Genomic DNA, 576,716 nt, shown 5'->3' with positions numbered 1-576,716 from the left:
CCCAATCGCTTTTAACCTTGGTTGAGTGTTAGTACTTTCAGCTTCTTAGATGTTACCTAAGATTTTCATTCCTGTTTTAAAAACATGATCATCTAAAAAATGTCCCAGTTGCTGTAGCAACAAGGAACTAGTGTGTTTCAGGATTTGTAGTCTCAGAATAATATTGCCCAAATGTTGGCACAGGTGCGCCAGTACAAAAATATTCCAAAGCATGGGTGTCCGCAGAGGGGGGCAAGGGGGGTCACTTGCCCCTCCCCCCGGATCGCCAATGAGTCCGGTGTAGGCCCAGTCAGGGCCGGCCCTAGTACATCATGCTTTTGAAATGGTGTCATTGTTCCAGGTGGCAGCCCCTTCCATTGGGTGGGAAGGGTGCAAGGGGGTGGCCGAGAAGGGTGCAAGGCAGAGGGGAGAATGGTGCAAGGCGGAGGGGAGAAGGGTGCAAGGGGAGGGGGAGAAGGGTGCAAGGCAGAGGAGAGAAGGGTGCAAGGCAGTGGGGAGAAGGGTGCAATGCAGAGGGGAGATGGGTGCAAGGCGAAGGGGAGAAGGGTGCAAGGCGGAGGGGAGAAGGGTGCAAGGCGGAGCGGAGAAGGCTGCAAGGGAGACAGGAGAAGGGTGCAAGGTAGAGAAGGGTGCAAGGCAAAGGGGAGAAGGGTGCAAGGCAGAGAAGAGAAAGGTGCAAGGCAGAGAGGGGAAGGGTGCAAGGCAGAGAGGAGAAGGGTGCAAGGCGAAAAGGAGAAGGGTGCAAATCAGAGGGGAGAAGGGTGCAAGGCGGAGGGGAGAAGGGTGCAAGGCAGAGGGGAGAATGGTGCAAGGCGCAGGGGAGAAGGGTGCAAGGGGGAGGAGATAAGGGTGCAAGGCAGAGAGGAGAAGGGTGCAAGACGGAAGGGAGAAGGGTGCAAGGGGATAGGGAGAAAGTTGCAAGACGGAGGGGAGAAGGGTGCAAGGCGATAGGGAGAAAGTTGCAAGGCAGAGGGGAGAAGGTTGCAAGGCAGAGGGGAGAAGGGTGCAAGGCGGAGGGGAGAAGGGTGCAAGAGGGAGGGGAGAAGGGTGCAAGGCAGACGGGAGAAGGGTGCAAGGCGGAGGGGAGAAGGGTGCAAGGGGGAGGGGAGAAGGGTGCAAGGCAGACGGGAGAAGGGTGCAAGGCAGAGGGGAGTAGGGTGCAAGGCAGAGGAGAAAAGGGTGCAAGGCAAAGTGTAGAAGGGTGCAAGGCTGAGGGGAGAAGGGCGCAAGGCAGAGGGAAGAATGGTGCAAGGCAGAGGGGAGAAGGGTGCAATGGGAGGGGGAAAAGGGTGCAGGGGAGAAGGGTGCAAGGCAGAGGGTAGAAGGGTGCAAGGCGGAGTGGAGAAGGGTGCAAGGGGAGGGGAGAAGGGTCCAAGGGGGAGGGGAGAAGGGTGCAAGGCAGACAGGAGAAGGGCGCAAGGTAGAGAAGGGTGCAAGGCAGAGGGGAGAGGAATGCAAGGCAGAGGAGAGAAGGGTGCAAGGCAGAGAGGAGAAGGGTGCAAGGTAGAGGGGAGAAGGGTGCAAGGCTGAGGGGAGAAGGGTGCAAGGGGAGGGGGAGAAGGGTGCAAGGCAGGGGAGAGAAGGGTGCAAGGCAGAGGGGAGAAGGGTGCAAGGCAGAGGGGAGAATGGTGCAAGGTAAAAAGGGTGCAAGGCGGAGGTGGAGTAGGATACAAGGGGGAGAAGGGTGCAAGGGGAGGGCGAGAAGGGTGCAAGGCAAAGTGGAGAAGGGTCCAAGGGGAATGGTGATGAAGTTAAAAATGTGCCCCCCCTGGAAACATTTCTGCGGACGCCCATGGGCAGGGGCATTCCATCTGCGACCATGTGACAATATCCCCACAAGATGTGTATGGTCTGTCTACGAAAGGGATTGAATGACCCATTTAAAATTCAGAAAATGTTCAAACACATGCCAGCAATTCCCTTTTAATATAGGCATACCTTCTTTCATTGAAATGTAATGTTCTAAAATCAAATGCCACATTTAATTCGTATTTCCCCACATTTTGTGATAACACAGCCCCTACTCCATATTATACACTAGCATCTACTGTTATAACACACTGTTTTCCCACACTTAAAAATGTCAAGATAAGATCTTCTATCATATCTTTTTTATTTGAATAAAGCTCTTTTGTGTGCGCTTGACCAGGCAAACTCAGCATTCTTCTTCTGTAACATCCTTTTTGTTTCCATGTTTTGACCAATGTACTATAATACCCACAAAGTCCTGTGAAAGAGAGAAATGTATCCTCGTTGGTAGGAGATAATGCTTCTCTTACAATTTCAAACAAAGACGTATTGGGTAGAACACCATCTCTGACAAGGTATGCCCCAAGTTCTCTACTTCTCTGCTGAATAAATTACACGTTTGACCTCTCAATATAAAACCATGTTTCTCGAGCCATTTGCATACTTCTTTTAGATGTTCTATATATTTGTCTTTGTAATTCAAGGAAATGAGTATATCATCCTGAAAGCATCTCACAAAACTTTAAATGTCCGTGAAAATGTGGAACATGGCTCTTTGAAATACTAAGGCAAATGGCATTCATATGAATTGATTTAAACAAAACAAAAAATAGGAATCTTCTCAATATTTGAGTAGCATTTCCCCAAAACCGCGTTCCAGTGTGTATTTTTTAAAGGTGTTTAAGTCGGTGGCAAGTCCACAGCCACCTGTGAGCAGGATTGGACTGCCCTATAGGGCACCCAGGCAGTGCCCGATGCGCTGGTCTGACAGATCAGTGTGTGGGCCATTTGTTTGGTAGTTTTTGGGATGGTTTTATGACCAGGATGGGCAGTTATTTACTGTTGATTTTCCCTGTATTAAAACATACATTACCTGCAGCAAGCACAACTTCATGCAATCTCTTATACCTTGTAAAAAACATATATAGCTTGTCCTCTTGACCCCTGTCCCTCCCACATTCTCCGTCACATTTTTTCTTCATGTTCCGATCCCCCTCTTCACCTCCTTAACAGCTCACTCTCTCTGGGTGTGGTACCCACCCCACTGAAAACAGCAATCATTGTCCCCATCCTTAAGAAACCTGGCGCGGACCCCTCGGTCCCGGCCAACTACCGTCCCATCTCCCTCTTGCCATTCTTAGCAAAGGTGCTCGAGCGCCACGTCACCCGCACTTTGAGCACTTTTGTGGAGATGCATGGGGTCTTAGCCCCCCGCCTGGCCGGTTTCCGCCCCGCACACTCTACGGAGTCCGTGGTACTCTCGGTCCTGGATAACCTCAGGGAGGGAATGGATACCAACAAGACCCAGGCCCTGGTCCTTCTTGATCTCTCAGCCGCCTTTGACACGGTCGATCATACCATCTTACTTTCCCGTGTCAGGGCGGCGGGGATCGGAGGTACTGCATTGGTCTGGTTATCTTCCTTCCTGAGGGACCGCACCCAGGCTGTTCGCCTGGGTGACTTTACTGCGGATTTCCGGAAAGTTCAGTGAGGGGTCCCCCAGGGTTCTTCTCTCTCTCCTCTTCTGTTCAATCTTTATATTGCCCCACTTATTTTTTCTTTACAGCAGATGGAGGTCGCTGTATATAACTATGCTGACGACCTCCAACTTGTTTTTGATCTGTCTTCTTCCCCGTCATCTATCTCTAATTTCCAATCCACCATGACCCACATCCGAGACTGGATGAACCACAACCATTTAAAACTCAACCCAGATAAGACCGAGCTGGTGTTGACGGGTGGTTCATCCAGCCCCTGGTCTTCTCTGTTCTGGCCCCCTTCCCTTGGTTCCCCACCTGTCCCCTCTTCCTCAGTAAAAACTTTAGGTATCAAGCTCAATTCCCAACTCACTCTTCACTCCCAGGTTAGCTCTGTGGTGTCCTCTTCCTTTCTCTCACTGCGTACTATACGCAAGGTGTCCCGCTTTTTTTCTTTTCACGCCTTGAAACTGATCACCTTGGCGATGGTCATCTCCCGCCTGGATTACGGCAACGCCCTATATGCCAGTATACCTGCATATAGCCTTAGGCGGTTGCAACAGATTCAGAACCAGGCGGCGCGCCTGGTGTTCAAATTACCAAAATCCCACCATGTCACCCCCCTTCTTAAATCTTTACATTGGCTACCCGTTCGTGAACGTGTCCAGTTCAAGCTGGCCTCTATCACCTTCCAAGCGAGACTGGGCACGGCACCGGCCTTTTTTTCTTCCGAGATCACTCCCTACGTCCCCACCAGAGACCTCCGCTCATCCACCCAGGCCCTTCTCACTGTCCCGCGATTTCGGAGGAAGAAATGGGGCGGTTCGAAATTTGCGACCCTTGCTCCACTCCTCTGGAATTCCCTGCCTCCTGAGCTCAGAACCTTGACTCTTTATCCCCAGTTCAGAAAACAACTCAAGACTCATTTGTTTTCCAAGGCCTTTAATTAATCTGTCCTCCCACAGTCTGAACTGCTCTACTTTATATTTGCCATTCTACCTTGTTTTCTGTAAGTTGTAGCGCCATGAAGCCGCTGGCGAACGTGCGCTTTATAAATAATTTTAAATTCAAATTCAAATTCAATTCAGTCCTTACAAGTTCAAAACAGGAATGATTTCCATTTTTTAGCTATCTGATTTGCTAACGGGCCACTTTTATTTTGGTGCCCTGGCCTATTGTTTATTGTAATGTAATGTAAGTGGTTCTTGTATAGCGCATACTGCCACCCTACGGGTATCCTGGCGCTCAGATTGAAGAAAATAGCAATCATCTAGGTGAGCCAAAGAACCAGAAAGTTGAAGAGGAAGGGTCACGCCTTGGGGAATAGCCAGGTTTTCAGGCTCTTTCTGAACTCGAAATGTAAGTAATGTAAATTATTCTAATCTGACACTGCCTGTGAGGCTTAGTATGCGCTCTACCAAAGTGTTTCTTTGGTACCAAGGGCCCATGACCATTGGATGCAATATATCAAAAGTAGAAATTGGTGTGCATAGCTTTTCCAGACATGCCACAGATGTATTCCTCAAGCTGGCACTAGACACTATCTCTTTCAAATGGATCGTAATGGGGACAATGACGATGGGTCAGTTTCTGAAACCAAGGTCTGTAAACAAAGATCAAATGAGATCAGTTTTTAGGCCTTTCTGAGTATTATAGCACATTTGTGAGTCAATTTGTTGAGAGGACCAAACATGTGAGACTGTTGTTGAAAAAAGTTGCAAGGTTTGAATGGTCACATGAATGTGAAAAATTGTTTTAAAATGTGAAGAATTGTAAAGCGTGTGCTTCCAATTTTGAACCTATTCAATCCTAAATATACATTGGTGCTTATTACTGACATGAGTGTCTATGTTTTCAGACACGTTTTGATGCAACTAGAAAGGGTGGTGGTATTTGCATCCAGGGCTCTGAGAGGTGCTGAGAAAACTGACTTGGTATTTGAAAAAGAAGCTTTGGCCTGTTGGCAGCAACGCCACCATGTTTGTACAGAGATATTAGGTACAAGATTTGAACTAAAAACAGAACACTATCCTTTGTTAGACATTTTTCTAAGAAGGTTGCAAAAAGAGATACGCCTTGCATGGCCAAGTGCTTTTCAGATAACAAGATCTTTCATTTATGATTAAATATGTACCAGGTGCGTGAACTGCAAGTGATTTTTCCTTGTTTAGAAAGCCACAGTCATCTCCAATCATGGAAATGAAAGATGTCTGAATACTTGACTGACATGCAATTAGCTTTGGGTGGGGCCATCATTGAAGAAGAATGGAGAACAATGAGTAGATATGTGTAAAGTCAAATATCTCTTGGGGATGGAGTAAGGAGATGAAAAAAGATCTTTTACTAGGTAAATTCTAATTAGTTTGGATGGAATAGTCAATGGTTAATGGCATTATTCTAAACTGTGACAAGTTAGTGGTGCCAATTTCCTAGCATCAGAAAGAGATGTCTTTGCTCTGTGAGGGTAGCAGTGGTATGACAAGAGTGAAGTGGAAAGCAAGAATGGGGTTTTGGTGGCCAGGATTGAATCATGATCTAGAGATCTGTGCGAGAGATTACAGAGACCTTGTGCGAGTAGGAAATCTATTTCTGTGAGATCATCCCCCATTGTGTCTTTGAAATATCCAGCTAGGCCATGGCAGAAGGTTAAAGTCGACTGTTTGGACAAGAGAGTACGAAGGGAAAACTAATGATAATGTTGATAGATTACTACTCAAATGACCAAAGGTGAGGATGGTTGAGATGGTGAAGCCAGAGAATGTCAATGTTTTTTGTATGGTACATGAGGTTGCTATTCAGAAAATACTTTCAAAAGAGATCATGGACTTCTTGCTGACCACACAATGTCTATTTAATAAAAAGGTATCATGCTCCAAAACATGATTCCTAATCTCTTTCCCAATACTTCTTTTTGAAACATCACAATCAGCCAATCCATCTTTAAGGGGTAGCCCTCTTTTTAAGGCTAATGTGCTATTTATCCTCATTAATAAAGAAATCCAGAAGGGGTACTAGCATACAATGTCTTTTATGTTGATATGCCTCAAATGTGAAAACGAGTATCCAGATGGGTTTTAGTTCCCGCCAATGCGGGTTTGTCAGCAAAAGATTGTTAAGGTTCAAGAACAGCTTGGTACCAAGGAGAGATGCTGCCAGTTTTGATAATTGCCTGTTACCTGCATCGGGAGGAACTAAAAATTAAACCAATCTACATACTCTTTTGAACATTTTGGAAATCCAACTGCTCTGGAATAAATATTCCGTCATAATTTACAACTTTGTGGAAAGATTTGGTGGAAAGCAGGATATTTTACAAAACTTAGAATACTCATAATAAACAATACAATAATATAAAGAGCTAAATAGCAATTCTAGTTGACTTACACAATATCTTTAGCCCTTGGGCCATAGAACCATTGTACGAAGGAAGGGTGCCTTAGAAATAAGTGTTCACCAATGGTACATGGTGCACCAGTCACACTTATTGCACAACATAACATAATAACTAATGATTACAATAGAAGCATCAAAATTAGAAGAATCAATCAGTGCTTCGGTGACAGTCTTGTCAGTGGCCGTCTTTCTCAACAAACTAGTGGACATCCTCAGGAGAGTGGAAATAGGCCTTGTTCTGATGCATTTATTGCACGTGGAAATAACAATAAAACATATTGTATGCACAGTTGGACTTAAAGTGTTGTTGGAGTCATTGATTTCTTGTGGATTTCCACTTCAAGGGTCATTGCTCACTTTATTTATCCCAAAACCAGTATATCTTCTCTGTCAAATCTGATATCACCCTTGGCCTTCTGTGTTTTCCTCATGTAATCCTCCATCCCTCTTCTTGTCAGTATCCGGCTACCCCCTCTTCCTCGAGGCATCATAAAAAGATATGGCAATCTCTTTTCCTTTGAAAAATAGAGATTGCTCCTTCATCAGGCTTGAACATGTCTGCATCCATGTAGGAGTAAAGGGATTTGTTCTGCCACACTCAAAACATCTAAATCTTTGTGTTTTGATTAAAGCAATCCACTCAATAGTCCACTAGGTATCTCTTATTATAAATCCTCCACTAGACATAAGGCATGGCCTGCTGCCAAATTCTGTATCAAGGACCTAAGTACCCATAACCACATTGCTCTAAATCACCATGCATACTCCATTGCATACACCCTTTATTGTAGGTTGCTAGCAATGGAGATAGAGCTTGGCTTTGAGCCACACCTTGCCTCCAGTCTCATTGCCCCATAACCCACTACACAAGGCTTTCAGTCGTGCACATTAGGCTCTAGAAGCTAGGTGTACCCTTTGACAACAGGGAATCTCAATGCCCCAAAACTGAATAAAAACATCCTCCAAATGTTATGCACAGCAAGGTCTGTGATTTTGAGAGGCAGGCCTTATATGAAAAATAAAAACCATAAATATTGAATATGAAGAAAATATTTGCATACTTTATTTATGATTCTAAAAGTACATTTATTTTGGGGGTGGGGGCAGATTTATAATATTTTCTTAAATGTATTTTTTCTCAACTGCGGAGCGACCTCTGTTTTGTTGGACACTGGATTTAAGATTGCGAAATTCCCAAGACATGTTTATTTGAAGCATGTCTTCTCTGAATTTGATACATTTAAGATAAAACATCATGGGCTAGATGTAGGTAATTTGGATTTACCGATTCATAAATACCAAATTTTACCGATTCGGTATTTATGAATCAGTAAATCCAATGTAGGTAAAAATTCGGTAAAAAATACCGAATCAGTAGGATTCGGTATTTACCGAATCGGTATTTGCCATTGATTGCTATAGGAATGAATGTCAATTACCGAATCGGTAATTACCGATTCTGTAAATGTTGCACCCCTGATTAGGGGTTGTGTGCCATGTGGCACACATAATACCCTAAGGGCATGTATGTGTGCCACATGGCACAGGTGTACATGCACAGATTTGCATATACACAGGTATTCGTTATTTACCACCAACTAATAGTTGGTGGTATATAACAAATCCTTAAAGCCCTGTGGCACTGTTTGCAGTGCCACCTACAGCATAAAATACAGATTCGGTAATTTTACTGAATCTGTAAATTTATCAAATCGGTACATTTACCAAATCGGTAAATTACCAAATCTGTATTTTCTTATGCCCCTACATCTCAGTATCCAAATACCAGTCGGTAACGGACGAAAATCGGTATTTTCGGCCGTTACCGACCGGTATTTGGATACCTACATCTGGCCCCATATCCCTTCAAGGCTCAGCCCACCAATTTTGAGCATGGTCTCCAAGATCTTGACTTTGAGAGGATTCTATTGATAGGACTGCATTCTCCTGAAAATACAAGTGAAACAGTTGTATCAATATGTCCGTGCTGGCTGAAAACGGTGTCATATCTGTTAAGCCAGCAGGTATTTTTTATTTATTTATTTTTATATATTTTATATAGCGCGAACCAGATCCCAGGGAGAGTATTGTGTTTCACGAGCATACACTTGAATATAACGAAGGGTAGATCGGATTACTGGGTAACAAGGATAACTATACAACACTGACCCAAGTTTCTACAAGAGAGATTTGTACTCGTTCCAGGAACAAACTTAACATAACTTATCAAGCAGATCTATATTCCTAACCAATTTCAGTCCTATCGTCCATACCCCCCTCCCTTCAGTCTACCTTCCATACCCTACCAAAGGTACATACATGCACGTTCAAAACACCTCATATACCCATCGTAGCAGACTGTGGCTTAATTTTGGAATAACTCCTCAAATATTTGTTTTTCCCCCAAAGCCCGTTTTGTACAATCAATATCTTATATAAAGGACACAACTGAAATGATTCACATAACCCATGACAAGAAATGTAACTCTGAGATAAACTATGTTTGTCAATGAAACTTTGTAAGCAAACATCCAACAATTGCTGCCAAGAAGTTTTATAATCTGTTATTCAGAGATGCCACACCCACACTTCTGTAACAAACTGACCTTAAAATCGATCACACCGCTTTGGCTCTCACAAAGAACACTATTATTTATTCATTAGACAGTTTTCGTTACAGACGCTAGTCACAGTCATGGGGAGATGTTAACGGTTGTGTTATGTATGAATCTTTTCAAACATTTTACATCACTAAAATGAGTTTTGGATACAGGACAAACTTGTTTGTTTTTAAAGTTGGCAAGTAAAGGCTGGTAACACTGGTGTTATCATTACTGAGTTTTAAACATAGCTCAGTGCATGTTACCAACTATTATATTTTTCTATGAACTTGCTCGAGAGCCAATGTCTAATAACTTTTATACTTTACTATCAACTGCCAGAATCTTAAACCCATATAGACACCAGTGACCGAAAGCCAATCATTAAGAACTCACTCCATTAATATAATAAAATCCAGCCTCATCTACCACCACCCCTCTTCAGGCTGAAAGGCTATTATTGATATGCAATTTTAAACTGCTATTAAGTGTGTACCCTGGAATACCAGCCATGAAGCCCATACAAAGCTTGTTATCGGTGCATAGAAATACTAATTGAGCCAAAGTCCAACATTTCTGACAACCATCTAGTCGGGTTTTTATTTCTTGAACCTAAAGATATGCCTTGCGCCATCGGAACTTCACTTTTCATGAAGTTCCGTGGCGCAGAAGCCTGCGTGGTATTTATCAGGCAGCAGTACGCCAGTTTTTGTGGCGTACTGCTGCCTGATAAATATCAGTCCCTTTAACGCAGTGTTCTGCGTTAAAGGGGCGTGCAATGGGTGTTGCTGGGGGCGTTCCCAGCAACATCCATGGCCTTTTGACACTGCCCCAGATTTACGAGAAATCGTAACTCTGAAGCAGTGCCAAAAGCTTACGCCTCCCCAGGCAGGGGCGGATTGGCAAGGCGGGCATTCGGGAATGGGCCGAAGGGCCGGTGCCTCAGTGCCCTCTGTGGGCCGTTTTTTTTCTCCCCTGTCCCAGTCCACAGAGAGTGGACTAAGAAAGGGCAGAAAAAAAACCGGCCCACAGAGTGCACGGAGACAGAGACTGAGAAAATGAAAGCAGCCTCGCTGTGCGGCCAGACAGCGATTGTCAGCTGTGGCCTCTCCTTCACCCCTGCCCTGCCAAGCAATCAAGCCGAGGCTGGGCTGGGGAGGGGTGATTGTTTGCAATAATCGGCCTCCCTGGGGGCCAGGTGTTTCTCAGGCCTTTAAGCCAGATTTGCACCTCGGCCCCCTGGCGCCCATGCAGCCCAGAAACGGTGTTAGTCTTAACACCTCGCCCACAGCCCTTCACATTCAGGGCATAGTGGGCGAGGAAGAATGGGTCTTGCTGTGGGGGCCTGGTGATGTTTGGAATTTTTTTGTTTTATTTATTTATTTATGCGATTTTATATAGCGCGGACTTTACCCGAAGGTGTCAGAGCACTTCACACTAGGAACAGCAATAATACATGAGGAGAAAATTATAAGTGGGCAAATTACAAAAGCAAACGTTAAGTTACATGAATCAAAAGTGACAATAGTGAACAACCAAAATACAAGAGGAGCAAACAATACATTACAGGAGGAACAAGTGATATGTGTGCAGGTTACAAAAGCGTAGAAAATACAAGTAGAGGTATAATACTGCAATTAATGGCAGACACTCCAGCATAAGAACAAACGTTACGTAGGCAATGGTGGCACTTGTGCAAGTAGCTAAAGCAAACAAAAATGAGAGGTAGCAAACAGTGTGTTACAAGAGAAAAGTGACGTGTGCAAGTTACAAAAGGGTACCATACACAGGTACAAGGGTAATACTACAGTAAATGGTAAATACTCAAACTGCCAGAACACAGTGGGAAGGCACTTCCCATGCACCAGCTTCACCTCAGCCTCCCCCCTGGCTACCTGGCTACCTTGGATGACCCAGAAAGCTGTGTTTTGTGCTCCCCTGCCAGGACATTTTCCCAAGGCCTGGAGGGTTGATTAATTTACTAATTGCAGGGGCCTTACCTCTGTTCATGTGCTCCTGAGCTGAATGTCTGGGGAGGGCTAAGTAGGCTAGTAATAGCAGGGGCTTTGCTGCTTTTCAGGTGCTCCTGTGCTGGAGGGCTGGAATAATTTTGTGACAAAAAGGGGCCTTGCTATTTTTTTTAGTTGCTCAGCATATAGGCCATTGTCACCTTGGCCCTGTGTCCTGTGCAAGAACAGTATCCTCCCACTTTCATTCCTTGTCTGTGCAAATGGTGTTTCATGAAAGGCCACACCCCTTGAATGTGGGCCACGCCCCTTAAATATGGGCCACGCCTCTTGAACGTGGGCCACTTTTTTCGTCAGTGCCCGGGCCGAATTGTGATCCCAATCCGACCCTGTCCCCAGGGGAGGCGTAAGGGAGGCGCAACAGCGAGAAATGTCTTTATTTCTCCTCGCATTTCCTTTTTCTGTGTGTGCTGCATTCTACAGCACACATAGAAAGAGGAAAAGCCTCTTGTGATTATTTTTGTACAGAAAGGTTTCCCTTCCTGTACAAAAATAATCTTCCCCGCAAACGCAGGCACCCTTGCACCATTGTGCAAGGGTGCCTGCGCTGGCGCAGGCAGCCCATTGTGCGCCGGCGGAGGGGAAAAGGACAGGAATGCGCCGTATCTGATAGATACGGCGCATTTCTGCCCTTTTCTTTTGCCGTAGGGAAGCGCAGCAGGAAGGCCTGCTGCGCTTTCCTGCGGCAAAAAGTCATAAATGAGGCCCATGAAATTTCGAAAAACATCCTCGAGGACTGGCGCATTGTCAACTCAAGATTTGCGGAGTCTGCCACCAGTCACTTAAGTTGCTATCCAATTGACAATAAATTAAAAGATTTCAATACGAATCACGTAATTCTAGCATAATGACTAAGGGCCAGATGTATCAAACAGTTTTACCCATGCTGTGTCTATTGGAACATGTGTTCATACCTCTGGCCCATAGTGGCAACTATTGAAGTACATAAACTGCAATTCAGGAGATGTTTATGTCATTAACTGTTCGTGAGGTATGTTGCATGTTGGTGAAACCCGTGGAAGAGGAAATCCATTTTCCAAAAGTAACAATTATACATGAAGAATATGACGCCTATTTGTTCTGCTTTCGTTAGCAAGTCATTTTACATTTCAATTTAAGGATCTGTAGAGGTGGACTGGGTTGTGCCAGACACGGTGAAGATGTGAAAATTGAATCAACTTTTTTGAGGCATTTGGATTAGAGGAGAGCTTTCCTGTATTCACTCCAGCTATGCCACTGAAGCATTAGTTAGAAAGGTTGTCTGCTCTCTTGCAATTATTTACCCTCAGTTACATTTAAAGCCCCTCAGGCTGTGATACCAATTCCACACAATATCCCTAGACTTCACCCACTCTGTGAAACATAGCTGGAGCGATTGGGCAGTCACTTCATAAGACTTCAGTGCTGCCACAAAATATCTCCCTAATGGAATGCTAGTATGCCTTCTCTTTTCTAAAAAAGAAAGCCTGTCTATCTCCATACTGATTTCACTCAGTCACTTTCAGGCCAATGCTGTGTCAAAACCCTGCGCTTGCTTGAAGCAGGCGTAGGTCTTGACGCAGCATTGTAAAGATGGGACACCCCGAGCCTTGCTGGAGCTGCGTCACGCTTGCAACGCAACTCCAGCAATGCGCCACCTTTACGGCACAGATGCGTCACGCATCTGTGCCGTTTTTGCCCCATGGTGCACCGCATTGTAAATGCGGCGCACCATGGGTGGCGGAGCAGCGGCGCAAAATAACTGGCGCATCCCTGGGGATGCGCCAGTTATCATAAATCTGCCCCTAAAGATTTACATAAAAAGTTCATTTGAAGAGGTGCTACCCTTTGCGAGATGCAATACTGACCAATCTTCAGTTTTTGCAGCAGCTGCTGTTCTCTGTGCCACAGCCCAGTTATCTCACACAGCATTTTTACTTCAGGTCTACCGCCCTTTTGGGAACCACATTCATAATCTTCACAGCACGCCAACACATGGAGAGAGGAACCTAAGAGCTCTAGGGAATTCACCTTCAATAAAACAGTAGTATTAACCCTGCTTGCTTAAGGGCCAACTGACATAGTGGGACACACTCGATTGGAGAGATGTAGGTGAAGAAACAGGGAGAACTGCAACAGAGCATGCACAAAGTTTGTGGTCTGTAGTGGGTAACAATATCATACAGATTTGGCCATATCACTATATATATTCACCAATCGTTAAAAGAGTAAGGGGCATATTACCAACAACTAGCGATAATTATCGCTATGTTGGTTTAGCGGCGATATTTTTATCGCCGTGCTGCGGCAATTTTTATCGCTTAGGAACCTTGCCATTATCAAGGTTTATCTCCTAAGCGATAAAAATCGGCCGAAATGCATGAATATCGCTGAAAAGTCAGCGATATTCATGCATTACCGAGCTAATGCTCTTAGCCATGTTATCCACCTCCCATTGGATAACATGGCTAAGAACTGCTCAGGGGCAGGTGTTAGCTTTTGGAGATATTCTCGCTTAGCGCGAATATCTCCAAAAGTTGGTAATAGGAGATAGCGATGTTAGCGACTGTTTCCAGTCGCTAACATCTTGGCACGCCCACTTTGCATATCATTAGTGATAAATATCACTGACATGCAAAGCGGGGCCCAAGATGGTCGCTATCTCCTACTAGCTGTCGCTAACTGGTGTTAGCGACAGCTAGGTAATAGGGAGATAATTTTATCTCCGCTTTCTTGGCTTTTAAAGCCAAAAAAGCGGGATAAACCCCCTTGATAATATGCCCCTTAGTTTATTTTGCTATGAGGCTCTGAATATATATCAGCCCACTGGGTCAAAATATTTAACAATATATCGCACCTCTATGATGATTTTAGCTACGCCTATCAGAAGGTATTGTGGTCCTTGTACAGACGTAGTTTCTTCACTGGGGCAACACACCATACACATGAGCGCCATTACGTGATCATTGATAAAGACCATTAGATACTGGTATTTGGGATATGAGCAATCTTGCATAGCAGTCACACTATTGTTTCGTGCCGATTCTGATTCCGTGTTGACGTTGACTTGCTATTATTCCACTGAGAGCATTCCCAATGGTGATGGCAATCATTGGAGAGCCTCTATAGCCCACAATGGCAGGATGGTATTAGTCCAGTGATTCTTTGCCAGAATTACACTTCATATTACACTTATGGCCAGCTGCGCCGCTACCTTTATTTCCCAATTACATGTGCCTCAGTGGAGAAACTATGAATTTCTACAGACTGCATTTCTGGGAATGTTTAATTTGTTTATTTTACATACATGAAATTTACAAATTAATAAAATTCATATCATGAAGTAAATATATATATTTGTAACTATGATGTGAAAACAAAGTAGACGTGAGTCTGTCTTTTTTCAAGGTATTGTATTTATGTCTAGAGAAAGCCCTGTAATTTAAGTCACTCAAATGATACCAAGATAAAACACTTTAGCTTATTTCAAGTAAAACGGACTCGAGCAGTCCTTCCCCTCCAGCCAGCCATCCAACGGTCTTATGTGGAACTCCTACATAGAGCCATCAAGGAACAATTCTAAGTGACATGGTTAACATTCTTGAGCTGGAATGAACCTACACCAGCTCAGGATATAACACAAGGCTTGTCAAAGCTGAAACGCATTGACTTCTACCAGTGGTGGCTCACCAATGCAGCAGTCCGAACTCCTCCTTCTGTTTCCTACCTTGTGTATTTTTAATATAGCCTTATAGCCCGCCATAGAGGGCCATACCGGCTATTAAGGCCCTCTCCAGCGCTAAAGGCCTAAGCCGAAGGCGAGGCCCTTTAACAAGGAAGAGGGACTTTAATAGCCATTAATAATAACCACAAGAAAGAAGCCAATAATTGATTACTGCTCAGGCTGGCTGCCTATCATGGACAAGTATGCAGAGCAGCACTTAAAAACTAACTGTAGTCACATTCCTAACTTAATTTATTGTCATGTGCTGGTGCGCATGCACAGCTGATAGCACCAATCACCAATTACTGGGCTGATGATCTCACAGCCCTAAAGCCATGACCTCTTATGGCCGACCCCATGATGTTGTATACAGAAAATTAGCCCCCGGTGCTTTGGAGTTCGGCCCTTTATCATCAGGGGCTACTCATCAATGATGGGTTCCATCACACCTCCCGCTTCATAACTTGTCACATGGCCAGGAACCCTTACTGACCCCACCCTAGAAGGAGTTGTGAAAGGGTCGGGTTACAGCAAAGTTGGATCCTGTTTTTAGTGATCAGCATGAGCTATGATGATCCACTGCAAAGCAACTAGCTCTTGGCTTCCCGAACTGTATTGAGTGTGTCAGTATTGGCTGGACACTGGGGAAAGTAAGTTCAAGTGTAAAAGAACACTGAGAAAGGGGGGGAGAAAATAAGTTTTGATGAAATATGAAAATTTTTGAGGAAATTATGAAAGGAGAAAGCCATTATAGGTATAGCAGGGGCAGAAAATTATAGGAATGGTGTGTAGAGTGGGTGCGTATAGTGTGAGTGAAGCTAAAAATAGCCACCAGTCTTCCAGAAGACCTTTATTCACTGGACACTGTGCTATGGTTAAAAGAGACTAATAAAGTCTAGGCTGCCAGGAGGGATTCAACCTGTAGCAGCTATTTTTCGTGTGGTGATGAGTGCAAGTTGATTTAAAAGGTCGACATGTTTCACGCCTATATTACTCTGACTTGATGTGTGGGTTTCTTCAGGACTAGATTGGTGGGGGGTGCGAAAACACCTAATCTACTCTGTAGTGTGGGTTACGGTCGTAGGAGTATCCAGAGAACAGGGGGGGATTGATTAAACAAAGGTAGTCCTTCTAGCGAACCTGGATGGAAAGGGAAGAAAAGCCAAGAAAGGACAAATCAAACATTGCCATCAGATGATCAATAAAACAACTTACATTTGTTGAAAGTCGGGGTGATTTCTCGTGATAAGAAGACGTACATGTGGAGAACCACACGTGGGAAAACCAGTGTACAGTGAGTCACCCGGCGATGCAGTAAGAAACATGCTTGTTACACAACTGTAGACTCTGTGGGGGTACTACAGCACACTGGCAATGGAGCCGCGGCCGGTAGTGGGAGTACCTGCCGGGTGGTGACATGGGGAGGGGCAGGGTGAGGGGTAATAATGTATGGATTACGGACCTTAACAGGTAAGTAAACATATAAATAAATAAGACGAATTTCGTTACGTGCACTGCATCACCAAATGCGATGCAGTGCGCGCAACAATATTCGTTTATTTATTTATATGTTTACTTACCTGTTATGGTCCGTAATCCATACATTACTACCCCCCACCCTGCCCCTCCTCCTCCCCACGTCACCGCCTGGCAGGCACTCCCACTACCGGCCGCGGCTGTGGCAATGGTGAATCTATGGGCTCAAACAGGAGGGGCAGGTAGGGCCTTCTGAAGCAACCCTCACCTGGCAGTTCGGTATAGACTGTTCCCATGAAGAACAGGGTCAGGACTGTATTGCAGAAAGTGGGCCTTTGTCTAGAGCGGCATGATGGGTGAAAAAGGATGGACTGGAAGGTGGCTCCTAGGGGCCAGTGGCTGAGATGAATTCAGGGATTCCATCCAGCACCTTGTTGTTGCAGTCAGGGGCGGCCTTAGGCATGTGCAAGCTGTGCACCTACACAGGGCCACCAAACCCCAGGGGCCACCACGCTAATATATATCCTTAACCCCTTCGATGCTATTGACAGAACAGTTCCGTCATTAGCGTCGGTTGGACTGTGCTCATGACGGAACCATTCCGTCATGAGCCCGTTGGCTCATTAGAACGTTCAGCACAGCGCAAGAATCTGCACCGCGCTGAAGGTGTTAATATAATAATCCTATGAGGATGGATACATATTTGCGTGACAGCCCCTGGCATGGATTTGGCTCTGTTCCACTTCCAAACACCCTGACCCCCCACCCTCTTCACTGGCCTCCGCGCTCCGACTTGCCCAGACCCCCCCCCCCCTACCTACGCTCCCTGCTCAGGGCCGCCATGAGCCTAGAGCCGCCCCTGTTGCAGTCAAGGCAGGATCAGACTAGACGCACGCAAGAATGCTTGATATGGTGTGAGAGGGAAGTGGTCAGACAGGAAGAATCTCAATAGAGATAGTAAAGCGATGAGCTACTCAGTGCAGCAGAGTGGATGACTCACAGAAGGCTTTAAACTATGCTATAAAGTCTGCATTGCTGTAAACTATACCTTTGTAATCGAGTTTCCCTTGGGTTTATATGAGGTGCAAACATATAAGCTTCTAGAGATTCAACCAAGTCAATTACAGCACAATAATGGAGCTGTAGACAGCCATGTGATTCATGCTTATTGCTACGAATGTTTGTATGCTATGCAATTGCTATACTGTCAATCAAATTATCTCGAGGAGGAGTGCGTTGTGTCAGTTAATATGTGCTTCAGTGGTGTTTATCAATAGGGAAACTGAGTGAGTCACCTGCAGATAAAGGGGCAACAGATATATAAAAAAATCATACTTTGCTACAATATTATCCTGCCGCAAATTATTACTCGAAGTCAATATGATGTCATTATCATATGGTGTTCGCTGATCAAAGGATGTAGACGTTACTCAGTAGTAGCGTCTTCTCAAAGGCATGAGGCTGATCTCTGACTGGTTCACGATGAATCATCTTCATTGAACCCTGGGAAGACTGAAATCATGCTGATGGGGAAAGCCCCAGACATCTGGACGGATGACTGGTGGCCTGACCAACTGGGCTCGGCCCCCTCCCTAAACTCTCTATAAAGACTTTAGGGATAAAAATTGACCGCTCCTTGTCAATGAAAGATCACATAGCGACAACAACCAGAACACGCTTTTATGGTCTCCGCCTTCTTCGGGAAATCCTTCAGTTTATACCCATTTCCCATCGTAAGACGCTAGTACAGGCTATGTTAACTAGCCGGCTGGACTACAGAAATGCCCTGCTGGCCAGAAGCAGGGGAGACTCTGCTGGAGAAACTGCAAATTGTCCAGAATACAGCCGCTAGAATGATTTTAAATCGCCCGACTGGCTCGCCATCAGCTCAGCTGCTCAGAGAGCTGCACTGACTCAGTATTAAAAATAGATCCTTCTTTAAGGTCTGTTGCCTAACCCATAATGCCTTCTATAACAAAGGTCCTCGCTATCTTCAACTTAAACTGGTCAAATATAGTCCCAGTAGGACACTTAGATCGACTTCACTGAACTTGTTACAAGTTCCCCGAATTCGGAGGACTCAGACTGGTGGGAGAGCCTTCTCCTATCTGGCTCCCAGATATCGGAACGGGCTACCTTTGGCTCTCCGTTCCATCCCGCAGTATGGCACTTTTCAGAAACACCTGAAGACATTTCTGTTTTAAAAATCCGGTCGTAATAATCTTCCGACAGCAGTTGTCCAGTCTCTAGCCAGCGCCATGATGCCCCAGGGTGAGTTGCGCGCTATATAAATTCTAAATATATACATACATACATAAGGGTGGAGATGGCACCTAAAATAAGAAGGGCGTGGGATGTTATTTGATTCTTGGTGTAGCGCATGGCTCATCCCCGAAGGGACGTCTTGGCATTGAGGGGCAGGTAGGTGAGGGAAAGAGGCAGTTAGAACAGCCAGGTTTTCAGGCGTCTCTTGAATTCAACTAAGCCTGGGAATGTTCGAATGGAAAAGAGGAATGTTTACTCCAGTGGAGTGGCGCAAGATAGGAGAAGGCACAGCCTCCATATTGGGCGATGCAAATACGTTGGGAGCATAAAAGAGATTGGTGGCTAGATTGGAGGTTTCTACTTGGAATACGGGGGGTGCAGCATCACCAGCTATGGTGATGCTGGTGAACATAGCAAGAAAAAACTGCAGAGGAACAAAACATGCTCAGTTCTCCCCAAAAGGAGGATATTCACAATTTTATTGTGGCAGTTAGAAGTCCTTGCTCGTCGTCTGGTGGCAAACATGTTCTTGTGCATAGTGATATTCATTACAGCAAGTGTCCCAAGCAGTATCCGTGTGATCTGAGCTGGAGCCTGGACACCATGGTGGCAAAGGCCGGCTTCCCAGAAGTGTTGACTCAAATCTATCTACTATCTGTCCATTTAGGGTACAAATGGTCCATGTTCGGGAGGAGGACTTGAGAGCACTAAGCCGAATACTATCTAGTCCGGGAAGTCCTTAAAGCTAAATCTTATTTGAATTGTTGGGATAATTAGAAGGGAAGGTTCAAGATAAGACCAGTCTGTCAAAGCCTGAAAAACAAAATAGTTTGTGAAATGTCATTCTGCAGAGCGGGCGCAGAAAAGCTATGGGGAAATATTCAGGCATCTAAAAGAGTTAGATTTGAATGCCTGACTTCTGAATCTTAGACAAACTTGCAATATTTGGAGCTCTTTTGCTGAGATTGGCAAAGGGATCCCCTAGGCAATGACCAGTTCCAACCACGAGGTTTCCTCTGTGTGCTGGTTCCTCTGGGGCTTGCCCAATTTAACTGTTTGTGACTTCCTCCAGACATTTTCATCGTCCTCCCTACTACTTGCTCCTTCTAACCACTCCCCATCTTGCAAAGCTGCTTCACACCCATATCTTGCAGTCCATATTAAGGTCTCTAAGGTATAGTATAGATCTCAAAGTACTTGGAGTCTTGATAGTCAAAATGTAGGGATTCCTAGATTAAGAAATTGAGCTGGTTTAAAAATCTTTTTTGACGTTGCAGCAGTCAATAGTGGCTTTTCATAAAAACTTTAAGAACAATGCTGCCTGCCTCGTATTGTTTGGTTTTTATGCTTCTACATTTTATAATGAATTTGTCATTTAGAAAAAACAAAATTGAACAGCAGCGGAGCCAACTATTACTCCTCAATGTAATCTGCACTTTTATTGCCATAAAAATCTGAGCAATGTAGCCCGCAAGAAGCAGCCTCGAAAGTTTACATGAATATTTCTCACACCTTGAAAACAATATGTTTTAAACCAGTTGCCTACCCAACCATACTCCTCACGCATGGTATATCATGCTGTTCCTAATTTGTGGAAGCCAATCAGTGGTCCATTTTTACTAACAAAAATATCTGAATATTTTTCTTAATCTGGTTCATTTTCACCCAGTAAGTAATTGAAGACATCCCTTGCAACATTTCCCCCTTGAGTAGTTTTTATTTAATTTTACACTTTTAATTAGCACAACACTACCTTTACAGATCAAGCGTCAGTGTGCTACCCACAGAACACCAAAGAAAACGATCAATTAATGTTAGAGCCACAGAACAGGAATATCTTGAGGGAACACAGGTAACACTGAGCACAGAACTAGCTAAATCATGGAGTAACAATCCCCAGAATTCAGAGAAAAAGTGGGTGGGAGAAGTTATGCTATTTGGATTTGTATGGCACACTATTTACCCGAGAGGGTGCCCGTGCTCAGAGGAGTCTAGTTGAAAAGCCAGGTTTTCAATTTCCTTTTGAATCCAAAGAGGTTGTGATGACCAGAAGGAGTTCATTCAACGTATTTGGGCAATGTCTCCTAATTTTTTTTTGTGCTGATTTATTTAGCACAAACTCAACCAAAGGTATTGGAGCGCTTTACATGAGCACCAGTTAAGTTACACAAGGACACATTCATTTTTGTTATGTACGGGGAGATTAACCCTTTGAGTGCTCATGACGAGGTCAGCTCATCATGAGCTACGGCGCTCCGGTGCTCTTGACGAGCTGAGCTCGTCATGACCTCGCCCGTTCCGTGGAACGCACGCACGCTGGGCTGATTCCCCTGCTGTGCTGAACGTTCCATTGGAACGGGTGTGGCCATGACGAGCTCAGCTCGTCATGAGCACCGGAGAGCCGTAGCTCCTGACGAGCTGACCTCGTCATGAGCATGGTGCGCTGTACGCCCCGCCCCCAGCACAGCGGGGGAAACAGCCCGAACGGTGATTTGCCCAGAATCACAGGATGTGGAGTCGACCCCGAGGCTCGAACCTTGGTTTCCCAGCTCCTTAGTCGGCATCCTAGCCATGAGACCACATCCTCTTCTCTCGCATTTCATGTGCTGGACTGGAGGAAGGAGATGTCAGAGGGGAGATGTCCAGTCAAACTGAGGTGACTTTTTAGGAATGTGGATGTGATGGTTGAGATATGCAGGTCCTAAGTTGTGGACTGTTATGAAGGTGAGGGAGAGGAGATGTCTGGAGAGTCCATGGGACACACTTTACCCCCTGCAGAGGGCTGCTCTCAGGAGGTGCATTGACAGTGCGCCACCTGAGGGTTTCTTTGTCTCTGCACCTGCGTTGATAATACGGCAAGGGGACAGAGGCAAAGGAACTCCCCATTTGCATTGGGCACACTACATTCAAGATAGCGCTGGCACTTTATGTGTGTCAGCGCTATTGGTATTGCACATGTGTCTGCAGCCCTTTCTGTAATACCAACGTGCCCCGGGGGAGCGCAAAGCGGGTCAAATGCTTGTTGCGCCCCTGGGGCCCTATTACAGTAAGTGCCCCGGGGGCACTTTGGTATTACAGAAGGGGCCGCTTGTGCGCCCCTGAGAGCAGCCCACTGGAGATTGGAAAGCAGGTCTCATGGACCCCCTCCTACTCCCCCCAGACATCCCCTTGCATCCACTGACTGCACCTGCCTGCAAGGGGATCTCTAACAGGAGCGGATTGGCAATGCGGGCATTCGGGCATGGGCCGAAGGGCCGGTGTCTCCGTGCCCTCTGTGGGCCGTTTTTTTTCCCAGCCCCACAGGGAAGCTGCATTCGTTTCTCTGTCTCTGTCTCTGTGCTCTCTGTGGACTAGGAAAGGGGAGAGAAAAAAACCGGCCCACAGAGGGCACGGAGACAGAGAAATGAATGCAGCTTCACTGTGCGGCTGTACAGCGATTATCTGCTGTGGCCTCTCCTTCACCCCCTGGCCTGCAAAGCAATCACGCTGAGGGTGGCTGCTGAGGGGGTGATTGTTTGCAAACATCGGCCTCCCTGGGGGCCAGGTGTTGCTCAGGCCTTTGAGCCATTTTCACCTCGGCCCCCCCTGGGGCCGACGCAGCACATAAACAGTGTTAGTTTTAACACCTCGCCCACAGCCCTTCACATTCAGGGCATAGTGGGCGAGGAAGAATGGGTCTCGCTGTGGGGGCCAGGTGATTTTTGGAACTTGCACCATCTTCACCTCAGCCTCCCCCTGGCTACCATGGATGTGTTTTGTGCTCCCTGCCAGGACATTGCCCAGAGGCCTAGAAGGCTGATTAATTTACTAATTGCAGGGGCCTTACTGCTGTTCATGGGCTCCTGTCCTGAAGGTCTGGGGAGGGCTGAGTAGGTTAGTAATAGCAGGGGCTTCCTGCTTATTAGGTGCTCTTTTGCTGGAGGGCTCGAATAATTTTGTGACAGAAAGGGGCCTTGCTGTTTTTTTAGTTGCTCAGCATGTAGGCCATTGTCACCTTGGCCCTGTGTCCTGGGCAAGAAAAGTATCCTCTCACTTTCATTCCTTGTCTGTGCCAAACATCTTAAGGATTTTGGGGGCCCTGGGTCAAACATATTTTTGGGCCCCTGTCCGGAACAGATTTGAATTTATAATCCAATTCCTGCTCTTTGATGCCCTCTTTCAGCTGGTCACTGGACAGAGCACTACCATACTTGTTCAAATTCTTAATGTATTTACATCTAATATTCAAGGACATTGACGTGTGTTTTCAATATTACAACACAGTAGCAGCTCACTAAAATGAATGAAAATAATCTCAGTGACATCCTCCTATTTCTCATATGTGATGGCCTGTTTGATCTCAAAGACATTTTTTATGGATGTTGCATGAAACATCTGTGATAGGTTCTTACTCATCGTCCATATTAAAAATAAATTTTAAAAAATGGTATTTAAAACAATCTGTTTAAGGAGTATGCATGGTCATTAGGGCAAGATTATCTGCAGAACAGAGCTAGCTCTATCAGAGGGCTCCCTGAAAGGCTGGGGCCCGGGGCCAGAGCCCACATTGCCCATGCCTTAAAACGTCTGTGGTCTATGCATAGGCATATGTGGCCTGACGCCAGAGTTGCAGAGATCAGGATTCAAGTTTGAGTCCCAGCATCTGCTCAACAACCTGTGATTCTGGGCAGATCACTTCATCGCCCAGGCCCTTAAATAAAAAAATCGGATCATGTGTACTGTAATTGGTACTTATAAATAGAACTGTGTTTTTTGTATATGGACATCACCTGCTGGTTGTGAAATACATTTATGACTATGTACAGATACATTTTCCAGCATTCTTTACACCCCAGACTGCCCTTTCCTCGTTTGTGAATTCTTACTTTTGTTATTACATGTTCTATTCCCAGAGATTCCAGTCTTACCCTTTCTCCTTGACTTTTGTGCTAGATTTCTGATGTATGTGATGATTAGAGTCTAGGGCATAGCTGGTTGGGAAAGAGTATCTAACAACATTGTGCAGGGCGTTCAGACCGCCTGTAAGTATTCAGTTATCAGTACTGCAGTGCTCCTAGTCTTTACCAATATTACTTGCTCTGTAAGCTTTAAAAGGCTTAATTTACTAAATATTTCTCTACAAATTAGACCTCAAAGAGTAACCAAATGGTGTTCCATGAAAGGCCACGCCCCTTGAATGTGGGCCACACCCCCTTAATTGTGGGCCACGCCCCTTGAATGTGGACCACTTTTTTCGTCAGTGCTCGGACCAAATTGTGATCCCAATCCGACCCTGATCTCTAATCACCTTTATAGCTGTGTGCGGGTTGCTGCCTGCATAGTAAAACATGGAGCGGCTGCAAAACAGCCACTCCGTATTTCACGTGAATGTGCTGTTCCCCAGGGCAGGATGAGTTCGCGGCTGCGCTGTGGGCAGCACATTCCCCATAATGCGCCGCATTTTCCTTCCGTGCGCCGGGCACACAATTTTAAAGGTGCTTCTGGCACAATTAAGGAAAATCGGCCCCATGTGTAATGCGGCCCCAGATCTTCTCTTCGTACAGACAGTTCCGGTACTCATAGGGGCCCAGTAATAGCGCAGGTGCTGCTTTGCTCAACAACTGCTTCTCTAACAGTCAGTACCCAAATCCAAGAAATGTTACTGTACCCCTGCCTCAAGGCAATCGGAAGCACAGGTCTGTGGGCCTTATTTATGAAGGCCTTGCGCCACCGGTGCGTCACTTTTAACATGGGAAAAAGTGACGCACCGGTGGCGCAAGGCCTTCATAAATAAGGCCCTGTGAGCGACTCGCTCAGCTAGGGCTTAGACTTCGGAGCCAGCGATAAAATCAGCCAATCAGAGAGCAGATTCATTACGGAAACTAGTGTGCAATAAAATTGTCCCGCAGCGCTAACCTACCATGACTATGTTCAGCTGGGGTCGGGTGGCACGAGGGACAGGAAAGGCTATTATGCACGCAACCTCTGGATGTCTAAGCCCAACTCTGCTCAGCTGGCACATGAGGACTTTATCACCATTCCTGCCCTCACACAACTGTAGGGCCCTCATACCCCAAAGGGGAGGAGGAACGAAAGCCATCACACAAGCCACGTGGGTGTCTCTGTATCACTGGTGCAACAGGTATAGTTGTACCTGGACCCATGGGCTTACTTTACTCTAAAGGCAAGCCATTGACACATCTGGAATGTAAACTGGACACAAACCTCATGTAGAATTTAAGTGGCGAGTCTTCATAATTTAAAATAAAATAAAACGTGTTTTTTTTTACTTCAAGAATTTTATTAAATTTACAAAAGTGTATTTTTAACATGCTAAAGCATTTTACTTTAGTACATTAGTTTTCTCATCTCATTTAGTGGCACTTTTTTAGAATATTCATGTTCCCCCTTAACCTGATGGTGATGCCATCAGAGAACCGAGAGGCAAGTCAGGTGCCGTGTGTTCAATTTGATCAGCTATACAATGTAATGATGGAGGAAAATGAGGCCCAGTCAAATGAAGTAACTGCACAGGAGCACACAATCTGGTCACACAGGGAAGCCAGGATTGTTCTTTGTTGTCGGAACTCACACTGTGCAATTCAGCCGCTCGATAGGGATCTGTTTCTCGGTCCTGTTTTACATCCTACATTAATGCTTTGTCTTTTATTCTTTGAGGAGGTACATCACTGCACTGTGTTAAATGAAGGAACAATAATGCATGTTAAATCAGGTTGAAACAAAAAGGCCTTTCTTCAAAAGAATACGGCTAAGGAATGGCAGCGTACTCTGTTTTAATGGTTCCCTTGCCTTAACAAAGACACTGATTTCAGGATAAGCTGAACGCCTTCAGTGAAGGTAATTACATGCCTTCACAAAGCAAAAGTCTGGGACGGCCTATGGAGTTCACAAGACTCCCATCAAGTGCAGAGCTTAGTTGTCCACAGACTTTCACACAAAACCCACCTCTCAAGTGCTTTTTGCATTTCTCATTACACCCCAAGGGCTGGAGGAAGCGGGTTAGATGGACTGACCGTCAAGACCCTGTAAAGTGCTGTGAAAGTGCTTGGAGAGGGACATAATGGCAAGGATTTGTCAAATTGTCTTACATAACATTCTGCAGGCTCTTCACTGTCAGCCCATCTTTAAGACTACGGCAATGCTGGGCAGCGCAAAAAAGCAGAATACAGTTAACAAAAAAAATGCCTCTGCACCATCATGAACAGTTGCACTCTGAGGAATCCTTGACTTTATTAAATGTCTAGATCCTAGACCCTCCCATTGCCCTGCCCTGTGCACAACCCTAAACTCCACCCCGGGTCTACAATGCCATTGGATGAGTACCTGGACTTATTTTTTACTTTTAATGAACTGTTAGGAAGTGTTTCTACTGGCATTTGGCTGCATTGGTAGGGACATTGAATTGTGCAAGCTGCTGTGGACTACTGAGTAATATCTTGGGCCCTGGATTTTGATTTTTTTTTTTTTTTACAAATTAAGCACTAGTTATTATCCTCTAGTTTTCCCTATCTAGTTCAGGGAACTGCCATCTGTGCAGATGAGGTCTGCAGAACCATGGATCTCAGTTCACACGTCAGAGGGCTGCTTGTGTGCCCTAATGCACTTACCATTTTGACAGTGTGGGGCACAGTCACCTGCAAAACTAACCCTGCCAAGACAGAAGAAATTCCTCTAGGACCTATTTTGAAAGAGTTCCTGATCCAGGATAGGCCTCCGTAAGGAAGCTCAGACTGATAACGGAGTCAGGGATGTTTGACACAATGAGCTTTGAATGTTGGGTGGCCCAGTGGAGAACATGGTCCCTTAGGTAGCCACAGTCGTTGAGTGGAAATAGGGAAATGCCTTTCTGGTGGCCTGGCTGTCACACTGGGAAGGAGGCATTTAATGCCAGCAATAAGGAACTCTCCATTCATACGAAATGAGAGGATTGGACCTACCTTGTGCTGCAGACCCAAGCGCCTCAAGGGTGCCTTAGTAGAATTGAACCGCCCCTTGGTCTTTGCTGGGATAACTGCACTTGCTTCAGCTTAGAAAAACCAGAGACCACCATTTTCCATCCATCCACATGCACTGCGGTACATTCTGGCTTAATCCCAACCTGCATCAAAAGCAGTTCAGAGACAAATACCTTTCTCATTTCCATTCTGCTTGCTAGAGTACTCGTTTCACAGCTATGCACCCTGCCCTAAGTTATATGCAAGTCTCAGCCACATATTTGAGTTTTCTGGCTCAGTGGGCAAGCAGATGATTGTTTAGTTTAAGTGATATTTGATAACTGAAGTGGCGGGCTGGCGGTGTACACACCATGCATTCCTTCCTTATTATAAGGGACTATACTCCCCTTATCAGCTGACATAACCTTGGCCTTGGTGTGTTTTTAATCTTAGTCACAGATCAGGCATTTTTCCCTGCTCACTGAACCGGGCCCACACACCTCCCCTCTTCTCAAGTGCATCCTAAGTCTTATGTGCCTGGGTCCACGACTACATCCAGTGTGCATGGATTGCTCATGTATTTGGTATGACTAGCTGGTAGTATATGCCACTGAAGTCTGACTGTTAGTGGAATCCATATTGGATTGTCGGTGCAAGCAAGCTCAGCAAGATGAAGGGCGAGGTAGCCTGTCAGATTAGCATTGTGTATTGCTAGCATCCCTGAAGCTTGTGCATGGTAATAAACACTGAATTGTAGTAGAGTGGAGCTAGTGTTCACTTAGGATGTTGAGAAGCAACCTTTTCATTGTGTCCTGCTTTAGTTATTATCATGAGCATTCATTAGATTAGATTGAAGATGCGGACAGTCTGGAGACACTGTTCGCTTTTGAAGTGTATGTCAAGTCCTTACCCCTCTGTTCCACCAGAGGTGCTGTTCTCAAAAAGATGATGGTGTTTAGTGGGAGGACGTCTCTCTTCTCTTCGTCCTCTTTATGTGGGTTTTCTTTTATCACCTCCATCTGCCTTGCAACTCATGGAGATAAAAACAGGTTGTCTGTTCTGAAAGAAGGGGTAAACACAAAGGGCCTGATGTATCAAAGGGTTTTACCCATTCTGTGTCTATGGGAAAATGTGTTCATACATATGGCCCAAAGTGAGAGAACTCCTTAAACCAGTTCCAAAACGACCTGTGGAATAAAAAACAAACATGTCTAAATAAGAAGACTGAAGCGTTTCATGACTTCTCATTCACTGGTGTAGGTGATGCCTTGCAGGGTGTTGGGGAAACTACCGGGATCCAATGCTGGTGCTTTGACAACCAGCCTTCTATCACCTGAAGAAGCATGCAAGAACAGATCTGAGAAGTTAGGAGTCCGGCTGGCGGTATCCCTTGAGTAAGAAGCGGTCCGAAAGTGTGGACAGTCCCAATGAAGAAATTTCCAACTTGCAGAAACAATGTGACTGGCACTGGGCAGCACAGTTGTGAAGCCGATAAAGTGCTTGCTGCGCCCTCTCCCCCAGTTACCCTCACAGGGCCTCAAGAAATTTCTCTGCCCAAGCCGGGCGAGAAGTGACCAGCATGGTGCAACATTGCAGGAACTGACCCTAGCGAGACTGAAGCAGGTCTCCCTCTGATCCCACAAACTTCTCCCTATCCCCACCTGAGCTCTGCTACACTGATAAGCGGAATCACATCCCATGGTCGTGAACTGAACTGTGGTCCAGAAGCTTGTAAAGCCAAAAGGATACCATGAACTGCCATCCAAGGACAGTCGCCGTAAAATACTGTGCTGGCCCATGCACCCTTTTCTCTGTGTGCGTGTGTGCCCAAAGTGTGGGCTCCTCAGACAAACTCTCTCCCTGTAAACTCTTTTGAACTGGTCTCAAAATGCAAGGGAGGAACGTGACAGCATTTTTGAGGGGGTCTAGGTTGAGCCTTAACCCGTTGACTGCAGTGCGAATTCCGCCTGCGGTCAAGGTGAAGTAATGAGTGGGCGGGGTTCGGACGGTCCCCGGCCCTCCTCCGCACACGCCCACTGTGACATCGGACGGCCGCCCGACGCATTGAATGGGTTAATCACATAGTGAATTGTGACTGCTCATTCGCTTGATGGCAGCCTTCCTGTAAGAGCCATTCGTACCTGAAGGAAGGATGCTCACTCTTCATGCTATGAGCCTGCATCTGATCTGTCCAGTTTGCCCTACTTAGTAGTTTACCATTGTCCTAAATGTAGAATCACCTTAGTAGACCTTTATCTCAGGGCATATTCTGTACTGTATTGATAGGCTGGTAAGATAAAGCCCTTTGTCTTTTAATACTGGCAAAATACTGACAGGACATTCTTTTACTGAGTGAGATTTTGAGGATTGTTGAGATGCGCTTCTCTAACCAGTTATACGCAACGTGTGCAGCCCTCCTGGCCTTTACATGCAGACCCCTGATCAACAGCAGCACTGGGCAGCTGTTCCCCCAACTCAGCACTAATACTGAAAAAATATTAAATAAACAGGCTAGTCTTGCTTTAAAGGTTACTAGATGTTAAATAAAGCAAGTAACTAGATTGTCCTGCACCACTTAACTGTAGGAACACCTTCATTTTCAAAGCCATCTTGCAGCAAAAGTATTCAAATATGATAAGGTCTCTTCATAATTCAAAAAGGGTATTTCATTAACATGCAGAATCATTTCACCTTAGTACATCACATTATATCAGTGCATTAAGAAGTGTTTTTTTACAGTGAGTTTTCAAACATGAATTTACAAACATCAATTCTTCCTCATACACTGATAACATTGCCAAATGAACTAAGAGGCACTTAGGTTGTTATGTGCACTCTTAGGGTGGCCTGGGTTCCTATTATACATGAACAGCATTATAGTTTATTAAATCAAACACAGGAGAAGGTTTTGTACAGCGCATGTCATGTATTTTCGAGTTCCTCTTATGTGAGATAATAAAGAAAAAGGAGAGAAAGTGAAATAAAACAATTGCCTAGGATCACACAATTTAGTAAAGTGGGGAAGTTGGATTTATTCCGAGGTTTTCTGGCTTCACATTGTGCAATGCAGTCACTAGATGTATACGCTTAGCTTCCCTGCTGGCATCAATGCAGCCCCCAGTCACATCACAGACCAAACTTTGTGGCCCCTAGGAAAACGTTTGAGTACACCCATGCTCTAACCCCATAGCAAATCTGAAGGTCAAATTATAAGGGGTGTCCACAATAGGCCTCGTCCGGGACCATCAGTGATAACACCTACTGCTGAAGCTTAGTAACTCCTGCATGCTCCGGAATCCCCAAACCGGCTCTGACAAGGAGGGACCAGAGGCCAGTGGGAATGAATCAGCTACTAAACATGAGATGGGGTCAAGCAGGAAGGCCACTCTCCCTCGGAGGGCTAGCCACCCCAGAGACTGCTAAACCAATTGACCCCGTGCATTACGTAGAGGGATAAATATTTTTTCCAAATTAACTTTGTTTTTGGATTGCGTCTCAATTTCATCTTTCTAACATCTAGTTACAGCCTGCCATTTCTGACTTCTTTGGTCCCACAACCACAGACTGATCTTGTACTAGCTAGGGGCAGGGATGTCTGTCCATCACCAGCAACCACTCTGTAGCCCTCCCTATCAGATTTTTGTCATTGTAGAGGTATCATGCCCTAAACCCTTTCTCAGCTCTCAGGCCAGTCTCCTGCAACAATAGCCCCAGAAAACCTAGGGCCTTATTTATGAAAAGTGATGCATCGCTGCGTTAAAACAGCGATGCGTCACTTTTCACTGCGCACTCCTTACGACATTCCTGATGCATCATATTTAATGTATGACGCATCATGTCGCAAGGAGTTACAGATACGTCAGTATTTCTGACGTATCTGTAAGCGCAAAAGTGACGCATTGCTGGAGTGTGTCACAAAAGTGACGCAACTCCAGCAATGTGTCCTTTCACATAGGGATAGCCCCATGTGAAAGGGCTTGCGTCAGTCTTACGCCTGCTGTGAGGCAGGCGCAAGATTTTGACGCAACAGCATCCTAAAAGTGACGCAGTGAAATCTCATAGATTTCACTGCGTCACTATTACGAGGCTTTTTGCGGGGGAACGCCCCCTCTGCATACATTATACCTGACGCAGGTATAATGTGGCGCAGGGGTTTAAAAAGTGACGCATCTACCTAGATGCGTCACTTTTTAAATATGGCGCAACAAGGCACATTTTTTTACACCGCTGGTGCGTCACAAAAAGTGACGCACCGGCGGCGCAAAACTGACGCAAGGCCTTCATAAATAAGGCCCCTAGACTTTAGGATAGGAGAGCATCCCATGATTGGGCTTGCTATGCCAGTGTATAGTTACACATTTGCCTACGCTAACATTTCTTCCCTAAGGTACAGGGAATAAAGAGTCAAATTTTTATGGTGTGATTAAGGTAAATTGTGTTGACAGCAATATAGTGCTTATTCTGCTGCCAACAATGGGTGCATATTGCATTATACTGCAACAAAATGTTCCAACCATGACCTGTGCATCGGACGCCTTGGACTGGCTTCCTCTGGACAGAATAATAATAATAATAATCCACATTTGTAAAGCGCGAACAATCACCCGCAAGGCTTTCTAGGTGCTGGGGGCCGTCGGGAAGATTAAGCAAGCTATTGCCCAGAGTCACATGGTGCTGGGGTAATCTGCCGCTGGCGATCAAACTGTGATCTCCAGATTCCAACGTCAGTCACCCTGGCTGCGGCGCCACACCTCTCCCCTGGATGGTTCTATTTAAATCCCTGTTCACAAAGCTCTTCATCAGGTTGGGCCTAGTTTTCAGAATGACTAGTAGGGTAACTGTTCCTATTAAAGGGTATCTCAGGGTGGAAAAGAATGGCACAACTGAGGGGATCTTCCGATTTAGGAAGTGGTGCCCTCATACACCGTTATAGTAAGAGGTGTGTGAAGCGTAGTCACCTACCCCATAATCTGCTTGCCTGGAGTCGAGACCTAAGGGGCATGAAATTTACGATAGTAGGGCTGGAACAAAGGACAACTTCATTTGGTTTACACCCTATGAGGTGCTATTTTTTACTTACTCCTTTAGGTAACTATATTCGGGTAATCATTTGATACCAGCACACACACTCCGAACCCTGATCAAGGGTAGGGCTACTGATTATCACTCTTTTTGGTCCTGATGAAAAGCCATGGATTCCTTCTGGCCACTGAGGGATGAAACTTGTCAACCTACACTGTCTGCACATGTTTCTTAATTATTCTCTTCATAACTAGGAGCTAACAATTGACAGATTACTTTTATCTCTACTAAGGGGACGCCGGATTAAATCAGTTTTTGGTACCCCTTAGGTATTTTTAACTCACCCCTTCACCCATCTCACACACCCGCACTCACCACCACAACTATTTGATTAAAAGATCTCAGCCAAAGAGCCCTCTCGCTGGGCCCGTGGTCATTGCAGCGCCGACACCATGTGGAGCAAAGCTTGATGATGATCGGGTGTGAGGGCACCACTTCCTAAATAGCAAGATCCCAACACTTGTGCCATTTTTCCACGCTGAGATACCCCACTAGTAATTCCGTAGTTCTTGGGAGCAAGGGTTCTGGATCATTTATTAGCTCCCTGCCCCTGGGCCTAGTTTTCTATAGGCAAAATGTGAGTGGTACTTCCCAAGTGTTTTCTGTGCTATGTCAAGGCTAACCTGCTCATCATCCCTAAATTCATAAAGGTATGAGCATGCAGTCAAGTCTTTTATGTGAAAGCTACCTGGCTTTAGATCACTCTTCCCTCGTCCTGAATCCATTAAGGAATACTGGCTTTTAGGAGAGACTCTTAAAACTTAGTGTTACACCCTCTAAGTCTCCTCCCGTTGTCAGCCTAATGCATCAGCAGCATGACACCTTTCTAGGCAGCAGTTGCTCTTTATACATTAATTAATATCAATAGAAATATCTGTGCTTGGCTCCTAGAATAACTGTTTCCATATCACCATGTTAGAGGCACTTTAAAAAAATGCGAACAAGTTACTTACCTTCGGTAATGCCCTTTGTGGATACTCTAACCACAGGATCACCTTGTGAATATTCCCTGGCACCGGACTTGATACAGAACCTACAAAACTAGCGCCCCTGCAACCAGAATTTGGCATTGTGAGGCTCCTCACTGACTTTAGGCCATTCCAGAAGTGCCACATATAAGCACCACACATGCAGGTGAACATCAGTTTCCTTCACAGGCTTGTCTGCAAATTGGAGGGCCCAGTCTGCAAGTTCCTAGATTGGGACCTTTATAGATGGAAAAGTAGACCATCCCCAAATAGGAAGGTGGGAGAATGGTGGGGAACCTGCAGTTAGAAGAAGCATCCACCAGAGAGTTACAGAAGACAAGTAACTTTCTTCTGATAGATGCTTCTAACTGCAGATTCCTCACTTCGTGAATAGATACTCAAATAGTACGTCCCAAGGCGGTGGATTTGTGGAATGGTTCAGATTAAAAAGTTCTTCAGGACAGAAAGGGAAAAATGCTCATCCCGAACAGATCCACCTGTTGATGTAACAGTGGTTTGTGAACGTGTGTACTAATGCTCATGAACCAGCCTGACAGGCATCCAGGACAGACACTTCACAAGCCAATGCAGGAGAATGAGCCCTTAGGCCTTCTTGACGTTGTTTCTCAGCTAATGCGTAGTAGACCTTAATACAGAGGATGATCCATCATGACATGGTCCACTTCTATATCACCTTGCCTTTCTTTAACACCATCGCTGCTGATGGTATCCTTCTCCTGTGCTGGGCCCTAATGAAAATGGGTGCGGTCATGACGAGCTCAGCTCGTCATGAGCACACGAGAGGTATACCTCATGACGAGCTGAGCTCGTCATGAGCATCGAAGGGGTTAATCCAAAGAATCTCATAAAGAGCTGATTATCCATCCAATAGTCCTTAGTAGGATTGATGTGAAAGCTCAGTGCTTTTATGGGGTCCAAGCGATGGAGGCTCTCTTCCTCGGGATGAGGCACAGCAAAAATGGCAGTGGGGGATAGTTTGTCGGACATGAAAAGCGCCACTACCTTCGGCTGGAATACAGGTTGGGTTCTCAACACCTAAAGACCGTTTTCAAGGTCAAGAGATGGAATGGGCAAATGTGCATTGGCTCAAAAAAGGTACACATTAGGAACCTAAGACCAAATTTAGGTCCAACGATGTCATCACTAAGTATTTCGAATTAAACATTTGCTGCAAGCCTTTAAGAAATCTTATCACAACAGATGATTTGAACAAGGGCGGATGGTCTGGCAAACATAAATAAGGCAGAAAGTGACAACATTTAACAATGCCCACTCAAAGACATTGTTGGGTCAAAGATAAAACTAACAAGACATCTGACAGTATGGTTTGCAGCGGGAATGTCTGGTGGGTGCTGCATCAAGCCACAAACTCACCATGTGCCTGGCATACACTGATTTCATGGAAGGGTGCCTGGCTGCCAAGACCACATAATTGACTTCGAAATAAATATCAAAAGGAGATGAACTGCCACAACTTAATAGCCATACATGAAGCGGCAGGATGTGCAGGCCTGGGTGCAAGACCATGCCCCTTCTACTGTGACAAAAGGTCGTCCCAAGGAGGCAGCCTGATAGGAGCACAGAGGGCAAAGACCAAAAGTTCAATGCACCACATTCTCCTGGTTTAATACAGAGCCACTAAGATACGTTGGGCCCAGTTCGTTCCTGATGTTCAAAATTCAGGGCAGGAAAAGTGGTTGTGGCATGGCATATGAACCCCACACTCCAATCTAGAGAGAGACATCTTAGGAACTGTAACATGCAAAAGTGTTGATATTGTGCATTCTTGGTGGCGGTGAAAAAATCAAGCCAGGGTTCTTGCTCCTCATTGCTAGAAGACACTCGGCGCCACCTCAGTCTGAAGCTGCCATTCATTATCCACTAAGCATCCCCAGCTTAGTCTGCCCTGCTGTTCAGAAACCTCACCAGGTGGTTCACGACCAGGGGGATGCCCTGATGACCTAGCTAGTTCCAGAGGTACAGAGACTCCTAGCAAAGCAACCCAGAGCACCTCACCCTGCTTTTTGCAGTTTCACATGGTTGTGGTTTTGTCGTAAAGACTCTGCATCAGCCTCCCTTTGGTGGTTGGCAGAAAGGTCTTAAACACCTGGTGAATCTTCCTTAATTCCAGCAAATCAATGTAGAGGCAGGTCTCCGCCACTGGCTAGGGTGCCCCGAATTCCACCTCTCCGAGATGCCTTTCACAACTCAGTCCAAATATTACCACTGCCAACTCTGGACGGGGGAGGGAGCGGGGTCTGTCGCTGTTCCAATATCGGTCGTGCACTCACCATGGTACATCTTTTGTAATCACATTTGACATTGAAGTCTATGGAGCCACCTGAAGGAAAGCAGGTCTTGTGGATTTTTACAGATATGACACCCTATCAGTAGGCTACTTTGTGGACAGGATCCAGGTTCCCCGGGCAGAAGGAGGTGCAGTAATGGGTATTTTGTCAGAGTCAGAAGGATTGCTTATTGTCTGTGCCACGTTGGGATCAAGGCAAGGCTTCGGCCGAGAAATTCAGCTCACAGTCAGACACCACAATAGGTTATGGATCCTCCTTTGGTGCTGGTGTCAACTTTCAAGAAACCAATGTTGATTTTGGCAAAAGAACTGAAGGCGGCACTGGCATGGAACCCAAACTGAGTTTGAGGTGCGCAGATGGTACTGAGGACAAATATTCTGATGGTAGCCTAATTGGAGGCCCTGTGGATCCTTCAGCCCCCGAAGGTGTACCAGAAGCAGCATTGCCTCCCCAAAGGTTTCGATCTGCTCCGACACCACAGGCAAACTGTAAAGTTGGAGTTTATTTAGACTAGTGTTTGAAACTGCTCCTCTGTAGAATGGGAGTGAAACCTAAAAGCACAGTGACCTCCTTCACACCTTCTCAGGAGAATGAGAGAGGCAGGAAGGTGCCCAGTATTGCTTAGATGTCTTCGGCTTCATGACTTACCGGAAGACTTCGACTTCAATGAAGATCTGTCACAGGAACAACTTTGCACCCTTGATTTTGACCCAGGATCAGGACCTGCAAGTAAAGTTGTGGTGCTTTGCCACATACAGCTTCCCTTTGCATTTTCAGATGACTTTCAGGTACATCTGGGCACAGTCCGGGAAGCCCTTAGAGTCGTGCACCATACACCAGACTCCCACCTCATGGGGATCTATCAGAGACATCTGTTTGCAACAGTACCCTTCAAGGTATAAACCCTGAAGTCATAGGTGGCGACATGTCTCATTGCACACTGAAGAGAAAATTGTTCAGAAAAAAAATATTTTTCAAGGTAGGAAGAAAGAGCAGATCCACTTCTGAAGGCGTGGAAAGGAACTAATGTCAGTGCATGGTGGTATTTATATTCAGCTCCATTCATCACTTACAGAGTGGGATGAAATCAGCATGGAGACACATGCCACCACCTACCAGAGTGCAGGAGCACTGTATTTTGAGTTTTCGGGTCCAATCTGACACATGGGGAGATTGAGAAGGTGAGGAATCTGTGATTATAAGTATCCATCAGAAATAGTATTAACTTGCCTCTATAACTCTCTACGATGTAATGTAGGTATCCTGCCTATTCTTGGGTACTTGAATCTCTGCAACAAGTTACTAAGAGAGGTTGCAGTAGTCATACAGGAACTGATCACACTAGCCTTAGTTTGTCTATTTACTTCAGAGAGGAGAGACCAAAAAGCACAACATATACTAAATCAGCAATGTTCTGTGCATTCACCAACCTATGGCAGCATTTGGCATTGTCTGACAGTCCATAGCCTGGTAATAGACCTTCCTGCATGCAAAAATCTCTAGGGAGAAGTCAAGTGCCTCTGAGTTTGTATCACCCTACCCATCAGAAAACCTATCACAGTACCCGCAGTGGGCATCTGACGTTGAAGTGACCTGCAGGAAAGCAGGTCTTGGGGATTCCACAGAAATGACACAGTATCAGTAGGCTGCTTGGTGGACAGGATCCAGGTTCCCTGAGCGACCTGGTCCGTCACTAGCTCTATATCAGTAACCAATGTTACGAAGCATCCCATTCCCCTGCTTTCTGGACCCTGCTTGCACACACAGCTGCCGGTCACATTGGTAGATGACAACCTCTCCTCAGGAAGTGCTCTAGTTCAACCTCAGGCCAGAATTTGCATAAGAAAGCCATAGCTCGAGCTGGCTCTGGAGCCAATACATTTCCTTCCATGAGAGGATAAAGGAGTGGCCAAGGAAAGACTCAGAGGCCTTGAACATGCAGTTGTGGGGGACAAGTGGGGAACAACTTAGTAAGGGAACATCCAGGACTCTTGCAGTTCCTTTCTCTATGAAAGCAGTGCTGAATGACAAATAATGTGATAACAATAAGATTGGAATACAGGACCTTAAAAATATGATCCCGGAATAGTACACAATGCCTTGAATAAATGATGCCTGAGAAGTGCTCATAGACATAAAGGACAAACAGCAGATGACGCCTAGCTGCCTGTGCAGTTCTATATATTTTGATGGATGCAACATATTTTGTACCCTATGAGTTCAGACAGAAGCACACTTTTTCCAAGTTGCCCCAGTGACATTCCAAAGGCACATAATAGATGGTCTTGTTATAAGGATGTCTAAGTCTGGAGGGTCATAAGCAACAGCTATTGAAAGTTCTTAAAGCACATGCAGGAGCAGAACCACAAGGTGAGCATTAACTAGTAATGGTAAGGCTGTTATACTATCAAGCAGGCCATTCACATTGCTTCAGATTGAGACTTACAAATAAAGCCACCAGAGGAAAAGCCTTCAGCATCTGGTCATGACCATTCATTGTGAAAGTGATCTATAGCTTCTTAAGGTTATACAACAATCGCCAGTACCTCATCTTCAATTCTAATAAGATGAACAGTCCTCTGACTGATCTGACGCAAGGGTATCCCCCTAAGAGAGGAAAAATTAGCTTCTTGTTCTGCAAGAAGCAATAAAGAAGATGCAGGACTACTTGAATAGTGCCACGTTCATTGTTAGGCCAACATCTCCATCACATATGACAATAGCAAAGTTGGATGCTGCATGATACTGATGCACAATTGCATTGTCAATGCACAAATCCCAGCGTCATCAAGGGACTTGAATGGAAAAAACTGAGATGTTTGCATAACTAGGAGTTGACTGTCATGGCTGAATTTTTATCAGCCATAGGAGAAAAGGCACTCCGAAGAATTATCGAGAAGGACAGAATCCTCTACCACCACCCTCTCACGGTTCTCTCTCCAACTTGGAAAAAAAAAGAACAAAACATTATGGATGGTATATTAGAATTAATCTAAGGCAGAGGTAATTATTCTGGGTCATTTTAATCTTCCTTTTATAGTTCACTGTGCCACTACAGGCAGGGGCTACCAGCCTTTCCCCTTTCCAAAGAAAGGTGCTTAGTCCAGCACCGATGCCATGTCCCATCAGTTTAAAACCCGAGCATGTTGTGGCACTTATCAGTAAGGTGCCACTTTGCAAGTAGTAAAGGAAAATCTTGTTCCTAGTGCAGATAGCCAACTGAGAAATCCAAGTAGCTCAGTGGTACAGAGTGTGGAGAAATTATATATACAAATAAAATCCGATTGTTCAAAAATGTAGAACAGTCAAAAGACTCCCATAGACTTGCATCACTTTCTGTGGCTAAGAGAAGGTAGTATTACAGGCAATGAAATGTACCCAGAGTGTATGACTGTTCAGTTCCAGTAGTTGGGGCCGTGGAAAGAGTTAGAAGAAGCTATTTTCTGATGACCATGGATGTAAAAGATTTGAAGACTTTTGACCTTGCGTGAAGGTTGTTCTAATGGCTGCAGTCAGGTACAAATCTACACCACGGCAGCAGCAGCTCTACCTGCTGATTTGCCAAGAAAACCATAGAGAAACCCTGATGTAACACCCCAAAAGCAGACAGCCAGAGAGTCCTGCCAGAAATTAAGTAGGAAGATCCTGTTAATCAAACAAATTTCTTAAGTAGCTGAATCTTTCCCATGTAAAGCTCAGAAGACTTTCACCATGGTCCAAAATCGCTTAGAGAAAGGATTAGTTCAATGGCAATATTATTGGGCTCTTTATGACATAAATGAGGAGGTCAATGTTGGATCTGATATGGTTATGAAGACCAGAACAACTTCTTACTCAAACGGAGAAGGAATATTGAGCACTTTGTTTAATATCGCAGGAGACGTTTCCAGTCTTAAGTCCCAAAAGAAGCCAATGTGGAGGCAGAATATAGCCTCTCTGCTACTAAGCTACATCTGCACAAGAATGTATTCAATTTTATTGCCTCCATATGGTAATATGTATTAGAGGAAAAAAAGTCTAACCGTGGACATCTATTTTGGGGCCACTGATTAATGCAGCGGCCCAAAAGTTTACCTCCTTTAGATCTATTTCAAAACCCATTTGAAAAGTCCGGTAGGAAGGCTTTTGAATTCATAACAAGTTACAGTAAAGACAAAATACTACTAGGCTTGTTAAGGCAGTATGGGACATGCGCGGCCAAAGCTCCTGTAACAGTCAAACTCCTACTTACAGACAATGTTATTTATTCAGATTTCTGTTCATATTGGTAGAATAGAATTATGATTCATTGTCCTCGGGGACAAGGATTAGTAAAAAGCAGTGAAGTTTGTAAAGGATGCCCATACAAGTTAGCTGCAGTTCCTGTAGGGGCACTTAATCTTCGCCAGTACTCTTATAATTTTCACCTGGAATTCCAGACTCTACCATTAACAAGCCAGCTTGATATTGGCCTAGGAAAGGTCAGGTCCCAGATGCTCCCCGACAAACTGGTTGTTAGTCCAAACATCTGAGATGGACTGCCCCAACAACAGTTGCAGCCACAGAGTTTGAGAAAAGTCACCCTCTGGGTCAGGTTGTAAAACTACTCCATGCTCTTGAAGCCCACATCCATGCGCAGTCTAATAAAAAAAAACTGATTGAAACAAAGGCAAGAGATCAATCAGCTGGACTGGATCCAGACATCACGTTTCCCCTCTGACATTACCAGAATCAAGCTGCAGTTAAACAAGTAAAGAAACTTGTGCAGTCGCGCACTGTTCACTCGGTGTTGTGAACACACCTATGCCTACTGAAAACATTTTTTACCACAATTTTATCATTGTATTTACTGATACTTTATCTGTCATTATCTTTTTTTCATGACAATCAAAAATGTGAAATCATTACATTTGTTTGTATACTTTGTGATTGTTTTACAACTCATTACAAACCAAATTATACAATTTGCATTTTTATCAATATAAACTGTACAACATCAATTCTTCGCATTTCTTTAGCATGCCCAATGCATTTCGGTACCAGCCCGGTACCTTCTTCAGGGGCCAGTCTGAAAAAATAAACAAATGAATACATAAATGAAACGTGATTTTAAATGCCCATGGTTGTCTTTGCTGTGTATTTGTTAAATGTGTGTTGTGGTTCTCAAAAGATTAAAGTTTCATACCTGTATGAAATGATGTGTTATCTGTAATCTGTGGAAATCTGAAAACAATGGTTTCCTAATGAGATACTGCTTTATAAAGCCTCACTGTATTATAAACGTGTGCTACCAAATTTTCTTATGTCTTACCCAATTGTTCACAGTCTTTGTTACTGTAGAACTGTAAAAAACGTATGAAACATATGATGTTTAAATATGCCTCGTTACATGCGACAGAGCTGTTGTTGTTAATGCATATTCAAATCTCACGACATACCTGTTCGTGATGTTCGTGGCTCTAACTCTCTGATAGAAACAGAAAGAATATAAAATCACTCTACGATCTAATATTGTACTGACTCACTGTAATATTGATACGTTGATAAGCAGACGAAGCTGCATACCTTAGAACGATAATGCAGGGTTTCCTAAAAAACAGAAACCGGGGGTCGTGTGTTAAACTACTGGCGTCGAGGTGCCAAAAGAATTGCATGATCATTGTAAAATAGGGCCCGTTGCCAGGGGACATAGCTTACCGATGTTAAGGGTCCGATGTGCCAGTAACAGTAATCCACGTTCTCAGGAACGGTCCGCAGTGTGCCGCCATCAATCGGCACGTTTTTTCTGTAGTGATTACTAAACATCAATAACGGACTCGTAACACTGGGAATCTCATGACCGCCATGTTTTAATGTATGCTGAAATGGGTCATTATAAATACCGCAAGTAATTCCACACTGTATTTGACTTTTACAGTTGGATAAATACGCTCGTATCTAGATTAGACTAGGATAATGAATGCTAAAGTCCACAAATTAATGCAAAATATTAAATATGGGATGCAGTGGTCTGTTGGCGCCACGCTAAATGCGTGGTGTCGAGCAATATATATGGTCTACGTTCCTACAACCTAATAATAGATGTAAACGTATAGTCCCTCAGGCTGGGGAGTTCAATAATTGAAACGGTAGGGCATGTTTGATAATGCAAAAACTGTTAGTGGTGTTTTGTGTGTTATGTGGTACATTTGTTACTAATGATGATTAAAAAGTAAATATACTTCAGGTCAGTGATGTTTGTGCACTAAATTAACTAGATTAACAACATTGCTTAGGTCACATGTTCCAATTAACTTACATCAACAGTTACAGTACATCTCAAGAAACCTTTTGTCCTTATGTATAGGTACTTTTATTATAAAGACATCATAATCCTTGTTTATTTGCACTATACATTGTAGTCTTTCTAAACTGATGCAGAATACAGGCCATTCTGTACCTAATTAGACCACTATTAACCTATCTATAGATAACACAAAAGGTCAAACCTGTAATTGAGACCTGTGGGCGTCATGGTTTTTAGCATTTTTATCCAGTAGGAGTCTCGTAACAATTTCGGATGATTATTTATCCCTGAACGTAATGTGACTTTCTCAATTATAAACAATCGTAGTTGTGAGATGGTGTGTTTTGATTCATTCCAATGTGCGGCTAAAGGTGATGACAGATTGGTTCCGGATTCTGCTTTTATGTTCAGAGATTCTAATCTTGAGCTTACGTTCAGTTTTGTCCACATACATCTTGCCACATGGGCATTTTATTCCATACACGACATTTTGTGTGTTGCAGTCACTCGTATGTAGTTGTTGTATTTGTTTTCCTGTGGTTGGATGAACAAAGGTATTTCCTAAGATGACGTTGTTGCAATGTATACAGTTCTGACATCGCATTGTTCCCTTATGTGTAGTGATTTTAGTTTCATCGTTGGTCCGTTTCAATAGTTGCCTCAAGTTCTTACCTCTGGTATAGGCATGTACTGGTAGATCTTTGAATAAATTATTGAACTCTGGTTCAGTTGACAATAATTCCCATCTCTTGTTTATAATCTGTTTGATTGCTTTGGACTGTGTAGTGTATTTAGAAACAAACACCATTTTGATACTGACTCTTTGGGTTTAGGTTGCAACAATTCATTGCGATTCCGACTCATGGCTTAGGTCTTACTGGCTTGTAGTATTTCCTGTGGGTAACCTCTATCTTTGTATTTCTGCAAATGTTCATCCATTTTACTCAGGCAAGTTTGGGGATCCAAACATTCGCTTAATGCGCAATAATTGAGAAAATGGCAAATTTTTAATGAGGCTCCTAGGATGAAAACTGGTGTAAGCCAGTGCATTGTTTCGGTCAGTTGGTTTAGAGTACAATTCTGTCTGAAATCCTGTGAGCATCTTTATTACTCTTACATCCAAGAAATCCATAGTTGTATCATCAATTTTGTATGTGAATTGTATTCTCGTGTTCACCAGATTAAGCTCTCGTATCATTCTTTCTAGGTTGGATTTAGAATCCTGCCAAATGAGAAAAATATCATCGATGAAACAACAGTAAATTTTTATGTTTTGCCACCAGTTTGTTTGCATCAAATGTTCGGCCTCAAATTTAGCCATAAAGGTGTTTGCGTAGGCAGGTGCCCCCGAAAAGCTCACGGATATGCCAGTTAATTGGGCATAATGGTTATTATTCCATTCGAAATAGCTGTTCTGAAGACAGAATTTAAGTAATTGTAGTAGCAAAATCTTATTGGTGGATACATCTCCCATTTGCAATAATGCCCATTCCACTGACTCTACTCCTGCTGATTGTGGTATTGACGTGTAAAGAGCCACCAAGTCTATGGTGCACATAATCCAGTTTGATTTGAAGTCTGTCTGCGTTGCAGCGAGTTTCATTAAAAAGTCAGTGGTGTCCTTAGTATATGAGGTCCATCTTTGCACAAATTTCTGCAGAAAGTAATCAAGATATCGTCTGAGGGGGTCAAAGATTGACCCACACCCGAGACGTTAGGACTGAATGGAGGGTTATTCAAGCTTTTATGAACCTTAGGGATCATGTATAGCTTGGGACACCTAGGGTGTGTAGTTGTTAGAAATGCTTTAGTGTTTTCGTCTATCCAAGCTTGATCTACAGAGTTCTGAAGCAGTTGGCAAGGTAGTTGTTGTAATTGAACAGTAGGTTCTGAGTCCAAAAATAAATATGTATCAGTGTCCATCACATGGTCATCCACCATTTGTCCATAGAAGAAAGTGTCCATAACTACAATAGCCCCCCTTTGTCTGCTGGTTGGAATGTAAGATGCTGATTGTTGGCTATTGCTTGGATGTTTCGGAACTCAGATTTTGTGAGATTGTGACGTTTATTTTTCTTAAAATCCAAAGCCTCGATATCTTTCTTGATCATTATTTCAAAGGTATCTAACATTTTATGTGATACTGTAGGTTGGTATACACTCTTGTGTTTAAAACGCCCATCCTTATCATGTTCACCTTGTTCAGTCGGTTGTACTATATTAGTAAAAAAGTGCCTCAGTCGTAATGTTCTCATGAATCGGTAGAGAGCTACCTCTGTCTCAATCTCATTGGGTGATTTGGTTGGTACGAATGACAATCCCTTATTTAGGACTCTCAGTTGTTGGTGTGAAAGATGTACCGTAGATATATTAATTATAAGGCTACTGTCTTCCCGCTCCGTAGTGATCTTCCTGCCTTTTCCTCTCCGGGTCGGACGGTCCCCCCTGTCGCTCCTTGTTGTTGTAACGGCGCACGCCCTTGGTTCTGATCCTGTGACAAAATAGCCACATTGCCAGTGGTTGTTATAGATTCTGAAGCACCAATGTTTGTAGTGATAACTGGAGTTGCCATCTGAACAGGCCCTCTGCTGATTGAGGTATCTTTATCTGTAACTAAACTCTTTTCTGATGAACGAGTGGTTGTGGTTGTGTTTTTCTGGTCGCATCCTCGTCGGGCATAAATGTCTGCCCACGTGTACACCTTGTTCAACTTGTAGTCAATCGTATCACGTTTGTATTTCCTCAGTTTCCCCTCCTGAAGTTCCTTACTATATTTTTCCAATTTTTGATTAAGCCCTTCAAGATTAATATGCCAGGTGTTATCTTCCATCCTTGATTCCAATTCTGTTTTCAATGTTTGCATTTCATCCTCTAGTTCCCTTATTGTTTTAGACAGTTCCTCAATGATTAACAAAATAAGATCTAGTGAACATTTGTTAAGAATACTGTACCATTATCCATAAATTTGGCATTCAAATTGAAACGAAACAACATTGGTTTAATTGATAGTCTTAGACCTCTTGGGATACGCTTTGCCCTGTGGTATTGCACCAGAGTTGATGCATGCATCTTCTGATTAAGTTGTCGCCTGGTTAAATACTCAAGTTGTTTGAGCTGTTGGGATATTGACCCACCATGGGCATCCATTGTACGTACTTCCTGAATTAAAGAATACATTTCATTGGCTTGATCATTAGTGTATGCCATTGTATTGGCTCTGTTATCCGTTATTCCAGTAATTGCTTCGAACATCATTATTGTTATTGGGTGCTGCCTCAATGGCATGACTGTTAATAAAGAGGGTATTGGGTTTTGGGGCGCACTCCTCTTTTCACTTTTGAACTATTGTTTAAATTATCTCAATTGGTGCAGCGACTGAAGGGTTGTCAACCCCTAGGAATCTCAGCTGCAGTTAAACAAGTAAAGAAACTTGTGCAGTCGTGCACTGTTCACTCAGTGTTGTGAACACACCTATGCCTACTGAAAACATTTTTTTTGAGACAGAGGTAGCTCTCTACTGGTTCATGAGAACATTACGACGGAGGCACTATTTTTACTAATATAGTACAACCGACTGAACAAGGTGAACATGATAAGGATGGGCGTTTTAAACCCAAGAGTGTATACCAACCTCCAGTATTACATAAAATGTTAGATACCTTTGAAATAATGATCAAGAAAGATATCGAGGCTTTGGATTTTAAGAAAATTAAACGTCACAATCTCACAAAATCTGAGTTCGAAACATCCAAGCAATAGCCAACAATCAGCATCTTACAATCCAACCAGCAGACAAAGGGAGTGCCATTATCGTTATGGACACTTTCTTCTATAGACAAAAGGTGGATGATCTTGTGATGGACACTGATACATATTTATTATTGGACTCAGAACCTACTGTTCAATTACACCAAGTACTTGGCCAACTGATTCAGAACGCTGTAGATGAAGCTTGGATAGACGAAAACACTAAAGCATTTCTGACAACTACACACCCTAGGTGTGCCAAGCTATACATGATACCTGAGGTTCATAAAAGCTTGAATAACCCTCCATTCAGGCCTATCGTCTCGGGGTGTGGGTCAATCTTTGACCCCCTCGGACGATATCTTGATTACTTTCTGCAGAAAGTTGTGTAAAGATGGACCTCATATACTAAGGACACCACTGACTTTTTAATGAAACTCGCTGCAACGCAGACAGACTTCAAATCAAACTGGATTATGTGCACCATAGATGTGGTAGCTCTTTACACGTCATTACCACACTCAGCAGGAGTAGAGTCAGTGGAATGGGCATTATTGCAAATGGGAGATTTATCCACCAATAAGATTTTGCTACTACAATTACTTAATTTCTGTCTTCAGAACAGCTATTTCGAATGGAATAATCACCATTATGCCCAATTAACTGGCACATCAATGGGCTTTTCGGGGGCACCTGCCTACGCAAACACCTTTATGGCTCAATTCGAGGCTGAACATTTGATGCAAACAAACTGGTGGCAAAACATAAAAATGTACTGTCGTTTCATCAGTGATATTTTTCTCATTTGGCAGGATTCTAAATCCAACCTAGAAAGAATGATAGGAGAGTTAATTTGGTGAAACCGAGAATACAATTCACATACAGTATTGATGATACAACTATGGATTTCTTGGATGTCAGAGTAATAAAGATGCTCACCGGATTTCAGACAGAATTATATTCTAGGGGGCGTGGCTTGCAGCATGCCGAGCTAGACGTGCAGCCCGGGAGCTCCCGGCCGACGACAACATAATCCGTCTTCCACATATTAACCACTCGAATACAAACACTTTAAAACGTGTAGCCAGCACCCCTGAAGCTGCCGCGCTGTCCCGGGGGACTCGCCTGTGGTCCTGGAGCAGTGAAAGTGAAGTTTGGCTCACAGATCGCAAAGGCAGCCGAGGAGGCAAGATGGCGACGCCGGCGGAAAACCAGTGACTAAGCTGGAGCGAGGTGCGTGGAGGACCCCACTGTAGTGGGAAAGGAGAGTGTGGGCATTGAGAGGCAACGGGATACCTGCGGAGAGCCCAGCAGTCAGATCCCTCGGTGGCAGAAGGTATTGGAGCCCGGCCGCACTTTACCAACATGGCGGCGTGAATCCGGGGCGACAATCGGGAGCTGAAAGAAGGATCGCGGAGCCACATTGAGGCACGGACACTAAGCGGAGGCTGCGATCCTGCTGGAGAGACACCCGGACGGGCCCCACAAGAAGGTGAGAGACCCCGACTCCCGGCCACCCTTCACCAATATGGCGCCCTGAACCACTAGCGGGCTTCGGGAGTCGGCTGGTAGGGCCCACCAGAGACGGAAAGAGGAGACTTGACCCGGGGAGGTCCTGCGCTGCGACGGGGGATCCCGCGGACCGGGGAACAACATCCAAGACATCAGACACCCGGCCGCCCTATACCAACATGGCGGCGCGGTGAAGGAAGAGCACCGGATCGGGCTGAAATCACGCGGCCGCACCAGGGCATCCGAGGGAGAGTGGTGAAAAATCACGGCAGGGATACAACCGGGCCGAGTAGGAGGAGAGAATCTTGTGGGTACTGTGGAAGGCCGAGGCACCGGGACTGCATCAAGATGGCGGCGGCCGCTGCACACCAGGCTGGGGGGGTCTGAGACTCACTCCCCAAACGGCGGAAGACGAAGGGCCACCCAACGAGGAGAGAGAGCACAGGCCCTTGAACGGTGGGACGCGCAGGACTAGATCAGACAGCGGGCTGAAGGAGAGGGCACCACACTAACCCCTGCACTGGAGAGACACGGACCCCAACTCCCTAAGCGAGGGAAATAGAAATACAAACAGTGGGTGGCTGAGATCCGGCATATCGACACCGGTGGGGGTGATATCAAGCGACAGACAACCAAGGAGCTGGCCAGGCCAAAATAGATCAATTATAAACATTGGCGGGGGTACCGGAAGGATAGTGAATGAACCCCGGAGTGGCAGCGGCAAAGACTAGGCGACCTGCGTCTAGGCAGTGACACCGACACCCGACAGTGGAAGTGGGATCCGGAGGTTGATACCTAGAGGACACACCTGACATACTTTGAGGGTACCGGAGCCGGTGAGACACGACACGGGCAGAACAACTGTCACTACTGGGCCAAGTACATCGATCAATTTCAACCGTGGCGTACTAGTAGTACTGATCCGAGGCGGCCGACCATGGGGAAAAAGGATCCACCGCCCAAACCTCCAAAACAGGGCCCTATGGATAACATCGCGGCACCGCGCCCAGTTAAGGAGACCCCCAACGCAGCATCCGAGGGGTCAATAGACACTGGTAGACTGCTAGCAGCTATTCAAGCATCAAGATCAGACATTCAGGAGTCCCGAGCGGCCCTAGAAGTCAAAATCGGAGAGGTGGGGTCAGAAGTCACTCTCCTGCGGCAAGATTTCAGGAACCTATCGGCTAGAGTCACGGAGACGGAAACACGAATTGGGGAGACGGAAGACTCGCTTACCACACTCCGGAGAGATATGGTGGAACTCCAAGACTCACACATACAATTACTCTGGAAAGTGGACGATGCCGAAAACAGGGCACGCCGCAACAACCTACGCTTTGTGGGATTTAGAGAAGGAATCGAGGGAAATAACATGGCGGCGTTCCTACACACACGGCTAACTGAAACTTTCCCAGCGGCACAATTTTCTGCGTGCTTTGTCATTGAAAGGGCGCACGGAGCATTACTAGCGAAGCCTCCAGAGGGTGCGAGACCTAGGCCGGTTATCGCACGCTTCCTCAACTTTGCGGACAGGGATTTGATACTGAGGGAAGCAAGGAAATTGGGAGAGATTCGACTGGAGAACACCAACATCATGATTTTCCCGGACTACAGCCAGGAGGTACAGAAACAGAGACGCTCCTTCGACACAGTGAAGGCAAAACTCAGGACCCTGAACATCACCTACATGCTGCTCTTCCCTGCGAAACTTAAGGTTATATACAAAGAAAAATCAATATTCTTCAACCACCCCAACGATGCCTTTACAGTGGCTCGAGGAGAGACCGATATTAAATGGCAGAGAGGCGGCCGGGCGTGAGGAAATGGGCAGGTCCCTAAGGGAGAAGGCAAGGTGGGGTCTGCCTAAACCGCAAAGGCGGAAATCAAGACGGATACACTCGTGCACGCCCGGGACTCCGTACCAGGCATGCACCTCTGGGGGAGTGAGAAGAGGGCGATCGGAGTCTCCTGGGGAATCGTCCACAGCAAGATCCAGACTACAAGGTATCCGTAAACAGATACGCTCGGAGGAAGAGGAAGATGGTGAGTGCAGGGCTTCGGAAGCTGAGGAGGATGAGCTGGGAGAGGGACAGAGCTCGATGCATCCACTGGTGAAGGTGATACGCAGCCTAGAGCAGGACTCCTCCGACAAGAATAGTGGGACTGATACGGCGACACAAGATTCACATTCATGAACAATGATGGAGTGGGTTACCGGAGACAGCGGCCGGGGTGACCTGAGGCACGCAAGTTGACACTGCCCCTTGTTTTTTATCTTCTAACAGTTTGTGTTTGAGTTGGCTTAGTTCCGTCTGGGCGCAGAGTCTGGACTAGTAACCTCACCACATTCTACTTCGGTGGGAAGGGTGAGGTGTAGTTGAACAGCGGGAGGGAAAGGGTGGGCGACAGACCGGCTCCCACTGAAAGCTCTGTCCTGTACAGGGATGAGTCTGGAAGGGGAGGGTGGTGGGGTGGGGGAGAGGGGCAAGGGGATACAGTGTTATAACAAGTTGGGGGGGGGGGAACAGTGGGGGGAGAGCCACAGTCATACACTTCGACACACCGCTCCATGCATCCACCACCGGTGGAAATCCTGGCAGCGAAGATAAGACAAAATCCTGATATTTATGGCTTTTCCCGAGAGGCCTCGGCTGCCGCGCAAGAAAAAATATCACTCTATGCCGATGACGTGCTACTGTACATCACTAAACCCGAAACTACGGTACCGGAGTTGTTTAGGGAATTGGACAGATTTGGAGCAAGGGCGGGCCACACCATAAATTGGCACAAGTCAGTTATATGTGATCCACAGGGGATGGAGAGATGGGGGAACTTGCCTGAGCAACTGGTCCACACCGCGGAAGGATTTCAATACTTGGGTATTTATATTACCCTAGACAGGAAACTCTCATTCTGCAAAAACATAGAACGGATAATGGGGGATGCGGTGGTAGACATGAATAGGTGGAAGCAATTGCCGCTCACCCTACTGGGCCGGGCGTCAATGTATAAAATGATTACCCTCCCTAAGTTCCTATATGCGCTACAAAATGAATACTACCCACTCCCGGCCACGACAATATCTAAAATCCATGCGGATCTTCGTACCTTTTTATGGTTAGGGAAACAACCGCGGATAGCCCTGCAGACGCTCCAACGCCACCAATACAGTGGGGGGATCTCGCTCCCCAACCTGGAGGCCTACTATTGGGCGGAACATCTGACGCCGATAAACGATTGGATCCACACTCCGGCGGAACACCCGACATACGTGCTGGAAAGGCACAAAATGTCACCCAAAAACATACTGTACTATCTCTAAGATGGTACGGCGAGGACGGCGCTCCTACCGGCGATGATAATCACGCTGGGAGCTTGGACCAAGGCAACAAAATGTATGGGATGGGAGGGGAAACCCACCAGACAGACGCCGTTATGGCACTGTCAATGGTTAAAAGAACTCAATAAGTTGCGGGGTTTCCAAAGGTGGGATGACATAGGCATATCGAGCATTGGGGACGTGATCGCCAGAGGAGAAATGAAGTCCTTCCAGGTACTGCAGACAGAGTTTGGGCTGCACCACACACAAATCTTTAAACACACACAACTGAGACACGCTTGGAGGGCCCAAAATATCACGATCACGGAGATACCGGAATATGCGCCATTAGAGGGCAGGCTCCTTCAGGAACAGATAATGGGCCAGGCAGTTTCCCTCACATACAAACCTCTGCCTAATAACATGCTAGGCAACCTGACAAAACTTAGGGGCATATGGGAAGCGGAAGTGGGGGAAATGGAAGATCTGGACTGGGAGATCGTCCTAATGCATCCCCGGGAAGTGGCGATCAAATCAAGGCTACGCCTCATTCAGTTAAATGTGCTCCACAGAACGTATTTCGATAGGGTACGACTCCTTAAAATGGGGAAAATAAATGACCCGGAGTGCCTTAGGTGTCGGCAACAACAAGGGGATTTCTACCACACCATATGGGCTTGCGATAGAATACAAACCTATTGGACACTCATTTTCACTGAGTTGGGGGAAGTCCTAGGGGTGGAACTACCACAGGAGCCTAAGCTGGCCCTACTGGGCATGACGAACGAGGTGGACCTGCCACGCCCACTGCTTACTTTCCTGGTGCTAGCACTGGTGGTAGCTAAAAGGGACATCGCAAAATACTGGGGGGCCACAGAGACACCAGACATTGAGGAAAGGAGACGGGGCTTGGATCTTTACATGGCTGCAGAAAGAGTTACCTATAAAGCAAGAGGCTGCCACAAAAAGTTCGGAAAAATATGGATCAAATGGAGGCAATATCATGGACTAGAGGGGGGGCAGTGAGGGGGGACACCCGGGGAGAAGAGGGGTTTGGAAACGCCACTGATATGTAAAATTGGAACTGGACAGATGATAAAGCCTCGAATGAGAACAGTAGAGGACCGGGGCGAAGTACGGGGAAACAAGTGAATGAAGGCATAAAGTTTCGTGGTGATGGGGTGGGGGGGAGGGGCTGCACATTATTATGCCTGTGTTGCTAGAGAACTGGCCGCAAATGCAGCCAGAAGTGTATGATGTGGCTAATTTCAAGACTGTAGAATTGATTTCAGTTACAATGCAAAGTTGGGGAGGGTGGGCAGGGGTTAAAAGCAAAAGCAGAGGATTGACAGGAATGTGAATGCCTAAACCGGTTCTTGAAGGCATAGCTTCAGCATATGATAGACATTTGCCGCCCGACCTCCGGGGTGTGGGCTAAATGGCCGTGTGATCCTGTACTAACATTACGACACCCCCTAATGCGGAGAAGCTGAAGTGCTCTTTTTGAAGGCTGGTAATTTCTGTGTTTCTGCAATAAAAATAATAAAAATTAAAAAAAAGAATTGTATTCTAAACCAACCAACCGACCGAAACAATGCACTGGCTTACACCAGTTTTCATCCTAGGAGCCTCATTAAAAATTTGCCATTTTCTCAATTATCGCGCATTAAGCGTATCTGTTCGGATCCCCAAACTTGCCTGAGTAAGATGGATGAACATTTTCAGAAATACAAAGGTAGAGGTTACCCACAGGAAACACTACAAGCCAGTAAGACCAGAGCCATGAGTCTGAATCGCAATGAATTGTTGCAACCTAAACCCAAAGAGTCAGTATCAAAAATGGTGTTTGTTTCTAAATACACTACACAGTCCAAAGCAATCAAACAGATTATAAACAAGAGATGGGAATTATTGTCAACTGAACCAGAGTTCATTATGTATTCAAAGATCTACCAGTACATGCCTATACCAGAGGTAAGCACTTGAGGCAACTATTGAAACGGACCAACGATGAAACTAAAATCACTACACATAAGGGAACAATGCGATGTCAGAACTGTATACATTGCAACAACGTCATCTTAGGAAATACCTTTGTTCCTCCAACCACAGGAAAACAAATACAACAACTACATACGAGTGACTCCAACACACAAAATGTCGTGTATGGAATAAAATGCCCATGTGGCAAGATGTGTGTGGGCAAAACTGAACGTAAGCTCAAGATTAGAATCTCTGAACATAAGAGCAGAATCCAGAACCAATCTAGGTCATCACCTTTAGCTGCACATTGGAATGAATCAAAACACACCATCTCACAACTACGATTTTTTATAATTGAGAAAGTCACAATACGTTCAGGGATAAATAATCATCAGAAATTGTTACAACGAGAATCCTACTGGATAAAAATGCTAAAAACCATGACACCCACAGGTCTCAATGACTGGTTTGACCTTTCGTGTTATCTATAGATCGGTTAATAGTGGTCTAATTAGGTACAGAATGGCCTGTATTATGCATCAGTTTAGAAAGACTACAATGTATAGTGCAAATAAACAAGGATTATGATGTCTTTATGAGAAAAGTACCTATACATAAGGACAACAGGTTTCGAGATGTACTGTAACTGTTGATGTAAGTTAATTGGAACATATGACCTAAGCAATGTTGTTAATCATGTTAATTTCGTGCACAAACATCACTGACCTGAAGTATATTTACTTTTTAATCATCATTAGTAACACATGTACCATATAACACACAAAAACACCACTAACAGTTTTTGCATTATCAAACATGCCCTACCGTTTGAATTATTGAACTCCCCAGCCTGAGGGACTATACGTTTACATCTTTTATTAGGTTGTAGGAACGTAGACCATATATATTGCTCGACACCACGCATTTAGCGTGGCGCCAACAGACCATTGCATCCCATATTTAATATTTATCATTAATTTGTGGACATTAGCATTCATTATCCTAGTCTAATCTAGATACGAGCGGATTTATCCAACTGTAAAAGTCAAATACAGTGTGAAATTACTTGCGGTATTTATAATGACCCGTTTCAGCATACATTAAAACATGGCGGTCATGAGATTCCCAGTGTTACGAGTCCGTTATTGATGTTTAGTAATCACTACGGAAAAAACGTGCCGATTGATGGCGGCACACTGCGGACCGTTCCTGAGAACGCGGATTACTGTTACTGGCACATCGGACCCTTAACATCGGTAAGCTAGGCCCCCTGGCAACGGGCCCTATTTTACAATGATAATGCGATTCTTTTTTTTCAAAACCAATTTTATTATGGGTTCAAGCAAGGTTCAACACAGCCCTCCACAGACAGGAGGAGACTGTCAACGACAGATAGAAAGAGACACATCATTAGCACAGCATCGAACCCAGCGTTATACAGTGAAGAACATCGAACTACCCCACCCACCCAACCCCAAAAAACCAACCAGCCCCGCCCCCAGCTACCCACCCCTTATCCCACCCTAACCCAGTGCACGTGATCACAGTCCAGCAACATGAGATAACCTACAAAGGTGGAGCCGGCCAGCGGCCTAGAGTGCGGGATCCACATCCAGCTGTAATGCATCAACAATGTCCACGGGGGGGGTCAAGGAGCAGGCCCCGGTAATCCGCCCACCGTTTCCAGATTTTGTAATGTTTGCGGGGACATCCCCGGGCTTCAAAAACAGGCTGCTCCAGCCCCATGAGGAAATCCAGGCCCGCCCTCCAAGCCCCGAGTGGGGGGGCGCGCTCGCTCTTCCAGGCCTGCGCCAGGTCCCTCTTCGCCACCACCAGCCCCAGCAACAGCAAATGGCGTTTGTATATATTGCCCCCAACATTCTCTAGAACATGAAGAAGGCCCAGCCTGGGGGTACGGGGCAGGTCCCAACCCAACACCTCTGACAGGCAGTCCCAAACCCCAGCCCAGAATCGAGTCAGTCTCTCACAGGACCATACTGTATGAAACAGGGTGCCCTCTTCAGAACCACACCTCAGGCATTCCGGAGACGCAATAAGGCCTGCCCGCCATAGGCGGTGTCTAGTATAATACGCCCGGTGGAGGTATTTGAACTGGATGAAGCGAAGGCGGACGGCTATAGCAGCACCTCGGGGAGATTCCAAGGCCTCACGCCAGTCGTCATCGTCCAATGGACCAACATCACCCTCCCAAGAGGCCCTCAGCGCTGCGAGTGAAGGGGAACAGTGAGTGACCAGAGAGCGATATATCTGCGAGACCTTCTTGTCACCTAGGTCCCCCATAAACAGTTTAGCCTCGATAGGGCTAAAATCAGGGAGCTGTTCCAGGCCCACCAGACTAGGAGTAAGTGCGTGGCGAAGTTGAAGGTAACGGAAAAACTGTGTCATGGGCATGCTAAATTCGGAGCTAAGTTCCCGAAAGGACTTTAGGGTAGTACCAGAGAGGACATGACCTAGGGACGAGATCCCAATCGCATCCCAGCCGTCAAATCCGGACAGAGACGCCAGCGCCGGTAACAGGCCATTCCGCCACAACGGGGTTTCAGCTGTAAGCCGACCCCACCAGCCCACCCGGTGCAGGGCCCGCCGCCAGACAGCGAAGACCACTTGGGTAACTTGCGGAAGCAGTCGCCTCCGCCTAGCCGAGTACAGCAGGGTGTGGAGGGAGGCGCCACTCATCAGTGAATGCTCAAGGGCATAAGCCGGATCACTACGGTCTCCATACCACCACTCGTTGAGCACAAGGAGATGGGAGGCTTGATAGTAAGATAAAATATCCGCGGCCGCCAGGCCGCCGCAGTAGGTAGAGAGGAAGCACGTGCGCAGCGCCACCCTGGCGGCACCGCCAGCCCACAGAAACCGGCCCAGCACAGAATCAACAGTACGGAACCACTGCGGGTCAATCTGGAAGGGATGATTCTGCAGTTGATACAGCAGACGGGGCAAAGCCACCATCTTGAAGATGGCCGACCGGCCGTAGATATTAAGTGGCATGCGCGTCCACGTCTTGACGTCCAGTTGGACCCGATCCCATACCGGCAGGATGTTCCGGTCCCATGCCACCGCTGGCGAGGCAGAGAGGAAGACACCCAGGTACTTCACACCCTCCACAGCCATCTGAAGGGATGCAGCCCAAGGGCAGTCCACTGTGGCACCCCCCAGCACCCACATGGTCGATTTGCGCGGGTTGAGGAAGAGCCCCGATGCCCGACCAAACTCCTGCATCAACTCCAGGACACGAGGACCCGTACGCTGCAGGTCAGTCATGAAAAATAGCACATCATCCGCATATAAAGCTATGCGGTCCGAGTGATCCGCACCCCAGACGAAGCCACGGTAGAGCTCATCGCGGCGCACCCTGGCGGCCAGCGGCTCCATGGCCAGCGCGAAAAGGTAAGGGGAGAGCGGACACCCCTGACGCGTGCCCCTGGACACCGGAAAACGAGCAGACGCCGTTCCCGAGATACGCACCGAGGCCGTGATCTCAGTGTAGAGCAGCCTGATATAGGAGAGGAACATCGGGCCGAGATTCAGCAGCGGCAACAGAGCAAAAAGAAAGGTCCAGCTGACCGAATCGAAGGCACTATCAATATCAGCCAGCAGGAGCGCCGCCGGGTCCTCCGAAGACTCAATCGCTTGTATCGCGGCCTGCGCCCGTCGTATGTTGTGTCTTGTTGCCCTGCGCGGCATAAAACCCGCCTGATCTGGGTGGACAAGGGCCGAAATGTGTGGAAGTAAGCGGTTCGCTAGCGCCTTCGCCAGGAGCTTGGCCTCGAAGTTGATGAGGGATATGGGGCGATAAGAGTCATGGCGATCGGGGGGCCTACCTGGCTTCAAAAACACCACTATTTCGGCATGACGCCAGTCCGGTGGAAGGCGGCCATGCTCTCGCGCCTGTTCCAGGGCCCGCAAGTAGTGCGGCCCGAGCTGCAGATGGAACTTCTTATAAAATTCGCTGGGAAAACCGCTTGGCCCCGGCGCCTTGCCTACATTTAACTGACCCAGTGCATCACCAAGTTCCTCAGCCGACAGGGGACGGTCCAGGGCCTCGCGCACCTCATCAGATACAGCAGATGGGGGAACAGATGCAATATAATCTGCGATAACGGCAGGGGAGAGAGTCTCCCGAGAGGCATACTGGTGCCCATAATAGCGCGCAAAGCTCGTTGCAAGAGTTGCCGGATCCGTAATCGCCACTCCTGCACCATCAACGAGGCCCGGCAGTGTAAGAGGCTGTAGGTTCTGTTGGCACAGCCTATGGAGCATGGTGCAAGACTTGTCGCCCCACTGGTAGACCCGGCTACGGGTAGCTAACCATGCCTGACGAGCCTCGTCCAATAGGACTGAGGAATAAGACTGTTGCGCCTGCAGGAGTAGCCGCAGTGACATATCATCGGGTGCCTCACTGTGCCGAGCCTCGAGCTCCTCCACCCGCACTGCGGCCGCATCAGTGCCTCCCAGCCGAGTCCGGCGAGCCGACGCACACCAAGCAATATCTATGCCCCGCAGGGTGGGTTTCATAGCCTCCCAGACTGTCACCGCATCCATCCCTCCGGTAAGGTTGTCCTGCCAATAATGGGCGATCGCGCTACGCAGATGCTGGGAATAATCAGGGCGCTGCAGATGCCACGCGGACATTCGCCATCGAAAGGGGGAGCGCGCTTTGCACAAGTCAATTTGTACCGCCACTGGGGAGTGATCCGAGAGTCCGCGAGGCCGAATCGCTGCCCCCCTCACCCTGTCAAGGAAGGCCCTCGGGACAAACACACAGTCCAAACGCGAAAGGGAGCCATGGACAGCCGAGACAAAGGTGTACTCTCGCCGTTCCGCATGCAGATGTCTCCATACATCCACCCATCCCAGACCATCAACCATAGCCCCCAACCGTGTAGGGGAGGATACAAGCGCCACTCCAGGCCTCCTCTGTCGGTCCAAAGCCACATCCATCACATCATTCCAGTCTCCGCCAATCACAGCCATGGTGCGGGGGAACTCAGCCCATAAGGAAAACAAACGTTCAGCTAAGGCCCACTGCAAGGGGGGGGGGCATACACACAGCCAAACACAACCGGCTCCACCCCGACCTTCCCCTGTACAAAGACAAAACGTCCCTGGGGGTCAAGCCACTGACGCTCATGTACATATGCCAGCCGTCTATGAATAAGAATGGCCACACCCCTGGAGCCCCTGGTAAAACCGGCATGGAACACCTGATGGAAGCCAAAGCGCTGCAAACTCAGGGCTTTTGTACCTAGCATGTGCGTTTCTTGAAGGAGGAGCACATCCGCCAAGTCCCTCTTAGCCCAGCGAAGCACCGCCCCCCGTTTAATCTTGTCCAATAGTCCTCGTACATTCCAGCTAAGAATACGCATGGAAGCGCCATTGGGCGCTAAGTGAGGAACATCAACCATGATCACAATGCTCCCAGCCCCACACTCCCCGACTCCCGGCCCATGCCCCAGACCCCACAGTTGCAAAATACACAGAGACCACGTGCACCCCCAGAACCAGAACCCCAGACCCCACAAACCCCGAATCCCCAAACCCTAACACCCCTTCTACTCCGACCCAACTCACCAGCAACCAAACACCCCGGTTCCCCCCACCCCCACCCCCATACCTCAAGGAACAATGAAGTATCTGTCGCGGTATACGGTACTTCAGGCCCAAAACACAGCGCCCAAAGCCAGCCATACCAATGGATCCCAACTAGTCCCCCCCCGAACTAATCAGACACACTCCCAGAACCACCCCCCAGTCCCAACAGGAGGAGGCGGCCCAAAGTACGTGCCCTGAACCCCAACAAGCGTACAATAGAGTCATGAGCAAAGCACCACAAGAAAGTCACAGCCCACGAAGGCCCCGGCATTCGCCAAGAAGAAGTAGTCAATACTGCACCAGCCATTGTATGTCCCACCGATCACAGCTCAGCCTCTGCCAGATATAGTCACATATAGAAGGCAACCAGCAGACAGTCCCCACGAAGGGCGATCAGGAGCCTCCATAATGCGATTCTTTTGGCATCTCGACACCAGTAGTTTAACACACGACCCCCAGTTTCTGTTTTTTAGGAAATCCCTGCATTATCGTTCTATGGTATGCAGCTTCGTCTGCTTATCAACATTACAGTGAGTCAGTACACTATTAGATCGTAGAGCGATTTTATATTCTTTCTGTTTCTATCAGAGAGTTAGAGCCACGAACATCACTAACAGGTATGTCGTGAGATTTGAATATGCATTAACAACAACAGCTTTGTCGCATGTAACGAGGCATTTTTAAACATCATGTTTCATACGTTTTTCCCAGTTCTACAGTAACAGTAATTTTATAAAGCAGTATCTCATTAGGAAACCCTCGTTTTCAGATTTCCACAGATTACAGATAACACATCATTTCATACAGGTATGAAACTTTAATCTTTTGAGAAACACAACACACATTTAACAAATACATAGCAAAGTCAACCATGGGCATTTAAAATCATGTTTCATTTATGTATTCATTTGTTAACTGTTCAGACTGGCCCCTGAAGAAGGTACCGGGCTGGTACCGAAATGCATTGGGCATGCTAAATAAATGCGATGAATTGATGTTGTACAGTTTATTTTGATAAAAATGCAAATTGTATAATTTGGTTTGTAATGAGTTGTAAAACAATCACAAAGTATACAAACAAATGTAATGATTTCACATTTTGGATTGTCATGAAAAAAAGATAATGACAGATAAAGTATCAGTTTATACAATGATAAAATTGTGGTAAAAAATGTTTTCAGTAGGCATAGGTGTGTCCACAACACCGAGTGAACAGTGCGCGACTGCACAAGTTTCTTTACTTGTTTAACTGTAGCTGAGATTCCTAGGGGTTGACAACCCTTTACAGTCGCTGGACCAATTGAGATAATTTAAACAATAGTTCAAAAGTGAAAAGAGTAGTGCGCCCCAAAACCCAATACCCTCTTTATTACCAGAATCAAACCAAATACTTCACCCAAGTGTTACATTTCCGAGTTGGGCCCATGTAGCGTAGCAGCTTATTTCTTGCATTGTCTTATTTTTCAGCAGTGACCTTCTGCACATATTTGAGTGCGCGACAAAGCTGAAACTAAACTCGTTTACACATCTAGCTTCGCACATTACCACAATGCCCTGAACATCATGTACAAGGTGTCTTCTCGCACTATGCACAAATGTCATCGCTATCTTCATCCATGGGACAACAGGGGTATCTACTTTTCCATAAAGTCACAAGTCTATACGCACATTGCAAGGCTGCTCTCTATTATAAAAGAGGAGCATCCCGACAGATTAGGAGAGGAGGCACCTCTGCTGACACCAAGGGTCCGTGCATGCTGAGACTTCATCACGCGGCGGTCTGACATCTTGAGAGGTGTCCAGTTTGTGACCAAGACAGGGTCCTTCATTCTCTTCCACCTGGTTATGTGGTTGGATCGTCCCTAGGTACACTTAGAGTAGGGTTTGCATAGAAGGAGTACATTTGATTGCAGGCTTGTTTTATATGCCTGCATATATACATTGTTTTAGCACCATAGTAAAACTATGGGCCAGATGTATCAGAGGGTTTTGCCAATTCTGTGTCTAAGAGGAAATGTGTTGATACATATGGCCCTTAATCTTCTATTTACGCTTATGGTGCTTGTAATCACTTTTATCTGCTTCGGTCTATTAATCATTGCAGCACATGTATTTTATACAAGAATAACATTGGTTCAATAAATATATTGAAAACGTCCTACTGTGTATTCCTTGTATACCTCTCTGAGAATAAGTAAACTCGAGTGACTGTGCAAAAGATTCTGTACTGTTTCCACTATACCCGAGGGCTCAAGGTTGTCATATTCAGTGCTTGCCCGAAACCTTTCGCTCCCTGGTAAGGTTAGGGGAGCTTACAGTGGCACTGTGAGCTAGCTGGTCTCTAGGCCAACAAATCCAGCAGGGCTGTCAGGAATCAGTCTAGGCACAAAGCCCCTAGTTTATGTTGTCCAACAAACGTGCAGATGCTACGGATTAGTAGGAACTATACAGCACAAGGAGAGGTAGATACACAGGAGATCAATATCATTAGGTAGAGGCAACTTCCTTTCTTGGGGCCAGCAAATCTGTAAATTGTTTTTACCCTGACCATTATTTGCAGTTTCTACGCTTTCCGACTATAGTGTAGCAATAATATTGTTTTCAGGCTGGAAATCCACCGGCAGCCCAGTTTAAAAAATGTGGGGATTGGATCCTCAATTCCCTCACCTCCATGCTTCTCAACCTTAGTTTATTTCCCAGCCGGATGGAACTTCTACCTTACCAGTTGCCACATGCAGCTGTTTGTGTCTGAAACTTTCCTTTACAAGAAACAAAAGCCCTTAAATGCTGCGTAGCATTGCTTCCCAGACACTACACCAATGGCTATAACTCTGTAGCAACAGACAGACTTTGATATGGACGCGATATCCACAGAATGACTGTATATCGGTTCCGGGTGTAGCAGGGTATATAGTGCTTTTGCCTGTGCTGCTCTTTCTTTTCTTAGGTGCAGATACATGGGATTGCAAATATTGCTCCTAACACTCTACTTCAAGAGGGACACAGAGTCAGTATTCCATCTCATTGACCTTCATATTAGATAAAGGTATCTCTCTATCCTCCTGGACCCATCAGCTGCATTTGCTGTGATAAGCCATCTGGCTCTTCTGAAACACTTCAAATACAGTAGTATTAGTGGTGCTAAATGGTGCTCTCCAACTCTGCCACGATCAACAAGGGGTTACTAGGATTCTTTTCTCTCTCCTACCATGGTGATCCTTTACATGGAGGCTCGAACGTCCACTTTAACATCTCATATCACTTTCGTACAGATGACCTCCAGCTCCATCTGAAAATCCTCTTCCTTAAAAATGTTAAATTAATGGCCAAATTGATTCAGGACTTACCAGTTTGGATGTCACTCCATCCAAAGCTTAGCCCTTGGAAGAAACAATTACTCCTGCTGTCCCCTGTCCGCTTTCTATGGCAAACATAATTCAATTCAATTAAGGTGTTAATCTGAAATCGTTCCAAGAGTGTACGAAGCTTCTAGGGCAAAAACACCTTCAATCACACAAATGTGATGGACAATGACACCTTTACAACAGGATCAGCCTTCGTCAAACACCAGTCCTTGGACCTAAAATGTGAATCTCTAACCACTGGATATTAGGATAAATCAGACCTCGGAGGTAAGGTTTAAAGGTGTGGAACTTTATACAATATCTATTTATCCAAGGGATGAGATACTTCAGAAACGTGGTCCTGAGAAAGAAAAAAACACCTGCCCTATTTGATACCATCCACAGAGGTGACAAATCATGTCGATGTTCTCATTAGAGCTCAGATAGAAGCCTCTCCAGTTATACCACAGCTCTCATTAATTCGGAATTTGGTGTCTAGTGCAGGTCTGATTATTACACACTTCTGATTATCAAAGACTAAGCACATACCTGGGCTCTAAATATGTCACGTATTTGAATATTCCAAGGCTTTGCATATGCAGGGTCTCAGTTTATGAATGGGCTCTCTTTAGGCTAGTTTTCTGACCACAGAAGGGCTTCGAGTACACTAGTCAATTCTTTATGCCAGAGTTCGGATTACAGCAGAGTTCAGTGCACACTATTTTCATCTAGGTTGCAAACTGAGCCCACCATAAACAATGTGGAATTTTACAGTGGACCGACCCCCTTCAATCAATCAGGGATTTGTGAAGTGGGCTACTCACCCATGCCGGTCTCAAGGCGTGCCGGGGTGGGGGGAGATTGAGGGGGGTGGCGGGGACATGCAGCTCTGAACCAGCTGAAGAGCCAGGTCATGAGGCTCTTCCTGAAGGTGTGCAGAGAAGGGGAACGTCTGATGCTGAGTGGGAGCTTGTTCCAGGTCTTTGCCGCAACATCGAAGTAGGCTTTTCCACCCACTCTGGCTCTGCGGATGCGCAGAGTTTTTAGCCAGGTTGGTGGAGTGGAGGTCTATCTTGGGTACATGGAAGGCGACTTTCATTGAGGTATTGTGGTATGGTGTTTGGGAGGGATTTGTAGGTATGAGTGAGTAGCTGGAAGGTTACTCTCTTCTCGACCGGGAGCCAGTGGAGGTCTTGTAGGTGCTGCGTGATGTGTTCATCTCATGGGGTGCCAAAGACAAGTTGAGGTTACGGAGCAGGGATTTGTCGATTACGGCGTAGAGGGCGTTTCCGTAGTCCAGTCTGCTTGTAACAAGTGCATGGGTGATGGTCTTTCTGGATTCGGCGGGGATCCACTTGAAGGTCTTGTAAAGGATGCCTAAGGTGTTGAAGCACGGGGAGGAGAGTAACTAGCGGGCAGATAGCTTCATCTTATTGTGCTGCACTTACTTGGTTGCCATAGTTGGGAGTACATTCCAAGTGCTTGACCATGATTGTACATGTATATTTTTCATATAGATAAACTCGGCAGTCTTGGGAGTCCAAATGTTATTGGCTACCTAGGCATGGAAATTTGGCTTCCTTGTGCAAAAGTTGTTTTTGCACTCAAAGAAATGTATTTGCATCAAGGAGCAGACTTGGGGTTGATTAGCCCCACAGAACCCAACAACGCTTGAGGACTCAGTCCCCCACCTTCCTACGCGCCAGGAGCCGTGCCTGTAGATCGCGGGAGTAGGGCCAATCAAGGAGCAAACTTGGGGTTGCATACCCCAACAGACCCGACAATGCTTAAGGACTCCACCCCCTACCTTCCTATGCACCAAGAGGTGTGCCTGCAGACAGTGAGCCTAGGGGGCGGGCTTACATCACACTGAAAGCGACATTGCAAGCCTGCAGCACGGGATGCGTCCATGCCAAGGGCAGGCCCATCTGCACCAGTTCAAGACTGCGCCGGGTCCCCTGCATGGGTAGTATGGGCAGCTGCCCAGGGCCTCGCACTCAGGCTACCATCATGGGGCCCCACTCCAGTGCAACACATCAACAAACCTCTTGTGCTCCTATTGACTCAATTTAAGAAAGGTGTGTGTTTGCAATTGGGCTTACAGGAGGGGGCCACCTCCATGGGACTCTCAGGGATAGTTTGGGGAGGGGGACACTTCACCTTGTGCCAGTTGCAAGGAGACGCATTGTATCCTGCATTTAGGCCTTATGCCTCGCTGCCCACTGAGAGACACTGAGGGACGCAAATTGTCAGCACTTTACCGTCTGCAGTTTTAACTCTCAACCCCAAAGCTATTCTCACACCTTCAGCCCAATCTGACCTGTGAAAGAGGTCAGAGAGGGGAGTTGTGGCCCAGGTGTCTGCACAAAGCAGCTTCCCGGAGCCCTGAAGGAGTCACCTGTGTTAATTAGAGGGGCCTCACACATTCCCCTTTGCCCGGGGCCCCAAAAATCCTACAACTGGCCCTGCTTGGCGTACTTGGTACCCCCACCACTTTTAAGTTAGGAAACTTCCATTCATCTGCACAACTATGGAAAGGTTGTCTCATCCTATAACATTATGGTTAAAAGGATGTCAACCCAAACCCTAGAGAGGAACAACTTGAGGGACATTAAGTCAGTTAATGCCACCACAAACTAAGTAACAGATACTGTGGGCCTGCTAAAGAAATAACTAAACAAGCTGCAAGTGAAGTCCATGGTAGAGTAACTGAAAAACCAGAGCAACATACATTTGGCAACTGATGGCCTTACAGTCCACTGAGATACTGCAAACTTAGCAAAGGCAAATCATGCCCCGTGTCTTATGCCAGCAGTTAGCAATTCATGAGTTATCAGCCTCACAGGACTCACTCAAAACAGGAGAATAGGAGTAAGCAACCAAAGAAGGAACCTAACCGGGGTGCTATTCTCAAAAAGATATCCAAGGCATCCTGAGCAAGTATGGTTAACAATGGTGAAAATACTAAGGCGCATAGGAGGGAACATGATCCACGTATCCATAATAGCCTGGAAGTGATACTGAATAAATTACACAAAGTTTGATTCCTTTGAATGCAAAGTCCTCTCAGAGCTTAACGAGATTAAAGAGAGGGCAGGGCGCCTGCACTCGAGAATATTAATAATTCCTTCCCGAGTATACCTGGGAAAGGAGCCACGGTACATATAGAAACGCTTACCATTAGAGCACATCAGCCTAAAACGTTCGAATCAAACCGTGCCAACAATTTCTGCCTGTGCACCTAGAACTCAAAAACAAACTGCCCTCAGTAGTAAGAGAGAGGAGGGGGTGGGCACTACAAAGCCAGCCGCTTCAGTACGGGTAGGGGATCAGATTCTAAGACACAACGGCCAGGCTGAATTTTGTGTATCTGAATCAGACACACATTTGCCTCCTGATGATTCCCCCTATTTTAATGTACAGAAGGGTGTATCCAAACTGGAGTCAAGGACCAAAAAAAGCTGGTTTGGTCTAAAGAATAAGGTGATTTATTGGATGTCTGGCCAAAGAGGTAATGCAACCTTCTTGCATCAAGGAACTATCATGGCTAGAAGGACACACTGGGTTGGTTAGATCTGGTAAACTGGTGATGGTGATTGTATTACAGTTAATTTCCAAAACCCTGCAGTGGTAAAGTCTCCTCTTTCCAACCTTCATTCAAGACACCAAAATCAATACCGTCCAGAGGGGGAAGATTGGTGTTGCACCGCTGGCTTCTTTTAAAGACCACTAGAGTTTATTCCTAGACCTCAGGGCCTTTGACACCTTATGACCAGGGTAATCCTAATATATGTAATACCGTGACAATTTCACACAGATTTGCCCCCCTCGCAAGCCTCCAGGAACAAGACTCACATCAGAAGAACGATGAATAAATGGATACAGCCATCTTTCGTGGAAAGATAAGAACAGTGAATGTGGTCCAGGAGCACATAACAAAGATGCCATACCCGACTCGCACATTAATTCTCAGATCTTGGAACACTGGAGGTGTGAAAAATAAGCTAGACAACAAAGTCTGGCAATCTCACATTCACAACAAAGATTTGTTATACTTCCTGGGGTCATGGCACACAGAAAATGTTACAATCAACAGTTTTGTTGCAATCATAACCTCTGCAACTCCATCAGTCCATGGCGGGCAAAGAAGACTTGGCTATTTTGGTGTCAACATTAGCACTGGTGACTCTTAAGATGGTCGATACTAAAACTCCTTTTTCAGCTGGTTCTCTTACAGTCAAATACCAGATTATCTTTGGTACTGATAAACTTTTATAATAACATTTTTAAAATTAAAGGACATGAGGTTGTGGAGGAACTTGATGATGTATTGGACAAAATTACAAAGGGCTTTGAAGCAGAGTGTGCTACATCTGGGCAGGATATTTTGATATTAGTCCCCGTTTTTACTCATCAGCAGGAACTTGTGGTTACACGGATGCCATAGGAAATAACCAGGAAGCCACTGGAGTCAAGCTACCCTGGCTGAAGACACCTGATAGCCAGAAACCAGTACTAGGGTGCTTGATTCCGGTCAGGGAAGACATGGCTTAGCAGTTCGGGCTGGACTGTTCCCAAGAGGCACAGGGTCTAGACTGATTTGAATATGGCCATGTCTGAACTGGGGTGGCTTGGTGAGAAAAATAACGATGGATTAAACCCAGATCTGTGACTGGGGGTGAATGTTTTGCCATTGTGCAAAATTCCGTCCATCATCTTATGTGTTTTATTGCAAACTAGCAGCCCGCCCCAGCGTTGCCTGGGGCAGAAGGGGGCTGGGGGCAGCATCTCAGGCTTGCGTGCACTCCCGCCCGGCCCCCGCCCGCCACAACATTGTCTGTGTCCCGGACAATGTTGTGGCGGGCGGGGGCCGGGGCGGGAGTGCACGCAAGCCTGAAATGCTGCCCCCAGACCCTGAGCCTTACCGCAGTTGTTCCGGCCAAACCTCCCGCACCGGCTCCCTCCCGTCCCGTGTCCCAGAGCCTTACCTGAGCCGCCGCTCCTCCCCGAGCTCCTCACTTCACCGCCACTCCCCCTCGCAAGCCTGAAATGCTGCCCCCAGACCCTGAGCTTTACCGCAGTTGTTCCGGGCCAACCTCCCGCACCGGCTCCCTCCAGTCCCGTGTCCCAGAGCCTTACCTGAGCTGCCGCTCCTCCCCGAGCTCCTCACTTCACCGCCGCTCCTCCTCGTCATCACGTACGTTGCGGCCAGCGCTACATTGTGGCCGTCAGCGTCGCGGCCGGCGCTACTTTCAGGGCACTACTTTTTTTTGTAAGTTATATTTTTAAATTTACGTTTTTTTAAAATTTTCTATAGCCTATGTCCATCTGCACACCCTGAGGATTACAACAATGTATTGGGTGTGTGGATTGGCGCTGTGGTTCCCGAGTTTACCTTGCCAAAATGTTTGTGTTCTCTCTTTATAATAGTAGTATAGATAATCAGGCACACTTTCCTCACAACAGCTATGGCGATTGTATGAATGAATTACTATACAAGTATAATTTGGAACAGCTGACACAAAGTGATGTTAGAGGGAAGGCTCTCCTTTCAACGGAATAGGAGAATTTCTTATATTGCCCATATAATTCTCTCATTGAAAGGGGTGATTTTTTTTAGCTCACTCGTCGTAGAAGCTACTAGCTTCAGTGAATTTTCCACTCACACTAACCCGGATTTTTACAAACCAAGCCCTTCAAAGCACCCCAGATGGCTGCTCATATTGACACTGAAAGGAAAAATGGCTTTAGTTTAAAGTGGACGGGGATTACGAGACAGCCCTCCTTGATAAGGTGGTGAAAAGCAACCAGAATTGTTTAGTCTGTACAGAACCAGAGTCCTCCCAGGTAAATTAGTGCTAGCTTTTAGTAAGATTATTTCTGCAATTGCAGATAATTTAAAAAAGGCTAACAAGGGGACAAAGAAAGTGAATCTGGGCTAGTTCTGATCACCACTGCACACAAGCAAATCAAAAACTAATAAAGGCCCTACAGCGAATCCCAAGGGATGAAGATGAAGTTAAATGACTCAGACTTAATTATAAACAAGCAAGAAGTCCGAAGAGAAAAGAACCAACAAGGGCCAGCCTGGAACACGCCATGTGAACCAAAGATAGCATAGTATTCTGGAAAATAATTAATTCTCCATTCCTTAAAAATAGTTCGGACCTGAGAGTAGGGGCCCTAGTTTTCCCCCATCTGACTGGAAAAGCTATTTCAAAAGTATATTTAATTCACATATTGAACAATCTGCCACAGATGAAGGAGTAGTTTCTGTCCTGTAATTCCAGTTCTGTAGTAGGGGTATCTCTGTTATAGTCATAATCTAGTGAATAGTCCCGCTCAGGAGCGTGGACCCCGGAGCAACCAAAAATAATCTCTTAAGGTGTCTAAAAATGCAGTCCTGCACAGACACTTAACTCCTTGGACGCTCATGACGAGCTCAGCTCGTCATGATGTACACCTCCATACACTCATGACGAGCTGAGCTCGTCATGAACAATGGGAATCAAGAAAAGTCAGCATCCTGGAGGATTACCTTTAGCATTCAAGGTGTTAAGAGAGAATTTAAAGAGATAATGCAGCCTATATCCACAGGTTACACTGTCCAGTACTTCAACTAGACATTCCACCAAAACCACAAACAGCACAGCTTGCCTAGTTTTCTTCATAGAGAAAAACTTCCCCTTTTACCAACAAAGCCTCTGGAATGATAGAGAGGAAGGGGGGGCAGACAAGCCCCTTAGGCTGCCATTAGGTGGCTCAAAAAGGGATACTGTGACTTTAAGAAAACTTTCTAGAACTTTCTCAGTATCCCAGAATGCCCAGCAGGTCCCATTTACTTTCAGTTCTTTTTGAAGGCGTATAACGCTAGACCTGTAGCATTCCGAACATTATCATCTTTCTCCACCGGGGAGGAGGGCGGGCGCTTCTGACTATAACAGAGATACCCCTACTACAGAACTGGAGTTACAGGACAGAAACTACTCCTTCTGTAGTAGGGGATCTCTGTGAATAGTCATAATCTAGTGAATAGAATGGCAAGCCCATCCCCACACCAAAGAGGCGGTGGAGAAAAAGGAGTACAACACCACTACTGTGCGAACAGATTTCGCAGCGAAGCCTGCCCAACCTGAGCGTCTGCCCTGGCATCAGTGTCCAGACAGTAATGCTTAGCAAAGGTATGGACCGACTTCCAAGTGGCCGCGCTGCAGATTTCTGCAATGGGAACATTACGTAACAAAGCAGTCGTGGCAGCTTTTCCCCTGGTGGAATGAGCCTTAGGTTTACCCCCTAAGGTCTTATTAGCCTTTTGATAACACAACTCTATACAGGACACAATCCACCTCGAAATGGACTATTTTGAGGTAGCAAGACCTGTTCAGACTGACCCATAATTGATAAACAATTGGTCTGACCTATGAATATCCTTGGTTTTATCCAGATAAAATTTCAACACCCTCCTGACATCCAGGAAACGTAGAGACCTTTCCGCTGGAGCGGAAGGATTCTGAAAAAACGTAGGTAAAGTTATGGTCTGGTAAACATGGAAATCAGAAATAACCTTAGGAAGAAATTTAGGGCGAGTACGCATAACAACCTTAGCAGCATGAAACACAGCATAAGGTTCTTGGCAACACAACGCCTGAATTTCACTCACCCTGCGGGCCGATGTAATGGCCACGAGGAACGCCGCCTTCCAGGACAGGTGCTGCAACGAAGCCTTATGAGTAGGTTCAAAAGATTCCTTCATCAATCTGGATAGCACTAAAATTCAATTCCCATGAAGGCGAGGGAAGCCGTACAGGAGGAAACACTTTCTTCAAGCCTTCCAAAAAGTAAATGACCACAGGGATCTGAAAGAAGGAGGTCTGTGAAGGGCATTTCCTGCAGGCAGTCAGCGCAACAAGATGAACCTTAATAGAATGAAAATTAAGGCCAGACTGCGCCAAATGTAAAAGGTACGGAAGGATGACATCTTCCTTACATGTCGTTGGATCATAGTTCTTGGACTTGCACCAGATGCAAAATCTCTTCCACTTGTACGCATAGGAAGTCCTAGTGGAAGGTCTCTTGGCTTCCTTCTGTATGTCCATACAATCTGCAGGGAGATTCAAATGGCCATATTGCTCTCTCAGGAGCCATGCCGCCAAACTCAAAGACGAGAGATTGGGGTGCACCATCTGCCCCCCCAGACTTCATGAGAAGGTCCTGCCGGCACGGCAGCCAAATGTGAGGAAGGAGAGACCGGTGAAGCAGGTCGGTGAACCACCACTGCCTGGGCCATTCCGGGGCAATCAGTATCATCTGCGCCCTGGACTGGGTCAGCTTGATGAGCACCGCCGGAATCAGGGGAATGGGTGGAAAAGCGTACAGAAAGCTGTTCGACCAGTTGATCCATAATGCATTCCCCAGAGTTCCCTGCTGGTAGTACCTGGATGCGAAGTCTCGGCATTTGCTGTTTTCGGCGGTGGCGAACAGATGCACGTCTGGAGTGCCCCACCTGGCGAAGACGTCTCCGAGCACTTCGTCGTTTAGGACCCATTCGTGGTTTTCCTGGATCAGTCTGCTCAGTGCGTCCGCCTGAACATTCTGCACACCTGGTAGATGAGTAGCCGTTATCGTCAGTCCTCTGGCAAGAAGCCAGTGCCAGATCGCCTGCGCCTCCTAAGACAGGGTTAGCGATCTCGAGCCCCCCTGCTTGTTGAGGTAATACATCGTGGTCGCATTGTCCGTCTGTACAAGCAGAGAGTTGGTCTGGAAGGACGGATGAAAGGCCTTCAGCTCCAAGTGAACAGCTCTGAGTTCCAGAAAATTGATGCGATACGTGGACTCCATCTGGGACCACATTCCCTGGATCTGTAACTCCCCGGAATGCGCTCCCCAGCTGTGGAGAGAAGCATCAGTCACGATAGTCTGAGTGGGAATGTCCTTGTGGAAGGGAACCCCCTTGAGGAGATTCTCCACTGAACACCACCATTTCAGAGACTGTAGAGCATGCAGACACAGTCGTATCTTGTCGTCCCAGTTTCTTCTCCTATGGTCCCACTGATCTTCCACACACTCCTGCAGCGGTCTCATGTGTAGCCGTGCGTGTGGCTTGAGGAAGCTACAAGAGGCCATCGACCCAAGTAGAGAAGACATCGTCCTCACTGTCGTAGATGGAGCGGTCATAAGAGCCTTAGCCTTCCGAAGGAGTGATAAACAGCTTTCCTCCGAAGGAGACACGCATGCTGACAGCGTATTGATGGAGGCTCCCAAGTACTGTAGACATTGGACCGGCGACGGGACAGACTTGGACATGTTGATGTGCAACCCCAGCTTGTTCAAGAGAACGGACGTCTTCTGGAGGTGCGCTTGAGCTTCCGAGAAGGAGGATGCCTTGATCAACCAATCGTCCAAGTAGACAAACACCTTGTTATTTCTCAGGTGTGCCGCTACCACTGCCATGCATTTAGAAAAGGTCCTGGGCGCAGACTTCAGCCCGAACGGTAACACTGTATTGATAATGATTGGCGCCGACTTGGAATCACAGGAACTTCCGGTGTTTCTGTGCAATGTGCACAAGTCAAGTCAAGTCAAGAGATTTATATAGCACGCTACATACCCATAGGGTCTCAAGGCGCTTGAGGAAGGGTGGGGAATTACTTGTCGAATATCCAAGTTTTAAGTTGCTTTCTGAATGCTAGGTGGTTATGAGTAAGGCAAAGGTGAGTGGGAAGTGAGTTCCAAGTTTTAGCTGCCAGGTAGGAGAAGGATCTACCTCCCATGGTGGTTTTGTTGATGCGAGGTACAGTGGCAAGGGCTTGGTTGGAGGATCGTAGCTGACGGGAGGGGGTGTAGAAGGACAGTCGTGTGTTGAGGCATTCGGGTCCAAGTTCGTAAAGTGCTTTGTGTGCGTGGGTTAGGAGGCGGAAAGTAATTCTCTTATTTACGGGGAGCCAGTGGAGGTTTTTCAGGTGACCAGAGATGTGTTATTTACGCGGGATGTCTAGTATGAGCCTGGCTGAAGCGTTCTGGATGCGTTGGAGTTTTTTCTGGAGTTTTGCGGTGGTACCGGCGTATAGGGTGTTTCCGTAGTCCAGGCAGCTCGTGACCAGTGCGTGGGTGACCGTTTTTCTAGTTTCGGTGGGGATCCAGCGAAATGTTTTTTTGAGCATGCGAAGAATGTTGAAGCAAGATGATGAAACGGCGTTGACTTGTCTGGTCATCGAGAGTGAGGAGTCCAGGATGACGCCCAGGTTCCGTGCGTGGTCCGTCGGGATGGGAGCTTTTCCAAGGGCCTCTGGCCACCAAGAGTCATCCCAGGCGGAGGGGGAGGTGCCTAAGATGAGGACTTCTGTTTTGTCTGAGTTCAGTTTCAGACTGCTGTGCTTCATCCACTCGGCTACTTCTTTCATTCCTTCGTGTAAGTTGGTTTTGGCGGTGTTAGGGTCTTTGGTGAGTGAGAGGATCAGTTGAGTGTCGTCAGCGTAGGAGATGATGTTGAGATTGTGTTGGCGAGCGATGGCCGCAAGGGGGCTCATGTATACGTTGAAGAGGGTGGGGCTGAGTGACGATCCTTGTGGCACGCCGCAGATGACATCAGAGGCCTTTGACTTGAATGGTGGGAGGCGGACTCTCTGGGTTCTTCCGGTGAGGAACGAGGTGATCCATTCCAGTGCTTTTCCTTGGAATCCGACGTTTCGGAGGCGCTGTAGAAGGGTGCTATGACAGACTGTGTCGAAGGCAGCGGAGAGGTCGAGGAGGATGAGGGCGACTGTGTCTCCAATGTCCAGTAGAGTTCGAATGTCGTCTGTTGCTGCGATAAGTACGGTCTCAGTGCTGTGTTTGGCACGGAAGCCGGACTGTGAGGAGTCGAGGGATTTGTTGGTTTCGAGGAAGGTGGCGAGCTGGTTGTTGACAGCTTTCTCGATGACTTTGGCCGGGAATGGAAGAAGCGAGATGGGGCGGTAGTTTTTGAGTTGGGTGGGGTCAGCTGTGGGTTTTTCAGAAGGGCGCTGAGTTCTGCGTGTTTCCAGCTTTCCGGGAAGGTGGCGGAGTTAAGGGAGCAGTTGATGACATCTCGGAGGTGTGGTGCTATGATGGAGTCTGCTGTGTTGAAGATGTGGTGAGGGCATGGGTCAGTTGGGGATCCTGAGTGGATGGAGTTCATCAGGCGGATGGTGTCCTCAGTGGAGATTGGGTTCCAGTCGTTAAGGATGTTCAAGGGGGTGAAGGTCCTGCAGAAGGTTGGGTGGGTTGGTCTCCGGGTCGGTTGTCGAAGCTGTTGTGGATGTCTGCGATTTGGTTGTGGAAGAAGGAAGCTAGGGAGTCGCAGAGGGCTTGAGAGGGGGTGATGCCGTTGGAGTTGGCTGATGGGTTGGTAAATTCTTTGACGATGTTGAATAATTCCTTGCTGTTGTGGGCGTTGCTATCTAGTCGGTCTTTGAATGCGGCTTTCTTGGCAGACCGGATTAGTTGGTGGTGTATGCGGGTGGCGTTTTTGAAGGCGTCCCTGGTGCTGGTGTTTGGGTCTTTTTTCCAGGCCTTCTCGAGGGAGCGACAGAGTTTCTTCGATTTCTTAAGATCATCGTTGAACCAGGAGGCGTTTTTGCTGCCTAGTTTGATTTGACGTTTTTTCAACGGTGCTAGGATGTCGGCGCTGTTGGATAGCCATTGGGTGAGGTTAATGGCTGCTTGGTCGGGGTTTGAGGAGTGGGCGGGGGGGGTTTAGAAGAAGCGATGAGGAGATCTGGTCGATGGTGATTTTGTTCCAGTTTCTTCGCAGGGTGGGTTGAGGATGGTTGTGGATTGTGGTCTTATTGTAGATAAAGTGAACGCAGCTGTGGTACGTCCAATGAAGAGCTGTGGTGTGACTGAATGAGACATGTTTGCTGGAGGTGAAGATAGGGTCGAGTGTGTGACCTGCAATGTGGGTGGGGGTAGTGACAAGTTGTTTGAGTCCGAGGTTGGCGAGATTGTCCAGAAGGGTGGTGGCGCTGCTGTCATTGCTCTTTTCCAGGTGAAAATTGAGGTCTCCCAATAGAATGTAGTCCTCGGAGGGGAGGGCGTGTGGGGTGATAAAGTCAGTGATGTCGTCACTGAATTGTGCACGGGGTCCTGGAGGCCGGTAGAGGAGGGTGCCTCTGAGTGTGGTCTTGGGGTCGGTGTGGATCTGGAAGTGGAGGTGTTCGGCGCTGGCAAGGTTGACGTCTGAGCTGGTTGAGATGCGGATGTAGGTCTATCGCGCACAGCCAGTCTCCCCTTTGTGGTTGAGGGTAAATCTGGTGCAAAGACAGCATGCAAAATTTTTCTCTGCGAATCCACTTGTTTGCTTGCCGCAAATCCAGAATAGGCCTGAACTCGTTCTTGTCCTTTTTGCGGACCAGAAAGAACCGTAACTACAGACAATTTCCCCTTTGAGACAGAGGGACGTCTTCTATCGCCCTTTTCCTTAACAGGGTATCGGCCTCCGCCTGGAGCTCGCGCAGCTGAAACTGAGAGCAAACCGGTGGAATTGCTGGAGGCGGGCTGGTGAACAGAAGACTGTATCCATTGCAAACAATATTCAGCACCCACTTGTCCTGAGTAATTTTTCTCCACTCAGCCAGAAAATATTGAATGCTTCCCCCCACCGGAGTGGGTAACGGATGCCGGGGAAGTAATCGCTCAGGGCCTAGACCCAGCCGGGCCTTTGGTCGCAGTGGCAGACTGCTGACCACCTGTGCCCCTCTGACGTTTCTGGAAGGGCTTCCTCTGGAACTGCTGCTGCTGCTGTCCAGACTGTTAACCTCGCCCTCTGCCCTGCGCCCCTTACCGTCTCTGGAACGGGCGGAGGTTCTTCTTCTGGTCCTTGGGCTTCTCAAAGCCCACAGCCGTCAGAGTATGAGCCTCCGCCTTCATGCAGGCCATCTCATCGTCGGCGTGTTTCCCGAATAGGGTCTCGCCCGAGAAGGGCAGATTGGCCACCCTCTGCTGGGCTTCAGTGTCGTCAATCTGAGCCAAGCCTGGCGCCTCTGATTAACTCCATGGCAGTACCCGTGGGCTGCCAGGCGCGATGAGTCTGCAGCTGCGCTGATAAGCTGGTTCGACACCAGCATTCCCTCATTCAGGATCTCAATAAAATCCTCCTTCTCCCGTGGGAGGATGTCGGCGAACTGTTGGAGGGACTCCCAACAGCGCAGATGCACTGGCATCCATGGAGGTAGCGGCCGTCCCGCATACCTTTCTGCCCGCTGAGTCCAACCAGCGACTCTCCTTGTCCGGGGTGGTGGCGTGTTGCTTCCTCGCCGCCGTCACAATTACGGAATCCGGAACTGGATCCACTCGGAAGAAAGCCGGGTCCGCATCAGGAGACTTGTATTTCTTTTGCAGCCTAGAAGGGGCAGTATTCGCCACCGCCGGAGTGAGGAAGAGCTCCATGGCAGGTTCCACTAATCCAGGCACCAAGGACAACAGAGGCTTAGAAAGGTGCTTCTTGTGGAGAGTCTCAAATATTACGGAGGTCGTGGGTGTGGGCACAGTCAGTTGGATGCCCAGCTTGCTCGCACCCCTCAACAGGACTTCCTGAAAGGAGACCACGTCATCCACAGGGGATACCCTCGTCTGAGGGGATTCTGCTAGTCGGCGAATAGTTCCCTGCGCTGGACGTCCTAGACCGACCCCTCCTGCGGTGTTTCTGTCTCTCAGGGTCCTGGAGGAGAAGGTCTGGCAGATCTCACACTTCTCAGGTAGATGAGTAGAAGGGAGGAACAGGATACACAAAGGGTGTGGGTCCGACTTGGCCTTCTTCCTGGAGCACTCCGGGCATTTATCAAACAATGCTGGCATTTTTGACAAAAAAAAGAAGTGCTCAGAATACTAGAAAAGGAAGAGGGCACCAAAACACGTCGAGTGTAAACACTCACACACTTTAAAAGTGCAAAATTCTTACAATAAACCCAAAAAAGGGAGAGCTCAATGCTCCAGGGTCCTGCTAGCAGGAGCCGGAAAAAAGAACTGAAAGTAAATGGGACCTGCTGGGTATTCTGGGATACTGAGAACGTTCTAGAAAGTTTTCTTAACACCTTGGCTGCTAAGCAGATTCCCCTCCTGTGCTGACAACTGATTTTCCCCATTGTTCATGACGAGCTCAGCTCGTCATGAGCACACGAGAGGTGTACCTCATGACGAGCTGAGCTCGTCATGAGCATCGAAGGGGTTAAAGGCACGGTATCCCTTTTTGAGCCACATTATGGCAGCCTATGGGGCTTGTCTGTCCTCCCCTTCCTCTCTATCATTCCAGAGGCTTTGTTGGTAAAAGGGGAAGTTTTCGTCTATGAAGAAAACTAGGCAAGCTGTGCTGTTTGTGGTTTTGGTGGAATGTCTAGTTGAAGTACTGGACAGTGTAGCCTGTGGATATAGGCTGCATTATCTGTCTTTAAATTCTCTCTTAAGGCACAAGTTACTACTTGTGTAACAATATATCTGTAAGAGACATTAGTTAGTGATAGATTCCTTACCTTAGAATATCCCCAGGCGTCAGACTGGATCCGGAAAGTTTTGCGTAGCAGTACCCTTGCGGGTCGGTAGGCGTCGTCTGCGGCTCCGCGTCCGTCGTCGGCGCCGTGATGACGTCGTCGGAGTACTTAGACGCCGCCTCCGCGTGCTGACGTCAGTTCTTAGCCTCAGCTTTTCCGCGCCAGAAGCGCAGAGCCATGACAAAAACCGACACTGGTGCCAAGAAACTAGGGCCCTGAAAGGGGATGACCTTAACCCTAGATATCGGTTCGCAGAACGGGGAGGATGGGTGGGTCGGTAAGGAATCTATCACTAACTAATGTCTCTTACAGATATATCGTTACACAAGTAGTAACTTGTGCATCTGAAAGAGACACGTTAGTGTTAGATTCCTTACCTTAGAATAGATACCCCAGCAATACCATCCCCGTGGTGGTGGGTCTGCGAACCAATATTTACACCAGAAAGCCCCGAAGAACGGAGCGGCCAAAGTAGCCGTCCCTCCGGACTTGACTGTCCAGGCAGTAGTGCCTAGCAAACGTGTGCAACGAGGCCCACGTAGCTGCCTGGCAAATGTCCTGCAAGGGCACACCTCGGCCCAAAGCAGTTGTAGTGGCCGTGGCTCGAGTGGACTGAGCCCTCAGCCCAACAGGGGGTTCCTTCATAGCCAAGGAGTAACACGCCTGGATGCACATGATAATCCATCGAGAGATGGTCCTGTTGTGCACCGCTTTCCCTTTCTTAGCGACCGCGTACCCAACAAAGAGTTGATCATCCACCCGGAACTGGCGTGTGCGATCCAGATAGAACGAGAGCGCACGTTTTGGGTCCAGACGGTGGAGCCTCTCCTCCTCTCTCGAGGGGTGCGGAGGCGGAAAGAAGGTGGGCAATGGATGGACTGCCCAATGTGGAAGGCCGTGACCACCTTAGGCAAGAAGGAGGGCCTAGTCCTCAAAACAACCTTGTCCGGATGGACTGAAAGGAAAGGAGGCTTACAAGAGAGGGCCTGGAGCTCACTCACTCTCCTGGCAGAGGTGATGGCTACCAGGAAGGCAGTCTTCAAAGAAAGAAGGCGAAGTGGACAGGTATGAAATGGCTCAAAGGGAGCGCACATCAGAAATGTTAGAACCAGGTTCAAGTCCCACTGAGGCATCACGAAGGGAACAGGAGGAAAGGTATGAGTGATGCCCTTCAGGAATCTGTTTACGATAGGGGACTTGAACAAAGAAGGCTGGTCAGGCAGCCTCAGTAAGGCTGAAAGAGCCGAAAGATAGCCCTTTATAGTGCCCAGAGCAGAGCCCTGCTGGGCAAGAGAAAGAAGGAAGAGAAGAACCTCAGAGAGAGGGGCATTGAGGGGATCCACAGCCTTTGCTGTGCACCATGCCACAAATCTGTTACACCTGCAGGCGTATACCGTTTTTGTGGAGGGACGCCTGGCTGCCAGAATGATGTTGCAAACCTCAGGAGGCAAGTCAAATGGCCTCAACTGTCGCCGCTCAATCTCCAAGCATGGAGGTGGAGACTGGACAGGTTCGGGCGGAGGACCGTCCCCTGCTGCTGCGACAGAAGGTCCTCCTGAAGAGGCAGACGAACCGGGGGATCGACTGACATGCTGAGTAGCTCGGGATACCAGTACCTTCGTGCCCAGTCCGGAGCCACAAGGATGACTTGTGCCCGGTCGCGCTTGATCTTCTTCAGCACTCTGGGCAGAAGAGGTATAGGCGGAAAGGCGTACAACAGACCGCAGCTCCACTTGCGACGAAAAGCGTCTCCGAGCGAGTGCCGCCTTGGAAATTCCAACGCGCAGAGCTGATGACATTGCGCGTTCTCTTCGGTGGCGAATAGATCTAACCAAGGCTCTCCCCATCGCAGAAAGAGGCCTTGCGCCACGTCCGAGTTCAGACGCCATTCGTGATCCATCGAGCACCGACGGCTGAGTTCGTCCGCCCTGGCGTTCAGAGAACCTGCCAGGTGTTGAACCACCAGAGTCACGCCCTGATCTTCCAGCCATTGCCAGAGACGCAGAGCCTCCTGGCAAAGGGTCCACGACCCCACTCCACCCTGTTTGTTGCAGTACCACATGGCGGTGGTGTTGTCCGTGAACACCTGCACTGCACTCCCTCGGACAGACGGGAGGAATGCTTTCAGTGCCAGACGAATCGCCCGCAGCTCCAACAGATTGATATGGAGCCGGGACTCCGCCGGAGACCAGAGTCCTCTGATCTCCGCCTCTCCCAAGTGGCCTTCCCAGCCCTGGAGGGACGCGTCCGTCACAACTACGTGCTCCGGTTGGGGAAGGGAGATGGATCTGCCGTTGACCCAATCGCGGTCCGTGAGCCACCACTGCAGCTGTCTCGCAGTGCCCTCCGAGATCAGGACATGGTCGGACAGGTTGCCCCGGTGCTGGGCCCACTGAAACTTCAGATCCCACTGCAGAGCCCACATCCGCCACCGTGCGTGATGCACCAGAAGGATGCAGGAGGCCATCAGCCCCAGAAGCCGCAGCGTCAACCTGACGAAACCGGGGATAACGGCCGGAAGACCGGAGTCAGAGCCTGTATATCCCGGACCCGCTGTTCGGGCGGGTAAATCCGAAACTGCGCCGAGTCGAGAACCGCTCCGATGAAAAGGAGCTTCTGAGAGGGGCACAGGTGTGACTTCGGCACATTGATGGAAAATCCCAGCTGGTGCAGGAGATCCGCCGTAGTCTGGAGGTGGCTGACGACTGCCTGGGGCGAGCCCGCCTTCAACAACCAGTCGTCTAGGTAGGGGAAGACTGATACCCCTAACCTGCGCAGGTGAGCTGCGACCACCGCCATCACCTTCGTGAACACCCGTGGGGCGCTGGTAAGGCCGAAGGGGAGCACGGTAAACTGAAAGTGCTCGAGGCCTACCGTGAACCGCAGGTAACGCCGGTGGGCCGGCAGGACGGGGATGTGGAAATATGCGTCCTGCAAGTCCAACGCTACCATCCAGTCTCCTGGGTCTAGGGCAGCCAAGACCTGGGCCAGTGTCAGCATTTTGAACTTCTCCTTCCGGAGGAAGCCGTTGACGTTCCTCAGATCCAAGATAGGGCGTAGGCCCCCTTTGCCCTTCTTGGGTACCAGGAAGTAGTGGGAGTAGCAACCACGACCTACTTCTGGCCCAGGAACGCGCTCGATGGCCCCCCTTGGCCAAGAGGGCCGAAACTTCCTCCTGCAAGAGCCGCAAGTGATCCCCCGATACGCGTTGGTGTTGCGGTGGCATGGCTTGAGGGGTCGTCTTGAAGGGGAGGGAGTAGCCCCTTCGGACTATCTGCAGCACCCACCTGTCCGAAGTGACTGTGCGCCAGTGAGAGTGGTGATGGCGAACCCTGCCTCCCACTGGCGTCAGATGGGCCGAAAAGCACGGACTAGGAGGGTTTAGCGGCGGATGCTGCGGGGGCGTGTGTGGACTGGCTCCGCTTGTTTCCTCGACCGCCTCCACGGCGGTTTCCACGGCCGCCGCCGCGCTGGATGATAGTTTGCGGTGAGTGGCTGGCGGCACGTGTGGGGGCGCCCCTTCCTTGGCCACGAAAGGAGCGAAAGGCACCCATTTGCTGGCGCTGGGCGAGAGGCCCAAGGACTTGGCCGTAGCCCTGGAGTCCTTAAAGCGCTCAAGCGCGTGGTCTGCCTGGTCGCCAAAGAGGCGACGGCCATCGAACGGCATGTCCATGAGTGTATTCTGGACGTCTGCCGAGAAGTTGGCGGATCTCAGCCAGGCGTGGCGTCGTATCGCCACCGTCGTAGCCATCGCTCTGCCCAGCGAGTCAGTAGTATCCAGTCCGCACCTGATTGAATACTTCGCTGCGTCCCGGCCCTCCACTAGGGCTTGGCCGAGTTTGGCCCGTACCTCCAACGGACACTCTGGCAGCACTTCCGCAACCGTTTCCCACAGAGTGGGTGTAACGGCCCAAGAGGCATGCGGTGTTGGAAGACAGCAGTCCCAAGCTAAGGGACGAGAATACCTTCTTGCCATAGGCCTCGTACCTCTTGGATTCCCGATCGGGGGGAGCCGTCGGGAATGCGGTCTGGGAGTTAGAGGCCTGGATAACCAGACTCTCGGGGGTGGGGTGGGTGGACAGGAAACATGGGTCGCCCGGGGCCGGGCGGTGGCGTCTGGCCACGTTCCTATCTACAGGCGAACCTGTAGCGGGCCTGGACCAAGTGCCCAAAAGAACGTCCGTCAAGGCCTCATTAAACGGCAGCAGAGGTTCCATGGAGCATGACTGCGGCTTAAGGATCTCAGTGAGGAGGTTAGTCCTCACGGCCGCGATGGGGAGCTCAAGGCCCAAGGCCTTAGCAGACCTCATCAACACCACACCATAAGTAGCACCCTCCACCGAAGCCACGGTAGGAGGAGAGACGAATCCAGTTTCTGGAGAGGTTTCCAGGCCACTGGCCTCCCCAAGGTCTCCTGTCCAGCCCATGTTAGACTGACACTCTTGTCAGAGGGTCCTCAGACCCCTCCCAATACTCCTCTTCCCCCATCTCCTGAGATTCAGGGTCATAAGTGAATAAGGACGGTTCATAGAAATGAAAATCTCCGAACGGCGGCGAGAGTGGCGCCGATAGGCGTCGTCCCGACGTCGGAACCGACTAAGAGGAGGCATCGGGGACGGCGCCGCCCAAGGACGACGCCGGAGGGGACACCACACGGACCGACGCCGGGGGGGGTCGTAAGGTCCACCGGTGACGATCCATCGCCCGAGGAGGGTCCAGCGGTGCCCTGCGGCGCCGACGACGCCGGGACCGCTGCACCCTGCGGCGCCGGGCCCGAGGGCACCGGCGGTGTCGGGATCATGGAGCCCTGCGGCGCCGGGCCCGAAGGCGCCGGCGGCGTCGAGGCCGAAGCACCCGACTGCGTCGGGGTCGTAACCCCCGACCCACTAGGGCCCCCAGACAGGTTCGCTGGGCCCGAAGGCGCCGCGGAACCCGTCGGAGGAGAAAGGGACCTCATGGCCATGAGGAAACGCTCGATCTCCTCCGGCGTCGCGTTCAGCCCAGGGATCGGGGGTATGGAGCCGAACGCGACTCTCGAGGAGCCGCGTGGGCGGTGTCACCCGAACCCCCGGACGCATCGCGCGAGCATCGGGGGGGAGTCAGAAGAGCGATGATGTCTCTTCGACTTCTTGTGTTTCTTACCTGACGACTTGGACCAGGAGAAGTGGCGCTGACTCCCGGAGCTGTGACGGCTCCGTCCCCGCGACCTGTCCCTCGACCTCCTGTGGGATCGGGACCTCACACGGCGCGGGGCCGACTGGCGGATCTCGAGTCACCTGCGGGACAGCTCCCGCCTGGCCTTCCTCGACAGGGCCCGACAGTCGGAGCAGGCCTCGTCGTCATGGTCGACGCCCAAACACATCAGGCACAAGGGGTGGGGATCCGTGACCGACATGGTACGGCCGCACTCGTCGCAATGCTTGAATCCGGGCATCCCTAACGGCACCGTCGGAGTCGTAAAGACTTCGAAATGGATCAAAAGATCACAAAAGTTTAGTCAAAAAGTGACTAGGGAACTGCTCTTTCCAGATCTGCGCTGGCTGGCGCGGAAAAAAGAACTGACGTCAGCACGCGGAGGCGGCGTCTAAGTACTCCGACGACGTCATCACGGCTCCCACGACGCCGACGACGGACGCGGAGCCGCAGACGACGCCTACCGAAGCGCAAGGGTACTGCTACGCAAAACTTTCCGGATCCAGTCTGACGCCTGGGGATATTCTAAGGTAAGGAATCTATCACTAACGTGTCTCTTTCAGATTGTCAGTGCAGGACTGCATTTTTAGACACCTTAAGAGATTATTTTTGATTGCTCCGTGGTCCATGCTCATGAGCGGGACTATTCACTAGATTATGACTATACACAGAGATCCCCTTCTACAGAAGGTGACGATACCACCTGGATGTCATCACCCATACAGGCAGTTAGTCTAGAAGGTCTGGTAAGAGCCATTGAACTCTTCCACTACATTGCTCCTGGCCCCGATGTGGGTCCCAGGATGCATTTAAATCTGGATTAGCTTTGTGGTCACCAATCTTGACATAGGTACTCTATGCTGCAAGGGACTATCAATTCTACTTGGACAGAGCCCATAATAGTTCCTATAACCAAAAAAACGAGACAGGTGCTATAGTCCGATATCACTTTTGGATTCATCCGAGAAAATAATGGGGAGAATAATTTTGGATTAGATATCTGGGTAGCAGAAAACAATGTGTTAAACTCTTAGTATGGTTTTAGGAATCAATATCCCACTACACCGTAGTCAGCAGGAACATATCTATCTCTGTTTCAATGATCTAAGCAGCGTTTTTGACTTGGTCAACCACGCTAAATTGTGGTAGACCCTGATCGAAATAGGCACCTCAGAAGACATTTTATCATACCAGTCCCAGATGTATGCCTCATTGACTGGCCGAGTGGGATATGGGCTAGAGGGAGAATGTATCCCAGGTTTTAGGGTCACCAGAGGTATAAGACAAGGATGTCTTAGCTCCCATCCTATTTTCTCTTTACATAAATGGGGTTAACGGAACCCGCAAGAAATTGCATGATGCGCCTAGATTAGGTTCTCGCCCCACTACTTTGCTCCTATATGCTGACAATGTGGTTGTGATATCCAGAACCGCAAACGGCCTACAGCTGATCAATGAATTTGGCACATATAGAGCAGAACATTTTTTAATTAAATGTAGCAAAAACCTTAATTGTAGAGTGTGTAAGGGGGAAAGAGAAGAAAAAAGCCCATTATGTAAGGGGCCATAAATTGAAGAAGTTTATAACTTCTTGGGCGTATTTCTTTCAATATCTGGATCCTGGGAAACCCATACAGGTCTAGCAAATCTCAGTTTTAAAAGGACAAATCGAGGCTCAGTTTAGATTTGCCACAAAAATAAGAAATAACCCAATACATGAGATGTTACAGTTGTAAAGGATTAAATGTATTCCCATAGCTACCTAAGGGGAAACTCTTTGTGGCATGATGGGGCACTCAATCTTGCAATTACAGGAAAACCCATTTTTGTACAGACACCTGGCTGTTCCTTGTACAGTACCAACTTTTATCACTCAGATAACTGGACACAATTTATCTTGAAGATATATTTGATTGATGCACTATAATTGGGTGGTACAATATCAGCAGTAAAAGAGGAACAAAATTTACAAGCCATATAATTAATGGCAGACTCACTCTTAGATACCATAAGATTCCTTGGCTGGCACGTGTGTTGGCTATTCAAGGAGATTGACAAGTATGTCTTCATCGAAAGCCCTGCTAGTCTCTTGCAATACAGCAAAAAAGACTAACTGATCTTTGCCAATAAATGGGAGTTTGAGAGAGGAAATAAAGATATGAAACAACTGTACTCCGGTAGGGCCTGTACAACCATGGCTTGCAAGGTTAATTGGTAATGGTAACAGACGTACAGAAGAAATTTCAGTTCACAAGATTACGGCGGTGTATCCTGCACCATCTTGTAATCCCGTAAAGAGCGGTGTGGACCAAAAAACGTAACAAAGTGCCCGATTGATGGGAAAGCTACACAATCAGCAACACACTCAATGTTTTGCAAATTTTATAGTGATATCAGAAAGCGCTTTTTAAATCCTTTGTTTTTACCAGAAATATTTTTATTACCCCAGGAAGCTTTTAACTTGTGTGTAATCCTGAGAACGACCGACGTGTGGCATGCCATCTCTGCTTTCATTATGTGTGCTATTATTGAAAGGAATTCACCAACCAGGGGATGGGCCCGACTCACTCCAGTAAGGCTAGGCCACCCTAAACTTAATATCAAAAACATTGCCAGTACTGAAAATTATTATTAAACCGCACTTGGTTAGTTGAGCACCCTATTTAATATCATTGTTCAACCATTAATTGTGTTCTTCTTATTTTGTCTTTTTAACAGAATCTTCTTTTGAAAAACAGTCATATACAGAGACATGACACAAAAAATGTAAAAATGTTTACACACACAACATCCATTCACTGTCTAATTATCCATACACTCCCTCTCAATACACATCAACAAATGAAGACTTTGGACTTCACGACCATGTAAAGCTCTTAGATCCTCGTGGCAAGGTGACTTATTTTCTGTCTTTTTTTATTTTACCCACGCCCACTATGTCCTATTTTCAAGCTTGCATGGTTGTGTTTTACTCAGCGACGCGTTTCGAATCCCTGATTAGTCTCAGGGTCTTCTCAGGACTCAGAACTGATATTTGCTCTCGGGTTCATCCTGCAAGAACCTGACACTGCGACATGTGTTTTGGTAGTTTCCTTTAATCTCTATTTTATCATCACGTATCCTGTGTCCAGCTTGACACAGTCATTCGGTCTTGCGAGTGATGTCCTCCAGCGAAGTTCTGACGTTCATTCCAGAGTTGGTCTCCTTTGCCCGTAAAAACGAACAGCGTCTGAATTTTTACAGGCAAAGGAGACCAACTTGGGAATGGGAAAATTAAAGATTTAAGAAAACTACCAAAATACGGGTCGCAGTGTCAGGTTCTTGAAGGATGACTCCAAGAGTAAATACCAGTTCAACACTGCTTGAAAGAAAGTCAGTGCAGCAGCTTCAGATCTTAGTGGACAGACTGCCTTTTATGAGTGTTCAGGATTAGGTGTGCTGCTGCATTCTGCACACATTGAAGCCTGTTTAGCACATCCACTGGCGGCACCAGATGGACAAGTTACTTACCTTCGGTAACGCCTCATCTGGTAAAGACATGATCTAGCGGCAGATTCCTTACATTTGAACTGCCGGGCCTCAGGTTGGACCCAGAAGATTTTTTATAGCAGTACCCCTGCGTGCTGGTAGGTGGTGTCTGCCAACTCAGCGAGACGTAGTCAACGTTTGCGTTCATTGTCGTGACGTCCCCGTCGTCAATATAACCGCCACTCAGGCACGGTGATGTCTGTACTTTTCATGACTTTTCCACGGCAGAAGCACAGAGCCATGAAGTGACTGACCATGGTGTGTTATAAGAAACAAGGACACTAAAATCCGAAGTGCAAGGAGGATGGGTTCGTTGGTAAGGAATCTGTGACTAGATAATGTCTCAACCAGATATGGTGTTATCGAAGGTAAGTAACCTGTCCATCTGACAGACATCTAGCCGCAGTTTCCTTACCTTTGAACAAATACACAAGCAATACCAGAAGTCCAGCAAGACAGAGCGGCAAAACAGGCTCTCCCAGAGAATCCGGCAATAGTGTCTGGTGAACGTGTGCAGAGATGCCTGAGTGGCCGCTTGGCAGATATCAGCAAGTGGGACACTACCCTGGAGAGCTGTGGTTGCTGCCATGGCCCTAGTAGAATGGGCCCAAGGCCTTCAGGAGGCTGTTTCTTTGCTAAGGTGTAACATATTTTGATACAGAGGATAACCCAGCATGATATAGTCCTCCTTTAGACAGCAAGTCCCTTCTTTGCCCCCAAGTACCTTTATAACGAGTTGGTCATCCACCTGGAACTCTTTAGTGCAATCATGGAAAAAAACAGCGCTCTTTTTGGGTCCAGACGGTGGAGACGGGCATTTTAGAAGGATACTGAGGTGCATAGAAAGTGGGTAGAGTAACAGACTGTACCAGATGGGTGTTATCACCCTAGGGAGAAAAGATGATCTAGTTCGGAGGAGCACTTTGCCCAGAAAGACAGTAAGGTAAGGAGGCTGTGATGACAATGCCTGCAGTTCACTCATCCTTCTGGCAGCGTTGATGGCCTTCAAAACAACTGTTTTGATTGTGAGTAGCCGTAGAGGGTAGTTGTGCAGCAGCTCAAACGGTACGCACATCAAGTAGGTGAAGACTGAATTTAGGTCATACCGTAGCATAATAAACGAGGAAGGGGAAACAAATGGGTAAACAACTTCAAAAATTGTTGCACAAGAGGGGATTTAAAAAGTAAAGGCTGATCTGGCAGCCAAAGAAAAGCAGACAGGACCGAAATGTAGCCCTTTAGTGCCCAGAGAACAGCCCTGCTGGGTCAAAGGAAGAACAAACAGGAGAACATCTGATAGAGAGGCAGATAAGGGGTCAATAGACCTTTCTGTACAATATTTGCAAAATGTGTTCTATAGGCAGGTGTAAACAGACTTCTTGGAGGGATGCCTGGCTGCCAGAATAATTTTTCACTCTTCGGCAGGAAGGTCAAAAGCGGTCAACTGTCACCGCTCAATCTCCACACAAGGAGGCAGAGAGTGGACAGCTTCGGGTGGAGAACCCTCCCCTGCTGCTGCTACAGAAGATTCTCTCAAAGGGGCAGACTGATCGGAGGATCGATGCTCATTGCCAGAAGCTCAGAATACCAGACTTTCCAAGCCCAGTCCGGAGCCACAATAAAAACTTATGCCAGATTGCTCCTGATCTTCTTGAGCACTCTGGGCAGGAGTGGTATGGACGGAAATGCATACAGGAGGCCTGAGCTTCACTTGGGATGAAAAGCGTTGACGAGCGAGAGCTGCCTTGGAAACTCCAATGCGCAAAACTACTGAAATTGCGCATTCTCTTCAAATGCGAACAGATCTAACAACCAAGGCTCTCCCCACCGGATAAAGTCCTTGCACCCCCTCCAGATGGAGACGACGCTCGTGATCCAAACGGAACCGGCGGCTGAGTTTGTCTGCTCGGACGTTAAAAGAACCGGCTAGATGTTGAACCACCAGGGAAATGTCCTGTTGTTCCAGCTAAATCCAAAGACGTCGGGCCTCTTGACAGGGTCCACAACTCTCAACACCACCTTTCTTGTTGTAGAACCACATGGCGTTAGTGTTGTCCGTGAACACCTGAACTAGCCTTCATTTGAAGAATTGTAAAAAGGCTTTCAGTGCCAATCGAAGTGCCCGAAGTTCCAACATGATGATATGGAGCTTGGCTTCCACCGAAGACCAGAGTCCTATGATCTTCACCTACCCCAGGTGGCCAGCCACTCCTAGAAAATATGCATCCGTCACTTCTGTGAGATCTGGGTGGGGAAGGGAGAGGGAATTACTCTGACCCAATTGCGGTTGGTTAGCCAGCACTGCATGTCTTTCTCGGTGCCCTCCAATATCCGAACCAGGTCAGTGAGATTTCCCCGATGCTGTGACCATTGGAACTTCAGGTCCCACTGCAGAGCCCACATGTGCCATCTGGCATGATCCACTAGCAGGGTGTAGGAGACCATGAGGCCAAACAGCCGGTCATTCACACCAAAATCAAGGACAGAGACTGAAAAACCGGTATCATAGCCTGAATATCCCTGACTGGCTGCTCAGGAGGATAAGCCTGAAACTGTATCGTGTCCAGAATTGCTCCGATGAAAGGTAATTCCGGTGCGACTTTTGCACATTGATAGTGAACGCTAGCGAATGCATGATGTTCGCCATAATCTGGAGGTGAGAGACTACTGCTTGGGACTAGCCTGCCTTCAGCAACCAGTCGGGGAATCATCGTAGGGAAAGACCCCTGACCTTCACAGATGGGTATCGACCACTGCCATCATCTTTCTGAACACCAGAGGGGGACTGGTGAGGCCAAAGGGGAGCACGTCAAACTGCAAGTTCTCGTGGCCCACCATAAACCGCAGATAGCGACGATGGGCAGGAAAGACAGGGATATGAAAATAGGAGTACTGCAAGCCTAATGCTACCATCCAGTCTCGCAGGTAACAGGCAGACAGGACTTGTGCGAGGGTGAACATCTTGAACTTCTTTTTGAGGAAGCGGTTGAGGGCTCTGAGGGTAGGAGGAAGGTCTCCGTCCTCCTTTAGAACCAGAAAATAGTAGGAACAATAACCACAGCCTATTTGTTGCCCCAGAACCCTCTCTGTAGCTCCCTTGGCCAAGAGTTTTGACTTCCTCGTCGGGTAGGGCAAGGTGATCCTCCATCATCTTATCATATGGATGGGGGGTAGCCTTGAATGGGAGGGAGTAGCTCCTTCGGACTATTTGCAACACCCACCTGTCCCAGATGATGTTCCTCCAGCAGTGGAGGTGATGGAGTATCCTGCCAGCAACTGGACATGTGTGATCCAGGAGGAATCTGAATGAAAGAATTAGCGGTGGAGAAGAGGATGACGGCTTGGCGCGACTTTTGGCCGCCGAAACCTCAGTTCACGGTGAACAGCGTCCACAGCCCCACAGAGGTTGCTGAACTCGTGGGACTCTCTGGCTGGAGTAGGGTTGGCGCTGTTTGACGCCCCTTTCGTAGACACGAAAAGAAGACACAGGCCGGGAGGAGGTGGTAAGGCGTAAGGACTTGGCCATAGCCTGTGAGTCCTTAATACGCTCAAGCGCTGCATCTGCTTTGTCTCCGAAGAGACGGGAGCCATCAAAGGGCATGTCCATAATATTGGTTTGGCCATCCCCTGAAAACTCAGACGTCCTCAGCCAGGCGTGGCGCCTTATGGCCATTGTCGAGGAACTCACTCTGCCGAGCGAGTCGGTCCTGTCCCCCATCTGAAATAGCTTGGGAGAGCAGAATAAATCAGCCCTACTCCGAGACTCTGGGCAGCACCTGCGCAACTGTATTCTATATCTAATTGGAATAACAGGCCAAAAGACAAGCGGTGTTCACCGACCGCAATGCAAGGCTGGCGGAAGAGATTTCTTTTCTGAAGCTTTTCAGCCTTTTGTATTCCTTTTCCGGGGGTGCAGAAGGGAGTGTGCCACGAAAAGTGGAAGTTTTGGGGGGGGGGGGGGGGGGGGGTTGGAAGGGGAGGGGGCAGTGAGGGGAAAGCTGGATCACTCGGTGCAGGGCGATGGTGAAGGGCAGTTCAGTTCACAAGAGCCCCTGTGCGGGGCTTGGACCAGGTGCCCAGAAGAAAGTCCATCAAGGCCTTGTTGAAAAGCAGGAAGGGTTCTGAGGGGGAGAGACACAGGGCTGCAGGACCTCTGTCAAGATGTTCATATTCAATGCCACCATAGGAAGCTGCAGGTCCAAGACCTCCACAGCCCTACGCACCACCATTGCAAATGACGCTGCCTCCTCCTACATAGCCAGGTTAGGGCGAGACAACATGCCAGAATCTGAGGTGTCCGAACCGCTGGCAACACCCAGCTTCTCATACCAGTCCAAGTCTTGAGGTTGCAGGATTTCCAAGCTATTGTACTGCCCCTCCCAATCCTCATCATCCATTCCTAACCCTTCAGTATAGGGCAGGATGAACGGCATGGAGCCATACAGCTCAGTCGGCGCCGGTGGACGCCCGACCAGCTTGGTGCCATCCAGAATGATTAGGAAGGCGCTGCTGGTGAACACCAGCGACGCAGAGGACCTCGGCATCCAACAAGGTGCTAGGGAAGGTCACTAAGGCACGACTGGTGTCAGTCCTGACCCGGGTTCAGAAGGAGGCCGTGGCGCCTTGGCCGGACCCGAAGGAGCAGACCCACAGGTCTCCATCTGAACCTGCGGGGCTCAAAGGCGCGACGGCAGCCTCAGGCTGACCAAATACGGTGCACATGCCATCATAAAATTCTTTTAGTTGGGTGGGTGTCGCTCCCGCCCACGGAAAGGGAGGGAAACATGGAGCCGACCCAGGCACCCGCTCAGCAGAGCAGGGCCTCAAATGCCACAGCTCCTCTGTCTTAATGCACAACAGACTGGGCCAAGTCGAACGTGCTTTGACTTTTTGGGGTGCCGCTTACCTGACTGCAATGCCTTTGAGGAAGAGGACTTTGACCCTGCCAAGTGGTGCTTGGACTTTCCTCTTGACCAGGAACAATAGTTGAGGCAACCTCTGCGGAGCACGACTGTGTTGTGGTCGCACTCCAGGCACCAGAGACACACTAGGTTAAGGTCCCTGACCGATATGGTGCAGTGACAGGCACTGCCCAGCTTGAACCCAGATGTCTTTTTGCTAGACCTCACTACACACCAAAAGGAGCCTATAAAAAGTTTTTAAAAAAGTGTCAAAAAATCTCTTTGACTGACCTGAGCTAGCTGGCTGGCTGGCACATCAGCAGGCCGGAGTGGCAGTTAAATTGGTGAACGCTATCAAAAATCTTCCGGATTCACCTGACGCCATGGAGTTCAAAGGTAAGGAATTTGTGGCAAGAGGTCTATCAGATACAGGACATTGCATAGTTTGATCTGCCAGTGATAAGAAAATTAACTACATCTTTCCACTTTGCACAGGCAGGAATTTCATAGTCTTTCTTTATGATTTAAGGACCGAAACGTGAGTGGCCACTATGGCCTGCACTTGCAGTTCAAATGATAAGTCCTTGCCAAATTTGACAGAGGCAAAACTAAGTCTTGGACTATGGTGTCATCTAGTTGTTGAAAAACTAACATCAATTATGAGTTGTCCGCAATATTAAATACCCAAGGCTCCACTTCCTTAGCAAACGCGCTATTAATAGAAGTTAAACAGCATGGGGCTTAACGATGAGCCCTGTGGTACCTCACATTTCAATTCCCTATAGCTAGAGAAGAAAGGTGGTAGACAGACTGCTTGTTGGATGGAAACTATATTAGCTACAGCCAAGGTTTATCCACAGTTCTCGATTTTCCAGACTCTCAAGAAACTCATGGGACACGATCAAACGCAGCTGAGATCAAGGAGAATGGCCACTGCTTCCCCCCTCCCCCAGTGAAGATTGATTGATGAATTACATGATCCCTAAAAGGCTACTTCTGTAATAAAGCTTGAATGAAAAGGGTGAAAAACTCTTGTTTTCAATAAATCTCGTGCTCGGACTATTGACCAATTTTTCCCGCATTTTCTAGTTTGCCAGAAGTAAAGAAATTGGTCTATAATTGCTCAGGCATTGTGGGTCTCAGATTTTCTTAATCCAGGCAATATCAAAGCCTTTTTTTAAGCTAACGGAACATCTCTCTCCTCCAGTGATAAATTTAATAAAGTATGAAGTCTTCTTGAAATGCTTCTAACTTAGTGTACCAGGACTACTTCTGCGAACACTTTTGAATTTCTTAACATCTTAAGCCTGTAATTAGGTCAGCTCAAACACCTGCAGGTGTACTTGTGACCAAATATGGAGCCTTTTTTGTGGTTATCTCACATAATAGTTTACACAGATTCAGTTATAATGAATCAAATATTGGCAGCCTTCAAATACATTCTATTTATTAATGTTTAAAGAAATGTTACCTAGTGTTGCCCTCAAAAGTTGAACAGCAGTTTAACAAAACGGTTAGAAGCTCTTTCCCATTTTTCCCCATGTTGCAAATATTGTTTGGATACATTTTATCTGGAATACAAAATGTATCTTAGTTTAGCAAAACTATCTGCAGCCATACTCGGTTTTCCCCATACTAAATATTTTCGGCCAAATTGATTGCAAAATAGAAATCACCAGTCTTGCTGCCGTTCTACTGCATATGTTGCATATAATAAAAGCATTTTGGGTTCAATTTCAAAGGCCACAGAATTGTTACATTTTACAAATGTGAACACATTTTAATATTAGAACTGTGAGTCATACAAGTTCAGCTTACAGCTCAGTGTAGCTCCCTATAATTTTTGCCCTATTAGTAAAAGGCTTATTAAGGACATATTTCAACAATTTTGAACATCTTATACATATTGTGCATATCTGGTAAATTCAGCCAACCATCTTTTTCCCTAAAACCATACTGTGGCAGTGTAAACTGGCAAAAGGGGGTCAATCTACCCTCTGCAGGGGACAAATTAAACATGAGCATTTGCCCTTGGGGGTAGACCAGTAGACTTCCAGACCCTTGAAGGTTTTATAATAAATAGTTAACAGCTTGCTATTTCAGTGCCACTCGCATCTGTAAGGTGACCTTTTGTTATTTGCTGTAGGTCTGAATATGAATATTGTTTTTGTAAATGATTTTTCCTATGGTCTACTATCAACTTTGCATATTCGATTCAACCTATGTAGCACATTATTTATGCATTTTTATTTTTCTAATGTTGTATTTCCATATATCGTACAATATGTTTGATTACTCAAAATGTTTCACTCTTTTTAAGAAACCGTTCCTATGTAAAAGGCTCTGTCACCCAATGGTTCCACATATAGAAAATAGCTAATAAATAACAAAAGGTAAGCTTCAACCCCCACACTCCTGCAACACCAGCATTGGGGACAATGTGCCAAATCCTCTGGTGGCATTTAGAGAGTTCACTAATCAGACTTATTCATAGACTCAAATTGAACTCTACATTTCTGGGTCAGTCACCGTAAGTGTGGCCTCTTAGTAAGAATTTCCATTCCGGTACCTGCCTTCCGGTCAATGCCAAAAATACAACTATGTGAGAAATAATTTTGTTTTGCCAGTATTGACTGCTTTATTACCTTTTAATCAACAGTATTTGCTGAATTAGGATGTTGCTGTTCAGGAGGGAATACGTTTGTGATAAATATAGCCTAGGAGTTAAAATGACTGGTCACTAATAACATGCATTCCTCAACATTCCTGCATATTAACCCAAATAATTTCTTCAATAGATTCAATCAAGTCCTGGAGTGCATATGGGATCATTATTTTTCAGCGTATTAAAAACAGAACATAGGTAAAAAGAATCAAGTTATATTAAAAGACTTTATTCACAATAGAGAAATTTTACAAATATAGCTCTTAGAAATTGTGCATCTTTATCTATTACATAACCCTAATTTTAGAGATTTTTATAAAGGTGGAAAAGGACATAAGGAATATGTAAAAATGCATAGAAATCAAGAAAAATACAACATAAATTCAGTGTGACACTGGAATACACTAAACAAATGTTGATGCAAATTTTACTTCACATAATGTGTATGAAAATTGAATAATTGATTACATGAAATGTAAGAGCTGTTAAACCTATTCACTTCCCAAAATGTATTAAATGTAAATTGAACTGCATTTACCTACACTGCAAAAAATATATAACTTAAGATCATTCACATAATATTTAGCGCATTTTAATTTACATTTTCAAAACGGAAAGCAACTGTTAACTCAAACGCAATCTTTCATCACACATTACATTTTTCGGGATGTTTTAATGACAAAATGTTCAGACTTAATCAGATGAACACCATGTTCATAGCAAACCTGTTTATGCTGCACAATCTTTTTGTCTACTTACACCATTAATCAAAGGTACAATCTAGTGCAGTTTGTACATAACTTACATCAAATAACCTGCTGAGTGTTTTTAGTATTTGTGCTCTCCACACCCTACCACCCATACAAAATGAAGTAGTTGGTGCTTCATGTCTATATAACCCCGCTCTCCCTAAATATGAAAAGCTACACTATTTATCAAAATATATTGCATTAATAACCCTGGTCATAATAGGTGCTATAATTGGATTGAGCACTCAAGTACAGGTAGGACTCACACGGAACGTGTTTCTTGAAGCCTCCTCGAGTTCTTTGCTGCTGGAGATGAAAGAATTAACCAACTTCTTTTTGGGGAGCTAGGAATCTTGAAAAAAGTTTATAGTGAGAAACAGAGGCCAAGGTCATGGTGTGGCACCTCATACGGCATGAAATACAACAAGGAATGTGAGAGGTATTAGTGCAATAAAAATGTAATAGAATGTACTCCTTCTACAGACTAAAAACATACAAACTGTAGTGCTCCAAGAAAGGCACTTGAGAAAAGAGGACGATATTACATTAGAGAGGACTTGGCATGGTCCCATTAGTTATTCATGCTTTTCTTCATCTGCTTGAGGCAGAGCAAATGGATTAACCCAATGGTCTCTTAAAACAGTTAATATTTCAGCTGATGGAATGGTGGGGTCAAATGGGGACGGACTTGCAGCTGTGCATGGATTACAATGTTGTTCATTAATGAAAAAAGGCTTAAGATGCCAATTTAAACTAGTCTGTGTTCATACAATTTTAAAGTGGGTAGTAGAAATTGTATTCTTTGTAACTTAACATTAGCATGCCAATCCGCCAATAATTGCTCAATTAGCTTATGAATAACGAGGTTTCGTTTACATAACAACCACTTATTTCAACTAGAATTAGCTTATTTTAATCCAAAATATGTCTATATGTAAGATTTTGGAGGTCTGTAGAGTTACCCAAACCGGAACTGTACGTGTGTTTGGGCAGACATAACTAATTATTTTTATAAATATATTTGCATTGTAGGTCACAACAATACTGCACATAGAAGCCAGAGGAGCCACTAATTTTATTAAAACGTGTTTTTCAGGTTTGCGTAAGTGCCTAACTAGCAAAATGCAATTTGGTAATCCTTTCATTTGAACATCAAATAGAGACAAGTCATAGCTATCCGACAACGGGCTACAATGCAAAGTGCCCTGCTAAGATTACTGGAAAAATTAGTCATTGTAGGAGACTTGATACTGCAATAATGCTAAGTGGACAGCAGAAAAATCACATGAATGGTCCTCAAAGCGTTGTGTCGAATGTATTACAATCTATAAGCAATTCTAGCTGTCACAGAAAAAAATCGGAAGATCTTAACAGGAGTTTTGTTGACAGCTTATTGACAGAATGCACTGAGGAGCACGAACAGTGGCTTTATTGAAGTGTGTGCATGTAAACCATACGCTGATTGTGCTAATTCGATAATTTCAATGCATATATCATAGTAAAATCTATATTTGCTGCAATATTGTGTGATATTTGATTAAAGCAGTTCAACACATGAGGGGGGTAAAAAAAGAAAAAAAAATCCCATCGGCCTTATGCCTATTCTTTCAATAGCAGAAAGGAACAGCAGTACAGAGTGCTACAAAATGCTTACCAAGCAGTCACTGATGAATAAAATGCAAAATGTACAGGTACATTAAGGAGATCTGTCTAGTAAAAGTGAAGTGGAAATTTGAAATAAGCAGCTGATATGTTCATGAATTCCCTCATTCATTAAGCTGAATCGGGACCAATAAAACGCCCCCCCTCCCTTCAAAACCGGAAGTTCGGGTCTTTCTGCAATTTAATGGCAGCCAGTAGTTGCGCCATAAGGCTAATGTTAAAAAATGCATCCAATTATTCTGCAGCTGGTAATATTAACAATGGCCCACACAAAGCAATCTAATTAGTAAAGGAGACTACAACGTAATGGCCAATGAATATGCTTTTGAGCAGCATGCCCAAACACATTCCAAGACGAAAGTGACTGGGTCTTGTATGGATTAAATGACATACAGAAATTAGTGGTGGATAAAAATGATTATCTGAGAAGCTAAATTGCACTTCGTTTACAACGTATAAACGTCATAAATGGACTAATTGACGTATTTCTGGTGACAGTAAAAACTAATAAAATGATGCAACGACGACACAAATGTAACCGCCGACTTGCATTAAGTACTGGGTTTACAGACCGCCAAGAAAGTTAGGAAAATTATGTGAAATAGCATGAATATTTGTTCTTCACCTTATACCGGCCCATATAAGATTTGTGCCTGTTATTTCATGATCATGTACTATGCCCAAATTATGCACTAACACAGCAACTTCATGAGTAAGTGCACACACTGCAGTCAACACAGACTGGTATTGCAGAGTAGCAGTTGTGTATTCCATATATATTGTCTAGAGTTCGTGTAACAACTCATGGACTTACAGTGTTAGTATATGCACGATAAGCTAGAAAAAAAAAACTTTGTGAAAAATATGCGCACTGCTCTGCTTTTTATCTGATAGGGGCCTTGGTGAGATCCTTAATATGAAAAACAATTTTAAAATCAATGTAAAGAGTGGTATCCCAATGAAACACAAAGACTGAACTGGCATGTATGCATCATGTATTTCTCTTGATAATGGATTGAGGCATTTTTCATTTAGAACATTTCTCCTGGAGCCCTTCCCCTCGGAGATCTATTTGTTTTAATCCGTGTCCCTTCTGATGAGAACTCGAATTCTTAAAAAAACATATCTTTTGATGTGTTTCTTCAGTTTATCACATGCCAATATTATGGGATGTGGAAAAGCAGAGACCTGAATTAAGCAGGCTTCCAGTCCTTTATAATGCTGTATTTTAAACCGCATCAATGAGAACAGCTACTTATTTAAACACAAATTCTTTCTTGACACGCACTAACACTATTTCGATTTTCTAACAGATATTTTAGTAGTACTGTTACTACCAACTGAAGTTTCCTATTTAAAAAGTTTGTATTGATCCATTAAATATTTACGCAAAGTTCTCTCAAATTAGTGAGAGTGATAGTGTATTTTTATAACATTTCATGTTCTTTACTCATTTGGAATTTACCTTAATTCGTCAAATAAGATTTGTATAAGTATCACCTGAGCTGATGAAGGTGCATAATTAAGAGGTTAACCATATAACATTTAGATTAAAGCTATCACTAAGTCAAAATGACTAATCATTTCATGATAATTTTCACTGCTGTGTTCAATTCTTTTTATTGTTTGATCAAATTCATATTAAAACTAACCCTGGGCAAAGCACTACGCTACGCTCGCGTAGTTTGCGCTACTTCGCACAACGCGAACTGCAGGTAGTACAGTGCAAACACGAGTAGTGTAATGCAGTGGTCATTTTTTGCTTGCAAGCGGTCCTCAACGCCAAGTTGGCAACCGTGAGCAAGCAAAATGACATCCCGGCGAGACTGTTTCCTCGTTCGCGATCAGCAACATCAAGTTGCCGATCGCGAGCGTGGAAAATAAACCTCCCGGAGAGGTTCTCAACGCGGGGAGGTCAGGTTTCTCATTGCGAGTGGTCGCGCATGCTTGTGACCGCTCGCGATGAGAAACTACCAGTCCGCGTTGAGAAAGCTGCTGCTCGAGTAAAAATCGACTCTAGCTGCAGAAATCTACAGCTTGCACAGTATGAACAGAGTACTACGCAGTTCGCGTAGTGCTACGCGTAGTGCGAAGTGCACTTTGCGTAGCTACGGATAGCGCTACTTCGTGAACTACGCCCAGCCCTAATTAAAACTATAAATACAGTCCACAACAGCCAACGTATTTCGCCAAAACCTTGGACTTTTTCAGGGCAATGATCCAATTGCAGTGGAACCAATGAAATATCCAAAAAACTTACAGCTGGAAAGGGTACGTTCCACACAGTTCCAATGTCGTAGCCCTATCCCTAGAGGTTTGTCAAGATATACTTGTGTGTCAGTGAGAGAAATTATTGGGTGGTCCCTGTAGGTCCAATCCCAGTGTTTCCAAGCCATGTCGCCGCAGGTCAATTAAGCCCTTATGAGTCAAACACCAGAATGAGTGACACAACCCACAGAAAGCAACAACGTGATCAGCAGGGATGACCTTTCTCACTGACAGACAGGAGTAGGTCTTGACAAACTTCTAGGGATTGGGTCACGACATTGGAACTGTGCGGAACCATATCCAAGACACTTACAGCTGGAAAGGGGATCTCAGTGGTTTCACTCCAATTGGATCATTGCCCTGAATTCCAATATTTTGGATGAAACGAGATAGCTGTTGTGGGCTGTATCTACAGTTTTAATGTGAATTTGATTAAATAAAAGAAGAAGAATTGAACACAGTAAAAATTATCAAGAAATGATGGGTCATTTTGACTTGGTGATATCTTTCATCTAAATTTTATATGGTGTATCTCTCGATTATGTTAGAATTTGTAATGTCCAGTTTTTGGACTGCATCTTGGCAGTGGGTGCTTGCAGTGTGTGCACATGGCCAGATATATGGCTCTCATCGCTAGTTGAATAATTTTGGGAAACTGCAGATAGGTGCAATCCTCGTTTTTGGATTCTCCTGTCTTGTCCAGTTTTTCTGTGATATACTATACATTCATAATATTAGATGGTGCTTACAGTTGCTGTGTTGGCATGCATATTAGACACTGAAGCCATCACATAACATACCACATGTAAGGTCAGTTGAAAACATTTTGATGAAGTCAAGAAATTGAACAGTCAGACTAGGTATATTTTCTTACTAACAATTTTTGTCTAGCACATTTAAATATGTATGTAAATATTAGTGGTGCTTTACTCTTCCACTCCTCTTCCTGCGCTATTAGTGGAAATCAAAATACAGCAATTAAAAAAAAAAGCACTAAAATGAAAATCCTAAAAGAATAATCCAAATGTTTTGTCTGAGGAGTCAATTTTTTTTAAAAAAACAAGCATTTTAGACACTGCCTTTTACTTTTCTTTACCATTAGATTGTTTCTACAGGCAAAAATAAAGCATATTAACTTTGATAGCTTAATCTTCACAAATTGTGATCATCTTGTGACTGGGAGCTGGAAGAGCTCACCAAGAGGAAATGGATGTAAGGAAGCAGGATTGCATCTTTGGCAAATAACAGATCATAAAAAAATGCAGAAGGATACTTATCGCATGTGTAGTTAAACCTCCAATCAGATATGCACTCACTAGCACTGCTCCATCATATTGCATATTTCCACACAACGTGTACTCAAGATTGAAGCACTGCATTATTGCAAATGAACCAATTCTAATTGCTGCTGCACTGACCAATTTCATATTGTTCTGCAATACATTTTCACAGCCAATTATGACGGGGATAAAATAAGCCTATACTTTGAGATCCACTAAATGGTAGATTTAGGTCACCCCACTCCACACACAGGCCTTTGGATACAAAGTGGATGCCAGGATGTGAAATTCATCTAACTCTGGCTTGTCAAGGTGATTCATAAAGTGTGATTCATACATTTGAAAACCTTTCCTGGGAAGTAATTGCCAGGCCAAACCCATCAACATGACAATTTGAAAGGGTGTGTTCGGTTTGAAATACAACCAAAAAGGATGGAAGATATAGACTGCAAAAAACATTTTGTTAGTCTTTCTGCTCAGTTAACTCCTGGCAATGTTCTACAATTGAAGGAAAGGCCCTAGGCACTTGAACATCTTACTTAGAAATCCAGTTTGTCAGGCCTGGCCGTACTACCTTCATTACAATTAAACTGATTAAGCAGCACTCAACCAACTTAAATTTGAGTTAAAGACGAAGATACTTTGGAAAACTGACTAAATTTGGTCTTGGTCCGTTAATTTTGGCCCAGTCAACATTATGTAGCCAGAGGCGATGCTGAAAGAATATAATTAAAAATGTCAAACAAGCCGACAATCAAACCCTGAAAGAAAAAAAAGTTAAATACAAAAATAAATGTATCAAATACCCCACGTGTCTCACACCAAACCAGAAGTCTAAAAATGTTTTAGACTAATATAATAAGTTCAACATGGTTTGTAAAGACATACAGAATTCCCTTTTCAATATTATACAGTTCTTCAACAATGCTAAACAATTACTTTATATTTGCGCACTTTAGATTGTCTGTTGAACTTGGCTATTCTTGTAAGGGAAGGAACTACAACCCATCAGCACATACAGTACAAACTTTGCACAGAATTAGTTTTTCCAAATTCGGTTTCACTATTGAAATATATTAATTTTGAAAGTGTAATGCTACTTGAAACCAAATGAATACATTATATGTATGTAGTTCAATAAAGAAGTATTCCTAGGCGTCCTTCATGGTTAATGAAACTTTGAGACATTTAAGAGGAAGATGGATAAACCTGCATACAAAAAGGCTGTCACAGTTGTACAGTTTGTCTCTGATGAGCTACGGACAAATCAGCATAACATCACACTGTAAAGTAAAGAAAACCTTTATACTAAATTTATTATGGCTTTTTGCAACATGGCAAAATATTACAGCTTAAAGCAGACATCTCCTCATGGAGGAGAAGGATTTTTTTGCAGTCTGACAAAAAACACAATGAGGGGTTTAATAATGTGCCGCCCAGCTAAACAATTTGGCAAAGGAGGCACAGCAGCCTAAAAAAGTATTAAAAAGTCAAATTTCTAAATAAATGTGGCTCAGTTGGCGAGATGAAATAACAGAAAAGTCAAGTCATATGAAAATAATTTATGTCATTCAAAAATATTTAGAGATTAAATGTAATAGACTGCAAAACAGTTGGTCTACAAATTAAGAATAACTACGGACTGGCATAAAACTGAATCATGTGGTCAGATACTGGAAAATAAATCTTAACGGAATGCCGTGAATCATTGAAAACAGTTTTTTTCATTTGGACGGCTCTTTCATCTTGCTGTTTTTGTAGATTACTGGTAAAGGATGTGCCTCGGTGTTAAAGATCCAATGCTCCAATGGAAGAAGGTCGTCATCCGAAAACAGTAGGTACAAGTACCTAGAACAAGACAAAAGAAAGGATATATTAAAATAGTAGAAACACATAGCCTGTTACAAAAATTACTTAAGAAAAATGTGAATGACTTAACAAGTGACTGTGTTGTGAAAATGTACAGAGTTGGCGGTTTCTGTTTTCCAGCCCTGCACTGCAAGTTATTAAAAGGCATTTTTCTTTCGGGGCAACTAAACATTTGTATCCTTGAATAAATGGTGATTTGGCCAGTTTGTGCATCTCTTCCTCTAATGGAAGAACAGTTCTATTTAAAATAAATAAGAATGGATATTTAATGAAATATCTAAATATTGGCAGGATAGAACAAGTATGCTTAATTCAATCTCGTAATATTTGTTACAACATGGCATCATGAGACAAATATTAAAAGGAATTCTGAGATGCACAGTGAGGTACCAGATAGAAAACTGTAAAATTTGTTTTGTATTTTGCATAACTGTGACAAGTTGTATCGCTTCTGTATTGCAATACTTTATTTTATCCACAAGGTTAGCCAATTCAGTTAGTCCCACCTCCATTTTTGTCTCAGATGTACTTTCCAACATACTGGACTGAATATTTTTGCCCTTATCAAACATTTAAAGAGAAAATATGTTTGTTTTACTAGAACAGTGTGGATGGTAGGATGACAATCATACACATACAATATCTGATTTTTGAGACGTGTATTTAACACGTATAATTTTGAACCAAAGGAATTTCAATCTGGTTATTTTTTTTTTTTAAGTCCTGATATTAGCTTATCAGGCGGCCATTCCATTCAGGTTGAGTGTTATACAAAATACCACCCTGCCAGCTCACAGTCGGAGGGGAAACATTTTATATTTCCATGGGCATGTAGGAGGAGGAATGGGGTAGAACAAATACCGTTCACAATATAATGGCTACCAACTACCAAAAACCGGTCTCCCTTGGGCAAGATGGGGTGAGACATATCTACCCACCCTCGTGCTTGGGCAATATAGAATAGCAATATTCCCCCCTCCATGTAAATATAGGGGAGTAGGCCCTGACACTGGGCAAGGCGGGAAGGGCAGAAACACCACCTTCACACTTGATAGGCACAACAAACTTAATGGCAGCTAAAATGTGCCCATTCATTATTCTTAATGGTTGGACCATTAAGGCTCATCCTGACTGGGGACACCGGCCGCCCAAAAGGGCATTGCTTTGGGACTCAGTCATAAGGCGAGGAATTTGCAGGAATAGTTTATTCAGCAGTAGCCATTCTTCTGGAACACAATGTAGCTTTCTGCAGATACCTCACTGCCCTCCTGCCTACCCTGATGAGTTGTGCTTTGGTTAGTAATCATCCTAGGCATGCAAACATTTCATCCACTGTATGTGATGCACAGTCTGTTTCGGTCATCGAGTCTCCATGGGATGTAAAAAGTGTACAGTGAAAAGCACCTTTTTTACACGGGATATGGCATTTAAACAGCAACCACTACCTAAACAGAAAATTCATGGCATGTGCAATTAAAATGTAGTGTAGGCAAAACAAAAGCATTAAACAAAATATAATGGCTCAACTACAAAGTCATGGCATGTTGCATCTGTAATCTAACGAAATTACTACTTGATGCCTGATCACCAAAGCCTAATGCAAACAGACAAAATCATCCCAAAAATTGCCACTGCCATGACTGAATGATCAAACAAGCAATGGCAGGCACTGATAAAGCCAATGGCTAAAAGGGGCTGCCCCAAAATGCACTCTTTGGTCTGTTTTTTTCTTTTTTAAACTAAATGCAAAAGATCTATATACTTTAAGCTTCTGCAGCCAGACCAAAAAGCGTTAAAATATCCCCTAAATTCATCATATTTCTAATCAAAAGCACTGCATCTTAAATGGAGGAGGAAAAAGACTCGGGACTTAAATTCAAGGCAATTTTGCAAAATACAGGATTTAAATATTTTATCAATCCTGATACTGACTTACAAAAATAATTAATATAAAGTGACAAATTGTTCAAATGTAAAGTGGGCATGGAAGTTGCACAAATCTTTCAACAATGATTGTGAAAACAAACATCCACCCACTCCAAATCCTATTTATAAACAAACACCCTTTTTGGCTTAAAAACATAACAGAAGAAAACCCCACACCAAATATTTTATATATAGAATGACACTAAAATGACAATCATCCTATCAGTAGAACTAGATTTTTATGAATCGTAGACATTTCAGGTAAGCAAAGCACCTAAAAGCACAATGCTCCACTCACGATTATCGAGTCATGTTAGACCGGTGAAAGTCACCAGTTCAGGCCGAAAGAGATGGAGCACAGGCCATATACAGGCAGAAGGTTAGTCACTTCTAAGTCCAGTGCAAAGGGTTTCGTCCATTATGGTGGAAGGGGTCACAAGAAGCAGAGCAACCATTACAGATGTTCAATGTAGCGTGAAGAACAGGCCAGGTGTCGCACAGAGTCGTGGCTGTAGAATGAAGATCCTGTCAGGCGTTGTGGGAGGTCGTGATTGAGGTAGTTCGAGGTGCAGATCTCACACTGCCGGGAGTCTTTGGCGGTCGCTGTGGAGCAAAGAGTCTGATTCACCAGAGCTTCGTGTTGCCGGGCAGCAAGATCTTGGCGCGAACTAGCCCGTTTGCAACGAGCCCAAAGCTTCAAGAGAGCTCAACTGAGGTCACACCAAGGGTTCTGGACCGGAGGGGCAACACTTTGGGATTAGGAAATCACTCCAGCAGAGACCATCGGGCTTAGGCAGGTCCAAGCAGCAGGTCAGTTGCAGCTGGCTTGTTATGTTCCTTTAGATCAAAAAAGGAGGCCAACAGTCTGTCCCTTAGAGTCACGTAATCCTGGGATAAAGTGTGCAGGGTCCTTCTCAGAAAGCAATGCAGCAGACTTGCAGAGTGGCAGTCCTGGCAGCAAAGCAGTCCTCCTAAAGCATCCACAGATCCAAGAGTATACTAAAGTGTTGGGTTTGAGTGTTTAATATTTATATCTGGTGCCTTCTTTGAAGTAGGAGAAGTTGAGAGAATTCCCTATGAAGGCCTTGAAGTTTCCTGCCTCCCCTGCCCTCGGTCAAAGCTGGCTGCATGAACAAAGAATTGGTGACAAGTCATTTGTGAAGGCAGGGAGCAGCCTATTAAACTTAAGTGGAGCAGTGCTCAGCTCTGCCCCAGCTCCTTTCCTGCAAGTTGACGGCCTATCCAGGCACAACTAACCACTCTATTATGTAGCTGTCTGGGAAGAATAAAAGTCCAACTGTCAACTATACACAGCCATGTGATCCAGGAACAGTCTGCAGACACCAGATAAGACAGGGAGGTGACAACTTTCTAAAAGTGTCACTTTCACAACTGTAACAAAGATCCAACTTTACCATTAAAGATTTTTAATTACAATTTCTCAAACACCAAACATGAATTGTCTACCTGTACCCATTTAAAAATTAGCACTTGTTAAATGTAATAATGCAACCCAATATTATCCTAAGAGGTAGAAATCACAGTAGTGAAAAACAAATGTAGGAGTCTTTCCCCATCAGGACATGCAAAACAAATGTACATGTGCAACTCTAAGTACACTGTACCCTGCCCTCTGGGCTGTATATGGACTACCCTAGGTTTGACATGCGCTTTAGCTCTTTCACTGCTAGGCCTCCCCCCTCTTGTGCCAAGCCTTTTAGGGGCTTTTTGGGGTTGTTTGCGCTTAAGCCCCTGAAACTCTTTGTCCACATAAGGAATCCACGCCAAATTTGCACCCTTTTCTTCAAACATCATGGGGATTTTAAAGGGACCCAGGGTTTGTGGATCCCCTTGGAGGGGACCCAGAAATTAGCCAAAATACAGCTAAAGTTTGTTTTTTTGGGGGGAAATGGGGAAAAGTGCTGCAAAAGAAAGCGTCTGGGTTTTCCCCTGCAAATGTTATCAAGAAAGTGTTTGTGGTGCTGAAATCATCATCTTCCCAGCTTTCAGAGACAATCAGAATTTTGTCACAAAACCAATTTTTTTTTTTTTTTTACAAAGTTTTGGCATTTTACTGGGACATAACCTATTTCTGCTACTTTTGTGCTTTCAACCCCTTGGATCCCGGATGGTCTTCTTCAATCGGAAGGAAGCACAGGCTGTGCAGGTCGACTAGTCGTGTTCTGGCGAGAGACAGAGGTTGCAAACCTCGTGATGGTCGCTATGAGGGAATTTTGCTCGACATACCGGGCATCTCTTGAATGGAGTTCTGTCCATGAGGCGTAGGCCTCACGGCCCGCGTCGACGCACCGGAATGTAGCTGGTGATGTCGAAAAGTCTATTCGATGTCGAAAGAAGTTTGTTTAAAGTCTCTCGCTTCGAAAATGCAGAAAAAGTCTTTTCTAGCCGGAGCGGAAAACTTTCATCCGAACCCAGTGGCGGAAAAAAACCAATCTGAGGATGGAGTCGATGGTCATGCGCAGTATTGTCCAAGGGAGGAGTCACCTATCTTGTGACTACAAAGACTTCTTCCAAGAAGACAACAACCTGCAATCATCCGAGCCCAACACCAGGTGGCGATCTATTACTAAATGTAGGATCTGCAGCTCATTTGCCTCGAACACAATGTTTAGGAGTCATCTATGAGTTTACTACTGTAGTATATGACCAGTCCAGATCAAGGTAAGGTCTGAGGAGATATCCCAGAGGTATCATTGAGAGATTACCACTTTCAAGTCAAAATGTAGCCTTCCTGGATGTCATACTAAACCCTTCAATAAAGTCTTGCCTCCTTTTCTTCTTGAGCAGTAAGTCAAAGTCTGAATGAAGTCAAATCAAAGTTGCATAGTCCAGCAAGGAAAAAGTTGCTTACATGCAAAAACTGGTTTGTAGAACTGTAGATCGGCCTGCTGTGCACAAACCTATCAAGGGATCAGACATTGCAGGTTGTGTTTGGAGAAATGTTTAAAGTGCAGTTTGTCCAGCGTGAACTTCTCGTCAGGCATGAATGTCCACACAGTAAAGCCAACTGAACATATGGCTAGTCCACAATGACAGTTTTAAGAAGTCTGCAAGTGAGAGATTGCCTAGGAAAGGCATATTGGTCCCTTCATGAGGTGTAGAATGTACCCTAGACTGTAGGGTAATTTGGCTTTGGAATAACAAGGTAAAGAACAGAATAACAAACTTGAATGAATTTGCTAATCCATCTAGCAAGGCTCGTTTTGGGGAATGGATTTCTAAGTGAGAATGGCCAAAAGCATTTAGAATGGTCAACCTAGTACATAGGGCTCTTATCGAAAGTGTGTAAAGCCCCTTCTACAATAGACTGTGGTACAGAGGAAAAGAGGGCAAATCAATAGCTTGATGGGGAAAGCAGAGACGACTTGGCTGAAAACAAGGATATGTCCTAAGGGCTACCTGATCTTTGCGCACTTGGATAAACGGCTGCTCACCTGTCAAAACTTGCAGTTCACTTACCCTTTGACAGGAAAGGATGGCAATGGGGAAGGTAATTTTCCAGGAAAGGAGCTGCAGTGGACAGAAGTAGCTCAAATGGAGGCCGCATAAGGAAAGTCATATTCCAGGAAATGAACTGCAGTGGACAGAAGTAGTTCAAATGGAGGCCCCATAAGTCGAGTAAGGACAATGAAAGGTCCCATGAAGGGACTGGAAGTGTGTGAGGTACAATAACCCTCTTGATGCAATCCATAAGGCTTTTACAATGGTAATTTAAAAGATGGACTGGTGTATCCTGTTTTGCATTTAAGTGGCTAGGCGTAACATTATGGAAAAGTAGACTAAATCTGAATTTCTGCTAGGTGTTACATGTAACCAGTGAAGTCTTAGTCTTTGCAAGCCACTTTTAGATGCCATAGTGTCTGACAATGGTCAAGCACACTTGTAGTGGCTTTGACTTCTTTATGAATTAGCATGCTGTCTTCAGGAAGCTGTAGGTAGCCAATTTCAAAGACTTCAGGTGCCAAACTAAGATTCAGTGCCAGAATATTGAGGTAGAGCAGCTGACCCGGATACTGCATGATGAAATCTGTAAGCAGTTGTAGCTCTTCATGAAGACGGATGGACATTTACAGGAGTAATACAAATACCATGGCTCTCAGGCTTCTTGCACTGAGTACTTGTATAGTGCTTACTGTCCCTATGTGGGCGCTGAAGCTCTTGACAATATGAGTAACACTGTATTCGATGTGTGATAGGAAGAATGTAGTCTTTGTTTTAATCTATGTAGGAAGTGTTTCCATGTGCGATGACCACTGAGGTGCAGTTATCTTATGGGACGCAGCGTGTAGGAGGGTGTTGGATGATGAAATGAGACCCAAGCCATTTAATGCCGGCAGCTTAGAACAGCGCCACATGCCCCTTCATGACATTTCATGATATAGTCCGCTTAGCTGGTTACTGCACTGGTTTGTCGAAACTGAGAATTTGTGTATTATTGAATTCCTGAGCAGGCATGGTTGGTGGAAGAGAAGTGGGGAGATCTGTTTGGATAAGCATTAATATAATCCCATATCTGATTTTCTTTGTGGGATGTAAAATAGGGATCGAATTGTATAGGTATTTGAGAGCTGTAGTGAAAGGACTATTTAAGTCCTCCAGCAATGTGTGAGATCTCTTCAGTAATTCCAAACCTGTTCATTTGGTGACAACTGTTCTTTTTGGATCTACAGTGCTGGTGATGGACACATTTCATACCAGATAGGTCTTATATGAACTTAAGAGGTATACATTATAATTTGTTGCTGACCACTGCGTATTACGGTTTGGGCATTATTGTGGGCCATAACTGTTATAAATTCAAGTACTTAACTATAAAATGTCTCTCCTCTGCCCTTCCTCCACAAAGTAGGGCTGTCACTAGGAGTGACACCAAATCTGATAGCCTAACACGGGCCATGGGAGAGACCGGTGATTCACACCTGAATGGTAGCCATAGTTATGTGAATCAAAAAGGTTATCCAAGGGCCTCAGCCCTTTTTAGGTCTCGGCTAGAAGCGCGCGAAGCGCGTTCTCGCTGAGAAATATAGTCGTCGGCTCAGCCGACAAGGAGTGGAGACAAGAGCTGGCTACGCGCACAGCATTGTGAATGTGGCAGAATCAGATCACGACGCTCGCCTCGTGAACAGTTCACGTGACTTGCTCCGTCAGCGTAAGAATGATATTGGCATAGGTAAACGCAAAAGGGGGCGTGGCTTGCGCACGCCGGCTGCTGGATTGGGCAGAGGAGCCGACGTGATCCTGGGGGTACCGTGTCAGTTGGTGCGCGAGCTGGGAGGGATCTGTGTCAGCGGCTGGGGCAGGTGCTGCATCGGGTCCGGCCCTCAAAGGGACAGGAGGCAGACCCATCGGCTCAGTCTTGAACAAGCCGTAAAGCAGCATAGGCCGGTATCCCTCCGTCGCAAGAACCCTCTCACCCACCCTGACACTACTGCCCTGGTTTCTTCAGTGGGACACGGGGGAGGGGAGGCAACCTGAACATGTAACGTTCCCCCTGCTAAGAAGGCATCCCATGAAACCAGGCGTGGGACCCCCGCTCTGCCCCATCCCCTCTATAGCACGAGCCCTGCAAAAACAGGGCGTTTCCAACGCTCATGTCTCCCCAGCGTGGCTCGACACAACATGAGGATTAGTGCGCTCAGCGGTACTTACTGCAAATGCCAGCGTGAGAAAAAGGAGCATCGCTGCTGACACTGCTGTCCTAGCCATGGTGAAAAGTCCCGGGTCCGCGGTGCCCCCCCTCTGCAGTCTGGAGCGGCTCCTCGCAGGACTCGGTGTCTGCTGGGAGTTAGGAAAAGGCACTGGCTTCTAAAACATTTTATCCAACCTTCACCTTTAGCTCCCCAGTGAGCGGATCCTCCCCGGCCCGCCCTCCACCCAGTCCCAGGAGCGCCACAGCGGGCACGCACTCCCTCGCCTTCATTAAAGCAGACCCCTGTCTGCAGCATGCCCGGGCCGCGCGTGCCCCCCGCCCAAGCAGAGGCGGCAGCGCTCCTGGGTGGCAGATGTAGAGCGTAAAACACAGAGCGCATATTATGGAAACCAATTACTCAGAGCTGCGCGCTTCGGAGACATCTGAGATTTACTGAACTTTACTCCCATTGAGAGGAGTTTACGGGGACTTCATAACCCGAGCCCTATTTATATACGAAGAAATTACCGTACCTCTGTACTTCTTCTCCTGATCTCTCTTTTGTTAAAGTATTAGGATTAAGGATTCATTACCATATTCTGTGACGACACGAAGTGACGTCACACATCCTCTGAGAAAAACTAAAAAAAGAGGAGGGCGGGATGCTTGAGTTACCTCTACCTCCTTGGTCCCGGTCAGTTTTTGAGGTGACCCCGCATCCAAGACAGGAAAAGAATTTGCAATGCAATAGGATTTGCATTTACAAGAGTTTTAGCTATTGGCATTGTAAAAGCCAATATACAGTTTATTTATGTGTTTTTTTCACACAGATAAATAAAATGCATTGTCATAATGCTAAAAGCTTAAACTCTTGCAAATGCAAGACCTATTGCATTGCAAATGCTTGTTCAACCTTAATTCCTGCCTGAAAAGTTTAACCCGGGAGAAGAAATCTTTTCTTGGAAAAAAAAAGAATTAAAACGTGTAAGGAGAGAAAAGCATTATTGGTGTAATCCTTTTAGCCGCAGTCATTTGAAGAAGGGCAGTTTGGGTGCCTGGGGTGGTGTGGTGTCTCCCCCACCCCACCAACCCGTCCCAAATCCTCTCTAGCTGCAAGCAACTCAAAAGGCAGCACCTAGGCTTCTGTGCTCGGCTCTCCGCACTCGTCTTTCTGTGCAGCGCTGTGAAGCCACTGCTTGACTGGGCCGAAGCTGCCAGCATCGCAGCCCAGCTGGCTCGCAATGGCAGGACGTGGCATGCTCGAAGTGAGAGGGGTAGTGCTGCTGCTGTCAGGGGTGCAGCAGGGGCAAGTGGCACCTGGGCACAGGTCAGCAAAGGGCCCTCGGCTTCCCAATGGTGGCTCTGTTTTACTATCAAGCTGGGTTCCGTTTCCCATGCTTGCTTCGGTGTCCACGGGGCCCTAACTCTGCCATTGGCTTCCGTGCCGCCGGGCTGGGGTCTCATGCAGCCTGGAGTTGTTTTAGCCTAAGGCACTGTAACAGTGGTGCTGCTCAACTGGTGTGCCAAAAACTAAAGGGACAGCCCTGGGTGTCAGGGAGAGCAAAGCTGGGCTGCTTGTCTAAGGTGCCACAGTCTGAAGTGGCAGTGATGGCCGTCAGGGAGGATGGTGCTGCTGCTGTGCACACTCACTGGTGCCTGCTGGGAAGTCCAGCTGACCGGGTACAATTCGTTTATAGAAGCGCAGTAGCTTGGTGGTTCAAGCACCCACCGAGAGATGGCATAGGATTCATTCTCAACGGGGCTGACTGCAGCTAAAAGAAAGTGCATTTAACTGAGCATGTGTAGTTGTAAAAAAGAGGAAAAAAAAACATGTTCACCCCAAAGGAGCCTCTTGGCACAATATACTAGCTGCTCGTTATTATCCAATTCAATGGTACCCATTTTACTGAACGGTGAAAGGACACACCAGGATTCAAACCTGTGCTCTCGGAGTTAAAAAAAAAACGATGACGGGTGCAGCCATGCCCAGTAAAAGTACAATATCAAGAAAAAAAAGCATTTGCAATGCAATAGGTCTCGCATTTACGAGAGTTTAAGCTATTGGCATTGTAAATGACAATGCATTTTATTTATATTTAAAAAACCGAAACATAAATAAAAGGCATTGTCTTTTACAATGCCAATAGCTCAAACTTGTGTAATTGCAAGACCTATTGCATTGCAAATGCTTGTTATGATTCTCTCATCAAACCCATCTCTTTCCTGAGATGTGCAGAGGCCTCTGTGCAGAAGCCTCTTCTCAGTGACCTCTCTCCGAACCAAACAGCCCCCTTTGATGTGTACTGAAGAGTGTGTGTCTCTGCCTCCATTTTGTCCCACCGAGCTTACATGAATGCAGCAATACACAAATCTGCCTGAGGATTCCCATACCTCCTCCCCTCATGTTCCTCCAGTCAGTAGGTCTCCCAAAATTAAATCCAGAGAATTCCATGTGTTGTGCTCTTTATAGGCACATATACACCTAGCACATTTATATGGTATGCACACAAAGCACAGCACTTCATCCTTCACATATTGTATCATTTACAGGCACAAATGCACCAATCACATGCATGCAATATACATGCACTGCATTATCAACCATTTTAACACACACATACACCAAAGCATGTGTACCACACACAAACTGTATAGCACTTCACACCAAACCTGAATTAGGCCAAATGGGAGTAAAGCACACAGCAGCAGGAATTTAAATGAGCGTGCCTATAGGCCTCACTCCAGTAACACAGGAAAAGGGAACCGTTTACTTTTACTGATCACTACACAATATCCTGCAACCACCAGGCTTGTGCTACTTAACTCCTGGTAAAAGCAGTAGCCTTTCACCATTAGGAGGGTAGGGCTTTGGGTGCCCCTCCTAGTTCAAAAAGACAGCAATGCAGGAGACAGAACTATGAAATGGCGCACACTCATGATTCAGCATAGGGATCCAGACATAGTTGGGGCACTCCGGTAGGGGTGCACGTCAAACACCACGCGAGGGACTTTTCTGTCCCAACATGGTCCTTATTCTCGGGAGGCAATATGAACAATGGAAGTGCCTTGAACATTGCCGTTCTAGCTATAGGCAGCCAGTTAAGCGGTTGCAGGACTGGAGTCATGTGTTCTCTTGGGTTTAGCTTAGAAGAAGCCTTGAATATGATAAATGCGGGTGCGCCAAGGTAGAAGCTGTTGGCATAGTCAAGCTATTAATCTCATTAGTGCAAGCCACATCTTGACTACATATGGAATGAGAAGTAAAGGGCAAGCGTAATGCAAATATTCCTGAACAGCTGATTCTTAGAACATTGCCCATGGATTGCGGGTTCCTAGGGGTGAAGCTTTGGTATTCTGAGTTCTCATAGGGTAAACTATTCGACCATTAAACCCCCTACGACCCCCCCCCCCCTCTCCCACACTCATTTCGGAGCTATTAAAGCACATAACATGTATTTTCATTCATGTGTTTGTTGGTGCATTCTGCTGTGCCGATCTGCAAAGTCAATGTCCACTCCAAGTTGTTGTTCTGCTAGGAGGACAAACTAGAGAATAATGGCCTAGTGTCAAATATTCTGAACTAGCATGGACTACAATGGTGAGTGCCCCCCCCCACACTTTCTGTAAGTAGTATTCAAGGATTACATTGTCTGTTCGAATGAGCACTGTCTTGTGAATGAGGCTTTGGAAAGATCGCAACACTAGTTGAACTGCTATCAGCTCTAGTACACCAATGTGCAAGTAATATTGCTGCTTACATCAGCTGGTCCATGTATGCTCCCCACCACAGAAGGGAGGTGTCTATGTTGATTTGATGGTCACTCGTTTTTAAAATCTTTTTGTTCGTGTGCAAGTTAAGTACAATTAGTCCACACTGTCTGCAACAAAGCTAAGTTGGATCGCAGTCCCAAGTATAGTCGGAGAGAATTAAGCAAGTGCTGTTACAGAGCTTCCGAAATCAGGCTGCAGCAAGTGTGGGGGGCAGTCAAGCAATTCCGGGAACAACAAAGTACTTGTGCATATCAACCGTTAACATAATTTATAGCCATGCAATGCATCAAAGAGGTTAAACAAGCCCCACTGGAGTCGGCAATACATATCTTTGCATTGTCACTTGTTGGGGCATTGCAGTCTGTCAGAATACTGAGCTCCACGAACACTAGACCTTCCCACTGACTAGTCGCTTGTGACCAGTGTCGAAAGGCACTCCCAGAGGGCACATTTGCAATCTGTAAAAGGAAAGCAGACTTTGAAACACCATCACATCAATTGCTAGGGTAGGCTCTGCAAGTCACTGTAATGTGCGTGACTCCCAAGAATGCTTGCGTCTGCTAGAGGCAAATATGAGATTTTCGGCACGGTCTGTGGATCTCAATGTGTGGAGTAGTGAGATTTGTGTGAGAGCGAGGCATTCCATTTGGCTGTTGCTCTTTACCAAATAATCTTATAGGTATGGAAATGCATGAATGTCGATGTGTCGAATAAGCACAGCTATTGCAGCAAGGCATTTAGTAAACAGCAGAGGCCCTGCTGTGACCTCAAAGGAGAGGACTTTAAATTGAACTACACTTTCCACTAATTTGAGGTAATGATGAGGGTGGTGGACTGGGATGTGAAAATCAGCATTATTGAGATAGCGGGTCGCCATCTAGTCCCCGAAGAGAAGAGGAATGAATTCTTGGAAATTTGTCATCTGAAAGCACTTTGACACAATATACTAATTGAGCACTTGGAAGTGGAGCATCGGCCACAGCAGCCTATCTTTCTTGTGGATACGAAGTACAAGGACTAGGAGTCCTTTTTAGGTCGAGCCTAATCCATCCCGTAGGGATGGTTGGGCAAGATTATAGTAAGGATTCTGAAAAGTCTGCACAAACTGCGGATCGCGTACAGTTCATGTGACCACAACACGCGTCGCGCTCCGCCGCCACTTCAGCTCACCAGGCTGCACAGCCCCTCACTCTCCATATGCCCGCTCTTGCGCCTTTCCTTTGACCGCCCCCGCATCAGACTTGAAAGGAATGCGCTCCCCCGCCCCAGCAATGCCGAGAGCTTGTTTTAACTTTGAGGCAAGCTCGTTTCAGTTTCACGCAAGGCAATTCTTCCCGTCCCTCGCGCAGTCTGATGCCTTCTAAGTAGTCCCCCCGCCCCCCACCTCCCCGTTCGTGCATTCAAATGTTTGTTTTCTTCAGAGCCATGACGTTGCGGCTCACTCCCCACCCCCACAGAGGCCATTTACAAACTTCTCCTTGTTTCGTTTATTTAAAGTGCGAGCTCTAGTTTTCCCTTTTACTGCTGGCGAGCGTGTTTACAATGAGCTAAGCCACTCATCTTTTTAGAGCTCCGGTTTATTCTTAGGAATGGTCATAAACATCGGAGAAGCAGGTGTTTTACGGAAAGGTCAACAAAGTGTGTATTATGTTGCACATATCTCACATTTTAGCAGCAAATCGGGCCACGGTCACTTACATGAGAAAGGTTATGTATGCTCACCACCAGTCTTTATTTGCGCTCATTTTCACTCACTGATGTGTGTTAAACCATTGTTCATACTGTGGACTTTATAGGCTAGTCTCCTGACCCTATATATTTCATTTTAGATTTCAGGGAAAAACGATCATTTCAAAGGCGGGGCACTAATGAGCAGAGCCAGCAGATGGTGCCAAACAGAGCAGTCTTTTCCACCACGGTGGTGGCCTTTTCATAGCAAATCACTACCCCTCGACGTGCTAAGGTGCACTGCAAGGACCTCCCTATCAACACTGATTGACAGAAGGGTCAGAAATGCCATAACTAATTGTGTCACTTTCGTGCCTCGAATGCCCTCTTCACAAAGCACTAGTGCAATGTGTCACTGATGCTTATGTACTATTTAGAGTTTGGCAGGTGTAGTACGTCCGCTATATATTGAGTCCAAGACACCCTATTAAGAGGACAATCTATTTGCTATCCCTGCTAGAATTACCCGGCCATTCAAAACGAGGGACAACATTTGAAGATCTGGAAACAATACATTTGTGGGAGGAGTAGACAAGTGCTGCACAGAGATGTCACTCTCCCATTCCATTTGCTTATAAACCAACAGCGTGTCTTGTCACATTTCCCATGTTCTACAGCTATTAAGCAACCTACATTTTGTTAGGATGATAAGTGCTAAGTCCCCCTCCGGTTTGATGAGATCTGAGGAACCATGCCACCCACCCACAATGCCTTGCTTCTTGGTGCATACGGATGCTTTACGGCATGCTTTACGGCAGTTGACCTTTGATGTCACTTACATGTCATGAGACCCAGAGGCCACCGCTGGTTTTATCACATGTTCTGGTGCATGGGCATGGCCCTCGAGTCTTACTGAACACCACCAACACGTCCCTGGCCTTCCCCGCTCCCAACTCAGGAAGGCAGTCTTGCCATATGCCATCGAGTAAAATATCTAAACCTTAGCCAGAACGCTTGGCATGTCTCGCTTATTGATAAAAGAGTGCGTGCTGCTGTGGTGTGTGTGCGTTTCTTCCCCTTGTCAAAGTAAATACTCGCCTGTGACCTCATACTCTGTCACAAAGTAGGGAACAGGCCTCTCTCTTGAAAGTCAAAATGCTTCCCACAGTGCCCCAGGCTCATTCTAACATACCAGTGTGAACGTGGGAAAACAAACAGCCCTCCCCAGAGATGCCTCACAGTGTTGCGCAATGTCTGAGGGGAGCCTTGGTCCAGCCAGGCCCTGCCAGCACCCTTCTGCCGTGAAGGGTGATAACCACACACCCCCCCACACACACAAACCCAGACCCACGTCCACACACTACCCGCCCTCACTCTATCGCCCTCACTCTACTTTTATTTAAGTATTATTTAAAAAAATTAAAAGAAATTGCTATTTGTAATATCAATACATCTAAGTTACATAAATACAACACATATTGCATTACAAATGCTATAGGTGTCACATTTGCGAAAGTTAAAAGTATTGGCATTGTAAATGACAGTTATTAATTTCGCGACTTTCAAAACCAACACATACATAAAAAAATTGTCATTTACAATACCAATAGCTCAAACTTTCCTAATGCGAGACCTATTGCATTGCAAATGCTTGCTCTCATTGATCTGGTGTAACAGGTTCCAAAGCTTCAATTTTGAGTATACTTGCACTACTTGTAGCAGCAGTCACTGGTAGTTTTGGCTGATGTTATGCCAGTACGATGGTATACTGGGTGGAGTAGTGTGTAATTCTAGACAACAGTCAGGGAGAGGTGGTGACGGAGAGCACACATTGTTCTGAGGTTATATCCTTCCCCTGTGGAATATATATAAATACCATTGTGTGTCCCTGAATAGGTGTTGAGTGGTCAGAGAGGAATGTGTGAGAGACACTGCTAAGGGCAGAGGTGTCCTTATTTTGGGTGCCTCTGGCATCTAATAGCTGTTGACCTGGAGGTGTACTGATTGGATGGCTGACCTTGCCGAAAGGGTTTCTGCGAAGATTGTGGTTTGTCTGCTGTCTTTGCTGCAATCCACCACAGCTGGCGAAGAATCCCAGCGGTCTGTGGATGGTTTTGGAGCGCTCCCATAGATTTTATAGTGTTGGTGTGGTTCTTTAACAGAGTCCATATTTGGTCTAAGGAGTGTGTGGAATTGAAGGACAAAACAGTGAGCTGCTCCTGCACATGAGGGTGTAAACCAAACACTCTACGTCTAACATGGCAGTGGAAGAAGATGCCTCTTTTGGGCCAGAGGGAGACTATCAGTGGCATCAAGGGTGCACCAGATGATAGCATTGAAATGTGTGCATCGAGCACAATTTCTTTCCCTGGCTTTTTGTAAGGTTTAGGAAAGCGCTTATGCTCCTCCATTTCATCCAACTGATGTCTGCCATATTCAGACAGCAAGCCAATGGATTTGGCAATTCACCCCTAAGGGGCAATCTAAAACAGGTGCCTGCTTGTTAAGACATCTATCGTTTTGCTCCCTTTATCCGGTGGTAGAATATTTGCTCTGCTGGCTGAAAAGTCCTTTTTATTGCTGTGTGCATAAGGGAATCTAGCGGAACCTGTACAAACGTAGAGGGAGTCTTGTTTACCGTTCTTGTATTTCATTTCACCCAGTGTGACCACCAGTGTTTTCAGTGAGTGCAAATAATGGTTTGCAGCATCTCCAGGTATTGAACAGGCTGCTCAGTGTTTGAGATGGTTGCGCTAACGAAGTAATCTTACTCTTTTGCCACATGAATTTTGATCTTTGGTGGTCGGCTGCCTGTTATATACCTGAATGGAAGGTGGTATTGCCTTGGAGTAGGGAGGGCTTGAGAGGATATGGCTTCAAAGAGGGGTCGTCATCTGGAGGATCTACACTAATTATACCGAGGGTCATCCCGGTTATCAGTTAACATTTGAACATCATAGGTTTTGGTTTGTCTCAAGAAGGACCCTGAACTAAATTTGTGTGAATAGGATGACTTTGTAATGGCAAGCATGAGGGTGACGACACAGGTGGTGGTCTGGGATCACCTGTTTTCAGTTTTGTATCCAGTATGCCCCACGATCTCAAGAAATTGCCTAATTTAAGGTGAGACAGCATTTCTTGGTATAAGGATGCCCTGGACAAGGTGGCTGTGCAAGTATGTGGACACAGACTAGATCAGTAGGGAATGGTTTGCTCAGAGACTAGCTCAATGCTGTCTTTGGAGTTGATCATATAGTGGGAGAGGGGGCATGAGTGCGGAGGCTTTATACCAATTAGTAGCTTCTTTGCTCCAAAGCAGGTTATTGGGAAAACAAATGTATTCTGATTTAATTTCCTCAATCCTTCTTTTAGGCGTTCTCAAATGTTGCCATGCATGGAAAGGGTTCATGACCCTTTATGAGTATCAGTCACATAGATTCAAAGAATTCAGAAACCAGAAAACAATTCTAACCCACTTGTTCGGCATCTTTATCATCAAATGTACCAGGCAACCATCTTGTACATAGAGTTGAAAACTGGCAGGGAAAAACCTCACACTTGAGACAATGGGAGAACAGTTCTAGGACGCAGAATGGATTATCTAGGTCAACTGAGGCTACTCTTTTTTACTTCAGAGATGTGGTGGACACTTCTCAGCCCTGACCGCCGAGCCCAGTTGATTCTATATAATGCAGGACCATGTATCTCCTTGAAATCCTCAAGTGTCCACTCAGCAGATAGGTTTACTTCTTTCCTCTATCAAATCAAGCATGTTCATTCTTCAGTAGGTGAATGAAAGTCGTTAAGAGAAAATGCTACTTACCAGTATGCATCTGTTCTTGGCATGTAAAGCTGCAGAGTTGCACACTGTGCATAGATCACCACCTAGTGTTGGGCCCGGATGTTTGCAGTTTGTTATTGTCCTGAAAAGTTCTTTGGAAGTCACGAGATAGGCGATTCCTTTGGACCACATTGCGCATGGGCATCGGCTCTATCCTCAGATTGTTTTTTCGCCATTAGGGAAATGATGGAGCTTTGCAAGAAAAGTAAGGATGTCTCTGTAAGCTGTATCTAAGTAAGATAATACTGGAACAGATAAGGGTAGTCGGGGAGGCGGGTGGGCGTGTGTAACTACAGCTCAACATGCCAAGAACAGATGCATACTGGTAAGTAGCGTTTTCCGTTCGAGGCATATGAGCTGCAGATTACATACTGTGCATAGACTGTATAGCAGTACCCACTCTTAGCGGCGACCACCCCTATCCGGTGCAGTAGTTTGAAATAGTGTTTTGAGAACAGCCTGGCCCACATTAGCTTGTTGTTTAGTTTGCACATCTACCCAATAGTGTTTTGTGAATGTGTGCGGTGTAGACCATGTAGCTGCTTTGCAGATGTCATCTAAGGGAATGTTCCCTAAAAACGCCATTGAAGCCCCCATTTTCCTTGTTGAGTGGGCTTTAGGAGGAACAAATAACGTACGTTTAGCTTTGAGATAGCAAATTTGTATGCATTTAACAATCCACCTAGCTAACCCAGATTTTGATATAGGGTTGCCCTTGTGTGGTGGTGAGAAAGATACATAAAGTTGTTTGGTCTTACGAAAGGGTTGTGTTCTCTCAATGTAGTATAACAACTCTCTTTTGACATCTAGGGTATGAAGAGCTCTTTCTGCTACTGTTTGTGGCTGTGAGAAGAACACAGGGAGTTCTACAGATTGATTGAGGTGGAAGGAAGAGATGACTTTGGGAAGGAATTTTGAATTGGTACGGAAAACGACCTTATTGTGATGCATTTGCAAGATAGGTTCTTGAATGGTTAGAGCTTGTAGTTCACTAACTCTCCGTAGTGAAGTAATGGCTACTAGGAACGCAACCTTCCATGTTAAAAATTGTAGTTCACATTTATGTAAAGGTTCGAAGGGAGGTCCCATTAGCCGTGTGAGAACAATGTTCAAATTCCACACTGGTGAATGTGGTACTCTGGGAGTAATTATTCTCTTAAGGCCTTCCATAAAGGCTTTAATAGCAGGCACTCTGAACAGAGATAGCCTACCGTCTATTAGACTGCATCTTGCTGCCATAGCAGAATATCTTCAAAACAGACAGCATCTAAGTTACATCTTTGGAGGTGTAGTAGGTATCCTATGATGTGTTGAATAGACACGTCTGGAGGATTAATATTGTTGTTGTGACAATATATTAAAAAGCGTTTCCACTTGGCTGCAGAGCATGCTCTAGTGGTTGGACGTCAAGCCTCATACAGTCAGGAGGAAGGTTAAGATATCCGAATTCTAGGATTTCAAGAGCCAGATCGCAAGGTTGAGCTGAGCTGGGTCCGGGTGTCTGATCTCTCCACGGTTCTGGGTTAAAAGACAAGGAGATAGGTATAGTTTTTGGTGAGGCACTACAGACCGTTGTAGCAGTGTGGTGCACCACAGCTGTCTGGCCCACGTTGGAGCAACTAGTATGAGAATTAGAGAATGCTGCTGTAGTTTGTGTTCTACTAGTGGCATGAGTGGTAGAGGCAGAAAACCGTACGCAAATTTGCCTGACCAGTTCATCCATATCGCATTGCCTTTGGACAGTGGGTGTGGAAATCTGGCGGCGAAGCTTGGGCATTTGGCGGTCGTGGGTGGCGAAGAGGTATATCTGAGGTTGTCCCCACATCTGAAAGAATGGTTGAAGAACTGGCGGATGAAGTTCCCACTCGTGGATCTGTTGTGTCTGACGACTTAACAGATCGGCTACAGTGTTTTGTACTCCTGGAACATGCTGGGCTAAGAGGAATATGTTTTGAGGTATAGCCCACCGCCATATGTTCTGTGCTAGCACAGGGACTGTGTTCCGCCCTATTTCTGTATGTAATACATGGCTGTCATGTTGTCCGTGAGGACTAACACAGCTTTGTTTGATACTTGCTTTTGGAAAGCTTTCAATGCTAGGAATATGGCTAGTAACTCCAGATGATTGATATGTAGTAACATTTGTTGTGGTGGCCACCTGCCTTGCATGGTGTGTTGCAGTAGGTGGGCTCCCCAGCCAGAGAGCATTGCGTCCGCTGTCAAGACTATCTGAGGTACTGGCTTTAGGAACGGTCGTCCTTTGGAAAGGTTTTTGGTGTGCCACCACTGCAGAGAGTGATGAGTACAACCGCCCACCAACACTAGGTCTGTTAATTGACCTTTAGCCTGGTTCCATTGGCGTGCTAAGCACTCTTGGAAAGGACGCATTTGAAGTCTTGATTGGGGCACTATGAAAATGCAAGAGGCCATTATCCAAATGAGCTGCATGAACACTCGTGCTGGAAGGGAGTGTTGTGGCTGAAACTTTGTGAGAAGAGCTTGCATGCTGGCTATCCTTACTGGAGTGGGATAAGCTAGCGCTGTTGAGGTGTTTATTGTGGCACTGAGGTATTGTTGTACTTTGGATGGTTGCAGATGGGACTTGGTGTGGTTTATTGTGAACCCCAAGTTCTGAAGCAGTTGGATTGTGGCATGAGTGTGTCCTACACACTAGTTGTAGGAGCTGGCTTTTATGAGCCAGTCGTCTAGGTATGGGAAGACGTTGATGTGCGGTCATGTTAAATGTGCTGCAACTACTGCTACGCACTTGGTGAATACTCTTGGTGCTGTTGTGACTCCGAGTGGCAGTACTTTGAATTGATGGTGCTGCCCGTGTATTACAAATCTGAGATACTTCCTGTGAGCTTTGTGAATGGAAATCTGGAAGTATGCGTCCTTGAGATCTAGAGTAGCAAGGAAGTTGTTTTGTAACAGAAGAGGAAGGACTTGTTGGAGTGTGACCATGTGAAAATGGGCTGACTGTATATTTATGTTTAGAGGTCTGAGGTCTAGAATAGGCCATAGAGAGGGGTCCTTCTTTGGGATAAGAAAGTATAGGGAGTAGACTCCCTTGTTTTGTGCAGAGGGACAGGTTCTATTGCACTTTTTTCCAGTAGAGATATTACTTCTTGCTTTAGCAATGATAGACGCTCTTGTGACATTGGACGCTGTTTGGGCAGTATGTTTGGGGGGTAGATGTTAGTTCTAGACAGTAACCTGATTGAATAATTTGTCGCACCCACCTGTCTGATGTGATGTTGGTCAAGGCAGGAAGGAATTGTTATAATCGTCCCCCACAGGAGTGGAATGGTGGACGGGGAGTGGAGGAAAGTCATTGGGTAGGGGTGGAGGCAGAGCGGGAGTTGTTGGTTTTGCCTCTGCCTTTGTTGTGGTTACCCTGGCAACCCCCTCTTTGGTACTCCTTAGTAAATGTGGATTGGCTAGGGGTCTTCTAGGAAGTGGAGGGGCTATCCGAGGAGTAGCCTCTTGTGTTGTCTCTATATGATGAGCGACGAAAAGAACGTCTGGGAGCTTTCAATTGCAAGGCTCCCATAGAATTAGCTGTGTGTGTCTTTTTTCATTTTTTCTACAGATGCATCGACATTAGGGCCAAATAGGTGTTTCTCATCAATTGGATGATTGAGGATGGAATTTTGTACTTCAGGTTTGAAACCTGAAATACGTAGCCTGGCATGCCTACGCAAAAGGACACTGGTGGCAATTGCCCTTCAGGCAGTATCTGCGGCATCCAGGGCACAACTAATGGAAGTATTGGTGATATTTTTACCTTCCTGTATGAGTTCATTGGCCCTATTTTTGTTTTTATCTGGTAGATGCATTTTGATTCCAGTTCATCATAATGTGCCCCGTCATATCTTGCCAATAGCGCTTGAGTTTTGGCAATGCTCTATATGTTAGCTGCCTGTGACGCTGTTAGTTTGCCGGAGGCGTCAAGGAGTTTAGATTTCTTATCTGGTGGTGAGGCCTCACCTGATGTTTGTGAATTGGCACGTTTATGTGCATTAGAAACTACTAAGGAATCTAGCGGTCTGGGCCTCTAATGTAAACTGGATCTGTAGGGGGAGCTTTGTATGTTTTCTAAATGCGGGGGTTGAGTACTCAAGCCCTGACAGGATCTTTAAATACCTCTGTTGAATGCTTAATGACTCCCTTAAGCATTGGCAAAATGGAAGTGGACCTTTGTGTAGTGTCAAAAGTGTCCAATAAGAAATCTTCCTCCACAGTGTCTGTGTGCAAGTCGACCCCCATGGTATTGGGCAGCCCTATGTACTAGTAGGTTAAAACCTATAGTGTCCACTGGGGGGGGGGGGGGGAGAAGGCCTGGAGGGATATACATCATCTTGAGGGACGTAAGGCACATCAGGGGTGGTATAATCATCCCATGGTTTAGGTGATTGAGGGGGACTATTGGTCCCTACTGGGTCATGTGCACCCCCACCTGTGTCATCAAAGTCTGTATCTACATCATCTGGATTAGGGGATGGTGTAGGAGAATGATGTGGTGGAGGAGTTGGAGGAGGAAGAGTATGGGGAGGTGGTGGAGAAGGAACCCTAAATGGAGAGGTAGCAATGTCTCTTTGGAGGAGGAGGAGGTGCAGGCGCCTCTATTGGTCTCGTTTTGGAACTAAGAGTCAGTTCCAAAGAACTTTTCAGGACAAAATCAAACTGCAAACATCCGGGCCCAACACTAGGTGGCCATCTATGCACAGTGTGTAATCTGCAGCTCATATGCCTCGAACATGTCATTTAGTTATTGACTGTAAAATGTATCCCACCCAAACCTACAGGAATTCTCTTTCCTTCTACTTCTGCCTGACTTCACCTAGAATGTTGACACATGGGCGTGTGCGTGTCCTTGCCAGATGCAGATGAAAAGCTCTCTAGCCATTTCACTCTTCTGCCTAGCTAACCACTTGTTCATACAATTAAAGTATTTAACACTTGTCTCTGCGACCAGCAGTGGTTTTCAAAGATAACAAACCCCTCCTCCAACACACAGCAGAAACTCAACTCAAATCCTGTCCTATTGTTTAGAAAACCATTAAACCACTTGACGGCTGCAGCTAGGGATAAGCAGTCAGAGGAGCCAAAATGTGTCAAAAATAATACATTCAATGGTAAATCTCAACCTCTGTAAAACCAGCAAAGCTCACAAAGTAATTTTTAAAATCCATTTCAGTTCTCATGGTGGTCATATGTATTCCCCTGTTAACTTCAACATGCCCCTATCTATAGCTAAACATTACTATTTTGTCCTTAAAGTAAGCAAGTATTAGTCTGAATTGTTTATCTGCTGACCTAGTTACACATTACTGCTGGTGGCCCAGTTTCATCAAGACAAGTATAAATGTAAGAAATTGTTAATTATTCAGAGATATACAAGTTTTCTCACACTTTAGTTCCATATACAGTGCAGAATGCAGCTGTGACGATACCTGAAAGTACCAAGGATGGAATTATAGCTAAAAGGCAACACACTCAAAATAAAAATATTGAGACAAGGAGTATTGATGGCCTTACAGCATACATTTACTATTCATACAAAACAATGTTATAATATGATCCATTAAAATTGGCTTTTTATTCAAAATTTAAACATGTTCATTATTTGATTTGAATTCATAGAGCACGACAATTATTCAAAGGCGTCAAGGCACTGTTACTAGCTGTCCAGTGCTAAAACCTTGCTAAAATTCCACCTAGAAAGAGGCCTATAAAGCAAAAAGCCAGGTTTTAAAGCTTTTCTAAAAGGCAACAAATGTGGGATAGCCCTCATGCTTTGCGGAAAACAGTTCGAGTTTATTTACAGCAATCGAGAAGGCTCTATCTCCCATTTCTTTTTTCGAGTCCTAGGCACAGTGAGCGAGTATTGTGTGCCGAAAGCAGGTTTCTACTTGGGGGATACTACTACAAGATTTTTGACCTTTCACACTGAGATGGGGCATGTGCCTAAGGTGTCTGGCCACCAGTTGCTATTTGAGCTCAATGTGCAAGGGCCAAAGAGCAGCACCTCAGTTTTATCAACATGCATAGAGAAGTTTTCTGCTGTGTTGGCAGAGTTCTTGGGAGCTGACACAATAACCCGTGTGGCATAAGCATATGATGACACCTGCATCCCGAAAGCCTGGATTATATTTGCAAGTGGTGAAACGTAGAGGTGAAAGAGCATAGGGCTCACTGCTGAGCCCTGGGGAACTCCACATGGTAGAGAGAAAACCTCTGAGTATTACTGTTGTACCATCACCCTCTGATTGATCCCTAAAGAAAGATATCAGGGCTAGGGCTTGATGTGTGATACTCATGTATTTAAAGTGCTCAATCAACAGCACAGGCGAAATGGTATTTATTGTTTGCATCAAACCTTTGTAGAACATTTTTAATTTGCGCAACCCTGTACTTGCTCACAATTGTTTTTAAAATGTGTTGAAATACCGATTGCACATTGCTTTACACATTGACCTGAACCTACCTGCCTTCTCTCCCTGGCCCCAGTCTGACGCGGCAAGTGCCGTTGGGCGGAGGGCTTTTCTGGGAGCTGCAATAACTTCCTGTTGGGGTCATTGCACTAGTCTTTGGCGCCCCCACCCTACTTAGATCCACACTCCTGCGCACACGCCGGCGGCGCGCCAAATGCAAACCCATCCGCGCCTGAACCGGGGTCAGAAGCACTCACTAAATACAAACTATTGATTGCGCAGGAAAAAAGTAAATACTACATTGTACAGATTGAATCCGTGCAAGACTCGAATAAACAGCTCTATCAAGTAGTCGCCAAATTATCAGGTCAAACAACCTCCTGTACTCCAGCCTCCTCACAGACACTGTGCGACGCTCTAGAGAACTACTTTTTTGAAAAGAATAATGCCATCTTTTGCAAATTTGCCTCCCAGACCTACACTGCCCACCAGTCGTCAATAAGTAGTACCACCGAATACTCCTTATTACAATTTGATAACACCACATCGTGATCAGATTGTTAACTTAATCTCTTCTGTTAAAGCTGGCTCTGCTAATGACCCTTGTCCCGCGGCTGTATTATTACCAGTTGCTGAACAGGTGGCACCTGTTTTGTCAAGCTGTAACGCAATGTTTGCGTCAGGCATGGTTATTGTTATTTTGCTTTTATAAGACGGACAGCTACCCAAGGGTTTCCTGGCGCCGCCTGAATATACCAAAAGAAGTAGGTAGGTAGGACCTATTGATTGAATAGCCAAGTTATTAAAGATCTGCGAAAGTGAACAAGACTAGTCTCATCCCTCAGTACTAGAGGAAGAGAATTCCACAAGGTTGGGCCCAGGTATGAAAAAGAGCAACCGCCCACCCTGGCCAGTCTATACCTTGGGACCGAAAATTTTTCTTGATTTGCTGACCGGAGAGAGCGAGAAAGGATGTAAAGTTTGGCAATGGAATTCAAATATTCAGGGGCCTTGCCTATTTTTATCTTAAACATATACATTAGAGTTTTACATTTAAGGCGGTTTTCCACTTTCAACCAGTGGAGTTCACGCAGGGAACTTGAGACCTAAGTTATTTTCGGGATCTGGCAAAGCAAGCGAGCAGCAGCATTTTGAACAACTTGCAATTTGGAAATAACATCCTTATTAGCTCCTAAAAAAAGGATGTTTCCATAATCCAGGTGGGAGGTGAACAAGGCTTGGATTACAGTTCTTTTTGTGGAATCAGGCAGCATCCACAAGATTTTCCTCAGCCATTTAAGGATGACAAAACAAGTAGCAGTCACCCTAGTTGCTTGGAGTCTCATCGAGAGATGGTCATCGATGATAAAATCCAGGTTGGGAGCTTTATTGGTAGGCTGGGGGAGGTCACCCAATTCAAGGGACCAATGTTGAGGGCCCCAAAGTTCTTTGTTCTTGCCTAAAATTAATACCTAGGTCTTCTCCCCGTTGAGCTTAAGTGAATTTACTTGCATCCACTGTGCAATTTTGCAAAGCCCAATTTGGAGAGACAAGGGCTTCGAATATTCTTTGGCAGACAGGGAAAAAACTATTTGGGTGTCATCAGCATAGGAAAAAATCAACAGTCCTACCTGCTCAGCAATGTGGGCTAGGGGTTTAACATAAATGTTAAATAATAAGGGGCTAAGAATCGAAACCTGTGGGATTACATAGGGAGAGGCATAGGTCTTAGAGGCTGCCTCTGTAGAGAAAACCTGAAACGCACGGTCCAGCAAAAAATTAGCCAACCGTTTCAGGGCCTGTCCAGTAATGCCAATAGATTGTAAAGTGTGCAGGAGCACAGAATGAGATACCGTATCAAATGCGGCGCGCAGATCTAACAATATGAGCGCCACAGTGTCACCAGCATCCATACACCCACGTATCATTTCACTTACTCCCAAAAGTGTAGTTTCTGTGGAATATACTTCCCTGAAACCTGATTGTGATATATGAAGGAGCTGATTAGTTTCCACATGATGGGTCAGTTGTAAATGTACGTGTTTTTACAAAATTTTTGAAAAAACAGGTAGCAAGGAAAATGGGCGGAAGTTGGACATCAGGAGGAATCACGGCTTCTCGAAGGGATGCATTAAGTAACTCCCAAATCAGCTGTAAGGTAGACGGCTCCATTTTTTGCAATATAGAAATAGGGAGCAGGTCCAGAGGAGAACCTGATTTAATGCTTTTTAAAATATATCCCACAACCTGGAAGAAAACTATGGATCCGACTCACACGAAGAATTACAGGCCTATAGCCAGCTTGCCTTTTCCGGCCAAAGTCTTTGAAAAGGTGATGAACACTCAACTCTCTAAGTATATTGAAGATCATCACCTGCTAGGCGACATTCAATTTGGCTTCCGCAGGGGTCACTGAACCGAGACCGCGCTTATTAAAGCGTCTGAAGATATCAGAGTCAGTCTTGATCAGGGAGGGACGGCCGTTCTTATATTGCTGGGTCTCTCAGCAGCTTTTGACACTGTCGATCATACCATTCTGATCTACTGTGTCACCAACACGGGCATCCTATATAAAACATGAGCCTTACTGACCTCCTTCCTCACCAATCGCACACAGTTGGTAAACTTTGGCACTTTTCACTGAGCCAAACTAACCCTCCCGTGTGGTGTGCCTCAAGGTTCATCCTTAAGTCCGACACTCTTTAACATGTATGTGTCGGACTTAGCCAGAGTCATCAAAACACACGGGATGGGCCTTACTTATGCCGGTGATACGCAATTGGTACTGACCATACACAATGATGGGGAAAAGGTAGAAGTCAACTTTCAAAAGGGCATGCTAGCCACTAGCAGTTGGATGACCAGTAACTGCCTTAAGCTGAACTCTGATAAAACAAGAGATTATGACATTCGGCAAGTTGTCCCCCATCTGGTCCCCTTCCGGGTGGCCCTCTTCTTTGGGACCCCCTCCACTTCCAGTCACCAAGGTCAGGAAACTAGGCGTCATATGATGACAGGCTGACCTTTGTCCCCTATGTTAACTGAGATTATGACATTCGGCAAGTTGTCCCTCATCTGGTCCCCTTCCTGGTGGCCCTCTTCTTTGGGACCCCCTCCACTTCCAGTCACCAAGGTCAGGAAACTAGGCGTCATATGATGACAGGCTGACCTTTGTCCCCTATGTTAACTATGTGGTCTCAGCGTCATTCTATAAACTGCAAATGATAAAAAAGATTTTACCATTTATCCCCTTGACTGCGGGTGAAACCTTGGTCAGTACATTAGTCATGTCCACCATTGACTACTGCAATGGGCTTTTTGTGAATACCCAAAACAAGGTCATTGACAAACTACAACCAGTCCAGAACGCAGCAGCCCGAATGCTTTCAGGAACCCCCAAATATAAGCCCATCTCTCATGTCATTCAGTAGTACCATTGGCTAACGGTGAAAAAACGTATAAAGTTTAAGGTCTTGTGTATTGCTTACAGGGCTCCCCTAACATCGGGCCTCAGTTTCTCATTAGGGAGCTAGCCACTTACATTCCAACTCGGTCTCTTCGCTCCTCCACCGCATTTTTACTTAGGGTTCCACGCACCAGAACAGCCTCATGGGGCGACAAGCACTTTATTGTCGCCATCGCAAAACTCTGGAACTCCCGCCCCTTAAAGATCATATCCTGCCAGTCTCTACTCACTTTCAGGAAAATGATAAAAATCTGGTTGTTTAATCAATAATCCCCTCTGCTCTTCAGTACAAGCCCGCTGTCCTTAACGCAGAGACACCCATGGGTATTTGAGAGCTTTATAAATCTCATAAACATAAACATATTAATCACCGCTGATAGATCCAGGAGTACCAATTCCGCACCTTATCATTGGTCCACTAGGCGCCTAATGCAATCAGTGGCTGTGATCAGCGCAGTTTCTGTTCCATGATGCCTCTTGAAACCAAACTGAGAATTGTCCTGCCACCCCTGCTGTTCTGCAATTTCCTTCAGATGGGTATTTAGATGTTTCTCAAGGATTTCAGCAGGACACGGGAGCAGCGAGATAGAACAATACATTTTACAGACCAAGCTAGGATATATATATTTTTTTTAAGAAGGGGCCTGATCACTCCCTCATTACAACGCCGGGGATACATCCCGGAAAGTATAACTTTATTCATCAAATTGGAGAGCGGTTGAGCCACAATGCTGGCAGCTGTGTGTAGGATCACTACAGGACAGGCTTCCAGAGGTGACCCAGATTTAGTATTAAGGATGTATTGTTCCGACATCTTAGGAGTAAGGGATGGAAACACAGTAACTTAGGCTCTTGGTCCTTAAACTCAGACATCATGGAGGGCGTTGGTTGAGATTCTCTACTCGAGGGTTGTTGTGCATGAGGATTAGAGGATTTATGCACTTCAAAGCCATCATAGATGTCAACAATTTTAGACAGAAATTAGCTAGTTGGTTGCAAATTTTTTGTGAACCTTTGGACTCCAGCAGCCGGAGATTTGATGAACCACTCTAAAGAGTTAATTGGTAGAGGTAGTTCTCTCAATTTTCTGGGTATGGTATGTAGATTTCTACTCCGTCAAGGATAATTTATATTCCCTAATTCTATATAGATCACTTTCTTGCTCTTCCTGATTTTTCCTCCAGATTTGCTCTTGTTGCAAACAGGCCTGCTTGAGTGTTCTGAATCTATTGTACCATGGGGCAGATAGGAAAAGCCTCTGAGGCTATCCCCCACTAGAGAAGTTAAGCGCAACTCCAGCCACTCTGCAAAAGCAACAGTACCCTTGTCTACATCCTTCACAATCTCATTGCTTATGCCATCCAGAGTGTTGGACAAGGTATCAGCCGAGACCCCTTTCCAACTTCTCTTAATCGGAGGGGGCTGACTGCTTCTAGTTACAGAGGGGGAATTAAAGGAAAACGCAACTGTGTCATGGTTGGACCAGCTGAGGGGAGTGACTGACTGATAGGACACCCTAGTATCATTAGAGAATATATAATCTAGGGTGTGACCTGCCTCATGTGTGCGACCTAACACCAGTTTAGTCATTCCCACTTAGGACAAGGTTTCGATAAGTGCTAACAAGTCTGTTTTTCTCTTCAAGATACAAATTTAAATCGCCCATCATAGTCAGGCGCCAATTAGTGATAAAAGATTCAAAGAGTTATCTTAACTCATTTACAAAAGGGAGTCTGGGTCCTGGAGGTCTATATACTAGTAGACCGCCAAATGAACATGTGGCTGAAAGCATAAACTTAAAATGAAGGGCTTCACAAGTCTAAGTCAAACCCAGATTCCAACAAACATTTATACACAAAAGCCAAACCCCTCTCTACCTAAATGTCCGGTCTACTCTTAGGATTGAGCAATTAGGCAGAATGGAATGAACTAGGTCAGGTTCAGACGTTTCATTGGCCCAAGTCTCAGTTATAAAAACCCAGTCAAGGTCCCATGATGCCAGAAAAACAGCAAACGCCAGCTTATGTTTTATGAGTTAGCGCGGGTTTATGCGCAAAGGCTTTAAAATGAGCTACTGATGTAGGGTTAGGGCAACCTTTAGCAGTGTCTGGAGTACCAACTAGTTGGGGATTTCCCTCCAACCTATTAAAACCCACACCTTGTGTATTGTTTACCTTAAAACTACAGGTCAAACAGCAATAATGTAGTAGCTCATAGCGGTCCAGGAAGAGGAACAATACAAGAGGTGGAATCCCACCAAACTCTACATGTTAAATGTAAAATTAAAAGAACGTTGCAAAAATATAATGTGCTTCAGATTGGGCAATGAAATTGAGACTGCTAGGATGACCGACAAATGTCACATGAGGCGGTCTAAAACATACTCAAATATGTTTTAGTATTGGCTTATTACAGGCGAATATATATATATGGGGAACGAAGTATGGCATGATTAATAAATGGTATGTTATCCAATATGAGGCAGTGACATATCAGTTGGACATTGAAGTACAACATACTACATTTTGGAATAAATTATAATTACATCACGCAATTTAACAGTTCAGTGAATATCACTACACCAGTAAGTATCCACTTTTCGTCCTGTGGAGTGCCAAGAAATCTCACTGAAACAACTACATTAACTAATACTCAATACAGCAACTGCTCAACTTAACAAAAACCTAAGCCACCACAAAAGTTCTAAAACATCTGTTCAGAGCATGTATTAGTTCTTTTGTTTCCCGTTTCACTCAACCCATCCTCTCTTACATTTCATTAGATCTATTAAGTTTTCTTTTCAAACTCCACAGATGTCAACCCTCACAACATTCTGTTGTACATATATTTTGACCCCGTACAGCACTTTGGCACCATTTAGTGTGGTTCGAAACTTACAAACAACACATACACAAGTAAACAAATATATACGTATATGCTGGTGTTGTGCAAGTGAAATCTTTTTTTAAACTATGAACCCAGTAAGTCAAAGTTCATATCTTTCTGCTCGGTTCCCCGGTTGCTTTTACATTTTTCTTGATATACCATCACTTATCCAATTCTTCAGCATCACTTCCAGATTCATGCTCCCTCCCTAATGGCTCTCATGATTCCATGCATTACTACGGACAAATTATTCATGCGTAGCTAAAACACTGTTCGACAGTTCTGAATGGGAGAAAATCTGAAATGCTTATGGCATCCTCTCCACCAGAACATTTATTTCAATAGGCTTCTAACCCAGAAAAACACCAACACAATCGATCATAAATGGTGCTTAATTAAGTACAGCTGTCCATACCTTTTATTAGGAGCCTGGCTCCAGCAGAAGGTGTGCTGAATGCTGGATGTCACCTGGGTAACAATCTTTAAGGAAAATAATCCAACCGCAGAGTCCTCATCCTTTGATTTCCCCTAAACACCACCATAAATGCGGAAGGTTTCACAGCAATTGCTCCCATGGGCCGTCAAATAGTGCCATTGGCTTTATGGCGACATGCTGCCACCCCAAGAAGTGACAACACAAAGTCAACTATATGCGCCACGCCTGCGCATTTAAGTCTTGGATGCCCTCAGATATGTACGGACCCTGACAAACTGAAAAAGATGAAGCGCAAAAGATAGGCAGAGGCCTTTTTAGGACACCTAAAAATTCACTCCACTGTCTAGGCAGGAGGGATGGCAGAGTGGAATCTGTGGTTAGAGTGCCACCAGAAAAAGCATCACTAAAAGTAAGTAAATTGTTCTACTTAAGGGTACTTCTAACTCCAGATTCCATACATTCTTAATAGATACAAAAGCAGTGACTCTTAAAAGGTGCGTCTGGGGAGAAGACACCAGGAAGTCTTGCAGGACCGAGCAGGTGAAATGGCTCCCGCTTCGTACTTTAGTATGGAGACAGTAATGGCTGATGTAGGTGTGAATGGATACTCATGTTGCAGACTGGCAGATATCTAACAAAGGAACCAATCTAGCCAACACCATTGAGTTGGCCTTGCCTCTGGTGAAAAAGCCTAAAGGCCTTTATGTGGCTACTTTTTAGCCATAGCATATGTTAATACACAGGATATCCACCTGGATAAATTCTGCATCTGTACCGCCTATCCCTCAGCACCAGCAAAAATAATAAACAGCTGATCATCCACCCAAAGCTTTATGACTCAAGCCTTTCCTCTGTAGAGTGGGGAGGTGAAAAAAATGGAGTAATGGACTGGCCCACAAAGGGCAACACTTTCTTTGTCAAAAAAATCAAGAAGCACCAATTTGTTCAGAAAGTAGGTGCTATATGGAGGTTGCACTGACAGCACTTGCAGCTCAGTGGCCGGGGTACACAAGTAGGATGAGGAATACCATCTTAATGGTCGGCAATCTTAGTTAAGGAGTAGTTTCTTACCTGTAACTCCAGTTCTGTAGTAGGGGTATCTGTGATAGTCACAATCTGTGAATAGTCACACCCATGTGCGTGAACCCTGGAGCAATCAAAATAGTCTCTTAAGTTGTCCTCTTCTGCAGTCCTGCATAGACACTTAAGAGAAAATCAAAAAAATAATGCAGCCTGCAATTAACAAGGCTACACTGGCCAGCCCTTCATCTTGAAATGAAAAGCAAAGCCAAATAATATTAAAATGTACACATTTTGCTAAGTTTCACACCCAGAAATTCCCCTTCACAAAAATCCTTTGTCATGATAGAGAGGAAGGGTTGAACAGACAAGCCCCATTGGCTGCCATTGTGTGTCTGGAAAAAGGATACCGTGCCTTTAAGGAACCCTCCAGAGACCCTCAGTATCCCATGATGCACAGCCAAAGGCACATTACTTTCAGTTCTTTTTTCTGGCTCCTGCTAGCAGGACCCTGGAGCATTGAGCTCTACCTTATTGGTATTTCTTCAATTTTTGGAGCTTTTATGAAAAGGTTTAGTGTTTCATTTGACGTCTGGGGTCTTTCTCTTCCATTTGCTGTCGTTTTTGAGCAGCTAAGCCACCTCTTTGTCAAAATGCCAGCTTTATTTGACAAGTGCCCTGAGTATGGCAGGAAGAATACCAAATCAGACTCACAGAGTTTGCATACTCTGTCTTCCATCTTCTCATGTTCCCGACTCCTGTGCCATCTGCAAGTCATTCTCCAAGAGGACCCTGCGTGACAGGGAGAAGATCTGTCTCCAAAGCCTGGAACAGAGAAGACATCAGGATGCAGGTAGGACCTCTTGGCATGGAGGGAATCAGTCTTCCACTGACCATGCATCGGCCTCTGGGGGGCTCCTCAGTCACAAGAAGGCCCAGAAACGGCACCGGTCCCGGTCAACGTCGAAGGCTACGACGCCGAAAGATATGATGACGATATGCTCCCCGTCGACCCAGGGCCTAAGCGACTTCTACGTTTGGCATCGAGGGCAAGGACTTCGAGACCTCAGACGAGGTCGACGACATCACAGACTACATCGACACATCAGTCGTCGATCTGGGTCCCGAAGATATTGGCGCTTGCCATGGAGGCGACACCGCCGCTCGCCGTCCACGTCGACGCGCGAGGAGAAAGTCAAAGTCGAGGAGGACATCTTCGAGGAGCCAGTCACCCTCATTTTGACACATTCCAAGATTTGCTACTCTTAGTAAATCTGGGAATGAGCCAAAAAGCATGGGTGGCTGCACGAGAACACCCACTCTCCACCAATAAAATGCATTCCTGGCTCAGTGTAACGCAAGGCAGAGACTTGCGCTGCCTTACGTTACTCTGATTTTACCAAGCCACCCAGGGCCAAGCAAGATGGCTCTGTGTGGCTTAGTAAATCTTAATTAAGCCCTTGCATCGCCTTCCATGATGCAATAGAATTGCAAGGGCTTAATAAAACTGGCCTCTGGTGACTTGAATAATCAAGTTTGGTCGGGCAAATTTAGAAAGGCTGAAAGAACTGACAACCTTCAACAGTGCTCACCGCAAACATTTGCTGGGCCAGAGATAATACAAACACTTGAACAATCAGTTTGACCCAAAGTGGATCAACTTGGGTCTTTGCACCAGGCCACAAACTGTCAAACAATCAAAATAAATAGATTTGGTAGATGGATGCCTAGCTGTGAGTTTAACATCCACTATTTGTATGGCAAATCAAACCTGCTGAATTGGCATTGCATAATCGCCACACATGAAAGTGTAGGTTGGAGTGATTCTGGTGGAGGACCCTCCTTTGCTGCGGAAAGAGGCGGTCCTTCTGAAGAGGCAGGCAGATTGGAAAGCAAATGCTCAGGGTGAAGTGACCAGAGTACCATACTCTCCAGGTCCAATCTGGGGCTATCCGGATAATCTGAGCCTAGTCTTTCCTGACCTACTGAAATCTGTGTAGCAGAGATAGGGGCAGGTAGGTGCACAGGAGACTGGAGTCCCAGAGCAGGCAGAATGCATCTTCTAGGAATCTCCAATGCCCAGTAATCACAATACTTCATTCCCAGCACTGGAGATCAGTACTAGTTATAACATGCCCCATCGAGTGAAGAGACAGTCACCATCATGGACAGAAACATTTGTGGTCCACCACTTGACATCTGCTAAGATCTTCCACCTTGGCTAACAGCAAGCCAGTCAAATTCTTGGCCATCAAAGTGAGTCCAACCTAGACACCACCTCCTGGCAAACTGCTTGCAACCCCACATCAACCTGCTTGTCGAAGTACTACATGGCAATTTGGTTGCCAGTCATGCTTTTAACTGGATTCCCTTCAATGGATGTAAGGCATTCAGAGACCACAGAAAGGCTCAAAGTGCCAGCAGGCACTTCAGACTCTGCATCTGCACTGCTGTAGCCCAAAGGTTCCTGATCTCCTCCTCCCCCAGAGGACTGCCCCAATGTAGAAATGGTGCATCATTCACTACTGTGAGTTTTAAAAGGGGCAGTAAAAACGGTCTACCTCTGGTCCAATTATTCCCAGACAGCCGCCAGAAGACGTCCTGGGCTGTCTCCAATGAGAATATATGTCCAAAAGCAGCACTAGTGTTGAGCCCACTGCAGGAATAGGTGTCACTGCCGGTCCCACACGTGCCACCGATCCTAGAGAACAGCAGATGAATGAGACAAAAAGCCTCAGAAGGATCCTTACCAGAATCCGAAACATTGTGATTATAACCCTAATGTCTTGAAATCGTTGTGGAGGTGGATACTGCTTGCAATCCACCACGTCCAGGATGGCCCATATAAAAGGGTATCCTCTGTGTGGCTTCAGGTAGAATTTTGGCTCGGTGATTAAAAAACAGTGATGCTAGAAGGGTTACAGTTTTCTGCAATTGTCCCACAATGTACTGCGGCAAGAACGCCTTCAGCAGCCATTCGATGAGGTATGGGAATTCATGCATCTCCAACCTGCATAGATGGGCTGCAAATACCCCCATTACCATAGGGGCTGAGTTGAGGCTGAAGAGCAGGAAAGTGAACAGAAATGTTCTGACCCAATCATGAACCAAAGAAAGCGTCTGTGTGACTGTACGCCCAAGTACACGGAAGTATACATTCTTCAAATCCCAGCACACTATCCATTTCCCTGGACTCAGCAGAAAAAGAACCTTGGAATAGGGTGAACATCTTGAACTTGTCCCTTGAGGCAGATGTCCTGAAGTTTAAAGTGTAGAATTGTCCAGAGACCTTGGTTTTTTTTGCAGGCCCAAAATTATTTTTTGCCTTTCTCTGCCTCTGGGACCATCTCAAAGGCCTCTTTAGCCAACAGACTTCCTGTGCCAGAATTGAGACATGGGCTGCTGATGTCTGAACTGAGCCAGGTAGAAGACAGTAGTAGGGATGGGCATATGTGAAGGGGAGTCTGTAATCCTGCAAAACGATCTGAAATTATAGCAGAGCAGGCAGGCAAGAAAAAATGAATTCTGCTTCTTAAAGGTCGAGGATAGGAGGTGTAATCAAAGGTCTTTGACTGCAGTTGTGGTGGAGGATGAGGAAGAACGGCAATGCATCCATGATTATGTCCACGCCTTCAGTCACCACTGTGGCATTAAAGGGTTGTGCTGGCTGTTTTATTGATTGCGAGGGCTGACTATGGCACTAGTCGTGATCCAGAGCATATCCTGTGAATTTTCAGTATTGCTGATGGAATTAAGGGGCTGTAAATGACCAAATCCAAAGAACGGGCGGACGTAGCAGTACGGTCCTTCAAGAACTCCAGCGCAAATCTAGTCTTTTCAACAAAAACGCTAGATCTGTTAAACGGCATATCCATAAGGGATGCCTACATGTTAGGATGGAAATGTCCCCTGAAGGTTGTACAGTTGTATTCCCCTGCCGAGAGAGCCCAACTGCATGCATCTGGTATCTTGGTTTTATGATTTTGGCTCTAGAGTCATGCTACTCTAGTATGCGAGCAGAGGCCTTGGACTGTCCCTTGGCATAAATGAGGTCCTGGACCAGTCCTGTGACCTATATGGCGGTACCTGGTGCACCCTCATGACAAAGTGGAACACAGTCAATGACATGGGCTTCGAACATACAGAACTGGAGGCAATGTTGGCCCACTCTTGTAAATTCAGCTTCTATGTGATTACCAGACTCATAGTGCGAACATCCCAAAAATATGTTGAGTGTGTGTAGCTTGTATACATGCATGGTGTGAGTGAGTGAACCGGAGTAATGGAGCACTGTGGGATCAGTTTTGGATACCTCAGCGTCTGCACAAGATGAAGGTGAAGCTGCTTTCCCGGAGAGTGGAAGTATATTGCGGTCATTCCTGAAACTGGAGGGAGGAGACCTAGAACCTGAAGTGGGAACACAGGAGGCCAGTCTTCTATTGAAATCCAATGAGGCCTTTTGCTGAGAGGGGCTGATTTATCATGTAGCACTACCATATGCTAGATGGTAGGGGTGAAGAGTGGGACTGCAGGCTTGTGTAAAAAGAAGAGAGTCCCTTAGGTGCAGCACAGGCTTTAGTCCTTCCCTGAGCGCTTTGTTTGGTTGATAGACAGATGCAGAAAAAGCTCACACCACTTTCTGCCTCTGTTGTGGGTGCTTCAGGCTGAAGAAACCCCTGCTGTCAGAAGCATCAAATACACAAAGACTGTCTGAAGATCAATGTTGAGAGGAAACTTGAAAGCTTGAATTGAGAACAGGTCAGTTCCGAAACCACACAGTGGACACACATTCCCGTCTCGTACTATATAAAAGTGAGACCCTTCTAACCCACGTTTCAGTACCAAGTTTTCTAAGACTAAGGGAGTGCTCTATGGAGTACTCAGAGGACTGATGTGCAACTTGAGCTAGTGTTTGATAACCTGCTACCCAGAAATGAGGTGACTTCATCAGAGTCTAACCCTTGCTGTAAGAGATGTATACCTGAACTGGAGCACCCAGAACACAGCCTGCTTGCAGAGAGAGGGAATGGGACTGCCAATCCTGCAGGAGTGGCTGTCATGGAGGACGGAGCTGCAGCGTAGCCCAAGAGTTGGTTTGGCTTCCGGTAGAGATCTGTGGAGATTGAGGTGTGTATCAGTGTCAGAAGGCTATAGTCTCTCCAACAGCGGTTCCTGGCAGCAACTGCAACAACCCTACTTAAATAATGTCAAAGCCCAGTCCTGGCGATCAGTCAGCAGCTTGTACTAAGCTGTAGTGCCCAGAAGTGCAGTCTCTGCTAAGCAGCGCTGGCCAGAAGAGCAGTGTGCAGACCTTGTTCCCCAGAGATTTGCCAGTATGTGATAGCATCCTTTCTGGAGCACCTGCCCACCTGTGTGAGCCATCTTTCTGCAAAGACTGCTATCCTGGTCTGCGAGACCACCTCCTGCAGTCGCTGAAGATGTTCAGAAGCAGCATCACCAAGGACACATGCCCGATGGGCGCCAGCAGCCAATGAGGAAACCCTGCAACTGCGGGTAAGCACGCCTTCCCTCTCTTAAGTGGGAGTGAACATGTGGAGACGAACCTGACCAGCTGCCAAAATAGAAAAATCCACCAAGGGTGGTAATAACTTATGAATTGAGCTATGTAACAAATGGGAGACTGAGAGGAGAAAAATTACAACAGAGGTAGCAATCTGCATCTGAGCCATAATCATGCTATTGGCTTAATCTTAGGGTAGAACGGTATAAAACAGATATAGGGAGGGTTGGAGGGGAAAGGGGAGGGAGTGGGTGGGGACTGATGAGAAAGCAGATAGAGGTACGGTTCAACATAAGCAGTATCAGGATCCAGTCTGAAAAAGGCAGCCAGCCTACAAATTTCCTGGCGTCAGGGAAGAGTCTGGGGTTCATCTATAGTTGGAGGCTGCGCCTTTCTTTTATTGTAACAAGACATAGGCCTGTCATGGACAGAGGCCCGCTCCAGATCGGAGATGGGGGTTGTAGTTAGATCCTGGATAGGTGCCACTGGAATCCGTGCCATTACTAGAGCAGTCTTAATTGCTAAAGCATGGAGCATAGGAGTGGGTGCATTGGTTGGTGCCAGAGAGGACCAGGCAGAGGCTGTTGGCACTTGAACAGGTCCCGCCAGTTAAAGCCTCCTACATGTGGCCTGAAGGTGCGACAGAGGGAGCCCACGTCATCCTAAAAATAATGCCACCTGTAAAGACATCCATCTGCTGTGGGGTTGTCGATGGCCTGGGGAAATCTAGGTACAATGTGACCAGTTTCAGATGGTATCTGAGTCAGACTGGTCCGGTTCTTGGGAGCAAAATGCACAACTTCTCTCTGGAGTAGGAGTGATGGGATGAAGATGTGTCCCTCCTGGGCTTCTTAAATTTTTTGATGCGACTTGTCTCTAAACTTAGTCTACGACTTACCCAAGGACAGTAACCAAGTCTCTTGGGCACAAAGTAGAGCTTCGCCTCCCACTTCCTAACAGCATTTGGATGTATCCGGAAGTATATGCTGTATGACTTGGAGTCGTGCAGAGACCCTAGACAACACATGCAGATCAAATGAATCAGTCACCAACATCTGATTTCCACAGTCACAGAACTCTTAGATGCCTGTGGTTTTTGGGGGAACGGGATACATATCCCTAGCACGCTGTATTTGAAAAATAAGTTTGCAGTCACAAAGCAAAAAACCAAGCAGGGAGCTGAGCCCGGTCCACGCCTAAGGGTGCAGAGAGAAATTAACTGAAGTCAGCATTCAGTCATAAAAGCTATATACGGCTTTCTGTCAACACTTGCTGGTGTGGCACAAGGTTGCTACAGAGCCAATGGCATCACCTGTAAACACAGGGGAGCAGTTGATTTGAAAAGTTTGGTTCCAGTCTGCCACCTGGACAAATTCAAAAGGTGAGAACTCTGCAGTTTGAAGTATTCATTAGAAACCATTAGAACTTAGCACTTGATGCCTCAAACTTTCATGTTCTAAATCAACTTGGTCGATTCTAGGAGCTGCCTTCAAAATCATCTGAGCGCTTTGAGATAATTACATTTGATTAAAAAAAACTATTCCGCTGCTGCACGCAGTCCACCAAACAAAAACCACCACAAAAAGCAAGTTAAATGTACCTAAAAAAAACAAGCATTTGCAATGCAATAGATCTCGCATTACTGATAGTTTGAGGTATTGGTGTTGCAAATAATGCAACGCCAATAGATCATACTTTCAGTAATGCATTGAAAGTATTGCATAGTGAGCCAGGAACTAGCATTGTATGTCTCAGTGCAGTACCGCAAATGCTCCTAGAGCTCCGTAGTGAGCAAGGCACCAGAACTGCATGTCTAGGTGCAGTACGGCAAGCTGTTCCTAGAGGTCCCTAGTGAGCAAGGAACCAGTACTGCTTGTCTAGGTGCAGCACCGCAAGCTGCTCCTAGAGGTCCCTAGTGACCATCATAAACTTTAACGATATGTAAATCCACCGTACCCATAATGCATTGCATGCAAGTCAGTACCACCAGTACATTCAAATAGCTATGTCCATATATACAATTCGTAGCTTTGAATTGTGACAAAATAATTATATTAATTCCGGATTCGTTTAGGAGCTGATGAAGGGAAATTTATAGAAGGTCTAAAATAAATGTGAGATGTGGAAGGTGCAGTAAAGCAATCTGCTCCTTGAGGTCCCTAGTGAGCAAGGCAGCAGCACTGCCCGTACCGTAAACTGATTCTAGAGGTACCTAGTAAGCAAGGCACCAGCACTGCCAGTACCGCAAGCTGCTCCTAGATGTCCCTAGTGAGCATCTCAAACTTTTGGTCACATATGGTACTCCCATAATGCATTGCAGGCAAGACAGTACCACAAGTACATTCAAATATCTTTGTCCATATATACAATGAATAGCTTTGAAATGTGACAAAACAATTATATTAATTCCGGATTAGTATGTACTCTTTGTGGAGCTAATGAAGGGAAATTTATAGAAGGGCTAATATAAATGGGAGATGTACTAGCGAGTAAATTAATAACTGCTAACCTTGTTTAGGACCAAGTGAATGTCCTGACTGAAGACCTTTAAGAAAATAGTGCCTTGAGGTGGTCATTAAAACCTAGAGCGTAACATATGTAATAGGGGGTGTCCTCATGGGAGGTTAAAAAAAGAGACAGTGGGTTACTAAGGAGAGACTACAAAGCCTAACAACCAATGAAAAGCCACCATTTACAAAGGACAGGAGCCAATTAAAAAGATAGGCAAGAAGTAGGCAGGGCTTTCTACACATCCTGAATACAGCAATTTCTCGACGGGACAGCGCACGCGCTGCCTATGCGAGACCTAAAAAAAGGCACTTGCAAAAGCAAGTTCTGCTAATGAGATCGTATAACACAGTGGACGTCTTTCACCAATGCTTAAATATACAGTGTATGTAAAGCAGACACAAATTGTGTTCTTACATTTATGATAAAATAAACAAAACAGTATTTTTTTCAAATAAATGGTAAAAAGTGATGTGCAGGTATACCAATTGTAAAGTTAAACTGATTTTCAACATTTTAGTTAACTGATTAAGTTTATAAGGTTTATTTTTAAGCAGAAATAAACTAATGTGATACATACAACGTGAAATACGCTGGTGTAACAATGTTTGTTCAAAATCTATTAATGCCAACACTCTCTTTCCATTTCATTCGACTTTCATCTGTATAACATGCAATTATATTCCTTACTCTTAAATGCTGGCCTGCCCGAGGTTTTCATTTCGTAGCATTGCATTTTCAAAGCGTGTACAATTTTATCATTTTAGTTTAAAAACTACAAAGACAGATAGTGCATACATTTTCTCCTACTAAATATATGAAAAAACGCCTTTAAAATAGGAGGGTCGGTCTATTTAAAAATGGTAGAGCAATTACGACCCACGAGTGCTTTATAAAATATAAATAGGATACAAGTTTGTCTCTTTTCAAATCAGGGATGCACGACACACTAGGGTCTTTCAGGAGGGGAAAAAATACAACAAACAGCCTCGTATGTAAGCGAGCTTAAGATTTGTCAGATGCAGCCTGATTCAGGCGAGTAACAAATCCAATGCCGCTCTGTGCCATAAAAGGGTGACAATGCAGTCTAGTCACATTTAACATGATGTGAATGTCAAGTGCATGACTGATAATTACTAGGCTCCAAAGAACACCGCATTGACACTTTATATTAATTAAAGCCTTGCAATCTGGGTGTTTTACTTACTTGAGTGTCTCTGCAAGGTAGAAGCTCTGTTGCACATCATCATGAGTTGGTTGGCTGGCGTACACATCTCGAAGGCCAGAAAATCCTCCTTCGACTCGGCAGTTTTTTTCCAATGCCTGAATGAACGAGAACAAACTCCAGCTTCAGCAAATTAATCTACTGCCAATTTTTCTATTAGCCTGCCAAATCCAATTACATTACATGCTTTTGCCAAATTAGTTCCTCTTTTCACAGTGAATTTGGGCATAATTTCAAATTACAGGCATAGATAAAACACAGAAAACAGAAAAACTAAATTGGTTACGACGGAAAGAGCATCAGACCGTGCTTTGATCAGTTGAAAATATTGCAGAGTATTTCTGAGCACTAATATATCCTATACATAATAAAATCGTAAAGGATTTTTGGGTTGCTCTATATATCATAACCATGCATCACAAAAGCCCCACTGTGCTCGCTGGACAGTTAGGTCAGTACTGCTGGGTTAGTTTGTGGGTGTATCCAAGGGGAGTGGGCATTAACCTATAATCCACCATTAAAATAAAACAAGCCAAACTGGCTAGTCAATACACACAGGAATAAATCTAAGGATTGTCATGCAAAAGAAATTAAAGCAAGAATATAAATTAAACAAACCAGTGGCCTAAAGTATTTTACTGTCAGAAAAACAAATGTTTAGTATGCCTAGTTACTTGGATTGTTGGCACATAATCCATCGACCACATAAAACACCAAGTAGATTAATTCATGTATTTTATAGAAAAGGTAACTATGTAACTGCAAGCCAATGTACGAAGTCGTCCTTTAGACAAAATAAGAAAACGGCTTTCCTTTATGAACATGGATTCAGTACTCAATCCACAAAACGTGAAAGTTGTGTAGGAGTCGCTGCACTGCGTACTCATGTGCAATCGTATCACACTGGCAGACTGTTTTTAAGTAACACTACAGCAGACAGATACAAACAGAAAAAAAACCAAAAGTTTGGCATTGCTTCAAAGTGGGTGGTCCACACAAATTAGACTACATCACAACAATCCATAAAAAGCGTGGCTGCTACCAAGCAAAGGTAATACGAAACTTTATATTACTTTAATATCGGTGAACCCCTACCCTGCATTCAAGGTCAAGCAATGCAGTCAACCATACAGAGCCATAAAATGCTCTACCCCCGTTTCAAAACTAACAAAGAAGAAATGAAGCAATAGAAGGTCGCCTGCACAGGTTAACCGAAAATATAAACCCTAGCCCTGGACATCAGCACTACACCTGGTGCGGTTCAATTCTACAACAGGACAACCTTCCTGTTCAGTTTCTTCCAGTCACACCCTCAATTATTCAAGAATTCCTAATAATTTACAAAAATGTATTATCTATGCGATATAATTTATCCACAGGATATGCCAGATTCTTATCTTGAAGAAGACCCGGAATTAGCTTCAGAGCTGTAAAAGTGCTAACACATTTAACCACCCCTAATGGGTAGTTTAGTACCTTGATTTTTTAGGTAGTGATGATAGCTCACTAATCAAGTATAAGAGTTAACCTTACAAAATTTTAATATTACATTGTACTCAACATTTCACCTTTTTTAGACAGGTTTCATTTCTCCCAGTTGAGCTACAGAACCGGTTTCAATCATGAAATGCAAACAAATAATAAGAAACAACCTGCACTACATTACGCACGTATGCAATCCATCCATAAGTTGAGAAGGAACTGTAGCTTACTAATGGAGTAGTCCACAAGACCAAGAAATCAGACAGGCCAATAAGAACTCATGTGTGCTTGTCAGATGACATGAAGGAGAAACTTTGCATTAAGTTGAAGGGAAAATAGTACACCAGACCTTCAGAATTTAAGGAACAAAAATGAATAATATAGCCAGCATTTCAGAATTGCTACCTTAAGCATTTACATCATATATATATATTTTATATTTTTTGGCTTCTGGATCTGGTATTTTAAGGATACAATTCTAGAACAAACATCCGTTGGTAAAGGTGAGTTACAAGTACCTGTCCTTTTTTAGCCTACCCTAACTAAGAAAATCATTAGAGAACCAGGATGAGCAGAGATAATGTACCTAACACTCGCTGTGAAATGAACCTGCTCTAGCGTTTTGAGCTAGTTCATGAAGGGGACAAAGGGCAAGAGATGCAACTATTAAGATTGTAGCTCCAGAGGGATTTGGAGTGTCAAAACACATCTACAAGAACATGGCATCAGCTATGTGAACTACTTTTTTTAATGAGTAAACAGAGCGTATAGTTCCTGTGCACTACAAGCAATTACACAGCTAAGGTGTGTCTTTGTTTTCTGTCCTTATGGGTCATCTCGTTAAAACATGTACAGGGGGGGGCGTGGCCGAGACAGCGATGTGAGCAGACGCGTCTCGTGTGAGCTCCGTCGCCCCCGCTGCCTAATTAAGCCTGTTTAAGCGAAGTCCGAGGGGTTTCTGCTCCTGGGGACCCCCTGTGTGCCGCCGACCCTGCCAGTGATCCCCTCTGGAGGCGAGCCCCGGACGCTGAAGTCCCTGCTGCAGTCGATCGGTGCCCCGGGGCCTCCGCGATCGGCCTCCGGCCGCCATCTTGCCGCGAGGTCGGCTGCCGAGTCGCCTGGCCTGGCCCCCGCGGTGCGGGCCTGATTGCCGGCCTGGGAGAGACGCTGGTGCCCCTCGAGCCCCGTATGCGGCTGAACCCCTCCAACGGAGCCTGACCGCTGCTGGTGCGGCTACGCCGAGGCTGCTGGTGCCGGACTGCCCCCGGCGGAGGACACAGCGGCTGCCTGGGCGCCACGGCTGGGAGAGGCCCCGGCTTTGGCGGGATCAGAAGGCCCTACTTGGAGAGGCCGCCGGAGGGCCCCTCCCCACGAGACTCGACTCCGGCCTCACCGCCCGCCGCGGGACACATCTGGTGAGCTGCAGCGCGCCGCCCCCCTCCCTCTGTCTTTCCCTGGAGGGGCCCGGCGAAGGGGGGCCCTGCCGCAGATTTGCCCGCCATTTTCTCCTCCTGATCGGCTCTCTGCAGCGATGCACTTGGAAGGGGTGGATCGGCCCCCTTGTGCAAGCGACCCCTGCCTGCGAGCTCCCTGCTGCCCTGGGGCACATCGGCGGTGGGCCGGGAGGCTGGTCGGACACTGTGCTCGAGTGGGGCCCGGGCCTTGGAGGGACAGGAGGGCCGGGACCTGCCACAACTGCCGGGGGCACCAACGCTGCGAGACTCAGCTCCCGGTCGCAGCGGGACATCTCCGATCCCCTTCTATCTGCACGTCGCCTTGCCCCCTTGGCTGGCTGTTTGGGACGGGGTGAGGAGCCACTACGCCTGCCTCGACAGCCTCCCCACGCACCCGCTCCTGCAGCCCTCACGCGCCCTGTGGACTACCAACTGGGCCGCCCTGCCTCTGGCCTGCGGGGACCCTGGGCGAGTCTCCCTCCGTGGTGCTGATTGCTGCCTGGGCACCCCACCGAGGCTGCTGGCGCGGGCTGCCTCCGGCTGCAGGGGCTGCGACCGCCCGGGTGCTCCGGTCAAGAGAGGCCCCGGCTTGGGCGGGAACGAGAGGCCGAGCCTCACCACGGTCATCAGAGGTCCCCAGCCTGAGGGGCCTAGACTCTAGCCGCCACGGGACGACTGCTGCTACAGGTCTGCCATCACTCCCCCTGCCTACACGCCGCCTTGCCTCCCCGGCGGAGCCACTTCACTAGCCCACGCGGCCCCCTGCACACTGGACCCCTGCTGCCCTGGCGCACCCTGCGGACTGACGGCGGACAGGCCCTGTCTCAGGCTTGTGGGCCCTATCGCACCCCGCCATCTCCTGCCTTGCGGTCTGGTGCCCCTGATCGCGGGCCCTGGGTTGCTGGATCACGGGGGCGCCTGCTAGACCTCCCTTGGACTCTTCTCCACCGCGGGCCGGGGGCTCCGCGCAACAGCTTGTCTTACCCCCCGCTATCCCTGAACGTCTTGAGTGGACCATGACCCGTGGCAAAGGGAACAAGCCGGACCCCCACCGGCGACGACCAGAGGTACGTCAGTGGCTTCCATGTGGGGCAAGGCGGGCTCGCCGCCATCCTCCGGGGGCCCCTCAACGTCAGGGGGGAAGCCTCTGCCGCCTGCCGACTCCCCCCCAGTGACTCAAGCCTTCATGTCCTCCTTCATGGCTGACTTAAAGACCGAAATTGGGTCCCTCAGGACGGAGGTTCACTCGTGCGTCAAAGAACTGCGCAAGGAAGTCACCGACCTCGGCGACCGGGTTGACGGCTTGGAGAAGACGGTTGACTCCTGCACTGAAGACCTGGAGCAAATCTGGCAGAGGGTGGCAACCCTGGAAGAGCAACATATCCAGCTCCAGATCAAGCAGGAGGACTTGGAAAATAGGGGGCGCCGCAACAACCTCATCATACGGGGTGTGCCACTCGGAGAAGAGGGGACTGATACCATGGCCTACGTGGCCCTACTCCTGCAAGAGGTGTGGGGCGAGGAAGACGCCCCCCACCGCGCCTTGACCGCGCGCCTCGAGTCTTTGGAGCGGGGGGCAAAGCGGGCCTCCTGCCCGACATTGTCACCAGGCTCCACTACTTCACGGAGAAGGAGGCCATTCTAAAAGCGGCCAGAGACAACCCGGACCTGCGGTATGGAGGCCACAAGATCCAGATCTTCCAAGACCTGGCTCCCACCACGCTCCACAGGAGAAAGGTCTTCCGCCCGATCACGGAGAGACTCCGGGCCCTCAATGTTTCCTACCAGTGGGGGCACCCTTTTGCCCTCATCTTTAGGTGGGAGGGCAAGCGAAGGGCCCTCCGGTCCTACAGAGAAGCTGCGCAATTGCTTGATATGCCGGAGTCCCCGGACCACAGCCCATCCCGCCCTCATCGCCCGGAGGGGGCCCCTCCGCGCCCAGACTGGTCCACAGTGCGCAAACGTCGCCGGTCCCCCCCAGTGGATAGCCTCTCCGCCTCGCAGACCAAGCAAGACATCATCGCTCACATTCGCTCCCTCGAGGGCGATCGAGAGGAGCAGGCCTCCCAGCTTCTCGCCTCTGGCACTGAGGGAGGGGACCGTCCTTCGACTCCAGATGACCATTGAACATGATTACCGAGACTCATGCTACCCCGAGCCTGCACTCGTCCCCAGGACACCTGGACCTGTTCTGCCGCGCCTCGGTGTCCCAGCCCTGCTGTTCTTGGGGATGGAGCTCCCCTCCACCCTAGAGGGCCGCCTCCGCGGCCTCCCCCACCTCCCCGTGGGGTCAGGGGGAGTGGACGATGGACTTCGCCCCTTCCGGGCCCTGCAACACATCGCCGGGCTCCCCTGCCCTCCTGGCGCCTGCTCTGAACTTGAGGGCCCCCTGGCTCGCCCCACCCCCGGACTTCCCTGTGGCAGCGGGGTGGACGGGCTGCAAGACGACCGGATTTCATTTTCCTCACCCAGATCTCCGCTCCCTCCCTTTGTCCCGTAGGAAGTGACATTCCTGTGTTCATCCGAACCCTCGGGTAGAGGATGTCCGGTACCTGGGACAATGGACAATGGCCCTGTTGGCCTGTTTTGGTTGTGTTTCTTCTCTACGCCCTTTATCTTCCTTCTCTCTCTTTTCTTCCTACTTTTCTCTCGCGCTGCTCAATCTTCCGGCTCTCTTCCCGCGCCTGCAGAGGGGTGGCAGGGTGGGTCCTACGGGGGTTGGCACGCTGGGGGCGAGGTGAGGCTGACATTGCCCTGTCTGTGGGGGGGGACGCTTCATTGACACTTGCGCAGCTCCGTCCCCCCTTAATGCGATGACAGCGAACATCCCCGCGCCCTTGAAGGTTCTATCACTCAATGTCAAAGGGCTCAACTCCCCCAACAAACGGAATCAGATATGGCGCTATCTCCTGCATCACTCCCCTGACATTGTCCTCCTCCAGGAGACGCACCTCTTAAAGGGGGACACTAAGCGCATGGCGCACCCTAGATACCCCACACAGTTCTGGGCCTCCTCTGACACTAAGACGGCGGGGGTGGCAATCCTCTGCAGGGCTGGCTTCAGGCGGGGACCCACGAAACCCTTCAAGAGTGCTGACGGGCGTTTCCTCCGAGCCACGGTGCAGATGGGTTGTGCAAAGTTCACCCTGGGATGTGTATATGCGCCCAACCAGTCGCAGGACAAATACCTCCAGGCGCTCCTGCGAGACCAGTTCCCACCAGGTGACCCTAGCGTGATCTTAGGAGGCGACTTCAACCTGGTGTGGGACTCTGAGCTAGATCGGGCGGGGGCCTCCTTTAATGGCACGGGGGCAATGTCCTCTACCCTTAGAACACAGCTTACAGACCTGGGACTCGTGGACGTGTGGCGCTACCACAACCCGGGATCCCGGGACTACTCCTTTTATTCACACTCTCACAGGACGTACTCCCGCATTGACTACCTCTTCACCTCCCTTGAATTGGCCAGAGACTCCTTGACTGCTGCGATGTCCGACATTTCCCTATCGGATCACGCACATGTGGAACTTTTGCTGCAAGACCCCCTGGCCCGGGCCACCCGTGAGCGGAGGTGGGTGCTCCCGCCGAGTATCCTTCGGGACCCGGAGGATGTTGCCAGCATCCGTGACGCCATAGACTCGTACTTCGCTATTAACGATACCCCTGACGTGCCCTTCCATACGATCTGGGATGCCTTCAAGGCCACCATTAGGGGCCACATCACTTCCCTGGCGGTGGCGCGGAGGAGGGAGGCGTTTAAGCTAGAAACCGACCTGGCTAGTGAAATCAAACAAGCGGAGGTTCGGGATAGGGACTCCCCCTCACAGGCGTCTAAGAGAGCGCTCGCCAACCTCAGGGGGCAACTCCGCGCGCTGCGCACCAACAAGGCAGAGAGCTCCCTGCTGGCACTCAAACAACGCTACTACGAGGGCGGGGACAAAGTTGGGCGCCTGCTGGCAGGCAGGCTGCGAGCGCGTGCAGCCAGGGCCCACATCGCCAACGTCAAGCGGCAGGATGGCACCTGCGCCACCTCGGAAAAAGCCAAGCAGGAAGCCTTCGATGCCTACTACTCCTCCCTGTACGCCGAGGAGCCCACCTCTGCGGAGGCGCGGGAGGCCGTTCTTGCGGATTTTGAGGGGTCTCCGCTGTCTCCGGCATGTGCAGCTACTCTGGAAGGTCCCCTACAGGAGGAGGAAATAACGGAGGCCGTCAAGGACCTCCCCATTGGGAAAACCCCGGGACCAGACGGTCTGCTGTTGGCCTTATACCGCCTATTTCTGACCCAGCTCCGCCCGCACCTGCTGCAGCTGTACGGTTCCTTCTCTGACACTACTGGCCCGTCCCCCGATATGGGCTTGGCGGAGATCGCCCTGATCCCCAAGCCTGGGAAGGACCCTGACCTGTGCTCCTCCTATCGCCCCATCGCCCTCCTGAACACCGATCTTAAGATCTACACCAAGATCCTGGCTAAACGGCTGGATCCGTACATGCCGGGATTAGTGGACCCGGACCAGGTGGGATTTATTCGGGATCGTCAGGGGGCAGACAACGTGCGCAGGCTGGCGCACCTAGTGGGGAAGGTACGGCATTGGGATATTCCGGCCTGCCTCCTCTCGCTTGACGCAGAAAAGGCCTTCGACCGGGTCGACTGGACCTTCTTACGCGCGGTCCTCCGGAAACTGGGTCTTGGCCCTAAAATGATCTCTAGGTGCATGGCCCCCTATCTCGGACCACAGGCCAGAATTCGGGTCAACGGCCAACTGACACGCCACTCTCGATTCACAGGGGCACGAGGCAGGGATGCCCGCTTTCACCACTCCTGTTCGCCCTAGCGGTGGAGCCGCTGGCGGAGCTGATTAGGCGCACTCCTGGCATTCACGGAATCCCCCACGGGGGGCGTGCCAACAAAGTGGCGCTGTTCGCGGATGACCTGATCCTCACTCTTACGCGTCCTCGGGACTCCCTCCCGGCGGTACATGACGCCCTCTCCCTATTTGAACGAGCATCTGGCCTTAAGATTAACCACACCAAATCCTGGGCGCTCAACCTCACCATCCCTGAGGAGGAGGTCAACTTCCTGAAAGGGGTTACACCCTACCATTGGGCGGAGACCCACATCAAATACCTGGGTCTGGACCTAACGCCCCACCTGGACTCATGGTCTGCGCGGAACTGGGCATCGTGCCGCAAAGAAGTCTTGGCGGACCTGCGGAAATAGAAGCCCTTGATGATCTCCTGGCTAGGGCGGCTCAACGCGGTCAAGATGTCGGTCCTCCCCCGTATACTATATGTTTTCCAGTGCTTGCCCACCCCAATCCCGCTTCACTGCATTAAGAGCCTCCAACGCGACCTCACATCCTTCATCTGGGGTGGTAAGCGACCCCGGTTTTCACAGAGAGTCCTCATGGAACCGAGAGACAGGGGCGGCCTCGCTTGCCCGAATCTTCTCCACTACTACTGGGCGGCGCACCTCCGGTTCGTCATTGAATGGGGTGCACGCGAGAGCGACAAGCACTGGTTCCACATGGACCGGGTGGTCACGGGGCGCACCATATGGGACCTGCCTTGGCTACCACACGTGGCGCGATCCAGGAGTGCGTATATGGCGGTCCCGACGAAAACAGTTCTCGACGTCTGGGACAGGGTGGCGGTGTCCAAGGGCCTAACCATGTTTCCCTCTCCACACACCCCCATCGCTGGTAACCCGCACTTTCCCCCTGCAGCCCGGACCCGCGCTTTTGAGAGTTGGACGCAAGGGGACTGCAGAGTAATAGGTGACCTCTTCCTTGGAGGGGCGCCTAAATCATGGCCCGACTGCAGGGAAGAATTTGGCCTCCCCCCAACCGCCGGCCTACAGTATGCCCAACTGCGCCATTGGACTATGGGGGACGACTTGTATCGGGCTGCCACCAGGGCCTACACGCCATTCGAGAAACTGGCGCGCTCCCTTGGGGGGCTGAAAAGACTTATCTCCCAGATCTATAACATCCTGCAGCACCCCACCGCTCCGCCCGCGCACCCCTACCAGAGACAATGGCAGTCGGTGGCCGGTGCCGATATCACGCCTTCTCAGTGGGCCCGGCTGTGGACTGACATCCCTAAAACCTTTCGCAGTATCCCGCAGAGGGAAAACGCATACAAGATGCTTACGCAATGGTACTATACCCCCCTGAGACTCAGCAAAATGTTCCCTACTTCCTCGCCGCTATGCTGGAGGTGTGGCACCGCGACTGGCGACTTTGTACACATCTGGTGGTCATGCCCTACTCTAGCTGTTTTCTGGAAGGAGGTCCTCAGTCACATTACGAGGGTGTTGGGTTTCCCCCTACCTGAAGAGGTTTGCACGCTCCTGCTGGGCATTCGACCCCCTACGCTTAGGGCCCTCACGCGCAGCGACTGGATCCTCACACTTCACATGTTAGGCGCTGCCAAACAACTCATTGCTCTGTACTGGAAGCGGGCTGAGGCACCGCCGATAGCCTCCTGGTTTGTGCGCCTCTGGCAGGTCCTGACTATGGAGCTGCTCACGGCGCGGATACAAACGAGGGGCGTGTGCTTCAAGGCAGTGTGGGAACCCCTTGTGCGCCACCTGTGCTCCATCAGCTACGCCCACCACATGCCCCCCAGGCTCCGTGCTCTGCAGTTATTCGAGGACGCCCTCATCCCTGCTGACCCGAGCAGACTAGGTCCTTAACTGCTCCTCCCAGCGCAGGCGCTGTTATGCTCTAACACACCGCTCACCTGCTTGCGTTTTTGCCCCCCAACCGGCCACTGCTATCTTCCCCCCCCCCGGCCCCTCCCCCTCTTGCTACTGCTTAATCTCCCTCCGACTTTCTCTTCCTTCCTACTTGCCACTCTGGCTTCCGCCCTCCTATGGGGCAGTTTGGGCCCCGTTGGGCCTTTGGAAAACGTGACACCACAGCTTTTCCTTCCATACGCGCCTCCCCCGCCCGCACGTGACCACCTCTTGCCATCAATACCCATAAGCCACGAGGCCGGCCCCCTCTAGGGGTTGTAGGCAGGGCGCTGTGTTAATACTCCAACCTCCCCCTGGCTACTCACGCCTTCCAGCTCTTCTGTGCGCGGCCGGCCCCGACACGGGGTTGTAGGCTTATCGCTGTGTTCACAATAAAAACAGATTTGAACAAAAAACATGTACAGGGTCATCCTTTGGATGTTGTATTTATTTAGAGCAGTTCCTTTAGAATTTACTACATTCCAGCTCCAACAATTACAGTCTGTTTTAAATTTATCTGGGCCCCGGGGAAACCAAGAAGGGCCATACGATTCTTAACTTTACCGATTGATCGGGGGTGGGGGGGGGGGGGGGGGGGGGTGTTGGGGGGGATTAGCTAGGCCTGATTTTTGATCTTTATTTTTACACATGTTTTTTGCTTAGGATGCGGATAATGTTGACCGGAGAAGATATACTTAATGAGGCAGAAGCACCTTCAATTTATCAAATGCTGTTGGGATCAGAGGCGAGACAATCTTTATTTAAAGAAGTAGATGGAAGTTACTTTAAACGGACTAGGTTTAAGGTTCTAATATCAGCATGCAATGCGTGGAAAAGGGTAAAAAAATTATGTCAAGTGGAGAAAATATCTTGGTATACCCCAACTAATGCTACTAAACTCTTACCTCCTATTTTTTGGGATATGGTGGCTGTAAGGTGGCGTGCACAAGGGATTGTGCAATTGGGGGATTTTATAGGAACAGATGGTGTATTAATGTCTTATGTTGATTCGTCCCAATTGCTTAATTTGCTGAAACAACAATTAATTATTAGCAAATTCGCGATTTTATGATGCGACAAAGGATCGTATTTACCTCTAACTTAGCTATAAACGCCACACACCAACAGGCAAAATTTGGGGAGGTGTACCAGCTATTGCTGGCATATAGAAAAGATGATTTACAGAAAAAAGCTGATAAATGGTCTAAAGTTCTGGGGGTTGAGAATGTATCGTTAGATTATGTTATCACATTATCAAAGGAATCGCTACTATCTGGCAATCTGCGTGTGCAAATGTTATAAAACTTTTTTTAATTTATATTATACTCCGGCATATAAGTGGAAAACTGGACATGATGGTAAATGTTTCCGATGTAGTGCTGATGATGCGTATATGCTACATATTTTCTTCAGCTGTGGGCATTTGAGAATTTTCATAGTTAATCTTGAAAAATTCCTAAGTAATATTATTGGTAAACCTATTGTTATAACTTCTGTAATTATGTTGTTGGGGTCGGATGCGCAATTTAGGAGGGGTGGCCCTTGCTTTAAACAACGATATTTAATATTTATTGCTATGACCGTAGCAAGGTTATGTGTTGCGGTTGGTTGGTTACAATCGGAACTTCCTTTTTTTCAATGGAGGAATAGAATGCATAGTTTATTAAATCTTGAGTTTAGCCTATATGCGGTTAAAGGGGTGAGGAAACGCAAGATTGGCATGGATATATGGGGGCCTTTTGCTGATTATATGGATGAACATGTTTGAAGTAAGAATTTATTGGATATATGTATTTCTGTTCTGATTATACTGTGGAACAAAAAAAAAACGAAGGATGCCTAATAAGCATGACAGCCTATTGTTAAAGAAGGCAAAAGCACAAAATGGCCCCAATCACGCCCCATACTGCCAGCATTAAATTATGTCTTACAAAAGTAAAACTTTACGATAGTTCTAATTCAACAGGAACACTATCATGTACATGCGTATTTATAGATGGATGTACTTCAGACCCAAGAGTACAGATTTTACTACACTTTGTCATCAGCTGGAGGATATCAAGGGTGACTGCTTGTCAGAACGTCTGCCCAGCCACTGGTGCCAAGTGAACAGTGATCAAAGAATACACTTGTATTATCTAAAGTGACAGTTTACATTTTACATGAATAGTACAGGGGCATAAAATGCAGCTGAACATGCCTTAACTTTGACAATATATGCAAAAGAAACAATTGATGGACAGAATGCTGGACAATACAAACGTTTACCCCCAGTTACAAAGATCTGGGTTTAATCCATCATTCTTTCGTTCACCACACCACCCCAGTTTGGACCCAGCCATGTGCAAATCAGTCTTGACCCTGTTCCTTGTGGGAACAGTAAAGCCCGAACTCCCTAGCCGGGTCCTCCCTGGACCGGAAACAAGCATCCTGGGACCAGTTTCAGGGCATCAGCCAGGCTAGCTTGAATCCAGTGAGCACGGGACCCACGTCTCGGCATACCCTTTCCACTTAGGGCAACATATGCAAAAGAAACAATTGATGGACGGAATGCTGGACAATACAAACATTCACTCAGAGTTGCAAAGATCTGGGTTTAATCCATCATTCTTTTGCTCACCACACCGCCCCAGTTTGGACCTAGCCATATGCAAATCAGTCTTGACCCGGTTCCTTCTGGGAACAGTCCAACCCGAACTACCAGGCCGGGTCCTCCCTGGACTGGAAACAAGCATCCTGGGACCGGTTTCAGGTTATCACCCTTCATCAGACAGGCTATCTTGAATCCAGTAGAGTAGTGAGCACAGGACCCACGTCTGGGTATACCCTTCCCACTTAGGGCAACATATGCAAAAGAAACAATTGATGGACGGAATGATGGACAATGCAAACATTCACCTCCAGTCACAAAGGCCTGGGTTTAATCCATTATTCTTTTGCTCACCACCTCACCCCAGTTTGGACCCAGCCATATGCAAATCAGTCTTGACCCTGTTCCTTGTAGGAACAGTCCCGCCTGAACTGCCAAGCCAGGGAGGACCTGGCCTGGCAGTTCGGTCTGGACTGTTCCCATGGGGCACAGGGTCAAGACTGATTTGCATATGGCTGGCTCCAAACTGGGGTGGTGTAGTGGGCAAAAGAACAATGGATTTAACCCAGACTTTTGACTGGGGGAGAATGTTTGCATTGTCCGCATTCCGTCCATCATTTGTTTGCTGTAACAGTTTTCGCCCTAAGTGGGTTGGGTATCCCCAGACATGGGTCCATTGCTCACTGTGCCACTGGATTCAAGGTAGCCTGGATGATGAAGGGGGACATACCCTGAAACCGGTCTCAGGATGCTGGTTTGCGGTCCAGGGAGGACCTGGCCTGGGAGTTCGGTCTGGACTGTTCCCATGGGGCACAGGGTCAAGACTGATTTGCATATGGCTGGGTCCAAATTGGGATGGCGTAGTGGGCAAAATAACAATGGATTTAACCCAGTTCTTTCGACTGGGGGAGAATGTTTGCATTGTCAGCATTCCATCCATCATTTGTTTGCTGTAACAATTAACTTTGACTATAGGCATAAATACATCTGGGACCCAAGATTTTTATGAAGAAGAAAAGACACTGCATGCATATTTGACAGAGAATAACCATGTTACACCTGTCAATGGATCAAGAGTAGTCTTGATCCCAATAACGTTCTCAGAAGCATAAAAACAAGCTAATGAACCTGACTGTGCCATCAGCTGTTGAACAGTGTGTGCTTGATATGGCCTTAGAATGGGTCCACAATTAGCTTTCCAACCACACTGCTGGATCTGGCCCTTTTTGCAGGGTTATCCACAAATGGTTTGCCTTCCTCCGCCTTATTTTTCTGACCTTTCTGTTGGGTTTAGGACTCTGGGCACTTTACCACTGCTAATCAGTGCTAAAGAGCATGTGCATTCTCCTCTAAACAAGGTATGATTGGTTTACACCTGTTTGGCATAATTAAACCTACTTTCAAGTTTTAAACTTCCCTTTTATTTCACATAGGTCACATCTATGTTAGGCCCTAGGTAGCCCTAGGGCAGGGTGCTGTGTAAGTAAAAGGCAGGACATATGCCTTATGTGTGGCATATCCTGGTAGTGCAAACAGCCTATTTTGATTCTCACTGTTGTGAGGCCTACTCCTCTCATAGGCTAGCATTAGGAATTCCGTTATATACTTTTAAGTGGTAATTCCTGATCTCAAAGGAGTGGCGTGGTCATGTTTGGTATGTTTAGAATAGTGATAACTCATGCTTACTGGTAGTTGGAATTTAAATTATTATAGAAATGACACTTATAGAAAGTGTGCATTTCTCTGTTCTTAGGACTCTTTGGACCGCATTATGGAATACAGCACACTCTCCTTGTTAGTGTTGAGCACACCATTCAAAAGGTGCGCTCTGCAATAAGCAGTGTGTGTAATGTTTAATGCACTGCCCCAGGGCAGCTGAAAACTTGCGCTGCCATTGCGCAGCGCATTCAAGTGAAAAACGGAGCAGCTTTAAAGCAGCCACTCCGTGTTTCGCTGTGCATGCAGCAACCAGCCTGTACTTTTAAGGGGGATTAGAAATCCCCTTGTAGGCGGGTGACTTGAGTGACTGCACCCTTTTGCTTGGGGAGACCTGGGGGGTCCATAGGACCCTCTTTAGAGGGCTGGCATCAGGAGACGCACTGTCATTGCGCCACGACAGCTTCTTTGCCCATTGCTCTCATGTCCATAATAAGGAACGGGCACAGAGGCAAAGGGATTTGCATGGGGCCACAATCCCATGCAAATGAGGGAACATCCTCTAGTGATGCCCGTTGTGCCACCAAGGCACTTTGTATATTACGGCTTTGTGCTTTGCAACCTGACTCCAATACATGTCTGAGCTAGGCTGACAGCTACACTTGGTGCATACTTTCCAGACAGCCACCACACAGAAAGGGCTGGATGTGACAGGGGTTACATCTGCATTCATCTAAATACTGATGATCTTCCTGTAATGGGAGAGGATGTTCACACTTTAAATTTGTATAGGTTATGTCCTGCTCTCACACAGAGCTGATATACCCCCTACTGATTGCCTGGATCCAGGGCTGGGTTGAAAGGGATTGTTGTGCACTTCTAAGGGTTCCTTTGAAGTCACTCCTTCAAAGACAATTTTAAGAGGTGGAGTGCATGACTCCAAGATGGCCGCGAGTTAGTGCAGCTCCCCAGATTGCCACCAGTAATCCGAAAAATCCGCATGAAGATCCGGTTTGTGCCCTGACCTGGAGTTGCCCAGCAGCGTGAAGATCGGTGCAATATTGGGAGGACGGCCAACGGTGACACTATGGAAGCCGTGCAGCGCGGGGCCTCGTTGCGGCCCGATCAATGTTGTGACCCGTCTCGAGAGGGAGGTATCTGAAAACGCCCTCTCCGCGGACTGCTTCATGCCTCGTTAACGATACAGGCGATGTGACTGGCTGGACTCCTGCGAGGTACAGGTACCTGCCGCATCAAGCTGCCGTGGCTGCGGAGTTACTGGTGGAGTAACGGGCTGGGAGCCAAAGAATCCGCCTGAAGGTGTCCGCGCACGTATGCGGCTGTCCTCCCTGGGGGCTACCATATAGTCAGCACGCACTTCCCCCAAGAGGCGGCCCCACAATATCAATTCACCATATCAAGGCCCTTGGCGCGGACGGACCGTCAGTGACTTGTGGGGGCCCTGCGATACACCACTTTGCGATTCCAATCAATTGCAACTCCAGCGGGTGTGATACTCGCAGGAGACCATAACTTGGGGCCCTTATTCACACGAGTGCTCTCCCAAAATGTGCCCTTATCTCTGTGGAACAAGATCACTGTGTGCAAATGGCTATGGCTACCTGAGGTCAGAACTGCTCAACGCCCACCCATATAAGTCGGCTTCACCAGGTGAGGCGCAATGCTGCATTAAAACCATCCTAAAGGGGTAGATACCCACTAATGATATGCACTGACACGACAGAGGAAGGGTGTGTATCACGATGCAGGAGTTGAGATTGCTCTTACGACCCACAACAGCACCGAGACCCCAACAAGAGTGAGCTCCTGCATACCTGTGACATAAGTCCAGTGACAAACCGTGTGCTGCTCACTTATCCTGCACCCACCCTCACACCATGGGCAACACAGATAAGCTCCAGTCCAAGTTGCATTTCGACTTACGCAAAACCCCAAGGGTGAAGGACTCTACTCCTACTGACCAAGACAATGCTTCAGACGACCCAAAGCGGGAGTTGACAGATGTGGAGCACGCATTCCGCACTATACAACAAAGTCTCTCCAAAATAGATAGTAAAATTGAGGCACTCCTTTCGGATGGATCGCATGTCAGAACGGTTGGACAAGCATGGGGAGCGGCTTGACGCTGCGGAACAGCGGGACTACGACATGGAAGATGTAATACGTGCGGATGCGGAGACCGACAAAGAAAGGGACAAAATTCTACGTGTGCTACAGATGAAGGCCGAAGTTCTTGAAGCACGATCGAGGTGGAACAACATGCCCATTTTCGGAGTGGCAGAGTCGTCCAATATCAGCAACATGGAGCAATACATGTAACAACTTCTTGTCCCACTTCTGGTCCGTAACACGTTCTCAGGGATTTTTGTCATAGAACGGGCGCATCGATCGTTGGCACCCAGACCAATTCCCGGGACACCTTCTCAGACTATATTCGCACGATTCCTGAACTACAGGGACCAAGACTGCTTTACGTAAAGCCTGTAAACTAGGGTCTCTCCATCAGGAGACTTGTAGACTCCATCAGGAGGATCAGACATATCCCTATTCCCTGATTTCATACTGCAGGTTCAGGAGGGACGCAGGTTCTTCATCCCAGCAAAAAAGAAGCTCTGGGACTTTAACCCGGAGTACAGCATGCTCTATCCCGCGAAGCTAAGAATCAAAATGGATGGTAAGGTACATTTTTTCACCAATCCCAAAGCTGTCCTACGCGCCCTCAAGGACAGAGAGCAGAGCTTGAGACTACGTGGTTCACCGACTGCTTCGCAGTCTCAAGCAGAAGACCCGTCAAGTCTACAAGAACAGCACGTGCAAGTAGAGTAACTGCAAAAACTGTTCTGCTGAAGATATCACAAGGACGGGCAAGTGACACTATGGGTAACTAGCACGGCATGAGGCGTAAGGAGTAGCGAGCACAAGTAAAATATGACAAGCCTTATGGGTGATGAGAGCGGGTTTGATTAATGATCCCGAGCACAATGACGGATTGTCAGTTGCAGGCGCATCTTGCAGGGTGCCTAGATAATGTTATCTGGCACCTTACAGGGATACAGGTTTCAGCTGTTAGAGATCTAATCTATGGACACGGTGGCAGAGGGAACTTGTTCTGATGGCAACATCGGCCCCCTAGTGTATCACACAGTCTACTTAGTTTTTTCTGGGGTTATTGTTTGTTGTTGGGGTGGGCCAGGGGAATACAATTAGCCGCGATAGTTGTGGTTTTTTGTGGCGTGGGAGGGAATGTTCTCTATATGCATGTGTATGATTGCATGGGTCTTTATTCGCTATGTTGTTTCAGCACAGTCTACACAGCAGGTAAGGGGTTCCATCTATTGCAGGGGTCACCTCCATCACAAGGCCACTGACAGGGTAGGACCACAGGGTCTTCAATTCATTACTTTGAAAGTTCGCTGCCTAAATAATGACAAAAGTTAGAAACAAAGGGGCCTATTTAAAGACACTTTGTGTCTGTTGACATCTTACAGGACACACACATCTCACCCCAGAACGCAGTAGAGACATGCAACGTAAATTACATGAGATTTGCTTTTCCTCTGATTTCATATCCCATGCTAGAGGGGTTCTGCTATGGGTCGATAGCAAGCCAGGAGTGGAGATGACTTTGCTTGTTGAGTGACCCAAGGGGTAAGTTTGCGGTAGCTCTTTGCAGTAAGAGCGACCTGCTATTTCCACTAGTGGTATTGTATGGCATTTCACAGATTGGAGGGGGAGGAGCGGAGACTTTAATTGTATTTTAGAACACTTGGATAGGTCACAGGGCTTGCCCCAGACGCCCAGCAGCCGCAGCAGTAAGCCTTGCAAAACATCATGCACGCAGAATGCCGCCTGGGCATCTGGAGACATATACATTCTGCAGTGCATGGTTACACTCATTACTCATCAGTGTATGATACTCATACCTGTATAGATTTCTGGTTTATATCTGGGAGGTTAGAGACTAGAGTACTCAACTTCAATGATCTCCCGGGTACATATCCTAACCACTCCCCGGTTCGAATAACACTAAGCTACAATGCTCCTCATGTCCCGAAATTCACGTGGCGCTTTCCCCCTTACTCTCTCTTAGACAGTATTTGAGGAGCACCAGGCAACGGCAATGGAAGATTTCAGTTTCAGTTTCAGTTTTTAACGTCTTTATTTCGAAATTTCTTCATAAAAGACAAAGTATTTACATGCGTCAGAATAACATAGTCATAAACATAAATATATATGATCAGAATAACATATATATAATCAGAGTAGCAAAGTCATAAATGTATATTAACTAGAGAGAAAAAGTGTGCAAAAAAAACAAAAAATTAGTTAAAAGATTTGTTAAAAACCACAATTAAATACGCGAATAAAGACGACTGAGGAACAGTATTTTCCTTACATTTGATTATAAACACAACAGCAGCAACAACAATACTGGTCAAGAGATGATAAAATTAACATGCTTTTTCAGTTTCAGGATGAAGTTGAAGTTATGGTACTGCGAACTGACTTAATCCTTATTAACCAAGCCCATCCAAGAAATTTTGCTAGACCAATGGATAGCCATTCGGAGGTGTTAGTTTTTAGGATAAATAAAGCTTCCTTGCTCACCCTGGTCTTTAATCTAGTACAGATGGGCTTTAACCACTTATGGCGTGGTTCATAGTAAGCAGTACATACGAACAAAAATGACCTATAGTTTCTTTATGTCCAATACAGCAAGGACAGCAGGATGACTCCGAGTTCAACCAACCACTAGTGAAGTCCCTTAGAGGTAGTGTACCTAGACGAAACTGGTGGTAGAGTTTCCTGTCTAAGGTTTTAGGAATTACATCCCAATAGGTCTCAGTATGTGGAGCTGCTTTATAAAGCAGAAACTGACCAGTCAGATTCGGTTTCGCTGAAAGAGCAACATGCTCTTCTTTCACCATGGACCAAAAGAGTAATTTAAAATCTTTCTTTGAAGGAAAGATATGGGAGCCCGGATCTGACCATAACTGGGGAAGGCCCATTCCAGTGAGAGTGTTTCTGATTAACTTAAGCCATGGTATTTCAGCTGCCCCTGGTTGCTTTCTAACGTCCTGTAGTTCTTGAGCAAACATAGCAAGATCCGGGGTAGACCAAATGTGCCTCCATAACGCCACCATCCTAAACTGAGCTTGGAATTTTATAGAATAAAAGCCCATGTCCATCTGGAGTGGTAATACAGGTGTTGAGGGGGGAAGATTAACTAAATTACGGAGAAATTTGTTCTGGATCCTGTCAAGGACAGCCAGGTCCACACAACCCCAAATATCAGCCCCATATAATATTGCAGATCTAATTTTTGCACTATAAATTTTAAGTGCGGGCAAAACTCTTTTAGTCAAAGAACATCGCTGCTCCTTCACTAAACAGCCTGACAAACGAGCAAATTTCAGACTAAGCGCCGCAACTTGCTCTTTCCAGCGTAACCTGTAATCCATCGCTACACCAAGGTAAGTCATTACTTCGACCTGCTCCAAAGTAGACCCATTCATCGTAACGTGACCCCTCAACGGTTTATTCTTTGTAAACACCATGAACTTGGTCTTGTTAATATTAATTTCTAAGTCATTCTCGTTACAGAAGTCCACAAATTTATTTATAGCTGCCTGCAGTCCCTTCTGTGTTTTGGCCAGTATAAGTGTGTCGTCTGCGAAAATTAAAAGGGGAAATTTGGTCCCCCCCAGTGATGGGGCATCAGTGGGGATAGCTGACAGGAACTTAACCACCTGATTGATAAAGAGTATAAAAAGAGTGGGAGCCAGGACACAGCCCTGTCTCACTCCACGAGTTACGGGGAAGGATTCAGTAACCTGGCCCTGACGACCCCATCTCACTCTAGCAAAGTTCCCCTCGTGCAATCTGATGGTAAGTTCCAGTAGCGCAGGTGGAACACCCATCCGTCTCAGAGCAGCCCACATCTTACCTCTGGGGACCATATCAAACGCTGATTTGAGATCTACAAATGCAGCGAATATCTTGCCACCCCCAAGTAGCACAGTTTTCCAATAAATCATCACAAATCTTAGTATTTGGTCCACAGTGCTGATATTTGCCCTAAAACCAGCCTGCATTGGAGACAGAATTTCAGCTCCTAACATCCATGATTCAATTTTCCCTAGTAGCATTCTGGCCACTACCTTTTGTAAGGCGCCAATAAGACTGATGGGACGATAATTTCCCACATCAGTTTTATCCCCTTTTTTGTACACGGGCAGGATCTCTGCCCCTTTCCACGACTTTGGAATGCTAGCTCCTCTTGCTATTGCATTAGCTAGGGTAGTTATATATAGGACCCAGTGCACTTGATCGTACTTAAAAAGGTCTGCTGGGACACAGTCCATGCCGGGGGCTTTACCATTCTGAACTTGTTTTAAAGCAGCAACGACTTCCATTTCAGTGAAGACAATGTGATCGGGCAAAAGCTCTGCAGTCAGCACACTGGCATCTTCCCTAGATAGGGAGATCCGTTCCGTGTCACTAAACTGCGTCGCATAGTGCTTGACCCATTGTTCGGCAGGCACGTGGTTAACAGGAACTTTCTGATCCCCAGAACCTCCCCATCTCACAACCTCCCAAAATTTTTGTTGATTGGAAGAGGAGCTTGCTTGATATAGGTCCGACCAGCGCTGATCGTCCCAGTTTATTTTGGCTTCTCTGAGAACTTTCTTATAATTAACCCTAGCTAATCTTATGTCAGTGACCGACTTAGATTTGATAGCATCTAACAAGGAACTATGGGCAGTGCGACAAGCTTTATTATACAATTTATTCCTTAGAGCTGGGCCATTTTTTCTCCCCTTTACAGGTTTGTTAAAAAAGGTTTTAATTTTATTAAAAAGGGAGTCATGAATCATCCCTATTTGTTCTAAAAAAGTGCCATCATTAAGTATGGGTACCATCAAATCAGTGGCAGCTAAGACCTCCGCTGCAATCTTGTCTATGGTGGTAGGATTATCCAAAAGCCTAGCCCATCGAACCCTTCTACAATCATTAGTAAGAATGGCCTCAGCTGTGGTAATGGATGTTGAGGAGTCCCTATTTAAACCCTCATTCAGTAATAATTTTATTGCCAAGGGATTATGGTCACTTTCTGGACGTGTAACTACTTCCATATCCTCTAGGATTTTCCAATACTCTATACTGATTAGAAAATAGTCAATACGACTAGAGTGCAAAGAGTTATCAAAAGTGACCTTGCCCATCAGGTCAGATTTAGTTCTGCCGTTGGCAGCTCGCAGGTCCCATTCAAGGCAAAGGCCTAACCACTGCATAGCGGCCTCTGTAACTTTTTTAATTGGGGGAATAGATAGATGTGGAATATTCCAAATTAAATCAATTTCCCCATACCCATCTTTGTCAAGAGTAGGGAATGGTTCGAAGGAACAATTAAAATCGCCTGCCACCATGACACACTTTTCTCTGCTAATTTCGTTCAGTAAGGAATCTAGGTCACTGGCCGCTCTCATGGGCTTCCCACCAGGTTGCCCTCTTGCATATATATTTATCAAAAAAAGATCCGGGTTGTTTTTACCAGAAAGTTTTAAGGCCAAAATGTCATTACTAGAAGTGGGAACAGTAGTAATTGTAATTGCCAAAGATTGTCTAATCCAGATGACAAGACCACCTGAAGGACGTCCTTTGGGACCTTTGCATGCTGGTTTGTAAAAATTAAGGTAACCAGCCCGATGTATGGCTTCAGTGGTCCAACTTTCCTGCAGAATAATTATATCATAGGTATCCACAAAGGAGCCCCAATCATCCCCAGTCAATTTCCCCTTTAGTCCCGCTATATTCCATGACAAGACTTCAAGGGAATGGGTGGTATCTGTTAGCAGATTAATAGAAGATTTCACTGCTTTTCCACAGGTCGAGAGACTTGTGGTTAGATTTTGGGATGTTTCCCTTCCTACCTCCACTTGAGCATTTCTACGGGTCCCTAAAATTATCTCTGCCCTGGGAGATAAAGAATAGAAAGTAGGGCAATTCCCTACATCCTCTGTCAACCTCAAAGCAGGTGGTTCTTTATTGAGTCAATCCACGCCCTCCAGACCGGACAATGGAGCGAACCGATTTGTGAGACGTGGATGAAACAATGGGTAAATAGGAGTGTCAAAAGGGAATCTCTCTCTTTGCCTGTCTCTTCTGGGATAATGAAACGGGGTTTGGGGTCTAGTTGAATATAAGGCAGGGTAGAAATAATTCAACAATAAAGTTTGCACATCCCCCACTCTTCCGAATCTTGGTTCTCTACTAATGAGTTCTGCCACCCATGGCTCTCTAAAGCTTATTACCACACAATCCCCCTCAAGATCTTTCTTGCTGAAGTCGACCCAGTCCACTCTCCTTACATTAAGGATTTCCGGCTTTACATTGGGTGGAAGGGGGCGGTTTTTATTAAGCCAAAAAATAACCTTGTTATATAGATCCATGTGCGTTTCTCTCTTGCCATCATCAAGAGGAGCCACGCCGGTTAAAATGATAGTGTATGGCTGTGACTCTGGTGGAAGGTTCACACATTGTCTCCTTGGGATAGGTTTAGATTTTGGGCCAGAGCTTTGATTTTGATTACTGGGGGGAATAGGGTTTTTCTTGGCCTGGGGTAGTTTAACAGCCTTAGACTTGGGAACAACCTCAGTAGAGGCTATTTTCTTGGGAGCAGATACAGTAGTTTTCTGCTGAACTTTGGGTACAGAGGGTCCCTCTTTTGTACTAATACCCCCTGTTTTACTATTCACCAGGTTAACCTTTGAAAGGGGCAAAGCAGGGGCAATCAATCCTTTAGAAGTTAAACTGGCGAGGATTCTGGTTGAGGTAGCTATATTGTCTTTCACCATCAACTCTAAGGAATCCATTTTAGTGTTTAAGAGTCTTGTTCTCTCAAATAACGGTAAAAGTAGGGATTTAAGTAACAACTCTATCTTAGCCAAAAATACTCCCTCCACTATGCTAATTACGGTGTTATGATCTTCTGGTTGGATAACCTCGTTTGCATTAACCAACTGTATGGGGGAATCAGGAACAATTCCTATATCCTCACTGTGTGCCTCTAAGTCGGGAGAATCTATCCTTTTACGTTTCCCTGGATTCTGCAAGGGTGAACATTGTAAACCAGAGAGGGAATTCATTTGCTCCTTACTTATGTTGAGGTTTGGAGAATCCGAGAGACCTGATTTCTCTACGGACTGGTCTAAGGAAATAGTCCCACCATTTAGCAGATTATCATGTGCAGTGTTAAATTGACTTTCTTGACCAGACTCTACTAACTCTACGGTTTGGGTCTCAGAAATAGTTACAGATCCTAAGTCAGCATTAACAGCGTCAGCGTCACGATCTAAATCTAACACAGAGAGTGGAACAGGGGAGACAGCCTCGTTAATTCTCCCAAGAGAGGATCGCTTGCCTGTAATTATATCCAGCGAAAGCCGTTTTTCTGCTAATGCGATCTCTTTCTCTAATATGGCTGTGGAACGTTTAAAAAACTGATCAATAGTTCCTGAAAAGGTACCATTAGAGGTGGAAACCTGAACTTGTCTTTCTTTACCCGATCTTAAAGTCATTTTTAAATCTATACGAAAAACAGTTAACACCAGCCTCAGAAATATACTGTCAATAATATGAAATTATGCCTAATATATTCTGGCCTATACAAACAAAATCACAACCCGGATTAAATCTAGGCACTTTGGTTAATTTAAGAAGCAAAGATAACAAAATATCGAAATGGTGCTATACAGACCAATAGTTAAAAAGAAGGGGAGGAAATGTTAGGGATTTGGCCCAGCCCGTCCTCTACCGGCCCCGGACGGCCACAGACGGTCCCGCCCTTGTCCCGGGCTTGTCCCGCGCGCTCTCCCGCGCTGCGGGATTGCGATTGGCAATTATAGGACTCGTAAACAACAGGTCGATGGAAAGGTGGGAGGGGTCGGGGAGAGCGGCCCAGGTGTTGCTCCTCAGGGCTGGCGGGCGCTCCTGGGATTTGTAGTCCCTCCGTGAGCGCACGCCGCTCGCAGCCCCTGCAAAGATTTCCCTCCGCTGGCCCTCCAAACCTTTAAACTGCAGCAGATGTCACAGCACGATGCGGGACCCGCGAAGCGGGTTCCGCGAGCAGTAGGATTTCAGGCAGGCAGGTCAGTCCCAGAAAAAGGTGCTCCTCGGTCAGCAAAGCGTCCCACTCACAAATCCAGGGAGTGCTGTTTAAATGAACGATGGAAAGGTGGGAGGGGTCGGGGAGAGCGGCCCAGGTGTTGCTCCTCAGGGCTGGCGGGCGCTCCTGGGATTTGTAGGTCCTCCGTGAGCGCACGCCGCTCGCAGCCCCTGCAAAGATTTCCCTCCGCTGGCCCTCCAAACCTTTAAACTGCAGCAGATGTCACAGCACGATGCGGGACCCGCGAAGCGGGTTCCGCGAGCAGTAGGATTTCAGGCAGGCAGGTCAGTCCCAGAAAAAGGTGCTCCTCGGTCAGCAAAGTGTCCCACTCACAAATCCAGGGAGTGCTGTTTAAATGAACGATGGAAAGGTGGGAGGGGTCGGGGAGAGCGGCCCAGGTGTTGCTCCTCAGGGCTGGCGGGCGCTCCTGGGATTTGTAGTCCCTCCGTGAGCGCACGCCGCTCGCAGCCCCTGCAAAGATTTCCCTCCGCTGGCCCTCCAAACCTTTAAACTGCAGCAGATGTCACAGCACGATGTGGGACCCGCGAAGCGGGTTCCGCGAGCAGTAGGATTTCAGGCAGGCAGGTCAGTCCCAGAAAAAGGTGCTCCACGGTCAGCAAAGCAATCATACATACCTGCTTTCAATGCGGATTGATACTGTGCTCGGGTGAAAGTCACGTCCACGAGTCCATGCGCTCCTCTATGTGGGATGCGGAACATTTCTTTTCTAACAAGAGCTCCGTCCAATCATTCACCACAGTCTAGGAAACATTCAAAGTCTATATTCGGGGTGGCGGTTTCAAAGCATGCAAGAGTGCTTTGCTCTCATCGGGGCAGGTTGAATCTTTTAGAAAAGGAAATTGGGCAACTAGAACATGCACCGTGGGACTAGGAATGCACAAAGAACCGCACTTCTAAAACTAAAATGGGTTGAGTTGCAGGATACTGCTAATGATGAAATGAAAAATGCGGAAATATGCAACGGCTCGTATCTATGGGGAGCGGGATCGACCAGGTGCCGTGTTGGCAGGATTGCTGAGGCCCAAGAGGGAGCTAGATAAGATGGTAGGCATGTTAGATGAGAGTGGGAGTCCGTTTGGCACCACTGTTGATATTGCAGCACACTTTTGTGAGTATTAACAGAACTTATACACCTCGCAAATCCCAACAGATATCGAGGCCCTAGAGGAATATCTCTCATACATAAAAATGCCCTGGCTAGTGACCGAACAGAGAATATTTAATAGCGCCATAGACAACTGATGTGATTCAGGGCGCATGGAGTGGGATGGCAGCAGAGAAGGCCTCAGGAGCGGATGGTCATTCGATGTTCTTTTACAAAGACTTTCTGGATATACTGATCCCTCACCTCAAAATGCTATATGAAGAAAAGGCAGAGTCGGGTATCATGCCGCCTTCTAAGAGTGAGGTGATCATGGTTATGTTATTAAAACCAGGTAAAGTCACCAAGCAATTGTTCCTCGTACAGGCCCCTGTCCGTGCTCAATGAGGATGTGAAGATCTACGCCAAAATCCTGCAAATAGGCTTGCCCCCTTGTTACCTGACATTATACGACCAAAACAAGCGGGGTTCGTCCCCAGCCGTAATCTAATCGAACCTTGTTTGGAGCAGTGAAGGGATTGCACCCAGAAGTCAAAGCTGCTGCAGTGTTTCTCGACGCTGAGAAAGCTTTCGACTGCCGAGTGGGGGTTTATGTTTGCGGTACTGCAAAAGATAGGAGTTGGAAATATATTCCTACATCTGGTTCAAGGGTTGTATGCATCACCCACAGCTAGAGTGCAGATTGGGGACGTAGTCTCCCAGCCATTCCACATTACACGCGGGACACTGCAGGGGTGCTCCTTGTCCCCACTCCTGTACGCAATAGTCGCAGAGCCCTTGGCTTGTGCTATTCGTTAGTAACAAACTCGCAGAGGGCTGGGATTCCCCGGGTACACCCTTAATATTTCCGCCTGTGCAGATGACACTTTATTATATGTTTCTGACCCAGAGGTAAATTTGTCCCCCATACTGCAGGAGGTTGTTCAGTTAAGTGGGTATTCTGGTCTTCGACTAAACTGGACTGAATCCATCATATTACCCCTCACCCCTATCACTACAGAACCCAGCATGGAGTTCACGCTATGCTGGACTGTTGAGGCTGGACAGTATTTAGGAATTCAATTTCATACCGATCCCGCAATAGTGATTCAGGAAAACTATGGCATGGCCACACAAAAGCCGGTGGAAAATGTAGACAAATGGATACGGCTTCCACTTTCATTAATGGGACGAATCGCTATCATGAAAATGGTAATCTTACCAAGGTTCCTCTTTCAGAATATACCTATTCTTCTACCCAATTATGTATTTAAAGTCTGGTGCACACAATTGATATGACTCCCGTGGGCAGGTAAACAGGCCTGAATACGGTGGGACTCGCTCACTCTTCCTTTTGAACTTGGCGGGCTGGGCGCCCCAGATTAAGAAAAATATTACAGTGCGGCTAATAGCACATTCGCCCATTATTGGATTCATGGTCCATAAGATACGCCCTTTTTATATCTGTAAAATAATGCAGTGGATTCACTTTCATTACCCCAATTACTTACCCGTCCGTCCTCTAGGAGAATGCACGTTTTTGATTCTCTGGCAGTCACAGTACATGCACGGCAGACGCTTCTATACTTGCAGGCAGGGGCCTTCCTGTATTCTCCAGAAATGCCACTCCAGTGGGAATTGTGGTTCTCACTGAGTCGGGATGCAGGAGCCAGGCAGGCACTACAATCCATGGGAATCACTAGAATGAGTGAATTCTTCCGAGATGGTACACTAGCATCCTGGGAGGCTTGCTGTGCACTAAGTTACCTTGAAGCGATGTAACGAACACGTTACTTACTTTCGGTAACGCTTTTTCTGGTAGATACAGTATCTGCCTGTGGATTCCTCACCATGTGAATATTCCCAGCGCAGCAGCCAATCGGAAACTTTTGTAGCTCTCCACGCCGGCGAGGTCATGGACGACGTCACAGAGGGTACGACTCCGCTCGCAACCCCGCTGATGCCACTGGATCCATAATAGGGCCTCGTCGGCGTGATGACGTCAGTTCCGCCCTTTTTTCCATGCCCCCGAGGCACACGTACGGACCGACATAACAGTAATAGTATACATAGTACACAGTATTCAAAACAGCACACACAGTGTGAAACCAATGCAATATGCATGAACATATATATACATTCATTTAAACTTTTAAACAAATATACACTTAGCAGGTATAGAAGAGCGGACAACGGGGGCGGGTGGGTCAGTGAGGAATCCACAGGCAGATACTGTATCTACCAGAAAAAGCGTTACCAAAGGTAATTTATTTATTTATTTGACTTATAAAGCGCACTGTCACCTTGCAGGCATCCTGGCGCTGACCGGCTCAAACGGGCGGGCGAGTATCAGGCGAGACGTGACAGAGCAGTACAATTACTAGGGAAACAGCCAGGTTTTGATCTTTCTCCTAAAAGAGAGAAGTTCACTGGTTTGCCTAATCTTGAACGGGAGCAGATTCCATAGTTTGGCAGCGGCCACCTCAAAGGATCTACCCCCTGCTCTAACCTTCCTAAATCTAGGCACCTTTACCAGCCTAACCGCTGAGGATCGAAGCCGCCTGGTTGGTGTATACTAGGCGAATTTCGATTGCAGGGAAACCGGGCCAGTTCCATGGAGGGCTCTAAAAACCAGGCAGAGGGCCTTAAATTGTACCCTCTGTCTCAGAGGTAGCCAGTGCAGTTTCGCTAGGGCAGCCGGCCCATGTGTTCTTCTAGGAAGCCCCAGAACCAACCTGGCAGCCGCTGATTGCATTCTTTGGAGCCGATCCAGCAAAAAACCAGGGGACTCCAACAGTAGGGCATTACAATAATCCAGCCTACTGAGGATTGTGCACCTTGCCACTTGAGCACGTGCCTGAGATGGTAGAAGTGGCAGGATTTTCCGCAGAGACCGCAGAATAGCAAAGCAGCAGGCGGTCGTTTTTTTTACATGAGTCTCCATGCTAAGCTTCTGATCAAGCATAACTCTTAAGTTACAGACTGATTCCACAGGCTGTACTTTAGTCGCTGTCTCAGGAGGCCAAAAGTTTTCTGGAAACGGGCGGGGGATCTTATTCCCAGCGCTAAAGAGCACCTCCGTCTTCCCGGCGTTAAACTGAAGGGAGTTATTCTTTAGCCAACGTGACGTATCCCGCAGACAGTTGTGGAATACCTCCACAGGTGTCGATTCCTCCCCCTCAAAGGAGAGGATCATCTGCGTATCGTCATCTGCAATCTTGATTTTATAGGCTTTAATAAGCGTGATCAGAGGTCTTAAATATAGATTAAAAAGGATGGGACTGATTGCTGAATCCTGTGGAACCCCATGAGGCACCTGAGAGAACGCCGATTGAAAGGGGAATAAGGACACCGCCTGCTGCCTATCCTGCAGAAATGACCGAAACCGCGTCAGGGTGCTACCTCTCACCCCAGCATCAGATAAACGGTCCAGCAGGATCCCATGGTTGACCGTATCAAAGGCGGCAGACATGTCAAGCAGGATCAGAAACTCTGCCTGTCCCCTGTCAGCACGCCTCTGAAGCTCGTCCACGGCGATGACCAAGGCCGTTTCGGTCCTATGAGCCGGCCGGAAGCCAAATTGATCGTCCTCTAATAAATGATGCTGTTCCAGATGTTTGGAAAGGGTAGCACTGACCAGGCGCTCAACAATTTGGGCTGGGAAGGGCAATAGGGAAATGGGTCTATAGTTCTTGGAGCATTCCGGGTCCAAAGAGGGCTTTTTCAACAGGGGAGATATCACCGCCTGCTTCCACTGAGCTGGGACGATGCCAGTAGCAAGAGATTGGTTACAAATCAGACGGAGGGTGAGAAATAGTTCTTCCTCATACTCCTTCCAAATCTTGTGAGGAATGGGGTCCAAAGGAGAACCGGAGGAAATCCCCCTTGCCAGCCTACTAAATGAGTCTACAGAGAGGGGTGGGAACTCTAGTAATGGTTCCCCCGGCGACCAGGCTGGCTCGTCAGTCCTATCCACCGGAGCCCCAAGTCTGGTGTCCAGGGGGTAACCGATCTCCGGAGAATCCTCCAAATCCTCAATAATTAACTCGATTTTCTCCTTGAAGAATTTGGCAAGATTCTCACAAAGTTCTTGAGACGGGACAATGGCGTTCTTAGAGCACTCAGGATTAGTAAGGCTATTTAGTATATTGAAAATACTCCTAGAGGTATTAGTAGCATTGCAAATCAAAGAGGAATAGTAGTCCGCCTTAGACTTCCTAATAAGACTCTTATATTCCAAGACTTTGCTTTTCCATTGCACCCTAGTTGCTTCCTCATATTCACGCCTCCATCTTCTCTCTGCTTGTTTACAACCCTGCTTCAAGCTTTTCAGCGTGTCATTGAACCAGGGGGCAGAGATATTCCCCTTATAGCTGCGTGTTTTTAGGGGGGCATGAGAATCCAGCACAGCCGTGATCCCCGAGCAAAGTGAGGCATAGTTCTCCTCAGCTTGCTTATCCAGAACAAAGCACTCTCTCACATTAAATACCACGTCAGAGGATTTCAAACGGGCAAGAGCCTTCCAGTCTCTGGACAAAAATTCCTTGATAGCCGGTGGAGCCCTAGTGCGAGCACCCTTAATATTTACGAAGAATTTGACAAGGAAATGGTCTGTCCAATCCATAGGCAGGGTTTCCCCCATAGCCAGCAGGTCGGGGGCAGCGAAAACGAGATACAGGAGGTGCCCCGCTTTATGAGTAGCTTCTGTGACCTGTTGATAAAGGCCAAAGCTTTCACAAGACTGAAGTAGATTTAATAGACCCAAGTCTAGGGAGCCGTTGCGCCAAAGGTTGAAATCCCCCAGAATAACTAACTTGTGGTGGGAAGCTGCCATGTTGGTCAGGGTAGCCAATAGTGATTGCTGCTGCTGAATGCTAAAAGCCCCTGGAGGTCTATAACCTAGGACACCAGTAAAAATTGTCCCGGAACGGCTCCGGATGGATAGACCCAGCAATTCCGTTCCTTCAGTCGGGTCCATGTCAATGGTGTCAATTCTACAAGTTGCATTAAAGATGACCCCTACCCCCCCGCCCCTCCCATTAGACCTAGGGAGGTGTAAGAATTTAAAATCAGAAGGGCAAGCCCAGCCGGGATCAACCAGACAATCAGAGCGAGTCCACGTTTCCGTCATAAACAGGACATCAAACTCGCGTGTCTCTATCATCAGCTGAATCTCTGTGCTATGCTTTGGCAAGGACCTCACATTCAGAAGCCCACACTTCAGAAGATTATCAACAAGAAAATCTGCTCGTGGGTGGGCCGTGTGCAGCAGCCTAAATGTCCCCTTGTCTGCATGCAGCTTACCAATCTGTAAGAGAGTCTCTCTTGAGTATGGAGGGCCGGATAGTTGATGAACAGTCTCTCTGAGTTCAAAACAGGCAGCATAACTGGCACTGGGCGCTTCCTTGGCGCGGACGGGCGCAGACGGGCTTGCCTTTGGTGCGCCCGCTGCGCCCGCCCGCTGCGCCCTCTCGCTCCAGCAGTCTTTTAATGGAGCCCAGAGCGTGCAGCCCCGACCACTAGAGCGTGGCCCAACTACCCCCAAGATGGCGGGTCCGCTCGCATGGACAGACCCGACCAGGGGAGGCACCTAAGAGCCTCAGGCGACCACTCCGGTCCTCCACGAGGTAGGTAGGTGCAAATTAGCAATTACAGCAGCAGTTGTCAGCAGAAATACAATTTAAAACACAGTCTAGCTCATTTTAAAATCACAGTCTAGCTCGTTTTAAAATTACAGCATTAAAATCTGGCAGCTTGTAAATCGTACGACTAAGTAACTGTAAGTAACTTTTTCTTCTGATAGATACATCTGCCAGTGGATTCCTCACCTTGTGAATAGAATCCCACAGCAGTCACCACTCCCGGAGGAGGGTGTCCACTCCTCTATACCAAGAAATCTTGGAGGACAGAGCGCGCAAAGAGACCATCCCTCCTCACCTCGGAATCCAAGCAGTAATGCTTCGCGAAAGTATGGAGGGAGGCCCAAGTTGCAGCTCTACAAATATCCTCAACAGGTACACCCCTAGATAAAGCAGACGTTGATGACTTTGCTCTAGTAGAGTGAGCCCTTATACCCTCTGGAGGTTCCTTACCAGCAAGGGCGCAGCAGATCTTTATACACAGGATTATCCAATTCGACAGAGTGCGCTTCTGCACCGCTTTTCCTCTCTTACAACCAGCAAATCAACGAAAAGCTGGTCGTCCACACGATAGTCTATAGTCCTATCGAGGTAGAAACTCACCGCCCTCTTAGGGTCTAGATTGTGAAGTCGCTCCTCCTCCTTGTAAGGGTGAGGGGGAGGATAAAAGGTAGGGAGGGTAATGGACTGCCCCAGATGGAAGGGAGTTACCACCTTAGGCAGAAAAGCAGCCCTGGTCCTAAGTACCATTCTCTCCGCATGAATGGTCAGGAATGGGGGTTTCGAACTTGGAGCTTGAAGCTCACTTACCCTCCTTGCCGAGGTAATTGCTACAAGAAAAACAGTCTTGGAAGACAAAAGTCTCATGGGACACTTGTGTAAAGGTTCAAAGTGTGAACCCATCAAGTAAGTCAAGACAAGATTCAAGTCCCATTGAGGCACAATAAACAGAGTTGGAGGGAACTTGTTGGTAAGACATGTGATAACACGTAAAACAATAGGTGACTTAAATAAAGACGGCTGGTCCGGCAAACAAAGGAATGACGACAAGGCCGACAAATAGCCTTTTACAGTCGCCACAGCAAAACCCTGCTGGGCCAAAGAAAAAGCAAATTGAAGAATGTTGGACAAACGAGCCCTCAAGGGGTCAATAGACTTCTCTCCACACCAGGAAACAAATTTGGACCACCTATAGGAATAGATCGACTTGGTGGAGTCACGCCTGGCCGATAATATGACATCCACCACATCGTGTGGGAGAGAAAAAGAATTCAGGTTGCCCAGTTCAATCTCCAGGCATGAAGGTGTAAGGTCTGGAGGTGGGGGTTTAGAACTTGCCCCTCAATCTGAGAGAGGAGATCTGCCCTGAGAGGGAGACTGAGTGGAGGGCACGAGGAGAGGTGGAGAAGATCTGTGTACCACATCCTTCTTGGCCAGTCCGGGGCAACCAAAATAACTTGGGCCCGGTCTTGGCGAATCTTCCTCAGAACCGGAGGAATCAAGGGTATGGGAGGAAACGCGTTGCAAGTCCCAACTCAACTGAAATGCGTCCCACAAGGATCCCTGCACCGGATACTGGAGGCTGCAGAACGACAAGCAGTGGGCGTTCGTGAGTGGCGAAAAGGTCCACCCGAGGAGTTCCCCACATCCGAAAGACGTGACGAACCACCTCCGGATGAAGCCTCCACTCGTGGTCGGCTGAGAACTGCTGACTGAGACTGTCTGCACGAACGTTCAGAACTCCGGCCAGGTGATTTGCCATCAGACAAATCTGGTGGTCCTGAGCCCAGGACCAGAGACGCTGAGCTTCTCTGCAGAGAAGATGCGATCCCACTCCTCCCTGCTTGTTGATATACCACATCGCGGTCGTGTTGTCCGTCAGGACCTGAACTGACAGACCACGAAGGGAAGGGAGGAAGGTCTTGAGTTCCAGACGAATCACCCTTAACTCCAGAAGGTTGATGTGAAACAACCTTTACCCCAGAGACCAAAGTCCCTTGATCTCCAGATCCCCCAGATGAGCACCCCACCCCAGAGTGGATGCATCAGTTATCACCGTGGCAACTGATGGAGACAGATGAAAGGGCTTTCCTTGAGAAAGATTGCCCTCCACGTTCCACCAAGACAGATCCGCTGCAGTTTCTCTGGAGATCCTCACAGACTCCCTGAGATCCCCGTTGTGCTAATACCACTGCCTGCGGAGGCACCACTGGAGTGCCCTCATGTGCCAGCGTGCATGGTTGACCAGGAGAATACAGGAAGCAAACAGACCGAGCAAACGAAGGACCTTCAGGACTGGAACAACCGCTCCATTGTAAAATAACGGAATCATTTCCTGTATGTCGTGAATCCTTTGAGGAGGAGGGAATGCACGACAAACAGTTGTGTCCAGTACCGCACCTATGAACAGGTTGCCCTGGGACGGCACCAGGTGAGACTTGGGTACATTTATCGAAAAACCCAACCTGAGTTGTCTCTTGCAGATGATATAGCACCTTCTCTGGAGACTCTGCTTTGATCAGCCAGTCGTCTAGATAGGGGAAAACCGGAATCCCCGACCTTCTGAGATGTGCTGCCACCACTGCCATCACCTTGGTAAAGACTCGAGGGGCCGTAGTAATTCCAAATGGAAGGACCGCAAACTGGTAGTGCTGCGAACCCACCGTGAAGCAGAGAAACTTCCTGTGCGACATCAGGATCGGAATATGAAAACACGAGTCCTGCAAGTCGAGTGACACCATCCAGTCTTCTCCCAACAGCGCTTGAAGAACCTGCACAAGGGTGAGCATCTTGAACTTCTCTTGTTTCAGATAAAGGTTCAAGATCCTGAGATCCAGGATTGGACGCAACCTGCCATCCTTCTTGGGAATCAGGAAATACCGGGAGTAGCATCCCTGACCCCTTTCCTGCTCTGGAACCACCTCTATTGCACCGTTCTTTAACAAGGTCAGAACTTCCTCCTGTACGAGACGGAGATGTTCTTCTGAGCAAGCCCCTTGGCAAGGTGGGTAATTTGGAGGAAACTCCCGAAAGGGAAGAGCATACCCATTTGCCACAAGATTGAGAACCCATTGGTCTGTAGTGACCGATTTACAATCCTGCAGAAAATAGGTAAGCCGACCCCCCACAGGACCAATATGATTGAGAATGGGGAATCTAGGGCTGCTTTGCTGCAGTGATAGGGGTGAGGTTGAAGAAGAGGAGGAGGAGGGTTGACTACCTCGTGGACGACCTCTGCCTTTTCCCCTATAGGACTTATACAGCGTATTTTGTTGTTGCTGCTGCCGAGGCTGTCCTTGCGAACGAAAGGACGACTTTCCAAATCCTCTATACCTTCTAAAAGATCCTCTAGATGGTGATCTTACTGTGGTCTTGCAATCTTTGAACCTCTCAAGAGCGGCATCCACCTTCTTACCAAAAAGTCCTGTTCCATCGAATAGCAAGTCCAACAGAGTAGCCTGCACATCAGAAGAAAAGTCTGAAGACTTTAACCAAGCCCCCCTTCTCGTAGTTACTGCAGAGCCCATAATCCATGCCACTGAGTCAGCCGTATCTAGGCCGCTCTGGATGACTTGACAAGCAGCAGCCTGGGTATCGTCCAAAACCTCCAGAAAATTTTTCTTATCTTCATCAGACAGTTTTGGCAGCAACTGCTTAGAAGAATCCATCAAGGCATGGATATACCTTCCCATCAAGCAAGTAGCATTTGTAGATTTTAGCGCCATGCTTGCAGATGAGAATACCTTTTTGGCAGACTGGTCAATGCGCTTTGAATCCCTGTCAGCCGGAACCGGAGGAAAAGCCCCCGAAGACTTCTTTGAGCAAGCCGCCTGAACTACAAGCCTCTTAGGCGAAGGATGAGCCGACAAAAACTCTCGATCTTCAGGTACCACCCTATATCTCCGTGCCACAGTCCTGGAGATCGCAGGAGCAGACAAAGGTTCTTCCAAACCTCCAAGAGAGGAGAAGTGTGGCTCAATGGTTAGAGCGGCAGACCCTGATGCAGAGGTCTAGCCCGGGACCAGGGTTCAATTCCCCGCCTCGGCGGGTCTTGGGCTCAAAAATTCCACGGACCTGATAATTCTCGCCTCAGTGCCTATTCCAATCATGGAGTCCCACTCTGCAACTCTGGGCAATAGCTTGCTTAATCTCCACAACGGCCCCCACAACGCTAAGGATGCCTGGCCTCCACCTTGGGGGTGCCCAGGAGTGGACACCTCACAGGGAAAGCCAGGATGGGTTCCACAGCGGTATTCGTACAAGCGCCTTGAGACCCTTGCGGGTGAGTAGTGCGCTATACAAGTATAAATTTACATTTACACTGGCTCCAAAATTGCCTCATTAAATGGTAATAGAGGTTCAGACACAGATGAGGGAGAATGCAACACTTCAGTCAGAAGATTGGATTTATACTCCTTGGAAGGCAGAGTAATGTCCAATACCTCCGCAGCTTTTCTCACCATCATATGATGGGGAGCTGCATCCTTAGAGGGAGCATCCGGACCAGGAGAAAAATCCCACTCAGGGGAGACATCAAGGCCACTTACGTCCTTTAATTCCGCAAAATAGTCCTCAGATTCAGGAAGTTCACCTTCCTCCATCTCTTGCCGATAGCGTTCCTCCTCTACAGCCCTCTGGGCTTCCCTCCTGGAGCGGATCCTGAGGGCTGGAGTCGATGGCTCCACGACAGACTCCGTCTGCCTCGGGACCAGCGTCTAATGCGGATCCGACGGCGCCACAGACTCCAAACGAGGACGTCCAGACAGCGCCGGAGAATCTAGATACGGCATCGAATGCAAAGGATCGACGTCATCTCTGCGACGCCGAGGAGAAGATGACTTCGGCGCCGGTTCTTTATCTGAGTGGCGCCTCGAAGAGTGCTTCTTCTTATTATGCCTTTTCGACTTCGAATGCCCCAAAGCCGATTTCGAACCCGACCTGGATTCGGAACGAGACCTCGACCTTGATTTTCTTTTACTCTCCTTTTCCTTCATCTTGGCCCTAAACTATTTCGCCTCCCTTTCCTTCAATACCTTCGGGTTCATCTTCCTGCAGCACGCACATTCTTCGACGTCGTGATCGGAAGAAAAGCACCAAACACAGTCTTGATGCGGGTCAGTGATGGACATTTGCTTCCCGCACTCTCTACAGGGCTTAAAACCCGACCTTCTTCCTGACATTTTAGAAAGGAAACTAGAAGAACAGACGAGAACACTTGAAATTACAATGTAACTACGGAGAGTCCCAAAAAAAACGTTGGCGTCGACGGCACGGAAAAAAGGGAACTGACGTCATCACGCCGACGAGGCCCTATTATGGATCCAGTGACGTCAGAGGGGTCGCGAGCGGAGTCGTACCCTCTGTGACGTCGTCCATGACCTTGCCGGGTGGAGAGCTACAAAAGTTTCAAATTGGCTGCTGCACAGGGGATATTCACAAGGTAAGGAATCCACTGGCAGATGTATCTATCAGAATGTGCGTGCAATTCTTTATATCTTGTTTTATGATGAAACTAATAAAAAAATAAAAACATTGAGCAGAGGTACAGGGGCTCTGACCTCATGTTTGGTTAAGAACTTTTGGATCTGAAATTGAACCTCACGTCAGAAGGACTGCTGCACTGCTTAAAGGACTTATCTGGACTGATTGTCAGCTTGTTGCCCTGCTGCTCTCAACTCTGGTCTAACCAGACACTGTGTGGGACTTTTAAATAGATGGTGCTGGCTCCACAATCTGCACATTGCCAGAGGACTGCTTTGCAGCACGGAGAAACTGCCATATATGCTGGCTGGATGCCTGCTACCTTACTCTGTGCCCGCACCAATGGTCCTCCAAGGGACTTCTTGCCACCCCTCCCCGTGCCCATGTCACCAGTGTTTTTTTCAAATTCATTGCCGTCAAAATGTGCGCTTGCACGCTACTACCATGGGACTCTGGTTGTCTGTGAGTAAGGCAGCAGTGTCTGCTAACGGAGAAATCGTGACTGATTTCGCTGTTTGCCCTAAATCAGTGAGTGTTAAGCACTTTATTTTATCAAACAACGCCCCTGGCGAGAGAATGCCAGCTGGAAGCACTAGATTGCAGCTTTGAAAATCATAAGCCGCAGAGAAGCCCTGTGGGAGTGGCTTGCCTGGTTCGTGTGACGTCAACACCAAAAGCAACCCTGCGTAAGCGGCCCCCCACTTCCTCCAGCACGTTATTCAGTAACCAGGGGTGGGCCAGGCATAAAGACCATCACGAGGCCCACCCCTGGAACAGTGCTGTCTGCAACCAGCCAAGGGAAGGCTTAGGATTTGAGCCCTGTTTCAGAGGCCTGCCTACCAGCATCCTTCCCCACAACACCATGCAAGGGTGCCCACCTCACTGCCACAAACCCCAGAGGATGGGCCAGTCCCCTTGTGAAGCACGGTGGATGAGTAGGGCCTGGGGGAATTGTGCCGACACACGATAGGTGCTCCTGTGCCCCATGCTGTAGAGAGGCAGCAAATGTTCCACTCCCACCTCACATACCTGGTTCAATACTGGGGTGTTACTTGCTTTTAAAGCAAGTCATGTACCCGGGAAAGGAGTGAGGGGTTGCATACAGTTAAATTGAGATTAGTATTATGCCTTGCATAGGAAAGCTTTGAATTTCCGTAGAAGGTCTAAAATGAGCGTAGGTGCTCCAAGGCCCTATATTCCTTCCTGAAACAAATGTTTATTATTGCTATACATAGGATTGCTTCCATGATACTTCAGTAATACCTAATCTATATGTGATATTACTTTAATTCCTGTGGTCGGTTAGTTTATACTGCTATACTTGTAAAGGCACTTACATGATGTATGTCTTTTTTGCCTTGCATTGTTCAGGATAACTAATACTATCTCAGGATTTGCATAGTTCTTTTGATTCAAGTCGTTTTTGTCTTGTTTTATGTATAACATACTATATATATATTGCCATATAATCTTGGTTGGGGGTATCTTCGGTGGTGTAGGTTTTGTGTATCCATGTGTGTTGTGCATACACTTTACACATTGCCTCTGATAAGCATTCCTGTTCTGAGCCAAGCTAACAGAGGGTGAGCACAAGTTATCATTGGTGTGTAACTTACTTGCCCTGACTGGAGTGATGGGTTCTGTTGACCTAGCCAACCAGAACCCCCATTTCTAACACTCAAACACATTTGAAAGTGCTCTCTTCTTTAATCGGCAAGGTTGATAATCTGTGGGTTACTGCAAGGTTCATTTTGGTAATAAACGTGCACCAGCACCTGTTCCAAATGTGCACAGATTTTCAGATTATCTAGAAAGGTGACGTGATTGGGGCTGAAGGCAACTACAGAATCTAATCAAAACGTTTGAAGCACATCTTCACTGGATGAAGGTTTACCGACTCTTCCTAAACATGTGAAGGCTGTCTATTCTAGGACGAAAAACAAAACACTCCGGTGCGGTCTTTGCTCCAACTGATAAAGTAAAAAACAAAGGGAACACATCTGGCTCAAACCTGTTCAATGACGCAAAAATGAATGCAGAACTCAAGGGTGTCTCTTTCCTTTAGCATGCTTAGTAAAGTTCTCAACTGCTGCAGGCCAAACATGGGAGAGAACCCAATAAACCACGTGTACTTTCGAAGTTGGAACCTCACCACTAGTGCTTTAACTGGGCTCCACAGGAAACAACTCCTAAAGTTACATGAATCCATAGTGATATCTGCTTCAGTTTGGCTTTGTAGACCTCCACAGGCAATTCCATGTTTATGTGGTCTCAAACATAAGGATTAAAATTCAAATCCTCTCTTTCACATGTTACTCATGTCAAAATTCCACCAAGACGTTGCAAGGTACGAGAAAAACCTGACCACATTAGGGTCTAACTTAATTAATGGACTACTTACAACCAAAAGCTGTGATATTGCTGCCTATGCACCACGAAAAAAAAGTGATGGGATACAAAGGTACAGATTTTTAAGAACCTACCAAAATCATGCCGGTCCCAGAAGCCATTTTGGGAAATAGACTGGTCAAGGTTACGATCATGGCTAATTATGGTCCCACTTCTCGTTGGATAAATAAATGAAATTCTGTTCAGGCGTGGAGCATGCCATCGCTTATACAGTATCTTAAGTGTATGTGTATTTTAGGTAGCTCATCTGTTTGTTAGAATAGGCAGCAGATACAGCAAAATCAAGAAATTTTCCCTATCAGCTCTAATACACAATGACAGGTACACTGTTTTGTCGAGTAATTTTTTTAATCTAATTTACACAGAGAACTTTATTGCCTCTAGGTGCACGCCATAATGAATGAAAGTCATCACAATTGTGGATACGATGATAATGGTGAGCTAAATCTGATATGCTCAACATTAAGCATCATGAATTGTTAATAGTGTACAAGCTACTGTAAATGGGCTGTTGCCCGCAACAGCTATTCTGTAAACTGTTAAATTGATCAGTATTATGAATTAAAAACAAACAAAAATCATTTTTCCCATTTTACAACAGTTAAAAACAGTGCACGTACCTCAATAGCTTCCCAGCCCCACTGTCGGTATTTGGGGTCATGAGTGAATCGCCACATATACATATAGGTTTCAATTACTTCTGGTCGCAAGATGTAATACTTTTCATTTTGCCTTGTGGCAATGGCTTCAACCCCACCATCAAACCTGAAGGCCTCTGGTCCTAATTTCATAGCTAAAAGGGGAAAAATTGCCTATATATTTATAAAATGTACTGAGTGTTCACTTGCACATAATATATCTGAACATACATGTTAAGGACAACGAAACATCTTTTGATTAAGACAATTTTAAAACAAACCATGGCTCTAGGTAAAGGTTTGAATGCCAGCAGCTGAGCGTTGGGATCTCAACATATGTTCATTTATTATTTCCTTCATGACATGATAAAGGCTATACCTCTGGCGTTGTGTATTTAAGTATCAGTTTTTCCAATCAGCAAATTAATGTAAAAATGCCCAGGTACATACAAAACAACAAATGACAAAAAAACAACGAGGTAAAACAAGGTCCACATAAACATTACTATTAAATATAATATAAAGCAGCTGAAGAATCCGTACTAAGGCATACGCAACGAGTTTACGAATTAAATGCACCTTTAACAAAAAAAAAAAGTCAACACAAACCCTTTCAAAAGGGCATTTCTAATCCCTAGATTTTTGCCTTGGAGAATAATTGAGCTCTTGAAATGTCTTAAAGTTTAACAAGTAAGAAGAGCTAATGCTGATTTCAGGATGTGAAAGTAGATATGAGGAAAGAAAGTACATGACAAAAACCACACACAAATCTGACTAAAAGAAGTTTTTTTTTCTTGCCAACAAATATAGCTTTATTTAATGGCGGGTAACTTATGGCATTTATAATTCAGCACAAACACCAGATGGCCCTGGAAACTTCTGGACGCATAGGAGTCAAATATTTTTTATAGCTAAAACAGCGTTATGCGTCTGTGAACATTCTTCTACTCTTGGCCTGAGGTTGTGAGTCCCTAGCAATAGTGGAATAGGATCTCAGTTTCTTTGTGTGGGCTTTATTTCGCAATGTAAATGTTATTTGCAATGGTTTCTCAGCAACATATGCTACTGGTAATTTACCGAAATTACGCCCAAAATACCCAACCCCGAACTCAAAAAAGGGAAATTTTGCTGTTTGGCGAAACACACTAGTCCCTTCGTCAAAGGACAAGTAAACGATTAGAGAAGCCCGAAAGGATGTGATAAATGACAGCGACAGGCAGGCTAGGATTATAAATACATTCCTTAAGAGACAAATTATAGCAAGAAATGAATGGTCTTCAAAAATCAGTGTTGCCTGAATGAACTTGGTACCTACATTAGGTACTCTGGGAGGCACTACATTTTAGGGAACCGGGTCTTGAAAAGGGGAGTTCACATTGGAAACTGCAGACATAGGGAGATGGGAAGGGGTTTTCAGGAGGCCCAACTGGTTCAAACCTGCCATTAGGGAAACATTAATATTTCGTGTAAGGGTCCTACTGCACCCTCAAGCCCAAATATCTCCAAAACTGGTTGTCCTGATTCAAGAGTCATTTGAATGTTCACCTACTACCCACTCACAATCAATAGGATAACACACAGACAAGCACTGAGGAAGCCCCCATTTGGCTTAACAATGGCAATGCGGCACTCCACAGGCAGCAGTAGTACAGGCTCCGTAAAACAAGGTCTACATAAAAATTACTATTAAATATAATAATTATAAATCAACAGAAGTGTGACTATAAAAGTAAAGGGATAGTCAATAGCTACCACCAAGTAGAGAAATTATTTTAAACAAAGAACAGTCAAACAGTTAGGGTTGCATGCAGAGTGCCACAAGAAGAACCCTCAGGCACCAACAAGACAGTCGGTTGCCATTTGCCTTCATTGGGTTCTTTTTAGAAAATAGTGATTGAAAAGTTAAAAGAAGTGTGGACTACTCCCCGGAATTGGAGAAAATTATTTTATTAAGGGGGTAGCTCTAACTTCATTAAAATCTTGGTGAGAAAAGTCGTACAGAATTGTGATTATGTTAGTTTGAACCACCCAGTCCTAAACAAAAAATATAGGTCGAGTATAGAGTTAATATAGATTTATTTTTCAAAGCAGTATCTGAACGAGTGGGATGTGTGGATCTGGGACAAGGTTTATTTGTACTTAAAAACATTAAAGTGACATACCTAAGCCCCAATTTGAGATAATTATAAAGATGTCTGGAATAAAAAAATAATAAAAAAAAAGACTACCACAAGGGAAAACTAAATAAATAATTTCCCCTTGTGGCCGTCTCTCGACCCCCCCCCCCCCCCCCCCCCGCTGCACTTAGGCGCTATCTCTGGCGGGTGGGTGGCACTTTATGTGCCACATTTATAGGGCCCTTTGAGACAACAGTCGGTCAATGTCCTCCCGGTTCAGGCAAGGTGGGAAGAGGAGTTGGAGGAACCCATATTAGAACGTGAGTGGGCAAAAGTATATGAAGGAGTTCGAGAGGCGAGCTCCAATGCCCGTTTTAAGTTAATTCTATATAATATAGTGCACCAGGAATAACTAACCTCATACAGACTAAGTAAAATTTACCCGGAGCGATCAGGCACTTGGCCTAGATGTGGAGAAGCAGCAGCACGCTTTGTGCATATAATATGGGAGTGCTACGGTCTGACCCATTCTGGTAGGGAGGGTTGAAACTTATACATGGGGCGACTGGATGGTCCATTCCCAGGACAGTCCGCTCTGCTCTATTGAATCGAATACCCACCGCGAAAAAGAAAAATCTGAGTAGGAAGTTTGTGCTCTGGGGTTGGTGATTGCAAAGCGGAGAATAGCAATCTTGTGGCTTAGCCAGACTCCACCGCCTTTAAGCAGATGGCTGAGAGATATGAAAGAGTGGGCAACAGCGGTCCAGTTCGGATGAAAGATGATAGACTTGGATGATGCGCGAGCATGGTCCATGATGCTTGCAGATTTGAAGGATCCCCTGGATGGAGAGGTAGAGGTGAGGGATTCACAACAAACCCGGAACAGGAATTGGGATAGGTGGAACATAGTGCGGCACTTCAGACAGATGGTTATGAAATTATAGACGTGGACAAATAGAGTTACTGCACACTTAGACATGAAGAGTGGGTGGGAAGGGGGGAATTAAGTTTATTACTTGTTAAAATATTTGTTTTCCTTGGAACTTTGACCAGTTGTCATGTTAACAACTGGATAAGCACAGCACCGAGTAGTTCAAAGTGGCAACCTTTCACTTCTTTTCCTTGAGCGTGGGAGGCACCTCTCCTCAGAAAATCTGGTGTGTTTCACTTCCAACATTTAGCTTCTAATCTTGTTCTCTGACTCTTTGGACCATTCAGACCTGTCTTGTGACACACTGGGATCAGTAACTTTGGTAGAAGGGTATGTGTCCTCATCTCTAACATGAGTGCGCTGTGCCCCTAAATGAAGCCACTCTAATCTCTATCCTCAAACCGAATAAAGACAGCACACAGATGGGCTCGTACCGCCCCCTAGAGCTACTGAATACGGACTACAAAATCCTGGCCTCCACACTAGCCCGCAGACTGGCTCCACACATACCCCATCTGGTTTACCCGGACCAAAATGGCTTTGTCCCGACACGGCACACCTCCCACAACATCCGTCGCCTCTTCCGGATAAAAAAGTACGCTGTTCAGCAATGGCCCAGGGCAGGGTGCCTGATATTGGACCTGGAAAAGGCCTTTGACTCGGTCGAGTGGCCGTTCCTGAGAGCAGTTACTGAAAAGTGCCAGCTGGGAGAGGACTACGTGGCTATGGTGGGCCTCCTATATGATAGACCGACAGTTCGGGTCCGCACGGGCGCACTGCTTTCAGACGCGATCCGGGTACGGAGGGGCACCAGACAAGGCTGCCCCCTATCGCCCATACTGTTCTCGCTAGCCATGGAACCCCTGGCCACGATTCTCAGGACACAGGGACCTGAATGGGGGATACCGTTGGCGGATGGCCTGCATGCAGTGTCACTCTATGCAGATGACTTACTGCTGTATGTTAGAGACATCACTGACATTCCGGCCTCCCTTACTGACGTCTTCCGGACATTTGAAGAGATGTCGGGTCTGCGAGTCAACTGGGCCAAGTCCGGGGCCTATCCCTTCAGTCCTGACACACCCAAGTGCGACATCCGCCTGGGCGGGGGGAGATTACAATGGTACCCTACCACCTTTCGGTATCTAGGCATACGAATTTACCGGGATCCGACAGACGTCCTGGAAGGGAACCTCCTGCGGACGATCGCCTCAATTAGGGCACAAATCACCTTCTGGAACACCTTGCCCCTTAATGTTCCTAGCCGAATAGCGCTGACCAAAATAATTGTACTGCCTAGACTGCTATATTACTTTGCTAATCTTCCCACGTATGTGCCTAGCAGAGTATTCCGAGACCTGGAGGTCCTGCAGCGAAGCCTCATCTGGAACTCGGGCCGCCCCCGAGTGGCGCTGACCAAGTTGTATATGCCAACTGATTCGGGAGGCCTGGCGGTCCCCAACATGGAGCTGTACTACCTTTCGGCACAATTACAATGGGTGACGGGATGGCTAAGCGGCAACCATCTGGACGACATTGCCTCGGACACCGCTGCCTGGACACAAACCCAACTTTGCACATTGTTCCACCCACTCACCAAGGCTCCCTGCCCCTCCCAGTTGCACCTTGCAGTAGCACGCAAGTGCTTCCTGAGATGTCTGAAACTCACACGAACAACAACACCATATGCCCCTATACTGCCCCTACTGGGCACTCCGGGCCCGACTGGTGCACTGACTGAGACACGCCTGACAGCTTGGACGCAAGCTGGCATAGACACGCTTAGTGACCTGTATGCAGATGGAGAGTTGCTCCCCTTTGCGACTCTGGCAGCTGACACAGGCCTCCCGGCTGGCCAGTTCCTGTTCGATGCGTCCCTCTTGCGCACGCTCACCACCTCCTGGGGCGACATGACAGTGAAGCCGCCGATGAACACCTTTGTGAAATACTTGCACGTCATGGGCAACGGCTCACACATCATCCACTGGCTAGCGCAAGCCCTGCAGACACACTCACAACCATCAACGACGCCGCTACGGGAGAAATGGGCGACAGACAGAGGACGGGACTGGACCGACAAGGAATGGGAGATGATTTTGGCCGGACCGACGTACATCCCACGCAACCCCCGTTTTAAAATCATTCAATTTTACATTGTACACCGCGCTTACCTCACGCCCGACAAAATTAATAGGTACTTCACAACCACGACTGCTGCTTGTCAACGCTGCTCCCTCCATGGAGCTGACCTCCTACACATGCTGTGGCACTGCCCAAATATACAACCGTACTGGGACGACGTCACAGCGTTGCTCACCCAAGACGCTGACTAACAACTATCCCACACATGGGAGGCGTGCATCCTGGGTTTATATAGACGCACGAAACTTAAGGTACAAGCGCGCTTCTGGGACATGGGTCTCATAACAGCGAAACGCCTACTCACTAAACATTGGAAAGCCACGACCCCCCACACATTCGACACTGGCACACTTCCATCACCAACTGGGCGCGTGCGGAAAGCACGGTCCTCCTCCGGGAGGAAACTGCAGGGCTTCGAAAATTCCCCATCGCCCAACTCTGGGATGACCTCCTTAAGACATACCAGCGCGCCAGCCAGGAACGAGGGATAACCTGAGGCGGCAAGCCCTGTTGCCACTACGAAGACACAAATTGACGACCACAGCGATCATGGCCGTGGGTCCCATCTCCCCCCCCCGCGCCCACTGTTTTACATTACGAGACACCCAGCTGCACCCCGCCCCACCCCAGCCGCCCCGACCGGAACCCATATCGATCTCCGCCCCCCCCCCCTCTCTCCCTCCCCTGATCTCATTTGCTTCCCCACTTACAGAGATCTCTCTTTCCTGCGGTTATTTAGACATAAGGATTAGTTACCTTACTGGTCAAGTTCCCGACCAGACTCCCTCCCTTATTGCAGAAGGAAGTAACCATTGCATCATGCAACTGACAAGAAGCGGCCCTCTCAAGGAACTCACACCGCCTGCTGTCTGCTGAGCCGCGACAGCGCCCAAAGACAGCAGTTAGATGCAGACACACACTAGAACCCCACCCACGCTAGGACATGACCAGGATATACAATACACCTATCGTCCCCCCCCGGTCTTTTACAATGCGATCTCCTACTCGCACCATTGGAGAGTCGCATACACACCGCACCATCAGACATCCTGGTCTCCATACACAATGGCTCTGAACATGCCACGCCAAGCTTCACCACTTGCTCTATTCCTCAGCGAGCTATACCATCACACATCTTGCTACACCTGCGTCGGCATTACGCACACTCACCTGAACCGCCACCTGCAGACAGCTCCCCCACCATTGTCTAACCACGACGGATACCAAGATCCTCAGAGGGGACCTGAGCGCTGAACACAACAGTACTAATGCTTGACTAACTCTGCAATGTTTATGTTCATAATAAAATATAAAATGTAGACCTATCATTTATACAACTGCATACCAAACTGTTGTCCATGTATGTTTATGAATATCGCCGCCGGACCCCCGGGTTACCGGCTAAATGGCTGTGTCATTCGACTACGGATCCTATTAACTATACATGGCCCAACCTGCCCATGCATGTCACGGAATGTACAATGTATGGCAACAATGTTATGCACAATAAAGGTCTTCCAAAAACAAAACAAACAAAACAAAAATGAGCGCGCTGCGCCCATGAGTTGGGCAACATTTCTGTAGATGAAGATGACTGCCTAGGCGCTGCCAGCAACTGTTTCTCTTTGTTTATTTAACTATTGAATAGTGTTTTTCTGTCCTCTTGCCTTAGCCTTATGGTAATATGGACTAAAATAACCCAGGCAGCAAGTAAAGGAGGAAACTGAAGAGAAAGGCCAGAAACACCTTAAAATAGTCGAGGAAGGCTTCCAGTGAAATGTTGTTGCAAATTATCCTCACAAAGGTCATAGGAAAAGGTAAGGTGGGGATGCTTAGTTCAATCCCCAAATGACCCCAAGCAGGCAGTATCCAATCTCACCCTCTGAACACTTTATAATTTAAATTATAGAAGACAGATTGTTGACCTCATATGGTCATACTTGAAATAATCACGTTACCCTCAAGATTAAAAGGTTCTTTATTTTAGTTAAATATATATATGAAACTTCGACTAATGTTTTAAAAGGTTATTTACTTTATTCATAGAGCGATATATCTCACAATGGTGTTAAGAGATGTCACAAATGTGACTGCAGACTCAAAAACTGTACAAGCATTCCTTTTCATGATAAGAACAAATTGGGTACTAGTCTTGTATTTGCGAGTAGGAACTATCCAACAGCTATGGGTGTTGGAAATCTAAATTACAAAAGATAGTAACGTAGCCACATTATAAGAAATCGGCTTACATAAATCAGTTCTTAAAAGGCAAGCACAACAATGCTTTAAAGTCTAATAACTGGGATATTAGAAAATAAAATCCAGCTGCCCCAAACACTTCACAGATAATTTTTAATTCACCATAATCATTCACTTGGACAGACCTTAAAGTAGGTCATCTGTGAGGAGGTAGAACATCTTAACAGAACTGAAATATCAAAACCATTTGCCAGCAGAGCAAACCTCAAATAAAAATATTATTGATTTAAAATAGGAAAGCATAAACAATGGCCTAGCTACTTCACTGATACAAAATACAGAACCTATCACGTGCAGTTGAATATTAGAATAAATACTTACGTGTGCGATCATAGGACTCATGACAGGTGCGTGTGATCTCAGCACCAAGTTCAATATGATGACCTGTTTTATCGCTGGGAGCGCCATCTGCTCCTAGTGCGTACATGCCACCAGCAAAACAGGTGAGGTGGCCCATTTTGTGCTCCAAGAGTCCCCCTTTCCATTCAGCAATGTACGTCAGCCCGCTGCTAGATTTTCGAATTAGATGCTTTTCGATAGCCTGTGGGGTTACAAATGTCAAACATTTAAACACGGCTTTAAAACATTAGTCAACATATATAGAAACATACCGCAAATAGTCTGTACTTACGGACTACTTCCGACAAAAAAATGCAATAATAAATTGATTACCAAATAGAACTTGCAGGTACCTAAAGCATCAATAAGTCCCCGAGTGGGAGGGACTGAGCACCCACTATAAAAGTGTTAAACGAGTAAAGCTGAAGAGTAGTCTATCAATCTATCCATTCATCAATCCATCAGGATAGAGATCATGAGAACTATTGGATGTATAGCCATCTAAACCGAAACCCATACCATCTTTCGTAAGACACCAGCCGAAATGCTTGCATCCAGCAAACTGAGAAGCAAAATCATTAGCCCTCCTAAACCTTTATTTACAAAGCACAGAGTTCACAAGAATCCCTATATTCTCTGCCCAAGAGGGTTGCTTTTTACAGAAGAGTGGTAATTACACCCAAACTGCTAGACCGAGTGTAATGGCGGAACATACCTACAAAGGAGACAAAACTAAGACAAGTGCATTCATGTCAAACAATCCAACCTAGATCTTCGAGGATTAACATTATGAAACTGTGCCAATCACAACACTCAGTGTTTACAGCAGAACGGTTTGTCAATGCGAAAATGGATGACTAAACAGGAGGAGTTTAAAATATTTGGCAGTAAATGAAAATACTTGGCAGATATGAAGCTTGGCTAGCTTTTTACATAAATTAAAAGTTTATACACTTGGCTTACAATGTACATTTAGGTCTTGGCAAGCACATACTTGAACTGCTCTAAACGGGCGTGCTCTACTCTGCATATTGGAGCCTCGCAGCTAAAGATTCTGAAAACCCCAAAGGCTGCCAACGTAAGCCCGATGCAGGAGTGAAGAGGCTACTGGCCAACCGTCAAACGATGTCCTAGTAACCCCCGACTGCACTTGTCCTTCAAATGACCCCAATTAACATACTGGATAAACTCGCACTAACTTTATTCCGAGCGAACGTGAGCTTCCCGCGTGGTCTGTCACTCTGGATCCAATACGTGTAAGGAAGAGTGAAGCTGGGCTCATGTATTATTCAGCTCTTGGGCCGTCTGGACTTGTGACCGATAGGAACAGAGATCGGATTACAAAATAATGTCCCAGAAAATACTGCGCTCTGAAGCGCGGCCAGACAGACGTTCTGAAAAGCGTCATGATAAAAAGATACCCTATTTGTATTCCAAGGAAGGCAATGCTGTGGCAAAATAAAGCCTGCCACTTGGGGGCACTTAACTGACTGCCAAACCGACAAAATTTGCAAAAAATACAATTTCAACAAAAGGACACGCACACATTGGAAAATGTTGTTTCCTGGAGTTTGCATTAATATGTTTCGAATTCGAATAATTCTAACCGCGCAGTATGGCGGGTGTATAATAAGTAGGACAGCACAGGCTGAGAAGCCTAACCACAAAACTCAGACATCCGACCACTCTTACTAGATTAACCCCAACGTGCTTCACCATAAAACATGGATTCCAGGAGCAAAGGCTACAAAGCCTTGCTACATGAATACCTACTAATTGCCTACACTTAATTCCACTTTTCAGAAAATGAACACGTTTTCATTTTTATAGTTTAAACACTATCCAAAACAAACCTACGTTCCCTATAGGTTACAATAATTCTTTGACGGTTTGTGATTATTTACAAATACAACTCATCTCGCCCCATTCTCAAGCCTCCCCCTGCCCAGTTAGCCTCAAAAAGGCCTTGTGGAAATCGCCCAGTAGCTTTTAAGTTGGAGCCCAGTACAGAACTGTGTTCACGCCCTGGGAAAGCGCACATTTCTGGAAGGAATGATGACAGTCGGATGACCCTGGTGTTCAAGGCTGGTGGGATATGCATGTTATGGGGAAGAGGGGGAAGGCTAGTGACTATCGAATGGTTTTCCGTGACTGCGACTGCTAAAGTAACGTTAATGCCTGAATTACAGATTGCTTTACCAGCTTATAAAACTCCACAACTCTTTTGGTCTGCACATCTGGAAGGTGTTGGACACCTCCATGTGATCATTTTCATACCTGCAAAAAACATTTCTACCTGGCCTTCTGTAATTAAAACGCATCTCAAATCCCAGACTGATGGACTGCATCCAAATGTACCCCCTTTCTTATCCAATCCTACTCCAACAATATTTGGATTGTAAAGAGGTTGGAAAGTCCAGCAGCAATGAGACAAAACGTGGTTTAATTCGAAGGCTGTTAAGTCTGAAGACCTCTTTTTTAGGTCTTGCCTAGGCAGCACATGCGCGGTCTCTTCGAGATATGCTATATCCACTCTGTGGGCTTACAGCTCGTCCATCGAATTTATACATTTATTCGCACGTTCTTCCCAAAAGCTTGCTTCTGGGTGGGTAATCTTTGTTTTTTGTCCTTCCTTCTGGTGTCTTGTTCCCTCCCACGGAGCAGGGGCCTATCACCTGTATCCTTTCACTTTTGTCTATTTCTGTTCGTGTATGTGCATTATTTTTTAGGTTGGTTCCTGCAAGTCTGTTTTCAGTCGCTCCGCATTTGTTTTGAGCTCCGTTTCTGTGTCTTGTCACATTTGCCAGATCGCCTCCACATCCCACTCTGTATGTAAGGTTCATGATTAGAAAACATTAGGGTGAGAAGTAAACTGTCAAAATGTATGGGTGTCTAATGTCACCCATTCATACTAAACTGAAATATAAATATAATATAATATAAAAAGTATAGATAGTTGAAATATAAATAGTTTCTCAATCTAGGTCAAATTAGAGAACTGAAACTCTTAATGTAAGTGTGACTAGTCAGTCCCACCACTCACCCTAGGGACCCATGTATTCAAGTCTGCATGAGTGCAAAGGGGGGAGCGACCCTTGACCCCCACCAGGTAGGTCGCTCCCTCTCCGCACAGCACAGCCTTCTGCCCTCTGTTCCACTTGTTTTTTGTGCCCTTCTGCCCTTCGTGCCACTCGATTCCCCCTCGTGTTTTGTGCCTTACTGCCCTCTGCTCCACTCGTTTTCCCCTCATTTTTTGTGCCTCTCCCCTCTGTTCCACTCGTTTTTTGTGCCCTTCTGCCCTCTATTCCACTCGTTTTTTGTGCCCTTCTGCCCTGTGCCACTCTTTTTCCCCTCGTTTTTGTGCCCTTCTGCCCTCTATTCCACTCGTTTTTTGTGCCCTTCTGTTCCACTCATTTTCCCTCCTTTTTTGTGCCTTTCTGCCCTCTGTTCCACTCGTTTATCCCACGTTTTTGTGCCCTTCTGACCTGTTCCACTCGTTTTTTTGTGCCCTTCTGCCCTCTGTGCCACTCGTTTTTTGTGCCTTTCTGCCCTCTGTTCCACTAGTTTTCCCTATTTTCTTGTGCCTCTGCTCTGTCCCACTCATTTTTCCCTCGTTTTTTGTGCCCTTCTGCCCTTCGTGCCACTCATTTTTCTCTCATTTTTTGTGCCTCTGCCCTCTGTTTCACTCGTTTTTGTGCCCTTCTGCCCTCTGTGCCACTAGTTTGCCCTCGTTTTTTGTGCCTTTTTGCCCTCTGTTCCACTCGTTTTTCCCTCGTTTTTTGTGCCCTTCTTGCCTCTGTTCCACTCGTTTTTTGTGCCTTTCTGCCCTCTGTTACACTAGTTTTTGTGCCCTTCTGCCCTCTGTGCCACTCGTTTTCCCTCGTTTTTTATGCCCTTATGCCTTCTGTGCCTCGTTTTTGTGCCCCTTTTGTCTTCTGTTCCACTTGTTTCCCCCACCACTGTGCCCCCTGTGGCCCACCCCCCGACTACCCACCTGCTGCCCCCGCCTCCCAGCTGCTCCTCTCTCCCACCTCCCCATACAGGCCGGCCGCTGCGCGGTGAGGAGAGCGACCCTTGACCCCACCAGGTATGTCGCTCCCCCTCCGCACATCTACCACCTGCGCCTCATCCCTGGTGGCCAGTGGTAGGCCGTAGGTAGCTTTGCTTTATTGCTTTTATTGTATTGCCTTTATTTTCATTGTTGGGTCTGACTGCTGTTGTCTGTCTTCCCCCGCTGCCTGTACGTGGTCCGGGCCCCTTTTTCTTCCCTCTATTCTTCCCTCTGTTCCCCTCTCTGTCCCCGTGCTCTCTCTGCCCGGTCTTTCCTTCTGTACCCCACGCTGCCCCGTGTCTCTGCCCGGTTTTCTCTTCTGTTCCCCTCGTTGCCCCTGTGCTGCTCTGCCCGTTCTGCCTTCTGTTCTTAGCTGCCCCTGTATTTCTGTATTCTGCCTCTGTGCCACTCGTTTGTCCAGCATTTCTGTGTCCTTTTTGCCTTCTGTGCCACTTGTTTTTCCCTCGTTTTGTGCCCCTTTTACGTTCTGTTCCACTCGCTTTTTGTCCCAGTCTGCCTTCTGTGCCACTCGTTTTCCCTCGTTTTTGTGCCCCTTTTGCCTTCTGTTCCTCTCGTTTTTTATGCCCTTCTGCCTTCTGTGCCACTTGTTTTTGTGTCCCTTTTGCCTTCTGTTCCACTCGTTTTTTGTGCCCTTCTGCCCTCTGTTCCACTCGTTTTTTGTGCCCTTTTGCCTTCTGTGCCACTCGTTTTACCCTCGATTTTGTGCCCCTTTTACTTCTTTTACCTTCATTGTCCCTCACCGCCCTCGCCGCTGCATCCCGCCCCCCTGACTGCCCACTCGCTTCCCCCGCCTCCCAGCTGCTCCTCCCTCCCACCTCCCCATATATGCCAGCTGCTGCGCGGCCACGCCGCTGGCGCACCTAAAGAAAGCCTGTCTGCGCCTAAGGCGAGCCCGTCTGCGCCCAGGGCCAGAACCTCTGGACCCCCCACCCACCACTAAGACGCCAGCACTCTGCATGCTCAACTCTGGACAGAGCCACACATGCTTCAAGGTCGCCCCGAAACGCACACACGGCCCCTTCACCTGCCAGAATTGCAGCTACACCAGCCTTAGAGCCGATGAACCACCCGCCAAGAAAGACCCCCAACCACCTCCGATGCATACTACTGAACACCCGCTCCGCACGCAAGCATGACATCGAGCTCTGGGACCTGCTCGACACAACTTCCCCGGACGTCGCCTTCCTGACAGAGACCTGGTTTAACGACTCCTCCGCACCACAAATCGCCATAGCCATCCCAGACGGCTACAAGAACACCCGCAGAGACCGCACCATTGGAGGAATTGCCATCGTTCACAAGAACAGCATCAGGGTCTCGACTAGCACCGACGTTGCGCTCAGCACCGCCGAACACATGCATTTCCAGATATACACAGACCCCAATTCCACCCTCACAGGCACCCTCGTCTACCAACACCCCCTCCAGACCCCGCCACCAGTTCAGGGACTCCATCGCTGACTTGATCAGCATGCACGCCCTGACCTCCACCGAATTCATCCTCCTCGGAGACCTGAACTTTCACCTTGAGAACGACAACAACTCCACAACCCTGATTGATCACCTCGCCAAACTCTGACTGAAGCAACTCGTCACAACGCCCACCCCCTCCGCCAGACACACGCTTGACCCAGTCTTCTCCTCAAGCCCGGACGTCTCCATCAGCCACGCCACCGAACTCCTCTGGACCGACCACCGCTGCATCCACTTCGCCTTCCAGAAACCCACCACAAACCACCGCACCCAACAGATCCCCGGCTGCTGCTGGAGCAAAATCACCGAAGACGAACTACATGCAAACCTCACTCTCAGCTCACCCACCGAACCCTTCAAAACCGACAAAGCTGCCCACAGCCTCAGACGCTGGATCGAGAACTGCGTCAACACCCTCGCCCTGCGGAAGAAACCCCCCCACAGAGACACCAGCAAGAGGGCAAGCTGGTTCACCCCAGAACTTCTAGCCTACAAGCAAGCCTGCCGGAAACTAGAGAAGAAATGGCACAGTGAACAAACTCCGGACAGCCACGCAGCACACAAGGACGCCATCCACAACCACCACATCATCAGGGCGGCAAAGAGGACCTCCTCGGAGACTGCTTCGACAACAACACACACAATAGCAGGGAGCTCTTCAACATTGTGAAGGAACTCTCCAACCCCAGCTCCAATACCAACGACATCCCAAGCCCTGTGTGACTCCCTCGTCACCTTCTTCCACCGCGAGATAGCAGACATCAACAACACCTTCAACACCCAGACAGCCCCAACAGACAGCAACACAACAGACCCTCCGTACACCATCGACCACGACCCCCTGCTAGCCTGGGCCAGCGTGAGCATTGATGACACCATCAAGACCATGCGCTCAACCCACTCCGGCTCTCCATCAGATCCATTCCCGCACCACGTCTTCAACAGAGCAAGCAGCTCCATCGCACCCCACCTGCGCAAAGTAATCAATCTCTCCCTCGAGACTGCGACTTTCCCAGAGAGCTGGAAACATGCAGAGATAAATGCCCTACTCTAAGAACCTAAGGCAGACCCAAGAGACCTCAAGAACTTCCGGCCCATCTCTTTGCTCTCCTTCCTGGCCAAGGTCATCGAGAAAACCGTCAACAGACAGCTAACCTGATACCTCGAAGAAAACAGAATCCTGGACCCTTCCCAGTCAAAGTTCTGCAGCAACCACAGAACCGAGACCGCCCTCATCGCCGCCACCGACGACATCAGGACCCTGCTGGACAACAGCGAGACCGCAGCACTCATCCTCCTAGACCTCTCTGTCGCCTTCGACACCGTCTGCCACCGCACACTATGCACACGCCTCCATGCCACAGGGATCCGAGACAAGGCTCTGGATTGGACCACCTCCTTCCTCTCCTGGCAGAACCCAGAGCACCCGCATTCCCTCATTCTGTTCCAAAGCCTCTGATATCATCTGTGGCGTACCCCAGGGATCCTCCCTCAGCCCAACGCTGTTCGACATTTACATGGCCCCGCTCGCACACGTACCCCGACAGCAGGACCTCAACATAATCTCCTACGCAGACGACTCAGCTGATCCTCTCCCTCACCAAGGACTCCAACGCCAAAGCCAACCTCCACGAAGGAATGAAGGCAGTCGCCGACTGGATGAAGACCAGCCGTCTGAAGCTGAACTCGGACAAGACGGAGATCCTCATCCTCGGCTCCAACCCTTCAGCCTGGGACGTCTCCTAGTGGCCGACGGCACTGGGGGCAGCCCAGACACCCACTGACCACGCACGCAACCTGGGAATCATCCTAGACTCAACGCTCTCAATGACCAAGCAAGCCAACGTAGTCTCCTCCTCCTGCTTCAACACCCTCCGCATGCTCCGCAAGATCTACAGATGGATCCCGACAGATACAAGAAAGAGTCACCCAGGCCCTCGTCAACAGCAGACTCGACAACGGAAAAGCCCTCTACACTGGAGCCCCGACCAAGCTAATCAAACAACTACAAAGCACACAAAACGCCTTGGCATGACTTATCCTCGACATACCACGCCACGGCCACATCACCCCCCACCTGAGAAACCTGCACTGGCTCCCCGTAAACAAGAGGATATCCTTCAAGCTCCTCACCCACACACACAAGGTACTCCACAAGACAGGCCCAGCCTACCTCAACAGACGGCTCTCCTTCTACATCCCCAACCGCCACCTATGCTCCGCCGACCTCTCACTCGCCAACGTCCTGTGCATCCGAAGAACCACCACAAGACATGGAACACCCTCCCAGTGAGCCTACGACAGACCCAAGACCTGCTGACCTTCAGGAGGATACTCAAGACCTGGCTGTTCGATCAGTAGCGGCCCTCCCTCCCCAGCGCCTTGAGACCCTCACGGGTATGCAGTGCGCTTTACAAATGATTGATTGATTGCATGTTTGCTACGGATAAGGCTAGTAAATCACAAGAGGATTCCTACTGTATTGCTGTTGGAGTTTGTGCATATTATAATTGAGCATTATTAATCTACAGAATATGGATTTACATTTAAATTTACATGTGTGCTTACCTAATGTTTTTGCTTGTGAAAGGATTTTGCTATGTCCTTTTAAAATTACTTTTCTCACTACGCCTCAGTTAGGCCTTGAGGCCATCTTGTTCAAAATGGATGTCTCACCCGGCATGTTTACTGTTTACTGCTGTTGCACACAGTCTAGCAAAATCATATTGGTCTATTTCTGAATGACGTTCTTGCTGTTATTGAAGAAAACTTTCGATTGGGACTCAGTTATGTTTTTACTGCTTAAGGTCTCTGCTGCCTGCTTATCGCATTCATTCAGAATAATCCATTGTTATTTTAGTAACTAGTTTGTTCTGCCATCTCCAGGTGGCTTCAACGTAGCTAAAGTAAAAGTTACTTACCTCCAGTAACGTAATATCTGGTGGAGGCACAGTCTAGCCGCAGATTCATTAACTTTTTAATCATCCCAAGGCGCCAGTCTGGATCTGGAAATGTTCAGCAGTACCTCTGCACACCCGGTGATAGTGTAGTATAACTCCGCGATGACGTAGGCTCCGCTCATGAAGTCAGTGGAGCCATACAAGTCCCCACCAGCGAGCCAACGTCAGTTTCTTCTTTTCCGCGCTGTAACTTGGATCTGGAGAAGCAGTTCCTCTGGTCGTTTTTTTCTTGACCTACATCGTCATCCGGTGTTGGTGGAACAGTGTGCATTAGTCTAATGTCGACAGTTTTCAAACCTTGTTGGTCTTCTAGCTGACACAGGTCGGTGACAAACCGGCATATAATTTGTCAGTGGTGTTCAGGTGAGCACCACAATGCCGAAGATTATGATTCCTGCCAGAAATTAAAAGCAAAGTCGTTGAAGGAGCAGCATTTGAAGTTGATGGTGGGCGTGTATCGCAATACTCTGAGGCTTCCCAGCCTTGGTCTTCATCGTCCCGGGAGGAGCATTTGTGGGGTCTATCTAAGAGTCGAATTCGGTCTGGAGGACGTTGTTCTCCAGGGAAGTCAAAAGGTAAGGGATAGTGCTAAGGTAGTGTGATGCTAGACGTTTCTGTGCTCTGATTTGCTAACATTTTATTCTTTTGCTCACACCAGGATGAATCTAATTTTCATTCTGCCTTATGAGATTTCTTATATGAACTCTCAAATTTGGGGGAGTGAGCCACAGTTCTTCCTGATGACACTATGGATGGAGTCCAATTTCTTACTGATTTTGCTGCTCATCTTGACTGCAAATATTTTTGGGGTTTTCACATAACTCTGTATTGCCCTATTATAGAGAGTCTTCATGACAATGGCTTATTACATATGCATTCTCAGTTTTAGTATTGTACTTCTGGAATGTGTGTAATTCTTCTTTCTAAATTGTCTAATTCTGCCCTTGAACTCACTTAAGCAGGTCCTTACCTAATTGACTATGGTGAAAATAAATGCTGTTTAGAGCCTTATCTTAGACAAATTGCCTCATAAAACAGGCTTAACACTGTCCCCGATTCAACTACCTTTGGGAGTGCTAAGGCGTCTCTTTGGGAGTATGATTTTTGGAGTCCCCAGCACACACACTGCTGATGGATTTGTTGGACTCTAAGACCTCTTGAAGCACATGGCCAATATATTAAAGTTAAAACATGTAGGCCAGATTGGTGACGCACAGAAAATTATAGTCCAGTACCTGTTAATACAACTACAGTATTTACATGTTTTTAATCTTAATAGGGAGATCATTATTAAAACTGTCTTGCATGGTTACAATTAAGATAATTGTACACCATCTATGCCTGCAATATCCAGAGTTCCCAGATCTCTGGCTGAGTCCACCCAGATGTACCATCAATCTGGTGAGGGTTCCAATGATGAAGCATGCCTTGTAAAGAAGAGATTGTCAGAACATAAGCCTGTGTATGCATAATCCATCGTCTGGGTGCATAAAGCAAAGATGCCAAACCCTCTTCATGGTAACCTAGTGCTTTATAAATGTTTTAATTAAAAAAAATAGATCCCCAGGTGGAAATCACTTTGACAACGGTCATTTTCCAACTGGCTCCAATGAAAAGATTAACAGGGTCCACCAAATTTGAGTCAATTGTTAATGCTTGGCTCAACTAGGACGATGTCCTTGTCATGGGAAAAACCAAACTGAACATGGGCTTCAACTTGTTATTTGATCTGATGAAGTGTGACTACATCCGAGGCCAGACCGTCCTCACACTGCCTGCCAACAGAAGCAAGACAGTTCTACAATACCTTGTATTATTTTAAATGTAGACAGGGACTTGCTCCAAAGTGCTTATGTGACCATTACACTGTATTCTACAAAAACTTGGGGTGGGTATGTTAAAGACAAAACTTAGGAGCTTCATTTTTCAATAAACATACCTTCTAACTACAGAGCAGACTGAACATGGACTACGTCAAATGGCAGTTGAAGACCTATATGCTCTAACAGCCGTCTATTTAGCTTCAAGGCTCAACTGGTGAGATAAATGCCTCTCTGCTAGGCCCAAGTCAGAAAGTGTATTTAGTACAGTATTCTTTAATATCCCCTTTGAATCAAGTCTCGGAGGCAGAAAACAACAAATGCCCAAGGTTTTGTTACTTAGCACTTTTTGCAATGATTGAATTGTGAACTGACATCCGAATGACAGCTTAAATACAGAGTCAAGACAGTGTAACCAATTGCATCTAAAAACAAGCATTGGTAATGCGAATATGTCTGGTACTGGCTGCCAGCCTTTTGGCTTGGTCAATGCTTTTTTAATGACTTTTTCGTAAAATAGGAGCTGCTGGGCCCATGTCGATATAAAACAAAAAAAAAATACACATTGGTTAAAGGCAAAAATATATTTTGGCCTCACAAAGTACAATTTTCCAATGCAGACCTGGTAGTCACCTTCCGGGCAGACGGCGGTCCCTGAATGTAGGTGCTGGGCGGGGAGTCGCAGGCGTTAAAAGGACGCGGCGTGAACATTGCCCAATGCTGTCCTGACCCAGGAAGTCTACGAGTTCCTAGTAATTCGTACCTCTAGGCGACTGTACTCTACAGTGCACCGCGGTTAATAACCGTGAGTAACTTCTTTTTTACTATCTATTTTTTTGTATTTTTCACATAAGTGCCTCACGGGAGGGTGTACCTTAGTGCGTGCATACCCCCGGAGTGCCATTTAGTGTGGTCCTGACGAATGCTGGGCGATTCTGCTCTTTTGACAGCAGAAACATGTTGACCAGTTGTTGTAATTAAGGACACAGGTTACCAAATATAGTACCATTGGTTGTCCGACCTTCACGTTTTTAACCTTAATACGGGTTGGCCTGCATTAAATATTTTGTTTGGGCTCTAACCCTGTATTTTTTAACTTTGCACTCACCTATTTTGCACACACATTTGAGTTTAATCACTAGTACACTCACCACCAAACCCGCTCCACTGTAACTCAGGCGTTGTAGCACGCTGGGGCGGCATTCGGTCACCCCAGCGGGGACCCAATGATGAAGCATGTCACCAACTAGTGGTGAGTGAGGGTCCTTCTAAACAAAAGGCTGCTTGCCTAGCCTTGTTGGATATAGTCATCCCTGTCCACAGGGTGGACGCCTCCTGACGATTAGGAGCAGACATGCTAAAACACAGAACTACCTGACCAAGGTTGGGGTCCAGGAATAAACTGTCACTGCTATTATTTCTTATTTTTTATTTGGTATATGGTGTTTTTTAGTTACACATAAGCACTCCTTTGTTGTTTTCGATAAACCTTAGGGGGCACAGGAGTGTTGACTCGAGCCCTACCTCTCTCGTTGATACAAAAAAAAAAAAAAACTGGCAGTAAAGTGGGCTACTTCCTGTGGATGTCCTCTTTGTGAAACAGAAGAATCCGGTCACAGCGAAAATAAACATGAATAAAAAAAATTTACTTAGCCCATGACCACCTGTTTGTAGCATGTAGTGCTGTAGATCCACATGCTCTCCATACTCCTGTTATCTACTGTTGCTCCCAGACAATTGCAACTTTTTTCCCCTCCTCGAAGAGACAGTCAAAAGATCTGTTGCAACTAAATCCCCTTGTGCAAAAAGCAGCAGCCCACTGGCTCGATCTCACTGTTTTCCTACTCAGCAAGTAAGTAGTGTAAGAGAAGTGCAGTGTTGTGGACACTAAAGTAAATAGAGAACATCTGTAAACAGGCCTGCTTTCCAGGAGAAGGGCGGGCGCACATGAATCTACATGTACAGATGGTCACACGGAAGTAAACATTTACAATTCATAGCATGTGTGGCTGTAGATACACATGCTCTGCATAAAGCAGTCCCACTCCAAAGCCGTAGCTAGTGACAAGACATTGCATATAACTGAAAAAGTGTTCGCATGGACAACCAAACCTGTTGGTGCAGAAGACCATCACAACAATGAAGTATGTGGAGAAGACCACGTAACAGCCTTGCAGATATCAGTTAAGAGGTATATTACACAAAAACGCTAGTGTTACACCATTTTTGTCTCTAGAGTGGGTTCTTGGGAGCCAGGAGTGTACACTTAACCTTTGCATAACAGGTTTGAATTCATTTAATTATCCACTTGGCAATGCCAGCTTTAGACATGGAAGAGCCCCTGGGGGATTTAGAGAAAACTACAAAAGGTTTGTAGACTTAAAATGCTTAGATTAATGAACTACTTACCTTTGACAATGCATTATCTGGTAGAGACAATATCTAGCTGTAGATTCCTTACCTTTGACTTTCCCAGGCATCATACTGGATCCAGAAGATTTTTTGTGAGCAGTACCCCTGTGTGCCGGTAGGTGGAGTCAGTCAGTTCTGCATGGCATCATCCGTGCAGAAGTGACATCCGCGTCACCTTCAAAGGTGCCACCTCGGAGCGCTGACGTCCGTTTCTTTTCGCGACTTTCCACGCCAGAAGCATGGATCAATGAAAAGCACCGACACTGGTGTTCACACTAGGACCCTGAACGGGATCAGCCCTGACCTTCATAGCCTGTGGGTTAGTAAAGAATCTGCGGCTTGATATTGTCTCTACCAGATAAAGCGTTACCGAAGGTAAGTAACTACTTCATCAGATACACATCTAGCTGAAGATTCCTTACCTTTGAATAGCTACCCAAGCAATACCATCCCCAGAGGAGGGTTTGCAGACACATTTAGACTAAGAAGTCATGCAGGACTGAATTGGCGAAGTGTCCATCCCTGTGGAATTGACTGTCCAGGCAGTAATACTAGGTAAACGTGTGCAGGGAAGCCAATGTTGCTGCCTGACAGATCCAGGACTGGCACTCCATGGGCTTCTGCAGTGGTCGCAACCTTAGCTCCTGTGGAATGAGCTCCTAAGTATTCAGGGGGTTGCTTATTTGTCAGTACGTACCAATTCTTGATGCAGAGAACGACCCACTGAGAGATGGTCTTGCTGCACTGTCAGACCTTTCTTAGCACCAACATACCCCACGAAGAGTTGGTCATCCACCCGCAACTCTCATAAACCTGCAGCTGACTCCCACTCCAGGCCGATGTACTTACCACAAGAAAGGCTGTTTTGATGGTGAACAGCCCGAGGGGACAAATCTGTAAAGGCTCGAATGGAGCACAAATCAAAAATGTGAGACCCAAATTAAGGTCCTGCTGAGGCACAATAAAAGGGGGAGGTGTGAACATGATAAAACCTTTTAGACATGGTTTTATAATGGAAGATTTAAATAAGGAGGGTTGGTCAGGCAGCCTCAAGAAGTCAGACAGGTAAGAAAGATACCTTTTCAGAGTGACCAGAGCAGAGCCCTGCTGGGCAAGTGTCAAAATAAAAAGCAGAATATCAGAAAGGAAGGCAGAAAGAGGATCAATAGACTTTTCTGCACTATGATACAAACGTTTTCCATCAGCAGGCATATACAGTCTTGGATGGATGCCCGGCTGCCAGAGTAACATTACTCACCACACACAAAGCCAAAAACCTGACCAGTTCAGGTGGAGGACCCTCTCCAGCTGCAGCGAGAGGAGATCATCCAGAAGGGGCAGCCTAGTTAGAGGATCCATGCTCATGCTGAGAAGCTAAGGATACCAGACTATCCGTGCCTATTCCATAGCTACAGGGATGACTTGGGCCCAGTCGTTCCTGATCTTCTTGAGAATTCTGGGTAGGAGTGGTATTGGCGGAAGGGTGTACAGGAGACCTGAGCTCCACTTGAGACTAAAAGCATTTGCAAGTGAGAGATGCCTTGGAAACTATAGCAAACAAAACTGTTGACATGGTGCATTTTCGATGGAGGCAAACAGACCCAACAAAGGCTCTCCCCACTGTTGAAAGAGACCTTGCACCACCTTCGAGTGGAAAAGCTATTCTCTTACCTTAGTGCATGGATGAGTTTGAGTGGGACGAAGAGGACTTTGAACTGCTGGACGGTCCAGAGACCTTCTCGAGCAGGACCATGACTTCCACAAAGTCACATGCCAGGATGCTAGCAGCTTCAGGGACTGCTCCTTCAAAGCCTACGGCACCATGACCCAGCAGTCGGAGCATGACTTGGAGTTGTGGTCGCGCGCCAGACACCACAAACACATGAGGTACTGGTCCGGCAACGACATGGCACGGTGACAGACACCAGAGGGTTTAAAACCGGACTTCCTCGATGAGATCCTGGACACAAAAAAAAGGTAGTAAAACTCTGCAAAAATCCTGTAAAAAAGTAACAGAGGGATAGCTCTTCTCTCGGATCGGTGCTGACTGGTGTGGAAAAAATAGAACTGACGTCAGTGCGTCGAGGTGGCGCCTATATAGGTAACGTGGACACAGACACCACCTACCGGCATGCAGGGGTACTCTTCACCAAAAATCATCTGGAATCTGTCCGAAGCCTAGGGAAAAATACAGCTTAATGGTTTGGTTCATATGAAAGGTGAAATAACCTTAGGCAGAAATGTGGAGTTGGCAGGGAGAATGACTGTCTTTAAGAACTTGAATAGAAGATTCTTTAACTGTAAAAAGGTAAAGCTCATTTATATGCCTGAGGGAAGTGACTTAATAAGAAAGTGAGCTTCCAAGGAAAGAACTGTAAATGACATAAGTGTAGGGGCTTCTAAGTCGTGTGAAATACGATTGAGGTTCCAGACCGGTGCCAGTCATCTTTAGAATAATTAACCTTTTTTGACCCTCCACAAAGGCTTTAATGACTGATATTCCAAATAGACAAGAGTGTTGTCTGTTGTGGAGGTATGTCAGCTGCTGTGAGGTACAAGCATATAAAGTGAAGGCGTGGTAGGATTCCATGCTTCCTGCAGGCTGGCCATGCATTCTTAACGAAGGTTGTGGAAACCAAACTCCTAGATATTTGGTACCAAATTGTGTGGTTCACCTCCGCTTTTTTGGATCTGGGTGACGCCAATGCTGAGCGAGAAGGTCTAATTGCAGGAGCTTTGGATACCAGGGCTGTCTGGCCCAGGTAAGCACCACTAGGATGAAGGTAAGGAACATATGCCCAGGCTTCCACACCACGTACATGAGGGCGAGGCGGAAAAGCATAGGCAAATATTACTGACTAGTACACACCATAATGCATTGCCCATGGACCAAGGGGTACTGGTAACTGGAGCGGAAGGTTTGGCATTTTGCTGTTTCAGGAGTGGTGAACAAGTCTATTTTTTGAGTTTCCCACTGTTGGAACTACCTGTGAAAGACTCATGGGTTGATGCATCCTGCTGAACAGACCTGGAAAGTCACTCTCTACTCCAGACAAATGCTCCACCAGCAGGTGAATGTTGTTGCAGATTGCCCAGTGCCAGATTTGTTGTGGTAGTCAAGAGAATTGGGAGCAATGAGTGCCACTCTGCTGCTGGATGTAGAACATAGATGTCTTGTATGTTTTTAGTAGCAGTGCCCCCCTCTCATGTGAATTGGAGGAACGTTTTGAGAGCTAGTCTGATGCCTTTGAAATTCAGATAGTGTATGTGGCTGCCCTGCTGCTGAGGGGTGTAGAGGTCCTAGATAGTCATCACAACGCAAACGATTCCTCTGTGGTGGTGGCTACTTGAGGAAGGTGGTCTAGAAAGGGTCTGCTGAGCAACAGACTGTTGCTGCTCTAAACTCCCTAAAACAGAGAATACAGAGCCCTGTTTATTACTAACACTAGGTTCTCCCATTGTCCCACCACCTGTTGGCACTGCCTTGCAAGGCATACTTGTAGGGTGAACGTGAAATCTGGTGCCTGGTACAACTAGTATGCATAAAGTAATTATTCTCAACAGTTGTATGATAACCTGAAAAGCAATAGGACTGTGTGTCTGACAAAAGAGGCAGCAGCTCCTGGAAAGCCAGAACCCTAGTAGCTACGGTATGCTTTGCCTGTCATTGCTTTGAGGACTGACCAGAGGAAAGACTGAATTTGTTGTGGAAATGGAGATGCAATTTTCACATATCTGGGTCACAAAGCCAAGCGAGTGCTTTGTTTTTAGTGTGTGCTAGTGTAGGAAATAAGGATCTGCTTCTTATGGTTACCCTCACTTTTTGCTAAATGCAATATTGTTTTCGACTAATCTGACTGGGATCCTGCTTATCAGGACCCCAGTCTAGCTGCTTTATCCTTAAATTGTTAAGCTATGTACTTCGGTACACTACAGATTGGATACTGGGGTACCCTTGTCAATCCCTAGTATATGGTACCTATGTACCCTGGGCATAGGTACCCCAAAGGCCTCCCATGGGCTGAAGCATGTATTATGCCATCCATGAGAAGCCATGCAAAATAGAACTACAGGAATGCCATTGCAGCATGTGTAAGATGGTGCATGCACCTCTTAATTAAGATATAGGTTTACTAAATCTAACGGTCACATATATAAGCCACCCCTCTAGCAGGCCTTTACAATCCTGAGGGCAGTGTGCTTGGTGAGAGGGTGCCACTGCATGAGCAGAGCACCCATGCAGACTACGGAGTCCATTCTCCCGGGTTGTCAGTGAAGCTACCATTTATGACATATAGAGTGGCATTATGTGACCGCATGATGACCAACTCTAAAACAGCTGAAACAAACCCTACTGTGTTTGGTGACAAACATGTTTGAATCATACCCACACACCTGTAACCGGATTCCCTCCCTCAGAAGCGAGCTTCGCTGGGTCTCTGGTGTTCCCGGTACCAGCCTTCTAGTCCCAGGCAGCACAAAATGGTTGCTGTCGACCAGAGACACATTTCTGCCCTCCTGCTGCTGAGCCAAGCTTGAGCAGGGGAAGGTAGAACAATAGGCATCATGTCACAGGGAGGAGTGACCACCTCCCAAACAGGATTTAGTGTATTAGGGCTGGGTGTGCTTGCCAGTGACCGAAAGTCTGCATTAGGAGCACATTTGGTGCCCGTGTGCATAGTCCAGTTCAAACCAGTCCTGGGAGCCGTTGGCTCCTGCTTTGGCATGAAACTGGACAAAGGACAGGGAAGTAACCTCCAAACTGTCCAGACCCTCCCCTGGGAGGGACCCCTGAATCTGTCCAACCCGCTCTTGTGGGTACAAAAGGGCTTACTTCGCTGTAGGACCAGAGATTCAATGTGGACAAGATTCTGAACCAGAAACCACTGAGCTTTGACTATCTGGACATTCTGGACTTCGCTTGGACCAGACTTGGTCTCCCTCTCGGTCTGAAGCATAGTCTGTGACCGTGCACCATACAGGCTCCGTGCAGGACCTGTGGAGCATCAAGAACAACCGAAGATATCTGCCTTGAGTGAAGGAGTCACACCCCTGCATTCGCAGACACCACAACACTGCTGTCAGGTCGGTTGATCTTGAGCTCCTATGGACTCCAAAGGCTTCAGTAACACAGGAGGTGGGTTTATACATCCATCGTGGTCCGAGCTGCCCTCACACCAGGTTTGAGGTCAGAATCCCTCCTGGGGGCTGCAATACCCGAACCCCTGTGCACCATGTACATTTGCAAGTGCATATGGTTATTGGCGTTTCCCGAACAAGTGCATTGGGCTCCGAATTGCCCGAACCTCTCGCACCATTTCCTACCAAGATCTTCCTTGCACCAAGTGCTCCGTTTGCTGTTTGGTGAAATCAATCGAGGTCCTCTCGTGACTCCTGTGCCTCCGGCATGTAGGTCCATTTGAGGGCCAACTTTGCTTTTCTTGGGCTCCCCTGGTTGCTCCAGGCTTGTCCTGACTCCCCTGTGTTTGGGGAGTCTCCTGGACCTTGCTGGTCCAAACCATACACATCCTTGACTTACATGGGTTGCCGTTGCCAAAGCTTGTTGGTGCTCACGGCGGACACGACCCTTCAGCAGTAGACATCCTTCGTGGGGAAAGCTTGTATCTAAGTCCTCGTCTCCCTAGTTGCAGAGTCAAGAAGCCCATCAACCAACCTGAAGCACCCAACATCGGTGGGCATTCCTCTACCGAGCCCCTGGTCACTCTGTAGTGACCCAGACTCTGTCCCCTCTGCTTTCAGGTACTCTTAGACAAGAATACACCTTTGGATTCCAACTGACACTTTTCTTCCTTCCAGCAGCGGCTCTTCTTCGGAGTCCTCCCTTGAGTTCGAAGGCGGTTTCTGATGCCACTTCAGACCTATGCACCCGGCTTCCCTGGGATAGGTAACTTGGGTACCTCGGTATCCGCGGGTGGGGTGGCTCTCCAACCTTCAGTCTTCCACAGGGTTTCTTTGAAGTCCACTGGGAAAGGTCCTTAAACTAAAACTTCCACCACGACTCTCCCATAGAATTGTACGGAGCACCCGTCATAAGTGGGATCCCAACTTACTCACCATGGGGTCCCAGCGATTCTACGTCCCCTGGTCACTGCCTTGACTCGAGTTGTTGTTCTTATACTACTATTTTAGTATATGGTTTCCCTGACACCCCACCCCCCCCCTTGGACTGGTGAAAGGTGCTCACTTTAATTATTGGACAGCATATACCAGGCCAACTTCTCACAGCTAGGCATTACAATTTGCTGCTACGCTTGACCAGCCAGTCATCTAAGTAAGAAAAGACGTTAATGGCATTTCTGCGCAGGTGCGCTGCTACACACACAAGACACTTTGGGAATACCTTTGGAGCTGTAGTGACTTTGAAGGGTTATACCATTAACTGGTAGTGTCACCCATTTACCACAAACTGGAGGTATTGATGTGCTGGATGGATCAGGATACAAAAGTATGCATCTTTCAGATCGCATGTGGACATGAAGTTTCTTGGTACAGCATAGGGATGACGTCCTGTAGAGTGACCACATGAAAGTGTTTGGAGAGGATTAACTTTGTCCAATGGCCAAAGGTAGAGGATTAGCCAGAGGGAGCCATCCTTTTTGGAGATGAAAAAGTACAGGAATATACCGCTGTGCCAGGATGGTGTGCAGGCACCAGTTATATCGCACCCATTTGTAAGAGTGCCTGAACCACCTCTTCTAGGAACGTGGCGATGGTCTTGACTCACTCTGTAGTAGGATGGTGGAGACAGTGTGAAACCTTTCAGCAAAACTGAGACTACCTATTCATCTGTAGTGATGCTTTCCCACTGAGCTAGGAGTGCCTCAGCCATCACCCAACATGGTATGTGGTCAAGGTGAGGGAAGGGGACATTACTGCTTTGTAGTACATGAGTACCTTGCGGCATTGCCTCTGCCACACTCATCCCCTCTATGGAAGGGCTTAGGGTTTTGGGGGTTCCTTTGGAGGTTCTGAAAAGACTACTGGTATGGCTGAAGAGCATATGCATCTGTTATCTATAGCCACGCAATATGTGTACATATACATACACACCGATATCTCCACCCACCCAACTGATATAAAAAAGCACTGCATGCATATGAAATGAGGGCAGAATCGCTATTTCATATTTACTGCTCCAGCTTGGGAACGCCCCAGAATGCCCTGCAAGGGCTTTTAAGGTATATTTTTATTTCCTCATGGTGCCCAAAGAAGGAGCTGGGGCACCACCAACTATTTTTAAAGTTGTGGGGGTATTAGAGAGCGCAGCAGCCCATTAGGGACATTAAGAAAAAAAAAACTTGCAGGAAATCTCCAGGTGTCCTTAAATACATGACTCGAGGAGATCTCATTTTAAAGAATACTGAGCTGCAACTGTATGCTCTTCAGGTTAAGTGTGGGGACTCTCAGTGGTTAGTTATATGGTTACATTTTGTGGCCTAGAAAGTGTTAAAGAAAACTCAAACACATGTTTAAGGTTGCTTTTAATACAAATGCTTGCCATGCACTGCTTATGACCTCACATATTATATCAGTCATTACATGTCCTAGGACACTGTTGCTATCACTGATGACATCAGAAATGACAACGGCTGACAACACTGTACATGGCGGGGGAGTATGTTATAGTTACTTTAGTTACGTAGAACTGGTGAATTTCAGTGTATTTATTTATTTAAATTGTAACATTTTAACTGACTTTTCCACCTAACTATGTCACTTTATTCTTTGTTTTTTTCCGTTATATATATATATTCACAAAAACAATCACAAAGGTTAAAGTGACATTATAGTTAAGTCTATATGTTAGCTAAAAGAATTACTTTTAAACTAACAAAACAATACATTGAAATTTACCAGGTCTAGAACTAACTCCCCCGCCATGCACACGGTTATCAAGGATGTAATTATAGATGTCATAACGGATGTTATCCATGTACTCATTGAACAGGTCATGAGTAATGCAAATTATAATTACTTTAGGGCATGAGTTATAGTTACTTGAGATATCCAACTGGTGAATTTCAGTTTCAAATTGCATTTTTTTAACTGACATTCCCCTAACTAGAACGTCACTTAGAAATTCACTCTGGAAAAAAAAAAAGATTTAAGTTTTTTATGGGTCAAATACGAAGTCTATTGGTGTGCTGCGTGGGGTGAAGCACAGGGCCTGGTCTGGGGCTAGGCACAGGGCCTGGTTTGGGTTGAAGCACAGGGCCTGGTCTGGGGCTAGGCCCTGCCCTCCCACCCACAATCTCCAGCCACGTATGACCAGCCAATGAGAGCGCACATCACAATATACAGGGGTGTCATTTTAATTAATGAAAGTCTACTGGCTTTCGCAAGTGGTCACTGCATCAAAATATAATTGATACGCCAGATGGCTATGTCAAGAGGTCATGACATTATATGAAGACAAGGCTTTTGGCTTTGTTAAAGGGTGACCACACAAATATACAATGCAAGCCTACTAGTTTTATCAAGAAGTAACAACATAATATGACAAGCCTATTGGCTTTGTCAAGGTGTAACCACATCATTATACAATGAATGAAAGCAACTTATAACGCGCACTGCTACCCCAAGGAGTGTCAAGGCGCCTGGCATAGATCAAAATGTTTTAATCCTGGACAAAAAGCCAGGTTGTCAGCCTTTTTAGGTCTCGCGTGGGTGTGGCAGCAAAGCTGCCCCGCCCTCGGAGAGATCTTGTAAACAAAAAGGGAGCCTAAGCCCCGCCCCTCCTTTCTATTGGGTAGCGTCAGCGTTCATGGTAAACGCTGGCTTCCCATTAGAAAGGAGGGTTTTCCATTGCCGCCCTGTCCACTTTCGGAACGGCCCCTCCGGACATGGTAGCCTGCATTACGGCTGTCATGACGTAGTTTCTTCTTTGAAGCTTCGACACGCTGCCTTGTTAGCTCTCGATAGTTTAAGTAGGAAGCAGCTGCAAAGTGCTGCATGGCCACTCGCTACCGTTATTGCATTTCATATGCATTTTTTAAAACGTTTTAATTCTCTATTAGGAACATGTATTGTAACACTTACTGGTCCGCGTTTATTTAGGTGCCGGGTCTATTTACTGTCCCAGTCCGACCCCTTGTGCCGCCGCCCAGGAGGGTTTGTCTGTGAGACTCAGCGCCACATCCAGCGGGGCACATGGCTGGCAGTCAGTGCCCCGCGCAGCCACAGACCGTGTGAGACAGCAGTGTGCGCGAGGCAGGTGTGTGTCTGACGGAGATACAGCAGCGTTTATTTATTTTATGTATTTATTTTATGCGTTTTATAGCGGACTTTACCCGAAGGTGTCAGAGCGCTTCACAAAAGGAACAGTGTGTGTGAGGGAGAGACAGCAGCCTCTGTTTGTGTATGGGTAATGGAGAAAGATAAGTGTGTGATTGTGAGACATCGCTGTATATCTCAGGGAGAGTGACAGCGCAGAGAGAGAGTGACAGCGCAGAGAGAGAGTGACAGCGCAGAGAGAGAGTGACAGCGCAGAGAGAGAGTGACAGCGCAGAGAGAGAGAGTGACAGCGCAGAGAGAGAGAGTGACAGCGCAGAGAGAGAGAGTGACAGCGCAGAGAGAGAGAGTGACAGCGCAGAGAGAGAGAGTGACAGCGCAGAGAGAGAGTGACAGCGCAGAGAGAGAGAGTGACAGCGCAGAGAGAGAGAGTGACAGCGCAGAGAGAGAGAGTGACAGCGCAGAGAGAGAGAGTGACAGCGCAGAGAGAGAGTGACAGCGCAGAGAGAGAGAGTGACAGCGCAGAGAGAGAGAGTGACAGCGCAGAGAGAGAGAGTGACAGCGCAGAGAGAGAGAGTGACAGCGCAGAGAGAGAGAGTGACAGCGCAGAGAGAGAGTGACAGCGCAGAGAGAGAGTGACAGAGCAGAGAGAGAGTGACAGAGCAGAGAGAGAGTGACAGAGCAGAGAGAGAGTGACAGAGCAGAGAGAGAGTGACAGAGCAGAGAGAGAGTGACAGAGCAGAGAGAGAGTGACAGAGCAGAGAGAGAGAGTGACAGCGCAGAGAGAGAGAGTGACAGCGCAGAGAGAGAGAGTGACAGCGCAGAGAGAGAGAGTGACAGCGCAGAGAGAGAGAGTGACAGCGCAGAGAGAGAGAGTGACAGCGCAGAGAGAGAGAGTGACAGCGCAGAGAGAGAGTGACAGCGCAGAGAGAGAGTGACAGCAGAGAGAGAGTGACAGCAGAGAGAGAGTGACAGCAGAGAGAGAGTGACAGCAGAGAGAGAGTGACAGCAGAGAGAGAGTGACAGCAGAGAGAGAGTGACAGCAGAGAGAGAGTGACAGCAGAGAGAGAGTGACAGCAGAGAGAGAGTGACAGCAGAGAGAGAGTGACAGCAGAGAGAGAGTGACAGCAGAGAGAGAGTGACAGCAGAGAGAGAGTGACAGCAGAGAGAGAGTGACAGCAGAGAGAGAGTGACTCAGCAGAGTGAGAGTGACTCAGCAGAGTGAGAGTGACTCAGCAGAGTGAGAGTGACTCAGCAGAGTGAGAGTGACTCAGCAGAGTGAGAGACTCAGCAGTGTGAGAGACTCAGCAGTGTGAGTGTTCCAGATAGAGCAGGGTATGCTTGTGCGCTTACACGGTGCACTGACACACAGGAGCACAAAGAACAGCTGAACATGTGTCTTGGGAGCTTCTTGGAGGCAGCCGGCCCTCTGTGAGGGGAGCAGCAAGGAGGGGACACCTCAACCAATCAAGCACAACTACTCACACATGACGGTCTCAAGGGGCGGGTAGGGGGGCAGATCCTCTAAGTGCTGGGGTCACTGTAAGACCCAGGTCTTGAGGTCCTTGACACCCCGACCCCGGGAGCAGACAGGTAGCCTGTGGAAAGCATGACCCCCCACACACCCCCTCATCGAAGTACCCCAACCCCGGAGCGGACAGGGAGCCCGTAGAAAGAATGAACCCCCCAATCGAAGCACCCCAACCCCAGAACTGACAGGGAGCTCTCCCCCAGTCAGCTTCGATGTCTAGTGCACGACAAATAGGTTATAAAATGAACTGGTGTGAACTCAAAGAGAACCCGAATACATAAAAAAATCTGCTGTAAACATTTAAGCCGCGTCACGCTATATTTTACTGCAAACCACACTTGAAAAGGTTAATCTAAATAAAAAGGCTGGACCTTAACATAGTGTGCGGCGTTTAAAACCAGCAACAAAAAATGAGAAAGGTAAGATCGCACCATGTGCTCCCTTACATGGAAACACAACAAGATGAAAAGATGCGTGTTGTTAGGTCTCACACTTTCATGAACACCTTACAGAGCATCAGAGGTAGCGCCTCATTTTATGAATCAGCCTGAATACTGTATGCTGTTCAAGCCCGCACCCACCCCAAGCTAGAGGAGCAGGCTAGTGAAGTAAAAGTTCTGCAATGACATCCTTTATCTGTTGACAATGCCAAGGTAAACAAATGATAGGCCCATGCACACGTACTCGCGGAAGCCTGGAACATCTGTGAGAACTCGAGGTTGCCATAGCAAACCTTCATCCACTTTGCACCTTCTTACAAAGAGGGATTTCTGGCTTGTGGGTCCCGCCATTCCATGTTCCCAGATGCATTTTATTTAATGAATATACCTTGATGGTACAATGAGTAAAACTAAAAAAACAATGCAATAGGTCTCGCAGTTATGTGAGTTTAAGCTATTGACATTGTAAATAACAATGCCTTTTATTTTTGTTTTCTTTTTAAAAACTTAAATAAAAGCCATTGTTTTTTACAATGCCAATAGCTTCAACATGGGTAACTGCGAGACCTATTGCATTGGTCCTAGATGAGCAAGGTCCCTGCCTCCTGCTCTAGTACGGTGAATTCTGAGCATCTCCGCTAAGAGCTTATTAGCCGACGTCCGGTTTCTAAATGGAACTTGGAAACTAAACCTTAGTTCTGAGGTAGATAGGAAGCAAGTGAAGAGCGCGCAGGTGAAGGGAGATGTGCGTTCTGAATGGCAGATTCAAAAGAAAGTGAGCACCAACATTTTGGACTACCTGAAGCATCTCCAACAGATACTCCAGCAGACCAAAGTAGAGGGCATTACCATAGGTTATTAATGATAACTGTCTTTTTTGCTGTGTGGGACAAATAGTGAAGGAACTTTTTTATGGATCACAGAACACCAAAGCAAGTACCCACCACAGTCTTCATTTGTGACCTAAAAGGCAATCATCAAATTTGACCCCTAAGTCCTTAACTAAGCCTAACTGAGGGCCTGAAGGGGGACACTTTCAGGCCAGAAAGTCTGCCTGGTTTCTGGGGAAACATTGCTAAAAATAAGTAGGTTTTTCAACATTGCATTTACGTTGATGTAAGGTCAAACAGTGAAAGACTGCCATCAGGCAGGTTTTAATCAGCCACTCTGGAAACATTACTCCTTTACCCCATGAGAACAGCTGAGCATCATCAGCATAGCATATACCTTTAGCTCCTATGGCTTCTGCTATCCGAGGGAGAGTTATGTATTAAATAAGGATGGGCTCAGAGCCATGTGGAACTCCTATTGATAGCGCACATGGTTCTGAGAAGGAGAAATCCAAAACTGGTGATTATACCTTCCAAAAGGGAGGCAAGTCAGTCTAGAGGTAGACTCCCTTTGCCATGGGACTTCAGGTGTACCAGATGTCTAGGGTGGGGAACTTAATAAAGGTTGCTGATATGTCTAACATGACCAACACTTTTCCCCGAGCATCTACATTTGCCTTTGATTTATTCTGAGACTTACATCAGCACTGTCTCAGTGCTAAAGAGGGGTCTAAAGCCAGACTAGCTAAGATGTAGCAGATTGTTGGACTCCAGATATAGAGAGAGCTGTTGATTTACATACTTCTCAAGTATTTTGGGTAGTTGCTGGTAGCACTGAAATAGGCCTATAATTGAATTGCATCAACAAGCCTATTGGCTTTGCTAAAAGGTGACCACATAATTATACAAGGAAAACCTACTGGCTCTATCAAGGGGGTCACACCATCAATATACAGACGGTCAACTTCAAGGGCGCTTCAGGGGTGGCCAGGGACCATTGCTCTGTCCCAGGGATGAGGTCCACACTACAGCATTGTGCAGCATCCCAGGGGTTGAGGTTCCCAGAGCCAAAACTCAGCTTAGAGAGGATTCTCCCCTCCCAAAAAAGGATCATGCCCCCCCATCTCCATGTTAATAAATGCGGTTTGACCCCGGCCCACCCCAGTGGGCATTTCCATTTGGAAATACAAAAAAGAACCCACCATATATATATATGTATATATATATTTTTTTTTACTGTGATCCTGCCGGAGAACCCCAAGATTGCAGCAAAAAACTTTTAATCCCCCAGGTATAGTAATTCCACTGTTTTTTGCTCGCTAGTACATTTGCCCCCGTGTGACAAATCTCCACAAAACTTTCCAGACCTATAGTTTTTTCTACATTGGCAAAGAATGAAAAATTGTGCGGTGACTGGTCAAGGGGGTGCAAAGATACAATGGAGCTCCCAAAAGATTTTTCCACCACTGCTTTTTCCATAGATTAGTGAATCTGACCTAGTGTGAAAATGACAACGGATTTCCATGACATTTGGCAGGATTACACATTTATGGTGCAAAGATGATTCTGTTGGGTAATACAGAGAAGTAGGGTAAGTTTTTAAGTTAGAAGACATTTTAGCTTAGTGATTATCTGTTGTCGCAGTACTTTAGAGAAATGTTGCCGTATTACGTGGAAGTACTGCAGCACATAGCGATGACAACATTATTTGAATGGCTAACGACTGCCTTTCCATAAGTTAAAGGCAGCCATGTTGTTTTTAGGAACACTTTGGTTGTGTTATGCCCTTAGACATTTTTTTCCCTTCTCTTTTACCACCTTATTAAAGTGGTAATATATAAGGAAAAATATTTACAAGCTTCTATATATTTAAAAACAAATTTACAGTGGTACTTCCTAGGAAGTACTGTGGTACTGAAAAAGAAAAAAGTTACAAATTCAAAATACAATGTACAACACTATAATTTACAAATAGTGTACTGCAGGGCATTTTCTTTTTTTTAACATTTAAATATTCACAAAAGTGTCTGTAATGCCTACAAATTATTGCGCTACTTAACATTTTTCTTTTTAAATTAGTAGTTCTCCCTAAACTGCTGTAAACTATATAGAAATTATAAATCAATGACTCCATTATCACTTTCATAAAGTGGTAATAGGTAGCGGACAATAAAAAGTAATACCTAGATATAAGGCCCTTACCAGGAACACAGCAAAAGTGTACTGGAAACTACATGTCGGACTTTTACGTTTTGAAATGAGACATTAGCCAATCAGATATTGGCATGTACCGCAGTATACTGCGAAGGTATTCCTGTACAATAGATTGCTAAGTATTTTAAACAGGTATAACTTTAAAACTACTTACACTATTTACAACAACTACTATTTACAACTTCTACCAAAAATGAGCAGTTACACCTTATAATCTATATTTCTGGCCTATTACATGTACATTAGTTCACCCACTTTTCATGCTATACCTGTTTCAAGTATCACACTCCAATCTATGCCATTCGACTACCTCACTGTACCCAACTTCACTCTAACCCACTCCACTGTATGGTATTTCACTCTACCCTACTCCCGTCTAATCTACTCCACTCCAATCTACAGCTATTCCAGTGTACGCTATTCAACATTCTAGAACCCCAATGTAAGCCACTTCACTAAAAGCTAGAACACTATATGCCACTCCATTCTATGCTGCTGTACTATGCCATACTTCACTCTACACCACTCCGGTACACTATTAGTCTGTATGCTGCTTAACTGTACTACACTCCCCTCTATCCCACTATACTATTGCACTGTGCGCCACTCCTTTTTACCACACTCCACAACAACATTATGCAACAGTGTCCTCCACTCTACGACACTCCACTTAACAAAACTGATAATACATTTTTATTAAAATAAAACAAACCAAAAAAATGTAATTTAGAGCCAGGGGTCTTTGTTCAGATGGACTCTTGATCGATCCTTGTTTATAGTGCTTGGCTTTGCTAAGGTTGTTTCCCCTTGCGTGGGACAGGGGTGTAGAAATTTTTCAAAAATCTACTTGGCTAGGGAACAAACTGTTACACAAATCTACCTGTCCTGGGAAGGTAACTGCTTGCCCCGCCTAATCCATAAATCACTGAGGTACACAGAGAGAACCTCCTGCACTGCAATTAGTGCAACATACTGAGCAATATATATTTCAAATGCAAATCCAATTATGCAGTGCATGGTCATGCACTCTCAAATGCAACTGCTGTACTGGGTGTTTGTACAGCATGCGTGCAAATGTGTCAGTGTGAACTGCAACCAATCATCAACTAGTGTGCATGTAACACATTTTCATAAGGTGAGAAATAGTGCAGACTGGTAATGGACTACATTTCCTGAAGTGTTTTTGGCACAGACACGACTGTCGAAATATGAAGCTGTAGGACAGAAGGGTGTTCTTCATCCTAGGGCCAACTCAGCGTCCAGCTTCAAAAATAATCAGAGGTGATGCTCTGATAAACTTGTGGATGGGAATAACTTCTCTTCTTGGCAGAGCTTTCGATTGGTCCGTGAGGCAGCAAAATCCCCTAGTAGATGTGCTGTGCTTCACTGAGGCAGTATCCACAAGTGCAAATACGCAATAGGCAGTAATGGGCAGTTAAATCAATCCCTCCTTTTACACTTCTGCGAGGTGTGTTTATATTATTGTGCACTCACTGCTACATCTCCACATTCTTCTTCCACACAAAAAGCATATGCAGCACTGGCAGTAGCAGTACAGATTTCTCTCATGCATATAGTAGGCAGCAGCAGAGTAAGCTACCCTAACACGAAGAGGTGCAGCGTAGCAACTTATGTTCAATTGTGCCTCCCTCAGATATGTAGGGCATGTAGCAGCTGTGAAATCTTCACACTCACAAAGCTGGAAAGCAAGCACTTGTCTCACAGCAATGGGAAGGAGTGTTAAGTTGAAAAGACAGTAAATCTAGAAGTGGAGAGCAGAGCATCATTGAGATGGGGGCGAGTGAGTAACTCAACCACTTAGCATTTCATGTCACACCTGGCAATGACGACTAGGCTCAGTCATAGTAGAGTTGGAAACACTGTTCTGGCCTCTTGGATAGTCAAATGCTATCTGGTGAACAAAGTTAGTTTATTCTGCAGCAGATTTAGAAATCCAATAATAGCTGAGCAAACAGCCAAAAGCACCACAAATGTTATTTTCTCTAGTGACATATAAGGTGTGGTGGATTAGTGGACTAATGCATCTATTGTAGGGCCCTGGGTTTAATGTCATGGTCACAGGTTCCCATCCCACAGGGTCCACTTAGCCTTTTCATCCTTCTGAGGTCGATATAATTAGCATTGAGATGGTTAACAATAAACATCTATTATTCAGCACAAAATGACCCCTCTGGGTGAATGTGTGCTTTACAAATGCAAGTTATATTATCAAGCCAGGACACACGTCTAAACACCGAGGCACTTTCCATACACCTCTTGCACTGAAGGTGGTAGAGTCTGAGTTCAAGATGCAGGATTCTTTCCTTTCACCTTTAAAAAAGTGAAAGCTTCAGAGTCTGCTTCGTCTGGTGTAATTTCACCAGTTTGTAGCTTATTAAAACACCCAATTATCACAAATGACGTTAGAGCCCTAGTTGGAAATCCTTTTCTTTGTGGTCTCCTGGAAGAAAGCAGACAATGTGGTCCTTCGAACACGCAACATGTAATGTGCAAAAAGGGGAGGGTGCCAGGCGTCCTCTTGATTGGACTGATGTGGTTTAATCCATACAAGTCAACCAGTTAAACTGCAAGTTATGGGCTGCGAGAATCATCTTAGGAGGGGGCTTTGAGGAGGAAGAGACGGGGCTGAGGCACTTGCAGCACGTGGCTGCACGCAGCACTCACGATCCTCACAAGCAAGCAGTTTTTTAGGTCGAGCTGACCTAGCATTCAATGCGAAAGCATTGAATGCTGTCAGCAAGACAACTAATGTTGCCCGTATTTGGGAATGTGGACACGAGAGGGTGCACGAGCGCAGAGCGCAGATTTCACCTCGTGGGCGCGCACGGCGCCGTGCCCCTCTCGTGCCTCATTCCCACGTGCAAACACACTCCACACTCACGCATGCGCACATACACAGCCACACACACACTGCATACACACACGCAGACCCACGTGCACACACATAGACACATTCGAACACACACAGACACATTCGAACACACACAGACACGCGCGTACACCCCCCCCCCCTTCCACTCACCGGGCTCTTTCGGCGTGTTCCGTGTCTCCTCTGCAGCGCTGGTCGGGGACTCACCGGGCTGCTGCTGGGGATCAGGCTCCTCTCTGCGGCAGTCTCGTCTCGTCGCGGAACCAGGGGGCATGACTTCACTTCCGGGGCTCCCTCCAGCACCTGGGAGCCCCGCAACACTCTGGCTGTTTTGCTGTTGGCAGCCCCGGGACTCTCCTCAACTCATGGGAGCCCCGGGCTGCGGAGAGGCAGGCTTCACTTCTTCCTCGGCGGCGGCGGGCGGGACTTCCTGCCGGATTGCAGGCCCCGCCGCCGTCTCGGCCAAAAGTGCCTGACTTCCGGTTTTCACGGAGCAGGGCTGCGGCGGTGATTTCTTTCGGGGGCAAGAGCGGTAGGCACCCTCGAATTAAAATATAATTATATATGCGAGGTGGGCACTCGCAAAGGACCTAAAAACGGGTCCCGTAAATAATTAGATAAAGTGCACTCGGGGCAAATGCCAGGTGGGCACCGGCCTGGTAACAAAGCGCTCTCAAGCGTACAAGCATTTGCAATGCAATAGGTCTCGCATTTATGCAAGCTTTAGCCATTTGCATTGTAAATGACAATGCCTTTTATTTATGTTTTAAAAACAAAAATAAAAGGTGTTGTTATTTGCAATGTCAATAGCTCACACATGGTCCCGAAAAATAGCAGGAAAGAGAGCATGAAATGTTGGCCTGTGAGAGAAAAATAAGGCGAGAGAGAATGAGACAGACGGTGTTAACTCATGTCACATTGTGTGCAATGTGAGCCGCGCACTCTATTAGCCCACCATGAGTGTCTGCGCTATGTGACTGATTCGGGGCACAGGAATTTCAACATCTCTTCGTCTTTATATATTTTATAACAGCATACAGAGGCTCACTTTCACAAGGTCAATTCTCATACCGGCAAAAAGTAGATAAAGGCACTGTGCCGGTTAACGATTTGCAACTTCTGTCCCTTAAGGAAATAAATACAAATCGCCTATCCGCCCCACCAATGTTAAAATCCACCAGCTGTCATAGACAATACGTAGTAAAACAAACATATTGCTCATTTGCTCTAATGCTAACGTGTGGTTATGCTGAGATACTGAGCACAGGAATTTTACATGTTTACGTCCCAGTATAATTCTTTAATGGCAAATTTAATATAATATGCATAGTTGCATAGCTGTGCGCCACTTAAAGAACAGTTTGTTCCAAACCCCAAGTTAGCACGCTCTGTTTTCTCTAGTGGAATCTGAACTGGGCACTAGCATAATGCCACGTTTTTTGACGGCTATCAGTTGAGCTCTCAGCAGGATGTTTGCATTTCTTTTTCCCTTCGCGAGCAGAGAGTAGGGTGACCAACTGTTATGGGTGCAAATTCAGGACGGTGACTGTAAAAATTCAGGACAAAGGGTCAAAATTCAGGACACAAATTCAGGACAGGTGGTCAAAATTCAGGACAAAACTTCAGGACAATTGGATAGGTTTTACAGACACATCAGAGGTCACGCAATAGTATATAAGTAAGCCCAGCCACATCCAAACATATTCAACCATTTGCAAACCTATTCATCATGTATCCGTCCATCTATCATTTCACTCATCCATCATCCATCCACCCTTTCACCCTATCCATCTGTACACTCATCCATCCTCTCTTCTACCCATCCATCCATTCATTCACTCATCCATCCAGCCATTTACCCTTTCAGCCATCCTTTCACTTACTATCCATCCACCCAATCACTCATCCTTCCAAACATCCATTCTTTCAGTCATCCATCCATCCTCCCTTTGTCTCTCCATCGACCCTTTCACTTAGCAATCCTTCCTTCCATCCATCCATCCACCCACCCATCTACTCATCCACTCATGAATCCATCCATTGACCCTATCAAGCATCCATCCTTTCTCTCATCCATTTATCCTTTCACTCCTTCACTCATCTATTCATTCTTTTGTCCATCTACCCTCCCTTTCACTCACTCATCCGTCCTTGCATCCACCCTTTCGCTCATCTGTCCATCCATTCACCCTTGCACTTATCAGTTCATCAATCAGCTATCATTTCACTCATCCGTCAACTCACTCACCATCCACGCTTTCACTCATACAGCCATCATTTTACTGATCCATTCACCCTTTTACCCATCCAGCTACCCTTCCACCCATCCATCCAGCTATTTACCTTTTCTCTCTTCCATCCTTCCACTCACTCATCAATCCAGCCATCCTCACTCATCTTTCAATTCAATCTTTCATTCATCCACTCACCCTTTCACTAATTCATCCAGATATTCACCCATCCCTTCACTTACTCACTCGCCCACCTTTTCATATTAATTTTGAGCTGAGCCTTTCTGAGAAGAGGCCCATCAAGAACTTCACCCTCGCTGCAGGAGCCTTTCCAGGAGTGAGACAGAAGCCACCTAGGGCAGAGACAGGATCCACCACAGGAGGGGGACAGAAGTCAGGAGTCATCACATGGGGGGCACAGGAGCCATCGCTGAGGGGGGGCAGGAGCGATCACAGGAGGGGGAACAGGATCCACCAGGGTGTGCGCAGGGGTGGGTATGCAGTATTCTAGTATCATCCTGTCTCTTCCAGGGTGGGGTAGGGCTCCTCACCCCCTCCTGGAAAAGACAACGAGAGGACAGGCTCTCTTTCCAAAATATTAGTTTTGCCATCCCACCAGTCCCCCACTGTGATGTACAGCATTTAAAGGAGATACTCCAAGAGAACTGATTTAACTGATTGTCCTCCATACTTTGTTAATCAGTGTGGGTGCGATTGTGCCATTTCTTTACTTTATTACATTATAGGCTGCATGTTTGAAGAACCGCTCTGTGAAGAGAACCAGTGCTGCAATCAGGGCCGGTTCTAGGATGTTTGGGGCCCTGGCAGAAAGGGAATGTGTGAGGCGGCGGCCCCTCTAAATTGCAGAGACGCATTCAGGGCTGTTTGCATCTGAATAGATGCCCCTGCTCCTGAAGCCACAGCCCCTCCCTCTGTCACCTTCGAGCACCTCTTAACAGCTCATCAAGGGCTGGAGGTGTGAGGCCATCCCGCTGTGCCTCTCCAATGCTGCTGGGTATCTGAGCTTTGGAACAGCCTCGGAGTTAAGACGGGAGGTGGGTGGAAGCTGTGCCCGGTTAAAATTACGGATAAATGGCGTCCGTTAAAGGATCCTTCACAGACAACGGACAGACGGACGAAATTACGGACTGTCCGTGAAATTTACGGATGGTTGGTCACCCTAGCAGAGAGGATAAAGTGAACTGTATTCCTACGACCCTGATGCCGCAAGTTCACTTTGCATTAGCCTGGTAACATTAATGTCACACGTTCTCATCACCTCGTTCTACAGGTCGCCCCCAGCAATGAGCTACCCTCATGTGTTAAAACGGAAACAGCTTCCTCGTGGTTCTTTCTGCACGTCCAACCCATTGATATTGAGAAAGCGAGATGCCAGATTGCTGAGACTGCCGCTTTTTGAGACTGACGATTCAGTCCCCCAGCCAATCACTGGCTACAGCCAGTCGTGGGCTGCCAGCCAACCAGAGGCGTAAAAAGCATATTAGGCCTTTCTGATTGGTTGTGAGTCCCAAAGTGCGCAAAGCCTGTATTTTGTGTACGTGATTTAATGTCTACTTGTCCATCAGACAAAATAGACATTAAATCTTCTTGCCCGTGGTAAAAATCAACATGGCTCGGGCGATATGATTCCCCCACCCCTGGTGGGATGATGTGCGATATGGTCGCATGTTTTTGTTAAACCAATAAATATATCTTTGAGAATTTGTTTTTAAAATGTAATTTAAAACAAAACAAAGGTTGAAACCTTTGTTATAGTTACGAACACTATTCTTTCTATATAACCCAAACCTAACCTACACAAAGAAGACAATTTATAAAGTTATATCTTAAATTTATAATTTAAGCACCGCCTTTAAATTACCAAAACTTTATATTATCTTTAGATACAATCCAAACTTAAACTCCACAAAAAATATAAATTCTAAACATACCTTTAATTTGTAATTTAAGCAACACTGTATACAATTTTTAACTTGAACACCTCTATAGGGTGACTCCGAAACCACACCACATTAAACACAACTGGCACCTTCTACAATAACATGCATAACATCACAATTCACATTGTTTATGTAGTGTGGCTACTGAGTTCTATTCCCAAAAAGGTGTGCACGTTTTTCAACTGAATATATATATAATTTTACTAAATGGAAGATGTCATCCTTCCATATCTCTTGCATTTGGCTCAATCTGGCCTTAGTTTCCATTCTATTAAGTTTCACCTCGCAGCATTAACTGCGTATAGGAAATGCCCTTCACAAACATCCTTCTTCCAGATTCCTGTAATTAAAGATTTTTTGGAAGGATTGACGAAAGCGTTTCCTCCTGTTAGGCTTCAGTCGCCTTCGTGGGAATTGAATGTGGTGCTTTCCCGGTTGACGAAGAAGCCTTTTGAACCCATTCATAAGGCTTTCCTGTAGCATCTTTCCTGTAAGGCGGCCTTCCTAGTGGCTATAACATTGGCCCACAGGGTGAGTGAGATTCAGGCCTTATGTTGAAACAAGCCTTATACAGTGTTTCATGCTTCTAAGGTTGCCATGAGGACTCACCCTAAGTTCCTGCCAAAAGTGATTTCTGATTTTCATGTCAATCAGACAATAACTTTGCCTACGTTCTTTCAACATCCTTCTTCTGCGGAGAGGTCTCTTCATTCCCTGGATGTAAGAAGGGTGTTGAAGTTCTACTTGGATAAGACTAAGGATATTCGTAGGTCAGACCAATTGTTTGTCAACTATGGTTTGGTCAGGACTGGTCTTGCCACTTCTAAACAGTCCATCTCTAGATGGATAGTGTCCTGTATCCAGTTGTGTTACCAGAAGGCTAACAAGACCATAGGGGGTAAGCCTAAGGCCCATTTCACCAGGGGCAAAGCAGCTACAACGGCTTTGCTACATAATGTTCCCATTGCAGATATCTGCAGGGCAGACACCTGGAAGCCGGTCCTTACCTTTGCCAAACACTACTGCCTGGACTCTGATGCCAGAGCACATGCTCATGTTGGGCAGGCTTCGTTGAGAAATCTGTTTGCACAGCAATAGTTTATCTGTTTCCTCCACGGCTGGTTTGGTTTGTTGGGATGGGCTTGCCATGCTATTCACTAGATTATGACTATACACAGAGATCCCCTACTACAGAAGTATTAGTTTCTTACCTGCAACTCCAGTTCTGTAGTAGGGGTATCTCTGTTATAGTCATAAGCGCCCGCCCTCCTCCCCGGTGGATGAAAGGATAATGTACTGAATGCTACAGGCCTAGCTTTATACACCTTCAAAAAGAACTGAAAGTAAAAGGCCTTTGGCTGTGCATCCTGGGATACCGAGGGTCTCTGGAGAGTTCCTTAAAGGCACGGTATCCCTTTTCCAGACACATAATGGCAGCCTATGGGGCTTGTCTGTCCAACCCTTCCTCTCTATCATGACAAAGGATTTTTGTGAAGGGGAGTTTCTGTAGGTTTGAAACTTTACAAAGTGTGTAAAATTTTATATTATTTGGCTATTTTTTGTCACTTCAAAATGAACTACAGGCCAGTGTAGCCTTGTAATTTTAGGCTGCATTATTGGTCTTTGATTTTCTCTTAAGTGTCTATGCAGGACTGCAGAAGAAGACAACTTAATAGACTATTTCGATTGCCCTGGGGTCCACGCACATGGGCGGGACTATTCACTAGATTATGACTATACGCAGAAATCCCCTACTACAGAAACTGATTTACATTTCCTTAACCATGTGAGCTACATAAATATGAATTACAAGGCACTTCGCACAAACATTTGCATACAACGTGATACTTCTCATTACTCAACTACGTGAAAAAGTCTTGAGTAGGTGCTTTCCAAAGACAGCCACAGTAAGTGGTTACAGAAATATCGACTTTCTCAGCCGATCCTAATTTGGAAATCTTGTAGCATGAGCGGACAGAAAAGCAGAAGCGACTCGAGTACTCAAATATTGAGGTCTGGATGGACTGGAAATTTTCTCTGAGATGGGAAGCTATTAAGGAAAGTTAGAAAAAAGTTTAAAGGACATAATGCAGCATGGACATAATTCATTTTCTGCTATCCAAGCCAAATTAGACATCCCAGTCCCCAGCTGCCTGTTGTAGTTAGGAAACTGCTTGCAAATAATTCATGCATGCAGCACCCTCTACAAAAAGTTGATCGCCTTGATCACAACTGTGAGATAACTAAGCTTTGGGTTCAGAATTCAATTAAGCTTAGGTTGAGTTCATTTGTATACTTAAGCCACCTTATTCAATAAGGTGATGCCATTGTATCACATTTCGTAACATGCATTTTCTAATCACGTCTGCAAGGGTCTATAAATCTTGTACAACATAAAATGTGAATGCAACTGGCAAACAGCACCACTTCCTACTTCACGCTGGCGAAAGGGCCATTGTCAAGGCCACAACTAGTTTGAGCATGTGGTATTAATGTTAAAATCCGCATAGCACGTCAACATCTGGCTGGGCCACAAGGGGCTGATCCATTTTGGACACAATTACACTACTTCCTCCTCCTCGCATAAGCATCTAGTATACAGAATATTTGTGTCAATTATATGTCACTGTCAAAACTAAGCGAGACAAAGTAACTATGTAGTCCTGCCGGCTTTAGATCAATGGAACCTAAATATACACCATCTAAACATGTCTGCACTCCCTACCCCTGAGGCCACATGTGAAGGTAAATATATTTATCATGAAAGTCTGGGGAGATGATGTGGCTTTTGTAACTGGGGAACCAGGTTCGGGTCTCCTAATCTCCCTGTACCTTAAAAAAAAAAACACACACACATTGGAAAAGACAATAGGTTTCACCTATGCAAGACCTAATGAAACTGCCAAAACATTTTAAAAAGTTTTTTTAGACAAGTTGTTCAGCAGCTTTTTTCTATTTATTGAATGACCAGATCAGGCACATACTCAAATATTTATTTCTTTTAAGTGAGGATATATATATATATACACTCAACACTATACAGCAAGATACAGACAGCCACGATCAACACAGAAATAACTAGCATTTATGTGAGTAAGTTATTGGCATTATAAGTGATAAAGCCTTTTATTTAGGTTTTAAAAATAAAAACAAAAATAAAAGGCATTGTCATTTGCAATGTCAATAGCTCAACCTCGCATAAATGCGAGACCTATTGCATTGCAAATACTTGTTAATCTTGTCCTCCGAACTGCATCTCCTCTCTCCATGTTCGCCTCTGCATTGCTCGTTCAAAAGGTGGCAATGAGTGCCTTTAACCACTCTCCCACCTTTGCCCAAGGGTGGCTGTGTACGTGTTTCTTCTACTCCGCTTTGCCAAAAGCTGGGGAAAGGCAGGTAAGCAATGCTTTAAGAGAAGTTAGGCGCTGCCTTGGTGTTTGAAATTACGAACAGGGCAAATGCTTTTTTCCATAGTACCCTGGCCAGATTATGGGGGTGGCAGCAAAGACCTGTTTGTGTTTCTGGATCTCTCCCTGGCCTAACTGACAGGATGGTGAAGTGAAGGGCACAAGGCCCCTCTTCCTTATGCATATTTATGCATCTGCTCTCCCACCCTAATGCTTTTTCATTGTTATATTTAATTGTTAATTAACAGTGTTCACGAGGCCAAGAGAGTGTGAAATGTGGTAAACTGCTTTTGTTCTCAAAACATTTCTCCATTGTTTCTATCTTTGGGGATAGAAACCGACACATGTAGCGTTCTCATATTCACACTTATTTATGCGTTTGTATATAGCGCGTACTATAATCGAAGGTGTCAGAGTGCTTGACATTAGAACCAGTAAACACTCTTCTCTCTTGTATTTGTGACAGAAGCGATTTGTGGCGACGTCCCTACACTTACAAGGCTGCTTTTGTTGTTTTTACCTTGACTTTCCGCCTCGAGGAACTCTCTAGAAAGTTTCGAAAGCCCTTACGACTCGTGGGTGAAATTGGCTCAGCATTCAGCCTATGGCGCAACCCCCTCGCTCCTTGCTCTCACCCTGCTGTTTGGAGCGCTCTCATTTAAAGAATCTGCTAGCGTGTGCTCATCCTATACAGAAACAAATCAATATTGAAATAAAGGAATTGGCAAAAGTCTGGAAGGACCAACGCACCAAAAGTCCCTGGGTGTTCCATAAACAAGCCTTCACAAAGAAAATCAGCCTCAAATAGAGTATTGTGGCAAATGTAAACAAACTTGCTCCTATCGGACGGGTTTAATAAAAAGAAACAGACAGAACAAGCTGAAATACACCGCAAGCTGAAGGACACGCCGTGCGGGTACCCATGTGCTGTCCGGGCCCAAGTTAATGCACACGCCGTGAGCGTGCACATCGGCTGTCCCGGCACGCACATGTTTTGTCTCCCTTCCGCACCAAAGCGACAACAATAGAGTCTTGCCAAGGCGAAGCAGCGCATGAGCTGCGTTCGCTAGGCGAGACCTAAAAAACTAAATAAACATGCCAGGCAGTTCCTAAATACCATCAGCCCTTTTGTACTACTCCTGATGCAAAATTTGCAGCCCAATAGCCAAGTAAAGAGGAAAAACAAAATAACTTTATAAACCACATCCACTGGAAGATCTCTTCTTAGGCCAGGGGCGCTATGCAGCTGCCCCCAACTTTTTCATCCAACTTCCATCACTATATACATTCCTAACATTTTCTGCAAGGATATTTTCTGAAAGCTTGATGAGAACTGTTGGGAGATGCAAGAGTAAATCAATATATAAATGCACTGATCTGAACACATGAACACCCAGATTAGCTATACAAATAATGTAAACGGGCTCCAACCAAAAGAATGCTAACAAGAGGATAATCGGCTCTAATCAGTTCCTCAACTGCAGACGCTGGGAGTTAGCTTAGACAATTTGAGAATCTCAGCTTTCAACTTAGTAGAACGGCTGAATGGCGAAAGTTTTGATTACAGCCAACAGTCATAAAACTGAAGATTGAGAGGAAGTAGGTAATGTGATAAGGCTCAAATGGTTCAGAGTAAGAAAGAGAGGCCCTCCTATCCTAAAGAGTAGCAGCTAGTCCTGATACAACGGAAGGAATCAAGGGGAAGCTGCAGTCCATCCGTATCACCGGCTATAAACTAATTTTCTGAAATGCAAAGAGCAAGTGGGACTGCTAAACTCCAAGACCCTGACTCACCACCACATGATACGGATTTACACAGACTTCTGTTGAAACTTATGGTGCGCTTTCAGACTCCAAATAGCCCCAAAGCCTAATTTAGTGAACATCCAATATTTAGTAAAACCTCACCACAGAACGTACAGGTTTCTTACTTAAGGGTAAGTTGAGAGTTCTATATGCACAGAAAAGTACAAGCTCCACAAATTGCAGGACTCATTTTAGTTACTGTGGATTTCGAGGAAGACTTGCTTGTCTTACCTGAACAGCATCGTAATACATTCGTTTAGCTTCTTCGTCTGTTTTGTCAGACATCAACCATGCCTTCAGCAAATATTCGTAAAAGCTGTCCCCAAGACCGCCAACAGAAACATGATCTACAAAATAAAGACTAAATATTACTTAAAAAGCCACAATCCATGAATACCAACAATGTACAATACATGGTATTTTAAAATTGCTTTACAATAGTCAAACTAATTTAGCACTGTACACCCATAGCCGCCACTTTAAGCATATTAAGTTTAAAAGTATGCCATTATACCTGTAATAAAACCCAATGAGAGCAGTAAAGTATATATTGTTAATAAATTTAAGTCAATGTGGAACTGCCACAAAACATTTCATTCAATGTGCTTCCACTGTGAAATAAAACTGTCCACAGATTACACGGACACGAGAGACTCACTGCACTGACACAGCATTTCACTTTCACGATGGTTCTCATGCACTGAACATAGCAGTATGTTTACCTCATGAACCTAGCGCATTTGAGGGGCTGGAGAGTGAAGATATTAGACTAGGGAACAAATGGGACCAGATAGAGCTTTTTGTGACTCAAGATTACTAAGAGTTAGCTTAGTTCCTAAATCAGTAGGTATGCCACCAGTCTCTGTCCTAACTTTCTGATGCTGCTGCTCCAGGAAGGAGGGCGGGAGCGGTACAAAGGTCCCAGGTGTGGAGCTTGCCCACATTTTGGTGAAGTGAAGCTAGCTTTAGACTAAATCCTGCTTGGAAATAGCCACAAAATCTTGGAAAGAGGGAAAAGAAAAGTAACCAGGATATTAGTCGAGTAAATGCTGCATCAGCAATAGTGGCGGACAACAAACTACAAAGTAATTATCAACATTTTCAACTAGTAAGAGCAAGTACTAGGCAGGGTCTCAAGAGGAAACATTACGCAGCAAAAGGGTGAGTTAACGGTGAGGATTGTTTGAAAGAGCTGTGCCAGAATTGTTGAAATATTTTATTCATATAACAAATCTGTCTCCTTTTAGAGTCTCTTTGTACTACTGCATTTTTCAACTAAAACAGGCGGCAGGCAAATACATATTGCAGGCTTCATGAAACGGAACATAATTTGAGTCATAGCCGTTTAAATTATTATTTAAGAATTGTACAGCTTAGTCACATGAATAAAACTATTTCAACAGTCAATTTCATTTGCCATCGTCTCCAGTTCCTTCTAAGTAAGTATTTCAAACATCAGAAGATGTACAAATGCAACTCCCCTCATTCTGGATCCGTGAAACAACTGGATTAACATTTGTGACATTGCTACTTCCACACATCTTTTGATGAGGGACAAATGAACACAAATATTCATCTATTAATCATAATTCGAGAACCCCAGCCTCCAACCACCTTTCAGAATGTTATCCCTCTGCAGTTTTCTTGTGCATTTCGTTCCTCATAGTTCAACCAGGAATATCATTTCTATTCTCCTTCTGCAATGATGAAAAAAACAAATTCATTTAAACAAGTGGACACTTTAGGAGACATAACTGATTCTCCAATACCACATGGCAGAAGCAGAGCACATGCTTCTGAAGGAAGCATTGAGCCGTATTGCACGGAAAAAAATATATTGGGTCACAGAATTTTAGAACCACCATCTCTGAAACTGCTGGAGGCTGAAAAGGCCACTTTGAGAACCATGGATTAGCATGCTGAACATACACAATATATTCTGCATCCATTCCAATGACACTGCAGGAAGAAAGATGCTTCCAGCTTATATAACCTGCCGCACTAATAAGTCCTAAAGGTTCGATGTTACATTGCGAATTAATACTTTTAATACACTGAAACATCATTCCAATATGGCAATATATTACGGGGAACGGTTTAGTCACATCGAGTAATTAGTCCGTCTTTAGTTACTACCCAGGAAACGGCGTACACCTAAACAAACAAACCGCGATCGACACTCGTTCATAACTACCGAGGTCACCATAATATAACGAGTAACGGCAGGAATCTTTAGGTAAGCGGAGAGTATTTCGTTTAAATATCATTATATGCTTGTTCGTTTTTATTACGAACACAGAGTATTGAAGCACCGCGTAAATGGCGCTAAGGCAGTCATTTAACGCTATTAGAAGGGCAAAAGCTTATCGAATACCTTTTGTATCTCGTTTCAGAAATATTCGGCTCATTTAATCACAGGTATGTGACTAACAAGAGTATAACCTTGTTGCTCCAATATATGGAGAGGTCCAGACATCAATGAGATATACCGTGTATTTTTTCATTGACTAGGTCAAAAGAAACGACGCATATCTACAGGTATGTTTATTTATCTTCATGGAACAATTCCATGAATAACCATATTGTAAACCTATCGCAAACAATTGCTACACGGCCTATATTTGTTCTTTTGTTACAGCACACAAACAGATTCTTCGTAATTATCACGGTAAGAGTAGGGAAAGTCATTATCATTCCTCCATGGTAAAACTAAGAGGCATATGTAATTCATACTTCCATAAATATTTTTTACAGATAGCAGATGTTGGCTTAATACAACCTGAAGGTATGAACACATAACCAAACATTTGTTTATACAAAAAATTTTAACACAAAGAATTTGAGCATCCATGTACACACATGATAAACAATTGGTTTTCTATTTTTATTTTTTCCTGTAGAGGCAGCCCCTGAGGAAGGCACTCAAGGTGCCGAAATGCATTGGGCATATGACTAGGATGTATTAAGAATTGTAAATGTGCTTGTGATTCATTTATAGCAAATGTGATTACCTGTGAGAATACAAGAAATGTACTGAACAACAAATGTTTTTTTTTTTGGGAATATCATGTGATATATAACATGAATTTAATCACAAAAACAAAATGTTAAATAAATCAAAAGAAAGCATTTTGATTAAGTGGAGTTTATATTGACAAATATAGAAGGTATGGTTAACACTACATGAACAGTGCGGGACTGGACTAACACCCCAGTTGGTCTCAAATTAAACAATTTCCAGGAGTGACGCCCCTTAACAGTCTCAGCACCAATAGTATACTAGGAGTAATTTAAGGACAACCAGGAGTGCTCTCTGCGAACCCCGTTTTTTTTCATTCCAGCGTATATGAACATATTTGAGCAGCTATACTACTGGTAATTTTTAAACACTGAAAACCGTGTTGGGGTCTCCATACATGGGTTTTTCACTATCACAGGGCTATTAAGGTTCACTTCAGATTTCGATTCTTTGTGTAACCAAAGTATCTAAACCTCCAAGGGACATGGCAGCTTACAATATACATTTCAGAAAATGAGCAGTGAAAATTGGGTTTAAATATGGGATTCCTTTGCATGGCCACGAGCAAGGACTCTCTAGAAATGGGCTTGAAAACAAATGTGCCTAATAGGTGGAAGGCCATTCCTTGGTAGATTGAAGCGGCAGGAGTTGCTAGTTTGTTTCACAATTACGAGAAACCAAAAGACCTAGGAAGAATGATCTTTGAAATGAATCATGCATGTATGCATCCAAAAGGCCAGCTGTTTGGCCCTCTTTGGAGAATGGTCGATAAGCCCCTACACAATGAAGACTACTGCAAGTGATCTTGCCATGAGGGTCCTGGTTTTTCAAATGGAAAGAATCCAAAACAAGAGAGATCAAACAATTATATTCAAAAAGGAGGTGTGACAGTCTTTGTTCACAACAGCAGGATGCACACTAGCTTTGCCTTTGCGTAGTATCCAAAGAGATCATGCCTCCGGTAGAAACGTCCTCTTGGCCCTTGTATGCATCAAATTTTCATACAATGTCACATCAGTGTTTGTTATGAGCAGTAGATTCATCACATGCTGGCCTGGTCAGTAATGGGGTGAGCCTGGCAGAGGGCAAATAGCAGACACTTGCTCTGGCCAAAAGCACTGTGTTGTAAATGAGATACCTGTTCATTCATGGTGGCCTGTGTATTTTACAACAGACAACGGGCATTGCTATCTGCCTAACTCACTCAGTGACTTTGCCAATGCTGTTTAGCATAGTCCCCCCCACAAAAAAAAGTGTATGACGACAGTTCTATGATTCTGTAGGCACCCACACGTCTCCATGCATACGCACAGTGAGCGAGGAATGCATGTATCACTTTTTTTGAGCTTTTATTGACCAGTCTAAGATGGTGAGTGCCGTTCAGCTCTGTCAATTAAAAGAAAAAACAAGCATTTGCAATGCAATAGGTCTCGCATTTACCGAGTTTGAGCTATTGGCATTGCAAATGAAAATGCCTTTTATTTATGCTTTATTTTTTAAAACATAAATAAAAGGCACTGTCATTCGCAATGCCAATAGCTCAAACTCGTGTAAATGGGAGACCTATTGCATTGCAAATGCTTGTTTACAATATGTTGTGCTTATGTAGGAAGTCTACACCTCCTTTCACAATGTTCACATTTTATTGCCTTGTAACTGGAATTGACAGACATTACATATTTTTACTCGTCTCTCCAACATACCTCACGATTCCCTCGCTTCACTTATACTGTCAATTTGGTAGGCGCTATTGAAAGACAACTGGTTAAACTTGAGGTACTCCAAGATTAACTGTCCCCTAATGTACACTGGCATTATTAGCATGATTTCAGGACATATTCAGCATTCCACTCCGGTCTCCCCTGTTGGGTAGTGCTTTTAAATGCAAAGACTCAGCAATAACCACCACAAAACCTACACATGATCCAACTATCCCCCCAAACTGAATATGCAAAGTAGAGACGGATCAGAGAGGCTAGCGACAGGCCAACGGTAACTCACATAACATTAATATCATTATTCAAGAACGTGCCTCTGTACACCATCATTTACAGCATGTTCAATACTGTGCACACCATTTCAATTTTAGGACTGCGTTAAGTGTTTTGATGCTGCTCCTAGTGCATTCTCAGCCACTTGCTATTCTCTCCATCAACCCCTCATATGAGCGGCCAGACAGCAGAGCTGCAAAGAACACGATGGGCACCACCTTGCTTTCATAGACTTGCTGGATCATACGTTGCCACCATAATGACACGCAATACGCTTCCGTCCGCCAATAACTCCATTTGGTTGCCTGAATTCAAAAGTTGTCCATTTCAAACCTTCTTTTGCAAATTAATTGAAAAAAAGTTCAGTGAATAAAACGCACAACCCTGAAGATATATTTTTTCAAGCTATATTAAGTGTTCCCTATACTGGTAGGTAAATTGACTATTGTACAAAAGGGCATAAAAAGATAGCACAAGAAATAAGACAAAGATAAACTTAGGAGAAATAAGAATAACATTTTCATACATACATTACACCAGTAGAGTTGCAGGTAAACAACTATACTAAAAACAAGTTCATGTTATAGGGTGCCGCCGCGCTGCCCGCGGCGACCCGGAAGCTCTTAGCTGGCCGGCCAATCCGCTCGCGGCCGACCGGAAGTCCCGCCTCCCGAGGTCCGCGAGCTGCCGGCGCATGGAGCGCCCTGCCGGTCCGAGGTAGCCGGGTCCCCAGGAGGGGGCCGGGGAGAAGGAGGAGTGTGGCGCCTGTTGCGGGGCTCCTCGGACCTGAGGGAGCCCCGATTAAGAAGAGGAGATGAGACGCGCCGCGCCGTGAGGAGCCCCGCCGGAAGAGCGCAGTCGGTGAGTGGGGCCCAGGGCTGATGTGAAGTGCGTGCGTGCCTGTGTGTATGCCTGGGAGGGGTGGGGGAGGGGGGAGTGTGTGCGCGCGTGTGTGCGCGAGGGAATGTGTGTGCGCATGCGTGACTATGTGTGAGAATGCGAGGTAGAGGATAGTGTGCCTGTATGTGTGCCTGTATGTGTGCCGTATGCCTGCGTGTGCATGCGCGCGCCTGTGTGTGTGTGTGTGCGTGCGTGCGTGCATGCAGAGGGGTGGGGGCTGCCTGTGTCTGTGTGTGAGCAAGGGCTTTGCTTCGCCCATGCGCAGCTATCAGACGCTCGCTCCCGAGGTGAAATCTGACCTCGTCAAAGCGCGCGTCTGATAGCTGTCCACATTCCTAAATACGGGCCACAATAGGTCTGAAGCAGACACCTTCAATGCGCACGCATTGAGGGTAGGTCTGCTCGACCTAAAAATGATGTGCACTAAAGATCTTTTCAGTCTGGCTCTCCAGGAAACTATGGTTAAAAAAGAACCGTGGTGTGGTGGCGGGGCAATGGAGGTGTGGGAACACAGGAAGTTGACGGGGAATACATTTAAAATTAAACCAAGGATGGAGTAAGGAAAAGCACGGGACAGACAGAAAAGGGGAACATAGAAAAGGGCAGCGGTGAAGAACACGGGGTGGGGAGAGGCAGGGGAAAAAGCAAAAGTGGGAGAGTGCTGGAAAACACATGATGGACTGTTTAACCAAAAACTAAAAAAAGAAGTTCCCCAAAAGTGAACAGTGGAAGTACACCTGTCAGCCTGTCAAGAGGATGGTAAAGAGGGCAGTATGCTCCAGGGGAGGGACAAACACAAGATGAATAAGGAAAAATATTAGATATGAAGCAAGGAAATCAGTGACAATGCCAACCAATAGGTCTTAGGCAACTGTAGGCTTCAAACAACAATTACCACTACTTAAGTATGCACAATTTTAACGTAAAAAAACTAATAATTAGTTATAAAGTTACTCCAAACTTTTCATAAAAGATCACTACACACTACGCAATTGAAATATTTAAAAAATGTCCATAAAACTTTGCCTGGTAAATACTAAGAAGCATGAAATATACATTTAGACACACAAAATAAAAACAAAACGGGGACTTGCCAGTATTTTGGTTAAAAAAAAAGAATTCTATTTCAGGGAAAAAACTATTGAAGCTATATACCATTCGTCAAATGTATGTGCTTCGGTTACTCCTATTGTTCCTAGGTTAAACTACACAAGGAGAAAATAAATCTAGTTTCACTATTGTCATGTGATTAGGCCGAATCAGACAAGTGGTGCATTTTTCAGCTATCATAAGTGTGCCATTCAGTTCTACTTTTATTTAAAGATTTATCGCTTTGCTTCAACTACCGCATTTTGTTCATCACGGACATTGAACTGGAAGAGGTTACATATGATGCATAGTAACAAGTCTAGATATTGTGCCCTATTTCCAATTGTCAAACAGGAGAGAGAGCAAAAGAACATCACACGCCAAACAACATCATCTGTAAAGAAGGGGGAAGTGTCATTTATGTCAATGTGCTGCAGACAGATTTTCTTAACAGCATCTGGTAGACAATACATGTTAGAGGTTTACTGCTTCCACTCAAAATCTTAGTTTAGACATGGTCCACAATTAAACTGTTCATAATTTTCATAAAGGTGACTCTTAGGTACATGCGCTTGAGAGGAGTCATGAAGATCTAGGCAAAGTGATGGGCTATCTTTTTGGAGACCAAGTACAAGAAAGCTCAGGATTTTGTCTGTTCCTTCTATGAACTGTGAGACAGAATCATAAAAGATTAATGTTGGGAGACTGTTTTGGAGTTGTCCAATAATATAACATATGGTTAAGATGCATGCAGAAGGGAGCTTGTGATCAAAGGAGGAATAACCGATATGTCTTTGTTTTAGTCAGTACAATCTAGGAGCAACAGACCGTGGGAAGATGTGCCACAAAGGACTTGGAAATAAGAAGCCTTCTGTTTCAGTGGAAGCTCAGGGAGAGCAGAGCAAAGTGGTCCTAAAACATTTTAGCCTCTAGGATTAGGAGAGAATATGCCTGTCCTTACACAGGGTGCTCTTGTACCAGTAGATCTCTGAAATACTAGCACAATCCCACTGCACCTGAAAGATATTTTGAGTTCGCCCTGCATAAGATATCCATTAAAGGGAAAGGAGAAGGTGGAATAACGGCTAAAGGCAACCTCCAGGCTTTACGGAGTTCAAATCAAAAGTCTTGGCAATTGAGGTGTAGTCTCAGAATTGAGCATGAACACCCTCAAGAAGGCATAGAAGTGTGATCTTGAGACCAGTGCAGCTCATCTACTGCTGTTCTCCAACATCACTCAGATAAACTGATATTCTTGTCAATGACTGAAGCTAAATATAGAAGAGTTCTAAACCTTCAAAAATAGTGAACTATTTTTTAAAAAGTGATTACATCTGTGAGACCAATCATTTATTCACTGTTTGAACAAAAAGCAAACAAAGTATAAAGATGGAGTAACATTACCACAAACCACTGACATTTGCAAGAAAAACTGTTCAAACATTCTGTCATAATTAAACGTCCTGTTATGAACTACATTACTGCCAAAGACACATGTCACTGGCACATGCAGAGGCAAAGTAGTCAATTTACTAACACAACAACGTGTAAATTAATTTTCAGGAACAAAAGGAATGATCAAGCACACCTTCAGGGTTGAGGCAACAGTGACTAAAAATAAAGTAAACACACTTTGTTTGCACTAGCTGCTCGATGTAATAAAACTGCTACTGCACTATTTATTTTAGGAGTTTTCTATAGCGCTGGCCAGACCCGAGGGTATCGGAGCACTTTACATCAGGATATGTAGAAGTCAAATACAGAGTCAACGAGTAAAATACACAGAAAGATATGCGATCAGATAGTGCACAGGCGATTAGGGTTGAGGTGTGACGCTGAGGAATGGGGTTCAGGGGATCGGAGGTCCTCGTTGAGGTAGAACGGTCAGGGAGAATTCTTGCTGACGCAGCAAAGTGTTATCCTGAGAGCTTCTCCTACTGGTGTAGACCCCATGCGATGTGGAGGATAGGGGGGGATGAGGTAGGTTGCGGGTGCGTGCGGTCTGATGGCTAACATGTTAGAGCTTGAGAGTTACGTAATTGGGTTTGGGAAGGCACGGTTGAGGTAGAGGGCTTTTAGGCGGCTTTTGCACTTTAGAAAGGAGGGAATAGTTCTGATGTCCACGGGGATGGCATTCCCTGCAAAGGAGCGGGTTGCAGTTTTCTGTTTGCGTGTTTTCAGGGAGATGAGAAGGAGGGAGTTGGAACTTCTGACACTTGTGGATTGACCGGCTTTCTTGAGTTTCGAGGCTAGGCATTCTGGTTTCCCTGTGTGCAAGGCTTTGTGAGTAAGGCAGCACGTTCTGAAGCTAGCCCGCATTTCCACTGGGAGCCATTTTAGATCTCTGAGTGCGGGAGAAATGTGATCATATTTTTTTACTACGGAGACCATTCTGGTTGCTGCATTGAGGGTGGTTTTTAGGGGTGATAGATGGGAGAGAGGCGTACCAGAGAGGATTGCGTTCCCGTAGTCCAGTCTGGATAACACCAGAGATTGGGTGGCTTGTTTGAGATCCGTAGGTGGAATGTAGGGTTTGATTTTGTTGAGTAGCTTCAGATTGAAGAAGGCGCTCTTAGCAGAGTTCTTGATGCAGTTAGTCATGGATAGTTTGTGGTTCAGGGTGGTACCCAGTGATTTTACAGTTTGCCAGGGTGAGATTCGCATTGAGAGTATCAATGACTTTAAGCCACTCGTCATTTGCGGGTTTTCTTCCTTGTTAGAGATGAGGAGGATCTCAGTTTTACCTTGATTGAGTTTAAGGTGGTTCGATGATAGCCACTCTTGGACTTCTTTGAGAGTTTTATTGAGCCGCTCAGTGTTCCAAGTCTGCTACTGCACTAGCCGCTCGTTGTACTAAGACTGCTTCTGCACGAGCTGCTCGTAAGACTAGCTTATCGCTGCTGGTTGCTCCCAAAGCGTTGCATTAAAAAAAAGTGAATTTTCACCGCTAAATAAGACTTTGAAAACCTTGTGTTTGCGCTACCTTAGCATTTTGTATAAAAAAAGTTGTGTTGAACCTATCATGTATAGACCGCTACGGTCAAGGCTACGGATAACAATTACGGAACAAAAAAAAAGGCAAACAGACTGCCAATATATGGCATATTCTTTGGCAGTATTATCTCACTAGTTTGTCAATGCCTCGCCAAAAGGTTTCTTAAAAAATATATTGTTGTCCCGTAACAGAATTAAAAAAAATTATTCACCTTCATATATACACAATATTGTATTGTTACGTTCTATTTTAACACCCAAAAAAATAATAGTTTGTGTCATATTTTGCACACAGCCCAAAATAAGCGTTTAATGTTTATCTGATCCCACTTATCTCCCTGATTGAATCATTCGGCATACTCGTAACTTCGTATGCCGATGACACTCAACTCATTGTGCCATTAGATTGCTTGAAGGACGTTTTCCACTGGATGGAAATAAACCACCTTAAATGTAACGCCAGCAAGACAGAAATCCTCCCAATGGGAAAAAATTTCAATTTCTGTCCCAGCCTTTGGTGGCCAGAAGACTCCACCGCCACCCCCCCCCCCCCCCCCCCCCAAACCGTAGCGACAGCAAGAAATCTCTGAGTCTTGTTTGACACAGAGTTATCCTTTGACCAACATGTCAGGAATGTGGCAGGATGCTGCTTTGGTATCATAAAATCTCTTTAAAAGTTCTTCGACTTCTTGCCCACTGACTCAAGAAAGGCGGTAGCAGTGGCTCTAATCCTCGCCCGCCTAGACTATTGCAATGGTCTGATGGCAGGAGTGAAAAAATCTACGCTGAAAAAACTTTTAAGTGTACAACACTCAGCAGCCAGATTAGTACTAAAACTACCTAGGAAATCCTCAGTATCAGCTGCCTTGAAAACTCTTCATTGGCTGCCTCTGCATAAAAGGATACTTTTTAAGATTCTAATCATCGCATTTCGGGCATTCAATTGCACAGGCCAAGTATCTTACCAGGCGCTACCCCCACTACAACCCTTCCAGGACTCTACGATCCTCTAATGACAATCTGATAAAACTAGCTAAATTCAACCTCAAAACCAAAGGTGGTAAAACCCTGACATCTGTCCTCTAGAGCCTGGAACTCCATGCCCAAAAATCTCAGGTCCCAGACTCAAGAAACCCAGTTTAGGAAGCAACTAAAAACCTGGATTTTCAATCTCCCAGACGAATATGTCATGGCCGCCATCTAACTCTGCTTATGTAACTGATTGCATACTATCAATCCAGCGCCAGGATGCTCCTTCCGGAGCGATAGTTGCGCTCTACAAATACAAAATACAAATACAAATACAAATATGAACACTATATGCAAGAAAAAAGGGCCTCTTGCATTAGGTTTTAAAACTGTTCTTAAGTTAGGTGTGAACTTGTATCGAACCCACAGGTCTTTTGGCAGCAAAAGAAATAGGAGTGAGAAATGAGTTTACAGGGTGAAGAGATGGGATTGTTAACAATTTCAAGGGCCTAAAAGGGATTTCTCTTGGGACTGTGTAGCCAGTGAAGGTTTATGCAAACCAGCGGAAGAAAACCAATCAGGTAAAGTTATCAGCCTTGCTGCTTGGTACTGAATAACTCGGGCCTATAGATTTGGCATTTAGACACTGCCATGTAGAGGGAGTACGCATAATCAAGGCTCACAGATATCAAGGCAGAGATTATACATCTACCTTCCTCAGAGAGAAGCTTAACAAGCATTTACAATGCAATGGTCTCGGCATTATTAAAGGTAGAGCTATTGGCATTGCTGAGGATTTTTTTTATCATAAATATATGGCATTGTTATTTACAATGCCAACAGCTTAATCTTTAAATAAATGGCATTGGCATTTACAATGCCAATAGCGTAATCACTCGCAAATGCATGACCTATTGCATTTACACCCACACAAAACAACACACACAAAGCCCCCCACACACACATACAAAGCCCCCCACACACACATACAGAGCCCCCCCCACACAGAGTCATTCACATAGAGCCACCTACACAGAGCCACCCTCACACAGACAGAGCCACCCACACAGACCACCTACAAAAAAGCTATCTACACAGAGCCACACACACAGAGCCAAACACACATACACACACACACACACAGAGCCACACACACAGAGCTCACAGCCCACACAGCTCTCACAGCCCTCACAGCCCACACAGCCCACACAGCCCACACAGCCCACACAGCCCACACAGCTCTCACAGCCCACACAGCTCTCACAGCCCACACAGCTCTCACAGCCCTATACGCTTCACACACTCTGGAAAGGTGAGTTGCTTTTGCAAAAGGTGGAAATTTGGTGTGGTGAGTCTGAAATAAACAGGAGGCAAACAACCAGAAACACAAAAAGGTGTAAAGGCCCCCTATTCTCTTGTGACACCAAAGGCAGATCAGTTTGCAGAAAAGTGTATTATTCCATACACATCTTGAACCTACACAAGGTCCTAAGTACAAGCAGGTCAGCCAACAAGGATGTCAGTTGTGTAAGCATGAGTGATAAACACTGCATCATTAACAAACCAGTATGCCGCCCATCATGTAGTAAAGAGGATTTCTGTAATGCTAGCGAGCCTGGAAAATGCTCTGAAGGATACAAGACTACATAAGCCCACTAAGATTTGAAGCTGCAATCTGCAGCTTGCACACAGAAGCCTGCCTGCAGCAGGCACAAACTAAATTAACTGAGTCTGTATTAAACACTATGTATAAGTAGAAAAATCCCAAAGGATAAAACATTCGTCCAGCACTTACAATTCTCCAATTATTGTAAGGCTTACACTCATTCCATTCACTCAACAAGGATGTACTACAACAGTTGCTCAGTGTACAACAAGGGCCAGAGACCTATTTATATTTAGTCTTATTCTTTATTCAATTGACAAATATACAAAAGAGTTCCTACCATTAAAAAGCTGAACATCAGTTAGACAAATTAAAACATTCCTAAATTTAACAAGCATTGGAAATGCAATAGGTCTCGCAGCATTAGAGTTAGTGCTTTTAGAATTGTTTATGGGTTTTTTGTTGTAAATCTTTTGCATTTTTATTTTTTGTAGGCAATGCTAAAGAATTACAAATCAAAAAAGCAATAAACAATTGTAAAAGCTTTAACTAAAAATCCTCTGAGACCTATTGCACTGTGTGAGGGTGAGGTGTTGAGGGTGAGTGAGGGTGAGGGTGAGTGAGGAGTTGAGGGTGAGTGAGGTGTTGAGGGTGAGTGAGGTGTTGTGGGTGAGTGAGAGTGAGAGTGAGTGAGGGTGAGCGTGAGGGAGGGTTATTGTGAGTTAGGGTGAGGTGTTGAGGGTGGGTGAGGGTGAGGGTGAGGTGTTGAGGGTGAGTGAGGATGAGTGAGGATGAGTGAGGGTGAGTGAGGGTGAGTGAGGGGTTGAGGGTGAGTGAGGGTGAGTGAGGGTGAGTGAGAGTGAGTGAGTGTGAGTGAGTGTGAGTGAGGGTGAGTGAGGGTGAGTGAGGGTGAGTGAGAGTGAGTGAGGGTGAGTGAGGGTGAGGTGTTGAGGGTGAGTGAGGATGAGTGAGGGTGAGTGAGGGGTTGAGGGTGAGTGAGGGTGAGTGAGGGTGAGTGAGAGTGACTGAGTGTGAGTGAGGGTGAGTGAGGGTGAGTGAGGGTGAGTGAGGGTGAGTGAGAGTGAGTGAGAGTGAGGTGTTGAGGGTGAGGGGTTGAGGGTGAGGGGTTGAGGGTGAGGGGTTGAGGGTGAGGTGTTGAGGGTGAGGTGTTGAGGGTGAGGTGTTGAGGGTGAGGTGTTGAGGGTGAGGTGTTGAGGGTGATTGAGTGTGAGTGAGTGAGGGTGAGGTGTTGAGTGTGAGTGAGTGAGGGTGAGGTGTTGAGAGTGAGTGAGGTTGAGGTGTTGAGGGTGAGGAGTTGAGGGTGAGGGTGTGAGGTGTTGAGGCTGAGGGTTTGAGGGTGAGGGCGAGTGAGGGTGAGGGGGTGAGGTGTTGAGGGGGTGAGGTTGAGGTGTTGAGGGTGAGTGAGTGAGCGTGAGGCTGAGGTGTAGAGTGTGAGTGAGAGTAAGAGTGAGTGTGATTGAGTGTTTTAGTGTTAGTGAGGGTGAGGTATTGAGGGTGAGTGAGGGGAAGGGTGATTGAGGGATTGAGAGTTAGTGAGGGTGAGGTGTTGAGTGTTAGTGATGGTGAGGTGTTGAGGGTGAGTGATGGTGAGGGTGAGTGAGGGGGAGGGGGAGGCGTTGAGGATGAGTGAGGTGTTTAGGGTGAAGTGTTGAGGGTGTGGATGAGGAATTGAGGGTGAGGGAGGGTGAGTGTGGGTGAATTGTTGAGGGTGAGTGATTGAGGGTGAGGTGTTGAGGCTGATGTTTTGTGGGTGAGTGAGGGTGAGATGTTGATGGTGAGTGAAGGTGAGGTGTTGGGTGAGGCGTTGAGGGTGAGTGAAGTTGAGGGTGGTTGAGTGAGGATGAGAGAGTGAGGGTGAGTGAGGAGTTGAGGGTGAGGTGTTGAGGGTGAGTGAGTGTGGGTGAGGTGTTGAGGGTGAGTGAGGGTGAGTGAGTGTGTGGTGTTGAGGGTGAGTGAGGATGAGTGAGAGTGAGGGTGAGTGAGGATGTGAGGGTGAGTGAGGATTTGAGGGTGAGGCGTTGAGGGTGAGGCGTTGCGGGTGAGTGAGGGTGAGGGTGAGAGTGATTGAGTGTGAGTGAGTGTCAGTGAGGGTGAGGTGTTGAGTGTGAGTGAGGATGAGTGTGAGTGATGGTGAGTCAGGTGTTGAGGCTGAGTGAGGTGTTGAGGGTGAGTGAGGAGTTGAGGGTGAGTGATGTTCAGGTTGACTGAGGGTGAGGGTGGGTGAGGTGTTGAGGGTGAGGTGTTGAGTGTGAGTGAGGGGTTGAAGGTGAGTGAGGGTGAGTGAGGGTGTGCAGTTGAAGGGGAGGCGTTGAAGGTGAGTGAGGGTGAGTGAGTGAGGGTGAGGTGTTGAGGGTGAGTGAGTGATGGTGAGGCGTTGAGGGTGGGTGAGTGAGGTTGAGTGTTTGAGTGTGAGGCATTGAGCGTGAGTGAGTGAGGGAGAGGTGTTGAGGGTGAGGTGTTGAGGGTGAGCTGTTGAGGGTGAGTGTTGTTGATAGTTGTTGAGTGAGGATGATTGAGAGTGAGTGTGAGTGAGGTGTTGAGGGTGAGGTGTTGAAGGTGAGGTGTTGAGGGCGAGGCGTTGAGGGTGAGTGAGGGTGAGGGTGAGTGAGGGTGATGTGTTGAGGGTGATTGAGGGTGAGTGAGGGTGAGGGTGAGTGAGGGTGAGTAAGTGTGAGGATGAGTGAGGGTGAGGGTGAGAGTTTGAGGGTGAGTGAGGGTGAGTGTTTGAGTCTGAGTGAGGGTGAGATGTAGAGGGTGGGTGAGGGGGGTGAGGGAGAGTGTGTGGGTGAGTGGTGTGAGTGTTAAGGGTGTTGTGTATGAGGGGTGTTAGTATGAGGGATTTGACGGTGAGGGGGTGAGGGTGAGTGTGATGGGAGGGGAGGCATAGTGAGTGATGTTGAGGGGGTAAGGGAGTGTAAGGGAGAGTGAGGGTGAGACTGAGCGGGTGTGAGCGGGTGAGTGAGGGAGTGTGTGAGAGTGTGAGTGAGGGAGTGTGTGAGGTGTTGTGTGAGTGCGTGAGTGATGGGGTGTGTGAGGGGTGTGTGAGAGGGTGTGTGAGAGTGTGAGGGTGTGTTAGGGTGAATGAGGATGAATGAGGGGGTGTGAGGGGGTGAGGGTGGGGTGTTGAGGGAGTGAGTGTGAGTGTGTGAGGGGTGATGTTGAGGGGATGAGTGTGAGGGGGTGAGTGTAAGGGGGTGTGAGGGGGTGAGGATGAGTGAAGTTGTTTGCGTCAGAGAGTGTGTGAAGTGTCGTGAGTGTGAGAGTGTTGTGATGATTTTTAGGAGAGCGTGTTTGTGTGAGGGTACGTTGTTTGAGGCTGAGGGTGTGTGTGTGTGTGAGGGTGATTGAGGGTGTGTGAGGAGTTGTTTTTTAGATTGTGTCTGAAGGTGTTTGACGGTGTGTGAGGGTGAGGTTGTGTGAGTGTGAATTTGAGTCATTGGGAGTGAGTGGGGGTGTGAGGGTGATGGGGTGTGAGGGTGAGGGGGTGTGAGTGTGTGAGTGTGTGAGTGTGAGGGTGAGTAAGTGTGTGTGAGGCTGAAGGTGTGTGATGGAGTATGAGGGAGATGTTGTGTTAGTGTTATAGAGCGGGTGTGAAAGAGTGTGATAGTTTTGTTGTGTGAGGGTGATGTTATGAGTGTGTGTATGTTAATATTAATGAAGTAATGCGTTGTTTTTAACAAAATGTGTCATATGTCCCCTTTGTATTACTTATGTTTTATGTGTATATTAGTATGTAATTTACGTGTGTATGTTTTGTACTAAGTGTGTTATTTTTTTGTAACGTGTTTGTGGAGTCCCTTTTTTATTTTTTTTTCAAAATGGCCGACGTATTGCGTCACGTCGACGTCGGCTATGTTTAGCGTTCTAGTTTATTTTTGAGTTGTGTGTGTTTTTTGTTTACGTTTTTTTTTAGCCAATCGGAGCGCGACGTTTTTGACGTAGCGTTCCGATTTGCATACGTCAACCGTGGAATTCCCCATAGATCGAGAATGTTGGTGCGCGGAAGGCGTGTTCTTGTTCCTGTGGTGTTGCTGCGTCGTTTGACAGGTAAGAATGTAATCCTAAGTTTATTTTAATGTAATGTAATGTAGTATATATACTATGTTAAAGTTAAATACTTGCGAAATGTATTTTTTTCGCTCGTAATATTTGTTAATGTTTGTAATGTAACGTAATGTTTTGTTTTTTATTGGCGATATGTAATGCATATGTTTTGTTAAAATGTAATGTAATGTATTATTTTGTTTTTTTGCCTAATTCGACGTACAAAAGGTGTTTGTTTAATTTTGAAGTGCTAAATGTGTTTTAATATATTGATGTAAGTTGTGTTTGCATTATCTTTTTGTGTGATGCTGAAGTAGTCGGATAATTTGTTTTTGACGTACTTGAAGTATGAAATGAAACTTTGTCTTTGCTGACTGTAGTATTTTTATCAATGTATGAACGACATGTACAGTGAAGTAATGTATTTTTCGTTTGCTTTTTGTGACTGAATAGTTCTATGTTCGTAATATGTTTCTTATATTTGAACTAATTTCGTGTGAATAACTGCTATTGTGTTATGCGTATCTCTTTTTGTGTAACTGTCGACTATTGTATTCAATGCGTCCCATTTTCCGGATGAATCGTTCTTGTTTATTGCCCTCCGAAAAATTAGACTGTTTCCGAATAGTTGTTTTTTCGTCATATTTTCTTCATATTAGATGGAATTCCGTGTGAAGAATTGCTATTGTTGTATGCGTCCGGTTTTTTGTGTAACTGTTGACTATTGTCTTTAATCCGTCCCATTCTCCGGATGAATAGTGCTTGTTTATTGCCCCACGAAAAAGTTGCCTGTTTCACTTGTGTCTTTGTACATCCTCGTCCTCGCTTCCTGCCACATATTTGTATTTGTTTCCTTTGTGTAATATTGTTGTAATATTGTACGAATTAGATTTACTTTTTGGTCCGAAGCCTGATTAACATCCTTGCATCCTTTTAGGTCAATTATGTTAAGTTTTTTTTGTGTTTAACGTATCTGATGCAGTACTCCGTCGACCCCCTTGTTTTCCGTTCAGAAATTTCTTTATGTGTATGAAAATGGCCTAACATTCCTAAAATTGCAGAGTGGGTGAATGCTGCAGAGTGGGTGAATGCTGCAGAGTGGGTGAATGCTGCTGAGTGGGTGAATGATGGAGATTGGGTGAATGATGGAGATTGGGTGAATGATGGAGATTGGGTGAATGATGGAGATTGGGTGAATGATGGTTATTGGGTGAATGATGGTGAGTGGGTGAATGATGGTGAGTGGGTGAATGATGGTGAGTGGGTGAATGATGCAGAGTTTGTGAAAGATGGATAGTGTGTGAATGATGGATAGTGTGTGAATGATGGAGAGGCAGAGTGCTGTTGCGTTTTTGAGGGTCAGTGTGTGTAACTGAGGGTGAGTCGTTGAGGGTGAGTGAGGGTGATGTAGAGTGAAGGTGAGGGTGAGGTGTTGAATGTTATTGAGGGTGAGGGTGAGGTGTTGAGGGTGAGTGAGTGTGAGTGATAGTGAGAGTGAGTGAGGGAGTGTCATTGAGGGTGATGTTTTGAGGGTGGGGGGGGAGGTGTTGAGAGTGACTGAGGGTGAGGTGTTAAGGGTGAGTGAGTGTGAGGTGTTGAGGGTGAGTGAGGCTGAGTGAGGGTGAGTGAGGTGTTAAGGATGAGATGTTGAGGGTGAGTGATGGTGATGTTGAGTGTAGATGAGGGTGATGTGTTGAGTGTGAGTGAGGGTGAGGGTAAGGTGTTGTGGGTGAGTGAGGGTAAGGTGTTGAGGGTGAGTGAAAGTAATGTGTTGAGTGTGAGTGAGGGTGAGATGTTGATGGTGGGTGTGGGTGAGGAGTTGAGGGTGAGTGAGGATGCTGGGTGAATGAGTAGTTGAGGATGAGGTGTTGAGGGTGAGTGATGTTGAGGGTGAGTTAGTGTTACGGGATGATGGTGTGAGGGTGAATGATGGTGGGCAAGTGTGAGTCTGTGAGACTTTTTGAGAATGTGTGTGGGTGTGTGCGGATGTGTGATTGTTTGTGAGGGCGTGTGTGTGTGAGGGTGGGGGTGTGTGAGTGTTGGAGCATGTGCAGGTGTTTTTTAGTGGTCATGAAGGTGAGTGTGGGTGAGGGTGGGTGAGTGTGAAAGAGGGTGAGGTGCTGAGGGTGAGTGAGCGTGAGTGAATTTGAGGGTGATAGTGAGTGTAGATGAGTGTGAAGTGTTGAGGGTGAGTGAGGGTGAGGCTAAGGTGTTGTGGGTGAGTGAGGGTGAGGTGTTGAGCGTTATTGAGGGTGAGTTGTTGAGGGTGATTGAAGTTGAGCGTGATTGCGGGTGAGATGTTGAGTGTGTGTGACTGAGGGTGAGGGCTTGATGTTGAGTGATGGTGAGGGTGAGTGAGGGTGTGGAATTGTGGGTGAGGTGTTGAGGGTGAAGTTAGTGAGGGTGAGGTGTTGAGGGTGAGGGTCTGAGGGTGAATGAGGGTGAGGTGTTGAGGGTGAGTGAGGGTGATGTAGTGAGGTCGCACTCTGATGTTTATTTTTAGTCTGACTTGGCTTAGTCTTGTGTTTTTGGGACCCGTATGTAACTTTTATCGCCGCGATGCATTTTTTTTTTTTGTTTATTGTTGTAGGGAAAAGTATTATGTATGCACTGTTTATGTTCTCTTTGTGTGTTTTCTTTTTTATATTTTCTTCATTTTAGGGAATGAGCTGCTACGATCGACAGGTAATGACAATTTAATTTTTATAATATTAAAGAGTGTGTTTGTGACTTTTATACTTTTGTTTATGCATTTGCTTATTGTAAAGCTAATGTAATTATTGTTTTAGGTCTCTCTGCTCGCATTTACTTTCTGCCTGGCTTCTTGCATTAGATTTGTTTTTTTATTTTATCAATGGCTGCTATTTTGGTGTATTTGTTGCCATGGATTGAGTTCCGTTTTGCCGTACGTGTTTTTTGGTTGTACTTGGCTTGTATTTAGTATTTTTCTCTTCCAAGGGATCCCTGAAGTCCATTTCTGCAGCACGCAGCAATTGCACATTATTAACATTCGGCGCCCCCACAGTACCATTTAGCAACATCACATTATCACTCTTGCCCACTAGAGCCGTATTTAGTACACCCCCAGTGTCATTTAGATATAGTACTGCAGTACTGTACAGCAGCAAAGCATGCTTCTTTTGCTGTAATTGTGTGTGGAACGTAAAAAAAGTTGTCCTAAAGCGTGCACTTCTGGCTGGTGGTGTGTGTGACTGTTGAAAGCGTGGACTGATGCCTGTTTGTGTGCGTGTATGCATGGTGAAAGGATGCACTGCTGACTGATGTGTGTGTACGCCTGTTGAAAGTGCCCATTGCTATCTATTGGTGTATGTGCCTGTTAAAAGAGCACATGTTTTGATTGTATGACATTTGCCTGCTGAGTAATGCTGTAGTGGTAATGAGTGGTGCTGTGGTGGTAAATGTTTGTGTGTGGTTGTAGTGTGATAGTGTGTTTTTGTTGAATGATACTGTTTTGTTGGTGTAGAGTGATGTTGGTGTGTTGCTGAGTGATGTTAGTGTGGTGCTTAGTAATGGTGTTGTTGTGATGTGGTGTTCTGTGCTAGTGATGAGTGGTGCTGTGTTGGTGTTTAATAATTACCAGCACAGCATATCTCAGCACCACAACAGTTGCACTTCTCCCAACAATGGCATCACTGATGTCCACGAATGCAACACGCAGCAATTCCACTTTATCATTCTGCACCCCCACAGTACCATTGAGCAACAATACAGCATCACTCTGCACCACCACAGCCCCATTTAGCTCCTGAACAGTCTCATTCATACATACTACAGCAGTACTGATGACTGTTGTGTATATACGCCTGGTGATAGAGTCCATTGATAGGTGTGTGTGTGCTTCTTAAAAGAATCTATTTTTTAATTGTATGAAGTTTGTCTGCGGAGTAATGCTGTAGTGGTGATGAGTGGTGCTGTTGTGGTAAGTGTTTTTGTGTGTAGTTGTAGTGTGATAGTGTGTTGTTGTTGAATGATGCTGTTGTGGTGGGGCAGAGTGATGTTGGTGTGTTGCTGAGTGATGTTAGTGTGGTGCTTAGTAATGCTGTTGTTGTGATGTGTTTTTCTGTGCTAGTGATGAGTGGTGCTGTGTTGGTGTTTAATAATTACCACTACAGCATAACTCATCACCCCAACAGTTGCACTTCTCCCAACAACGCCATCACTGATGTCCACGAATGCAACACGCAGCAATACCACTTTATCTTTCTGCACCCCCACAGTACCATTGAGCAACAACTCAGCATCACCATGCACTACCACATCCGTCTTTCGCACAACAACAGTCTCATTTATACTTACTACAGCAGTACTGATGACTGTTATGTGTGTATGCCTGGTGAAAGTGCCCATTGATAGCTGTTGTTGTGTGTGTGACTGTTAAAAGCGTACAACTTTTTATTGTATGACCTTTGTCTGCTGAGTCATGCTGTGGTGGTGATGAGTGGTGCTGTGGTGGTAAGTGTTTGTGTGGTTGTAGTGTGATAGTGTGTTGATGGTGAGTGTGGGTGAGGTGTTGAGGGTGAGGGGATGATGGTGTGATGGTGACGGTGTGAGGGTGAGGGTGAGTGATTGTTGGCGCGGGTGAGGCTCTGAGGCTTATTGAGAATGTGAGTGGGTGTGCGAGGATGTGTGAGACTGTGTGAGTGTGTGAGTGTGGATGTGTGTGAGGGTGGGGGTGTGTGAGCGTGTGGGCATGCGAGTGTGTGGTAGAGGTCATGAGGTTGAGTGAGGGTGTGTGAGGGTGTGAGGGTGAGTGAGGATGTGTGATGTTGAGGGTGTGAAGGTGTGTGAAGGTGGGGGTGGGTGAGGGTGCCTGAGTGTGATTGAGGGTGAAGCGTTGAGGGTGAGTGAGGGTGAGGTGTTGAGGCTCAGTGAGGGTGAGGGTGGGTGAGCGTTAGTGAGTGAGGGTCATTGAGTTGATGAGGGTGATGTGTTGAGGTTGATTGAGGGTGATGTGTTGTGGGTGAGTCAGGGTGAGTAGTTGAGGGTGAGTGAGGGTGAGGGTGAGGTGATGAGGGTGAGGGCCTGAGGGTGAGTGAGGGAGGCTGATTGTGGGTGAGGTTTTGAGGCTGCGGGTGAGTAAGGGTGAGGTGTTGAGGGTGAGGGGCTGAGGGTGAATGAGGGTGAGGTGTTGAGGGTGAATGAGTGTGAGGGTGAGTGAAGTTGAGGGTGATGTTTTGTGGGTGAGTGCGGGTGAGTGATGGTGAATGACGTTGAGGGTGATTGAGTGTGAGTGGATGATGGTGTGAGGGTAACGGTGTGAGGGTGACGGTGACTGATTGTGGGTGAGGGTGAGGGTGTGAGTCTTATTGAGAATGTGTGTGGGTGTGTGAGGATGTGTGAGTGTGTGAGTGTGGGTGTGTGTAAGGGTGGGGGGTGTGTGAGGGTGGGGGCATGTGAGGGTGTGGTTGAAGTCATGATGTTGAGTGAGGGTGTGTGAGGGTGAGTGAGGATTTGTTATGTTGAGGGTGTGAATGTGTGTGAGGGTGGGGGTGGGTAAGGGGGCGTGAGTCTGATTGAGGGAGAAGCGTAGAGGGTCAGTGAAGGTGAGGTGTTGAGGCTGAGTGAGGGTGAGACTTGTTGAGCGTTAGTGAGTGAGGGTGATTGAGTTGTTGAGGGTGATGTGTTGAAGTTGAGTGAGGGTGATGTGTTGTGGGTGAGTGAGGGGGATTGGGTGAGTGAGGGTGAGTTGTTGAGGGTGAGGGGCTGAGTGTGAGAGAGGGATAGTTATTGTGTTGAGGTTTTGAGGGTGAGGGTGAGTGAGGGTGAGTTGTTGAGGGTGAGGGGCTGAGTGTGAGTGAGGGATAGTTATTGTTTTGATGTGTTGAGGGTGAGGGTGAGTAAGGGTGAGGTGTTGAGGGTGAGGGGCTGAGGGTGAATGAGGGTGAGGTGTTGAGGGTCAGTGAGTGTGAGGTCTTGAGGGTGAGTGAGGATGAGTGAGAGTGAGTGAGTGCGGTGTTGAGGGTGAGGTGTTGAGGGTGAATGAGGGTGAAGGTGAGTGAAGGTGAGGGTGAGGTGTTGAGTGTGAGTGCGGGTGAGTGAGAGTGAGGGTAAGGTGTTGTGGGTGAGTGAGGGTAAGGTGTTGTGGTGAGTGAGGTTGAGGTGTTGAGGGTGAGTGAGTTGTTGAGGGTGAGGTGTTGATGTTGGGTGAGGTGTTGAGGGTGAGTGATTGTGAGTTGTTGAGGGTGAGTGAGGGTGAGGGTGAGTGAGCATGAGGTGTTGAGGAAGAGGGGCTGAGGGCGAGTGAGTTGGTGAGGGTGAGTGAGGGTGAGGTATTGAGGTTGAGTGAGGGTGAGGTATTGAGGGTGAGTGAGGGTGTTTTTTTGAGGGTGAGTGAGGGTGAGTTGTTAAGGGTGAGTGCGGGTGAGGTGCTGAGGGTGAGTGAGGTTGAGTGAATGGGAGTGAGGGTGACTGAGGGTGTGTTTGGCATATGTGAGTCTCGATCTTGTGTTAATGTTGATTATATTGTAAAAATTTTTTTTTTTTAGTATGTGTATACGTTTGTATAAGTATTTAGTGTATGTACTTAAAATGTGTTTCATTTCTGTTCTAGTAAAGGGTATTACGTAATGTATTCCCTTTACGTTTGTTACGTAAGGGATGTTAGCGTTCTATTTTTTTGTTGATGGTGATGTAATGTTGAGCGTTACGTAATTTTTAGCCAATCGCAGCTCTACGTTGTGTGACGTAGCGTTGCATTTGACGTGCGTCAACGGGGCGTTTTCTACATTGGTGTGAATGTTCGTGCGGTAAAGGTGTGTTATTCCTCCGTGGTTGTTGCTGCGTCGTCTGACTGGTAAGATGTACATTTTTTAACATTGAGTACATGAATTTGAATGTATTAATACTTGTGTGTATATACGTATTATTAATAAAGTTTTATTAGGATGTATGAGTGTTTTATTTGTATTGCGCCTTGTGTATTATCGATTTTTGAGTTACAATATCCTTTAGTACTGTTCTAAAAGATATATGTTTGAAAAATGAGTTTCTTTCGAAATGTTACATAAAGCAATGTTTATTTTTGTATGTGTTATGTCTTTGAAATTGCGTCCGTTGTTATTTCGCGCTCACTTTCCTTGTGTTTTGAATTTTTTTTGATCTTTATGCGAATGTTGGCTCGTGTTTAAGTTGATTGTTCGGGATGCATTGACTAATCTTTGCTAGTGTCTTCCTGGTATGTAGTTTCAGTAGTTTCGTTTCGCCTGAGGTGGCACTGTGATGTTTATTTTTCCTCTGACTTAGCTTTATCTTGTGTCATTTGTACCCGTATGTGACTTGTTTCGCCGCTATTCATTTATTTTGTTTGTTGCTTGTTGTAGTTAAAAGTATTATGTATGCACTGTGTATGTTCTCTTTATTGTGTGTTTTTTTTATATTTTCTACATTTCAGGGAATGAGCTGCTACGATCGACAGGTAATGACAATTTTATTTGCATATTATGAAAGAGTGCCTTTGTGAGTTCTTATACTTTTGTTTATGCATTTCCTTTTATTGTTGTTAATGTAATTATTTTTTTCGGTCTTGCTTTGCTCGCACGTATTATCGTCTGGCTCCTCTCATTAGAGTGTGTTTAGTATTTTATCAATGGCTGCTATTTAGTTTTATTCTTTGGCATGGATTGAGTTCCGTTTTGCCGTACGTGTTTTTCGGTCGCACTTGCCTTGTGTGTAGTAATTTTCTCTTGCACGGCATCCCTTATGTCCATTTCGGCAGCAAAAGCACATTATTAACATTCGGCACCCCCACACTACAATTGAGCAACATGAGATCATCACTCTTTGCCACTAGAGCCGTATTTAGAACCCCCCAGTTTCATTTAGACATAGAACTGCAGTACTGTACAGCACCAAAGCATGCTTGTATAGCTGTAATTGTGTGTGCAACCTACCAAAAGTTGTTCTAAAGCGTGCACTTTGGGCTGGTGGTGTGTGTGACTGTTGAAAGCGTGGATTGATGGCTGTTGGTGTGGGTGTATGCATGGTGAAAGGATGCACTAATGACTGTTGTGTGTGTACGCCTTGTGAAAGTGTCCATTGCTAGCTATTAGTGTGTGTGCCTGTTAAAAGCGCACATGTTTGGATTGTATGTCATTTGTCTGCTGAGTAATGCTGTAGTGGTAATGAGTGGTGCTGTGGTGGTAAGTGTTTGTGTGTGGTTGTAGTGTGATAGTGTGTTGATGGTGAGTGAGGGTGAGGTGTTGAGGGTGAGGGGATGATGGTGTGAGGGTGACGGGGTGAGGGTGAGTGATTGTTGGCGAGCGTGAGGCTATGAGGCTTATTGAGAATGTGAGTGGGTGTGCAAGGATGTGTGAGAGTGTGTGAGTGTGGATGTGTGTGAGGGTGGGGGTGTGTGAGCGTGTGGGCATGTGAGTGTGTGGTGCTTAGTAATGCTGTAGTTGTGATGTGTTGTTCTGTGCTAGTGATGAGTGGTGCTGTGTTGGTGTTTAATAATTACCACCACAGCATAACTCAGCACCACAACAGTTGCACTTCTCCCAACAATGGCATCACTGATGTCCACGAATGCAACATGCAGCAATACCACTTTATCTTTCTGCAGCCCCACAGTACCATTGAGCAACAACACTGCATCACTCTGCACTTCCACATCCGTATTTTGCACACCAACAGTCTCATTTAGACATAGTACTGCAGTACTGATGACTGTTGTGTGTGTATGCCTGGTGAAAGTGGCCATTGATAGCTGTTGTGTGTGTGACTGTTAAAAGCGTACATGTTTTTATTGTATGACATTTGTTTGCTGCAGTGGTGATGAGTGGTGCTGTGGTGGTAATTGTTTTTTTGTGTGGTTGTAGTGTGATAGTGTGTTGAGGGTGAGTGAGGGTGAGGTGTTGAGGGTGAGTGAGGGTGAGGTGTTGAGGGTGATTGAGGATGAGTGAGAGTGAGGGTAAGTAAGGGGTTGAGGGGGAGGTGTTGAGCGTGATTGAAGTGGTGTTGTGGTGGTAAGTGTTTGTGTGTGGTTGTAGTGTGATAGTGTGTTGAGGGTGAGTGAGTATGAGGGTGAGTGAGGGTGAGAGTGAGTGAGAATGAGGGGGAGGTGTTGAGGGTGAGTGAGGATGAGTGAGGGTGAGGAGTTGAGGGTGAGTGAGGGTGAGGGGCTGAGGGTGAGTGAGGTGTTGAGGGTGAGGTGTTGAGTGTGATTGAGGATGAGTGAGAGTGAGGGTGAGTGATGTGTTGAGGTTGACTGAGGGTGAGGCGTTGAGGGTGAGTGAGGGTGAGGTGTTGAGGCTGAGGGTGAGGAGCTGAGGGTGAGTGTGGGTGAGGCGTTGAGGGTGAGGCGTTGAGGGTGAGTGAGAGTGAGGTGCTGAGGGTGAGGGTGTGAGGGTGAGTGTGGGTGAGGCGTTGAGGGTGAGGGAGGGTGAGGTGTTGAGGGTGATTGAGGATGAGTGAGAGTGAGTGTGAGTGAGGATTTAAGGGTGAGGTGTTTAGGGTGAGTGAAGTGTTGCTGTGGTGGTAAGTGTTTGTTTGTAGTTGTAGTGTGATAGTGTGTTGACGGTGAGTGAGGGTGATGTTTTGAGGGTGAGGGAGGGTGAGTGAGTATGAGAGTGAGGTGTTGAGGGTGAGGTGTTGAGGGTGATTGATGATGAGTGAGATTGAGTGAGATTGAGGGTGAGTGAGGAGTTAAGGGTGAGGTGTTGAGGGTGAGTGAAGTGTTGCTGTGGTGGTAAGTATTTGTTTGTTGTTGTAGTGTTATAGTGTGTTGACGGTGAGTGAGGGTGAATGAGGGTGAGGTGTTGAGGGTGAGTGAGTATGAGGGTGAGGTGTTGATGGTGAGTTGTTGAGGGTGAGTGAGGATGAGTGTGGGTGAGGTGTTGAGGGTGAGGAGTTGAGGGTGAGTGAGCGTGAGGGACTGAGGGTGAGTGAGGTATTGAGGGTGAGGTGTTGAGAGTATTGAGGATGAGTGAGAGTGAGGGTGAGTGATGTGTTGATGATGAGTTGTTGAGTGTGAGTGAGGGTGAGGTGTTGAGGGTGAGTGAGGGTGACGTGTTGAAGCTGAGGGTGAGGGGCTGAGGGTGAGTGTTGGTGAGGAGTTGAGGGTGATGTGTTGAGGGTGATTGAGGATGGTGAAGAGTAAGGGTGATTGAGGGGTTAAGGGTGAGGTGTTGAGTGTGAGTGAAGTGTTACTGTGGTTGTAAGTGTTTGTGTGTTGTTTTAGTGTGATAGTATGTTGAGGATGAGTGAGGGTGAGTGAGGATGAGTGAGGGTGAGTGAGGGTGAGTGAGGGTGAGTGAGGGTGAGGTGTTGAGTGTGATTGAGGGTGAGGTGTTGAGTGTGATTGAGGGTGAGGTGTTGAGGGTGAGTGAGGATGAGGGGCTGAGTGTTATTGAGGAGTTGAGGCTGAGTGTGGTTGAGGTGTTGTGTGTTATTGAGGATGAGTGAGAGTTTAAGGGTGAGGTGTTGAGGTTGAGTGAAGTGGTGCAGTGGTGGTAAGTGTTTGTGTGTTGTTTTAGTGTGATAGTGTGTAAATACAGAACTTATCTGCGGATGCGTTCCTTAATGTAAGTCTTGTAATATCCAGGCTCAAAGTTGTGGCGTTTATGTTTAGTATGAAAAGAATGAACATTGCTGCAGATGCCTACATTAATGTGTGTGTGGCAACGTTAAAATACAGTGGGCGAATGAGAAAGATGGTGTATGATTTTGTTTGCCAATACATAAATGTAGAAAAAGGTGTGGAGAACTTTTATGAGCTGATGTATGTTGCTGAATGGGTCAGAGGCTGGATACAATATTTTCCATCTAAGTTGTGTTGTTTTTTTTACTATGAAAACAGTGAGCATTGCTAAGGATGCGCCCCTTGAATGTGTCTGTGGGTAATTTTAAATGCTGGGATTCATGTTGGTGTGTATGTACGGGATGGTATGTAAACTAAAGGAGTTTTGTTTAAAAAAAAAAACATTTCCAGACGCCATTTTCTCCCTTACTGTAATTCGACTTGAACTGTCTGCTCCAAGGTACCCTTAAAAATGGCATGAGGGGTTGAGGGTGAGGGTGAGTGAGGGTGAGGCTGAGGTGTTGAGTGTGAGTGAGGGTAAGAGTGAGGGTGAGTGAGGGGTTGAGTGTTAGTGAGGGTGAGGTATTGAGGGTGAGTGAGGGTAAGGGTGATTGAGGGGTTGAGAATTAGTGAGGGTGAGGGGTTGAGGATTAGTGAGAGTGAGGTATTGAGGGTGATTGAGGGTAAGGGGGATTGAGGAGTTGAGAATTAGTGAGGGTGAGGGGTTGAGGGTGAGGGAGGGGGAGTGAAGGTGAGGGTGAGGGGTTGAGGGTTAGTGATGGTGGGGTGTTGAGGGTAAGTGAGGGTGAGGGTTAGTGATGGTGGGGTGTTGAGGGTAAGTGAGGGTGAGGGTAAGTGAGGGTGAGGGTGAGTGAGGGGGAGGTATTGAGTGAGTGAGGTGTTGAGGGTGAAGAGTTGAGGGGTTGGGTGAGGGGTTGGGGGTGAGGTGAGGGTGAGGTGAGGGTGAGTGGTTGAGGGTGAGTGGTTGAGGGTGAGGTGTTGAGGGTGAGGTGTTGAGGGTGAGGTGTTGAGGGTGAGGTGTTGAGGGTGAGGTGTTGAGGGTGAGGTGTTGAGGGTGAGGTGTTGAGGGTGAGGTGTTGAGGGTGAGGTGTTGAGGGTGAGGTGTTGAGGGTGAGGTGTTGAGGGTGAGGTGTTGAGGGTGAGGTGTTGAGGGTGAGGTGTTGAGGGTGAGGTGTTGAGGGTGAGGTGTTGAGGGTGAGGTGTTGAGGGTGAGGTGTTGAGGGTGAGGTGTTGAGGGTGAGGTGTTTAGGGTGAGTGAGGGTGAGATGTTGATGGTGAGTGAAGGTGAGATGTTGAGTGAGGGTGAGGTGTTGACGGTGAATGAGGGTGAGGATGAGTGAGGGTGAGGGGCAGGGGTTGAGGGTTAGTGAGATTGAGGAGTTGAGGGTTACTGATGGTGAAGTGTTGATGGTGAATGAGGGTGAGGGTGAGTGTGGGTGAGGGGGAGGGGTTGAGGGTTAGTGATGGTGGGGTGTTATGGGTAAGTGAGGGTGAGGGTGAGTGAGGGGGAGGTATTGAGTGAGTGAGGTGTTGAGGGTGAAGAGTTGTGGGGTTGGGTGAGGGGTTGAGGGTGAGGTGAGGGTGAGGTGAGGGTGAGGTGTTGAGGGTGAGGTGTTGAGGGTGAGGTGTTGAGGGTGAGGTGTTGAGGGTGAGGTGTTGAGGGTGAGGTGTTGAGGGTGAGGTGTTGAGGGTGAGGTTTTTAGGGTGAGTGAGGGTGAGATGTTGATGGTGAGTGAAGGTGAGATGTTGAGTGAGGGTGAGGTGTTGACGGTGAATGAGGGTGAGGATGAGTGAGGGTGAGGGGCAGGGGTTGAGGATTAGTGAGAGTGAGGAGTTGAGGGTTACTGATGTTGAAGTGTTGATGGTGAAGGAGGGTGAGGGTGAGTGAGGGGGAGGGATTGAGGGTTAGTGAGAGTGAGGAGTTGAGGGTTAGTGATGGTGAGGTGTTGATGGGGAGTGAGGATGAGGGTGAGTGAGGGTGAGATGTTGATGGTGAGTGAGGGTGAGGTGTTGGGTGAGTGAGGGTAAGGGTAGGTGAGGTGTTGAAGGTGAGGGTCATTGAGGGTGAGCATGCCTCCCTTAATGTGTGTGTGACAAGGTTCAAATACAAATGTGTGTGTGACAACGTTCAAATACAGTGGGCGATTTCGAAAGATGGTAGATAATTTTGTTTGGCAATCCAAAAATGTAGAGACAGGTGTGGCGAAATGTTATGAGCTGATGTATTTGCCACCATTTTTTTTTTTTTTTAGTTGTACAATAAAAATCGTGATCATTGCTCAAGATGAGGGCCTTGAATGTGTCTGTAGGAGGGTGAGGGTGAGGCTGAGGTGTTGAGTGTGAGTGAGGGTGAGAGTGAGGGTGAGTGAGGGGTTGAGTGTTAGTGAGGGTGAGGTATGGAGGGTGAGTGAGGGTAAGGGTGATAGAGGTGTTGAGAGTTACTGAGGGTGAGGGGTTGAGGGTTAGTGATGGTGAGGTATTGAAGATGAGTGAGGGTGAGGATGAGTGAGGGGGAGGGGGAGGGGTTGAGGGTGAGTGGTTGAGGGTGAGTGGTTGAGGGTGAGTGGTTGAGGGTGAGTGGTTGAGGGTGAGTGGTTGAGGGTGAGTGGTTGAGGGTGAGTGGTTGAGGGTGAGTGGTTGAGGGTGAGAGAAGATGGTAGATAATTTTGTTTGTCAATAAATAAATCTAGAGACAGGTGTGGCGAAATGTTTTGAGCTGATGTATTTCCCATCAAAGTTGTGTTGTTTTTTTTATAGCATGCCTACATTAATGTGTGTGAGGGAACGTTAAAATACAGTGGTAGATGGTATGTAAAGTATAGGAGTTTTGATCTAAAAAAACATAACGTTTCCAGACGCCATTTTCTGCCTTACTGTAATTCGTCTTGAAATGTGTGCTGCAAGTTACCCTTAACAAAATAGCAAGAGAGGTTGGCTGCAAGTTACCCTTAACAAAATAGAAAGAGAGGTGGTTGAGGGTGAGTGAGGGTGAGGCTGCTGCGGATGGCTCCCTTAATATGTGTGTTTATAAGAAATATGGTGGTTACCAAAAAGAAGGCAACATCGGAAATGTTTCACTGAGGCAACATAAAAAATCTTTAGTCTGTAAAAGCGTAGACGTAGAATAAGACGATTTTACATACCGCGCTGTAGAGGAAAGTTGTCAAATAATAAGCATGGTTATGTAAAGTAAATAAATATTGTTAAAAAAACTACACGTTTCTAGTGTTAATATTTGCGTTCAGTGACATTGTTTAAGTTTTGCGAGAAAGTATCACGTTTGTAGTGTAAGTATTTTTTTTTTTTTGGGGGGGGGCGTTTGTTGTTGTTATCGAGCTAACACCCGGCTCGCATCCTGCTGTTCTAAATTAGCACATCCCCAAAGGAACTTCACAAGTGATTACAATCTTGACGACGGCGCTTAAAGTAGTCTAGCATCCTGTAGTTTTCTTGACCAAAGCCTTGGAGTCTGTGGCCTGACTTTGTGTTCATGTAAATGGTACTAAAGAATGGTCCCAGCAGGTCCGGCGTATTGTTGGGGGTTATGGCGGGTTGCGAGGACTGTTTAGTCACGTGGATGTGCTAGAGGCTCTGTGAGGTCACGCTGTGTCGGAGGAGGGAAATAGTAGGCCCGTTGAATTGAACTGACTCTGTGTGAATCAGTTCGTTTTTAAAGATGTCTAAAGATCTCTTTTTTTTTTAGGTGCAATGCTAGAGATACAAGCGGTATTTTGGGCGTAGCACGCTCTAGAGGGAAGGAATGGGAATAGTAGGCCTGCAGATTAGGGAATGTACAAGCCGATGTACCTTGTAATGCGTATGTCATTATTTCGTGGTGTAGACGATTTCAGTTTAAAGTCTTTTTGTATTCGGAGAGCCTGGATGGGTGCAGGGACAGAGAGGGGAGGTCCTGGCGTCTGGAGAGGGGGAGTTGAATTGCGAGCATGGCTGTGTACGGGAACAGAGGGGGGATGTTCTGGCGTTTGTGAGTTGTAATCTGAACTTTTTTAGGTGCAATGCTACGATGTAGCTTGTAATGCGTCTGTCATGATTTCTTTTTAGTCGACCATTTCAGTTTAAAGTCTTTTTGTGTTCGGAGACCCTGGATGGGTGCAGGAACACAGAGGGGAGGTCCTGTCGTCTGGAGAGGGGGAGTTCAATTGCGAGCATGGCTGTGTACGGGAACAGAGGGGGGAGGTTCGGCCGTTACTGGGTTGTGCAAGAGAAGTGGAAGGCTGTAGAAATGTTTGGTAACAAATAAGTATGTGGTCCTGGCGTCTGGAGAGGGGGAGTTGAATTGCGAGCCTGGCTGTGTACGGGAACAGAGGGGGGAGGTTCGGGCGTTAGTGGGTTGTGGAAGAGATGTGGAAGGCTGTACAAATGTTTGGGAACAAATAAGTATGTTTCATTGTCCCGTAAAATAGATTTTGCGAAGTTAGAGTTGAAGACGAAAATCATTTCTGAAAGGAAATAGGTCGTGGTAATAGTAAGACTTTCGTGTGCCAAACAGTTTCACGGTGGTAGACAAAATGGGGAGGGGGCAGATCCGGAGGTGCGTCGTGAGGGGGAGTGGAGAAGGAGGGGGGAGTAGAGTAGGGGAGGCACGGCCTAACGGCCGTGCAATCAAAAAGTGAGGAGGCGGAGCTGGGGGAGGCTGTGAGAGAGAGAGCAGGCAATGCGGGCGGGTGGAGGCTTGTGCACGCGCTTTGAAGCTCATTGCGCATGCGCATTGAGCTTAAATGTCTCGTGCACTGCAAGGAATCGCCACGATTCCTTGCAAGTTGGATAAAGAGTGGATAAGCCCCCATAGTCTCGCAAGCTCGATGCGCATGCGCATCGACAGGCGAGACCTAAAAAGCACAGTTAAAAACAATTACATATGTTGGACAAGCAGAAGGAGAGTATTACACCAGACCTTCACAATTAGTCTTGGAAAACTACACTTCCCCTAATCAACTTAAATAATTCATTCAATACTTGACCATTTCTGGGTATATTTATCGTTCAAGTAATGTGGATTTGGGGGATTGTGTACTCGAGAAGGTGCGCCGACGCGTTTCGATGGACTCAAAATTATTAAACCCTCTTTATCAAGACCAAGAGATCACTCTCCTATGGGCTGGATACAGTTAAACATTTTGTGTGTACCTAATGTTTTCCAGGAGTAAGATATTAGGTTGACACCGCTGATTATTAGCCTCATTCACTCTGGCTATCTATTTGTGGGTAATTCTGTAGTAACAGGATACTGGGTAGACTGAAGTTGTATCTAGTCTTCCCTCCTATTTGCAAGGATTCACTTTTTCCTTTATTCTTTCCGTTTTCCTTTGGGTCCTTGACTCTGTAATTCTGAGTGTCAGGCCACCTCTTACATACGTGCCATCCGGTTCCTCCTCTTAGGTTTAAGGATTTTCTTTAGGGCTAGTTTATTTACGGCTTAAATTGTTGAAGTCTGTGTCTTTGTTTTGACATCCCTCTCCGTGTATCGTCCTCTTCAGTTACAGGGTAACTGAAGAGGACGATACACGTATGTAAGAGGTGGCCTGACACAACATCCTTGTTGAGTGAATGGAATGAGTGTAAGCCTTACAATAATTGAAGAATTGTAAGTGCTGGACGAATGTTTTACCCTTTGGGATTTTTCTACTTATACACTGTGATAGTGCCCCAGTCCCACTGGGTATTTTCAAGGGGCCCCTCTCCTTTCTAAACGGTATTAAACACTAGACCGGGCACAGGAATACAGAGCAGACAGGGCACAGGAATACAGAGCAGACAGGGCACGAGGCTGGTGTGTCACAGAAACAGGAGGCAGGCATGGCACAGACACAGGAGGCAGGCATGGCACAGACACAGGAGGCAGGCAAAGCACAGACACAGGAGGCAGGCAAAGCACAGACACAGGAGGCAGGCAAAGCACAGACACAGGAGGCAGGCAAAGCACAGACACAGGAGGCAGGCAAAGCACAGACACAGGAGGCAGGCAAAGCACAGACACAGGAGGAAGGCAATATACAGGAGGAAGGCAATTTACAGGAGGCAGGCAATTTACAGGAGGCAGGCAATTTACAGGACTGACACACCAGAGGTTCTGAATGCAGACATAGCAAACGGGGAAGGGATGGTAGAGATACACCTGACAACCAGTGCACAGCGCTAGCAAGCTTGCCAGCCAGGACAATGACACATTTGGCAGCCAGGGCACAGGACCAAAGGGAAGAATGGACATTGTGCAATGAATAGGATTACCAGATGACGACATCAGGCCACGTGAGCTGTAGTCCTGTGACTTACCTTAACAAACCATTGTTTTCGTGCATGTCAACCCCAGCACTTCCATTAAACGGAAGCAAGACTACAATTTCTGGAACACACCCATTTGTTAAATAAAGCCTGGGGTCTGAAAAGGGTGCTCTGGGATCATCAAGTGACCCCAATGGGCGAAGCCAAAAGGGCAGGTTAAGCTGCTTGTGTATTCAGTTTTTTAAAAGTGTGCTAGATTAAGAACGTGTAGTGGGTCGCTGTGCCAACCCTGGGAGCCTGTGCGTCACAAGCTTCGCCCTTTCAGAGAATTTCATCCTTCCTGTCCTGACTCTGCTTATTGTGACAGAATAGATCGCTTGTTTTTGGCACTGCGAGTCTTAGGTAAAATGGGCGCAGTCATGTCCAGGAATTGCCTGTATCTCGGATTCATTACATCTCAGAAAAGGGCTGTAAGTAAAGGGTTACAGGTAAATTCGGATGCCTCAACCCCTGCCGCCTGAGCCGTGTCTTTGTTCTAGAGCAGACACTGGGAGCTGCGTTCGTGAGAGCTGGGCTCACTCGCAGAGCACAGCTTAGATTGTTGGCCAGGTAACCAGACATCATTTTCAACATCATACAGGTAATGGGGGAAGGATCCCAGGCGCGAGGACACGATAGGACCAAGAACCAGAGAACGAATGGGCGGGTCGGGGGTGCAGCGGGAATGGGAGGGCACGACTGAGGTCACTGTAAGGGGCTGGTATGGTTTCTGGGGTGGGATGGAAGGCACCAAGGATTTTAAGAAGAATGAATCACAAAAGGGCAGGGGTGGCACAGAAGCCATGTTATTAAGAGGGTGGATAGACATCAAGAAGGGAGGGGTTGCACAAACCAAACCCCTCCCAGACGTGCGAGTGGTCTTTGTCCCTCCCATGTCACCTGCGCAAATCACTTAATATCCCCCTGCCAAACAAAATAAATGCGTCCGTCTGTAAAACAACTGGTGCTAATGTAAAGCGCTCTGATACCTTCGGGTCGAGTCTGCGCTATATAAAACAAGCAAGAGCCATGTGGAGCCCACCCGCGCTGGGGAAAAGGCCCGTGGGCCGGAGGTGAGCCCAGGTGCTGTGTATGGCCCCAGGGGGTCGCGGATGCCAGGAGCGACCCCCCTTATGACAGCAACACCAGCGGAGTCCACCCGCGGCCTGCCTGCACCGTCCCCCGCCGCGCCGTGTGTGTGTGTGTGAAGTGCGGCGGCGGGGTGAATAAACATTAAAGGAGAGCTGCACAGATTAAGGCGAGGCCAGCGGAGCCCACCCGCGGCCTGCCTGAAGCGTCCCCTGTCCCCCGCCCCGCGCAGCGTGTGAGCAGAGGAACTGCCGCGGGCGGGGAGAGTGAAAGTAAAAATAAACTGAGCCCACCCGCATGAACTACACTACATCAAGCGGAGCCTACCCGCTGTGATCGCTAACTTTGCCCCACCTGTGAAAGCGCCAGGCCCTGGGGAGGGTGAAAAAGGAACAGTGCCAGCACCCTCCCCCACCGCGCAGCAAGTAAGCTGTGAAGCTGTGGCGGCGGGGGTGAAGAAGTTTGAAAGGGAGCGCCTGCAGCGTGTGAAGAGCTGCTAGGCGCCATGAAGTAAAAGCGGAGCCCACCCACATCAAAGTGCCGACGAAGCTATGCCCTAGCCCCCCCCCCGCGATAGAAGCAGGAGAAGCTGCCACGGGCAGGGAGCGGGAAAAGAGAAAAGAATTGAGCCGGCGGGTGCTCACCCCGGATAGCGCAAAGAGAAACCAGTCAGAATGCCATGCACTTTTCATTGCAGCCCGCTCACAACACTCCCGGGATGCTTCCCTTAATGATACAGAGAGGGGGTGAGGCTCGCCAGGGGAGCAGGCAGACAGAAATACATACCGAACACGCACACAAGTAACGAGGCACAAACAGGGGGGCAGAGGCTTACCTCATGTCCTGGTAGACGCTGCTCGAGCAGCAAAATGGCGGCAGCAAGCTTCCGATTTTTTCGGAATCGGGGCGTGGTTTTGCTGTTTTGAGTGACAGACAACGTCACTGTCTAAAGAAAAGCAAAACTTACACCCCCAAATCCGAAAAAGACGGGGCTAAATCGGAGTGACGCATCTCTCCTCCAATGGCTGGCCTCCGTTTAGGAAGCCAGCCAATGGAGGAGAGGCCAGCCATTGGAGGAGAGACAGGGCAGGGAGGCGGGTTGCAAAGCGCTACTAAGGGACATTAATTCTCCGACCCCAGACTGCGCAAGCGCAGCCTTTAGGTCCTCGACCTAAACAGATCTCAGTTCGCAACATTAGAAGGCACAATTAGAAACCACATCACAAATTTGAATGCCCAATTTGTAATGGTTATCCAGTTTAACAACTAGGGAGCCATTAGGATGACGGGACCGCCCGCCATAAGGGCTCGGGTCCCGTGGGGGGTATTAAGATGCGCCCGCCACAGTGGCGGGCGCATCCTGCATTTTTAGCATTGTGGCGGGCGGTGCTCTCAGCATCGCCCGCCACAATGCTAAAAATGCTTGTTGTGCATGTGTATGCACAACGTGGCAGGCACCGCGTGGTGCCTGCCATGTTGTGCATGCACATGTAGGGGGTACCTCCCCCATGTGCCTCCCCACCCCCTCATCATCCTGGGGGCCCGCAACCGGCCCCCAGACAGAAAGACCGCATGCCTTTCTGTGGCGGCAACGCCACCACGGAAAGGCACCCTCTCGTCCTCATCCTAATATGGTTGGCGGTGTCTCGCAGACACCGCCACCATAGGAAAGCACTTTTCCGCCGGTCGACTTCGCGACCGGCGAAAATGCGGTGGACGGACTTTCCATCAGCCGCGGTCCCCCCAGCCATCCTAATGAGGCTGGGGTAATTTTGTTGAGGATGGCGGGCGAATTGCCCCCGCCGGGCTGGCGTTAGCTACCGCCGGCCCGGCGGGGGCAATCCGCCCGCCATCGTAATGGTCCCCCAAGTGAGTTAATAGACTTGTGGGAAGGAAACGGGCCAATTGAGTTTGGCCAAATAGACGGTTACAAGAACAATGTTTTGTTAGTCTAGTCGAACTTCCGTTTCGTTGAGATTAATCTTTAACCAATTCTGATCCATCCATTTTTAGGTCAAGCCTAGCGCATGCGCTGCTCGCTCTGCGAGGCATGCAGCAGTTGAGTATGCTGTGGAAGCCTCTCCTTCGCTCCACCAATATTTTTGATTGGCTGGTGTCATTGTCCTTGGTAAATGCTTGTTTGCGATTGATAATTAGGCTTGTTAGTCCCTCCTGGTTACCGCCCTGTCGCCATTTTTTACCTCCCATGAGGACTGGATCTATTTATGGCGTTATACGGTCTCCTTCACTGGTCGGTAGGCACTATCTTTTTTTCATTTGGAGAGCAGTCCACTTTCACTTTAGGGGCTGCGCTTGTATAATTTGCTGTGTGGCCGAAAGGGACCGTTTCTACTCACAAATCTAACAGGCATTTGCAATGCAATAGGTCTCACATTTAAGCAAGTTTCAGCTCTTGACATTGCAAATAACCATGGCTTTTTTTTTTGTTTTAGTTTTTAAAACATAAATAAAAGGCATGAAGTAGGTTCTATCCTGTAACTCCAGTTCTGTAGTAGGGGTATCTCTGTGTGTAGTTATAATCTAGTGAATAGTCCCGCCCATGTGCGGTGGACCCCGGAGCAATCAAAAATAATCTCTTAAGTTGTCAAAAAATTGCAGAACTGCAAAGACACTTAAGAGAGAATTTAAAGACCGATAATGCAGCCTATATCCACAGGCTACACTGTCCAGTACTTCAACTAGAAATTCCACCAAAAAAAACACACAAACAGCACAGCCTGCACAGTTTCCTCCACAGAGAAACTTGCCTCTACCAGCAAAAGCCTCTGGAATGATAGAGAGGAAGATATGGACAGACAAGCCCCATAGGCTGCCATTATGTGGCTCAAACAGGATACTGTGCCTTTAAGAAAACTTTCCAGAACACTCTCAGTATCCCAGAATGCACAGCAGGTCCCTTTTACTTTCAGTTCTTTTTGAAGGCGCAACACGCCAGACCTGTAGCATTACTTACATGAATATCTTTCTCCACCGGGGAGGAGGGCGGGCGCTTATGACTAAAACAGAGATACCCCTACTACAGAACTGGAGTTACAGGACAGAAACTACTCCTTCTGTAGTAGGGGATCTCTGTGTATAGTCATAATCTAGTGAATAGAATGGCAAGCCCATCCCCACACCAAAGCGGCGGTGGAGAACCAAGACATAACACCACTACTGTGCGAACAGATTTCGCAGCGAAGCCTGCCCAACCTGAGCGTCTGTCCTGGCATCAGTGTCCAGACAGTAATGCTTAGCAAAGGTATGGACCGACTTCCAAGTGGCCCCCTTGCAGATTTCTGCAATTGGAACATTACGTAGCAAAGCAGTCGTGGCAGCTTTGCCCCTGGTAGAATGAGCCTTAGGTTTACCTCCTAAGGTCTTATTAGCTTTTGGTAACACAATTGTATACAGGACACAATCCACCTCGAAATGGACTGTTTGGAGGTAGCAAGACCGGTCCTGACTGATCCATAATTGATAAACAATTGGTCTGACCTACGAATATCTTTGGTTTTATCCAGATAAAATTTCAACACCCTCCTAACATCCAGGGAATGCAAAGACCTTTCCGCTGGAGATGAAGGATTCTGAAAAAACGTAGGCAAAGTTATGGTCTGGTTGACATGAAAATCAGAAATAACCTTGGGAAGAAATTTAGGGTGAGTACGCATAACAACCTTAGCAGCATGAAATACAGTATAAGGTTCTTGGCAACACAACGCCTGAATTTCACTCACCCTGCGGGCCGATGTAATGGCCACAAGGAACGCCGCCTTCCAGGACAGGTGCTGCAACGAAACCTTATGAATAGGTTCAAAAGGCTCCTTCATTAATCTGGACAGCACCACATTCAATTCCCATGAAGGCGAAGGAAGCCGGACAAGAGGGAATACTTTCTTCAAGCCTTCCAAAAAAATCTTTGATCACAGGGATCTGGAAGAAGGCAGTCTGTGAAGGGCATTTCCTGTAAGCAGTCAATGCAGCGAGATGAACCTTAATGGAATGAAAATTAAGGCCAGACTGCGCCAAATGTAGAAGATATGGAACAATGACATCCTCCTTACACGTCGTAGGGTCATAGTTCTTGGACTTGCACCAGATGCAGAGTCTCTTCCACTTGTAAGCATAAGAAGTCCTAGTGGAAGGTCGCTTAGCCTCCTTCAGAATGTCCATACAATCGTCAGGCAGATTCAAATGGCCATATTGCACTATCTCAGGAGCCATGCCGCCAAACTCAAAGACGAGAGGTACGGGTGCACCATCTGTCCCCCGAACTTCTTAAGGTCCGGCCTGCACGGCAACCATATGTGAGGAAGGAGAGACCGGTGAAGCAGGTCTGTGAACCACCACTGTCTTGGCCATTCCGGGGCGATCAATATCATCCGCGCCCTGGACCGGGACAGCTTGATGAGCACCGCCGGAATCAGGGGAATGGGTGGAAAAGCGTACAGAAAGCTGTTCGACCAGTCGATCCAAAGGGCATTCCCCACCGTCCCCTGTTGGTAGTATCTGGAGGCGAAGTCTCAGCATTTGCTGTTTTCGGCTGTGGCGAACAGATCTACGTCTGGAGTCCCCCACCTTGCGAAGACTTCTCCTAGCACTTTGTCGTTTATGACCCATTCGTGGTTTTCCTGAATCAGTCTGCTCAGTGCGTCCGCCTGAACATTCTGCACACCTGGTAGATGGGTAGCCGTTATTGTCAGTCCTCTGGCCAGAAGCCAGTGCCAGATCGCATGCCCCTCCTGCGACAGAGTGCGTGATCTCGAGACCCCCTGCTTGTGGAGGTAACACATCGTGGTCGTATTGTCCGTCTGTACAACCAGAGAGTTGGTCTGAAAGGACGGATGAAAGCCCTTCAATGCCAAGTGAACAGCTCTGAGTTCCAGGAAATTCATGGGGTACGTGGACTCCGACGGAGACCACGTCCCTTGAATCTGTAAGTCTCCGGAGTGCGCTCCCCAGCCGTGGAGAGACGCATCCGTCACGATCGTCTGTGCGGGAATGTCCTTGTGGAAGGGAACCCCTCTGAGGAGATTCTACGCTGAACACCACTACTTCAGAGACTGAAGAGCATGCGGAGACAGTCTTATTGTGTCATCCCAAGAACCAGTCCTCTGATCCCACTGATCCTCCAAGCATTCCTGCAGTGGTCTCATGTGCAGCCGTGCTTGAGGCGTGAGGAAGATACAAGAGGCTATCGACCCCAGTAGAGAAGACACCGTCCTCACTGTTGTAGATGGAGCGGTCATAAGAGCCTAAGCCTTCTGAAGGAGTGATAACCGTTGCTCCTCCGAAGGAGACACGATTGCTGACAGCGTATTGATGGAGGCTCTCAAGTACTGTTTGCACTGGACAGGAGTCGGGACAGACTTGGACATGTTGATGTGCAACCCCAGCTTGTTCAATAGAATGCACGTCTTCTGGAAGTGTGCTTGAGCTTCCGAGAAGGAGGAGGCCTTGATCAACCAGTCGTCCAGGTACGGGTAGACAAACACCTTGTTCTTCCGCAAGTGTGCCGCTACCACTGCCATGCACTTCGAGAACCTCCTGGGCTCAGACTTCAGCCCGAATGGCAGTACTGTGTATTGATAATGATTGGCGCTGACTTGGAATCGCAGGAACTTCCTGTGTTTCTGTGCAATGGGCACATGAAAGTACGCATCCTGTAGGTCTATAGCACAAAGCCAGTCTCCCTGCTGCAGCCGAGGGTAAATCTGCTGCAACGACAGCATGCAAAATCTCTCTGCAAATCCACTTGTTTGCTTGCCGCAAGTCCAGAATGGGCCTGAACTCGTTCTTGTCCTTCTTGCGGACCAGAAAGAACCGTGAGTACAGACCTCTTCCCCTTTGAGGCAGAGGTACGTCTCCTATCACCCTTTTCCTTAATAGGATGTCGGCCTCTACCTGGAGCTCACGCAGCTGAAACTGTAAGCTCACCGGCGGAATAGCTGGAGGCGGGTTGGTGAACCGAAGACTGTATCCATTGCAAACAATAATCAGCACCCACTTGTCCTGAGTAATTTTTCTCCACTCTGCCAGAAAATATTGAACGCTTCCCCCCACCGGAGTGGGTAACTGATGTAGGGAAGTAAACGCTCAGGGCCTAGACCCGGCCGGGCCTTTGGTCGCTGTTGCTGACTGTTGGCCTCCTCTGCCCCTCTGCGTTTCTGGAAAGGCTTCCAGAACTCCTGCTGTTGTTGTTGTCCGGAAGTCTGCCCTCGCCCTCTGCCTGAAGATCCGAACCGTCTCTGGAACGGGCGGTAGTTCTTCTTCTTCTCAGGCTTCTCTAACCCGACAGCCATCAGGGTTTCAGCTTCTGCTTTCATACGGGCCATTTCATCATCCGCATGCTTGCCGAACAGGGTTTCCCCCAAGAAAGGCAGGTTGGCCCCCCGCAGTTGCGCCTCCGGTTTGAGTGAGGTGAGGTGAAGCCAAGCATGACGCCGTTGATTGATGCCGTGGCAGTATCTGTGCGCCGCCAGAAGCGATCCATCAGCAGCTGCGTCCCACCATCATCCCCATATTTAGTATCTCCAGAAAATCTTCTTTCTTGTCACGAGGGAGGAGTTCAGCGTACTGCTGGAGGGACTCCCAGAGGGCACGATCATATCGCCCCAGCAGAGCCCCGGCACTTGCAGTCTTCATGGTGGTAGATGCCGTCCCACAGACCTTTTTACCCGCTGAATCCAGCCAACGGCTGTCCTTATCAGGCGGTACTGTCGAAGAAGGAGTGGTGGCATGCTGATTCTTAGCCGCTGTCACAATAACGGAGTCTGGGGTTGGGTCCATCCGAAGGAAAGCCGGGTCAGATTCCGGAGCCCGGTATTTGAGGAGCCTGGAGGGAGCTGCCTTCGTCACCGCCAGAGTGAGGAACAACTCCTTGGCAGGCTCCTCCAATCCGGGTACCAATGGCAGCAGCGGCCGAGACATATGCTTCTTGTGAAGCGACTCGAAGATCACGGACATCGTAGGTGTTGGCACCGTCACCGTGATCCCTAGCTTAGCCGCACCACCTCAACAGCACTTCCTGGAAGGAGACGATATCGTCAACGGGCGACACCCTCGTCACTGGAGACTCCGACAGCGTCGGTGAACAATCCCTGGTGGAAGAGCCTGTACGGGATCTGGATCTGCGCCTCCTGTGGCGCCGTCTAGATCGAGATGACGACCGGCCACGGCTCCGCGATCTCCCTCTCCGGCCGGAGCGGGAGCGCGATCTTCTCGGCCTCGGCCGATCCGCAGGCTTCGCAGGAGCAGGCGATGTCTGCCTGGCTGGAACCCTCGGCTGAGGGGTTCCCTTAGGAGGCGTTGGATAGTGTGGCAACGAGGCCGTCCTGGGTGGAGGCACAGGTGGAGGAACGGAGGGAAACGGTGGTGGGAGCTGAGGTGGCGGTGACTGACGAGGAGCCGGCCCATGAGGCGTTGGTGGAGGTGGAGTGGGGTTCCGCGGAGGCGGACCCTTCGGCAAAGGAGGAGGGGTAGGCATCCTAGGTTTGGTAGGTGTATACACCACTGAGTACACTGAGCCCGGTGACTTTGTCTTCTTCCTTGGCGACGATGGCCAATCAATCGGCGACCTCCTAGCGTCAGGACTCCTCCTGCGCTTCCTTGGCGTCAAAGAACGTCTTCTCGACGTCGACCGGTAGCGCTTCCTCGACGTCGACTGGTGGCGCCTCCTCGACGTCGAACGCCTCCTCGCCGACGAACGCCTTCGACGGCGAGGATCCCCTCGATGCCGATCTTCTCCTCTTAGACGACGGCGAGCGCCGATGCCGGCCCTTTTGACGTCGATGACTCTAAGATGACGTCGACGCTGTCGACGACGATGCGGTCGACGGTGGTCTGTTAAGCTCCCTCGACCCCCAACGTCGACGCCGCTTCTCCCCAGAGCCCAGGGAGATGGGGAACAGACCATTGTCATCCCCCTCGATGCCGCAGTTGACGCAATCGACGCTGGCGGAGTATGGGGACGCTTGCTAGACTTCCTGCCCCTGGGGAGACCCCCAGAGGCCTCAGCATGGGCAGATGAAGCCTGCCCTGACCCACCTTGTGCCTTCTGACGTCTGTCCTCGAGGCCTTGGAGTCTGATCTTCATCCTCTCTCTCAGGGTCCTGGCAGAGAAGGTTTTACAGATTTCACACTCCTCTGGGGCATGTGAAGAGGGGAGGCAGACAATGCACACTCCATGTGGGTCGGATTTGGCCTTTTTTCTATCACACTCTGGGCAATTGTCAAATAAGCCAGGCATTTTGACAATACAGTGAAGAAAAAAGGGCTTAGTACTTAACAACAAGCACTACACACAAGAAAAAGTGAAAAAAAATCACCAAATAAACCCTTGAAAGGGAGAGCTCAATGCTCCAGGGTCTTGCTAGCAGGAGCCATAAAAAAGAACTGAAAGTAAAAGGGACCTGTTGTGCATTCTGGGATACTGAGAGAGTTCTGGAAAGTTTTCTTAAAGGCACAGTAGCCTGTTTGAGCCACATAATGGCAGCCTATGGGGCGTGTCTGTCCATATCTTCCCCTCTATCATTCCAGAGGATTTTGCTAGTAGAGGCAAGTTTCTCTGTGGAGTAAACTGGGCAGGCTGTGCTGTTTGTGTTTTTTTTGGTGGAATATCTAGTCGAAGTACTGGACAGTGTTGCCTGTGGATATAGGCTGCATTATCTGTCTTCAAATTCTCTCTTAAGTGTCTTTGCAGTTCTGCAATTTTTTGACAACTTAAGAGATTATTTTTGATTGCTCCGGGGTCCAAGCACATGGGCGGGACCAGGGTTCAATTCCCCGCCTCGGCGGGTCTTGGGCTCAATAATTCCACGGACTCGATAATTCTCGCTCCGGTGCCTTCTCGACTCACGGGTTCACACTCTGCGACTCTGGGCAATAGCTTGCTTAATCTCCACATCGGCCCCTCGCGGTGGGATGCCTGGCTTTCACCTTGTGGATACCCTGCCAGGGTTATCTCACAGGGGAATACCAGGACGGGTTCCCTAAGCAAGCGCGGAGATGCCCCAGGGTAAGTCATGCGCTATATAAGCTTCATACACACACACACACACAATGCCAACAGCTTAAACTCATGTAAATGCGAGACCTATTGCATTGCAAATGCTTGTTAGACAATACAGACAGCTCATTGGGATTTTCAATTGAGAATCCAGTTCTTTGAACTGAATAAGTAACAAAGTATAGTCTGCGTGGGTATAATAAAAGCACCCAAATGTCCTGATTAATTTACCAAGAGGAAGAACAAATATTCAAAAGAAGAGGTAAAAAGAATGGAGCCTTGAGGGATGATGTTTCTGGGAAGATCTGATAAACACTTATCAAATCTTGTCTTTTGAGATCTTTCAGTAAGAAATGAAGCAAGCAGTTCCAAATGGGTGCCTGTGACACAATAGTAATGCAATCTAGCGAATAAGATGTTGTGATCTACTGTGTCATTCAGCAGAAAGATCTAGCAAAATTATGGCTTAGGTGGCAACCGTCATTGATTTTAAGATGTTCTAACACTACTAATGGACAAGTTACATACCTTCAGTAACTCCTTATCTGGTAAAGACATGATCTACCCACGGATTCCTTACCTTTGAACTTCCAGGAGTTAGGCTGGATCTGTAGGATTTTTGATAGCAATACCCCTGATCGCTGATAGGTGAAGTCTGTTGACTCCCCATTATGTTGTAGGCGTCTGGTTCGTTGTCGTGATGTCTGCGTTGTCTATATAGGCGCCACCCCAGCATGCTGACAGATGTACTTTTCAGCTACCAACACCAGAAGCGCTGAGCCATGAAGTGACTGACTGTGGTGTGCAAAAAACTACTAGGGCCTTAAGGGATAACAGCCTGGACACTAAACCAATCCGCAGTGCAGGGAGGATGGGTGGGCCAGTAAGGAATCTGAGGCTAGATCAAGTCTCTACCAGGTAAGGCATAACCGAAGGAAAGTAACTTGTCCATCTCAGAGACAGCTAGTCGCAGACTCCTTACCTTTGAACAGATACCCAAGCAATAACATCCCCGGAGGAGGGACTACAGAAAGGTTTCAGACCAAGAAGTCCTGTTACAGAGTGGCAAAAGAGGCCCTCCCTGCGGACCTCAGAATCCAGGCAGTAGTGTCTGGCAAACGTGTGCAGAGAAGCCACATGGCAGATGTCAAACCATAACACCACATTGGCTGCCATGCCAGCTGCTTTCACCCTGGTCGAACAGTCTCTAAGGGCTTTGGGAGGTTGTTTCTACGCGAAGGCTTAACATTTCAATGAAGAGGATGACCCAGCATGCAATGTCCTCTTCAGAACTGCTCACCCCTTCTTTGCTACATCGCACCCTTTGAGTAGGTGGTCCACCCGGAACTGTTGTACGATCAAGGTAGAAAAAAAACGTTCTTTTTTAGTCCAGACGGATACGCTTTTCCTCCTTGGAAGGATGCAGAGGCGCATAGAAAGTGGGCCAAGTGATAGATTGGGCCAGATGGAAAAGTGTCACTACCGCTGGCAGAGAAGATGCCCTGTGAGCACTACTGTAGGAAAGAGCCCCTTTTTGCATGGTCACCACCTACACACTAATTGCAGGCTACATGTTTTGGTGCAGAGAAAAGTGAGGAGTCGACATGGCCCACATCCCTGTGTAAACAATACTATTTATAAGAGTGAACCTGCACACCTAAATTTTCTCAATTTTAATCAAAACATAAGATCTAATGTACTCAATTTTGTATGCGGTTTGGCGTGCTATTCACGCTGTGGGGTTAGCCCTATACCCCTCACAGGTAAGAATACATGTAAACAAGGCCAAGGGAAACCCAGGACCTGCGTGAAGCACAGCAAAAGACTGAAAACGTCTCTCTAGATTCTAAATGTTCTCTAAAAACTTATGTCAAAGCCATTTTAACCATTTTTTTTAAAAAACAGACTCAAAAACATTTAGATGCGTTGTTTCCACTCTCTTATATTCAACAATTTATCATACTTAAATTCTGAAATTGCATCATCAATGTATTGCCTTTGATATATGTACAAATGAAAAAAAAAAATGTTTTGAATCTTAACAAATAATATTACAATGAGACCCAATGCATTTCTGTTTTTTTCAAAACCCTTCGTCAGGGGTAATCGGATACAATAATTCACAGATTATTAGTAGAGATGTCCTCCGTTCAGAGCTACAACAAAAATCAAATGAGTATAAAATGAGCCAATGTTATGTTACAATGTCAACAGAAGTAACTAGAAATTAGGATTTGCACTCAGGAGAAATGTAAAGAAGATAGAGGGGTGGAGTGTAACATAAGTGTGATGTGCGCAAAGAAAACACTGTTGTGCTTGTGATAAATTAATTAAAAAATACTACTACTAAACAAGCTGCTCGTAAATAGAAGTAACGTATTACTCTCCATCACCACTCCCCGGTGTAAGATAATGTGCTACATTAAATGGTATCGAGGCTCTTGCCGCTAACCCAAAGATTGCACTTTGTACTTCAATTACTGAAATACTTATAGCAAGGCTGAGACACTACAAGAGACAACACAAGCTCAATTAATATCGAGCACAAGCTCCGAAAACAAACTTTGTCCGAAAGTTACGATCTGGCAGCCTCTGCCGCCCGGGTGTGAGAAAAGACGCTTACCGATATCTGCGACTGAGCCTCTCGTTCGCCCCACGTTGAAAGTAAAATGGTGAAGTTTGTGTTCTGAAATAAGCAAAAGTGACTGCACTGTCAAACTTCCCTTCAAGCAGAAGTTATCGCCACAGATCTTCGCGTATCGGGGAAATTTACCACGAACAATGCCGTGAGAGATCCTCAGTGTTCACACTCCGACGCCTACAATGTACGCAGTGACGTCTGCGGTACATGAGCTGTTTATAAGAGCCCGATCAGTATCAAAGAGTCGACTTGCTACAAAACTGTATTGTGCCGCGTCTCCATGCACAGAGACAACCTCTGGTAAACACTACACATTTACCAAATACTTGCTCAAAAAGCCATGAGTCCCAAGCAGTATTATACCTCATCTGCTGTGAAAGGCAGCGAGTCTTCTAAGACCCCTCAATGCTGCCCGGCGCAGGGTTCCGCCTCTAATTCACTTGGGGTTCGGTTAACAAAATAAAGAGGCAAGCGCTGGAAACTGGAAGACAAGAAAAATGTTTATTTCTCATGAGGAGAGCACGTCAACTGCAGACACAGGGATGCCTGAGTGAGGTGTTCTGCCACAGCTCTCTTGTAGGCCATTTTTTTTTGCAGTATTGGAACAAAGCAATCTTTATTATCAGTGATATGTAAGCTTGGTATCCCCGCCCCTGACAGGATGCCATACATGCCGGACAAGTCAGTTCATACCCTCCAAACCATAAACAATCGGACATGTGGTGTTTGTCAGCCAGCTGGCCTTAGCCTCAGGGTCGAGAACATGTGAGACTGGTCAGGTTTTAGTGTCTTTCACTGTTGATAGGAAACAAGTTCGATTGTCCGTTGCAGGGTGAACTCTTTGGAGTGCAATAAACCATGTTTGTACGGACCCTCTCGGTATCTGGAATATTTGGTTGCGTACACAGGTACGGGGAAGAAAGAATGCAAAAGTTCATAAGTTCATTGATTACTTAAGACAGACCAAGATGATGGTCCAGCAATAGGCCCTAAGGTTTGTTGTGGCAATAGAGTGTCTCTTTATAGCTACCATCATAGGCGGGCTTGTTTGTCAGTTTATGGCCCCAGCACACATACCAGGTTTGGTCAGCGGATCAGATAGATGTTAGTCAGGGCAGGGTGAAATTAAGGGTGACCTATGAAGTACAAAATGGCTGCGGACGGTCAGAATGACTGCAGCTTATATGTACGAGAGAATTTTCATCAGACAAGATGGCGCAGTTAATGTCCACTGCGAGAAAACACGTGTCAACTAACTACGCTAACACAATCTAAACAACGTTATTAACTTCCTGTTCCTACAAATCATAGCTGAAGCGCATCCTCTACAGAATAAACCATGTGCAAAAAACTTCCTTCCAAACAACTGTTGTGTGACCCTAAATATTCAAACTCTATGCAATCTAATGAAAATTAAAATAAATAATAAATAATAAAAGTCAAGAAAAAGAAATGCCAGTGAGTGCAAATCCTGTACAATTAAGGCACCAAATCGCACATTTCGTATGACTGGAACAAACGTGTATAATTTTGCAAACTTCTTCATAGGAAACATAGTAATTCATAACGGTCATTGAGACCCCGGGGGATATCAGTGCCTAAATACCTAATCCAGTAAGTCTCCCTCCGTGCTAAAGCTGTATTTATCTCAATTCCTGAAGTCATGAGAATTTTTTCAAGAATGGTGTATCTCAACTTGGGTATCGTGTGTGGAGTGTTGACCCAATGTGCAGCCAGTGATGAATTTAGGTTCTTATTTCAAATTCTACGTTTGTGTTCTACAATTCGTGTTTTGATCTTACGACTGGTTCTCCCTACATAAACCAGCCCGATTGGGCATTTGATGGCATAAATTACCCACTCTGTATTGAAATCAGAAGTATGACTGAGTTTCAATTTTTGGCCTGTATTTGGATGATCAACGTATCTCCTAAAATTACGTTGCCATATTGTCCACAAATGTGACTCTTCCTCATTCCTTTGTGATTGGGTTTATCTTAGAATTGACAAGATTTAAGAAGTTCCCACAGATTTTTACTGTATAACCGGTACAGAATGAAAAAACATTGCAAGGTGCAACTCACTTATTGGCTCTGGGTGACCTACAAGCCTCATATATCCCTGTAACCAGAAGGTCCCGCGGACGTAACTGTATACAGCTTTCAAAAATCTACCATAGTTAAAAGTTAAAGGTGAAAACGTAGGCACAAATGGCTGTTTTCCAACTAAATTTCAATATTCTTTTAATTCAACAGTTACTTTCTATAGGAAAACCTTGAAGGATTTACACAAACGAGTCCTTGCTGAATGCAGAATTTAGTCTACTTTTTTAGAAATTTATAGTTTTCCAGGATCCATTATTGGTTTCACACTCATTTCTACCACTAACTGGAATGATGTAAGCACAAAAAGGGAAAAATAGGAGATGTCCTAGTAAAACTGTGGTCCGAAAGGACTAATTTTTGTTGGCAAATTACAATTTGTGGGTGGCTTAAATATTTCAGTCATGTCTGGATCACTTGGTCTGCATTTAAGGTTACAATTCATCTCCTGGATCATTTTAGCCCAATATAATACGTTCATTGGTTCATTAGGTGATATTGCAAAATTCACTAAATCTGTATAACCCTTCAACTATTAAGGAGGTTCATTTGGATAAAGGACTATTACTTCCAAAAGCTTGAAAACAAATATATTCTAATGCGCTCTTGAGAACAAAAAGGAAATCTCAGATTGAAATGCAGTGAGAAGATATGAAATACATATATTTAGTTGCTCTCTGGGACAACATTTGTAAGAAAGGTTTATTAGCAACTTTATATTCTTTATAACATTCTTTATAAGATGGGAATCACTATTCTCCATACATAAGCAGTTCTGGTTTCAGATGGAATAAAAAAAAATATCAAGTACTGATGTTTGTCTTCATAATATTTTGATGAGTTTAATGTACTCTTTCCACTCATTTCCTCATAAAGGCAAAATTACCAACGTTATTGCCTTTGCTACTCTGCAGAACGCTGCGAGCTGCAAATATGATAAGCTATTCTAAACTGCTCGATGGACAGGGGCTGCTTTAATGAGAAGGTAGACATAATTTAATCATCATTCACAGACCCTGTTCCAAAAATATATTGTCTCCATTGACACAAAACCAGAGTTTTGTACACCTGAAAAAAATCTAGTAGTTAAGAAATTATGAATATTTCTAGATTTTACATTTCTTATTGCCATTTTTCATATTAAATACTTTTGCAGTAGCCGCCACACAATTACTCCATTTAAAATGTATAGTATTACGTTGACCATGTATTGACCAGGCATGAAATAGGATTTAAGCATGGGACGACATTTACAATTTAAGTATGTGCATCAGTGTGTGCATGACCCACATGCAGGTGTTTTTTTTTTCAGCACATGAACATTCACCCATGAGCTTTCACAGAAGCTCAGTTGGATGACGGTAGTTGCATTCTATGGCCCAAGCACAGCAGGAATTTTGGTAAAGTCAATATGAAGCCTTCTTTTCTTTACTATGCTGCGTAATTGGATGATAAACTGTTGATTTAGTGAGTTAACCTTCTTGTGTAAAACAGTGTTACAAAATCCTTGTTCTCAGAGTATATACCTGGAAAACTTAGACATCACACAACAGGAAGATCCACAAGAAATTTCCACAGCGCAAATACCTACACAATGAAAAGCCCTACACAAGGATATAAAATGACGATAACGTCTGATGGAGGCTTTATAAAGCAGAAGCAACCCATGCAACAATACACTAAGACAGTGGTTCTTAACCTTTTAGCTTCTGTAGAACCCCAATTTATCATTGGTGGAATATAAGGACCCCCACTTAGTCTTTACTGATAGCCGGGGACCCCGGCGTAAGCAATTTCAATGTTTTGAACCTCAAGAACAATACACAAATGACTACATTTTAGCAATTCACAAATATTATACAATAAATACATCACAATTTTAATGGGAAGTTGGAGCTTTTCTAAATTAAGGCAACCCAGCGGCCATACTTTATCCTGTGTGATGCACTTTCCCACAAAGCAATCTCAGGATATCAACTTAATTTTTAGCCTTCCATTTCAAATTTCTTCACATTTACAGAACATTTTGAAATCATTTTACAGGATGCTTCCTTATTTATGTACACCTTATTAATCGGTTAATATTTAATTTTCTAAGCAGTCGCAGACCCCCTGAGTAGGCATCGGGCTCCCCAGGTTAAGAACTACTGCACTAAGGTATACAAAACAAATGTGAGGAACAAATGAATATTGGGTTACAGGAACTCTGAACGTCATGGCTACTCATTGCATCCTCTATCTGCACCCTCTCAAATAAAAAATATTCTGCTCATCAGAATGTTTGTTTCTTAGCGACTTCTATCGCCGTCTTCAATTAGTAAGTACTTTGTCACACATACATTTGTAAGACTGAGGAAAAATTAACTATCAATTTTGTTTCACAAACCACGAGTAGAACTAAATAGCAGAGGATACATACGTTGACCCCACTGTCCACTGTTAGGATTCAGATAGTTCGGATAGAGACCTTGTGGCTTCTCTAAACGGTTCAGGACTTTCCGAATGTTCATAACCTATGAGGAAAAAGAATAATTATTTTGTATAAAGCAAAGTTTAATTTGACCAATTTGTCTTACTACATTTAATTGCAATTAACCTTTTCGGTGCTCATGACTAGCTGAGCTCGTCATGGCCCGTGGAACGCTCCGGTGCAGGGAGAATTCCCCTGCTGTACTGAGTGTTCCACGGGAGCCAATGCACCCGTGACGAGCTGAGCTCGTCATGAGCATAGGAGCGCCGTAGCTCATGACGAGCTCAGCTCGTCATGAGCATGGGGGTGCTGTGCGTGCCCCCCTCCCCCCAGCACAGCGGGAGAATATCCTCCGCAGCGAAGGGGTTAAGATTAATGTTATGAATACTGTCTGTATAACCCATCCATTTTCTACTGACTGCTTATGCGCAAGACTCTTGTTGTGTACGACTGTTCAAGTTAGTTTGGCATATCCCCTCTCACGCAGAAACTTTGGGAAGGCACTTCAAGTTCGACCAATTCGTTTTAAGCACAGCTACAAAAATGCGTTCCAATTAGCAGGTTCATTTTTTTTTTTATTGTGACCACCATCGTAACTGGTTCTAGGACTACAAGAGATAACCCTTATGCTGGGGAAATAACATCATGTTTGAAAGGGTTCGCTGGCCTGCATTTAAAAAAAGAATATTTCCTCTTACAGAGATTCTACCTTTATTCAGTAAACATTCGCTTGAGCAAAGGTAAAAACAAGGCCTGTTGGATGGGGTGGGGGCAAATGGAAGAACGCATGGGGAAGCAATACAATAAAGCATGGAGGAAGATGCAGAAAGCAATAAAGGAGCTACAGATCAACACAGGCCTGAGGAAGAAGCACATGAAGGAGCAGGCAACACGGAGAGGGGCTTAAGGTAGTTTGGTGGGGGGAAAAGCACAAGCACGAAAGACACATGAGAAGGAAACACATAGGGTGGGGAGGCGGAGTAGGGGAAGGAAACTAATCTGTCAATCAAAAGGATGGTAAAGAGGCTATGTCCCATGGGTTGGAAAAACACAAGAGGAAGGCAAGCTAATGAATTAGAAGTAAATGAGTGACCATCACTTCAAAAGGATGAAAATAAGTTTTTAAAAGATTATTATGCCTCCCCCCTTCCGCCTCTGTCCAACTAATCCATGACGAGGTGGGGATCGAGTTTATTTCTGACTTAGCAGCCGTTCGGCCACTCTTATTGTGGCGTTCTATTTGGGCTAAGACAGAGACCCGATTCACTCAAGAAATTATTCTTGATTGTATAGGCTTGGATTATTCACTTCGTATTGAGTGGTTGAAATACATTCAATTTTGGTATAAAACCCTTTTCAAAATTGATGTTCTTCTGGATCCCGAACTGGCGGTTGCAATCCCCAAAAAAGAAATTAAACAAGCATTTCTTAACCTCAAAAAGGAAGGGCGAGATAAGGTGTATGGCAAGTTAGCCACCGTGAAATTTTATAAAGAACTAAACCTAACTCCGGGGTTTCAAGCCTACCTTTCAAATGTTTCCCGTCCATCTCACCAGTTTGTACTTACCCGAGTTAGATTGGGTATTGCACATCATCTTGTCGCCTTCCCAGTACAGAAATTAAGGTCTGAGACTCTCTGCCCATGCGACAATTTCTCACGCCAAAGCTGCAGTCATTTTTTACTTTTCTGTAAATTTTATCGTTTCCTAAGAATAAGGTATCTAAAACCTATGTTTATAAAATACAATATTCGGTCTTCTAAGACTGCCCTGGAATTGTTATCCTCCCTAGAGAATGTGGATATCTGTTTTTTTGTTGCCACTTTTATCCTGAAGTGTACAGCTGCCAGGAAGTGTATAGTGCTGCCATAATTATATGCACTCCTGTCTGTACACACTTTTCTTTTTCTTTTATCTGCATATTGTATTTAAACTTGTATTATGCCCATTGCCTGTAATTGTATGGTCCAACTATCTTTCCTTTTCTATTTTACTCTGTTTTATCCACATCGAAATAATACTATAATGTACAGCTGCCAGGAATAGTATTTGGCATGATAATCATTACTATTTCTGTCTGTACATGTATGATTCGTTCTAATTTCTAGCTTTTATATCTTTAATCATGTATTGTTGCCCAGTGTATGACTAGTTTAAGATTTCTCCCCTTATGAATTACTTCTGAGATCGTTTGAGTCTCTGTGTTTTTAATATTAACTGTGTATGTAATGAATTATGTTTATGTCTATGCTTGTGTGATTTGTATTCTCAAATCGAATAAAAGCTTATGACTTGACTTGAGTGACCAAGCCAACCAATCTTAAGCAAAGAGAGCGCAGTGGGCCTACTGAGTTCTTGATAAGCCCACAAAGTTATTTTGCACCAACTACTGTGTGGTAGACTAAACTTTAAAAGGAGTTAAAGTAAAAAATACAATTAAAATAAAATTAACCCTGGAAAAAAGGATTTTTCCAAATGAATGAAACCCACATTACTATTATTTTTTTAAGGAACACAGTACCAGACTAAAATGCTGTGCAGAGAAACAATTAGTAGCTGAACAACCAAGATGGGAGCAGTCACTTCAGGTGCCGAAAAATACTATCTAACATTAGATTGATTTTAAGGCAGTGTCATTAACAGCATGTGGCTTCAACTTGTTTAATGAGGAGTACAGGTTTTCCACTTGGACTTTTTTTTAGAAAATGTCTAACAAAGGTGCACAATTCTGAAGGCAACAAACCAAAAGATAGCACCCAATAAAACACCAAAAACCTAATCTTAACAAATGCATTGATATTTCTCAATCGCACAATAGTTCCAGCAGTTTAATTTACACACAAGCTGTTGGGCTAGAGGAATAAGTATTTATTCGAAAAAGCAAGCATAAATAATCAATTAAGCAAGAATCATTAATTCCAATTAAATTAGTTGGATTTCTTATGAATGCAGTTTATTCCTGAAATTATTTTTCACAAATAAGAGCTGCAGTTGGCGTGATAAGAACTTTAAGGCGACGTGTGGCACTTCACAGCTCAACAGAAATAGAAAAAAATCAAAAAAATCTGGTACCTTTTCTGCAAATAGAGGGTTTCCAGAAAGTTCACTCAAATGAACAAATTCCAAATGCAAAGTCCCAAACTCAGCAAGAATACTGCTTCCTCCAGAGGCCCAAGGCCAGTTTCGACCAATCCCACTAGAAATAAATAGACAGTAGTGGATTAGAGACAGTAGTTATCCAATTACAAAGTGAAGCAAAGATTGCTGGATTTTCAAATGGCTGTAATGTTTGTCCAGAGTTTTCTACGCAAGAATATAATTGGCAAACATAACTTCACTAATTGTACGCATGAAAAATACCCATTGAAACAAAAGGAGCATTCTTTAATATTCTTGGAGATGTCGAATGTTACCTATAATGATGGTATTTCATGTGAACTACCACAAGGAAGAAATAGAAAAATATAGAAAACTATTATTTAACGAAATCAGCAATACAATATGAAATTATTTGGAGGGCAGATGGAGGACATAAAAGTAGCCATGAATGACGGCGAAAGAGCCTTCCACAAACACTATAAAACAGCATGGCATTAACACTTCACGGGTACACAGCTCTAAATAATAGCTCTAAAATGTGCTTGGGCTCAAAAAAGCATTACATCATTGTACTCCCCCACCCTCGCGCCCCCCCCCCCCCACCATAAATTTGTCAATAAATCAATGGCCATCAAATCACAGAAAGGTTTAATGCTCCTATGTTCTCATCAATGGTCTACACAGATCTCCCATGAATGTCAATTAATACTTTCCAGTTAAAGCAAACCAGCCCATAACAATCAACCACATAGTCATGCTCGTCCTAAGATGCCTTTCATTCCCGGAGGTATATATTTAATTAGTACCAACACCTGTCCTTCCTAACCACTTATCACTAGATAAGCACAGCAATACACCTTCGCCTTTGAATAGAAGATCGATGAAGTGTTAAGGGGTGATTGTAATGAGTGATCAATGAAATGTTCTAAAAAATTATCAAACACAATTTTAAGACCAAGACACATTGAACTTTTGATTTATTACAATAGTAGTACCGTAGCAAGATATATTTACACTGTACTGTTCACAGCTTTATATGGGGTATTGATATTTAACAAGTTCTAAATTACACTTTTATTGCTGGGCCAATAAGGCCAATCAGTCCATTTGCCCATTTCATCCAGAGAAAACATGAGCCTGGTTGTGTTTGCGGATTCGAATAAAACTATGCAAATGTGATTCCAATGTCTTTTACCGGTTTGATGTTCCGGAGGGAACACTCTGTATTTTGTCAAAGGGATAGATATGATTTACTTGCACCCCTCATAAGGTCATTTTCCTCTTTCACAGGTTCTTTTTCCAGCTTAACTTGTGCCACCTTTTCCCCTCGCTGTTCGCAGTCTCACGTCTCCCTGAAGCAGTTGAAATACTGCTAATATCAAAGATCAACAAAACACTATTAGGCAAAAGTATATTCGAGCTTTCTAAGCCACGCAAGAAGAATATAAAACACCTGCGACAATAGTTTTATCTTTACCTGTTTTGGTCATACCCGAGTAAAAAAAGATTTAAAAATATATATATTGTAGTGAGCAAGGCGGAGGCTTCCGCCGAAACGCGTCTTTAAGCAGCTTTATGGAATAAACTGAAACTTGAGTAGAATTCACGGTGTCAGTGCCATCCTTGATCGAGAGGAAATGCGGCTTGGTAACATTATATATACACACACATATATATATATATATATATACATACATATATATACATACATATATATACATACATATACATATACATATACACATACACATATACACATATACACATATACACATACACATATACACATATACACATACATATATATACACACACACACACACACACACACACACAATGACAAAGCCCATAGGCCCTGCCTACGTGATTTACTGGCTGAAAGTTTAAAATCAAAAAAGGCATTGTGATTGTGATGTGGCCTGCACCAGCCAAGTCATATCTTTTTTTTATTGCTAGCATGTGGGAAGACAGGAGACAACACTGGGCAGAAAGTGAGGATGGTTTAAAAAGCACTATGACACAGCCAGTGGTGTCCATGACAGAACATATTTTTTTTTTATGGCAGGAGTGACATGAACAACGAACAGAGGTGAGGCGGGGGCAAGCCAATACAGAGTAGGGAGGGTGGGAGCAAGCAGATAGACAGGAGAGGAACAAAGAGGGGGATTTGCTACATGAGGGAGTCTGCTGAAATGGACACTGGTAGAGTGCCTAAATCCAAAGAAAAGTAGCGCCTAAAACATAAGCAGATAAAAGTAAAGTGTTGATGCTTTAGGCAAGGGACAAAACACGAAAAGGAAGGAAGTTTACGGCAGCTGACCAATAAGAATCAAGGAAATTAGGGACAGCACACAACTCGGCCCCATTCATGATACGTCAAGTGTGTAGGGCCTAGTTGGGGGAGGTGAAAAGAGTGCTTGGGCATGCCGCCTATGCACCAGACATGCCCATTTCATCTTCACAGCCCTTCCTCCAATTAAAATATATGATGTCAATGGATAAGTGGCGTGCATTGGGTTGTAACACTACCAGATCAGTATCCCAAGGATAGATTTATCACACTACACTACAAGATTCAGTAGAAACCTTTAATCTAGGTCAGGGGCAGTTGCTACAATTTGCAAAAAAACTGCAGCCACAGCCCGCAAGATATGCCCTACATTTCCTGAGGTTCCCAAGGAGTCTTGTACCAGAGTCACACTGCTGAATAGGGCGGGAGGACGAAGACTGATCTCCCTAATATACAGACCACTACGGCAAGATGTTCACCATAGCATTTTGAAACTACAGAGTAGCATGTGACGGTTTTAACCACCAAGTCAAATGAGAGGGAAAAGCTCACACAATGTAATGCCATACACCAAGTATATTTAACCCAGAGTACACTACACAAGATCTAGCCCGGGGGGACCTCGGCCTGCCCCTGATGCCGGGCTGACGTTGCAGATTTTCTGCATAGGATATGGGGATGTCAAGAACTTAATACCTAATGGCAGACGGTGACAGATTGAATGAAGCCACAGGCTGGGTGGTCCCAAGGGATCTCAGGAAATGCATTTTAGGCCTCCCTCCCATACGTAAGAACAAGCACTGGCGTTGCCAATAGGTCTCGCAGTAGGAAAGTTGGAGCTATTGGTTTTGTAAATGACAAAGCCCTTCATGTTTTTAAAATGAAAACAAAAATAAAAGGCATTGTTATTTGCAATTGTAATAGCTCCAACTTTCCTACTGCGAGACCTATTGGCAACGCCAGTGCTTGTTTTTTGGGAACCCACGGGGCACAGCGTTCACCAGTGCGTGCCCTTCAGCGTTTTTGTGTGTCCTTCTGCCCTCTGTTTTCTCCACGCACCAACAACAGTCACACGAACACCCACGGGGCACACCCGAAAATAATGGCTCGTGAATGTTGGGGGCCATGCACAGGGAGAGTGGAAGAGACTAATATGCCCAAAAAATTGAGTCCTGGGGCTGTACCTGGAGCGGCCTGCAACAGGTTTGCCACGTTGGCCATTGTCTGGATTTAGAGTGGAGGCTGAGAAGAGCGGCACGCTGGGCAAGAGAAGGCCTGCTGCAATATCGGGGCATTTACTGGCGCCCAAGGTAGCGGTCTCCTGGTGAAGCAGTGACTACCGGGGACCCACATAGGTGAGAAGACCCGGCAGCTGCAGCAATAGAGACTGCATTGGTGTGATGCGCTGGTCTGAGCGGGCCTGGTGAACCCAACTAGGGAGGCGCAGCAGCGGCGCTGATGCCGGAGTCACCAGGTGTGCTGGTGGTCCTGTCTCTCCGAAGTGACTGTAGGGCCATTTGATGCGATCCGGCTGAGAGCCTAGAGAGGGCCTCATGAGGAGCAGTACAGTGATTTCGTGGCCTTCTGCCCTCTGTTGCCCTCGTTGTAGCGTGCCCTTCTGCCCTCTCTTTTCCGCGTTTTTTGTCCTGTTGTGCCCTCTGTTGCCCTTGTATTTAGTTTCCCTCGTTGTAGCGTGCCCTTTAACGTGCCCTTCTGCGATTTTGCGTGTGGCACCGTTACTACATCTGCGAGTGCTGTGTTATGTTCCAGGACTTCTATTGTTGATGGATTCTGTTATTGTATTTTGTTTTTATTTTTGTTTGCTATTAAAGACATAATAATTATTGAAGTATTTGGTATTAATGAAATGTAAATAAAACGAAAAGGTTCACACGTGTTAATGCAATGTAAAGAAAATTAAAAGGTTCACACGTGTTCTTTTGTATGTGGATAATTTTTGCATGGTTCAAGGGTAATTTTCATAATCCATCCACCCATACACCCCATCCATCCATACATACATCCCTGCATCCATCCATCCTTGCATCCATACACCCATCCATCCATCCCTGCATCCATACATACACCCATACAACGATCCATCCATCCACCCAAACACCCATCCATACATCCCTGCATCCATACACCCAACCATCCGCCATCACCCATCCATCCATCCCTGCATCCATACATACACCCATCCATCCATACATCCCTGCATCCATACACCCATCCATCCATCCGCCATCACCCATCCATCCATCCATCCCTGCATCCATACATACACCCATCCATCCATCCATCCATCCATCCATCCAGCAGCACTCACCCATGCATACATCCATCTATTTTTCCTGTAAATCCATAAAAAAGTTTCCTTGATAGGAGACTCGAACCCTGCTTGACAGCACCAAAGTCGGGAGTGTTATACGTCATGCCACAATGCAAGTTCTTAATATGCATTTTGATTCCCATATATCAGTAAAATGCGAAATTGTTAATTTGCATTTGTAATCCCACATATCAGTTAAATCCATCCTAAATGTTTGAATCCCACAACTGTTTTCATGTTTGTTAATTTGCATTTTTAATCCCACATATCAGTTAAATCCATCTTAAATGTTTGCCACATATCAGTATAACCCATCCGAAATGTTTGAATCCCACGTGTCATTAAAATCCGTAATGTTTGTATTTCGATTATAGTAACCGTTGCGATGAGAACGCATGCAATGAGAACGCACGTTAACATCGCATGTGTTGCAATGACATGTGATGTTAATGGCCTCGCGTCCTCGTTGCATGCGCACTAAAGGCATGCGATGTAAACGTTCATCCGATGTCAAAGTCGCGGTGCGATAGCACCGCGATGTTTTGACACCGATGTGTTTGGTGTTTCCCAATTGCGGTACTTTGAGTGTGACTGGACAGGATTTCACATTCTTGTGTGGTGATTGCCGTGTGCAAAACACTTTGTATTTTCATGGCTACATTTTGAGCTCCAGACACAATGTTGCCTGGGAAAGAGACAAGCATTGCTACAAAAATTGCTGTAACCAGTGCCATTCGTAATTTCGGATGTTTGTTCAGCTTCAAAGGTGACCCTTTTTAGAAACAGTGGATGTTAACGAGCATGGTCAGGGCTAGGCCACCGTTCAGCTACGTCTGCTGTTTTATTGTTAGGTCCGAAAACATGTCATTTTTGGGCGAAGTGAAAGCATGACTCATGTAGCCTTATGGAGCAATGTACAGACATGTGAAAAAGTGGTTTTCTACTTGAAGGGCAAGTTTGAAGTGTAGCTGGTAAGAAGAGGGAAACAAGAAAACAGAGCTAAACTATTTTAAAAACCGACTCAGAGAAAATAAAACAAGGATTATAATAATCCCAGATAAGGAAGGAACGTGTCTTCCAGGAAGCAATAAACTGCATTGAGGTAAGACGCATTTAATCCTTTTAACAGAAAATATGCTTTCTGCCCAACTGAAATTAAATCAGAGAGCACATTTAAAGGTTTAATGCATTTGAAATGAAAAAAGGCAACGTTTCACTGCTATTAAGAGATGTGAACAAAATGAGAATGTTTTGGCCACTTGATGGTGTAAGAAAAGACAAAATTATCTGGACTGACTTAAAAAAGCTGTGAATTCTGCTGTTAAATAATGTTTAACAGAAAATATTTCATCGATTTGCAGCTGACATTAATTTAGGCAGCATGACCAAAGTTTTTATCATTAAGAAAAAAGATCTTTTACTTTTTGGTGGTCCAGCGGAAATGGATCTGGGCCGCTCCGTATTGTCTGCATTGCTATGGATGTAGAAAACACGAGTTAAAAAGCCTTTTAGAAGAGAAGAAAGCATGGAAAGTCAAATGCTTCCAGGGAGTGCTGAAAGAAAAATAAAGAAAAAAAATGAGGCGAGAGTGGAGAAGATAACGAGATAGACGAAAGGAGGGTCCGGCTGGGAGCTGGGAAAGAGGCTAAAAGGGCTGAAAGGGAGGGGAGAATGCACGTAGCACATTCCAATGAAGTCTGGGGTGGGGAGCAGGCATATGGTGTTTGAGTGAGCTGCCTTTGATGTGCGAGCGAGTGGGAGGGAACAGCAGGGGGCGGAGAAGCAGATTGCCTTCAAGGCAGGAGGCAGGCAGAAGGCTCGGGCAAGCTCGTGCACGAGAGCACATGCACTCGTGAAAAACCTCTTTTTTGGGCTCATGGTGAAACTCTTGGTTTCACTGCTATAGACTCGTCCTATTCCATTCCTGCGGAATGGAAATAGGCCGAGACCTAAAAAGGGCATTAACAGGAAATTCCTGGTGATGGGATTAGTCCTAGCCAAATGTAGAGTGGCTATCCACTGGCTCTCTGAGACTCCTGAACTGTGAGTGGGTGAAGAATGTGGCAGAATGGACAGTGGCAGAGGAATGTTGTATGTGCAAATGTAGGAGGGATAACAAATTAGCAGATGAACTTACAGCAGGGCTCATAAAAATGTAAAAAATTTTACTAGACCTACAGGTCTAGTAACTAATTATCTACTCGACCTAAATTTAATGACCCGTGAACTGGTCTCAACACGAAAGTCACAGTTCACTTCACAAAATCCTCTAACTTTAGTAAAAGAAAGAAAAGTAAATGTAGGATGACAAGCTGACTTTTAACCTCTGTCTCTGAAAGCCAGCAAATGTGACAATATAAGATTTAAAGGCATCTTTATTGCTCATTCACTTTGTGTAAAAGCAGAACACCTGCTCGCTGGAAAGGGTGAGTAGACCCTAATAATAGCTCAGCCTGATTAAATCTGGCTTGCCGTAGCGAGTGGATTTTTCGAGCCCTTTACAGGTATGGGCTATTATACTTGCTATCTACTCAAGCCGCCGCATGCTAGGCCTCCCTAGCTTCACCATACATGATAATGGCTACATTAGTATGCTGGAAGGTGGCGTTTGCATTCCTCGATCAGTTATATGGGATGGACGATAAATTGGGTGGAATGCACATGCGATGTAGACATAGAAAGCAGACTTTAACCGGTCTGAAAGTTCTCAGGACTTTGAATTTACTTAGTGACTTATTGTACATTGTCATGGTAGAGCGTGGAGGCTAATTTGTTTGGGGAGACTGGGTGGGGGAGTTCCAAATTGTGACCGTTCTACTGGTCCAATTCGCTATTATATAATATGCTGATAAAATATTAAAAAACGAAAATTAGGGACAATGTGGCCAGGCAATGGGCAGTCTCTAATCCTGCTGATCGCAAAAACAATTATCTTGAAGAGGGAGTTCTCCGAGCAGTCTGCCTTTTCCGGTCAACACTTGTTTAGTCTATTGCTGAAATCTTAACAGCCGACGTTAGGGCTGGATTATAAATATGATGGTATTATTGAGAGGAAATTCAAGGAACATTTGCAGTCCCGTAACCAGGGTCAGTGGCCCAAGAGGCACCCGTCGTGTGCTACAAGAGGTCATATGGGGTACGTTCAAAGTGCAATATAGTGCTATATTTAAGTGAAGTGACGAGTTGAAGGGGTGAGAGCGAAGTTAGAAGGTGGTGGGTTCCGCGGTCTATGTGCGATATATCATGCACTTCTGTCAGAAGTGCCAAACCCCAAGTGCAGAGTGAGTCACAGTGTGTAATCAAGCAGCTTATTAGAGTAGTGATCCTGTATAGAGTAGTGTAATAAATCCATCAAATCCAGATGTGAACATAATGTGATAGCTGCCACTCAGAAGTTAAGAGAAATTAAACTCGCCATGTCAAAAGTAAAATACAGCTTATCTTTTAGTCCGAAAATATAATGGAATAGCATAGGCCCAATCAATGTAGTCCTAGAGTATTTGATAAATTCTGTAGGGGTAACCAGAATTCTATTTGCATATCAAAACTATTTGCATTTCATCACTGCTTCAAAAGAGAGACACCATCATAGTAGGATGTCTTACCTTCTTCACGCAAAGATCAATGGTAGAGACTGGGTACACGCAGTATTATTGGCATAAAATCTGTAATAAAACCGTGGTTGACAATATACTATTTGTATCATATGAGTAAATTATGGAGAAATTAGTGTAAAGTCAATAGTGGCTCATACTATGTATATGCCAATTAAAATGGTTCAGGTCCCCATAATGAAATGAAGTGTTCCCACATGTGGAGTAAAGGGGGTAATTATGATAAAAAGGGGAGACCTCATTATTGTCAATAATAAAGTTGTGGGTACGCATAAGGCCTAAGCTAATGTGAAGCCAAACTGCTCTTGTCTCTGTTTGATAGTCAAATTAGTCTCACATATTTAACTGCCTGTGAAGACCGTATGAGTGGCAAAACAAATTTGGGGAGAGTTGAGCTATGGAGAAATGCTCAGCGTTCGTATAAGTTGTCGCTGCTCGTACCGGTGACCAGAAGTATCCACTCTCTTGTCGTCAAGACTGATAATGACCGCCCCAGTAACCTGCCTTCCTTAGAAAGCTAACGTTCCAGTCTAGTTTTGGGTTTTTGGCTTTCTGCACCATATTGAAAGTCCTACTTCTATCTATTGGTATAGTAGATGGGCTATCCCCTACCGTAGGACAAGCGATTTCTCTCTGAAACAAGGCGGCCATTTTGTAGTGTGTAATACTAAGTATTACTGTGTCAAAAGTTTATACGAGGACATCCAAAGTGGAGATCTGTCGAGTAATAGCAAGTGAGTTTGAATAGCTATAAAAAAAAAAGTTCGTCTGTATAAATGGGACACTGGTGTGTTAAACCATGGCAATAGTATCAAATACGCACTCACCTATGTTCAATAAGACTGGCGATCTTTCATAATATGTTTTGGGACCACGATCATGTGAGAATACAAGCTCACCAGTATTAAATAAAACTGGCGGCATGAAAATAAGCTGAACAGTAACGGCCACTATAACAATACTAATGTACGCCGCATCCATAAGTCCAGTGAGCACAGTATTACAATACCATACTCAGTGTTGCGATACCCTATAACTGTGAAGGTGAAATAAGAGATGAGCAGTGAGAGACACAGTGTAACTGCTAGTACTATAAAGTCACACATACTATTCTAAAGAGTCTAGCTGGCAGTCTACATAAGGTCCATCTATATAGCAATACATTTTTTCTGATTATGTCACAGTTTGCAGTCTTAATATATGACATTTGCAATTTAAATTTTTCAGTAACATTGTACATCCGCTCAAGAGAAATGAATGCAATTCAGAATGTTACAATGTCACAATCTGATGAGCGAGTATGTCATTAGTACACATAGATACCCCATGTTAGTTGGTCATGTGGTTCAATGTAGTTATACTAACTAAACAATATTGCTTATGAGTAACTGAACCAAAGTTTTTGGAGAACTGACAATACAGGGGAGTATAAGGAGACATGACATCCAAGAGAGTCACCGGCTTAATCCATATCAGTGTGCCCTGGGCGGAAGATGAATAGGATTTGGAGTATACCGGACCACTCCATCTCCGTCTCAAAGCATCTACCTCCCCAATCAATAAGGTGCGTCCCCGGCAAGAGAGCTACATCTTTTTTCTGCGCAGCTGATATGAGAGATTTGTATACAGTTTTGAGGCATTGCCCATGCCCTGCAGATTTCAACTGAGGGTGTAAGATGCATTATGCAACATAATGATGCATCATAACCTCTCCCACCACCCCCATACCCCCTTCACAGTGCAGCAGAATTGCCATACATCGTGTAATGAGTCTAATGTATTCAAATTCGGCCCTTGCAACCAGAGTTCAACATCACAAACTCCCAATCCTCAGAACAGTGTTACAATGGCCAACTGTCTAGAACCTAACACCCAACCATAAACAGTTGAAAATAATGTATTTACATAGCGCTTGTCCCCGTCATTGCACAGCAGACATGGATGTAATCTGCCATGCGTGGTGTGACCACCAGTGGGTCGGGTTAACATCTTGTTCTTTCTCTGAGTTCATGTAGACCAGGCTCAACCCAGATGTGCAGCCACTAGTTTCAGTGTATCCCAATGCAGTAGGACACACTGCACTGACTCCAAACACTCGCCGACGTCCCAGCTTGCCTCAGGACACTGCTGTGCAGTTCACTGCTCCAGGTGGAGCGACAGTTCAATGTGCAAAGGGCTGCAGGTGGAGAGCTCAGCGGCCATGTGCTGTATGGCGGCCCTCCTTCCAGCCTATGCAGCCTGCACCAAGTTGCCAGGACATGGTCGGCAATCAAGGAAAGAAAGTCAACGCCCCCCGCCCCACGTTCCAGGATCCTCCATCATATGTGCTGCAGCCTGGGGCCTCTCTGGGGACCCACCAGCACAGTCACCCAGGTACCAGGAGCTCTTCAAGAAGGCCCCAACAATGATGCCGAGGCTTGCTCTCCTCCCCAATAGCCACCACACCTCAGCACTCACAGCAGAGCCACACAACCTCAGCCGCTGAGAGACATCGGAGTCATCGATATGGGTAATTTTGGCTCTAGCTGCAACGCGGCCCAGCAGTGCAAGTCAGGGCTCTTTGACTGGAACAGAACTGTGCAACATCTTGCCCCTCCAGGACCACCGCAGCCAGGACCTCTCGCGTCACCGGAGGGGCCCGCCTACACCCCCAGGATTGAACTCTACTCTCCCGGAGTTCCCTTCCTGCTCCTCTGCTTTCAGCAAAGTGGGAGAAATCAAGGCTGACAGCGAGTCTAATATGTGGCCATCTTCTTCAGCTGTTAGCCTTGTCCGGACTTCAAAAAAATGTAGAAAGGTTGATATGATAAGAATACTGCAAACAGTGCTTTAAGATTCAGTTTTTAAAAAAAAGGAGCCATAAGCGATTTACCATGCTGAATTGATCAGAAATCCTTCTAAACCATTAGGAGCACACAAGTATGGTTACTGGTGTATTTTGCAAACTTTTCCAACACATGATGGATACCAATCACACAATGCAAAGTAACTTTTCCCGAAGCTCATCACAGATCAATTTTGTTTATCTTTTATTTGCGCTTTGTTTTAAAAACTAGCCGAGCACCCTGAAGTTTACAGTTCCCAAAAGTTCTAATTCTGATTGGGTAGTGTTCCAAATGCAAGAACCATTAAAAAAACAAAAAAAAACTAGACAAATCGTAAGATTTTCAAAGCATTTTTTAAAGGCTTCTTTTGATATATATTTTACAAATAGCCTCAATTTGTTAATTGCTTGCTTAATTATATTTAATACAATCTAGTAATTCAAGATTTAACCCAGCAAGGAAAGTATATAGATTTTTGCATTCATCTCAGAAAAAAACGTGGTAATTGCTTATTGATTGCTCAGTATTTCTTTATCTCTTGATGACTTAATTGAAATCTTGAGCTACAGTTTTAGTAAGCGTGCAATAAAGACCCTTTACTAATTCAATTATAACTACTGTTGAAAAAAAGACAACGTACAGCATAGCTAGTACTACTCAACTCCACAACCTCTAGAGCATTCATCACAAAGAAAGCAAACATTGGCATAGCCAATAGGTTTCAACTATGTGAGAGTTTTTGGCTTTGCCAATGTCAGAATGCAGTGATGCAGAGTAGTGTGTCACAGAGGACAGTGGTACAGAGTGCAGTGGGGTGGCATGCAGTGGCGCAGATTGGTTTAGAAAGGGATAGACTGCAATGGCGTAGAGTGGTGCAAAGTAGTGGTGTAGAGTCCAATGAAGCAGAGTAGAGTGCCACAGGGCAGAGAGTCATGGAGTCTATTACAGCAGAGCAGTGTAGAGTCAAGTGGCGCTAAGCAGTATAGCTATAAGTGGCGTGGAACAGAGCTGAGGAATGCAGTCAAAGGCATATGTCAGAAACTCAGTTAAAGTTCCTTAATCTATGCAGAGAAGCCATTCTCAAGTCAATGTTTTACAGAGGCATTGCCCTGGTGAGCATTGTACTTTGGACAAAGTAGAAAAATGCAGCAAACCCAATGTTTTGCTCTGTAAATTATATTTTGGGACAAGAAAACGTTTTAGCTTTATTTATTTGGAAGGAATATAGAATCAGAGTCACACTATACAGGCGAAGAATACGTTATTCGGTGCCACAATAACAGGCCTATTCACTGTCATAAATGAGCTGATTTGCTTACACTTTTGGGTGAGGGAAAAGAAGAAACATGGGAGGTGGATTGATGGGAGGCAATAGAAGCTACATTGACGGAGACATGGGAGAGGGAATAAAAACAAGCACTCATATATAGTGCTTGAACTCAAAATATTTTTTTTTTTTTTAAAAGAGCTCCTAAAACGAGAGGTCACATACTTATTTCATGCTATAGGGGAGGGCCAAACACGAGTAAAGGACATGACCCAAGCATGCCATGACAAAAGGGAGTGAAACAAATGCGAGCCACCCTGAAGCTAACCAATGGTCATCTAAGGGCGGACTGTAAATCCACTGCAAGTAAACAAAAGGTAGGAAAAGCACAATTGCTGTCTAGACGAAACCTAAAAAAACAAACCATATTATTCACAGTATGCATACAGAATCTCTTAACTTTATCCTAGACACTCAAAATTAGCTTCTCACTCACTATGCACAAAATACATTAAAAAACCTACTGCCCAATGACTTCTGCGCAGGGTACAAGTGTTTCTTATTTTACAACTTCACTGTTACAAGGCTCTGCTCGAAAACTTCAAAATCTTTGCTGTCTCTTTGAAAGGGGCCGTACAACCTTCAGTAGCACAGATCAGCCAGCCTCCCTTTTAAAGTGATCTATCCTAAGAAACCAGCTGCCATTCTTGAACTCTTTAATACCTATGATAGGACTATAGGGGTGAGATACCGAACCTCACTTTGCCGAGAACCACAGTAATTTAGATCTGGGCAGCTGAATCAATCTGAAATTCACCTCTTCCATCACCAGTGCCTTTTTGTAGCACCCCAAAAGGCTTTGTTCTAAAAGTCACCTGAAAGTCTAGAAACACTTATGATCATTCTCAGAACCTCTGTAACTGTAAATTATTTCATAGCTAATCGTAGTCCTGTTCCAACCTATTTCCTCTCACTATTCTTTTTCTTCCACCACTTTTTTAGTCCTGCTCTATTCTTACAATCTGTTTTATGTCTATGTAAAGCAATCAGAGTTGAGAAGTATTAAAAAAACAATCCATGGAGCTAAATATTACCACTTATGAAGCTGTAAATGAAAATTGTAAATTTAACATTCTTCAACAACAGTATTAATGGTGGAGTGAAATTGAAAATACACCTCATCTTACAAGGAGTGTGCCACCCACATGAAGCTCGGAAAGTAGTTGGCGAGCAAGCAAAAAAAATATATATTAAAATACAATTTACTTTGTTAGATTTTTTTAATGATATTTGTTCTTTAACTCAAGTTCTATTATATGCTTAGCAGAATCACAAACGCAGGATGCTGATAAACGTCAAAAAACGTGGCTTTTCTTTCTACTCCATTTTCCTAGATAAACAGTGATCAGCAGAAAGGGAATATTTATAGCAACACGTTTGGTTTTAGGACGCTTTAGATAACGACAGGAAAGATGGCATCCCTCTGCATGGTTCTAACACATCTTGAGCTGCAGTGTTCTTTTTAAATCGGACTTATATTACACTGATTGTAATTGTTTTACAACACAACTGCTTTTAGATGGGTTTGAATTTGCATGAGACTTATTCTTCATGTCTGCAATCACCTTTTCTTTCATTTGAAAGAGCAATACACAAAGAACGTAAAAGGTGTGTTGGCAGGGCAATTGTGTGACCATGTATTAGACGGAATAAAGTACTTCCTGTTGTTCACTATAAGGCTACTGCGAGACACCTTGGAGTTTCCATGGCCTCAAAGAACTGTCTTCGATCATGTTCCTCTACATATAGTTCAAGACCTCCTTGGTGACTTTCAATATCCTTATGATGTTAAACAGATGGTGCTTTTTCCTGTTTGGAACTACAGCTCATCAAGTTGAAAGAATTATTTTGCAGCTGTTAAGCTTCTGCTAATTATTGTGCTTGATATAAGCAATATCAGCTTACAATATGAGGCCACTAACATTCCACCTTGATCACATCATTATTCAATTGAATAGCAGGTACTCTACACAATTTAATCAAGTTATTTGATTTATGAGATCATGAATGTAAACGCAACTTAAAAATCTCCTTCTACTTTGTATGGTATGGCGCAATATGCCATGCTGCATAACGATTAGTTCAGAACACTTCTTTAGAAACTACACCAAACATGCATGCATTGCAGTCCTCAGAAAATAGCTGCACCAAATAGAACTCATGAAATCAGGTTAACAAGAAGTCATTAACATAGTAATGCCTTAAAACAGGTTCATAAAGTGACAAATCGCATAGTCATTAAAATGGTGGCAATACCCCCACCACCCCAAAACACCCAAGAGCATTCTAATGTAAAGTGGCGCCTAGCCATTTCACCTAATCTCCTGTTTAATATATCTGTCTCCAACACTTAATGCTCCATCCACTACATTACTTCAGTGTTTCCAAAGCTGCAACGGCTCCCCAAGACAGAACGAATTACCAACAAGGTCGAACACCTGCATGTCTTGTTGATTAGAATTTAAGCTGAAAGTGTTAAATGGTCTTCGATATCTTCCGAATACAGAAACACTCTGAACTTCCAGCTTTCAAAAAGGAACTTACAATGGCACAATCCTTTTCAGGGAGTGCGACGAGATTGGAATTCTTCCATCAATACTTTGCACCACATCTTTATTAGCGTCCTTCAAAAAGTTGAAGCTTCTCCCTTGCCAAGATACTTCACAACTAACTGCAGCTAAAATTAATCTCAGAAGTTGGTGTGATAATATGACCAGATACTTAATTTCACTCTTTTTTCATTGTCTTTAGTGCTCTTCCTCTACCTCCCTCAACACTTCCTACGATCGCTTTTATCGCTTCCATTTCTCTAACTCTTGTTTGCTTTATAGCGGGTGCTCCTCCAATAGTTATGATAATGACTCCCTCTTGGGCTCTAAACTGACTGAGCCCTTGTATATTTGTATAAAAAATAGTCTACATGGCGAAATTGGCTTATTTTATTAGGTAACTGATTAAGTACAAGCTTTTCTTGGTCAGAGTGATCATTTTATTTTATCTTTTAACTGCCCATGTTGTTGTAAGGTGTGCTAAAACTTTTAGGCCATGTTCAAGCTATATAAAACTGCACAAACAAAACTACTCTGACCCATATCTGCCTTACTGCGCTCTAGAAAATGTTTTCGTTCTTCACTGCTCCCCACCTCATCCTCCGCCAAACCAGCACCTATCTTTAAAGCAGTCCAGATTCTTCACTGACCAACAAGCATTAAACTGGAAGGTTTAGGTGTGGCAAAATGTTTATTTTGCTAGGTCGAAATGGCAGTATAAACCTGCACTACAGGCTGAAGTAGCAGGCCTCGGACATGTTTTAAAAAGCTACTGTGGTAGGTGCCTCAATGAGTGCTGTAGACTCAGCCACAGCATTTAATTTGCAGGCTCTGGGCACCTGCAGTTCTATTTACTAGGGACTTACAAATACATTAGATGTGCTAATTTGGTGTAAGCCTATTGTACCATATTCAGAGGTGCGAGCATAAGCACTGTAACACTGGTTAGCAGTGGTAAAGCGCACAGAGTGCTAAAGCAAACCAAAACAAAAAGGCAAAACAGGAGAGCAGAGGTGAAGGCAGTAACCTTGGGGGAACATCATGGCAAGAATGTCAGGCATAACACTGTTCAACTTCAGTTAGTTCAGGTGAAGAAATCCTCATTGCTTATTTAGAGAAATAAACTGCATACATCCCACTCACACAACCTGTTTCTAAACGTTATGTGAATACCTAACAACCAGCAGGAAGAAAACCAGAGTGGAAATTCCCATTCTTCCAGAATAGGGTCATGCTCAGGTCTGTAGCAAGGCATACTGTGGCTCACCTATTGCTCATCATTAATTGGCTTTACCACCAACACCAGTTCCCTGAGCCATATGAAGATTCCTCTTACACGTACCATAGACAGGGTTAAGTACCCTGGTTGGGACAGGGTACTTAACCTTTCTGAAAGTATAGCTTCTTTTTGCGATTGTATACTGTAAAACACAGACCATTAAAACATAGGTTCATCCTACAGCAAGAGTATAGAAAATGCAAAATTTGAATTTTACGTTCCACCTTGTGGCTATCCCTTGAATAAACGTATGGCATTAATCAGGCAATTTTTAGACTATTTAGCCTGTGAATTCGTGCACCCTCTGCCTCTTTGAATTTGCATGACTCATGCGACCGAGCCTTATAAACGATCTTGTTCAATGATTGTTCAATGATTTTTTTTGAACAATTGTTCGCGCAGGGCTTAAAAATTGTTACTCAATGCCGACCGTGGGGAACTGTCTACATGTGCAAAGATCACCTTACACATCGAGCCACTCTCTCTGGGGAGGGTGAGGAAATGGGTGGGGGGCATTCAATGCTGCTGGTAATCCGGATCTGCAGTAGTACAGCATGTGACCAGTTGTCATCCATGCTGGAAAGTAATTTATCTAAAAAATACACTGAGCCACGCACACACTCAAAAAAATCTGTAAAGTAGCGCCACACAACTCCGTGAACCTTGGCTGAAACCCTGTAATGAGTTTTCCATGAGGAGTGTATGTTTTATGTGTATGGTTATGTGTATGTAAAAATAATAAAAAAAACTTCTTGAAATAAAAAAAAAAACAGCACCAGGCACAGCAGGCCTTCAATGCATAGTCCAATCACACTGCTTTCAGTAAGCCGCAGACTGGACCATGTGTGGCTTCTCTACTCCGCACCTTCAATTTTGCCACCGACAGCCCATGGATGGTGCTTACTGTATACCCGGTCCTGTGAAATATTTTTCATTTGGTTAATCAGGAACATAGCTCACCGGAGACCGAGTAGGAGTTCCAGTCTCCACAAGTAAGTCCCGAGGTGCCCATCGACAATCACTGGCACACATTGCATTGCGCACCGATTGTGGGACAGGAGACTGGACAGTGTTGAAGGAATGTACACAAGTATCCACTTGGTGTTACTAAGATAATACTTGCCAGGCTCTAGTACAATCCCGCTGCTTGAACTGTTATAATATCAGTACTTTTACAGTAGTACTGCACAGGAAACCCACTGCAAAGTGAAGTTTGTATAATATAATAGTACCGCGGATATGAGTTATGAATATTAACCAAATCCCCCCCCCCCCCCCCCCTCCCCCCAGCTTCCAATTCACTGTGAATATAACCACTGGCCTATTAAACAGTATTCGACTTGGTCACCTTTGCACTAAGTCTGTAAATCAATTTGGTGTAGGAGCAACTTGTTCCACCAGCATCCAAGGTTGTAAGCTTAGTTTCCACACAGGAATTTCATTTTCTAGCCAGACAGCATCCATTTCTATCTACATTTGCGCTTTGTGTAGTACTGCTTGCATTTTCACAGGGGTAGCAAACAAACCTGAAACTTCAAACAAAACATACATGGATTTTTTTTGCTAGAAGAACCAAAAGAGGCCATCTGAGCTCATTGATTGAAGCTAGCCATAGCCCTGATCTGGATAGCGTACACATGGCACTGCATGCAGAAGAGAGCACCTGTATGTGAACGAACATTTAAGGTGGCCGATTAGTAAAAACCTGCAGCTATACTACGTATTCTGCAGCTCCCAAGACAAAGCTACAAAAGCTTTCAACCAATACAAAGCTAATCCAAAACTAATAAGAGCCTCTCAGTCTCTTTTTAAAAAAAAGTTACAAAGCATGATGAAGCAACAGTTTATTTGCAGCAATCCTAAGGCGGCTGACAATTTTCCAGTTTGAGGACACAGAACCTATGCGTACCATTTTAGGCTATTTGTCTAGTACGATCTCACAGAGACGATTGTACTATTCAAGTAAATGCATTTCACTTTCATTGCAATGTTCTGATTTAGGTTGTAAATCAATTCCAAAAAGACTGCACACACACAATGGACGGATGATGGGAGACCTGACAAAAAATATATATATTCTGTGCAAAAAGCAAGATCTATTTTCAAAGTCAAAGTAACTTTTAAAACCAGGTGCAGATGTGATTCTTTCTTCGAAACAGCTGGCACAGGCAAAGTGCTGGGACATTAGCAGTGTATTGCATTCGATATTGGGCCTGAAAAGGGTCTGGTGGGGCTTAGGTGTCGAGTGTACCAACAGCTGCATAGAGCAATAAGAGAGGAGAGAGGTCGAGAGACCCTATGGAGCCCGTTCCAGAAGTTGCTTCCTGGAGGTCTGAAAGATCGGGACCGTGTATAAGTTGAAGGTCTTTTATCTAAGGGAACTATGGCCATCATGCTGCTCAATGTCCATCTGCTTGACAAAAAAAACATGACCTTATTATTCGGTAATAGCATGTTGCATAACCAAGCAGCGTAGGTCTGGCAATTGGCAAAGTTCTGGATCAAGCAGCAGTAAGACCAGGGCACCGAACGTCAGCAAGCAGGGACATAACATGAGGAAGCCAAATCATATTAGCAGAGAGCCATCGATGACTTAAGGGACATCAATATCTTCCATGTGCCTTCTCTGCTCCAGACCGATTGATCATCTGGTAGGGAATAGCATAGAGGCCATGAGACCCAACTTTCAGAAGGCTACTGCCCGACAGCTGCTTCTATCGGTCTAAGCTTGGGCTACAGGACTGTTGGCTACTATCTGTTTCTGCCCTATACGTCACAACAGCAGTGGGAGCGAGGGCACAGGGGGCAAACATTCATCTTTGTTTTTTTCTAGCCAGACATGATTGCCCAACCAATTTACAGATAGAACGCCAGGCAACTGATTCTTTAAAGGAGTCGTTACATGAGGATCGGTGTTATTAATATTGAAGCAGGTTTTGTGTTGAATCTAGAATAGTTATGATAGTTATACATTCCTCAAGTATTTTTATTACTGTTTGAAAAAACAGTAATTTTGAATGTTAGAAACTGCCTCCCAGAGGGCTCAGCTCATGGCAAAAAAATAGAAATACAATATCTATCCTGACCACACCTGAGGGTAAGGAACTTAAATTCGCTCTCCATGTTCATGTTTTGAAAACTTTTGACACTATAGATTCATGTTTTTTTTTTTTTTACAGATTTTGATTGTCACAGTGTCTTACTAAATAGTTACAAGCATTTTTTATGTTTGTCATTATATAATTGTCATATTCAAACGAGATTATTGCAGTACTTACATACAGGTACATCATGTTTACACTGTGTATGGTGCTATAACTGAGAACTTTCAGTATTTGAAATTGGGCTATCAATATATCTAATAACCCAATGTCACCTCCCTCCCCCCTGCCCACGTTCTGGCCCATCGTGTCAGTTGTCTGGCATGTCGATTGTGCTCTCTGAAAGTTGCTTAGTGTTACAGTTTGCTTTTGTGCGGGTATGTGAAACTCCCATTCGCTCTTAGATTCATGTTGAGGTTTTCTCCACTGTATAGTTGGCATTTATTATTCAACCGTAATTAGAGCCCACGAAGAAATGTCAAACAATCTGTATTTGAATCACCTAAACAAGCGCTCTTGCATTTGGATCAGTTAATTTTCAGACTCAATACTTTGTCAAACACGTGCATAATGTCCAGGGCAGTGCGTAGCTCTCTCTCAGAGCAGGTATACACTAACTTCTGTATCAAACGATCTAAAAAAATATACCAGTAACCACTGAAAGAAGTAACCCCCTTCACCACAACAGAGGTGTCTAGGGAGGTTTAGAGCTTAGCATCTGAGTGAGCAGGTAACCCAAAATCTCAAATATGTAAAAAGATGCAGCAAACAAATTGACAGCCACCATCCTCTGCATTCAGAATTGCTACTGCTCTTGAGCAGCCCGGCTCGGTCTTAGTCAGACACACTAAAAAATCATGGAATTACACATAACTGACTTTTCAGGACAAACCAACCTGATCTAGACGAGGACAGACCTGCTCCAGCTAGAAAAAAGGGAGAAGGGAATCCACACTGTATTTTTGCTTCCATTAGAACCAAGATAATAAACAATGAATCTAAAAGTGGAAAAGAAAATGCCCAAACATGATACTAGTAAGTTCCATCTACACAACCACCTACTTCGTAAAGTCACAAGATTCACTGCCCCTACATAACTGACTCAGGTTAGGCAGAGATCCTGACGACCACAACTCCCACTGCCAACAATCATTCAGAGAGCATCTATACACTCTGGTTTGTGATGGAATGTTGAAAACCATCCCTTTTACCCAAAAGAGCACCCCTGTAAGGATAACCCACAAACTCCAAAATATCCATTTACATCAACGTGGTTCAGGAACAAAATATGAACGCTTGCTGCATTAGTCACAACATGATGAATGCGTTCACCAAGAGACCAAACACTCTATTGGCCAATGACAATGCTCCTCAGATTATCCACAAGACTTCCTTACTTTTTGCATTTGTTTTTTCTCTGGCAACTCTTATCTTTGTATTTGGACATTCATTTTATTTAACAGGAATCACAAATTGCAGAGAGGAACCTGTGCTAATTCTCAACATGATGTACTTGTTTCTAGGCATCAATTACATTGTAAAACCACGTCATCTCGCACTAAAACTGTTACCCTAGCTAGAAGCCAAGTAGTGTCAACACCAACACTATTCATATCAAAATTCAACACTACGCTGAAGTCCCCTCCAGTGAACTCATGCCCCACAACAATTTTCAGGAGAGTTGAATGAGTGCTTGATAAAAATCCTGGCAATACATGTTCGGCCCAAGGACATTCACAGGAACACATTTTAGGTTCTGAATTATGCAATTAACTGTTCCATTATGCCCCTGAAGATCTAATTGGATAGTTACCTAATCTTTAAACAGACCTATGACTCATACAATGTTATGAACCTCTGTGTCTTACACTCTTCAATGATGTAGACTCTATGGCCTTGGCTCTAATTAGCAGATTTGTAGTTTCACCCCTAAACTTGAAGAGCATCCATACCAGGCAAAGAAGAAAGGGAACACTCCTGCAAACCACACACCTTCATCCTCACCTATCAAATAGTGATGTTTGACCTTCTCTCAAGGGGTCTTCTGCAAAATGAACTCAGCTCTCAAAAGCTGGAGAGTGTAGAAGCACAAAGTTCTCTCCAGCACTATGCAAAACTGGTCTGGTTGGGTATCGGCATTTAACAATGCTACTCCTGTAAAAAAGTCGTTGATAAAGTCAAATAAAAGTCCACATCCAACTGCCTTCCAGAGATCAAAGTCAATAGCAAAAGGTGGACTGTGTGGAGACTGACTGCATCAAGTGGACACATGTTCCTCACACAATTTGTGCAGGCACAGTGGCAGGTTCTCCTCGCATTCTTTTTCTTGATTTAACCTTCGCATATTATGTGCAAATGAGACACCACTTGATGGAAGCTCATTTTTAAAGAGATATACATTATCAACAAATAACCAGGTCTTTAATTTTATTAGAGAAGAATTAGATCCATTGACAGCCCACATTTCTAGAGCAAGGGAGTTTGAGTACCTGGCGCCAAGAACCACAAAGGATCGGCCACTCAGTATAGTCTTCCTAAATCTTACATCTTGGAAACAACAGGCTGATCAGAGCACTAGAACCTGGAAAAGGTAGAGTGACCAAACGTCCTTGAAGTTAGGATCAGTGAGCGAAATAGGCTTATGGTAGATGCAAAATGCCAAAAATACATATCACTTAGTCACTTGTTACCACTGCAAGAGGATTAGTAGTTATGAGCTACAAGAATTGGTAAACTCTACAGTGAGACTAGCCGCAGCATTCTACACCACTTGAAAGTGTTGAATAAGAGGCAGGGATTCCTAAATATGAAGAATACAAATAATCAACTCTTACCATAATTATGTTTTTTTAACAGTCCACAAGAAACAGAGGAAATAACTTTGTGAAGAGCATTTATGTGAAAAGAATTATGGAGACATGGTTACACTGCTTGCAAAAAATGTAAATGTAAATTGATACTTGTATAGCGCACTACTCACCCGCAAGGGTCTCAAGGCGCTTGTACGAATACCACTGTGGAACCCGTCCTGGCTTTCCTTGTGAGGCGTCCACTCCTGGGCACCCCCAGGGTGGAAGCCAGGCATCCTTAGCGTTGTGGGGGCCGTTGTGGAGATTAAGCAAGCTATTGCCCAGAGTTGCAGAGTGGGACTCCATGATTAGAATAGGCCCCGAGGCGAGAATTATCAGGTCCGTGGAATTTTGAGCCCAAGACCCGCCGAGGCGGGGAATTGAACCCTGGTCCCGGGATAGACCTCTGCATCTGCCGCTCTAACCATTGAGCCACACTTCTCCACCAAAGAATAACTTGTTGTGAAAAAGTACATCAAGGTTTTGTGCAGAAGAAAAGGATGAGGAGAACCTAGCTCAGGAGGCCACCCAGCCAAAGTGCAGAAGGATGGAGAAAACCCAAAAATGTGTCTTATCAGCATGCAGTTTCAAAGGATTTTAGTTAATCCGATATGGAACAGCGGTCCTGCAAGATGGAAACTTTGCATAGCCATCCTTCAGCAGACGACGTTCAAAGATATGATGGTCTGGAAGTTATCAGCGTTGGGCATGTTTAAGAGGCCAAAAGATTTGATTAATACTAATAAAGGTGAGCTTGAACACTGTAGGGCAGAGGATAAACACTATGGTTCTTCGCAGGTAATACTTAAGTGAAAAGCAGAAGGCAGGAAATACACTGTCTACACTAACTTGAATACAAAATATCAAAAATAAAACATTAAGAAAACTTTTTTCCAATGCCAATGTTGGTTAAAAATATGCAAAACAAACAATTGATGGATGGAATGCTGGACAATGCAAACATTCACCCCCAGTCACAAGGATCTGAATTTAATCCATCATTCTTTTGCTCACAGCACCAGCCCAGTTTGGACCCAACCATATGCAAATCAGTCTTGACCCTGTTCCTTGTGGGAACAGTCCAGCCCAAACATTTCTCCAATGCCAATGTTGGTTAAAGATCACATTTGAAAGTGTCAAAAGCGGCACTTTGATCCAGCAGGAAGAGGAAAGCTCGACTCATTTGATCTAAGGTGGGTCAAAGAGTTCCTGGAACTACTAAAAGGGAAATAATGCAGATTGAATTGGCTTGACAATAGTATTTGATTCAATAAATTGTGGTTACTGATCATTGATCTCCACACCCAGAATTTTAGGCACAAAAACTGAGACAGGCAGAAAATTACTCCAATCTAAATGACCAGTTATTGAGAAAAGAAGCCACAAGAGCTTGTTTCCACAATAGGGGATTTGCAACATGTTCATTACATAAACGCAAAGGGCCAAATGCGGCTTCATGAGCGCTAAAGAAGCATAACCTTTAATGTATGATGTTTTTCAGCTTAGCTAGGTGCAACACATCCTACTTTATTTGCAAAGCACCTCCTCCGAGCTCATAACTAAACTGTATTCTGGCACTTAGATGCCTTCGTGGACTCAATATGGATGCAATAATAGTATTGACAGCAAAATAAAATTAACTTCCAGTATCAAACACATCCTCTATGGGCCACTGCCAGCTTTTTAGTTGGTTTAAATGTTAGATAATCAAGAAAGCAAGCTTGACTTGGAAAGTCACTGCAGCAGTCAGAAAATCAACAATCTAACGGGTACTCACAGATAAGGAAATAGACACAAAATAAAGTTCTAGTATAGCTCTGCACGGAGATCATGTCAGATGTAATGGTTTTAGGGAGGTAGGAGATAGACAACACTGCAATTTCTCTGCAGCAGCGCATTACATGAACCAGGAGGCTGCTTATTTGATACCTTTAGGCTTTAATACGCTTCGTGGACTTTTTTTTTCTTGCTATTTACAAAAGTAACAAGCCATCAGATCAATGAAACAACCTCAGTGGCCCACCTCACTGGTATTATTCTATACACCAAGAAGTTTCCTAATAAAAAATTGTATTGCAATAATTTTACATTATTCATGTGATCGGAAGGTGAATCGCATTAAAGCAAGTATGTAATCTGTAATGAGCAGCACACATTCTCGTTTGCACCACACACAATATGCCAGTATTACAGCACTGCAGCGCTTTACAAGTGCCACCTACACACACTGGAAATGGATTAAGAAACTAAGCGATATTGTGTACAATGAGTAGGACTGGCAGAGATGTGTACTGCATTTTTGAAAGTAAACACACAGTAAAGCAACATTTTAACCAATGCAATTTCTTTCTTATTAGATCAACATGCAGGTCTACATTACAAACCATCTTTGCACTATACTTAAAGAAATAACTGGTATATTGAAATCACTTCCACAGCTACATACCACTGAGCTTGAAGGAGGCGCTTCGCTACTTATAGTGCATGCAGACAGTCATTAAGGAGTGGATGGAAATGTATTAGTTTCTGTCCAGTAACTTCGATCATACACATGCAAATTGTCAAGACGTGCTTAAGCCCAATTTCTACACAGAACAATGAGAATTTATCTAATCGTGCAATTAATCCACCAGAATTTGTAGGGCAGGCATTGACTCTACAATTTTTATGGAACTGGTTAGATCTTTTACATAAAACAATGTGTATTCTGGATGCAACTACAACCCCAGTTACAGATACTAGGGCTTGGGGGGTACTTTAAAATAGTAAAAATAAAAAAACGCCAAAAAGACTATTGCTGGTCAAGAAATAACAATTTTAAAAGAAAAAAAGGTTTCTGTATTTGTACCATGCACACAATCAATATGAAATTCACTAACTGGCATGTGAGATGGCGAGGTCAGCAGTTCAAACTACACTTACCAATATGGTTGGTAGGGAAAGCCACTCCTGCTTAGAACAGAGTTCTGATTTTGTACAAGGTAGTTTCCCCTTTTTAAGTTTTGTGGGCAGACTTATCTACTGATTGGATAATCAACTGGTACCTATCTTCTCTATTGTTCACCTTACTTGCATACCATCAGTTTGTCATTCCATTCCACTGTAGATTGCATGAATATAGCGAGCTCGTTATTGCTGCATGGTTTTATGGATTGTTTTTAGGGCGGATGTTGTATTTTATAACGCATTAGAGGCCACTGAAATTTCTTTAATAAAAATGGAACAAAAGGTAGTCCTGCAACAATGCACACCCTAAAGATTTCTAGGCTACGAAAAACAAATAAGGTCAAAGACATGGAAGGCTGGCCTTTTCTCACAGTTACCCTGCTGTCAAGTCATTACTTTTACATGTGTTCGGGGCACATAATTTTAACAAACACTGTTGAACTATACTGAAGCATGTTTCCAAAAAATAAAGTTCCATTCGGTGTACTTGATTGTTAAGACAAGACATTCAACTAGAAAAAGACCGCACTGTAACGAACGAGGCACTGGACACAAGTGTTCAGAAATTCAATACTTGTGACTCCTGCACAGCGCCTGAAATAGCCACACCTTTGAGATTTAGTCTGGCCCATCAGAAAGTACAAATATAATGTACGGAAATAAAAAATGATACAGGTGCTTACTATTTAACTCTAAGACAGACTGACACAGGTTCCGGTCATCACAGTTCAGTGGAAAAGACCAGCAAGGCGAGACATTCTCCCAGGGGTTTCAATATTAACTTGGCAGGAACACAATCCGATTAGGACACACATTGGCTCAGAGTCCCGCCACACACACAGAGCCCCCCACACAGAGCCCCCCACACACACACAGAGCCCCCCAAACACACACACACAGAGCCCCCCACACACACAGAGCCCCCCCCCACACACACAGAGCCCACACACACACACAGAGCTCCCCCCACACAGAGCTCCCCCCACACGCACAGAGCCCCCCCTACACACACACACAGAGCCCCCGCTACACACACACACACAGAGCCCCCGCTACACACACACACAGAGCCCCCGCTACACACACACACAGAGCCCCCGCTACACACACACACAGAGCCCCCGCTACACACACACACAGAGCCCCCGCTACACACACACACAGAGCCCCCGCTACACACACACACAGAGCCCCCCGCTACACACACACACAGAGCCCCCCGCTACACACACACACACACACACACAGAGCCCCCGCCACACACACACACAGAGCCCCCCCCACACACACACCCAGGCCCCCCCACACACACACCCAGGCCCCCCCACACACAGCCCCCCCACACACAGAGCCCCCCCCACACACACAGCCCCCCCCACACACACAGAGCCCCCCCACACACACAGAGCCCCCCCAACACACACAGAGCCCCCCCACACACACAGAGCCCCCCCACACACACAGAGCCCCCCACACACACAGAGCCCCCCCACACACACAGAGCCCCCCCACACACACAGAGCCCCCCCACACGCACAGAGCCCCCCCACACGCACAGAGCCCCCCCACACGCACAGAGCCCCCCCACACGCACAGAGCCCCCCCACACACACAGAGCCCCCCACACACACAGAGCCCCCCCACACACACAGAGCCCCCCCACACGCACAGAGCCCCCCCACACGCACAGAGCCCCCCCACACGCACAGAGCCCCCCCCACACGCACAGAGCCCCCCACACGCACAGAGCCCCCCCACACACACACAGAGCCCCCCCACACACACACAGAGCCCCCCCACACACCCACACCCAGGCCCCCCCACACACACACCCAGGCCCCCCCACACAGAGCCCCCCCACACACACAGAGCCCCCCCACACACACACAGAGCCCCCCACACACACAGAGCCCCCCCCACACACAGAGCCCCCCCCCCACACACACAGAGCCCCCCCCCCACACAGAGCCCCCCCCCACACAGAGCCCCCCCACCACACAGAGCCCCCCCCCACACACACACAGAGCCCCCCACACACACACAGAGCCCCCCACACACACAGAGCCCCCCCCCCCCACACACACAGAGCCCCCCCCACACACACAGAGCCCCCCCCACACGCACAGAGCCCCCCCACACGCACAGAGCCCCCCCACACGCACAGAGCCCCCCCACACGCACAGAGCCCCCCCACACGCACAGAGCCCCCCCACATGCACAGAGGCCCCCCACACACACAGAGCCCCCCCACACACACACACAGAGCCCCCCCACACACACACAGAGCCCCCCCACACACACACAGAGCCCCCCCACACACACACAGAGCCCTCCCACACACACAGAGCCCCCCCACACACACAGAGCCCCCCCACACACACAGAGCCCCCCCACACACACAGAGCCCCCCACACACACAGAGCCCCCCCCACACACACAGAGCCCCCCCACACACAGAGCCCCCCCCCACACACACAGAGCCCCCCCCCACACACACACAGAGCCCCCCCCCACACACACAGAGCCCCCCACACACACAGAGCCCCCCCCACACACACAGAGCCCCCCCACACACACAGAGCCCTCCCACACACACAGAGCCCCCCCACACACACAGAGCCCCCCCACACACACAGAGCCCCCCCACACACACAGAGCCCCCCCACACACACAGAGCCCCCCCACACATAGAGCCCCCCCACACACACAGAGCCCCCCCACACACACAGAGCCCCCCCAAACACACAGAGCCCCCCCACACGCACAGAGCCCCCCCACACGCACAGAGCCCCCCCACATGCACAGAGGCCCCCCACACACACAGAGCCCCCCCACACACACACAGAGCCCCCCCACACACACACAGAGCCCCCCCACACACACACAGAGCCCCCCCACACACACACAGAGCCCCCCCACACACACACAGAGCCCCCCCACACACACACAGAGCCCCCCCACACACACACAGAGCCCTCCCACACACACAGAGCCCCCCCACACACACAGAGCCCCCCCCCACACACAGAGCCCCCCACACACACAGAGCCCCCCCCACACACAGAGCCCCCCCCACACACACAGAGCCCCCCCACACACAGAGCCCCCCCCACACACAGAGCCCCCCCCCACACACACACAGAGCCCCCCCCCACACACACAGAGCCCCCCACACACACAGAGCCCCCCCACACACACAGAGCCCCCCCACACACACAGAGCCCCCCCACACACAGAGCCCTCCCACACACACAGAGCCCTCCCACACACACAGAGCCCCCCCACACACACAGAGCCCCCCCACACACACAGAGCCCCCCCACACACACAGAGCCCCCCCACACATAGAGCCCCCCCACACACACAGAGCCCCCCCACACACACAGAGCCCCCCCAAACACACAGAGCCCCCCCAAACACACAGAGGCCCCCCCACATACAGAGCCCCCCCACATACAGAGCCCCCCCACACACACACAGCTCCCCCCACACCCCCAAATGCCTAGCATCTTTACCACAGTCTCTGAAACTTGTAAGCATAGCCCACCATAAAAGATTTGAGACCTCCGGATTTCTAAAATTAACTAAGGGTGTCTGAAACCTTCTCCATATGACAACATTGTCCGTAATGGCCAACAAGGTCTACATAACAGTTTGCATTGTACAGACCCCCCAGGATATAGCGGCATGAATTAGCAAATTTAGCGGCACAAAAATGGAAATTTAGCGGCACAAATATGGAAATTTAGCGGCAATTTTGCGGCATTTTATGTGGCCATTTTTCCCACAACAAACACAAATATCGTACTTTTTTTAGTTATTTAACAACATGAAGCACACGCGCACACGCACACACCCCCCCACACACATCTTATACCATCTCTCTCCTTTCTACCCGCTCTCGTGCCCTCTTCTCTCTTCCCCTTCTGTTTCCTCACTCCCTCATCTTCGACCGCTCTCTTCCTCTCTTTCTCCCTGTCCTCTCTCTCCATTCTCTCTCCCACATTTCTGTCTGTCTCCCTCTTTCGCTTTTCTCTCTCTTTCTTATCACCCCCTTTCTCCCCTCCCTCCACACTCTCCCCCTCACTCGCCCGCCTCTTTCCTTCATGTCCCCTTCCTATCACCCACACCTTCTCTTTGCTTCTTCGCTCTCCCCATTTTCCAACTCCTCTCTCCTCCTTATCCTCTTTCCTTCCCCTGCCTTACCTTCACCTCGGTTGTGCTTATCTCCTGCTTCTCTCTCGCTGCTCTCCCACCTCTCTTTCCCAATTATCTCTCGCTTTCTCTCCCACTCCTTTTTTCTCTCTCTCCTTACCCTGTCCCTCACTGACCTCTCTCCTTCTCACTCTCACTGATCTTTCTCACTGCCCTTTCTTTCCCTCAGTCTCCCTCATTCACCTCTATCCCTCCCTCTTTCTCACATCACTCTCTCGCTCTCTGATTCTCTTTCCTCTCTCTTCCCTTCTTTCTCCTCACCCCGTCCTCCATATGTCGCACCCCATCTCCTTCTGTTTCTTTTTCCTTTCTCTCTCTCCCTCTCTCTGATTCCGTTTCCTCTTTCTCTCCCTCCACTCTCCTTTTCCTCACTACCCCCTAGCTCTGTATCTCTTACCCTCTCTCTCTCTTTCTCCTCAATTTCCCTTGTTCCCCTCACCCATCCTCTCCCTCCCTTCTCTCATTCTCACCCCCTCTCCCGCTCTCTGTTTCCCTTTCCTCTCTCCCTCCACTCTTTCCCCTCACTTCGCCCTCTCCCATTTTGTATCTCATACCCTCTCTCTTTATCCTCACTTCCTTCTCTCCCCCTCTCCCCTCCCCACCTTGCTCTGTAACTCATCCCCTCTTCTTGTTTCTGTTTCCTGTGTCTCTCCCTCCATTCTCTCTCCTCACCTCTCCCTGTTTTGTATCTCATAACCACCCCCCCCTTTTTATATGACAACTACTGCCTATCCCTCCCCCGGGTGCTACAAACTGCTTGCCAATGCTTAATGTTTCCAGCCTCGTTTGCCACCCCTTACAAATGAGCTCCCAATATCACTCCTCCGATTGCCTCGCTTCTGAAATGGAAAATAAAAAAAAAAGCAGCTGTTCTGCTGTTCGAAGCCATCCTGGGTTTATTTAGGCGCTTCCATAACAACCTGGACGTGGACGCGCTGCTCGGAGCCGAAAGCTCGCCTGTTGGGCCATCAAAGGCTTTGTCTGCTCCCAGCAGGCGAGACGAGCAGTTCATTATCACCCGCAGCATTATTAAGAATTCTCCATCAGGCCCCCTAATATCCCTCTGCAGAAGAGGGTGCAGTTAAAACCCTTGCTCACATTTAAATCACTACCGTACCTGCCTGAGAGCCTGCCGTGGTGCACCACGCAATCATGTGATGCATTTTTGAGACCTAGTCAGACCCCCCTCGACCTCCTCGCTCCTTCTCGCCGTGAAATCTAAGGCGGAAACGGCGCAAACGGCGGAAACGGCAAATTTCGCGGGCTTTTTCGCAAATATCGCGGCATTTCCCGAGATCGGCCGATTTCGCGATTTTTTTGCAAATCGCGAAATCGCAATAAGCTGGAGGGTCTGATTGTAGCTCCTTCCTGTGCAAACACGGTCTTATGGTCAAATTTGCCCCCAAATCCTATTAAGACCTTCTGTTTGTCTTGTTCCTAATTTTAACTTCCCTCCTTTCCTTTAGGTAAATAAAGGACCTATGGAAGGGGGCATGGCCAAGCGGCATTGGAGTAAGCCGCACTCCCTCGGAGCTCCCCCTCGAGATTTCCCATCCACTGCCATCCTGCAGACACAGAGGCCTGGTGGGGGGGCTGCTGATGCCAACTATATGCCCCCTTCATCCTCCCCTGCACTGTATGATGACCCAGAGAGAGACAATCGGGTCCCGCTTAAGTCTTTGGCGCCATGGGTGGAGAGTTCCGATCCTTACGATACCTGTGGCGACTGCCACGTGGAGTACCCAACAACCAGAGCGTCCTGGAGGCTGTCGCCATGGTCCTGAGCCTGCCCCCTGCAGAGCCCTGACCTGAGTGCCATTGCGGCACGGAAACTGCGGGGAGATGGGCCACTACGAGAGTGAACAGGGGGCTTGAAACGCCGCGACCATAGGCCTCTCAACACCTGGTTCTGAGGTGCTCGGGCTGTGACTGCCGGACCCCTCCCCAACAGTGAAGATTGGCCTAGTACCTGCCTGTGCAGTACAGAGGCATGCAGCGCCTGAATCGACTAGGCCAGGTAATGCGAGGACTGTTCTTGCTCGGCCCAAGCTGCCTTTCACTCGTTAGCCGGGCCCGCCATAACGTATGCCCTGAAGGGTAAATGGGGCAACAATTGATGGTGCATGTATGATTGCACTAGCAACCAAGAGAGGAGTCGGCCCCAGCACTTCTCAGGACAACAGCTGAGGAGCACGGAGAGGAGCGCTTGCTATCATATGGCCCTGAGGGCTCTGGCTAATAGTGGACAGTGGTGAGACCGCGGCGGGAGGGAGGAGGCACGGAGAGTGGGCGGGCGGGAGGGAGGAGGCACGGACAGTGGGCGGGAGGGAGAAAGCACGGACAACGGGAGGGAGGGCGGGGGATAAACAAGACGAGGTAGGCTCGGATGAACTTAAGAGTTCATAGATTGGTTGGACAGCATCGAACACGGACAGTGGGCGGGCGGGAGGAGGCACGGACAGCGGGCGGGAGGGAGAACTTCGAGAAGGCACGGACAACGGGACGGCAAGAGGGAGGGTGTGGGGGCGGGACTTAAAAAAAGACACAGAAACGCCCCCGAATCGCGTCGGGGAAAGAGGGATTGACAACCAATCTCTTCCAATGGCTAGCCTCCATTTATGGAGCTAGCCAATGGAAGACAGAGGCGGGACAAAGCCCCATACTGTAGGATCATAAGATTTTGCCTGTGCGAGCACTGCTGTGCAGTGCTACAGCCAGGCGCAACCTAAAAAACAGAAAGCAAGAGTGGATTTCCTCACTTAAAACAGGCTAGTATTCTGACGCATTAAGGAAATAGAATCGAGAGACGACTTCACTCAGTGATGAGATGCAGGCTTTGAGTGCAACTGCCTATCCCAAGTAGAACTGCATCAGTCTCTGGGTATTTGGTTATTGCTGGGTAGATATAATAAATTAGCATTCTCAGTTGAACAAATGCAGGGTTTTACTCAGCTAATTGTGACTCCTGTTTTAGAGCCATGAAAGTGTTTTGCATTCCAACAGAATTAGGATTAGCAGAATCCCCAAAACCACCCACCTCTCGTGCGCTTGAGGCCTGCTAGAACCTTTGTTAGAATCCGTTATGAATCCCAGCTTAAACTTTCTCCTGCGCTACTACTTGAATATGTAATATATAAAACACAAATTGCATTATGGTGAAAACAGCATTGCTTGCGGGTAAAAGAAATCCTGGTCTGTAAAAATGGCACAGCAAATCTGAGAAAAACACATTTAAATATTCCCATGATTAAAGTAGGTATTATGAAATATTACTGTATTTGTACTAGTCTGTTTGGATATTTAATATGCGACTGAAATGATTGGTTTCTCTAAAGCCTAGACTGTCCTTCCTTCACCCTTTAAAAGATGCCAGGTGAATTTTAAAGCTTTGGTGGCCACCTAGCTAGTTTTCAACAAGCCCTTTCAGTCAGCACTTTATGGGGGGAAAGGAGAGTATGAGTAGCTGCCAAAGACAACTTGATGGGTAGTATCTGGAGACCTGTGTAACTGGAAAAGATGTCTAATTTGACAACAAGTGCATTCTACTTGTATTCTGATGGTACATTGCTATAACCTGCAGTATTGGTTGCACTTTTTCATCAGTATTTTTTCTCTTTATTTATAAATGTAATTACATTATAGCGCTAGATATTGTCTGTGAGAAAGATCTTGTCGGAACACCTAATAGGGTTGGACTACAAAGCCCAGACGCCCCTGCACGTACAAGGCTACATCACGTTTCACCTGAAACACAGACGAAGACCTGTATCTCTCCTCTCTTTCCACAGCGTGAGGTAACGGCTAGAGGAGGCGCTACAGAAAATGGACGAATAAAAACAGACGCCACACAGAAAGCGGGGTCGCAGAACGTCGAGGAGGCGGGACCAGAGACGGACCACGAGGAGGACGCCGAATCTCGGAGCCGGGAGCCGGAGCTGAACGCCGAGAGTCAAGACAGCGTTTCTGAGCGTGGAGAAGAGGCGGGGGGAAACCGAAGACCGCTGCACGGAGGAGTGGTGGTGTCCCCCGGAGGAGGCTGGAGAGCGTGCCGTGACTCAGGAGAGTTACGGCGGGGCTGGTGAGTGACATTGAACCGAAGCCCATTTGGGGAATTGCTGTGTGTTATGGGAGGTGGGAGGTAGAGTGTAAACTGTGGGTGGTGGGTGGAATTTAGTAAACGGGAAACCGAAACGTTCACCTGTGAGAAAACCGTACCCAACAGTATCACTTTTTGGTTGCTCATCTTGGGAGTTGTTGTGACTGGTCTATGACTTTACCTCCGCTAAATTCTTATCCTAATCTCGTACCAATTCACTACCTACCCCTTTATCTGCCACTTCCAATACCTTTATGCACAGCCTTTCAACGTCCCCATTTTCGTGCACTACCTTCCGGTGTAGGAGCAAGGGTTTTGAACCAACAGTACCACTGACGGCCCCTTTCTCTTTTTCCCTCTCGGTACCTCCGGTAAAACAACACCACGGAGACCCTATCATCCCAGGAACAACAACCACTGGAAGAAGAGGGAGGAACACCGCGTACCACGGCTAATCCTTTCACCACTGGAGAACTTGGTGCCGCGAGAGGAAGTGCGGAACCCGTTGTGAAACCTAAAACCTTGTTTCCTGATAATAAAAGTGCTGTTCGCCAATATATTCAGCCTCCGCGTCTGTATATCCGACCTGCCCTCCCACATTGTCATAGAGGGTCACTGTCATGATTTATAACTTGGTACATTCCACCCCCTCCCTCTGTACCCAGTTGGTACGTTCCATGCCCTGAGAGGCTGCCTTAGAATGTTGTGTTGAAGTGATTCACTGGTGTAGAGAGGAGCAGTTTGGAATAAAGATCTTCTAACCTATATGGGCCTGCAGTCTTTTTATCATACATTTAGACTAAATCAAGGATGCAGCCAAAATGGAGAACAAGTAACCTATCGAAACATTGCGCTTCACAATCCAAGGCACTAGCAAACATTGCCGTCGCAACCGGACTATGTGAACATTCAAATGATTTGCACGGTCTTTTTACCAACTGGAATTAATTTCTAAAAGTTGAGTTAATAAAAAAGTATAGTATATAGAAAATAGAGTATACACATTTCTAAACAAAGGTAATGCATCACAATATATTATTGTATTATTTAAAAAACTATTTTGATCAACAATTGTCTAAATAAACGACTGGGCCTATGCGACCAGAGAGGAACAGGCCTACAAAGTGGACAGAGCTGCAGTGCTGAATGGAAACAATAAGCCTCTCCTGTACACCCGTAAGCTACCGCCAGACCTACCAGTACATGTTAGATGAAGGCAAATAGGGACCAGGGATGGCATGCTAGACTAACTAGTATGACTCCCCTATGGTTCAGGGACCAACTGAGGGAGATGCCCAAACAGAAGGGTTTCTCACAATGGATGACAATAGGCGTTGAGCATCTGGTGTGGGGGTGGGAGATGTGTGGAGGAATGGGGTGCCCCTCTCATTTGATGACCTGAAACAAGAATATGACCTAGCGCCTTCCCAGAGGTTTCCCTACCTACGACTTGTACATGCTCAAAGGGTACATATTCAACAGGGCACAGACCTTCCTGACTTCTCCCCTCTAGAGGACTACTGGCAGATCCCATCCCTGATCCCGTGCCTGATAAAGGGACATCGACTATGAATCTAAATTTAATGAAAGACACTCCAGACCCCAGGACCTCCTCAGGCGGGCCCGAATGGACAACATAGGCAATATTGACGACGAAGGTGAACTCCGTCTGATGACATAAGGTCACACCAAATCGCGCTGCCAGCCTTTTTAATAGGCAACGCAAGACTAACTTCCAAACAAGTAGGTAACCCGGGGGAATCCCAAATGGGAGCAAAATCTGAATAGCCAATTCCGTCTAGACCCACACCACACTTTAAGTGCTGTTCTTAAAACTTTCAAACTTACCTTTTTTTAAAAAAAACCTTGGAGCCCCAAACTTATATAGAAAGCCCACTCCCCCCCCCCCTTCGAATGTGACCATCACGCTCAATATCTTCCCTAATTAGTTTCGCCGTTAGTGGTGAGCAATGTTCTTATATTTTTTAACTGAAAAGCAAAAGAATACCAAAGCAAACCCGGGAGAGCTAAACCACCCTTCAGGAGCTTGCGTCTTAACCTTTTCCAGGAAAGCCTGGCACTTTAATTAGATCAGATGAAGCTTCCTATTTTGCCTTGGATTTTACTCACAGCCTTACCGGAAAAATCAAGGGGAATGGTGCTAAACAAATATGTCAATTTTGGCAGAACAACCATCTTTACAAGGTTGACCTGGCCATATATGTGGCAGTGGCAGTAACTGTTTGGCGACGGAGCTAACCAGCACAGCAGACCGTGTTTACTTCATTTTACGGTAAGCCTGGGGACGTTGTAATTTTCTCAGTTCCGCCAGGGTTTTATCAGTAATACGTTAGCTCGGAGAACAGGGTTTAGAGTTACATTCAGCGGTATGTGTTTACTGCCACAGGTTCACTACTTAGGAGTTGTTGGTGAGTCCAGCGAGGAACATGACGGATCGTTTGGTGCACATCTAGTATTCTGCGCAACCTTTTTCTCTGGGTGAGTCGCCATTGCGGTCACAGCCAACCTTTAATTTCATTGTTTCTTTACATGTTCAGCTGCTTTAACATTAGGTGCGTTCTGTTTTAGCTTTCAGCCATCCTGCAGACGCGTCAACGTAAATTGCATTCGTAGAGGTTTCTTAGCTAAGGTGCGTTCTCTTTTTGGTCCATGTGGGAACTTAAGCGTGACACTTAATTAGGTTTAAGTTCTTCAGTATTTTGGTTTTTTTTCTTACAGACTCCAACCATAACATTCAGCCAGGTACCTGCGGGGGATTTTTTCCGCCGTTTTGCACCCACTGGGTTAATCTTTGGGTTGTGCCCCAGGTGTATTTCAATGTTCTATACACTTACCATGTTTTAGAACCATTGGTTTCAGCCAGCTTTCGTTATTAGGGATGCACTTTTTCTTGTCAGTTCTCACCGTACTCTGAACACTCGCCTTACTATGGTACTTTGGGTGTTTCTTTCTTACAGCTATTGATCCACTTTTTCAATCTTTGATATAAGTGGTCTATTACCGCTCCCAGTTTTCCACACTACTCAGTAGTAGTTTTTGGCATACGTAGATTGCTTGTTATCCATTTTACGTATAGAATTTTCCCTTATCCATGGATGTCTGATGCAAATGTAGCTAAATGTATATCATTAGTTGTAAAGTTGAATCTTGTTTTCTTTATAAGTTGCCCCTGAGGAAGGGACATCATTGTCCCGAAATGCATCGGGCTGTTCACAAGCATTTGAAGACAGTGTTATACTAAATGCATTTGTTATTGTTATGGTCATGAAGTAATGATTGTATATTGGTTTCTCTGAGCTGCTTACAAGCTACTATTGAAACCACTGCATATATAACTGATCATAATGTTGATTTAATGTATCTTTGATGAATACAATCATTTTTGTCATACTTGAAGGAGTCGTTTATGAACTGTGATTGATCACTGTTTATTGTCTTACAACATTGTTAAGTCCCTCGGGACGTAGGTGCACAGTGTTGCTACTGGTTTCGGCAGCACTTTATTTGTTTAGCCCACACTTGATAGACAGCAAGTGTCACACTGCAGCACCATTGGATTATATAGTATCAATGTTTACATTTTATGATAATCTACTTATCAGGGTGTGCTCTCCCACCCCCATTTTTCCAGAGGTAGATTCTGCCATCTTGAAAACAGGTGGTCTATTTCTTTGGATACCTTCTTCAAATTGATCTTAGGGATATCATCTAGCTCTTTAACTATGATTATCCCTAGGTATCTAAGTTCCTTGCTTATCCTGCCGGCCCAGTTGTTGATGTTCCAGCACATTACCTCTGTCTTAGGGGAATTATCAAGGTACCCTTAATACAGACCAAATTCCTCCATGAGGGCTTCAACCCTTGGGAGTACCTCCACAGGGTTATTAGTATGCATCCAACAAGTCGTCAGCATATAAGGCTAACTTACTGCTATAATGGTGGACTCTAAAAGGAGTAATTAATTCATCCAATCTTTGGGCATGGGCAAAAGGCACGATGTAAATGTCAAATAGTAAGGGCGAGATGGGACAAGCCTGCCTTGTTTCCCTGGTTATATTAAAGCTTGATGTTAGCATCCCATTTAACAGGATAACTGCGGAGGCACCCTGGTAGCATTTGCTCAGGGTCTGTATAAAAATGGAACCAAATTCCATTATCTTTAGGGTTTCCCAAAGGAAGACCCAACAGACCCGGTCGAATGCCTTGGCTGCGTCGAATGCCGCCACTGCCAAGGGCTACGACCGTGCCACTGCTAGATCTATGCTGCCTATTAATTGCAGCGTTTGCTCCTGGATAAATATCTCTGGGATAAAGCCCTTTTGGTCCAGATTTATCAGCTGCAGAGCTATCTTGACCAATCTCCCCGCTAAAATGCTCAAAGATCTTGTAATCGGGGTTAAGCAGGGAGATTGGTATGTATGAATCGGCTTTAAGGACATAATAATATAATAATAATCCACATTTGTAAAGCGCGAACCATCACCCGTTAGGGTCTATAGGCGCTGGGGGCTGTCGGGAAGATTAAGCAAGCTATTGCCCAGAGTCACACGGTGCTGGGCTAATCTGCCACCGACCCCGGGGATCGAACCGTGATCCCCAGATTCCAGAGTCAGTCACCCTGGCTGCGGCGCCACACCGCTCCCTGGCTTCAAGATAAGAACAATCATAGCCTCCTTCCAGGAATTAGGGACTCTACCTTCTGAGCCGCAGATGTGATTGAGTAAGTCACACAGTCTAGGAGCTAGCTCATCCTGGAGGATTTTATAGATCTCCCGGGAAGAGCGTCAGTCCCCGCAGCCATGTTGTTCTTACTCTTATTAATACAGAGTTTTATCTCGCTCTCAGATATAGGGGCATTTAGAGCAATTCGGCTGTCCTCTGTTAAAACAGTTAGTTTCTTATTCTGCAGCCACTTTTGAATATTCCCTGGGCTGGGGGTCATCTCTTCTCTATACAGATTAGAGGACAGGGAAAGGAGGCACTTTTGCATATCCTTCTGTTTACACGAGGTTGCCCCACTCTCATCAATGACCAATTCGCTTATGTTGTTTTTAACTCGATCCACCCACGCTTTCCAGGCCAAAAGGGCACCCGCCTTTTCATCATACTCTTAGGTTTGCATGTTATGGGCTGACCACTGGGCTTTTACCTTTTGATCCAACTTCCCCCTATAATCCGGAAGAAGACGTTCGAGATCGTTAACAACTTGTGTCAAGTTTTCGGGATGGGTATGAGGGCAACTCATTCTTTCTCCATCCAGCTTGGATATCTCCCTTTACAGGTTTTGAAATTCTTGGGCCTCTTCCCTGTTCTTAGAGCATATCAGACTATGTAGCTGTCCACGTTAATGCGCTTTACATGCGTCCCAAACAAAATCTAAAGATGTCGAACCTATGTTAACTGCAAAATAGTCCATTGTAGAGGCTTTAAGTGCACTGGTTATTTCTGTATTAGACAGCATTGCCCTTTTCAATGTCCATCTTGGACCAAGACGTTTCCTTTTCCCTAGGTATGGAAAGGAAATAGGGGCATGGTCTGAAAGTATACTTGGAAGAATGGAGATATCTAATAAATTCTCTTGGCCCAGCCTATCAGCAAGAATATAACCGATTCTGGAGGAGTGACTGTGCTTCTTGCTGAAAAAGGTAAAACCTGATACAGCACCTTTTTTGCCCTCCATACATCAGCCAGTCCAAGATAGTGGATCATATTGATCATTGCCCGACGAATACGAGGGGCGTCGACATAATGACTATGGTTGGATCTATCCCATAAGGGATTCAGAAGGACATTGAAATCACCTCCAATTATTATTAGAGTAGTGGTTTCAATTAATTTTGCCTGTATTTTATAAATGTGAGCTGGATCATCAACATTAGGGCCATAGAATGAAACTAGTTAGCTCGGTCCCCCCATTTTCCAGATGTGCTATAATCCATCTCCCCAATTGGTTTGAAGAAACTGATTTAATATTGCCTCTAGCTCCTGACCTAATTAAAATTGCCATCCCCTTGGTATGGACTGCCTTTTCAGATGAACAATAGTGCTCAACCCAGTGATATTTGCCAAAGATTGGCTCTACATTCCAGAAAGCTCAGGTGTGTCTCTTGTAGGAGACAACCTGTGCAGATGATTGTTCAAGGAATTTTAGGACTAATCTTTGTCTGCATGGACATCTAAGCTCATTGATATTCCATGAAATAAATTTAATTTTAGTACTCATTTAAGACTTGCGACATCGTCCTACTGACAGGGCTTTATTCAGGCATTCTGAGAAAGGCTTAGATCTTAAGACGCAGTTGAAATTGAGGATAATTTATTTAATTTTTCCCGCTGCAACCCCACCCGTGCTCCCCCAAACCCCCTCTTCCCCTCCCCCCAGTGACCCCCACACTACTCTGGGGAACACCCCCCCCCCCCTCTCCTCAGGGCATAGGCCCTATGGGCGAGGACCCCTGGGCATGACCATAACCAAACAACTCAGTTTAAAAATAATAAACCAGTTTCTCCAGGGGCGCCCAGCGATATAGACTATACAGAAAGAGTCAGATGAGTGCTCTCACCCCCTTTCCACCTATACCCCACTCCTGTTCCTTATTTTGTCTATTAGGACATCTACTTCCTCGATTTCACGCAGATTATGCATGGGATTATTCCACATAATCCAGAGAGATGCGGGGAACCTCAATTGTGTCTTGACCTTCAGTGAATTTAGTATACCATTCTTTTGCCTTACTCCCACTGTTTTGTTGCTGTGATGTGGGAGTAATCAGACCTAATAGAAAAGGAAAATGAACTGGAGAAGGAGTTACTCTTGACCTGGCCTGCTTTCAAAGCCAAGGATAACATTTTCTCCTTTACGAAGTATATGAGAAAGTTTACAAAAATTTTCCTTGCCTTTTATTTTTCTTAATTCCTCCTATATGGGTCTCGGGGTACATGCTGAATATCCAAAACCAAGTCCAGTTCCGGGTAGTCTTTAAGAATTGTTTCCATGAAGAGAGAAATCACAACATTTTTAATGTCTCCCCCCTCCAGGTCTTCGGGGACCTTTAGTATTTTCAAATTGTTTTTTCTTGAGTGATTTTCAAGACGCTCTTTGTCTTCTTTCAGTTCGCTATTTTGGTGGGCTAATTTATCCATCTCAGCTGAAGAGGAGTGTAAAGCTTCCTTGATTTTAGGGATCTCAGATTCGAGGACATCCGTTCTCTGCGAAACCTCTTCTATTTTTTGTGCCAATACCTCACATGAGACCTGGATTGCAGGTTGGTTAGATTCTGAAATTGAAAATCTTCTTCCAATGTCCTCCTTTAGGCTCAATAGGATGTCCGCTAGGGACCCGGACGACACCGTGTTAGGGGGTAAGCCTAGATGGGGGTCAGGCGATCTAGATAACCGGGTGACCGACGATGGTACAGGAACATCCACCATCTCCATTACTGGAAGAGAGCCTAAACCGATTTCTTGACTATCCAAGGCCGAATATCTATTCAATACTTCCACAGAAGAATGGATAACCACCTGTTGTTCAATCCGTGTATCCACTTCATTTGATACCCTGGGGAAAGGCATAACAGAAGGCTGAAAGTTTTCCTTAGGTGGGGGGTAGGCCAGACTGTATACCAGTAGAGGCCATAGCTTTTTTTTATTCTGCCCCCTATCCGGTGTGGTGGAGAACACCTTGTAGTATGACTTCAATGATGGAGTTATTCTGAGTTTAGAAGACCAGGCTTTCTTGGCTTTCCCTTTTCCCCTTCCACTCGCTGGAGGGGTGCTCTCCTTGGTAGCTCTCACTTTGCCCTGCCTGGCAGTGGCCCTTATTTCTGTGACCGGATGAGAAACAGAAGTGGGTTTAGCGGAATCTAAAACAAGATTAGCAACACTATTACCCTATTACGCAAAGTGTAGCAACAGATAGCTGCCTTAGCGGTTTGATTCGTAGTAGCACGGGGGGGCGCTAAGAGGGGCACTGCTCCCACCGTGCTCTTTGCAGTTCCGGGAGCCCACCCGCTGCTTGACCTTCTCACATTCCAATTTGCACTCAAATATTCAAGGAAGGATGTCTGTGAAATTCTTTACTCTCAATTCCCAAAGATAAAATTCAACAACTTCTACAAACATAAGACCCCTTCAACCCTGAGCTACTGAAACAACTTAAATATTCTTTGCTTCACCCAGTAACTTTCACGCTTCGATTCATGATCGGGATCATACTACAAGACTCATTTATGATCTGCCAGGCAAACAAAATCTATAAAGCAGCAAACTTTCTCCTTTGGGCCTTAAGGAGAATAAAGCCACTCCTGTCCACTTTTTTTCTACAAACTGCAGCATACGCTTTAACCTTGTTGTGTGGACTTCGGCAAAGCGATTATTATGGGCATTACACATGCCATGCTCCCACCACTCAAAGCTATCCTACATGCCATACCCAGAATTCTCTCAACTTCATGGACTTTCGATTACATGCCTACAATCTTCATTGAGTTACATTGGTTACGTACCAAGGTTAGAATTAAATTTGAACTACAATATGTCCACATCAATCTCCACCTTGGCTCTCAAAATGTCAAGATACTGGGTGTTCTGTGAGGTCTCAGAAGCAAAAACAATGTTGTTGAGATCCCCATCAATAAATCCATTTACTCCCATCACCAATTCTTATTTTAAAAAGCATTGGAAACGCAATAGGTCTCGCATTTGCTTGAGTTAGAGGTACTAGCTTTGTAAATGGCAAAGTCTTTTACCCATGTGTTTTGGTTTGGAGTAGAGTGGATGTATGTGGTGTGTAGTGAAATTATGTGGGCTGAAGTGGAATTGTTAGTTCTTGGATTGTGTGGAGTGGATTTGTGTAGTGAAATTATATAGCATGGTGTGCTGTGGAAATGTGGGTAGCACTTATGTGGTATTGTGTTTTTTTTATTATGTGAAGTGGGATTGTGTGTTCTTGAGTAATTATGTGGAGTGGTATGTAGTGGAGTTTAATTATGTGGAGTGCTTTTGAATTGTGTGGCATGATGGGGAATTTTGTGTTGTGGATTGAATGTGTTGTGGATTGGATATGGTGCGGAATTATGTGGTGTGTAATTGTGTTGAGTTGAATTATCTGGTTTGGTGTGGAATTATGTGGTATGGATTGGAAATGTGTGGAGCTGAACTGTGTGGCGTGGAACTATGTAGATATGATTGCATTTTTGGTGTAGAAAAAAAACATAGGTAGGAGCTAAGCTGCAGTTCTGTGCCTTTGGGTCGTACAAAAACAAGCTATGGGTGCTTGAGGCATCTGTGTACAAGCAAAAAAAGGTGACAAGTGATTAGTTTTGTTTTCCTTTGTACCCTTCTCTGTTGTGACAGGTGAGGATGTTATGTGCAAAAACAATTTAATGAATTGCTCCAATATGGTATGTAATCTTCTACATGATCTGAACTCTCCTTGAACATGCACAACCCAATGGGTCCTGGACTTATGCATATCCTCATTGGTAAAGTACCTGTAACTGAGATTAGGGTACCTTATGCACATAATGTGGAAGGTACTGTGCCGCCGTCCTGTTTCTTCTATGGCGATATGCTTTCTGATCCCGGACAGTAGCATCTTCAAAGAGTGTGGCTCCAGGGGAGCAAGATACACAAGAAGAGGGTGGACGAAGGTCTACGGCTCGGGATCTAAATGTGCAGCAACTCTTGCAGTGTGGGCCTCTTTGTATCCAGGACTCTCCAACACAGACTTCCATTGAAGTGCTCATCAGCAGGGTTGAAGAGGTTGGAAGCACATAAGTACAGGAACACGCAAAATATACCCCAGTTCGGAATACATGGGTAACTCTTCTTTCTGTGGCCTAGCTCCTGGCTCGTGAAGGCACCCATATCCTTGCAGAGCAGCCCAGGCAGTGTGGGGGAACGTTGGGTTCCTGGAGCACTGATGATGTCTGGGCAGGATGGTAGTATGAGTGTACACCTTGTCGAGCGACACTCCTCTGTTTTGTATGTCGATCCCTTCAGGCATATGTGCAGGTAAAACAGTGACACCCTTGTAAAAGACGACAGCGCTCAGTATGTACTCTTTGGCACTGGGAAAAATGATGTTTTTTATCTTGTTGTTTCTGCCTTTAATAAGCAGTGCATGAAAGACCTTCACGTGTTTAGAATTAACACTTGAAAAGAACTATAGGGGGCAAATTGCAAGCCCTGGTTATGTCTGGAGATGTTTTGTCAGATATGTCCCTTTCTCTTGATATGCCCCTTTGCCGTGCAGACAGTGGCTCTGCCAGGGAAGCTGGTCTGCCCTGTGAGGAACAGGTGTAACCAGTCCTTCCAAATTTCTGCATTGTTGGCAGGTGTCCAACAAACAGACAAAAATGACACTAGGCCAATATTCCGTTCTTAAAGTAGAACGCAGAAGACTGTCAGTTTTGGAGTCCCTTAGAAAAATCCCGCATTCCAATGTGTATTGATGGATGCACTACAGGCAGAGTGGGAACCCTGTTTACTGCTCTTCAACACACTGGCCCTAAGTTTATTGAAGGCTTGGTACTCAGGTACACCCCCTCACTTAATCTCCGTTCTGCAAAGAAGGATCTCTTAATTGTTCCTTCCTTTAACAAAAAACGTTCAGGCGGCTGCTGCTTTGACTTTTTAGCCGCCAGCCTTTGGAATACGCTTCCTCTGCCCCTCAGACAGAGCCCTGACATTCTCACTTTTAGACATCACTTTAAAACTTGGCTTTTTAGACAGGCCTTCAAATAACGTTTATTCCTAATTTGGCTGTTTATTTTTCCTTTCTTAGTTATGTTCCCGTACCTCAGCGCCATGAAGCCCAAGGGCGTACGTGTGCTTTATAAATATTATTTAACATAACATAACTGTCCTACATGTACGTCCATCTTTCCTTGAAGGAACTGCATGACGGCTGTTCGTGAAACAAACGTGATTTGGTTTTAGTAGGTTTATTTACATGATACACCTACATAATGCAGCCCTGTTTGTAAGCGCCCGAGGGCACGTCCAAAAGTATAGTGCTTTAAAAATGTTAAAGCATACAAGGGTGATAGCTTTAAAAAAAATTAACAAGCAAGGACGGGGTAGGGTGTGGGGAAAAGGGAACAGCACACGAAGAAACGGTGGGTACGAGGGGGAAGTAGTAACAGAGGAAAAGAAGCATTAGCTAGGCTAATATTTTCGGGCTTGGCAAGCGTCAAATGTATTTTTGTAATTTTTATATTGCCAACATACGCAATAAACATTAAATGGGTAAAATTCAAAAAGTAACAATGCCATTACCTAAAGTTGCCATGCACATACTTATTAAAAAGAAAAGTAAAACAAATAAATGATCATGTGCAAAAATATACAAAAGAATGTAATGAAAGCTAGCAGCCCTGGCACTTACGACGTGGTCTACATTTTAAAATTGACGTATATGTACCAAAAGAGAATACAGGCACTCACAATTTAATGAGCCAATGTATGGCGGCCTGACCCATTGCCACATGCTATATACTGTATTGTATTGGACAGAAGCAACGTGTGCATGACAGACCAGTGATATATATATAATTAGAAACAGTTTGGGAAACATGAGCAGTGAAACTTAAACTGTTTTCTGGCAAGACCTAAAAATGTAGGTAGGTTAAGAATACACCCTAAAAGATGAACAAGGCCAGGTATCCCCATTGAATTAACCTTCCATGCCACACAAGTTGAGCAAAGCCAGCTACCTTCCAAACCAATATTTTAAGTGCTAATTAAATTGATTTACGAAACGGCTGGTACCTAATTTTGCAATAAAATAATTTTGTTTAGTCACAAGTTTGTTTAGCCCAAATACAGGGACAAGAGCTCAATTTAGTGAAATCTGCCCTGACACATGATCAAAACCCGGGACTGTCCGGGATACCTGTTCCCACTAATCAGTGCCCAACCAGCCGCCCTTTGCACACGGCGAACCATTTTTTTTGTGTGTGTTGGGGGTGGAGTCAAGTCAGGCGAACGAAATATACACGACTACCTTCTTGCACTCCAGGATCGCGATGCACTCGAAGGTGTCTGCTAGGTGACATGTTGGCGCTATACAAAGGACAAGACTTCTACTAATCTCCAAAGAATAACAAATAAAATAATTTCTTCACCTTAAAGGCTAACAAGCCCAGCTCTTTCTTCTTCCTACCAGTGGGTCGAAAAGCTCTAAAGTTTACAGACACAACTTGTAGGTGCTACACAAAATACCAATAAATAAACAAATGCATAAATAAATGAAAAATGTGTCTAGCTTGCAAACAGTGCCGCATGGCGTATCTAGCTTTTCTTTAGCTTTTTTTCCAATCGCTGCAGGCTATCTATGCAAGTGCACTGACATGCCTGGAAGGCAACGTGTTAGTGCTTCAAAAAATACCAATACCTACTTTAATAATACATTAATGCAAGCCAAAAAGCGAGTACTTTCTGCTTTGAAACCTCGAAGTTATCTAAAGAGTCCGAACAGCAATTGTTGGTGCTATACCAAATAGGAGGACACAATTGAATGATATACATTTCCGTCTCCTCTGATTATACAGCACTGCCTCTCTTACCCAACACTTACCGACCACCACATCGACTATTTCTGTGGGTTCCATATCCTGTGGGTTCCATAAGGGTTTGTGACAGAGAAAAGATGATCTTATTTCAATAACATTTAAATACGTGTCTGTATTTGTGTCTAAGACAGATTCAATTTTTCTGGAATTTTGAACAAAGAGTACATTACACAACCAACGGTCAAAGCCACCCCGAAAAAAAAACAAGCATCCTGCTGTGAGTTAAGAGGCCATTGAGGACCGTGCTGCAGGGGTGGCCCGGACGTCACGCTCCATGGAAGGCTGAGAAGGCAGGCCAAGCGCCCAACGGGGCATTAGTGCTGTAGCCTGCGGACGCCTAGGTTGGCAAATCCCAAGCAGTGAGGTTCCGTGAATTCTGAACCCGCTTTATAGATGTCATGGTTTCGTTACGAATTTGATAGTAGCGAACCGTAACTAGTGAGTTCGGCAAGTACGAGTGATTTCGTCATGTTAGACTGATGGATTCACTATGTATTTGGGGATTTCGTTCCGAGCCATGGGTTCCATTTTGCGCATGGCAGCCATTTTGTGGTTGCCCTCACATACGCAGATGACTGCGGCCGAACGAGTCTTTAGTACACGTACACGTTAGCTGACTTCTGGATGACCCGAGTGAACTGACCTCGTTGCCTGAAGCTGACCTTGCTAAGCTAGTTCCTTGCCCGGTAGCTGATCAAGATTGAGGATCAGAGCACAGGACATTGTGAAGTTTATTGCACACACACACCCCTTATCCTGCTTCTTATCTGTTTCTTCCTTTATGGCCTCTTTATGATATGGGTTGTGGTCTTTTATTATGGGCTTGTCCGGCTTATGCAAGAAGGAATGTTGGGCTCTCATGTATAATTAATGGTGGGCCGGAAAACTGAAAAGTGGGTTTGTCGTCATGCGATACCTTTTGTAATGTTACCTATGATTGGATAAATTGTAAATAGTGGGTGTTTGTCCAGAATGGGATTTTTGGCATAAAAGAGGATGACTAGCCTTACAAATTTGAGCAGTCTCCTACGAATATACCTGTGTTGTACTTCGTGGACTTCTGTTTCTAGCTGCAGCCAATAAACTATCTTTGACGCCACCGAGAAGTATCCTGTGTCTCTGTATTCTAAAACAAGTGAACCCGAAGACTTTGGGCGTGCCCCTGGCGCCGCTGGGTTCTAAAACCCGGTTCTTCAGCAGGAACAGCGCAGGAGTAGGTGAGGCTCCTAGTGCTAGCCATTGGTGCAGACTTCACTACAGCAGAAGGGTAATCTCCCTGCACCGAGGGATGATAAGTAAAGCAGACTGGTAGGCCGCTTGTCGCGCCTCCTCCCTTCTCTCTCCTCGCCCCACCAAAGTAGAGATGTTAACAGAGTTGGTCGAGCCGAGTACGGACGCCATTGTTTGCTTAGTTTCCAGGTCAACCGGATTACATGAGGCATTAGTACTGTCAAAAAATATACATATATATTATCAAATAACCCCCGCAAAAAATATATACAACCGGGCGCCTACTAAAATATTAAGCGCGGCGCCCATGTTAATACTTAAAGTTACAATGCAGGACAACGAGGAGCAAATAGTGGAAAAGCGGGCGCAGTGGTGCACCCTAAGTGCGGCGCCAGAGTTGCTAAAAATAAAAAGAGATGTTAACAGAGTTGGGCAAGCATGGCGGCCGCCATTGTTTGATTAGTTTTCCGGTCAGCTGCGATTACATGCGGTGTTGCATACGGTAAAAAATGCAAATACTTCTTGACAAGAAAACAATTCTAAAAGTGTCTGCCTGCTAAACTATTAAGTGTGGCGCCGCGACGTGCTGCGATGTCGTGGGTTGAATAGGGAAAGATCATTAGAGAAAATGGCGCTCATCGACTATATAAAGCAGACGGTGTAACACCACAAATAAAAGGTCCAGTCCTTATGGGAGGTTAGAAACACAGAGAAGGCGGTACCAAGGAGGGACTAGCAAGTCTATTCACCATGAAAAGCCACGATTTCACAAAGGGTAGTAACACAAGCCAATTGACAAGATGGACGCGAAATGGCCTGAGCTTGTACTCCATACCTCAATACAGCATGCCTTGCAGAGCAGCGCTGCCCAGGTTCGACCGAAAAATGACTGGTGTGTGTTCAATTCATGGATGAGAAGGATAATTCAATGTTTAAGAACAGTGTAGCTTTCAGATATAAAATAGTCGCCCATGCTTTTCATTGGAGGTGGAAGGACACAGCCAATAGAAAAAAAAACTAAGACTAAAATACTATAGAGGAGAGATTCAAGATGTGATTGCAAATGTCTAGAGCAAACAGCTGAAGGTTGCCGAGTCAAAGAAGCTAATAATTTAAGAGGGGTGAGCCAAAGACTTTGGGGAAATATTTAATACAAGTTCACCCATGAATGGCACAGGCGCAATTACACAACAAAAACACACCTTCTCCGAACATGCTACTGCACTACTTAGATTGCAGCTTACTACCATTTACTATTATTATCTAGGAAACGTGCATATTTTCAACAAGGTGATACTAGCCGGATCTATGTTTAAATTGGAATATTTTTGCCATTAAGAGCAAACAGTATTGTGGACTGTATGCACTCAATTCTAACTGTTATGCAGTCCAGGACCAGTCATAGAAAGGCGAAACTAAACCTAAAAGCAGCTTTCTACAAGGCTGTCTGTCACTTGGATTGATTCTGTAAAGAGGGTCAGCTGCTGGGCCTTTCTACGCTATACTCATTATCCACAGCTGGAGAATCAATAGCAGCATTTCAGCGATACAAGATCACAAAGGCATAATCCATTTAAAAATCACAGCAGAGCTTGAAACAGCAAACAGCAGCAGAAGAATACAAAAATAGTGAACATTTATAAGCATACACAACCATACCTTTTCATGTTTAACAATGCCCACGGTATACCAGTGGGTGTGTTGAAGGCTGGCAGCAGTTTCTGTCCAAGTTCAATAGCCTTTTTCCTAAAAATCTGTGGGGGAAAAAATAAAAATCACAATAAGGCAAATATGCAGAATATCTTCACACCTTAGTCAAACACAAACTTAAAGTTGTATCTGAACATTCATTGAACATGAGGTTAATAGAAGTTTCAGGTTCTCTGCATCAATTAGTATGTTTGTGTAACAAAAAACACCCCTGGTTACTTCTCGCTGCACCTCCCCCACACCTCACATATAAAGTACATTCAGAGATGATACACTGTACACAATGCCTAACAATAATACATTCCACAAACATTCAAAGGTTTTGGAAACTACAGTGGCTGCTTGTGGCGAGAAACCCTAAGATCAATACCAATACAATCACCTGTATCCCACGAAGGAACCTCAAACTAGAAGGCTACCAGAAAGAGAAAATATTTCACGACTGCTGCCGGCGAATGGGGTTCTGAGCGCATAAGACTCGGAGGGCAATGAGCACAACAGAAAACATGCAGTCATTAATTTACTTTCGAACTAGCTTAATTTAATTTCACATTGTGAAGCTATAAGTATTCAAAAACATAAGATGGAAGGTGCACACAATCAGAGTCCAAAGGAAGGATAGTGTATTATGTATCTTCTTCTTTATTTAACAGTTTTTTTCAAAAACAGGCACAGCCAACGCGTTTCGTTCCATTAGCCTTGTGGAACTTCGTCAGGGCGAATTGGTTTAATTTCGGAGTTTTTGTCAATCTATTTAAACACCCAATGTGGATCAGACAGCAACTAGCACTGGGATTTCAAGGCATGTAACCTTCTTATATTCAGCGATGATGTTCAAACTGGAAACGAGTGGGTAGGCCCAGTGAGTATTCAAATGCTGTATCCAGCAGAGTTCAGAATATTGGAGGCCCAAGTATAACGATTATTCAAGGTGGTATGAACGTTCGTCAGGGAGTCTAATTTTCGCAAGGAAAGTTTCTTTCTTCTATTTCTAATGTCCAACTCCGGTACAGGCATAAATTGAAGCTGTGGAGGTCCGTAGAATAACGCGGTGGTCGTAGTAATGACCACCGAGCACCTGTGGTCGGGTGCTTGGATTCAGTATGCAGTCTCGTGGCGGCGTCCCGGAAGCTATAAGTATTCCAGGTTTCAGAAATGAGTCATACGTCTAAATAGATCAAATTTAAATGTTAAGGTTTTTTTTACCTATCAAAACAGCTGAGGATCCATGTTGTATGTGATACCCTCGCCCAACATCCTGTTGCACTCAGGGGCTTGTTTTGCCTTTAACTTTGGTTGTGTTGAGTGGGAGCGGTCACATACTGGATGGAGTTGGATAATAGGATACACACAGTCTACAGAAGAGTACGATTTACATTTTTACAATGTAATTACCTTACACTTACAGGACTCCTGCTTAGTTAAGGATACATTGCTATGTGCTTTAGCTGACAGAACTGTGAATGCCAGCCTGTTGAAGATGGAAGTTTGCCAGCAAGGCGGAATGACCAAAACTAAGAGGGAGCAATCCAAATGGGAGACTCAGCAACCTGGCCAGTTACTGTCTTGACGAATGATGGTGATGAACTGGAAATCTCCAAATGTTCCCTTTCCTCATGAGTACCTTAAGGGGTTCTGTCTTACTCGCAAAGTTTTTTACAATTTTTGAGTAATACTCAAACAACCCAATGAATGAGCGCAATCGGTCTCTATTAATAGGAACAGGAGCCAATCCTATAGATGCCAGTAAGTCTCTCTTTGGTTTACCACCATCAGACGATATGGAATGTCCTAGGTACTCCACCTCAGTTGCCAGAAAGGAACAGTTTTCCCAGCGTAAAGTTAAACCTGATTCTAGTATCCTGCCAAGAGCATCTTTCAAGGCAATGTTGTGATTGTTCACACTGTCGCCAAATACCAGGATATCATCCTGGAAGTAGATGACATTTTTTACATCTTTGAAAACCTCTGTGACCATCCTCTGAAAAACACTTGCGGCCGAACATAACCAGAAGGGCATTCTGGTGGTTTGCCAATGTGAACAATGTAATGCTGGGGAGAATTCAGTACAGGTAAAAGTGAGACGGAGGGGAGGTGCTAATACAGCTGAGGAGCAGAATCGGGCAGAATTTGTACTTGAATTAGTCAAGAAGAAATCAGATGACAGACTAGTCTAGCAGCAAAACTGCATGCAATTGCTTGATTAGGACTTCAACTTTTAAAGAACAGCCATGCTCTCACGGTTGATGTGGCAGTACTTGCCAAAGGATTGCAACAATATATACATAGCAGGCAATAGGACCCCTCGAGTGATTTTTTGACAATCATGGTTATCAATCCGACCACCTGGTCAAATGCAGATCAAGACATTTGAGAAGTCGCAGGGTTTAGCAAAGTACCACAATAGCATTTGCCAAAGGCACGTGTCCCACCACCTAATCACCTAGCCTACTTGTTCTGACAAAAGCAGGATATCCAGGGAAGAGCAGAAAGCAGACCACATCAGAGCTTGCACAGTGACAACTGCTGCTTTTTTCATTGATTCACATGGAGCCCAACAAGTAGGTACATTTCCAAACAAAGGAGATTCACAGAAAGTTGGATTTGTAACCAGGATTCACTCGAAAGCTCACATTTTCTCAACATATGGAAGCTTGGATCTGAACTCCAATCGCATAATGCCTCAAAAGACAACACTGCCACTAAACTAAGATGTGACAAAAGCAATTACCTCGCAAAAAGACCTCCAACCATCATCATCTCAGAAGTATATGGGGCCACCATTACACTAGCTACCCACGTATCACATTTGAGTTCTACAAGGACATGTTCACTTCAGGCCCGAAAGCTTCTTAGAGGTTTTGGTGACATGTCGCAGTACCTCATCCCTGAATCAAGAAAGGACTTTGCATGGTCACCAAGCAGACCGTTTCCTGGTCATGCTGGTTCTGTCCCTAGGACTTGGCAATACATTTATCCATTCATCATCCACATCACGAAACGTCTGTTCTTTGTACAGTTAGGCGGTCTAGCAAACTTTATTCTGCCCCAAGAAACCTGCAACAACTAACATTGTAAACGTGACACCTAGGGGCCCTCACACAAATATATTTTCCCTAGGATAGCCAGCCGTCTTACACTGCTAAAAAGAAGAGCATGTCTGGGTCCAGAGCCGCAAGTATCTTACTTAACCTACTGATCTCAGTGGTCAGGCAAGCTGAAAGTGACTGGATTAAAAATGATCACCATCAAGGAAACTGCAACACAAGCAAAAATGTATAGAACCGTACACCCCACTTCTTAAAACACCCCCAGGTCACAAGGACGTCCGACTGCTTAATGACTTTACTATTACAGCTTTCAACTGTACTTTCCGAATTGTTAGAATAGCATGATCAGATGATCGTATCTGTTCCAGAAATGTCTACCCCAGTTTTACCTATTTTCTGTGAGCTGATAAATCTGTCCCTGGCATCAGCAGAAGTACCCACTTCACGGAAACACGCCAAGGTCATTCCATTGCTAAAACAGCCGACCCTTGATGACTAAGCCAGAAAATTTCCTTCCTATCTCAATACTTCCCTTTGCGGCTACGGTTATAGAGTCTTACATAAACTCTACTCTAATAGAATTTGTTGAGTCCAACGAAATTTTGAACCCCTAGCAAAATGGCTTTATACTCTGCCACAAGACGGAATCCACCCTGCTGGCAGTTACCCAACACCTGCAGAATTCCTTGGATGAGGGCAATACTTCGGCTCTGATCCTTCGACCTTAGCGCTGCATTCAACACTATCGCATAACATTTTGCTGCGGTGCCTACAGGAATTGGAGGTGGCGCTCTAAACTGGTTAGCATAATTTCCATCTGAAAGATCCTTTCAAGCAATCACCCCTCCCTAATGCACTGAGGTACACACCGTACGTCATGGGGTCCCGCAGGGTTCAGCTTCGAGCACTACACTATTTAATATATACATACAACCCCTAGCAGGGGTTGCTAAAAGAAAAGGCCTCTCCCTGGTTTCTTATGCTGAGGATACTCAGCTCGTGATCTTTGGCCAACAACTAGACCAAAACATGGATGATTGCGATCGTGGACTGGATGGCGACCAACTGCTTGTAGGTGAATTCTAAGAAATCAAAGATTATTCTCCTGGGAAGAGACATTTATCGAGTGATCGCTGGTGGCCCGCTGCTTCGGGAATGCCCCGCCCCGCCCCATCCGTCTAAAGAGACAGAAAAAATCTGGAGATCTAGGTTGACTGCACTCTTACCTTTCAGGCACAGAAGAAATCAGTTGCTGGTGTATGTTTGACTCTTACGTGGACTTAAGCCACTAGTCTGGGTCTTTGACGCTCAAACACGCAAGACCATCATCCAGTTCACCATACTCTCCAAACTGGATTATTAGAATTCCCTGTACTTGGGTACCAATCAAGCCAGGATTAATCGTCTTCAGAGGGCGCAGAATGCCACGGCCCACAGTTTATTCGCCCTCCCTAAATTCTGCTGTCTCTAACTATACATAAGCTGCATTGGCTTCTGGTAGAGAAGAGAATACATTTTAAAACATTGTGCATTTCTCACAGAATTCTTTACTCTCCAGCCCCCCTCCCACCAATTCCAGCCAATCTTCTTATCCCTTACGTTCCTAGCCGTGCACTGCACTCCTCTGATCAACATCAGGCATGTGTTCCCTGTGTCAGAAGAGCACGGGCGGGAGGTCAGTCATTTTGTGTCTTAGTTTCCACCGTCTGGAACGCCCTTTCAGGTACTATTAGGAGCACTCAGAATCACGGGGCATTCAGGAAGGCAGTAAAGACCTGGCTTTTTTCATGAATAATCCACCTGCACTGATCTCCTGCATGGTCTGGTAAATTAGGAATCAGAGCTATGAAGCCCCGTTGCTGGAGCGGCCATGCGCTTTACTAAGCTCATAACATGACATGACAGTCTTCAGAGAGGGACCATTAAAGATCTTGCATAGAATCAGTCTTCTGTCTCCTCATCTGGCAGAATGATGCTTTAGGAAATATGAAATAAACTTCAAAATAAAGTATCGTAATGCCAACTGAGACCGAGTGGACACAAAATGAATTTTAGAAAATAGAAGATTGTGCTAAACTGCAACATGTGTAAATAAGAGGCTTTAAGACAGTTCTCAATGTGCAGAAGCACGCTGTAATTCAGTTTGGATATTAAAAGTAACTGCTTTCAGTCATGTGAAATCCTCACGTTAGTTCAGATTGATTATTTGTATTATCCGTCTGAAAAACCATACTAAAGTCTAATCAAAATACGATATGTCTATTCGAGATCATACAACAAAAATTATTGTCAGGATCAGCTCCATTTAACATGGAAGATCCATTGACCGGCCATAGTTGGCCTTTTGAGACATAATTTGATAATATTTAGCTAAACAGATGTAGTGCGATCTAAATCTCAATGAGAAAAATGTAGTTGTTTTCCAGACAGGTCACATGTGTGACAGCAGTCTGATTTGGTCTTTTACTGATGAAAATGAATCACTAGCCTGCTACACTGTAAATGTCATCAGAATGCACAGTCCCGCTACTGTATTTCTCACCCAGTGGCATAACGAAACTTGAGGGGGACCCCCTGCAAAGTACACAGAGTGCTCCAGTCCAAAATCATTAAATATTGAGGGCTTGCGGCTTTCTAGGTTTTCTCTTGCCACTTTAGACTTGGATTAATATAAAGACTGCACTGCCTCTGTCTCCCTTGGAGACAGAAGACGGTGAAAAAAATAATTCTGGACAGCCAAGGTATTTCAAAAGGGACTCAACATAGACAAAGGCTTACGCATCCCCAGGTTAGCCTAACAGCAGGTAATCTTTAATGACATCTGTTTAGTGGCGCCTCTTAATTGCTCCACTTTGAGATCGATAATAGTATGGGGGCTAATTTGGTACTGTCCTCAAGGTAAAGCAGGCTTAACTCTTCATGTTATATGTAGTGCGAGCTGGATGGATGCAGATTCAGCATTCGCCTGCAGATGCGGTTCCCCTCGATTTGTAAATGGTTACCTGTGCCATAATGACCGACAGAAGCGCCGGTGGACCTGTAGATAAATATAAGCAGTGACAGGGCCTTCCACCGTGTTGGCTAGGGTAGGCCCAGGAGCTTTCACACTGCCCTAGCCAGCTTCACACTGGCTGGTATAATAGGTGAAGCCCAGGTCCCAGTGTTGTCAAACGTAACACCCAGGCAATGAAAGCTATGCACACTACCTAAGCCCTCTCCCAGCATTCTACAGAGGAGTCCCTTATATTGTTGGGGCTGCAAGTCACAATATCTGGTTTACTGATATTCATATTCAGCTTCAACTTACCCACAAAATCCACAAATGAGTCCACCAACTTACACAGAACGATGGGGGTGCATGCCACTAAAATCACATCGTCTGTGTGCAATAGTGCCAGAATATCCACACCAGCTATCTTGGGAACACTCTTAGTGCTGCTCAATAAAAGGGCCTTAAATGATTAATATATACATGAACCGCGGTGGAGCCATCACACCACCTTAACGTACACCACACCCCACCTCAAAAATTCAATGTTTCCCATCAGTGCCTAAATGGCCCCTGGCACCAAAATGATCATGCAGCAGCTCCAAAAAGTGTACTAGGACCATGTTCAGGCCCAAGACCAGCAGCATTCGCCATAGTTTAGTACTCTTCACACTAAAGCAGTGAACAAGGAACAGCTGGGCAGTGCTTCACAATAGTTTATTTATTAATAATATGATGGCAATTAAGGCAATGCTCATCTGTACCCAGCCCTTCTCGGAACTAATACAGATTAAAATGTAGCATGTTATTGACCAGAGTCCATTCACGTATGCAATTAAAAAAATGACTACCAATAATGTTTACCGTAGTATCAATCAGGGCAATAGGGTGGTCGCATCTTGGCTCCGAACTATTAACCTTCTTAAATAACGGATCAATAGAAGAAAGGGACCAGGACGTTGTGAAATTACTAGGAGCCAGGGTCCAAAGCTCAAGATTACACTTTATTACCCCATCTGGCCCAAAGGATTAGGAATTGTGCTATTGCGGATGGCCATATTAACTTCCACTGAAAATATGAACTTAAAATGGGCTGCCTGGTGATCACCTTCTTGGAGAGCCCGGCATGGTTTCATCACTGGGGTGCTAATAGATGCTAGTAAAATGCTTCACCCAGTGTCCCTGCCATGGATATGGCAGCCTAATTACTTTTCAGACATCCCCTTTTCTTTGCACCTCTGTAATAAGGACCAGAATGCCTTGTGGTCTATTTGGTTAGCGGAAATGGTAAGCCGGTCTCAATCCTCATCAAAAAGGTCATTGGCTTCTAAAGTTAAGTTTAACTTTCTTAAGCCACCAAGCTTACAGTTAGCCTAACGGCTAGGGCAGTCGACCCCGAATCTGGGGAACCGGGTTCGTATCTCTGCAATGAAGCGGGACATCCTGGGATTCTGGGCAAATCATTAATCTCCCCGTGCCTAACAAAAATGAATGTGTCCTCATGTAACGCAACTGGAGCTATGTAAAGCGCTCTAATACCAGATACTGGGTCAAGTTTGCGCTATATAAAACTCCGTAAAAAAAAAATGTTATCACTAAATTTAATACCAGTGTAGTACACTTAAAGGCTCTAAAACAATGAGCAATATTGACCGATTTACAGCAAAATACCTACCAAAACCTGCATTATTTTTATTGAAAATAAAATCTCACTGGCAACATCACAGACTTCTTTGAAGCATGAGTGACAAAAGACATTGAGCACTTTGATTACTGCCTCTGCTTTATTTAGTATGTAAGGGATACAGAAACGCCCAACAAAAAAGGCTTATTCTGAACGTGTTCTTTTCAGTCATTATTTCGATGTGAATAATAGAATTGGAACCGGAAATATCAACATTCTCAATTTCTGACCGAATGATCTCCTGTGACATCTTTATATGTGTAGCAAGCTATCAGCATTTGATAGGGGTCAGCAAAAGAACTTTAGAAAGTGCCATTGAAATCGTAGATTTGTTTTCTTCATCACTATATCCGTAGATAACAGGTAGCAGAACCAAAAGAAGATAGGAATTATAAGATAAGAAAAGAAATTCCTGCAAATATTAAAACTTTAACAATTTAAAAACCAGAATCTTACAAAGCAATATCCAACATCGGTGAGCGCTACCACACCCGTTCCCATGAAAACGGCTCAAAATGAAGTAATTCTGGAATGGGCTATTAGAAAGGGAAAACCACTTCCTTGAACAAGAGACCAAAGAGAATGCCTACAATGGAAACCCTGTTGTATGACCATGAAGTCCATCTTTACCATTGACCTGCAAATCACATGACAGACACCATAGGGACTAAAACAAAGGAGGCTAGAAAGAACTTTCGCGATAACAAGGACACATGCTTGAAGGAAACAGAGGTGATGGACCAGTGACAATTCCAACAGGCTCTGCAAAGCCAATAGGTTTGCATGGGCTGCCAGGCTTTTGGCATTGTCACAGATTTTTTGCCATGGATTTTGCAAAACTTAGTTGAGAAAGCTGCTAGATCAGGGATCCCCAACGTTTTCTGTAACAAGAGCTATAGCTGTTACACGCAAATTATCCTGAGCCACTAGTATTAGTGTTGTGATAGTGACTACATCAGACAAGTGCCCACGCTATGCAAGATTGCCAGAAATAATCACCTCCGCGCATTAGGTAGAGTTGCTAGCAATTATGTAAAATATGCTTTGTCAATTTTGAATGCCTTTACATAGGTAATACTTATCAGCCATAGATGCAATGTCCGTGGCACCAAGGCAATATCAGGAATAAGTATCCCCACTCCCACATGATTTAGCCTTCAAATATCATCAAAAATATTTTGGAAATCCATACATTTTTCTCCAAACATCTTATGAGTTCTGAAAATAAACATTTTCTCCTCAAAAACACACTTGCAATTTTGGATCAGATATATTCAGCCAAACAAAAGATCTTAATTTAGCAGGCTGGGCTGCACACAGGAGAGCTACTACTCCATGTTAGCTGGAGAGCTACCAGTAGCTCATGAGCTACTCGTTGGAGGAGCCTGTGCTAGACTAATCAAGCTTATAAATAAGAAAAAGGAGAAAAAACACTAGCTAACATCTATATTTCTTTTGGTCTCAAAAAGCACACCTTGCCATTGGAGCCCCGGCACTTAAGGGAAGTACTGTGTGTGTGGATGTGCTCCTTGTGAAAGGACATAACACAACTCTCAGCTAAGTCAGCCAATGACAAAGTGGCATGCCCTATGATGTTTTGGGGGAAGAAACGTGTGAATGACAGACTTCAAGGATGAAGAGGGCCTGCTGAAAGTTCCTATAAGTAAGCATATTATACATATACTTTTAGCAAAATCAAAAGGTCTTAGCTAACTCGAAGAACTAATCAAAACGATTGGCCTACATGGTTCGTCCAAATGGTACCATATAGCTGCTTGTGTAGAGTGATGTTAAGACTATTAAGTGTTAAAGGTCCACACATTGGTCACATGGGTAATTTCAGGGGGGCTGGTATAAATGCAGGATATTTAAGAATCTGCGATTTTGGGATGGTTGGGCAATTTCCATAGCTGACCTTGAAAACATTTGAGGCTTTTAAACCTCATATCTAAAGGAAAAAAATTCCAGCTAATTTCAAAAGATTTATAATAAAATGCCAATTGCCAGACACAGCTAGCACAGCAACCGGGTCGTCGGATTCCCTCCCTCCACATTTGCATTGTTGTGCATAAGGGCATGCAAAAGATGCGAAGTTTTTCATCACGTGGTCATGCAAGGGCTCACTTACACACGCCAGCAGTCGGTATTCAGAAGCCCAAAAACAGCACTCTGGTAATAGACAACATACACTAAGTTGACATGTTCTAAAAGGTTGAAGCAAAAACATGCCTATGCTCAACCCACGAGGAGTTTTGCGTTGTTTTTTGGAATACACAAATTCAAATCTACTGGCATTCAGAATATTTTGAACAGCTTTGAACCAAACAAGGGCAGCATTTGGAGGCAACAACTGACTGGTACAGCCACCTACATCCCACACAATGTTTTTTTTAACGGACTATATTTAAGAAGCCATTGAACGAAACACCACGACTTTGAAGAAAGCAAATTTCCATGGACCACAAGAAAGTCCTGCATATTTTGATAGACCGGGAGCTTGTTTTTACCTTCCACTAAGGCATAATAATGTATTTATTTTGCCCCTGCCTTGGCGAAGCCCGTGCATTCAATTATACCTTTATTTAAATGACAGCCACGTTGTGAAAACAGGAGAGGCCGCTTTCATCCAAAACTGCTGGTCTATAACAGGCATGTTGCAAGGTAGGAATTCATGTGCATTTTTATACCTCCGTGCTGCCTCTATATGCAACTTAAATCCAACAGTTCTCTATAGGAGCATTCTGTTTTGTTAACGTGTGAGCGTGTTTTATGGAATTATCACACCATTTTTAAGTGTCCGTGATGTGACGTACACCTCCTTTCTTCCTGTTTGCTACTAATAAAGATGGCCTACAACCTATTGACGTTAAATCCACAATAAAATGAGTTTGTGCTAGTCGCACCTAGATAAAGACAAACCGTTAATACTGCACTCACTGATATGATAAAGGTTGAAGGCTTAATTTTTCAATTTCCTCTTCAATAAATTCACTAAGTTCTATCCTAGACTCCTCTCATTGGAAATGCATCAGGAGCAGGACCAAAGTGGCCATTGATAATGAATGGAATTAAGGCTTGTCTGTGCTAAAAGACGTACACTGGTTGCCCATCAAAGCCATTCTTCATTTTAAAGGCTGCTTATTAGTATAAAAAGCTGTTCATCAGAAGACCCCCCCCCCCCCCACCCAACATATATGCTAATCTATTAGGGGAAAATAGTTCTTGCTTCAAAGTCCTCTGACCTTCTGATTAGTTTAGAATTTTAAACCTACTCAAATGCAAAACCAAATTTCAAGAGCAAATACTATACGACTTCATGGGCAAGTTGTTATGGGGCTATTCGCAGTCAGCAGGTGATACTGGGACGAGAATGTTAGAAGGGTGGGCGAGGGAACAGGAGCAAAAGAGACTGAAGAGAAAGCCGCTGCCTTGGCGTAGACCGAGTCAGGTGATATCGGCGCTGCTGGAAGTCTACAGAGATGAATTAGAGATATGTTTGTTTTTGATGCCGATGGTGTGGCTGTTTTTTGGGGCTTTTAGGGTTTCGGAGATGCTGAGTAATAAAAAGAGTGGGGGATTAACATGACAGGACGTGATTTCACACAGGTCAGGAGTACAGATATGGTTGAGCCATTCCAAAACAGATCAGAAGGGGATAGGGAAATGGGCAATGCTCCAGGCAGCCGACCCCGCTTTAACTTGTCCGTTTAGATGGGTGTCACGGTGGTCCGGAGTATCAGGACAGACAGCGGGTCTAGTATTCAGACAAGCCAACTGGGAGAGAGTATCGGCCTACTAGCTATTATCAGTACTGAGGAAGGCGTTGAAACATGGGCATAGATAGATCAGGTTTTGGGACCCACTCTTTCCTCATTGGGGCACCGTCAGAAGCAAGTAGCAGAAGTTGGGGATAAGAGAACATTATGCGACTGTGGCGCTGGTCATCAGAATGTTATAGGCGCTATGTTAACAGGGAGGATGGGGCTGAGCGTGCGGTGGCTAATAAGGATTGAAACGTAATCTAATTTTCTCATTTCAGGTTCTGTGTTCGGCCCTCTGGCAGAAGAGATGATTTGGGTTGTGGGTCTTTCTTTCATAAAGTGGGCCCATATTCAGGTGCACCAGAGCTATTTTGGACAAAAATTAGGATTCAACAAGCGTTGTTTTAAAGTTTTATGGAAAGGAAAAGGGTGAATGTACTGGAAGGAGTTGATTCCTTGTCTAAATAGTCTGTTGGTGGGTGGCAGGTGCCCTGATGTTTTAGTGCTACACCTGGGTGTGAATGATATGTGCAGGGAAAAAGGGGTGGTGTTGATGCGGGCCATGAAAAGTGATTTGGCGTTGATCAAAGAACAGTGGGCAGGTTGTTTTGTCGTTTGGGCGGAGTTTGTACCTCAGAGTGTGGCGGGAAGCTATCAACCCGGGAGTTGTGACAGGGCCAGGCGGAAAGTGAAAAGAGATGGCCCATTTTTGAAGGGGTTTAGGTTTTAGCAGGATTTCCCATACAGAATTATGCTTTGATGCAGTTGAGTTTTTCATAGGAGATGTTGTACATTTGTCTAGGATTGGCAAAGACTTGTACCTGTTGAAGATTAGGGAGGCTTTATCAAGGAGTTTGAACGTGCAGAGGCATATGGGCAAGAAGGCACTGGAGTATATCAAACAGGGGTGGGCAGAAAAAGGTGTCAGTGTCCCCCCCCCCCCCCCTTTCTCTTTCTGGGTGGTGGTGTTTTGGAAAGTTGGCCAGGGTAGGCACGTTTTTGTTAGTGTTGGAAGTTAGGAACAGTGGAAGGGTAGGCAGGTTGTTGTTTAAGGTAGTTAAGGTTTAGTATAGACATTTTGTTACTTACAGTTACAGGAAGGCAGGTATGAGATGTTTGTTTAATTTAAGTGCTTATATTTTTAACTGCAATGCATTGTAGTGTAGTGTTGTTAATACGGTAATGGCAGGGTGGGGGCACGTTGAGAGGATCCTAGGGACGGGGGCCGGGGTCAAGGGTCAGTTATCGGATGTATAGTGAGATTTTAGTTTTGCAAGGCAGTTGCCAGGTATGGTCTTGCAATGTGCGTCTGTTTCAATAAAGCAGCCTTTTTCACATACAAAATTGGTCTCAGTTTGTCTGCCCCCCTCTCTCCCAAACAGTTGTAATAAACACTTTGCCTGCCTCATTTGAAACCTTCAGTGAACCCAGAACCCGTGTAGAACTTTTAAAGACTGATCTTCGTTTGGTATGTAAGAGGAAAGGCTTTTATCCCGACATGAAAATAGCAAGCATTAATGTAGCACAAGTAATTGCTTCCAACAGTTTTAGAGACGACTCCGTGACTGTACGCTGCGGCAGAAACTTTATATAATGTGCCATTTACAGATTTGATTTGTACTTACATCCTCAAGTGCCTTCCATTTCTGAGAAACCAAGTTAAAGCAGATACAGTTTTACATACACATCTGGTCTTAACAGACATATTAAAGTTTTCCTCAGGAATTCTGCCAACATGATTGTTGGTCGAAATTTTCCTGTGCATCGGCATAAACAGGTCTCATTATATAGTCTGTTCAAATGATTCAGTCTTTACCATAATGAGGTAGACACCATTTGAAAAAATGTTGTTTTTAATTTAAAGTAGAGCTATACAGGTGTTTGTTGAAACACTCAGGACATGAGATTTAAAATCATAAAAGTAAAATAGAAGAAAAAGAGCTTGGCCATAACAGCCCACATTTTAGAAGGGTCAGATTTACAGAGGTATTTATTTTTGTATATATGCCTGCGTTTGTGGAAGGATACTGCCATAAAATTACGAGTCTGAACTCACAACAGTAAATCTTAAATTAAGTTTGCACTTGTAAATTCTGTTTCTGCCTACATATACAACCACTTACATACACATTAAAAACTCCCTCAAAACGACAGAAGTTAGTCTAAGAAGCTGTTTAACGAGGATGTTGGTTATTGAGATTCCAAAGCACAACAGTTGCAGAATATGATGAAAAACCTGGAGCATGTGGATTCTCAAACTGTTGGCAGGAACTTTCCTATCACGTTTAAGGTCAATTTGACTCTAGTCAAGATATCAATGAGGCACATTGGTTAGCATACCTTCTCCATCAAGAAACCAATTAAAAAAAATAACAAATGTAAATGCAGTTGCTGAAGATATTTTCCCATGCAGAATTGGGGACTTAGAAATTTTCCAAATGCAGAAATACTTAAGCATACGAGTACCCCTGGGAAGGGTTGCGAATTAGTTAACAGATTGTATTGTAATTTATATAGTGCTTACTACCCCTGACGAGGCGTCAAAGCGCTTTTTCGGCGGGTAGCACACTACACTGGGACCCATACAAGATTAGTGTTGAATTAGTATAGTGATACATGCAAGTACATTTTAAGTGGTGGATAGGTTAGTCAGTTATTTGGATATGGAATGATAGCAGAACGGGGTGTGGAATTTATTAAAATATCTACTTGTCCATGGGGCAGGTTGCTTCATAAATCTACTGGTCCTGTAACAAAATGCACTTGTCCCTTTGTTGCCATTTTGTGCGGCGACAAATTATAGCAGCAATCTCATTATATAGGAGCTCTTATATAGCCTCTCTGATAATGCCAGGGCTCATACCATAGTAGTGTTTGAATACTAGCAATCTCTTTATGTTGCTACGTTTCCGCAGATCTACATACTGGGACTGAAGGTAGTGGTAAACAATAGTTCCAGGGTTGGAATATCCTTTTGAGTCTGTGCAAACCTACTAACTTGCATGTATTTAAGGGTTTTCAACAACTCTTCTCTAGTCTTTTCCAATACTGAGAAATGTTGGAAATTTACTCACGACAATGGCAGATGTAAATCTTCTTCCAGAGTTGGGAAAAAAGTAGTTGGAGGGAAAATAAACTTGCAAACACTCAGGTGTTCGCATGAGCAAATCTACACATGCATATTTGCTCATGCTAAAATGCAGTTCACAAATATTTTCTAGGAGTACTACTTCTTGCCCTACTGCTGTAAATTCTTGTGAATTCACGAAAGCCATATAGCTGCCCTTAATGCAAGGACATATACCAAGGGTGCACTTTTGAGACTTTCTTTAATAATTGGGCCCCTAATTTGGTCTGGCGTTAACCATGGCCTTTTGTGTTTATTAAAATTCTCTCTGTATCGGCTGGCTTCACGGTGAGTGACCGCATTCTGCTCTTTCACAAGGAGCATATCGACACACAAAGTAGTTTTGTTCAGTTCCAGTAACTAATGTGGCAGTGTGTGCTTTTTTGAGATCAAAAACAAATTTTGCTTTTGCCAATGTTTGTTATATTGGTGAGGGGCCGGCAGCTCTCACATCAATAAGGTTTTACAAAAACCATGCCAAAACAAGTCATCCATTGCCAAAACTAAAAAGCTGACTACCATTTCAGACCTACTGGCTTTGCCAATGCTTGTTTGTTTTTGTTTCCCAAAATCTTATTGAAACTGGTTACACTGATTTCTAATATGAATATTTTGGGAAAATACTAGCATGCATCAACACATTTTACAAAATGATGCTGAAAAGAAACGGTAATTGAAATTTTACGGTAGTTTTGCAATCATTTTTTAGGAACATTTTATATTTAAAGCAAAGAATCATTAATCTTGCATTTAAGCTTCTGCAAATATTTGCATCTAATCAGAGAGCATTCTGGGAGCATTATGCATAGCCTCATATTGCTAACCTTTGAAACCGTGTGTCCACATTTTTATACTGGAACCACTGTCAGTAGTGCAGTCAGAACTTACATTTACTGAGAGCGCTCAGCCTAATAATAAAGGCTCTCAATTAATGAACCATAAACACAAGTTTGGACAGCATTAACATATGCACACAAATATTAACTTAACTGCAGGCAGTGCCCTTTCCTGATCCTTAGTGTGGTACTGCAAACTGGCAGCCAAAGAGTTTGCGCTGCAGGGGGTTGGGACTGCTTGTCCCAAGGACAAAATACACATTAAAACTTGTTGCCCTTGACCCCAAACAATATGTCCTGGGCGTCGGGCTACAGGAATTCCACATCCTCCACATCCCTGCTAGCCATCGATTCTCTCCCAAGCGGCAAGGCTGTGGGGCCAGATTTTTTACCCGGAGAATTTTACAAGATTTTTCGACCCCAGCTTACTCCTGTTATGCTTGAGATGTTTCGAGTGGTTCAGAACGGTGATAAGCCTCCTGAATCCTGGCGGAGGGCTAGGATTGTAACATTTCTAAAGGAAGGCAAGATACCGTCAGATACTGGGTCTTATAGACCAATTACACTAATCAATAGTGATATTAAAATTACTCCAAAAGTCTCGCAAATCGTCTGGCAGTGGTGATTAAAAAATTGGTTTCTCCGCAACAACATGGCTTCGTACCAGGCCGAGAAACTATCGAACATTAACGCCGTACAATAGCGTTATTTGACTACACCAAGGTTACACGAGACCCTATGGCTTTAATTCTGCTCGATGCGGAAAAAGCTTTCAATAGGGTCTCCAGGCCTCTTTTATGGGCCACAGTGAAGTACTATGGTCTTGGGGAGAAATATATTCGAGCTATCCAGAGCATGTATATTCAACCATAATATATACTCAGAGGAACAAGGCAGGGGTGTCCTTGCTCTACCCTACTGTTCGCAATCTATATCGATCCTTTAATCAAGAACATTTTCAACGATTTATTAATACAACCGGTGCAGGCTAAGGGTGGGGATACTAAAATTGTAGGCTATGCTGACGATTTTGCCGTTTTGACTGATTCCCCACAGATAGAGTTACAAGAAATCCAAATTTTAACATCGCAGTTTGGTGTGATATCAGGCTACCATTTAAATGAAGCAAAAACTCAAATCTGTAATGACAAAATCAGTTTAGCAGACCCCCGCGTAGTAGGCAAATCTAAATATTTAGGGATAGAGATTAGCTCAAAGCCCGAGGAAATAGTGGAGATTAACCTGAATCCCCTAATACATAAACAAGAAGTCATTGCTCGCCGAATGAATAATTTATAGTTGACATTGATGGGTAGATGTAACTTTATTAAAATGATATTTCTCCCCAAGATTTTATTTTGCTTTAGAGCTATCCCTTTGTTGATAGATCAAACTTGGTTCAAAAAAATTATATCGGATTACTTCATGGTTTTTATCGGCTGGAAAACAACCGAGAAGGGCTTTGAAATGTATGACTTTGCCTAGAGAAAAGCGGGTTGGACAGTACCCAACTTTCAAGTATATTATTGGTCCATAACACCGAGACAGATAATTGACCTATTGGATACAGGAGCTTCCGATAGTTCAGATACTTCAATATATCATTTAATTTTTGGGGTAGAGACTAGGGGACTTTTGTTTCGACATATAGACTTTGCATATTTTAAAAGGGTGAGGTGACATATAGACTTTGCATATTTTAAAAGGGTGAGGTTTAAGGTCCTGCTTGGTGCCTTTAAAGTTAGGACGGCGGTTCGTAAAATGCTTGAAACTGGAAAATTCCATATATATTCTCCTTTTGCAAGGAATACTCTTCCCAGAAATTTTTCGGGATGCTTATTTTAAATAGTGGTCAGCTCAAGGGGTTATTACTATAGGGAATATTTTTGATTCTGGGCTTATGACCTTCAAAGCCATAAAACAGAAATTTGGGATAGGGAACAGACAATTTTTCACATTTTTACAGATCAGAGTTTTTTTTCTGCAAAAAAAACTACACCTGGGTACACATCCTGTTGGTGGAATTGATCAACGGGAACCAATCGACCATATCTTCTATATATAAATTACTAAATGCTAAGAGAAGTGATGATTTAACCAAGCATTTCGATCGGTGGCAGGCGGGGTTACAAGCAGGACAAGGTGTATGTGAAGAGTCACTTGTGTATAGCCAATCTGCTTCTATCTCTGGTAATCTTCTGGTGCAATGTTTCAAGTCTTGGCTCGAATTGTATATAACCCCTTGCCGAATTCATAAATGGGGGGGACTGTTAGGATAAATTGCTCACAATGTGGGGAACTTGCGGCTGATCGCATACATATGTTTGCCACTTGTCCCACTTTGTGCCAACTGTTGCATAAAATAGAACAGCGTTTGGGCCAAGTTCTGGGATATATTGTATCATTGACACCTCAAGTTAATATGCTGGGAGTTTCTGACCAAAAGATGGCCGAACCAGAGCGGAAGTTGCTTTTTGTTGCAATGGCCGCGTTGAGGCTATGTCTAGCGACAGTTTGGTTGGACCCAGTCCCCCCGACCCCAAATGTATGGTGTAGCAAATTCTTAAGTCTATATAAATGGGAAATATCTGTATTTAAGAGAAGAGGATATAGGGCTCGGAGGGAGGGTGACTGAATGAACATGAAAGGGAGCTTCCCCAAAGAATGAAAAATGAAACTATGAAAATCAACAAAAAACACCCACAGAAAGGCTGAAATATTTTTTGAAGAATTTATTTTGGGTCAATCATGTATACTAAAATTATTAAGACCCTATTTAATAAAGGTCAGCTTCTGGAGTACAAAAATTCTTAAAGTGATGGAAGCTTAAATAAGCGTCAGCCCAAATACAAATAGAATAAAAACATGACACTTCATTCTTTCATTCTAACAGTCATTCACACGCTCTCATTCAAACAAACCAGTTGTTCACCATCAATCACAACATCAAAGAACGTCATGCAATGGGAAAAAGCGCCCACCCCATCCCCAAATCTGTTCACCCTCCCTCGGAGGGAGGGTGAACAGATTTGGGGATCTCTTACTAATTGGTTGAATTCTGAGTAATGATGCCCATTAGGGATTGATTGATTTATGTATCTATATTTATGTTGTTGATAATCGTCCTCTTTACCCTGTTGGGATCCGTTGGGGGTGGGCTGGGGTATAAGCATTAAAAAGAGGACCTATGGCATGGCGATTTAACGAAAGGTCTTTTTTTTGTATGATTCCTGTATATGTCATATGTCCTAATGAAAATTTAAAAAATAAAATAATGAAATCGATATGTAGCTTGGAGGAACCACTGCAGACAATTCTAGAGAAGTACAATGAGCTTTTCAGTGAACATGTGTGAACGTGGTGTGACTCGCTGCATGTTTATATTCAATTCAGTGTTTATATTCAAATGGATTATTATCTTACTACGGCCCTGCCAGCAGGGACCGGTTGGTGAAGATTCCAGCTAACCAAGTCAGTTTCTTCTGAGATCCGAGTCAGCTGATCACTGCCCATTGTGGGGGAAGTTCTTACTGAATAAAGCCTCTGTAATTAACAATCTGGCTCCGGTGATACTTACCACAGTCAGGGACACTCAGAGTTGTTTTACCATTCCAGGCATCACTCCTGTTTAACCGCATCGCTGCGGCGGCTTGTCCCGCTGTGTGCGGCAAATTTCAAAAAGCCGCGTTACATGACGAGCTCAGCTCGTCATCAGCACACGACCACCGTAGCTGATGACGAGCTCAGCTCGTCATCAGCAGCAAAGAGGTTAAGTGTTAATCCATACTCCTCATGTATGAGAATCCGTTAATAGCTAGCATCCTTACATTTGATTACCAATCAAACTGACTGATCTTGACACCTCTGTCTTCAACCAAGAACCTTCTTAAAAGACTGCTCAAGAGACCTCACTGTGGCTTTTCCGACTGATTGAAAAAATTGCATATTTATATTTAACTTCAAGAGCTGAGTGCTGTTACAGCAATGTCAAACAGCAACAATTTGTAGAAAACATGCAATAAGGTGAAGACAATCAACACGTTAAGTATTTGCTGCTGTCAATACCGGACTTGTGATGTATGGTGGTTTTCACACTTCTGGAACACAATTTATATTACACTTAACATTTCCTCAAGGGAAGGACGACAAAATTGTAGGACAGACGAAATCAGAGAAGCAAGTCATGACTCCCAGTTTGCCATCCACATAATGGCCAAACACACAATGATGATTTTATTTTTCACGCCACCATTTGCCAAAATCCCTTGCTCAGTTTTTCTGATCGTTCCTTACTATTTTCTCCTTCCTTTTATTAGTTTTTATGCTCTTTTCCCTTATTCCCTATTTTAAGTTGTATTTGATCTATTTCATCAAACAAATTTGAAATAATTTATTCACTAATGTCCACTCGGCCAAAAGTGAAAATAAATGTCACTCCGTTGCGGTTCGATCAGCCGATGTCTGGAAAACTGCTTTGAAAGTAACTGAAAATCTCCATGTGTATTTCATTCCAACTGGGACTGCAGCTTCCTTCCGCAGTGCCTATTCTCAACATTTCTTGTAAGAATTCCATAGTTCTTCTAGAAATGTGGTGTTGTACTACGAGCATCTGGTGCTTTTTTCCCTTTATATTTAACCTTGTTTACACAACTAGATACCAAACCGCACATGAGCGAAGGCATTTTATTTCAGATCTTTGGAACCACCGAGTACAAATAAGAGGACTCGCTTTGCATATAAAGTGCCTTTTGAAATCCGAGACTGCAGTGCTGATGGGCAATACAGTGTGCGTCTGAAAAATTAAGTAGGCTCTGCACTTTGAATCAATAATGAGATTCTCAATGCAGTTTAAAGCAACTGCATCATGCTCACCCCAGCACCATAAATAGGACTATAGCTTTTCAATCAGACTCTGGGACTCGACTTGGCACAGAGGTGAGCTTTAAAGTCACGGCGCGAGCATTATTACAGACTAAAGTGATGACAGTTGATATGCAATGATCTTAATGGTTATGCTTGTTTCAGCTTTCACACATGTGCTTCGAAGAAAATCTCAAGCATGTTTTCATTATTCATGCCACTTACTCAAACCGTGCCAACACAATGCAAAGAACTGTACTATGAGGATGTTATCACACTGCATGGTGAACCATATGAAGAACTATACAAGTGCAATGCCAACTGCCTATGTTAATCTATGTAAAGGTTAACATGATGTGAAAACTTCAAAGTAACAGTTGTGCGATGTAATGACTGCAAAGTAATGATAACATGCCAAGTGTAGAAGATAGAGCATGATGATAAGTGTCATGGTGGATGATTAAAGGAATGGCCTAAGAGGGCGCATGACAAGTTTTATCCAATCAAACTCAAAAGCACACATTAAGGTGGGCAAAAACGGGTGCCGAAGTCTGACAAGTACGTTGATGTTTATGTTGGTTTTTCATCACATTACTGAGTGATTAGTTGTCCTGAAATTAAATATTAAATTTTTTTTAACAGTGTTTAATATTTTACATTCCAAACCACCACTTGCTTATGTAGTTCTGCTACGATCCAACACAGTGACACATTTTTTACCTTACCATACCTTACCATTTTCAGCAACAAAGTGTTAATTTCTTTATTTAACAAAGATGGTACCTTCATGAAAGTTAAGTGTAAGGGCAAGTGGTAAAGGATAGGTGATTAATAGATAAAGGGTAATAAATTAAAGGTAAGGGATTAAGGGTAACAGTAAGCAGTAAGGGATATTGCTCCTTACCATTGGTCCCATACCCCTTAACCGCTTATATTCTATTCTTGCCCCCTCATCTCATTCTCTTTGGCCATTACTTCTAACCAATTGCTCTTAGTCCCTTACCCCATCCATTACCCTAAACGTTTGCCAACTGCCGAGAAGCCCTTACTCTTACCCAGAAGCACTCACCCATAACCCACTTACCCCTCCCACTTAACAGTCCTAAAAATACTATGTATTTAATATTACTTCTGTAACTTACAATGAAATGGTAAACAATGAGATGGTCTACAACGAAGGTGTAGGCCATAAGGGAATCCACAGCAAGAAACAGCACAACAAAGAAATAGATGCAAATACATGGTATGTTCACCAACAAATTTCAGGACCTCTACAGCACCACATCGATCAAAGCATTCTATTTGCAAACCAGCCAATAATAACAGACTTAGGTCCATATCCAAGGTTTCAAATATATGCCCCTTCTAGAGGCTCAAACATCGGTATCTTAGTCAAAGTATCCTGGATTCGGGATAGAACCGAAACAATACCATATCCAGAACAGCTCCGATGAAATGGAGCTTCTGAGAAAGAGTATGGTGTGATTCGGCATGTTGATAGTGAACCCTAGAAAATGCAGGCGGTCTGCAGTAGTCTGGAGTTCGGAGACTGCCTGGGGTAAGCCTGCCTTCAACAGCCAGTCACCGAGATAGGCAAAGACTGGCTCACCTGATCTCTGCAGATGAGCTGCAACCACCGCCACTTTAATGAACACCCCAGGGGCGCTGGTGAGGCCAAAGAGGAGCACAGCAAACTGAAAGTGCTTGTAACCCACCGTAAACCTCAGGTAACGTCTGTGGGCAGCAAGGATGGCTATCTGAAAATATGCGTCCTGTAGGTCCAACGCCACCATCTAGTCTACATGGGAGAAAGAACCTGCGCCAGGGTGAGAATTTTGAACTGAAAAGGTTGAGGACAAGCAAGTCCACAATACAGCAAAGGCCTTCGTCCTTTTTGGGTACCAGAAAGTAGCAGGAACAACCAGATCCACTTCAGATGTCAGCAATCACTAAGGCTCATTTGGCCAAAAGAGCCATCACTTCCTGTCAGAGAAGAGATAATTGGTCCTTAGTCAGCATGTTAGCATGTTAGCATGTTGTATGTAGGTGGCATGGGTGGAGAGGTAGTCTCATGGTGAGGGAGTAGCCCCTTCACACAATCTGCAAAACCCAACTGGCTGATTTTGTGAAATGTCGGCGGGGCAGGTGAGGGTGCATCCTGTCACCTACTGGGCACACATGGTGGTAAATGAGTGGACTAGTAAGGTTTGGAGGCTGCTGCTGCGAAGTGGGGTGGGGAGTGACTGACCCAACCCAGTGGGCGGGTAGGAGCCACATCCACGAGCAGGCAGGGGCTGGAAAGCTCCTGCCCAGCCACCGTAGCTCATGTACGGGTGTGACTGTACGCCATTTCTGTGGCTACAAAAGGCGGATTGAGTGCGACAGGGGGCCATGGAATGGGCAAAGGACCCGACTGCGGTTCTTAAAGCACTCCAGCATCAAATCCGCTTGGTCTCTGAAGCGACAGGAGCCTTTAAAGGGAATGTCCATGAGTGATGTCTGGACATCCATAGAAAAGCCAGTAGTCCACAACCAGGCATAGAGTCTCAGTGCTACTGTCTAGAAATCCAGGTCCATCCGCAGCCCCTGTAAAACTGTGCCCCACAGAGCGTGGGAATAGCGGCCCAAAACACATGCAATGTTCACAGACTGCAACTACAAGCTGGAGCAGAGAGGTGACAGTAGGCAACAGTCCTGTTAACAGGAGCCCCTATGCTGAGCTTGGACTATGCCCAAAGGAGGATGCAAGTGCTTCATTAAAAGGAAAATGAAGTTCTGATGGGGCACAATCCCGGCTGAAACACTTCCATCAAGATATTTGTCTTGACTGCCATCAAAGTAAAACTAAGATTGAGGACCTCAGCAGAAACCATTGGGAACAAAGCTCCATCCTCCGTAGCCAGGGTAGGGAGAACAAGTATACCAGCATCTGGTGAAGTGTCCAGTCCACAGGCTACACTCCGATCTTCACAGCAGTCCATAGGATCTTCACAGGGCTAGTATTCTTCGGGGTCCAGCAACCCCTCCCATTTCTCTGACCCGTAGCCCATTATTTGGTTTTCATTCAGCTCACGGACAAGGTATCATGTGTATCACGCGTACGTACAAGAAACTGGTCATCTTGAATACATTGTTGTAACATCTTATTTCATGTCTCATGCCATACTGTATATTATATGTTTGTTTGTTAACATGAATTACCAGACTAAATGATCTGCACAGTAGTTAACATTATATGGGTGGGCAGGGTATTCTAAACAAAGGGTTGAGTTTGGAGGAAAATTGGAGGCTTCACTTTCAGTGGGTCTATTTTTAAGTGGTACGTCTGACGCTGTGTACTATGGGACATGAAGTCATTTATGATCACACGAGAAGGTGGCAGGGTAGGATTGGTTGATCAGGAAAGGTGGGGTCACAGCACGTGACTTAAATGCAGGGAAAACGAAGAACAGTTGATAACACCATTTTACCCAGGAAATTGGCAGATAAAGGAGTTACGGAGGTAGAAGCAACGCAGGTATGTGAGGAGTTGGGTGTGAACTGAGGGTTGAGTTTTAGGGTGAAGTGTTAACAGTCAAGAGGGGCATAATTCAGTTCTGTGTAGAGGAAGTGTGTTAGTCAGGGCTTGGAGTGCAAAACGGGAGGGTTGAGGTTTGAGCACAGGTTTTCAACTTTGTGTGTTTAGAGGGAAAGCGCAGCCATAGAGTCAGTTTAAAAGTATGGCATGGATTTGTTTATAGTGATTGGCGCATATATAAACCTGAGCAGTTTGAGGTCAGAGTTTAATTGTATTGTTCTTTTATTCGTAGCAAACCCCTGAAGAAGGGCCTACTATAGCCGGAAATGCATTGGGTACTACAAGAGTTGCAACTAAGAATGTTTTACGTTTCTTCACGTGCCCAGAAAAAGGCTCGGATGGGCATATTTGAGGCATAAGAAGTTGTTGAAAGCGTAACTGTCTCATGTGTGATAAAGAACCAAGAAAATAAAAGAAGTTTAATGAACTTTTTTGAGAACTTATCATCGATCATGTTGGAATCAGAAAATCTGTTAAAAGAAGAAGTGTGAGAATCTTGCAAGCTGTGCGCCTGGTGTAGAAATTGAACTTTGCTCTGTTATTACTGATTCAGTCTATGCCAGACAAGCCTCCCACCCAAACCCACCCCCCCGCATAGTGTCAGTCGGGGATGGTGATGGCACCGGGGAGCCAGCTTCAGGATCAGCGCTGGTGAAGGATGGTACAACCGGCACCGATCCAGATCCATCTTTGGATCCCTGGGATCCAACTAGTGTGTGGCAAGAGATGCTGGTGTAGATCCAGAAGGGGCCCGTCCAAACAAACGGGACGGGCCTGAAGGCGCGCCAGAGGGAATGGGATGTCAAAATATGAGGTGCATGACCTCATAAAACTAAGAGTTGGGCCGGGGGTCGCTCCAGCTCCCCGAAACTCTGGGACGCACAGAGGTGACCCAGACGCTGGCTCAAACGCGGAGCCAGGTCTCGAGTGGTGATAAACCCTCGTCCCATCGGACAAAGTGAAGTCAAAGCATGCTTTGACCTGTTTCCTATGCGACCATGACTTACCTGACCGGCTCAGCAAGGTGGAACTTCTGGATCCGCGACCACTCCTAGGACCTTACTCTCGACAAGTATCTCGATCACCGTGGCATCGAGACAACAGGAGCTTGAGGGATCGCTCCCTTAAGGTCTTTAGGGGCATGGCACGGATGTCAGGACCGGCCTTTGGGACGTTGTCCCACATGAGGCATCAGAGGCAAGCAAGCTGTGGGTCAGTCACTGACATCTGCCAGTGACACACAAGTTACTACTTGTGTAACGATATATCTGTAAGAGGCATTAGTTAGTGATGGATTACTTACCTTAGAATATCCCCATGCATCAGACTGGATCCACAAAGTTTTGTTAGCAGTACCTCTGCACGTCAGCAGATTGCCTCCTGTGGCTCCGTGTCAGTCACTTGCGTCGTATGCGCTGAGATGAGGTCACAGAGACTACTTAGGCGCCACCCATGCGCAGTGACGTCAGTTCTGCACACGACTTTCTATGCCAGGAACGCAGAGCCATGCAAGACACTGACCATTGGTGCATAAAACTAGGGCCTTAAAAAGGGATGACCTTAACCGTAGGATCAGTTCGCAGAAGGGGGAAAATGGGTGGGGCAGTAAGGAATCGATCACTAACTAATGTCTCTTACAGATATATCGGTACACAAGTCGTAACTTGTGCATCTGAAAGACACGTTAGTGATAGATTCCTTACCTTAGAATAGATACCCCAGCAATACCAACCCCGGTGGTGGGTCCGAGAACAAGATTACACCAGAAAGTCACAGAGAACAGAGCGGCCAAAGAAGCAGTCTCTCCGGACTTGGTTGTCAAGGCTTGGTAAACGTGTGCAGCGAGGCCCACGTAGCTGCCTGACAAATGTCCTGCAAGGGAAAGCCGTGTCCCAAAGCAGTAGTGGCTGCCCTTGCCCTGGTGAAATGGGCACGCAGCCCTACAGGGGGCTCCTTCTTAGCCAACGAGTAACAGGCTTTGATGCAAAGAACGACCCACCTAGAGATGGTCCGTTTGTGAATGGTCTGACCTTTATGGGCGCCCACTTAACTAACAAAGAGCTGGTTGTCCACCCGGAACGGTTGTGTGCGCCTCAAATAGAATGAGAGCACACGTTTTGGGTCCAGACGGTGGAGCCTCTCCTCTTCTTTTGAAGGATGCGGAGGCGGAAAGAAGGTGGGCAAAGTGATGGTCTACCCGATGTGGAAGGGCGTAACAACCTTAGGCAAGAAAGAAGGATGGGTCCTTAAAACCACCTTGTCCGGATGAACAGAATGGAAAGGAGGTTTAGAAGAAAGAGCCTGGAGCTCACTCACTCTTGTGACAGAGGTGATAGCTACCAGGAAAGCCATCTTGAGAGTAAGAAGACGCAAAGGACAGTTACGAAGGGGCTCGAAGGGAGCGCACATCAGATATGTCAAGACAAGATTTAAGTCCCATTGAGGCATGATGAACGGCACAGGAGGAAACGTGTGCGTAATGTCTTTCAGAAAACGGTTAACCACCGGAGAGACTTAAAAAGAGAGGGCTGATATGGAAGCCATACAAAGGAGGAGATGGACGAAAGATAACCTTAGATAGTGCCCAGAACAGAGCCCCAAGTGGGCCAAAGAAAGAAGGAACAGAAGGAATTCGGAAAGAGGGGCAGAAAGGGGGTCCACAGACTTAGCTGTGCACCATGCCACAAACTTGTTCCATCCGCAGGCATATACCATCTTAGTGGAGGGACGCCTGGCAGCCAGAATGACATCACAGACTTCGGGAGGAAGATCGAAAGCTGTCATCTGTCGCCGCTTAATCTCCACGCATGGAAGTGGAGGCTAGACAGGTTCGGGTGGAGGACTGTGCCCTGCTGCTGCGACTGAATATCCCCCTGAAGAGGCAGTCGGATCGGGGGATCGATCGCCATGTTGAGTAGTTCGGGATACCAGTATCTTCGTGCCCAATCTGGAGCCACAAGAACGACCTGGGCCCGGTCGCGCCGAATCTTCTTCAGCCCTTTGGGCAGAAGTGGTATAGGCGTAAAGGCGTACAATAGACCTCAACTTCACTCGCGACGAAAAGCGTCGCTGAGCAAGTGCTGCCTTGGAAATTCCAACGTGCAGAACTGATTACACGGCGCGTTCTCTTCGGTGGCGAATAGATCTAGCCAAGGCTCTCCCCACTGCTGAAAGAGACCTTGTGCCACATCCAAGTTCAAACACCATTCGTGATCCATCATGCACCGGAGTTCGTCGGCTCTGGCATTCATCGAACTCGCCAAGTTTTGAACCACCAAGGTAATGCCTTGATGTTCCAGCCATGTCCAGAGGCGAAAAACCTCCTAACAGAGGTTCAAGGACCACACCCGCTCTGTTTGTTGAAATACCATATGGCGGTGGGGTTGTACATGAACACCTGCACCACACTTCCCCGGATAGAGGGAAGGAATGCCTTCAGAGCAAGCCGGATCACACGAAGCTCCGAAAGGTTGATATGGAATCTGGATTCCACCGGAGACCAAAGGCCTCTGATCTCTGACCCTCCCATGTGGCTTCCCCATCATATCCGTCACTACTGTGTGCTCCGGTTGGGGAAGGGAGAGGGATCTGCCATTGACCCAATCGCGATTCGTGAGCCACCACTGCAATTGTCATGCAGTGCCCTCCGAGATCTGGACGTGTTCAGACAGGTTGCCCCGATGCTAGGCCCAATGGAACTTCAGGTCCCACTGCGGAGCCCGCATATGCCATCTGGCATGTTGCACTAGCAGGATGCAGGAGGCCATCAGGCACAGGAGCCGGAGGGTCATCCTGACAAACCCGGGATAGCGGCTGAAAGATCTGAATCATAGCCTGAATATCCTGTACTCAATTCTCGGGAGGATAAACCCGAGACCGCACCGAATCCAGAACCGCTCCAATGAAGAGGAGCTTCTGAGAGGGAATCCAGTGAGACTTCAGCACGTTGAAGGATAACCCCAGCAAATGCAGGAGGTCGGCCGTAGTCTGAAGATGGGTGACAACTGCTTGGAGCGAGCCTGCCTTGAACAACCAGTCATCGAGGTAGGATGAAGAATGACACCCCTGACACGCACAGGTGAGCAGCAACCACCGCCATCACTTTCGTGTACACCCGAGGGGCGCTGGTAAGACCGAAAGGGAGCAAGGCAAACTGAAAATGCTCCTGGCCTACAGTGAACCGCAGGCAACGCTGGTTGGCCGGCAGGACGGGGATGTGAAACTATGTGTCCTGCAAGTCCAACGCTACCATCCGGTCTCCAGGGTCGAGGGCAGACAAAAACCTGAGCCAGAGTCAACATCTTGAACTTCTCCTTCCGGAGGAAGCGATTGACGCTCCTAAGGTCCAAGATGGGGCGCAATCCCCCCTTGTCCATCTTGGGGACCAAAAAGTAGTGGGGACAACAACCACGTCCTACTTTGGGCCCAGGAATGCGATTATGGCCCGTTTGGCCAAGAGGGCCATAACTTGCTGCTGGAGAAGCACAAAGTGATCCCCCGACATGCGGTGGAACTGAGACATGGCTGGAGGGGTAGACTCGAAGTGGAGGGAGTAACCCCTCCGGACGAGTTGAAGAACCCCCTTGTCGGAAGTGACAGAAAGCCAATGGGGGAGGTGATGCCGAATCCTGCCAGGCACTGGCGTGGGGTGCGTCCCAAAGCTCAGACTAGGAAGGCTTCGAGGCGGATGTTGTTGGGGCGGAGGTGACCCTCAAGCCAGCCCCCGGAACCGCCACGGCGGCCTCCACGCCCACGCTGAGTTTGGTTCTGACTGAACGAGCGGGCAGGGGCTTTCCTTTCATGGCCACGAAAGGAATGAAAAGTAGGCGTGGCTGGGCGCGTTGCGGAAAGGCCCAAGGACTTGGCCGTAGCTCGAGAGTCCTTAAAACGCTCCAGAGCACTGTCTGCTTTATCACCAAACAAGGGAGTGCCATCAAGGGGCATGTCCATAAGCGAGTTCTGGACGTCCGGGGAGACCCTGGTAGATCTCAACCAGGTGTGGCGGCGAAGCACAACAGTCGTGGAAATTGCCCTACCAAGGGAGTCCGCGTTGTCTAAGCCAAAACGAATGGTGACTTTAGGCGCGTCCTTACCCTCTGCCACAGCCTGGGACAGCACAGCCTGGACCTCTTCAGGGCCCTGAGGTAACACCTGAGCAACGGTATCCCACAACGCGTGGGAATAGCAGCCTAATAGACACGTGGTGTTACCGACCACAGCCCCAAGCTGGCTGAGAACAACCGCTTTCCGAACTGCTCCAGCCTCTTAGAATCCTTATCGCGGCCAAGTCCTCAACAAGACGTCAGTGAGGGCGTCATTAAATTGCAGCAGCGGCTCCGATGAAGTGGACGCCGCCTGGAACACCTCAGTGAGATTAGTCTTTAGGGCCACTGTAGGGGGATCAAGGTTAAGGACGTCATCTGCTCGACGGAGCACCAGCGTGTACTAGGCACCTTCCTCCATAGTGGGCGGGGGAGAGGCAAACCCCGGGTCAGAGGAGACGTCAAGGCCACACGCCTCCTCAAAGTCGTCCGCCCAATCCGGCTCGGAGTCACACTGATGAGCCAGAGGGTCCTCGGACCCCTCCCAGTTGTCCTCTACCTCCGTTGTATGTGGCGCACACCGTGGTACGGCGGGGCAGGGACCAAGGAAGGAGCATACAGCATCGGGAACTGCGCCGGCCAGGGACAAACCGGCACAGTGTCCCAATTCGGATCCCAGATGGGGACGAAACCGTCCGGGAACCGGGCAGAGGCGGAAGTAACAGCATCCACTGCAGCGGCGCAGGCAGAGCCGAGGGAGGCGCTGGGGCCGGAGCTGGCAGCGTGGGACCTCGTGGCTGAAACGGCGTAGGATCCTGCGGCGCCGGAGCAGCTGGCAGCGCAGGTGCCGGTGGAGTCGACGGCCCGGCAGGATCCTGACACAGGACCGCAGGGCCCAAAGGTGCACCGGCTGGAGCCCGAGACCTAAACAGGCCGTCCATGGCATCAAGAAACTCTTGCAGCTGTGCGGGAGTCGCAGACAGACCCGGGTAAGGTGGCTAGGCCGCGGGTCTTCCAGGCTCCAAAGGAACCGCAGGGGCGAAACCCCTGTCCCCCTCGTCCGCATCTGGGGACCGACGGGGGGGCCGTCAGAGCGACAACGCTTCAACAACTTTTTGTGTCGTCTCGTACCCGAATCCAAGGGTGAAGACTTGGAGCCCAAGGAGCGATGATGGAGGCCCCGCGAGCATTCCCTAGAACGGCCCCTGGACCGTGGGTGCGCCGGGACGAGTGCCGAACTTCAAGCAACTTCCGGCGTCGCTCCCTCAAGGCCTTTGGGGCCATGGCCTGACAGTCTAAACAGGACCAGGAGTCGTGGTCGCGCTCCAGGCAGTAGAGACAGATGTCATGGGTGTCCGCCAAAAACACATTGCGACGGCAGGCCCGCAGGACTTAAACTCAGGCATCCCTACATGCACCAGAACCACAAGAGACAAAGTCCCAAAAAAAAGAGTAGTCAAAAAGTGACTAAGGTACATGCTCTAACCTGATCTGCGCTTACTGGCGCGGAAAAAGAACAGACGTCAGCACGCATGGGGGGCGCCTAAGTAGTCTCTGTGACATCATCTCGGCGCATACGACGCCAGCGACGGACGCGGAGATGCAGGACGCCATCTACTGACGCACAGAGGTACTGCTAACAAAACTTTCCGGATCGAGTCTGACCCCTGGGGATATTCTAAAGTAAGGAATCTATCACTAACGTCTCTTTCAGATAGGAGCCATTGGGCTCGCAGCCAGTTTTTTTCAGATGACATACTAACACACAAGGAGTATACATCTCAAAAAGACCGGACAAACAAGCATTGAAAATGTAATAGGTCTCGCTTTTTAGTAAGTTAAAGCTGTTTACTTTGCTAATGGTATTGTATAGCAAAGCAAATGGCTTTAACTTAAATAAAGGCATGACCTATTGAATTTTTAATGCTTGTTTAATTAGGTCTTGTAAAGGATTAATAGAGCTATAACATTCTATATTTGTATTTTATATCACAAACATATGAAGGTAAAAGGAGTTCACAAACAATTAACATATTCCTACTTTTTTCGGCACAACAATTACACACTGGCCATTGATAAAATGTTGATTTTGTGGTTGAAGTTCGCAAACTTTATTAATTCCAGGTTATAAAAATTCCTCAAAATTTCACACTGATTGATTTTGTGCACTTTTCGCCTGCAGGAGACTGGAAAACATCTCCCAGAAAGTTATGTTCTGCGTGAACCAGTCTCATGTTGGTGTCTTGTGCACTTTTTTCTCCCATGAAGTATGCGCTCACGTACATAAAGCCCTGTTAGATACCCATATACCACACCATAAGCTGCAAGTATGTAATGTTGTGTGATTTTGTAAAATCTTCACAGGAAAAAAGCAACGCAAATTAGCATAGCCTAAGAGTCAAACAGATGTACCATAGGTCTTGAGTGTGTAAAGTTATCTATATTTTCCCTCCTCAAGGAACCTAAACAAGCCTTTTCTCACCCACCCACCCCCTCCCCAAGAGTGTTCAGTCCACTCGTCTGCCAAAATGTGGAATGCAAAGAAAGAGGCTGAACATAAATATTGATTCAGAAAAGGGGGTGGTGATGGACAGAGTTTCTGAATTAAGCAGAATACTCCTACCCAGTCAACAGATCAGGGCTTGATCCATCACCGTTTTTTAGCTCACTCAGAACCTGGCTACATGCAAATTAGTCTGTCCCTGTCCCAGTGCATCATGGGAACAGGGCAGACTAAACTACCAAGCCAATTCTTCACTGGGAAGGAAACAAGCTTCCGGGGACCGGTTTCTGGCATTACAGCCGTCATCGGCCCGGCTTGCTTGAATCCTGATGGTGCAATGAGCAAGGGACTCACATCTGAGTATACCCTTCCACGCTTATGGTGGACAAAACGATTCAGAAAAGGGGGTGGTGATGGACAGAGTTTCCGAATTAAGCAGAATACTCCTACCCAGTCAACAGATCAGGGCTTGATCCATCACCGTTTTTTAACTCACTGCCCTGTTCCCATGATGCACTGGGCCAGGGACAGACTAATTTGCATGTAGCCAGGTTCTGAGCTGGGATGGTGCAGTGAGCTAAATAACGGTGATGGATCAAGCCCTGATCTTTGGACTGGGTAAGAGTGGTCTGCTAAATTCAGACACTCTGTTCATCACCACCCCCTTTTCTGAATCGAACATAAATATTGGCTAGAATTATCTGTAGCACTCTGTTTTGGGCGCAGGAAGCACACAGTTGACGCAATTTACAGTAAACAATCTACTCATGCTCTGTTCTTCATACCCCTTCTTTCGTGACAGCTTTGCCGCGTGTCACGTGACAGGGGGAGGTGACCTGCTTTCTACCATTGGCTCACACAAACTGCCCCGGAGCGGCCTCCGTCCTTTTCAGAGGCAAAGGCCTCTCAGGAAATCTGCAGTCTTCGCCTTCAGCATAGGAGCCCTACTCCACCGCAGACCACTGCCATGAAAACCTGAAGTGTGCTGCAACTTCCTCCAATAAACACACCCAATCCATGCAAGCACGACCTAAAGCGTGACCGAACTGATTGTATTTGGACATTAACCAATCTGGTCTATTACTAAACTAGATATAGAGCAAGTCTCTACTAACCAAACAAAAAAGTAATACACAAGTGTTGGATGGAAAACCCGGAAAAGCACAAAGAGGATGTCTAGATTACGATAGTGATGCAATGCTAAAGTAATGGCAAAAGAGGCTATACATGTATTGAAGGAGAATGACTGCAGCTTCGAACTCCATAGCTGCGTACAGATAGCGGCCGGCAAGCTGCGTACAGGAAGCAGCCGGCAAGCTGCATACAGGAAGCGGCATTTCCGTTGCTATGACAACAAAAGCATCGCAAGATGGCGGCGCACTGTCTACAGTCCCTACGGACACACACTTGCTGTTTGCTGTGGACAAATGGCAAGAGCAGCCATCCTTGTCCATGCAGACGCGTGCATGAAAGCCCTCGGCAGGATTGATTCCAAAAGGTACCCGCAATAGCAAGAGGAACGCAAGTGCTGCTTTCGCCAGGCAAGACCTAAAAAGTGTAAAATATGTAGAGAAAACTAAGCATTGGCATAGTATTGACTCTCTCCAGAGCATGCACTGAAGTACACTTATTTAGGCAGATGTGCACATGCAATCAGGCAATACATGGTCATCCACTGTGCAAGAAAGCCAATAGCATAAGGGGGCTGACCAACTCTCATGAAGTATGCTATATATAGTAGGCAGAAGCAAAATGGGAATGACAGTTGGGAAAATCAATGGATTAACAGGTCTGAGACAAAATCGCTCTATGCATATATGCATTTTCATTTAGGAGACATTTATTTCATAAAGATGGTCAAACAGTCTCTAGGACAGACCTAAGAATGAGTGCTGGTGCCATCTTCTTGCACAAATTAGCCAAGGATTATTCTTTTCAGATAACTGGGATGCAGTTCAGCTCTTTGTCTGCTACAAGCTTCTGAAGGAGAGAGTCACTCTTTGCTATTGTTGGAGGCAATAGTCTGGCTCGGGATTCTCTTTGACTTTTCGAAGGCTGTCATTTTAGGACAGCGTAGCAGTACAATAATGTTCATGGGAGGTTTTAAAAATGTCTGCCAGGTCACAGATGCCCTGGTGCATTAGACATTACAGTTGCTTATCCTGGAATTATAAGGAATAACAATTTTACATAGTTAGCATTTAAATAATTGGAAAACTGAAGCAGCCTCCATACATTATAGGATATGTGGCACACACAATAGGTATCCCATTTGCAACGAACTGCTTCTCTCATAAAGGAAACCCAATTGCATGCTGAGCTCGTCATCAGCATTGAAGGGGTTAATTTCAATCATACAGCCTGATGTGCATTTTGGGACTAGACACGGAATGAAGAGTATTCTAATTTTCTAAAAGCACACATGGATTAAGAGAACAGTTTATTTATGTATTCTGTAAATGCCAGGCACACATTTAATGTTTATCCAAAAACGCGAACACAGTTACTCCCACTGTCGCCATTAGCAGCTTGGAGTCTGAGCATCCTTAACTAATTAGACTAATGTTATAACACTGTAATACCGAACTGAGCCTCCCTCCTGAATGTGCACAATTAGTGTGTCCATCGCTATGGTACCATGATCCAACTATTTTGTTGAGTCTATAGAGGTATAAAAGCTTATTCTATCTTCTACAGTGTATCTTTATGAATAAATAAGAATGAAAAAAAACATTGGCATATCCAATAGGTCTCGCCTTTGGACCCTTATAAGTTTTTAGCCATGCAACATTTGATGTTGTTGCACCAAGGATATTGTGCTGCATAACTAAATACTTATAAGGTCCCAAAGGCGAGACCTATTGGCTATGCCATTGCTTGTTCTCACATATGAGAAAGCATTCAAATATGTGAGTTCAGGATGTGCACTGGACATATAACTTCTGTTTCATTAAGTAGGCTATAAGGTTGCTGAATGTATAATAAGATTTTAGACCACATGTAGGGTACACACTGACTGGCCTAGTTCACTAACGAAATTGTTGTCAGGGCAGGGGGCATGCATTATACTAAGTTAATGTAGAAACAATACTAATGTTTCACAATGCAGTGAGGTAATTAATGTAGTAAAGTGAAACTCTTCTGTTTGTTAAAGAAATACACTTTTTATGAATTTTTAAAACACTATATCATATTCTAACATGAAGTTTGTTGCACGATTTACAGTTCAGATATTTACGATGCTCAACTGCCAGACTTGACCCTTGGCTCGGCCCTCCTTGGTAATGTGTTGGCCTACCCACTTCTAGCCAGGTGTACTAAAAGGAAAGCTTGTGAATAGCAAAAAAACGGATAAAAAGTATGCTCAGGGGGAAACGTAAATCTGTGTATGTCCTCTTACACCATTTGTTAAATAGGGCCCCCTGAATTCATATTTAATACGTATTTATATAACAGAGGGTATTGGAGTGTTTTAAATGAGCATCAGTTACGTACCACAAGGACACATTCATTTCTTGGTAGGCACGGGGAGATTAAGTGATTTGCCCAGAATCACATGATGCTGAGCCAACGCCGAGACTCCACTGTTCCTTTGTCAGCAGCTCTGCCCGTAAGGTTACATCCTATATGTGCTTTGAGAAGAATTCGGGACACGCTTAGACATCTCTTAAAAATAGAATATCTTCTTGTATTTGAAACTCTCCCCTCCAATCAGAGCCCTGCTGTCCCAGAGCACGCAGGCCTGGGATCAGGAGGCTTAACAAAAGGTGCTCGCAGTTACAATCACCCTCGCGAGACTGACTGTGCGCCCCCAATAAGTGAGACAGGAGGTGTGACTGTCCGGTCAAGATTCAGACTTAATTACATCTGCGGAGTAATCGAATCTGGCGCCCTTGAAAGGCTGTGAGGTTGGAGTCAACAATGAAGCAGGCTGGTGTCTGCAGAGGCAGGGCGGCGGAGAAGGAGGAGCCTGTCACTATTTATTTTTTATTTATTTTATGCGTTTTTATATAGCGCTGACTTTACCCGAAGGTGTCTGAGCGCTTCACAATAGGAACAGTAATGATACCATTTTATTTATTATTTATTTATTAATTAATTGAATTTATTGAGCGCGACAGCTACCCATAAGGGTTTCCCGGCGCTGAGAGACAAATCAAAAACACCAGGCAGAAGATTTAGAGATCAAAAAGCCAGGTTTTCACCGCTCTGCGAAATCGCATATGACCGTTTTTTATCCGAATGGCCAAGGGAAGTGAGTTCCACAGTCTGGGTCCTAAGTTCGCAAAGGAACCACCGCCCATTCTGGTGATCTTAAACTTCGGTACATTGAAGAGATGATGGGATAAGGAACGAAGTGAGCGAGCAGGAAGGTAAGGGCCTGAAGGTAAAGGGGAGCTGATCCGATTTTGATCTTATGCATAAAGCTCAATGCTTTAAACTTTATCCGGTTTTCAACATGGAGCCAGTGGAGCTCCCTCAGGCATTCTGTAATATGGTCACGTTTCCGACAGCCACAGAGAAGCCGAGCTGCGGCATTTTGTACCAGCTGAAGGCGCCGTGTGACGGCCTTGGCAGACCCCAGGTTGCCGTAATCCAGCATAGAGGTTATCAAGGCATTCACAACGGATCTCTGGGTGTTTTCGGGGAGTATCCAAAAGATTTTACGTAGCCATCGTAGGATGGTAAAACAGGTGGCTGCGACTTTGTTGACCTGATCTTTCATGGATAGACCCCTATCGATAATTACTCCCAGATTTCGCACTTGTTCAGACGGAGTTGGTAAGAAACCCATGGCAGTAGGCCAATGTCTTAGGTTCCAGAGGTCAGGTTTATTACCAAGGACCAAAACCTCAGTCTTTCCGCCATTTAATTTGAGCAGGTTGCTATTCATCCATCCAGATATTTTGCTGAGTCCAACTTGCAAAGGGGAGGGAACCGTGGGATCTATTTGAGATAGTGAAAAAACAATTTGTGAATCATCAGCATAAGAATAACAGTTTAATCCAGAACATTGTGCAACATAAACCAAAGGTGTAACATATAAATTAAAAAGAAGAGGACTAAGGATTGTCCCCTGGGGTACACCATGGGGGGGGAGGAGTAGATTTAAAAGAGGATGATTTAGAGAAGATTTGAAAAGTACGGTCAGACAAAAAGGATGCAAGCCAGTCCAAGGCTTTATTACCAATGCCGATGGCAGCGAGGGATTTGAGAAGGATACTGTGTAACACAGGATCAAAAGCTGCGCTGAGATCAAGTAGAATCAGCGCAACTGTTTCTCCTCGATCCAAGAGCAAGCACAGATTGTCTGTAACGCCCAAAAGGGTCGTCTCCGTAGAGAAGCCAGGGCGAAATCCAGACTGGGATGGATGTAGAAGGCTGTTGTCCGTTACAAATTTTGAGAAATGTACATGGATATGTTGCTCCAAAATTTTCGAGAATGCCGGTAACAAAGAAATGGGACGGTAATTAGCGGTCACCTTAGGATCCGCCAACGGCTTCTTCAAGAGCGGGGTGACCATAGCATGCTTCCAACAACTGGGAACGGTTGCAGTATCCAACGAGTGGCTTAACATTTTGCAAATAGTGGAAAGATGTGAAAAATTCAGGGAACGTAGTATCGGGGCGGGCAAAGGGTCCAGCGGAGAGCCTGACTTGACTTTGCTCAATGTTTCCGAAAGAGTTTCCGGGCAAAGATCCAGCCAAGACAACAGTTGAGGCGAGGATGACACCAATGAGTTGGCAGCCTCTTCCCTAGCCTGAGGAGAAGTCGTAAAATTATTTATGTTGCTTTGAGCAAAAATGTCCTGATGTATATTAACAATTTTGGAAATAAAATACTGGGCAAGCTCATCGCATTTCATGCTGGATAACGGAGGAGGTATTGCCGTAGTCTGTGAACCTGCAAGCTCCCTCACCACATTAAACAGAGTTTTAGATTTATTCATGGTTTCGTTAATAGTCTTGTTGACGTGGATAGCCCTTGTTGTAGCACACGCCTTATGATAACATTTCAGCTCTGCTTTATAGGCAGTACCAGATATGAGAGAATAATCTTTCCTCCATAAACGTTCTAATTTCTTACATTTAGATTTGTGCATGCGGAGTGTCTCATTATACCATGGAGCGGGGGCTTTGTGAATTATCCCTTTCTTATGGGTAGTGGGAAGACAGGTATTTATGGCTTCAAGAAGCCAACAATTAGCGGCACTGGCCATCACATCCATATCATTGGACTCAAATATAGTTTCAGGCTTAAGATCAGTTAAGATTTTATTAAAAGCAGCAGAGTCAAACTTTTTCCAGTCCCTTTTCTGTATGTTAGTATCAGGTTTGTGATTGGGTATATTCTCATTGTTAATGACGGTAAATTTAATTAAGAAATGATTGGACCAGATAACTGGCACCGCCACGGAACACTTAACATGGATACTATTAGAAAAGATTGGGTCTAAAAGATGTCCGTCCTTGTGGGTGGAGCCCTTATTATATAAAATGAGATTCATGGAAGCAAGGTCCGCAATGAGGTTGCAGGCCAAACTGTCCTTAGGATCATCCAAATGAACGTTCAGATCACCAAGGACGAAAAAGTTACTAGATGTAGACAGAGCGAGGCTATGAGTTCAGAAAGTTGTAACTGCCATGCGTTAGCGAGACCTGGAGGGCGATACACTAATAAGCCCGAAAGGGTGGTTTTAGGTTGGAGAGCCAGCTTAAAATACGCTGCCTCGCAGCCGTTTAACGGAGCTGGATCGAGATGGCATTAATAAATATTTTTGAATATTATTGCCACACCGCCTTCTATTTTCCTGGGGCGATCGTGCCTTACAATCGCATATTGAGCAGGGAGGGCTTCTGCAATGTCTGGTCCGGAACTATTGCGAAGCCACGTTTCCGTAATGAAAAGTGCATCAGGGGATTCATCCGTAAGGAGATCAAAAATCTCACGTTTGTGTTTGGGCAAGGAATGACAATTCAGGCTGAGAAAGGTGCAACTCGAAGGGGAATGAGTTACTACTCGAGATGCTAGACTACAACATCGTTGTGGAGTATCCAGATGGAAGGAGCAATGAGGGCAGCATTGTGGAAACTGATCTAACATATTAAGTGTAGCCGTCGGATGATCCTTTGTGGGTCTAAGAGCGAGGATCTGATCAGCGTCATAGCATAATCGAGGGCGCACATTTTGTCCAGGGGGTATGGCCCCTGGGCCCGAAAGGGCGCAGACGGGCTTGCCTTTGGCGCGCTGACAGCGCGCCCGCTGCGCCCGTCCGCTGCGCATACGGGGATAGCACATTATTAATAAGAAGGGAGGTGGGAGGGGCGTGGCCTGTTGGAGGGGGGCGTGGTCAGTGGCCTCTGGGGAATGGCGGCGAAGATGTTGTGGCCCGCTGCAGCTATGCAATCAGCTGCGCGGGACTGCCCAGATCGTAAAGAGAGAAAGTGCAAGTGCCCAGGAGGGGGAAGTGAGTAGATAAAAACAGTCAATACACAAGTTTTAAAATAAATTGCAATCCTCGCGTTCTCCCGGCTTCCGCCTCAGGAGTTAGATTAGCCTCTGACTCGCGCTCGCATTCAGCGCGTTAAAATGTCTTCAGCGGGGGGCGTGGCCTGTTGGATGGGGGCGTGGCCAGTAGCCTCTGGGGAATGGCGGGGAAGATGTTGTGGCCCGCTGCAGCTATGCAATCAGCTGCGCGGGACTGCCCAGATCGTAAAGAGAGAAAGTGCAAGTGCCCAGGAGGGGGAGAAAGCGGAGAAAATGACAAGTGAGCATGTTACAAAAGCAAAACATTACGTTACATGAGGCAATAGTGACAATTGTGCATGTATCAAGAGCAAACAAAATACAAGAGGTAGCAAACGGTACGTTACAAGCGGAAAAAGTGACAAGTGTGCATGTTACAAAAAGCGTACAAAGTACAAGTAGAGGTATTGTATTGTAATTGCATTTATATAGCGCTTACTACCCCTGACGAGTAATACTGCAATAAAAGGCAGACACTCAAAACACAAGAACAAACGTTATGCAACATGAGGCAATTAACTCTCAAGCCAGTTCGCGGCTCATGCACTGGTTTGTCAGTATACCACGCTTCGGCTCCATTGTTAGGCGGTGCGCAGCAAGGGGTCCTTTGGACGGGGGGGGGGGAATGCTTTAAAAAGCAGGAGGTGGAGAGGGGCTGTGTCAGAGCGTCGGCCCGCCCCGGACATCAACAACCACAGAGAAGGCAGCGGAGGCCCCTGGAGTCCCGGTGCTGTTGACGAGTTTCGGCGCAGTCTCTCTAGCTTGAGTGCTATCTCTGCTGCTACTGACGTGTAAGTGCGCAGCGCCTACTGAGGGACGGGGAGAGAGGAAGGCGCTACAGGGGCCCAGGCTAGCATCTAAGGGGCCAGAGGCGGCACCGAGGGGGCTTATTAGCAGGTACTGGGCACAACCAGGGCATCTCTTCCGCCTGCACACTCCCTCCCTCCCCTAGCTACTTTCACTTTTACCTCTTGCACCAAAGAGGGTTGTGGCTGTATCACAAAACATTTAGACAGGCCCCGTTCCATGCATGTCCTGGTGGTAAGGCGGTACTCGTACAACCTCTCCGTACCACGTGCAATAGAGGTTGTAAATGTGTGACAAGAATGTTTCTGCATGTTGATCAGATTATGCTGTGTTTCTGTTGCGGTGGTGAAGTGTTGTTTTTGGTGTGCGGTTGTGTTTTTGTGCATTGTTCCTTCAATGTTTGTACTGGGTGGTTGCACTATATTCTCTTTTTAAGTGTGTGTTGTTGGGATTGTGTTATTTTGTGTTATTTAGTTTAGAGAGTTCAGCAAATGCTGCTACATTACCAGCAGACGCAGCTCGTTTCCTTTTAAGATCTCGTGACAAGTAGCCATTCACCACAATCTGATTCGCGACACACACGCTGCTGCTCTTGCTCTATTGAAGACATCAGTGACCCCAAAGTGTGGCCCAGACCTGTCTTGACTCAGCAGCTTCGGGGCGCATTTTATCCGCCTCGACCACGGGGAAGTTCGGCACTTTGGTCTTTCTCAAAGAATAAGGTTGGGGTTCAGTCAGTCACACCTCAGAAGCACTTCCAGCAGACGCAGCTGACAGTCTTTTTTCAGTCTACAGGTCTGTGACATGTCTGTTGTGCCTAACCATGATGTCTGGCTTCCTCCTGTGTGACGCACTAAGCGACGCTTTGCTGGAAGCAGAGACGTGGTATCTGCTATGACAAACAGGTTTGCATCAAAATCAGAAGCAGAGCTTTAAATGGTCGCGTACTCAGTTGCTGATTACCTGCCCTTTTTAAACAAAGCTAGACACGGAAGTCATTAGGCGCGCTCACAACACCAGCAGCGCCCAAGAGATAGATTCTGCACACGTGATGAAAGCCCGCCAGTAGAAGCGCGAAAGCGAGACACGGAAGTCATTAGGCGAGCTCACAACACCAGCAGCGCCCAAGAGATTCCGCACACGTGATGAAAGCCCGCCAGCAGAAGAGCGTCCTAGAGATGAAAATCGCAGAGGGAAAGCACGTACCCTTCCCCTGTCCAACATTCCCGGCAAGTGAACAACATAAGGTCTTTTGCTGGACGCAGCGCTTCGCACTGCTAACACCAGCGAGACCTAAAAAACCAAGTAAAAAATTACCAAGGGGAAGCTCTACTCGGAACTGCGCTGACTGGCGTGGAAAGAAAATAACTGGCATCAGTGTGCCACCTATATAGGCACCGCAAAAGGCACTTTAGGTAAGGATGCCTAAGACACCATGCAGAGCCAAACAATGCCATCTACATGCGCGCAGGGGTGCTGCTCACGAAAACATTTCTGGATCCAGTCTGGCGCCTGGGTATAATTTAAAGTTAAGGAATGTGTGACTAGAGGTCTATCAGGTATCGAAACCCAAAAGTCTTATTCAGCATATTCCGACGACCCATGCCGAACCTTGTTTCTCAGAGCACGGCACAAGATCCCCATGCATTTGTGGTGTTGCTTTCTTCCTTTTCTTTTCTGCATTCAGTGGTGATGTAACTGAAGTGTAGCATGCTGCTACACTTTCACCTTAATAGCAGTTGAGAGATGATGTAATATATTTTCCCATTTAGAGGTCACAACCTGTACTTAGGTGAGACCCAAATTGGTGCCAATAACTCTTGATTGCACAGTAAAGAAAAAAACTCCCACATGTATGGCGGTGATGCAGTCTACACTAGCATCCAGAAACAATACTTATGAACATGGCTTTCTGCTGGGTATATTTAGAAGACCATCAATATCATTCATATCCATCCTGGCAGGACTCTAAAAATTAAATCCACAGCCTTTGTTAAACTAGATATCAAAATATTAGTCTCACAAATATGGATCAGAGTTATATGCAAACGATACCAATTATCTCAGGTAGGTATTGTATGTGGAATTTACTTGTTTATTTTACATTCTCTATAGAACGTCTTAACAAAGAGGTGTCAATGCTTGCTCTAAATGGTTGTCTCTCTCTCTGTAAAGTGCACTGAGTTACAGCAAAACCAAAGCAAGGCACAGAAATCGAAAATTAACCGGTAACCGAAAACCACAGAGGACAATGCTACATATCTACCAGGAAAGATTTGTGAGACCCTGCTTTGGCTAGATCACTGGACGAGAACTAGACATTAGACACGCTCTTATGTGGGTATCATTTAAACAGTAAATCATGTCTGAAGTCCCATCTAGTTTTGAACTGCAAACATTGATTAATAAGGTCATTCTGCTCTCTCCGAATCTGGCTGAAAGATTACTGCAACAGCCACATCAATGAATCATCTGACCTAGATGGGGACTAGACCGAGCGGTTTCCTATTACTCTTCATGCTGGCATAAGAACCATAATCCATTGTTTTCAAAATATATATTTTTGAAACCTAGAAAATAATTAAACAGGGACATTTTTATGTGAATGGCACCCATCTGACTCAAAATTCCCACTATAAGCTAATGACAATGATTAATTGCTATTTTCATAGACAAGATGCGTGTTGCCCGTGATGTAAGATGACGGACACGACCCTCCTGTACATGCTCTGGGCCTGCCCCACTCTGGTGTTTACTGGGAGGGTGTGTTTGAAGCATTGGCCACATGTATGGATAGGGACGTGCCAACTACTTGGGGGACCTGTATCACTGGAGTCTTCCCAAGAAACAAAAAACACTAAGCATCCACCTGGTTTTGGGACATGGGTTTTACGGTGGCCAAGCGATTGATCACCCGCCGATGGAAGAAGGCAGACCCCCTCGCCAACGAAAGCCTGGTTTCTGTCAATGTTTAACTGGGTGAAAGCGGAAGCAGTTTCATTGGTTAGGGAAGACACGACGAGACTGCGTACATTCCCTTTTTCTGCTGCATGCAATTCCATGTTGTGCACGTTACAAGGGCTGTTGCTGCCAGATGTTCCCACATTGGATACATAGAGTGTGATACCTGGGTAGGTGTGTGGCATGAGCGTTGATTTGCTGCACGACCGGGCCACTCCAACTCCACACTGGATGGTCCTCTCTCCTAACGATTTAGATGTGCATCTATGAGATAATTGATTGGCTCTCCCCTTTGGATTCACGGGGTCTGTCTTTTCCCACACCTCTATGCAGCTCTTATTTCTTTTCCTGACCCCTTTTTGGCAGTTTATTTTTACTTTAAGGGTTTGTGTTTTGTTATTTTCTAAAACTTATTAGGCTATCTGCATAGATTCATGTGATGTGGCGGAGTGAAACCATAAGGGTTATATACTTGCGATTGACATGACTAGCTTGAACACCATATTCTTTATTGTACAATAAGTTGACGATGCCATTTTCTGATTGGTAAGTAAAAGTAAAGGTTACTGGACTAATGGGAATTGCTATATGCCGATTTCAATCATGTAAGATTGATAAATGTGCAAGTGTACAGCTCCTTTGTGATTCAAGCTTGATTTTTCTCTCTACTAGCCTTGTATGGTGCTTTATACGATGTTGTACTTTCTTCTGTACATGTCAATTATCACAAATCTCTCTAAACGACAGATCAAACAAAAAAAATAAGCTGATGACAATACCTGGAAATTGTTCACAAATCTATGTCAGGACCCGGAGGTAAGGATTATGCTTGTCCTTTCTTCGTTTTTACCACAGTAGGCATGTTAACCAGTAAACACCAAACAACAAACACTTCATTTCCCATGAAAAGTAGGGAAAAAATTGATGTCCATCAGGAACAGTTTGTCTTTAGATTCTGAAGCCACAAAAAAGCCTCACATCTTTGTCCTTGAGAGTTGAGGACAATGTCCTACAATATTTGCAGTCTTACCTTGTGGGTGGGATGAAGGCAATATATGCATTCCTTATGGGGATCTTATGAATGTAGCCTTTTCTTTCCGCAGGTCTCACAAGGTCTAAACTGTCCCTATTTGAAAGGTTCTGACATCTTGAAGCTCGAAAAGTAGGAGAAAATATCAAATTTGAGTTCAAGCTGAAGAAACGGAGCAGAGCTCAGGGAGACTCCCCAACACATGACAGGCGGTAGAAAATCTGAGGGACGATGCGCCTGCTGGGAGTGTTGAACAATTGTTACTTACCTGTAAACAGGTGGTTCTACAGTATTGGTGTCTTTCATAGGTTCACATGCTTGAATATTCCCCGTCGAAGTGAGAGTCTCACGGTACATAAAAATAGCAATAAATGCTAAAAATATATGTATGTGAGAACATAACAAGAATTCCTCCTTAGGAATGCATGATCGAGAGAAAACACTTGTAACATATCACTGTCATTATGTTAGTCCAAACTACAGCCAATTAGGCGCCAGCACCCTCTAGAACCTTCGCCTCAGAAACTCAAGCCCTCAGATTTTCGTACCACCAAAGTGACCCAGAGTGCATGAGGAGAAGAGAGCCTCTGAGGGGAGGAGGGTGGGTCGCATTTGAATCTATGAAAGACACCAATACTGGAGAACCACCTGTTTACAGGTAAGTAACAATTGTACTTCTCCAGTATTAAGGGTGTCTTTCATAGATTCAGATGCTTGAATAGAGTAGAGAGCAGTAACCGCCAATGAGATTGCTAAGCACAGCATGGAAAAGCTCGAAGACAGTAGTAATACGGTCATGGAAGCTTAAATAGCAATCATTGAAAAAATATAAAGGAGGAGGGAACAGAGGCTCACCTTATTTGAAAAGAGGATGAAGTACTGCCTGTCCCACTGCAGTATCCGCCTCATTGATGGCGTCCAAGCAGTAATGCTTGGTGAAGGTGTGCCTGCTGGACCATGTTGCTGCACAGCAGATCTGATGAAGTGGCACACCAGCAAACAGGGCGGTGGATAAAGACATAGCACTTGTAAAATGAGTCCTCACTGAAGAATGCAAAGGCTTGCCAGCCGGTTGATGGCAGAAGGCAATGGCCGAAGAAATCCAACGGGCAATCGTTGGTTTGGTAACTGGATGCCCCTTACGCAGTCATCCATAAGCAATGAACAGTTGGTCGGACCTGCGGAAGGAGGCAGTTCTGCTAATTTAAAATTTAAGGCATCGTTTGATGTCCAATGAATGCAATCGCTGCTCAGCCGGAGACTTTGGCTCATCAAAGAAAGTTTTCAAGAACACAGGTTCATTTAGATGGAAGTCCGTAGGCATCTTAGGTAGGAAAGATGGGTTGGTGCGAAGCACCACGCCGTCCGGTTTGAATTGAAGAGAAGGCGGTTTGATAGTAAAGGCGTGGAGGTCCCTCACACGACGAGATGAGGTCAGAGAAAGAAGAAGAACAACCTTCCAGGTGATGAACTTAATGTCCGCCCTATGGATGGGCTCAAATGGGGATTTCATAAGTTGCGACAGAACAACATTGAGATGCCACGGTCGAGGAGGGCGCCAAATAGGTGGGAACTTCCGGAAAAGCCCTTTGAAAGACTGGCGGATAATTCTGGACGAGCAGAGGGAGCAGCTAGGAAAACTCAAGGTAGCATGCGAGAGTCCAGATTGAGCTAGACTCAAAAAGAACGGAAGAAGCTGCTCCGGAGTAGAATGGATTGGATGGACATTTGCTGCCATGCACCAATGACAAAATCTCTTCCACTTGAATTTGTAAGTTTTGATGGTAGACTGAGCCCTAGCATGAGCGAGGATCTCTCTGCAATCTTGCGAGATATTTAAGTTTGCGAACTCAAGGTGCTCAGGTTCCATGCCGACAATTGTAGAGTGGATGGATCCGGATGGCAAACCTGGCCCCTGTCCATCGTCAGGAGGTCTGGACGAGCATGAAGAGGAATGGGCTCGCACTGGGACAGAAGGAGCAACTCCGAGAACCACGCCTGTCTGGGCCATCAAGGGGTGATCAATAGAATGTGGCAGGGCTGCCTCCGCATCTTCCACAGCACCCGTGGCACTAACGGGATCGGCGGAAAGGCGTAAGCAGATAGATCGCACCAATCGATGAAAAGGGCATTCCCGCACGATCCGGGGTGGGGATGCCAACTTGCGTAGGACGGGCATTTCCGAATCTCTGGTGTCGCAAAAAGGTCTAGAGATTGGCGACCCCATCGGTGAAACACACGATCCCGAGTCTGTTGATGCAGCCCCCATTTGTGTGTCGACGATGTGCACCTGCTGAGGGAGTCTGCCAGGATTTTTGAAACGCCCGGCAGATGCACCGCCGTCAAGGGTATCTGATGACGGAGAGCCCAATCCCAAATCGACTGAGCCAGTCGAGACAAGCGTTGAGACTTGGTCCCTCCCTGTTTGTTCACATAGTGCATGCTGGTGGTATTGTCCGTTTGAATAAGCACTGACTCCTCTTGAATTACAGGAAGAAACTACTTGAGTGCCAGAAAGAGCGCCATCAACTCTAGCCTGTTGATATGCCAAGAGCGTTGGGGTGGAGACCATTTGCCCTTGATAGGGAGGCTTTGAAGATGAGCACCCCAGCCGTCCAGAGAGGCGTCCGTTGTGGGCGTGAGATCTGGCGTGTTGACGAGGAAGGATGTTCCAGTCGCCAGGTTGATCAGCTGTGCCCACCAGCACAGACCCTTTCTCATGCGCACTATAACGGCCACCAGGTCGTTGAAAGATCCGGAAACCTGACGCCACTGTACGTCCAGTTCCTCTTGAATGGGATGGGTCCGCAGTCTAATGTGGGATCAGTGCAATACAAGATGATGCCATCCCCAGAAATGACTTTAATGTCCGGACAGAAACGGACTGCCTTGCTCGAATGAGAGACACCAGGTGGAGGATTTTCTGTTGTCGTTCGTGTAAAACGAACGCCTTTGAAAGCATTGTGTCTAAGATCGCTCCCAAGAAATTCCTGGTTTGCGCTGGTGCAAACTGTGACTTGTCGACATTGATGGCCAAGCCGAGGGATTGAAACACATTTTGACAAAGACGAGTGTCTTGGCTCAGTTGATGGCGTGATTGAGACTTGAGGAGGCATTCGTCCAAGTATGGAAAAATGTGGACGCCTCGAAGGCGAGCCACCACAAGAGCCAACACATTCGTGAACACACGAGGGGGGGGGGATCGGAGTCCGAAAGGCAACACCTTGAACTGATAATGTGTCTGCCCCACCCTGAAGCGCAGGTACTTTCGATGCTGTTGGAGAATTGGGACATGAAAGTATGCGTCCTGAAGGTCTATGGTGGTCATGAAATCCCCGATGGCTAGAAGACGGAGGATCTCCAGTAGTGTCAGCATGCGGAAAGATTGGCTCTTAAGGTATCTGTTGAGAGCCCTCAAATCCAGAATTGGTCTCCAATCTCCCGTCTTCTTGAGTATGAGGAAGAAACGAGAGGAAACCCCTCTCCTCTCTGGGACACTGGAACCACTTTGACTGCACCTTTCTGAACAAGACAGACTTGATGGTAAAGCTCCTTGAGATGGGGAGGAGGCGGGCCAGACAGTGGAGTATGAGGAGTAATCTTGACTAACTCCAAGGTATGACCTTTCAGCACAATGTCCAAGACCCAGCGGTCCGAGGTGATGGAAGACCACTGAGAATAAAACCGAGAGATTCGACCTCCAACACTTTGGGGATGACAAAAGTCATTGGCGTTTGGGAGTGGATCTCCGATAGGATGACTTTCCCCTATAAGGCTTTGAGGAATGTTGTCGATTTGACTGCGGTTAGTTGGAAGAGTAACGTTGGTTGCTCTGATTGTAGGAGCGATGTTGAGATTGTCCTCCTCAAAAAGTGGAATAAGTGCATTGTCCGCGTGCACCCCAAAATGGCTGCTTCCAAAATTGCAAAGTGCCCAGTGATTTAGCAGTATCAGTGTCCTTCTTAATGGACTCTAGAGCTTTGTCTGTGTGTGACCCAAACAGCGATTCAACATCATATGGCATATCAAGGATCCTGGATTGAACTTCCTGCCGGGAAGGAGGTGGCCTTCAACCAACCCTGGAGTCGTAAGTCAGCCGCACTAGCAAGCTGGCGGAAACCAGTGCCCGCAATATCGACTGCGCAGTCAATCATCTCTTCAGATGCTCTTTGTCCGTCCTGGAGGATTTGCAGAGCGTCCGCTTTGGAAGCGTCAGGGCTGAGGTCGACTAGGGCAGATATGTCCGACCACATCTGCCGGTCGTAGCGGCCCAAGATGGCTAAGGTATTCACCGCCCATACTGTAGTGGAAGCCATGGTGGAGAATTTTCGTCCAATGGAGTTTAGGCGCCGACCTTCTCCATCTGGAGGTGCAGTGATTGGAGACGCTGGATTACGGGCCCGACGCTGCGCTGCCTGAGTTACAACCGAATCCGGCTTAGGTTGAGAGACCAGGCATGCTGGTGAACCCGTTGGGGGCTTATATTTGTTCTCAAGGTGCAGCATTTGGGCAGGTAACTAATTCGGAGCCTGCATGCGCTTAACTCCCTCCTTCCATATAAAATCGATTATTGGAATCGTGTGGACTTGTTTGAAAGGCTGATTCTTGAAATCGTAGAGGAAACAGTCCTCCTCTCTCTGTGTCCTTGGTAATTTAAAGTGCTGAGCGGCTCTATCCATCAACAGATGAAAACTGGTAATATCTACTGCAGGGGAATCCCCAGATTCTCCTGGCGGAGGGGAGGGCGTCTGCATTTGGAAGTCGTCCCACTCGGCCATGCCGGTTGCGGCATCATCATTATCCGTATCATCGTGGAACTCTCCGTCCTCCCGTTCTGGAATCGCCTCATCATCCGCATCCTGCGGATACACAGTTGTGTGAATCTTGACCGACGTTTGAATATGGGGTGAAGGCGTCATTGGCAAAGTTGGCGGGACAGATGGCGGAGCTGTCGCAGTCGCAGCAGGTGATGGTCTAGGAGTACCTTGTGGCGTTGGTGGAAAACGCCGGTTGTAGTCGTCCAGCTTATGCTGGAGATTTGAAATCAAAGACAAAGGCAAAGTAGCCATTGGAACTTGGATGAACTGTTCCTCAGTTTGAGACTCCTGGTTGCCGCCGTCGTCGTTACTGCCGGAATCTTGACATTTGATGATTAGATCAGACGGACTGTGGGCCGCCCCGAAAGTGTCATCCACATCATTACCAGAGTCCGAGTCGTGCTCAGAGGTAGTGGCAAACATAGGTGAAGGAGGCTGCGGATCTGGAGCAGACAACTGGTGGCATGGCGTTAGACGGCGATGGTGTGAAAGATCGGTGGCGACAGATGCAGAACCTGAAGAAGGTAAAGGCACTAGAGGCAACGAGGCAAAGGAAGATGGTGCCACCGTCGACGGTGCCATCGACGTTATTGTTGACGGTGCTTCGATGAATTCATCGTCGACGGTAGTCTCGTCGACGAAGCCGTCATCGACGGAGTCGTCGTCCATGGAAGTATCCTAGATGGCAAAGCCGCCAACAAAGACGTCGACGCAGGAGACACCCTTGTAGACGGAGCACTCGTCGACAAGGCTTTAGTCGACGGAGTCTTCGTCGACGAAGACTTTTTGATGGCTTTCGTCGACGATGCTAGTTTCTTCGTCGACGAGGTGATAGGAATCGTCGACGAGACAGCCTAAAAGGCCAATGAAACTCTTGTCGACGTAGAGGCAGTCGACGAGACCGTCGTCGACGAGATAAAAGCTGACGAAGTCGTCAGTGTTGTCGTCGACGATGTAGACACTGCAGATCTCGTCGTCGGAACGCTCGTAGACGCTCCCGATGACGAAGCATGTTTAGGTGTGGAAACACGCTGTGAGGCAGCAGAAGACGCCTGAGAGCCAGGTCTCGTGGGCGCAGCAGTAGTAGGAGCTGGTGGGGACACCACAGAGGCCAAAGGCAGGGCCAGTTTCTTCTTTTTTAGAAATGGAGAAGGCATATCCTGCACACTACTACGCTTAGAGGCTGCAGAGGAGGGTCCAGATTGAAAACTCTCAGCATCAGAGAGAGCTGAATCCTTGTCTTTAAGACGTTGGAGCCAAAGCAAGAGTCGGCCTTCTCTGTCCTTTAGAGTCTTGTTAGAAAAGATTCTACAAAACTTGCAGCTGCCAACTTCATGCTCAGGGTAGAGACAATAAATAAATTTCTTGTGGGGGTCCTCTTTAAAAAGACGCAACTTCCCACAAGAGGAGCAAGGTCGGAATAAAGACTTCTTATTTGACATGATGAAAGCTCAGGAAACAAGAAGCAGTTGAGGAGAAAACTAAGCAGAGCTCAGGGAGACTCCCTTCACACGACGTGCGGTAGAAAATCTGAGGGCTTGAGCTTCTGAGGAGAAGGTTCTAGAGGGTGCAGGCGCCTGATTGGCTGTAGTTTGGACTAACATAATGACAGTGATATGTTACAAGTGTTTTCTCGCTCTATCATGCATTACTATGGAGGAATTGTTTTAGAGGTTTCAGTTATGAATTTACTTCTAGTTTTTTCTTATGTTATGTTCTCACATACATATATTTTTAGCATTTATTGCTATTTTTATGTACCGTGGGACTCCCACTTCGACGACGGGGAATATTCAAGCATGTGAATCTATGAAAGACACCGATAATACTGGAGAACTAAGAGTACTATCGCCTAGAGTTTAGTTCTTTTAAAAATGTATCGATAAGCTATAAAAGTCAATTTCTTTTTACTGTTGTAAGCTAGCTATGCTATTCCAACTGCTTTAGAACCTACGGTGGAACTCCCACCTTGACAACAGGGAGGATTAAAGCATGTGAATCTATGAAGGATTCAATACTGGAGAACTAAGATTTGCCGTCTCTCCACTGGTCACATCAGGTTAAAGTACACCACAGCATGGCTCACAAATCCATTACAAGCTGCCACAACCAAGCTATAAATATACTAGAACTTAACGATTCACATATTTTAAATCACTTTCTATTGTGCATGATCAGCCGATTTACAATTTGCAGGTCTTGCTGTATGGTAAACAGGCTGTAAAATAGGTGAGGTTCACGAACAGCCACTACGAGGCTTCCGTCACTCATGAATAAAGGCTGCAAAGCATTGGAGCAGAATCTAGCTTCTGATGCTGTAGCACCACAAAGCTGCATTCCACCCAGTCCATGCAGCCTTATCACACAGGGCAGCTTATCACACAAGCATGTTTGTCACTGTTAAAATTCAGGAAAAAATTTGGGCCAGGGCCAACAAAAATTATAATTTTCCATAGGAAGTATTTGAGTCCCCCTTAATGTTGCTTCCTCAACTGGATCTTCACAAAACCCAATATAACTGCACCTGGCATTACTTGGTAGCTACTTGACACAGGCTGAACAAACAGTACTAAAGTTATAGGAAAAGGTTGTTGACCTATGTCCCCTTTAAATATTACTCCCTTATGAAACAAGCATTTACAATGCAATGGTCTCGGCAATATTATAGGTAGAGCTATTAGAATTGCTCATTATTTTTTTATCTTTTTTGTATCCCTTAATAAATGGCATTGTCATTTGTATTGGCATTAGCTTTGTTTTTTGCATATGTGATACCTATTGCATTAGCAGAGAGAGAGTGAGATAGAGAGAGCGAGTGAGGTATTGAAATAGAGAGAGAGTGAGGTAGTGAGAGAGAGTGAGGTAGTGAGAGGGATGTTGTGAGGTAGTGAGATATAAGCATAGAGTGATGTTGTGCTGTAGTGAGAAAGAGGTAGTGAAAGAGAGTGAAAGTGAGTTAGTGCGATAGAAAGAGTGAGGTAGTGAGAGAGAGTGATTGAGGTAGTGAGTGAGTTTGTGAGGTAGTGAGATAAAGAGGTCGTGAAAGAATGAGGTAGTGAGGGTGAGAGTTGTTGGTCTGGTGGATGGGGACTGGTGGTGGTCTTGGGGGGTACAGGGCATCATTGGCAGCCTAAAAGAACTGTTGCGGGGAAGGCGAGGCTCGGAAGATGGCAGGGGATGTGAGGTGCTGTCGGAGGCTGTCGGGGGAGAGCATTTTGTTTCCGAAGTACGGGAAAGGCGGGCGATGGTCGCGTGTTAGCACCACTTGGCGCAGAGGTGCCAACTGAGTCCTGGGTTAGGGGCGTGGGGATGCTCGGGGTGCGGAGTGGGAGCCCGTGCGTGTGGGGTGGGCACGGGGACCACGCGGGGCGTGCGGCAGCTAGGCAGGACGTGGGCCACACTCCGGCACACTATGCGGTGGTCAGGTCTTTCGATTGTCACTTTTGTAATGCACCGTTTCCTACCTCTTGTATTTGTTGGCTCACGATTGTCACTTTTGTAATGCACCCTTGCTGCCTCTTGTAGTTTGTTGACTCACGATTGTAATTTTGCTTCTTTAATGTAACGTTTGTTTTGGACTTGATTGGTCTCATGTGTCAGCCCTGTCCGTATTGTGAAGCGCTCTGACACCTTCGGGTAAACTTCACGCTATATAACATGGCATAAATAAATAAATGGCACTGCGTGAGGAGAGCAAGGGGGGGTAGAGAAAACGGAGGCAAGGGGAGGGGGAAGCCAGGAGGGGGTCACCAACACGAGCAGCAAGAAAGCCGCTGCCTCCTCGCTCTGCCAATCGTGAGTCAACAAACTACAAGAGGCAGCAAGGGTGCATTACAAAATGACAATTGTGAGCCAACAAATGCACACACATCGAGGGCAGACACCACTGCAGGCCACAAACACCCATCATGCACATACATCGGGGGCAGACACCGCTGCAGGCCACAAACACCCATCATGCACACACATCGGGGGCAGACACCGCTGCAGGCCACAAACACCCATTATGCACACACATGGGGGCAGACACCACTGCAGGCCGCACGCACTCATCACACACACACACACACACACACACACACACACACACACACACAGGCCCGACCCGCCAGTGGCCCACATCTTACCTCAGACGTGCTCCGCAATGTCTGCCCAGCTCCCGTAGGCCGCTGGGGAACCACGGCACTGAAGCTGCCCGATTCAGATGCAGCGCTAGTCTGCCCAGCCCATTAAAATATAAATGCCACATGACCAGGAACCTTCTTTATAAAGCAACGGATTGTAGAGATACATGTCACTCTGTTAGGGACATAGTCACAAACTACCCTGTCAGGCACAGAGGGGGCTTATAAAGTACCGTAGTTACATTTATTAAACCACGCCTATTTGGTAGACCCCAGCTTTTGGAGAGCACTGGTGTAGTAAGGGATGCAGAACCGCAGATTGTGAGTCATGTCATGCTGGATAACTCGACTGCGTTTTTTTCTTCAAAGTGCTGAGGGGAAACAGAAGAAGGAAGGGTGGGGGCGTAAGTGGGAATGATGGAACAAGGGAATAAGAGAGGAGGACATGGGGAAATGATGTCATTCACGCTGAGCGGGCTATGATTAGATCACCTAGGCGAGGCATCGACCAATCAGTTTATTAGAGTGTTTGTATGCGTGTGTGTGGGCGGGAGGGGGGGGGGGGGTAGGGAGTGACACAACGTAGACGTACAAACTCTTAACGAGGGGGCTGTACATGCCTGAGAAACACTCGGGCATGTACAGCCCCCTCGTTAAGAGTTTGTACGTCCACGTTGTCTTTCCCTCCCCCCCCTCTCCCTCCCACACACGCATACAAACACTCTAATAAACTGATTGGTCGATGCCTCGCTGTGCCCCCTCATATGCGCAGCTTCCGATAGGTGTCTACGAGTCCCGGACTCCCTGCAGTTGGCCCCTCAGTCTGCGCCTTGATGCCAGCAGCGTAGCCCAGTCCGCACACCTCCAGGGTCTCAACAGAGCCATGGGGGAAGGGCGCAGATCACACTACACGGCGCTTATGCAAGTCTGTGCGCCACTCTATTTTTGCACTCCTACCATACTGCCCATGTCTCTGTAGGGGTCCCTCTCGCATGCCACAGCTCACAGGTTTGGAATCCACAACTCTGCAAGACCGCCGCATCTTTCACCAACCTCCGGGCACCACCTTGCAGCTCCTCTGCCGTCGAATGCAGTCGGACCCCAGCCGAAGTTCCAGGGACCGCAGCGCAAGACCGTGTGTGCCTGCCACCGCCCGTCACGGCCCACTTTCGTGTGGCGAGCGGGAGGGTAGGGGAGAAATTCCTTCGGCGGTTCCGGCCCCTCATTCTGCCACGCTCTGAAACCCTCGTCGTCTCCCCCGCTCCGGGCACTCCACGCAGCAGCAACAACAAGTGACAAGTGAAATGCAGTGAAACTAAATTCTGGCCTCGTTACCGCATTTCCGAAGAAATGTGTGATGGTGCTGGCTGTGGGTCCTGCTCTTGGGTCAAGGCTTTCACGATTTTCCCTGATTCTGTTGGATAAGGAGTGTCCTGAGTTAGTACTTGTTGGGTAATACGTTCTAATATGGCACTTTGGTTCCTCATGCAGTAGCAGCGTGCCTGTTATATGGACGACGGGGATGTGCCAAAAAATCTGGGAAACAAACATGTCAATTCATCTGTTGCGAAAGAAAAATAAATGTTCCGTGACACCCGATTACATTTTCATGACTAATTAAATGGTCGGGTTCACCATAAAAACATATTTTATTTCTACTACTCGTGGGAGTTCAGACCATCTGCTTCCCAGTTTTGGCACCTTACAAGCTGATGATTTTTTTAATCATTTAAATGGAAAAATAAAGTTCTCTCTTCTTTCCTAATTAAAGAATGATCAAAGTTGGCTCCAAAAGGGCACATGCGGTCATCTCCACGAATGTGCAGAGAGCGGGAGGGACAGCGCAAATACACGGAGAGCGGGAGGAACAGCGAAAATACACGGAGAGCTGGAGGGACAGCGAAAATACACGGAGAGCGGGAGGGACAGCGCAAATACACGGAGAGCGGGAGGGACAGCGCAAATACACGGAGAGCGGGAGGAACAGCGAAAATACACGGAGAGCGGGAGGGACAGCGCAAATACACGGAGAGCGGGAGGGACAGCGCAAATACACGGAGAGCGGGAGGAACAGCGAAAATACACGGAGAGCTGGAGGGACAGCGAAAATACACGGAGAGTGGGAGGGACAGCGCAAATACACGGAGAGCGGGAGGGACAGCGCAAATACACGGAGAGCGGGAGGGACAGCGAAAATACACGGAGAGCGGGAGGGGGTGGGAAACAGACCGGGGGAGACGCAGAGACGCCCACCGAAACAGACAGGGGAAAGAAGGCACACACGGACATTGGGGCACGCAGGAAAACAGAAGCACACGACCCAAACCGACCTCCGGAGGGCTCGAAGCGAGCTTCAAAATGGCTGAAAAAAGCCCCGAGATTTTTTCGGATTTGGGGGCGTGGTTTTGTGGTTCTGAGTGACGGACAACGTCACTGTCTAAAGAACGCAAAAAATCACGCCCCCAAATCCGAAAAGGACGGGGCTACATTGGAGTGACTGATCTCTCCTCCAATGGCTGGCCTCCGTTTAGGAAGCCAGCCAATGAAGGAGAGATGGGGCACGGAGGCGGGACCTTCGGCGCTACTCAGACTCATTAAATCTCCGGCCTAAGACTGCGCAAGCGCAGCCTTTTAGGCCTTCGACCTAAAAGGCACAAACCTAGGCTTACAAATAGAAAACACATCCTTCCTAGTGTCTGACAAATTTTGTGCAGATTCCTAAGAGGGTCAATTTCCCCAAGCCCCCTCAACGAGTACCTCATGTTAGATCTGCACAAATTCAAAAATGCTAACAGTAACCTCAACATACTGTCTGATGAATATGCTTGAAACTTGGCGAAAGTGCAAAATTGATATCCAAGTCAACAAATGGCTTATCAATAGACAAGGGGCCAGATGTAGGAAGGTTATTACCGGTCGGTAACGGCCAAAATTAACGAATTTCGGCAGTTACCGACCAGTAATAGGCTTTTCTGAAGTAGGGGGCCGAAATTAAGGATTCGGTAATTTAAGGAATCTGTAAATTACCGATTTCTTAAATACCGATTCGGTAAATTACCTACCTACTAATGTAGGGAGCACTAAAATTAGTGCTTAACCCATGTTAGGATTCGTTATTTACCACCAACTACAAGTTGGTGGTAAATAACGGGGAAAAAAACAAAAAGCAATTTTATGCAAATTGCTTTAGTGCCAGGTTGCAGACATACATGCCCTTAGGGCATGTATGTCTGCAACATGTGCACCCATACACAATTGAGGGGTGCAACAGGGGGTCAAAGTGACACCCTGCCCACCGATTCGGTAACTACCGATTTTTACAGATTCTGTAAAATTTACCTACATACAAATACTGAATCGGTAAAATTGGGTATTTAAGAATAGGTAAATAGTATTTACCTACATCTGGCCCAAGATGTTCAAAACAAATTAACTGTCAAACCAACAAACCACTCTTTTGAAACACTAATCTCTCAAAAACTACTGAATAGATTTACACCAAACCACATAAATCACACTTTCGGGTAGAGTAATAGTTTCCAAATAAGTTAGGTGTAAATCGGTTTGTTGGTTTTCGCTGGAGGTGCGACCAAGAACTCTAATGGAAGCTAAAAACAGGATAACATTTTTGACCCCCCTTCTAACTTTTATTCCCCTTCACAAAACTACATGAAATTTGGCATGATGTATGGAAGTATGTATGTATAAATAAGGTATTTGATAGCTAAAACTTAGCCAAAAGACAGTGGAGTGCTCTGCAGGGTCAAAGGTAAGTATAAAGTCAACAAGTGAGGAAAGGTAGCTGGTGCGTGGACTACTAATGCATTGTGATGCAGTCTTCTTTAAAAAGGTGTGCATTCAACGTTTTCCTAAATTGGAGCAGCATTGACAAAATCCTGACTGAAATGAACTACACTCACAAGTGCCAAATTTGGAACAGATTTGTTAGAGGTCAAAGTGACCGGAAAATGCAAAAACGCCTTTTCAAGCGAAAGCGCCTTTGAACCATAACTACACAACAGAGACTGCCACCAAGTAAAATAAAGGAAGGGCCCGCCAATAATATTTAATTTATTATTCACAATGCTCTATTTTGAATACTGCAACGTCCAAATATTCTTAATCACTTGGACACCTACGTGACTTATCTCTGAAGATACAATGCAATATATAAAGGGAAAGAAAGCCTGTCCATAAACAAAATATCCATTTAAAAAAACTTTAAGGAATTAGTTTTCCGTTTCTATCATTTAACACGATGGCGTATCATAATTTCACTTATGACAAAAGCACAGCAGCGCCCGACTGTGCTCAGCTGCATCACAGATCGCACTATTAAATATTCAGCAGCTCCTGAAATATGAATGACCTTAAAAACGAAGGTTCTACAGAGGACAAGACTCCGAAACCACATCATTATGATTAATACTCTTTTTTACGAATATCATAAAAAGCTATTTCGAATGTCGGTCTGGTCCTTGTTTTGGGATAGGAAGTTTCTTCCGATAAATGCATCAAAGGTAAATCCTCTTGATGGAGAAAGGATTATTAGGAATGGCATTGGGCGTTGGAATATTACAAAGGGACCTTCTCTTCTATAAAGCATGTGCCATATGAAAAGAATGATATTAGGGAGAGAGGAAGTGTAAAGATTCCATGTACTAGGAAATCAGGTAAGAAGCTTTTACGGCCCTGGGAATCTACGTCCACCACTCAGCGCTGGCAGGTAACAACTGCCTCTTCAAAGCAAACACAAGAAAATGATGGATCGAGTGCTGAAACTTTTCAGACACTCGCCCCCAGTCTCAGATCTGGGTTGAATCCATCATAATTCTTTAGCTCGCATCGCCACCCCAGTTCAGACCCAGCCATACGCAAATCAGGCTTGACCCTGTGCCTCATGGAAACAGTCCAGATCGAACTGCTAGCCAGGTCTTCCCTGGACCGGAAACAAGCATCCTGTGACCGGTTTCAGGGTAATACCCCTCATCAGCCTTTTTTGTTTTTTAAATATAAGGGTGAAAGCTAGCCACCAGAGGCATTGCCATGTCCCCCACCACATTTAGTTGGAGTATCAGTCTTTCAGACCCTCTCTGTTACGGTGGGGGGTTACTCCTGATCTGCTCCCCAGGGGCAGAAAGGGCACTAGATGCCAGGAATTTTTTTTTTTTAAATATAGGAGTGCTGTACTAGGGATTTTTTTTCTGCAAACAAAGGGGGAGGCTGCCCCCACCCCAAAAACAAAGCAGGCAGCTCTTCTGCCCCATTGGGGGTGGATAGAGACAATTATCCCCAGGGAACAGGCATGTGCCACCCCCCACTCCAGGGCCCAATAGACTTGCTGTCCCTCCTGTGGGGTGGATAGGGTATTCAACCTACCAGACCCAGCCTATTATGAAAATTAGACATTCAGGGAGTCTATGCCAGGATCCCACACAATTTTCTAACACACAAAGCACTGCAAACCTCAAACTTTGATTTAAAACACACATTTTCCACACATTTCTGTGAGGAAAACTTCTGGAATCTGCGGGGAGTCACTCATTTCCTACCAAACAGCATTCTCACAAATCTTCTGATAAAAATGATATCTCACTAGTGTGGGTGGGCCAAGAGACCTTGACACAAAGGCCCTAAAGCTCTACGTGGAGAGCTCTGCAAGACAAATCTTGACAACTAGGTGATGCCATGGTGGTGTGCCTTGCATGGACCCTACATGGTTTTCTTACCCACATTGTCTGAAATCATGCATTTCCCTTACATTTCTGTGATGGAAAGCTCCGGAATCCACAAATTTCCTACCGCACAGTGTTGCTCAACTTTTGCAGTTACAAACACTGCTGCACATGTGTGGTTGGACCTAGTGCCCATGACTGGATGGAATAAACAGAGGTCAATTGTAGTCCCCTCACAAAGCCACCCATTGACCTTGGTTTGATCAGCAGTTAATAGTTAAAGCATTAATTAAAAGTGATAACATTAGTCGTATAACCTGTCTGCTTTCAATGGACCTTGAAAAAGTGTTTGATTGGGTGAGATGTGAGTTCCTGTAAGCTGTACTGGATAACGTATGGCTTGAAAAAAGATTGTGAGGTGAATTCTGTCTGGGTATAAAAGCTGACAAGGATTATGTGTGTAAATGGCCTAAGGTCTTTGCAGGTCTTCCGTCAAGGTTGTATCAAATCCTTCACTCAGTTCATAACCGAATCAGATAGGCCTCAGTACTGCCATTTCGGCCCTGGGCTCTCCACTTCCCCCATGCACTAGCAGCCACTAGAACTCTCACCATTTTTAAAAGGACTTACTTGGTCTTGTTTGGGCCCTAGAGTCCTTGCGTACAGAATTTATTGTTGGGACATTACACCAGGGCAAACCAATAAAGAAATAGCAATACCAGTAGTGATGGAAGATGGATCTGGAGAAGGAATTTGTCAGGGCTCGAAAATCTAAAAAAATTGTACTAGTCCTGCAGGACTAGTACCTTGAAAAATCTCCTCGCCCTAACTGCATCCTATTTGACCTCCATCTCTGAAAGCGGAGCAAATGTGACAAGACAACAAGATTTAAAGGCATCTTTACTGCTCATTACCTTTGTGAGCAATAAAAATGCCTTTAAATCTTGTTATCTTGTCACATTTGCTCAGTTTTCACAGACAGAGGACAAAAGTTAGTTTGTCTTCCTACTCGCCAGAAAGGGCGAGTAGGACCTAAAAGCAGCTCGACCTCGTTAAATTTAGCTCGCATATGCGAGTGGTCGAGTGGATTTTTCGAGCCCTGTTTGTGGAGGAGGAATAGATAGTACAGGATCGGATATCCCAAAGTCATTTAGGAGCATTCTGCATAGGGAGTCTGCGTACTAAGTGATGTATCAATGGTACATTATGCCAGTACGCTTGCACAACAATTTTGCTTCTGTGCCAGGCGAATGCTGGAGATGTCTGGTGTACTGGAGGTTCATACCCTACACTTAAGAGGTCCTATCCAGTCATCCGCATAGTCTGGAAGGAAGTTTTTACTCATGTTAAGGGTGCTCTGGGGTTCCCCATCCCTGCAGTCAAGGCAGTCATCCTTCTATGACTGCAGTCTGACCTACTGGAATCTTAAGATGGGGTTCTACTCGCTCACATGCTCGGGTGGCCAAGCAGCTTATCACACTGTTCTGGGAAAAAAAGAAAGCACCTCTGCACAAAGCGCTGTGGTTCAGTAAACAGTGGCTAAAGCTTAAAATGGAAACATTAAAACACAACTTAGCCCAAACATTGTAAATTCAATTCAAGATGGTCTACACATAAGAATTTTTCTCTGAACATTTCTGCTCCGTCCCCCCCACCCTCCGTTTTAGAGCACTCAAGCTGCTTTAAGTGGTGTTTTCCTTCACTGGACATATTTATTTATTTTTATTTTAAACGTTTTATATAGCGCTGGCTAGACCCAGAGGTATCAGAGCGCTTTACATGATCAGGATAGAATAAGGCAAAAGCATATAACAAAGTTAAAAAACAAACAATTACAAAATCAAGGCGGGATGAAACAGGAGTTGAAGCAATATAATACAGGTTATATAGGAAGAGTGGAATTACAGGAAGAGGGCCATATATTAAAGAGACAAATATGGTATAGTGAAAAGAGATCAGGAGTCAGGCACAGGATTACGAAACTCCCTTGAATGCTTCTTAAAATAAACACTCTTTTAGCAAAATCTGTACTTGCAGATTTTTCTAAAGTAGTTGGGTAATCCAAGCCCTACATCCCAACCCGCCAGAACCTACTGTTAAGATGTGGGAGTTGGCAGGCCCTCCTGTTTTCCAGGTTTCCTTTCTTTCCATTCTAAACTCTTTTTCTTTGAAATATCTTTATTGCATTTTTCCTTTACAGGTACATTAGTCCACACGCTTCTATACATATCAGTTGGGCAACTATATCACTTGTTACATAACACTATGCACATAAATCAAAACAATTCCTGCATATTGCTTCAGTGTCAGCCATTTCTGGGGTGTGGGGTCGCATATATGTGTACAGTACTCTTTGGGCTCCTACGGCCCACACTGTCTGCTATCTTCAGTGGAGGGCCAGGGCGAAGGAGCTAAGTACGCCCCGTCATGGCAGCTATTGTAGTGCATAAGAACATCCATTTACACAAGTACATTTCACAATGGGGTCCAACTCAGGAGTTGCATTACATAACGTGCCATTAGTAAGTTGATCAATGTACGTTCCAATGTCCAGTCTGTGCATTAGATATTTTTTCATAGCAACAGTTTAACCTCATTGTAACAATAGTAAATATTCTAAAAAAAAGGAGACACATCAAATTACCGAGGGTGCATGCATCAGGTGTCTGGGTTATCTTCCGGGCGAAGTCGCGGACGGGCTGGTGTGGGAGTATGGTGTAGCGGCTACTACTTTACTTTTCTGTGCAACTGCATGGTTGTGGGGGTGATGCGCCATATGAGCTGCTTTCGTGTGGTGTTTATTTCTTTTTTTTCCCCTGTTTGTGGGGAATGTGAGGTACCTGCTCAGCCCGGCGATTGAGGTTGGGGTGGCATGTAGAAACAACGCTGTGTCGGCGACTAGGTGGCTCTTTAGGGGTCAGGTCCTGCCTGTTGCATCGGGGGTGCCAGCAGCGTGGCGTCCGAGCGTGTGCGATTTCTCAACATTTCGTCCCATGTCTGCACAATGGGATACTTTCGCAACCCTGGCATTTCTTCCCTGTGTAGGGTGGTACTCTCCGCGCCGAGACTTCAAGGGATTTTGCCCAGTGCGATACCTCTGGCGGATCCTTGTGTTTCCACCTCTTAGTTATGAGGCGCTTCGCTGTAATGAGGCCCAGGTCTCGAAACCTGGATCCTGCTTTATTGGCCCTTGTTCTCGTATAGAGCCCCAGAATGCAGACCTCCCACGTGGAGGATATCTCATCATTCGTGCCGTTGGCAAGTGTTTCCAATATCACGCGCCAGTAGGGAAGAAGCAGGGGACAGGACCACAGCATGTGTAATAGATCAGCGCCCAGGAGACGACACCTAGGGCATTCGGAAGTGTTGACGTTAAAATATTTATTAATTTTGTCTGGTGAAAGATACGCCCTATGTAATATATAAGTTTGGATAAGTTTGAATAGTGATTTTCGAGGTACATGCGTGGCACTAGCTATAACACGCTCCCACTCTTTATCCGTCCAGGGACAGCCTCTGTCTTCTGTCCAATATGTGCAGAGTCTCTGTAATGGTTTCAGGACATGTATGAGCAGGGCATGCACCAGCCAATGCATCACATGCGATCCCTCCCCTGTTACATGCAAGTACTGCAATAACTGCTGTGTCGGTGGCTCATTGGTCATGTCACCCCACTTGTGTAAATGTTCGCATAATGGTTGCGTGCAGAAGAAACAGGCCCACTGGGTGCCAATTTTCTACCGTCAGTGTCGTGAAAAGTAGTAAGGCACCGTCTGCGTACAAGTCCTTAAGTGTCCCCACACTCACTATAACCCATGGCGCCAAATTCGTGCCTGTTATAGGGACTCTGCCTCTGGGCGTCCCAAGAAGCGGTAGTACTGGGGCATATGGAGTGTCTTTTGTAAGGTGAATGCTTCTTCTGAAACACCTGTGGGCCAGCTCGACGTGTATTTGTGACTGGCGGGGAGTGTTTCCTAGCGGATGAAACAATCCGCAGATCTGGGCCAGCGTCCGAACTGTGTCTCTGGTTGCCGTGTCTGCTAGATTCTTCCCGCTTAGCCAGTTTGCAACCCACGGCAATTGGGCCGCTAAATAATATAGTTCCAGATGTGGGACTGCCAATCCACCACATTCCTGGGGGTGCATTTAGTTTCTGCAGTGCTATCCTAGGTCGCCCCGCATCCCAGATCAGGCCACAAAGCATCTCCTCCAGTTCTCTGAAGAGTTTCACTGGGACATACACCGGAAGATTCACAAAATAATATAATAACATGGGTAGTACTATCATTTTGGTTAAGGTGACACGGCCCATCACGTTGAGTGGCAAGGACTTCCAGAACTGCATCTGTGCTCTGATCGAGGAGACGGCATGAACCAGATTACCCTCAAATATGTCTGACTGGTACCTGTAAATATATATTGCTATTTATCTGAAAGTGTTCGGACACCAAGTAAGCGGAGTACTGTTAAAGATTATATCAGTTGCTGCCACGTCCTCACAGAGAGTAAGCGCCTGATTTGTCCCAGTTTACCCGGAGGCCCGATACTGCCTCAAATCTGCAGAACAGAGCTGATATCTCCGGTGGTACAGCATGAAGATCTCGTATATACAATAACAGGTCATGGGCATATAGGGACACTGTATGTAGTCCGTCGCTCAAGGGGATGCCCCATTCCATGCCACCCTCTCGGAGGAGAGCCGCCAACGGTTTCATGGCCACGGAGAAAAGTAACGGAGACAGGGGGCATTCCTGTCTAGTCCCTCGCCTTACCCTGATTTCGTCTGATAGGAGCCTGCCCGTGCGAGCCCGTACTGTGGGCCGTTAATATAGCAATTGCACCAGCAGCAGATAATCGTCCCCTAGCTCATATTTACGTAAGACTGCGGCAAGATAAGGCCACTCCAGCAAATCAAATGCCTTCTCCAGGTCGAGTACTAGACAGCCAGATCTGGGCCAGCTCTCCGTAGCATATTTCTGGACCCGGAATAATTGTCGAATAGTTAGGGAGGTGCTTCTGGTGGGTACAAATCCATTTTGATCGGCATGTACCAGGGTGGCACAAACGGGCAAAGACGTTTAGCGAGGGCCGAGGCAAGAATTTTGTAGTCTGTGTTTAACAGGGCCAATGGGCGATAAGATCCCAAGAGAATAGGGTTCCTGTCTGGCTTTAAAAGAGAAACTAGTGTTGCATTATTTTTATGTGGGGGTAAGCATTGAATATTCCAGCGCTGCCTCGTATACTCGCAACAGCTCGAAGGTACCAATGCGTCCGAATATGCCTTGTAGAATTCAGCCAGTAGTCCATCCGGACCAGGCGTCTTGCCATTCGATAGAGAGTATATGCTATCCCTTATTTCCTCCGGTGACAAAGGAGCACCTTCATCTCCCCGTTGACAGTCCGTAAGCTGCGGCAAAGTTAGTGTGGACAGAAAATTCTGTATATCTGTCAAGCAAGATCTGTATACCGTGAAATAGTGTTCCTCAAAAGCGTGGTGTATATCTTTTTGGGTGTGTACTGTGACTCCTTTAGTATTCTGTATCGCTGTCATGGGTGCAGTAACCATGTCTTGCCGTATCAGCCATGACAGCAACCTACCAGGTTTGTCTCCCATGCGATGGGTGCGCGCTGAATATGCTGCATAGTTTAAATTACGGAGTCGGTCTAGTAATCTAGAATGTTCATCTCTAAAATGTTCCAAAGGGTCAGCATTGCCCTCCAACGCCTCTTCCTCCCTCCGAAGCAAGTCGGTTTCGAGGCGCGTGAGATCTGCTTCCAACTGTCGCCTCATACCTGCCTGTGCTCCAAGGCAGTCCCCCTCACCACGACTTTGAACACGTCCTACTCCACCAAAGGCGTCGTGGCCGTGCTAGCGTTCTCCTCAAAATACCGGGGGATATTGGCGGCCAGTAGGTCTCTGAAAGGCGCATCTAGTAAAAGGTCTGGTTGCAGACGCCAAGTCAGGATTGGCGGGAGAGGGTGTTCCCATGACACCTCCAGAACATGCGGGTTATGGTCAGGGTGCGTCCGGCCTAAATATTATACAGCAGATACATGGGGGAGCAGCTTATCCGAGAGCATATGTCGGTCAAGTCATACGTGCTGGTCATGGGCTCCTGAATAGTAAGAGTATACTCTGTCTTGAGGATCACGGTGCCTCCAGGCATCCTTCAAATGCCATTGTGTAGCCCAATTAGTCAATGCCTTCATAGCGTGGTACATGCTTGTACCCGGAAGGGGTGGGAAGGATCGATCTAGCGACCCGTCAAGAACACTGTTATAGTCGCCCCTCAAAAACATGGGGATGTTGTGCCATGGCGCAAGAATGTGTGACTCCCTATTGAGGAATGCAGCCTGTTCTGTATTGGGAGCATATATCGATGCAAGCCCTATTTGTCGGACATCTAATGCACACCTAACTATTACATACCTCCCCTCCACGTCCAGCGACTGCGTGATCGTGAGTAGAACACCCACCCTCACCCATATTAGCGCACCTCGCGCAAATGCGGAGTACCCGTGGCAAAAAGCTGGCGGCGCCAGCTACGGTGTAAGCGGTGTACCTCTGATTTGGCCACATGGGTCTCTTGCAGCAAGGCAATTTGTATATTATGTCGCTTGAGACCGAAGTCGATCTGGTACCTACGCGACGGCGAATGCATGCCCCTCACATTCACATACCTATCTTAAATGATGACATAATCCCCACAAACCATCAAGTAAACGTGTTTGTAGCAGCCCAATAGACAAATACATTAAACAAATTAATATTGTACTTCCTGCCTAGCACTCTGACTCACAGCCTATGATCTTGCATAAAGCCAATCGTAACTGGTTATGTCTCGTCATAAAAACTCAATAAAAACAATGTGTAACACCAAAAGGGCGAAAATGCAACCAACAATCATCCAAACCTCCAATTGGAGAAAACAGTCAAAACAATCCGGGGGGGTGCACTGGAACTTCTCTACGTTAGTATACAATCAACGTGTCTAGCTTCCCAGGGGCCCATTCACAGGCAAAACACAACATAGGCAGGACAAATTATATATGTTGACTCAGGAGTACACATCGGGTAGGTCATGTGTCTAAATGTCCACAAGATAGCGACAATATTTGCATTCGAGGCTCGCCACCACCCTCCTTAAGCACAACGGTACTCCCATCAGTGAGTGGACTGTGTAGTGTCACAACAGCTAGCATCACACATGTCTATCTATCCAACAGCAGTCTGTCTCTACACATATACCCCAATACCTCAATCCGTAGTCCAGACAAAAATAGGAACATGAGGCATTCATGCTATCAAATCCGCCAGCTGTAGGGTGACATCCGGTCGTTCGGTCAAGTCCTGTGAATTCTGCAGGCCATATATGCGCTTGTCGTCACTGGACTAGTCACGTCGGCTGGAATTGGATGCCTCCTCGGTTCTCGGTGACCCGCTGATCTCCGCCAACGCCTGCAGGGAGTCCCGCTTTCTGCTGAGGATCAGTTCCGAGTATGGGCCCATCGGTGGCGAGGGTGGTGTCCCCGGCCTCCCAGATCTACGCTCCCTGCGCCCGCGGCGAAAAGGGCCTTTCAGCTTAGACAATGTTGCAGTTATATGTTTATCTCGAGGCCTGCATTGGTGAACGTATCCAGCCAGTCTTCTGCCTCCTTCGGTGTATTAAAAAAAATGAGTTACCATTGGCTACCACACGCAGTCTCGCGGGGAACAACAGGGAATATTTCATGTCATTTTGCCGTAGACGTCTCTTCACCGCCATTAATGAAGATCTGACGCTGCACCTGAATGGTGTAGTCCTGAAAGAACATTACTCTGTGGACATCCTGGAGCTTCCTGTTCTCCTGCAAAATTTTCTCAATCCCGGTAGTTAAGAATCCTAAGAAGCAGAGGCTGCGGATTCGATCCCGTAGGAGGGTCTCACCGGGACCCTGTGGGCGCGCTCTATGACAAAGTGTGGTGAGAGGGACCCTTCTAGCAGCAGATCTTTAACCCAGGTCTCCATGTGCAGGGCAGGCTCATTCCCTTCCCATTTTTCAGGGCATTGTTGCGTCGCACCCTTCCTTCAGCATCCCCCGCTCTATCCTCCAGGAACTCCACACGTTTCAGCAAGTCTCGCCCCTTCTGTCCACGCACCTAGGAGAGAGCCCTACACAGCGTCACCGGAATGCGTGCGCCACTACAGTCTCTTCATCAGCGCCAGCAGGTCTACGTCTGCAGATAGAGTCAGAGTCAAAAATACTTATTTTAAAATCATTAAAGTATACTACACACACAATTATACAAAAATACACATACATACACAGATCAGCAATGCAAATCAATTATAAACAATTGTTAAAAAACGGTTAAGAACAATTGGGTAGGAAAAAAGTCAGAAGCAATTAGAACATTAAGAATAATTCATATACCCTAAAACCATTATATTAGAATTCTAAGTAGTTTTATTTACCATGTTACTTCATCCTGAAAGCTTGATCACAACAGGGAAAAAATAAATGAACAACTCTTAACAAAATAAAATTAAATCTAAACTTGAGCTACTCCAGGATACATTCCATCGACGGAATATTCAACAATCTATGCCGTTTAGCACGCATCGATGCTACCAAGAAATTAGCAAAAACAACAAGTGATGGACTGAATGTGGATCAATGTCACACACTCCCCCAGTCAAAAGATCTGGGCCCAAATCCATCGTTTTTCTGCACTTCACACCACCCTGGGTTAGACAATGGCGATATGCAAATCAGCTCTGACCCTGTTGCCCCATGGGAACAGTCCAGTCCGAACTACAAAAGCCATGTCCTTCCCAGAACGGAATCAAGCATCCGAGGACCGGACCGGTTTTGAGGTAACGCCTCATCAGCCCGGCTAGCTTGACTCCAAGTGGTGTGGAGTGCCTGGGACCCACGTCTGGGCATCCCCAGCGCACTTAGGGCGGCAATTGCAAAAACGACAAGTGATGGACTGAATGTGGATCAATGTCACACACTCCCCCAGTCAAAAGATCTGGGCCCAAATCCATCGTTTTTTTGCACTCCACCCCACCCTGGGTTAGCCAATGGCGATATGCAAATCAGCTCTGACCCTGTTGCCCCATGGGAACAGTCCAGTCCGAACTACAAAAGCCATGTCCTTCCCAGAACGGAATCAAGCATCCGAGGACCGGACCGGTTTCGAGGTAACACCTCTCATCAGCCCGGCTAGCTTGACTCCAAGTGGTGTGAAATTAGCAACCCCGAACATCACAATAGGGGTCTCCATGAGTTGTAAGAACAACAATGCGGGTTTCACTTGCTTAAATCCCTTGTCCCTCAGAAGTGGTAAGATATATTTTTTCCTTCCCTCAACAAAAAAGGGACAAAAAAAGACAAAGTGTATCAGGTCTTGATCAGTGAAAGCATCACATTTACAAGGAGCATTATCCCTAGGCGTATTCCATTTCAGATATTCACCCAATAAAAGATGCATCTGGTTAAAACGGAATTTCGTCAATAGCCATCGATGATATGGCCTGTTCACTACAATCAAATAAGGCTGAATAGTCATAGTTGATATTACTGTGTAATGTGCCCTTACTGTAGTTTTCCCGATTTCCTGGGCTTCACGATGGATATTTCTGTAATTCATAAATTGGACTTTTATCCATGTGACATCATCTTTGCACAGGCTTTCGGGGTTAAAATATAATTCTGGGCGGCCCAATTGTGTAGCTACGGTTTTAATATGTTTCAACCATTTTATGTCTTTGGCTCTATCTCTCCCCATGCAATCGCTGATGATTTTACGATTTAAAGTCAGACTAGGATTCAGCCATAATTTCACCCAAAGAAGTAGTGGGGCCATATTAAGTACATCCTTGATGTGACCTATTCCTAGTTCCGTGTGAACAGAAAAGGAGGGAGTAGACTGTGGTAAACCCAATAGAGAACGCATGGATTTGTTCTCTTCATTCTGTATTGGGGTAAGATCCTTATAGCCCCAAATTCCAGCCCCATATCTTGCTAGGGCCAAAGTTTTGGCTCTATACAGGGTAAGTATGGCTTCTGTAGGTTTCCCTCCCAGTCTTTTAGCGAAACTCAGTATGGCTGCAAACGACCTGCGCACGGCCATCGCTTTTTTTGCAATCTGGGGAGTCCAGGTGCCCAAGTCATCGAATATTACACCTAGGTATGTAAATATTTTAACTTTGGACAGTATCACACCGTTACATCGCAAGGTTTTCGTGGTTTTCTTTCCTTTCCCCAGTGACATAACGTGTGACTTTTCCATATTTACTACCAGGTCTAGTTTCTGCATAAAAGTCCCAAATGAGTCAAGAAGCAGCTGTAGTCCACTTGGGGTTCTAGAAATAAGGACTGTGTCATCGGCATACATCAGTACGGGCAAAGGGGACCCGCCCATGCTAGGTATATCTGGTGTAGCAGTTGATAAAATTGAATACAATGAGTTGATATACAAAGAAAACAACATGGGGGCTAGGATGCACCCCTGTCTTACCCCTCTAGCTGATCTAAACCCAGCGGTGCATTTTCCATCCATTGTCATACGCACTGATGCAGTCAGATCTCTGTGCAGATAGGCTAGGAAATTTACAAGTGCTGGGTCCAGACCCATCTCCATGAGCATAGTCCACAGCTTCGACCTATTGACTAAGTCAAAGGCTGTGGACAGGTCCATAAAAGCCAGATGGATCGACCCCCTAGCAGCAACAGTATATTTACAGATGGTCATATACAGATTAAGACACTGGTCCTCAGTGCCCCTCCCGGTTCTAAACCCATATTGGGGATTGCATAAAATTTCGTTTTCTTTTTCCCACTTGTTAATTTTGTCTAAAATGACTTTGCCTAGAATCTTAAATGAAGAATCGATTAACGATATCGGTCTGTAACACCTAGGGTCACCCCTTTGACCTTTTTTAAAAATTGGGATAATGATGGAGTGTGACCAAGATGTAGGTATATTAGATTTGTCCATACAAGCTAGGTTAAAAACATTTGCAAGGACTATGGACCACACATGGGAGTGTGCCTTGTACATATCAGCGGGAACCCCGTCCGGGCCGGGGGCCTTACCACCTGCTGTGTTTTCTATGGCATTTTGTACTTCATTCACCGTAATTCTCAATGGAGTTTCTGGGATTATAGATTCTATGGGGGTGAAAGGAGTTGTGGTGATCTTACTGCCATAGATGTTCTCAAAATGGTCCAGTCATTGTTTCTCAGTAATGTTAACCTCCATCACCTCATTTTCTCTACCATTAAACAGTGGTGTGTTCACTATAGACCAAAACTTGGCACTATCCCTCAAGGTCAGTCTATCATATAATGATTCCCAGGCCTTGGCTTTAATTTCTTTCTTGCGTGCCTCAGTCGTTAGTTTATACTCTTTCCTGAGTCTTGTTACTTCTACAGTATCGCACGGTGTACTTTTCAAGGCATCTAGTAAGATTTTATGAGCCTTGGAACATTCGGCGTTGAGCCACCCATGTGCTTTGCGAGGCTTATGATTAGGCTTACACGTGAGTGTCTGTGCAACATTTTTACATACAACTTTAAAGGCATTTGTAACATTCCCTCCAGTAGTCAATGGATCTCTGCAAATGTTTAGTTCTAATCCTACTTTGTCACACAAATCATTAAAAAAGTCATCAGGGATGATCTTGGACCATTTGACTCGTCTGCCCTGGTCATGAGCCCGGATTTTCGTAGGGTAAGTTGGTTGTAGTCCAGTGTTTATTATGGTTGGGTTACTATTAATTAATTCCATAATAACCGGGTTATGGTCGCTAAATGTCGTCTGGGTTGCATTATAGGAGATGACATTTTTAAGGATACTGGGTGACCCAAAAATGAAATCAATAATGGTGTTACTACCCCTGGCACTGTATGTTGCCACTCTGTCTTTGGGGTTCACAAAAACGGGTTCTGATATATCAAGATCTATCAGCAGTTCTTCTAGGGAACCCCCTTTTGCTGAGTGTTCAAAGTGCAAGTGAGTCAGATAATCGTCTTCCAGGCAAACACCGTAATGACAATTCAATTCACATAAATGTGTATTAAAATCACCTAAAAGTATATAATGAACAAATGTAGATTGACTCTTTTTATAGTCATTTAAAAAATCAGTCAACACAAGGATATTTTCACTACCTTGTGAACCTTCTATTGAATTATAAAAATTAACAGAGGATTTTTTCCCCCGTATTCATCAAAACCTCTAAAGCTAGGCAATTGGGGGAGTTTACGTTTATAGTTTATCACCCCCATGTGGCTCACTGAGATTAAGAGCCCTAGACCTAGACCTCCCTTGATTCTCCCCCTATGTGACTTTTGTGCTGCTAAGAAAAAGGATACATAACCTTCTACCCAAAAGTTACATTCAGTGTCCCAAAGTTTCTTGTAGTGCAACCACATCATGTAGTTTTATAATTTCCAGCCATAGTGTGTCTTCCCTTTTGGCTTGGAGACCAGAAATGTTCCAAGTCATTAATTTAAAATTTCTGGTTTCAGTGATTTCACAGGGCTGTTCAGTTATTTTACAGGGCTGCAGATACTCAACAGTTCTCAGCCAGAGTAGTGGGGTCCCACTGGCCGCTCTCCCAAATCCACCCTACACCTCAGTCGGAGGCCGCAGCACAGTCTCCTAGGTCTTGGTACATGGAGGTGCAGCAATGCACTGTCCAGTCGAAAATCTAGTTGGGTCAGGTTAGGTGGCACATTGAGCAGGTTACAACCACTAACCCAGTCATCGGGGGACCACTCAGAGCATATGGGATGCAGCAGGTGCGGCTTGGCAGTGTGGCAGGCCGTTAAGATGATGGTAGGGATCTCGCCACTGCTCCAGACGATGGTATTCCGGGTCCCAAGGCTGCGCCCTAGTTCCTGCACAACAGCCCCGTGGGGGCAGTGGCCTCGCAATGTCCCTGACGTCAACTCAGTAAGTGAAGAGAGCTCCGGGGTAGTAGAGTGTTATTTCTCGGGAGGCGAATATTGGCTGCTCCTGTTCGGCGCGGCACCGTCGCACAGCCACCAATACCACTCTCCGCTGCGATACGTTAATGTCTGCCAGGTCATAAGGGGAGTGGTGGCATGTAGCGAGCAAATGCCAGAAGAGAAGGCCCTCTGCAAGAAAGGCACACCACAGATGTAGTGTCAGCCTGATTTGCCCAAGCAGTGCCGCCCCACAGCGCCTCTCCACCGCCGCCTCAGTGAATGCCTAGTGTGTTGCAAGTGGCACCGACCCCCGCTGCGAGCTAGGATCTTCCCGGGAGCCTACGTTATTATTATTATTGCATTTATTGAGCGCACAGCTACCCGGAGGTTTCCCGGCGCTTGCCTTGGGAACCCGTCCTGGCTTTTCCCTGTGAGATAGCCCCTACAGGGCATCCCCAAGGTGAAAGCCAGGCATCCCGCCGCAGGGGACCGTTGTGGAGATTAAGCAAGCTTAATGCCCAGAGTTGCAGAGTGAGAACCCATGATTAGAGCAGGCACCGAAGCGAGAATTATCGAGTCTGTGGACATTTGAGCTCAAGAACCTGCCGCGTCGGGAATTGAACCCTGGTCCAGGGTCTGACCTCAGCTTCCGGGTCTGCCTGCTCTACACCGTGAGCCACACTTCTCAGCATGCCTCTCACCATCAGGTTTGTGCAGGTATTTCAAGAGTTAGCGGCCAGTCTCAGCTCGCCACCCTTCAGTGAGGCAATACAGCCACTGCAGCCCCGCCCGGCAGCGGTATCGGCTAAGCCGGACCAGGCAGCGGCCGCTCTCAGCCTGTCAGCGGTAGGAGGGGGGGGTGATCTCCCCGACCGCGCTGCGCAGGCAGCAGCAGCCCGATCGGGCCAGCCAGGGTCCGCTCACCTCACACCCCGGCATCCGTCTCAGCCTTCAGGTGTCACGCTGGGCAGAAGCAAGGCACGGGATCCCGTAGGCAACTCCGCCAGGGCTCCAGCCACTCTCCGCTGACAGCGCAAGACCCCGCAGCAGGGGGGGCGAGCGCTCAGTGTTACTTCGGGGTGTGCCCAGTCTCTTCTGCCGTTCACAGCTCTTTTCCCGTGACAGGGCGTGCCATCAGCATAATCTGCCTGCACCCACAGAGGCAGGCAGCACAATTGAGTCCCACGCCGCAGCATATCACATAGCTGCTGGCGTCAGGTCGGAAGCCGTGGTCAGAGCTAGTCGCCAGCTTGTTTATGGCAGCTGCGCCATTCCTCGCAGCCTGGTGGGCGGAGTCAGACCCCGGGCACGCGTAGCCCAATCCGTTCTCATCGGGGCCATACAACGAGCGGCTTAATCAGGCAGATGGTGCTCAGCAGGGCGCGGGCAAGTCCAGGTCGATGTCGCCACACCAGGATGACACTCCGTGCATGCTCCACTGTGGCAGTGTCGTCCTACACGGCTATGTCCGGAGTTATCAGCCTGTTCAGGGGAGCCCTCTGCAGAGTTCTACCCAAACAAGTCTGTCTCTGTTGTAGCCGTAGCCACGCCCCTTCTAAACTTTATTTCAATTGGTCTGATTCTTTGAGACTATCACTTACCATTGTCTTGTGTATCATGTATTACAAAATCAATAACGAGAAATTAGCTTAAAAAAAACAGGGGAATCCTGATCATCTGGTTTGGATTATCCCGCCCGGGCCTACGCTGAATACTACAGTGTGATTTTACCACAAAACCACATCTCTTCAAATCCCAAATTTAGAATTCTCTGCTGACCCATATATTCTTGGAATTAACTCATCTGTGCATCAATTAAAGCAGGAAGGAATAAACATAGATCATAAATAAACCAGAATCTGCACGTATCCTCACCTAGTCCTCACACAGGGCAGCATTACATATCCTTCTCTCTTAAGGCTGCAGGGTCTCTAATGATACAGCAACTTGTTGTTCTATGAAGTATTTTAAGTGTATGGCCCAAATACATAACTGCATCCTAGAGATCGCCGGCTACACACTGACATCTCAGTCTTTATAAACGGGCATTGGGAGGGCATTGAACCAGCAGAGGCTGCAGCAAACCCTCCAGGCTGTGCAGTCAGATCTTTTAGATTTAAACAGCAGCGGTAGCCATTTTACATGGCTGAGATACCATCACAAAAACCTTTGTCCTCCCAGATCCAAAATTGCAAAATTTACTGTACTTTATAGTGTGCTTTATAGAGTCACTGAAGTCCCAGGGCAAAGGTTACAGTACCACATGTTAAAACCAATATTTTACCTAGTTTACAGAATTTCCAATTGTTTGGTCCTTCATTATTGTCCCAAGTTGCATAGATGGGAATGAGAAAAGACTGGCAACCACAGCAGCAAAGAGTCTTAGTCAGACGTGGTAAGCACACACAACTTGCGACTGTATCTCTTACACATCTCCTCGCTTCAGACTGAAGAGCAGCAGCAAGTTATTTTCAGTCTTTGAAAACATTTTGCAGGAGTTATGTATGGTCATATTCATTTTTTTAACCTCTCCGCACCGACGTGTTTCAGAAATATGAACTTGTCCTTTAGTAGCTCACCTTGCCCTGGCAATATAGAGTTGTTGGTATTTGGTTGTCTTATGGAGGACATTCATTTACTTGTACATACAGACTGGCTGACTTATGGCCTTGGGTGTCTTCTATTCGCTTTCTCTAAGGCATGGTATTAGTGTGCCATAACTTCAGTTGTTTCTTTGGTAGTTAACTGTCTATATTCTCCTGCATTTGTGCTTTCAAATGAATGTGGAACTGTTGCAAGGACATGGACCAAAGGCTCACTATCCTCCGTCTCACTCCAAATAACTAATATCCACCACTGAAATTACTTTCATATTTCACCATATTAATTCACCACTAATCCTTTATGGGCTTCCTGAATAGCATGTTTCAACACCCCATCAGGATTAACAAGCGCTATATGAATAAAAAACTTTTTTTCCTCCTCTATCCTTCTGCCATCATTCCAAATCCAAATAACTGAATAACCTATCCACCACTACTTGCATATTTCACTTTACTAATTCAACACTAATCCTCTATGGGTCCCGGAGTAGCGTGCTACCCGCCAAAAAAGCACTTTGACGCCTCGTCATGGGTAGTAAGGGGTAGTAAGCTCTATATAAATGCAATTACAATACAATACATCTGGGCATACCCTGCCAACTTAGGGTGAACAAAGCAAACACAAGGACATGATGGACGGAGTGCTGAAACTTTTCAGACACTCAACCCCCAGTCCCCCTAAAATTATAAAATAGAAGGAATCTCAAATCTCTATGCCATAATATAGGCATCTAAACCATAATATAAGCATTGACTGAACTATAACTACTGATGGCTGAACATAACACTCCACACACACTAAAAGGATAACATAATATGGTAAGGATAACAATACAAGGATAATATCTGTGACCCTTATTTCCCCAACCATAAAATAAACGAGGAAAAGGCAAACAAACTATTAATGCGTTCACAATCCTCAAGATGTAAGGGATGAACAGTACATCTAAATTTACTTTTGCATAAATCAGTATTTCTATTCCCACGTCCATTGGGGTTGATCCCCATGGAACAACACTCTCCCTGGTTTCCACTTGCCCTTGTGAGTGCCTCATACCTCTTGAGACACAATCTCATTCAACCACCATATAAACATTCCCTCATTCATTGACCTGCAACCTCTCCTTGGGCCGTTAAAGGCATCATACTTGCATAATGCTAATCTATTTAAATACCATACTCACTTAACTTTTCGGCATTGATGAAAATTTCCTTCACTTTCAGGGGCATGTGCTCCTTTCTAAGTGTTCTCAAACTTTTTTACTCATAAAAAAATCACCCATTTTAACTAGTCTTCTTTAAACCCTTTCCTCTCATCATAGTACCTTTTAAAACTAATCTGGCTTTTCAAAATATTGTTTCTACCCACTTATGGTGACCATTTAACTTGTTTACTTCTCAACATCCAACTTTCATAGTCTTTGGTGAACATTGTTATTCCTCTTCCGGAAAGGAGAAAGGGGCTGTACATAGAATGGGAGTGATGTGGTATGCCCATACCATCTTCTCCACCTCACATTTCTAATCAAGTTTATTTTTCCTCACTAATTATGGAATACCTTTCATCAGTCTACTGAATCTTTTCACTTAACCACTGATTTCAGGGCGATATACCGAAGTGCCTTTACTACCTACTCCATTCCTTTAAAAAAATGTCTAAGTCCAAGGCAGTACAGTGTGGAACATTATCGGTAAAGATATTTAACAGCATTGGTACCTGGCATTTCCACAAATTCAACCTCAAGCCATTTTCAAAATGAATCCATATCAAAAGTTACAAAACCTTCTCACCACCACCTTCCACAACAGTACCCATAACGTCAACACCAACGGTTTCCCATGTATTAGGACATTTCACAGGCCGCAAAATGAGTTTAATTCATCTTTAAACTTATCCAAGCCTTCACACTGTACACAAGAGTGTACTATACATTTCATATTCTTGACTAACCCCTTCCAAACGTAAAGTTATTTCACTATTCTTACTCTTTAGGATACCCAAATGCTCTTCATGGCACAACTCTAGAATTCTCTTCCCAAGTTGGACTGGATGCGCCATTCTGGAATCCATGAGCAATTTACCCTCTTACACAGAATGTTTGTGACGCATTTCCCTAAAACTCCTGATTCCTTGTCCTAAATGCCCCTTAAAAGGCCAGCCATTACTCACATTCAGATACACACTTTAAAACACACATCCTCATTGCTTGCTACTATCCATTCCTCCATTATTATTTCTTTGTAAACAAATCTTCCAACCAGGCCACACAATACTCTTCCCATGCTTCTCTAGGAATCTCCCCTAAAGGTAACCTTCATAAGCAATCTTCTACCCTATTCATTATTTCAGGAACATGCTGTATGTTATAAGTGTAGTCAGTAAGAAAACTTTATTTGGTTAATTACAACCTTAAAAGTATACCCTATACATAAAATTACTATTAAAACTTAAACAAGATCATATTAAAACATGGCATATGTACTTCCCAAAAAATAGTTCATTCCTTCATACTAGATACAAAAGTCCCCCTGGGAGTGATTAAGTCAGTTAATTTCCATCTGCATCAAATCAATTCCAAAACATTCCAAACCATAACGTTAACCTTTACATGTACAGGCTCAACCTCCGCCTAGAGCGCCGCATAAGATATTTACTCTGTACACTTTAGGAACACCTTGACTTTACACAAAAATTTCCCCATAGCTTCAAGCAATATCTAAATATGCCATTTCAGCTATAAAGCTAGCAGCTTGCATCCTATTTCTGATCCTGTATTTTTTAAATAAATATCGGGCATAAAATCTCTTTTCGTAAATCTAAAAACATCATACAGTCTAGTAAAATATGTACAATATCGCAATGGGTACCCAACGCACAAGTACAGGTTCCATTATTATTCAACATAAAATTTTTGGCTACCTTATTCCCATAGCAGGGGTTTATCCCCATTCCCACTTTTAGGACCTCACGTCTTAGGTGGTAGCTTGGCAATCTGTCTAAGTAGGGGTACTGTTGGTTAAGTTCCCAGGCCAGGGTCATATGCGACATTGAAACTTTCCGCGAGAGATACTCTGTATCATATGTGCGGGACCTCTCAGCTCCCAGTGTCCTCAGTTCCTGCTTAGCTATACCTGGATGACCCAGTTGCGGGCATAGTTTTAAACCCAACACACCATAGGTTTCACTTAGTGTGGCTCTTGTTTCTTTCGCCCAGTTCAGTTCACTAGCGACAATTTCGCTTTTACACCACTGAGATTTTTAGGTGCACCCTAGGCGCTGCCAAAAGCGGATTAGTGCCATACAGGCAGTTACTGCCCAGGAGGTCATTCCCAGCTCCAGTCTTGCAGCCTGTACCATAGAGGATTTAGGCAAAGAACAGTTTTTTTTAAATATTTCCCTCCTCTTTATCCCACCCTTTTTTCCCACTTAAATAAAGCACTTCTGCCCCATACAGGAATTGGGGAAGGGGGGGGGACATTGCTGGATAGGCTTTTATGACCGGCCTATCTGAGTTTTCTCCGTACACACTATTGAATCTTTTTAGCCCCTTCACAGAGGCAGATGCTCATTTTAGGAACCTCCAGATGGGTATACCATTTAAGGTTGCTCATAAACCAGATTCCTAGGTATCTGTATTCGTTCACCCTCTCAAGTGGCTTTGTACCCAGACACCACAGGAAACTAGTTTTACTCCTACCGAAGCATAACATTTTGGTCTTATCCATGTTCACTGTTAACTTTTTATTCCGACAGTATTCGTTGAACATGTTTAATTTCCTCTGGAGGCCTATCTGTGTCAGGTCCATAATCACTAAATCATCCGCGTATAATAGGCAGGAAACATGATTACCTCCCAATTTTGGACTTGCCCCTTTACCCTCACTTAGTTTTGCTGGTAGGTCGGCCAAAAACAAAGAAAAAAGCAGTGGGGCGAGTACGCACCCCTGCCTCAAGCCATTTCCAATCTGGATCTTCCCAGACAATCCACCCTCCTCGTCCAAGATTATCTGGGCCAAGTTTTCTGTGTGTAAGGCTTTTATGATGGCCAAAAGGTCTCCGTGTAGTTTGTATCCTTCCAAGGTTGCCCATAACTGCTCCCTGCCCACAAGATCGAAAGCCGCGCAGAAGTCCACAAAACAGCAGAATAAATTACCCCTCTGTTCTATCGACTTCCGCGCGATGGCCCAGAGAGCAAAACAGTGGTCCACAGTTGAATGCCCTTCTTTGAACCCACCCTGTTCTGGGGGTACCAACTGGTTATCCTATGCCCAATCCTTTATCAGGCCTAGGATTACTTTGGAGAATAACTTTTCCCCAATATCGAGGAGATTTATTAGGCTGTAATTTTTGGGGGAATTTACATCGCCTTTTTTGTGAATTGGTCTAACGATTGCCACTTTCCAACTATAGTACTAATACCAATAACGAATCAAAGAAAATCTCAACTCTGAAAGTGGAAATAGTTCCATAATCCGTGTAGAAAGTGCACTTTGGAATTAAGGCCTTAAATCATTAGATACTTGTGGGTTACATTTTCTTTAATACCATCAAGATTAACCTTAGTTTTAAAAAAATGTTGCGCAGTGGTAGGCACAGTCAAACTGAAAGGGAAGTAATATTGGAGAGTAGCATAATAAGTTCCAATATACCGGAATCTGGTACTGAGACAAAGACAATGGCTGGAAGAAAACAAACAAATGAAACCTGTAGACAGCAATCCTATGAATTCCACTGGGTACAAAAACAGTCATTACATGCATGTGCATTAAGATTCATCTCTTTTGCAGTAAATACTCACAGTGAAGATGTAATAATGTTAGGTGCAATCAGGGGCATAGCTTGGTCAGTAAGATTAGGGGTGGGAGATTCAGGTATTCAACCGGGCTTGCAAATAATGTTTCAATACATAATAAAGCAAGCAGGGTGCTTGATAGTACCCTAAGGGACAAGGGAAAAAGAGAAGAATGTGGATGGGTAAGACTACTAAGAGCACATAATATTTTGTAGGATAACCGATATTTTGGGAACTTAAAAACCAGAGTGGGTGAGCAATTTTGTCTATGTGTATGTAAACATCCCTTGTGAAATCCAACTGACATCTCACAATACCCGACCGAAAGAATCTGTGTCAAACTATTTATTAGATAATACACTTATTAGTGGGGTGCAACACACCTAACACCACTCCCTGAAACTACGTCCCTGGGTGCAATGTAGCATCAAACTCACAGCAGATGTTTTTCTTTTTTACAACAGTGAAATGGGTAGGTATTAGCATTTGCAAGTTAATTAATAAACCACGCATAGTTAAACCAAGCGACAAGGTCGCAGTGACCAACATCTAGATTGCTCATTTTGGTTAGAACAATATAGCCTATTTTGGCCAAATCGGACTGCATGAACACTTTCCAATTGTTAAGTATACGGCTACCAGCACATTCAAGGGAGTGGTGTATGTCTGCAGAAAAAGCAGAGTGGGATATTGAGCCATCCTAGAATTAGCAAAGTTAAATGTTACCCGACTAACTAGATCATAATACTTCGAATACTGTCAATGCGGGAGGATGCGCCTTTGGTCAAGCCTCATACATGATTTACAGCAAATGTTAACTTAAATCTGAAAGTTAACTAAAGAATGGGAAGAACAAGATCAGGCTTGCAGAACCAGTGATTAGAAAGAAACGCTGCAGAAAGTAGTGCGAGAAGAGTGGCTATAGAAAAAAGCCCAAAAGAAGAATTCCCACCACCTATCCCAGAAGACTGCACACACGAACTGTGGTATGAAAACTAGTTACAGGGAAGCAGGCTTTACTTTCACAGAATGCTTTCGTTAAAGATGCGACCCTAACCCCTTGTGTGTGTGTAGACAAGGTGACTTGAGGCTTGTACATCTAGACTTGTATTAAAAGTCCACACTGTAATGACTTTAGGTCCTTTGGCATGCAAACTACAGTAAAAAATGTAGCCAGCAAAGTCGTCACCAAATACTTATTCGGTATTTCCAACCACAAAAGCACATACAAATATAAAAATAAAACAAACACATAAAAAACATTGTAAAAAGGGCTCAACTCAGGTTAATAATCAGATCCCTGCAAAGCTTTTTTAAAACCAAGCATAATATAATCGATACGAGCAGATACTGCAATAAACCCACAGTCTCATGTGCATATGAATCGAAGGTCGCTTATAAAATAATCAATCAGCACATTACTGACCATAAAAAGGGCAGCATAAGGCACTCTAAGCATAAAAACCTTACACATCAATACAATAAAAAATTGAGTTCAACATAGTTTGAGATAAAGTCATGAATATGGAGAAACCTAAGTAGTCACTGGAAAGAGGCAAAAAAAAAAGTCAAGGCTCACAACATAAAACACAGTCCATCGCTTTACATCTAATGCACCAACTCCAGTGGAGATATTTAGGCACTGAACAGACAGCTGAACAGACTCAGTGCGTAGAAGCCGTAGGGCAGGCTGAAGCAGTATACAGTCAAGTTGTTTGCAAAGTGGGATCCAAGCTTTCATAGAGCGAGCAGAACAGGACCATAAGAAAATATAATGTACCAAAGATACCTCAGCCTGCCGGCAGGCTGGACATGAGGCGCTCAAAGGTTTTAGGGTTCCACTTAGCCAATACGGCCAGAAAAGGTAGAGTGCTATATCGAAATGTAAAATATATTTGCCTTGCAGCTGATGGCTTATTTTAATCTAAGAAGGGCTTAAATACAAAAACAGGCTTAAAATCTAAAACGTTACAAGCAAGGGACCCTTCAGGTAGATTCCACGTTTCAAAAACATACATGTACTCCCAAAATGCATCCTTTAGGGTGGCCCTATATAGGTGTTTTGTTGAGGGAGGGAGGGAGGGAGAGAGGGAGAAGACCAAATTCTCCTAAGCTAAGTTATAACATTTTTAACATTGGTTAGCCATTTAATTTTGCAAGAATTACCTGCACGATCACGTCCTGAAGAGCCCTATATTTCTGAAGACCCACGGAATATTTCAACCTTTGCAAATACAGTAACTTTCAGAGTTGTTGGGCCTTTGGGTCCTAGGTTCAATGCCCACGTACTGGAGTAATGGTATAGGCGGAGTACTTTTTGGTTAATCAGTTACAGCTCTCAGGAGCGTATTTTCGACCACACCAATCAAAGCCAAATGTGTGTTGCCCCAAACTCCAGCCCTGTACAAAGCATTAACCCTTAGCCTTGGCCCTATAAGTCTTCAGCAAAGGGGAGATGTGCCTTACTCGGGAAGTCTTAAAATAGCAGCATAGTATTGAGATGGGTTCAAGAAGCTCCTCTGGACCTGGGGAAGCCAGGACATAGATCTGGTCATCTTAACGGACAGGTTACTTACCTTCGGTAACACCTTATCTTGGCCATCTCTGATTGAGATATCTAGCTGCAGATTCCTTACCTTTGAACAGATATCAAGCAATGCTGCTTACCCTTTAGACCAGAAAACTCTGCAGAACAGAGCAGCCAAACAGGCCCTCTCTGCGAACCTGAGAAGTGTCTGGCAGTCGTGTGCAGAGATGCCCACATGGCTGCTTGGCAGATATCAGCAATTGGTTCCCTATTCTGGAGGGCTGTGGTGTCTGCCTTTGCACTGGTGGAAAGGGCCCTAAGGACTTAGGGAGGCTGCTTCTTTGCCAAGGCGTAACAAATCTTTATACAGAGGATAACCAACGAGAGATGGTCCTCTTCTGAACACACCCCTTCTTTGCTCCCATGTACCCTATAAAAAGTTGGTCATCCATCCGGAACTCTTTAGTGCAGTCAAGGTAGAAAGAGAATACTCTTTCTGGGTCCAGACAATGTAGATGCTCCTCTTCTTTGGAAGGGTGCGGAGGTGCTTAGAAAGCGGGCAGAGTAACGGACTGACCCAGACTGAAGGGAGTTACAACCTTGGGCATAAAGGATGCCGTAGTTCTTAGTACCACTTTGTTTGGAAAGACAGTCAAGAAGGGAGTCTGATGATGGTACCTGCAGTTCGCTCACCATTCTGGCAGAGGTATTTGCCACTATAAAGTCTGTTTTGATAATGCGCAACTGTAGAAGGAAGTTGTGGCTTCTATTCTATAATTTGAGCCGCCTTCCAACTTAGAGGGAACTTGCACCCTTCAAAATGTAGTTAGATAATGTATTAAAATACAGAGCCCAACCCGCAATGTAAGCGAGAAAGATCACCCGGGACACAATCCGCCTGCAGCTTTTCCAGCAGCAATAGCTTTTATTAAGCTAGCAGATTCACTCAACTCAAACCTGAGACCAAGAAGAGAAAAGGTTCAGCATTTAGCAGTACGACTCCTTCAGCAGTCAACCCCTGCTTATAAAGATCAGAAAAGTGAGAATGCCATAACTCAGGAATAAGGACATTGACCAAAAGCCTGGGGCTTGCTGGCCTCAGTTGACCACCAACTTCCACAATTTCATGGTGTGATTATGCATGTCCGCTTAATAAATGTTCTCCCATACTTTAGTCTCCCAGTCCTTGCACACTCTTATGTAGGCCAGCTTATACTCATTTCTTTTGGCTAATATCAAGAGTGTCACTGCTAATAAGGGCTCGGCGAAGCTCATTCTTCCTGTCATCACAGGACTTGTTGTACAGGGTACGCTAATGTTTGAGGGGTGCCCGAGATGTTACAGTGATGCATGAAACACTCCAAGAATTTTAACCAAGTCATCCTCAATATTTACAATTTTCAAGTTCCAATTCTGGTCCCTGTCCTGAACAAGATTGGGATTTTTTAGCTTTAAAATAGCATCCCTAAGGTCCAGGTTCAATAAATTTCTGGAACTTGGATTTGCAGCTACCTTGTCCCACTTGATCCTTACGTATCATTTGAGGGCACCAGATTGGAACTTAAGATACAGCAACATTATTGAACTGGTTAAATAAGCCTTTAAGGGAACAATGGAGAGAGTTATGATCACTGTCAACCTTCAAATCAACCAGGTTACCCCATAGATAGAGAGAGATTAAGAAGCAATCAATTCTGCATGTGTAGCCGAGGCGATTGAAGGTATAAGCACCACGGGGATCAGATACTGTGCGGCCAACATATGCCCCCTAGCCACAAAATAAGGCAAAAGACAGGAGTTGATAAGCAGCACATGTCCAGCGCTTCACTGATTTAGTGTTGAGTATCAGTATCCCTCAATCCTCATCTTCCTCACCAATAGGAAATACATTTCCTGTGGCCAGTGGTTCGTATGTGGGGTTCAAGTCACCAATCATGTGAATCATAGGGGGCCCTATGTAAGGTCACCAATAACCAGGTTTCTCACCCCCCCCCCCCCCCCCCCCACCCCAGCCACTCGGTTATAAACATTGTATAGATACTAACTGCTTGCATTTTCTCTGGTAATATTTATGCTCAGAATATCATGTGAAATAAAAGGTAGCAAGAGCATATTTTAACATTAAGGTTTACTTCAGCCCAAATGAGAAGGCCACCAGAAGGGTGTCCCCTTCCTACAGAGCGGGTCGGAATGCGATCAGCAATACAGTCCAGCCTATATAGTGGGTCAAGGAACCAAGTTTCTTGGAGGAGAACGATCAAATTGGTCAATAAAGCTCCCCCAGGCTAACTTGGACCCAAACTGACTTAATAACCCTATATTCCAGGACAGAATTATAATATGGGAGGAAGACCTGGAATGAGCATCATCACTTGTGGGCAGGGATGGGAGATCGCTGTTTGGGCATGGACACTCTGGGTCAGGTAAAACAAATCCCTCCAAGTAGTGTTGGATGTCAGAGCCATACCATCAAGTCTATCATGGATGTGCCCATCGCCTCCAACTGCTTGCAGGGTGCATCCTTCCACTGAGCTAATAAGACGCAGGGATATGGCGGGTTAAGATCAACCCAGATCGCTGTACTGTGTGGAAATTCTCAAAGCAATTCTATAGTTTCTAAACCTTTCAACAGGGATTACAACTTCAGCTCTAACCTGATGTAGTTGAAGTATTAGACCGTAAAATACAGTAACCTGTATAAAAACAAAGACTATAATCTAATTTTGAAACCTTTATAGTAGCTGTTCTTTTCAAACACCAGACTTCAAACTACAATACCACAATGAAAGCACTATTCTGCAAAAAAAAAAAAGCTTTGCTCCTTCAGTATTTCATGGGCATCAGCCAGTGTCTTTTAGATTCATAATTTTTTAGAATAATGTTAAGAGGTTAATTTACGTTCTGTAACAACTCCACACAACCCAACTGCACATTCACGAACGGTACTTAAAACAGTCACAATAAAAGATTGCATTTGCCAGCTGTCATGGTAATCTTTCTTAAATGTATCAAGTTCAGAAAAAGTAAAATAAGTTATAAAAAACCAAATAGCACTTTATTATTTAATATTTGGGTGAACTTACCTCTATACCAGTGAGATAGTACGCCGACAAAAGCCCACCAACAAAACGAATATTTACTTCAAAGACGGAAACCTCTGCATTCTGAAGGAAAAAAATGCAAATGTATTTGCCTTACAGCATTTTAAAAGCAATTTACATAGGTGTTTCATATAGAATACAGCTAACAGCACAAAATATGATAATTTTTTTAAGTAGTTATCCGTCATGATATTAATTTTATTCACTTCTAAAGTTTACTACAGAGTAAATCTAAAAAATGTAAGTGTTGAAAAATGGTGCAGTGGTAATAATTGGTGCATAGGCATGGAAAAAGCATTACGAGGTCAGGTATGCCCCAAAAGAAGAAAAAAATGGATTACGCTTTGGGCCACTTAGAATGACATTTCCGTGAGGATACCAGATGAATGGAGGAATTGATATCATGCATTGCAATTGAGAGTTTAAATATTTTGATCTAATGTGACACTTTTCCACCCACAGATGATTGCTTGAGATGAAATATATGGAAGGGCAATTGGGGACTAAGTCATTAGACAAAGGCACTTTTTGAACATGAATATGTATGTTGATGTTCCATCTCGGGGACCATATTAATACAGATAAAACTAGGTTTCATTTTAAATATAATGACAATTTATTTTAAATAAAAGAGTTAAACAGCGCTCTGACTAAGTTTTACACATTCTCACAGGTTGGAGAACAACAATGAAATCAGAAGCACTGCCCTGTTTCATCTTGATGACTGTCAAAATGCAATAAGACATGGGCAGGTTAGCAGAAAGTATTTTCAGTGTGGTTGCATTCTTATGACGGCAATGGTTATCACCCCACCTACATTTACATAATCATGATACACAAATGTTTAGACTCATACCCACAACTGTCCACTACACTAGCAGAGACCAGGTTCATGAGATTTCAAACTTTCGGTGAACGTTGTATTCATTAAGCAATTTACAATGTTCACAGGCTGCAGAATAAAGAGGGAGGAGGCAGTTCTTGCTAGTCCTGCAATTCGTTTACCCCGTTCCACAGCAGTCCTTTCCAGATAACCACAATAGCCAACAAAAAAGCTCTAGAAGCTAAAATGTCATTGCAAGCAAAACTTTTGATCCTTAACGTTATCTTTGTCACCGCTTTTGGGTATAATGACAAACTAAAAACTATAGAAATAAAATTGTTTCTTCGGATATTGTTGAAGGATGTTTTCTTCAATATATGAACAGTTCACTGCTGTGTTTTCAAAAGGATCACAATCTTTCACTTTAAGGACTTGCATAAAGAATGGAACTCTACACCACTGACTAAATAGGTTTATTCAGGAACACTTTCAGAGGTCTTATACTTCAGTCCCTTTACAAACAATATAGATATAGCTGGGACTTGACATTTACTACTTTCAATTAGGCATTTAGGCCAATACTCAATAGCTGAAGTCAGATTCCACAGCCTTCCCTCCAAGCCATACAGCAGCACTGGCCTATGCGAGAGCTATTAGCTTTGTCAATATTCTTGTATGTGCGCTGTGCAACATGACAAAGAGAAGAATAAAACGTGCTATGACATGGCATATAATCAACAGTATTATATTGTACACAGTATTAGACAACAGAAGGATTCAGAAACTCCACGACTAGCACAATCAAAGCAGAATTGTTTACCTTTTCTAATTTTCAAAAGAAGAATATTTAGTCAGAATTCAATACCTTTTGGGGGAAGGAAAACCAGATTGTTAGCCATTAGCTACAACATTATTGAATTCATTTTTTGCATTTGAAACATTTTCCTAGGAAATTATCAGATAGGTGCATCACTAGAGGTGGCGTTTCAATCTATTTGTCACCCACTAGCCACTACAGGCAGAGACCAGCCACGTGCAAATCTGTCTTAGTCCTGCTCCAAATGGAAAAGTTCCAGCTGAACTGTCAAGTCCCCTCCAGATGGGAGCACCAGATGTTTTGGAAAGGGAGTGTAGCATTTGCAGGCGACGAGGTTGTAATCCTGAAGCTTGTTGGGTATTGATGAACGACTTGCAAACAGGATTACAAATATCGGTATGAGCTCTAATACAAGCACAGGGGCAAAAGGCAAGATGGAAGAAAGTCAGTATATTAATTGGGGAGAAATCTATCTTCTGAAGTTCAGGGTCACTTATCGATTAAGAGTTTAGGCAGATTTGGGATTCAAGGAGTCTTGAATGAGTTTGCCAGCAGAGTACTGAGCGATTTAAGCTGTAAGTGTACCAGCTGGAGTTAAGAATACCGTAGTCTGCTGGACATTCACAAAACGTTTCGGTGTGAAATGAAAACTACAGTAGACAATATATAGAAATTCTATAAATGTATATGGAAGAATCCTATGTTTTACAGCCTTAAATGCTTTGACATGGGAAGGTATTGAACACTGCTGATGATCGAGACAAAGCAGGGCCTATATAAAAATTGTGAACGACTCCTCACCGAATGGTGGACAACATTCTGTCATTGAGTACCTCAATGAAAAAGATTGAGGTGGAACAAAGCTGATGTAGGTGCAGAAATAGATGTACTAATCGAATCTTCCTTCTGAGGTTTGATCAGGCTTAACAGAACAGGGTTTAAAGGTCTCACAAGAGATGCAACAGGTGACCAAACTATACGAAGCATACTCAAAGGCATCTGCTCCATGCATTTGCTCCATGGGCATCAGGAGTACATTACCCAGTGCCATCTATCAATTGATGCCGATGCCCCAGAGGGTAAGGAAATGTAGTGCAAAACAGCCTATTACAGTAGACCAAATAAACTTTCAACGCATACATAAACGTGTGACAACTTTACATCTCAGAAGCCTAAACCCCTTTTTTCTTTCTAATAGAAAAAGAGAAAAGGTGTTACATGCAAGATGGCAAAAGGTATGGCTGTTTTCAGCACCCATAATAGGTACAAATCGAATCTTATTTAAAACACCAGGGATTCAAATGAGAATATGCAGGTTCCCGACTATTCTTCGGCTCCAGGGTGTTATCACAGCTTAACATAAACACCTTTCTGATCTGACCTTTTTATAAGAATGCAAAGGTCTTAAGACTTATAACGGTAAATGTCAGCGCTCATATATGGTTGAAGGAGTGGCTCATGATAGGGCTCCTAAGCTGAAAATCCGAGTCACAGAAAACATGTTCAAGAGAAGAGGTCAACTGAAAACCAAGAGCAAGGTTCTCTGCACAAGAACAGCGCCAATTCCTCACTGCTCTATCCATCAAATATTCAAGGGGGTGATCGAGAAAAGCATGAAAGAGGTCGATATATATATATATATATAGATATATATAGATATATATAGATATATATATACACACACACTAATTTTTCAAAGCTTAATGATTCTGCATATATTTGACTTTAGGAATGTATTACAAGACTGGTGAACGAAGCATTCTCCACAACAATCACATTTTAAACAAAAGATCAATCGACAGCATTCCAACAGAAGAAAGGGTTGTGGTCAAGAATACAGTAAACTCCTCAATTTAGAGTTCAAGACAACAGTACTCTTTGGAAAACCTACCTGTTTTACACAGAACTGGGAGCATGGAGACAAAAAAACAGACCGGTTACACATGCTTTGCACGCAGTCCTAATGAAATACATGTACACAATATATAGATGTATAGAAAACAGATGTTTTACAACAGACAGAAAGTACTATAGCATGCACACAGCATTGTCTTTAAAGAAAAACACAAACATACAAACAGATAACAGGGAGGCAGAAAACACGGATTCATACTGGAGATTTATGACAATTAGTGTTATTTAATTCACACTTCTATCTGAAAGAACGCCCCAAAGGAGCAATGCATCATTTAGTGCATTCTGTTGAAAGAAATCTCACCCTGCCCCAATAATTTTAAAGTTATTGTAGAACATTAAAAAACGACAGTACTGGATAAATAATTGGCAACTCCGGTTGGCTTCCATAACATCAATGCCTTTAAAAGAAATTAGACTCCTTTTATTCGGCAAATATGTCCCACTACCTTTTCAAGGCGCTGTAAGCATTCTCCGAGAGCATTTCAGCGATCGCATAGCTGTTCGAGGCAATATGCTGTATCATTTTTAGACGGTGATATTTTAATGACACGCAACGATTGCCCCCTCTGCCATGCTCCCCTCTGATGTAGGAGGCTTTACAAATAAACCATTCAAGAAAAATACAAATAACGAAATTCATACTTTGAATATAGCAAGCAATACATTACCCATAATAGGTTGCAAAACGTATAGGGACTAAGTCACTGCAAACACAGTTGCCACAGGAGGATTTAAAAATATGTTTTTCTGAGGTAGCAGTACATTTAGGGAGATGCTTTCAAAAATGTGTGCTGGCTCTAGAAGCAGGCTTCGACAGCTGCAAGGGATTACAGTGGATATAGTCTCATATTACAAGTAGGTAGTAACATCACAATTAGGTTCATCCCCACCCACTCACCCATGCAAGTTTAGTTTAAACCCATAATACTCCGTAAAAGCTAAAAACTTAAAGGAAATCCCAACAGCAGCCACACAATGGAATTTGAAAATGGGGACTATCTTCGCCGCAAGGTTTTTCAGTAAGCACTCACTGAATGAATTGGTATTAGATTCTTTTAAATCAATTGACATTTGACTTTTCTGAAAAGTCGCTCTTAAACTTGATGTGGCTGGTATTTACCAACTCGCCGCCGGTCTCTAAATTTTAGGTAACATTTTTGAGAGAGTAGTTTGTGCCAACTTTAGCAATCTGTTTTCACCAACGGCATAGTGAAAAAACCATGCTTCTTGATGAGTGGTTATGTACAGAACACTGATTGTAGAAGACAACGAATGACCATGGCAGTTCTTAGGGCAGCTACCACCAAGTCCTTGTCCAGTTGTGTCTGCCTCAGGTGTAGAGATCACTTGCCTGAAATCGTTTCTATCTTTTTCAGTTGGTCGTAGAACTACAAACAAGCGAGAAATTCCTTGCCGGCATTAACTTTTCCTTTATTCACTCAAAATTAGCATATACCCCAGCCCTCGAAAGAACCCCTCTCCCACACGCTATGGAAAGTCAGATTTTATCAGGTCGAGCTACTTTTAGGACCTACTGCTCCTTTCTATACTATACCGAATAATAGGCAGCCCAGTGTTTTACAAAAAAAGTTGTCAGGATGACGGTCCCGGTCAAGTCTACCTGTGGGCTGAAAAGTCTACTTTTATTTACATAATATGGACTGTTGGAATTGACCTAGTTCTTGTTTGCTCTTGTATCAATATAGGAGTTTGTCCTCATATTATATAAATCTAAGGTGCTTTTGTTAAACTTTGACAGTCAATTATTCTGAATAGTGCATATCTTTGTGTTGCGCTTTTTTTGATTGTTTAGTCCACTTGTGCTATTCGTTCTGTGAAACTGAAAGAATATTTTGTAATTACTATCTGTGTTGGTTTCATTATTGTTTATGGGACCATTACCACTTGTCCTGTGGGTGTTTGTTGTTAGGCTTATCTCAATGTATGTTTTTCTTAACTTTTGTTTCTATTTGATTAGCATCACTATGAGTTCGATGCGCGCCTGAGAGAACCACAGTTATTTGTTTGCATTGTATTATATATGGAGCAAACGTTTATTCTATTAAATCAAACAAAATAGTTTTTTGTATGGCAGACACACCCATTTCACATATTTGAAGATGCTCTCATATGGGACAGTGAAGAAAATGGCGTCTCAGTGAATGAAAATATTTGCTCAGGAACACAATTTGAAACCAGTTTATGGTCAATAGCATTACAATTAGGTCAAGTAGATTAAAGTGAATAGACCTGCAGGTCTGGTAAAAAGTAATATGATTTTACGAGGCCTGCACACTTTCCATACAATGGCCACAGGTGCATCTCAGACTGTTCACTGAATTTAAATTATAGTCCAATTTGACCAGCTACATAGTAAGCACCCCACCATTTTGTGCTACTAGATATTAGTATTTGGATGAACCAGAGCTGTCTGAAAATAAATAAGGATAAGACAAATACTGTGCTAACGTAGGGGAAGCTTGATAATACTTTACTAAATGGGGTCCTCCTACTAATTTTTTTTCTCCAAAATGCTACTCACCTGTGGTGCTCTTCAATAAAATGGCTTTGCTACAACAAGCAAGAAAAGAAATGTGGCATTTGCAATTCACTCTCAGCTAAGGAAGACCATTCATGCTATCTCTGCAAATAACTAAGTAGCAGAGCTTTCTTTTCTACAGAGCAAGAGTTTATAGGGTCATGTTGGCAGTGCAAAGAAGGATGAAAACTGGAGACCGGTATATAATAAGAAGAGGTTTGACCTAGACAGAGGTATTTTCCTCCTCCGAGATATGCAATTCAATATTTTCTGATTAAACCGGACGTCGACACACTTATTGATCCAGATAAAGACCATTAGAGTTAGTTGAGATTTTTTTTGAGAGAGCATTGCTGGGAGTTCACTTCTCTACCCTTGGGAATGTCACTGACCTAATGAACAGCCACGACACTAAAACCTGTGGGGACCCAGTTTTGTTAGGGATTTGCTATCCCGTGAACCCAATCATTGCTTCAGGCAGATTAACCAAACTGTATACAGGCTGAGTGAAGGTTATTACTTTTATCTAGTCCACTACGTAAGTATCCTAAGTTAAGGTAACTGGCCTCCGCAGTATACTTCAAGACAAGTTGTTTACCAGGATCTTTGGATTCCTGCAAAGTTCAAGGCTTGCTGGTGCGGGAATCAATCCATGAGCCAAAGGAAAGAGGTTGTGGCTTCAATAGATGGAGCTTGGAACAAGACCAGCTGTGGCTTCTGTCCAGTAATTGTAAAAGTGTCTGATGCATGTAGACTAGGCAGGGTTCTTACCCCAGCTAATGTTGAAGCACTAGAGCTGCTGACCAGCCTTAGTGACATGCAGTGGCTTCAGTTCTCTTGAAAATAGACCATATGTCGGAAGTATGTAAGCCACTGGGAACGAGAAAGCAGGTAGACAATCCCAGGTATTTAGTTGTCTCTGCGCTACTCCAAGGCGAACAAAATTAGGGGTATTTGCCTCAAATGCCAAATTACTGCTCAGACAGTACATATTTCAGGAGTTTCAAATGAAAATGTGGCAGGACAATAACAGTTGCAGACAATATGGTCATTTCCGGGGACCAAGCACTACAGATTTGATTGCAGACAAATTGAACCTTCAACACCCAATGTTTTTACAGATGGAGAGACTGGATCCTGTAACAGCAGTCACTGATGCCACACTTCGGACGCAAGTTAGGAGATGCCTTATGATTTTCCCCATTTGCTAGTAGCCATCTGTACTAGAAAAGCATACGGCCTGGTCAGTGTTCTGGACGATACAGTAGGGCCCAGCTCATTTTCTTTTTTTGGACAAACTGTAATGATTGGACCATTAACACTTTTCAACAGGCTATATCAGATTTGAAAAACTGGTCACTGTGGAAGGCTTGTTTTAGTCCTTTGGCTCATTAAAGGCAGGAGGAAGGTTAAGTACCCAGATTAAAATTCATGAATTCTTATGACTTATTTGGGCTTTTAGGGGAACTCGGACTGAGATCGCCTATGTAAACACACTGATTGTTCAAATGAAAAATACCCCCCTCCGTATTCGAGCTAGTGTGAAAATAGGAACCACTGCTGTGCATGGCACAGCTACTTTGAGGAGCTCTTCCTATAACATATAGTTAAACTCCAGAGCATACTGCTTCAGTTTTAGCTTGCAGTCAGCACATGCAAACACTTTCTCTGCGGTGGGCATTTTCCATGAATAGCACTGGCATGGTGGTCGTCACAATGGTGGAGAAGGTGCTGAAAGCTAGTTGGGCATCCTTTCACATGTTCTAACTTCAGTCTAGGCTGTCTGTTTTCGCTCCAACCAGAACATTTGCACTTTACTCAAGGTTCCATGAAGTGTCTTAAAATAAGTGTTTTTTGGGAGAGGCATACTTGGAGTAAAGTCGTGGGTTATTCACGGAATCATAACAATCCTCCCTCTAGATTTCCTGCTCCATTATTCTCACTTACTACTGTGTATAAGAGGGACGCCTTTCCTCTCTGTGTCATGTTCTTACTGCATTCAAATATGCCTCCATGAGAAATGTGGTTTATTATAAGTTTGCTTGCTTTAAGAATTTTTGGTGTAGATTTTGCCTTGCAGAGATAAGGAGACTGCACGCTATTTGGTTCTTCTATTACCTTAAAGAAAATATAACCTTGATTTTGGTTCCCTTTGCAAAATACTCCTTTACTGAGTGCTAGTACATCCAGGTGGTACAAAAGGGGGTGGTGATGGACGGAGCATCTGAATCAATCAAACACTCACACCCAGTCAAAAGATCTGGGTTTAATCCATCACCGTTCTTTAGCCTACTCTGCCACCCCAGTTCAGACATGGCCATATGCAAATCAGTCTGACCCTGTGCCTCATGGGAACAGTCCAGCCCGAACTGCCAAGCCATGTCTTCCCTGGACCGGAAACAAGCTTCCGAGGACCGGTTTCTGGCATTCCAGCCGTCTTCAGCCCGGCTTGCTTGAATCCAGTGGCAAAGTGAGCAAGGGACTCACGTCTGAGCATACCCTGCCAAACTTATGGCGGCCAAAAGCGGTAGCAGAGTGGGCTAAAGAACGGTGATGGATTAAACCCAGATCTTTTGACTGGGTGCGAGTGTTTGATTGATTCAGATGCTCCGTCCATCACCACCCCCTTTTGTACCGCTTTTGGCCGCCATAAGTGTGGCAGGGTATGCTCAGACGTGAGTCCCTTGCTCCCTTTGCCACTGGATTCAAGCAAGCCGGGCTGAAGACGGCTGGAATGCCAGAAACCGGTCCTCGGAAGCTTGTTTCCGGTCCAGGGAAGACATGGCTTGGCAGTTCGGGCTGGACTGTTCCCATGAGGCACAGGGTCAGACTGATTTGCATATAGCCATGTCTGAACTGGGGTGGCAGAGTGGGCTAAAGAACGGTGATGGATTAAACCCAGATCTTTTGACTGGGTGTGAATGTTTGATTGATTCAGATGCTCCGTCCATAACCACCCCCTTTAGTACATCCAGGTAGTGCACAACAATAAATGATTGAATCCCTCAAACTCCTCATTCACAATGAATGACCCAATTCAGGACTAGGGGATATATTTTTACCAAACTGGCAAATTACCTGTTTAAGACATCTGAAAATAATGCGCTTATCAGTAACTGAAAATTTAAAAACCAAGGTGTTTCAAAGTTGGACATGCCACCATGCCCAAGTCGACAGGTGGTTTTGTGGCAGGCTTTTTATTTATAAAAAAATAAAATTCCCCGTGCATCTTCATCCATACATTGCATTGGCAACCTACAGAGAGATGCAGTCAGTTGAAGCTACCTCCCTAACTTACAGGCTTATATTCTACAACAACCATCATATCTTGCTTTGAAGTAGTATATTTCCCTACACCTAGCTGCCCAGGGCGATGGGATTCTCTTCCCTTGCCTCCCATATTCAAACCCACAATTAGAAATTGGGTTTCTGGTTGGTAGTGGTATGCAACCTGTTCAAGCAGTAAACAATTCTAGTCAAGGCATGTCAGATACAAACTATAAATAAACCTGTGCTCACCCTAGGGTGGCTTGGCACAGAGCAGCAAAGTATGTGTGCAACACTTCAAACTGTAACAGTGAAAACACCACAAAAAAGTTTCCATACCAGTTTAGAAAAATTGATTATGATTTTATAAATAAAACAAGACTAAAATGACAAAAATCCAAAACTTTTTTCTATGAAATAAAAGTAAAAATAGCGCCTATAAGCAGTAAGTGCCTATGCGTCTGGTCATGCTGGACCGGGGCAAAAGTCAAGAGTTCTGAACGACCGCGATGGACCGCGGGCGATACAGGAGCCAGAAAAGGCCCACTAAACAAAAGTATCTTGATTGCTACCACGAGATGCGGGGCGCAGCTGAGCGATGTGTGTGTGTCAATCTCACAGTGTAGGTAATGAGTTGATTTTCTCCAATCAACAATGGTGATGCTGGTTCTGAAAATGGAGCACCACATCCAAGATGCTGGTTATCTCCACACAGTCAAGGGGATGCGTTGATAGGCTCACTGCAGCGATGCGCTGGTTCCAAGCACAATGCGCCAGTTCCAGTCCAGCAACAGCGGAAATAAGTCTGTTCTGCTTCATGCAGCAGAGGAGGCGTCTGTTCCACTGGAGCAGGTACCTGGATCCATGTCCAATGGACTAGGCACAGGAGCAGGGGGTGGAACTTTGATTTCCCTGAGACTTAAAACAGGAGGCAAGCCAGCATGCCCTTAAAGATCACGCTAAAACTAAAGCTGTAATTGCACAATTCTTGTCGGGATTTGCAAACTGGACATTAGACCAACTCAATAAATGTTGGCATTTGATTCCAATACATTTATGGATGTCAAAAACTTCAGTTCCTGCAGAACCATCGCTTCTAGACTCGAGTCAGCCTCTTATCTTTGGGCAGTGTCATTCCCAGTTCACTTCATATTTTTGGATTAGAAACCTTCACAGCGAGTTGGAACAAGTTAACTCAAAACCACAACTAATTGTAAATGCTAACGTAAATATCAGCTACATAATTTACAGACTGCCTTGTGTTACGGTCTCTAATGTAAGTTTGCTATGTTATGCTGAAAACTTCAGTAAAGATTATTCATAAAAACATTTACAAACATGTACTTTTGTATTTTTGTACCTGTTCAAAGTTGTGGGCTTATTAACAAGGTGAAATTATTAACTGTATATTGTGTTTTGATTTTAATTTGATTTACAGTAAGTATGGTAAACCTCATTCATTTAGAAGTACAAAAGGAGGCGCTCCATTCGCTCAAGAATAGGCTTCTTAGTCTAACACCCACCCTTAGGAGTCTTGGTGCTACACTGAAACATGCCAAAGGTCAGATGGACAGAGCCTTTTACTAGGTTAACAAAAGTTTAAGGTTTTCCTACACAGATGAAAAGAAGGTTGGCTACGAAGAAGTGTTCTCCAAAGATGTCAATAAATCTTAATGTATAGGCTTAGGTAATTCATAACAGGCATTCATTTTGAGCATAGCATTATAGACTATTTAAACCAGATATACCAAATATTTATTTCCTGGTCCAACCACCCTGGACAAAGGGAAAACGCTCTGTGGCTCTTTTAAGGTCGTCATTTCTTGGAACATAAAGGAGGAAACTTCTGACAATTTTTCTATCAACAGTGATGGAACAAAGATCTTCGTGAAGCGATGTGTAGTACTGACACCAATACACGGTGAGGGAAACCAGAACATTACAACACTATGCTACAGCTCGTGCAGTGGAACATAAAAAATTGAGGAACCTCACTTCCTCTAGAGCGCACAAAAACATCACCAACCACTTGAATGTCAACAATGTATGCATAGGGTCTCTATATAGTAACACCTATTCAAAAAGCAGTTAGAGGGCCTTAGGCAGCGATACAAATTTGTCCATTACTAACAGCATCCAGCAGATGGATTTTTTTTTTACTTCATACAACATTTACGTGGATTTTGCTTGATTTCTGGGCATCTCCACTCGAGAATATCAGGGGCAAAACCACAGATTTCAGGTCACCGTGCTGTCTATTCAAGAGGCTGGTCTGCCTGAACGTCAATGAAACGCGCAGCTCTTACAAAATGTGACAGCAATCTGTGCAACACCATTTAAGAGTCCACGCAGTTAATTATGCATCCATCTGCAAGCAGCAGATTAACAAGACAGATGAAGATCAGGTAGGCTAATGAAAAAGTGGGAATCCATTCAAGCAGATTCGTACAAAAGAACCTATACGTTTAGTAATGTAATTTCTAATGTCCAAGGTGGCTAATTTTACTTTTCAGCATTCCTCACCAATCCAAGGTGTCTTCCATTCATGTCCTCCTCTTTTCAACTTAATGTGCTTGCTGTTTATTCTATGACTGAAATGTTGCCTTCTGACATACATCTGGTGTTTGGAGGATTATGCTCAAGTTTGCCAACATCCTCACCCTCGCCCAACTCGCTTTGTTTTTGGTAAACATGGTTAGGTAATCCCTCAGCGCCTCACCCGTTTTTTTGTCCTGAATTTGATTTTTTTTTTTAAATCTCAGGTGTAGGTTGAGGGCGCTGTGAAAGGTAAGGAAAACAAAATGTACGGATACAGTTTGTTTTCCTATCTTCACCGCATTACCTGCAACAGTGCATCTGCTCTGACTCCATATGAGAACAATAGGCAGTGCCGGATATCTGTCAAAACATTAATGACTACCCCAGTGTAAAACAGCAGTATTGGCACAGGACAGCTTGCTCTGTTGCTAAGGAGTTGTTTGGTAAACTGTGCAGTAGGATTGAACATCAAAATAGGTTTGTAAACGTCAATAGCACGGAGACCGCTCTGGTGGAGATGTCGGAAGCAATCAGGAAGTGCCTGGACGGGGGCGGTAGGGCAGCCTTGATTTTACTTGACGTCTTTGCTGCCTTCGATACGGTGCCACACCAGCTGCTCCTGGCCCGGCTATCCTCCATCGGCGTCGCCGGCCCAGCATGTGAGTGGGTCAACTCCTTTCTGGATGGTCGTACGCAGCAGGTTTGCATGGCTCCTTTTTCATCCTCGGTCAGGAAACTCTTGATGGGGGTCCCCCAGGGCTCTACACTGAGCCCTTTTCTTTTTAACATATATCTGACCCCTTTGATTTATCAGGCAGAGGAGTTAGGCGCAAAAATTATAGCGTATGCGGACGACACCCAGTTGCTATTTACCTGGAAGTGCTTGGATTTGGACACCAACATCGCCTAGACGTGCCTAGCGTCCGTATTTGGCTGGCTTGCACAGGCCAATTTGAAGTGCAGTGAGGACAAGTCGGAGGTCCTCTTGTACGGCCTGTTCCCACCGGCCTTCAGACAATCCCTGTGGCCCCCCGATTTCCCTTGCCCTAATTCTGAGGGAGGCCCGGCAAAAGAATCTAGGGGTGTGGTTCAGTGAGGATCTCCTGTTCGCTGATCATGTCAAGAAACTTACTGGTGTTTGCTTTGGCACCCTCTTAGCCTTGAGAAGGTTCTTTCCTTTGCTCCCTAGAGAGGCCAAAGAAACGGTAGCACCTGCTTTGATTCGCTCCCGCCTCGACTATGCCAATGCTCGGTTCATTGGCATTCCGGGGTATTTGCTGAAAAAACTGCAAATTATACAAAATGCCGTAGCCAGACTCCTGTTTAACATCTCTAGGAGATAAAGTGTGCGGCAGCATTTGCGGGATGTGCACTGGCTGCCTGTGGCACAGTGGGTACAATTTAAAGCCCTTAGCCTTTCGCACAGGGCCCTTCGTGGCCAGGGTCCTGTGTATCTCAGGAGGCGCTTTACTCTATATGTGCCCAATCGATCTCTGCGGTCTACTTCCCTACGTCGGATGGTTATTACGCATTTCCGCAGATCACGTTTGGGAGGCCAGTCTCTTTATATTAAAACAGCAGCGGCCTGGAATCCGCTCCCCTCGGATCTTCAGCTCATTCAAGACTTCTGTCGTTTTAAAAAATGCTTAAAGACACATCTGTTCAGTCAGTTCTGCTAATGGCTCCTGCTTGCTTCACCCCAGCTCACCCCCGCGCCAGGACACTCCAGAGTATTTGTGCGTGCTACAAGCTTTTTATAACATACTAGCAGCCCCTCCCGACATTGTCCGGGTTCGCTCTTCGAGGTGAAAGGTACTCACCAGCATCGCGCACCCCGGGCACTCCAGCAGCCTTCTTGCACCCCTGGGCACGTCTATGTCGGCCCTGGCCGCTCCTCCCCGCGCCCCTGGAGGTGAAAGGTACTCACCAGCATTGCGCACCCTGCACACGGGCACTCCATCAGCATTCTTGCACCCCTGGGCATGTTGATGTCGGTCTGGCCGCTCCTACCCGCGCTCCTGGCCGCTACTACCCCTGGGCATGTCGGAGGGTGACACGGGCACTCCAGCAGCATTCTTGCACCCCTGGGGATTTCCATGTTGGACTTCGCATGATCGCGCACCGCGATGCTCCTCCCCGCGCTCCTGGCCGCTCCTACCCCTGGGCATGTCGGACCTCGCAGGGTGTCAGGTCTGCGCTCCTGCCCGCTCCTCCCCGCGCTCCTGGCCGCTCCTACCCCATGGCATGTCGGACCTCGCAGGTTGTAGGTTCTGCGCTCCTGGCCGCTCCTCCACGCGCTCCTGGCCACTCCTACCCCTGGGCATGTCGGACCTCGCAGGGTGTCGGTTCCGCGCTCCTGGCCGCTCCTCCCTGCGCTCCTGGCCGCTCCTGGCTCGTGGGCGACTGGTTTACTTTACCAAAATGGCCGACCCGTGATGTCAGCACACACGTCATTAGCGCACACGCCCACCTCAGAGATGGCGCTACTTCCAAGGGGCTACTTTGGCAAAGAACGTATTTTGCCCTTCTAACATATATATTTTTTTGGTATATAGCCTATGTCCATCTGCTCACCATGACAATTCCAATGATGTATTGGGTGTTTGGATTGGCGCTGTGGTTCCCGAGTTTACCCGCCACAAAGGTTCCCAGTTCTCTCTTTATAATAGTAGTATAGATAACATAACATGCTCGAGTAAAATTTTAATTTCTGACGATCGCTCACAGTGCTCTTTACGGCCGGGGGGCCACATATCTCCAGAGGAGATTTTCCTTCTATGTTCCAGGAAGACAACTGCACTCTTCTTTACAACTGTTTGCGCAGACAGTCCGCTTCAACCGAACAAAGGCTTGGCGGGAGCTCCGCTGTTCGGAAAGCTGCTCTCGCTTTGAAAGCCCTACCGTTGGCCCTACGTAGGTAGCATTCAAGATTTTGTCACTTAAGAAAAAGCTCAAAACCTTCCCCTTTTTTAAGGTGTCCTTTAACTTTAAACCGTTTCTCTGGCTCACGCCGGGACACTCCCTAGAGTAGCTGCGTGCGTTACAAATTTAAATAATAATAAAATAATTCGCATTAAACTTTCAGCTGCACTGCTGTGGAAGAAAGTTCTAATAGGTTTTCAGTGAAATAAGGAAATATTTATTCCAAAATAGTCTAAATCAAAGATAACCAAGCCGTGACTCACCCCAACTCCCTTACATGAGCTATGAAGCCAGGGATCCCAACAGAATATGGAAACATAACATACCCCTTCTACACATGGATTTTATCAATTGAGTGAACATAGGCCCACCAAGAGAAGAGGCTAGTGCATAGCTGAGCTCAGGAGAATTATCAATGGCCTTTATGAGGAAGGCCAATCTAAAGTTTTGGCTCCGCAAAAGTTTTTAACTTTCACATAGACAGCACATCGTCAGTTCAGACATCCAGTAAGCTAAGCTGTCATGAGCATGCAAACATAGGAGCAGATTGCAGTTATTGAGATTAGCAGTATACATATAAATTCCGATCCAAACAGATAAATTAAGATTCACTGCGGAATCTAGTTTCAAACAAATGTAGCAATTAGGTTAGAACTGGAGATGGGTGAATATGATCTACATCAAAACAGGCAGCTTAAATTGAATTAAGAGTACAAATGTGAAATTAAACCTTTAATAAACTAGTTGCATTAATTATGAGGCATCGGATACTGTTAAAACCAAAACGACAATCATGAACATTATCTGCGCCATCTTGTCTGATGGAAGTTCCTACATGCACATAAACTGCAGTCATTCTGACCGACCCGCAGCCATTTTGTATTCCGTTGGTCACCTTTGTTTCACCCTGCCCTTACTAGCATCCCTCTGACCAACCTGGTATGTGAGCTGGGGGCTATAAACTATTTCCACGACAAACATCAACACCACTTGCTGCCACAAACTCATTTTTCCTCTCATCTGTGTTTACAGGCAAACCCATGGACACTCTTGCACAAACAGGTTCCAAATACCAAAAAGACTCTTGCAAACATGGTTTATTGCACTGCACACAGCAAGACTTGTTTTTGCCAACAATGGGACCTGTTTTTGTCAACAGAATGGACTCTTAGATCTGTCCGGTCTCCAGCTGCAAGATCAGATTGTCTGTTTTGACCTGGGTGGGAGGAGAATTAATGTTGGGCTTGTATAACCAAGTTGATAAAACAATGTTGGGCTTGTGTGACAACCTGCCCGGGGCGGAGACTCCAAGCTTGTAACCATGATAAATTAAACAAATGCATTGTGTCAAACCTGTATAAAAGGAGGAGCCAAAACAGTTGCCAACAGAACACCTCCCTGAGACATCCTGGTGTCTGCAGTTGACCTGGTCTCCTCTTAAGAGTAATAAACCTTTTCCTTGCCTACCATTTACCAGCGCCTGCCTCATTATTTTGATAGAGAATCCAAAGTGAGTTAAAGGTGACCCTGCGCCTGGCAGCTTTGGTGGTCTTAGGAGACTCTTAGGTCTTAGGTGACTTAATGAGTTTCTATTTTGTGACTGGAGCAATTCACAACTATTCACTGTACTCATTCACCTTGCTTAAGGCCATCTGAGAGACAAACCTCCAAGGACACACAATACCTCCGCAAGCAGAATAGGAAGTTGGCCCAAGCTCACTGCCTGCACATTTATTGGTGAATAGCAATGTTCCTACCTATCTTCTTTCTGGGGGAGCATATTCAGGAGACTAACATAACATGTATCTGTAAAGCACACGTTCACCCAAGGGTATCTTGGCGCTGAATAACAGAGGTTTATTGATTCTACACAACTATGAAGGATTTTTTTTTTAGTTGTATACTGTGCGAACTAGACCCGAAGATATCGGGTATCTGAGCGCTGTACATAGCACCAGTTTTGTTACAGGAGGACACTAATTTTTTTGCTCGGCACGGGGAGAATAAGTGATTTGCCCATAATCACAGGATGTTGAGCTTCGTTGCGGAGACTCGAACCTGGTTCCCCAGCTTCGACGTCAACCGCTCTAGCCGTAAGGCTACATTCTCTCCCCCTAATCAATTTCCTTTGCAATTGCCTTATTAAAGTCATCTATATTTACTTAAACCAGCTGTGTACTTCTATGTTCTTTATTTCTCAAGTACATTTTGTTTGGTTGTGCTGCTAGACAACACTTTGCACACTTTCTTAAAATACTTGTCTATCAATCCAGCCGAGCTATCAAAGGTGAGCAAAGATCACATTAGATAAACCAATTTTTCGTGTACCAGACTGCTACACATTCCCTTACTTTTCCAATAGGATTTGTTCGAAATTGGCCATCACATTTTAAGAAACCATACTAAACAGCAAGGCCATAACATCTCGTACAGCACAGTAGTATCATGCCCAATTAACACAAACTCTGGGACTTCTAAATAATTATCACAATAAAATTGTTCACCTGTATACTTAAAATTTCCCTTGACTAAAAAGCATTTGAAAGACCTTCTCTCCACTGCTTCCTCACAATGATGTGCTTTTCCCCCACCCACCTAGTTACCAGTGAGCCCCTCTGTGCAAGGCACTGCATTGGAAGGGTGCATGTTCCCCCTTGTACAAGTGTCAGAACTCCATTTTGTTCCAGATAGGCTTCAGTGTCCACACATAGTTAAATGTTTTTCCAACAACTGCACTTAATTTGTGTCATAATTTTTGTTGGTCAGATAAGCTTAAATGCCATCACCATAGCTAATTTGTTTACAACTAAAAGTACACTCTAATTTAAGGAATCAAGACAGTGAAAAAATACAATTTGTCAATCATTGAAGAGATTTTTCAGAAGGGCAATCCGCAAGTGCATTGATATTAGATAGCAAAAATCACTGTTTCTTCTCTGCTCAAAGATGGGGCTCAGATTCAGAGTCACTGTCCTCAGTAGTATGCTAAAAATAGTATTAAGTAGTGTTGAAAGCGCTTTATGGCTTATTGGGGTGTCAGAAAACAACGTTAAGACTGAGTGTTCAATGGGTTGTCGCCTGTAGCCAGACTGAATTGAGTAAAAATTGAAAGGTCTTGTATCCACTCACACTATGGACCGAGATAATTCTGATGTTTTATGGAGACAAGAAGAGTGACACTGAAGTCCTCATTACCACTCAAGAAGCAGGAGAAACCAGAATACAAATTTGGAAAAAAAAATACATGAAGACTATTTAAACATGTACTCCAAAAACATTACAGAGCACCAAATCCATCGACACATCAATAGGCAACAGCGTTCTCAAGTTATTCTTATACCAAAAAAATAAGTATCATAGGCAAGGCAGTACAAACGTACATGCGGTGCATATGATGTGAGCGCATGGATACAACCTGTATAATGTAATTTTTTGGGGATCTAGCTCTTTAGGAAAGCAATTCAAAGTGTATGCATTGATTATAATAACCTTACATATAAGGCTTTTTGTCACTTTATTTGCACAGTTTATTACAAAATTCATAAAAATCCACCATACTTACCACATTAAAATCTAAATGCTTCTCCACCCATTCCTTAGCCTCTTTAAATTCGTCTTTCAAGTCCATGATGAAAAGTGTATCAAGGGAATCTACGATTGTCGCTCCTTGAATATTACCTGAAAAGATAAATTGATAGGCAAGCATAAATAAGACATTTCTGAAATGCATGCAACTTCAAATAATGCAAATGAAAAGCTTTAAAGGGAACAGCAATGCCTGCCTGAGCTGAGCACTGGATAGTGGTCAATCAGAAGGAATTCAAAGACGGCATATTAAATCTACTAACTATACTGTCGCATGGGAATACAATTCTGTCCTGACGGAAATACAGCATGTTCCACACTCTTGCGGACAATAAAAAAGGAATAACTGATTAAAAGGCCAACAGCAACAACATCTTCAGAAAAGGAGAGCCCTTGTAAACCAGTTATTTACGTATGGATACATTTGGAAACATGTCCTGTGTATATTTCCTAGAACTAGGGGAGCAGGCATTCCGGTACTACTCAAGACGTGGAGTACCCTTCTGGACTCCATTTCTTTTTGGAAGCTACTCTCCAGGTGACATGTTTTGCAGCGTTTGGATTTCTTTTGAAGAGAAACTTTTGAGGCACGTGAACTATTGCACAGAGATATCAAGGTCTACTGTATTTTCCTAAATGAGCCCTTTGGGGTTGAAGCTCAGTTAAGCAGTCGCTAGCAGGGTCTGGCCTAAAACTCTTTTCCCCACCATAGTGAGGTGGCTAAGTCCAGAAGCACAATGTACTGGGCTTCTAGAGTGATTAGACAACTAACACCTTCAGTTTGGTCTAAACAAACATTATTTGAAAATTGGGAGATCTCATCTGAAGGAGACTAACATTCTACCATTAAATGTCAAATGTGTTGACGCTGTACAACTTATTCCATGATACAGAACACCACAAAATTTAAATATTGGTCTTTTTGTCTGGTACTGCAACCCGAATTAAAGGACACAAGCTGTAGATGAATACTCTGAACAACAGCCTGCAGAACAGGTCCTTTTCAAGATTGATTTTGAGTCAAATGAAAAATAAGAGGCAGCATTGTCTGCCTGCGAGCAGAGAACAAAAAGATATATCAAAGCAGTTACCAACCACCTGAATACTTCAAATGAGCAGACTCAAAATATGTTTCATGCTCCTTTGCTTACATTTCTCAAACGTAAAAAACAGATAGCTGATCAACTGCCCAGTCTTAAGCGATCACATCCTGAGGAAGTGTCCCTATTTATGTGCACGAAGAAGTCAACCCCTATCCCCCCTACACATCCCCTCCAATAAGTGCCCCTATATGCTTGTCTATCATTCTCACTCCTTTTCCCATACTATTTTTTAGGATCAGCAAAGTTATTTATGACCTACCTGAAATCAGACAAACAAAAAAAATGGTTTCTTAGCAATAAGATGAGGAAAGCAGAGGCAGAGCTTGTGTGGAGAAAAACGCAAAGATTTGAGAGATTTACAGAATGACTGACTTAAGTGATTCAACAGAACAGAGGGGTAAAGAGGTAAGTTTTTTCCAAATAAAAGAAGCCATTACTAAGCTAGACAAAACAAATAAGAAGGTGGTGGACGATTTATGAGTTTTCAGCAGAATATGCGTGCATGCAACTACAAGTAGGGAAAGTGACAGTAAATGCTATACTGAACAGGAAATCATCTTGAAGGTAACCTGAGTGGGCTACAGTGGGCATGAATGACAAGTTAACGAGCTGATAATGTAAAGCAATCCACTCTCTAGAAATTAATTTGGAAAAAAATAAATACAAATATTAGAGTTTTGAGTGGTGTCCTGGGAACCAAACTAACAACCACAACTGGAACCCACTAAAAGATTATCTGGTTTTGCTACTTCTGCTAATAGCAGTTGCTTTCTAAAGAAATATGGGATAAAGGTACTAACACCACTCCTCCTCAAACCTACATTACCATCCTAAGCATTGTTGCTTAAGATAAGGGAGAAGTAGGAGAGGGTTTGCAGTGGGAAAGAATGGGAATGGCTCAACTGTGGAGAGGTGCGGGGAATGGAGGAAATGCATTCACTACCAATTTGTTGTTGGGAGCTAGGTTCACCTGAATTTATGCCTTAATTCTTCATTTTACTGAATCTCTCATTTAGAACATTTTTATTTTTATCAATACCATGAAGGGATTACACCCATTCCCTGCCCTTTATAAAAACTTTTGGCAATGTTCCATAAATGCTCATGTACCAACATCTGAAATTCCTATGTGGCAAGCCAGAAACATCCGAAGGGTCCCAATCTAGCACTTGTGGGGATAAAGAAGAATTGCAACTGAGGAAAGTTCTGCATTTTTGAGTAACAAGTGTCAATAGAATTGAACTACGAATACAAATTGGAGGACACAGACCTAATTTACCATAAAAGTTACTATCAAAACAGTCTACTGAAGCGTAAAAAATGCATTTCTCATTAAACTGTAATTTCAGCCAAAACACAATTGCCCAATCTATCTCTGGAAGACAAGTTTTATTCCAACAAACCCTGTCTGGAGCAACACTCTAACCCAAACAGTTTTGATATTTCACTTTACGCTTTAAATGGCCGTCATTTTTTGTACTCCTTGAAGGTCTTGTGTCAGTTTCAGAGACCCGGAAAAAAGAGGACTTGATTAAAGTCTCACTTTTTGGCCCCTGATTTTAAGTGCTCATAGTGATTACAATGTGTCTGATGCAGACTCCCAGGAAGAAAAGAGGTTGGAAGGAGAGCGATTATATAGGAACAATCATCAGTTAACAGTGGCTCAGGATCCCACGATCAGAACTTTAATGTTCTCTCGACTTTCAAAACCGCCACCAGCATTCACACGCTAGGGAGCGAGGACATGCCTAATACAAGACTTGGACCCGGAAAAAGCAAGTAGGATTCTGAAAGAAGTAGTTTTTCACAAGACTTGTGCAGAACAAGATAATTAATAGAACCAACAAGGGAAAGGCTCTCAGGGAACTATAGAAATTTGTAATGGAAAGATTAAGACATAAGCCAGCTAACTATGTGGTGCCAATGTGAGCATATGTAACAGCAAATCGTGGAAACGTGGAAAAAAAAGTTGAGTATTAATGCTGGCCCTCGTGACCAGACTTAACATCCCAAAATCACAAGTACCCGCTGCCAATGCACAATTCACCAGTCTCTGGTCATCATCTCCGACTCTTATTGAGCATTGTACAAAAAGTATGTGCCGGGAGCACAGGTCAAGATTTCCAAGCTCCCCATATCATTCAAGGAATAAAATAAGATCAGCTCTATGTAGTATCAGGATATTACTAGTCTCCCAGAGATGCTTATGTAACAAACAAGACACAACTTGTGATTAGCAAAGTCTGGATAAAGAATAGTGGCTTGTTTTTTTGAAAACATTTGGCTGTGCCTATATTTACAACTTTTAAAATACGAAAACACTTGGATGTAGATGCAATTTACGTTTTTGGAGTAAATAATCCCTTTTTCTTTAAATTGTAAAGAAAATCCTCTTTCTGTATGATCACCCCCAAGATTTTGGACTGATGCTGCTGGTTGTTTTACTCTGAAGATGCACTGAGCCCTGCCTTAGTGCCAGTGCTCTGGCCCTTAAAATGGTATATGTCTAATTGGCTCAGCCCCAATTGTCACAAGTTAACTTACTTATAAGTCACTAGAATATGGTATACCAGGGGTATCTAGGACCTGCAAGTTAAGTGCCCCTCATGGGCTGAAGCACTTATTGTGCCTCCATGAGTGTGACAAAGGAAAGCATGACTCCCGGTACCTCACTGCAAACTGCTAACTCAACTTTGCCATTTAAATCAATGGCAAAGCCCAAACCTTCCTTTAATTCCTTTAAGTCACCCCGAAGACAGGCCCTACTGAGTCCTAAAGGCATGGTGCAATACATTAAAAATACTGACATGCTTTCTTACCTTTACGTGTTCTGACAGTAAAAACCTCAAATTGTTTTTACTTGGAAAGGCTAGAAGCCCCACTGGTAAATATGGAGTTACACATGACAACTCAGCAGTGCTCATTTCCAAATGGGAATAATAAATAGGGCACTTCAAGGTATCAAACCAAATGTTACAATCAACCAAACTTGTTGCTCAAGTTGAATTTAAATGTCATACAAATGACAACTTTAGAAAGGTGCCACTTCATTGACCAAAGTTTTCTGTAAACATTTACGGCTGCACACAAGCTGCTGCTCCTGAGGAGAGATGAGGAGGACTCCAAGGAAGAGGAACAAAGTCTGCTGAGAGTAGTGTGACATCCGCCTGCTAGCAGAATGTCCAGAATGGGTGTGAGCCCAAAAGACAACCTTCTAAGGGGAAGCTGCCTTAGAAGGGCGAAAGGTAGTCCTAGATGGAAGGGGCTGCTCTTGTTTTAGTAGGCAGGAATCTCTGGCAGAGAGGGATAAGTTGTCAAACCAATTTTTCCGAGGGCATGTAGACCCCAGAAAGCTACACCTGCAGCTTGGGCTAGGGCACCACACACCAAAAGAATGGATCTGTCATGTTCGGAGTGGAAAGAGTAAATCATTCTGGGCTTGCTAAATACCACACTTCGCAGAAATTCAGGCACGTGGGGACCTGGTAGCCCACTGGCTAGTCAGTCTTAATATCCCCCAAGGCTTGTAGGGGGCAACCATGAAACCAAGTCCAATGATGACATCTGTAAAGCAGAGAGGACCGAAGAAGACTGCCCAGCAAATAGAAGCTGCCTAGAAGGCTGTACTGCACCTCTTGCATTTTGGGCTAGCAATAAAAGGCCTGTGCCTTTGGTTTGCTGCTTGTGGAAAAGTCATTCCCACGCTCCAGATAGAGAAAGTGACTCAGTCAGCTGTCTGACTCCTGTAACAGCCACAGGACCATAAAAGCTGAGAAGCCTGTATCTTTGAGAGCCCAGGGCCAAGAAGCCGGACCACTGCTGGACACAGAGGAGCAGCCAGCGACACAGAGTCTCGACCTTCAAGAGTTGCACCCAAGTTTAGTGGATTTAGAAGACTGGCCCGAAAGCAGTTTGTTTGCACAGAAGTTACTACAAGTTCAAGGAAACTGCTGGGTTTTGCTGTAACCACTGGTTTTGTGCTGGACTTTACTCACTTCGTGAGACAGAGACCCCAGAGGCTAAAGATGTCTGCGGACAAGGAAGAGCAGACACTGCCTGCGCATCCTTGAGAATTTTCAGCAACTATATCCTTTGCAGCAGCACCTCTCCATTGACTACTATGGCAGTTCGCCCATAGGAAATGGAACTGGACTGTAGCTGCTTAAACTTCAAAATAACTGTTCAACTGGACCCAACTGGTCCCTGCAATTAGCTCCCTATATGAGCTGGACCCCCACCAAGAGAACCCTTATAACCGTTTAAGTTACTTGTTGAAAACCGCAAGTCACAGTAGATTATTTGCAATAAGTGGAAATGTGTAATTTATTGCCTGTTTTAAAATGTATATCTCCATAACCCTCCTGTGGATTTTTGTAGTTGTGGTGTCTATTTAAAGATATACAACTAACAGATTTTTATAAATGGGTGTTGGACTTTTGTGTAACATTTTCTTCTTATTCAACTTTGGTATTTTTAAAAAACTTCATACATTTTCTTTTGATAAAGCCCGACTACTGAACCACAGTTACCGAGAACTGAGTTAAGGGTTTAGAAATAAATTTGACAGGACCGATATGGAATTGAAACTTTCACTCTATGAGGTTGCACAGCAACACCATATAGTAAACCACTTTCCTCACATTGAGCATCACACAATTTTGTTAAAGATGTTTAGATACAATATCAAAGCAGTAAACGAGAAATTGTGCATAACCTTCGCATCCAAGTAGTTTACAAAATGGCAGCTCTGGAAGTCCACGTTACCAAATCTTAAGTAACAAATATATTATACAAGTTACCCAACTTCTATAGTACTGAACTCGAATATTCGACAACTTCTCAAAACATTTAGTGATTTCAGTGTTCATGTCATCAAGAACCTAAGCAAAAGGCACTCACCAAATAAATTACTAGCATGTCCTTGTTTCGATACTGGCTTCAGTTCATTTAATCCCCATGCATAACGTTTATAATTATCCCATGCATATTTCATCATCTGGAGGAAAAGAAGGACAAGGTGGAAATGTCAAATCAGTAATTACAAAGTACTTGAGCCAACAACATTGATGCCACAAGAATTCACAGTGGTAAAATAATAAGAAATACAGTTCAGTAGGACAGGTTAAGCAAATTAAAATATTTGAACAAAATATTTACAGGTCATTTAAGAACAGCATTTTTTTCTCATTTTGCACATCTTCAAAACAACTCTGCTGCAATTGAACACTTTCCCTTAACCCCTTCAGTGCTCATGACGGAGCGGTTCCGTCATGAGCGCCGGTTGCGCTGTGCTTATGACGGAACCGCTCCGTCATGGCCCCGCCCGCTCAATAGAACCTTCAGCACAGCGCGAACATTCGCGCCTCGCTGAAAGGGTTAAAAAACAGTGCCCGCTCAGGTTTTCCCAGTGCTAGGCTAGTTTTGGAGGTAACTCGCAGTGCAGGAGGGTCTAAAATATACTGAAGTATTCATCTATTTATATTAAAACTTGTCCAGACTTTTGGAGGTAACTCGCAGTGCAGGAGGGTCTAAAATATACTGAAGTATTCATCTATTTATATTCAAACTTGTCCAGACTCTGGATGCGGAAGTGCTTCACCAATGCAATTATTTAGATTGATATACAATTTACTATCCAGCCCAGTTCCCACTCAAGTGGGTCCAAACACAAACATCTGTGCTGTCACTTGCCATCAGGTCATATATTTAAACTATTCAAAGAGAAAAGCACAAGTGCCAGGTACACCAATTGTGTATGACACTTGTTCTCTACCTGTGGTCCGGGGACCCCTAGGGGTCTGCAAAATGTACTCAGGGTGTTAGCAACTACTTACAACATTAAATATTAACAGATTAATAAAGTGTACACAAATGAAGCAAAGTTTAGAGCTGGTTATTTGAAAAAGTTATGTAAAGTTTAAGGAATTTGACATTGGATGCTGAAAATTATGTTTGTATCCTCAGATTGATTTGTGGGAGCAGTGCAAGTGCATCAAATAGAAGCCAGTACGGACAATAAGTGGCCTAAATTGAATTTAGGCAAGCTCCAACTTTGCAAATAAGTAATATGTACCTGCATGTGGAATGTTGGTTTTAGTATTTGTGTGTATGATTTTGCGTTTCAAATCATCAAAAATGTTGATGCCAGGGTCCTAGGAGTCCAGTAATGACTCCGTGGGGTGGGATGCCTCAATTTGCATTAATGATTCAGTGGGGATCCCCGTTTACAGTAATAACCCCTTCCATGCGCCCGTCGGCCAGTTTCACAACAGCTTTCTTTGTCTTGCTTTGTAATAAGAAGATGCCTACGTTTCTCTAAAATTAATAATGTTTTCGAAAGGAAAAAAAACACCAGATGCTGCTGAGGTAACTTAGGAAAGATGCTTGAATGTCAAGGGGTTAAGTGGGGTGAGGGGGTGAAAATGCAGGAGCATTTCCCCAAATTTGCTGAGAATTAGGGTCACATAGGCGACTATCCAGCGTTAGAGAAAATACCATTTGCCCCATAGATTTACATGTACATACCAAAATGAAATACCTTTCTCACCACAGTTGTGGATGTATTTAATACACCTTTCTCTGTGCACATAGGCATAACCTATCTTTGCTTCGTATCCGGTGTATGAAGTCAGTATAACCTATATAACTGTGTTCGATACTTTTAACTTGGCAAAAACTAAATTCAGTGGGCTATTGTGCATTGTGCAACTTTCTTTGTAAAGATCAGAAACCGGTTTGATTTAAGGTGTTCCCTTCTGAAAATGGGATGTTGATAAAGTGATCCCTATTAGGTGAGTTCGACAACACATATATAGATATCGTGCACTTATACAAATCAGAAAACCTGTGGGGGGCACCTCCATATTTGAATTACACAAATGTTAGAGTCCTTTTACAACCACATGGTGTGGAGTGTACGGCACACTGCTACTCTACTCGAACACAACCAGGGGGTTACTAACGTGGCTCAACATAAGGGCACATCCAGTTTCCCGCCTCGTGCGGTTCTTCCGCAATCCAATGCATTCTGGTACTTACAGCATGATTGATTTCAGTGTGAAAACGTAACTAGAACTTACTGATACGCCCAGATCCACAAAGCAATGTTCGAACTGCATAATATAACCAGTGATTTAAATATGGAAAATAGAGTGCAGGTATTCATTAAAATGAGATAGAACTGTGGCGGAGCTAGGGGTGGGGCTAAGGGCAGGACATGGTTATACCCAATTACTTCTATACCAGATGCAGCACATACCAAAACACATGAGAAATGAGTTTGTCACCAAAACAGGTTAACTTATTATACAAAACTTAAGCCAGACACAATATGTTAACATTTCTTTTTGTACTATTTGCAGCTTCTTAATACCATATTATTATTTGAAGTTTGGTACAGTACTATATTTTCATGTAATGGAGCAGGGGTTCGCATTTAGAAACCTGCTCGAATGAATACCCCCATAATACGTACTAACAGTAAGTAGCAATAGAAACTAACGTGCACCTTACATAATCACAAGGGAAATAGCCTTGCGCATGAATGAACTAACACAAAATAATATATGAAAGAGTTAAAACCGTAATAACATTGTGGTTTGGAAGAAACTAGAAACATTGCACGACTAGGTCGCATGCGCATCAGTAATTTGCATGTTGCATTGAAATAATAAATAATGCTGCTTTTTACTCAAAGCTTATGCTAGGTAACTCTACTAAGGAATAATGTAAGGTGGGTGGTGAACAATGGAAAGTACATTATCAAATAATTAACACGTCTATATTCATTTGCTTTAGTGTGCTGGATGAAACCGCCATCTTAAATTAGCCACAGAAGGGAGGAGTCAGAATGAGGAGTGAAAATGTCATGACAGCGCAGTCAGAAGTGCTAAGTGCTGCGATGAACCAAGCCCAAATTGAAGGCCGACGTGATGTTAGTTTGCCAAGAGACGTGCATGACCGTGGAACAAGGAGAACTCTTCCGCAGCCACGGTTTAAAGTCATGTGTATTGGTAACATATAACAAAATGTGTGAACAGAACCATTATGTTTAGTGAGAACGGGTGTAGAACAATGAATGTGCCTAAAATCTTAATGAAGTCAATGTGGTGTGACAACACGACCTCCAAAACCCACCAATCCTTGTCATGTTACAAGAAATGTTGCGACAAATGTGGGATGGACATGTAAGTTTTAGGATATAATTGGGGTGCCTTTCGGGTGTGCTTTACGCTTAGGCTGGCAACTTGGCAAGAGAGAAAGAGGGGGGATGTGTCACTGTCCGTCGGTTTGCAGAGAAGCCTAGCTGTTCCTGCCCTGGTCCTGTCCTTTTAATCTTTGTTACCTGATTCAATTTCAGGGGACCCCCACCATCACTTAGGCCGAGGGGGTGGTTTTCTATAGACAGTTAGGTTTGTATTGGTCTGACTCGTCTTGCAAAATTACTTGCAAATGTATTTTGTCTCTGAAACTTTTGTCTCTTTCCCTATCCTATAGGTACATTGATACGTATTATTTTTTAGATTAAACTTTTGTCTCTTCTATCCCCTCCGTTAGGTGTATTATGTTTCGCATTTATATTTTGCTGAAACCTTTGTCTCTTAATCTATCCACTCCATCAAGCATGATGTCATTGCTTATATGATGAGTTTGTATTAATTTGATTTATTGATGTTTCTCTCCTTTTGTAAATTCATTATTTGCATTTTGTGACGGTATGCATTGAGCATTTTCAAACTTTATTAAGATAAAACTTTATTAACTTTACCGAGAGTCTGATTATTTAGCCGACTGAATAGTTAGTTAAAAAATATCATCAATACCACCAACTATTCAACTGATTGGTCCATCGACCAAGTAGAAGAAAAGTGGACGTAAAGTTAGATATATGTCAAAAGATGTCACATTTGAACCTATGAAACAAAAGAATTGAACGTACATATAAATTGACCTTAGCGCATTAGGGATTCTGGGTGAATGTGTATGGGCCATTGAATTATGATGTTATGGAGTACTGATCCCTAATCAATTATTGATGTCACATTGGATCACAAGCATGCACACACAGAAAGAAACAAGCAAACATACACAAAAGCATTCCAAACATTTCCTTTAACACCTTGCCTGCAGTAGGAATTCCAGCCTGGTGCTGTACATTTCAATTGCGGGCGTGGTCGTGACAGAACCATGCGGTCATGAGCACAGCCTAACCGTGACTCATGACGGCATGGTTCAGTCATGAGCATCAAAGGGGTTAAAATACCTTGAGTGTTCGTATTCTCTTACTCTCACTTTTTTCTCAGACAAGAACAGGCACATACAAGCAGGCAAGCACACAGACAAAAGCAAACAGTCACAAAGTCTCAGGTGGGATTAAAGCCTTTTAAACTCATTACCTCCCTATGACTTTAATTGCTGCTCCTGTTAACCACACTCACACTATCCTGTGATTGTGTGCAAACAGCACAGGGCCTAAATTGACCCTCCACTGTCAAACACAGTGTGATGGTGAACACAGGGACATCATGCAAATGAGCATACTCTTGATAGTTGATATAGTTGATCAACGCTCAGCTAAGGACTACAGAGCGCCCTGGCTGTCAGACAGGTTCCCTCTGACAGCCTAGTGCTCACCAGCACTAACAGCCAATGAGTCTAGAAGCCAATGAGCCTACCCAGTGCTTTATTTGCAAAGAAATTAGTGCTGCGTGCACCACACATTGCCCCTCCCGGCACTGCCAATGGCAGTACTAGCACAATTACTAATCATCATACTCCTACAATTGTGGCAATTCAGTCTGTTCCAGGCTCCCAAAGCTGGAAGAATGGCTCGGGCAGCAGTCAACAGTCATTTTTAAAGTATACTGAATTATTAAACAACTGTTGTGCTCATCTTTAAGTTAGACAGCACCACCATGTGGCAGACTGTTCCAAGTCACGGTGTTGACAATTAACTACTGGTGCTGAGCATAGGAAACCATTGGCTCAAATTAAACACTGAGCCTACCTTTCAAGAGTACCGGTATTCTCCTTGGCAGTTGAGAGGTGCCTGTACTCAGTGATAAAAATAAGACGTTCCGGTACTCATTACCTTCGAGTACCAGCCCGTTTAAAGCAATGCACCTGGCTTTTTCCCTATGGCCAGGCTCTTCCTGCTGGTTGAGTGACTTTACATCTACATTCACATCTCCTCTCTATTCTCAACTCTCCTCATCTCTACCCAGCCTCCAACCTTCTCTTAATGGTTCTATCCCTCTTAGTCCCCCCTGTCGCTTGCTCTCTTCTCTCCACAAGTCTTACCTATTCGCCGTTTTTTCCCCACTTGCCTCCTCTTCTCCCCTCCATGCTGTACTCATCCCTTAAGTTTGCCGCCTGGCCAGCATTGTGTTGTGCTACATTTCCTTATTTGTAGTGATAGAGCACACTTCTGTTGTGGCCTGTATTTATATATATTTAGTATATCAACATATATTGAAGTTAACAAAAAAGACACCAGCTTTTTGACTTTACACAAATTTGTGTTAAAATACCATTTCTATGCCCATTCATGATTTTAGAACTGAACAAGTATCTCTTATATTTGTCTGAAAAACGTGGCAATCCTAAATTCACCAGTCACCTCACTTCTTCACACTCATCCCACTCCTTTCCTTCTATGTTCATCTCGTCTTTCACTCAACCAAATCCAATGTCAGTTGTCATGGGAGCTCATACATGGAGTGTTGCAGCATTCCCTGCTATTCATTGCTCTATGGGCAGGGCTAACTTCACACACATGGACCCAGTTCCAAGGTCAGTCGCTGTTCTGCAAATACAGAGATTAGTGTTGGTGAAGCACACAAAAGAAAGCAGGTCCTGCGCAGGAAAAAAGTAAAAGAAAACCTCTGACAAAGGTAGAGGCTCGAATTGTGTTGCCACTACAATACCCTAAAATGACAGGATTACTGACTGGCAGCCCTAGCCCTTTCAGGCGCCTGATGGAGAGGGAACCTGAGGGGGGGAGAGGGGGGGTGGGGGGATTTGAGGGAGGTTAAAGCACTTTCAGTCAAATGGTTGTTGCGCACTTGATCGACAGTGAAGGGGCTGTCTAGACCCTGTCCTGTTAACCACAGCATTACGCAGGCCCACTCAAACCCATGCAGTTTGGGGATATTCAAATGGGTGCTGATGGAATTGTTAGCAGCAGCTCTGCACAAGGCTACTTCAGAGGTTCAATGAACTTACAAGCTCCTTGAAAGTATAGTGGCACCTGCCCTGCTATGGAAGAGATAGCTAACCTGAGCCTGCCATGCATCAGGCTAAAGAGAAGTGCCGGTACTGATGCGTGGATCATTTGGAAGAGCCAGTACTCCGTACGGCCCCATTTAAAGCACTGAATATACCAATACAGGCAGGGTGTCCTGTTTGTCCAGCTGTGTGTGTGTGTGTGTAAATTACTTTGCCGCTACAAAACAAAACATCCAAGTACCTATATTTAATGTTATTTTCAAGGAAGATACTTAACATTATATCATTAGGCAGCGAGAGTGGTTGTTTCATCATCTATCACTGAACTTTATTGTGAATACGGACTCAGCACAAATCAACTGCACATCCAGAGGCCAGCGGCGAGAGAAGAGATGACAGGAGAGAGTTTGTGGGGGCAAGGATTGAAAAGAACACAATAACTGAGGGGGAAGTAAGGGGATGAGAGGATATCACAGGAGGCATAAGCAACATCTGGTGGCTCGGAAGAAGGAAAAGCAAAATGGACTGCAAGGTTCTCAATCTCTTGTGCAACATGATCGCAGGGAGCAGCATGGGCACGAGCAGCGGAAGGGCACAAGTAATGAGTCCATGCTCCAAGAGAGGGGGAAAAAGCACACTAAGAGCAAGGGAGCCTGCAGCAAATCAACATTAAGGAGCAAGAAGAGTGACAATATAGCAACCAATGGCAAGTAATGGGCAGACTATAAGAAAACTGTAAGCCAACAATAAGTCTCGAAGAGACGTTGCATGCGCTGTCTAGGCGAGACCCAATAACCATTACACGATTGCATCTTTAAACAAAACTTGCTTCTGTTGCATAGAAAGCTAAATCCACAAACATGGTTTACCAAAGTTGTTTAATGCCCTAGTTTTGATGTAACTGCCATTCCATGACAAATGATCATCTTTTGTGATGGGAAACATTCCCAATTGCAAGAAGAAAAAAAAAGAAAACTGTTTAACTACAGCTGTTTGGTAATCGAGGCTTAAAGTAATTTTCATGGTACGAAAATATGTTGACACTGGAGGAGTGTGGGATTATTAAAATATGGATTTTGGACACAATTCCCTGCCACTCAGTCTAGGACCACAAAAAAGATTGTAATGCTCAGTCTGAGACATACTAAAAAGGAATGCTATTGCCTCCACCCTTTGTATGCTGCTTTTATACTAGAAGAGGGGGAATGGTTTATAAGAGTAAAATGGTATTAACTGTGTTAAACTGATCTGGTACAGGCTGAAATGTGATTTCCTTCGTAAAGATCACAGGTCTATGGTGTTGTGAAAACAAATTTAAATGGCACGCTCAAGTCCAACCTTTGTATATCGATGAAGTGAGACATGAGACGGTGGTTTTCTGGTCCAACAAGAGAGGACACTAGAAAAGGGAAAGCTGCTTGAAGATGCTACATTTTGGAAACATTACCCTAGACACGGTCATAAGAATTGGATCGTGGGAATCTTGATTATTACTTAAAATTACTAATGACATTAACGTAATACGGGTGGGATCTCCACTATAACTGCACTTAATATCTTCTCTGGTTTATATGGGTATAAATGGAAAAAGGACTGAAGACTTCATAATGACTTCATCTTACCTGTTCATTTTCCCACATCAGATTTCAGTTTAACAAAGTCTTAATTTCTGGTGTTAGACTTACAGCTTTCTTTACAGAGATTCCATCACAGGAGTCCTTAGAGACCACTAAACTAATATCAGTTTCCACAGTCAAAAGCACATTGGTTACCTTCCAGCCTTCTGCCATCGCAACGGTTTATATGACCAAGTAGTTTGTTTTAAATGGCAAAAGCACCTGCTTTGTTCCCTTTCAGTGTGGCAAACCCTGTTCTAGGTGATGTTTAACTGCAGTGTACATCAAGTATTGAGATACTCACTATTACATAGTGTTGAACCCTGACGTTTTTGCAGAACGCTCTGACATGGTGGTAGTGATTTTAGGCCTCGGGCCACTTTAGCACTGTGGCCCAGTGTAATGTGCATGCGCGCTCTGAGTGTGTGTGGTGAGATTGGCCTGCCCTCCCATAGGAATGCATGGGGGATATGTGTGTCCATGGTAATTCCTGGTATGAGGGGAGTGCAGGGTCGAGTTTAGTGCGAACTCGTGAGAATAAATGCTGCGCAATGGTGTGCGCAGATTTATGGGTACTGGTGGAGAAGTGCCACTTTTAGAAGTTGCCATTTCTGTGTGCTGTGTGTCTGCCTGCCCGATGTGAATTGCATGTCTGGCTTGTGATTGACAGGAGCTGAGAGGGCTGGGGAATTCCAGGAGCCAGGATGAGTCTGCCCAGTGGTGAATAGGGAGATCTGCATGTAGATGGGAGGGAGTTGCACCTGGGACCTGAATAGGACTGTGCCTTCCCTCCACAATGCTGGCTCCACCTCGTGTGGTGCGTCTGATGTCCCTGGCCTGTCCTGTGAAAAGAAGGGAGTCATGTACAAAAAGTGCTCCTGAACCGGTTAAATCTGGTTCTCTAATGCCCTGCACTGTTAGACAAAGGGAAATGGTGTATAAATATAGGGGGTGTGACCCCATGAAAATGTTCAGTCTTGGTGTGCTGTTCCTGCTGGGGCGTGCTGTTGCTGGGTCCAGGGGGGGCTGCCATGAGGGTTTGCCGTCCTGGGCCCAGCATGGCCCCTTCTTCTATAAAAGACTTGATTGGGAACCTTTTCTTCTACTTGTTTGCAGTCCAGGACCTGTAGGACTTTTGCTGCACTTGGGTGCCCTGGGAGCGCTGTGCTGTATTCCTTTTGCTTGCCACAAGAGAGGAGAGCCAGGGGGATGCTGCAGCGCCTTTAAGAGGGAATCCCCATCGTAGGGATTCCCCCATGATGCCGGCCTTGCGGGTGCCCATCCCGCTTATTTTTATATTTACGGTGGGTGCCCACCACACATGGCCGCTGGTATCCATTGCCTCCGAGCGGGTGCCCACCGCGCATGGATCATTGTTTCTCAGGTGCCCACCTTATTTTTATTTAATGGAGCAGGTGGCCACCCTGCGTCTTTCCTTTCATAGAGAGAGCAGGTGCCCACCCAGCTCTCCTATTATTTCTGCGGGTACCAACCCCGCGTCTCACCATTGCGGCCCGGGCCGCAGAAGGTATCTCCTCCTGGCCGCAGCAGCGCGACCAGGAAGCCAGGCATGTCTGCCTGGCCTGGGCGGAGCCTGCGGCCAGAAACAGGAAGCAGAGGGCCTTGCAGGCTCCATCTCCAAGTCACGGTCCCGAGAAGGGGGACCAGGTAAAGATGCGCCTCATCTTGAAGCGAGTTATTGTGTGGCAGGGCTCCCATGAGAGAGGGGAGCCCCGGAGACCGAGTCCAGCCCGCAGTCCCCAAAGAGGAGACGGCGCCTGCGGAGAGAGCAGCCTGGTGAGTACGGGCTGAATCCTACGGTGGTTGGTGGGATGGGGTTGGGGCACATTGTCGGTGCCCGCCCCTGTCCCCCTGCCGGTGTTTTGGTCCCCTGAGCGGCCCCGCTTGCTAGAGGGCCGCTCCAACATGCTCACTATTTGTTTTTCAAAGTCCCCAGTTGGGGGCTTGGGGGCATTAGTTGTTTACAGAGCTCCGTGTGGCTCCAACGTTTTGCATATTTATTTTCAGAGCCCCGCGAGGCTCTAACAAAGGGGGTATATTTGTTTTAAGGGCCAGAGGGGCCAGTGTTTGGACCAGCAGTGGCCATATGTTTTTTACAGTTGCCCCACTTGACAGTGGGCAACTGCAACGTTTAAGGGGCAACATTATTTTAGAGAAGCCCCAATGAGGCCCCGAAGGCATAGATGTGCCAGGGCCCCTTTTTCTTGATCCTCAGCTGCACTAGCGCGGGCAACTACAACACTTTTGCCTATTTGTTCTAAGGGCACATTGAGAGCCCAAGCCTTATTTGACCTACACAGCTGCCCAGCAAGTAGTGGGCAGCTGCACCGTTTAGGTTATTCTTTATTTGGGGACATGTCTTCTCAGCTAGGAGTGAGATGCACTCCTTCTCCCCCATCCATTCACAGCTGCGCATCACTTTGTGCCAGCTGCAACATTTAGGCCTGCGCAGAGTGCACACCCTTGGCTTTCGCTGCATAGGCAGCAGCCCTGACTTTTGGGCATGGGGTATTTGAATTTAAGCCCCTTAGAGATGGCCAGTTGGCCAGGGGGACTATTAGGTCTGTAGGGCGCCAGGTCCTAATGTGATTTATATAGGTGCTAGGAAATGTAATTTATATGGTATGTTTTATGCACCCTGATTTATGCCTCTAGATGTGATTTTATGTTTATGAGGTCTTACCTACTGTGTTATGTTTTAGTTTATTCCGTACTGTGGTTTAGGTATGAGTAATTCCCTACTGCGGTTTATGTTAGTAAGTTTAAGTGCGAGTTATGTTTAGGAGATTATGGTCTACTATGTTTAGGCTTATGAGGTTGGTGCAGAATATATTTCTTGCCTGATAGGATACTGTACATGATATGATTTATGTTACAGGATGATGCTGAGTATAGTGTTTGCCAGTAATTACTGGTTGTGATCTAGGTTTATGATATGTTCTTACTTTTACTATTTTTACCAAGTGATGATTCCGACAGTGGCCCACGTGGCCATGGCATGTGTAAATAATCCCCTGTAAATATTGCCCAGTGCCAGTTGGCACAGTGTATATTGTTTGATTACCATCTAATGCGTTTTAGGATAATACAAAGGCTATTTTTTATATATATATGACCTTGTGTGGAGTGCCTTTTGTGGTGTGCCTAGTATGTTGTTGCTGTGCAAATGCTTTACACATCGCCACCGGGATAAGCCTGACTGCTTGTGCCAAGCTAAAAAGGGGGTGTCCAGGGGTTATCTTTGGCGTGTAACTCCCTTTCCCTGACTAGAGTGGTGGTCTCTGCCTGGCTTAGCCAACCAGAGATCCCATTTCTAACAAATAGGTTATGTAAAAATTAGCAATGTGGAGCATTGAGTTAAGTGATCGCTGCTCACATCACCACAATTTTGGATGTTGAGGAACAAAATACCATTACATAGAGGTAGCTGTACGTCTTCCTCAGTGCTCAGAATTTGCAAACACAGCCTTCAGCACAACATTAAGTTCTTATTTTTTATTGATGTAACAGTTGAAACCTATTCAGTGATAGTATTGAATCTGTTCTTCTATAGCCACAACTCAAGCACATGAATTCAAGTGCCGCAACTGAAAAGGCGCAAACAAACCTCCTCCACTCAACATAGTGAACAGCTTTAGACATATTGATCACCAACAGATTTCAAGAGCATTTTTTAAAGATTTTACTGGATGCAGAAGCAGTTAAGTAGTGATATAATGACAGACTGTATATTTATCAAGTGAACAAGCAATGTAGACAAATGCTCACTTGATCATTGCTTCCTAACTTTTTGACTGAGTACCCCCCACTTAAGCCATACTGGAACCCAGGGCCCCCACTGAGTCATTACAGGAACTGAGGGACCCCCATCGAGTCATTACATGAACCAAGGGATTCTGGCCCGAGCCCATGATGATTTAAACCACAAACCATCATTCAAACAAATACACAAATGATTAATCACTTTATTTCATTCAAAAGAAAAATACCATTGTTTTAATAGGAAGGTTGGAGCATTTCTAAATTTAATTGAGGTCACTCATTGTCCATGTTGTATTCTATTTGATGCGCGTGCACTGCTCCTAAAAATCAATCTGAAGATACACATTTAATTTTTAGCATCCAATTTAAATTTCCTTCACATTTAAGTAATGGTTTAACAATTTCAATTGTACATTTTGTTTCTTTATTTACATATACTTCATTAACCTATTTAATTTTCTAAGCAGTCGCGGATCCCCTGAGTGGACTTTGCGGACTCCATGTGGTCCCAAGACCACCGGTAAAGAACCACTGCACTAGGCAACATGCTGAGGACATAGTTATGGTTTCTCTTAGGGGCAAGAATACAAAACTGAATTCAGGGTTTGAAAACAATGGTTGAACACAACTAATCACGTGAAATAAGATTTAAACTAACATCCATTCTCCTCATCAACTTGTCTCATTATAACACCATCATTTAATCCTAAAGTCTGCATGGTCAGAGGACAAACAAGCATTTGCAATGCAATAGGTCTCGCGCTTGCAAGAGTTTAAGCTAGTGGCATTGTAAATGACGCCTTCTATTTATCTGTTTTGATAATTAACACTTAAATAAAAGGCACTGTCATTTACAATGCTAATAGCTCAAACTACTGTAAATGCGAGACCTACTTAATTTCGAAAAAGTGGCAAACATTGTCCGGGGCTGATTGGAAAGTGAAAGGGCGCATGGCGCACTGAATGTTGCAGGAAAGCATGTGGTGCCTGCAGTAGGAGAAACTCGATGAAAATAGTGCTGACTAAATATTAGATGATACCTGTCTAACAACCAGCCGACATAGGAAAGTTGTTAAAATGCCACAAAACCGGTCATCAAAAGCTGATGGCTGATTGAGCGCTATACAAGCGCAAAACAATAGCAACCCCAACAGATTGCAAGACATCAATGACAGAGAATATGACACCTACTCCTTTCTTTTCTTATAATTTAAAGGGCCACGCAGCAGATCTTTTTGTTCGCTTGTCCTGTCTTATCCCACTATCTGCCCACGTCTGCAGTGGCCATCAATACCAGAGACTGACAGCCCACCGATCAGGATTCCCCCTTTCATTATTCTCTGTGGAGGTCTGCGGTTGTCCAGCGGCCAAGTTTCCCAGTGACTCAGAGCCTCACGAGGCATATTGCTATTAGTCTTTGATTGAACAAGTGAACCATACAGCAATCTCCGAAAGTCAGAGCCGCCTCCAATCTTCATGGGACTAGCAGATTAAATGGAGAAAAAAACGATCGCTATTGTGAACTTTTAACCATCTATCAGCGAAAAATACATTTCCATGCAATCTCATAGCCACAATGGCCAGTGGAGAGACAGCGGTGCACAACTGCTGCGCAGGCTCCTTATATCAGATATAAATCAGCTCATGTCTTGCCGGAATCACGCTTTGAAGCACCGGAAAGAAGCCTTCCTTGTTTACTCCCGAATGTTACCCTTTTTTTAAGGTTGCATTAAAACACATCCAAGCGCACCTCGGATTTATTGCCGAAGGAGTACATCAAGTGAATCATGTCACTGGTCACTCTATTTCATCTAGGTGAAAATTAAAGTTGAACCGCATCTACATAAAAATCACCGCATCTACATAAAAATCAGCCTGCAAACGAAATCACTTTAAGAGCCCTGCTAGGGAAAAAAAAGCATGAGACACACAGGAAAAGTTCTTACCTACTGAGCACATCCCGAGCTGAGCATGAGTGCGCATTAAGAAAGCGAAACTACAGTAAGACTTGAGACTACGTCGTGGGGCATGGGCGGCGCATGGAGCGCGCGGCCGGAAGTGTCCGGGGCTCCCGTGAGCAGAGGATGCCCCGTGTGTTGGAGAAGCGAGGCGGGAGCCCACCCCGCAGAGGGAAGTCCGGCGGGAGCCCACCCCGCAGCTGGACTACCATAGCGCCGCATTGTGCATTTAACTCGCTCTGTCCTCAGCGCTGCTTTGCTGCTTTGTGATTGCTCTGTGCCCAATTTCATAGCGCCGCTTGTCACTCTTAATGTGCTGTGCTCATAGCGCTACTCTATGTCAGCCATTTCTTTTCTAAAATATATATTTTTGTCATAGCGCCCCACTGCTCGCCCCAACCTCTCCCTGAGTTAAGTATTTGTTGTTGTTGCAGCCATTTGCTTCCTGTGACGTCCTAGCCCGTCCCTCCAATCACGCTCCCGCCTCCCAGCTGAGCCTGCCTCGCCCCTCCCCTTCAACTATCCACTTATGACAGTGGCTTTTGCGCGCAGCGTTCACGCGCAGCGATCACGCCCCAGTCGCGCCGAAGGTGCCCCAAAGGTAAGCCCGTCTACGCCCGTCCGCGCCTGGACCGCGCCCAGCGCCAGACCCCCTGGCCCCGTACCACCCTCCCCTCCCGCATTACTTATGATGCCACCACCCTCCTAGCCCTTAACCCCGGCCGCTCCCCTAACTGCGTCCGAGCCGCTCCTGGACACACCCATGGACCCTTCTCTTGCAACTCCTGCAAGTTCGACGCCACCAAGAACAACTCCTCATCTACGAACACACAACAGAAATCCGACCCCAACCACCTAAAATGCATCCTGCTCAACACCCGCTCAGTCCACAGGCACGCCATCGACCTCTGGAATCTACTAGACACCATCTCTCCGGACGTCGCCTTCCTAACAGAAACATGGATGAACGCCTCCTCAGCCCTAGACATCACCATTGCCATCCCGGAAGGCTATAAAATCATCCGTAAGGACCGGACCGACCAAACAGGAGGAGGCATCGCTATCGTCCATAAGAAATCCATCCGCATCTCAACCAGCTCAGACGCCAATCTCGCCAACACTGAACACCTTCACTTCCAGATCCACATCGACCCCAAGACCACACTCCGAGGCACCCTCTTCTACAGGCCACCAGGACCCCGCGCACAATTTAGTGAAGACATCACGGACTTCATCACTCCACACGCGCTCCCCTCCGAGGATTACATCCTTTTGGGAGACCTCAACTTTCACCTTGAAAAGAGCAACGACCGCAACACCACCTCCCTCTTGGACAACCTCGCCAACCTCGGACTTAAACAACTTGTCACTACCCCCACCCACATCGCAGGTCACACACTCGACCCTATCTTTACCTCCAGCAAACACGTCTCCTTCAGCCACACCACAGCTCTCCTCTGGACTGACCACAGCTGCGTTCACTTTACCTACAACAAGTCCACATTCAACAACCATCCCCAACCCACTCTGCGAAGAAACTGGAACAAAGTCACCATCGACCAGATCTCCTCATCGCTTCTTCAATACCCCCCCGCCCACTCCTCAAACCCCGACCAAGCAGCCACTAACTTCACCCAATGGTTATCCAACAGTGCCGACATCCTAGCACCACTGAAAAAACGACAAACCAAACTAGGCAGCAAGAAGGCCTCCTGGTTCAACGATGATCTTAAAAAATCCAAGAAACTCTGTCGCTCCCTTGAGAAGGCCTGGAAAAAAGACCCAAACACCAACACCAAAGACGCCTTCAAAAACGCCAACCGCATTCACCACCAACTGATCCGGAATGCCAAGAAAGCCGCCTTCAAGGACCGACTAGATAGCAACGCCCACAACAGCAAGGAATTATTCAACATCGTCAAGGAATTTACCAACCCCTCAGCCAACTCCAACGACATCACCCCCTCTCAAGCCCTCTGCGACTCCCTAGCCTCATTCTTCCACAACAAAATTGCAGACATCCACAACAGCTTCGACAACCGACCCGAAGACCAACCCACACAACCCTCTGCAGGACCCCCACCCCCCTTGAACACCCTCAATGACTGGAACCCTATCTCCACTGAAGACACCATCCGTCTGATGAACTCTATCCACTCAGGATCCCCCACAGACCCATGCCCTCACCACATCTTTAACAAAGCAGACTCCATTATAGCACCACACCTCCGAGACGTCATCAATTGCTCCCTCAACTCCGCAACCTTCCCGGAAAGTTGGAAACACGCCGAACTCAGCGCCCTTCTGAAGAAACCCACAGCTGACCCCACCGAACTCAAAAACTACCGCCCTATCTCGCTCCCTCCATTCCCGGCCAAAGTCATCGAGAAAGCGGTCAACAACCAGCTCGCCGCCTTCCTCGAAACCAACAAATCCCTCGACTCCTCACAATCCGGCTTCCGAGCCAAACACAGCACTGAAACCGCCCTCATCACTGCAACAGACGACATTCGAACTCTACTGGACAATGGAGACACAGTCGCCCTCATCCTCCTCGACCTCTCCGCAGCCTTCGACACAGTCTGTCATAGCACCCTTCTACAGCGCCTCAGAAACGTCGGAATCCAAGGAAAAGCACTGGAATGGATCACCTCGTTCCTCACCAGAAGAACCCAGAGAGTCCGCCTTCCACCATTCAAGTCAGAGGCCTCTGAAGTCATCTGCGGCGTACCACAAGGATCTTCACTCAGCCCCACCCTCTTCAACGTATACATGAGCCCCCTCGCGACCATCGCACGCCAACAGAACCTCAACATCATCTCCTACGCAGATGACACTCAACTGATCCTATCTCTCACCAGAGACCCTAACACTGCCAAAACCAACCTGCATGAAGGAATGAAAGAAGTTGCCGAATGGATGAAGCACAGCCGTCTGAAACTGAACTCAGACAAAACAGAAGTCCTCATCCTAGGCACCTCCCCCTCCGCCTGGGATGACTCTTGGTGGCCGGAGGCCCTTGGAAAAGCACCCATCCCGACGTACCACGCACGGAACCTGGGAGTCATCCTAGATTCCTCACTCTCGATGAACAGACAAGTCAACGCAGTTTCTTCATCCTGCTTCAACATTCTTCTTATGCTCAAAAAAACATTTAGTTGGATCCCCACCGAAACTAGAAAAACAGTCACCCACGCACTGGTCACGAGCCGCCTGGACTACGGAAACACCCTATACGCCGGTACCACCGCAAAACTCCTGAAAAAACTCCAACGCATCCAGAACGCTTCAGCCAGGCTCATATTAGACATCCCGTGTAAAGAACACATCTCTGGGCACCTGAAAAACCTCCACTGGCTCCCCATCAATAAGAGGATTACTTTCCGTCTTCTAACCCACGCACACAAAGCACTTTACGAAATTGGACCCGAATGCCTCAACACACGACTGTCCTTCTACACCCCCTCCTGCCAGCTACGTTCCTCAAACCAAGCCCGTGCCACTGTACCTCGCATCAACAAAACCACCATGGGAGGGAGATCCTTCTCCTACCTGGCAGCTAAAACCTGGAACTCACTTCCCACTCACCTTCGCCTTACTCAGAACCACCTAGCATTCAGAAAGCAACTTAAAACATGGATATTCGAGAAGTAATTCCCCTCCCTTCTTCAAGCGCCTTGAGACCCTCTGGGTATGTAGCGCGCTATATAAATCTCTTGACTTGACTTGAGCAAAACGCAGCCCTGCGTGTTGCTGCGCTAGTGACCGGGTGAAGAGGTAAGTCCCCCTTGCCATAGAGGAGACTAGCCTGGTGAGCGGGGTTGAGCGGGAGGCATGCTGGACGCCGCGCCTGACAGGACAGGACATGTGCACGCGTATGGTAAGAGCAGGAGTTGTGATAAAGATGCAAGCCGTACGCGTGCACATCTCCTGTCTGTTAAGCTTCAGCACACAGTCGATGTGCACGCATACGGCTTGCGGCGTTATTTCAACTCCTGCTTGCACCATACGCGTAAGCATCTCCTGTCCACAACTTGCCGTACCCGTGCACCTGTCCTGTCCCGCATCGTTAAGCAAGTCGGCAACAATAGATCTCGCCTAGGCGAGCAGCGTATAGCCCGCATCGCTAGGGGAGAACTAAAAAACGACTAAATAGCTCAAGCACATGGACTACCTGTTTGATTTAAGAATGCATCATTTTAACACTATCCTGGAGCGCATGATTAACATTAACGTTTTATCTGGTTATAGATAACAAAATTGAGCATAAAACAACTAAAGCTATCTTAAGATAATATAGTGTCCAAGTAGTAATTAAAACAAGGCACCTACATTTTAGTTGCCGCTTGTGTGGTAGTCAACATAATCTTAAATAATAAAAAACTGGGTCTCAAAATTATGGCCTAAGGCAGGACGCAAATCTTCAAAAAAGTAGCAGGGGGACTAAACAAGTTAGGCAGTAGTATGCATATGAAATCATGGTGTGTGACATCACAGCACATGAAGTCACAACACTTGACATTGCATATGTCATCAGAAGACGTGACCTCACAGGAACAAGACATCACAATAAGTGACATCAGATTTTAAGACTACACACATTTTCAGCAGGTCTTTCATGAGTACATTTAAGCAAATTACGAGATTTAACAAATGAGCTTTTGCGTGTGGGTTGCGCCAAAAAAGTGGTGCAATACCAACGCAAAATCTGAGCCTCACCTAATTATTATAATTTTTTGTTTAACTCTGCCACAAATTAATTGGCAGCAAGGATAGCAGTAGATCTGTTGCAAAGCCTGCATAACATATTTTATGGAGTTAAAGCACCTTCTGCAGAGACCCTAGAGTGCCCAGTAAATCTGAGGGAATAATTAAATAAGGATAAGATAACTCTGAAGGTTAACACTTTTCCTGAAGAGATATGTTTTCTTTTTTTTTCTTTCTTTTTTTTTACAGTCACAGATTTGAATCAAAGTAGATTAAAAGATAAATGTGTCTCCTGCAAAGCACATCATGTAACCTGCAAAGGGCGATGTTTATTTTATGTAGATAGGTAAGTGGGTTACTGCTTTTAACAATTCTTTGTTACTTGCAGTTCATAAATTGTAACCCTTATAATGTAGCACAGTGAACTATGAAGAACATGTGACTCCTACACCTTGTAAACCTCACTGTCTTATGCAACACATGTTGTACATTGATTTACACTTATATGATTGTCAATGTATAAAGTGTATGTTAAGTAAAGCTACCTGACACCCAGCACTGGGATGAGTAGCACTATAAAAGAAATCAAATTGTGGTTTTTAAATTCTTCTTTGTGTAAATACTGGGACAGATCAATCGATCAGGTTTTTGTGAAGCACGCTACTCACCCGTGAGGGTGTTAAGGTGCGGGGGGAGCAGCTCTGTTTGGGTCATTCGAAGAGCCAGGTCTTGAGGTCCTTTCTGAATTGGTGCAGTGTCGTGCTCCAGAGGTGAAGGGGGAATTTGTTCCAGGTCTTGGCTGCGAGGTAGGAGAAAGATCTTCCACCTGCTCTGGTCCTGTAAAAACGTGGGACGGTGGCTAGGGAGAGGTTGGCTGAGTGGAGGTTTCTCTTGGGGGCGTAGAAGGAGATTCAGTCGTTGAGGTATACGGGACCAGTGTTGTGAAGGCCTTTGTAGGTATCTGTGAGCAGCTTGAAGGTTTTTCTTCCTTCGATGGGGAGCCAGTGGAGGTCGCAAAGGTGTTTGGTGATATGGTTGTGTCAAGCGATAGCGAGGATACGTCTGGCTGCGTCATTCTGGATGGTCTGGAGTTTGCGGAGCAGTTTTTTGTTGATTTCTGCACAGCTGTAGTCCAGCCGGCTGAAGATGAGTGCGTTAGTGACTGTTTTCCTTGAGTCAGGGGGTGGGGGGGATCCACTTGAATGTCTTGTAAAGTAAGCAGAGAGTGAAGAGTCAAGTATGATGAAGAGTCAAGTATGATGCAGAGTCAAGTATGATGCAGAGTCAAGTATGATGCAGAGGTTGAGTGCATGGTCCTTGGGTGTGGGTGGGTTTCCGAGGGCAGGGGGGTCACCAGGTATCGTCCCATGCAGAGGGGGTGGAGCGGAGGATGAGGACTTTGTTTTCTCCGAGTTGAGCTTCAGGCAGCTGTTGATCATCCACATCATGACTGCTTTCATCCCTTCTTGAAAGTTGTGCCAGGTGATGTTGGGTTCCTTGGTGAGGGAGAGTCAGAGTATCCCAGGTGCTGGCTGCTAGGGACCTTGAGCTTGTGGGGCTCCTGTACTGACTCACTCCAGTGAATCTAGCAAGTACTGATAAACCTAACAGGAAATAAAGGTAAAAGTGCAAGCCTCTTACATTGCACATATTTGAAAAAGTATTGCAGAGCAACAAATAGGACTAGTGTTCTGTGCCAAAGTTAGATTCATGTGGCACGCTGCACATTTTCTTTCATTGTACTCTTTTCTGCGCAATAAAGTTTTTTGGGTGTGACCGTTTGCATAGATTTGCATGCATGACAAGGTTGGATTAGTTTCTCTGAAGCTGCTTTGCTTATATACCTAGCGTCACACATTATCAAGATGCCTCGAACACTAAGATCAAGGCCTTTACACAAAATATACAAACGTCGTTCTATCGGTATCCACGGGGCGAAAGGGCTACCTACATATCCATAACAATGCTAATCTGTGTGTACATCGTAAGGAAGCTTTATTATAAATAAGCATTTCCAGGGGTTAGCAGAGGAGACTCTTCCACTGACATCAAAAGATTCTACATGCTTCTTCAAGCAGTTGTCTGACACTGCCGTGAGTAGTGTCCATTTTGTGACCAGGACGGGGTCCTACATTCTTTCCTGCCAGATAATGGGGTTGGATCATCCCATGGGAGGATTCTTGGCTATACACCTACATACATTATAGACATACACAGAGTAGTGATTGCATAGTAAGAGTACCCCTGATTACTACCTTGTATCATATGCCTGCAAATATGAACTGTCTAAGCACCATGATTAAACTATATCTGTTATTTACTCTTTTGTTGCTTGTAATCACTTTCATCTGCTTTGGTCTACTGATTATCACAGCACAAGTATTCTATACAAGATTAACGTTGGTTCAATAAATATATTGAAAATGTCCCATCGTGTATTCTCTGTATAATTCTCTGAGAACAGGAGTGCACAAGTGACTAAGCATAAAGGTTCTGATCTGTTACCACAATCCAGAGGGGTCAGGGTTGTCATGTTCAGTGGTTGCCAGAAACCATTCGCTCCTTGTTTGGGTTAGGAGGGGTTATGGTGGCACTGTGAGTAAGCTGGTCTTTAGAACAACAGACTGATTCCATGTACCCGCATAGTATAAGCAACTCACCCAAAGTTTGTTGCCCACATCCTCGCAGATCCTATGGATTAGTAGGAACTACACAACACTAGATGGAGGGACAGTGAATCAATTTACACCATTTTGTTACATCAAAATTAGGCAATGTATCTAAGAGAAAAGAGTGACTATAAATTCAACAACTTGGAGGATTCCGGGAAAAATTATAAAATTACAAAATTATAAAAAACTTCTGGAGTTTAAAAACCATAGAGATACTCAAGGGGAAAACCGCTGTAACCAAATACAAATGATGGAGTGCTCATCATACTTCATTTCCTCTAGGCTCCAAGGCTTTCATTTTCTCTTTATTCAATAGGAATACCAGAGCAGTATGTGCTGTCAGCATTCAGATGCCTTGGTTCCATTATTGATGCAATTTTAAGTAAGCTGCGCATTAGCCAATCTGCAGCTCCACTACTTCGAACTAAATGGCAGCATGGTTCCCAAAATAATGGGGGTACTTGTTACTGAGATCTGCCAAAGGAAGACAATCAGGAGACAGCCTCAGGAGGAATTGGAGCCAAGGTTAGGGGTGAAGGATACAAAGCCAGTTTATCAAATTATGGAACCGCCACCGACAGGCCGGTCGGTTGGTTTGTAGTCCCTACCATAGGGGCGTTGCCTGCTCAAGCACTGCTGTAGGGTTTACGATGTCCCTTTCCAACAGCCTTTCTATGGAGGTCCTACCGACAATGGGGGCCCTTTGCTGGGTCCCTGTCCCCCTTAGCCTCTGCCATGCTCCCCCCCCCCCAAACATCCATGTCCAGTGTGCCAGGCAACATATAGTGCATGCCACATCGTACAGAGATGTTTGAAAACATTCCTTTTGCAATTGGGGCTTGTGCTGCAGCCCTTTTCCAGGCCACCGCACAAGACTCAATGGCAAGAGGCATGTTTCCGACCGCTTACACGTGGGTCGGATCGTAGTTTGGCTTGTGGGATCACCGCCTACCTATCTGCCGGTCCTGTACCCACAACGACGGTGATCGTCCGACCGCCATTGTAATCAGCACCATTGTCTCATTCGTGCCCAGAACTGGGAAATACAGTAGCTCTAGAGGATCAGTTAATCTGCACCTTCAATGCCTTATCAAAAATACAGTAGTGTCGATTTTCAATTGTCTAAATTATGCATTTATTTGCAAAATGTGTATTGCATTATGAAAATGTATTCATTTAGCATAATTTGTAGTAGGTGACCACAGTTTGTTATTATGAGCAGCACAAGTTACCATTTTGTAATGGATTGTTCGCTTAATATTAAAGCCAATTTAAATGCTGCCTTTACACGCTGGAGGCGAAGAGGCCTTCACATTTTCTTAGCAATTGTTTTGCAGGGTATATTTTCTTCCCACTGTGGATTCTGTGTTTTCCAGAAGTCTTCAACTGGGTAGTGAATAGTTGTAGTGTTATGTATTAGACAACGGATAGTGAGGTTCCCATCGGAAGGAGGAGAAGAAATAAGGATGAGAAGAGGGACTTGTGAGAAGAACTGACTGTAACCAACAGTTTTTTCAGAATAAAAAGTTGAGAACTTGGCCATATTTTCACTATTGTTTTCCAGGTAAAACAGTGAACATACCGTGTCCCAGAGTTTGAAGAAGACTGATTGGTTCCTGAGAGTGGGAACAAGCTGAAAATTTGCAATTAATGTTTGTTGAAGAATAATAGCGCATGTTCCTCAGACCGGTGGGGAGAGATGCTTGCTGACTTCAAACTGAGAAGACCCTTCTTAACTCTTGCTGGTTTCTGTGGTTTGAGTGCAAAGGCTTCATGACTAAGCATTCCTATTTTTTTCATCAGAAGACTTCCTTTGTTTTTCTGAAGAGGACACCTTACTTTACTTGCTTAACCAAAAGGTCCTTTCTCAACTTATCCCTCTCAATTCAGAGTAGGAGTTTCCTTTTTGGAACAGAACTGTTGCATATTCTGTAATCTACATGTAATTATTGTTAATGTCCTACTTTACCTAATTTTCAAGTATCGACTTCTAGACCATTTCTATCTGTAACAATGAAATATCTGAATACTTATAAATGAGTTTAATCCAAAACATTATTCAATTATACTATTATGTCATAATTATAATTTAGAACTAATAAATCCTTTTTATACTTACTTACATTCTCTTTGTAGTTTCCTGTGGAGCCCCGTTGGAGCTCACAGTTTATGAAATTAATGAAAAGGATTGCTCCTAGACCCCTTTCCTAGTCAATGAAAAAAGGTCTATAAGACCAGAAGCGGGCCGGGTTTATAATACCAAATGTGTGAAATTTCAAAAACCCCACTCTAGCAACAGCTTTAGGGAAAATCCAGCCCGTAAAGAGATACACTCCCAAAACTCTTATGCAAGCAGCGTGTCCATCTCATGAGAAACACTGAAATAACTAGAATGAATAGAACATATACCAATCCCACAACTGCTTCATTGGGTCACCATACTGAAAGGGATGGTATATAGCAAGTACAATAAATCAAAAAAATTCTGAAAGTTCAGTAATAAACAAAAAGGCAAGATGATGTGGTATTGCAGGATCAAAAAAGAAAGCAGGGAATGCATGAATAAAACATGCGATAAACAAAACTAAGACAAATACATCACAGTCAAAGTCACAGGGCACTATTTAACATCTCTAGTAAGAGAAAAGGTCCAAGATCCACTCACTTGGCATTATAAAAAACTGTCCTGAATATTCTATTATGTTTAGACTCCTTGCGTACCCACAAAAGATAGCAAACAATTTCTATTTAGATACATTTTATGTAAGTTAATTGCATCTGAATATCCTGAAAAGCTGGAATTGAACCATCCTTCCCCTATCTTTCCCTACTACAATAAGAATGACAAGCCTTAAAAAGAACCTTCTAACTACTCATGGGCCAAAAGAAAACAAAAACAGACATTAGGAGAAATTAAGAGAGCATGTGCGACATTGCTTATTAAGGTCAATTGAAAAAGAGGGCATGCTACAAACTGCATTTCAACAATCTTCTGGAGAAAAAGGTTGGACTAAAAGGGCGAAGCACAGATTAAGTCTTGGGCATTTGTACCAGCTGCGCTGTCAGTGATGTATACAACCACTAGATCAACCTCTATCCTCAACGTCTTAGCCAGAAAAAGTGGTATGTCTATGTGTAAGCTTCTTTGTGGCAATTAGGATAACACTTGAATTGTGAATGTAGGATTGTAAGAGTGCTGGATCCAGCCCGGATTAGTAAAAGCTGCAGTGATATGCAGAGTGTGATTAGCTTCAGGTCCAATGTTGCACACCATACCCGTAAATGTTTCAGACTCCTGCTTAATGCCATTAAAATTGGTTATGTTTTGTACTTTCATTTTTTGTGAATACTTATTATTGGAGTGTGTGCTATCACTGGAAACTTCTGTTGGGCATATGTATACTGAAAGGTTTAGACTGACTGCTCTTGAATAAGTGAATACGTTTTATGAAGTAGCCACCTGTAAATGTTCACAAGCTGTTCAAGTGATAAAATAAAAACTAACAAACAGCTGATCCTAGATACTGTGTGCATGCATTTACTAAATTGTAAAATTAAGGATGTTGTTAATGATTAAAGAACTTAATTTATTGACCTGGAAAGAGCCAAATTCAGGATCTAAGGCTTTTGGTAACAAGACAATGATGGCTGGTGAACTTTGCAAGTTGTGGGATGTAAATACCCCTCTTCAATTACACAGAGTGAGTGAATAGAATGAGCCTATCTTTCACTAGAGAGGTTTACAACCGTTCAGGATTTTGGGAACAATAGTGGCCAAAGGGTGCATTTCAAAACACAATTTGCAACGTAATTGAATAAAAATCTTGAGGTGCAAAGGGGTATCAGTAATACATTAATGAAGGACCAGAAAAAGTCAATCCTTCTCATAGATGTTGGGGATTAATTTTACCAACAAAACTAACAAAAGAGGCAAACTGGTGTTTTTCCAGCTTTATTGGATTTTTATTTAATTAAGATTTATGTATTATAAGCACTTCATAAAATCCAATGACGAAATGGTACATGGGATATCATTCGGCCTCATTTGTAAGAGTACTACAGTTAACCAGACATACTGCTTACAGTATAAATTTGGCTTTGGGTCCTCCACCGTCAACCACTGTATTTTCTAGATTGGCCTCTAACAGCTTTTGGCTTGACACTTAATCACATCTTGACACAGCTCAGTCGTGTATTTCTCTCCTACTCCATAGCATTGGATAATGGGTGAATCCTTACATTAAGGCATAAATGACTAGGGACAATGGATCTTACCCTTTTAGTCTTGTATCTGCTGGGAACTCAGCAGACCCATCACATCTTTTGCACATCCCAAAAATAACTAAATTAAACTTCAAAGAGAACCAGAAGCCTTGATAGTAAAAGCTTGCCAGGGCTACAGGAAGTCCATTACAGTGGGTAGCAAACATTCCATCTTGTTGATGAGCATTGAAGAAATCAGTAAATAGATGTGCTGGCCACGTTTTACTACTACATTTCAACTGATCCAGGTGGAGAGATGAGGAAGAGCAATTCACTTTGTTTAGTAAAACACTACTAAGGCAGGGTTTTCTACAATCTCAAACTACAGATGAAATTCACAAAAGTTTCATTGTATTACAACCCAGATCAGATTCACTGTAACTTTGCAGACAATATAAAGTGCACATTCAGGAACGTTTGTTTGTGCATAGATCATAAAGTTTGCTGGTTTACTAGCGGACCACATCCATGTATTGGTGCTCCCACATTGCACTGTGTGTTCGCTAGGCATGCTATCACACCCCTTCTTAGAGTTGTTGGACAAATGGATTGATGTCCTACTCACTACCTTTGACATGCTATGTACCCCTTTGCACCAACTTCAACTCTTAATACTACATAATCGGTACAGAATAAAAACCTGGATGACTTTACAATCTAGAAAAGTACAAGAAACATAGTTCCAAACATATTGCCTCGTTGGCCATACACTTATCATCACTTCCAGGATGAACCATGTGATGCACATCACAATTTCAAATAAGGAATTCTTCCTTCAACTTCCATCTTTACCCGTGATTAACCACACTTCCCAGCCTTTTCTTATTTTGAGCCACCAAGAAATCCTCAACTCAGTCACCCCTAATTCTTCACCCCATCAGCTACAAATTTCGCTTTAAATGTCCTCCTCAGACATGCCTTCTTGCACCTAATTTGTTGCATAACCAGTGCACACTGATTGATACAGCACTAAATACTAGGCAAAAGTGAATACAGGAGAGTTCTGTGAACGTGCCAATGCAGACATGTTTGCTAGTAGACTCTTATGACTGCCCCAAGACCAGTCACTTAACAGATCATTCACACTCCATGACGTTCACCAAATATCCATCAATCTACTTTTGGAGACCTAGCATTTGTACCTGGCACTCCACAACACAACAAAATCTCTATAGGGTCATTAGGTTCAAAGACATTTCCTTCCAACCATTTATCACTGGGTGGCACACATTACCTCAGGCTGAACACAACCAAAACAGAAATAAAAAGCTACATACCATCAACCAGGCACTCAAATATTCCTTCATGGGTCACATTTTCCAACTTCACCACCTTAACTGGGTCTAGCAAACTGTTGCCATCTTAAGCAACATTAAGTTCTACCTCATAAAACTTTTTGTTCAGTAAAGAACACAAGCAATAATTCAGTCATCAAAATGAGCATCTATTCCCTCCTCCCTGGTCTCTCACCAAATCTTTGACTCCAGAAAAGTAAATAATTTTGCTATTCATATTTCATTAAATCTCCAGTAATCCACTTCAACCTCCTCCATTTATGAGGGAGGCAGTCTTGTTGTTCAAAATAGGACATTAGGTTTCAGATCACTTCATGGCCCAGAACCACACGTTGCGCCCCCCCTCCCAATCCCCCCCCCCCACCACCATTCCTCAAACCATATCTCTCTACAAAACTACTCTTCCATCTGCAAACCAAATAAAAGCCAATTGTCTCAAATCGCCTCTATTATCATCACCACATGCATTTTTTGGCTCTTCCCCAAATTAGTGGTCGCCTATCCCCGATATGCTTCATAGCAGTGTCTACAAACTTAGTATCTGATCCCAGGGAAGAGTAATTCAGTAAGATGTTCTGTTAGAAAGTTATGGACGGTCTACAGTTCTAGATAAATTTCCAGGGTGTATTTTTAAAATAAAAGACAAAGGCCCTAAGCCACCATGCAGGCATGCTTCCTCATCGGGCCCCTCCTCACAAATTCCAATTCTAGAGTCTGCAATGGGATCCACCAGGAGCTCTTCAATGCGGTTTGTTTTTTGTATATTTTATTATCTGGTTGTATTACTAGATTATAATGGTGCTGAAGTAATTTCAGTCCTTCCTTCTAATGTGGGGTATATGAATGAGTTACTTTGTCTTCCTAAGTCATTGAGAACAGCTTTTTCGAATGGCTCTTGCTGGAGGTATGGCATGTGGGTGGAAGTATGAAATAAGGTTTAAACCCGTCACTAATTTCTATCTCCGTAGCTGGTTTAGCTTGAGAAGAGAATCTCGACAGAATTCCGTAAAGCTTCACACCAGGTCTAAAGTGGATACACAACAACCCATGATCAAGTCCCCTCAAGGATTTACCGTCTCATTCACCTCTTGCTCACTGCAACCTAGCAAATCTGCAAAAGCATTTGATAAAAAAGTGCTAATTAAGTCATACAGTCTTATCTATACATAGCACTGTTATCCTAGGTAACTGTAATCATTAGAGGTCCTAGCAGAATGATCCTGCAGCCTTGCAAATAGGACATTAGCCCGACATGAAGATCCAAAACAATACTGAATGACAAATGACTAATGCCCTGAGGAGCATGCTTTACCATGAAGGTAATTGCAAAAACAACAGGTGATGGACCGAATGTGGATCAATGTCACACATTCAACCCAGTCCAAAGATCTGGGCCCAAATCCATCGTTTTTTTGCACTCCACACCACCCTGGGTTAGACAATGGCGATATGCAAATCAGCTCTGACCCTGTGCCCCATGGGAACAGTCCAGTCCGAACTACAAAAGCCATGTCTTTCCCAGAACGGAATCAAGCATCCGAGGACCGGACCGGTTTCGAGGTAACACCTCTCATCAGCCCGGCTAGCTTGACTCCAGTGGTGTGGAGTGCCTGGGACCCACGTCTTGGTTTTTGGTTGCAATACCGCCATAAGTGCGCTGGGGATGCTCAGACGTGGGTCCCAGGCACTCCACACCACTGGAGTCAAGCTAGCCGGGCTGATGAGAGGTGTTACCTCGAAACCGGTCCGGTCCTCGGATGCTTGATTCCGTTCTGGGAAGGACATGGCTTTTGTAGTTCGGACTGGACTGTTCCCATGGGGCACAGGGTCAGAGCTGATTTGCATATCGCCATTGTCTAACCCAGGGTGGTGGGGAGTGCAAAAAAACCGATGGATTTGGGCCCAGATCTTTGGACTGGGTTGAATGTGTGACATTGATCCCCATTCGGTCCATCACCTGTTTTGTTTGCAATACCGCCATAAGTGCGCTGGGGATGCTCAGACGTGGGTCCCAGGCACTCCACACCACTGGAGTCAAGCTAGCCGGGCTGATGAGGTGTTACCTCGAAACCGGTCCGGTCCTCGGATGCTTGATTCCGTTCTGGGAAGGACATGGCTTTTGTAGTTCGGACTGGACTGTTCCCATGGGGCACAGGGTCAGAGCTGATTTGCATATCGCCATTGTCTAACCCAGGGTGGTGTGGAGTGCAAAAAAAACGATGGATTTGGGCCCAGATCTTTGGACTGGGTTGAATGTGTGACATTGATCCACATTCGGTCCATCACCTGTTTTGTTTGCAATACCGCCATAAGTGCGCTGGGGATGCTCAGACGTGGGTCCCAGGCACTCCACACCACTGGAGTCAAGCTAGCCGAGCTGATGAGGTGTTACCTCGAAACCGGTCCGGTCCTCGGATGCTTGATTCCGTTCTGGGAAGGACATGGCTTTTGTAGTTCGGACTGGACTGTTCCCATGGGGCACAGGGTCAGAGCTGATTTGCATATCGCCATTGTCTAACCCAGGGTGGTGTGGAGTGCAAAAAAACGATGGATTTGGGCCCAGATCTTTGGACTGGGTTGAATGTGTGACATTGATCCACATTCGGTCCATCACCCGTTTTGTTTGCATTACCATGAAGGTGGCAATGTTTAGGAAGGAGCCAGACATTTTTGACTGGTACCTTCTGCAATAGTCCCCACATAGCTCAATGCACTGTTCAAACGAACAGAATAACCATTATTTTGGTAACAGCCTGAACAATGCAATCTTATCCAAACGTCACAACCAGTTTCTTCAAAATTATTTAAGTCTCCCTTTTCGGTCAGTAAATTTAAGTACTATAAATGTCCTCCCCTGTACTCGCCCCAGGATGCAACAATACCAAGCAAAATAGGCAGCTTATGGTAAAAGGCCGAAAGATTGCCTCAAGGCGCCTTCTATAAAAGCCCTATTCAGAGGCTCATGGGGAGGAGTACAAAAAAAAAATAATTAAAAATAAAAACCAAAAGGGTTATCCCTTGGAATAACTGTGCTTCTAGTATTATAACAACGGAAACAGTACTAGAATAACTTAGGAATTCTCTATTGCAATTTAAAAAAGCAACAGCGACCAAAATCTAGTTTTAAACGTAGCCTTCAATGGTCTTTTTTTTTTTAAAATACTATCAAAATGATGGTTTAAAAACACAATCTACAAAATGTACATTTCATACAGGTGAATGAGAATGCTGCAACCAAAATAAGCAGATTATTAACTGATCACACGAAATTAATTTTCCAAGTAGGAGACACTACAAGTTTCTGGGTGATACTACCCAAATCACATATCATGTGGCTAAACCTTTGCTTCTAGTTTGAAATCAAGTTCCCAGAAGTTGAAGGCACTAAATTGAACAATTTGGAGACCTCTTTAAGTTAATCAGGTCATTGTTCGAGACAACTCTAGGTATGTTGATCAATGTGACACTTTAGGTTCCATGCTGTAGTAAAAGCAACTTCCTTCAGGACTCCAAGGTCAGGTAGACGTTTCGAAGATACTACTAGTACACGAATATTGACGCAAGCATTCACGATGGTATACAGACTGGTCAAGCGAAGCATGTAACAGACATTACAAGGCACTGCTCTCGCTCCTAGAATAGTAAAGCCATAAAATGTGAAATACAGCAGTCACATGTTGTGCCTTTCATTCTACACACATTGCAACATAATGGCTCGATGGGATGCTCTGCAGCCCATTATCCATTTATCCGGTGAGCTTTCAATAACACGGACAGATCTGTGCAATATGGGCATAAGTGTAAAGCATGAAAAACGCCAGTTGAATGTTCCTTAGTTACGTACAAGGTCACTAGAATATAATCTGAAACTAAAAAAAGTGTATAAAGAGTCAAGAGGTACTCACATTAAAAGGGCCCTCCAGTTAATGAGGTCAAATCTCAGCTGACATCATAAAAGCAACATTCTGCAATGCCAATTGTTAGAGATGCAAGTCTGGGTAAAGAGAGTGGCTTTAATCTGTACATTAGATGGGCCCTTTAAATTATCCTGCCCAGGGCTTGTCTTTGCGCACACCACAAATTCTCACTTCTAAATGGGCTCTAAAAACTGCGCAAATATGAGGAGAGTTGAACGGATACTTTAATCGTGTAACCAACTGCCAAAGACGCTCAAACGCACCCATCACAAGGGGATGATGCATTTTAAAAAACAGTCACATTACGTTATCCTAGGGTTCCACACAGAGTGATAAATATTTAATGGAGAGCTCCCTTTATTTGGCTGTTTTGTACTCGCGTTACCAATGAAATAGAGCACTCAAATCCATTATGTCTGGACATCAGCCTTCGCTTTCCATGGCCTTATTTCAAAGAGAAATTCTTCCCATTTCACGCCTCTGCAGTCAGTCTTTAGAGAAGCATTACGCGGATGTGATAAGAGTGTCAGAGGGTCCAAAGTCACAAAACCGGGAGGACAAAAACGAAGCATTTTCGAATGTCAGAATCTAAAACCGTCGAAGTCCAAGACAGTTTTCCAGTTGGCAACACGTGATGAACCTGGTCATACAAGCAGCAATTTAAAAAAGTGATAAGCAGTAACAACAAAATACAGAAGAGGCTCAATGTCTCACATCCGAAGAAAAGGGCTCACTTTACGCTGGCGTACATAAACATACATATAACTAGAAATGTTACTTAACAATTAAAGAAAAAAAAAACTAGTACTATGCAGGAGGATGACAACTACAAAAAAAGCCTCTGTTCGATATTTGCTCCACAAGCTTGCGTGCCAGTCTGGACAACACTACATTGGGGTGCCACTGCAAAATGGTTACAGTAAACGAGGCAGGTGAGGGAATAGTGGAGATGCGTATAGGAGGCTGTCAAAGGATGTTTAGCTGTCTGTGGGTCTCTTGGGGTTGTCATTTTATGGTCTAAAGAACAGCAGAGAAGTAGGATTTGCCAGAGTCCACTTAAGTCAGTATTTACTAGCTATACCGTGAAAGCTATTGAATAACCAACTTAATAGCCTCATTACAAACCTGGGACTGTGCCAAGTCCTATGTGTATTCCTTGCCTCTCTCGACCTCTGTGTAGGAAAGTTCTAGGGATGGTGATAACTAGCTCCTCATGAAACAAAGTTTTAAGGTTAAAGATGTGTTGTAGAATTTTTCACTATTCCTGAATAAGGAGTCTCCACAATTTAAGACAGTGGAGTCTACTGCGGTGGGGCTGAATGATATCTAACTACTATGTATGATCTGGGCTGGCCAACATGATTTTACTACACGTGGGAAACAATGGAAAATACCTCAATTTTCGCAACACGATCTAGTGTTTAAAGGGGAGACATGAAATAAAACCGAGTTAGCTCCCACTTCAGACTATATAAACTTCTTCCACATTATAGGGGGCATGCTTACTGATCAAGTCCTTTATGGCTCTGCTAAAGGCAACAGATCCTTGATGGGAGAGGTTGGCAAAATAAGAGATGAGGGAGAGGGATGTGGAGAAATTACTGATGAGTCACTTGTACAGTGGAACATTTTTATCTGCTTTGAGGCACAGTTTATAATTTCATACACAGTGTACAAAATGACCACAAGCAATGAGAAACATTAGATCAAGCAAAAACACAAATGGAAATATCTGGAAGTGTTTATCATACAGTTCTTCAACACTCAATCCACACACTTTGAAGGTCAGGTCTATAATATCAACCATGTCGTACACATTAAATTATTCCTAGGAAGAAGAGATACTTAATTCGGGGTTACGGGCCTGCATAGTATATTCAACAAAAAACATCCACGTTTCTAATCTACTTTACAACAGTCTCCTCGAAATTGCTTTGGGAGGTAAAAAAAAGTCAGCTCACATGGGGTAAAACAGTGTGTGAACCACCGAAAAAATAATTCTACACAACAAAGAAATAATCCATACAATGGAGTCTCTTTGCAAAATGCCTGTACCAAGGAAAAGGAGAATATCACATCATGCCAATTATTAAACAGCCCTCAACCAGACTTGTTCTTGGAAATGGAAATGGATGGGTGTGTACAAAAGTGCGCATCACTCAACCTAAAGACGTCAGTTTACCACAAATAATGTTGATGGTGCACTAACTGCAACTAGAAAATAAAAGGCTGAACAATGCACTACATATTGGTCTGCAGCGCACTGGTTAGTTGCAGTCCTCCAGTAAATGCAATAGTGTAACAATCCCCAAGGCATCAGTCTTCAGAAAATCAGCTGGATGAAGTTGGAACAATTAACGTGGTCATATGTGTAGGGTGCAAAGAAGATCAATTTATGCAATCCTAAAGCTAAGAGAAGGTGAAAGTGGTGTAACTGCTCAAATTGTAATTAACTTCAAAACTATCTGTTAAGAAAGTCTGCATATCACATTTGAATGCACGTATTGAGTGTCAGTCAGAGACCGAGATACAAAGCATACAGTCAAGCACTATAAGCCCACAACCCCGAACATTTAGGTTTCTGAAGGGATCGATCACGTTAAGGAAAAGAGCAGAAAATTAAATGAATAAGTCATAGCAGAGCTCATATTAATTCAAGAGAAAGTACACAACGAAAAACACTGGTGACCTATATGGATAGGTGTAAAAATTGTTAAACTCTTCTACATTTGTAAGTTAAAACTCACCCTTGGAATATTGAGCTACTTTTCCGCACACTAATAAAAATACATCCATTGTTTCTATCAATCTACTTAGTCATCAATTTAGTAACAGGCTGACTCAGCTGTGACTTAGGTTTAAATAAAGGCATTTAATTTCCATTACGTAATCTGTGCTTTACAATTATGGGAATATTGAAACAAATTAAATTGCAATCTAAAAAGTTCTTAAATGCTAACGGCCAACAGCATTGATTAAATGGCACATCCCGATGCACAGATAACATGGCACAATCTGTTTTTTATATCTCAAAATATAATAGTTATCACCATCACAGCAACAATGTTGTTAAACAATTGCTCATTATTCAAATTACAGCCACAAAGCACCTTTCGCATGACAACATGTGACTACTTAGAAGTATAGTGAATATTTAACAGTTACTCATAGACCAACTGGCTCCTCACTGATACTCCTGCACCCCGAAATATCAATGGAAAAGCACGGTTCACTTCAAGGATCCATACAGCTTGCTTAAATGATCCAGGCTTTCCCGAACACAAGCCCAACCACTCTCCACAAATTCCACCAAACCTACATCACTTTAATTACTCCCACCTGGGCTACAGGACAATAGTGGCTCCAATGGGAGAGATGTACTGTACCAAATGAACAGGGTGGATGTGTGGCCCCAGAGCTAGAATGGTACTATTTATGCACCCAACCACATTATGCCCCATACTGGTATCACCCACAGACTTTTCAATCTCACTTGGCAATCGAAAAAGAGTGCATTCAAACCCATTCAATGCAGCACTCAAACTAATTGGCCAGTAAGTCTGAAACATATACTGTAGGTTGCACAGTGATGGTGTGGCAAAAATTGCATCTGAAGTCACGGCATGAACTCTTCTATTCACTAACCTCCCACTATCACACCATCCATGGATTTCTGACATATGAAGAGAAGGAACAGATCTTATTAAAAGGGCTCAACCTAGCTATATTTTGAGATCTTACCCCAAGATGCATTCAGTAACATGATTTGGGTACCCATGAAACAACGCATCCTACTGGTGACTTTAGTATGACTAGCAGCATGCAGCCCATTAAGCCACCTTCCTACATTTCCACTTGAAAACACCCTATACCCCCCCCCCCCCAATTTTACACTCTTGCTGAGGTCCTTTGAAAACCTGCGGACTAATCTCTAGGCTATATAACTCTGTGCAGTCTGAGGCCACTAGGAATGAATGGTTGGCAACCGGATATCAAAATTGGAAGATTTATTATTGCTCGCAAACAAGAGGCTCTGTCACCCAACAGTAGGCTGCTCTTTATACACTATGTTTCTCCATAGAATCTACCACATTCCATTTAGTTTGATGAAAGAAGCTAAGGTCAGATGCTGTATGATCAAGGTGGCCAGGCAGGCAGGTGGCCCTATGTTCGCTCATATTGGCAGAAGGTTACTCTCTGAAATGAAAGACCGTCTCATAGAATTAGATCCCAGGATTGGGACATTGGGAGTGGTCCAACATGTGCCCACTGGTGTGCGGTAACTAGCGACAATACATTTGTACTTGCAAAATCTAGGATTACTACGTCAAGGGGCAAGTTTCTTCCCTATATGCAAAAACTGCTTAAGGACATACTGCAAGGAGCAGCTCGAAGTATATGAATCATTACTTCACATTACATTACGTCCTAGAGATGTCTGGAGGCCATCAAAAACTAACTTAAACATACCAGCCAGGGGACTTGCATGTTAGCATTACAGCAAATGAACTGTATACCCAATGTTGCAGAGGTCCATAAACCAAACCGAAATCAGTCCCATTGAGATTGGTGAACTATGTTTTAGTTACTATACATGACTGGAGAGCCAATGCCGCGGTTGTTCAGAATACTGCATTTCTGCTTCACACAAGTAATATCGAAGTCAATTCTTCTATGTGTCTGTCTGTATTCTTTATGAGGATATAAATATAAAAATTAAAAAAAGTTCCACCACACCTTGGATCGTTATTTTCCACCTTAGAAACTCAGACAATCTGATCATGTACACCCCCAGACCACCTACCTATAAAAAAAACTCAAGGGTATTCCTCAATTGGCAAAAAATCTAGGCAGGACAACATATGACATCGCCAACATCTCAGGCAGCACACTTAACGGAGGCTTACACCCTTTGAAGTTCCTGATAAATACACTTCGCCTCAGAGGTTCCTGACAGATTGGCGTGTAGTGGACCAAACCGCTCTGGGTTCCTCAGCAAGAGGATTCATCCAACCGTTTTTAAATTTAGACAGGCCAGCGGATTCGTATGATGGCCTAACGCTCCTTTGCAGTGCAGTAGAGCGTGCTTCAACTACAGAAGTTTATAAAAAGAAAGTTGATTAAAGCCATGTAAACTGAACTCCTTTACGTAGGTTTATGTTGTCGGGGCAGCGAAAAGCATGAGGTCAACACCAAATAAGGAACCCGGAGACAAGAAATTGTATCCAAGTTGTGTATAGACAAGAAAGTTTTCTCATCTGCATTTATTGTGCTGTAGCATTTTATGAGGCTCTGTGTTCTACCCCTCCTCCAGTTCATTCTCTTTACAATTGCTTCTGCAGCACACAAGCTAAGAACAAGAAGAGGAATACTATAGGGCCATTTGGAAAATATGAGTCACTGAAAATAGGACCGATAAAGTATGCACACAATCAGGAGGGGTGAAAGGAAAATAAAGAGGAAGCTGTCTCTTACGTGAGCCATATGAATTACTACATCTAGGATAATCTTTAAAAAAAAAAAATTGAAGAAAAGGGAAAAGCAACGCTGTACAGCAAACGTCTTGTGCAGTAAATAATGCATCAGTGCAGAAAATAATACCTTTCAGATGCTTGGTTAAAAAGAAAACATGTATCAGGAGCAAGATTTGCAATTTGAGGAGACTATTTAACTTGTGGTCTAAATTTTTTTATTTGATATGTACATGAATTGCAATAGTTTAGCATTTAAAAAAAAAAAAATAAGAGTAGACGAAAATCAGATATTAAGTTTTTCCAAGGTACGAAATAGTTTGCAGGAACTTTAAGATCAAAGAAGGTAGAAAACGCTCATTTGACAAGTAAATGCCCTGGAACACATGGGTACATATTATATTGAGGGCTTGGTGTGTCGGGGAAGACAGCTAAGGGGGTAACGTCTTATATAGTCTTAACTAATAGAAATAGGGACACTGCGCTAAGAAAAATTTATTAACATTAATTTGATAGAAATCTTTGAAGGGAAAGTTGCCTCCTCTAAATAAATGTACACTGCCGAGAATGACAGTTCTTGTCGGTTCAATTCAGCAGTAGTGCACCATAGTGCCATTCAGGAGGACCATAGCCATTTGCTTTGCTAATGGTATTGTATAGCAAAGCAAATGGCTTTAACTTAATGAAAGGCGAGACCTATTGCATTTTTAATGCTGGTCTACTCTGCTTTGGTAATAATTAGCTAGAAATAAAATGGCATTGATCGCACAGCTGAAATCTGTTTGCAGCCTTCGATTGGCATAATTATACCCAGAGTCCATCCAGCATTTCAAATCCCCCCAAACAAACGCCCGCTCCTTGCCCATCCGACCAACGATGGCCCTCACCCTCACACCACCACCAGTCCTCTGCCTGGACCAGACACCCTGAACCTCCCATCACAAGGCCTAGTTCATACGCACTGCAACCTGGACATCGTTCATGAGAGCGGATGAGAGCACAAGAACGCACTGATGGGGACCAGTGCGTAAAAACTGAAAAAGACCTGAGCAAGAACAGGAAGGCACTAACAGGGCAAGACAGCATGTACTGAGAGAGCAAGCAGCCAATCACATCATGCCCCGGGAGATATCCCCAAGATAGCACATCACGTCACTGCAGACAACCAGAGCATGTGTACTGCTCTCTCCCTACCACACAGGGTGGTTTACTAAAAACGAGCTTTTCCAAACATTAATTAATTGGCAGTTCTGCCATACACAAGCACTGGGCACCAGAGGTCTTGGCATCACCATTTTGAAGAGTACTCCAGTAGCCTGGGTTCCGGGTCCACCCTGCTGGACTGACACTTGTGACACGAGGCTCCGCGATGCACAGTGAACTCACCGCGCCAACTTAAACTCTCTAGATTTAAGCAGATGTCTGAAACTGTTTTACTCCCTTAAAAACCATTTTACTCCGAAATACATGTTCCGGTTTTTGGGACTAAGGGCAAGCAGTCAAACTAGCGCAGGCGTGTGGCGGCAAAAGTGAAAGCAGCTGCGCAAATGCAGCGTCCCGCGAGTGGTGCGCGCACTTGTGAAATCTGACACAGCAGATGGCCCACTGCACGCTGTTGCTCGTAACCATAAGCCGTCAGCTTTTTCACACGCACAAGCCTGCGTGTGAGTCCAGAGCGATTCCAAAAGGTAGTTTTCCTAGAGCACCGCATGCGAGCTGCCTAGGCGAGACCTAAAAAGGGCAAAAGTATATATGTAACCTGCTAAGTTTCATTCACTTTTCTTCACAAACTGAACCCAAGCTGTGATATTAAGCCCAGCAAAAGAGCACAAAATATGTGCATGACGTCCAAATAAGGGACTACCAACAAATTTTGAAAAGCTTCTCATGGTTGTAGAAAATTGGTAGAGAAGAAAAAAAAAGCCAAACTCTGTAAAACTACTTATGCTCCTCCATAACACACTATAATACCATGGTAGAGCATCAATTCAATATCATAACCGCAGACTTGCGTTTACTGTAAGTGCCATACACTGCCCTGAATGAAGAAGGCAAAACAAATATAGAAAACTGCCTTTTATCCTCTGCATCAAGGACATTACAAAACTAACCACAAAACTGTTACTGTACCCTTATGTGACGCAATGTAATTAACACTAGAGCTTGGGATATGTTGGCTGAATGGCTGAAAAATGTGGACAGTCACCTGAAAGCTCTATACTTTCAGTGCAAGTGCAAGAAGAGGACCAAGTATGACCAAGAATGCCCATGTTCTTTATTGATGATTGGGCAATACCGTTTACTACTGTTGTAGTGAATACAGTTTACTGATATACTGAAATACTTGGTGCTATGTTTTTATTGTCATTGGGGGGGTGAAGGATTTGGGGGACGGGGGGATAGACAATTTGTTTCTCAGTTTGCAGTCAGCTCTTGCTGGCATAGTGCTGATAGTACTGAAGAAATTTGTTAAACGTTTGGCCTGAATGGTAAAATATCTTACGCTAGAAGTTTCAGCTTAACACCTTCGACGCTCATGACGAGCTCAGCTCGTCATGAGGTACACCTCTCGTACACTCATGCCGAGCTGAGCTCGTCATGACTAGTGGGATTTACAGATTTTCAGCGCAGGGGGGGGGAAACCATAAGCGTTGATGGTGTTAATGATGTGTGTACGATGTAAACAATATGTGAATTAAAATTCAACAGCTCTCCACTGCCGAGAAATAAAAACTTTTTTTTTAAACTGTTCCGGTACCCATGACAAGTCGTACCAAATGTGGAAATGTGGCACTTTCTCTTCATTTATTATGATAGTAGCAGCAGTAATACTGCTTTTCCAAACATGGTAGATCAGGGATGCGAAAGGCTGTAGTACTGGTTAGTGGGCTACGTCTATGTCACACCATCATTAGTCGTCTGGAGTTTTTAGATTAAGAATTGCCAGCCTTTTATCAATTGGACAGTCAAAAAGCTAATGTGTTCTCCATATAACATGGTTAGGCTTTTCAAAAGCAATATGCATAAGAACTGCTGTCAAAACCATGTTTAATCTTGACCATACCTCCATGTATGCATTCGGTCTCCAATTAATATTGACCTTTTAAGTGAAAGGGGTACTAAGATACTTTTCTGCTGACCATTCAAATGCATTTCTCTGCTTGAATTTTGTTTCAAGCTAGTGAATCACCTTAACAGAAATTGAATCCTAGAAAGCCTCTGTGAACCTTCACCAGAACTCAAATGTTGCTGAGAAACCTAGTTTGAACCAAGCATTGGCACCAAACGCAGCTGAAGAATCATTAATGTAACAAACCATCAGGTTGTAGATTTCACCCCGGCACACTGCTCTTACTGTAAACTGTGAAAATTACTAACAGACAGCTGAACACTTCACACACACCCTTGCCCGGCTTGTGATTTAATTCAATACTTTTCTTCATATAAACATGAGTGGTCACTCCAACAAAACAAACAATTATGGAAAGGAATTTTAGTGGAGACTGCCTAAATCCTGTTTTGACTAAATAGAAATGGAAAATAATTTTCTAAACATTTTTACTTTTTTTTTGCATTTACCCACTCTTGTTTTGAGAAATTAAAACCGTTTGAGGAGACATTTAAATATAGCTTTACATTAAATACACACCAAATATAAATTAAAATCAGATGATGGTGTTCTGAAATTCTGACATGGGTCAAACTCTCAAGGATCAATGTTGGACACTACCTGTTACATAGAACAGACAAGCATTTTTAAATTTTGCTTTTTTTTAAAAATAGGTAGAAAACCTAAGTAGACTAATATTAAGTTTGAAGATTTCCTTTTGAAGCCCAGGCCACGATTTATAAAAAATTCATATTTGGACTTTTTTTTTTGTTAGCCACCTACTTCGATCCTTCTCCCCTGGTTACAACTTCCATATCACTACTTCAAGAAAATCCCATGGTCTCCACTCAAAATCTGAAAGAAGTACAAACATTAGCGACTTCATGAGTAGAACACTTTCTTCTCTCAAATGCAAAACTGCAGATCAGGAGTAACCTGTGTTCCATCCTGACAGGGATCATGTCTTCCTGACTGACCAGGTTGAATGAATCCTCTTATCCAGTGCTAGACCCACTTGTCTCACCAGAACACTTGATTATCTATTTCAAAGAATAGAGGAAAAAATGGTGTGGAGTAGCAGTAATTCATAAAAACACTAAACAATATATAGGTCTAAACAAATACAACTAATTTCCAACCTTCCAATGCCTCCCCACTAAACTAAAAGTGAACGAGTATGCTTCTACTAAACTATCCCATTTATCACCCATCAAATGCAATAAACTTTAGCTGATGAGTTAGTTAAACTTCTGATTAAATCCTTAATTCTAGCACCAATATTTACTTGAGTGACTTCAGCCTTAAACCAGAGAGGAAAAATGCTGCATCACTTCTATGGCCACTCTTACTCTAAATCAGTGATCAAAAGGTACCAACTTGCCCAGAACGCGGCAGCTCGCGCTCTGTTTGCACACCAAGCAGTGCCACGTCTCAGACCTCCTTCATCGGTTACACTGGCTGCCAATGGCACAGAGAATTTACTTAACCCCTTCGAGGCTGATGACGAGCTGGGCTCGTCATGGTGTAGCCTCCTCAAACACTGATGACGAGCCCAGCTCGTCATGAACAATGGGTTTTAAAAAAAGTCAGCATACCAGAGTAATAAGAGCAGCGCGCATGTGGTTAAAAGCTCTCTTTAAGGTCCATAAGATCTTTTTGGGCCTTTGCCTTGGGATTTTTGAGCCTATATGCTCTCCTTATGTACCCACCCACACCCTGCGCTCAGCAGATCTGCATCTGGCCCGAGTGCCTCTGGTACGCAGGGCCAGAGCGGGTGGCCACTCGTTCAAAGCACTGGCGCCTGCCTTTTGGAACTCTCTAGCTCTTTCTATCCATAGCATCATTGATCACTGGGTTTTTAGAAGGACCGTGAAGACTTGGCTATTCTCCAATCACTAAGCTGCCTCTGCCTCTCACTATACTAGACAGTTAGCGCTGGGATGGCCCGTTGCTGGGGCAGATATGCGCTTTAAAAATATTTTATAATGACATAACTCAAATATGGTCTACTTATACGAACCTCTCCCTCAGCCGTACAGTCTCCACTGTGAATCTCACTATTAAAAGGAGGAAGGCTCAAGAATGACCTTTCAGTCCTGGCTGTATCATTTCCCCAATTCCTTCACTGAGCTTTTAAAAGCAATTTTTAACACCTATTTTACTTCTCAGCTACTAGCATGTTATGCTCCAACCAGCTCACCCCAATTAGCCAACCCCTATCTTTGGTTCTCAAACCACCCGGCATTCCTTCAATGTCAAACCTTATTTGCGTGGACTACTCCTTCCTAGTCAAATCTGAGTAGCTACCTCCCTCCAGGAGTTACAGCACTTGCTCAAGTACCAGCTGATCCCCACTTTTCTCCCCAGGGCACCGGGTCTACACCCTTATACCTCAACAGAATTTTAACCCGCACGTGTACCACTGAAAATGTGCATTTTACCGTTACTACTTTCTGCATGTACTTTTTCTACAACGCAAGTTACCTAAATGTACACCACTAGGACAACCCTGCAAAGCTATGATATAGCACTTGTTGCAAGGCCCTAATAACTCACTAAAAATAATGAAGACTCGATTATTTGCATAGTTTTACCAGCTAAACCTTTCCAACAAACCAGTGCTACGTAAAAGAAACTAAGTAAGGTCACAAACTTGGAATCTTTTACATTGTAGATATTGTGTTTGAGGGCTGCTTCTTACATTGATTTTTCCTCGCAAAAAGAAGACATTTAAAGAAATTAGCACAAAAAAGTGTTTTGCTTTTCATTTCAGCAGTTCTCTGGTAGTGGTTAGGAGGACTGTATCCTAATCTTTAAAACAAAATTCACCTGAAGATTATTTCGGCTGTGGTTAAGATGAAGACTGATTCAAGTATCATGGTCACTGCTATTGCCTTGGGGTTAGTGGATCATTGTAAACCGCGCAAGGAAGCATTAAAAAGCAAATTTGATAAGTGGATATGTTCAAATAGTTCTACAAGAACATTGGATAACATTGTGCAATGTGTTTTCTTCCCTTACGTGAGGTTGCAACAGAGCTAGTTCTTGTCGCCGCTTTGGGTTTTTTTTCGGTCATGTTCGCAGGAAACATTTTAAAGGAATACAAACTGGGCAGAAAAGGAAACGGATGAGCACCGTGAGATCCAACCCCGTTCCAGCGTGTTTACTGACTTCAGACTGCCTGCTCTTAAAGGAAGACGCAGAGATATGTCACAGGACACACTCTTATCGTGTAGGTCACAAGTCCACATCTGCTTTTTGTCAAACAATAACATTCCTGTCAGTGCTACATTTCCTACAGAGCGCACGAACCACTGGATATTCAGCAGTTTTCTTGTTCAGCACATGAAAAGTAGCTTTGCAAAAAGCGGTCCCTTTTCTAAACTTTACACCATGTGCAGAGGTAATGCTTTCTTCGGAGGATAGTAAGACTAGCTAGGAAGCAGTTCAGGGGAGTTATGAAGTGCAGCCTGCGGGGTCCGCGAGACAGCTAGCGTCTATACACACTGTTCAAAAACCTTGTTGCGTCAAAGCCCTCTACAGTCACGTACGTGTATCGAAAGGCCTTGTGCTCGTGCACCCAGTTAATAAAACTTTGCTCGGCAACAGTGGCGGTTGGTGAAGTGTGAGAGTGGTGTGGCTGGGCGAGGGGGCACAAGAGCAATACTCAAATGAAATGTGAAAATCAATCTTTGAGAAGTGCCCTCTTTTGCGAAGCAACAATGACGTTTTATTTAGCAACGTTTGGTCCATTTGATCTAGAAACATTTTTTTGTTGGAATCTGCAAATTATGCAATAGATATTAGATTATGTGGCAAATGCAGAAAATCAATAATTATGCAAAAAAAACACCACATCGACAAAATCACAATTCCAGTAGCCCTACAAAACCATCTTCCCAGCTCTCCCAAAATAAGGCACAGGAAAATAAAGGGCTTCTGAGTGTCCCAGACAAAGCACTCCCATCCACATGAGCAGGCAGGATTTGTGAAGCCCCTCCAACTCTGAAACAAGGAAGCCACAGTATAGCTCTACAATACTTACATCCACTGGGGGATAGCAACTCTTTCTCATTTCATTTCCCCAAGTCCCCAGAAAGAATGCATGTCCGTGAACGAATATCCTCTCTTAACCATGGCCCGTGGCGTGACGCAGGGATGCTTAAAAGCAAGGGTTGTAAAGGCTTCCAGGATTAGGTGCACATGTTTCTCCATTTACTTACAGGACACCGACTTCTTTAATATTTTCAGTTTGTGAAACGTGAGACCGGGGTCTCCCAAGCACACGTTCACCAGGAGGGTAGAGTGAAACATTCACGCATGTCACGTCCTCAGCAACTAAAATGTCAAACTAAAAATGTCAAAATGGTTCCGCCTATGAAACATTTGTCTGTGGGTTGCCCTTATGGATAGCGTCTGGCATAAGTAATTACTCTTGACGTCACCAAACTGGACCCAACAACAGTGAAGCGTGGACCTATTGTTGTGCATCCCATGCCAACTCAAAGTTAATCTGCTGCACCTCTACTGGGCACAGGAGAACTCCACTATGAGCGATGGCATTCAGCCCTTTCAGAAGGAACAAAGTATTGTAATTGCATTTATATATCGCTTATTACCCCTGATGAGGCATCAAAGAGCTATTTCAGCGAGTAGCACTCTACTCCGGAACCCATAAAGGATTAGTGTTGAATTCGTATATTGAAATATGAAAGTAATTGGAATGGTGGATAAATTGTTATTTGGATTGAAAAGGATGGTGGATGACTAGAAGAGGGAAAAAGGTTTGCATTTCTATAGCGCTTGTTACCCCGATGGGGTGTTGAAGCACTATTTCAGCAAGTAGCACGCTACTCCAGAACCCATAAAGGATTAGTGGTGAATTGGTATAGTGAAGTATGAAAGTAATTTGGGGAGAGGATGTAGCCTTACGGTTAGAGTGGTGCACCTCGTAGCTGGGGAACCAGGTTCGAGTCTCAGCAACGCCGCTCAACATCCTGTGATTCTGGGCAAATCACTTAATCTCCCAGTGCATAACAAAAATGAATGTTTAATTGTGTAACGAAACTGGTGCTATGTTAAGCACTCGAATACCCGATCTCTTCAAGTCTAGTTTGCACTATATAAAACTATAAAAAAAATTGAGTGGTGGCTATGTTAGTCAGTTAAAGAAGTTCCTTTAAGTGCTTTGAGACAAAAATGTGCTTTTGCCGTGTATCTTGTCTGATGTAAGTTTCTCCGTTTTAAACGATAGCGTTTGATAAAACCATGTGAAAACAAGCAACAAAATGCCAAAGTGCTGGCGGCCAACCCCAGACCTATAGGCCTAGTCAGTGCTTGTAAATTTTGTAATGAGTTTTACAAAATAGTAGCTGATGTATTTGACGCAGCATTGTGTTTTTTCTTGAGTTAATGTCCATCAATTTCTCCCATGACTGCAGCCCATCAAGAAGTAGTAACATGTTTGGAATATAATCACTAACACATTTTTTAGAGATTCCAGGGCAAAGACTTTGCGATAAACTACTGTTAAGTTTATTAGCAAGTCAGTTAATCCTGTTCTGCAGATACCAGATCTTACACAACATAAAAAAGCAACTACTTATGACTCGAGCATAATGCGCAATCATGTCTGAGCGCAATCATGTCTGACTAATCACAAACTGCCACTTCAAGGGCTGGGCAGAGACAGCTCGAACGGTCTGGCAAAGATGTTATCATCAACATGTAATAGACCGAGTAGGAGTTGGGTTGAAGGTGGGAAGGGAAGTATTCCCATTGGACTCACCGTCTGGAATGTCTTAACATGTCACGACAGTGGAATAAAATTTCACATATCTATCCACTGAAACCATCAAATCCTCGAGATTCAGGTTTAAACGCTTTGTTACTGGACTGAATTCTTAGGAAAAATCACAAAACCTTGTTGAACATTTTTTTGCATTTGTTGAGACTACATCAACTGATTACATTGCAGAGCAAGATCACACCTGAAAAGAACACGAGGTATAACACTGGAATACCTAGACTATAAGAGCAGAACAGAGACTACGAAAAAGAATTTAAATAAACATAGCTGTTTTACAAGTAGAAGCTTCCTTACTTAAGTTTGATTGCCACAGAAAAGTGGTACCAATAAGTAAAACTGTTTATGGCCTTCAGTGTTTCAGAGAAAAATGTGCAAAAACCAAGTGTATCCATCCACAAAGACGTCGGCAGATCCCCTTATCGGAAGGCGAACGGAATCCTCCTATCAGAACCCTTTCGTACCATTACCGTCATGACGGCACCCGTCCGGTAAATGTCAGCGTTCGCAGAGACGCCCACAGACCCCCAACCCGAGAACTAGTGGACATAATCCAAAAGATTTTCTCCATATCATCTCATTGGCGACAGGAGCTCGCAGCCCTCCAATTCTGTAGGATTAACTCGACAGCAGTCCTTACATCCAACTGGATCTGCAGATATCAGAACACCCCATTAAGGAAAAACGAGTGAAACTTCCCATAAAGGACCTTACGCACTCTTCTTGGACCATCTATATGAATATTTCGTCTGTTATACCCAATTTGGCTTTCCAAGATAGCATTCCAAGACAGACAGTCCTGCATTCCAGATAAATTTGACCCCGTTCCTGTGAGCATCTGCACCATTTCCACTCAGGTTCGCTTGGACATTCACATGGCTCCCTGATGAAGGCCCTCAGCCGAAACGCGCGTAGTTGTTACATTTAGCCATGTTTTTATATCTTAATGTATAGTGTGTTGAAACAAGCTTCCAACAGTTCTCAAATCATGAATTTCTTTTGAAATGTATTGAACTGCACCAAGAACCAAATTATGTATTAGTGTATATATATGTAGATTAACCATCACATGTATAGTGGAAGCACGCACACAGAAAAACTCATAAAGTAAAAATGTTTTTATATTAACTATAAAGAAATTGTCATAATCTAATAAAATAAAGTCTATATTTTTGTACCATGCACGTTGTTTCCCTATAGTCATTGCTGTCTCTTGTCAGGTCTTGTCCTTTAGTTAAACCAGTTCCTAATTAATCTGTTTTTTCAAATATTGTACCTATCCCGAATTAGGAACTCTAGTCGGGGATACCCCTTCCTTTCTTGCATATATGTGCTGCCAGTGTTCACAATGGTTTTATGTTTTTGTTGAATGAAAACATGTCATCCCGCCTTTATCCCCACAAACTAATTGCAATACCACTATTATATGCTCTGGGCGATTTATACATCACAGTTGACACGTTAGTTATTGGCAACTATTTACAATACAATTTTATCTGCCTCCCTTCTTCACTCGGAATTTCTCAATGTTGACCCATCCACATAGAAACAAAAAATGTAAGTCTGATGTCTGAGCTCCACCAGTCATACATGACGTGCAACTGCAAGCTACAACTGGGCTGTTCATGGAGTTTGTGTGTTTGGGAATAGACCTCCAAAGTGAGGCGTAATGGCTAAAACCTGTTCAAGCGATTGTGCACACATGCGATTCTGAAAATGCGCTATGGGTTTCTAGTAAAGCAGAGCACATTATAAGTACAGCAGGCACTGAACACCAACAGCAAATGACCATGTTGCCTGTAAGAGATCAGACAAACAAAAGTAAGACCCGATACTCCTGAAGTGTGTGACCACTGACAACCAATGAAAACTTACTAGTTAGAACGTCAGAGGTCGATTCACAAAATGTTCTGTGGCATGGTCTTACACCTAAACTAAACAGAATATTTTTCAGCTAGAAGATGCACCGATTTAATGATGGGTTGAATGTACAACTGAACCTCGCAATCTCGGCAAATAGTTAAAGGGGTGGGGAAAAGCCCTCTAATAAAGCCCATGAAGTCAGTTGGGGTGTGGTTGGTGCCTTCTACACCTTTACAAACTGGGACCAACCACTGCAGAAACCACCTCTGGGAACACAAATAGGATCCGAAAAAAAATCACGAGGTTAGTAAATACCCACAAAGCTACTACAGGAAAGGTGTTTTTGGTTGTTTTTTTGAATGGATTAGGCTTACCTATTTGCAAGGAACAGTGCGACAGTTAATCCAAAATTATTCCGTTATACAGGCAGCATTTCAGGTATACTATGTGGAATATGCAAGCTAAGAAATCTGCAAATCCAGAAGCTCTAAATCATAATTTATACCATGTGTTTGCAAAAGATCAAAACCTTGGCTAGCTAGTGAGAGCTTAAAACTTGCAAAATGTTTGGTGAATTAGACCCTTAATCATTACCTACCAGCCTAAACCTCAATCTGGTGCAATAGAGTTAATATTTAACTAGGGATCCCGCAAAAACGAACTCCTATTCTTCATATCCTCCTTTAAACGGTGTGTGTTCTGTTAAATGCCTACAAATAATTTTTCTAATTTCTTTAATTTGTGATGAACTCATAGGTAAATATTACACGTTGTACACTATCAGTTTAGATTTAGTCACATGTCACTTAGCAAATAGAATAAAATATCTCAGGTGAAAATAGCTGCAGAGGACCTAGGTACTTACTTACACAAGATTCTTAATCGTGATGACCATCTTAAGTAGAAGTTCCTGGCACAACCTTACGGTTTCAAAGAACCGCAGGGGTCATATACTGATTGAATAGCACAGCTTGAAACAGACCTCTGTATACATGGAGTACAATTTTGTCAGTCTCAGTTTTAGGAGCAAAAATACATACACTGGTGGTGCATGCCTGTAGAACAGAGGTCTTCAAACTTTTTGATGCCGAGACCCCCTTATAAAACCTTTTTAGGGGTAAGGACCCCCTTCTGACAAAAGTTTCTAGAAACTGGTACTCCTCATCATCATCTTTTGACAACCATAAATGCGCCTGTTAGACCTCATCACATCCATCCATCATTCATCCACACACACTTTCACACATCCATCCATCATTCATCCATGCAACCTTTTATCCATCCATCGGTCCACCCTTTCATCCTTACATCCATACATCTATCCTTCATCCGTCTATTCTTCACCTTCCTTACATCCATACATCCATCCTTCATCCATCCACCCTTTCATCCTTCCATTCATATATACATCCTTCATCCATCCACCCTTTCATCCTTCCATTCATACATACATCCTTTACCCATCCACTCTTCCATCCATCCACCCATCATTCATCCACCCACATTTTTACACACCCATCCATCATTCATCCATGCAACCTTTTATCCATCCATCCATCCATCCATCCCTCCATCCATCCATCCTTTCATCCTCCCATTCATACATCTATCCATCATCCATCCACCCACCCACCCTTTCATCCATCCATCCATCCACCCATCATTTATCCCCCCCACCTTTTCACACATCCATCCATGTATCATTCATCCATGCAATCTTTTATCCATCCATACATCCATTCTTCATCCACCCACCCTTTCATCCATCCACCCATCATTCTTCCCCCCACCTTTTCACACATCCATCCATGCATCATTCATCCATGCAACCTTTTATCCATCCATACATCCATCCATCCTTCATCCGTCCACACTTTCATCCTTCCTTCCATCCATCCACACTTTCATCCTTCCTTCCATCCATCCACCCTTTCATCCATCCATCCATCATCCGTCCACCCTTTCATCCTTACATCCATACATCTATCCTTCATCCATCTATCCTTCACCCATCCAACCTTTCATCCTTACATCCATACATCCATCCTTCATCCATCCACCCTTTCATCCAAGACGTAGGTTTGGAGGGTACGGCATTGGCATGGATGGAAAGCTTTCTGTCAGGACGCTCTCAAGAGGTCAGGCTGGGCTCCCACAAATCCATCCATAGGGAGCTCAATAAGGGAGTGCCACAGGGCTCTTGCTTAAGCCCTACACTTTTCAACGTGTATGTGGCTCCCCTAGCCAACCTAGCAAGATCATTTGGGTTTACACCAGTGTCGTACGCCGACGACACCCAACTCCTCTTTCCCTTTAAAGATCTGACACCTGCGATAAAAAAATCTTTCGCAGAGGGAATGAGAGCAATATCTGCTTGGATGTCAGCCAACTGCCTCCAATGCAATATAGGAAAAACGGAGGTCATGTTGTTTGGGCAAGCAACAACACACTGGACACCAGACTGGTGGCCCCTGGAATTAGGCCCCGTCCCTAGTCCTAAAAACACAGTGAGAAACTTAGGAGTGTTAATAGATCAAACACTTACCTACAAGGATCACGTAAACCAGGTGGCAAGTACCTGTTTGAGCCATCGGCATGCTAAGGAGAGTGTTTCCCTACCTGCCAGACTGCCATAGAAAAACTCTAGTGCAGGCATTAATCATCAGCAGAGTAGATTACTGCAACGGCCTTCTTTTGGGAGCAAATGAAGGGCAGCTAAAAAAACTGCAAGTAATCCAAAATACGGCAGCTAGGATAGTCCTCAACGCCCCTCCTAGGACTCCCTCCCTTCCCCTGCTAACCAAACTTCATTGGTTACCAGTGAAGAAACGAGTGCATTTTAAGACCCTGTGCACAATTCACAAGAGTGTGATAGGCAAAGGCCCTAAATATCTGGCCAACATCTTCCTACCTTATGCCCCTGGGCGCACCCTGCGCTCGTTGAACCAACAGCTTCTGCAGGTGCCCAGAATAAAAAAGGCCAGACAAGGGGGGCGAGCTCTAGCCCACCTTGGACCAAAGCTCTGGAATTCTCTGCCTCTTGAGATGAGGACTCTAACTAATCATCTGACCTTTCGTAAGGTCTTGAAAACATATCTATTTCCCAGTAACTGATCTCTCTCTTTAAATGCACCATTCTCCTCCTCAATTAAGATCTGAGGATTTATTCACCGGCAAAGCGCGGAGATACCCCTCCGGGGGTCTATTCTTGCGCTATAGAAGAATATAAAATAAAAATAAATCCTTCCATCCATACATCCATCCTTTACCCATCCACCCTTCCATCCACCCATCATTCATCCACCCACCTTTTCACACATCCATCCATCATTCATCCATGCAACCTTTTATCCATACATACATCCATCCACCCATTCATCCTCCCAGCCATACATCGATCCATCATCCATCCACCCTTTCATCTATCCACCCACCCACCCACCCATCCACCCACCCACCCATCCACCCACCCATCATTCATCCCCCCACCTTTTCACACATCCATCCATGCATCATTCAACCATGCAATCTTTTATCCATCCATACATCCATCGTTCATCCATCCACCCTTCCATCCATCCATTCACCCATCATTCATCCACCCATCTTTTCACACATCCATCCATCATTCATCCATGCAATCTTTTATCCATCTATACATCCTTCATCCAGCTACCCTTTCATCCTTCCTTCCATCCACCCTTTCATCCATCCATCCTTTCATTCATCCACCCTTTCATCCATCCACCCTTTCCTCCATCCACCCTTTTATCCACCCATTCATCATTCATCCACCCACCTTTTCACACATCCATCCATCCTTCATCCTTACATCCATCCATCCACCCATCATTCATTCACCCACCTTTTCTGTGCCTTTCTCATGGGGGAGGGGGGGTCAGTATCTCTCTGCGTGTTTTTCCTTCTTTCCCGATCACGGGAGGGCATCTCTGTGCCTCCGTGCTGGGGGCGGGGGATGTGTCACGGGACCCACAGCTCCAGGCGCGTAATATCCATTGACCTCAAAGGGCAGGCTACACTACAGCCTGCTCCCCCAGCCCCCCTCCCCCACTTCCCCCAGCTCGAAACGGCTTCAGAGACACACACAGCCACACCCGAGTACTTGACAAGTCTTTTACTTGTTAATGAGACTTCGATGTTTTTCACACCTCGAGCCATGAGCACCCTCATCAGCCCAAGCCAGGGACAGAATCTGCGACCCCCTTCAAAGGACTCCACGACCCCCCCTGGGGGTCGCGCCCCACAGATTGAAGACCTCTGCTGTAGAAGGATATCAGTGCACCTACTTTGCAGATTTGTGGTTGAAATCCCAGCTATTTCATATCAAGGAGATGAAAAAGGAGTGCAGCTGCATCACCGCACTGTAAGAGATAAATGCAGAGTAAGGCTTTGTAAACTAAATCTGAAGAACATATGTATTTTTTTAAAAAGAGTCTAAATATAGTGTTAGGGGTTGTTTTTGTCAGGCTATTTTTACTCAATATTACGCATGAACACTCTAATGTTCTTTCAATTAAAGTAATCCACCTAAACCCAGTAGTTCATGATAGGCATTCTTTGCACATACCTTGAACAAATAGTGGGTACTTCTACCCACGTCCTGTGTATGGCTAAGAAGGATGGAAAAGCAAACCAACTTTGATGTCATCCAGCATCTTTCCAGAAGTCTGGAAAGTTTGCGTTTAGAACAAGATCTAATTTTTACTGGTGGTGTGCCATTTCTCTTTTGAATATTGGGGATCTTAAGGAGTCTTTGAATGAAGGAAAGAGGATGGTTTAAAAAAAGCTGAAGAGTCAGGTATACATTTTAAACCCATGGCAGATAGAGAAAACAAAGCTTTGTCATCAACTGGATAATATTTTGAGGGTATAAGATGCAGCAGTACAATGTTTGCCCATTTAGGCTCTATCAGTGGTACTTGTCACATCTTTGTGGATCATACAAAGCAACCTATTTCCTTTTTGAGGAAAATGAGTACTTTTACCCTACTATGTGATGGCCACCCCGCGGAGTTTCCGCCAGCGGCAGAGTCCGTTAAGTTGTGCTACTTGCACTGATTTAGCGTCAGGAGTTTTTGCTTCGAAGTAAAATCAGCACGAACGGCACTACACCAGAGGGCGAGGCTTCTTTCTACCGCTAGAGTAGACATTCTACTCAAATAGCAGCTTCGTCAACGCGAAGGACAGATTTCTCAACGAGCGCATTCGTGACCTGCCGCGACCACCCGCGATGAGAAATCTTGCTAGAAGGAGGTGTAGAGTGCTATTTTTTCCATACAAGCGCTCACCAACTTACCGTTGGCGAGTCGCTCAAGAAAAAAAAAAACTTTGCTACACATAGTTTTTCGGAACTCCACCAAGGAGCAGAATTCTTCGTCCACCCCTACATATCAGACTATGCCAGTTTTAATAAGCATAACATGAGAACAGTGTGGTTAGTGTCACTTGAAAAAAAGTAATATTTGAATGATTGTATTTCAAGATCCCAAATCGGTATTTCCTTTTTTAAGGGACTTCAAATTCATGGGTTAATTTGAAAGTAAAATTTGGGGAAAACCCCAAAATGCCCATTGCAATAGAAGTAATGCATCTTAAAAAATGGATTGTGAGGGATTATGGCGAGTAACAGTAAAGGATAACAAGTAATCCACTATACGCAAAGCCTCAAAAATGATCATGGCCTGTTATTTGACTTCTAATAAGTAAAGTAAGATGCTCTCAGGCGTAACGGACAGGTGTTATGGGGCTGTGGAACAAGAATATCTCTGGTGATGGCTCACAGCTTTGTGGTAAATAAAAAACTAGTTATTTACGCCGGTCGGAATTTCTATAATTACCCAAGAGAATAGTAATGCATAAAATGAGGAGCAGAGTCCGTGGTCTTCGAGTTGAAAGGGTTTTATTCCAGAACTCGAGTTAAGGGAGAGCTCCTTCACCAAGCGGGTTCAGGAGTAGTCTACTTTGCTTGAAACATATCAGCACTTTTATACAATACGAGTACAATCAGAAAGAAGGAGTTTCCCTTAGACTTGATTCAATCATTTGCATTTACACATGGACAAACATATTGCATCGAGGTGATTGAGGTAACAAGTTAGAGTTGCTAGTATCTGAGGACAGAGAATCGAGGCATTGTCACAGGGTCATTTCTGTCAGAAAGGTAAAGAGGACGAGGCATTGTGCGTTCTTTACTTCGTACACAAGGGCGGTGATGTCTCACAATGGTATGTGTGTGCAGCGGGGAAAAGGAAGAATGGGCTGTAGTAAACTATTCTTCTTCGTGGCTGTCTCGTGTGCTTGATTAGGTTTTCCCTTGGTTGTTAACCCAACCCGTGGCTGTCCTCGCAAACTAGGAAATCATTGATGAGCGAGAGCTGCTCGTTCGGTGACAGAGTTAGGGAGGGGGGGTTTTCCGAGTCAACCATCCGACTGACTCCGTTCTTGTCTAAATGAAATATCGAACGGGACGGAAACCTGTATGATACATGGTAGCTGGTCATTATTCTTTGCATGTGTCAGTTTTATGAGAAAAAGAGCAAGCAAGAGGGGGTACAACGGGATTTGTGCTTGAAGTAGGAGAATTGGCTTGCCTTGTCGATGTCAGGGTGGATAGGGTGCATGATGGGACACCAGGCGAAAAAGGGAGCTTTTTTAGTCAAATTCCACAGCTTTCGACCCTGCCCAAGCTACTTTTCTTCTTTCAATGTTTTTTTTTTTTTTTTAAATGTTTAACTTTGTGGGAAAAGCTGCTGTGCATGCACCATGACAAAACAAGCATTAGCAAAGCCAATAGGACTCGCCCAATTAATTGTCTTCAAGCCATGTTGATCAGCAGCCCCACTGCTGTGCAACATAGCTAAAAGTTTAAACAAAACAAAAGAAATATAACGTAGCCAGTGCTGGCCACGTCATAGCACTTTTTTTTAAAACTTATTTCAGGGTAGTGGCAACACGGAGAGAGGGTGAGTTGGGAGTTAACAGGGACCATGAGGGAGTTGGGAGAGAGCGGAGTGCAAGCACAGGGACAGAGGGTGGGAGTGGGCAATTTAATGGACCACAGAGGGTGGGAGACCTGGTGGGCAAGAAACAAAAGGGACAAATAGAGGGAGGGTGATAGAGGCAAGCAACACTGACTAGGAAGGACAGAAGGGAGGAAGATGGGGAGAAAAGAACACAAGGGAGCCAGCTGAAAAGACAAAAAAAAAAAAGATGAACTCTGGCTGAGTGCTTAAACAAAAAAAAAAGGAAAAGTAAGCAGCAGAAGGACACACGTAATGTTTTAAATCACCCAGGGGATGGAGAAACACAGGAAGTGGAATTCGTTTACGGCAGCTGACCAATAAGAAGCAAGCACACAGTTAGAAAACAAAGATCTCAAAGAGACCATGCATGCACTACCTAATAATGTATAAAAGCAAAAACACTTGGGAGCTCATACAGCACACATTGACATAGTTGTCCCTCATACTGAAGGGAACTACTTTGTGTGCAAATGTGTTCTTGTTAAAGTGATTAAAGCAGTCACTCAGAGAAATTAGACAATGGCTGAATTGGTTGGAAGAAAAATATGAATCATAACAGTAGACCAACCAATTAAGAGAGCTGTTTTTTTTTTTGTTTTTTTTTTGGTATGTTCTTATATAGCGCTCGACTACCCGGAGGCATCTCGGCGCTTGCCTTGGGAACCCGTCCTGGCTTTTCCCTGTGAGATAGCCCCTAACGGGCATCCCCAAGGTGAAAGCCAGGCATCCCGCCGCGGGGGCCGTTGTGGAGATTAAGCAAGCTTAATGCCCAGAGTTGCAGAGTGTGAACCCATGATTAGGTCAGGCACCGAAGCGACAACTATCGAGTCCGTGGACATTTGAGCTCAAGACCCTGCCGCGTCGGGAATTGAACCCTGGTCCCGGGTCTGACCTCTGCTTCAGGGTCTGCCTGCTCTAACCAGTGAGCCACACTTCTCCAATGGTTGAAGGCCCCTTTAAGTATAGTACAGATCATGTTAGTAAAATTAGAAGGTCTGGTCTAATTCCCGACCTAAAAATGGTAGGAATCCCGACACAGTATGTACAGTGTCACTGGTAGGGATCCCGGGCACAGTAGGTACAATATTACCACACCCAGACCCATTACATGTTATGATAGGAAGATAATAGTTTCTGATGTTTTAAATGTTTGCATAGCGAGAACGATATCTCAAATGTAAAGTAGAAGGGAGGACCTGGCTGGCAGTTCAGGCTGAACTGTTCCCATTGGGCGCAGGGTCAAGTCTGATTTGCATATGGCTGGCTCCAAACTGGAATAGAGAGTCAAAAAATGACGGATTTAGGCCCAGATCTCTGTACTGGGGTGAATGTATGACATTGTTCTGCATTCTTTCCATCAATTGTTGTTTTTGCTGAACCAGTTTCTTCTGAACTGGAAAGGCAAAACTATGGTGATGGAATTCTCCGCTCCCCATCTGACTAAGGATAGAGATAATTTATTCAGCATTTGCTTGCAGAATCTGAACCACATAAATGATAGACAACTTGAATATCATCCACAACAGAGGGCCTGCAACTTTTCAATTTACAAAAACATTAGGAACTCAGCTACAGAAAGAAAAGCAGTCAAGACAAAAAGGAGGGACAATTCCAAAAACTGCTCTACTTAGTGATCAACGGAAAATCACTGTCAATTAGGGGAGATCTGGTGGATTCTAACTCATGTTTTATTGAAATATTTGTCACATAAATCAGTGCATATAAAATCAAATTTGTCTGATTTTACACACTGTCACAGCATCTATTTATACAATAAAAACATGGTAAATAAATGAATGAACAGTCCTAAATAAACAATATGGAAGTGCTAGGTAGGCAGAACCAAGAGTCAAATTAGGGGTGGCTGAGGGACTGAACTGTGAAGCAATCGTAGCGGATGCACTGGTGGGTAGTGTGGCCAAGGTAGGGTAAGGAAATCCTGAACTGGTGCTCCAATGAAACTCTGTAAAAGAAGCTATTGACAGTCTTGACTGCAGCTGGAGGTTTTCCATCAGATGGGATGGAGATCGCACAGCAGAGCAAGAAAGGTCTTTACAAATCTTCCATCACCTTGTGATTCGTTAACAATGTTTTCAGTGACGGTCTGGAAGTGCTGCCACAGACAGTCATTCTAAAGTTCAGCTCTCAAGGATGTCTGTCCTTCCCCCAGTTCCATCAGAACCTTCCAGATTGATCCAATGTTTTCTCACCCTCCTATTTTACATCACATTTTTTTTAAATCACAACTTTCATACAGTTTACATTATACAAAGGGGTTGGGGCGGCGGGGGCTGGTGGTCACACCAAACTCCAACAATACGAACCTAATGGTGATGCACAAGCAGAATTGACCAATATCTAGAAGCAAAATCAATTAGCACCCAAGAGTGAGCTGCTAAAAACAATCCAGATATCTCCCTAAATTGGGGGAAGGAATAGAGAAGTCAAATGACCATAGCTCTGCTGAAGCACATGTTCTACAAGGACCTGCATGAACAGTGTAACAGTTAATGGCCAGCATATTATGGTCCACAAATGTGTGAGCATGGACTTAAGGACTCCCCCATCACAAAGGGTTAGACCATCGGTGTTGCAAACCTAAAGTCACCCACTCTGCAAGGACAATGTATGTAAGTCTTAGTAACAATATTTCCACATCAAAATCTTTATTTTGGCTCCCTTGAAAACTAAGATGAGCTTCCAATACTGTGGGCTGGGTTTTATCTTTGACCAAGAGTGGGCGCTTCTAGAACAATTTCCAAGAGTAGTTATGATGCACTAATGAAGCCACTGGTAAGCACAATGCCAAAGTACTTGGGCAATGAAATGATGCAACACAGGCGTGATTATTAATGGCATAGGTAAGGCCTGCAATTTCGAGTCTATGAATCACTGAATCTCTTGCAAAGAGTGAACTCCGGTTGCTGGGAAAAGATCCAGCAGTATATGTGGACCAGAAGTGCATGTTAATGCCAACGCAGGATGCAGTCTCGTGCTGAAAGTGTCGAACAGTGTATGATACCCTAACTGCCATGATATACCGAAGATATCCAGATGCTCAGAAAACAAAAATGCAAGAAAACTGTGAGGCATGCATACTACAATGTCACCAGGAGATATCTACAGTAATAGATATAAACGAGTCACAAGAACAAGTAAATTCTTCAAAAGAGAACTAGCTTTGTCAAAGACATAGGTTTGGCACTGGCTACCAGCCTGGAGTTTTTTCAATGTTTTTCATTTTTTTGCTTTGTTTGTTGTTGCTGCAGTGAGCAGCCTAAAAATGTGATACGGTAACAGACCAATGGTTTAAGAGTCCTGACTGAAAGCCCCTACAAGTAAGCATATTAACATATTTAATTTTAGAAAAATCCGATGGCCTTGGCTAACGTCAACATGTTGGGGCCTGCCTAATACAAAATATTAAAAAGATGAATGCCACAGCCCTCCATTTCGTCAAGTACCAAATTATGAGACTTTGGATATGATTATGGACTGCTACGCTGCACTCAGCAGGAACTGTTCTGCCATAGACTTACCACTTCAACAGCATTGAAAGGTCTACTTAGACTACAAATTCATTTGTGCTTTTTTAATTTTCAGGAAACCCAAAAAAAGTATTTCCAAATCAGACATCATGTTCTGTGATGCATCCTTTTATACTTGTAGTACATATAATGCAGAAAATGTCAACTTGGCCCAAAAATATCAGCTTAGAAATGTTTTGCAAAGCAATTGTAAATGAAAGGAAAAAAGAAAAGAAAAAAAAATCGGCAGTGCAACTGGCCAGCTCTTGGACAAAGCGGCGAAAGGTTAAATAACTCACATTTTAGATCAGCATACATTTGAAAACCTGCTTCCGTACGAGAACATTCTGTCAGTATATGGAAAATGTGGTTGTCAAAAAAATAAAACATTTTAAGAGAAATGCTTGCCAATCAAGAGCTTAAGCGTGTGAATGGCTGCAGCATGTTACAGATCAAAGTTGAAACTTTTTACTGTAATTTAAAATCCGATTTAAGATATCCATGGATAGATGAAAACGGTTTAATGTTTTTTTCAGTCTAATAACTTGCTTAGTGAGAACATACTGATATGCAGGAACAAATGTGGACTAACTTTAATTCGAGAAATAATTCCAGTGACAGTGGATCACTTTGTATATATAGTCTCCAATAAGCAGTACTTAAACCCCCAGTCTCATTAGCATCATCGTTCGGCACAATTGTTCAGCAACACACTTCAAGAATGTAAAATGTTAGAAAATATCACATTTTAGAATCCCAAATCTTTACGTTACAAGGTAAAACTTTTTAAGATTTCCCTACTTCCCTAACCCCCCCCCCCCATGGCTCGCTTGGGTATACAGAATCGTAAGGCCAGTACCATGTGGCAATACTGTGCACAAACGGAAGACCTACGTCGGCAAAAACTTTACAACTGTCCCTACACGGTTACTCTCCCAATCCAAAATGAGAGTCATAGCAACCCTTTTTTATATCATTTTGAAAATAACACTGGTGCCAGTGAAGGGTGTCCAAAACTGAGTGATCTGCTAAACGAACTCAAAAATATCAATAAATGTACACAACCTACACTGGCTGCAAGCTCGAAAAAACTAAACTGCTTCACCAGGAATCAGACAGCAGCACACTTGGATGAAAAACCAACCACCTCAAACAAGCAACTCAAGAAATCAAGAATTCACCGCCATCATTATGAGGACGAAAAAGCAAAGATTCTCTCCACATCCCACAAAGTTGCAGGAACCTAGAATACCGGCCCTCTCCATGTAACTCTTGGATTTTCAGTGCTGCTATTCAGAAAGAAGTAGATCCAGAAGGCCTATAGGGGAACCGAAGGTTTTTAGATCAGTTATAGGTGGGTGCACTGCCAGTTCATACGCATGCAATTCTAGATACAAAGGTTATCCTAGGTGCTAATCGGCGAGTGGACAAACCTAAACCACTCCTGTGAGTAGAAAACTACTGCTGTCTGAAAACAGATTGCCGATGCACTCTAACATTGAGTATACAGATTGTTCGGTAACAATTCACAACAATTCAAAACCACTTGGCAGAAGTGACAGAAAACTCCGACAGATGCGTAAATCTTGGAGTCTTTAATGCAGAATACAGCCAGCCGACACGTGTTTCATCGCCTTCGCGATTCCTCAGGGCTGAAACAAACAATTAAATGGCATCTAGCATGTGTCTAGAATAAAATGAATTTTACATACATGACCATGGTATATGGTCTTCAAAAAGAACAACAATAAATGCCTCCCACTGCAGTGAACATACAGTGATTCTTTTCAAGCTTGTTGCACTGGTGCCACCACAACACATCCGTGTCGAAACTAAGTGTATAGTACCGATATTCTATATGGGCGTGCTCATAAGTGGTGGTGTTTGTGATGGCTGTGTGTGGGGACAAAAGAAAATAATCATAATGTACCCGGGACGACAAGCAATGACAGATGTGAAACGTCGCAGCGGAAGTGTCCTATCCGTGTGCGGCTCATTCATCCTTCATGCCAATTGGTTGTGACGCAGTGAAATCATGTGTCATATCGAAAGCATACCTAGATGGCCGTGTCAACGTAAAAAAGGTCTGCATATTGGGATAAAAAGGGAAGACAAAACCGAAAGAATCTCATCACTAACTACTTCTTCTAGTGATTTTTTGCGACAAGAAGTTACCAAGGTAAGACTGTCTGCCAAGTACAGAATGCAGACTCACCGCTCAGCTGGTGATAATTCCGACCCAGCCGGGCCCTTGACCAGTGACACTCGGTTCGAGTGTATCCAGCAACGATTATACCCTTTGTTTCTGTGACAGAGTAAAATAATATATGTCATCATAATTGCACGGTATTCAATGGTCACCACGATGTCCTAAGATAATTTTCTCTACCTATGCCCAATGTCACTATGATTATCATAATAGTGTCAATTTATTTAAAATACCCACGAAGAATTTCCCATTTGGTGACTGTATATTCACGTCACTCTCATTTACTGGTGACTGTATATCTTCATTTTTCTCATTCTTAAAGGATTCGGTGTGTATACTACCGTCCAATCTAAGTACCATCAAACTACTCACATGTTTGTGTTAACACGAAGTATAAGATAAGGCTCGGCGGTCACCCGATATATTTCAAAAGGTGGTTGGATGTTCCAAAATTGAAACGAGTACTGTTGAAAAGAAATTATACTTAAGTAAAGACAATTTTAAACATAACTGACCGGTACTTGGTAACCTTAAGCCCTGGGAGACCATTGCTCGATCTTACCTATTTTGCGTCTAGTAAGAAGATACCGGTTGTGGTCCCTATCGAGCGGACACCAGGCTGAAATCAGAATCGGAAAGCCAATCCGAATTAAAGACAATTTTGAATCCGGAATCCGTTATATACTATCTTAGTACCTCTATGTTATCGGTCGCGTGATTCACTTACCCGTGTGCGGCTTTCTCAGCGTCTCTGGCGGGTGCACCTCCTCCGAGCTCTGTTCCTGTTTGGACACGTGACTGTGTCCAAACAGACGTTATATGAGTCCTGATGTGACGCGTGCCTGGGACTAGACCGAGTATGAAAAGAGTCAAGACGGCCATGTTGGTGGTCCGTTTGGCTCCATAGAGATAAGCGCATATCCGTTTCAAATCGGAAGTGACTGACAGTGTTGTACTATTTACATATTGAGTGGAATTGCGAAAGACCACAATTAGTCACAATTGTAAGATCGGTCAGTCTATGTAAAAACGTGAAAGACGCTCAAGGCGATCCAAAACTTTCAGTGTATACTGATACTGTTTGCTGGTCGACACGGTTTCTTGGGAAATTAGGTATTTCCAGATATTAGACTCATGTTAAAAAGTGCAGAGTGACACTAGGATTCTGACATAATACTCCGTAGAGTGGTGTGCCCCGTGCATCGATATGAATGATCTAGTAGTGAATAGCCCATTCATACCGTGACTTCATGTAAATTCTTATTTCAATCACTATATACAACCATATTGTTTACACTATCATTAGCATATTTACTAGATCTCATAATCATACTATTTCGTACAGGAGAGTCCTCCAAGCATTGGGAAAGATCTGTGTGTTGCGAGGTCTTCATAATCACAAACACAATTCTGCAACATTAGTACATATCATGACAATCAAACGTAACTGTAATACTGTACTATTTTGATTCAATCTCCTAAAAAGTACTGCATTTCTTGGTCATAATTTAATCCCAATTGTACTGACTTTAAGCGCATAATCCAAATTGCTTCAGTGCGCCTAAGTCTCAATTCTCGGTTCCCGCCTCTTACTGCCACAGGAACAGTTTCAATCCCAAAAAATTGTACATTTTTGTGTCTTTTATCTTTTTGACAGGAAGCCACGTGTAATGCTACTAGATATTTCGGATCACAATTAACAATAGCTCTCACATGTTCCATTATTCTCTCTTTCAATTGTCTAATCGTGCTCCCCACATATTTTCCGCATTCACATTCAATAATATAAATTACGAATTTGGTCGTGCAATTGATGTTATTCTTTATAGTATACGACACCCCATCAGGGCCCATGAAACCTGTTGTGTCCTGTTTGGCCCATTTACACATACTACAGAATCCACATTTGTGAAAACCCAGACCACGTTGTGTCAACCAATCCACATACGTTGTATCCCGAGGTACTGTGGGACTCAACTTGCTCCGTAATGTGTTGCCTCTTCTGAAAGAGATTTGTGGTCGCTCTGAAATGTAATTAGTCAATGCTTTCTCAGATTTCAGTAGACTCGAATGTTTCGTTAGGCTTCTCCGTAAATCAGAATGAAGTGAGTTGAAATCAGTAACCATTCTTATGCATTCCTTTTTGTTAGTGATTGACTTATGTGTGGTAGCTAGAGTGTCTACTCTACTAACCCTCTTGACTCTTTTTTCAGCTTTTTCAATAATGTTGGATGCATAACTCCGTGTATGGAATCTTTCCTTCATGCTTGTGAGACATCTCCCGAACTCACAGTCCTCACTACAGTTCCTTCTTGCCCTAATGAATTCGCCAAAAGGTATGGCGTTGATCTGGTGTGGGGGGTGTGAGCTCGAGGCATGCAAGACTGCATTGCATGCTGTCGACTTTCTGAACAGCCTACTGTGCAGACAGTTGGAGGATATGTAGAATTCGATGTCTAAGAATTCTATATTCGTTTTACTCCAATTCATAGTGAAGCTGATCTCCCACGTATTATCATTCATGTATTTAAAGAAATCATGTAAGTGCTCCTCTGAGCCTGACCAAATTAGGATGCAGTCATCAAAATATCTACCCCAAAATATTATGGAGTCGATATATTGAGCACCCTTTTTGCCCCAGATTAAATCACTGTTCACCAATAGGCTACCTCCAATGCTAAATCTGCAACTAGGCCATTAGCAAAAATCGCCTTCCTATTTTAAGGAGTTCTGACTTAATCTTCCCTGTGCACCTTAGTTACTGTGTCCTCCCCTCATACATGTGCAGCATCTGTTACTCCCCCGCTAGGATTATATTCAGAGCTACTGGAAGTATGAAATTTTGCGGCCTCAGTGTTAAAACTCATTAATATGGATTTTCCACATAATTAATGGTCTGCTGCATGACATGCTTATTGAAACAAAACAAAAAAAGTTTCTAGCTCAAACAGATTAAAACTTCCCATACGAGTAGCGACACATGTAGCCAACTTGTGGAAGGTCCTTTGCAAATGTTGACAGTCACCTTTCTGTTGCCTATTGCTGTATTTGTGTCCTAAACTGGTACTAATAAGGAATAAAATGTGTTTGCCATGACAGTGTTAATGTGTATAAAAATTAATACTATCACAAAATGTGCCACGTTACGTCCATAATTTGCCTTTTGTTGCTACATAATTTAGTCAAACCCGCAGCATAATTTGACTCTCCCCTGCAACAATTACATTGACCCTGATTTACTATGTTAATAGGCACTGTTAAATCAGATAATGTGCCAATGTTCTTACCGAAGAAAATAATGACTTACACACCTCATCGAGGTTCTCGTTTAGATCCACTTGATCTTCTCCAAAAGTTAAGCACATGGTGACAGCAACTGGTTTAATTAGGGGTCCAAAAATATGCACTCCATGGATGGCTAATTACATCAATATAATCGCTCTTGTACAGGTTTAGGAAATGTGCATAAGTTAATTATGCACAAACTAGTTAATTAGTTAATGCCAATTCTTTTGCAATAGACTATGCCCCTTCTATATCATCCTATCTATAGAATATGTACACTACTTAGAGTTCAAAAATGCAGATCTACATATTTCAAGATATAAAAGAGCGCATAACAATACACAACTAAGAAAACCCACAAGCTGCATTGGACCTCGTGTTGAAGTAGTAAACGTGGTCCCAGTCATCACAAGGAGCAGTGCTCTCTTAATTGGCGCACCAGACAAAACAACTCGAGTCTCAGACTAAGCTTTTATCCGGCGACTTCATTGCGAACAATGGATCATTTACACAGCCTTAGCCCCGAAGAGCCTCCCGCAGAGACCTACCCACTGACCCATGAGGCGCTAAGAACCTCTTGGCAGCTACCCCGAACTCGGAGAGGAGAAAGGAAACCAAAGAAAGCTTAATTTAAATCCCCGGAGCGGTGGGAAGAAAATCAAAGGGGATGCAATACATTTAGAGGGCAAGAGAACGACATGAATATGCATTTAAATGTGATCATTGGTGGATGAGGGGGCCATAGGACACTTCACGGAAAGTGAGGATAGCTTTTGATTTAGACTAGTCCAAATACACCTTATTCGGTATGCAATGCACAACCATATAAGCAAATACAAATAAACAAGTTAAAACCCCTCTCAATACATAAGTCTCAATAAAAATTATCGAGATTTTTAAAAACAAATTGCCTTTGCAACCTTGACTAGCTTTTTCGTGCTGTAAAGTCCAAAACAGTTCCAGAATCAGACGGATTTAGGGAAATAGCAAACGTTCTTCTCAGGACGTCTCAAGTGCAAAATTAGCTCACGTAAAGTGCATCGTTCATTCTAAGAGGTCCCAAACAATTCCAGAGGTCAGACGAATTAAAAGTATTACAGACTTACATCTCAGAAGGGCTCAAGTGAGAAAATAGGTCAGATAAAGTGCATTGTTCATTCTGGACTCAAAGTTCGCTTATGTTATAAAAAAAAGTATAAGACAGGTCTAAACTAAAGTAGTTAAAAGAAATTAAATAAACGGTCAGATCGGAGTTACTCTTGTGCAAGTTGGACAGGTAGTGTACATGGTTCTGTCTGGGGTCTTCCAGATACTTTTAGATGATGGACTTACCAAAGTTCCACCATGGAGAGCCCTACACGATCTGAATTCAATACTGTGCAAATATCGCCTTGGTAATTCATTAAAGGAACCAAAAATAGATTAAAATACATTACAAGGTTCTCAATACATCATGTTTTCACAGGGAAGAGTTCAAGTTAGAGTAACTGCCTAGAGTACATTCTCACACACAAAAAAAGGCTTTATGGAATATATTAGCAGCAACATTGATCGGTTCTTTTGGGATAAGATTCATCTACAGCTAAAGGTCGGTTAGATGCCTAACAAAATTTTAAGAACCATGCCACATTTATAGCTATAAGATCTAGTTCCAGCCTTTGAAGAGCCAAGAGAGCAGGGCGGCAAAGTCGATAACCCATAATTTTAAGCATTGGGGTCAGCCAGCGTTTCCTAGGTTCAGGGTAAAATTTACAAAATAACAATACATGGAGGAGGGACTGAGTTGAAATACCATCGCAAGGACATTTAATTAACTGCTTTGACCAATCATTTATAGACGGGAAAGTTAAAAGGCGGTAAAAGGCATTTACTCTGAATCTGGTTAGTAGGAATATGTCAAAAGTGGTCAGCTTCATAGTTAAATAGGGCTGGATCGAATCTGTCATTTGGATTGTCAATGAGTGATGCACTGAAATTTTGTTAATTTCAGTAGATAGTCGGCGATCAGCTAGATGGTTTAAGCATGCATTTGGTTTAAGCATGCATTTTTTAGCGCTTTTCTGGAGATCCTAACCATTTCAAGGGGATTATTTAAGAAATTCTCAAGACCCAGGTCACACAAGAACATCTTAACATACTGTAGCCATAGGATCCTATGGGGGTAGGCTAACTTAATACCTTGGCTGCTAGAGGTCCCCCCCCCCCCCCGGTGCTGAGCTATCTGTAAATCTCATTGTGCATGACGAGCTCAGCTCAACCATGCCTCATGACGGGCTAAGCTCGTCATGAGCATGGAAGGGGTTAAGGCAGTTCGAGACAATTGCCTGGGTGAACGTTAGTTTGCTAGATGTCCAAATATGATGCCACAGCAGGACTGGTTGCATCCGAATGATGTCCGAAATATAGGGAATACCCAGCTCTATGTGGCAACTATATGTTGATGTACTTTGCGGTACAGCAAGTAGAAAACGTAAAAAGCTGTTTTCAACCTTTTGAATAGTTTCAGACTGCAAGTACCCCCAAACCCCGGCCCCGTAAATGGCAGTGCTGATGCATTTAGCGCGATAGATTTGGAGTATTTCTTTAGGGGGTCTTTTGCCAAGTCTCTGTGTAAACCCCACTAGGGCCATAGTGGCTTTTGGGAACTGGTGTTTTCTGACCTCCATTGCCCTTTTCCAGGTGCCCTTTACATCTATATCCACTCCCAGGTAGGGGTAAGTTGGAGTGTGGTCAATCCTGCAATCAAGTAAATATATATTGTTTCCCTTTCGTAGCTTTTTGCCAGACAACATGATGAAGGTCTTTTTTACGTTAATTTTTAAATCTAGTTGTGACATGAATTGGTTACATCGATTTAGGGAACGTTGCAGTTCACTGGGTGTGCCGGCGATAATAACTGCGTCATCCGCGTGATGAAAAAGCAACGTGACTCCCAAGACTTTCGATGCAACTTGGTGCAAACCACCTCTAATTCACCTTAAAATTTAGTGATCAAAATAACGAGGCAGGCGCTGGCAACTGGAAGGCGAAGAACAGGTTTATTTCTCTAGAGGAGAGTACATCACATCAGACACTGGGGCTATCGTCAGGAGGTGCTCTAACTGCATCTCTGTGGTATGGTCTTTTATACACATTTTCGTAGGTTTATTACATAGTCAAGCATCCTTGGAATCCCCGCCTTAAGCTAGTTCCCACACAAACCTAACAGCAATTGTCCCCCACCCAAATCTTATTTTTGATTGACCTAGAGTTTGGGGACCCTTGTCTTTTGGGGTGGGAGTTGCAGGGGGCCTTACTCGGGTATCAGGGTATCAGGTGATTTTGGTAACGGGGAAACCACCGGTGAAGGGGAGAAAATTAGAGAAGGAGAATTTTTCAATAGTATGGCAGCGTTAGAGCCCCCCTCCCTAATTAATGGAAAATGAGAGCGGTTAAGTGAGAGCCTGCGCTCTGTTAAGTGGATCTCATGGTTGATTAGAGATTCGGCTCTTAATATGTAAGCGTCTAATGTACCCGAAGTGTTCTTACACTTCTCCATAACTAGTATGGGGCTATACAAATTTTACAAACTCACAGTGTACTATACGGTCTCATTTATCAATGAGAGAAGGATTGCGATGATAACAAACAGCTACTGTTATGTCCCAAATGAGAAAGTTCTTAACAGAGGTATTAATCTGCCTGCTCGTAAAGGATAGCTCAGGGACGTGGCCCTGCCCTGCCTCGGTCTGCCCGGGACGGCCATAGACAGCCCACCCTTTGCCCGGGCTTAGCCCGGCGCCGCCCGCGTCGCGGAAGTCCGCAGTCAATTTAGTCCTCCTGATGACGGTGGTGGGGGGGGATGGGCTGCGGGTCACGCTGGCGGCCCCCGCTGCCTGCTAGTGCTTGTAGCAGCAAGGGCTGCCAGTCACGCCGGCGGCCCCCGCTGCCTGCTGGTGCTTGTAGTAGCAAGCCTGCCCCCGCTGCGCCTCTTACTCCTCAGCGTTTCCAGCGGAGCCGGAAGGGAGAGGTCCACAAATACCCGGTGGAGGGGGGGATGGGCTGTCGGTCATGCTGGCGGCCCCCGCTGCCTGCTGGTACTCGTAGTAGTAGGCCAGCCCCCGCTGCTCCTCATACTCCTCTGCTGCGATGCGTTTCCCAGTAAGAGCGAGGTCCACAAATACCCGGTGGAATGGAGGTGGCTGCTAGTGCTTGTAGCAGCAAGGGCTGCCAGTCACGCCGGCGGCCCCCGCTGCCTGCTGGTGCTTGTAGTAGCAAGCCTGCCCCCGCTGCTCCTCTTACTCCTCTGCTCCTCAGCTACGATAAGTTTCCCGTGGAGCGGGAAGCGCGAGGTCCACAAATACCCGGTGGAGTGGGGGGGGGGGGGCTGCCAGTCACGCTGGTGGCCCCCGCTGTCTGCTGGTGCTTGTAGTAGTAAGCCTGTCCCCGCTGCTCCTCTTATTCCTCTGCTGCGATGAAGCGCGAGGTCCACAAATACCCGGTGGAGTGGGGGGGGGGGGATGGGCTGCCAGTCACACTGGCGGCCCCCACTGCCTGCTGCTGCTTGTAGTAGCAAGCCTGCCCCCGCTGCGCCTCTTACTCCTCAGCGTTTCCAGCGGAGCCGGAAGGGAGAGGTCCACAAATACCCGGTGGAGGGGGGGATGGGCTGTCGGTCACGCTGGTGGCCCCCGCTGTCTGCTGGTGCTTGTAGTAGTAAGCCTGTCCCCGCTGCTCCTCTTATTCCTCTGCTGCGATGAAGCACGAGGTCCACAAATACCTGGTTGGGGGGGGGTTGCCGGTCATGCTGGCAGCCCCCGCTGCCTGATGGTGCTCGTAGTAGTAGGCCTGCCGACGCCGCTTCTCTTACTCCTCTGCTCCGATGAGTTTCCCACGGAGCTGGAAGAGCGAGGTCCTCAAATACCCGGTGGAGGGGGGGCTGCCGGTCACATTGGCGGCCCCCTCTGCCTGCTAGTGCTTGTAGTAGCAAGCCTGCCCCGCTGCTCCTCTTACTCCTCTGCTTCGATGTGTTTACCGGGGAGCGGGAAGCGTGGGGTCCACAAATACCTGGTGGAGGGGGTGGGGTGGGCTGCCGGTCACGCTGGCGGCCCCCGCTGCCTGCTGGTGCTTGTAGTAGCAAGCCTGCCCCCGCTGCCCCTCTTACTCACCGGCTCCTCTGCTACGATGCTATTTAACTTTTAAACTCGTGAATGTTTCACCTGAAGGGGATTAGGCTGCGAGATTGTCACAACCTTGCCCCGACGGATGAGAAAAGATATCGTGATTCGGATGCAACCGAAGTAACGTGCTAGGGAAGGCAAATGTGACTGGGAAGCAATACTTGATAAATAAATTAGTTAAACCAGGTTAAAAAAAAAACGTAAGCATAGACTAGCTCATTTAAAGTAGCAAGATGTGAATGTACTGTCCCATGTGCTGCAAAAAGGCAACAAACAATACTACTGCAGTTCTCGAAAAATCAAAAGCGTTACCAGACCTGCAGGTCTAGTGATTTAAATAAACTACTCGACCTAATTGTAATGATGACGACCCATAATCTAGTTTCAAAAGATGTTATCATGGGTAATTAATTTAATTGACTGAGCATTTTCTTCATAATCACATATGAGAGCACCAAATAAGCGAGTTCAGCATGTCTGTTGTATAAAAAATCTATCTTTTGATTTAATAGATTAAACTTTTTCTCCATGTACAATACAAATCTAGCCACATATAGGATACACTTGACCCCGGACTTCTTTTAATTCATTAACGGCATTGTCATCAGGGCGAGGACAGGAATGTTTCTCAAATAATGTTTAAAAACTATCACTTTTAATAAACACGTAGCAACAGCATGAAGTGGTAGTACACCACCATTTGCAATCAGCAGATTTTACATTGAAGGGGCCACAACTTTTCCTACTAGCGTGCCGTTTTACTGATACAATTATAGTGTACAAACAATGTTTGGTAACAAGTTTGTGCAAATCGTTTGCACATCAAGTAAAGTGTTCTAAATAGTTTTGCTACTATGCAAAAATCAGTTTTTCAATAGGACTTATTTACAAAAAAATGTGCCTTCATAATTCCTAATATATTTTGAAAGATTTGTGCTATTTAATTACAGGCTATTTAAATGTCGTGTTAGAAAAAAAACTGGTATCTTCAGACAGCTCAATTGACAAAAACCTTTAAACTTTAGTAATAGAAAGAAAAACTCAATTTTCCAAGCAGAAATTAGTAAAAAGAAACGGACAGTTGACCTTTTTCCTTGAGCAGGCAGCAAATGTGTCGAGATAAAAAAGATTTAATGGGCATCTGTATTGCTCATTTGATTTCTGAATGAGCAGAACACCTGTTCCTTCCAGGTCAAGTTCACAAGCCAGAATGGACTAGTAAGTTTTACAATTGTAGGACCTGATAAAACAGGACATGCTATTGCCAGGGGCTATTACATATTTGGAGGCTCGTACTGTCAAGCAAGAATGAAGTCAGCGCAGGAGGCCACGAAGGCCCGACCATAAACAATTTTGATTAAATCATTTTGGATAAACTCAAACACTTGACATTTGCGGGATCTGCGGGTCAAGGGTTTAAGTTCTCATAAGGCTACATCAGCCTTCCATGGATCCAAGATCACATAATCTGCTCTTAGAGATTGCACAAATGTGATATGAATCTCAATATAAGCTTACAACACAGTACCGTTAACAGAGTCTGCCAACATGTTAAAGTACAGCCGTGGGGCACTTGTGATGGATACAGCTTCCAAGTGGGCAACCCAACAGGCGAGCCTGGAGTCTAAAAGTAGAAGGCCACATAACCCACAGAGCAGTCATCACCCACAATCATGGCATATAAAGCAGTAACAGCTCGGATAAAATGCTCCATAGACAGGAAGCACGTCAGGTCATGGTTCTCTACGGCCAACATTCTAAAGAAGTCTTTCAGCTTTGTCTAACGCACAACAAGCATTGGTAACCCCAATAGGTTTTGCTTATGCCAATTTTGCTTTGTCAATGTTTTTTTTTTAATGTTGCACAGCAGTGCAGGCTGTTGTGCAACATAGCTTAAAGTTATTTTTTTTAAAAGCAGCACAACGACCCTGCTCGCATTTACCGCATCCTGGCGCTTTTTCCTTTTTAAGCAATGTTGCACAGCAGCCCACCTGAGCTGCTGTGAAACATGTAAAAATTAAATAAGCTCAGGAGGGTTTGCAGGGTAGGGAAAAATCAAACAAGGGCATTAGAGGATGGGTAAGCATCTGAGAATGGGAGGATGTGTCACTACAGATCGGAGAGCAGGAGAAAGGCAGGGGTGGGTGAAAAACAATGGAGGGCAGAGGTGTTGGGGAAAACAAAGGTAGGGGGGAAGGGGACGGACTGTTGTAAAACTGCACTTCTTTGTAAAGCTACATCTGTGTGATACTCTGTGCTGAGTGTGTGACACAAACTTGCACTAAGCGGACAGTTTATTTTGGAATTGTGACACCACTGCACTACTACTTACAAGAATGGGAAGAAAGGGATCTTGGCCAAGAAAAGACACAAAGCTACCCAGTTCCTTCCTACACGAAGAGCACACCACAAAGTGCTGTGTTGTAAGCATTCCACACAGCCTTTCCAAGTCTTTCCAATAGCCCTCACACAGGTCAGTAGCTCAGTGCAAATCATTCAACACGGCACAACGCATGGGCATCCGCAGAATTTTTTTTAGGGGGGGCTAACCTGGCAAACGAAGGGGCGTGGCTAATGTTAATTAATAGGGACGGGGCTAAAATGGCAGATAATCAGGATCGGGTGATGCTCAGGCCAAGCAGAGAAAAAAAAAGTGGGGAATTCTGCATTTGAAACTGGACAACAATTAGAGCACACATATGAACCCTAATATTACCCCCCTGGCCCCTTAAAACTCACATTCCCTGATCCCTAAAATTAGCCTCCTGGCACCTCAAAACCCGTAACCGCCCTGACCCCTAAAATTGTCCCCCTGGCACCCCAAAACCCATACCTGCCCAGAACCCTAACATTTCTCCTGGCACCCCAAAACCCATACCCGCCCTAAACCCTAAAATTACCCCTGGCACCCCAAAACCCATACCCACCCTGAACCCTAAAATTACCCCCTTGGTACCCCAAAACCCATACCGACCCTGAACCCTAAAATTACCAATGCCCCCTCCCCAAAACTCATACCCCCTGAACCCTAACATCACCCCTGGCACCCCAAAACCCATATCCACCATGAACCCTAACATTTCCCCTGGCACCCCAAAACCCATACCCGCCCTGAACCCTAAAATTACCCCTGGCACCCCAAAACTCATACCCACCTCGAGCCCTATATGTCCATATCCATCCATTCACAAACCTATCCATCACATTTCCTTCCATCCATCATTTCACTCAGCCATCCCTCAATCCACCCATTTACTCCTACATCATCCATCCATCCATCCATCCTTTCACCCATCCATCTAGCCATTAACCCGTTCAGTCATCCATTTACCCATCCTACTTCCTCTTTCAATTCCCCTTTCACTTAGCCATCCATCCTTCCATCCACCCATCCACCCACCCATGAATCCATCCATTGAACCCATCATTCATCCATCCTCTCACTCATCCACCCACCCTTTCACTCCTTCACTCATCTACCCATCCTTTTGTCCATCTACGCGCCCTTTCACTCACTCATCCAGCCTTACTTCCACCCTTTCCCTCATCCGTCCATCCATTCACCCTTTCACTTATCAATTCATCAATCCATCCATCCATCACTCATCCATCCACCCATTCACTTGCCCGTCATCCACCCTTTCACTCATCCATCCATCATTTCACGCATCTATCCAGCCATCCAGCCAGCCATCCCTTCACTTACTCACTTACCTTTTCATGTTAATTATGAGACCCATCAAGAACTCCACCCTCGCTGTAGTTCCTAAAGCAATGGGTGGGGTGGAGCAGGGTTCACTATGCCCTTGCACATAGGCAATCTGAAAAAGTGGAAGGCATGAGTCATGCATGATGCACAGGACCTTCACGTGGGGCGGCTGTGACATGGTTTTGTTTCCAGAGCTTTAAGTGGGATGAAAAACACAAGGGGGGGGGTCTCTACAAAAGGGTGTTTGATGTAATAAAATGCATGGCTTAAAAAACATAAGCCAAAAATCTGTGCTTAATATAATGTGCCGCCGGACTGGTATTTTTGTTGCTTCTGTCATTGCATCCAGATATATAATTCAACAAGTGACATTACACTCACATCAAGCCAGAACTATTGGCTTTGTCAATGGTTGTTAGTTGCATAAAATAGAAAAGCAGCAACGATGCTGCTATACTATAACTACAATCCCTTCATTTGAACCTTTCACCGCCTTCCTTCGATTAATTGGATTCTCACCTAGCAGCAGCATGGGCGTTTTTGCACTTCAGTGTGACAGAATGCCCTGCCCTGGACCGAGGCTGGAGGAGGCCACCACATGCTGTGCCAGCCCAGACAGCCCCATTGTCATGCTGTATGTGGCACTCAGCTCCACACAGAGTGACAATGGGCGGGTGGGGCTGCTCTTGTGCTCAGAGGAGTGTGAGGCAGCCCCATCAGGGAGCTGAGGCCTCTTGTAGGGGAACAGCACTGTTCCCTGCAGGCGCCAGCGTCAGGCCTCCCTCCTGGATGCATTGGCGCACATGGGCGTGCGCAGGAGAGGGGCAAGGAGAGGCGCTCCAGGGGGCAACTCACAGACAGAGACTGCTTTAAGGCAAAGTATGGAGATATGGTGCATGTCTCCATTGGAGATAAGGTGCGGAGATCTGTCTGTGAGAGTTGCTTTCTCAAATCTAGCCCTCCTGTACTCATAACCTCTCAGGGCGTTTTTTGTGAATGGAGACATGCACCTTATCGCCATACTTTGCCTTTTGGGAGTAGTCTTCTTGTTTTGAAGTTAACAGTCTCCCGCGACAGTATTTTTACATATAGATACACCGTTAAATACAATGGAGGCATATAATCGTTGCTCCTGATATTTTCCAAATAAAGGATTTCGTCATGTTTTTAAACATCATCACCCTTAGAGTCTCATTTACCATCACGAGACCACTGAGCCTTTAGGCTTGCAAGAGTCGCCATCTTTTCCATGTTCACCCTACACCAGAGTGACTTTCAAGAAATGGTAGAAGTTGGGGACTTACGACATACGCAAACTGTTTGTCATTATATTATATATTTTTCCTTCCCCATCTTCTTAGAGCGGGCCTCTTAAACCTGAGCGAGTGCCAGGCGAGGTGAGGCTGTTTCCATACAACTTTTTGGATGAGTCATTTTTGCAAAATGCTGAATGAACATTGATTGTACTTTATTACAAGTCTACACATACATTTATGTATAGTTGTTTCTGTAAATTACTATATCTATTTGGACGCATTTTTGTTCTTGTGTTACAGGAGAGAACTCTTTTAACCATGACTTTAGACTACCATATAGTATTCTACTCACGGTAGGTCTTTTTCTGCATGGTTCACTAAAATGTATTTACTTCTCACTGTTGCAGTAGTGTAATATTTACGGGTCCTGAAGAAAGCCTTGTTAGGCTGAAACATGTCGACCATATAGTTCCATCTACTGATCGTAATATTTGTTGACACCATCATCATGCTGCTTTTAATCTTGCTGTTATGATGACCCCCCTCAATAAAGTCTTACCTTTGGCACCATAACAGGCAATCTTAAACACCACTTTTCACTTGAAAAAAAATTCACACACCTTTTGAGCACTGCAACCTTTTTCCCTCCAGCATTACCACCATATCCTGTTGGCTCGCTCTCACTGGTGGATCTAATACTAGAACCCCTCACTATACGTTCAGTGAGGCACCTAGTAGATACCAGTTTACACAAAAACCCAGATGATGAGACTCCGCCAATGGATGGGCTGATGGGTATTTTTCCTAACTTTTTTCTTCTTCCTCAACACACTGACTAGTTCTCCACACACTACCTTTGAGTGTACAGATATCTTTAGCTTTACCCAGACCCTTAGCCTCCTCTGTGTGTTTTTTAAGTAGCTTTAAGTTGCCTGCTTTCAACTTTTAATGCTTTCTTTTAGGTTTCAATCGTTGGCGAAATAAATCCAATATCAAGGGATGCCACTTCATGCTCACTAAACGCTGCATGTAATTTGAAGTTACTTAATATTTATTGAAAGTAGACAGTGCAACAGCACCTCAGCACTACAGCACTACAGCAGCACCACTTTAGCATCAGTCTGCATCACTCAGCATCATTTAAGCAGCAACACCACAGGACCACCTGAGCATCATTTGCAGCCCGCCGCCCCCACCTCAACACCAGCACAGCATCAGCGCAGCATCAACTTAGCCCAACACCACCTCAGCATCAGCAGACAACCTCTGCAGAAACCACCAGCGCAGCCACACCACAGCACCAGCGCAGCCACACCAAAGCAGCAATTCAACAAACTGCCTAACTTCAGCATCAGCGCAGTACCAGTTCAGAATCAGCGTAGCATCACCTCAGTACATCCCCAACTGAGCACCACCTGAGCAACAGCACCACTCAGAACTAGATCAGCACCATCTCATCAGTGCTCCACCACCAGTAAACCACCATATCCGCACCAATTCAGCACAGACTCCTTAGCATGACTCTGCACCACTTCAGCATGACTCATCAGCACCTGAGTACCACCTCCCCATCAGTGTACCACCAAAAGTGCAACATCAAGTCAGCATAAGTATAGCAGCACCAAACCCGCCCAAGCGCAGCACCATCTCAACATCAGCATCAGTACACCACCAACACATCCCCACCTTTGCATCAAAGCAGCATCACTGCAGCACCACATCAGTACAGCAACTCGGCACCACCTGAGCACCAGCTCAGCATCACTCAGCGCACCACCTCAGCAGTAGTCGGCACCAGCGCAGCACCACCTGAGTACAGTACCAGAGCACAAACTGCACTGCAGCAGCCCACCTCTGCACCAGCACAGCGCCACCTCTGTACAGCACCTCTTTAGCATCACTCAGCACCACCTAATCACCAGCGCAGCAGCACCACTACCACTTCAGCATGAGTCATCACCTCAGCATCAGCCCAGCACCACCTCATCTGTGCACAACAACCAGCGCAGAAGCAATTCAGAACCAATGCAGCATCACTTCAGCACCACCTCAGCAGTGCAACCGCACAACCAGTGCAGCACCACCTCTGCACCAGCGCAACCTCACCTCTGCAGCAATTCAGCACCAGCGCAGCACCACCTCCGCATCAGCGCAGCACCACCACTTCAGCATAACTCGACACCTCATTATCACTCTGTATCACCTTCACACCAGCACACCACCACCTCAGCAAAACCAGAGATCATTCGAGCATCACCTCCGCTCAGCACCACCTCAGTCTGCCGTCAGAATCTGGCATCTGTTGATTCTCTGTGTCCCTCCGCTGATTGTGTGGTCATTGAGGTACTATTTTTCAACCTCCATCCTCCCCTTGTTTAGGTATGCCCCAAAATACATTTTTAAAAATCTATAACAAACAAGCATTAGATCTGGCAGATAGAAGTTGCCAGCACAGCAAGTACAAAAAAAGGGAAGATATTTTTAATGTTAATGCTTTTTTTTAACGGTTCGTTCTGTAGTACATAATGTCTCCTTGGTTACACCTAAGGTAACAAAAATGCTTAGAACACTTTTAATGCAACTTTTCCACATGCTGCACCAGCCACAATGATCTACAAAATAGCTTACAGACACAGGCAAAGCAGACAGATCTGGCTAACCAAAGGCGATAACTATTTGCTATGCCAATGCTTGTGTACTTTTGCCAAGAGGAGGCGTGGACTTGGAAGCGATTTGCATACTATGGTTTGTACACGAATATATAAAGGAGGGGGGTTTAATTTCAAATATTAGTCTAGCCACAGTGCCCCATCTTTGAATGCTTGGAAATCTACTTCAGATGTCAATTACAGAGCGGTTTGCTTTTAAGTAGCGGTTTAAAGTGTCTTTCAACAGTGTCGGGTTAGGAGCATTACATAAGAACTGAAACCTGCATGCAATTAAATAGGCATCAAGAGGTTGAGGGTCATAGGGCGCTACATACTGGTGAAGGGCACACTAGACGGTACAATGGTCGTCTTGGGTAGCATCTATGCCCCGAAATTCGATCAGGACAAGTTCCTTGCCACCGTGCGTCGGGCTCCGACAGACTGGATAGAAGTCCCCTGGATCTTGGGAGGTGACTGGAACATGATACTGGATGTGGACCTGCACAGATCGCACCCTCCGCTCCAGGTGACCGGGGTACACAAACTGTCTGACTCATTTGGGGCATGGCTTCAGGGATGGGGAATGGCAGATGTATGGCGTGCATTACATCCAACAAAAAAAGAGTACTCATACTACTCCCCATTGCATAACCTACATACCCGCCTAGACAGGTTTATCTGTACCAACTCCAAAACGGCCAAGTGCACGTCCTCAGACTACCTCGCTAAAACATTTTCGGATCATAGGCCGCTAACACTGGACCTACACTGGGGAAAGATACCCTGACCAGTACCCACCTGGAGGCTCAACCCCTCACTACTAGAAGATGGCCCGTTCCGCACACACCTTTCTGACACGTTAACCAATTACTTCAGGGAAAACTGGGACTCCACGTCCTCGAATTTGGTAGTATGGGATGCTATGAAGGCTGTGATGAGGGGAGATGCAATTGGCCGGTTGGTGGGAGCCCGACAAGAAATTCATGGAAAACTCTGCGAAGTGGAGAACCGTCTGAGGGAGCTTGAGACAGAGGCAGGAATAGACCCTGGGCGCAAAGGTGACTTACAACTATGTAACATTGAGCACACAGAACTCCTGGAAACCTTAAGGGTTATGGATTATGGGGACTATCGGAGACACCAGCAGGCGGAAGCGGATAGATCCGGTGCCCTATTAGCTCGTTTGATTCGGGATACCCCTGAGGTCCCGGTAATTGTGAGCATCCGAGATGAGACAGGCAGGGAGGTAAACACACAACTGGAAATCAACACTGTGTTTAAGTCCCATCTGGAGAAACTCTATGCCCCTCCCCCCGAAGTTGCTGGGGATGATATGATAGAATTCCTAGAAGAACTGACAATTCCAACCCTGACCCAGGAGGTTCAGACGGCCCTAGCCAGACCCATAACGCAGCAGGAAATAAAGGTAGCTATCCACACTCTTAACCGGGGCAAGACTCCTGGTATGGACGGTCTGCCTGGGGAATTTTATCAAACTTACTCTGAAACGCTAGCACCCGTCCTGGAGAAAATATACAAAACTGCATATGAAGTCGGCCACCTACCAACCACGACTATGCAGGCCTTGGTAATACCCCTTTCCGAAACCCGGCAGAGACACCCTTGGGTATTGCACCGTTACATCGCAACTTTTACAACGGACTTCTATTACAACGCAACTTTTACAGCGCTGGATCCATTACATTGCATGCCTTTACAACGCATGACATTACATAGCAGATGCTATTACAACGCATGCCATTACAACGTAAGTATAGGTAAGTATATCATTTTTTTATTTTATTTATTATTTAATTAATTTAATTATTAATTATAAATAAATATATTTATTTATGTTTTTTAATATTATAAATTAAATATATTAAAAGGTTTCATGGCTGGGTTTGGGTTTTGGGGTACAGGGGTATTTTTATGTTTTAGGGCTGGGTTTGGGTTTTGGGGTACAGGGGTATTTTTAGGTTTCAGGGTTGGGTTTGGGTTTTGGGGTACAGGGGTATTTTTAGGTTTCAGGGCTGGGTTTGGGTTTTGGGGTACAGGGGTATTTTTAGGTTGCAGGGCTGGGTTTGGGTTTTGGGGTACAGGGGTATTTTTAGGTTTCAGGGCTGGGTTTGAGTTTTGGGGTACAGGGGTATTTTTAGGTTTCAGGGCTGGGTTTGGGGTACAGGGGTAGTTTTAGGTTTCAGGGCTGGGTTTGGGTTTTGGGGTACAGGGGTATTTTTAGGTTTCAAGGCTGGGTTTGGGTTTTGAGGTACAGGGGTATTTTTAGGTTTCAGGGCTGGGTTTGTGTTTTGGGGTACAGGGGTATTTTTAGGGTTCAGGGCTGGGTTTGGGTTTTGGGGTACAGGGGTATTTTTAGGGTTCAGTTTTTTTAAAAAAAAACACTTTAAATAAATTAAATTAATTAAATTAATTAAATTATATTATTTACAATTTATAAATTAATTAAGTTACATTAATTAAATTAATTAAATTACAATTTTAAAATTAATTAAATTAATTAAATTAAATTATATTAATTCCATTTTTTAATTTAATTAAATTAATTAAATTAATTTATTTAATTTAATTAATGTAATTTAAAAAGTAATTAAATTAAATTAATTAAATTAATTAAATTAAATTAAATTAATAATTTTTTTTTAAAAGATATACTTACCTATACTTACGTTGTAATGGCATGCGTTGTAATAGTATCTGCTATGTAATGACATGCGTTGTAAAGGCATGCATTGTAATGGATCCTGCGTTGTAAAAATTGTGATGTAACGGTCTGCGTTGTAAAATAACGTGTTGTAACGTCATACATCCCACCCTTGATGTGAGTAACTATAGACCCCTCTCCATGCTCCCCACGGAGTACAAAATCCTTAGCAAAGCTATCGCCCTGTGTATACAAGCCCATCTCCCTGGCTTGATACATACTGACCAATGTGACTTTCTCCCAGAGAGAAGCACTTCCCAGAATACAAGACGACTCCACAGGATCTGCCACACGCCGGCTGCATAGCCCTGGATCTCCGGCAAGCATTTGATTCTCTGACATGGGACTTGTTTGAAGCCCTAAGACGCTTCGGCTTCCCGGATGCCCTGATAAAATGGATTTGTCTGTTATATACGAATCCAACGGCTAGAGCACGCACGGGCAGGTATACCTCGGACAGTTATGACGTCCACAGGGGCACCCGACATGGGTGCCCGCTGTCGCCGTTACTGTTCGTGCTCACACTGGAACCTCTGGCGATCGCACTCCGAGCTAGGGCAGCGGAGGCGGGCATATCAGTTGGAGGAACTCATAATTTGGTCTCCATATATGCCGACGATATATTGGTGTTCCTCCAGGATCTGTATGGGAATCATTCACATTTGGCGACCATCTTTGAACGGTTTGAGAATATCTCTGGCCTGGCCATAAACCCGGGGAAATCCCTAGGCTTCTACTTTCGAGAAGGGCAGCGACCTTCCCATGTACAGTTTGGTACCTATGAGATCCAAGTAGCACCGACCACATTTAAATACCTAGGTATTAACGTGTACCGAAGTCAGGAAGACCAGATCGAGGGTAACGTACGGAGGGCTATCAATGGTCTTCGAGGTAGTGTGAACTTCTGGACGTCCCTGCCCCTGTCTGTCATGGGACGGGTGGCGATCTCAAAGATGGTCCTACTTCCCTGGATAGTGTACTACTTTGTAAACTTGCCAGTGCTACTCCCACAGCAAATTTTTACCACACTGAACACATTATTAGTCACCCTCAGATGGGGTTCAGGAAGACGGCGAATAAGCCTCAAGAAACTACAACTGAATACTAGACAGGGAGGCCTAGGCGTACCAGACTTATGAAGTTACTATTACGCAAGCCAACTCCAATGGCTGACACGGTGGGTGGCGGGTAGGGACCTACACGAGATTGCTTTTACAACAGATAAACTGGCACGCGGAGACCTACACTCCCTTCTACTAGCCCACTGCCAAGAGCCCTAGGGACTACCACCCCCTCTTACACACTGCTTTGAGGTATTGGAGAAAGGCATTGGCGTACACAGCAGGGACCATTCCCTACGTAGACAACATCCCTCTCCTGGGACTCCCAACACCACAGGGGAGTCTGACAACGCAGGTTAAAACCCTGGACGGACATCGGAGTGGATAGAGTAGGTGACCTGTTCGGGGACAACACTCTACTAGATCATGCCTCCTTTGCACAATCCACGGGTGCCCCACCACGAATGTACCTCCTGCATGTCTCGGTGACCCACTATATACGAAGTACATGGGCTCCACAACGCACCAAGCCAGACCAACATGAATTGGTCCATCTCCTCCATTATATGGGGACCGGGGGGACACCTAGTAAGATGGCTCTATGTGGGCATTAGAGAACATGCAGCTTTGCCCCTCACCACACTCAGGGAGGCTTGGGCTATGGACACAGGGGAGGCCATAACGGACGGAGAATGGAAGATCATCCTGGGTCACCACAGGAGAGTGTCCAGAAACGTTAAATTCAAATTCATACAGGCCATGATTTTACACAGGGCATATCTCACCCCCCAAAGGCTCCACAGGATGTTCCCTGCCACCCCCCACAAGTGCCCTAGATGTCAGGAGGACGAAGCAGGCATCCTTCATATGTTGTGGACATGCCCGAGAATACGCAATAAATGGGTGACGATCGGGAGCACGCTACACACTATCACAGACATGCAGATCCCTGAAGGGGCACTACCCTGCCTGATAGGACACAGGAAGAGACCTAAGACCTGTAAAGCACAACTGAAATTATTAGACTTAGCCCTCTTGTTGGCACTCAGGGTTATCACTGAGGTGGAAATCGGCCAGACCCCCGAATGTAGAAATATGGCGTTCTGACTTGTTAAAATGGGGCAAAGCGGAAACTGCGGCACTGCGTAGGGAAGAATAGAAAGGACTCCGTAAATACCCTATAGCGCAAGAATGGGAACGAATGTTGATAGAGATGGAGGATGAAGACCTAGAAATGTCACAGGGACATACCATGTGATCGTACACACGAAATGTAGAATGCTAGCGCGTACAGATACGAATGCAAGATACACCGGTTAACCAAGCCTAAAGACTGAAACGATCTCTGGAAAGTCTAAAGCTAATACATAAAAAATACAGAGTGCGCGCAAGGAAATGGCTGGGAGACAATGAGGTGGAGGGAAGGGTTTGAGGGACAGTTGACATACAGGCGATACTGTAATTTAAATGCAAATGTTAAATGTTGTAATGGAATGATATTCGGAGAAATGTAAGGCAGGATAAAAGATATATATGTAAGATACCACGCCGACAGTTAAAGAAAAAAGGAAAAGATTGACAGAATGTACACTGCTTGAATGTAACATGTAATAATTGTCACAGTTACGAATAAAAAGTTTAAAAAAAAAAAAAAGAAGTTGAGGGTCACAAGGTGGGCATTACAATGTAAACTATCAAAACTTTAGTTGTATGGCCAGTGGCATCCTTAGAGCGGCCTGCACACCGTATTTATTGAATAATTCGTTGTCAACATATAAAATTGGTTTGGTTTGCAGGATCACGAGAAATGGTTGCCTCATTCTTCATACTTCTAGAATTTGAAGAAGCTCAGGATGTTGGACAACGGTTTCTAATCTCCCACAAGACTGAGGTTTCGGCTTACATCAGGATTAGTTAGCTCATATACACACAATTAAACTCACCCCAAACAAACCTAGGCAGAGATGTCTCAACATACATATGGCTCATTCTGGATCTACATGCACTTGCAAAATTAAAAAAAGCTGACAAATGACAATTTTGCGGCATGGTTAGAGCACACTTCCATTTCTGCTACAGCTCACTATCGTGTTGTAACAGCGCAGCCACTGACGTAGCGTCCCCAGTTTGTCTCGTCATACCTACCTGTTGAGAACGTGCCTCATTTTCAGAGCAGATTGTAATATGTATCCACAAATGTTGATCCTTGAGTTCTCCAGGAAATAGCACAGACAGTGACGAAACTAGATCATATACTTAGAACAACAACAAGAGCATACCACATCAAGCCGATTTGGTGATGTGTAATGGTCACATAAAATGTCCGGCATAGCATCAACGCGATCTCGGAAAAGACCAGAACAGCACACTATCTACCTACCACTTGTGAATAGAGAAATTGAAAGGCAGCCAACAACTTTTCTGCAAGCACTCCATGTTGTATGCATAAATCGGACTGCTTGCCAAAATTTTCTATTTTAACACTTCTCTACACAAGTTCTAGGTAAACAAGTTAACTCCTTTAAGAGAAAAGCCGATGGGTAGCATCCTTAGGGAAGAGCAAACAATGTTCTGGATTACACGCAAGCTATGGTGATAGGAAACGCAGCGATAACACCAATCAGACCGCCCATGCCATCAATGAAACATTAGCGTAAACTGCACAAATGCCACCAGTGGGAGAGAAACACTAGCGACTCATTAGGCCCAGGGGTATGCCACTGCATGCATTAATGTCCAATCACACAGGCTTAATTTCGCACACACAGGCTTAATTTCGCATTTGAAAACTGCATTCGCTTCTTTGAAAGCCGCGGACGTTGCAGCAATATGAGGACGGGACAGGTGGGAGAACTAACACTGCAGTGGGTTTGTTACTGAATTCCACATTCTGGTTGGCAGAGCTTTGCCAAAAATAGCCAACCACTTCTATCAATTAAATGCAACAAGGCACCTCGTATGTAACTGTATAGTATTTTGTACTAGCCCTTTTAAATATATAGCTCATAATAAAAAACTGCAAAGAAGTCCTTACTAAACAATTGTGACACCCTTTCATCTCTCTAAGAGCAAAGTTTAGGCCAACCTGTAAGTTGGGGCAGTAGGAACACACGCTGTACTGGATGGTCAACATTTAAAGCAAGGAAACTGTGGTAAACTATTGACACTACAAGCTTTTCTCTAGTGTTTAGATCTCTTCTGTTACCCTTAACGGACCTTTATGTATGTGTCAGCATGCCTTCTACTCTAATCAGTGGAACTTTTGTTCTTTAACAGATCGTTTAATCTCTGGTGTACTCTTCTTGAGGAGGTTGCACTCTTTCTGTTATCTAGAGTGTCTTATACTCTTTGGGTCTTTTGGATTTTTTTTTTAGTCCCAAGGGTTGCCCCTTTGTGCCAACACCCACCTTTGTTTGCCAGGGTGACTACCCTGTGGTGTACCCGCGTATGGGGGGTGACCACCCTTCTCTTGCCTTGTTTTTCTAGAAGGGGGATGAATGGGGCGTGTAGTTATGATATTTGCAATTTTAATGTTTTCTATTATTTTTGTATTTCAATGCACTTCTGTTTATGACAGTAGTATTTCTGATAGCTCATGTACTACACCATCTGATATTTGCATCTCAATGTTTTGCCTTTCATGCTAATGTTATTTCTGAGGTATCGCACTTGTCTTTCTCTTTATTTCTGCTGTTGTTCCCGAAGGAAGGAGGATGTGTGGTAAACTACTTCTCTATTATTCCTCACTGTACTGCCCTGTTCCAATGTGACATCATAGAAGGCCTGAGTGCCTATCTGTGTCTAGAGTGTCAGTTGGTCATCTCAGGCTGAGCTGCTAGGAGCTTGCTCCTGGTGGGGCTGTGCTTGTATCATCTATCTTCTCCTCTTCTCATATCCTGGAACCAAGTTACAATAAAGGATTACTTAATTATACAGCTGGACACTGTATCTTCCTTTACTAAAGAGACTAGTTCCACGCTTGAACCAAAAACTAGTATACGGTGGTGTCAAAGCACGTAACACTTGCTGTTTTCACACAGTGCGCTTTACTAGGTTCTGTAGGGAAGCAATGAAGCAAACAACATCTAGTGTTGTGGGTAAACCTGCCTAGGATGGGTGGCACAGATGTCTACTGAACACGATGTGAATGCCTTTAGGCATAAACAAACTGAGTTATTATTTGAACTAAGAAAACTCGGCTAAAAAAATGAAACCATATTTGCTGCCCTTATGGGGTGCTCTCAGCAATGGAAAGACTGACAAAGTTAAACAAATTGATCTTACATGGGCAAGGAGACATCCCGCTCTTGTACAACCCAAAAGGACAGAGTGTTGCTTGGATCTCCCCTACAGGCTGCTAAGTCCTGTAGAGAGGATTTGCCCTCTGGCGGTCCTAGCAACTTACTCTGCATTAGGACAATGGCACAAGAAGGTGTGCTTTTTTATAATATGGAAGGAGAGGTCACCTTTATACTATTACTGTCATCTATGAGAGTGTGTCACCTTTGAGGAAAAACAATGGGGGCACATTCGAAAAGACCTGATCTTTTTTCTCATGGAGGTCTGGTGCTGCCATCTTTCCTACACATCTGGGACTTCAAACAGGGCACTGGAGAAGGAGTGCAAGGGTAGTTCATTGGCCTCAACGGACTTGAAGAATGTTGGTCTGTTTACTTCCTGCACCAATGCTCTGCTTCCCCTCCTCCCCAAGCAAAAATATGCCAGACATATGGACTGTTTGTTGAATTTGTTACAGCTTTAAAGGACCAGTAGGTTGTCATTGTGGACTGCAACCTCTTGGTAGCCGGTTAAATAAGCTTATTACATTTCCAGCGGAACACCCTCACTACTTTGCATCAAATCAAGTTACGATTCCTACACAACCCTACAATTGCTGCCTTCTAGAAGAGCTCAGGAGACTAGGGAAGAAGTTTAATATAGGGGGCGGGGGGGGGGGGGGGGGGGCGTCCATCTCAAGTTACAGCCTTTGAGAGTGATGTCAACCTAAACTGGAATTTACTGCATCTGCATGCACAGTGGATTAGGGTACCCTGCACAGACTAGAGCTTGATTATGGTTACAGGGAAGCAGGTTAAGAAACCTAATGCGGGCCAGACCTTTTTTTTTGCTTCTCCCAAGACCCCTCCATTAAGGGAAAACGTGGAGGTTCAGTGAGCCATCTAGCAAGTGAGTCAACCAACACAAGGAAGATGGTTCACCTAAACCTTTCTTCAGTGGACTCATGTAAGCAATTTTGATTTTCAGATAATCTAGCTAAGTTTTGACTCGAGCTGCAGGCGGTGGGTCAGTGTTGGGAGGTCTAGTATCATTCTGACACAGGTTACTTGACATCGACCAATGGTCTGTGTGGTCAGGCCTGGGTGCATAAATTCGTTGTTAACTTAAAATGGCACTGCTACCTGTAGCGATACAGACAAGTCAACAACAGTTCTGTTTGCAGATCACCTAACCCAAGCCATGCCCAGTTCAATCTCACGTAACCATCATACTTTATGGAGGTCAAGCAATAGTAAGTACTTCGGCATGTGCATAAACATAGGGCTTTTGTCTGAAAATTCAAACATGAACTTCAAGACAAGGAAATGGCAAACATTAGCAGGCCTTGCGAAAGTGCGAAAGGACAAAAGATCTAAAGTTAAGGAATACCCATGTAGTGTTGGTACATTCAAACGTAAATTCATGCATCTTTTGCGAAATTTTTAGTTAATAATAAATGTATACGTATTGGTCACTTCAAATCCCAACTAAAAGCAAAACAGAACCTAGACGACTAATAATGAACCCTTTAAGCAAACGTTCATCAAATTTCGATACTGTATAGTTTCATAATAGACAAACGAGCGGACAGTGAAAATGTACTACGACGATTTTGCCGTATTACAAGAGCGCACTGGATTCAACAGCTAACAAGAGATGATGGCTCAATTAGGAGAACGCAGGGTGCTGAATAAACGAAACCACCATCGAAGTTTACTACTTAAAAAGGCTCTTGCTTCGAAACCAGGTTCCTAATATTCTACATAATTCGTGCAGTAGATACATTTTTGCAAAAAGGTAACAAATGGCAAAAAGTGCAAACTAATTTGGGTGGAATGGGATAAGCAGAACGGGCTTTTTTTTCAATGGACAGATTAAAACAGCGTAATACTTTAGGGAGCCGACAAACCTACAGGAGAGTAATGAAGACTGTTCCTAGTCATTGCCCTTATCCAGCCACTTCTATTTTGGTTTAAAAAATATAAATGTTACCTGCACAGAGGAAAAGGTATTAATCATTACATAGTACTTGTTTTCCTGTGCTTACCAATGCTGGGTTGAGTTACCAGCATGACTGAAATGAAGATAGGGAAAGGAGATTCATTTTCTTGAGATGTAATACCAATGTTCTCACTACCAAACCAACGTGCCATGTAACGCCTTGTACCAGCAATGCATACCATATGTTAATATTCTTATGTGTCATTTTTAGGTCTAGCTTGACAGCGCAGTTACCTGAACGATCTACTGCCGTCAATTCTTTAAAATATACATAAACTAGTCTTTGCCTATAGCCAGGAGAATTGTCCCTGCTACTGATATTTTAGGGTCATCCTGACCCCTAAGGAGGTCTTACTTTGGAGTGCATTGTTAACTATTTTACATCTCGAAATTAATCCATCATCACTCATTACCTTTTATTGTATAAATGCATCTTCTACAGATAGCTTTTTTTTAACAGCAGACTTTAATGTTTTAGTGCAAAGTCGCGTTTTGCCTCCTGAAGCACTCTACACACTGGTAAAGAAGCAATGGCAAAGATAATAAGCAGGATTTAATATTCAAAAGCAGGCATGCACGAATGCTGTTCGAAAACTTTCCCACATTAAAGCCATACTTATTTGCTTTGCCAAAGCTTATAATCTTCTAGTTGCACAAAGGAGAGGAAAACAACGATATTAGGACCAATAGCAGTGTAACTATGCTCTCTCTCAACTTCAAAACAATACAAAAAAAATCAAATTTAAAAGTGTGGGAAACACTGACATATTATTGCTAAATGTCAGTTTTCTTCTGCTGTGATGAAAGGCTGCATCTTCTAGTCAACGCCCAGTGCCTTTTCCTCACATCGCCTATTCACGAGCGTTAAAAGCAGGCTTGTGTCCTACACCATCAAGTAGCCTTGTCAAGATTATGTGCTGGTTGCAAGACCAAGGACACCTTCAAATCAAAATGCGTGAAAACGAACCCAATCTTACCGAGGGTGGGGCATTTTGGCTGGTTTGCCTATCGTAATTTTCTATATTGTGCTTTGCAATAAGTGCAACCTGTGTACTGTTATGTAGAGCCTCTCACCAACCCACATCGAATTTAGAGGGGTACTATCTATCTTAGGGTGTATGGATAGGAGTCTGACATCCTTTAGCAGTTTAAAAAATGAAAATTGGGAGACCTCACAGAGCCGCTAACATTCAGTCTGAAGGGACAAACAAGCATTGGAAATGCAATAGGTCTCGCATTAGGAAAGTTTGAGCTATTGGTATTGTAAATGACACTTTTTTATTTATGTGTTGGTTTTGAAAGTAGCAAAATTAATAGCTTTGTCAGTTACAATGTCAATAGTTTTAACTTTTGCAAATGTGACACCTATAGCATTTGTAATGCAATGTGTGTTGTATTTACGTGACTTAGATGTATTGATATTACAAATAACAATGGCTTTTAATTTTGTAAATAATACTTAAATAAAAGTTACTGTAATTTATAATGACAATAGCTTTAACGTTTGTAAATAAATTTAGTGAAGATTATGTTCAGTGTATATTATTGTGACGAACATTCCAAGAACATTGCATTTGCACCTACACACACACACAGAGCCACACACATGTAGATGTGGTGGTGGATGTGGGGGATATGGTGGTGGTGGATGTGGTGGTGGATGTGGTGATGGTGGTGGATGTGGTGGTGATGGTGGTGGATGTGGTGGTGGTGGATGTGGTGGTGGTGGATGTGGTGGTGGCGGTGGAGGTGGTGGATGTGGTGGTGGATGTGGTGGTGGATGTGGTGGGTGTGGTGGTGGTGGGTGTGGTGGTGGTGGATGCGGTGGTGGATGAGGTGGTGGTGGATGCAGTAGAAGTGGTGGATGTGTTGGTGGATGTGGTGGTGGTGGATGTGGTGGTTGTGGTGGATGTGGCGGTGGTGGATGTGGTGGTTGTGGTGGATGTGGCGGTGGTGGATGTGGCGGTGGTGGATGTGGCGGTGGTGGATGTGGCGGTGGTGGATGTGGCGGTGGTGGATGTGGCGGTGGTGGATGTGGCGGTGGTGGATGTGGCGGTGGTGGATGTGGCGGTGGTGGATGTGGCGGTGGCGGATGTGGCGGTGGCGGATGTGGCGGTGGCGGATGTGGCGGTGGCGGATGTGGCGGTGGCGGATGTGGCGGTGGATGTCATGGTGGATGTGGTGATGGTGGAAGTGGTGGTGGTGGATGCGGTGGTGGATGAGGTGGTGGATGTGGTGGTGGTGGATGTGGTGGTGGTGGATGCGGTGGTGGTGGATGCGGTGGTGGTGGATGCGGTGGTGGTGGATGCGGTGGTGGTGGTGGATGCGGTGGTGGTGGTGGATGCGGTGGTGGTGGTGGATGCGGTGGTGGTGGTGGATGCGGTGGTGGTGGTGGATGCGGTGGTGGTGGTGGATGCGGTGGTGGTGGTGGATGCGGTGGTGGTGGTGGATGCGGTGGTGGTGGTGGATGCGGTGATGGTGGATGTGATGGTGGATGTGATGGTGGATGTGATGGTGGATGTGATGGTGGATGTGATGGTGGATGTGATGGTGGATGTGATGGTGGATGTGATGGTGGATGTGATGGTGGATGTGGTGTTGATGGTGGATGCGGTGGTGGTGGATGTGGTGATGGTGGATGCGGTGGTGGTGGATGTGGTGATGGTGGATGCGGTGGTGGTGGATGTGGTGATGGTGGATGCGGTGGTGGTGGATGTGGTGATGGTGGATGCGGTGATGGTGGATGCGGTGGTGGTGGTGGTGGTGGATGCGGTGGTGGTCGGGGTGGTGGTGGTGGTGGATGGGGTGGTGGTGGTGGTGGTGGATGTGGATGTCATGGTGGATGTGGAGGTGATGGTGGATGTGGAGGTGATGGTGGATGTGGAGGTGATGGTGGATGTGGAGGTGATGGTGGATGTGGAGGTGATGGTGGATGTGGAGGTGATGGTGGATGTGGAGGTGATGGTGGATGTGGAGGTGATGGTGGATGTGGAGGTGATGGTGGATGTGGAGGTGATGGTGGATGTGGAGGTGATGGTGGATGTGGAGGTGATGGTGGATGTGGAGGTGATGGTGGATGTGGAGGTGATGGTGGATGTGGAGGTGATGGTGGATGTGGAGGTGATGGTGGATGTGGAGGTGATGGTGGATGTGGAGGTGATGGTGGATGTGGAGGTGATGGTGGATGTAGAGGTGATGGTGGAGGTGATGGTGGATGTGGAGGTGATGGTGGATGTGGTGGTGGATGTGGTGGTGGATGTGGTGGTGGATGTAGTGGTGGTGGATTTGGTGATGGTAGATGCAGTGGTGGATGTGGTGGTGGTGGATGTGGTGGTGGATGTGGTGGTGGATGTGATGGTGGATGTGATGGTGGATGTGATGGTGGATGTGATGGTGGATGTGATGGTGGATGTGATGGTGGATGTGATGGTGGATGTGATGGTGGATGTGATGGTGGATGTGGTGTTGATGGTGGATGCGGTGGTGGTGGATGTGGTGATGGTGGATGCGGTGGTGGTGGATGTGGTGATGGTGGATGCGGTGGTGGTGGATGTGGTGATGGTGGATGCGGTGATGGTGGATGCGGTGGTGGTGGTGGTGGTGGATGCGGTGGTGGTCGGGGTGGTGGTGGTGGTGGATGGGGTGGTGGTGGTGGTGGTGGATGTGGATGTCATGGTGGATGTGGAGGTGATGGTGGATGTGGAGGTGATGGTGGATGTGGAGGTGATGGTGGATGTGGAGGTGATGGTGGATGTGGAGGTGATGGTGGATGTGGAGGTGATGGTGGATGTGGAGGTGATGGTGGATGTGGAGGTGATGGTGGATGTGGAGGTGATGGTGGATGTGGAGGTGATGGTGGATGTGGAGGTGATGGTGGATGTGGAGGTGATGGTGGATGTGGAGGTGATGGTGGATGTAGAGGTGATGGTGGAGGTGATGGTGGATGTAGAGGTGATGGTGGAGGTGATGGTGGATGTGGAGGTGATGGTGGATGTGGTGGTGGATGTGGTGGTGGATGTGGTGGTGGATGTAGTGGTGGTGGATTTGGTGATGGTAGATGCAGTGGTGGATGTGGTGGTGGTGGTGGATGGGGTGGTGGTGGTGGATGGGGTGGTGGTGGTGGATGGGGTGGTGGTGGTGGATGGGGTGGTGGTGGTGGATGGGGTGGTGGTGGTGGATGGGGTGGTGTTGGTGGATGGGGTGGATGTGGTGGTGATGGTGGTGGATGTGGTGGTGATGGTGGTGGATGTGGTGGTGATGGTGGTGGATGTGGTGGTGGATGTGGTGGATGTGGTGGTGGATGTGGTGGTGGTGGAGGTGGTAATGTGGTGGTGGTGGATGTGGTGAAAGTGGTGGTGGAAGTGATGGTGGAAGTGATGGTGGATGAGGTGGTGGATGTGGTGGTGGTGGATGCGGTGATGGATGTGGTGGTGGTGGATGTGGTGGTGGTGATGTGGTGGATGCGGTGGTGGTGGATGCGGTGGTGGTGGATGTGGTGGATGTGGTGGATGTGGTGGATGTGGTGGAAGTGATGGTGGTGGGTGTGGTGGTGGTGGGTGTGGTGGTGGTGGATGCGGTGGTGGATGCGGTGGTGGATGCGGTGGTGGATGTGGTGGTGGTGGATGCGGTAGAAGTGGTGGATGTGGTGGTGGTGGATGTGGCGGTGGTGGATGTGGCGGTGGTGGTGGATGCGGTGGTGGATGTGGTGGTGGTGGATGCGGTAGAAGTGGTGGATGTGGTGGTGGATGTGGTGGTGGATGTGGTGGTGGATGTGGTGGTGGTGAATGTGGTGGTGGATGTGGCGGTGGTGGATGTGGCGGTGGTGGATGTGGCGGTGGTGGATGTGGCGGTGGTGGATGTGGCGGTGGTGGATGTGGCGGTGGCGGATGTGGCGGTGGCGGCGGTGGCGGATGTGGCGGTGGCGGATGTGGCGGTGGCGGATGTGGCGGTGGATGTCATGGTGGATGTGGTGATGGTGGATGTGGTGGTGGAAGTGATGGTGGTGGATGCGGTGGTGGATGAGGTGGTGGATGAGGTGGTGGATGTGGTGGTGGATGCGGTGATGGATGCGGTGATGGATGCGGTGATGGATGCGGTGGTGGATGCGGTGGTGGATGCGGTGGTGGATGCGGTGGTGGATGCGGTGGTGGATGCGGTGGTGGATGTGGTGGTGGATGCGGTGGTGGTGGTGGATGCGGTGGTGGTGGATGTGGTGGTGGTGGATGTGGTGGTGGATGTGGTGGTGGATGTGGTGGTGGATGTGGTGGTGGATGTGGTGGTGGATGTGGTGTTGATGGGATGGTGGATGTGGTGTTGATGGTGGATGCGGTGGTGGTGGATGTGGTGATGGTGGATGCGGAGGTGGTGGATGCGGTGGTGGTCGTGGTGGATGCGGTGGTGGTCGTGGTGGATGCGGTGGTGGTCGTGGTGGATGCGGTGGTGGTCGTGGTGGATGGGGTGGTGGTCGGGGTGGATGGGGTGGTGGTCGGGGTGGATGGGGTGGTGGTCGGGGTGGATGGGGTGGTGGTCGGGGTGGATGGGGTGGTGGTCGGGGTGGATGGGGTGGTGGATGTGGATGTCATGGTGGATGTGGAGGTGATGGTGGATGTCATGGTGGATGTGGAGGTGATGGTGGATGTATGTGATGGTGGATGTGGTGGTGGTGGTGGTGGATGTGGTGGTGGTGGATGTGGTGGTGGTGGTGGATGGGGTGGTGGTGGTGGATGGGGTGGTGGTGGTGGATGGGGTGGTGGTGGATGTGGTGGTGGATGTGGTGGATGTGGTGGTGGTGGTGGATGTGGTGGTGGTAATGTGGTGGTGGTGGATGTGGTGAAAGTGGTGGTGGAAGTGATGGTGGTGGGTGTGGTGGTGGTGGATGTGGTGGTGGATGAGGTGGTGGATGTGGTGGTGGTGGTGGTGGTGAATGTGGTGGTGGTGGTGAATGTGGTGGTGGTGGTGAATGTGGTGGTGGTGGTGAATGTGGTGGTGGTGGTGAATGTGGTGGTGGTGGTGAATGTGGTGGTGGTGGTGAATGTGGATGTGGTGGTGAATGTGGATGTGGTGGTGAATGTGGATGTGGTGGTGGAGGTGGATGTGGTGGTGGTGGATGTGGTGGTGGTGGATGTGGTGAAAGTGGTGGTGGAAGTGATGGTGGTGGGTGTTGTGCTGGTGGATGAGGTGGTGGATGAGGTGGTGGTGGTGAATGTGGTGGTGGTGGTGAATGTGGTGGTGGTGGTGAATGTGGTGGTGGTGGTGAATGTGGTGGTGGTGGTGAATGTGGTGGCGGTGGTGAATGTGGTGGTGGTGGTGGATGCGGTGGTGGTGGATGTGGTGGTGGTGGATGTGGTGGATGTGGTGAATGTGGTGAAAGTGGTGGTGGAAGTGATGGTGGTGGGTGTGGTGGATGAGGTGGTGGATGAGGTGGTGGATGTGGTAGTGGATGTGGTGGTGGATGTGGTGGTGGATGTGGTGGTGGATGTGGTGGTGGATGTGGTGGTGGATGTGGTGGTGGATGTGGTGGTGGATGTGGAGGTGGATGTGGAGGTGGATGTGGAGGTGGATGTGGAGGTGGATGTGGTGGATGCGGTGATGAATGTGGTGGTGGTGGTGAATGTGGTGGTGGTGGTGAATGTGGTGGTGAATGTGGTGGTGAATGTGGTGGTGGTGGTGAATGTGGTGGTGGTGGTGAATGTGGTGGTGGTGGTGAATGTGGTGGTGGTGGTGGATGCGGTGGTGGGGGTTGTGGTGGTGGTGGATGCGGTGGTGGATGCGGTGGTGGGGGTTGTGGTGGTGGTGGATGCGGTGGTGGATGTGGTGGATGTCATGGTGGATGTGGTGGTGGAAGTGATGGTGGTGGGTGTGGTGGTGGTGGATGAGGTGGTGGATGAGGTGGTGGTGGATGCGGTGATGGATGTGGTGGTGAATGTGGTGGTGGTGGTGAATGTGGTGGTGGTGGTGAATGTGGTGGTGATGAATGTGGTGGTGGTGGATGCGGTGGTGGTGGATGCGGTGGAAGTGGTGGATGTGGTGGTGGATGTGGTGGTGGATGTGGTCGGGTGGTGGATGTGGCGGTGGATGTCATGGTGGATGTGGAGGTGATGGTGGATGTGGATGTGGTGGTGGATGTGGTGGTGATGTTGGATGTGGTGGTGGATGTGATGTTGGATGTGGTGGTGGTGGATGCGGTGGTGGTGGTGGATGCGGTGGATGTGGTGGATGCGGTGGATGTGGTGGTGGATGTGGTGGTGATGGTGGATGTGGTGGTGTTCAGTGGGAATTTGCCGGACAATTTACATTAAGATGTTTTATACTTCATGGACATTTTCAGGGTTGTCTTTGCTTTGTTGTGAAAACTAAAGGGCAGACCGAAACGAAGTTCTGAACCCATCTACCCTTGAACAACCAACATAGTACCATGGCACTCGTGCACTGCAATGCTTGCACCAAAATCTGCACAGAATGAGCAATGCAAACACATTTGCACCGATTGCTGCAGAAGCCCGTTTTGTGCAGCCATCCATCTGTGAAAATATTATATTTGCACTTAAAAGTCGATGCAAAAAAAGTGGTGGTGGATGTGGTGGTGGATGTGGTGGTGGATGTGGTGGATGATGTGGTGGTGGATGTGGTGGTGGATGTGGTGGTGGATGTGGTGGTGGATGATGTGGTGGTGGATGTGGTGGATGTGGTGGATGATGTGGTGGATGTGGTGGATGTGGCGGTGGTGGATGTGGTGGTGGTGGTGGATGTGGTGGTGGTGGATGTGGTGGTGGTGGATGTGGTGGTGGTGGTGGATGTGGTGGATGATGTGGTGGATGTGGTGGATGTGGCGGTGGTGGATGTGGTGGATGTGGTGGATGTGGCGGTGGTGGATGTGGTGGATGTGGTGGATGTGGTGGTGGTGGATGTGGTGGTGGATGATGTGGTGGATGTGGTGGATGTGGTGGTGGTGGATGTGGTGGATGTGGTGGATGTGGTGGTGGTGGATGTGGTGGTGGTGGTGGATGTGGTGGATGTGGTGGTGGTGGATGTGGTGGTGGTGGATGTGGTGGTGGATGATGTGGTGGATGTGGTGGATGTGGTGGTGGTGGATGTGGTGGATGTGGTGGATGTGGTGGTGGTGGATGTGGTGGTGGTGGTGGATGTGGTGGATGTGGCGGTGGTGGATGTGGTGGTGGTGGTGGATGTGGTGGTGGTGGATGTGGTGGTGGTGGATGTGGTGGTGGTGGTGGATGTGGTGGATGATGTGGTGGATGTGGTGGATGTGGCGGTGGTGGATGTGGTGGATGTGGTGGATGTGGCGGTGGTGGATGTGGTGGATGTGGTGGATGTGGTGGTGGTGGATGTGGTGGTGGATGATGTGGTGGATGTGGTGGATGTGGTGGTGGTGGATGTGGTGGATGTGGTGGATGTGGTGGTGGTGGATGTGGTGGTGGTGGTGGATGTGGTGGATGTGGTGGTGGTGGATGTGGTGGTGGTGGATGTGGTGGTGGATGATGTGGTGGATGATGTGGTGGATGTGGTGGATGTGGCGGTGGTGGATGTGGCGGTGGTGGATGTGGTGGTGGTGGTGGATGTGGTGGTGGTGGATGTGGTGGTGGTGGATGTGGTGGTGGTGGTGGATGTGGTGGTGGTGGTGGATGTGGTGGATGATGTGGTGGATGTGGTGGATGTGGCGGTGGTGGATGTGGTGGATGTGGTGGATGTGGCGGTGGTGGATGTGGTGGATGTGGTGGATGTGGTGGTGGTGGATGTGGTGGTGGATGATGTGGTGGATGTGGTGGATGTGGTGGTGGTGGATGTGGTGGATGTGGTGGTGGTGGATGTGGTGGATGTGGTGGATGTGGTGGTGGTGGATGTGGTGGTGGTGGTGGATGTGGTGGATGTGGTGGTGGTGGATGTGGTGGTGGTGGATGTGGTGGTGGTGGATGTGGTGGTGGTGGATGTGGTGGTGGTGGATGTGGTGGTGGTGGATGTGGTGGTGGTGGATGTGGTGGTGGTGGATGTGGTGGTGGTGGATGTGGTGGTGGTGGATGTGGTGGTGGTGGATGTGGTGGTGGTGGATGTGGTGGTGGATGTGATGGTGGAGGTGATGGTGGATGTGGTGGTGGATGTGGTGGTGGATGTGGTGGTGGATGTGGTGGTGGATGTGGTGGTGGATGTGGTGGTGGATGTGGTGGTGGATGTGGTGGTGGATGTGGTGGTGGATGTGGTGGTGGATGTGGTGGTGGATGTGGTAGTGGATGTGGTAGTGGATGTGGTAGTGGATGTGGTAGTGGATGTGGTAGTGGATGTGGTAGTGGATGTGGTAGTGGATGTGGTAGTGGATGTGGTAGTGGATGTGGTAGTGGATGTGGTGTTGATGCGGTGGATGTGGTGGTGGATGCGGTGGTGGTGGATTTGGTGATGGTGGATGCGGTGGTGGTGGTGGAGGAAGCGGTGGTGGATGGGGTGGTGGTGGATGGGGTGGTGGTGGATGGGGTGGTGGTGGATGGGGTGGTGGTGGATGTGGTGGATGTTGTGGAGGTGATGGTGGATGTGATGGTGGATGTGGTGGTGGTGGTGGATGTGATGGTGGATGTGGTGGTGATGGTGGATGTGGTGGTGGATGCGGTGGTGGTGGTGGATGGGGTGGTGGTGGTGGATGGGGTGGTGGTGGTGGATGTGGTGGTGGATGCGGTGGTGGTGGATGGGCGGTGGTGGATGTGGCGGTGGTGGATGTGGCGGTGGTGGATGTGGCGGTGGTGGATGTGGCGGTGGTGGATGTGGCGGTGGTGGATGTGGCGGTGGTGGATGTGGTGGTGGTGGATGTGGCGGTTGTGGATGTGGTGGTGGATGTGGTGGTTGTGGTGGTTGTGGTGGTGGATGTGGTGGTTGTGGTGGTGGATGTGGTGGTTGTGGTGGTGGTGGATGTGGTGGTTGTGGTGGAGGTGGTGGTGGTGGATGTGGCGGTGATGGATGTGGTGGATGTCATGGTGGATGTGGTGGTGGGTGTGGTGGTGGTGGATGAGGTGGTGGATGAGGTGGTGGTGGATGCGGTGATGGATGTGGTGGTGAATGTGGTGGTGGTGGTGAATGTGGTGGTGGTGGTGAATGTGGTGGTGGTGGATGCGGTGGTGGTGGATGCGGTGGAAGTGGTGGATGTGGTGGTGGATGTGGTGGTGGATGTGGTGGGGGTGGTGGATGTGGCGGTGGATGTCATGGTGGATGTGGAGGTGATGGTGGATGTGGATGTGGTGGTGGATGTGGATGTGGATGTGGTGGTGGATGTGGTGGTGATGTTGGATGTGGTGGTGGATGTGATGTTGGATGTGGTGGTGGTGGATGCGGTGGTGGTGGTGGATGCGGTGGATGTGGTGGATGCGGTGGATGTGGTGGATACGGTGGATGCGGTGGATGTGGTGGTGGATGTGGTGGTGATGGTGGATGTGGTGGTGTTCAGTGGGAATTTGCCGGACAATTTACATTAAGATGTTTTATACTTCATGGACATTTTCAGGGTTGTCTTTGCTTTGTTGTGAAAACTAAAGGGCAGACCGAAACGAAGATCTGAACCCATCTACCCTTGAACAACCAACATAGTACCATGGCACTCGTGCACTGCAATGCTTGCACCAAAATCTGCACAGAATGAGCAATGCAAACACATTTGCACCGATTGCTGCAGAAGCCCGTTTTGTGCAGCCATCCATCTGTGAAAATATTATATTTGCACTTAAAAGTCGATGCAAAAAAAGCTCATGCAAAATTCACTGCACTTGTACAAAGTTTGCATAGTCTGGCCACACTCAGAAGTTTTTCGTTGTCCAGGCTGCAGTTACACGTGTGCTTACAAGCATCTTTCTGAGCGTGTACGTGTGTGTGAGAGAGAGGGGCATAATATGAGAGAGAAACAGAGACAGTCACGAAGACAGATAGGCTGCGGAAAGAGTGACTGAAGGAAAAAGAGTAAAAGAAGGGGAACAGCAGAGAGAGTAATGAAAGCTGAGAGCAAAAAAAAATGTGCATGCAAAAGGGAGAACGAGAGTGCCACGGAGGCTAAGAGTAAATGTGTGTGTGTTTGAGCGTGCGAGTGAGAGAATACAAGAGACGAGTAAAATGTAAATGCGGGGGCCTTTGAAGTGAAGCTTCACTTGTGTGTGTGAGAGGTGTGGGAGGAGTGCGGCTCGACTGAGCCAGAGCGCACGCTGGGGGAAGCTTGTGGGGCGGAGCTGCTGGGGAACAGATGGCAGATGGCTGGCGATTTGATGCTGTGCACGAGCATTTCACGGGCACAGCACCAAATCGCCAGCTACTTAAACATCTGTTTAAGCCCCTTTATATCGAGCTCCCGCTCTCAATGCGCATGTGCGCATTGAGATAGGTCGCTCGACCTAAAAAAGATGGGGCAAGTAGAAAGGACTGCTCTTATGAATCCTGAGCATCAAAAGCATTTGCAGACAGCCATGGTGGTCATTTTTAAGACTGCCATAGTAAACAGGTTTGTACTAAAACTACTCAGACTACCACGTCTTGATCAAACCTTGGCAGAGAAATGCCGTCACCTCCTGCCACCAACGTACCGCTGCAAATTGCAAAGCATGACAGAGTCTAATATCAATCAGATGGAGATACATTTGTTTTTTTAATATTTATTTTATTTGGTTTCAGTTTTAGACTTAACGAGCAACACATCAAGGGATACATCAAACTTCATAACACCTCTATTCAAGACATTACTAAAATGAGCAGTCGTAGCTTCACCTAACAAGCATTTGCAATACAATAGGTCTCGCATTAGGAAAGTTTGAGCTATTGGTATTGTAAATGACACATTTTTTATTTATGTGTTTGTTTTGAAAATAGCCAAATTAATAGCTTTGTCATTTACAATGCCAATAGTTATAACTTTCGCAAATGTGACACCTATGGCATTTGTAATGCAATATGTGTTGTATTTACGTGACTTAGATGTATTGGTATTACAAATAACAATGGCTTTTATTTTTTTAAATAATTAATACTTCAATAAAAGTTATTGTAACTTATAATGGCAATAGCTTAAACTTTTGTAAATAACTTTTGTGAAGATTATGTTCAGTGTATTTTATTGTGACGAAAATCCAAGAAAAGAAGTGAAATATTAACATCTTTTTGTGAAATTTGTAATAAGTGGTTATTTGGAGTGTATGTTGCGTTGAGCGCAGTGTAATTATGTAGCATATAATTATGTGGCACTGAGTGGTATTTTGTGGAGTGTATGTTGTATTCAGTAGAGTAATTATGTGTTGTGTGATTATGTGGCATTGAGTGGTATTTGGAGTGTATGTTGCATTAAGGCAATCCTATACCTAAAAAAAAAAAATCACAGGAGTGGGCTCAGGGCTGGGGAGCTCAGTTCCACAATCTCTTACTACAAACACAGGTAAGCAATATCAGTCAGTAAGGCCCCCAAAGGCATGTGCCAATAGGATTTCCATACACCCATGTACCTTAAAAGTAATTTTAAAAAATCACACAAGGATAGGGTGCAACAGCTTAAATGTACAAGATGAAATCCGGAAGAAAAATGTGTAAAGGAAGTGTAAAGGAAGAGCCATGGAAACTGCAAAAGAGATTCAACGGTTGTGTTTGAGGGATGCTCTCTCTGAAGGATGGCTCAGTGAGGCAAACATCGATGTAGCGCTATGAAGATAGTTCGAATCCCCCTAGAGTGACAGTATCATACGTTATTTACAGCACATAAAAAACTGTAGTTGTTACCCAGAATGCCTAATTGATCCTTGCTGATATTTATACGTCCTGGTACTTACCAATTCGGATACTTCCGAGCCGCCTACATAAAGAGCGTCGTCCTAACAGAATTTCACGCACAACTGTATGTTATGTCCTATCATTTTAAGAACATTCAAGCATTTAATTGCCCGTTTTAATTGATACACGAAGACTTGATTCAGTTAAGAACAACAAACTAGAGGAAGCCAGCACTAAACACACAGGAGAGACCCCATTTGGAGATAGCATACGATACACAGCCTTGAAAAAAATCAAGGTGGCAAAACAAACACACGGGGCTGCTTCAATTTTACAGTATGGGAACAGAGAACTGTAATAACTGAACACAGAAAGAACTGTCCTCGATCGCAACCCTCATCCGGCGTATTTAGCTGCCGTTTGGAACGTATTAGAAAGGGGTTTCCTGAAAATTCCATTCTGTAATTACAGCATAGGAAAGTGTAGTAAAATGTAAAGGAGCAGGCTAATGAAAGCAGCGGTCATATTTAGGAGTGTCCCCGCTCCCACACCTCGGACCCTGAAGGCCTGTGGGAGCAGCACGGGAAAAGCCTTCCACTTTCAAAGAAACCCACATTTCTCTGGGGAAAGTGAGCCCTCGCAGCCGGGCGGTTTCTCTGTGGAGGGTTTGCATCGGGCTTTTTGGCCGCAAAGCATCGGTGTCTGCACAGGGCTGGAGAGTGACTCTTGCTCCTTTGTGACAGGGGCTTGGTTGTGAAAGACATGGAAAACATTTGGTTAGTTCACAGGTGCACACGCATTTCTCCCCCAACGTGCGTCGTGGGCGCCGAAACACTGGAACAAAGAGGGCAACAAAAAGGCCGCCACTAATTAGCTTTGAAAGGTACACAAACTCTTTCCTAATTATACACTTGTGCAGAGCCTGGTGGGGGGGCGGGGGAGCCAGCGAGTGGGTGGGAGGGAAGGAGCATATGGGGATGGGGTGTGAATGAGGTGGAGCAGAAGCCTTTGATGTGGTGATGTGGTGTGCGAGGCCAAGCGCGCGCTGGTGTCACGGTTGAAAAGTTAACATGCATTGTCGGAAATCCGGCTTGTTTCAAAAGATTTTGGTTGAATACAATAGTTTCGAGTAATAAATTACTCTACCTAAAAAGGGAAACATGGGACACTAATACATATGAGCAGTAAACAGTAGTACAGACAGCCTGGTGATAGGTGTGGATAACCCCATGGTAAGTGCAGCAGCATTACTGGCTAGCACTATAAATCATCATTGTCAGTTTTCGAAGGCAGGTATAACCTGAATGGTTCCCAGTATCTTGTGGACGGGCTTGAGGGTATTCGAGGTCCGCATAGTTCACATCCCACTCTACATTAGGCAGCATCTTTCAGCCATTCAGCAACCTCAGGAGGGGGTTCCCTCATCCAGCAGCATCTGTCAGTTGAACCAACTATCTGTTATGCTATGGAAGATTTTTTCCCAGTAATGTTGGACTGGTGGACAATCCCATACAAGGCGAAGGAGTCTGTGCTTCACTCCTTTATCTAGCATTGGAGTAACAGAGGTTTACTTGGGATATCTCTGCCACTGGCCAACACACTTTCGCCATTACCTTAACCTGGTCAATACCAGGTTATGGTAATCACAAGCCAATTGTAAATTCAGGATGACAGGCAAGAGGATTAGGTGGAGGCCTTACGCTCACAGTAGGTCTCCCAGTCTCTAAGGCTCAAACGCAAGAGACTTTGCCTGGTGGGAGAGGAGATTTCCCCTAATGGCGAGTAAATCCCCAGGATTCCAACTGGACACAGAGATGGCTAACTTAATCTCGCTATCCAAGGAATCATGACCAGTCCAAGTATTACTTGCCCCCATCAGGGCATGAAAAAGTCATACTGCCCCATAATCCACAGGTTAATAAATGCATCAAAAACAGTCTATCCACTTGAATTTGCTTTCACAAAATATATATTATGAGACATTTTGAATTTGTCAAAAGCATTGCATTTTAATTTTCATAAAGTGATGCAGCAATGTCGGGGTGAAGTCAGTCTGATATAGGAGGCTGCCTGAAACTTAATTTTTGCCATTTCTGATGTATAGTGACCTGTGACTGATTCTGCTTCAACATGCCTTTCAGAGGTTATGTTGACGTGTCTGATCATCACAACTAATCCTCCAGCCATGGTCTGCCATGTGACTAAATCAGATTCAGCACTAGGAGCCTTACAGAGGAAAATAAGCCACGAAAATGAACCATAACCACTACTAATAGCCTTTCTGCAGCAATAATGGCATATGGCAGACTATTCCTCGATCCCAATCTCACCTAAAGTGTCCTACACAATTAGACCATTCCGAGCGGTGGATTTTATCTTTTGGAAATGTTGAGCTTGGTCCTCAGTTAGGACATCACTTTGTGCTGTTTAAAAGACCCTCTCGTACCCTATTGGTGTCATGCTTTACCATCAGGTCTCATCCTGTGCCCAACAACCAGGATGGGCTCAACCATATTCCAGGAAGCACTTGGAATAATTTCTCCTGCCGGGGTCCTATACTAAAAATACCTAGAAAATACTCATGGTATCCATTTTATTTTTAGTGTTTCTGGTACGATTAAAAATAAATCATTAAGGAGTCTGTAGAAGTAATGATCCTATGCCCTCTCTGCTAGTCAACATATTTCAAGCCCTGTTCTACTATGACCAATGGGCTTTCCTCAGGACTATAAAGAGTGTCTTTTTCCCCAGGAACAACTTATTCCTATGTCTTGATATCTGAGTATTGTTGGAAAAATAGCTCTCTGAAAGGTCACCCAAAACTTTTTGCTTTCCTCCTCTTTTTTCAGACCTAGTTTTTGTTAGCTTTAGGACTCTGAGCACTTTACCAGTACTAACCAGTCCTCTAACCATGGTAACATTGTCTCTACCTAACTGCCTTATTGAAGTTACTTATAACTCCCTAGTCATGTGCACTACATGTGCACAGGGTCTGTAAATTAAATACTACTAGTGGGCCTTCAGCATGGATTGTGGCATCCACTTAAGTAGCATGTTAACCATGTCTCAGGCCTGCCACGGCAGAGTGTGTGTGAAGGTATAAACCGCCATGTCGATCTGGAAAGTTAAACCTCTTGCCAGACCTAAACCTTCCTTTTAAAACATAAGTCACCTCTAGAGTAGGGCCTGGACAGCCCAGAGGGCAGGGTGCAATGTATTTAAAAGGTATGACATTATCTTTTAAGTTGTACATGCCTCCCCTATTATCATATTGGGATTACTTTCTTACATCTTTTAAGTGTAATTACAAATTGTGAAGAGATAGACTTCATGTTTGGTGAACTTATGGTGAAATTGGATTCTAAAATACAGTTTTAGTTTGCAAAGTTGGCCTTTACTTACTTTAGACACTTGATGCAAGCGGCCCATCTCAGTTTAGTCTGGGTTGGGTGACAACTGGCCTTTATATATTCCCTCTAAACAACCTCACACAAAAGTAGCTGGGGTGCACCTTGACAGGCCTTCCAGGGAGATGGGAGAGAGAAGCTGGGCACAGCCTCACACTTACACCTAGACAGTTTGTGTCCTGTCCCCATACAAAAGTCTGCATACCCCCATGTAGTTAGTCTTGAGCCAGGTTAGGAAGGGAGGAACTGTGCACTTCAAAGGCACAACTGTGTATGAGTACTCTACCTATAACGTCATAACTTCACTACACTTCTGAACATGTCACTACTCTGCCAAGATTACGAGCTGCTGTTATGTTGGAAGGACTGCCACTCTACTGGACTGCTGATATGCTGGACTTCTGCCTTGCTGTGCCTTTGCCTTGCTGATGTGCCCAGCTGCCTGCTGTTCTCCTGCCTTGATGAGGACTGGACCAGCATCACTTAAACCCAGAGTGACTCCAAGGGCTTACTGGCTAGCCTCCTGTTCCAAGGCTCAGAGATATCAAAGATTTCAACTACCTACATTTGGACTGTACAAGCTGCGAATTTGTCCTGCCAAGTGGTGTCACCCCAGTCCTGGACCCATGGAAGTGATGTTTAAGGTGCTTTTACATCCAGAACCCACGCATCCTCATCAGAAAAAGTACATCTTCACCTTTGCGCAAGTCAGAACCAGCGCATCTCATCGCAGCACGGGGCAGACCCAGTGCATCGCATTCAGAATGGACATATACCCTACTGCAGTAGCAGCAGCGGTGCATTGCAATCAGAACCAGCGTTTCGCTTTTGAAACTGAAGCATCCCAGCAGTTGCGGGAAGAAAATAGATGCATATCGTCCACTACATGGCTCGACATTGACTTATCGCTCGGCTGCCCGTCGCATCCTTGTCGATGACAACTCGTAGATCAAGGAACTTTGTTTCAGAGGCCCCAGGAGGGCATCGTGGTTGGCCTGGCTTTGCCCAAGTTTAGCATGACCAGCCAATCCATGCAAGCGCTTATTGCTTCCAAGCAATATTTTTGAATGTATTCTTTAAAAATGTATCTCTAATTCTACTTGTTAGATGTTTTTGTTGTTTTGGTTTCGTTTTAGTTACAAAATGATTCATTACATTTCTAACCTGGTGCGTAGTCGATTTGAGGGGTTTTCACTGTGTTACTGTTTCAAGTGAAGCACAAATATTTTACAGATTCCCTCTTGCCAGACTTCTCTGTGGTGAGCTACCAGATGGCAAGCACAGGGTAATTTAGAATGTGTTTTGACGTACTTTGACTACGATTGTGGTTCATGCTTTGAGAGGGCGCATACCTCTGCCAGTCAACCCCAATTTCAAACTATTAAGTCATGAGCAAGACAAACAATATGTACTTAAGAAAGTTTTTGCCTTTATTTAATTCAGGGTTCCCAACTTTGGTTGCCCTTGTTATGTAGCCCACTCACTGCACGGGAGAAGAGCTGGCATGTCCATGCAGTCACACATTTAATGGTAACATGCCTCTACTCACTACTTGGTTAGCGTATGCTCACCTCCCTGTCATTCCTCCATCCTACCAATGGCAACACTGAGATAGTCTGTGCTTTAAGTCGCCTGTCTTTTCACACACCATCCAGAAAGGGGACTGCAACGTTTCCATCTGCCTCACGCCGCGTCACAAATTCAGCTAGACTAGGGTTTTTAATCAGTCCCAACGACCTTCTAGGGCTTCTCCTTTTGTTTACAAATCAAGTGTGGGTTCCAAAGCCTCTGCATGAGCAGTGTGGCTTGCCAACAAACCAAACATAGCAGGGATAACCATACTTCAGATCATGCTATGTAGCAAATGTGTGACTAACGCTTGGCAGATCTACTTAACTTTTCAGAGGCAGACAGGGAGTGATCCTCAAAGTTATAAAAAGCAAATATTGTCATACTCCACTTACTAATATCAATTAAATAAATGCAGGTAATACTACAATTAAACACCAATGAGAACTGTTGCACATCTCTGATGTTCATCCTTAGACTGATGTAATCCCTTATTAGCATGTAGAAAATAAACACAGAAGAGGTCAAAGTAGAACACCGATAGCGGTGCTCATGGATCCAAGGATTCAGAGGATGTAGAAGTTGAAATGCACACTATTAAGAGCAAAGCTTTTAACTATCAACTATGGTCCAGTCATTCCGGTCACCTTTACATGGAAAGTGAGAGGCCTTCTAGACACGTAAACCCCCTCGAAAAAAATGTAATGCTGGTGATGCCCTTTCGTCAGGGTTGCTTGAACACCGTGGAGAAGTGAAACCTTGGGATTATTATGTTGGCTTGGGTCACTGAGGCCAACATGATGGCACCATTTTTACCCCACAGTCCGGTCACCCTGTGATTAAAGACAATTACTGCCCCTACCCATGGCAGAGGAGATGGTGTGTGGTATGAAGTAAGGCTAGCCAAGGAGTTTCCTTCATGGAACCGCCAATCAGGGACGCAAGTCTGACGGTTATAGTCGAAAGGAGAAAAAAAGGGGGCTGCTTTTATGTTGCAAGCATTTTTACAGCAAACCAGCATCAATTTCTTTTAAGTACCCTTTCATCCACCCCCCCACGTCGTCTGGTCTCCCATGCATTGTGGACCACGAATCTAATACTTGTCTTGGGCTGCGATGCAACATGGTCATCATAGTTATTTCCGAGGCAGTACATTTCTGCACATATTGTTTCAATACAACTCCTAACACATGCTTTGATCTGCTGGGGCTAACGAGTTTTAAACTCCAGAACGCCACTGTGCATCTTACTTAAATTACAACCTGGGTTGCCAGCAATCGGTTGAGTCTTGCCCCAAGTAAACTAAAACTTCAACCCAAAAGTTGTATTTCTGTGACACCAACAAGTCAGTATCAATGTCGCTCAGGAAGGTACCATATTGCCCTTGATGTGGTCTCAAATGCATTGCTAGCCTTGTATTTACATACTTTACAGTTTGCCTGCAATTTTTCTAGTGCATCCAATCCTTGGCCTGCAGACAATGTTTGATGTCCTAAGCATCCAGTGGGTGTGGCAATTCACAGAGTAGTATCTTTCCTATAGTTTGCTTCAAAAGGATCTGCAGGCAGTTTTATGATCCCAACCTAGTTAACAGACCGCTGTACAGCTGAACTTTTTTAAAAAACTAAGCACATTTTGAAAGAATGAAGCAACGCAAATAAAAATGTAACAAGGAGCCTACTCTGGAAACCGTTATCTAAAGCAGTCTAGGTTAAAACACATGGGGGCATATCGATTCATGCAAAGTATTACTTGATCAGTGGGCTCCCATTGTATGCATGCTAGATGTATAGCAAAACATTTAGCTGTCAATGGATCATGGCTGGGGCTAAGCAGAGACAAAAACCCTTAGACTTACATGGCATTTACTTTAAAATGTGGTCTATCTAGGCACTAGGTAAATCCCAGTCAATCTTCCGTAACAATTTGCCATCACGTGTTCTATTTGGTGCAAATGCATTATGCCAATTGCCCCAAACTATGAAACAGAAGCATTTATTTATAACAACCCGGGTCACAGAAGCACCATATACTAAGGACACAGGAGGCTCCAACTTGGCACACCTGATGAAATTTTCATTAAATGTGGCTGAAACATAGGTTTTCAAAGGTGGCTACATATTACCACTTCCATATCATCTGCATGTTGGGAACCTGCCAAGAACCTTATGTGACGGGTGCTTACAAGTTTGATGTCACTGCGAACCAACTGAGAGGGCTCTACTACTTTTGGAGGGCATAAAAATGCATTCTGGACTCTCAGTAGAATGGGAGGCTTGTTAGGGTTCCAGCAGACCCATTTACATTCTAAAGACCATCAATTACGAACACACAGAACACAGATTTATACTTCAATTACCAACGCAATTATTTAATAAAGTGATTAAATGTACCACTTTTTTAATGAATGGTGGCACAAAAATAGTACTAATTGACTCCATAAAACTTGGAGTTGTCACTGGTTGATCATGTCAGCGCCAAAATAAAGATTTTTCTGATTAAGACAAATCCACCAAAAACAACGACATTCAAATGTTCTTTCTTTGAAACTGCTTGGGAGTTGGCTATAAATGGTCCTCTCTGGGTAGACCAGCTGTAGGTTATCCGAGATTCGACCCCTTACTACGATAAAGAAAGGTTCAGAGGACCAATGCCTGTGTAGCAAAGTATAACAAGAAGCTTGCGAAACTTTAGCAGTCCTATCTGCCCTGTGCTAACGACCGTTTAAAAGTGCTTCCGCTGCCGCAATCTTAAGCCAATAATTAATAGAACCCTCAGTCTATCACAAAAGGTATCAGGGTGCTTTCATTTTACAGTCCATTTAATGAAAAACGCCCTTTTGTTCTCGTCAGCTCATTAGAAAATAGAGATCCTGGTCACTACTGCCTTTCCATCGTAATTAGTTTTCCAAAACACTTTAACGCAACAAAGAAAGAAGTAGAATGAAACGCGGACAGCCCTACATCTAAGAGCGCAAGGCTTGTTCTCCGTGTTACAAAACGAGACAATCAAGAGGTACTGCATACGCAGGCATAGCTCAAAGTACATGGACCAAAGGCGTGTGAACACGAGTAGACGTCACAGTTTCCTGTTTTTCTGAGCGTTAGGGGCTGGCCTCGCGCCTCTCCAGCCGCGTGCACCGAGCTGCAGCTCGCATGTAAACCGAGCTGCAGTTCCCAGCATTGCAGGTGGGTGGGGAACTACAACCACATTACACAGCCGCTGCTACTGAAAGCGGCAAGAACACGCACGGCCATGTAGTTGTAGGCACTTGCTCACCAAGCTCAAATCTCATGCCAAACCACTCAGCGCTCACTAAACGTCCTCTCACCCAAGTATGTGGATATTTTAGCTCCCATCAGGTAAACCCACAAAATAAACTAGATGACACCAACACTGCCAAGAACGCCATTCACCTCGCAATTAAAAATGCCCTCATTAAGCAAGTGTAAAGCTTATTATTCATCGAGTTAACTACAAACAACATTAACTTGTACGCATAAGACATTCAACCATTTTGCTTACTTTGGCTGGGACAACTGGATATTGTGCAAGAACATCACGAAAAACAAAACGGACAATGTGACGAAATGTAAAGATTGCAAACCGTGAGAACAGGTTTAATATCGGTGTGCATTCAATAACAAGAGGAGCTTAGAGGGAAAATTATGGGTACTAAAAAGAACAAGCCCTCCACTCAATGAAACTAATCCAAAAAGAGTTCCCAGTACCCAGGACTATAGTTAGTAATTATCTAACGGGCATGAGACCCTCTTCCGCTAAAATTCTCAATTCGTAGAATTGCGGAAAACACCCAATACTATTTCTATATTTAGATGTTCATTGTCTCTAATGCCCTACTGTCCGTGAACAGACTCTCTAATCTGTCAGTTTTGCTGATTATGGGGGATTCAAAGTGTTTTTCAACTCGGCGCAACCAGAAAAAGTGTCAGCCCTACCTAGGACCATACACAGACCCACACATACACTAAAATAATCCAGAAAAAAATGTGTGGCGGAGAGGAAGGCACCTCACGGGCGAACACCCTCGGGGCGATCTGGTCAGATGTTTACCAGAAACTTGGCCCCTTTCTCATCATAGGTGACCATTCCTATTCCAGAATTGGTGAATACGTGAAAGAAAGCAAAAGATAAAGAAACGGTTCAATGCAAGGAGCTTAGAGCATGACTCCTTAGACATACAGAAAACAGAGTGAAGAGTAAAATCAACAGTCACACCTCTTGGACTTCTTTTATTAATGACTCAGGTGTGTACGGCTGAAATAAAAAGGCTGGTAGCTTAAAGTCGCATACCAATACCTGTAACCAACATGTTTCACTGCCCAGTGACCTTTATGGCAGATTCATCAGGGTTAGTACTCTGTTGCTGCACCCACTTCCGACATTTTTAAACAGGAAGCCTTATTCAGCTACGCTCCCTCGTACCAGCAACATCAACCATACAATCCGCGTTCGCGGGTGTTGTATCATCCCAGGTTCCTGGGATGATACAACACCAGCGAACGCGGATTGTATGGTTGATGTGACAACCAACAACCAGGCGGAGACCTGCCTTTTCAGCTGGTACGAGGGAGCGTAGCTGAATAAGGCTTCCTGTTTAAAAATGTCGGAAGTGGGTGCAGCAACAGAGTACTAACCCTGATGAATCTGCCATAAAGGTCACTGGGCAGTGAAACATGTTGGTTACAGGTATTGGTATGCGACTTTAAGCTACCAGCCTTTTTATTTCAGCCGTACACACCTGAGTCATTAATAAAAGAAGTTCAAGAGGTGTGACTGTTGATTTTACTCTTCACTCTGTTTTCTGTATGTCTAAGGAGTCATGCTCTAAGCTCCTTGCATTGCACCGTTTCTTTATCTTTTGCTTTCTTTCACGTATTCACCAATTCTGGAATAGGAATGGTCACCTATGATGAGAAAGGGGCCAAGTTTCTGGTAAACACCTGACCAGATCGCCCCGAGGGTGTTCGCCCGTGAGGTGCCTTCCTCTCCGCCACACATTTTTTTCCGGATTATTTTTGTGTATGTGTGGGTGTGTGTATGGTCCTAGGTAGGGCTGACACTTTCTGGTTGCGCCGAGTTGAAAAACACTTTGAATTCCCCATAATCAGCAAAACTGACAGATTAGAGAGTCTGTTCACGGACAGTAGGGCATTAGAGACAATGAACATCTAAATATAGAAATAGTATCGGGTGTTTTCCGCAATTCTACGAATTGAGAATTTTAGCGGAAGAGGGTCTCATGCCCGTTAGATAATTACTAACTATAGTCCTGGGTACTGGGAACTCTTTTTGGATTAGTTAATATCGGTGTGCCCCAAGTTGAACGTGCTTTTCACAGCATTGGGAGAAAAAAATGCAGGGCGTTGGTATGGATTAAAAAAAAAGCGTGCTACTCGGCAAAATGCCTGGCTAGCGCTATGGAAAAGGACGCGCTGGACAGGCTTGAATTCATAGAAGGAACATGTTCCCAGCACTCCCAAAACCCCAAATGTGGTAACATGTAAATGTAAATGTACAGGAATTTATATAGCCGAAATCACCAACCGGTCTCTAAGCGCTTGCTTAGGGAACCCGTCCTGGTATTCCCCTGTGAGATAACCCCGGCAGGGTATCCGCAAGGTGAAAGCCAGGCATCCCGACGCGAGGGGCCGTTGTGGAGATTAAGCAAGCTATTGCCCAGAGTCGCAGAGTGTGAACCTGTGAATCGAGTAGGCACCAGAGCGAGAATTGTCGAGTCCATGGACATTTTTTAGGAGACAAGACCCCGCCGAGCCGGGAATTGAACCCTGGTCCCGGGCTGACCTCTGCTTCCACATGTTACCACAACTTAGGGTTTAAAGAGCCCATGACCAAGAGATTCTTTTTACAAAATATAACACGATTACGTTCTAAGAGAGAAATATACACCTCACCTCAAATCCATATTACCCCGCCCCCATTAATGAATCCTCAACTGAGCATCAAAAGAGAAGGACTTTCATTGAGCCGCATCTTATCCTACCATAACAAATCCAAGCGTCAAAGGGACGCAAATATAGTTCACAATAACCATCAAACATTGCTGGCCCCAATGAGATACCTCAAAATGCTGCCCAAGTCCTAATTTAAATCTCACTTTCACCAATCCTTGTGTCAGAAACAGTAGATCGCTCCTTCCACTCAAGACTGCTTATCTTTATCGCATTCGTCGAGTTCCATCCTAGTCAAATTCTGATGATCAGTAAGGGCATGGAACCGCTGTCCTTCACCCCTGGAAACACATGGAACTGTCAATCATACTACGCTGAGTGTTGCACAGTTGAGCAAGGGTGTCAGGAGAACACAAAGCTCAGATGCCTTTGGCAAAGGTAGGGAGATGGTCATATCTGACAGAAAAATAATAGTTTGGATCAATGTAGCTAGGTATTTCCGTTTTTGCTATCAGGGCATCTTCAGTTGGTCCTACTTGAATCAGGGTACGGTCAAAAAGCAGGTGTGGAGAAAGTAGGACCTGTGACATGGTCTGCGATACAAACACAGAATAGGAAGAGTTTTGAAATTTTCCAGATAGAATATGAACGATTCACTAAAAAAATCGTTGCCCAATATCGTACCAATTCTAGAGCATTCTAAAAATATGTCAATCGTTTTTTTTTAATGTGCTAAATATATAATGGGCATCTAAATATCTGCTATACTTCCAAATTCTAGATCCAATGGAAAGTTTGTCATGCTTAATTAATCTTCTATTAAAGACCTATGCTACTCACTAGAATAGACAAATCGACAGGTCAAGCTTTCACGTATTTAACATGCAAGACATTCTAGGAACTATTTGTACAGGCACTGAAAAAACTTAACGTGCAAGGTTGACGGCCTACACACAAGTGCATCACGTAGGAACATGTGATGTGAAGGTAAATTAGGTTAAAATATTTGTATTTACAAGCGTATTACAAAAGTGTGTTTGTATATGTAGGTGGCAAAGGAAGTCAGAAGATTATATGCAACACTTTCAGCTTTCATTTCCCAATTTATTGAACCTTCTGTTTCTACTAAATATTTCAGTCACATCACATGTATTCAATAATGCAGTAAATGCACTTCACTCCATGCAATACTCTGTACTAGGTAGTACTTTATTGCATGTAACATTATAAAGTAACTATTGTCTAGAAAATGGCTCCACAAAAGCATTTTCAAATAAAGCTGTTCAGGTTTTGTTAACCATGCTGTTGTAAGCATACAATATGGTTTTCCAGGATTCGTATAAGTTCTCGGTTTCTCCCCCGCCCCCCAAACTCATTTCCTTGTTGCTCTTTTTAATACCCATGTCACTTCTCGGCTGCCTACAAAGTTAATCGGGGGGATTAAAAGATCTCCTTTTAATCAACGCGCACTTGTTTTACTTGAAAACAAAATCTGGACTTAAGAGCGGAGTCTCATAGCTATGAAAGGAGAAAAACAGGAAATGACAAGATCACGAGTTACAGTAACGTGTACACCTATTTGAAGCTTTTACTTATTCTACATAAGTACTAGTAGTGGAGCGCAAAAGGAAGGGAACAAAGGGGAGTTCATAAAACAGTGACTCTTGGGAAAAGAGTGACAGGAGGCCAAGTCATGTGCTAGGCACTGGTGCTTTAGATTGGCAGCTCGTTGCAACCGCTTTCAGTTCTCTCAGAGAACAGAGTGAAATGGCAGAGTTCTGCACTTCATGTCCTCTTTCCCACTACTGCTAGGGGCTACACAACTGGATCACACTGGAGCCGAGACTCCAGCAACAAAGGACCAGTCCTGGAGAGCTCCAGCAGGCCATCCCACACATGGTTGAGTGCCTGGTCGTGCCCCACAGCAGCACCCAGACAATTAACTCTACACAGAACACCAATTGGGGCCAGACTCCCACAAGGCAGAAGCACTTAAAAAATAGAGGGGCTTGTGGCATCAGCGCCCGCGCTCTAACTTCATCTCACCATGTCTCAACCTCTTGCTGTGCAGGTAAATGTATCAAAGGTAAAGAGCAAGAAAGAGGTGCTGGTCTACATAAACACCAACTTTGGTCCATTGAATTGACAGATAAACTAGAAAGCATGAGACGGGACAGGAAGACTTCTACTTAGACACTTAGAAGCAAACACACACCCACTGGTATTACATATTCAGAGTACAATATAGGACCCATATCCAAGCCAAAAATCAAGAGATTATGAACCAGGCAGAGTCTGTGAAACTGGTTTCGAAGACTATAATAGCAATGCCAGTGAGAACTCCGAGGGCACCTGTGATCCTATGAAGTAAATAAACAGGCATCCAGCTTCAGGAATTGGTTACATACAGAGAGCCATCAAGGAACCTGGTGAAACTAACAGGCACATGACTTATTCATTAAGTAAGCATCTCTGCGGCCAGTAAAAGCTCCAAGTGAAAAGCCATTATCCCATCACTGCTAATCCCATCTGCCTTCATGGTCATTTTCCAACCATTATCTAGACTTACACGGCATCTTTTAGCCACCGATATGAGTCGCAATCTGGATCCCGAAACAAACACTGGACTACCTGGGTCTTGGCTGTCTACTCGTGCTAAACTGTGGCCAACATAAAAAATACACATTTTTACTGTAGCAGAAACAAATGCAATAGTGATCAAAAAAGCTGCCTGCGTGCAACAGGCAAATTCTAATAAACCTCACTCCCCCAAAATGTGTCACTTTTATTAGGGGATCAAATTAAACTTTGGTTAGATTCCCCAAAGCTAATGATCAAGCATCACCTCAAATTTTCCACAGTATCTATGACCCCCTGCTAAGATCTGTACGTGCATCTCACATGCGAATAGTTAGCCCTTTAATACTCTAAAAGTGCAGCGAGGCACACATACGACAGCTTAATCTGTGCAAAGAACATAAGTGATCCAAACGTTGCTTCCCACTGCATCAGTTTAGAAAAATTAGGAGCATTAAGTTTCAAGCATCCTGGAATAAAACTGATCGGCAATCAGATTATACTTAACTTCCAAAAGTCATGGTGTGTTTTTCATGTCAGGTTTTGCCATCCTATAATACATCACGTTATGTGCATACAATAACAGCCTCACTACTTGTCTGCCTCGTTTAACTGCTAAGACACCATTTCCTTAAAAAGCTAGAGGGCAGTAGCAGAGGTTAGAAAGGAACGCCCCTATAACACTCAATAAGTGTTCTCCAGTTGAGTGATCTTGGGAGTTGAGGATAGGCTTGTGGGAAAGAGCCTAAGTGTTCAACGTATTAGCAGCACACGGGCACAACTCATAACGTGCATTTAAAGTCACTAACAATCAGGGGCGCACCAAGTGAAGTAGATTATATACATATGTACACAGTAATATTACTAACTGAATTCGGTGAAGATCAGGGTTCATGTTTACGAGGATTCCTTCAGATCCGGCAAGCATGCTTGGCATATGCTCAGGTCACCCTCCCCAAAACCAAGCCACTCTAGGTTCACGCACAGACACAGTGTCATTTCTAGGGGCGGAGGAACGGCTACCAGGAACGGGGCTGCATGCATTTGGTGACCGTCACCAAAGTACTATAGCCTCAAGGTACTTTGGTGACAGTAACCACACGCACGCTGCTCCTATGTGCCAATGTGCCAGAAAAACGACGACACACCGCAAGTTTATGGAAATAAGGATGGGGCAGGCATTGCGTGGGGTAGACACAAACACGCGATTAGTGGGATGCGAGGCACGTTCACTGGAGCACCCCCATCACAGTGAACGGAAGTACATGTACTTGCCGTCTTTCCATACCTATGGAGCAACGTTATACAAAAGCAGTTTTTTTAACCTACGTACTGTTCAGTTTCCAGAGCTTTACACAAGTGCCACTCAATGACAAGCCCCAACGCTATTATGAAAATACGTTTATACCTGCATAGGATGTTATAACCCTGAATCAAATGCCGCATAAGAAATACAAAATAACATGTTATTCAATAAATAAAAAACGAACTGCAAATAAATCCAGCTGACTGAACTCTAAGCATTGACAGAACCCTAATGATGTTTTGATTGGGAGGGTCAGCAACCCAGAGATCTCCTAAGGTCGGAGACACTTATAGAAAATCTCTTTCCAGCTTAATCAAACAAAAGGCGGAATCCGAGGAAACGTCCTGAACAACAGGCTGCACAACATCCTGTTCAGTCCTTGCATTCAGCCCGACTCGAAGCTCGTTAACCCCGTCACCCTGAGCTGGAAAGGGGGACGCAGGAGAAACACTGCACCGACCACAATACCAACAACTTCTGCTCACGATAGGTGGGCATGACACTGAAACGGACACCCGAGTGGGTTCAGTTCACCGCCTCTGTCCGACCTACACATGAAAGTGTAGTAAGTAACCAGGAGACCACAGGAGCAGCAACAGAGATTTATTGCAGGAGAGCAGAAGAAGCAACCTCAACATAAGCTGGCCAGGCACAAACTGTCACCAGCTAGAACCCTAGAAGGAGACAGAGCCATACACATTCTGGAATGGATGACACAGGTAAGAACTGTGGTGGAGTAAATGAAATAGAAGAAGGATAAATATACAACACATCTCCTCTCGTAGGATAAAACAAAAGAAAAGAAAAGAAACTTGACTCAAAAGAATGTGCACGTCATTGAAAGGAAACTTAGCGCAAAACTACAGAAGAATTCCTGAAGTAAAGGCAAAAATGGAGGCATCATAGAACGATAAGCATTCAAACACAAATGAATATAAGCAATGAGAACATCATGCAAGTAAGTAACCAGGAGACCACAGGAGCAGCAACAGAGATTTATTGCAGGAGAGCAGAAGAAGCAACCTCAACATAAGCTGGCCAGGCACAAACTGTCACCAGCTAGAACCCTAGAAGGAGACAGAGCCATACACATTCTGGAATGGATGACACAGGTAAGAACTGTGGTGGAGTAAATGAAATAGAAGAAGGATAAATATACAACAGAAAGCATGGCTGACATTCTACACAACGTTTGACTAAGACCAGTGGGAGTGTTGCAAACGGATTACTGGCCGTAACTTCTCTGGGATGTTCAGTGAGGGGAATGCCCTCTCTGAAGCATGTGGCGAGGCTGACTCAGCCTGCCATTCTCCTGAGTCGATTACTATTAAGCTGGTTAACAGTAACATATGATTACAGCGAATACAAACAGCAGGGCTGAGGATTGCTGTATGAGGCGATACATAAAAGGAAATTGTAGTTTAACTACCATTAGTCGACGGACGGTGGTGTTAGCCAACTTCTGACGCTGTCAACGTTTCAGATCTGGCGATGGAATGCAGACCGTGTACATATGCTAAAGGCGTGTGAAGACCGCTTTTGAACAAAAACCGGTTTACGGTCAACGCCTGGGACCCTCCGGTGTTCGTGAGGGCATGGCTCTAATTAGCGCTCTTGCAGCTGAAATAAGTAGTTTCTGGCTTAAAGATCAAGGAAGAACTACGAGCGTTGTAGGCGGTGTCGTGTTGCAACAAATGCGTCTGTGGAAGGATTTTGCAAATTCATATATCACCACATTAGTAGTCTATCCCAAGCCCTAGATATACGACACTTCTGAAAAGGGAAATGCGGGGGGTATTCAATGCCAGAGTACCGCCCCTTCCTGGTACTTTAATCAGGTCTCCCAGTGAGCGATTCTCATGAAACATACGAAAGGCTCCTCACAAGTGACAACCCAGCCGTCTTTCAGGAACACTCACGGACACTCCCAGTTCTCTGGAAAGCAAACTGTGCCCACGGCAGCATCCATGTTAATGAATGGAAATCACCAGCCTCCATTAATACAATGCACACGCCAATTCAACCAACCTCAAAACACATTTAACCTGTTATCTGGCTTTACAATGGAGTACAAAAAGTGCCTAGGTGGGTAGGAGCAGGTATATGGATATGCCAACAACAGTGGACCCGTTTTCACCACAGCTGAAGGTCACCGCTCCAGCCTGGTAGTCGGAAACTTCAAAGCAGTTTTCAGATCTGCAGAGCAGTTTTTAGACCTCCCACCAAAACAAACGCAATTGTTGATGGGACCCAAGACATCAATACACGCCTAGACGTGGTAAAGTCGTGCGAATTGAAATGGTGGTGCTGGGACCAATGCATTTGGCTCTGCAGCAAACGGCAGAGTGATTATAAAACAGCATACTGCAGCCAACCATACACAGATAGGCCTGTCTTATAGTTTCGTGCAGGCATCGTGATAAAGAAGTACTTGCCACCCCTTCCTCTGCAGTGACACTGCCTGTGGTAAACACAGGAAACGTGAAATTGACAGATAGGAGCACCCGATGCGCCATGAGCCTATGAAAGGACCACGTCCGCCTTGGCAGCTCATAAGACTGGTGGCGCTAGGAAACAGGCTTTTAATGTAACCAAGAGCAACACAGAACAGTTAGTGTTGCGGGATGCCGGGACTCAGCCCATCAAAGTGGACGAACAGCTGGTATGATGGGACATAAGAGTAGTCTGGGCATGCAGAGGATGGGCATCTTATGCTGGGGGTTAGCTATAAAAGCGTATAGGAGCGGCTGCCACACAACAACAACACAAGTGTGACTATAGAACACTATCATGCGTGCTTGGCACCCCACATGCCATTCAGAAGGCATCATTTACAATTAAGCTAAAGCATAACCGATTAACTTACGTTGTTCTCCTGGTCACAATATATAACACGCAAAGCGCATTCGCAAACTGCCTCTGTTAGATGCACACATGTTAATCTATCACATGCGAGCAGGGTGCCTATTAAGTAAATTGGATGTATGGAAATGGGGATCATGTATTCACTCTGAATGCAGGACAGGGTCATCTCCACCCTACTTGCATGTGATATATGATTTATGTACTGGAGGTGTAGGCTGCTTAGTCCTCCTCCTCTCCATTTCGTGTTTTCAGGATGCTCACATGTTAGCATAATTGAGGTTTCCCTGTGGTTTACAATTCAGAGGGATCGCCAGAAAACCCCCACGGCCCTGTGACAGGCAGCCAAATTTAAAACAAAAGAGGCACATTAAGAGTAGGCGAAGACAGACACCTCTCTAGGGCGAGTGGCTTGGGCATGCTGAACTTTCACTGCACTTCGATGGCTCTTGGGAGAGACAGTTGTAGGTTGCTTACAAGCGCAAAGGTCCTGTGAGACTATGGAGGAGTGTAACATTAGGATCGAAGATTCGCTGACCAGAACGGTCGCTCGCCCAATGATCAGCCTGTAGTATGGAAATACGTAGATGAATCCAGAAGAAATAATGTGGAATTAAAGTCGAGTTTATTTAGCCCCAGGTGATATTCCCAGGTCACTCACCTCCCGCACTTTGTTCCTCTTGTCCCGCACTCCGGGATCGGCCGGCTCTCCCCCGGCGGCCCCCACGGGCGGTTTAAAAACGATACCCTTGGGGGGTTCGACGTCCACCATCGGCAGCTCCCCCACGCCGGCGGCCAGCCGCTCCTTGTCGCGACGGATGTCTGACTGGATGTCTGCGGGGGCCCGCTGCAGTGTGTCCTGCGCCTCCCTCAGCGCCCGGGCGTGCTCCTCTCGGATACGGGCCAGCCGCTCCTCCAGGTCTACCGCGACAGTCGGAGGCGGCGGGGCGCCAGGCTCCGGGGCGCGCTGGAAGAAGACCCCGCTCAACAGCTTGGAAGAGTCCGGCAGAAAGAAAAGCGCTCCGAAGCAGAGTGTCGCGAAGGCGCTGAACACCAGCAGAAGCGCGAACTTTTCGCTCAGGCGGAAGGCGCCCGTCGGCTTCCTCAGCCCGGGGGAGCCCCCCAGCGGCGGGGGCAGCAACGCGGGGCCCGGCATGGTCCCCAAGTGGCTCGCACCCGCCGCCCGGGCTCCCTCGGATGGGAGCAGGCACCCTGCTCCGAGCTGCCCTCCACCAGATCACGAGAACCGGGGGGGAACCTGTTGCTGCAGCCGAGCTGCCTCTGCTGCCCGCTGCTCTCTCTCTTCTCTAGGGAAGTTGCTGCCGCCTGGTGCCCGCTCGTGCCCCTCGCAGAGCTCGCGCATGCGCACTCGACTCCTCGGCACAGAGCGCTCTCACCGCAGCCTCTGCCCCAGTACTGGCAGCCGCGCGCGCCGAGAGCCGATCCCTAAAGCGAGGGCGGGTCGCTGGAACGGAGCCGCCGACCAATGGCTGCGCGGTGACCCTCGTGCTCAGGTGTGAGAGGCTGTGGGCAGTGCCAGCAGGGCCGCCGGAGGGTTTAAGGTGGGGGAGCCTGTCCCGGGACGGAGTAGGCGTGAGGCAAGTAGGCGGAACCTGAGGTAAAAGTGACAGCAAAAAGGGGCTGGACGGAGCGAAAGGGGAGGAGCTGAGAGCAAATGGTCTGAGAGAGTTGAAGCTTTAGAATGATAGACCCTTTACCATAACAAGACGCCAACGGACGCGGGACTCACGTGGGCAAAAGGAGGGGGGCTGGAGCCCCACGCGCTTCACACGCTCGCGCGTATACAACCTAAAATAGCTTTAAATAACGGGGGTGAAACAACCAGGCTTTACGTACCCAACTTCATACATATATACCACCCAATTTGATGTACAATTCTGTCACTACAGCTTTTCCCATTCCCAACCAGCAGTGAACTGTTATATAAAAGCAAATATCGCAGGTGGTTTCTGTAAAGGTGCCGTTTCCTCAATTAAGACAGGACACAGATGTGGAGGTTCACGCTATTTATTTAACTTCTTTTCCCCTAGAGAGTGCCGAGCTGGTGCGCACTCTCTCTCGGCTTTCGCGCCTCTGCTCCTGCGATGCGCGCGCAGTCACCAACATGGCCGCCAGCACGTCACGTCGCTACGCGACGTGCAACCACTAGAGCGCAACATCACATATCTCCCTTTTTTCCAACCAATGAAACGTTTAACGTACAGTCCGCCGCTCATGTCAAAGTCTTGAAACCTGTCCGGTCTCACCACGTTTCTTCCCCTCTGGGTCAGTCTTACCGGGGTGGCCGTGGTCTCCCTCTCCTGAGTCTCTACGCCACACCTTCCATATCTCAGCGCAGCCGCGCTCTCTCCTTGTCTCCTCAAGTCCATTTCCCTCGCAGTTCCCTGGTTGCTGTCGTCACTTTGCTCCTCGTTCTGTTCTCCTCTCCTCTCGTGCAACTCCTCCTCCGCTTGTTCCAGCTCTACATTGGGTTCCTCCTCATCTTCTAGCTCTAATCCACCTTGGCTCCACCGTAATACTTTGTTGCATCTTGCCATGCGGTCTTGGGACCACACGTTTCCGTCGCTCAGCAAGGCTGCTCTATCGTACACCTCCTTGACCTGCATGGGTTTACTGTACTTGCTGTCCCCTTTCCTTTGTAGTGTTGCTAACTTGACTCGCACCCACTCGCCTTCTTCCAATTCCATATTCTTCACGTTCCTGCGGTTGTTGTAGTGTTTGGCGTAGATGGCCTGTGCTTTCTCCAAGTTGGCTTGAACCACTGCTGGGGACCATTTGCTCGTTATGGTTTTCTCTTTCCATACACGGTTGTCCCTAGTAAAGGGTTTGCAACCCCTCAATATTTGGAAGGGGCTATATCCTGTTCCTGTGGGGGTGATTCTGTACGCCCACAACATGTGCCATATCTCCATCTCCCAGTCCTTGTTGCTTTATATCGCTGCTTGCACTGACCCCATCACTACTCTATTGAAACGTTCTACCAGCCCATTTCCCGCGGGATGGTAGATAGAAGTATGTTTGGAGAGGATGCCATTTCTCTGCATAAATTTGTTCCACTTGTGGGACGTAAACTGAGGGCCATTGTCACTCAAGATGGATTTAGGAATACCCTCTCTCACAAAAGTGTCGGACAGGAACTTTAAGATCGTCTCTGTGTCCATCACCTCATCCACCTTCATTTTGGGCTATTTTGAATATCTGTCAATGAGGACGCATACGTATTTTTGAATGCCTTGTCCATCTAAAATTGGGCCCAATATGTCTATGGATAACTCTTCCCACGGATTCTGTGGGGGGTCGAATTTTCCTAGTGCTGGTCGTAGGAGTTTGAGTGTCTTGTCTGCTCCTTGGCACTGTAAGCAATCTCTGACATGCCTCTCAGCTCGTAGGTCCATGCCTGGCCACCAGTAGTTTTGCTTGGTCCTTAATTTCATCTTACCAATTCCCAAATGGCCCTCATGGAGCAATGTCAGTAACTTGGGAATGATGTTAGCTGGGGGGAATGACCTTGTCCCCCCTGTACACGAACACCCCTTGATCGTCCATCGATATCTCTTCCCTGACCTCGTAGTATGGTTTTAGGCTCTCGTTGGTTTGTTTTTTGTCCGGCCAGCCCTTCGTGATGTACAATTTCACCGCTTGCATGGTCTGGTCTTCGTCATAGGCTTCTTTCCATTCCTGATTGCCCATGACTCTTTCTTGGTCTTCCGTGAGTGCCACCATTTCTTCCTTACCTGCTTGGTCTTCTTCACCCGGTTCCATGGCCGCCGCCCTGCTTAAGTAGTCCGCCACTCTGTTCCGGCTGCCTGGGATGTAGTCTACATCGTATCTAAATTCCAGTATTTTCAGGGTCATCTTCGAAATCCTGGGTGTGGCACTCGCATGTCCACTGGATGTTAGTACCTTCAGTAGGGGCTTGTGGTCCGTCTTCAGCTGTAACCGTGTGCCCCACAGGAATTGCCTGAATCTTGTCATTGCCCAAATGACTGCCAATATCTCCTTTTCGATGACGCTGTATTTCTTTTCAGTGTCGCTCAGTGTGCGGGATGCAAAGCTGAGTGTTTCCATCACTCCTTGCCCTCGGTCCTGCATCAACACTGCGCCCAACCCCTTGTCGCTGGTGTCTGTTGTGAGCACTGTCTTGCCCTGGGGGTCGTATCCCTGGAGTGGTATGGCTCCTACTACATCTTTCTTGATGATTTCGAATTCTCCTTGAGCTTCCTCGGTCCAACAAAACACGGAACTTTCTCTTGTCAGCTTTCTCATGTGATGTGTCTTAGTGGCGAAGTGCTGCACAAATTTACTGTAGTATTCCGCCATACCTAAGAATGACCTGACCTCCTCCTTGTTGGTTGGTGGTGGTGCCTCGCATATTGCTCTTACGTTCTCTGTTTTTGGAGTGATTCCTCGCACTCCTATTTCATGGCCTAGGTAGGTCACTGACTCCATGCCCAACCGGCACTTAGCCCATTCCGCTGTGAGGCCCTTATCGTCCAGGATCTTCAGTACCCTGTTGAGCTTTGCGTCATGGTCCATTTTGTCTCGCCCCATTACCAGGATGTCGTCTTGAAAGTACTGGATGCCATCCATATTTTTAAATAGTTGGTGCATCAGTTTCTGGAACACCGCAGCCCCCGATGCTAGTCCAAAGGCATGCGACAGAATTGATAGCACCCGAATGGGGTAATGAAGGATGTTAATTTCCTCCTCTCCGGGTGCAAGGCAATTTGGTGGTATGCTGAGGTCAAGTCTATGGTGGAGTACCACTTAATTCCCCTGGTCTTGGCCAACATTTCTTCGATTCTTGGTAATGGGAACTTCTCACCACAATATTCCTATTCAGTTCGCGCAGGTCTACTCATAGCCTGACTTTCCCGCTGGGCTTCATGACCACCACCAATGGCGCGAGCCACTCCGCGCACGTGATCGGTTCGATGATCCCCTTTTTTTCCAGTTCTTGTAGTTCCTCCTGCACCGCCTCTCTCACTGCCAGGGGTACATTCCTCACCTTATGGGAGACTGGTGTAGCTTCGTCCTTCAGCACTATTTTATGTGAGAATTTCTCCAGTCTTCCTACAGTGCCTCCGAATACTTTGGGCTACTCTCTCTTCCATCTGTCCAGATCTGGCCAGACCTCTGGTTCGGTGAGTAGTATCTGTTCTTTCCCACCCGATCCAGTTTGATGCCCAGATCGCCTTGGTCTAGCCATCCCAACACCGATGGACCCTTCTCCGATATATATAGTTTGCAAAATGCGGAGTGGCCTCTGAACTCAAATTTTAACGGTCTGAATCCAACCATGGGTATGCGGTCCCCATTGTATGTGACTGGTCGGATGTCCAATTTCTCCAATTCCGGGCCCAAGTGTGGCTTGAAAGTTTCATTCCACACCGCTCTCTGGACAATGGTATAGGGCGAGCCTGAATCTGCCACTATGCTTATCGGCACTCCTCCAATCGTCATTTCCAGTACTGGTTTGGTCGATCTTTTACCGTCCACACTTAACACTTGGTGGTATATGCAGAGCACGGTGTCGACATCCTCCTCTGTGTCTTCTTCTCGATCTTCTCGTTCGTGGTCGATATATTTCACCATGCCCTTTGAGGACTTCCTTCAGCACACTTTCTCCTAGTGGCCTACTATGCCACAGTACATACATTTGGCGCAAAACGCTGGGCACTTCCTGTCGTGCGCTTCATGGGACCAGCTTCCGCATCGATAGTACGTTTTCTTGTTGTTCCCGGTCTGTTTTCCTGGAGGACCAGGGTTGCCTTGCCATTTGTTGGGTCCCTTCGATGTGGACCCCTTGTATTTATGGTCCCTGCGGGGCTCCTCGTCGTCTACTCTGTTCACCATGGGGCTGGATACCGTCTCCTTCTTCGCCGCTTCCGCACACCTGCGCGCCATTTCTGCCCTCTTGACTATCACCAGCACCTCCTTCAGCGTGGTGTCTCCGCTGGTCCACAGCTTGTCCTGCACAGCCATGCTTGTGGTGTGCATCACGATTTGATCTTTGATGAATTCCTCTTCGAACGTGTCGTATTTGCATGTGGTCACCAGTTTCTTCAGAGCTGCCACATACTCTTCCACTGACTCCCCTGGACGTTGCTTCCGTTGTTGGAAGTTGAATCTGTCTATCGATACGCACACTGCTGGCTTGTAGGGTTCATTCAAGTCATCTATGGCATGGGCATACACGTCGTCGTCTGTGCTTCCTCGTTGTTTGGGCACCAGGTTCTTGGAGATTCTGAGCCCTTCTGGGCCTAGGTTATGTGGTAGAATGCGCTTCTTCCTCTTGCTGTTGAACTTTTCCTCATTTTCATCTTCGAGTACTTCTATGAAGTTGTCGATGTAGTCTCTCCAATCTTCCCACTTCATGAGTGGCTCTCCGGGTTTAGGCAGGAATTGCACTGGGGCCATTGCGTATACCGCTTGCGCGCTCATCTTTTCGCGCTTGACCTCGGGTGGCGTGCCGCTGTAACTTCTGGGACTGCCTGGCGTGCTGTCTGACTCCTGTTTTTCGGTCTGTAACTGTGGTCTTTCTGTGTCTGCCCCTTCGCTCTTTCCTGAGGTAGCCAGCGCGATTTCCCAGTCGCAGGGTCACAGTACTCTTGAGTGCCCTTGTCACTGGCTCTGTTTCGATTCTTCCTTCCCTTCCCCAGTGCTTGTCTTTCTCCAGTGGGGTAGGGGGGGCTCTGCTGCGCTCTCTAGGGTTGAATGTGATGTGTGGTCGCTTACTTGCAAGTCAGTGCTTGGTCGCTCCTCTCAATTGCCTGGTTCAGCTACTTTTCTCCTTGTCCTAACTGCTCGACTCCACTGGTGCTCCTTTAACAGTGTTTTTTTCTTGTGCAGGTGTTCAGCATCCCACTCTCGTCGCCATTGTAAAGGTGCCGTTCCCCCAATTAAGACAGGACACAGATGTGGAGGTTCACGCTATTTATTTAACTTCTTTTCCCCTAGAGAGCGCCGAGCTGGTGCGCACTCTCTCTCGGCTTTCGCGCCTCTGCTCCAGCGATGCGCGCGCAGCCGCCAACATGGCCGACATCACGTCACGTCGCTACGCGACGTGCAACCACTAGAGCGCAACATCACAGTTTCTTGCTGTCAGTCTCCAAAATGTTCCATCAGCTCAGACCATTTCAGTAAAAGCTTAAAGAATGTAAATGTTTCGTTTCGTATATCTTTTTATTTGCCATCCTCAGAACAACCTTAGTTTCAGATGCAACGTGTCGAAGGCTTGTTACGCCTCAGGGCACAAGTCCTAAAAAAAGAAGTGGGGGGGACTAACCTAGTTAGGCAGTATGCAAGTGACATCATGGCACACGACATCACGACGTGCAACATCATGGCGCACAATATCATGGCGCATGAAATCACGGTTCATGACATCACACATGGCAACACAGGAATTTACATCATAGAAAGTGGCATCACAAGCCATGACTTTACAGTAAGTGACATTACAAGAAGTGACATCATCTCTAAAGCCCTCACATATATGTTTAGCAGGTTTGTCATGTTTACGTTTGAGCGCATTGCGAGGATAATAGCACAGTGAGCTGTGGAAGATGATATGTGACTTCTACAACTTGCAACCCCCCAGTTTTATGTAACACATCCTGTACATTCATTTACAAACGTATATAATTTATTGTACATGTAATATGCACATGTTGATGTATAGCGCTCTGACACCCTGTATTGGAAGGAGTAGGGCTATACAAGAAAAATAGTGGTAGTTAAATTATTTCAACGCGTCCTCAGGGGAAGTAAGCTCTATATAAATGCAATTTCCTTTGTGTAAATACCGGGAAAGACCAACACATCTGATATTCGTACAGTGCATGCATATCTCCTAAACAGGGACTGAACAAAGTGAAAAGCTACCGCTATTAAGTACCAGCCGCGGCCCGTGGAGGCAGTTGCGGTGGGGCAGGGAGGCGGGGCGGGGGAGGGGCAGGGTCGGGGGTGATAAAAACAGGCATATGGATATCTGGAGGTAAGTAAACAAAAAACAAAACGAATTTCGTAGCCTGCCCTGCATCGCATTTTGCGATTCAGGGCACGCTACGAAATTCGTAGCCGGTTTTTATCACCCCCCACCCTGCCCCTCGCCCGCCCCGCCTCTCTGCCCCACCGCAACTCCCTCCATGGGCCGTGGCTGTTAAGTACGTGTTAAGTGCTAACAAGGTGTGAGCTTTTGTTTCCCCTCTGCTTCATTTGCATCAGATGTGAGGCTCCTGACTGCTTCCAGCCCAGAGACTCGAACAAAAGGAGGCCTGAGGAACCCTCAAATTCGGCCTTTGTTATGGGCCCTGCAGGGGTCTTAAATAAGAAAGCCTGTCCCAGTGTGCGCGTTGTTGCTTGTTGCAGATGGAAAGCAAACAACGTGCAGGCGCTGCTGAAAGTGTCCCGGTGTTTCGAAATTACACCAGGGCGAGTTCAGCACATTATTCAGTGAGGCCCAAATTCTTGGCAGGATAGACGGCGTTCACCCTTGTGAAAAAAGCGGGTGGACAGCGTCCACCCGCGTGTACCCCTGACTCGTGCCATGTTACTCTTACAACTCCAATAACTCAGCACATCCAGTGATACAACAGAAATTGTTGTATTGGTAGTACAATGAATAGCTAAAAAAATACATAATTTGATATGCCATGATGTAATACACTGTAGTTGAATCAGTATATGTAACCATAAACCTGAGAGCATGAAATGCATTCATGTCACACCTAAGGCTTGATTACAAGTCAGGCGGTGGTGGGGCAGTGACAGTCTCCCGACCACCCTATTACAAGTAGGGTGGTCGGACCACCATTGTCCCGCAGCAGCCGCCAGGGAACTGACGTTCCCTGGTGGCAGTGTAGAGGCAGTAATATGCTTGGCTGAAGCATATTACAAGTTTCCTCTCCCCCATGGTTTTCATGACAGTTCCTGCTACATTAAAACCATGGCGGAGGTGCCCCAGGGCCATGTAGATGCACACAGGGGGGCACAACATGTGTCCCTCATTGTGCATGCATACCAGCTCCTGCAAAGCATGGACTTTAGAGTCCATGGCAATCAAGAACTGTTTTTGGCGTTGTTATTGTGGTGCCCATTTTTTGAGGCACTGCCATGGGAAAGTAAAAAAAAGCTTGTCAGAAATGAGAAACAATCATAATCTGGCAAGCGGCCCGGACACAGGTTTGTCAGTGCAGCAGCGAGGAGGACCTGGCGCAGCACCAGCAAACTTGTAATCAAGCCCATAGTTCAAATATACTCAAGTGCATGCAATATGACAGCTGTTAAAAATGGGATAAATTACCCCACTGTACATTATAAGTATACTGCATATCACCAAGGAGTTCCATGGCAATACTGAGGAACGAAGCCCAAGGCAGAGTTTTTTTATAATGGCCATGGAACTTCAAGACGATTTGCAATATCGTTTTAAAGTACAGCAGAAGATGTTTCATTTTTTTATATATAGTCACAGCAACACCCTTTAAACAAACTGCGTAAGTCCGTCTTGCCATTGCTCTTTCATGTTCCTTGCAGAAAAGAAGTACATAAACAGAATTTAAACTACAAACTTAGATGCACCAAAAAGCAATTAGTAATTTTTGCAAATTGATGGTACAATCAGTTGCTGAAGCGGGCATTTTTAAATCTCAATCATTGGGTATAATCCTCATACAAACCTGGCCACTAGTCGTATGGAATTTTTTTAGTCAAGGAGATGGGTCTAGTACTAATCATTTACATTCATTTCCATAAATAGAAAAATCTTAACGCTCCACAGGAAACAACAAATAGAATTGGATTGAATTTAAAGGGATTTATTAACAAATTAGTTTAATACAAATCATTAGTTCATTAAATATTTAAGTGTCAGTCTTTGTTATTACAGATGTAAATGGTCTACAAGTCGATTTTTCAAAATAAGCTAAGATAGAACACTAATAAGAATTACAATGTCCTTGAGTTTTTACACTGGACAGAATCTTTGGTAAAGTCAGTTCTTCCCAAGAGTCTCCCTACCCGACATCTCCTCCTTCCGATGGGTACCTCACTATCAGTCATCTAATACATAGCAAATACCCTTTTACTAATTAGTAGAAAGCTTCTGGAAAAACACAGCATCAGCAATGGGAAACACATAACAGGCCAAACAAAAGAATTGTGCAAGCCTCTTTGCCTAAAACCAGTAACTGTGACATTCAAAATGGCTTTAATATTAGGCTAATTTAATTCATCACATCATGTCAACTTGTATGCTGCTCATAATAGCTTAGTGTGGTTACCTACTACAAATTATATGTTAAGATGTGTATGTTATTTTAATGATGCAGATCACAATGTGCTCATAAACGAGTTAATTATGCAAAAGTAACATTTCCCTCTCAATATTTCTCCTCTGATGGTTATAATAGCCATCAAATTAAACACAAGTGAATCTCCAAGGAACACTTCATTTTCCTGCTGAGTCATCCATTTAATCAACAGACTGCAAAAAATACTCTGAACTTGTCAAAGACAAGGGCAATCACCTTTGGGTTAAGGAAATACCAAGGTGGCGGTTGGCCGTTCAAGGATTAAAGCATTGATGGGGCCCCTTCATATAAATATCTGGGGGTCCACATGGACAGAAGGGGTTCATTCTCAAAACACAGAGACGAGGTAGAAGCCAAAGCTTTGACAATCCAGTTGGCATTTAAGAACCTCGCAAGGCAGTTGTCGGGTCCAAGCCTGACCTCTCTTATAAGCGTCGTGAAGGCAAAAACCCTCAGTTACAGTCAGGAGATCATGCTGAGGAAAGATAACTGCCTTGTGAACAAAATAATAACAAGAATTTTTGAACAAGTGCTGAGCCTTCCAAAAACCTCATCCCCCGCCCAAATACGACTTGAGTTTGGTCGCCAAGATCACAGAGCGGTAGGGGCTGGAGCATTCATCAGGTTGTGCAACAAGCTACGTACTTCCAGAGAAGGAAGCTTGGAGGCTTTTTTGTGGCAGGAAATTTCAGCTGGCCAGCTTGGGAGATCGTACCAGCGTTATCTACAAGACTCTTTAAAACTCCTGGATGCAGAAGAAAGTTGGAGCTCCAATCCATCGCAGCAGGCACTTAAAATCTACGTTAAAAGAAATGTCCACTTCTGGTCCTTCCATTCGGACAGAGCCCAACTGGTACAACGTAACCATGCCTGGTCATTCATATCAGGGTTTAAGCCAGGGGTCGTGGCAACTCATATGTCATGCATCTACTCAGTGATGTGGAAAAAAAGATTTTTGGCCCTCAGAATGGGTGAATGGCCATTCTTGTATCACTTGCCAGGTTGGCAAAGTGATACAAGAAACATTTAACCAATATAACGTGCAGGGGTGTGGGAGCAGCAAGGAAACAATCAAGCCCATGGTATTTCTTTGCCCCGCACTTCATAACGACCGAAAGACCTGGCTAAAGGGCGAATTGAACAAACTCGTCATTCGCTCTTGTCGACAAGCCATCCTTGTATCTATGAATCCGGACAATCCAGTGCTCAACATCCGGCTTACCAAGTTTGTCACAAGAGCAGTTTAAAGACTTACAAACTGTGAGAGCCAGCAAGCCAACAACTGTTCATTCATAAGGAGGAGACCTAAGCTCGATCTTGTTTTGCTAATCTATTTACTTCATTGTACTACTTGACAGCGTCCGAAAATGGCATTTTGCACATTGTTCACTTATTGTCCTCTGCTTTGTGTGACCTTGAAACTTGTAATCATCATATGTAGGGGTTCTACTTATTTACAAATAGAATTGCACTATTAGTGGTTTAGCTAGCAGCTTTTTAACAATGACTAATGTCTTGCCCCATCGCTCTAGTCGGCGTTAAAGCTAGAATGGATCACCACTGCTCTTAACTGTTTTTTAACAAAAAAGGATCACTTGTCTAGATGAAGTTTACATTTTAACAGCATGAACAAATAGAGACTATTAGGTTTTAAATAATTATTTATTGTTGAATTTCACACCCTTTTTGTTACTTACCATTTGTTTGTGACTGTATCAACCTATTAAATGGCCGCGTTTAGGCAGCTTCTAAAAAAGCATGAGGAAATAATGTAAGCAAAGACACAGGAGTCTAGTTATTGTTTTTTTACTACCCTATATGTAAATATTTTAGCAATTGTCCGATATTTCTTTTTATTAATGCATGTCCATCATTGTAATGATTTTTACTAATCAAACAATAAAGTATTCTTCTACTCTTTTCCATTACTTTTTAAACAGGTATAACTCTATAAATAATAATAATCATGAATCAGACACATTTAGTTAATGTTTTAATATTTGGTATATTCATATCAAATACTCAATTTAAAGAAATCAATATTATATTGAGCTCCCTATATTACTACAAAATAAAACAACCACATACTCACACTGCAAGTCAATCACACACATTATCGTACTAACATAAATAAAGAAAAAACAAACTTTCCACATATTAAAAACATTATTCAGAGTCCCACATATAACTCATATTAAATTGTATGGCCAGGTGTCAATAAGCATCAGTGTACGTGGATGTATATACGGAACTTTTTTTTCATAAGTTAATTAATCAATATATCAATGTACTCCATCTATTAATGTTAACAATAATTCACAGTCACAAAAATATGGCCAGAAAATAAAAATGGCAATTGCACTGATGCTCGTTTCGGTGAAAAGAAGACAATTCCGTAAGTTATAAACCTTCATTAGGGCGCTGAATGTAGAATTTATAAGGTGGTACAAACCATCCAAGCTGGACGTGTAGAGAACAGAGGGAGCTCACATCCAGTATATATGTAGTCTGAAACCTGATAAAATAAAAATTAGGTGGATACCAGGTATTAACCGCATCCGTGTTCATGACGAGCTGAGCTCGCCATGAGTCACGGTTGCGCTATGCTCATGACGAGCTGAGCTCGTTATGACACACGCGGCGCTCAAATGCGGGGATAATTCCCCCGCTGTGCTGAGCATTCTATAGAAACGTGCGTGGTCATGACGAGCTCAGCTCGTCATGAGCACAGCGCCACTGTGCTAGGTGACGACCTGAGCTCGTCATGAGCACCGCAGTGCTGTGTGCGCCCACCCTCACCCTAGCACAGCGGGGGAATTAGCCCAGCGGGGAAGAGGTTAAACATAAAACCAGAGACACTATCATATGAGGAACACCCAGAGTGAAGAACAGAATTGTCTATATATTGAACACAAAAGGTTTTTCTGATTGTTTTTTAGTGTAATGGTTTTAAAACGACTATACACTAGAATAAAACTGGAAATATATATATATATATAATATATATATATATATATATATATATATATATATATATATATATATATATATATATATATATACAATCCCAGTGTGCTTGAAAGCACCACGCGCACTCGGTAGTAGAGATGCCCAAAGTTCTTTTTATTTCTCAGTCAACGTTACGCGTTTTGACACCAAAGTGTGTCTTGTTCACACGTTTGAACAAGACACACTTTGGTGTCGAAACGCGTAATGTTGACTGAGAAATAAAAAGAACTTTGGGCATCTCTACTACCGAGTGCGCGTGGTGCTTTCAAGCACACTGGGATTGTTTATCTAACTTTCGGCTTATGGGTTCGCCGAAATACGCGCCACCCGACAATGGGAGCAGGACCCCGGAAGGACCCTTTCTGGTTGCAGTATTAATATATATATATATATATATATATATATATATATATATATATATATATATATATATATATATATATATATATTTATGTTATGTTATGTTATGGTATATTGCATTTGTAGCGCGCACTGTTACTCTAGAGTGCCCTGGCGCGAGAGAGAGCAAAGGTAGGAGCAGGAATCGAGTTAGTAGATCATGCTAAACAGGTGTGTTTTTAGCTGCTTCTTAAAGAGCTGAAACTCCGAGATGTGTTGGAGATCAGCAGGGAGCGTATTCCAAGCTTCCGCTGCCTTGACAGAGATAGACTTGTCTCCCAGTCGCGCTCTGCGGAAGCGAGGGACAACCATCCGGCGTTGTGCCGCTGAACGCAAAGGGCGTTTTGGCACGTAGAAAGCGAAACGCTTCCTAAGATAAATAAGGCCCCGACTGTGAAGCGCTCTATGGGTCAGAGTAATCGCTTTAAACTGCACCCTCTGGGCTACAGGAAGCCAGTGTAATTCATGTAAGTAATGACGCTCGCTGGATCTCGTTGGGGCATTGACCAGAAGCCTAGCTGCGGCGTTCTGAATAATTTGGAGCCTGTGCAGCAAATAATCTGGCAGCCCCAGGAACAAGGCATTAGCATAATCCAGTCTAGACAGGATCAGAGCGAGGGTGACCATCTCTTTGGCTGCTCTCAGGAGAAAAGGTAAACATTTCCTAAGAGTTTTGAGAGTGCCAAAGCATACCCCTCTCAGTTTTTTTATGTGGTCGCTGAATCGAAGGTCCTCGCTAAACCAGATGCCCAGATTCTTTGCTGGCCCTGCTTTGGACACCGGGCAAGGGAAACCCAGAGGCCACACACGGGTCCTGAAATCATCCGGAAATTGGCCGTAGAGAAGGACCTCCGATTTGTCCTCATTACATTTGAGGGAAGCCCTGGCCAGCCATTGAAATACAGAGGCTAGGCACGTCTGAGCAGTATCAGTATTCAGGTTAGCATCACCCTAGGTGAAGAGCAGCTGCGTATCATCTGCGTATGCGATCACTTTAGCACCCAACTCCTCTGCCAGGTAGACTAGCGGCGTCAAGTAGATATTAAAAAGGAGGGGACTGAGGGTAGAACCCTGTGGCACCCCAGTAGCCAAATTCCTGACAGAGGAAGTACATGAGGCCATACACACCTGTTGTGAGCGGGAGTCCAGAAAGGATTTAATCCATTTCCAAACCAGGCCCGAAATCCCTACAGCAGACAACCTGTCCAGGAGCCGCTGGTGGGGCACTGCGTCGAAGGCGGCAGAGAGGTCAAGTAAGATCAGGGCGGCCCTGTCGCCCCCATCTAGACACTCTCTGATGGCCTCCGACATCTCCACCAGGGCAGTCTCCCTACTGTAGGAAGATCTAAAACCTGACTGGGCTGGGTGGAGTGCCCCTGATGATTCCACGAACGCCTCAAGCTGCCAGAAGACCACTTTTTCACATACTTTAGCGAGTGCAGGAAGAAGAGAAATGGGTCGATAGTTAGCCGGCAGCAGGGGGTCCAGTGTCGGTTTCTTCAGGAGGGGGAGAAGTTTAGCACGCTTCCATTTAGCAGGAACGTAACCCAACCGAAGGGAGAGATTAACCATACCCACTACTGCTGGACAGACTACCTCTGCTACACCAGCTAAGACCCGCGCTGAGCAGGGGTCAGCTGGAGAGCCAGACTTAAGAGCCCTCAGGAGGGCCAGTACATCCACCTCAGCAGTGGGTAGAAATGAAGAGAACAGGGCGGGTCCTACTAGGGGGTTTAAAGAGGATTCAGGAGAAGGGGTCTCAGTGGGCCTAGAAGCAGGGCCAACACTCTCTTGAATCTTGGCAATTTTATCAATAAAGAAGAAGGAGAGCTCCTCGCACCACTCGTTAGATATAGGTAGCGCGCTTTGTTCCGCACAGGGGGAGAGGAAACTCCGGACAATCGCAAAGATCTCCTTGCTGTTATTCCGGGCCAACATAATCCTCCCGGCGAAATAGTCACTCTTGGCCTTTCTAATAGCCATGTAATATTCTCTCTGGGCTAGTCGTAGGGTCGCCTTTGCTCTCATGCAGTAGTTCTGACTCCAGCAGAGCTCTAACCTCTTGCAGCCCTGTTTCAGATCCCTAAGAGTGGAGGAATACCACGGTTGCGAAGGAAGAGAACTCCGAGTGTTACTCCGTTTAGCATTTGAGCTAGCTCTAACTGCCTGGCTGATCCAGTGGTCAAAACTGGCCACAGCCCCCTCTAGATCTATTGCAGGAGTGGGGAGGGACTGACGCAGGAACTCCGAAAATGCAGGGAGATTTACTTTCTTGGCTTGTGGTCCGGAGGGAAGTGTGGGGCATCTACCAGACCTGATGTCCTCCCATGAAAACCTGATCAGGGAGTGGTCAGTCCATGTTGTAGGCTCAGGATCTATGACTGATATGGGGAAGTTGGAACAGACCAGATCAAGAAGGTGGCCCCCAATATGGGAAGGGAGTAGCACATGTTGCGTAAGCTGGGCGAGGTTCAGGGCATCCAAAAGGGCCCTGGCCTCTGGAATGGAAGGGGTGTCAAGATGAATATTAAATTCTCCTAACAGGAGGTATTTAGGGTAGCGAAAGGTAGCGAAGGGAGCGCGTGACTATGATGTCCTCTAGTGTTTTCAGAAAAGCTCCAGGAGGGTCTGGAGGACGATATAATCTTGAGGACAATATATATATATGTGATCAAGGGTATTCTTTACCCGAAATGCGTCATGCCAGAGAGAGAATCAAGGCGATAATAAACGGACCTGTTGTACTGGACGAGCTGTGTGGTGGTCTTTGTGTCCTGCGTGCCGTGCCTGGAGAAGCAGGAAGGAGTGGAATATATATATATATATATATATATATATATATATATATATATATATATATATATATATATATATATATATATATATATATATATATATATATATATATATATATATATATATATTGCAGTACTCTATCCTTCGGGAATCCAGTAACAAAACCACGGACTCAGATAGACAACGCGGACCCAATTTCTTCGTGCGTATTCTTCATTTATTTAAAGTTTTCCGCCCTGCATCAGTACGCCGCCATGACGCGTTTCGGTCCGACCTGGACCTTGATCACATGACGCGTTACTCATGGATCGGTGCCAAATTTAAAGTGCAAGGTAACAAGAAATTGTGAACAGCTGTGACATTACATTAATAGAACTGAAAAACAGACTATGCAATGCACCATACAAAGATCAGACTGCAGAACAATTACATAAAAGCTCCAGTGGACTGCACAGATTAAAATCAACATATATAGAATTCATAAATGTACATCTTCATATATACAAAAATATATACATCTCTATAAAAATATACATATCTTTCTAAATAAATAAAGAAATTTTATATGTTGCTCCTTAATTAATTTTCCGGAGCTTCAACCACATAATTCCATATGTAGAGTGACCACTGGTCACACACAATGCGTGTGTACAAATGCAGTCTGCAGTTAGCTGTTTATATATATATATAGATATATTGTCCTCAAGATTGCCCTGTAGCATTCGGGAGAGCACACAACAGCGTCCTGCCATCCGGCCTCACATTCCAAGCTGCTCACATGCTCTGCATTATACTATATTTTAGCCAATGCGTTTCAAGGTCTGGAACCTCTTCTTCTGGGCACGTCACAAAAAAACACCTGATAGCACGCATTTTCATTTCCGCCATGTTTTTATTTCTGTGGGCGTGTGCAAAGTGGGATGTTTGCCCTGGTGCCTTCTGGGACAACGAGTCTCATCACAATTGTTTGGTTTGCGGAATGTTCAGATGTTCTTTTAAAATTTAGACAATTATATTTCCTTTATTAGGTTTTTGTGAAAGGACTAGAGCAGATTATAAAAACATCATCCTCACAAGTAACATCAGTGAGAATGAAGTAGAATATCTGGATACAAAATTCCAAATTAAACAGAACACCATACATACGGTACTTTTCAGAAAGAGTACAGCAGGCAATTCTCTGCTACATGCGGAGAGCAGTCATCCAGAAAACCTCAAGTGGAGCATTCCCTTTGGGGAATTACTAAGGGCAAAAAGAAACTGTAGCAATAACATTGACTACCTATCAGAAGAAAAAGTGATGACACAAAGATTCCTCACAAGAGGGTATGCTATGTGGGTCAATAAAAAAGCGAGCAAAAGAGTAGTAGAAATGAGAAGAGAAGATTTACTGTCTATCAGAGAGAAGGATGATAATGAAAAAGAGGAACAAGGTACAACCAGAGTTATCCTAACTTATAATGGGAATTCCAATCAAATCAAGAAAAGCTTGGTTAAAAATTGGAACTTATTAAAGAACGATCCAATTATCAGTGACACTGTTCCCGCACGACCAAGCATAACCTACAAGAGAGGGCGTACCCTTAAAGATATACTTGTACACAATGACATAGGTAAAAGCATAATCCCTAGAGGGATCAACTTACAGGGCTTTTATCCTTGTGGCCACTGCAAAGCCTGTGCAAATAGCCACATGGTAAAAGAATACTGGAACCCTAGCAGTATGACCATGCAAAAAATCAAACAATTCTTGACATGCACTACTACCTTTGTTTTATATGCATTGGTTTGCCCGTGTAAGTTAATTTACATTGGCAGCACCACACATATGGCCAAAAAACGGGTACTAGAACATACTCGTGCTATAAGTAATTTGGACCAACAATATCCTATAGCACGCCACTTCGAAAGCCATCACTTTTCAGACCCCAAAAAACTAACGTACTACGTTCTAGAACAAGTCAATCTAGGTCCTAGAGGGGGTAACCGGCTAATGAAGCTTAGACAAAAAGAGTCCAGATATATTATAGGCTTATGTACCCGTTACCCAAAAGGCCATTATATTGATGAAGAATACAATGCACATCTTCAAGAATAATAATGTATAGTACTGCTAATGAAATGTGCAAAATCTGAATAGCCTTGTATGTTTCTCCTTTCTCTAAACCGGTTCTAATTTTCTGCTTCTCATCTCTTCTCTCCCACAGATGCTAAGGGAGGGATGGTGTCTTGAGATCCATGACACAAGTACCCTAATCCTTCACTGTGGTCATCTTCAATCTGAAACGAAGGTATATAATTTTAATTTGGAATACTGTTTGCACAAATTTGCATTGTTGGGGTTGTCACCTGTTTTTAAACTATCATTGGCCAAAATTGCATTCCATGGTTACATGAAGAGACTATAACTCAAAGAATATATAAATCAATTGCAAGAATCAGATGGAATGTAAATGTTAATGTAATCTGCTGTATCATGCAAAATATTATGGCCAACACACCAAACTATATGGGATAAAACCAGCCAGCTCAAAGGACAATCAATTCCACTAACAAGGAATCAATTTGAACTCAGTCCCTGTATTAATGATATGACAAAGCGGTATGACTGTGAAAAATTCACATACCACGCCATTACGATGCCCCATGGGTACCATGGCAACCCCCGTACATACACGCCTCCATTTAACCCGTTACATGGGACTCGAGATGTGCGGTTCTGACTCGCACACAACCCGGCAGAACATCCAAAACGCATGTTTTTTATCCCTATAGCTCGGGTGTAAAATACGGTATAACTCTAATGATTTAACTTTGAATGAATTGAAAAGTACATAGAAATACAAATTTACATTTAAGTCTACATTAATGACAACAATATCAGTATAAGTGAGACAAACAAATAATGAACTTCAAAGTAAGCACATTAGTACGAAAATGTAAAGTTTCTAATGCGTGTACAATTCAACTGTTCCAACATGGCAGCACTAAAACACTCAGTCTGCTTTCCATGTTGATGACCGAGTAAACTTAAATAGTTTGTTATGGTGAAAGCAACTTGTGTGATCAAGCGCTCTGTGGAGTGCGAAAAGCGTCACGTTGATTTATGGAGTAATAAATTCAACTTTTGTGGACTGGTACGTGGACTGTGGTTTTGTTTAACGACTCCCGAGTGCTCGCTAAGTAACGCCGTTTTAAAAGGATATTGTAAGCCGGTGGCTCCGCCGGAACGAGCCACCCCAGCTGAAGGCGATGGGTTGTCAGAATGAGCATTCTATTGGAATATATATATATATATATATATGTACGCTCCCAGTTTGTCCCATACTTTGAAAATGCACTCCAACTCTCACCGATAACGGGTGAAAGCAGTGACAGCATACCGCAGGTTGCAGCGGCATTAGAATCTTCCTGTCTGCTTAATTCATGACGCCTGACGCGTTTCAGTGCCTCCGCACTTCTTCAGAGGCGTGGTCTTCCCATGCCCATCCATTTCAATACCAAACGTCCAATGAGCGGCTCGGTTGAGCCTAGATGGAATTCTGGGACATGTGGTTTGTTGCGGCATGTTGTCCTGCTCACGATTCCTTTTAGGTGAAAGTTCCCATATGAGGCTCAGTAACATCTAGAGTCCCATGGCCCCCACTTTAGCGAGGCGGTGCATTTTCTGCGGCTGGACGACCGCAATATGTGTACGCTCCCAGTTTGTCCCATACTTTGAAAATGCACTCCAACTCTCACCGATAACGGGTGAAAGCAGTGACAGCATACCGCAGGTTGCAGCGGCATTAGAATCTTCCTGTCTGCTTAATTCATGACGCCTGACGCGTTTCAGTGCCTCCGCACTTCTTCAGAGGCGTGGTCTTCCCATGCCCATCCATTTCAATACCAAACGTCCAATGAGCGGCTCGGTTGAGCCTAGATGGAATTCTGGGACATGTGGTTTGTTGCGGCATGTTGTCCTGCTCACGATTCCTTTTAGGTGAAAGTTCCCATATGAGGCTCAGTAACATCTAGAGTCCCATGGACCCCACTTTAGCGAGGCGGTGCATTTTCTGCGGCTGGACGACCGCAATATGTGTACGCTCCCAGTTTGTCCCATACTTTGAAAATGCACTCCAACTCTCACCGATAACGGGTGAAAGCAGTGACAGCATACCGCAGGTTGCAGCGGCATTAGAATCTTCCTGTCTGCTTAATTCATGACGCCTGACGCGTTTCAGTGCCTCCGCACTTCTTCAGAGGCGTGGTCTTCCCATGCCCATCCATTTCAATACCAAACGTCCAATGAGCGGCTCGGTTGAGCCTAGATGGAATTCTGGGACATGTGGTTTGTTGCGGCATGTTGTCCTGCTCACGATTCCTTTTAGGTGAAAGTTCCCATATGAGGCTCAGTAACATCTAGAGTCCCATGGCCCCCACTTTAGCGAGGCGGTGCATTTTCTGCGGCTGGACGACCGCAATATGTGTACGCTCCCAGTTTGTCCCATACTTTGAAAATGCACTCCAACTCTCACCGATAACGGGTGAAAGCAGTGACAGCATACCGCAGGTTGCAGCGGCATTAGAATCTTCCTGTCTGCTTAATTCATGACGCCTGACGCGTTTCAGTGCCTCCGCACTTCTTCAGAGGCGTGGTCTTCCCATGCCCATCCATTTCAATACCAAACGTCCAATGAGCGGCTCGGTTGAGCCTAGATGGAATTCTGGGACATGTGGTTTGTTGCGGCATGTTGTCCTGCTCACGATTCCTTTTAGGTGAAAGTTCCCATATGAGGCTCAGTAACATCTAGAGTCCCATGGCCCCCACTTTAGCGAGGCGGTGCATTTTCTGCGGCTGGACGACCGCAATATGTGTACGCTCCCAGTTTGTCCCATACTTTGAAAATGCACTCCAACTCTCACCGATAACGGGTGAAAGCAGTGACAGCATACCGCAGGTTGCAGCGGCATTAGAATCTTCCTGTCTGCTTAATTCATGACGCCTGACGCGTTTCAGTGCCTCCGCACTTCTTCAGAGGCGTGGTCTTCCCATGCCCATCCATTTCAATACCAAACGTCCAATGAGCGGCTCGGTTGAGCCTAGATGGAATTCTGGGACATGTGGTTTGTTGCGGCATGTTGTCCTGCTCACGATTCCTTTTAGGTGAAAGTTCCCATATGAGGCTCAGTAACATCTAGAGTCCCATGGCCCCCACTTTAGCGAGGCGGTGCATTTTCTGCGGCTGGACGACCGCAATATGTGTACGCTCCCAGTTTGTCCCATACTTTGAAAATGCACTCCAACTCTCACCGATAACGGGTGAAAGCAGTGACAGCATACCGCAGGTTGCAGCGGCATTAGAATCTTCCTGTCTGCTTAATTCATGACGCCTGACGCGTTTCAGTGCCTCCGCACTTCTTCAGAGGCGTGGTCTTCCCATGCCCATCCATTTCAATACCAAACGTCCAATGAGCGGCTCGGTTGAGCCTAGATGGAATTCTGGGACATGTGGTTTGTTGCGGCATGTTGTCCTGCTCACGATTCCTTTTAGGTGAAAGTTCCCATATGAGGCTCAGTAACATCTAGAGTCCCATGGCCCCCACTTTAGCGAGGCGGTGCATTTTCTGCGGCTGGACGACCGCAATATGTGTACGCTCCCAGTTTGTCCCATACTTTGAAAATGCACTCCAACTCTCACCGATAACGGGTGAAAGCAGTGACAGCATACCGCAGGTTGCAGCGGCATTAGAATCTTCCTGTCTGCTTAATTCATGACGCCTGACGCGTTTCAGTGCCTCCGCACTTCTTCAGAGGCGTGGTCTTCCCATGCCCATCCATTTCAATACCAAACGTCCAATGAGCGGCTCGTTGAGCCTAGATGGAATTCTGGGACACGTGGTTTGTTGCGGCATGTTGTCCTGCTCACGATTCCTTTTAGGTGAAAGTTCCCATATGAGGCTCAGTAACATCTAGAGTCCCATGGCCCCCACTTTAGCGAGGCGGTGCATTTTCTGCGGCTGGACGACCGCAATATGTGTACGCTCCCAGTTTGTCCCATACTTTGAAAATGCACTCCAACTCTCACCGA

General features: G+C 45.4%; 1 protein-coding gene across 1 annotated transcript; it reads right to left on the bottom strand.

The window, feature by feature from the left end:
- Positions 1–92,011: 92,011 nt before the first annotated feature.
- On the bottom strand, positions 92,012–555,719 carry MAN1A1 (mannosidase alpha class 1A member 1). The gene is made up of 12 exons (XM_086926729.1): positions 554,766–555,719; positions 438,037–438,133; positions 432,012–432,127; positions 413,609–413,689; positions 329,236–329,330; positions 280,301–280,424; positions 277,179–277,272; positions 226,676–226,791; positions 187,128–187,347; positions 179,340–179,512; positions 139,964–140,079; positions 92,012–99,605 (listed from the first exon to the last, which is right to left on the bottom strand). Exons 1-12 carry the CDS (start codon positions 555,258–555,260, stop codon positions 99,482–99,484), a joined length of 1,851 nt encoding a protein of 616 aa, XP_086782855.1. The 5' UTR covers positions 555,261–555,719; the 3' UTR covers positions 92,012–99,481.
- Between the last annotated feature and the right edge of the window lie 20,997 nt (positions 555,720–576,716).

The sequence above is a fragment of the Lissotriton vulgaris genome, chromosome 6, assembly GCF_964263255.1.
Source record: "Lissotriton vulgaris chromosome 6, aLisVul1.2, whole genome shotgun sequence".
In the NCBI taxonomy this organism is placed as follows: Eukaryota; Metazoa; Chordata; class Amphibia; order Caudata; family Salamandridae; genus Lissotriton; species Lissotriton vulgaris.
This window is presented reverse-complemented; position numbering and strand designations above follow the sequence as displayed.

Coding starts and splice junctions, on each gene's coding strand:
- MAN1A1 (XM_086926729.1), bottom strand. CDS start 555,260: ATGCCGGGCCCCGCGTTGCTGCCCCCGCCGCTGGGGGGCTCCCCCGGG. Junction 140,080..179,339: donor GGGGCTGGGAAGCTATTGAG/GTACGTGCACTG, acceptor TCGTTCATTCAG/GCATTGGAAAAAAACTGCCG. Junction 99,606..139,963: donor TACCTTGCAGAGACACTCAA/GTAAGTAAAACA, acceptor GTCTTGTTCTAG/GTACTTGTACCTACTGTTTT.